The sequence below is a fragment of the Telopea speciosissima genome, chromosome 10 (assembly GCF_018873765.1).
Source record: "Telopea speciosissima isolate NSW1024214 ecotype Mountain lineage chromosome 10, Tspe_v1, whole genome shotgun sequence".
Taxonomy (NCBI): domain Eukaryota; kingdom Viridiplantae; phylum Streptophyta; class Magnoliopsida; order Proteales; family Proteaceae; genus Telopea; species Telopea speciosissima.
In genome coordinates, this window is record NC_057925.1 from 15,438,743 (window position 1) to 16,015,458 (window position 576,716).

At 40.1% G+C, this 576,716-nt stretch overlaps 21 protein-coding genes, 1 non-coding gene and 2 pseudogenes across 26 annotated transcripts; 9 read left to right on the forward strand and 15 right to left on the reverse strand.

Moving 5' to 3' along the window:
* Nucleotides 1-27,412: 27,412 nt before the first annotated feature.
* LOC122643318 (myrcene synthase, chloroplastic-like) lies at nucleotides 27,413-29,378 on the reverse strand. The gene is made up of 3 exons (XM_043836952.1): nucleotides 29,361-29,378; nucleotides 28,525-28,773; nucleotides 27,413-27,721 (listed from the first exon to the last, which is right to left on the reverse strand). Exons 1-3 carry the CDS (start codon nucleotides 29,376-29,378, stop codon nucleotides 27,413-27,415), a joined length of 576 nt encoding a protein of 191 aa, XP_043692887.1.
* A 236-nt stretch (nucleotides 29,379-29,614) lies between these two features.
* Nucleotides 29,615-31,603, reverse strand: LOC122643319 (alpha-terpineol synthase, chloroplastic-like). Its single transcript, XM_043836953.1, has 5 exons — nucleotides 31,345-31,603; nucleotides 30,951-31,224; nucleotides 30,279-30,651; nucleotides 29,958-30,179; nucleotides 29,615-29,708 (listed from the first exon to the last, which is right to left on the reverse strand). Exons 1-5 carry the CDS (start codon nucleotides 31,474-31,476, stop codon nucleotides 29,615-29,617), a joined length of 1,095 nt encoding a protein of 364 aa, XP_043692888.1. The 5' UTR covers nucleotides 31,477-31,603.
* Nucleotides 31,604-47,613: 16,010 nt separating this feature from the next.
* Nucleotides 47,614-50,719, reverse strand: LOC122643320 (alpha-terpineol synthase, chloroplastic-like). The gene is made up of 7 exons (XM_043836954.1): nucleotides 50,576-50,719; nucleotides 50,165-50,441; nucleotides 49,702-50,077; nucleotides 49,254-49,472; nucleotides 49,004-49,142; nucleotides 48,062-48,310; nucleotides 47,614-47,949 (listed from the first exon to the last, which is right to left on the reverse strand). The coding sequence occupies exons 1-7, from the start codon at nucleotides 50,702-50,704 to the stop codon at nucleotides 47,614-47,616; spliced, it is 1,725 nt and encodes a 574-aa protein (XP_043692889.1). The 5' UTR covers nucleotides 50,705-50,719.
* Nucleotides 50,720-96,817: 46,098 nt separating this feature from the next.
* LOC122644114 (10 kDa chaperonin, mitochondrial-like) lies at nucleotides 96,818-108,460 on the forward strand. The gene is made up of 3 exons (XM_043837717.1): nucleotides 96,818-96,969; nucleotides 97,541-97,680; nucleotides 108,146-108,460. Exons 1-3 carry the CDS (start codon nucleotides 96,865-96,867, stop codon nucleotides 108,192-108,194), a joined length of 294 nt encoding a protein of 97 aa, XP_043693652.1. The 5' UTR covers nucleotides 96,818-96,864; the 3' UTR covers nucleotides 108,195-108,460.
* Nucleotides 108,461-114,536: 6,076 nt separating this feature from the next.
* Nucleotides 114,537-117,498, reverse strand: LOC122644113 (serine carboxypeptidase-like 45). Of its 3 annotated transcripts, none has more exons than XM_043837715.1 (10): nucleotides 117,196-117,498; nucleotides 116,927-117,028; nucleotides 116,750-116,845; nucleotides 116,425-116,517; nucleotides 116,259-116,338; nucleotides 115,881-116,162; nucleotides 115,657-115,781; nucleotides 115,381-115,473; nucleotides 115,044-115,161; nucleotides 114,537-114,815 (listed from the first exon to the last, which is right to left on the reverse strand). In XM_043837715.1, the coding sequence occupies exons 1-10, from the start codon at nucleotides 117,452-117,454 to the stop codon at nucleotides 114,654-114,656; spliced, it is 1,410 nt and encodes a 469-aa protein (XP_043693650.1). In that variant the 5' UTR covers nucleotides 117,455-117,498; the 3' UTR covers nucleotides 114,537-114,653. The 3 variants fall into 3 exon arrangements, with proteins under 3 accessions (XP_043693650.1, XP_043693649.1, XP_043693651.1); XM_043837714.1 differs by having other exon boundaries at nucleotides 115,381-115,476; XM_043837716.1 differs by lacking the exon at nucleotides 115,381-115,473.
* A 3,757-nt stretch (nucleotides 117,499-121,255) lies between these two features.
* Nucleotides 121,256-121,705, reverse strand: LOC122641745 (class I heat shock protein-like). The gene has a single exon (XM_043835036.1). It carries the CDS (start codon nucleotides 121,701-121,703, stop codon nucleotides 121,257-121,259), a length of 447 nt encoding a protein of 148 aa, XP_043690971.1. The 5' UTR covers nucleotides 121,704-121,705; the 3' UTR covers nucleotide 121,256.
* Nucleotides 121,706-127,106: 5,401 nt separating this feature from the next.
* On the forward strand, nucleotides 127,107-127,563 carry LOC122641744 (17.8 kDa class I heat shock protein-like). The gene has a single exon (XM_043835035.1). The coding sequence runs from the start codon at nucleotides 127,107-127,109 to the stop codon at nucleotides 127,560-127,562; it is 456 nt and encodes a 151-aa protein (XP_043690970.1). The 3' UTR covers nucleotide 127,563.
* Nucleotides 127,564-132,439: 4,876 nt separating this feature from the next.
* On the reverse strand, nucleotides 132,440-133,068 carry LOC122641740 (17.8 kDa class I heat shock protein-like). The gene has a single exon (XM_043835032.1). The coding sequence runs from the start codon at nucleotides 132,988-132,990 to the stop codon at nucleotides 132,511-132,513; it is 480 nt and encodes a 159-aa protein (XP_043690967.1). The 5' UTR covers nucleotides 132,991-133,068; the 3' UTR covers nucleotides 132,440-132,510.
* A 1,177-nt stretch (nucleotides 133,069-134,245) lies between these two features.
* On the forward strand, nucleotides 134,246-167,400 carry LOC122641738 (probable ADP-ribosylation factor GTPase-activating protein AGD11). 2 transcript variants are annotated; one of them, XM_043835030.1, is made up of 10 exons: nucleotides 134,246-134,340; nucleotides 136,637-136,720; nucleotides 138,424-138,508; nucleotides 147,629-147,704; nucleotides 149,706-149,869; nucleotides 149,985-150,288; nucleotides 150,430-150,546; nucleotides 150,650-150,745; nucleotides 154,652-154,976; nucleotides 167,390-167,400. In XM_043835030.1, the coding sequence occupies exons 1-9, from the start codon at nucleotides 134,262-134,264 to the stop codon at nucleotides 154,931-154,933; spliced, it is 1,287 nt and encodes a 428-aa protein (XP_043690965.1). In that variant the 5' UTR covers nucleotides 134,246-134,261; the 3' UTR covers nucleotides 154,934-154,976; nucleotides 167,390-167,400. The 2 variants fall into 2 exon arrangements, with proteins under 2 accessions (XP_043690965.1, XP_043690964.1); XM_043835029.1 differs by lacking the exon at nucleotides 167,390-167,400 and having other exon boundaries at nucleotides 154,652-155,105.
* On the reverse strand, nucleotides 155,424-157,040 carry LOC122641739 (uncharacterized protein At3g28850-like). Its single transcript, XM_043835031.1, has one exon. It carries the CDS (start codon nucleotides 156,943-156,945, stop codon nucleotides 155,701-155,703), a length of 1,245 nt encoding a protein of 414 aa, XP_043690966.1. The 5' UTR covers nucleotides 156,946-157,040; the 3' UTR covers nucleotides 155,424-155,700.
* Nucleotides 167,401-167,633: 233 nt separating the features above from the next.
* On the reverse strand, nucleotides 167,634-168,174 carry LOC122641743 (17.3 kDa class I heat shock protein-like). The gene has a single exon (XM_043835034.1). The coding sequence runs from the start codon at nucleotides 168,133-168,135 to the stop codon at nucleotides 167,668-167,670; it is 468 nt and encodes a 155-aa protein (XP_043690969.1). The 5' UTR covers nucleotides 168,136-168,174; the 3' UTR covers nucleotides 167,634-167,667.
* Nucleotides 168,175-173,046: 4,872 nt separating this feature from the next.
* Nucleotides 173,047-174,538, reverse strand: LOC122641741 (17.8 kDa class I heat shock protein-like). The gene is made up of 2 exons (XM_043835033.1): nucleotides 174,032-174,538; nucleotides 173,047-173,058 (listed from the first exon to the last, which is right to left on the reverse strand). The coding sequence occupies exon 1, from the start codon at nucleotides 174,503-174,505 to the stop codon at nucleotides 174,035-174,037; it is 471 nt and encodes a 156-aa protein (XP_043690968.1). The 5' UTR covers nucleotides 174,506-174,538; the 3' UTR covers nucleotides 173,047-173,058; nucleotides 174,032-174,034.
* A 10,970-nt stretch (nucleotides 174,539-185,508) lies between these two features.
* On the reverse strand, nucleotides 185,509-194,029 carry LOC122643321 (annotated as a pseudogene).
* Nucleotides 194,030-210,572: 16,543 nt separating this feature from the next.
* On the reverse strand, nucleotides 210,573-212,489 carry LOC122643322. Its single transcript, XM_043836955.1, has 2 exons — nucleotides 212,166-212,489; nucleotides 210,573-212,120 (listed from the first exon to the last, which is right to left on the reverse strand). Exons 1-2 carry the CDS (start codon nucleotides 212,487-212,489, stop codon nucleotides 210,573-210,575), a joined length of 1,872 nt encoding a protein of 623 aa, XP_043692890.1.
* An 8,098-nt stretch (nucleotides 212,490-220,587) lies between these two features.
* On the forward strand, nucleotides 220,588-237,065 carry LOC122644178 (protein SENSITIVITY TO RED LIGHT REDUCED 1-like). The gene is made up of 2 exons (XM_043837793.1): nucleotides 220,588-220,639; nucleotides 236,131-237,065. The coding sequence occupies exon 2, from the start codon at nucleotides 236,213-236,215 to the stop codon at nucleotides 237,062-237,064; it is 852 nt and encodes a 283-aa protein (XP_043693728.1). The 5' UTR covers nucleotides 220,588-220,639; nucleotides 236,131-236,212; the 3' UTR covers nucleotide 237,065.
* Nucleotides 237,066-241,185: 4,120 nt separating this feature from the next.
* On the reverse strand, nucleotides 241,186-243,711 carry LOC122643324. Its single transcript, XM_043836956.1, has 5 exons — nucleotides 243,597-243,711; nucleotides 243,394-243,487; nucleotides 242,584-243,124; nucleotides 241,888-242,090; nucleotides 241,186-241,840 (listed from the first exon to the last, which is right to left on the reverse strand). The coding sequence occupies exons 1-5, from the start codon at nucleotides 243,709-243,711 to the stop codon at nucleotides 241,186-241,188; spliced, it is 1,608 nt and encodes a 535-aa protein (XP_043692891.1).
* A 2,242-nt stretch (nucleotides 243,712-245,953) lies between these two features.
* TRNAI-AAU lies at nucleotides 245,954-246,027 on the reverse strand. Its single transcript has one exon. It is a non-coding gene; the product is annotated as a tRNA-Ile (tRNA).
* Nucleotides 246,028-259,389: 13,362 nt separating this feature from the next.
* Nucleotides 259,390-260,538, forward strand: LOC122641512 (cytochrome c-type biogenesis protein CcmE homolog, mitochondrial). Its single transcript, XM_043834768.1, has one exon. The coding sequence runs from the start codon at nucleotides 259,437-259,439 to the stop codon at nucleotides 260,235-260,237; it is 801 nt and encodes a 266-aa protein (XP_043690703.1). The 5' UTR covers nucleotides 259,390-259,436; the 3' UTR covers nucleotides 260,238-260,538.
* Nucleotides 260,539-274,105: 13,567 nt separating this feature from the next.
* On the forward strand, nucleotides 274,106-356,064 carry LOC122641603 (novel plant SNARE 11-like). Its single transcript, XM_043834890.1, has 11 exons — nucleotides 274,106-274,340; nucleotides 280,495-280,571; nucleotides 296,304-296,396; nucleotides 308,785-308,878; nucleotides 317,835-317,872; nucleotides 321,228-321,322; nucleotides 322,546-322,625; nucleotides 353,697-353,753; nucleotides 353,848-353,940; nucleotides 354,030-354,104; nucleotides 355,953-356,064. Exons 2-11 carry the CDS (start codon nucleotides 280,495-280,497, stop codon nucleotides 356,031-356,033), a joined length of 783 nt encoding a protein of 260 aa, XP_043690825.1. The 5' UTR covers nucleotides 274,106-274,340; the 3' UTR covers nucleotides 356,034-356,064.
* Nucleotides 356,065-373,399: 17,335 nt separating this feature from the next.
* On the forward strand, nucleotides 373,400-389,979 carry LOC122641546 (uncharacterized protein ycf20-like). Of its 2 annotated transcripts, none has more exons than XM_043834814.1 (2): nucleotides 373,400-373,409; nucleotides 389,158-389,979. In XM_043834814.1, exon 2 carries the CDS (start codon nucleotides 389,179-389,181, stop codon nucleotides 389,644-389,646), a length of 468 nt encoding a protein of 155 aa, XP_043690749.1. In that variant the 5' UTR covers nucleotides 373,400-373,409; nucleotides 389,158-389,178; the 3' UTR covers nucleotides 389,647-389,979. The 2 variants fall into 2 exon arrangements, with proteins under 2 accessions (XP_043690749.1, XP_043690748.1); XM_043834813.1 differs by lacking the exon at nucleotides 373,400-373,409 and adding an exon at nucleotides 388,704-388,707 and having other exon boundaries at nucleotides 389,153-389,979.
* Nucleotides 389,980-411,082: 21,103 nt separating this feature from the next.
* On the reverse strand, nucleotides 411,083-414,763 carry LOC122643020 (annotated as a pseudogene).
* Nucleotides 414,764-427,609: 12,846 nt separating this feature from the next.
* Nucleotides 427,610-429,404, forward strand: LOC122643325 (arogenate dehydrogenase 2, chloroplastic-like). The gene is made up of 2 exons (XM_043836957.1): nucleotides 427,610-427,671; nucleotides 428,393-429,404. Exons 1-2 carry the CDS (start codon nucleotides 427,610-427,612, stop codon nucleotides 429,402-429,404), a joined length of 1,074 nt encoding a protein of 357 aa, XP_043692892.1.
* A 59,483-nt stretch (nucleotides 429,405-488,887) lies between these two features.
* On the forward strand, nucleotides 488,888-523,626 carry LOC122642748 (F-box protein At3g54460-like). Its single transcript, XM_043836328.1, has 10 exons — nucleotides 488,888-489,546; nucleotides 515,073-517,688; nucleotides 517,773-517,986; nucleotides 518,079-518,369; nucleotides 518,463-518,522; nucleotides 518,656-518,786; nucleotides 519,087-519,201; nucleotides 519,501-519,649; nucleotides 523,436-523,530; nucleotides 523,601-523,626. The coding sequence occupies exons 1-8, from the start codon at nucleotides 488,981-488,983 to the stop codon at nucleotides 519,645-519,647; spliced, it is 4,140 nt and encodes a 1,379-aa protein (XP_043692263.1). The 5' UTR covers nucleotides 488,888-488,980; the 3' UTR covers nucleotides 519,648-519,649; nucleotides 523,436-523,530; nucleotides 523,601-523,626.
* Nucleotides 523,627-543,354: 19,728 nt separating this feature from the next.
* LOC122641378 (tubulin-folding cofactor B) lies at nucleotides 543,355-576,048 on the reverse strand. Its single transcript, XM_043834587.1, has 8 exons — nucleotides 575,891-576,048; nucleotides 573,637-573,788; nucleotides 570,722-570,840; nucleotides 566,373-566,434; nucleotides 566,110-566,151; nucleotides 551,240-551,373; nucleotides 550,011-550,080; nucleotides 543,355-543,475 (listed from the first exon to the last, which is right to left on the reverse strand). Exons 1-8 carry the CDS (start codon nucleotides 575,990-575,992, stop codon nucleotides 543,428-543,430), a joined length of 729 nt encoding a protein of 242 aa, XP_043690522.1. The 5' UTR covers nucleotides 575,993-576,048; the 3' UTR covers nucleotides 543,355-543,427.
* Nucleotides 576,049-576,716: the final 668 nt, after the last annotated feature.

Consider the following 576,716-nt stretch of genomic DNA (forward strand, 5'->3'; position numbering starts at 1 on the left):
AAGGGGAAAGGAATCAAAGATGATGAGGAAAATGACAGCGAGGCCGATTCTGAACTTAGGGGTCCAGGACCATTTGCAACAGGTACCGCAAAGGTCACAGGGAAAGGTGATGACTTATCGATGGCCATCAAGCGGCTGGGCATGCGAGTGGCAGATGGCTTCAACAGGATCAAGAAACAACTAAATGCCCAAGCTTGGCATATGGCGGACATAGAGTGAGGAATAGACAACATCAACTTCTTCCTCGGTCGCGGTGATGACGCCAGTGCCGACGACTAGCTCAGCTCTTTCCTCTGGCAATTCTCAGAAATTAGCTTATCAACATCTCTTAGTCTCTTGCCCTCAATGGGTACTCTGTGGAACTAATTTCATTTTGCTTTCCTCTAGCTTTGCACTTCTTTTGCCCCTCGTTCTTTTGATCAAATAGTATGAAAACTTTGAAAACCTTCATAATTAATAGATGTATACCTTGATCTTGCATGGTTACTATCAGGTGCTTTGGGTCAGACAGGTGAAATCTGTTAATTTGGGGTTGAGGAGGGCATAGGTATGCCCAAACATGAAATGATACAATCATGATTGGATTCGAAGAATTAAATTAAGCAGAATAGAATCGCAGTGTCAAATGGTGAAGAACATTAGTTGCCCCTAGGAAGATCAAAATCTTTGGAATAGTTGTATTTAGCATCATATATATATATATATATAATTCCCACTTGTAGATCATTGTGGATTATGGTGGTTGGTTAAATTAATATAATACTGAACATAAATTATAACATATATATATAACCGTCCAGTATCAATTTAAGACCCAACCAAGCAATCACACAATTGTAGCTTGACACTTGTGTTTCGAGTTCTAGGTTCCAGGTTGTCTATTATCATCTAGATTCTTATTTCACCACGATCAGTCTTCTCCCTATATCTGCACACAACCATTTATGGTCTTAAGATTTTTAGTTCAGAACCTAATTGTGGAAAGTAAATCAAGAGGTTACGTCCAAACTGTGGTCGGTGTAGAGCATCATTGCCCTGATTCCACTTAGTCATACCCCTATATGGCAAAAGATCTTACATTGGGATAGGGTCGTGACACACAAGGTTTAGAGTTTCACAACTGCAGATACCTTCCTCCACTATGGAGTTTTCCTCTGCTTGAGTGCTTGTAGAACCTTAACCCAAAGAAAAAAAGAAAAGCTTTTAACTCCTCTGCGTGCTTTCTTTGCTGCATTGGATTTGGAATGAAAAAAGAGTTTAAAAGGGTTTTTGAGATTGCTAATAAGGAGATCTGGTTTTTGGTATTGCAACCTTAAATAGATTTTCATATTTTTCATGTTTTTTAGAACCCTTCTGGGTTTTTAACATTTTAGGGTTCCGTTTCTTGGTTTGGGAGAGTATTTCGTAACTTTCGTCTTCTGAGTTTCTACTCAATCAGAGGGGGGGGGGGGGGAGGAGGGTTAATGGCTCCAAGATCGGATTTTTGTGTTGGTGGGCTAAGAAAATAAGGAATGGAACTCCATTGGTTGTGACCATGAGAACCCAAACTACTCTGTTGTGGAGATTGATGATTCCAAAGGATCGGTGGTGCTGAAAACCACTAAAACAAAGCAAAGTGCCACACCGCCACTGTGAAAACCAGAAAAACCCAAGGGGGTGGGGGCAAAGGGCAGATGTAGGGCCGGGAAAGAGAATGTATAATGGTAAAGGAGGGAGGTAACAGGTGGAGCGGGAGTCGCAGTCTGATATGGGAGTTGCAGAGAATAATTAAAGATAAAAACGGTAACTGCCTGTCTCGGTTAATTGAGAGAAACATATTCAATGACTGCGATTTAATGTAACTAAAGCAACGGCTAGGTTTGATCAATGCCCTGTATACTTATTTTTACGCACGTACCGCGACCTTTAAGCCATATTTTTTTTTGGTAATAGAATTATTGTAAATATCATGTGCTTTAGCCCAAGTATTTATCTTTTCATTTTTTCTGATATTAGCTAAATTATTAAAAATCTTGTTAATTATAAGTCAATTTATATGGTCTTGTATACGAACTTTGTTTTGCAGTAGATGTGTGTTAATGGTGAAGCCAAATCTCAGTTCTAATCCAGAAAGTACTGTGGTGTTTCTTTGGCGGGCTGTTTTGCCTTTGAAATGCACCACCAGAAAGGCCAGAAAGTGCTTCGTCGAGATCATCGATTTGATATGCATTTCACCCTATGTTGGATTGTTGGTTCGTATCTCGAACCAGACCGGGTAAATTTTCTGGGGCAATTTTGTACTTTCGTGATTAGAATTTTCTTATATATTGTGGTCATCTCTTTGAGAGATGTGTGAGGGTTTGTATTTTTCACCACCTTTTCTCCATGGGTAAGTTTTAACTGTAAAGACTCAGAAAGATATATTGGGTTTTAACTTTATATAGATTCTCTGTTCTTTAATTTGGATTTGAGTTGCTTTGATGACATGGATGGGAGAGACAATCTTCTACTTCACAAAAGTCATATTGGTGGAACCCAACAAGCTTTGGAAGGAGGAGGTCCCTCCACCTGACATCAAAAGCTCCACATATAAACCCTTTATGCATGGATTGATTTTCACATAGGCACTGAAGTTGGTTCTATATTATAAGTTGTTCTCTAAGCGTCCTCTCATCTATGTAACACCACATTTTGATTATCTATCTTCCTATTTCAATCATAATTTTCCCTCCATGGAAAAACCATTGTTTTTAGGGTTAAATACGCGAACCCCCATAATTGCCTTTTCTTCAATCTTTTCTAAAATTTGGAAAGACCTAATTGCCCTGACCTATTTGTTAAAATTTGAAAAGATTAAAATGCCCTCATCTTTCCCAAATCATCATCTTCTTTTACAATGTAGATACCCAATACCACCACCACCACCATTGCCGCCACCCACCATTAACACCATCACCACCGTGAAGCCCCACCTCCAGTACCACCTCCAACTCCTCCACCTTTACCAATTCCAACACCGAGTCCCCCTCGCTTGCCTATTCCTCCACCAACACCGCCGCCCTTACCATTGAAATTCAGGCAGCCATGGGCCATGGCAGGGCTTGTTTTCATGGTAGGACGAAGAAAAAAGAGGCGGGAGCAAGAAGTGTTGGAGAATCGAAAAGGGGAACCAGAGAGATTGATAGATCGATTTAGGTTGATGGAATTGAAAAAACCAGTAGTAGCGCTGATGGTTATTATTTATTAAATTACTTATTATGTTATTAATTAATCCAATTGATGCATGAGCTAGTATTCAAATAAGAGGTATTGGTTTTTATTCGGTTTAGAACCATGGTTTTGCGGTACAAATCATGACCAAACCAGAAATTTTTTAATAACATTTTGATCAGATCATTTTTTAGCAGTGTGATTCAATTCAATCGTAACTGATCGGCTCCGGTTCCGATATTCGATTTCAATTCCATTTTGACACCCTTAAGACGAGGATGTGTTTCTTGGTATCTTGAATTTGATGGGCTCATCAATGTACTTACCAAGATTTCTTTCATGAGACTGTTTATCTTAATTAATCACTACCTTTCTGGACTTACCTTTCTTATTAATGGTTTCTCTCTATTCAAAATCGATTTAGCATTACCTTTCTTATTAATGGTTTCTCTCTATTCAAAATCGATTTAGCAAAACAAGTCACATATTCCATTCCCCACCCTCCCCGGAAATCTTGGAAACAAGATTGCATTTTAGGTTTAACCGAATTTGTTTGGGAATCGTTAATTATATCAGTTAGAAGATGATGTATGCCCGGATTTGGCTCCAATCCTGCAGTGGCGGGAGCTGGAGCGTCCAGCACCAGCTGCGATTAAGACACCTGGCATTAAAGTAAATCAACGGTCAGCTGTGAATGGACAAAAGTAAAATCCATTTTCCCTCTCTCACTCTCTCCTTCTGCCCAAACCCGACCCGAAATATACTTTGAAACCTAAGTTCGATTAAACAACAGGCGAAGGAATCCTTCATCTTCCCCCTTTCTATCCGATGGTCTCCATCGTCCTGGAGGAACGAAGCTAAAAGCCTAGGTTGGGGACTCCATCCTCTGGTTAGCCTCGCCTCCGCCAGTCGCCGTTCACCGTCCAATCTGAATGACTGAATCAAAGGGACTCCATCTTCTCCTCTTCTTATTTGAACGGCGAACGGCGAACGGCGAACGGCGATCGGCGATCGGCGGCGGCGAGGCTAACCAGGTAAGCTCTTCTCTTTATCTCTCTCTCATTTTCGTTCTGAAACCCTAACAAATGGATTTCGTTTTTGGTACAGGGGAAGTGGAAGAAGATTTTGAATGAGTATGGAGCATGTGAAAACCTGTGAATTCTTTTCTTGTATTTTTGGCTCAACCGGAACTGATCCCCACTTAAATATTTGTTTCTTCTTCCCTTCTTCATTATGGAGACAAATTGGGTTTGAAATCTGTAATCAGAACGACTATTCCTCTCTTCGATGTGAATTTCCCTGTGGTTTTTCTCCTGTTCATCATCTTCGAAATCAGAAGACTGAGGATTTAGTAGGGCGGATCTTGTCAAGTGGACTACTTGGATCATCAGGATCGTTGTCCTGTGAATTTTCTCTTCCACTGCAGCCCTTGCAGCTGCTGCTGCATAAGCTGCAGATTCAAAAGCAACTTGAGCTTTCTCATCTCTCTCTATCGCCTCTGTCAAATGATACTCATACCCCTGCTTGGGCAGGTTCTGCTTCTGGTTCACCTCCACCTAGCATCAGTGAAGAATCAAAGATCCTCTTTTAACAACTTCATTCTGTTCTCCAAACTGGGTTGTCGAGTTGAGAATTTCTGGATGTTCTACAGAGACCGGAAACAAAGATTAAATCTCATTCCATAAGAAAGAAACTGAATTAACACAAATATATAAGAGAATCTGCAAAACCATACCCTTGGATTAACTCCACAATTGTAGTTCTGGGAATTCCCCACATCTTGAAGCCGCAAAAAAATCAAATTAAGGTTTCGTACCCAGAAGATGTAGAAAACCCAAAATTGCAGGTTTTAGGGTTTCAAAAAGAAAATGAGAGAGAGAGAGATAGAGAAAAAAAAAAGAAGAGAGAAGAAGAGGGGAGACTCAGATTACTTGGTTTGGCGTTCGCCGTTTGCCGTTCACCGTTGGCCGTTGCACGAGGTCAACCAGGGGAAAGCCAGAAAAGGGGAAGAGAAAGAGGAACACATCGGGTCGGGTATACTCAACTTGGTCGGGTAAGAGAGTCAAATGGATATAAAATTGAGTTTATTAATTAAGGCCGTTGGATTCGTTGTTGGCCAGGTGGAGAGATCTCAGGAGGGTGCTGGATGCTCCAGCTCCCGCCACAGCGCCACTGCAGGACAGGAGCCAAATCCATGTATCCCTGAGTATAAAAAACCCTATTTTCGTTTCATTGTTAACTCACGGAATTCCTCCTTTCGTCTTTTCATTCCTCTCCACAAGTTGAAAGCCATGGATGTTCAAGAGGTTCTTCACATGGTTGTAGGAGAAGGAGAAACCAGCTATGCAGTCAACTCAATATTCCAAGTCTCTCTTTCTCTCTCTCTCTCATGTGTGGTTGTGTGCTTTGTTAGCAAAAACTACGTGTTCCATTTTTTACCGTTTTAAACATATTTTGCATGGCAAATGGCAAACATTCTTGTTTTAAACACGTTTATAACATGTTCTCGTTTTTTTGGCCTTGTTTAAAAACCTTGGACTTGTTGAACAATGGCTTACTTGACTGACCATATCTCTCTCCCCCTCTCTCTCTCTCTCTCTTGAACCTTGATTGGCCTAATTTTTTTACCAATGTAACGATGACTCAAAGGGTTACATTTTTCATGATATCACCTTCAACTCAACGTCAATGCACAGACACCGAAATTAGAAGCATGTAATTCAAATAAAAATTCCTCAATATATATGAGAGTAGTTATCTTTTTTATTCTGTTTTTTGAAATATAAACGTTTAAAATCTGAATCGTCCGTTTTCCGTTTTTTACCGTTCTCTGTTTTTTGACCGCTTTATTTGACCATCTTTTTGCAATTTTTTATCCTTTAAAACTCATACCGTAAGACTCCTTTCTTTTGCCATTCCCGTTTTTGCTAACTACGGTTGTGTGTCTGATGATCTTTTGTGGTTGCTTCTTACAAAAAACAGGAATAACAATGGCAAAGAGGGTGGTATTGGAGAGCATATTGGAACTTTACTACAACACCCTTCCACAGTGTTTGTGCATAGCAGATTTGGGATGTTCTTCAGGACCCAATACCCTATTGGTGATCACAGAGATTATAAATGCTATTGAATCGGCACGCAGCCGGTTGGGTCACCCATCACTTGAATACCTAGTGGCACTATTCAAGTGGCACTAAATGATCTTCCAGGGAATGACTTCAACACCATTTTCAAATCCTTGCCAGCTTTCTATGAGACATTCAAGAAGGAGAAGGGAGATCAATTTGGTCCATGTTTCATATCAGGACTGCCTGGTTCTTATTTTCTTGGAAGGCTTTTCCCAACAAGAGTCTACACATTGTTCACTCTTCCTAATAGTATTCATTGGCTCTCTCAGGTCAGAATAATCCTTAAAATGGAATGATTAATTTAATTTCGTTACGGTGTTTATTTAGGGGTGCAAGTTTGTCCCTGTCGGGCCGAGTCTGATCCGAGTTCGAACAGGGCCTGGGCTGAGACACCTTGACCTTAAAAGCGGGTCAGATTTGAGAATTTTTTGCCCTGTGTTAGGGCCGGGCTGGGCCAAGGTTGAGGCCTTGGGCTGAGCCCAGCCTGGCCTTGTCTTCTTCTTTTTCTTCTTCTCTCAGGCTTGGCCCAACCCCTGCATCTCCCTTTCCCCTCCCCATTAAGGGTTTCAAATTCGAATCGGAATCAAAAACCAAATCCGGATCCGGACTAAATAACCAGAACCAAACCAAATTTGATAGAATTTGGTTACCATTCAAGACTGGGATGCAGGGACCGAGCTCAGTTTGATTTGGATCCGATTCCATCATAGGAACCGAATTTGGGTACGAGAATCGAGTCGATATTGGGTACGAAATTATAATATAATTAATACTAATATATAATAGTATATTAATACACTATAATATTAATAATAGTATTAGATGTTATAATACTACTATATTATAACATTATACTATATATAGAGTAATAATATAATAAAATAATAATATAATATTTAGGGAGAAAGTTCTCTGACTGGGAGTGTGGCCTATGCCGGCACTTCCATGAGTCTATCTCTCTCCTCCTCATTTAAAAAGACACTTCTGCCCCCTTATTTTAAGAAGAAGAGAGATAGACACATGGGAGTGTGGCCTCCCATGTCAGAAAACTATTTCCCTATAATATTATACACCTCAGTACATAAACAAGTGAGTACATACAACTTACCCCAAGGCAACAAAAACTCTAAAATCAACTTCTACCGATAACTCGGAGGTCGAACTTGCTGGCACAAGAATAAAATATTATAAATAACAGTACAATAAATGTGAGGCATTACAAGGGGTGTCTTGCAGACTTCTAGGGCAAATTTCCCAACACCTCCTCTCTCTCTCTTTTTTTTCCTTTTATTTTTTTTTTAAAAAAAAAAATCTTTTCCTCTTCCTCTTTTTCTTCCTAGCCTTTGCTACAAATAGGCGTAGGGGTTAGAGGAAATTTGCTAGTGAATTGGAGGTTTCATTGACACAAAAAGGGTGGTTTTAACCCCAAGGGACTACGTAGTTGGCAAGGGACGAGGACTAAGGAAGGTGAAGGTCCTGAGTTCGACTCCGCCTCCCCCCTTGGGGCCACCCGCCTGAGAGGAAACTCCTTGGTGAACATGCGGACCCCAGTATCTCTCGGTTCGTGTCTGTTGCGGGGTCGTGCACGAGCCCTGGGGGAATTAGTCAACCAAAGGCCGGACACCTCCAGTTCCAAAAAAAAAAGGTGGTTTTGCCGGTGAAACATCGAATTTTATTCGATGGCGAAATTGGCTTTCACCGATGAATTGAGCGATTCGCTAGCGAAACAAGTATTTTTTCGCCGACGAATTAACTATCTCATTGGAGAAATTCTGACACTTGTCAGAATCACCCTTTTAGTTATTTCTTTTGTGTTTTTTCGTGGGAAAACTTATGGGGGTGATATCTCCCAATCCGGTCATCGAAATTTGGCGATATCCAAATAGGGGTTAAATTGTGTTGGAAATTGTTAAGAAAACAACGCCCAGAATGACGACTTGCAGAAGAAAAACGAAAATAGAGAGAGCACACAACGCACAACACAGAGATTTACGTGGTTTACCTCCAAGATGGAAGCTACGTCCACGACCGAGCAGTAGAACATGTTTCACTTTTTTCTCTGAAATTGTTAAAAACCCTCATTGATCCTATCTCAAAGAGATAAGAACAATATATAGGAAAACCCTAACCCCAGAAAGTACACAAATGCCCCTAGCCCAAAAATGCCAAAAAACTTGAGCCGGACCAAAACGTAACACATGGCTCAAAAGTACTCATTTCAAAGATCTCGACGAGCCCAACACAACTCTCTAGCCCCGCCATTTTTTGGTGTTCCAAGGTTGTTTTGAGGCCGAAACAGCTCGCCGAAGGTCTCAATCGCACTTTCTGGACCAAATCAGGCTTCACCGACAATAGAAATGTCCTGAAAAATAGGAAACCTATTCTTAATTGTTTGGAAATTGTGTTAGTTGGTCGTACCTCCTTTCGTGGGTACGACCATTTTTTATTTACGAGGTTTGGTTGAGAGGGAAAATACTCAGTGCATGACATGTAGAAAAAAACGGTTTATAGGGGGTGTGTTGCAGACCGGTAGGGCAAATTTTCCAACACCTTCTCACTCTCTCTTCTTTCCTTTTATGTTTTTTTTTTTCCTCTTCCTCTTTTTCTTCCTGGCCTTTGCTACAAATAGGCATAGGGGTTGGAGGAAATTCATTGGTGAATTAGAGGTTTCATTGACACGAAAAGGGTGGTTTTGCCGATGAAACATCGAATTTTATTCGATGGCGAAATTGGCTTTCGCCAATGAATTCAGCAATACGCTGGTGAAACAAGTATTTTTTCGCCAACGAATTATAACTATCTCATTGGCGGAATTCTGACATTTGTCAGAATTATCCTTTTAATTTTTTTTTTTTTTTTGGGGAAACTTATGGGGGTGATATCTCTCGGATCAAAATTTGACGATTCAAATATTGTCGTAAAGATTTTTAGGTATATTATCTGATGGTATCAACATAGGGGTTAAATTGCGTTGAAAACCAGGTCGGAAATGTCCTGAAAAGTAAGAAACCTTTACATAATTGTTTGGAAATGGTGTTAGTTGGTCGTACCACCTTTAGTGGGTTGGTTGAGAGAGAAAATATTCACTGCTTGACATGTAGTATTGCTGACCATTCATGATTAGATTGCATGACTAATTAATAATGTCTATAGTATGAATGATACGAAGTGTTGCCGACCATTCAAGAATAGACGACATGACCATTATTGTCTATATACGGGCTCCTCTGTAGCAGCGCGACATAGTATATAGCGCACATCCAATGATCCTGTGTGCTCGAGCACGCAATCCAACACCTTGCCTTTGTGTTGGGCTGTGTGCCAGAGCACACAGGGCCGTCGAATGGTGCGCTACACACTGTGTCGTGCTATAGAGGACCCGAATGCGCACGACATACTGTATCCTTGACCATTCAAGAATAAATGGCATGACCACTACTACTACTGTCTATAGGGTGCATGACACAGTGTGTTCCTGATTGTTTAGGAAAGCATGACTAGTAGTGCCTTAGGGTGCATATTTTGTGGAGGAATTTTTTATTTGATTTTTGGTGATAGCTAAACCAAGGGAATATGTTTGATATAATTAAAGGGGTGATCTTCTCTGTGCCGTAGTGTAGGCTGCGCCCAGACACATGGACCAGCCATTCAGAGGGGTAGGGTGGTCATTTTGTCCACCCCCATGTGTCTGGGTGCAGCCTGCACCACCGACACAGAAAACATTCTCCCATAATTAAATTATGGGCAAGAGATCTCTACTTGGTCACATGATCTCTACACAAGCGTTTGGGCCAATGGGGGAGCACGCCTGGATATCTACCTAGGGGGCAGAGACGTCATCTCACGATGATATGTGAGAGGGCGTAGGAAACATCACCAATTAGAGATCTTTTTCCCTTAAATTATCTACCCTTGTTATATTGTGTGTAAATATGTAGGATAATTTGTGGCAATGACTTCATGGATTGGTCAAGGTTCTTGATCATTCATATATGGCAGTAGGTAATAATTCAATGGAAATCATGTGGCTTGTGTAAGACCAAGTTTGTTGGAGATGTTCCAATCCAGCAGTGGGTAATAGCTTCATCAATTTCATTCACCAAGGACCAAATTTGAAAACATCTCTAGTCTTGGGAGTACAAGGGGATGTGTCTCAGATGGTAGAGCGCTCGCTTAGCATGCGGGAGGTACGGGGATCGATACCCCACATCTCCATCAACAAACTTCTACTTATCCAAAAAAAAAAAAAACACTCCTCTTAAGAATTTTTATTATGTAGAAATACTATAAAAGTGATTCTCAGAATGTGGACACCCTTTACCAAAAAAAATAAAAAAATGTGGTTCCTACTCATCATGCTGTGTATTGTTAGTTTTAAGAATATTTATTATTTAATAAAAATTCAAAGAGTGAGAGAGAGAGAGAGAGAGAATATGGTTCCTACTCATCTTCATCACTTTTTCTTCATGGGTAAGTCTTAACTGTAAAGACTAAGATATATTGGGTTTAGCTTTATTTAGATGCTTGGTTCTTTAAATTTGGATTGGAGTTGTTTTGATGACATGGATGGGAGAGACAATCTTCTACTCCACAAAAGCCATATAAGTGGAGCCCAATCAACAAGCTTTGGAAGGGGGAGGTCCCTCCACCTGGCATCAAAAGCTCCACATATAAACCCTTTATGGATTGATGTTCATATTCCCACATAATAGCAAACATAGGCACTGGAGTTGGTTCTATATAAGTTGTTCTCTAGTGCCCTCTCATCTATGTAAGACCACATTTTGATTATCTATCTTCCTATTTCAATTATAATTTTCCTTCGATGGAGAAAATTAAACCATTGTTTTTAAGTATCACATTAAAGGAAATACCCTCCCAGGCTGTGGGTGCATAATATGTTATATAATGTTAGAAAAACAACGCCAAGAATGACGATTTGTAGAAGAAAAATAAAGAGAAAGAGAAGACAATCACACAAGACAAGAATTTTACGTGGTTCACCCCCAAGTAGGAAGGCTACATCCATGACCGAGCAATAGAACGATTTCACTACTTCTCTGAAGCCAAAATTACAAACCCCAGATCTCATCCACTTTCAATACCAATCAGAACATACAGAATTTAAAAAAAAAAAAAAAAAAACAAACACAAGTGATTATACTTAGTCCCAAAGTTCAGTGTTATTTTTATATTGGGGGAGGAGGGGGGGGGGGTTTACCAACACTAGGTGAGTCCAAGTTTGTTGAGCAGGGCAGGGGAAGCTCTACTATGAACTTTGGTGGCATTTGGGCTCTTGGGCTCTTGTAATCGGCCTGATGACTGGTGGTGTTGTGAATTTTTATTATGTAGAAATACTATAAAAGTGATTCTCAGAATGTGGACACCCCTTACCAAAAAAATAAAAAAATGTGGTTCCTACTCATCATGCTGTGTATTGTTAGTTTTAAGAATATTTATTATTTAATAAAAATTCAAAGAGAGAGAGAGAGAGAGAGAGAGAGAGAGAGAGAGAGAGAGAGAGAGACTATGGTTCCTACTCATCTTCATCACTTTTTCTTCATGGGTAAGTCTTAACTGTAAAGACTAAGATATATTGGGTTTAGCTTTATTTAGATGCTTGGTTCTTTAAATTTGGATTGGAGTTGTTTTGATGACATGGATGGGAGAGACAATCTTCTACTCCACAAAAGCCATATAAGTGGAGCCCAATCAACAAGCTTTGGAAGGGGGAGGTCCCTCCACCTGGCATCAAAAGCTCCACATATAAACCCTTTATGGATTGATGTTCATATTCCCACATAATAGCAAACATAGGCACTGGAGTTGGTTCTATATAAGTTGTTCTCTAGTGCCCTCTCATCTATGTAAGACCACATTTTGATTATCTATCTTCCTCTTTCAATTATAATTTTCCTTTGATGGAGAAAATTAAACCATTGTTTTTAAGTATCACATTAAAGGAAATACCCTCCCAGGCTGTGGGTGCATAATATGTTATATAATGTTAGAAAAATAACGCCAAGAATGACGATTTGTAGAAGAAAAATAAAGAGAAAGAGAAGACAATCACACAAGACAAGAATTTTACGTGGTTCACCCCCAAGTAGGAAGGCTACATCCATGACCGAGCAATAGAACGATTTCACTACTTCTCTGAAGCCAAAATTACAAACCCTCAGATCTCATCCACTTTCAGTACCAATCAGAACATACAGAATTTAAAAAAAAAAAAAAAAACAAACACAAGTGATTATACTTAGTCCCAAAGTTCAGTGTTATTTTTATATTGGGGGAGGGGGGGGGGGTTTACCAACACTAGGTGAGTCCAAGTTTGTTGAGCAGGGCAGGGGAAGCTCTACTATGAACTCTGGTGGCATTTGGGCTCTTGGGCTCTTGTAATCGGCCTGATGACTAGTGGTGTTGTGAATTTTTATTATGTAGAAATACTATAAAAGTGATTCTCAGAATGTGGACACCCCTTACCAAAAAAATAAAAAAATGTGGTTCCTACTCATCATGCTGTGTATTGTTAGTTTTAAGAATATTTATTATTTAATAAAAATTCAAAGAGTGAGAGAGAGAGAGAGAGAGAGAGAGAGAGAGAGAGAGAGAATATGGTTCCTACTCATCTTCATCACTTTTTCTTCATGGGTAAGTCTTAACTGTAAAGACTAAGATATATTGGGTTTAGCTTTATTTAGATGCTTGGTTCTTTAAATTTGGATTGGAGTTGTTTTGATGACATGGATGGGAGAGACAATCTTCTACTCCACAAAAGCCATATAAGTGGAGCCCAATCAACAAGCTTTGGAAGGGGGAGGTCCCTCCACCTGGCATCAAAAGCTCCACATATAAACCCTTTATGGATTGATGTTCATATTCCCACATAATAGCAAACATAGGCACTGGAGTTGGTTCTATATAAGTTGTTCTCTAGTGCCCTCTCATCTATGTAAGACCACATTTTGATTATCTATCTTCCTCTTTCAATTATAATTTTCCTTTGATGGAGAAAATTAAACCATTGTTTTTAAGTATCACATTAAAGGAAATACCCTCCCAGGCTGTGGGTGCATAATATGTTATATAATGTTAGAAAAATAACGCCAAGAATGACGATTTGTAGAAGAAAAATAAAGAGAAAGAGAAGACAATCACACAAGACAAGAATTTTACGTGGTTCACCCCCAAGTAGGAAGGCTACATCCATGACCGAGCAATAGAACGATTTCACTACTTCTCTGAAGCCAAAATTACAAACCCTCAGATCTCATCCACTTTCAGTACCAATCAGAACATACAGAATTTAAAAAAAAAAAAAAAAACAAACACAAGTGATTATACTTAGTCCCAAAGTTCAGTGTTATTTTTATATTGGGGGAGGGGGGGGGTTTACCAACACTAGGTGAGTCCAAGTTTGTTGAGCAGGGCAGGGGAAGCTCTACTATGAACTCTGGTGGCATTTGGGCTCTTGGGCTCTTGTAATCGGCCTGATGACTGGTGGTGTTGTGAATTTTTATTATGTAGAAATACTATAAAAGTGATTCTCAGAATGTGGACACCCCTTACCAAAAAAATAAAAAAATGTGGTTCCTACTCATCATGCTGTGTATTGTTAGTTTTAAGAATATTTATTATTTAATAAAAATTCAAAGAGAGTGAGAGAGAGAGAGAGAGAGAGAGAGAGAATATGGTTCCTACTCATCTTCATCAGTTTTTCTTCATGGGTAAGTTTTATCTGTAAAGACTAAGATATATTGGGTTTAGCTTTATTTAGATGCTTGGTTCTTTAAATTTGGATTGGAGTTGTTTTGATGACATGGATGGGAGAGACAATCTTCTACTCCACAAAAGCCATATAAGTGGAGCCCAATCAACAAGCTTTGGAAGGGGGAGGTCCCTCCACCTGGCATCAAAAGCTCCACATATAAACCCTTTATGGATTGATGTTCATATTCCCACATAATAGCAAACATAGGCACTGGAGTTGGTTCTATATAAGTTGTTCTCTAGTGCCCTCTCATCTATGTAAGACCACATTTTGATTATCTATCTTCCTATTTCAATTATAATTTTCCTTCGAAGGAGAAAATTAAACCATTGTTTTTAAGTATCACATTAAAGGAAATACCCTCCCAGGCTGTGGGTGCATAATATGTTATATAATGTTAGAAAAACAACGCCAAGAATGACGATTTGTAGAAGAAAAATAAAAAGAAAGAGAAGACAATCACACAAGACAAGAATTTTATGTGGTTCACCCCCAAGTGGGAAGGCTACATCCATGACCGAGCAATAGAACGATTTCACTACTTCTCTGAAGCCAAAATTACAAACCCTCAGATCTCATCCACTTTCAGTACCAATCAGAACATACAGAATTTAAAAAAAAAAAAAAAAACAAACACAAGTGATTATACTTAGTCCCAAAGTTCAGTGTTATTTTTATATTGGGGGAGGGGGGGGGGGGGTTTACCAACACTAGGTGAGTCCAAGTTTGTTGAGCAGGGCAGGGGAAGCTCTACTATGAACTCTGGTGGCATTTGGGCTCTTGGGCTCTTGTAATTGGCCTGATGACTAGTGGTGTTGTGAATTTTTATTACGTAGAAATACTATAAAAGTGATTCTCAGAATGTGGACACCCCTTACCAAAAAAATAAAAAAATGTGGTTCCTACTCATCATGCTGTGTATTGTTAGTTTTAAGAATATTTATTATTTAATAAAAATTCAAAGAGAGTGAGAGAGAGAGAGAGAGAGAGAGAGAGAGAGAATATGGTTCCTACTCATCTTCATCACTTTTTCTTCATGGGTAAGTCTTAACTGTAAAGACTAAGATATATTGGGTTTAGCTTTATTTAGATGCTTGGTTCTTTAAATTTGGATTGGAGTTGTTTTGATGACATGGATGGGAGAGACAATCTTCTACTCCACAAAAGCCATATAAGTGGAGCCCAATCAACAAGCTTTGGAAGGGGGAGGTCCCTCCACCTGGCATCAAAAGCTCCACATATAAACCCTTTATGGATTGATGTTCATATTCCCACATAATAGCAAACATAGGTGATACATCCAATATTCACAGGGCCAATCAGCGACCGCCACGTGTCACAGGGAACCCGCTCCAGAACCAAGGGGAACGAACCGGGGTCCCAGCACCCGGGCGCGGCCAGCACTCAGGCGCGGCCTCACCAAGGCGTGGCCACACCCAGGCGCGGCCTCACCAAGGCGTGGCAACACCCAGGCGCGGCCTCTCGCCCAGGTGCGGCCACATCCAGGCGCGGCCTCTCACCCAGGCGCGGCCACACCCAGGCGTGACCTCACCCAGGAGCGGCCACCACCCAAGCGCGGCCACCACTCAGGCGCGGCCTCACCAAGGCGTGGCCACACCCAGGTGCGGCCTCTCGCCCAGGCGCGGCCTCACCCAGGCGCGGCCTCACCTAGGCGCGGCCTCTCACCCAGGCGCGGCCACACCCAGGCACGACCTCACCCAGGAGCGGCCACCACCCAAGCGCGGCCACCACCCAGGTGCAGCCTCACCTAGGCGCGGCCACATCCAGGCCCGGCCTCTCACCTAGGCGCGGCCACCACTCGGGGGCGGCCTCACCTTGGCGCGGCCACACATCCGGGCGCAGCCTCACCCAGGCACGGCCACCACTTGGGCGCGGCCTCACCTAGGCGCGGCCACACATCCTGGCCCGACCACACATCCAGGCGCGGCCTCACCCAGGCGCGGCCTGCACCCAGGTTCGGCCACCACTCAGGCGTGGCCTCACCAAGGCGTGGCCACACCCAGGCGCAATCTCTCACCCAGGCACGGCATCGTTGAAGCAGACGTGACGTGCACGAACATCGGGGCTACTCACCTATGACCCGATCGTATCGCTACAGACTCATGTCACCACCAGGACTCTAGGCCACCGCTTAGAAGTCACGTCCCCCAGACGGATTCAAGCACCAAGGACGTTATCACCACACGCGGGTATCTATCCACCAAGGATCTTGATACCCCTAGGACACTCCCTCCCGCGGGGAGATGATCAATCAGGATAGAGCCCCGTTACCCAGGGCCTCTATCCACTCAACGGCACAATCACCATCAAACTGGGGCTCTCCACACCGCCATACACTACTATAAAAGGAAAGGTACACCACCCTTAAAGGGACATCTAATCTCATACTGAATAATCACTATTCATCTATTTGCGCCAGGAGATCTAACTTTGGCATCGGAGAGCCCTAGGCCGGAACCACACCGGTTCTCTCTGTTGACCCCTTGGTCCACTTGCAGGTGACGGCACTCGCAGGACCGCTCGACGATTTCTTGACGCAACAGATTGGCGCCGTCTGTGGGAACGACGCTAGCCATTACAGCTACTAGCTCGCTTCCATATTCATTCAATGGCACGAAGGAAGACTACCACCACCAACAACGGAGCAAGGAATGGATCACCACCCCCAGAGTGCTCTCGCAGAGCCAACGACCAGGACCATGTCCCTCTGGAGGAAGAGATCCCCCTTAATGACCAGTTCGTGATCGCCGAGCCCAACAATGACGAGGCCAACGATGTGGTGGTGGAGGTGACACCTGACCCCAATACTCAGGCGCCGTGGGAAGAGTCCACGACATCGTGGGAGCGCAGTGCCATTTTTCCTTTTTTTGGGCCTAAAATGGGCCATTTTGTGCTCAGCATGGTTCTTGGTCTCATGGGTCAAGTATCTTTGGGTTTGAAAAAAGGGAGGGTGCGTCGTCCATCGTCCATGTCCCGTTGTCATCATCGCCAATTAGGGGGTGATAAAAAATCAGCGTCTACACCCGGATTACCTTTCGGGACGATAGGAATTGCATGTAGTATATCTGTGGCTAGGACCTGCACCCTTATGCTACGACCTTTACCAACAGGGGTTTAGGTGTTGGGTAATCAGTACACCGGATTCTGTGAAGGTGGGAGAGGCCAGTCATGGTAGTATTGGTTATCGGGGTCTGCCCCTGGGTGGTTTTGGTGGCTTCGACCGGCGTAGGCCCCCTGGTGACAATTGAGGTTCATTGTGGCGATAAGTTAAGTGACCCACAGTGTTTTCCAAGTTGTCACAGTAGCATATACCTCTGACTTAGTTGTGATGTTAGGTGGAAAATTTATTTAACATATGCATGCATCATTGGACTATGTGAATTGTGTGTTTGTGCATCCCCATCCCCTCACTGGCTCAGTGAAGCTAACCCCCTCGTGTACACACTTTTTAGATTATTGTGCAGGTACGGAGGAGCTGAAAGCCGTGTTTGAGGAACATGGCGACGGGTGTCCTTATGACGATTATGCCTATGGCGTGAGGATACTTGGGACTTGGTCCCTTTTCTGATTATTTTAGGGCTTAAAGCCCATGTATAAACATTTACTGTTATACCCTTGTTGATAGTTATTAGATGGTAATGAAAAATAGATTAATTACAGTATTTATCATCTAGGCTTTGATCATCTTGTAACTATTTGATTTTATACGCTTCCGCAAAACTATTGATCTTTTGGAATGTAATATTCCCCTTTCCGCACTCTGATATTATATTATTTTAATATTGGTTATGACTGTGCGTTGGGACACTGTGTCAGTGATCCTGGCAGCTTAGTAGGATGACACGCGTCGTCCTAGTCACCCCTTATAATGTATTATATCCCTTGTCTGGGATGGGGGCGTGATACTTGCGTCGAGACCCCTCAACAAAATGGGGTGGCCGAAAGAAAACACCGGCACCTTCTAGAGGTTGCCCGTGCCTTACGCTTCCAAGCCCATTTACCCTTGTCTTTTTGGGGGGACTGTGTTCTCACAGCCGCTTATCTCATCAATAGGATACCCACACCAAATTTGGGGGGCAAGACACCACATGAGCTTTTATTACACTACACACCCTCTTATGACCATTTGCAGGTTTTTGGGTGCCTTTGTTATGCTCATGATCATCACCCTGGTCGCTCGAAATTTGATCCCCGTGCTATTCGCTGTGTATTCGTCGATTACCCATATGATCAAAAGGGTTACCGGGTTTACAACATTGAAACCAAGCAATATTTTGTGTCACGGGACGTCATTTTTCATGAGAATATTTTCCCTTATCAGGACATACCCTCCCTTCCCAATCCAGAATCGATCCTTCCCATTTCCTCTGCTGAGTTTGATGATGTCGATCCTCCCGGGTTTGATGCTGTTGAACCTTCATCACCCATAACCGCCCCACCATCCCCGGATCCACCCACACCTCCTTCTTCACCCGCTCCACCGATGGCCTTACGTCGGTCAGATTGACCCCGTGCCCCCTCTGTTAGCCTAAAGGATTTTGTGTGTAGTGCGGTTACTCAGGGTTCCTCACCCATCACCTCAGCACTGGTTGGTAACACACCTTACCCTCTTCATAATTATTTATCATATGATGGTTTCACTAATCACCATTCTGCTTTTATTTCTGCTATTTCCTCTGACAATGAACCTTCCTCTTTTCAAGAGGCTAGTAAATACACTTGGTCATTGGAGCATCTTCCTGCAGGTAAAAAGGCGATAGGTTGTAAGTGGGTCTATAAAGTCAAGAGACATGCTGATGGCTCTATCGAGCGTTACAAGGCTCGGCTCGTGGCGAAAGGTTACACACAACAGGAGGGACTAGACTACAATGAAACCTTTGCCCCCGTAGCAAAACTTGTCACGGTGCGGAGTCTATTAGCTGTGGCGGCGATTCGTGGATGGTACTTGCGCCAACTCGATGTCAATAATGCATTCCTACATGACGTCCTAGACGAGGATGTCTATATGCGTCTCCCTCCGGGTTATGGCAAACAGGGGGAGACTCGCTTTTGTAAACTTCAGAAATCTCTCTATGGCCTAAAGCAGGCGTCAAGAAATTGGTTTGCAACACTCACTAAGGCTCTTCTAGCCGCCGGCTTCACCCAATCACAGGCAGACTATTCTCTTTTTGTCAAGGGTGGTTCGGATGCGGGTTCATTTATGGCAGTCCTGGCCTATGTGGATGACATTATCATAGCTGGTTCAGATCTACCCGCCATACATCAGCTTATATCATTCTTGGATACTCGTTTCCACCTTAAAGATCTGGGTACTCTAAAGTATTTTTTGGGTATCGAGGTGGCCCGCACAAATGATGGAATTCTTATTAATCAGCGAAAATATGCACTGGATATCTTGGGCGAATCAGGCCTCCTAGGTGCCAAACCAGCCACTTTTCCAATGGAACAAAATCATCGTCTTGTTCCTGATGTGGGCACTCCTATTGCTGATCCAACGGCATACAGACGCCTTATTGGGCGATTGATTTATTTAACCATAACCAAACCAGATATCACATATGCAGTGAACACACTTAGTCAGTTCATGCATCAGCCTCGCCAACCTCATTGGGATGCTGCTCTTCGTCTGGTTAGGTACATTAAATCATCCCCAAGGATTGAAATATTTTTCTCGGCAGCAAGTTCCATCGTCCTTACTGCATTCTCAGACTCAGACTGGGCAGCATGTCCCACCACCCGCCGGTCCGTAACTGGTTATATCACTTTCCTTGGTGCCAGTCCTCTCTCTTGGAAATCCAAGAAACAAGTTACTGTCTCTAGATCTTCGGCTGAGGCTGAGTACCGTTCCATGGCAGCTGCCACATGAGAACTAATTTGGCTCCGCACTCTTCCCCATGACCTAGGTGTCATGCTACCCACACCCATGCGATTATTCTGGGACAACCAGGCCGCCCTCCATACTGCTGCAAATCCAGTGTTCCATGAGCGCACCAAGCACATTGAACTCGATTGTCACCTGGTCCGAGAACGAATTCAGTCCGGTTGTTTGAAGACCTAGCTTCCATGTGTCATCTAAGCTGCAATTGGCAGACATCTTTACTAAGGCCCTCGGGCGTGACCAATTCATGTTTCTCCTATCCAAGTTGGGTGTTCGCAACATCCACGCTCCAACTTGAGGGGGAGTAATAAACATGATCTACTAGGAGAGATCCACGCATGACTCCTATGGAAGTTTTTCAGCAATATTTCCTTCCATCTATTATCGCATGTGATAATGGAAAGTATTCAAATAGATTAGCATCATTGTCACATGTGATAATAACTATATATTTTCTGAATATTCTCTTGTAGCATTGCTATATAAATGGCAGCCCATGTAATCTCAAATTATTCAATCAAGAATTATCTTCTTCCAAATTTATTAGTTTTTGGGCAAGGATCAGTGCTAAGAGTACCAACGGTACTATAACTATCAAAGGAAAGCATCTCAAATTTTGAAATAAATGTTTTTTAGATTTTTATGTTATATTTCAGTAAAAAAAATTATTTTTCTAGTTGTTATATAAATGTGTATGGAAGGGATTCATGTATGGTCGCATGAATACAATCGAAGCTTAGACAAATAGGAAGTTGGATATTTCTTGGGTCGCATATTCCCATCCAATAGGTTTGTGCATGACAGTGCACCATCACCATGCACAACCATGCACCAAACCTTTTGCCTAACTTTTTTTTTTAGAATTCTATGAAATATGTTATAGGCTAATCAACGCATCCTTATGTCAACATGGTTGGAGAGAGAGTATGGTTTTAGTGCATGGTATCTGTCACTTACAAAACCGATACGGTATTAGCATGGATCAGTCATATCGGGTAAATTTATCCTTGATTTTTCTTAAAAAACATAGAATTTTTTACTGTTTTACCCTTTGTCTATACTGTGTCACCGATACGATATCGGGATCGACGACTAGTAAAATCGTTACATATACGGGCGATACGATGTCAATACTGATACCTCAAACCATGAGAGAGAGAGAGAGAGAGAGAGAGAGAGAGAGAGAGAGAGAGAGAGAGAGATTACAAATCTGAAACCTCCTTCCTAGCCTGCGAGAGATTCTTCTCGATTTGTCGATCTTAACCTATTTATCTAAGAGATTCCCAGACTATTGTGTGTTTTGTCATACAGAGATTTTGCCCATTATGGACTTGTTGGTATTAGTTCCAGGAGGTTCTCTATTTGTTTGACTTCCTTGGAGCAAACCTTTTGTTTTGTTTCAAGAAAGCAATCAGGTAGCTGATAATTTGGCTAATTCTGCCTATTTGTTTGACTTCCTTGGAGCAAACCTTTTGTTTTGTTTCAAGAAAACAATCATGTAGCTGATAATTTGGTTAATTCTGTCTATTTGTTTGACTTCCTTGGAGCAAACCTTTTGTTTTGTTTCAAGAAAGCAATCAGGTAGCTGATTACTTGGCTACTTCTGCTTGTATCTTTTTGACTCACTTTACGTTCTTTGTAGATAAATACATCCCTCAGGATCTTTATCGTATTATTTGGGAGGACAAAGCTGGACCACCAGTTTTTCGTATGTAATTTTATTTTTTAGTTTTGTGATAGGAAATGGAGAACTTGAGAAGTGATTTGATTTCGAGTTGAGAGTGATTATGTCTATGGATTGGGATAAGGCGAGTTATGCCCCCCCTCCTCCCCCCTCCCTTTTGTTCTTATTGGCTATATATCTTAATAAAATTTAGAGATTTTTCCGAATCTCATATAATATTTTGACTTATAAAAAAATCTGTGTTTATCTCAAATCTGCGATGGAGAAAAGATGGAACACCTAAAAGAACCAAAGACTACCGAATAGAGAAGACTTATCTACACAGAGACCAAAACAAACGAATTAATTAAAAACCCTAGTGGTGCCCTCCACTATCTTCATTCCACTAGGTTTTTCTAAATTTTAAATTACTTTTTTAGTGCGTTGAATTCTTTAGTCGTTACCTTTTTTTCCTTACTTTTTTTAATCCTACGGTCCGAATTCAACCTTTAAATTTGGCCTTGAGATTGGCAAATTGATTTCTGACAAATAAAATAAAATAAAATTGGCATATATAATGTATTATACACTTCTACTCTATTAATGTAATAAAATTAAAGATGGGTCTGTTCGTAACCAAGACAGATTTTATAACCATACAATTTTATCCTTTATGATTTGATGTGTCAATTATTTAAGAGGGTCAAAAATGTAAATTTACTATTTCTTTCCAATCCCGCCATAAATTATTTTTTTTTTTGGTAGAATCCCTCCACAATTCACGAATGCATCCTCCAAACTTTGGCTGGAGCGTCCCTTTACTTTCTCACCGATCAATTCTTGCCAGCAATTTAATTCCATTCGAAATCTCCGACTGCACCTCCCTAACCTGCCCTTTATGAAACTTCAATGTCAAAGATTAAGTTACAACAGAATTTCAAAGCCCACGACTTAAAATTGCAACAGAATTCCATTGGGTTTGAGGAGTTGCAACCGACGACATCTCACTTGGAAGGAGCTGCAACCATCGGTGGCTCCTTTGCCCCCGCTTGTGGTTTTAATCGGGAGCAACCCACGGGCTTTGCTTTGGGATCTGGGTGTTTCAGAGAGAGCTTGAATCATGGGGACTTGCTCTGTAATTGAGAGCAACACATCGGCCGCGGCAATGAGCGCACAGTAATTCCCAACTGCCATCTCTTGCATATGCCACCAAATTTGCTCGGCATCTACACGAAGGAGCTGTTGGGATTAATCAAACCCACTTGTCTAGTGTATATTGAGATTTCAATAATCCAATGTAAAATTACCAAGCAAATTTAACCAAGCAAATAACAGAAATGAAATTGCAAGCAAGCAATTACACAATCAAGACCAAGAATTTTACATGGAGAAACCCTCCAATGTAGAGGGAAAAAACCATGGGGAAAATATTGCACCAATGTGAGGTAGGCTGGTCATTTTAGCTCCTATGTGAGGAATTGGAGCGGGCAGCGAATTGGAGGTGATAAAAATTCACGCAAAAGGGGAGTGGTGTCGGAGGTTGTAAAAGGGGTTAGGAGAGGGAGTTGCAGGCAGAAGTGAGAGATGTGATGGAAGTGGGGAGAGAGATAGCCGGAGACCGGAGGATAGGGAGGGAGAGAGAATGAGCGAGTGAAATTACAAAAAAATGTCACTTAAGAGAGAGAGAGAGATACTGAAGGATAAAGAAGGAAAAACAAAAGTGGTAAAACAGGAAAAACAAAAGTGATTACAACGTTCAGTTGTAACCATTTCGGTTACAAACAGCTTTACCCTAAAAGTAATATGCTTATAATCGGATAAATGGATATAATATTTTTAATACTTTATTATTGTCAGATAGCTAAACGGATGATAATCGATCGAAAATTAGGATTACCATATTTGTATTTGATTAATTTTCGGACAGATTCAAATAGTTTTTAGATAATGATTTTTTTGAATACGGATAAATGAATACGAACACAGATCAAATACAGATTTTTGACGACTATCTATTGACATCTATATAAATCAATATCCTTTACTTGTTGATTCTCTATAGATATAAGGCACTATCCTTTCTTGTTGCCTCCGAGCTAAAGATTCTTGTTCCTACATTTCATATATATTATAGGATTGAGGCCTCTTTTCACACAGAGTGACAGAAATGACTGATGGTGCAGTTAATCTCCCGAAACCCATTCTCTCCTCCTTGGGGAGTCTTTGGAGTTCCATTGCAGAAAGAACCAACGAAGCCAGTCCTCTGATTAAGAGCTATGTGTGTCAATCTGTACAGAAATTGAAGGAAACCCATACCCTAATAAACAACTCCATCACTTATTCAGAAGAGAAAGTGAATCAAGTCCTTCCTTACATCAAGAGTTATGTGGGTTTTACAGAAAACAAGGTGAGAGAATACCTTCCTCTGCTTAAGGAATTTGTCGATTTGGTACAGGAGAGAGTGAATGAAGCAATCCCTTATGTGAAGAGCTATGTGGAATTATTATTAGCGACGATCAAGCAACATCCTTACTTAACGGGCGGGTTTGTTCTCTTGTTTTTGTGGTTGATCTGGTTGATCTACAAAGGTGGATCTCCACCTAGGAAGATGATGAAGGCCCCTGGCAGGAACAATAGGATGCCTAGGGCTGATTTTGAAAGAAGCCCTAAAAGCTACTTTACAGGTCTGCGAAACAAGAAGACTTGATGGTTTACTTAACTCCTTTCTTTGGCTTTCAATGTTTCTTGTTCTTTCTCCTTTCTTTCCAGTAGTAGTAATATTGTGTTTCTGGATTTCTTCGATCTGTAGTAAAGATTCCAAATAAATTACAAGTTCAGTGCATAGAGTCTAAAGGGAGAATGTTCTCTGTGCCGCATACAGCGCAGGCTGCGTCCAGGGCAGGGTGGTTATTGTGCCCAACCCCATATGCTTTGGTGCAGCCTGCGCTGCGGCACAGAGAACAACACCCCTAAAGTTATTGTTGGGTTTTGTGTGATGTATTTTGTAAAGCCTATTCAGTGATTATTGGAATTTTTGTCACCTCCAATTCGCTGCCCACCCCAATTCCCTCCAATCCCTCACATAGGAGCAGAAATGACCACCCTACCCCACCTTGGGCAGTGTGTTCGGGCAGGGGATAAGGTGGTCATTTCTGCTCCCAGGGGCAGGGTGGTTATTGTGCCCACCCCCATGTGCCTAGGTGCACCCTGCGCTGTGGCACAGAGAACAGCACCCCTAAAGTTATTGTTGGGTTTTGTGTGATGTATTTTGTAAAGCCCATTTAGTGATTATTGGGTTGTAGATGTGTAATTGAATCGATTTAAAGAAACAACTCAAGGGACCATCATTTTTTGTTTTCTCGCAATTTAGAGGAGATGCCAGTGAAAATGGGTGGGAAATTCCTGATCATGGTTTGTGGTATCGGTATTGGTATCAGTATTGGATCATCCATATTGAGTGGTACATATTCGTGTTGCAAGTTATTGATATCGATACTATGCCAATACTGTATCGGTGAAACCGTATCAGATAAGTTTGCCCCTGAATTTTGTTAAAAAATGATTTTTTTTTTTAACTAAAACCATGTTCCTGATTTTTTAATTTTTTTTTGCTAAAAGGTCATTTGTATTAAGAAGAAAATAAAAGAAAGAATATACAAAACAGCGAAATTAGGAAAATTATCACCTCCAGTGCCCTTGCCCAGCCCAGTTCCCCCAGTGCCTATAATAAAGGGGGTGAACCCTCCTGGGCAGAGTGTTCGGGCAGGGATAGGGTGGTCATTGCGCCTCCCTTATTAGAGGCACTAGGGGAACTGGGCCGGGTAGAGAACTGGAGGGGACAAAGATCTGCAAAATTAACCTCCCCCACCTTTCGGCATGGCCATCAACAGGAGAGGAAAGCTCGCAACACTAAAAAAAAAAAAAAAAAGATAACAGCGCATCACAAGAAACGAAATCTTGGACGCCTCTGAGCATCCATAAGTAATTCTACTTGCATTGAGGGAGGCAGGGGCACCATCGAGCTTGAGGTCTACGATCTCGCAGTTGATTTGGCTAGAAGCCATGGTCCTTATTACCAGACCAAATCTAATATAAAAACAGATACCAATGCACCATCTATAATGAATACAGTAAAACTAGATAAAGCAAATTTGTTTCCAATTGATCTAATTAATCACATTTCATCACAGGAAATTGCTCTTGCCTTAGCTGTGAGAGGTCCTGTTTGTCTATAGAATGATAGAGGGATATGCAGGCTTTCTCTGTAATCAACAAATAGAGAAAAAAAAATTTCACTTTCTCTCTAATCAACAATTAGAGAAAAAAAAAAATTCATTATTTCTTTGTACAAATTACAATAGACGACAAGAGTAAAATTTGTGATTACTACTTACATTATTTCTCTGAAACGGAAGAAAATTGTTCTTTATATCTTTCCTCAAAGTCGTGGTATCTCTCCAATCGTTTGTAATTGAAGTAGAAGAAGCAGCCAAGAAAGCAAAACACTGTAACGATGGACTAAAAAGGCAAGAATACCCAAAAGAGTGTTCTTGAGGTTTCCAACGCTTCATCTTTTCGAATTTTTATGACCTGCAGTTCCCCTGCTCAGTATGGTTCCCTAGTGTCTCTAATGAAAGGGGGGTGGACCTCACCCGGGTAGTGTGTTTGGTCAGAAGGTGGAATGGTCATTTCAGTCCCCCTATGAGAGAAACCGCACAACTGTACCGATCAACAAACTTTAGGGGATAAAGGTCCCATCTTTTCCATGGCCTCCCTTCGCAGCTTCATCCTCTTCAATTACACACGATTAAAGATGGGTGGTGTAAAGGAAGTAAATTTGCATTCATGGCCGACAAAAATTAATGGCTACATGCGAATGAGAAAAGATAAAAACGGTAAAACAGTGAATGTCTTTGAGGACCCTCCGATTCTATTACCCTAATAAGAAGAAAAGGAAAAATAAACTCTGAGATAGTGTAGTTAAATTACGGGTGAAACAGGGCTGGGTTGGGTTGGGTTTTTAAAACCCAAGCCCAACCCTGAGTCCTCTTAGCTCAACCCAACCCCAAGGTCAGTCCAGTCCAGCCTGACCCTGATTGATCCTAATTGGGTCGGGCTGGGCCGGGTTGGCCCTGATTGATCTTGATTTTTACTAGGCCTGGTTGGCCCTGACTTGCCCTGCTTTTGTACCATTTAGGTCGTCCTGTTGATAATTAGTCTATTAGATTTTGTTTGGATTAAAAAACTTAGTCCAATCTTAAAGTAGTAAATATTTTCGTCCAATAGATAAGTAGCCTGTTTTTTGGGTAAACCAATAGATAATTAGATACTAAACAAAAATTATAAAATGTAAACAAGAAATTGTAAAGCATAACCTAACATAGGGCTGGGTCGGGCTGGGCTTAGCCCAAAGCCTCAATCTTGGCCCAGCCCAACCTTGACCCAGAGCCTAAAATTTCAACCCTAACCCTCCAATAGGATTGAAAAATCCAGCCGACCCTGATCGGGCTCAGGTTGACAGGGCCAAACTTACACTCTTAAGTTATATATTTTATAATGAAATATTAAGGCATTTGACCATATCATATCTGGTCCACTAAAATTTATTTTTAATCTATTTTTATCATCCGAGAATGCGAAGTCGATCTAGAATACATTCCAAAAATACATACCAAACACAACCTTTAAAATTACAAGTTCAACAAGAGAGAGAGAGAGAGAGAGCTCTTAGACACCTGGAGCTACCTAATTAATGGCCCTTAAGCTTCCACCAATGGAATTGGTTCAAACAGCAACAATGTGACTCGATTCTTGGTCTCATCGTCGGTTCTACCATGGCCATCTCCATATTGATATATGCTCTGTGTCGTTCGAATAAGATTTACAGTTGCTCTAATAAAACCCTGGGGAAGAAGAAGAAAATCATTACTCATTAATTCCTTATTTATCTTCTTCCATGTTTCATCAATCATATTCCATATATGTTCACGGGCCACATCCTCAGAAGCGCCGGTTTCATGCATGTAACACTCCATTGATTTCAGCACATCACCCCTCTCTAATTCATCCTATATGTACAAATAAAAAAAATATCAATATGCATAAATATATCACTTAAAAAGATCTCTCTACTTGGTGGTGTTTTCTATGCCCTCTTACAAGGCATCGTGTGATGACGCCTCTTCCCCCAGGTAGATACTCAGGTAGGCGTGTTCACCCATTGGCCTAGATGCTTTTATCGAGACCATGTGACCAAGTAGAGATCTCCTGCATGTCCAAAATTTTTATATATATAGGCAAAAGATCTCTACTTGGTCCCATGGTCTCTACACAAGCGTCTGGGCCAATGGAGGAGGCCTGGGTATCTACCCAGGGGTAGAGATATCATTTCACGGTACCTTATGAGAGAGCGTAGAAAACACCACCACGTAGAGATCTTTTCCCCTATTTATATATAAAAAGAATCTGATATATAAATCCCGGCCCACAATTACCTATTTCCAAGTCAAATTTGGGACAACCCTACCCAGTTTAAATTATGTCTAGCTAACTAGGATCTGGGAATTTTCCAGCCCAACCATACCTATTTCCGACCACACCCCAAGGATGGTGTGAGATGGACTCTTTGGTGGATAAACATCATTGAAGAGAAGAGGAACTATATGATATAAATCCTGCAACAACTTATTTCCAGGTCTTTTGGTTCCCTACCCATCTTAATTTTGGGTCTAAGTAGGATTTAGGCATCTTCCAACCCATCAGATCGAACCTAATTCACCCCAAATAAATAAATAAATAAATAAACACTGATTTACTAATAGATACAGTGGAAAGAAACAAATTACTAACAAATTCATGGAGGCTAACATACCTTTGAAGTACCGAGATCGTCGGCAAGTCGAAAAATAACCGATGACCAATCTAAGAGACTTGGATGCTGTGAAAAGAAATATAAAGCTTCCTTTGGAAAAGTTAATGGGGATGAGAAAAATGTATGAGTGAGAAGGGCTTTGCCTCCTACTGAAGTAACTCCATTGTTTAGGTACTCCTCAAGCGTTGTTTTATAATTGTTGTAATACCACTTTGCCTCTATCAAATATGCTTTGCATAAATCAACCCACTGCAATAAAATTGAATTTAGGCACTAGATAATTAAGTTATTCTTCTTAGGAAGAACGTAAAAGATTTGTTATCAGATTTTCTCTACACTGGTAAGTGTGGAGGATGTCTCTAGGATTAGTACTAATTAAGCTTTTCCACGTAGAAGAGTGATTTGATAATTTTCATCAAAATGGATATCTAGAATACGATCTAGATAGACCACATGTAAAATTTCAGAATCGGATACAACTTTATACCCTTTAATGTATTAACATTCTCCTTGTGATTTCATTAATGTTCATTTCCATTTAGAATGTTACATTTTTCTACTTAGATTTTCAGTTTTAGTTTTATTTTACATGTGGTGCGAACCTCCTGGATCTAAATACGTTGTTATTGACTAGCTCAAGTCCCCGAGTTCAGCCTAGGCTCGATGCATCTTGAAGTCAGTCTGGGATATCTCAACCCAAGCCTAACCCTTGCCAGGATTAGGGTGGGTTCGGTTAGCAAGGTTGTATTATTCTTATGTTATTTTTATATAAAAATGAAAAAATATTTATTAATTTATGTAATACATTAAATTAATGGAAAAATCTCCACACACACGGGAAATGTACGGAACATTTTTGCACACCCTCTCTCATTTCATTTGTTCATCTTAAACAGTGAAATGTCTTAAATAGCTCTGTATTTGATGATTCAATTTGGGGACCCATACTTCGTTGGAATTCGTAATAATATTAATAGAGTGGGGTCAGGCTTGCCGGGCCAAATGACAGTGAGTGCGAACCTTACCTTGGGATCTAAATACGTTGGGTTATTGAAAAACCAGGACTAGCTCCAAGTCCCCAGAGTTCAGCCTAGGCTCGATGCATCTTGAAGTCAGTCTGGGATATCTCAGTCTGGGATATCTTCATATAGTCTGGAAGTTGATCTATTGCCTCAATATCCCATCTAAAAGCAACATCAGATACATCATCAACTGTGGTCAGTAGCAATTCAAGTTGAGATAGAATTTCAAAAAAATTATTCTTTTAGGCTGTGTTTGGTATGCATTCTTGGAATGTATTCTAGATTGATTTTGCATTTTAAGATTGAAAAAATATCAACTATTTTTATCATCCACGAATGGAAAATCAACCTAGCTAGAATGTATACCAAATACAGCCTTAATGTATTAACATAGAGAATCACCAAACAAACCTCTCCACAGCATGAGTAAAAAGCTCGAGTTCTTCCAAGGATCCATAGACATCATAAACATCATCAACCAATGCTATTAGCATAATTATCTTTGTAAGGTCAATCCTAAAATTACTGAATTGAGGTTCTGGGTTCATTCCCAATGTCCCAAAAAAGGCTTGGGCCACACTATCTCTTATATTGAATCCCAAATGGTCTCTAAAGCCCAGATTCTCCCACCACCTATATATAAAGAACAGGAAAAATTAAATAAAAAAAAAAAAAAGAGGTACCAAAATACATCTACAAAATGTGTTGGACTAATCAGTATGGATCATATACCTTGACAACTCAACTAGCTCTTTATGGTGTACACTTTGGAGAATGTTGAAATTTAACTTTGCTAGCTCAATTAAAGTAGGAATTGAGTTCTCCTTTTTGTCATAGATGTCAATGTACCATCTAGCTTCTAACCAAGGCATTCTCCAGTGGAGGGGAAACTCCAAAGCATGGATCACTTGTTTTGCAAGCCTTGGTTCCATATCACCCTTCATCTTCTCCAATGCTGTCCTTGTCAAGCCTTTGGCCTCATCTAAGATATTCTCACCTTCTACAGCCAATTGAGAAGCTTCATGGAGACTTAGTACTCCTTTTACATCATCTAAATAACTTGCTATGAAATTTCCAGCCTCATCTTTGAAGTGATTGAACAAACCTATTGACAAGTTAAGTTACTTTATGGTACAATTAGAGAGAGAGAGAGAGAGAGAGAGAGAGATCTTCTACGGCGCCGGCTGTCCGTCCTGCACAGACACAAGGTGGTGTGCATTGACCGTCTTACCCCTGCCCGAGCGCCTTGCCCGAGCGAGGGTAAGGCGATCATTGCGCACGGCCCTGTGTCCGCGCAGCACAGGCAGGACAGGGCAGCGTGCTGTGGAAGATCTGTGTTGGAGACAGAGAGAGAGAGAGAGAGAGAGGGAGGGTTTTTTGAGGAATAGGGAAAGACCTAAGTACCTTGGCTAATTTCATATCCATGTTGTCTAAGGAGCCTAAATTGAAGAGCTGTGGCATGGAGACTCTCCTGATCAGTTCTAGTATGATCCATATCGTTCATGCATGCTATGGTGTCCAAGGCTTTCTTGATCTCCTCCTCAAAGAGGTAGCCTAACCCTAGCCTTTGGATGTCATCAATCAGTTCAAGCTGACAAAGATGCCCCATGGCTCGATCATCAAACCTATGCTTTACTTCCTCCTCCAATTTCTTGATCTTGCTCTTATAGGCCTCCTCCTGTGGGAATAAATTTGTCACCAAATAAATTACGAGGGAAAGTTATGATTAGAAAACAAAAATTGGAATGCTACAAAATTATGATCCTTTTTTCTTGACAAATAATAAGGATTTACTTACAGTGTAATCACTCTTTAAAGATTGCAGAAAATTGAATCCCCAGATGGTGGGCTGGTAGTTTGCCGATCGCCTTTTAGTTATTGGCTCAAATGCAAGAGAGTTAACATGGGAACGGATGTTTAAACTCATCATGCAATGATGGCTGAGAGGTTTTATTGGGACACTTCTGCAAGGACTCAAGCCTTTGGAAAAGCAAGTTGTGGGAAGGATGTGGAGATGAAGAGCTATGACTTAGTTGCAAAACCACCATAAATCTATGGCCTATATATAGTTAGGGTGGTGGGGGGGGGGGGGGGGGAGAGGGTTTCATAAGACCCGTTTTGCACCATTAGGATTAGAGAAGTAAATAGATTGAATACTATTGGATACGAATCAGATGTGATTGGATCCAGATATTCCATCACCGAATACGGATATCCCTAAATAGATAAGGAAGACCCGAGGGGTCCACACTCAGGTGACAAGGTAATTATCGATGGAAGGACCGAGTAATTGACACTCGGATCAAAACTTCACAGACGGCCCTTGCGCGGGGTCGGCCTCAGATCACAGTCGGTCTAGCGTAGGGTCAACCTAGTACAAAGGATTGGATCTCCCTATAAAATCCTAAATCGAAACACCTACCGTAGCCTGAGTAAGTCGTGAGGCCACGTCACCTCATCCCGAAGATCACAAGATAAGCTGAGTCAGTTGGGATTAGCCGTTGTCTATCGGCAGGACTGTATCCCACTCAACTAAGGACTCTTACCATGTAAAGAGTCCACTCCCAAAGATAACTTCGGCACAAGATCTCCTACCTAAATCAGACTCTTTCCTTACAAGGACTCTCCCCATAATCACCCAAAGCCACACTGTAAATATCCAGGTATGAGGCTCAAACGCTCATCTCACTTTTTGCGAAGTTGAACTGCTGCTAAAACGGAGACTTGACTTAGGCATCGGAGAGTCCTCGGCTAGAGCCACACCGGCTCTCCAGTACTCACTAGGTTATTTGCAGGTTCATCCCAGGTGGACCAGATCGGAGGTTTCTAGACGGAACAAGTGGTTTTACGTCAAGGAATTCCTGTGATTCTTTCTGCTAGTTCTCCAAGTCTAGAGGGGATCCAAACCACCTTTATGGATTTATCACTCTAGAGGATACCTTCACAAACTTGTAGACTTAAAATACCTGCCAGAACTTCCCTCAAGTGTAGTTGAACTTAGTTTTGAAGGTTGCGATTCATTGGTTGGACTACCATAATTGTCAAGGCTGAAAATTTTTAGGATATTATGTCTTGAGGGTTGCATAAAGCTGGAGGAGATTCGAGGCCTTGAAGGAACCAAATCTTTGGAAGAATTGGATGCACGACGATGCCATAACTTAATTTCGCCATTTTTATTTTGCCCTACGCTAATTGGTAATTACTATTAGAATAGAAACTGCCAATTAATTTAATACTTTGATGATTGATATATAGCTCCTTTTGTTTCCTTCCCTCTGATTTTAGGGAACACTCTTACCCAACAAGTTACCGAGAAATAGATATTCCTTCACTGCTGATGACTAGAACTATAATAAAAAGTCAATTATGTGCATTGTTTTGGAATTACCTTTCTTAGAAACCCTTGACTTACATATTTCAGCTTCTATCCACCAAAAACGTAAAACGACCAGGAGTTTTCACACACTAAGAATTGAGGATGTTGACGTTAAAAAGTAAACCGCGGTTGATTATCGCCAGAGCTGAAGTTGGCACAGGTGATGGTCGGTCAAGAATGGTTTTGCAGCAGTTCTCCAAAGGTACTAACAGGGAAGAAGATTCTCCAATGGTAAGAATAGGGAAGAAGATTGAATGAGAGGTTATTATTTAAATAATTAATGGGGTTAAAATGGACATTTCAACTTTGAGTGCTAATTGTGCTTAACGTCAAGAGGAAGGTTAATATTTTGATAGTTTTTAGGGTGTCTGTGATATCTGATAAACTTATAGGTGGTGTCCATGAAATTTTTCCTAATTAATATTAGATGTAGAGATCCAAAAGAATGAGAAATGATTTCAAATTGGTAAGCCATATTGGTTTTAAGTGTTCATGAAGGCATGACAGATTAGAATTTAGTTGCAAGAAAATCAGTTTGATCCTTGATTTTTATTAGGATAAACTTGTATTTTTGCTCCCGTATTTTTACAGAGCAATCGTATTAAGACAGTATTAAACATGTACGGTATCATTGTCATACACGTTTTATTGCGTCAGATTTTTGAAAGCGTATTATTGCCGTATGAGCCGATTAATTGTCATCCGTTCCCGTATTAGCGTCCTACTCGAACTTACTAACTATGGTATGACAGTCCTTTCACGAGATTGTATCATTCATACTAAGTGTCCCTTCAATTGCCAACTTTTTGAAAATGATTAATTCCCTAATAGGGTTTCATAAAAAAAAAAAAACAAACAACATTTTTATGGTATCCATGAGCGAAACTGTCATGTATCAAGAGAAATATGTGCAGGTATTTTTAACCCACTAGTAGTAGGCTTATCTAGTTGGGCATTTTGCTTTTTGATAGACTATCTAACAAAAGATCCGAAAGAAGAACAACTTTTTGGACCTTTGAAAAGGATGGAAGACTACAATCAGAACAGGACATATGCCAGCAGAAGTAAGGTGTATTTCAAAAGATTTACAATTTTACCTTAACCCTCCAGACCATGTTAAAATACTTTGGAACTGTTTAATTATATTTCTAGATTTAGCAAGAGTAATCCAGAACTTTACGGTTTCTACTTTTAAATTATGTAATAGTAAACATATAGTTAATTTCCTTCAAGATCGGGCCATTAAGGTCACTATAGAATATGGTACGCACTATCACAATTAATCTACTGTAATTATTCTTTCTTAGCAGTATAATTTTCTCTTTTTCATTAAAAAAAACAAAAAATTATGTGAAAATCAGCCTTCTTATCCGAAAGAGATGCTCGGGGTGAATATGCATAAGAAGACACAATAATGTAACACAATAATGTAACGTCCATTTAAGGAAACAGGTTAACGTCCATTTAAGCAAACAGGGAATGTTATGACAAAACAGGTTATTGAGGTTAATCTTTTAAAATTGATGTGTGATTTGTATGATTATAGTTTCACAAAAAAAAAAACACAAATCAAAGAAGGTTGATTGATAAGATGGACAACTAACCTTCTCACTGACGTGTAACGAGCATAAGAACCACAGAATAGTCAGAACAAACAAATTGAGGCAAAAATAAGAGAGAACGTGATATGAAATCTGATAGATATTACACCTGTGTGAGAGAGAGAGAGAGAGTGTGAGTGGACGAGAGAAGAAGCCTAGCTGAGTTACAGCCACAAGAAAAGTGAGAAGTTGAAAACATTGACTGCAACACTGTGCAGCAACCTGAAAAGTAGTAAAAAGACCATTTTCTACAGAGAAGCAAAGTGAGAAGTAGAAGAATAGTATAGGGAGTGGGGCGGTGGGCTTGCGAAAAAGAAACAGGGGTGGTCAAGTTGAGGAAGATGAACTCCTGAAAAAATCTCACTAGTAGGAGATTACAGGATTACCCTTGAGAAACACTAAAGTTGCTTAAATGTCAAATTTGAGAACTAATTAATAATGATGAACTAAATAAATTTAACCGGTAGAAAGTAGTCAGAAAATTCAAAAAGGGGGAAGTTTTCATACACGGCTGTGTAAACATGCACGGTCATGTCCCCTCTCACAAAGAGTTTGAAAAATCATAAACCCCCACCAATTAATTAATGCCTTGAAACTCCCACCCTCTCACATACACGGCTGTGTAAGCCGTGTATGAAAACTTTCCCCATGAAAAAATTAGGGGCAAAAAAATATAGGTTACAACTCTTTTGTAACCGGGTTGGTTACAAGCAGACGGACCGCTTTCTAAAAGGCTCTTGGTTAATATCGCCCAATGAGTAGCGTTGGAGTAGAGATGGCAAAGGTGCAGGTATCATCAATATTAGGACTAAAGGTGTCAAAACAAAATCGAAACTATTTATTGAAATTGGACCAAACCATTGAAACCAAACTGATTAATAATCGGTTGATTCTAGTTTCAAAATTCAATACCTTATATGAAACAGTTTGGTATGGTTTTGATAAGGGTGTCAAAATCAAGCTGAAATCGTTTACCGAAACTGAATCAAACCATTTAAATCAAAACCGTGAAATCGTTTAATAAATGGTTCGATTATGGTTAAAAAAGTGAGGCCATTTAGTTAAACAGTGTAAATCGAACCGAACTGTTTAACCGAAAAACCGTTTAATACACTTAAATGTGCCAAAAACCAAGCAAAAACAGTTTATCGAACTGAATCGGACCGTTTAAAACCAAAATTGTGAAACCGTTTAATAAATGGTTTGGTTATAGTTTCAAAATTGAGACCGTTTAATTAAACGGTATGAACCGAACCAAACCTTTTAACTGAAACTAGAGCGTTTAATTAACACCCTTAGGTTTTGAACCGTTTAACCATCGATTTAAAACCGTTTAATTGATTATAAACAGTTCTTACCTCACCGCCTTGGCTACATTGACTCCGTGCAGATGGGCCTCCTGCACCATATAATCAGCCGTGGCTCCTTCATCCTTCAAGACTGGCTCTTCATCTAACCTTCCATTGGTGGCGGCTGCAACTACCTCAATATTTCCAAATTCCGCACATGGTTTGAGGTGTTGGTCTTGCATCGGCGAATTCACCCTGTTAAACAGTGTGCCCTTGGCCCAGCCATGGGACCCACAAACCCTATTAGGTTTAGAGGAGGAGGGCCACATGATGGTCCCCCACTTACAAATATAATGAGTGAGAGGATGCTGCGCACAAGAGATTTGCCGCAGCCCCGATCCCTCCCCAGGTCTCATGTTCTATCTCTCTCACTGTCTAGCTCTCTCTCTCTCTCTTTGTGTTTGATCATATCTATGTGCATGTGTGTATTGCTTAGGGATTCCATAACGTTTCTTTGGACTTGAAGTATGAAATCTCCATTGGAGAAACCTAACGGGTACATGGACCGTTGTGAAGCTTGCACCGTCGGAATTTGTGTAAATCGACGTATAGGACAACCAGATCCTTTCATTTACATGGAAATCTACATCGAGATAATCCTAGAGTTTAGTTATTTCCGTTTAATACACCAAAATCAAATCGGTATTGGCTGAGACTGATTCCGATCAAATACTAATCCACTGGTACAGCCAATGATAAAAAGATAATAAAACTTAATTTTTTTTATTAAAAAGCACGGGTAAATGCGCCCAATTCGGCCCCCGATTCTGAGCAATACCGAGACTGATCCTGAGATTACGAACCATTCTTCCGCAACAACGCCTCCCCTGGATCGTGAAAATTGCTTTCTTGAGTAAGATGGTATGATATGTGACTTTCCTCGAACAGTTGCTGCTCGCTTCTCGCATTTTTTTCTTTCCTCTCAAGAAACAGGCGACCGACCCCAATTGGTTCCCCACCAACGATTGAGTGACGATTCTGCATATCAAACAAAGAAATTTGTAAGAAAGTATTCTGATCGTAGCAATCCATTTTGCTTGAGACAAGAGAAGAAGTTGTGATTTCCCCCTAGAACCGTTTACAAACCGCTTATGCACCATTCACAAACAATTTATGATCGATACTTCTAATTAGGGCTGCAAGTTTGGCCCTGTCGGCCCGAATCCGCCCTGGCCTGCCCTGAGCCCAAACAGGAATTAGGCTAAGATTTCTAGCTCTGAGGGCGGGTTAGGGCCAGAAGTTCCTGGCCCTGAGTCAGGGACGGGTCGGGTCGGGTCATGGTTGAGACCTCGGGTCAGCCCGACCTTGATTTTGGCCCTGAAGAAATTTCTTTATCTATTAAAAAATAGAAACTATAATTCTTATGAACAAGTGCTTAGCACACTTGGCAGTTTGTATTGTATGAAAAATATTTATTTTCAAAAGGTCTTGGATTCAAGCCTCCTCTCTCACATCTTATCTATTTTAATTTAATTATTGTAGGGCCAGGGCCAATCAGAGCAGGCTTGGGCTGGGCTTGGCCCATCAGCGTTAGGGTTAGGGTTAAGGTATTTAGGCCCTTAGTCAGTGTCAGAGTGGGCCTAGGCCCACCTAAGGGAACTCAGGGTTGGGCTAGGGTTTTAAAAAGCCCAGTCCATCCCGACCCTGTTGCAGCCCTATTTCTAATCTAATAAGAAAAATCAAAATCGAAACCATTTAAAACCGTTAACCCGAAACTGTTTAAAATTCAGAAAACCAAAACCATTTTTAAAATTCAGAAAACCAAAACCATTTAATAAATTTCGGTTTCAATAATTGGAATTGTTTAATGAACAATTCGATTTTAGTTTCTGACTAATACGAACTGAAAAATGCAATCAGCAATTCGGTGTGCACTATCAAAAGCTTTTGATAATTAAGGGTGTCAATTGGGTACAAAAGATAGAAAGCTGATACCGAAACAGTACGGTATCGAATATAAACTGTCTTTTTTAAATTCCGATACTGTATGTACTTGGTACGATTTTGATACAGTATGTATTGGATATTAAAAAAAACATTTGTGTTTGGCATTAAAAACAGTTTTTATTTGGCATAAAAAATGGTTGTTATTCAATATCGAAAATATGATATTGACACGGAACAATTAGATCAAACAATCTATAGATTCTCGGGAGCTTTGATTTGATTGAACCATTTCAACATCCCATTTTCACCAACAACCTACAATGATGAAGAAGATGACACGATAAAAGCATGGAATATGAAAGAGCATGAACACTTGCCTCTGCGGTTCCGATATCAATAGCGAGAAGAAGAGAGTAGGACCCAAAAAAAATTATCTTGTTCTATATTAGTTATCTGCATCAACACTGGGGTTGGCAATAGGGCCAGGGTTTTAAAACCAGGAATCGGTCTCTACTGATTCTCAGATTCAAATCCAATCCGAATCGACCTGAATCGGTCACAACTACAACCTCCCTCATGCCATCCACCGTTTTGATGCAAATAACAAACATGAAACTTGATAATTGATTGCTTCAAACTCAGGTCTTCTTTAGAAATTTTTTGGATGACTTGACGAGGTGAATTTCTTGATTGGAGCTGCCATCAAGAAACCATTAATGGAACTTCCAATGGAACTGCATGGATCGCAATATAACCTTAATAAATAGCCTTTAGGATTGCAGGCCAAGCAAACAATAGCTTCTGCAGAAACTTTGAAGGATACCGCTGGAATCTTAAGATGATGAAATTAATTTCCATTCTTTGTGGGTTATGAACAGTAAAGTCAACTCAACTCAACTGAAAATATTCCCACTTAAATGGGCTTAATACAATCAGAACCCAATTTGATATTTTATGTACATTGATAACACCATTATGATGAGTATAAATAATACAAGGCAAAACCCTAAGGCCACGTTTGTTTGACGGTGAAAATTGGGTGGGAATGTGGTGGGACTTGGTCCCATAGTATAGTGTGTTGAGAAACATGGGTGGGATTTGTACTTTTTCCATGAACAGTAATCATTTGGTGAGATTTTGGATAAGATACGGATGAGATTTTCAAGTGCCACATCAATAAACAAAACATTTAATGTTGTTCCTGTTGGATTTATGTTTTTATCAAACCCGGTTTATTTTGAATTGAACCGTTTATTTGTTTTGATTTAATATTAACACATGCGATATAAACTTTATGAGCATCGTGTCCTTAAATCTATACTTTAAATTGGAGTCATAACTAGGGTTTGGATTGGCCACCTATATCATATGGTTGTCGTATTGGATACACCTAAACATGTTGATGCCAGGGTACGAATGTGAGCACACGTAAAATATGTGTATTGGTGAATAATCTATTTGTGTCGATTCCTGCATGTATTACTACTAGTTATAGGTTTGGGATAGACACTTGTCACCGAGACCTAGTACTAGAGAGGGCCTTGTCACTACAAGATCCGAAAACGAACTTTGGTACATCAGGGACCAAGGTCATATGACTCATATGGACCGAAGCCGACGTGCTGGGCACATGTGAGTATCTTGTGAGTTAAAGAGTCCCTCAACATGGTCTCCACTGCCCGATTGTGGAACATCAAAGCAAAGATTGTTTGTGGATGGTCGGATGAGAATCAGGATCCTGTACCGTTTTGGAAATGGTATGCAAAATTTATTTTCACATAAAATGTTAATTATATGTATGGTTTTAATTAAAGTGTTTAAATCGAGTTTTGCGATTTCGAACATGTACATAGACACTCATTTATGGAAATGTACTATGGAATGGGGTTTGGCAGAATTAATATACATGCCCTAGATTCCATAATGATAGTATTGATTACTGGAGGGTTGGTACATAATAAAGTGCTATTATGTAATTTATTTTTGGAATTGGTTTGCTAATTAATTTTATTTAATGGTTTTGGTGCAAATTTTTTGTTTTTTTTATAGGTAGTATCCATTTATTGAAAAAACAAAAAAACAAAACAAAACTATATACAAGCAAAAGGCAATAGAACTAGGTTTTAAGGACAAGACCCATGAGGCCATATTGAACCAAAGCTCAAAAAATTACAAATTACAACATGAGATAAATAATTATTTTACTTTCCTTTTTAGATTCTGTTTCTTCCCTTATTTGATGCACATTGGGACAGTGTTGGAATTCAAGTTAACTTGAGGAGAGAGAGTGTCAAACTCGTACAACAAGTGGGGAGAGCCCCACATGCACATATAAAAAGTCGCACAAGGGGAGGGAGCCACATGCGACTTTGGCCAGCTCCCCTCCCCCTTAGCCGAACTCTCTTTCTCTCTCCTCTCTTGCTCTCTTGGTTCCTACTCTGGAATCTTGAGATTTTGGGTTTGGTGAAACCCTGTTTTTGAAGAAGGTGGATTTGAAATCCCTAGGAAGATTGACAATTGAGTTGAAGATCTTTCACTGCATACAAGCAAGTTGATCATGAGTGACTTTCCCTATGTCATTGTTTGAAGAAGAATCATTATCTGGAGAAAGCACTCCATGTTAGCAAATTTATTTGATTTTGTTAATGGATATTTTTGTGTGGTAATCTTGGGATGTGAAAGAACCCAAATCAATTTATTTCCGCTGTACAGTCAGGTATGGTATGATTTTCTTTTTTCATAGGATGATGGAAAGAGATGCTCTTGTAATCTTTAATCAATCAAACCTTGATTTTTGTGATCGCACCAACAAATGGTATCAAAGCCACACTTTCCTGCCCAAGATTATCATCTTATTGCTTGCCAGATTTATTTGTTATGTATGGGTAAATTTCTAATGTTTTTTTTTTTTGATAAAAATTTCTAATGTTTCAAACTATAGGACTCTTGATATCAATAAGAAATGATTAGGTTTCTTGTTTTTCAAGGGATGAAAATGAAAGATATTTTTGGCTTCTTGATTCTTGAAAAGAACCACAAAAATTTACGTTCAATTTCCCATGGGACAAAAGAAATTAAGGAAAAATATATGTTCCCATAAATATATGGAGATGAACACTGAAGCAATTTTCCATGGAGATTTGAAAAGCCCAATCATATCTTGACTTAAACCATCACTGCCCGTGCCCTAGCTGCACTACGGCCTACACTTGGCACACTCCTAGCATAGGCACGCGACCAGTACAAGCGCATGCGCACGGCCATGGGCAACGCGAGGCTAGCACAGCCACGCGCGATGTCTAACCAACCCGCTGTGCAGCTACCCCTTGCAGAGCAACGGTGTATGCGGTCAACTTAGGCCAAGCTCGGTGGGGGTACGTAGCGGGTGCTCTGTTGTCGCTGTGCTCGGTGTTAGAGCAGTTGCTACTAGTGCAGAGCGATTGTATGTAGCGGGCCAAGGACAAGAGGCACAATTGCTGCTCAAGCTTCTCAAAGAATTGTGGCCTTGTCACTCCATTGCCAATTCTGACGATTTTGGTGGCACATATGTTGTTCGCTTTTGAGATTCTTCTTCTTTTCTTCTCTTAAAATTCTACCTCTATACTCTAGTCCTGTTTGGTTGAATGATTCATGTCCAATCATGTCTTGTTGGGAGTGATAGAATCGTCCCATAAAACCATGCTCATAGAAGCATTTTCAGGTCAACCAGAACATATCACCTCCTAATTTGAGACACTCTACTTCCTAGAAGATTGATGATAAGGAGGAGCGTTATCCAATCCCTAACCCAAGATCCATTGATAGCAAGAAAGAGAGCGCACATCACTGGTTGTGTCATTCCGTGAATGAAACTGATAATTCTTCAATCCAGGACAAAAATTACGATTTTCGGGTAAAGGTCAAGAAGACTCTCAAGAACCCTCTTCTCGTAATTCATCTATGTGGTAGTATTTTGTGGTTTTCTTTCTTGTTCTTCTTCCCCTCCATTTAAATGCAGATTCAGGAAATTTTATCACATTAAAAACTTTTTTTAATGTAAGAAAGTATTAGATCTAACCAGTGCGTCCAGAATAGCACAAGGTATGGTAGAAGAACTCGTTCATTCAGGTGGAGGCGGTGGTGTTGCGGCGGTTAGTGAAACCAAAGGCTGCTGGGCAAAGGTAGTGGCAGAGGACCATCGAGAGTTCTGGCTAACAGATCCCATGATGGTAGTCCTGGATCAGAAGAGGAGGCCAAGAACCAGGAAGGTCCGTAATTGAAGAAATAGGTTTATTTTAGCATGAAGGGAAATTTTGTCAACAAATGAACAATTCTAACGTTTTCAGTCTAGGTTAACGGAGTGGGTATGCTTATTAATTATTTTGAAAAATAGGGGAGGTACTCGAAAATGTCCAAAACTCACGGATGGATCTGTAATTAGGCCTTACCTCAGGGGAGGTATGTATAAATTTTCCTTTCGTTTATTCCATCCCTTCATCTTCCTTTTCCATATTTCATTTTTTATACTTTACCTTTCTTATTGACACTGTTCGATCGTTTATATTTATTTTTTGAACAAGACTTCTGCTTCAAAATTGTAGTAACGTTTTCTATTATTTGGAATCTCCAACTTGAATCACCCCAAATCGAGTTGTGTGTTAAAAGTAATGTCTATTTTATCGATATTATGCAAATCTATCTTCTACTCGGTTTTATTGACCTAATTGAGTGTGGCACTCATCTCTCTCCCGGTCCAAGTTCAGCAACCTATCTTGAGGCTTGCATCAAATTAGGAAGAAGAAGCAAACATTCCAGTTAGAATAGGTGATTTTTGGAGTTTTTTATTCAATACTCTTGAGCATCTTGTTACCAAAGATAAGTTTCTTTGATTTGATGCACATTGGGACAGTGTTGGAATTCAAGTTAACTTGAGGAGAGAGAGTATCAGACTCTTACAACGAGTGGGGATTCTCTTTAGAGCCCCACATGCACATATAAAAAGTCACACAAGGGGAGGGAGCCACACGGGACTTTGGCCAGCTCCCCTCCCCCTTAGCCGAACTCTCTTTCTCTCTTCTCTCTTCTCTCTTGCTCTCTTGGTTCCTACTTTGGAATCTTGAGATTTTGGGTTTGGTGAAACCCTATTTTTGAAGAACGTAGATTTGAACTCCCTGGGAAGATTGGTGATTGAGTTGAAGATCTTTCAGTGCATACAAGCAAATTGATCATGAATGACTTTCCCTATGTGCTTGTTTGAGGAAGAATCATTATCTGGAGAAGGCTCTCCAGGTTAGCAAATATATTTGATTTTGTTAATGGATATTTTTGTTTGGTAATCTTGGGATGTGAAAGAACCCGAATTGATTTATTTTTGCTGTGCAGTTGGGTATGGTATGGTTTCCTTTTTGCATAGGATGATGGAAAGAGATGCTCTTGTAATCTTTAATCAAACAAACCTTGATTTTTGTGATCTCACCAACAAATGGTATTAGAGCCACGCTTTCTTGCCCAAGATTATCATCTTATTGCTTGCAAGATTTATTTGTTTTGTATGGGTAAATTTCTTTTTTTTTTTTTTTTTTTGATAAAAATTTCTAATGTTTCAAACTATAGGATTCTTGATATCAATAAGAAATGATTAGGTTTCTTGTTTTTCAAGGGATGAAAATGAAAGATATTTTTGGCTTCTTGATTCTTGAAAAGAACCACAAAAATTTTCGTTCAATTTCCCATGGGACAAAAGAAATTAAGGAAAAATATATGTTCCCATAAATATATGGAGATGAACACTCAAGCAATTAACCATGGAGATTTGAAAACCCCAATCATATCTTGACTTGGGACAAAATAAATTAAGGAAAAATATTTGTTACCATAAATATATGGAGATGAACACTCAAGCAATTAACCATGGAGATTTGAAAAGCCCAATCATATCTTGACTAGGTGTGCTCCTAGCATAGGCATGCGACCAGTGCAAGTGCATGCGCACGGCCATGGGTAGTGCGCCGCTAGCACAGCCGCGCGATGTCTAACGCCCTACTATGCAACTGTCCCTTGCAGAGCAACGGTGTACGCGGTCAGCTTAGGCTAGGCTCGGCGCATCTTGAAGATCATACTAAAGATATCAGATAGCGCGACGGGGGTACGCGGCGGGTGCTATGTTGTCGCTGTGCTCGGTGTTAGAGCAGTTGCAGAGGGATGCAGTGGTGTACGGGCCGGGGTGGTGACGCAGCTCTTGCTGCTGGTGCAAAACGATTGTACGGTGCTAGCCAAAGACAAGAGGCACAATTGCTGCTCAAGCTTCTCAGAGAATTGTGGCCCTATCACTCCATTGCAAATTCTAACGATTTTGGTGGCACAGATGTTCTCTTTTGAGATTCGTCTTCTTTTCTTCTCTTAAAATTCTACCTCTATGCTCTGATCCTGTTTGGTTGAATGATTAATGTCCAATCATGTCTTATTCGGAGTGATACAATCGTCCCATAAAACCATGATCATAGAAGCATTTTCAGGTGTTAGAAAACTGATACAAAAAGGAGAGGACGGAGAGGCTGCTTGAGTCGAACGAGAACGCTCTGTCCTTAAGACAGTTTTTGCACCCTTGCTACTGCACTGGGTTGCAGCAAATCTACCTCCCAAGATAAATCAAGCCTGGACTTGACTACTATTTTGCAGAGACAGTAATCACTTTGAAGCTATGAGAATTGTTATATGCTTGACTGACAGAATTCGTGGGCTTTTATGGGCTTGGACCTGGCTGTTCATATGGGTTACAACCATTGGGTTGACATGGCTGTCCGGATGAGTCACAACCACAGGGCTCAATGTTGTTCCAAGGGTTGCACCCCCTTTAACCAGTCACCGATCCAACAATCGGATCCTAATCACCCCTCAGATCAGACACCGATCCAACGGTCAGATCTGAACCACCATACTTGTTCACAAACCGTTGATCCCAAAAAGATTAAGGTGCCTAATGGCGACGATGAGCAGTGCAAAGTGCCCCATCAAAGCGCCATATTACACCTCACGCACGCGTACGCGCTCGGACGGTCACCATCCTCGCTTGCAAGTGCACTGTACAATCCTTTCCAAACATAACATGTGATAATAGCTCACAATCATATATAAGCCAAATGAAAACCTTTTCCATAACCGATCCCACATCTATTATTTGAAAATTCTAACATCAAGTCAACCAATAAATATCACCGCCTAATTTGAGACACTCTACTTCCTAGAAGATTGATGATAAGGAAGAGTGTCATTCAATCCCTGACCCAAGATCCATTGATAGCAAGAAAGAGAGCTCACGTCACTGGTTGTGTCATTCCATGAATTAAATTTCAGATCAAACCATCTCAGAAATCCACAAAAAAACCCAAGCAATTCGGTTGAATCACAGAGAAGTCTCACAACATGCATCATCTGTTATACTAGTCTTACCACAAGCGATCAATTAAGAACTCACCTTAAGAAAGGCTTAAACCCTGCAAAAATCGGTAAGTAGTCCAAGCAAGAGCAACTCATGACACAAAATCACAATTTCTACAACCTTTTGATCCTTATCTTCTCTCCACAATGAAAATCACGATTTCCTCAAAATCTCTCGTTATTGACACCAAGGAAATCTCAAAAATCTAATCAAAAGATCTCTCTGCCTTCCATCTTTTCATCCCATTTCACAAACCACTTTTCCATATCACAAAACAGATTATAGATATGAATGAAATTCATCTGTGTGGTAGTACTTTGTGGTTTTCTTTTTGTTCTTCTTCCCCTCCATTTAAATTGCAGATTCAGGAAATTTTATCACATTAAAAACTTTTTTTAATGTAACAAAGTATTAGATCTAACCAGTGCGTCCAGAATAGCACAAGGTATAGCAGAAGAACTCGTTCATTCAGGTGGAGGTGGTGGTGTTGTGGCGGTTAGTGAAACCAAAGGCTGCTAAGCAGAGGCAGTGGCAGAGGATCATCGAGAGTTCTAACAGATCCCATGATGGCAGTTTTGGATCAGAAGAGGAGGCTGAGAACCATGAAGGTCCGTAATTGAAGAAATAGGTTTATTTTAGCATGAAGGGAAATTTGGTCAACAAATGAACAATTCTAACGTTTACAGTCCCAGATTAACGGAATGGGTTTACTATTAATTATTTTGGAAACCAGGAGAGGTATCCGTAAATGTCCAAAATTCACGGATGGATATGTAATTAGGCCTTACCTCAGGGGAGGTACATATAAATTTCCTTTTCTTTTATTCTATCCATTCACCTTCATTTTCTATATTTCTTTTTTTTACACTTTACCTTTCTTATTGACACTATTCGATCGTTTATATTTATTTTCTGAACAAGTCTTTTGCATCAAAATTGTAGTAATGCTTTCTGTTATTTCGAATCTCCAACTTGAATCACCCCCAAATCGAGTTGTGTGTTAAAAGTGATGTCTATTTTATCGATATTGTACAAATCTACCTTCTACTCGGGTTTATTGACCTAATTGGGTGTGGCACTCATCTCTCTCCCGGTCCAAGTTCAGCAGCCTATCTTGAGTCTTGCATCAAATTAGGAAGAAGAAGCAAAGATTCCAACTAGAATAGGTGATTTTAGGAGTTTTTTATTCAATACTCTTGTGCATCTTGTTACCAGAGAAAGGTTTCTTTGATTTTCTCCAATATTGTCGCACTTTAGAGTTGGAGATATCAAAACCATGCAAAAGAGAGTTGCATTGAGTTTGGTCAATTCCGATTCAAATTGGCCAATTCACCCGATTTGATTCGATTCTGATTCCTCAACTATGAGTCTTAAGTGATGAGTTCATTGCTCTACTCTAAATGGAAATTAATAGTGGGACTTTCTATGAGACACTCTATTAAAGTGGACCAACCAATATCATCATCCAATTTTACCACTTGGCAAGCAAGCACAAGCTCGTAATGTCACAAGTTTAACAAAAATATTCCATTAGTTTATTGTCCTTACTAACTCTGCCTCATGCTTGGAAGATTGGAACCCAACATCAATGAAAGAAACTCTAATTTTGATTCTTTAGGCCAAAATTCTACTTGATTAGATGATGCTCAGCCATTGATATCCAACTAGCTTTGTCGTTGTCATAATTTTTTTTTTTTTTTAACAAATTAGAATTGCGTGATTGTGATCATATGACCGGAACATCAGACTGATGTTAACCAAATAATGTCAATAGAATAATTATTAAAAGATTGTTGAAAGACAATTCTGTAAGTGTATTTAGAAGATGACACATTCTATTAATTACTCATTATCTTATTCCCACAAGTTCTTTAAGGTAGGGATATAAAAGAGTTTTCAAAAAATAATTTGAACGTGATGATCATTATGTTATTATCAAAAGGTGACGTTGTGATGCACATTTTTTAAGTATACATGCGAAATGACATCATTATCCTCATTAATAAAAAATTGTGTATCATAAGGGAAAAAAAAAGGTAAGGTTAGAAGACTCATCATTAGTATTTTTTTGAAAAAAAAAAATACGAGTTTTCCTTCAGCTACATTGAATGAGAAGTCATTTCTTAGACACTTGCTGTTAGTCCATGATATATCTAAAAATATACCTGTACACGTGGCAGCATAACAAGAAGGTTTTCCAAGGTGAGTCGAGGCAACCGACTTAAATCAGTCGGCTGTAATAGCTCACCATCCACTCAATTGGGTTGTAGCTCAACCGACCCAGAGTATAAAAGGAACAGTAACAGATAGAGGTAGACGATTAACATTTTATTACTCTTATCGTATTTCACTCATTTTTACCGTTGCCCGGTTCTGACTTAACCATCGGAGTTACCATGAGTTAACCTCGGGGTCATCAGACCATTCTCCATCTTTCCTACAAGTTATCCACCTTAGCCCGATCAGAATCAAGCGGCAACAGATTGGCGCCGTCTATGGGAATAGCTTCAAACAACAATAATTTGACTCGATTCTTGGTCTGATCGTCTATTGCACCATGACCATCTCCATATTGATATATGCATAGTGAGTTTCGAACAAGCTTTAAGGTGGTTCTGATAAAATGCTGGGGAAGAAGAAATTCCTTATTTATCTTCTTCCATGTTTCATGAATCATATTCCACATCTGTTCACGAGCTACATCTTCAGAAGCCCCGGTTTCGTGCATGTAAGACTGGATTGATTTCAGGACATCTCCCCTCTCTAATTCATCCTATATCATGTAAAAATAAATAAATAAATAAATAAAAACCCGCGATCTACTAATAGATACAATGGAAGGAAACAAATTACTAAGAAATTCATGGAGGCTAGCTAACACATACCTTTGAAGTACCAAGATCATCAGCAAGTCGAAAAATAATCGCTGACCAATCTAAGAGACTTGGATGTTGTGAAAAACAATATAAAGTCTCCTTTGGAAAAGTTAATGGGGATGAGAAAAATGCATGAATGAGCAAGGCTTTGCATGCTATTGAAGTAATTCCATTGTTTAGGTACTCCTCAAGTGTTGTTTTATGATTGTTGTAGTACCACTTTGCCTCTATCAAGTATGCTTTGCATAAATCAACCCACTGCAATAAAATTGAAAGCACCCAATATTATATGCTTGTTGGGAAGAATGTAAAAGAAAGGATGTCAATGGATATTCAAAAATTCATATTCGATTCACGTTTGTATCCGGTTAGGAGAATCCGAATCTATTCGAAAACTAATCGGATATGAATATGATAATCCCCCTATCCAATCGATTATTAACCGATTCGTTTAGCAATCCAATGATAGTAAAATATCTGAAATATATCTTTATGTCCAGTTTAATTAAGTTTTTATTTTTATTTTTATAATTTTATAAGTTAAGATAATGTGATTCTTTATATATATATATCAGGCTGTGTTTGGTATGCATTCTTGGCCGATTTCGCATTCTCAGACGATGAAAACAACTATTTTTGTCATCTAAGAATGCAAAATCGACCTAGAATGCATATCAAAGGCGGAGAATGTAATTTATGATACTTAATCCATGACCCTTAAATATATTTTGTACAAGTATTTACATATGTAGATGTATAAGGTAGGGCTAGGCTGGGCTCAACCTGAGGCCTCAATCCTGGCCCTTCCCAACCCAATACTAGGCTTGGAAATCACAGACTGCGGGCTGAAAAAACTAGCCCAGGCCTTATAATTTGAGCGGGCCCTCAGGTTTGCTGGGCCAAACTTGCATCCTTATGCCCAATAATAAAACAAGGGATGGATTCTAATACCTCTTTCTGTAGGAAAGGTATCCTTTGAAATCCATGTTGTTTGATGTGAAAATAGCCCATTTCATTCACAGTATTGAAAACAGCCAAGAAGCATATCTTCATATAGTCTGGAAGTTGTTCCATTGCCTCAATATCCCATCTAAAAGTGACATTAGATCATGAACTGTGGTCAGTAGCAAGTTGAGATAGAATTTCATAAAAATTAGTCTTTTAATGTATTAACATATATATAGAATCATCAAACACAAACCTCTCCACAGCATGAGTAAAAAGCTCGAGTTCTTCCAAGGATCCATAGACATCATAAACATCATCGACCGCAGTTATTAGCATAACGATCTTTGTAAGGTCAATCCTAAAATTACTGTATTGAGGTTCTGGGTTCATTCCTAATGTCCATAAAAAGCCCCGGATCACACTCTCTCTAATGAATCCCAAGTGGTCTCCGAGGCCCAAAATTTTCCACCACCTATAAAGAACAGGAAAATAAATAAATAAATGAGAAAGGACCGAGTTTCCCTCCATCCATAGTGAATGGGTATCGGGGGAGGGTAATTTAGAACCCTAGGAGGGTTTTGTAAGTCTTACCTAGGATGGTAGATAAACCGTCCTCTATGGGTGGAGGAAAACTTTGTCCAAAAAAAAAAGAGAAACTAAAAAACATCTAATAAATGGGTTGATTAGTATGGATCATATACCTTGACAACTCAACTAGCTCTCTTTGGTGTACACCTTGGACAATGTTGAAATTTAACTTAGCTAGCTCAATTAAAGTAGGAATTGAGTTCTCCTTTTTGTGGTAGATGTCAATGTACCACCTAGCTTCTAACCAAGGCATTCTCCAGTGGAGGGGGAGCTCCAAAGCATGGTTCACTTGTTTTGCAAGCCATGATTCCATATTACACTTGATCTTAATTTCCAATGCTGTCCTTGTCAAGCCTTTGGCCTCATCTAAGATATTTTCACCTTCTACAGCCAAGTGAGAAGCTTCATACAAACTTAGAACTCCCTTCACATCATCTAAATAACTTGCTATGAAATTTCCAGCCTCATCTTTCAAGTGATTGAACAAACCTATTGACAAGTTACTTTATGTTACAGTTAAGAGTATGAGAGAGAGAGAGAGAGTCTTTTGAGGAATGGGGAAGGAGGACATAGTACCTTGGTTAATTTCATATCCATGTTGTCTAAGAAGCTTAAATCGAAGAGCTGTGGCATGGAGACTCTCCTCCTGATCAGTTCTAGTATGATCCATATCTTTCAAGCATGCTATGATGTCCAATGCTTTCTTGATCTCCTCCTCAAAGAGATAGCCTAACCCAAGCCTTTGGATGTCATCAATCAGCTCAAGCTGAGAAAGATGCCCCATGGCTTTATCATCCAGCCTAGACTTTACTTCCTCCTCCAATTTCTTGGTCTTGCTCTTATAGGCCTCCTCCTGTGGGAATAAATTGTCACCAAATAAATTATGAGGGAAATTTATGATTAGAAAACAAAAATTGGAATGCTGCAAAATTATGATACTTTAATTTTTCCTTTTTTCTTCTTGACAAATAGTAAAGATTTACTTACAGTGTAATCACTCTTTAAAGATTGCAGAAAATCAAATCCCCATATGGTGGGCTGGTAGTTTGCCGATCGCCTTTTAGTTATTGGCTCAAATGCTAGAGAGTTGAAATGGGATTGGATGTTTAACCTCATGCAATTATGATGGCTGAGAGGTCTTATTGGGACACTTCTGCAAGGATTCAAGCCTTTGGAAAAGCTTGTTGTGGGAAGGATGTGGAGATGAAGAGCCATGACTTTGTTGCAAAACCACCATAAGTATGTGGCCTATATATAGTTAGGGGGGGGAGAGGGTTTCATAAGACCCATTTTGCACCATCAGGATCAGGAGAAGTAAATGGATTGAATAGAATCGGTTACGAATCAGATGTGATCGAATCGGGATATTTCATGATTGAATATGGATATCCTTAAATGGATACGGATGCCAATTGAATTCAGATTTTCAACTATCCGTTTACATCTTGACCTGTGTAACCCAGACCTTCCTCTTTCCGACAAATATGATTCATTCTCAATCTATGTCTCTCAGTTGTTGTAGTCTCATGATTCTCACTTCCTCATTCCTTAGAATTTGTTGATGTTGAATAAATTCTATAACCCTAATATATATTCTAATATAAGTTTACTTGAATAAGAAATCAAATTGTGGTGGGCCCCACTAGATAGAACCCATCTAACCTAAAACCCTAGTCTTTCCTATAAATACTAGTTAGAGTCAATAACTTGTTTATTCCAAACTTGATATGCAGGGTGTATTGCTTTAAGCATCGTGTGCTACCTTTGAAATCACGGTTCTAATTTATGTAATCAACTTTGAAAAAGAACGATCACATTTGGGGTGTGTGTAATCGGCTTTGGTGATTTGTCATTCATGTTTCTGGTTTGTGAAAGATCGTGTGTTATCTCTACATTCACGGCTTTTGTCGGATCGTATGCTACCTACTCGCACTCATCGTTCTGGCCCCTTTATGTTGATCCATTTTGGTGGTTATCTTCAAAATTTCCAATTGATTGATTAAAAAAAAAACATAGTAAATAAAGGTCAAAGCAAGTTTGCAAATTTTCTGTTTTGTGAGAAAGGTTTGGAAAACTTTATCAAAAATGAGGGAAAGCTTTGGAAAAAGTTTTGTTTTGTTAAGTTTTTAATTCATATCAAAAGTCAAAAGGAACTTCGTCTTTTCTCAAAGCTTTTGATTTGATCGATTTAAAAAAAAAAAAAAAAACAGAAGAAAACAAAAGAAGAAGAAGCCAAAAAGGGAGAACTCCTTTTGGCAAAAACCTTTATTTTTGGGTTTGGTCACCATCTGTGCGATCAGTATCAGCACCAGCGACCAGAGCCAGCGTCGAATACCTTTTGGTTTCTATCGACTGTGTTTGATCCGTCGTATTTTTCGCCTCTCTTCTCATTAGGTGCGATTGTTCTGCTTAAAATTTTTTTTCTTAAATAAAAAAATATAGTAATCTGAAGAAACATGTCGTTCCGTTTGAAATGATCAAATTGAAAACTTTTACTGGATCTGGGTTTAGTGCATGTAAACAGAAGATTCAGTTTGATTTAAAATATTTGAATATATTTTATACCGTAACGAGTACTTTCAAAGACTGTGTTGATATTGAGAAATCTCAATGGATTAGTAATGAAGACTTTTACAAAGATTATTTGTTGAATTGCTTGTCAGATAGACTTGCAGAAATTTACAGTAAATTTAAAATTGCAAAAGAGATCTGAGATTATTTAGACGCCGAATTTAAGGAGGATGAACAATCCAAAACTCACTTCGTGGATAAGTTCATGGACTTCAAATTTCAAGAAGACAAGGCAATTCTCCCTTAAGTAATTGATCTTGAGAAATTATAGTCTAAATTAAATCTAGAAAAAATACCTGTTTGTGATGCATTCTTAGTTGGTGCTATTATTTTTAAGTTACCTTCGACTTGACATTCTTTTAAAACTGAGATATATAGAAAAAAAGTGCAAGTGGGACTGGATGATTTCAAGCGATTCATTCATATCAAAGATGAGAACAAGGCTAAGAATAACTTGGAAATGATTAAATAACAACAATCAACTGCTATCATGGCTAAACATCCTAAAAAAATTTCTAAGAAATCCAAACCACTTAAGAGTGAACCACAGAAGTTGGAGGCTAAAAGGCTTACTTTCAAAAAGAAGGGCAAGCGCCACAACTGTGATAAATGGGGTTACTATGCATCTGAATGTAAACACCTTAAAAAGGGGGATTCTGACACACCAAAAAAGGAAGTCCACATGATGGTGGATAAGACTGAACCTACAAATTTTATTGCCATGATTGGAAAGAATTTTTGCCAAATCTTCTTTAGATTAGTGGTTGGATTCTTGAGCAACCTGTTATGTGTGCAACAACAAGAACTTACTGATTGAGAAAACCAAAGTAGTAGAGACGGTTATAGTTGCCAATGAAACATCAGTGAAGATGACTCAGAAAGGAACTGCAAATCTGGTCTTGTCTTCAGGTAAGACTTTAATTTTGAAAGATGTTAAAGTAGTTTCTGATTTTGGAAAGAATTTAATTTCACTTAGCCTATTATGTAATACTAGCATTTGTGTTTCTTTTCATGGTGGTAGAGTAACTTTGTCTGTTAACTCTCATTATTTTGGTTGTCCTTATTTAGTCAATGGCATGTATAGATTAAATTTAACAAATGAGACAATTAATCAAGTTAGTTCAAATTTGCTTGATCCTAAAATATTATATTGTAGATTAGGACATGTGAATTATAAGAAATTGCTCAAACTAGTTAAAACTCATAATTTGTCATTAGATACTTCGATTAAATTTGACAGATGTGAAGTGTGTGCTCAAACCAAAATTATTAAAAAATCTTTTTGTTCGGTTTCTAGGAGTATACAACTTCTTAAATTAATGCATTCTGACCTTTGTAATTTTAAAATTTTCACTACCAGAGGTGGTTGGTAGTATTTAATTACTTTCATAGACGATTTCTCTAGGTATTGTTACATTTATCTGTTAAAATCGAAAGATGAAGCATTTGAAAATTTTAAAATTTTCAAGAACCGAGTAGAAAATCAGTTGAACTTAAAGATTAAAAGACTTAAAAGTAATAGAGGAGGAGAATATAAATTGTCAGAGTTCAAGGAATTTTGTGTCTCTCAGAGCATAATAATTGAAGTTACTGCTCCTTACTCGCTTCAATCAAACGGCATAGTTGAACGTAAAAACAAGACGTTGACAGAAATGTTAAACTCCATATTATTGACAGTTGGCATGCATGCTTATTATTGGGGAGAAGCAGTGTTGACTGCCAATCACATTCTGAATAAGTTACCACACTCTAAGTTGACTTCTACTCCTTATGAAATTTGACACTCTTAAAACTTGGGGTTGTATACCTTATGTAAGGATACAAGACCCTAAGAGACCTAAGGTGGGAACTAGAACTAACACTTGTGTGTATCTAGGATATTCAGAAGATAGTATTGCAGATCGATTTTTGGTTCTTTCAACCAATGTGGTGATAGAATCTAGGGATGCTATGTTTTTTGAGGATAAATTTCTCAAAGACAAAGGCATGACTTTACCAGGTTTGACAGAAATGATTACAAAATCACGTTTGAAATCTGAACCAATTGTTTCTGACACTCGTCCCACAATGCTTCCTGAATCAGAGTCTAGACGTGTTTCTACTAGGGATCGAGTACCCAAGAATTTTGGTGAGGACTTTGTGACTTACCATTTAGAGGCTGATCCATCAAACTTTAAAGACACGATGAGATCTAGGGACTCATTATTATGGAAAGAAGATAAATAAAATTCACTTCAACATAATTGGATTTGGACGTAATTCGATTACGGTCGAAGAATCTTGATTTGGTTCTACCCTTCTTCTTCTTCTTCTTCTTCTTCTTCTCTCTCTCTCTCTCTCTCTCTCTCTCTTTGACTGGTTGCTTTGAGAACTGATTTAGGCATCAAAGAATCCAATCGAAATTATCTCTGGTCACCCTCTAGTGTTTATTTTCTTGTTTGCAAGTCTATCCATTCGACGGCCACCATCACCCTATAGTTTTCACCCACATCAGTGCCTACACAGGTGCTGATGAGGGAATCATTGGTGGAGATGTGGAACGGGTCGCAACTCTTCTCTATTCAGCCAGTTTTTTTTCTGCACAACTCCTTTGTAGCTTGCATTGCTTTTTGGTTTTTTGTATGCAGACATTGCATTTCCTCTTCTTGTTCCTAACATCTAAACTATGTATCACAGGACGTAGTCACTGAAGACGATGTAAACAAGTAGAGTGGGTGTAAGTGAAGCCGCGGTTGGAGATGTTGTCTCGCATGTATTTCTTGCGCTCCTTAGATCGAGTCATGGCTGCTTGTTCTTGATCTATTGCACGCAACTCATCTCAGCTAGGAAGGAATTTAGCATTTAGAATTTATTGATCAAGGTCGATGAAGTGCTGAGAATTTATTTCAAAACTGATTAAGAAGGACCAATGTAAGTAGGGGAGTTGAAATAGAAAATGAAACCCACATGAGATGGACTCTCAAGCTTAACACATTAAGGTCCAACACGAGCATAGGATTGTCTAATAACATAAACACCATTGAAGAAACAGAGCATGACACATGAAAAAGTTAAATAAAAAAATTCAAAACACATAAGAATAAAGGAAGGGTTTAAAGGGGAGGATGCGGTAACTGATTCAAAAGAACACTTTCTCTATATAACAGAGCAGGTGAATGAAATGTTGGGGGTACGATGTCTTCTATTTTGTTGCTTGGTTTGTGGGTTGATTTTGAATGGTCGTTAAGAGGCCATAGGGCTCAAGGCCCAAAGGAATTGGCCCACTAATGCGTTAATTTACAGTTTTGTGGGGGTTTGGGGGCAGTAGCCCCCGAGGAAATTCTTTTAAGGACTATATGGGTATTTCGATAAAATTCTTGTATAGGGTTTCGCTATCAATATATAGCGAGAGTTTTTTTCTCTATAATGAAATCTGAGAGAGGTGTGAGGACGAACAACTATAACCCTATTCTCCATTGATAGTGAAATAGATTTCATCTCACCATGGATATAGGCAATCTTGTCAAACCACATAAATCCATAAGTTCATTATGTGATTGTTGTTTGCGATTTCCATTCTTTACTACATTGTGTTAGGATTCGTTTTCAACAAATTGGTATCAAAGCCTCCAAGTTTTACTTTTCTGGGGTTTTTTATCACGATGGCAAAAAGGGATCAAACGTCAAGTACGACATCAAGAAGTTCAATGGGAAGAACAACTTCACCCTCTGACGGCAAGGATCTTCTGATACAACAGGGTTTGGCAAAGACTTTGGTCGGGAAGTCGAAGAAACCGGAGAAAGTGAGTGATGAAGACTGGGAAGATGGAGGAGAAGACGATAAGTGCAATTTGTTTGAATCTGTCATATGCCGCCCTACAATATGTGATGGATCTTGAATTTGCACTGAAAGTATGGGCGAAACTTGAAAGTATCTACATGATGAAGTCCTTAAAAATGAAGGGTAAAATACACGTACCCCCTTATAATGCACCTAATATTCCTCGTACCCCCCTAAGTGGCTCAATATTCCATGTACCACCCCTGCTTTACACCCCAAATGCCAGATAGGTCTAATCCGTTAAATATCACTGTTAGATGCCAACATTTTGACCATTTTACCCTTTGCTCCATTTTCTTAAATCTGAAAAGACTTAATTACCCTCACTTATTTGTTGCCCTGAACTAATTAAAAATGATCATTTTACCTTTTGTTTTATTTTTATAAATGAAAAGACTTAATTGCCCTAATTTATGTATTACCCTAACCTAATTTGAAAAGACTATTTTACCCCCTAAATACTTGTTCCAAAAACCCCACCATTGGCTTTGGGTTCTAAGACAAATGAGAGAAACAGAGAGCAGCAAAATGAGGGAGTAAAAGAAAAAAGGAGCACTGAGACGAGAAAGCTCGAAGCTTCCCTGAGCCGGGGTAGAAGACTCTCGTTCAACATCGTCTTCTTCTTCTCCACTTCTCCTTTTATTTTGATTTCTTTTCTTACCATCTCCATCGCATTTCTGAGACCTACCAAAACCATTTGTTTTTTTGTTTTCCCATCTTTAAAACCCCAATCTCCAATACCCTATTCTCCCTTCTCCATCTAAAAACCCATCTCCGATAGATGAAATCCCTCTTCTAATCTCCACCGAACCCACTTCTTTATCTTCAATTCCTATTTTCTAGTTTTTATTCCATATCAAACCCCACCCATCTCTTTTGTCTTTCCACTCAACCAAACCCAAATCCAACACCGGAAACCTTTTTTATTTTCTCTTTGATTACCCCAATCCCATAACCAGAACTCCATCGTCCCATCTTCTCCCTTCTCTCATAATCTTCACCCCTTTTTTATTTTAAGTATTAATATGTCTGTAATAATCCTCAGTCGCTGTTACTTGAAATTTCTGCAATCGAACATGGGTCTCCATTCATCTTCTCAGCAAAGGTGTTCTTCGTCTCAGTGATCGGTTGTTGCAAGTGTCGGACCGAGGAGAAGCAGGCTTGCAAGGTTTCAGATTTTATTCAAAAAAGGGTTCCCTTCAGTTCACGACTGCAGCGGCGGCATAGGTGGCGGCGATTACCGATTGTCAAGTTGGGTGGCAGTAGTGGTGGCGGTGGTGGTGGTGGTTATGTAAAAGAAGATGATGATTTGGGGAAGATGAGGGCATTTTGGGGTTTTTAGGAACAAGTATTTAGGGGTAAAATAATCTTTTCAAATTATGTTAGGGTAATACATAAATGAGGGCAATTAGGTCTTTTCATTTATAAAAATAAAACAAAAGGTAAAATGATCATTTTTAATTAGTTTAGGCAAACAAATAAGTAGGTGGTAATTAAGTCTTTTCAGATTTAAGAAAATGGAACAAAAGGTAAAATGATCAAAATTTTGACATAAACGGTGGTATTTAAGGATTGACCTTATCCGCATTTGCAAAGTGTAAACAGTGGTGGTACGTGAATATCGAACCGCCAGAGTGTATAATAATACTGATGCATTATAGGAGGTATGTGTACTTTACCCAAAAATGAATTAGTCTAGCATTGGACAAGAGATGGCAAAGGTGCAAGCATCATCAATATTGTAACCACTCGTTCAAAAGAATGTTGTAAAACCAAAATTGACCTGCACAAGAAGTATGCGAGGCTCAAAACAAAACCAAAACTATTTATCGAAATTGGACCAAACCATTGAAATCAAAACTGATTAATAATCGATTGATTCTAGTTTCAAATTTCAAAACCTTATATTAAACAGTTTGGTATGGTTTTGAACCATTTATGAGTTAACCATCGATTTAAAAACGTTTAATTGATTATAAATAGTTCTCACCTCACCGCCATGGCCGCATTGACTCCCTGATGGGCCACCTGCACCAAACTCACAAACTCTATAGTGGCACTGAATGTCTCCTCACTATCCACCATATAATCAGCCATGGCTCCTTCATCCTTCAAGACTAGCTCTCCATTCCATTGGTTGCGGCTGCAAGTACCTCAACTTTTCAACTGCCGCACATGGTTTGAGCCTTTGAGGTATTGGTCTGGCATCGGCGAATTCACCCGAACCAGATCGGTATTGGCCGGGCCCAATTCCGATCCAATACTGATGCACTGGTACAGCCAAGGATAAAACGGTAATAAAAATGAATTATTTTATTAAAAAGCACGGGTAAATGCGTCCAATTCGGCCCTATCCCTATTCTAAGCAATAACGCGACCATTCTTGAGATTACTAATCATCCTTCGGCCACAACTAGAACCAATCACGAGATTACTATGAACCATGCTTCCGCAAACAACACCTCCTCTGGATCATGGAAATTATTTTCTTGGGTAAGATGGTATGGTATGTGACTTTCATCGAACAATTGTTGGTCACTTCTGTTAGAAAATAACGAAATAGAATAACGATTTTACAGAAGAAATGTAAAAAGAGGGAGAAATCAAGCACACAAGACAAGATTTATGTGGTTCACTCCGAAGAAGGAAGGTTACGTCCATAGCGATAGAACAAATCTACTATTTCTATGAAGAAAATACAAAGTCTCATTCTCACATCTCTCAAAAAGATAACTACAATATATAAAAAAAAAAAAACAAATCCTAACTCAAAAAGTTCAAAACTGCCTTTATGGATCCACCTGAATTGATTCGGACTTGAACCAACATAAGGCAAAATACATATCAAATCAAAGATCTTGATAACCACCGAAGAATCACCACAGCACTCTCTGGATTAAGATCAAACTTCACCAATAACAATTTCTCACTTTTTTTTTTTTTTTGATTTTATTTTCGGATTCAAATAAAAGGGAAGACAAATAGCCAAAAATAGAAGTGAAAATAACCATGCATTCTCTAGAAACAGGCGACCGTTCTCAATTGGTTCCCACACCCACGACTGAGTGACGATTCTCCATATCAAACAAAGAAATTTGTAGGAAAATATTATAAATTTATGATCCAACCAATCCATTTTGCACGAGACGAGAAAGACACAAACACACACCCGGGAGAGAGAGCACCGCTTATGAATCATTAACAAACCGTTTATGAACTTTTGAAAATTTGAAATCGAAACCATAAAAAACCGTTGAACCGAAACTGTGTAAAAATCAGAAAACCAAAACCACTCACAATTCCAATTTTAGCTTTTTGCATGCCTAATATACTACCAAAATCAATTGATAAGGGTGTCAATCGGATACAAGTGATAGAAAACAGATACCGAAACTGTATTGTATTGAATACAAATTACCTTCCCAATATTGATAACAAATCGATTTAATACGATTTTGGTATGATATGTATTCGATATCGAAAAACGTTTGTATTCTTGAGAGCTTTGATTTGATTGAATCATAACCTTCAACTCTCACCCACAACCTACTATGATGAAGAAGATGATACAATAATAGAATGAAAGATAAAAGATCCTGAATACTTGCCTCTGTGATTCTGATATCAATAACGAAGAGGATGGAGTAGGTCCCAAAAACAAATCATCTTGTTTTATCTGCATCATATCAAAAGTCAAAACTGGGGATGGCAATAGAGCCAGGTCACTAAAAGCAGGAATCGGTCACAAAACCCTTGAATCGGAGGTAGACAATTGACATGAATAATCCGATTCAAAGTGGAAAATTGGGAATCGATCGATTCCCGAGGTACAACATCACTCATGCTATACCCCGTACGTTTTGATGCAAATAACAAACATGAAACTTGATAATTGATTGCTTCAAAAACATAAATATCCGAAAAAATTCTCAAGTTTTCTTCAGAAAGTTTTTGGACAACAGGACGAGGTGAGTTTCTTGATTGGAGCTGCCATCAAGAAACCATAATTGGAATTTCCAATGGAACTGGATCGGAAAATAGCCTTAATATATATAGGTTAACTTAATGTGCGCTCTGATGTTTAGATTGCAGACCAAGCAAACAATAGTTTCTTGAGAAACTTTTGAAGGATAAAGCTGGAATCCTAAAATGATGAAATTAATTTCCATTTTTTATGGGTTATGAACAGCAAAGTCAACTCAACTCAACGCAACTGAACCTACTCCCACTTAAATGGGTTTAATACTATCCGAACCGAGTTTGATATTTTACGTACATCAACACCAATATGAGTATCCAGATCTCCTACGGCCCAGCTGCCCGTAGCAGCCTGTGCGACGTGACAGGGTTATGCGCGCAATGATTGCCTTACCCCCATTCGGACAAGGCGTTGGGCACGGGGTAAGGCGGTCATTGAGCACGGGGCCCAGTCTACGCCGCACAGGCTGCTACGGGCAGCTAGGCCGTAGACGATCTATATTGCCAACATGATGAGTATAAATAGTACAAGGCAAAACCATAAGGTCCCATTTGTTTGACGGAGACTTAGGTTGGGTAGGAGAATTTGGGTGGAAAAGTACTGATGTGGCACTTCAAAATCCCATCTGATCAACTATATTTGTTTAATTTGGGATGATGAACTTAGGGAACAACATTAAATGCTTTGTTTGTTGCTGTGGCACTTGAAAATCCCACCTTATGCTATTCAAAGTTCCACAAAAAACAAAGGATTTTAGTTACTATTCATGGGAAAAGTTAAAAAATTCCACCCATGTTTCCCAGCTCACTAGACTGTGGGACCTCACAACATTCCCACCTCCATCGAACTCTTTTAGGCCCCGTTTGTTTAACAGTTAAAAAAGTGTAGGAAAGATGATGGGGTGGGTCCCATGTGTAGTAGAATGAATCAACAGAAAAGGGAAGGATGGGAAAATTAAGGAAAATAGTTTAGTGGGTCCCATGTTGCTAGTTTCCCATGAATAGTGCAAAACTCCCATTAAATTTGGTGGAACTTTTGGGACGGGTGGGATGGGAGAAATAAGATCGAAGCCACGTAGGTATATATAATCCGTAATTTAAGGATCTCTGTTTATTAAAATCTTGCCCTATGTATCCCAAACAACAATTATTTTGGGGATTTTATGAAAAACGACACAACTATCCAACCCCTTTTTGCCCACCCCAATTTTTACTGGAAAACAAACATGGCCTTAAGGAGTGAATCACCCAACAAAGATAACACTGGTTGAGTAGAAGTTCTAAACTATAGTTCTAGATGAAGATAGGAATACACAGTTGATAAAATAAGAATCCTATTTCGCCATTCAATCTTGAATTATGTTGTTTTAAGGTTCACCCCTAACTACAACTCAATATGTTAAGGGTTTTGCAAGCCTTAATCCATGGTTTTAGGAGTCTCATCCAACCAAAAAATGATGGATGAAAGATTCTCTCTTCAACTGTGGGTGAAGGAAAGCTTGGTCCACTATCATATCTTAACTTTTATATTATCTTGTCTATTTCTTTTCACGGGGTTCTATGTTTTGTTTTATTAGTTTCCTCTGTTGATGGCCTTGTTGAAGGTGAAGATTCAAATCAAATGTGTTCATTTGTATTGGTTCGTCCGGGTGTGTCTGTATTTTGTTTCCCATTTAATATACCTTTTGCTGACCTCAAAAAAATCTGTCAAAAGATATAATAGTTGTCCTCCCCTCCCCCCTCTTTCAGTAAAACAATAGTTGTCACTAGGGGTGTTAAATTCTTGTCCGAACCGATATGAGCTTATTGGATCATTTTTTTTGGGTTGGGGTTTTGTGACATTGTAATTAAACCAGACTACATCGAAACCGATAAGACACCCAATCGAACTTAATTACTGGACCGCAACCGAAATAACCCGATAAGAAATCAATAACAGCCCGAAATTCATATAAAAACATATTTTTTTTCCATATTTGTGAATATATTTATTTGGTAAACCGTAACCATATCAAAACCAAACCAATAGTAAACCAATAAGAGAATTGAAACCGGTGCACCCTTATTGGATCATGTATGGACTTACTCATTCTCACATCAAAACCGATGAAACCAAACCAAAACCGGTCCAAACTAATCGATTGACACCCCTATTTGTCACACATGCACGTGTTTCATGATCTAATCATGAACTTTCATATTAACACTCCTGTAAATATGGTCATTTATCAACTTGGAAATCCGGTAAAGGTGAGGATAATTATGTGTATCAGATTCATTTCTTCTTGTTTACTTCTTAATTGAAATATGTACTTAGCTCACATAAAAAGGCTGAGAGGGCTGTTATGGAAAATAAATATGCAAAATATTAATCTTTCTTCAATCTGTTATCGCAGTTACCTAGCTGGGGATATCATCAGCTTGAAGGACTAAAGGTTGTACCCATCCCTAATGGTTGGAGTATGGTACAAGTGCAACCCTTATGGATTTGAATAACATAGGGTAACTACTCCTCCCACCCCCCCCCCCCCCCTTCCCACTCCTCTTTCATATTTTTAACAATAAAGTTACCTTGTAAAATTTGTGAATCCCATGCTTGTTTATCAGGTCAAAGCATTTAGGGTCTTGCTGCATTTTAAAGGGTAAAAGTTTGGTTATGAAATATGCAAAACCCACCCACTAGCCACCCCTAATCTCGTCCATTCCAAAGATCATGTAGTCAACTTACTTCGTGTTGCTGTAGAAAACCAATCTGGCACACCTGGATGAGCAACTTTGCAAGAACAAAGGGTATAAGAGAGGACCGGAGAGGACTCTGTGGGGGACTCTCCAATGCTTAAGTCAGTTCTCCAAGCAATAACATGAATTAGCAGAGCAATTTGTACAAGAGAGTGAAAGATTGATCAATCCCTTTACTTCTTTCTTATCCTTGTATTTATAAGATGGATTCGAGAGCAATCCTGTGAGTCAGTGTTGAGAGTCCAATATCAGAAGGTAACCTTGAAAAAGAAAGTTGTATCTCTGTGGAAGTCTAATATAGAATGGGATTTCCATTGAGAGTCCCAAAGGAAAAGTCTTGATATGGCGTGACACCAAGGTAAGACAGAAGGAAAGTCTCAATAGAATAGAAACCTAGCGTGTTATACCCGCACCCGGAGTATAATTAATTATTAATTCTTCCCGTGACGTGTAGTTATCACGCCACGTATGCGGTGAGTTTCTCCGGTGGTCAAACCGCTATATTGACCATAGTACGAGGTTGCCTATGGAAACTAGTCGGGACCATGGAGGTTGCCCCTTGACGGTCGGGGTAAGTAGTTGACCAAATTTTATTGTGTGCTTCGCCCTCTCAAAGCCCTCGAAGTGGTCCAAAGGCCCGACCTCTTATGGTGGGAACCACCTTCCTACTCGCATCGGAGGCAAGGTTATTGGCTGCCTCGACCCGCTCCAATGCGCTAATAAGGACCCTTGTGGGTGAGACCGTGGCTAAGGTACTATTGGCGCCGCCATGTTTGACCCTACCCAAATAGACCCTAGGGTACACTATGAGGCCTTATCCAAACAGCCATTAATAGTGGTTTTCTATAAGAGAGAGGGGTAAGACTATTCCTTAGTCTTTCTTTTTTTTCTTTCCTAACCTAATCGTGAAAGGAGAGGAGAGCTTTGAGGAGAGGGGGCGGCAAGGAGGAGAAGAAGGAGAAGGAAGGGGAAGAAGAAGAAGGAAAGCTGCTGGGTTTGGAGCTTTAAAGAGGCCACATCTTGTGTATCTCGGACGGTAAGCCAAGTGCCCCTTTTCCCCCTTTTTCTCTCTTTCTCCTTGCCCGTTTGAGCTTGGGTGGTTCGTTGGTAGCAGCCCCAAGATGGGGTTTTCCTTTTGAAACCCAAAGGGTTAGCTCGAACCATGTGTAGTTTCCCCTTGTAGGATGCTATCCCATTTTCATTACAATCCTATAAAGACCTCTATTTGACCTCTTCTGAATCTATTTGATTCTAAAGCTTCAACCACCAAAGAAAACCCCAAATCAGCGTATCTCATGATTTGTGAAATTTCTTAGCCATGTGTCGCTTATCTATTGGTAGGTGATATTTATGTGTATCAGATGCCCCCCACTCCTACGGCTCTGAATAGAATCGAGGGAGTGAAGTGTTCCTCTTCTCTCTTCGGGTTGACAACTTAGTTATCGAGGATCCGAGGTCTTGCCCCTAGCCCAACTCAGCTCATGAGGTTGCTTGGGAGAAGGTATTTAAGTTAAGACTTGGGGCTTTATCTCTTATGGCCACCTCAGTCAATCGGTCTCGACTAAGCTCGATGGGATGTCTCATCACGTGTGCCCTTTGTTGGGTGGAATCTTCAAAAATCTCTCTAGCGCACGTGCTGAATTTTAGATAGTTAGATTTTATGTTTCAAAAACCTTTTAGGGGAGAAACCTAGTGATGACCACACATGAACCTTGGGAAATGAGGGGGGCCCTGCATGCTTTAGGGAACTTCTTCTTCCAAAGCGCTTTGACTTCAGTGATTCAAAAGGTCACATCAAAAATTAATGTAGAGCCTCTCTCGGTAGTTTTGTGTGGATGCACATGTCCTCCACTTAGGGACTACAGGGTAATTTCGAGGATTTAGAGATCGCGAGATCTTGTCTGTCAGTCTGGAGGAATCTGGTCCGTTAAAATGCTTGTATATGTATCAAGGTGAAGTCTATGTTTCTTCATCAAGTTTTACTTCTGCAACTGCGAGGGAGTTTTATCAACAAGTGAAGTTCTAGGATTCTGTGTGGTATTCTTCTTTTTCTTTAGCTTCATCAGTAATGCATTTCATCTTTCTTCTTTTTTTTTTTGTAAGGTTGCCCCCAGTCGTGTCACCAGTGAGGGATCCTCTACTGAGGGCTCACTTGTGATTTCCTTGCTACTTTCAACCCTGAACCCTCGCCCTCTCGAAGTGTCAGTAGCACCAAGGTTTTCAATACACACACTACTGAAAGGCAAGATCCACCAAGAATCCTGATGAGGCATGAGGGTAAAAGCATGACTACGAGGGACCCGACCTCAGGAAAAAGGGTCCAAGAAGTGTGATCCGCTTTTGATAAATATGCCACATATTTTCAAGGAACGATACCACATACCTAGTTCAATTGAGCTTAGGGTGCCGACTGTTGATAGGGCTTGTTCTGGGAGTGAAGGAGATATTTTCCTATACGAGGATGCCCTCAATGTAGGCTTCCACCTTCCCATCTCTAGGTTCATATGTCGCCTCCTACGATATTATACAATTGTCTTAGCGCAACTCGTGCCCAATGCTTGTAGATGTGTGTTAGGTTTTGTAGTCTGATGTTTTAGGCTAGGACAAGCTGTTTTTATTGGGCTTTACGTCCATTGTTTAATTTGAACGGTCATCCAATATATCCTGTGTGGTTTTAGTTTTGTCACCGATCCACAGAGGTAAAAATTTTTGACAAGATGTCATCTTCCATTCACAAGTGGAAGAGCAAGTTCCTTTGGATGATGGATGTGAAACCGTTTAGGTTCAATACCATTTGGTCAGATCCAGATGCCAAGTCAATCAACAAGAAACTCGACCTCGACGAGGAGGACAAGGAGATATTTAGGCTAATTGTGGAAGACCCTAACCCAGTTTGGTCGAAGAATTTAGAAAAAGAGGAAGTTATGTCCGAGAATGGGCTAAGCCCTAGTGACCTTTAGTGACCTACTTAGGGATATCCTTCTTTCTAGTATTCCCATGTTGATGTGTTTATTTCTTTTAATTGTCACAACATTATCAAGACGGTCACAAAGAAATCTTCCCCAACAGTCGAGTAGGGGAAGTAAAGGAAGGGGGATCCTTGTGATGATGCCAATCAGAGAAAGAAGGGCGACGCTTCTCGGGTGGAAGCCGAGTAGAGGAATGCCCCTCCAGCTAAGGACAAGCAGAAGAAGGGGACAGCGGTCCCTCTGTTGAATAGACATTGAGAAGGCTTTACCCCCTCCGGTGTCTTGGTCTGGGAGGTCATGCCTGTAGTGGGCATGAGCCCGGGCTTGGCCCAGACCCTCATCGTAGTGCCGACCCCAAAACGAACCACACCCCCTAAGGAGGAGGCCGCTGCTTCCAAACGGTTTGCACTCCTCGAGGAATAGCCCATCTATATATAGTTCCTTCGTGGAGGTTTAGGATAAATGAGTCGGCTTTGGAAATGGCCGAGGTGGTGGAGCAAGTGATTCATGAGGGCGGGCACTCTACTACTGGACAGGGCATTTGCCTCTAAGCTGTCCAAGGAGATGCTTTTGGGCATGACCTGCACTTTCACAGATGTTGTAAAATTTTGAATTTTTTTCCTCTTTGTGTTGATCAATAGATTGTATTTTTCTTACACATTCCTCTTGTGCAAGGGCCCGTCTACATGGTCGAGCTGTGTTCTCGGACGAGGCATTATCTTGACCTTAGTATCAAGCTCGGGGTGAAGCTGGAGCATTCCGAGGGAGATAGGATCAAGACCAAGGAGAGGATTAAGATTCTTGAGGCCGAGAAGTCAACGATATCCAAGATGAGGCAGATGTTGGACAAGGCAACAGTGAGGGTTGAGACAGAGATGTAAAAGACAGGAGAGGAGATCAAGTCCATGAAGGCTAAGATGACGGAGTATCAGAGTCACCATGAGTTTCTTTCATGGATGCTCAACCTCACTGACCATAACTGTGATGGTTGAGAAGAGGGCTAATACGGCTGAGAGGAAACTAGAAGCAACTATGAAAGAGAAAGTCACGGTGGCTGACCAAGCCATGGTTGATAGGTATGTGCCCTAACCCTAGATTTTTTGTTTATTTTCACTATGCGGTATTATTTAACTTTTACCAAGCAAATAAGAAGACCTGTTTAACTGGGTGGGCTGTGGTGCCTAACACATTCCCCAGACCACAACCTGATCCATACCCTAGTTTGGCTCCTCTCTCTCTCTCTCTCTCTCTCTCTCTCCCCTTCCTAAAGAGGTGATGATGATCTGAGATCATATTATTATTGTTCTCATAGATATCCATGTTTGGAGTTGTAGCTCTCAAATGTCAATATAGTCTTACTAATTGTAGTAAATGTGAATAACCTAAATTGAAAGAATGAATTTATTAGACAAAATTTTCACCAAAGTAGCAACAACTTTCCTTTTCAAGCACCGTTCCTTTTCAAGCATCTCTTTACATCCTGTTATTTCTCAAAGCGAATCTGGGCTAGGGAGACTTTAGGCCCTTGAACCGAACACATACAAGACAAGGATTTTTCAATCTTATTAATTCAGTGGTGAATAACCCCAACCTTAATTAGAGAGTAAAAAACAAGCTGCTTAGTTTTGCAAGTATTATTGCTTATTTTCTTTGGAGCACTAGGAACCAATCATTTTTTCCAGGCATTAAACCCTAACCTCTTAATACATTCAAACCTTATCAACCAACGAGAAAGGGATTTTAAATCTCTTTGAATTACCAACTGAATAACAACGACCCACCGTCACTTCCCTTGGACTTTTACTATAACATCCCAACCACTAGGGCGTCGATCATTATCTCTGATGGTAGCTTTGATCAAGGCTCCAAAAAGGGAGGGTGACCAATGATTATTTTATCTAACAATCAAATTTTTTTTTTTTAATTTTTTGTGTACATGGATTTTGTATATACAAGTTCAGCACAAGAAACAGAGACCGGTGGGATCAAGCAAGGAATACTTGGTGTGATTTCAATGGAAAGACAAAGAATAGAAATTTTGGATGGACTCAATAGAATTGGCCAACTGGCATCTACATCCCGACTCCAATCCTTGGTCGTGAGAATTTGTTCTCTTTACTTTTCGATATTCAGGACCTTTTAAAGTATTTTCAATCAGTTTGTATTAAGAAAATGGATAGATGCAATATCTCGGTTGCTCATCACTTAGCTGGTTTAGCTCGAAGATCCTCTTTGCAAGGAAATGTAGTAGATAATATAGTTAATTTGTACCCATAAAAAAATTTATTTGTAAGTCAAATCACTATTATATCGCCTAAGTAGGAAAACTTTTATGACACTTAAAGTCATTATTGTTACACAGGTGATGGACTCAGTCTTTCACTTCCTATTGTTCTTAAGACTATAGACAACCCCTATAGTGCAACCAAGATTATTACGAATTGCTTCCAAGATAAAACAACACAATGACATGACTCACCTACTACTAAAGAATTATGCTCAAACCAAAAATAAAACTTGACCAAATAATGATTGTAAAATCTGACCGGAGATCAAATTATCACTATTCTCACAGATATCCATGTTTGTTGTTCTAGTCTCTCAAATGTCAATCCAATCTTAAGAATTGTAGTAAATATGAATAAGTTAAATTGAAAGAATGAACTTATTTGTAAGTCAAATCAGTATTTTGTTGCCTTGGTAGGAGAACTTCTATCACAAACTTATTTGGAGCCATTATGGCTACACACATCAAAGACGCAGATGGGCTCAATCGTTTCACTTTCTATTATCCTTAAGACTGTAGACAACCTCTATGGTTTAACCAAGAATACTGTGAATCGGCTTCCAAGATAAAAATATCCTAATGTCATCTTCCAATATTTATGCACTCGCCTACTATGCCCTTTTGAGTACTTCAAAATTATGCTCAAATCAAAATAAAACCTAACCAAACAATGATCGGCAAATCACCAACTTTATATGCACAGGGAATGAATAGGAAGGACAGACTGTTGTGCTACTAGAGCACATATGCTCACACTCTTAGGAGGAAGAAAAAACACATGTTTCTCAACTGAGAAGAGAAAAAAATGTGAGTGAAAGAGAAAGAAGAGAGAAGAACACGTTGGAATATAACTCCCTCTATTTATACAGGGGACAAACATGTCTGGGCACACCCATCTAGAATAAGTGGTGGAGACATGACCTCTAGAGAAGATTTCTTGATCCAAGGTTGAGATCACACCCCTTTGTGTGTACATGTCTCTTGAAGAAACACCTATCATGTACAAGTTGGGCGTATGACTCAGGATCTGGATCATCTCCAACTACTTGGGCAGACAATTTCCCTCCAACCACCCATTTAATGGCTAGGAGGATTTGGACATGTGTCCCAACACCTATGAATACCTAGGGATGCGTGTCCAAATCCTCCCTATTATTAGATGGATGGTTGAAAAGGAATTGGAGTTGGAGAGGATCTTTTTCCTTTGACGCATTCATCTCCACATGCAAAGGTGTATGACTCGCATCTCTCTACGCACATAGAGTCATGAGTTACACCTGTATATATAGGTTTGTCTCTACAAAGAGATACCCCTCTCCTCACCAATTTGGATCCTCTACTGCCGAGCTGCCCGACAGGACCGTGTTGCCCTGACACGGTGTTGCGTACAATGTCCGCCTTACCCCTGCCCAAACACCTTTCCCGAGTGGGGGTAAGGCGGTAATTGCGTGCAGCACCGTGTTTGGGCAGCACAGTCTTGCCGGGCAAGTCGGCAGTAGAGGATCTGGATCCTCTCCCCACTATAATATAGATGGCCAGCCAACAAATCAAAAAAAAGAAAGGAAGCCGCACACATGCACCCGGCAAAGCATTGCTCGGAACCCCTAAAGACAAAGGTATAAAGAGGGATTCAGATCCTCTACTGCCGAGTTGCCCGGCAGGACCGTGCTGCCTAGAGATGGTGAGGTGCGCAATGACCACCTTACCCACACTCGGGCAAGGCGTTTCGGCAAGGATAAGGCGGTCATTGCACACCTCCCCGTGTTTAGGCAGCACAGTCATGCCGGGCAGCTCGGCAGTAGAGGATCCAAATTGTGTAAAGAGTCTTTCCCCTTAAGACTAAAGTTGTCCCACTACTTTTCTTTAGAAGAAACAATATCTAAAGATCGCGGGTTCCACACTGTTGAAGATAAAAACAAGCAAACCTGTTTTCTTTTTTTTTTTGTGGGATAGAAACAAAAACAAGCAAACCAAAAGATAAATATTGTGAAACATTTTTCATGTTTTCATGTTTTTAAAAACAATTAAAAACTAATATGGGATGTAAAAGAAACATCTCTTGCACCTATACAAGAGGGGCAAGATGTCTCCTGCCATGGCTCTTTTGGCTTTTCATCAAATAGACAAAGTAGGAAACCAAACAGATGCTTTAAAGGAATCCCGTCCTTGCTGATCAATCCAATCTATTGATGGGCACCGCATAAGTCATAGCTTAAAGGTGAGACCCTGCAAGCAATTAACAGGCCAGACTCATTTGTTGTCAACCCTATGCTAAGAGATTGCTTTACACTGGAAGTTGAGATGGCATTGTTGTTTCATTCTGGGTTTGAGACTACAGAGTTGTGGCCCACATTTCATATATTAAGGAAAATGTATATTCTTCTTGGGAAACAGTTTTCTGTCCGGGAGTGTGGTCTACGCCAGCACTCCCATGTGTCTATCTCTCCTCCACAGAACAAGTGAGCAAAGGTGTTTTTTCATATGGGGAAGAGAGAGATAGACTCATGGGATTGCTGGTATAGGCCACACTCCCGGACAGAGATCTTTTTTCCTTATTGGTAAATTGTCTAGAGAGAGAGAGACAGAGAGATAGTTGGTAAACTTAACTACAGTCAAGGTTTTAGTGTTCGGTATCGGAACGGGTATCAGTCAACTCAGAAACCGATATAGATCGGATCAGTATCGGCAAGGATTGGCCATATCGAACAAATTTACTCCTAATCCTCCTAATCCTCCTTTAAAAATATGTTTATTGACTATTTTACCCCTTGCCGGTACCATATCACCATTACAGTAATGGGATTGGCATGTTGCAAAACCGGGACGGATATAGACGATCCGATACCGATACTTAGAACCATGACTACAGTAGATTAGAGTCCTAAGGAAGTAGAAATCGACAGACTGTTCAAGTTTGGTTAATGGGTCGATGAGGGAAACTTGTAAAAATAAGAGGAAATAGCCAACAAGAACAACTAATGCACACTGCAGAGGGTCGGAGCCATAAATACAATACCAACAACTCCATTTAATGAAAGTAGTGTTCATGATATATTTGACAAATTTCCTCAAAGAAGATTCAAACCAACTCATATACATTTACAAGATCCAGAAAAAATCTCAAGCATCACAAATCAAGAAGAGAAAAAGGAAAAGAAACAAAAAAAATGAAAAGGAACTCAAATTCCTGATTGAAAGAAATCAAGGTTGTTGAATCTACTTATCTATTGTGTAGGGGATTTGGACCTGTATGGATTTTCCTCTTTTCAACATCAAAAACTTCATCACCATCTTCATCTCCATGGCCTCCAAAACCAGATTTAGACTTAACAGGAACGAACTTAGAATCAGACCCACCTTTCAATCTGTCTAATTTATGAAACCCATCTGCAGAACTAGGAGTTTCCAACCGAAACAGCATCAAGAGAAGAAGAAGAAACAAGCAAGCAACCTCTTTCTTCAAGCCCATCTGTATTCTGGTGAAGACCCAAATCATGCCATGGAGGATTCTGTGATCTTGTCAGCTCAAATCCCCAGAACAATAGAAGAAAGACCTTTCTGTTTTTGATCTTTCTCAAAAGGTATAAGAGGACGGAAGCAAAAGGGTGTAGTTTAATCTAGAATACGGTTGAGGACAAAGAAAGGGATTATTTTATCTGATGCCGTTGTCTAAATATCTCGTTTTTCTGGATACTTCGGATTCGGGAGAGTGGAGACAGGTTAGGTCAATGAGCTTTCAAGGTCAAAACGCATAGGTTTTGCTGCTTGATTCAATTTAAATTTGGTGCAAGGCTTTCTTGGTATCTTGATTTCCGCCTATTTTTGACTTGGGAAAGCTCTATAACCACAGAGAGAGAGAGAGAGAGAGAGAGGGAGAGAGAGAGATGATGCTATTTCCTCTTGGAGGTGTATAAACTATAAATCCCCCATTAGAGAGAAAGGTGTCTATCCGGCTATCTTACTACAAAGTTTGTGAGGGAGAGATGTCTATTTACCTAAAAGCCCCAATTCTCAATCTTCTTCTTCCTTAGGGGAAAATTATCTCCTCCACTTCCCTAGTGCTTCTAATAAGAGGGGATGGATCCCACTTGGGCAGACTATTTGGGTAGGAGTAGGGTGGTCATTGCTCCCCTCCTTTATTAGGGGCATTGGGAATTGGGCTGGACAAGGAACTGGAGGGGATAAAGATCCCTGCCTTGGGTCATGCGAGAAGTAGTTTTCTGTTCGAGGGTGTTGTCTACGCCAGCATTTCCATGTGTTTATTTTTTCTCCTCAAAACAAGGGGGCAGAGGTGTCTTTTCATATGGAGAAGAGAGAGAGATAGACACATGGGAGTGGACTGAGTTCTTTTTCCCAAATTATTTTCTTGTTTTCATCTATTCTTTTAGGCTTTATATTAAGACCAAATTTTAAGAAGTGACCACATGATTGGATTCTTGGGTCATTAGTATGTTCCCACTATTGCCTTTGATAATTTAATGCTATTAATGACTATGATGTGTAGTGAAAGGAAACTTTATCCTTATATTAGAGAAAATGATATCTATCAGGTTTTGTGTAGCCTAAACCCAAACACAGGACCATATGAAATGACCACCACAGCCCTTTAGTTGTAAAAATCCATTCTGATTGACGACCTGCATGTGTGCTCATTGACCCCAATGCTTGTGTAGGGGCCATGCAACCTGATGGATTTTCTACATTTTATTATTATCTAGTAACTTATTATTAGGGTCAATGTGAAAATTGCAAAATATTTATATAAACAATTGTGACCAATTTTTTATTAGAGAGGGAATTACCAACGATGTATATATACCAGCAATGTGTAATGGAATCTCCATGCCCAACTAAGGAGAGCTAGCATCGAAAAGGATGGGAATAGACCTTTATCCCTTGAGGTTCACTAACCGGTATGATTGTGCGGTTCCTCTCATAAGGGGGCTAAAATGACCATTCCACCCCCTGACCGAACACACTACCCGGGTGAGATCCACCCCCCTTTTATTAGAGACCCTAGGGAACCATATCGGGCAGGGGAACCGCAGGTGATAAAAACACGATTTGTATATTAGGTGTAGTGTACGTAGAATATCTTTTGTATGCATAGAGGGGCAAAATCGTCGGGCTGTCCTACCCTGATTGGTTTTTAAAATTTTGATTTTTGAATTACCATAGATCCGAGCCCAACAGACCAGACATGTTAATTTGACACCTGCTCCCAACAACTCTCTCTCTCTCTCTCGCGATGTATATATAATGCTCACGTTACATCATGGAGAGAGAATTGGGAAAGGGTAGAAAGGTAAAAAAAAAAAATTGTCCCAAAATAAAAATAAAGGAGAAAAGTTCCCTACATGGGATGCAGGAGCCACGTACACCCAGACACATTGAGGAGCGAAAATGACTGCCCCGCCCCAATGAATGGCAGAATTTCTACCCCCTAATGTGCCAGTATGCCCTCTCATTGGTTGCCGCACATACGTGGCCTCTGTGCTCCCATGTAGGGAATGGTTCTCTAAGAATAAAATAAGAGAAAAGTATTCATACACGAGAGAGTCTCCCATTGATTCCATCTTAAGGGGGAGTTGATGATATTTTTGAATAAAAAATTTCTGATGGGGATTTATGCCCATCTGACTGCACTTAATGTCGGTTGTGTACATGCATGATAGTGTATAAAACTTTTTACAATAAAATAAAAAGAGCGGTTTTCATGAACCACCGCATAAGATAGGGAGGGATTACGATGAGTCAAATAAAGGTGGCAAATGGCCATTTCGACCCCAACTGTGAGAGGGGGCAGAACCGTGCAAGCATACACGGCCGTGAACGGAACTTTTACCCATAAAATAATGTATGATGTATCCTATACCTTCATAGATAAGGGGAGGTTTGTTGGACTAAGGCATTATTTGGCTTGTGTATTTGTGACTTCCTTTCTCTTTTTCCCCTTTTGCCCTATTTAGAAGTTGAGATTCTTAAACCATTAGAGGAATTAATTAGTGAAAACTCCTCATAGTAATTGATCTTAAGATATCTAACACTCAAATTATGAACTATGAACTGATATAAATTTTTTTTTTCTTTGGTGGAAAACTGAAACAAGTCAAAAGAATCAACTATCTTATGGCCTTTTTGGTCTGGCCCATGTTTAATGCTTTAATATCAAAGGTCAGATTGACAAAATAAAATTGAACACCTTTAGGGTTGAATAAGGGCAAATTAAAATATGAGAAATCATTTCAAAACAGTCAATCCAAAAGGAGTTGGAAGTGGGACCTAAAGAGTAAATGTAGTGCTCATATTCTTATGAAAAATGATGGTGTCTTAGATCACTTTTATTCTTTGAAAGTAAAATCAGGACATGAAAGTCATGGACAAATTGATTTTAGCACCCCATAAGGGCCCCAATCATCCCAAAACAATGGTTTTATGAAACCCAAAAAAACAAAAACAAAAATGCCTTGGAAATTATTCTCTTCATCAGATTTGGTTATCTAATTCTATAGCTAAAAATCAACTACCTTTTCTTCTTTGTTTCCTTGGTTTCAAACTTCTTCTCCTAATTTCTTGTTATTAGTCTATTTAAACGAAAAAAAAGGGTATTGTTAAGAAGATTTGGTTAACCATAGAAAGACCTTAATTTTCAGTTTTCTCTTTTCTTCATTTTCTCAAGAGGAATTGATTGAGGAGGACAGAACCTCTCTCATGGAACTAGGGTTGTTAGTGGAAAAGCTTAGAATGGGTAACCCTTCTGCTCTTCTCTTGCCCATTGTGTGTGACATGTTTAGTAAGAGTTTTATGAACTTTTAACTCAATAATCATTAATCTTCTTCTTCTAGAGATATCTTAGCTGGAACTCACCATTTCAAACCCATAAAACTTAATTTTTACCTATATAAAGAAGATGAAAAGGTTAAGCGTCACATGTCATATTGTACCAAAATGAATCAAATAAGAGAAGGGGTCAAGGACGGAAGGTGAAACAAAGTAGAGAAGCATGCTTATAGCTAGCTAATTTTCTTCTTGTCTCAACTATTCTTTCCAAAACCGGGTTTAGATCAGACCGGCCAACCAGGTTTCTCCCTGGTTATATCAAAAAGTGGGGGGCCAAACTGAAACCAGATCCCTTATTGGTTCGACTTCTAATCAGATTGCTTAAACCAATAGTTTTAAACCTAAACCATTGTAATTCAACCTTAACCAATGTGTATATTAATATAAAGACTGGTTTTTCTAAATACAGATAGTTTTGACCGGTTTTATATTGAACCATTTGTTATTGGTGAAGCTTGATCTCAGTCTTAATCCAAAAAGTGTTGTGGTGTTCTTTCGACAGACCGTTTCGCCTTCGAAATGCGTGTAAATGGCCTAAAAGTGCATACAACAGTGTCGTAGGCTTGACTCCTAAAGAGCTCGTCGAGAGCTTCGATTTGATATGTATTTCGCCCTATGTTGATTCAGACAAAACCATGTGGATTGTTTAGGGCAGTTTTATACTTTCATGGGCTAGGGTTTTCTTATATATTGTGGTTATCTTTTTGAGATATGAGAGAGGGTTTGTATTTGTTTCATATAAATAGTGGATTTGTACTACCGCTCGACCTTGGATGTAGTTTTCCTTTTTTAGGGTGAACCACGTAAAATCTTGTCTTATGTGTGTGATGTCTCTTTCCTTTCGTTTTTCTTCTGTAAAATCGTCTGTTGTGTTGTTTTTCCAGCGCCATTACACCGCAGGAAATGACCATGTCATCCTTATTAAAAAAGTGACTAAGTTGGGGGGGGGGGGGGGAGTTTCTTTCATTCTTTGTACTACCTTGTCAAAATTGGATCAGAGGATATCTTCAGATGAACCTGGTCTGACCGGATCTGACCTCCTTTTTCTGGTTTTCAAGGATCATTGCTCTGATTCATTAACAATTCAATATAATTGAGAACCATACACAAACAAATAATTATCAGGACCCATCCACATCTGGGTCCCAATGAAGTAGGATTTCTACCGTACATTGCCATTATATCAAACACAACCCATCCTAGAATCTTGATTGAGCATTTGAGGGTGTTTGTTGAAACTTCCAATCTTGCCTAAGTTGCATTGGTGGGCCTCTTGGATATTTGGACCCACCACTTCTGAAAACTGACTTGATCAAGGCATGGTTTTACCGTTTTAGGAATATCCACTTAGAGGTACAAGTTTTGCCCAGTCGGCCCGAACCCGCCCTGGCCCGCCTTGAGCCCGAACACGGTCTGGGCTGAGATATCCTGGCCCTAAGGGCGGGTTAGGATCAGGAATTTCTGGCCTTGACTTAGGGCCAGGTCGGGTTAGGTTTGAAGCCTTCGATTGAGCCCGGTCCTGTTCAGCCCGACCCTGTCTTCTTCTTCTTCTTTCCGGCCTAGCCCAGCCCAGCCCAGCCCAGCCCCTGCATCTCCCTTCCCTCTTTCCCACCATGCCATGAATAATGTTAGAGGTTGAGACGGACAAAGAACTATATCATGGGTGTCCACTGTCCAATGGCTTTTAATTTCAACTTCAACTGTTCTTGTTGAGACCTAATATGATATCTGAAAGCCTATGATGTTTTATACGTATTCCTAGTCCTAAGGATGGGCATGATGTGTGTAGATCTTTTTAACAAATGTTTGAGTGTAAATATTTTTTATTTGTACTTGATAAAATCCTTTATTTGAGTTAGCAAATTCTAACCAACGAACCAATCTGGAAGCGTAGTCAGTTCAAATGGGCAAGATTAGTACTCCTCATGCCTAAGGTTGTTCAATGTCAAGGGCCAATAAGGGAAATTTTTTTAATTTGAAAAATGGGTTTTTGATCCGCTAAATCCATGGATGAGGATGGCTGAGGGTGGAAGACCTACAATGTTTTTGAGTTCAGCCAGCTTTGAACGTCAACAAGCTGGATCGATCAAATCCTTAGGGGGGACAACATAGTTATTGAGTACATGGCATCATTAAGGCAAAGAATGAATTGCTGGGCAAGCAATTACAATTAGGGTTCCCCCTTTTCCCTTCCCTTTCTTCTTTCTCTTCTTGCTTTTTCTTGGTCAAAGACAAGGAACTTACTAGCATCATTGGAACATCAACTACTGCATCAAAATGTGTCATTATGATCACAAAATAGAGTCATTAATGGTAATGGTAGTTACACAGTCTTAATGGCTTTCACAGATTTGAGGTGTTGGCCAAATAAGCATCATTAGCAATTATTACTAGATGCTTACAAGTGTACGTACTATTAAGTCTTTACAAACCTAAGAGTAATTAGCTAGGCTATGGTTAATTATCAAAATCGATCAGCATTAAAGAACCTAGAATGACAAATAGTTAATTTCTTTTGCTTCTATTTTTATGTTTTGTTTTCTTTTATGGTTTGTAAATAAGCCTAGTGATCTGAGTGATTTGATTCAGACTGAAAGATCTAAAAGAGTTAGGGAAAGACCTAAAATGACCCTAAGAGTATTACGGAGGAAAGACATACATAGTTTAGGTCTAGTCTCACATAGTTTAGGTCTAGTCTCAAGTATAACATCGAATAGAACCGATTGGAAGGCAACGATCCAAGTAGCCAACCCCATTTAAGTGGTATATTAATGAGTGTGTTTTTTGTCGATATTGTTGTGTTTTTTTCTTTTTACTATTATCTTAAGGACTAAGTTTTCCTCCACCCATAGAGGACAGTTCACCCACTATCCTAAGGTTCACAAACCCCTCCTAGGATTTTAGGATGTTCCAAAATACCATCCTGATACCCTTTTCTGCCCTCTCCCACCCCGCGGTGAATGGGATGGGTGGAGGGAAACTCGATCATATTTTTAATATTTTATCTTTAAGAAGATTCATGTAGTCGACACCATTTAATTGAGATAAGACTGAGTTGTTGTTATTGTAAAGTGGGCTTTTTTTTTTGATGAAAGTGTAATCACACAAACCACACACCAATCCCAAAAGATTAACCAACTTTTAGTACCGTGGAATGGCGGATACACACAACACACACCACACACACACACCCGATGTGGGATTGGTATGTGGTTTGTGTGATTACTTTCATCAAAAAAAAAAAAAATTTGTAAAGTGGGTTTTGATCAGTGGTTAATCTCCTTATGAAATTTTGGTTCAGTTTTATACTGGTTTTGCCAACTAAGAACTGCTAAAAAATTATTAATTTATGTTAAACTCCAGCATATATAGGCCCAAAATTAATGAGCCCTTCTTGTTGATTCGATGATCTTAAAGGTAATAGTACAACTTTAGAATATAAGGAAAAGATGGTTCAAAATGGTTTCATTGTACAGTAGAGCTGGTCCACTTCTCTGCTAAGAGGATAAGCTGCAGAAGCATGGCTAGAAGGCTGGGTCATAGCACAAACAACTGTCCACTATTAAAGTGAAAGAGAAACAACAGAGAATCCACAATGAAAACAATCACTCCTTCAAGAGCACTAGTTGAGGGTAATTAAAGCTCCAACATGTTGAAGAAATATCAAACACTAAAAGAGATTCATGGACCATGTAAAGACCTTACTCATGCCAAACAAAATTCTCCTCTAAACCAGAAGGCATAAGAGACTATTCTACAAGCTAAATAACCAAGCTGCCTTTCCACAAATAAACTAAGAAAAGTGAAGTGTTGGAATTCAGATATAAATCTGATGTCCAAAACCAGGTTTCGTACAATCCAATAACTATGTTGCTTATGTCTTTTTTTTTTTGGTTTTTGGCTAACGAGGGTGTCCAGAGATTTGGCTCGACTAGTCCCTAAGCATGCGCATATACCCCTACACACATGCACTGGGTAAGCACCGGATCCTATGAGAACCATAGAAGGCGGAAATGGTTCGGATCGTCCTATCGGTACACGCACCGGGTAAGCACCGAATAATTAATTCACTTTTCATTTTAGATTCTACTTCTTCCCTTATTTGATGTACACTAGGAGGAAAGATTATTTAGAATTCAAATCAACAATGGGAGAAAGAGAGTCAGACTCTCACCAGGAATGGGGGCTACATTGTAATCCCACTATAAAAAGGCCGCGTGCGCAACCCTGGGTGGCTGTCCTCCCCCTTGGCCGAATTCTCTCTCTCCTCTCTTGCTCTGTTCTCTTGTTCTCTTGCTTCCCACTCTAACATCTTGAGATTTTAGGTTTGATGAAACCCTGATTTTGAAGATTATGGATTAAAAATCCCTAGGAAGATTGGTGATTGACTTGAAGATCGTTAAGTCCACATGGGCAAATTGATCAGGAACAACTTCCTTATGTGTTTGTTTGAGGAAGAACCATTATCTAGAGGAGGGGCAACGTTTAAGGTTCTTCAAGTTAGCAATTTTTTTTTTTTAGCAGTTTTGATAATATTAAATTTTATTGGTATTCTTGGGATGTGAAAGGCCCCGAATTGATTTTTCCGATGCGTATTTGGATATGAGATGATTTCCTTTATCATGGAGTGGTAAAAGAGATATTATGTTTTTCTTGTCTTTGCCCTAATTCTTATGAGAATAAATTGTTATGATCCCACCATCAGGGAGAATTGGGGTGGAAAAGTATTGATGTGGCACTTCAAAATCCCATCCCAATTTTGTTTGGTTAATCTGGGGTGATGAACTTATAAAAACTAAGGGAACAACATCTGCTTTGTCTGCTAATGTGCCACTTGAAAATCACACACATACTCTATCCAAAATCACATCAAATGGTTATTGTTCATGGAATAAGTAAAAATCCTATCCTTGTTCCCAACCTACTTCACTATGGGACTCAGTCCCACAATATTCCCATCCACCTTAAACAAATGACCCCTTAGGCCTCGTTTGTTTAGAAGGGACTTAGGTGGGGTGGGAGAATTGAGGTGGAAAAATGCTGATGTGGCACTTCAAAATCCCACCCCAACCTTGTTTGGTTATCGTGTGGTGGTAAACTTACAAAAGCTCAGGGAACATCATTAAGCGTTTTGTTTGCTAATGTGGAATTTCAAAATCTCACATCTATTCTATCTTGGTGGGACTTTGATTATTATTCATGGAAAAAGCAACTTTACCTCAATATTTTTATCCCAAAAAAACCCAATCAATATGTCGATCCTATCTTCCCAACAATCCCACCCCACCTTCCCCTCTAACCAAACGGAACTTATAGGGTTTGCCTTGTTCTATTTATATTCACCATATTGATGTTGATCAATATACATAAAATATCAAACTCAGTTCCGGTAATAGTAAACCCATTTAAGTGGGAGTAGGTTCAGTTTAGTTGAGTTGACTTGATTTTGCTGTTCATAACCCACAAAGAAAGGAAATTAATTTCATCATTTTAGGATTCCAGCTGTATCCTTTAAAGTTTCTCCAGAAGCTATTGGTTGCTTGGTTTGCTATCTAAACATCAGAGCGCACATTAAGGTTAACCTATATCGATAGATCAAGACAATATTTATTAAGGCTTTTTTGCGATCCAGTTCCAATAATGGTTTTTTGGACGGAGTTTAGGTGGATTCCAATCGGATTTAAATTGGGAATCAGTTGGGACCGAATCTGTCACTGATTCTTGATTTTAAAACCCTGACCCTATTGACATCCCCAGTTTTGATGCAGATAACTAACGTAGAACAAGATAATTTCTTTTTGGGCCCACTCCTTTCTTCTCATTATTGATATCAAAATCATAGGAGGTCAGTGTTCATGCTATTTCATCTTCCATTCTTTTATTGTATCATCTTCTTCATCATTGTAGGTTATGGGTGAAAGTGGGATATTGAAATGGTTTAATCAAATCAAAGCTCCCGAGAATCAATGGATTGTTTGATCTGATTGAATTGTGTCAATATCATGTTTTTGATATCATTTTTTATATCAATTAAAAATTGTTCGTACCAAGTTAGTACGGTATCGGTATTGGAAAGACGGCTTGTGTTTGATATATTACAATTTTAATATCTGCTTTCTATCTTTTGTACCTGATTAACACCTTTTAATTAGTAAGAGCTTTTAATAGTGCACACTGAATTGCTAATGCTTTACCTTAGACAACAGGGCTAAAAACAGTGAGTAAATCAAGTAGCCTTCAAATGGCAACCATTCGACTCTTCTACTTTCGCCTGCCCCTATTGTTATACCCGTACCCCGGGATATAATTAAATATCATTTCTTCTCGTGACGTGTAGATACCGCTGCCATGTATGCTGGTGACCTGTTCTCCATGATGGTCAAACCTAGCTACAAAATCGTTGACCATAGCACGGGTTTGCTTGTGGAGGAAAGATTCCTCAACCGCCGATGGGGAAAGTTCGTTGACGGCGACTTCGTCGACTACCCTCCAAGTACCAGCCGGAAGCGAGGAGTTCGGGAGAGAGCATCCTAGACCGTCACCTCGGTTGGATAATTCGTTCGGTGATGAGCTTAGCATTACCGTGGATGAAGCGTTCGGGGTCATGGGTAATAAACCATGACGGGGAAAAGTAAGTTCTAGCCTCAAGACTTATTAATTATTCTTCCCTTGGTAACCTCGAAGTGCCGGTCCGGGCTTGAACCGCTCGAGCTATTTCATGAGAGAAGGAAATAATTTAAGTTCGGGTCCGCGTACCTTTAGGAAGTACATTGGGGACTTATACCCATCTCTTATGAACCCATCTAAGAATGGGCTTTTCCCTAATTAAGGTTGTGGGCAGGCCCATTTAACCTATTGACCCAATGATGGGTTATTCCATCCACTTACCCACATAGGGCTAATGGGTTGACCCATTAGGCCTCATGACCCATTTGTCTAGAGGTACCCAAATACCCATTTATTATAAATGAGTCCATGAGGGAGAGAGAGAACATCACTTCTCCTTCATCATTCTCTTCTACCCTAAATCGTGGAGGAGAGAAAGAGGAGAGAAAGAGGAAGAGGAAGGTGGAGACCCCATCTCTTGGGCCATAAATCGTGGAGCTCTCTCATCTTGGGGGTAGGTAAGCTATTGAAGCTTCTTCCTTCTTCTATTTTGGATTTTAAAAGGGTTGGGTAATGGGAGAGATTGACCTAGATCTCTCTTGGAACCTAGGAGTCGATGGAGCATTAAAGCCCAAGCTATGGTAGAGTTATTTCACTCCATTATGAGCTCTAATGTAAGGGTTCTCATTGCCATTTGAGAGATTTAAGGTTGGACCCTAATGAGCTTAGGATGGAGTTCCCTAGAAGTTCTTGTGCTTTAAAACCACTTGAAAATGGGGTCCTTGGAGGGAATCCTTCGGATTTTGGACCGAAGGTGTGAGGGTTTACATGTGGTTTCGGACCGCAAGAAACCACCCCGAAATTACCTTCCGAGAAGGCCCCCGTGAAGGTCGGATTTATACTCGGTTTCAGTTTTAAAACCACATCCGCATCCGACCTTGACTAAAATTGTCCCGAGCCCTTGTGAAGGTCGGATTTACACTGGTTTCAGTTTTAAACCACATCCGCATCCGACCTTGACTAAAATTGTCCGAGCCCCGTGAAGCTCGGATTTACACTCGGTTTTAGTTTTCGAAACCACATCCGCATCCGACCTTGACTAAAATTGTCCTGAGCCCTCGTAAAGCTCGGATTTACACTCGATTTCAGTTTTACGAAACCACATCCGCATCCGACCTTGACTAAAACTCGTCCCGAACCCCGGTTTCCTAGGATTTACATGTGGTTGCGAATTTGGGCATGAAACCACTCCGCAACCACTTTGTTTCGAAACCTTATACTTAAGTGATTATGGGAGACCTTTTGGGATCCTTTCCCTTCGCTCGTTTAACCTTATTTCACTCTTTGTTTAGGTTAATATATTCATCTTGTGGCTTATTGCTTGATCGAGGCGACAACCGATAATCTTGGTGCTTGGCGTATACGTTGTGAGTGGGTTTGGTCGTTTGGGCCTTATTATTATTGCATTATATATTATGTAATCATTATAATTAATAAGCATGTTTGCGCATATTGCATACTCTTATATACAATTGTTATAATGTTGATCGGTAATGTTGTACCTTGATGGGTCTCGGTCGAACCCCGAACACTATATACATTTATGAAGAAATTATGTTGAATGTCATGTTGAATGTATGCGCCGTGCGTCTTGGTAACCGGGCACTAAACCGGATGAAAAGTTGATGCGCCGGATTACCTCTCGGGACGATAGGACTTGCATGTAGTATATTGTGGCTAGGATTTCACACCCTTATGCTACGACCCTTACCAACGGGGTTAAGGTGTTGGGTAATCGTACCGGATTCGTGGAGGTGGGAGAGGCCATCATGGTAGTATTGGTTATCGGGTGCCACCGAGTGGTCTTGGAGGCTTCGATCGGCGTAGGTCCCACGTGACAATTGAGGTTTCATTGTGGCGATAAGTTAAGTGACCCACAGTGTCTCCCGAGTTGTCACGAGCATATGCCATTGACTTAGTTGTTTGTTAGGTGGAAAAATGGACTTAACATGTGCATGCATCATTGGACTATATGAATTGCGTGTTTGTGCATCCCCATCCCCTCATGGCTCAGTGGAGCTAACCCCTCGTGCGCACACTTTTTAGATTATGATGCGGTGACGGATATCTCGCGGGACTTGGGGTGCAGCCCTCGGGTACGATGAGATTGGTGAGGAGGAACCGGAGGCCGTGTTTGAGGAACATGGCGACGGTGTCCTTGCGATGATTGTGCCTACGGGCCGTGAGGATATTCGGGACTCGATCCCTTTTTGGTTTACTTTTGAGGCTAAGGCCTATGTTGAAATACTTACTATTATACCGTTTTTTATAGTTATTAGATGGTCATTGGAAATGTAACTAATTCTTGTATTTATCATCTAGCCTTTGAACATCTTGTAACTATTTGATTTATACGCTTCCGCAATACTACTGATCCTTGGAATGTAATATTCTCTTTTCTCGCATTCTAATATTATATTGTGTTAATATTGGTTATGATGCGTTGGGACACGTGTCGTTGATCCGGACGGTTGAAGAGATGACACACGTCGTCCTAGTCACCCTTTATATGATATTATATTCCTTGTCGGAATAGGGCGTGACGGCGTGGTTTCGAGCGAGATGCTGCACTGACCACGCCTAGCGGATTGTGATTTACTCTCCACAATAGGTTGCTAAGTTAAAAGCTTCCAACAATGCATAATTGGAATGTGTGTGAATGCTAGGGAGAAGACTAGTTTAGGGACAACAGTGGAAGGAAAGACATGTGTATATAATTATAGATATATTCCTTAATTTCAGCTGTTAATACATTTCCATAAGCCAAAGGAGTGATTACAAAAATTCATTGAATCAGTAAACTTCAATTTCTTACAACCAAGAAAAAGGAAAAAAAAAAAAATTACTACATGGAAAGACAAACAACTAAGAGTCCATAAAGAGCATGGTGGGAATGGACGGGAGGTCTCTTGCTCCATCTCATCATCAACTTTTGGGCTCATCCTCGTGCCCTCATCATGGAGGTAGGAGTGCAAGTCCTCCATCTACTGCTCAAGCTCTCCATGCGTGCCTCGATGCATCGAGCCTAGTGTTCACTCCTTCAAACCCCCGAGCCATGCTGGTGCTCATCGGCCCAAAGCGCAAGAATCCTATCGATGTCGACCCACTAGGAGCAAGTGCGGATGAAGAGGCCGCATGCACACCGGCCGAGGAGGAGGCTCATGTACGAGGCTCGGGCCCGTGGCCCTCTGCTGGGACCAATGGCTCCCCATCACTATATGCATCCATCGCATTGCATCCTCGCCATCGCATTACGATCTAGAGGTGGATCTTCGGTTAAGTCTTGATCCTCCTCACTCAAGTCAACTCCAAAATGCTGGAAAATAGTGGTGAGCAACCTCTCATAGGGTAAATCTAAGTTCTTCCTGGGATTTCGCCCGCATGATCCATGGTCCGCATGATAATGTAGGGGGCAGATGGGAATGCCTTTGTAGAGGTGATAGGCCACATAGCCTACGAAGATGGAAGGCATGGTGCGGTGACCTGCTATAGGCACGATGTTGTGCTGCACAATCCGGCTCAATATCCTGGGAGAATTAGCAAAAGAAGTCTCGGGCACTTTCTTCTCGAATGCCCCACGTGTAAGCTCCCCTGTATAATTCCCCGTATGCCTCTCTCCCGAGAAAGGAGTAGGGATTCTTCCATGGTGCGCAGAGGTCTTCTCTCCCAGATAGCTACATTGAGGATGCCGCCAACTTGTTCCCTGTGAAGGATATGGTGACTCCTTGACATAAGAGATGATCCGATAATCTCGCGTGCCTAGGTTCTCGGTGAGTTGGCGTAGAAGTGATGAATGAGCTTGGGATAGAATGGCTGGAAGGTTGAGGAGGTTGGACCACCCCGGTGCTTCAAATCTCGGCCCTACTTTGTAGGCCTTGAGGTCTTCCAAGACTACATCTCTTCCCTCCAAGATACTCTTAAAGCGAAAGTGGTCTTAGTACATCTCTTGTTTCTCTAGGTCTTGGAACCATAGTGCATCCAAAGCTGGGCAGCCTGCTCGGCCCGTGCACGCCTTGTTCTAGGAGCCATTTACTTCCCTAACCTGCAACCAAAGAAGGCCAAGGATATAGAAACATATTAAGTCAATGCTTGGATATTAAGGCCTAAGCAGATATACAATGAAAAGAGACAAGGAATTAGAACCTAGACCTTGATTCCTACAAATGATTAACCAAATTACATGAGGAAATGTACTAGGACAATTTTGTTGTGAATGGTCTAAGGAGTTAGGGAAAAGGGGAATGCATGGCCAACATGTAGATGCAATCATAGAGGATAAATGTACATGGCCACATTATGCTTGGAGAGCATTATATTATGCAAGCAATTAGTTCAAACAAAAATTGGACTGAATTGATAAGAAATATACTAAGAAAACCAAAGAGGAAATTTTCAGAATTTGGTTGGAAGTTGAATGGCATAGTAAACAATATACATACATGGCCATATTATACCTAGAACATGGAGTTTATACCAAATACCTAGTTCAAGCAATATATGGAGCTAACTTGTGGTAAATCATGCTTAGAACTTCAAAGAAAGGAAAAATTCAGATATGGTACATGGATTTTAACTCATAGGGACAATTATTCATAGCCATGTTATGCTTGGGATTAAGCCCTCTTATGAAATGATAAATGCAAGCAAACAAGGGGTGCATTCGATCATGAGGCATGCTTGAAACTCTAAAAGAAAAAAAAAAATTCAGATGTGGTTCTTGGAGTTCAAATTGCAAGAAGTAAATAGGTAATGGCTTGAGACAACCCCAAATTACATACACCAAGCCTACCTACCAAAACCGAACTGGATTTGGGCAAAAAGGAAAATAGAATTTTCGGTTAGGGTTTTGGGATTTCTCCAAAATCCAACCCAAACCCATGGTGATGGTGCAAAATTGGGGTAAATGCCTCAACTAGGTTGCATATGATGGGAAACGAAGGAGGGATGGACAAAAATCCATCTATATAGCTAGGAGAAAACGAAAAAAACTCAAACCTAGTAAACCCGAAATGGGTTTTGGGGTTTCTCCATAAGATAAGTCGAAGGGAGAAAGAGATAGATCGATAGAGAGGGAAGAGGTCATACCTGAACTCGATCGGATTCTGTGGAGGTGGGTTGGAGTGCCAAAAATCCACCTAGAAGGGAAATGGAGCAAGAACGAGTGCGGTTTGGGTTCTCCGGGCGTAGGGTGTGTTTAGAAATAGGAATTTGGGTTTTGAAAAAGAGTTTCGAGTTAGAAATTCTATTTTTGGGCCATGCGGTTTTACACTCAGGTGCAAAACTTTGAAACCGATGTGAATCCGCGGTTTCTCGAGACCAAACTTTGGTCCTGTGAATCTCGGATTTACACTCGGATGCAGCCTAGTGAAATCGCACGTAAACCGACCCGGCCAGAAAGGGTTTTTTGACCCTGTTTTGCTTAACCAACTTGTTTCTAATGCTTATTACCCTCATTATTGCTTCCCTTACCCCTCGTGTAACCTGTGTTTACCTTTGTAAATCGATTTTTGATTGGTTTGCTTAATATTGCTATTGTGCCTATAACTATGGGTGTTGTTGTAACCAGTGTGTGAACCATGGTTAATACAGTCAAATGCCAACTGTTCTCCCGCTAGGGAAGAGGCGGTGAGGCTTCGAATACGGTTTTACCGGTAGCACCGCCGTTAGTAATAATGCGGATGTCGCGCGTTGTTGAGCAATAGGTTGCAATTCATGGAACGAGCATAGGGAGGCGCAACAAGAGCAGCGCCAATTTATGCAAAAACATGACCGCTATGTTCCAAGACTTTGTTAGGGAAAGGCAGCGCTGCCTCCTCTGTGCAAGTCAATCCTCCCCACCCCCTGTGGGTTCTGCTGTACCTAGTGTTCCTCTGGCTCAAGCTCTCGCCGGAATTCCTTTGACACAAGAGGTGCCAGCACCTACTCTACCTCCCACTTCGGTGGCTCCTCCGATCAAGCGGTGGCTCCGACTTGGGTGGATGCGCTAGGCTATCGGAAAGATTTCGAAACATCGTCCTCCAACCTTCTATAAGATGGCCCATGATTCCTTTTTCCGGCAACATTTATAAGGGATCTTGAGAGGATCTTTGAAGTGATACAGTGCAATGATACGGACAAGATCCGGTGTGCTACCTACCAGCTCGGGGTGATTCGATGCGTGGTGGCTCTCCTCTAAAGACCATTTTTGGGCAACTCACCCGAGAGGCAACTTGGGCTCAATTCAAGGAAGTCTTCTTCAAAAATTTCTTCCCTCGAACTTCCGTGATAGGAAGGAGTCGAGTTTATGAGCTTCTTTCAAGGATCCAAATCGGTCCTTGAGTACCAAAGAAGCTTTTGAGGAGTCGTTTTTACTTCGCCCGGTACACATGAAGGCCGAGAATGTGAAGGCTAGGAAGTTTGAGAAGGGGCTTAGACCTAGCATTAGTATCTCGTGGTGCTACACAAGTACCCTACTTATCTTTGAGACGGTCCAGCCGCTAAGGTGATTGAGGACCACAGAGAGAGAATTACATGGCCATTGGTGGTAAAAGGCCCATGACCTCTCATGAACCTAGGGGATCCACAAAATTCCAAAAGAGAGGATCCTACACTCATCGCTTCCGGTCCAGGATCCGGAGGTCGATGCGTGCAAGCACCCGAGGCCTACATCAACTCCTCACTATGGTTCCCAGACTCTTATATGTTACAATTGCAAGGAGTCCGAGCATATGGTTCGAGGCTGCCCTCATCCTCGGATGATAGGTCCTCCAGTGCGGCTACATAAAAGGCACCCCAAGCCAAGGCGTTGTGCGTTCTCTTCTTCCTGCTCCGGCCCATAGATCTCAAGGTCGGGTGTATTCGTGACAAATGAAGAGGCCCGTGCCGATCCCAAGTGTTATTACGGGTAATGCACTCTACTCTTAAGATGTGCATATTAATAGCTTTTGTTTCTATGATTGGTTGTCTTTGCTTGTCGAGTGTCGTTCTTGTTTGCTCTCATGCTTATGCTTTATTTGATTCGGGGCATCACACTCTTTTGTGTCCCCTAGTTTTGCTAAGAAGATGTCCATTGAACCAAAGCTAATGGCCCAAAAATTGATAGTCAAGACACCAACGGTAGCAAGGTTGAACTTAACTCGGTTTATGATCCTTGCCCGGTATGTGTGGGTGGTCACGGACTAAGCAAGCTTAGTAATGCTGGATATGAAAGACTTTGATGTGATTTTGGGAATGGATTGGCTATCAACTCACAAAGCCGATCTAATCTGCTCAAAGAGGAAGGTTCTATTCAAACCAGTGAAGGTGAAGAGTTTGTGTTTATGGGTACTAGGCGGGAGAGACCCAAGAAGGTTATCATCTCTGCCTCCAAGTACGAAGTTGTTGGCGAGGGATGTCGGTGTTATCTAGCATCCGTGATAGACATCGAAGCCAAAGGCGAGCCTTTGGAAGAGTTGTACGTGGTGAAAGACTTTCCGGATGTCTTTCCCGAGGATCTAACGCGGTTGCCACCGGATCGCGAGACGAGTTCATGATAGATCTCGATTCCTGGTGCAGCCCAAGATCAAGGCACCTTATAGGATGGCCCCAACTGAGCTAAAGGAGCTACAAGAGCGAGTTGAATGACTCGTTGAAGAAGGGTTTCATTAGACCTAGTGTATCTCCTTGGGGAGCACTGTGTTGTTTGTGAAAAAGAAGGACGGTAGTATGCGTCGTGCATTGACTACCGTGAGCTCAACAAATTGACAATCAAGAACCGGTATCCTTTGCCTAGGATCGATGACCTATTCGATCAACTACAGTGGTGCTAAGGTGTTCTCGAAAATTGATCTCCGGTCAGGGTACCATCGATTGAAGATCATAAATGGTGATATCAGCAAGACAAAGCATTCGAGATCTCGCTATGGTCATTATGAGTTCTTGGTCATGTCCTTCGGGCTGACCAATGCCCCGGCGCTTTTATGGAGTTGATGAACCGGGTGTTCCACGATGTTCTAGACAAGTATGTCATTGTCTTTATTGATGACATCTTGGTCTATTCCAAGAGCGAGGAGGAGCATGCGGACCATCTCCGCCTAGTATTGCAACGCCTAAGGGAGAAGCGTTGTACGCCAAATTCAGTAAGTGTGAGTTTTGGCTACAACAGTGGTATTTCAGGACACCTTGTTTTCGGTAAGGGTATAGAGGTTGACCCTGGCAAGATGAAGTTAGTAGTTGGTAGGCGATACCCAAGAATGTGGCGGACAATCGTAGTTTCCTGGGACTAGTAGCTATTACGGAGATTTATTGAGAACTTCTCAAGGCTCTCCGCTCCTATGACAGGACCGACCAAAGGGAGTGAAGTTCGAGTGGTCGATAGTCGTGAAAAGAGCTTCCAAGAGCTCAAGCGGTAGGTTGGTTTCCGCTCCGGTACTTACCATTCCTAATGGTACTGGAGGGATGGTAGTCTACAGTGATGCATCTAAAATGGGCTTGGGTTGTGTTCTAATGCAAGATGGGAAGGTAGTGGCCTATACTTCTCGGCAATTGAAGGACTATGAGAAGAACTACCCGACCCTTGATTTGGAGCTTGCGCCGTGGTTTTCGCTCCGAAGATCCGGAGACATTATTTATATGGTGAGAAGAGCGAAATATACGGTGATCACAAGAGCCTCAAATACTTCTTTACACGAAGGAGCTCAATATGAGGCACGGTGGTTGGAGTTGTTGAAAGATTATGATTGTACTATCCATTACCACCCGTGCAAGGCAAATGTAGTAGCGGATGCGCCGAGCAGAAATCTCAGTCCTTGTCACTGGCATCACTAGCAATCAGTGAGAAACTCATTGAGGAAGCTAGAAGGATGGACTCGAATTACTGGTTGATGGTGTTACCTTATCTCTATCGCCTTTATCAGTACAATCCACACTGGTAGGGCGAATTCAATCAGCCCAGGCTTCGATGAGGAGATTCAAAAGGTTATTGAGGCTATCAAGGGGGACACGCAATGGAACCGGATTTTACTTTAATAGAGAGTGGTGTTCTCATGTTCGGACAACGGCTATGTGTTCCTAGTAACCCTCAGTTGAGGAAGGAAGTGTTAGCGAGGCCCATGACTCTCCCTATTCTATTCATCCGGGTAGTACGAAGATGTATAGAGATCGAAGGAATATTACGGTGGAGTGGAATGAAGAGGGATGTGGCTGAGTATGTGGCAAAATGTCTTACTTGTCGCCGGTGAAGGCGATGACAGACGACCTCATGGCCTCTTACGATATGTGCCTGCTCCAGAGTGGAAGTGGGAGTATGTTACCATGGATTTTGTCACCGGGTTGCCCCGCATGCCTAGAGGTGTCGATACCATATGGATTGTCGTTGATGATTGACAAAGACGTCTCACTTCATCCCCATGAAGATTACCTATTCGATGGACAAGTGGCTCGCTTGTACATTGATAATGTAGTTCGCCTACACGGAGTTCTGTCGGCATCATCTCCGATCGGGATCCGATTTACATCTAAGTTCGGGGATTTTTGAAGGCAATGGGTACACTGTTGAGTTTTAGTACAGCCTTCCACCCTCAAACCGACGGACGATGTCGGAGAGGACTATTCGAGACATTGGAAGATATGCTCCGAGCTTGTGCCATTGATATGCGGGGCAGCTGGGACGAGCATCTCTCACTTATTGAGTTTGCTTACAATAACAGATTACCAGGCTACTATAGGCATGGCACCGTTTGAGGTTCAGATGGGAAGAAGTGTCGGACACCGTTATATTGGGACGAAGTAGGTGAACGCGTATTCTTGGACCCGAGTTGATTCAGCAACATGCGAGAAGGTGGACTTGATTCGTGAGCGGATCAAGGCGGCTCACCCAGAGAAGGGTTATGCAGACTTGAGGCGGAAAAGACCTTGAGTTCACTATCGGCGATAAAGTGTTCCTTAAGGTATCACCCTCCAAAGGGGTGATGCGTTTAACAAGAAGGGCAAGCCGAGTCCGAGATTTATAGGGCCTTTTGAGATCCTTGCACGGATTGGACCCGGTGGCATATCGGTTAGCACTCCCTCCATCTTTAGAAGGTGTGCACGGCGTCTTCCACGTGTCCATGTTGAGGAAGTATGCCCATGATCCAAGCCATGTATTGACGCATGAACCACCAGAACTTGCGCGACATGTCCTATAAAGAGTCGCTGAAAAGATTTTGGACAGCAAGGTTGTTCATCTTCGCAACCGCCCATTCATTATGTGAAGATAAAATGGTGCAACCATCCGGAAGAGGAATCTTCTTGGGAGGCAGAGGTAGAGATGCGGGCGAAATACCCTTTTCTTGCCTATCTACAAGGTACGTCAAATTTCGAGGATGAAATTTCTTATAAGGTGGGGGGATGTTATACCTGCACCGGGATATAATTAAATATCATTTCTTCTCGTGACGTGTAGATACCGCTGCCATGTATCTTTGGTGACTGTTCTCCATGATGGTCAAACCTAGCTACAAAATCGTTGACCACAAGACGGGTTTGCCTGTGGAGGAAAGATTCCTCAACCGCCGAGGGGAAAGTTCGTTGACGGCGACTTCGTCTACTACCCTCCAAGTACCAGCCCGGGAAGCGAGGAGTTCGGAGAGAGCATCCTGGACCGTCACCTCGGTTGGATAATTCGTTCGGTGATGAGCTTAGCATTGCGTGGTGGAAGCTGTCGGGTCATGGGTAATAAACCATGACAGGGGAAAAGTAAGTTCTAGCCTCAAGACTTATTAATTATTCTTCCCTTGGTAACCTCGAAGTGCGGGTCCGGGCTTGAACCGCTCGAGCTATTTCATGAGAGAAAGGAATAATTTAAGTTCGGGTCCCGCGTACCTTTAGGAAGTACATTGGGGACTTATACGCATCTCTTATGAACCCATCTAAGAATGGGCTTTTCCTAATTAAGGTTGTGGGCAGGCCCATTTAACCTATTGACCCAATGATGGGTTATTCCATCCACTTACCCACATAGGGCTAATGGGTTGACCCATTAGGCCTCATGACCCATTGTCTAGAGGTACCCAAATACCCATTTATTATAAATGAGTCCATGAGGGAGAGAGAGAACATCACTTCTCCTTCATCATTCTCTTCTACCCTAAATCGTGGAGGAGAGAAAGATGAGAGAAAGAGGAGAGAAAGAGGAAGAGGAAGGTGGAGACCCCATCTCTTGGGCCATAAATCGTGGAGCTCTCTCATCTTGGGGGTAGGTAAGCTATTGAAGCTTCTTCCTTCTTCTATTTTGGATTTTAAAAGGGGTTGGGTAATGGGAGAGATTGACCTAGATCTCTCTTGGAACCTAGGGAGTCGATGGAGCATTAAAGCCCAAGCTATGGTAGAGTTATTTCACTCCATTATGAGCTCTAATGTAAGGGTTCTCATTGCCATTTGAGAGATTTAAGGTTGGACCCTAATGAGCTTAGGATGGAGTTCCCTAGAAGTTCTTGTGCTTTAAAACCACTTGAAAATGGGGTCCTTGGAGGGAATCCTTCGGATTTTGGACCTGAAGGTGTGAGGGTTTACATGTGGTTTCGACACTGCAAGAAACCACCCTGAAATTACCTTCGAGAAGGCCCCTGTGAAGGTCGGATTTACACTCGGTTTCAGTTTTACGAAACCACATCCGCATCCGACCTTGACTAAAATTGTCCCGAGCCCCGTGAAGGTCGGATTTACACTCGGTTTCGTTTTCGAAACCACATCCGCATCCGACCTTGACTAAAATTGTCCTGAGCCCTGTGAAGCTCGGATTTACACTCGGTTTCAGTTTTCAAACCACATCCGCATCCGACCTTGACTAAAAGCGTCCCGAACCCCGGTTTCTAGGATTTACATGTGGTTGCGGAATTTGGGCATGAAACCACTCCTGCAACCACTTTGTTTCGAAACCTTATACTTAAGTGATTATGGGAGACCTTTGGGATCCTTTCCCTTCCTCGTTTAACCTTATTTCACTCTTTGTTTAGGTTAATATATTCATCTTGTGGCTTATTGCTTGATCGAGGCGACAACCGATAATCTTGGTGCTTAGCGTATACGTTGTGAGTGGGTTTGGTCGTTTGGGCTGTTATTATTATTGCATTATATATTATGTAATCATTATAATTAATAAGCATGTTTTGCGCATATTGCATACTCTTATATACAATTGTTATAATGTTGATCGGTAATGTTGTACCTTGATGGGTCTCGGTGCGGTGGGTGCGGTGCAGGAACCCGAATACTATATACATTTATGAAGAAATTATGTTGAATGTCATGTTGAACTGTATGCGCCGTGCCGTCTGTGCTAGGGCACTAAACCGGATGAAAAGTTGATGCGCCCGGATTACCTCTCGGGACGATAGGACTTGCATGTAGTATATTGTGGCTAGGATTTCACACCCTTATGCTACGACCCTTACCAACAGGGGTTAAGGTGTTGGGTAATCGCATAACCGGATTCTCGTGGAGGTGGGAGAGGCCAGTCATGGTAGTATTGGTTATCGGGGTCCGCCACTTGAGTGGTCTTGGAGGCTTCGATCGGCGTAGGTCCCACGTGACAATTGAGGTTTCATTGTGGCGATAAGTTAAGTGACCCACAGTGTCTCCCGAGTTGTCACAAGAGCATATGCCATTGACTTAGTTGTTTGTTAGGTGGAAAAATGGACTTAACATGTGCATGCATCATTGGACTATATGAATTGCGTGTTTGTGCATCCCCATCCCCTCACTCAGCTCGGTGGAGCTAACCCCTCGTGCGCACACTTTTAGATTATGATGCGGTGACGGATATCTCGCGGGACTTGGGGTGCGGCCCTCGGGTGCGATGAGATTGGTGAGGAGGAACCGGAGGCCGTGTTTGAGGAACATGGCGACGGGTGTCCTTGCGATGATTGTGCCTACGGGCCGTGAGGATATTCGGGACTCGATCCCTTTTTGATTTACTTTTGAGGCTAAGGCCTATGTTGAAATACTTACTATTATACAGTTTTTTATAATTATTAGATGGTCATTGGAAATGTAACTAATTACTGTATTTATCATCTAGCCTTTGAACATCTTGTAACTATTTGATTTATACGCTTCCGCAATACTACTGATCCTTGGAATGTAATATTCCTCTTTTCTGCATTCTAATATTATATTGTGTTAATATTGGTTATGACTGTGCGTTGGGACACTGTGTCAGTGATCCGGGCGGTTTAGTAGGATGACACGCGTCGTCCTAGTCACCCTTTATATGATATTAAATTCCTTGTCTGGAATAGGGGCGTGACACCTATTGCCGTGTGTGTCCCCCACAAAAGTAAGGCGGAATGTACCACCTTACCCCTGCTCGAGTGCCTTGCCCGAGCAGGATAAGAAAGTACTTTTCACCGCACTTGTTTGTGGGGACACACGACAGTACTGGGCAGGTGGAAGTATAGGAATCGGATCCCAACCATTGTGATCCTTGAAGATAAAACCCAGCTCACCAATTAATTTTCCTTGAGGAAACGCAAGGTCGCAATTCACCTTAATATATCCTAATGGAGGTGATTTCCATATACCATTCGTTGGACTCAATTTAAGCCACAAGAAGAGCTGGGCTTTGGTAAGGTAGTAGTTTCCAAATAGAATTCAAGATATTTCTTAGCCACATTCACCTTGCAAATCACCCACCAGTTATATATGAGTGTTAACAGTTTGTTAATGGTTCATAAGCGGTTTGTTTAGCGTTCATTAAACGGTTCTAGGGGGAATCACAACTTCTTTCTGTTCACTGTCGACCGGTATTCCTCATCTTACCAGTGATATTACCTTTTGAACAAAATGGATTGTTTCGAATTTCGATCATAATGCTTTTTAACAAATTTTTGGTTTGATACGCAACTTCACATTATATGTGTATCGAATTGGACCATTTGAGAGTCATGTATGGACGGACTATCGTCAGTTATCCGTTGTTTAAGCAACAAGACTCTATTCAATACTTATTTTGGTTCACATATCTAAGAGGTCCTTACTGTTGTAATTGGAATTTTTACATTTTGGTGTACCAAAGAGTGATGCCTACGTTATTTATTTGTCGGTGTGCTGGATTCACAATGTCCATCTAGAAATAAAAGAATGGAAATGATGTTCAAAATGGAACCTATTTCTCAAATAAGGTGAATATTTTGACAGGGTTATTTAACTATAATTTGACGAAATTCCAAGCTCGGTGATAGTTTTATAAATACTTTACAAACATATTTAAAAATTAGTATTATTTAATAATGATATTTGATACAATTTTTTTGTATGTCAAGTCAATGGCCTAGATTCTTTAACTAAGTTGTTTTGATGGATTCATTCCATATCTTTCTACATCTGTATCTGTCATGTGATATTATTAAGTGGAAAGATTGAATTATAATTAATTCTATCAATTAAATTGCCTTTCGATTATGTCATACCGAAGGGTACTAATAAGTAAATAGTTTACTTATTAGTTTAAAATTGTACTTATTAGTAAATATTAGTATTTACTAAAGTTACCAAGGCAGATGAATGCAATAGGATCTCACCGCTAAGTTGGGCTATAATTGGGTGGGCTAGGTCCGACCAATTGGTCGGTCTGGTTGGGCGCCCAATGGGCAAGGACCCCATATCGGAATCGTCTGATTATTAAATGTGTCAGGCTCAAATAATCGGGCAGGCTAGTTCGGGTGCCCAACGGGCTAGGACTCCACACCAAGACCTTCCGATTATTAAACGTGTCAGACTTAATAATTGGGCCAAGCCGAGCTTGGCTTTAACCAGGCGGGCTCGGTAGGGCCTGCTGTGCTGGGCCGGGCCTGGAATTGATACCCCTATTTAGAACCTTTTGCCCGAACTCTTGAATTCAGACTGCACCACACTTGAGAGGATAAAAATTATAAATCCCTTAAATTCTAGAATGTTCCAAGTTTCCTTTGGTCTAAAAGCGCCTATGCCGGTCCTTCTAGAGTCCTAGGTGGGAAATGTATCCTCTCAAGTGTGGTGCTTTCCAGTGCACCACACTTAAGAATCTAACGGTCCACCCAACACTTGAAAGGATAAAGCAATGCCACTGCCTATGTTTTAATGGTTGGATTCTTAAGTGTTGTGCACTGCACATTTGAAAGGATGAAAGCGTGGGTTTGGTTTGATTGTTCACAAAATTTGAGAGGATGAAAGCGTTTACCAAACATCTAACCGTAGGGAAAAAATAATCTTTAATATATGAAGTAACAGAAAAAGATCATTTTGTCCAAGAACCTCTTTTCTGAACGGAATCGTTGCCAAACATGGCCTTAGTGTAAAGAACCCTAACTAGCGAGGGCATTAGAGTAATTTGATCGCCCATAAACCCTCCTTAAACCCTACAAACCAACCAGTACAGGTGAGAAGGTTCCATTCATTAGTTGGGGTACACTATCCGTCTGCTGAAGCTCCCATGGCGAAGCGCTTGATCCCATCTCTGAATCGTGTTTTGGTGGAGAAAATCATCCCTCCATCGAAAACGAACGCAGGAATTTTACTCCCCGAGAAGACCAACATGGTCAGAATCCCAAGTCTTAACAGTTTCTGCGACTAGATAGTTCTTAGCTTGAATTGTTTCACTGTTTCTGTTTGTTGTTTTTTTTTTGGAAAATTTCATCTAGGTTTTTAACATTCCACTTTTTTTCCCCCTCCCCATAACGTTAGGATCTCTGATAAAATGGAGCTGACTAGAATGAATTCGTTTTAATGCGTGACTTAGCTTCTCTGTTATCCGCATTCTGCAATGTATTAAGTTATTTGAGAACTCCGGGACTTTTTGTTCTGGATATTGTTTTAATTCACAAATCATTAAATCTGTGTTTGACTTAGTTTCTTCATTTTTTCCCCCTGCTTTTCACCTCTTTTGGATGGATTTGGTTCAATTCGAGAGTTGTGGATGCTGTTAAATTATGTGGAACTCGGTCTGAAGCTTCCAGACTTTCTTTTTTCTTGGGTCGCTGCCTTGTTTTTGTTACTTCTTTGCCATTAAAGTAGTGTTGTAGTTTCTTACTTTGGTTTGGGCGTGTAATTTTGTTGGGAGACACCAATTTGTGTGTGATGATCTATATCTTTTCCTCTGCTTCAATCAGCTCAACTCTGGTAAAGTTGTTGAAGTGGGTCCTGGAGCTCGCGATCGAGATGGGAAACTTATTCCTGTTAGTTTAAAGGAGGGAGACACTGTACTCTTACCTGAATACGGAGGAACAACGGTAAAACTTGATGATAAAGAGTAAGTGTAGCTTTTCCTTCCCAAGTTAAAATTCCCTAGTTTTCTTGTATTTGTGTTTTCAAGTTTTGATGTATAACTTCAGTATTGTCTTGAATTATACACATTTTGATTTCATTCCTAATTCCTATTTGCACTGTAATGTATTGGTTAACCATGCATCGACTCATTGCTTCGTCATGAATTTTTGAATTACATTCAGCCTGGAAATTGGCTGACTATTTATTGTATATTGATAGTTACTGTGGCAGGTTAATTATCAGATAGCAAAAGATGTAAAACCATGTTTTCTTTGGAAGAGGACTTTCTATTATCACTCTGGGTCTGTGTTTGCAATTTATGGATTGCATACTTCAGATTGATTTAATGTGATATTCTAATTTGAATGGTCCTTGCAATTAACTAACTATTGATTGTATGTTGGATAGTCATTCAGTTAAAATAACGTTTGAGTCATATAAGATGTAAAATCATGTTTTCTATGGAAGAAAAGTGTCTATTAGCAATATGGGCTTGCAGTTGCCCCCTGCAATTGGCTAGCACTTTGATTATATGTTGGATATTTTGTTACGAGTATATCTAAGAGGGGGGGGGGGAGAGTTACGTGGAAGGTTTTCTATATATTTTATAACTTAAGTAATGAGGGAGTTTAGAGTGAAGTGGGTCTTTTGGGTTCACGTATTTGTAGGGGTAGTTATCTGTAGGTTTGAATTGGTAGAGTCCAAGTCGTAGCAGCCAACAATTCTGTTTTTTTTTTTTTTTCAAATATTCAACTGTGTGGGAGCCTCCCACGATTTAACTTTATTTATAATAAGGCCAATGGCCAAATCCTAGTACAAATTAAATCCTTCCTTCATAAATCGTGGAAGGGAAAGGCTATAATTAAATGTTAATAAGTTAAAATACTGAAAAGACCTAATTGACCCTACTAACTTAAATTAAAAGACACTTAGCTAAATCACTTAAATTGAGCCAATTGAACCAATTGGATGCAACCAATTTGAGCCGGTTCAATTAAATAACAGAAAAATAAACTAAGTATGGAATGCAAAATACTAGAGTGCAATCCTAAACTATGGCTCCCAAACTAAGCCCTAGTGTCAGGACTTCTTCTTCTTCTTCTTCTTCCTACGGGTGTGGGCACTTGGTGCTGCATCAACTCTCCCCATCTTAAAAGCATTCATCTTCGATGAATGGTTGGAGATCGTGGAATGGTCATCCAAATCAGGGTCAAGCTTCTTAAGAGCATCCTCCGCAGATGGCTTAAACTTGTAGGCGGAGAACAGCTCTTTGATGGGTGGGATTGGTAAACAATAAGGATAAATGGTTGAGGAGGCAAGAAGTTCTAACTAATTGACAAGGTTTATCCCTAGCTGAGGCTACCTGGGAAGACGTGGAGCAGATGGCAAAACAATTTCCTGATTATGGTCTTGTGAACATGACCAAAATTTAATGGGAGAGGAGATTTATGAGTATATCTAAAGGGGAGGAGTTATGTGGAAGGTTTTCTATTTCTTTTATAACTTAAGTAATCAGGGAGTTTAGAGTGAAGTGGGTCTTTTGGGTTCACGTATTTGTAGGGATAGTTATTTGTAGGTTTGAATTGAAGAGTCCAAGTCATTGTGAGGAGCATATCTTGCTCGTACTTCTTTGTATTTGAACGTTGGAAGACGTTGGAGAAATTCTATTATTAAGAGAAAAGCCATCAAAGTGGGTAGCATTTGAAACTCAATCAGCACTTATGGGTTAAGCTGAGGTGTGGTTTCTCAAATCAAAAGAGACCCTCCTCACTACATACGATATTTGTTGTATTAGGACAATAATTAAGTGGCATGAGATGTGAAGCCATGCTTACTCTAGAAGAGAGCTGTCTATTAGCATTCTGAAATGGGAATTGGGAATTGAAGATCATATACCATAAATTTATACCATAGTGACGTGAGTGCTCTTGTATCTTTTGTCTACGGAGAAGTATTGAGGAGTCTTTCGATTGTTTTATGTTACAACCTTTTCTCCTCAGTACGGAGCGATTTAAAAAAAGGCTGATGAGTGCATTCCAGACACAGATGCGGGTACACTTTAGTTGTGTATTGGACTCGATCATTGGAGAACCTAACATGGTCTATTGTTGGATGTTTAGTGTAAATGGTTTCTTATGATAGTGTGTGGTTCTTAGATCTGAGAGGTCTTTATCATTGTAGACCGATATGGTGTTCTTTAGTTATACATAAGGTTGATGCCTATATATGACGGGCTATACATCACTATGTTGGGTCCATTGTGTCTGCATATGGACAAAAGTGATGCTTAATAAGGAATTCACTTCCCCTATAGGGAGAATATCTCAAGAGACAATCTTGAACTTGATTGGATGGAAATTCCGAGCTCAGTGTTTTATTTGTAAAGTGTTTACAAAAGATTTTATAAAATTATTATTATTTAATAATTATTTTATAAGTGTTTAATTGCATATCTTGTTAGCCAATCAGTAATTAGGATGCTTTATACTAGTTGTTCAATGGACAAGGGTAGTGACAACAATTAATTCCATGCCCTGAGGTCCATTGTGAGATGTTGTAAAGTAGAGGGATTTACATGTTATGTTTTTTTTTTTTTTTTTAAATCAATTATGGGTTTTGTGGTTGTTACCAAAACTAAAGTGCAATTAATTTAATTATCCGATTGGGTATGACTCAGTGTATGCTACTTTGGTGTACGACCCAATAGGATCACACCACTTGACACTAGTAATCCTAATAACGGAAGGAATCAAGGTTTGGCTATAAATATAGCCTGAAAAAGGAGAAAAGTTGTGCAATCCATTATTAGTTCATAAATTTTTTGAGAAAGAGTTTCTTTTAAAATTACAGACTCTCTCTCTCCAAGAGTTCGTAATTTTCATTATTAGAGGAAGGATTTCGCTGCATTCTTTTCCATCAAAGCGTTAAGTAGAGATCAATTCCTACCTTTGCAGGTTCAGTGTTCAAGTGTTGTGAACCATTGGAGGTGCCTCGCTTATACCCTATATTGTTTGAGGATCGAGTCTTCATATTGGATTGGAAAAGTTTCGATTTGGTACTGTTCAACTAGTATAAAGAATCCTGATCATTGATTGGACAACAAAACAACATGATTAAACATTTATTAAATAATAGTAATTTTATAAATTCTTTTGTAAACACTTTACAAACCACCGAGCTTAGAATTTTCGTCCAATCAAGTTCACCATTTTCTTTTGAGATATTCTCCCTATATGGGAAGTGGATTCTTTATTAAGCTTGACTTTCATCCACAAACAGACACAGTGGGCCCAGCATAATGATGTATATCTAGTCATATGTAGGCATCAACCTTATGTAGACTAAAGTACACCATGTTGGCCTGCAACGATAAAGACTTCTCAGGTCTGGGGACCACACAACTATTACGTGAAACCATTTGAACATATATGGCTATACATCACTATGTTGAGTCCATTGTCTATGCCTGTGGCCGAAAGTTCAACTCAACGCTTTGATGGAATAGAACACAGTGAAATTCTTCCTCTAACAATGAAAATCACCAACTCTTGGAGAGAGAGAGAGAGAGGAAAAGGAGAGGGAGTCTGCAATTTTGAGAGAAACTTTTTCTCTCAAAATCTATGGGCTAATAATGAATTGCGCAACCTTTCTCCTTATAGCAAAACCATGATTCTTTTCTTTTTTGGGATTACTAGTGTCAAGTGGTGTGATCCTATTTTGGGTCGTACACCAAGGTAGCCTACATAGTCATACCTAATTGGTTAATTAAATTAATTGTACACAAGTACACCTTAGTTTTGGAAATAACCACAAAACTCATAATTGATGGAAAACATTATGTGTATATCCCTTCACTTTATAGCATCTCACAATGGACCTCAGGGCGTGGAATTAAATTATTGTCATTACCCTTGTCCATTGAACGTGATTATACATTTATAAAATAATAAATTTGAAAAATCTTTTTTAAACACTTTACAAATAAAGCACTTAGCTCGGAATTTCAGTCCAATGAAGTTCAGGATTCTCTCTTTAGATATTCTCCCTACAAGGGAATTAGATTCCTTATTATGCGTTACTTTTGTCCACAGGCAGACACAATGGACCCAATATAGTGATGCATAGTTAGTCATATGTAGGCATCAACCTTATGTACACTAAAGTACACTGAGGTGGTTTGCAAAGATTAAGATCTCTCAGGTCTGGGGACCACACTACTATCATGAGAACCCTTTTACACTAAAACATCCAACAGTAAACCACAATGCGACAACCATGCAACAAAGAGCCCAACTTGTCCTTAGTCGCAAATACTTTGAGGTCATACCTCTGGACACACAATCACCCATATAAAAGTGATTGCGAATTAATTAAAATAAACCATTTATTTGGATTTGATGGACAATGTATCCAACATGCTTGGAGGTAAGAGGCTCTCTTTTGAATTACTTAATTTTCAGCTATAATTGTTCCAACTGCAGTGTTTTCTATGCTTCTTCTTGACTATTTGTCTTACCTCCCTGTGATCTATGGACAGAGTCATGAGTGTCTTGTGTAGGCATGTTGGACACTGCTAACCCCAAATTCCATGGTGTGCTGCTGCGTAAATTTAATGGATCAGTTTACGTATATCTCCATGATGTTTCATCCCTAGTTCCTTTCTGGTACTTGATGCTTAGATTGTGGATCTTGTCATCGAGTGGATGTCCTGTTCTGATTCTGTTCCATTGAGACTACCACATTTAATTAGGATAGCTAGATATATTGTGGCCAAACGACATCTCTTTTATTTGAAAACCAAGGTCTTACAATTGATTAGTGGGCTTATTAGCTGGAGAATGGATGAGAGCAGAGATTTGTTGTAGATAGAGGCACATCTGTTTGAATGAGGTGATGATAGTTGAGGAATTTATTTATGTGTTGTATTTTGCCTTGTGGATTGTTTTGTATGGCTACATCCTTTATTTGACCAGTGACCTTGTAAAGGTAATCATTATATATCCACAACTAAAGGGGGAGAGGGAGGTTAACAAGGAGAATAACATAGTTTTTGAGGTGGTATTTTAATTGACGCTGTCGGTGAGATGCAGTTCTATGTTTGAAATCTTAACCAACCATATATAAGAGATGCAGTTTCCTGATCTTATTGAAATTTGTAGCATATAACATGCATTCGACTGGAATTCAGAATATGCTAACTATTGTCAAAATCATAGATGGACCACATACCAAGGTTCATGTACTCTGATGACGCTAAAATTGAGCTAGTGGAAGTTTTGTTTACGTCTCATTATTTCAGACCATCTGAATACATGTAGAAATTTTGTGGTATGTAGATTAGCAGTTGAATTAGTTGTATTTGTTCTTCGGACAGTTTAGTGGTGTATTTGTTTTGGAGTCTTGTATTTGGGGTTAGTTATGGGTTGTTATAATGGAGGACCAGTTTGTTTGGTTGGTTTAGGCTGGTTTGCTCCAGATCTGAACCTTTTCGGTTTGATTTAGTTTACTACATAGTTGTCACGACGTCACGGCGATCCAAGTCGGTGGGAGGGTGTCACGTCGATATATTGACATGTCGCAACGCCATGGCGAGCATGTCGACCATGTTTAATTTTTTATTTTCTGTATTTTTAATGTCATTTAGTATGCTATAATATATGTCCTATAACATCAAAAATCAACATGAAAGTGTACTACACTAGTACTAATATACTATGCCACTATGGTTTAATTCATGAAAGTGTAACTAATATCCATTAGTGTATATGAAAGTATGAAAATTTGAAAATATAGATTAACCTGTCAAAATATTGACCGATATGCCAACATATCGTGGTATGGCGTCCATGGCGACGCCATGGAAGCCATATCGAACGATATATTTACATCCACCATGGCGTAGCTCGATATGCCACCTCTCCCAGTGCCAGGACGCCATGGCGACGCCATGACAACTATGGTTTACTATAGAACCAGTTTACTGTTAATGTGAAGCAACCACAGGACCAGCCTTGCATGTGTAATTTTCTGGTTTCTTTAAGAGCAGGATTTGTGAGACTCATTTGAAGAAGTAGTACAGCTTGCCATTGTTGTCAAGGCGTCGCCTAGGCAACTCCTTTGCGTCCAAACGCCTTGTTAGTGTTTGTAATGGCCCCCAAACCAGCCTAGGGGTAAGGGTCGTGGTTGGTTACTAGCAGTTGCAGCCTGTTGCTGCACAAAATTCATAACAGATGTAAAAGCTCCCATAAAATCCTGTGGAGTAACCCCAGACACAATAGATGGTGGTGGGGGGTAGATTCTCCTCAGCTGGTGGTGGTGGAGGCGGGAGTTCTCTACTGGGAGGCATTGTACCTGCTCACAACAAGGTACACCTTAGTTCAAAATAACATCTCAACACTCCCACAAAGTTCTAGTGCACAAAAGATCAAGACAACTACCCTAGTGATAACAGTTCAATCCTAGGTGTAATGTCTCTATGTTCAAAGGATCCTATGTCACCAGTTTCTAGTTCAAAATCTACTCTAAAACTTTTCTCTGATAACATCTTATAACGCCCCCCAAACCGGCTTAGGGTTAAGGGTCTTTAAATAAGTCTACAAGACTGCCCAGTTTTAGAAGAACGAACCAGAAAACTGGTCCGTTAGTCAATCATCACCAAATAACCTCAATAATCCCATCACTAATATCAGAATTATATAGCGGAAGTCTTTAACTGAATTAACCATCTTCTCCATATTAAGGTGCTGGTGACACCACATGTAAGGGTAAAGTACAGTAATCTCTATTACATCATCCTTAACCCTCAAATAAAATTCAAGTCAAAACCATAAAGTTAAACTTCAAATCCATTACACCTTTTTCAAATAAGAAGGAAATAAAGTTCATTAATTGTTTATGCATCTCCCATCTAAGAATCATCTTCTCCAACAACTCCAGCGCACTCATCACAACAACAAGGCTCCTGGGTCTCTATTTCTGAAAATAAAAGGAAATAAATTTCATTAATTGTTTATGCATCTCCCATCTGAGAATCATCTTCTCCAACAACTCCAGCGCACTCATCACAACAACAAGGCTCCTGGGTCTCTATTTCTGAAAATAATAAAGGGGTAAGCTTGGGAAAGCTTAGTGAACGAAAGGAAACGGAACCATAACATATAGCTGAAAACGTATGAATTTCCAAAACAATAATAATGTTCCAAAATGTGTATATCACGAGTATCTGAAAATAACATGAGTTTCATCAAAACATGTCATGAGTTCAAATGTCTATAAAACCAAGCTTCCATATAAAATCACAGTAAGGTCCAATATGTGGCACTACTAAAGATCAGTATCACATAGTAAATCATAATACAAAATCACTGGGACGAGACTCAGGATCTGGGCTCTCGGATCCAGTAACAGGTTCCTATGGAGGGGAAACCACACTCTTAAAGGTGACACTCTTGCCTCACCCCCCGGTCCACATACCCAACCACAATGGAAAAGTGAGCGGAAAGCTCTTGGCTCCCGGAACAGGACCATGTCCTTAACGTCACGCTCTTGCCTCACTCCTGTGCTCCACAATTCCATCCTAGTCCCTAACCCGTCTGTTGGAAGGGGGTTACAGTCCAATGGTATTCCATAATCCAGAAAACAACCCTTTCTAGATTAGGTATCCATTCCCCTCAACAACAGTGTTCAGATTGTAACAGATTCTGTCCAATAAATTAAAACATTAATTACTCCATTTTCCCTGGAAACAGGGGTAAGGCTGCGTAGATTTGAGCCTCTGCAGACCCTGCTAAATGCGGGAGCCTTGTGCACTGGGTATGGCCTTTTTAATTACTCCATTTTCCGGAAATTTAGAAAACTCCTTAAACTTTATTCAGTACAAAAATCAGATCAAAATTCAAAGTTTAAGGCCTTCTGACACATCCCATTCTCGGGTACAAAACACTACCCTGACAGTTACCCGTCTATGTACACGAATTTTTAAATAGAAAATAAACTTATAATTTAACGAAATTTTTAGGAGATCATCTACACACATATGTGAACTCTCAATTATTTCAACATGAACAAACTTGGACTTCTGTTCTGTCCAACCCAAAAAAAAAATCAGTCAACTTGTGAAAACCCATTTTCTCTCTCATCACCTCTCAAATCCGAAATTGGCATGCTTTAAATCCTTATAGTGCACTAATGTACTAGTATTTAGTGACTTTAAACCAATCCTTAATCATTACACATCTCTCCAAAAGAAAATAATTATCTACCATGCAACTGCCTTCATGAATCACAATCCTAAGTTAGATGATACAGACCTTGTCGCGATTGTTTGTTTCAATAGAGTCAATTCCTTCTCTTCCTTGTAGTCTCTTCTCTCACACACAACCTTAAATCAAGTTTCAATCTCTTCTCCTTGATTCAAAATCATAGAGAAGACCTTGATCAAACAATGGTAGAAAATTTTGCAACCATGGATCAAAATCAACAAAACCTCTTACCTTTTTTTTTTTCCCCCTCTTCTTCTTTCTTGGCTGATATAGGGTGAGATGGATCTTCTATCCCTCTCTCACGATTTGGGTAACATATAGCCCCCGTCGATCTCTCTCTCTCTCTCTTCCCTTGTTTCCTAATTGGACTCAACCTCCTTTATTTATTTATTATTTTATTTTAGTTTCCTATTTTTTGGATGAAATTGGGGGCTGGGGATCTCGACCAGATCATGGGAGATAGCAACCCCCCTTCCCCTCTCCATATTTAGTCCACCCAAACTTCCCTCTTTCTTCCTTATTTCATTCTTTCTCTAGTTCTTCCTTCCTAACTTTCCTATTTTGTCTCAACCTCCAAGATTCCAGCTTAGGTGGAGTCCTTCCTCACACCTCTCATTCCCAACGTGGGAAGTTCCCATACGTTCCATATATAAATCCTCCTCTCTATGGTATTTATCAAGGTGGGCCCACTTATATGCCCAAGGCAAAAAGATATAATAAAATCCCCCCGCCTTTTTTTTATTGCTTCTCTCAAGAATCGTCTTTATACCTCTTTAATTCCATAGGGTCCTAACAACTACGCTAACCCATTTAGGTGCTACTAGGCTTCCAAATAAAAATATTTAATAATAGTAGCATGTAACCATGCGCAGGGAAAAATACAAGTATGCCTACCCTGCATTAATGTTTAAAAATAAAATACTAGGAAGGTTCTTACCTCAAGTGTGCATTCTAACAACCAAAATTCCACCTTTCTTGAATGCCGTGATTGTTCCAAAGAACTTTCATGTATGATATGGTGCGGTTCCATTGGACTTGCTCCTTACGATCTAAAATCTGAATAGGGGTTTCTTCAAATGACAAGCCTTCTTTCAGCTGCAACGGTTCATAATTCAGGGTATGCGATGGGTCTGCAACATACTTCTTGAGCAATGAGATGTGAAAATCATCATGAATTCCGACTAACGCTAGGGGTAGTGCAAGTCGGTAAGCCACTGGTCCAACCCTCTGCAACATCTCGAATGGACTGATAAATCTGGGGTTGAGCTTCCCTTTCTTGCCAAATCTAACTACCTCCCTTCATTTGTGCAATCTGGTGAAACACACCGTCTCCCACCGTGAATTGGAGTTCCTTGTATATGTGTAGCTTTTCTGTCTATCTTGGGCCGCCTTGATTCTCTTCTAAATTAGCTACACTTTCTCTTAAGCTTCTTGTACCATTTTTGGTCCTATAACTATCCATTTGCCAACCTCTTACTATACAATGCTTTAGATGGGCCATCCCTATAGTCCTTGAAATCTGTTATTATAAGAAAATTCGACCAAAGGCTGATGTTTTTCCCAGCTTCCTTTCAAATCCTAGCTCAAGCTCTAAGCATGTCCTCTAAAATCTAAATCACCCTTTCTGATTGTCTGTCTGTCTGTGGGTGAAACATTGTGCTGAACTTCAGTCTTGTGTGCGTGTGCACTCCTCCTTCCCCCCTCCCCCCCCTCTTTCTTCTTCTTCTACTGATTCTTCTCCACGGTTTCTTCTCTTTCCCGCTGCAATTCTCATTTCTTCCTAACTTTTCTTTTCTCCTTTCCGGCCCCCCATTAAAGGCCTGATACAATGTTAAACACAAGAAGAAGAGCCCCAAGACCTATATAACCATTAAGGCCTAAACCCTAAAACAAGGTTCCTAACAATTGTAACAAAGCCTGGACTTTTATGAGGGAGATACCTTCCACAAGTTCTTCTGATCCCAAATCTGGTTTGCTTCCCTGCATCATTGTTGTTTCAGAAACATTCATATTTATTTCCAGTTTTAATCATCCAACCTGGCAACGTCATACGACTCTTGTGGTTTCAAATAATTCTGGTGACGCGCTTTGTAGTTGTCCTACTTTGAATTGTCTTGTGTTTGAATGGCCCTTATGTTGTAATTAATGCTAATATCCTTTTTCCCTTATTCTTGGAAACTCTTGCAGGTATCAGCTGTATAGAGATGATGATATACTGGGGACACTGCATGATTGATGTACCTTATGGATCGTGACTGGGTTAGGAAATTTTTTTTTTGTATGGTGGATCCTGTCGGAATGCGGGAGTTTGTAGCATGCAGAACAGTAGTAGAGTTGAATTGGGGGTTGCATTTTATCAAGTAGTGGTCTGGTAACTCTGGTTTCAATTTTATGAAAACAAATGACAGTCATTATTCCATAAACAACTATTATGTAATTGAAGCATTTCTCTTGGATGCTTTCTTGATTCTAATCAAATACTTTTGCATTGATGTTTGATAAGGTAATGTACCAAACATGGAAATACATGTCATAAACTGCAAATTCTGTAATATCTATTTTTTTTTCTTATATTTTATAAATATTTACCCTGGAGCATTGAGTCTTGGTGTTCCTTTTTTTTTTTTTTTGGGGGGGGAGGGGGGTTGGATTTTCGTTAGTTCAGAAACATTAATTTTCATTATGTACTTCTCTTCTCAATTGTGTAAAGCAAGACCTTCCTTTACCTCTTTTTTATTTAGAGAAATAAAAACAAAAAAAAAAAAAAAACTATTAAGTCGGTGTTCAGTTTTAGCAGTATCTTTGGGGACTGTATGTGGTGAGGAAAAAAATTTTAATTGTTTATGCCATCATGCACAAGCACCAAGTGATTGCATATCTTCTTTTCCCCTCCCCCACCATCTTTTCTTTTTGGTATACCTTCAATTGAATATCTTTGATACTATCAACTTAACCTACTGAAACCACACTTAACCTCCTGGGGATGTTCCTAATAGGTTGATGGTATTTTGTGTCAAATAACCCCAAAATTTTCATGCTGCCAGTGTATGGGAACCAGATGCATAAAACACAGGAAAATCTTCCTTCAACTTGATATGGTTCTTTATTCTATAGACCAGTGTCCATTGTACATTGAGCCTACCCCCTTCAACATCCCCACACCCTCCTCCCACCAAAAAAAAAAAAATGAAGCCTAAAAGAAAATAAAATTACATGGACTGTAGTCTGCTTAAAAAAATATCTGATCATCAAATGTATTCTGAAAGGTACAGATTAATGATGCCAACAAATTTCCTTGCCAGCAGTCATAAGAAGTAGCATTGCAAGTGTTCTACTATGTTGATCACACAATTGTTTGATTTTAAGACTCTGGGCAACTAGCTATGCATTTGAGACCAGATCCACTGTAATAATGATGGTCCAAGAAGGCATCATTTGGCCCTTTTTATGAAGCAGGCAGGTTCCATGCTGATCGTAGTGGAGAAAGGATGTATGATCTTATTTTGGTGGATCATCACTATTGAGTTTGATGAATCAAAGAAAGATTGATTGTCTCGCTAGACAACATTTAGATTGAGAAGATGAATCTCATTACTCCATATCTCAGTCAATTGATCTCCAAGATAAACAATTATTTTCTTTCTTTTTCAGATCATGATGGATATAGCTCTTGAATTGCTCTGTCAAGATTATGGAAGTTTGAATTTATTAGTGAAGTGTTGTATTAGTTTTGTAGAATCATTAAGTCTTTAGTTTCCTAAGTGATTTATAACTAGAGGCTAATATTTTCCTTTCCAATTGTGATAAAATCTTACCCTTATATATGATTTGGTTTGTGTCGTGGAGAACAGTTGTTTACATGGCTTCATTATCTGTTATTTTCATTTATATGATATCATGTGTTGTTCCTCTGCTAATTGAGTGAGGATATGCAAGGAAACTATTGATTCATGGTTCTCTATCTGAGTCAACAATGGGTGTCTGCCGGTTGGAGCCAATATGAGCTTGCCAGGGGTAGATTCCTGAAACTTACCACCTGGCTATATATCCTTTCCCCTCTTTTATTTGCATTTCTGCCTTTTTATTTTTTATTTTTTATGTTAATTAGTAATTTCAGCTCCAGGGTTCTATTTAGATCTGTTTCTGTTAATTTCATAGATCCGATTGGGATCGACCTTGACATGATAGTTTTAATGATGTGAACATGTCTATGTAGTTTGAGTTTCAACTATGGTGTTATCCTGCCGTCGAATGGTTTCCATTTCTGCTTCGTAACCCTCTGTGTTTTTTAGTTTTTCCTTCCCTTTGGGTAGGGGTGGCTGGTTTGGTTCCCTCTGAGTTTGGTTTTTCAGATTTCATATGGTATCTAGTTTATTGGTGTTCTAGACTGTACTGTTTCTCATTTAAACTTTGGTCCTCTGTTATTAGTTGCCTTCTATTCCAAAGGTGAAGCACATACCAAAAGCTGCTTGAACATTGGAACCCAATGCTTGGTGTTCAATGTAATAATCAATTCCAGTTGCTTTCTGTTATCGTTGGTCAGTTTCAGTTTAAGATTGACACCCCACTTCATAGTTTTCAAATAGTTTTCACACCTTCTATAAAGTGCATACCCAGTGCACGAGGCTTCCGCAACAGTGGGGTCTGGGGAAGGTCATAATGTATGCAGTCGTACCCCTGTTTTTGCAGAGAGGCTATTTTCAGACTCGAACCCTTGACCACTTGGACACAATGGAGCAACCTTTACCGTTACACCAAAGCCTTCCCTTTTCTTCATACCTTCCATGTAGATGTGAATTTTCAGTTCTTCGCTTTGCCTCATGAAAAATTATTTGTCATTCTTGGTACGTGAGCAGGGGAGCCTTGGGTTTCACCTGTTCCCCAAGATTAAGGACCCATCCAACATGCTGCATGGCTAAAAAATGGTGGATAATGTAGAGAAGGCTCTCTCAATGGCCACTGAAGGAAATTAGGCTTCCTCCATCCCCATTTTGGTTCTTCATTGATTGCGTGTCTTTTAATTTTTATTTATTTTTTAATCTGTCTTTCTAGGTATCACAAGAAAACCTCCTCTCACCCCTTACCTCCCCCACTTAACCTTCCAGGTGACTTGGGATCTGGGATTTGGTCCCGTGTCTACGCTGTCAACCAGTGGAGACTTTATGGTTGTTGGCATGGCCATTTCTTTTGATGTTGATGTGTCAACTAATATGTTGATTTTTTATGCCAAATAAACCCAAATTTTCTTTTTGAAAATGAAGTAGATTCCATTATTTAAATAGTACTACTTCAAATCTGAGGGATACCCAGATCTCCAGGACAGTTCTCAAACCTTACATCACTGAAACCGAAACCAAAACCCAGGTGCCTTAGGAAAACTGGGTTTTGACTTGGGTGAGTCACGAGTTGAGTCAAAATTTTGAAAAATCTAGTCAAGAATCGTGTAGATTAGGTCTGGGTAAAAACTGAAGAGACTGGGTCATAAACCGTCCGAGTCAAATAAGACTTAGTATTTTTACCCGAGTCATGACAAACCCGACGAGTTTAGTCGTTTTTAAAAAAAATCATAAAGTCGATTAACTTAGAAACTGAGTTGAGTAAGTTATTAAATCTGTATTCTACAGCAGTAAAAAACCCTCAACTCCTCAACTCCTCAACTCCTCTTGTTTAATGGTATAAACTAAAAAATGCATTGATATGTGAGTCCTTGGTTTTTTTTTTTTTTTTATTTTCCTATATTTTTTCTGTATTTTTTGATTTATTATTAATTTATACATATTTACTGTATTAAAAAATAAAAAAAAAACATGATTCGCTTTGACCGGGGTTGACAAGGCCTAGTCACCAGGTTTTTCTGAAAGACGAGTCAAATCAGAAAACCTAGTTTTCCAACTATGGATTCAACATAATGTGTTGGTCATTGAGAAGCGTATGATCTTATTTTGGTGGATCATCACTCTTGACTTAATCAATCCTATTGTCTGTATGAGGGAAAAACTGGTTATGTGATATGGCTTTAATATCTTGTAAGGCATGGAAGCCACGTGTACATGGTAAGTGGTCCCACATGCAAACTGTTGATTTGGTTGAGAGTCAAAAGCAAACTGTTTGGGGGTGTTGTTGAGAGTCTGAAGGTCCTCTTTGGTTTACTGAGTCTCTCTACTTCAGTGGAGTGAGATGTGACGAAGTTTGGTTTTAAATTCTCAGACTATTTTCGGGTTGGCTGTTCCTTGGTCCTTACTGAACCCAAGCTATTCTTCTCTTCTCAGCAACTCACATTTGAAGTCATCCATTGTTTATAGATTTTTTTTCATCAACATAGAGAAGTCAGGAAAAACTCAAGTGGCAAAACCAGATCAAAACCATTAGAGCTCCAGATGAATCATGAAAGTACCTCTCTTGGCACCATTTTGAATGAGAAGATGAGTTTCAATACTCCTTTTTTTTTTGGTGAAGTTTCAATACTCCATAGGTTGGTCTCTTATTTCCAAAACAAGTAGTATTTATTCTCTTTCTTTTCATTCAATGACGGACATACCTCTTGAATTCCTCTCCTAAACTCCAATTTGTTTCCATGTAAAATCATGCAAAAGGAAAATTTGCAGTTAAAATCAATAGGCAAAGTAAGGGATTTAGTAGAAAATTTTATTTTCCTGCATTTTTACCTATAAACAATCAGAAAAGTGAAAAACATTCTAATAGGTTTTTGAGACCTGTTCAATCTTTAAGGGTTTCTTTCAGTGATTTGTAACTGGGAAGCCATCCTTACTTTGTGATATAACCCACCTATCTAGTATTTTTTAAGGCCATTGTTGAGATGGATAAATCATTTTCGATTTTTTTACCCTATAATTTGATTTGTTGGTACTGGGCTGGCTAATTGAGTGATTCAGGGCTCTGAGCCAACAGCAGGAGCTCTTCTATGGTTACCTGTCTGCCGCTTGGAGCCGATATTAGCTTGCCAGGAATAGATTGCATGAAACTCACTATAGTTTCATGCTTCGGCACTTGGCTATATTATATATATGCTTTCCTTCTTCTGTTTGGCTCGGCCTCTTTTATGCTCTCTGTTTTTTTTTAATGATCTACCTCATATTTTCAGGTCTTCTGAAGTATTCCCATATTTCCAAATGGGCTCCTTACACAAAGTAGGTTTTGATGTAGAGCGCACTTGTTTATCTAGTTTGAGTGCTTATAATTTTTTGGGAGAATATTCTCTGTGCCGCAGCGCAGGCTGCGTCCAGGCACATGGGCAGCCTGTGCAGGGGGCAGGGTGGTCATTGTGCCCACCTCCATATGCCTAGGCGCAACCTGCGCTGCGGCACAGAGAACAGCGTCCCTAATTTTTTAGGAAGCAGTTTTCTTTTTGAGAGTATGGTCTATGCCAGCACTCCCATGTGTCTATCTCTCTCCTCCAAACAACGGGGCAAAGCTTTCTTCTCATATGGGGAGGAGAGAAATAGACTCATGGGAGTGCTGTCATAGGCCACACTCCTGGACAGAGTTCTTTTTCCCTAATTTTTTAGGGAAAAAAAAACAGTGTCTGGTTGTGTGTAGTTTGTGCCCAGACAACTCCTTTGAAATGACTGTTCCGCCCATGGTTTGGGATATTGGCATTGGACTACCCGATACGGTCGATATGTATTGGTATTGTTAGTCACTGATCTTGATACCATGTTGATATTGTATCAATGAAACGGTACGAAAAAGGGTAAAAAAGTAAAAAAAAAAAAAGCTAATTTTTTTTTAAGGAAAATCAAGGGCAAACTTGTCCGATACATTCAATCCGTGCCAATATTGTAGCAGATTTAAAGATGACTGATACCATACCCAAAAACAATGGTACTGCCCTATTACAAAATGAAAAATCCTCCTAATCCCTTTGTATGCTCCCATTGGTCCCATGTTGGTGTAGGGGCCACGCACTCTGGCAATAACCCCTTGCCCTGATTCTTTACTCTTTTTTTCTCAAGGAACTATTGAATATATTAAGAGAAAGGTTTATTACATTGAATCCCAATTACCATTCTTTCTCTATTTTTGATGATTTGTATGATTTATGTAAAAGATGGGAAAAATGATTCTATTCGGGAGCATGGGTTTAGGGCGAAATGACCGACCCAAAATTACACTTCTTTGATGCTCCAACGTGTGCTGCCATTGGCCTTCACCCTGGTGCAAGAGTCATGCTCTCGGACAGAAAACTCTTCCCCCAAAAAAAATATAGTATTCGCTTATCTATTGCTCTGGTGACACTAAATTTACTGAGGATATATTTGTGAAGGTGGGTTGAGTATGGTTGGGTATTATGATGGTGATACCTAAAGATGTCAATCGGTACCGTATCTGATATTCGATACGGTACATTGCATATATACCTCATACCGAAACCATACCTCATACCAATCATTACAGGTATCTCATATTGATATTGTACCAAATCTATTTGGTATTGTTCGATTAGATATGGTGCATTTTCACTACTTTGTCCAGACTGATGCTATAACCGAATCTATTCAGAAACTTGTTTTTTTTTTTTTTTATGAAAATATTCAGAAACTTGTTACTCCTGATCATATATTTTGAAAGATTGATAAGAGACACTATCATCATCAGCATCTCTTTCCAAGCAACCCTAGATTGAAGGTTAGAAGATAAGGTTCCCTCTGTTCATAGAATACAGCACAAAATGAATTTATTCAACAGCTCGGAATTCTTCTGGTACTGGCTTTCCTTCCAAAAATGCATTGAACAACACAAGTGATCTCTCTGGCTGTGAGAATGGAGCTTTGTGAGATGCTCCTCTAATTGTGGCAAAGGAGAGGATATTTCCATACACTTGTATCCATCCACCAACCTGAAAATACAGCTACCAAACTTACTTTGAGGAATAGAATGAAATGTAAGACTTAAAATCAAGTTAATCATTTTCTAAAATGTCAAAATTATATAATCATAATAAGTTGATACTAGAGTTGGTGTTCTTAGGTTTTGACTTCATAATGCTTTGAGAATCACTAGCTAAGTTTGATGACAGAAATTGTAAACTCTCTGAATTTTTCATGGTTTGCAGTAGAAGACTAACCTGTTTCCCCTCAAACCAAGCTCTGTAAGTCGTAGTTGTGTTCAGTCCCAATTTATTTGCCAATCCATGGAGCAATGTACGTGTCCCAGTTAACGGGATAACAGAGTCTTCATCTCCACTGCAATAGAGATTAAATACAGAATCATTGTTGAAATTGAGTCATGAATGGAATAAGGCTTGATTGGTTAGAATAACAAAACTAAGTGAAGCTGACACAATAGCCACTTTCTTAGAGTGATCCTCACTCCTGAGGATTGGCGAATGATATTGGTCTTCAAACCAGAAAATCATCCTCCAAATCCAGAAAGAAGTTCAGTATTGATTGCTTAAAATTTACCTGTAAATTAAGACTCGAATTCCAGAACTGATGAGTGAGCCGAGGACTGGTACTGTCGGTTTCTCTAAGTTGAGCATCTGATAGTGTAGAATACTAGAAGCAATTTGGTATAGAAATGTTAACACAAAATCTTATCTAATGAAAGCAATGAATTACAAAGAAAATCCAGACAAAATTGGAGGTGGAGGAACCCAAAAGGGTTAATGTAAATTTCTGTAAAAATACAAGTTGCAGAATTGTAAGAACTTTTTCTCATATTAGTCATGAGATACCTACTCACTGCAAGAAACCCAACTGTTGACTCCCAAAAGACGAGCGTGGAGAGCCTTCTGTACATCAACCCGGTTGAAATACTTTGTGGTTTCATCTTCAACACAGACATCTAGTTTCTCTGCAACTTGCTGAAGGATCAAAATACCATAACCAAATAGTAAGTAAAAACAGAACTAATGAAATATATATAGTTGGTGAAAGGAGACAAAACCATTGCTTATGTTTACCAGGTGTGTGAGAGCCTTAGATTGTGATAAAATGGATGATAGACAGACATCAATTGTGACATCATATCTGTCGATAAATATACTAATTTCATTGTTGACTTGGTTCATCACTCCTGAGCAAACAGGGGAAACATAGCCTCTGTATGACTCACTCTTGTACCTAGAGTAGTTACAAGCTGAAGTGAAGATCTCATATGTTGAATCTGATATCAACCCATGTGACCAGAAAAATTCTGCCTTTGAATTGAAGTCAATAGCGAAATCTAGAAGAGGATTTCCCAGCTGAAATGGAAAAAAAAAAAAAAAACAATTGAGCTCAGGCAATATTGAGATTTCTTTTTGTTGATTTTGCCCATGTTGATGTTTTATAGTACTCACAGCTATTCCTTTCAGATTGAATAACTTCTCCTTCTTGTTGAACTCAACCATGAGCTGAGCTAGTTGTGGAATATAATGACCTGATAACCAAATATACACTCAAAAATTTATCTTTAATATCCCTTTGTTTGTTCAGTTACAATAAAGAGTTGGTAGTGAAGAGTACCAGCATAGCTCTCCCCTGTGAGAAACAGATCTCTACTTCTATATTTGGGGAATTTGGCAAACCAGAGCTGCATGAAGATGAGATTGTCCCTGGCTGAAGAAGACAAAGATAATAAACAGGTTTGTGTTTAGGCCAAAACAATAAAATCCCCAATAATGTTGGTAAGGATTACCATTCAGTTCACCAATAACCTAGAACTGTTGAGATTTTGCCTGGGTTGATTAGTTGTCAGATATTCCAAAGAATTAAAACATTTGATATGGAACTGAATATGTAATCTTGGAAAGAAAAGAGAAATTTAAGGTTTTTGGAAGATGAAGCATACCAGTCATCTCATCACCCACCCCCTCATAGTAAGAGGTGTTAATAGAATAAGAGAACCCAACTCCTGCTGGTGTCTCCAAGTACAACATGTTTGCTTCTGTACAACAGAGTTACAAAGAGAAGATTCAACTCTTTTTCTCAAACATCTATCAGAAATATGGTTTTTTTCATTGGATACCTTTGTTCCAGCTATATTCATTTTGGACCAATCTGTCTCCACTTGTTCTGAAAGGCCCATTCTCAGAGAAGGCTCCTACTCCAACAGAAGAACAACCAGGACCTATAAAAAGCAACAAAAAAAAAAAAAATAATGTTTAAATGATTATGTCAAAAACAAAATCTGCTAAAAGAGAAATTTCTTTTTGTTTCCCCTCTTCCCCTCTTTGTTCAGTCTAAATTTTTGAGGTTCCAGCACCCTTTTGAATGAAGGAAGAAGCTTCACTATACCTCCATTTAACCAGAGAACAAAGGGTTTTGAATCTGGGTCAATTTCTGCTTCAACAAAGTAATAGAAAAGAGCTCTCTCTTGCTTATCATCCACAGTGATGTATCCTGAAAACTGTTGGAAACTGACCTCTGGTTGCCCAGGCAACTTGTCGATTCTATCACCATCTGAGAGAGAAGCCTCCATAATCTTAGCTGATAAGCTTATTTGAAGGATACATGCAACAACTGCTGCGATAGCCTTCCATTGAAGAAAATCCATGGCTTCAGTAGAGAGAGAGAGAGAGAGAGAGAGAGAGAGAGATGCTCTTGTAGATTTCCGTTGTTGGTTGTCGCTGGTTTTTATACTTATAAAAACCCTTTTTATTTGAGAAGTTACTTTCAAAATTTTGAAGAGAATTGCAGGAGATAATTTTCCCACTTTTAGAGCTTATGGGTTTGGAAGTGAAAGAGACATTGGTGGACTCTATCTCATCAAACATAATGGGGACTTTGTCCAATATGTATTAAGAGAATATTAATTAAAGAAGGTATTGTTTTCTAAATATCTGGGTTGTTTTAGATGAACTCTTTCCTACTTTCGGGAATTTTTCTATTATTTGATGGGACATCCATCAAATGTTATAAGATGGTTTTCATTTTGTCTTTGTCTTATAACAACTATTTTTCTAAAGATGTGAGTTGGTAACAAAATTAATAAGACCGAGTGGGTTACCTTATGATCTTAAAAAATCAAAGCTGTGTTTTGTATGCATTTTGAAATAGATTTTGGGTCTAGAATGAATTCTGAAATTTAGTCTAGCAAAAACAGGCATGGAAATAGATGTTATGTATAATTTATTCTTTTACAAGAGATAACATTGAGAAAGACTATTCAACTCAACTCAATTCAAGTTGCTTGTCTCAATTAAATGGGATCCATTACATGAATCTTCTTTCGCCAATCAACTCATTACATTGAAAAAGACTATAAGAACAATGGGAAAAAGATTTGCACAAGGCCAGCCTAGAAATGAAATTGCACATCCCCTCACATATCAATATTTATGTGAAAAGATGATATGTTATAAATGCCCCTCCTCCTATTGTCAGATTCCAAAAGGGACCGAAACTGCATTTGAGCAGTGTAGGGAATCCTCTCCCAAATACAAAATAAATATGCTTTGTGCGAGATTATTAATTATTAATTGAGAAACTATTTAAACTTTCAGAAAATGGATTTTCTTATTCACACCTCTCAAGGTGTCAAATAATTTGTAACCTTATCTTTTTGCATTTTTATTATTTGACATAATTTTTTTCAATGAAGGTAAATATTGACCTTTACATAAGTACTCGAAATATGTTTATAAGAATGATACCATTTGATTTTTTTAAGGATAAATAAATAACACTTTTTGATAATGACATAATGATGTCAATTTCAAATTATTTTTGAAAACCATTTAATATCCCTCCTACTTTATAAACTTTTGTGAGTACGACAAAGAACAATTAAAAGGTGTCAAATTCTAAATATAGCTATAGAGGTGTCATTCAGGTATCCAAACCGTCTATGGCCTGCCTGCCCTTAGCGGCCAAAGAGGGGCACTGATAAGGCACGGCACAATGACCACCTTACCCCTACCCAAGCACCTTACTCGAGCGGGGGTAAGGCGGTCATTATGCCTCACCTCATTAGTGCACTGCTATGGCCGCTTCGAGCAGCAAGCCATAGACGATCACGATCCTTCATTCAGACACTCCCTCTACAAAGTCAAGGCTGCACCAAGGTGAAAATGAATCCATGCGCACAAAGTCTGTCCATTTTAAATGCGATCTGAATAGGAAAAGAGGGTAATGCTATAAGAAGCTGAAAGTTGGATCTGACTTGTTTTATACATGGCAGCATTAGTATTTTTTTTTTTTGGGCTTTTGCTAAAGTGGCAGCATTAGTATTTTTTTTTTTTTTTTTTTGGCTTTTGCTAAAGTGGCAGCATTAGTATTAATATATATAATATTGCACTGTTGCACTGTTGCACTGTTGCACTGTTGCACTGTTGCACTGTTGCTTTTACACAATAATGGACCCCTTTGTGTGTTCCATGACAGACATAAAAGTATAAACATTGAAAATGCATGCGTAAGCTATTTGAAATTCCTGTTAATGAATTTATATGATCAAATTTGGCCTTTGAAGGGCATTTTTATCATACTTCTTTTGTAGGGAAAGATAGAAGCTGTTTAAAAGGGTTTTGTAACTGTTAAGAGAGAGGGAATTTGTATATGGGATGGAAGCAAGATATTGGCAGTGTTTGGTATGCATCCAATTTGATTTCGCATTCTCGGATGGTAAAAACAAAATGCATTCCAAGAATGCATACCAAACACAATCTTTAAAAGGTTGATTTTGCATTAGCTATTATCAGATTCATAAAATTCAAGAGGAAGAAGAAGATTTTATTGGCTCTCTACACAAAATGTGAAGGAGCATTGTGTATATATACTGTATACATTAAAGAGTCCATAGGTATGAGAATACATTCAAGATAAGAGACAACAGTCCATCCTGATTACAATACATTTCAATCAAAGCACAGTAGACCTCAATCACATGTACAGGTAACCAAATGACACTACATCTCAATCTTTCTTCATGTGATAACGCAAGTGATGTGGCTCAATACACCCCTCAAGTTGAAGGTTCTCTTGGACAGATCTTTAACTTGTTAGGAATAAACTAAAACCTTGTCGTTGATACGCCTATTAATTCGTGTTGTGCAACTTTCTCATGCACAAAATGGAAGTCGACCTCCACATATATAGTGCATGCATAAAAGATAAAGTTGGTTGAGAGATAAGCGGTGTCAATATTGTCACACCATAAAATGAGAGGAAACTGTAATGAGAACCCAATTTTAGTAAAGAGAGACTATAGCCAAGTCAGTTTACCAGAGAAACATCTATTTGGCGCCTTGTACTCGGACTTAGTTGACGAACGAGCTACAATCTTCTGTTTGTGAGACAACCATGAGATGAGATTTTTTACGAGATAGATTGCAAATCCACCAATAGACTTACAATCATCAATAGAACCATCCCCAATCCGCACCTATAAGTGCCTGTAGTTGTAGGGAAGATTACCGCTCAATGAGAAGATCATAATCTGATGCGTGTTTTAGATAACATAAAATACGCTTGATCAAACCCCAATGATCCTCAATGGGAGCATACATAAACTATAGGTATGATTGACACCAAAGGCAACATCCGGTCTAGTGAGTATAATATATTGAAGAGCAACAACCATCGACCGATATTTCGTAGGATCAGAGAACAAGACACCACCTATTTCAGATGACTTTATAGTAATTGCAATTGGAGCATTGACACTTTCACAGTTTGCCATGCTTGATTTTTGCAGAAAATCAGTGATACAGCGTTGCTAAGAGAGAACAAAACCACTTGATGGGGGACAACCACTATGCCCAAAAAGAAACTCAGAGGGCCCAAATCCTTCGGTTAAAATTCAGCCTCTAATTGCTTGAGAAGAGAACTGAGATGGCTAGGAAAATTGTTGGTAAATAGAAAATCATCCATATTTTTTTTATTCTACCCCTTCCAACTCTATTGTAGCAAACGAACATGGATTGTGTCCTTGTACAAGTACAGTCCAATGCCTTCCAGGGCCAATCACATGGAATCCACTCTTCCTATGGGTCCCATGGTAGATTCCAAGTGATTGACCCTCGAGGACATTAGATGATACTTGTACAAAGATATGATCCGGCTTCGTAGCAAATTAGGAATAAGAAACTACTAAAAAATATGAACACGAGACATGATGGGATAAAAAATTCCAAGGCCTCGTAGCAAATTAGGACTAAGAAACTATTATAAAAAATATGAACACAAGACATGATGGGATTAAGAATTCCAATCACACACAATCGGGAAACCAAACACAACATAGGCTAGAACATGATATTTAAGACAAAAGCTTCGATACAATACAAATGCTTTCCAATCACACTCATAGGGTAAACTAGTACACAAATAAATATAGTTTTATTAAGAGAGTCTCTTTAACCAGAGATTTCTATGGCCTTGACCTCTGGTTTCTTGACTTCTTCCTTGGGGATGGTGACAGTGAGAACTCCATTCTCCATGGAAGCTTTCACTTGATCCATCTTGGCATTCTCAGGCAATCTAAACCGGCGAAGGAATTTGTCGCTACTACGATCGATCCGATGCCACTGATCATTCTTCTCTTCCTGTTCTTTGGTCCTCTCTCCATTGATCTGAAGGACTCTGCCTTCTTCAATCTCGACCTTCACTTCTTCTTTCTTCAGCCCAGGAAGGTCAGCTTTGAAGATGTGGGCTTCTGGGGTCTCCTTCCAATCTATACGGAAATTGGCAAACGCAGCAGTATCGGTGGAGAACTGAGGGCGAGAGGTTGTAAGTGAAGAGGAGAATGGGAAATCCTGGACTGGATCCCAAAACCCACCAAGGAAGCTGGGAATGATCGACATTGTTTGGAGTACTCTTTGATGACAGAGACAAATGCAGGTGAACCAAAAAGGGTAAAGATTTAGATCACGAAGTTTGGCTTGGAAACCTAACTAGTTTCTCGATCGCTTCTATGAGAATTGAGAGGGAGGTGTTCCAAAATTTATAGTTGAGTTGTTGAGAGAAAGAGAATTCTAGCAATTTCTCTGGTTTTGCTTCTGTTGCGTCAAGAAATCGTCGAGCGGTCCTGCGAGTGCCGTCACCTGCAAGTGGACCAAGGGGTCAACAGAGAGAACCGGTGTGGTTCCGGCCTAGGGCTCTCCGATGCCAAAGTTAGATCTCCTAGCGCAAATAGATGAATAGTGATTATTCAGTATGAGATTAGATGTCCCTGATGGGGTTGTGTACCTTGCCTTTTATAGTAGCATATGGCGATGTGGAGAGTCCCAGTTTGATGGCGATTGTGCCGTTGAGTGGATAGAGGCCCTGGGTAACGGGGCTCTATCCTGATTGGCCATCTCCCCGTGGGAGGGAGTGTCCTGGTGGCATCAGGATCCTTGGTGGATAGATACCCGCGTTTGGTGATAACGTCCTTGGTGCTTGAATCCGTCTGGGTGACGTGACCTCTAAGCGGCGGTCTAGAGTCCTGGTAGTGACATGTGTCTTAGCGATACGATCGGATCGTAGATGGGTAGCCTCCACCTCACGTGCCCACGATGCTGTGCCTGGGTGCAGGCCGCGCCTGGGTGAGGCCGCGCATGGATGTGTGGCCGCGCCCGCCTGGATGTGTGGCCGCGCCTAGGTGAGGCCGCGCCTGGGTGAGGCCGCTCCCCGGATGTGTGGCCGCGCCTGAGGGGTGGCCGTGCCTAGGTGAGGCCGCGCCCTGATGTGTGGCAGCGCCTAAGTGAGGCCGTGCCTGAGGGGTGGCCGCGCCTAGGTGAGGCCGCGCCTGGGGTGAGACCGCACCTCGGATGTGTGGCCGGCCCTGAGGGGTGGCCGTGCCTAGGTGAGGCCGCTCCCGAGTGGTGGCCGCGCCTGGGTGAGGCCGCGCCCTGATGTGTGGTCGCGCCTAGGTGAGGCCGCGCCTGAGTGGTGGCCGTGCCTGGGTGAGGCCGCGCCCGAGGGGTGGCCGCGCCCTGATGTGTGGCCGCGCCTAGGTGAGGCCGCGCCCGAGTGGTGGCCGCGCCTGGGTGAGGCCCCGCCCTGATGTGTGGTTGCGCCTAGGTGAGGCCGCGCCTGAGTGGTGGCCGTGCCTGGGTGAGGCCACGCCCGAGGGGTGGCCGGGCCCTGATGTGTGGCCGCGCCTAGGTGAGGCCGCGCCCGAGTGGTGGCCGCGCCTGGGTGAGGCTGCGCCTGGGTGAGGCCGCGCCCGGGTGCTGGGACCCCGGTTTGTTCCCCTTGGCTATGGAGAGGGTCGTCTGTGACACGTGGCGATCGTTGATTGGCCCGGTGAATATTGGATGTATCAGCTTCTATTGAGCTACCAGAGAGACCATGAAGCTTCCAGCAAAATAGAGACTAAAGAGAAGATGAATGGGGGGCCATCCATCAATCGACCCCATTCTGGAGTATTCGCTTGTGGGGTCACAATTTGGGATAATTCCTCCCCGACCCCATTTTCTCCAATTAGTGTTTGCTTGCATGGGCTGTGTGTAAAAAATTCATTAGTCGAGTAGTTCATGGTATTGATAGGGGGGATGGATCCAGCTCTTCTCCAGGGAGCTCAACGCCCAAGGGAGTGCCCAGGGGCATCCAAGGGTTAGGCTGTGCCACACACATCTTGGTGCGTGCTTAGAGATATATACGACACTGCCTAACGGCTGGATACCGCTAGGCATACTAGGCTCCTTGGAGAGGAGCTCAATCCATTGATAGGTGCAGGTAAGATGGATTTGAATCGGAACCGATCTACTCAATTGTTTATTGGTCCGGTTCTAGATCTATCAATAAGTTGTTGGTCGGATTTTAGATCTAACAATTAGGAACAGTTGGAACCGGTTATATCGGAACAAATTCTTAAGACTCAAAGCCATGAGAGCTAAGGTCAGACCCTCAATTTTTTTAGTCTTTCAATTTTGGCTGGTACCATTTGTCTAAGATGCTATTTTCCCAAAGATTTGACTGTAAATTTAAAGGTCTATTTGAGAATGTTAACTTAAGAACATACCTTAAAATAATCCTAATTTATGAGGGTGGTGATGTTCTTACTTATTACTTAATACAAAACAAGAGGTAATATAGACTAGTATTGTGATTTGAGAAAAAAAAAAATAAAGCATATCTTATGTGATTGAAATTAGAGTCTTGTTATAATATTATTAAATATATGTAGCATGTGTTAGGAAATTTTTTCTTGAAAAAACATTTGGGGTTGCTTAGAATCTTTAATTTTAGGAATCGGAATTGGCCCACCCATTAGTTAATGGTCCTAGATCACAAGTATGGAACCGATTAGCTTTTTGTCTGGTTCTGATCCTGACCCCTTAAGATCGGAACCGTCAAGGAACTAGACCGATAACCCAGAACCGGACCAATTGACACCCCTAGTACCCGCACCTCCTTTACATGCCGAGTATGAGTATATTGCAGTCTACCTCATTTGAGGGTGATATAATTTTGTGAAATAACAAGCTCCCCTCCCAAAGGAGCTTGGATAAGGTTCTTGTACGAGATCCATTCTCGTACGTCAGATGCCGCACAGATGGAATCCACTCACTCTCTTGAATTCCATATGTGCGGCATCTGGCGTACAAGAATGTTTCATGTACGCCTGAACCATTATGCTTCCACAGGTTGAACATGTCCTTTATGGATCTGGCTCTCCTCCAGTTGTGGTGGGAGCTAGAGGGTCCAACACTCGGAAACCACCCCAAAAACAGGGGGGTTGGTCATTTCATAGGTGGGGCGCAGGTGAGACCCACCTTTGAAATGACCAGCCCACCCCTGTTTTTGCTATCGTTTAGTGGGGTTGGATCCTCTAGCCCCCGCCACAACTGGAAGATATCCATTTCCATCCTTTATGCACCTTTTTCTAAAACCCACCAAGCCAAAAATAATGCTCGGAATCGAACTTATCCATCATCTATCTTATAAATAGGGAGGTAAAACACAAGCTAGGTACTTTACATTCAATCTCACACTCAAACTCCCTCAAGTTATTGCTTTTTCAGCATCTTTGCTGTTGATCTGAATTTTCATTTAAGCATTGGAGAGTCTTCTAGGGCTGCATGATAGCACTTTTATTTCTAGGCCATGTTTCTATTTTAGAAATGAATTTTTATATTTCTATTACTAGGACAAATTAATTTCTAGGCAAAAAATAAATAAATAAAAAACAGAAACATGTTTGTTATGTTCAATCATTTCTGTTTCTAGAACTTCTATAAAGTTTAAAAAATACCAATGAATTACCAAAAAGTTGGTGGATGTGGAGGTGGTGCCGGTGGCGAAGATGGTGATGGTGGTAGTTGCGGTGATGGTGATGGTGATGGAGGTGAAGGTGGTGGTGGCGGTGGCGATGGCGAAGGTGGAGGTAGAGATGGTGGCGGTGGTGGTGGTGGAGATGGTGGCGGTGGAGGTGGCAGTAGTGGTGGAAGAGGTGGTGTCGGTGGTGGTGGTGGTGGTGGAGGTGGTGGTGCAGGTTGTGGCAATGACAGTAATAGAGGTGGTGATGGTGGCCGTGGAGGTGGTGGTGGTGGTGGTTGCAATAGTGACGAGAGAGGTGGAGGTGGTGGCAGTGGTGGTGGAAGTGGTGGTGGAAGTGGTGGAGATGGTGGTTGAAGTTACATTGGAGGAGGTGGTAGCGGTGGTGGTTGAAGTTACATTGGATGTGGTGTTTTATTTTGAACATAAAATTACTATTTTGCCCATCAAATTAACCAATTGCTCAATAAAAAGCAACTCCATCCTTATTGTTTCCTTTTATTTTTGGGATAGAGAAGCTTCAAATTGGAGCTTCTTTTTCCTATTTCTCAGCAAATTTTTTATCTTGGTTCATTTTCAGTAACAAAAAAATGAATCAGTATTAACAAACCGATTTTTCATATTTTTTTTGTTTCCAGGATTAAAAAGAATAGAAAAATAGTGAAACAAAAATGTTACCATGCAGACCCCTAGAGGCTACTCCAGCCTCTCTGTTGTTCATGTTTTGATCAACTACAGAGAATTTTTTTTCCACCTTCAAATGATCTTGGAAGATATTCTCATTTTAGCTAGGTCTTTCATGTTAGTTTCCTTTCTTTATGTTCCAAGGAATGTCAACCACGTTGCAGACACCTTGGCTCGGAAGGCCCTGTCATGTGAATGTTTGACAGAGTGGCCACTATCCACCTCGTGGCTTCAGGACTCGTTAAGGCCTGATGCCACTGCTTGTTCACACAGTTTATCTCAATAAATCCTCTATTTACCCAAAAAAAAAAAACAGAGCTTTATCTCGATGGGAGCCCTTTCTAACCGTTGTTTAAGAATGATTTTTAACAAACTAAATATCTGATATGGAATACTATATGTCAAAGTTAGCATCCAATTTCAACCATATGACTCAGCATTTTTAAAGTTTAAAATATGCATTTTCAACTGTTGTTCAACATCAGCTAAAGTTATGTTTCTTAACAAGTTTTAAGATGACCTGACCCAGTTAGTTAAATGATGATGTCGACATCTTCATGAAATTTTAGCGATCAACTAAGCTGCCACATAGTAGATGTCTGTGAGACGGACGAATGGAATTCACTCCCAAATGGGTCCCACATGAGGATTCCATCTGTATGGTTCACAGCCGTTCTCGATCCCAACTCGTAGATGTATATGTACGTCAGGGCAAAGGATGTAATGTTGGGAACTAATCCTCTACGGTGTGCTGCTCGTAGCTGCATGTGCGGCGCAGACTAAGCAGTGCACGCAAAGTTCGCCTTACCCCTATTTAAACGCCTTGTCCAAGCGGAATTAAGGCGGTCATTGTACACGCGGCACAATCTGCACCGCACAGACCGCTACAGGCAGCTGGGCCATAGAGGATCTGTGTTGAGTAATGTAAAGGACCAGAACCTCAGGAGATCTATGTTTACTGGCCCGTTTCAATGACAATAAGTATTTGGCTGGCTTGGGTTACGAAGCCGATGCCTAACCCACACCGAGCCCAGATTTCTGAAAGTTTCTAATGATTGGGAAAGTGCTAGAATGTTCATGAAAATCCATACGAAAACAAAAATCTAGGAAAGTACTCGAAATCCAGATTCTCGCGGAAACTTGAAAACAAAGAGAAGGAAAAGCCGGGAAAGTACTGGAATCCTCCCTCTCCTGTTCTATAAATGCAAGAATATTGTGAAACTCCTCTGCAACGCTAAGACACAAACTAAGCATTGAGCTATTTGTGAAAAGTTCTCAGCAATTCTTTTCGATTCTAAGCAAAGCTTTAATCAGTAGAAATGTCGCTAATTCCAAGCTTCTTTGGTGGCCAGCGAAACATCTTCGATCCATTCAACGATTTCCCTTTCTCAGCTTCTCTCTCTCTTCCTCCCTCCCAATTCTTCAATGAAACAGTTGCATTCGCTAATGCCCGAATAGATTGGAAGGAGACCCCAGAAGCCCATATATTCAAAGCTGATCTTCCTGGACTCAAGAAAGAAAAAGTGAAGGTTGAAGTGGAAGAAGGCAGAGTCCTTCAGATCAGCGGAGAGAGGAGCAAAGAGCAAGAAGAGAAGAGTGAGCAGTGGCACAGGGTTGAGCGTAGCAGTGGCAAATTCCTGCGCAGGTTCAGGTTGCCTGATAATGCCAAGGTGGATCAGATGAAGGCAGCCATGGAGAATGGAGTGCTCACTGTAACAGTACCCAAGGAAGAAGTCAAGAAACCAGAGTCGAAGGCCATTGAAATCTCTGGCTAGAAGTCCTAGTTCTGTTAATGCCTTCTTGTGGCTCTAATAATTAATATATGATAAGATATCTAATATTTACTTTGTGCATAGTAAACAAATAAATAGGTTATATAATTTTTGTTTCTTACGAAAAAAAATATATAATTTTTGTTTTATGATTATTATCTTGTCCAACATTTGATAAAAATTTTAATTATTCATCATTTTTTTTTCTCTCATTTTTATTAGGATAATTTACACGGTTTGACGAAAGTATGATTTTGCCCTCCAGTTTTGCAAAATTCTACGTACCCCCCTGAGGTTTGCAAATGTTAACAAATAAACTCATTCCGTCAATTCATGACTAACAGTGTTAAAATCAAGGGATAAAATTACAAAAATACCCCTTAAAAGGAAAAAAAAAAAACAAAAACCTACAACTCATCTTCCCCAATCAATTTGGGGAAGATGAGTTGCAGGCTATTTCATGAGCAACTCGATTGAGGTTTTCAAACATTTAAACTACAATATCACAATTTAATATACAAATATTGATTAACAAGGATTACTATATAAAACACAGAAATACGGAAAAAAATTATGGTTTAAACAAACTTGCAACTCATCTTTCCTAAAATCGATTGGAGAAGATGAGTCCCAAAATCGATTGACAAAGATGAGTTGTAGGTATGAGAACACCATGGAAATTGAGACAGTGGCATGGGGAGCGAAGGATCCGGAGCGATTTGTAGAGGAGGCATAGGCAATGGAACTCATGGGAGGAGGGCTCACTGACAGAGGGTTGGGTTTTGGAGTTCACAACTGGGGTGAGGATGCTGCGGGTAGGGATTGCAAGTGAAATGAGTTTGCTGTGAACGAGAAGAGGGATTGGAATTAGATGGTATGGTGAATCGGCGACACAAGGGGCAGAGGTCGCACGCTAATAAGGCAACTGTAATGCTCCTTAAAGGCTAGAAATCCCATTCAAACCTTTTAAAATGCTTCACAACGCTTTCAAATAGAAGGAAATACAGAATCATAGAACAAGACCCACTTCCATAATAAATTGATGGAATGGCAAGAGGAGCTGCCATTGGAGAAGAAATAAAGATGACACAAAAGAAAAAAAGCACAAAGAGAGAAACGGAAATTGCACAGTGCACACACAGAGAGAAGAGGGTTTGGGCTTGACTGCCTAGGGTTCAATCGTATAAAGAGAGAGAAAGAGAGAAACGGAGATTGCACAGAGAGAGAGAGAGAGAGAGAGGAGGGTTGGGGCCTGACCTTAGTAAGTTCGGCAACGGCAATTGAATGGGAACGGATATGTACGGCAATTAAATGGATTAGATGGCAATAATATTTTTCAAAAATTCAGCTTAATAAAACATATATGGCAATAATACGATATGTGTTTAATACGGTCTAGACGGTAATAATACTTTTAAAAAAACGGGCATATATTCATTATGTAACATACATTCATCACCTAATAAACAAAATAATATCATGATTTTATGAACTAAAATAAACACAATAATATAATATCCTACATTACATCTCTAGGATTATCATTTAAGATACCAAAATATCAATAAAATAGTCTCTAAACATGATGATAATAAGAATTTATCAATAGAGCTGTCGAAATCCACTACACATGATGATAATAAGAATTTACTTCAAAGTCCAGGAATCCAATCAAAGGGGGAGGGGGGGGGGAATGTGCTGTTCTTTTCCTCATTTTCATGTAGATCCATTACTTATCAGGAAACAAGGAAATATTGATCAAAGAAATTGAGGCTAAACGCTTACAGAATTGCAGCATTGGGTTTATGTGACCTTGAGCAGGAAATGGGAAACCCAAAACATGGGTTTCATCCCCTGCACCCTCTACCTTCATTTTCTCCATCTATCTCTCTCTCTCTCTCTGTTAGAGCACAAGTTAAGATAATGTGAAGAAATTGAGTGGTAGAGAGAGATAGATGGAGACAAAGAGAGTTCTTTTGGAATTCAATTTAATGTAGTCAAAATGGTGTTGCCCCTAATACGAACCACAAACTGTTTAAAAAACACAATTTTGAACAAGTCTTTTGGAAGCAATTGAGTTTCTTTGATGGGTGAAGCTCTGGTTCCCCTTTCAGGTGTCTCATCGAGAAACAAGAAAGCTCTGGTTCCCCTTTCAGGTGTCTCATCTTATCTCTGTACAAAATTTAAAACCTTGTACAAATTAGGAAGAACAAACAAGGGAAAAGTACAAACCTGCTGTGTATCTCTCTTGTTTTTGAAGATTGAGAAAAGAAGAGAACCGTGAGACCTTCAAGATTGAGAAGAGAAGCCGTCGCCGTCGAGGATTTGATGATCGCCGGTGGTTGTTGAACGGAGATGGTGAAGATGATTGGAGATTGGGGGCCGGGGGGCAGCTGCTAGGGTTCGAGTTCGACAGTTCGTTGCAGAGAATGGAGAAAGGGAAAGTGAAAGATGTGAAACGATAGATCTGTTTGGGTTTTTTTTTTTTTTTTTTTTAACAGTGGGGTTAAAAAGTATAAAACCATATAATACGCTACTTATACGCGTTTAATACTCGAACGTTTAAAAAATGCGTTTTTTTTGTAAAAATAAGGGAAAATGCGGGGACGAAAGTTTTTTTCATCTAAACATTCGGGTACACGTATTATACGCATACTTACTAAGGGCCTGACTGCCTGGGGTTCAATCGTATAGAGAGAGAAAGAGAGAAACGGAGATTGCACAGAGAGAGAGGAGGGTGTGAAATAGCCTGCAACTCTTCTTCCCCAATCCATTTGGGGAAGATGAGTTGCAGGGTTTTTTTTTTTTTTTCAAGGGGTATTTTTGTAACTTTATCCTTTGATTTTAACACTGTTAGTCATGAACTGATGAAATGGGTTTATTTGTTAACGTTTGTAAACCTTAGGGGGGTACGCAGAATTTTTCAAAACTGGGGGCTAAAATCATACTTTCGTCAAACCTTAGGGGTGGTATGTGTAAATTACCCTTTTTATTATTACAATTTTGGGAGAATGTTTTTGGTGCCGGGGGCGCAAGCTATGCCCAGACACATGAGGGCGGGCAAAATTACCACCCTACCTCCCTGAATGGCAAACCCATGTGTATGAGCACAGGTTGTGTTGCGGCATAGAGAACATCAACCCAAAAAGACAAAGTTTTCTTCCACTCATAGAGGATAGTTCACCCATCATCCTAGGGTTCACAAATCCCGCTTAGGGTTTAAGTATGTTTCAAAATACCCTCCCAATATCCATTCCCGCCTTCTCCCGCCCATCGGTGAATGAGATCCCATTCACCGTGTATGTTAGAAAAAAACGAAGATAAAGAGAAGAACAATCACACAAACATACAAGACCAGATTTTACATGGTTCACCCTCAAGTAGGTAGCTACATCCACGGTTGGTGAGAGTATGATTTCACTATTTCTTTGAAGCAAAAATTACAGACCCTCAGATATCTTTCACACCCTCACAAAGAGATAAGAACTTATACTTTATAAGGAAACTCTATCCCAAAAAAGTACAAAAATGCCTCTAGAAGCCCAAGAGACCCACCTGGACTGGTTTAGACCTGAACCCAACATATGTCGATATACATAACATTTTGAAAGTCTTGCCGAGCTCTACAGGGGCCAGGCCTATGGCTCGGAGGTATGCACTTTTAAGCCATTCTGTCGCATTTCGAAGGCGAAATGGCCCGTCGAAGAATCACCACAGAACTTTCTGGATTGAGATCAAGCTTCACCAATAACACCGCACTGACAAACCTTAAACTAATAAGGAAACTTGGACCCAAAAAAACTAATAAAGAAAACTTCTTTTCTCACGCTTTCCTGTTCTTTTTCTCATGCCTTAGATACTTTCTTTGCCTCATCAAACATCTTTCTTCTCGTGATCTTACCCTAAGATCAAGATGGGTTCCTTGTCTTCCTTGGAAGAGCTTCCCTTGTTATAGTATCCTTCCTCTTGAAGGGATGAGTCCATTGTTGATGACTATCAAGACGCTAAAATCTCTAATCCATATCAATGGTACTAATTTTCTTACCACTAGTGGAATTAAGCTAAATTTAATCTTCTATATATATATATATATATATAGGAAGAAAGAATGCCACATGGTCACGTGGTTCTTGCGTCTAGACACGGAAAAGTGCCGCACTCCCCCCACCCCCAATGAAATAAAAAATGGTAATAAATATATGGAAAAAAAAATTTCTATTTGGGAGTGTGGCCTATGCCAGCACTCCCATGAGTATATCTCTCTCCTCTCAATATGAAAAGACATATTTCCCCATTGTTTTGAGGTGGAGAGAGATAGACACATGGGAGTGCGGGCATAGGCCACACTCTCAGACAGAAAACTACTTCCTTAAATATATTTATGCTTTTGTGTGCATTCTCATTGGCCCTGTGCTCATGCAGGCGTTATATGTCCATTTTATTGGGGACTAGAGAACCCTAACTGGTCATGTAACCCTTGCACATGCACGATAGCCAATAAAAATGTGCATAGAGACATTGGTTTAAATGCAATTTTCCATTTCACTGGGGGCTAGATGACATTTACCAAAAAAAAAAAGAAAAAGCAGAGAGGGGCCTGCATAGTCTTCTTGCGGGGGGGCTGAATCATCGTGGTACGCACAAAGGCATTGATTTGTGTCTAGTGCAGAAGCCAGACTAATCATGTGAGGGGTTAGCATTCTTTTTGCCAAAAACTAAACCTTTTCTTCTCTATAACATTTAAAAGAGAATAGACACTGGAATTGAAAATGATATCAACAAAATTTCTGTATTTCTATGTCTAACACTCACTCCTCAATGCACAAACTCAAAAGTTACAACACGAAATTTCTAAAAATCATCAGGGAGACCCCAATCATTATTAGATATCTCTTCATATATCAGTTTTTAGATCCAAAAGTGACATAGGGGTGTAACAGAACGAGAACTTCTAGCCAGAGATTTCAATGGTTTTGACCTCTGCCTTCTTTACTTCTTCCTTGGGTACGGTGACAGTGAGCACTCCATTCTCCATTGCAGCCTTCACCTGATTGATCTCGGCATTCTCAGGCAACCTGAACCTGCGCAAGAACTTGCCACTGCTACGCTCAACCTGGTGCCACTGCTCACTCTTCTCTTCCTGCTCTTTACTCCTCTCTCCACTGATCTGGAGAACTCTGCCTTCCTCCATTTCAACTTTCACTTCTTCCTTCTTGATACCAGGAAGATCAGCTTTGAAGATATGGGCTTCTGGGGTCTCCTTCCAATCGATTCGGGCATTGGCAAACGCAGCTGTTTCATTGGAGACTTGGGAGCGAGGAACAGATAAGGAAGTTGAGAAGGGAAAGTTGTCGAATGGATCCCAGATATCCATTGAGAATGGATCGGAGATGGTTCGCCGGCCACCAAAGAAACTTGGGATGAGCGACATTGCCACTGATTTAGGCTTTGTTTAGGGATTGACACGAATTGCAGAGAACTCTTCACAGATTACTTGATGCTTGGTGTAAAACTTACTGAATGTTGTTGGGAAAGGACATGAATCCTATATTTATAGAACAGGGGACGGAGGATTCCAGTACTTTCTCGGGTTTTCCTTCACCTGGCTATAAAATTTCCTTGAAATTATTTGGAAAAGAAGACAAGAATCTGATGCTTTCCTTTATTTTTCTTTCTTCAGATATTCCTGAACATTCTAGCACTTTCTCAGCCAGTTGAAACTTTTTTATAATCTTGGCCTGGGCTGTTAATGCGTTGGGCCAGGAACCCAAGCCACCCAAATAGATTTCTGGTGCTTTACTTGATTCTTCTTTCTTCAGATTTCGTGAACATTCTAGCACTTTCTCAGCCATTTGAGACTTTTGGCAATGTGGGTTCAAATTGTGGGGTGTAAATGCATTGGATTAGGAACAAGAACCACCCAAATATTTCTTCACTTAAGTATAACAAACCTAGTTTTTCATTGTATAATCTATTATGTATAGTAATAATCAAACAATTATTGTTTATAATCCATAACTTATTGCCATAATTGATTATTTATAAATAGATCATAAATGTAAATATAAATTATGCCAAAGAGATAAATTGATAGGTAAAAATTTTGTGGGGATATTGTTCATAGCACTACTTAACTATTTGGTCAACTCAATATACAATTAGTTAAAATTTGTTGACTAGAAAACAAAAAAACATATACTTAAACGTTAAGAATGATGGGATATATGGTTATGGAATGCCGAATTTGACACATTGCTTGTTCATGTGGTTTACAATTTATCGTAGAGTCAGTTTATTGAATGTATTTTACCAAAAATTACAGATGAGAAACGCCAATGACAGATCTTTCAGAACCCACTGTCTTCACTTTTAAATCTGTTCTTCCCTTTCTTCTTTTTGCTCCTTTTTCCCCTCTTTTTCTTTTCCATATATGATACGTTTCTGTAAGGTATATAATCTACATTATTCCTGCAAAAAAAAAAAAAATCCTATTTTATTCTTCGTAATCCAAAAAATTGAAAATTTTACTTCAATTTTGCAGTTCCATTGCCGACAGAATTTCAATATATCCATATTTTCGGCTTTTAATTCTTGCATTCATTTACGTGGGGATTCTCTGTTTATCTGGTTTGTTTTTTAATATTCTACTGGCTCTTGATGCAGATAAGAAGTTCGTGAGAACACATTCTAGGGGTGTTTTTAATGATTGGGTCCCGAATTCATGGGGTTGTAATGACTCCTGTGCAAGGAAACTCGACTTCCCACGTCCACAATTCTTCAGGTACTTTCGGGTTTTGTCTCCTTCATTTCTTCCTCTTTTGCAGATAGATTTTTTTTTTTTTTTTGGGTATCCTTCAGGGGAAATTCATAACTAATGCCAACATTTGTTTTCAAATAGAAAGTTATAGCAAAAGATAGATGAATTTTAGGGTGTTGAGGAACCTTGAATTTCCCAATAAAATTATGTGAAAGGAACAGAGGAAGTGGTGAAGCTAGGTGCAAAACCAAGGTATTAGGAAAAGAATAAACAAGTGGATGAACAAATTAATGCCAAGTGGTTAAAGGAGGCTGGGGTATGTTGATCATAAATTTGTTGTCGATTGTAGACTAGTTCTTGTGCATCATTTGCTGAAGCACATTCCTCACTGATTTTGCCTGTTTTGGGAGTTCTTTAATTGGGATTCTAGCTATTTTAGAAAAGTGAGTTAGTTATTGTTGGGAATATAGCGCTCACAATGGCTCAAAAAGCTATTATATCATTGAGAAAGGTTGCTAAGCAAAGTTGGTAAATTTGAGAAAAAAACAGAGTATGATGGAAACTGAAAGTTATTGGATTTTGGCAGAAAAGTTTGCTTTTATCTGGGTGAATGATATCTATTCAATCCCCATCCCTCTGGCCAAAAAACAGAAGAGAGGAATTCTCAGGTTGAACTTGATTTTTGTTGTAAGAGTATACAGTTATATACTTCACTCCCATCCTTCTGTGATTTCCTTAGTAGTGCGGTATAGAAGGTATCAAAAGGTTTGTTAAGGATTTAACAAAATACAGTGCTGGGACTTGAAGAAACTTGTTTAATTGTCATTATGCCATCACTCTGTGTGTAGCTTCTGTTTTGCAAGAATAGAAGGGTGTCATTTGATTGCGTGAGAATCGGATAAATTTAGTACCATGTATAGCAAGTAGATTTTACATCTTATGAGTGCCCAAACCTGCTTTGGTATAACGCTTCCTTTTTGTACTTTGCTTCCACCTAATTTATTATGGAAGTTGAGCTGGTCACGTTAAATTATTTTGAATGTTGTGATTCTGGTTCCACATAATGTGTGCATGATGTGTTTTATTATATTTTTTCCTTGTTAATTAGAAATCATAAATCAACATATTATTGTTTCTCTTTTTCTACCCAAAATATTTATCTGTACAAGGTCGTTCATTTGATAAGGTCCTCTTTTAGATATTGTCCATTGGCCATTCTAGTACTTCCATAGTCATTTTTCTGGCCTCTGAATTTCTCCAGGTTGCTACAAATCAATGATTGATGAAGCATCCGACTGACACATTACTTCTATCAAAACAAACTCAGATTTAGATGTATATATCATAATTGTTTACTCCATTTACGTTTCATCAACTCAAGAATTTTGAGGACAAATTTTAGAATACCGTATCCTTGTTTCTTTTCCATCATCTGTTGGGGTCATCATTCATCAATTCATCTTGTTCCTTATCTATCTAGTTTTCCAATGTTTCAAACTTGATTCAACTTCCTACCTCCTTTTACGCCAGTTCAATTTTTTATATATTGGACATTGTGTGATTCATTTCTTGGGTTATCAAACTTGACCTTCTTTTCATAAGAATGGTTTTCTTCGTTCATCAACTCATCAGATAGATCTTTCTTTGGCAGCAAGGTTGAAGCATGCAGACAGCTCTTTCATCTTAATTTCTAGTAGAGGAACAATGACTTAATCTCTTTTCTTCACTTATTCTCTTCCAAATCATTTCTTGTAAAAAAAAATCAGGATATTTTATTTTTTATTTTTCTTTACTTATCAACTGTCCTAGCAATCTGCTACTTTCCATTAATATATGCCTATCACTCCTCTAAGAGTGAGAATAATTAGATGATAACTATGAATTGCTAACTGAAAGAATAGATCTTTCATTACCAGTCTATTGATTCTTCACATCAGGCTCATAAATTATGTATGCATAAGTGTACTGCTTTTTTGAATTGATATTTCATTACTTGTTGACTAATTCTTCATATCAGACTCATAAATATATGCAGAAGTGTACTGCTTTTTCTCAATAACATCCATACAAGGTTAGTCTTCCGTGGAATTAATTCATTCCTTAGCCAGTTTTATTTGTGAAAGCTTATTTCCCATTTATCTCCTTGTAGCCCTACTTGAATTAATCAATTAGCAACCTTTTTCGGTTTAAAAGTATTGGTGGATAGGAAGATGTTGTTTTTCCATGACTTCCTACTGCTTCACAAATTGTGCCCCAATTAACTTTTAAAGTGGGAATTTCGTGGTGAGCTTTTCTTAAATTGTTTTATTTTTTATCGTAGGGTCAGGGTCTTCTCTAAGGGACCTCCTGTACTCAGACCCTTCAACAAGTTGGACTTCTGAAGATAGTGAAAACTATTCTGCAGGTAGTTCTCTGACTGTCTGAAGTTGCTTTAAGTTATATTGAATTATATTTGTCCCTAATACACACTGGAATTTGATTTTTTGTGCAATTAAATTTCTCTTGGGCTCGATTTGTTTTAATGTAAAATTCTTAGAAACAAATAAAGCAAGGAAATATTTTACTTTTTCTACTATATTTTGCACTTTTGGGTATGAAATAGTAAGCCGATTGTAGAACTTTACACCCATGATTTTTTTTATTTCCAAGGAAACAAACTCTATAATTAGAAATTTTATGTATTTATTTTCTTCTTCCGCCCATTTTAAGCCCAAACATACATAGCCTCAACTGAAGCTATATAAGCAATTGACAATTGGAATTTCTCATTGACAAGACAGACAACTAAATTTACCTCTTAATATTGTTCATATAATTTTCTGCTTCAATATGTAACGCTAAACAACATGCAATCTGATAGGAACAATCAGTTTGGACTAGTTAATATTGAGGATTAATGTCAGTACTTTAAAATATTGACACAAGGGTTGAGGCATTTTACTCACCTAAAGCAGAAGAAAAGAAAAGAAATTGATCCCCCTTTTAAATGCTTTGGCTGTTCTTTCCAGGCTAATTTTGGAGATGTAGTAGGCTTTATTTAGGTATTCTAACAACCTACTAAGTTTGAAATTGATCGAAAGCTAAAGAATATAGAAAAAAATACAAATCCATTGTTTTCAGTGACTGACTCTGTATCACATGCCTAACATGCAAATCACTAACCTTAACTCAGGCAGGAAAAAATCTTTTCCGTTAATGTACACCTTCTGCTCCTGCTTCAGACTATAGACAGTGAACTTTTAAAATATCCACAGGTGGGTTCATTTTTGTTTCTTGAAGTGCATAGGCACAAGCTGCCTGAGCTGTCTGATCATATAACAAATGGCCTGTGGACTGGCTCTTTTGCACTACTGATAGGTTGCCTCCCAGGCTTGCTGCACCTATTGGGTGAATGTCAGGAAATTTTACCACATCACCACCTAGAGGTCTGGACTTTAATTGAATGTAAGTTCTCAATAGAAAATGTCCGTCAACTTACACCTTCAATGTATTTTTTTCCCCTTTTAGACTGCCAGATGCTTTGTATGCTGAGAGTGGTATGGGAATTCTACATACACACTCCTTCATGACTCTAACAACTTTAATGGGCACATACTTGTGGATCCAGAGACCCCATTCAGTGAAGAAATGGTGTGTAGTTCCATGATTACTCTTGCTGGCACCAGTTAGACATCACACTTATGCTGTTTTTTAGGCTTCCTCTTTGCCTCATCCATGCGAATTTGGATGCTTTAATTCATTGTCCACAGTGACTCGCTAGACAAGTTCTTTCTTCTGAAATACAAATTACTCTCCTTTCAAAGTGAAAACAGAAAATCAGAATAATCTATAGAAAATGTTAGCACGCATTATGTCTTCCATTTTAATATGCACCCCTTTTTAACACCTTGTGCAATTGTTAATTGAGTACATTGATTTTTATGTCCAGATAATAATCCAATATCCTAAATCAAATTATATCCAGTTTACAGTAGACTAATTCTAAGTCATTGCTTGAGATGTGTGGCTGCGTTGGGCTTTACCTCAGAGTGGCCTGGTTTTAAATATCACATGATTTATATCATCATCATCATTTGCTTCAATTATGACATTTTTGTTGTTAACCAGGTCCACTAGAAAGACTGGAATGTCTGATGAATCAATCAGGGAATATGTTTTGTGCAGATTGTGGCTCCCCAGAACCCAAATGGGTGTACGTATCTGACTTTGCATACTTAAGCAGTACTCTGTTCCATCTATTTATATTCATCAAGTTATTGTAGAAGTAAAGTTGAGGAAGATCAAGCAGGGTTCTAGGAATCGGGATTGGATCGGCCAAAATTGGCCAATACGGATCCATGGCAGATCCCAATTCCAGTCAATCCAGAATGGTTTTCTAGTGCTTTTTGACTGATTTATCTTGATTCGGATCAGAATTGGCATCAGAATTAGGCATCTGGTGCCCATTCCAATCTCTTGAACCCTGAGATGAAGTTCAGTTGCTTATTTCATAATATGATTTTTTTGGTTCTGGTAGTGTGTTTATTTATATGTATTTCTTCCACTCCCTAGCAATGGAATAATATTGGTGGATCTATTTTGTAAGAACAGTTGGTTTGGTTTGTTTAGAGTAAGCATAAAATCATGTCAAAGACTATTGCCTGGATTCTTCTGCCACCTTGTCTCACTTTGTTAGATCTAGAATTATAGGAGAGGTATGTAGCAGTCAAGAGGCAGTCCTATGGCCTGATGTATGGAAGAAGGCCAACCATTCATAGTTTACAACCTTGAATATCTACATAGAATTATCACCAACAAATAATATGATGATTTATGGAAGAAGTTCGCCCCGGTGGTAAGGACCTTGGATTGTTCTGGCCAGGTCTTGAGATTGAATCTGCCTTCACCTTTCTTCTTCTAATCTTCCAACCACACTTTCTCAAATGAAAAACACAATATCACTTCAATTTTATGAATATTATTCGAATCTTCCTGGTTTTCACTTCCTAGGTATAAACTTTAACATCAGTATTCAACCCTAACAATAACTATGATGATGAAATGATCCATCAGGATAACCAAAAGAGAAGGACCAATCCATATAACATTGTCTTAGAGTCTGAGCCTATTGAAGTGGATAAATGATGGTAGTTGTTAGAAGTAAGGGAGAGAGGGGGAGTCGTGAATAGGGAATAGCATCAGCGTCAGCCCCTATTCACGATTCCCCTATTGGGGGTATTTTTGTCTATGGGTATTATTTAGTTTTTACCCTATTTAATAATATGATTTGGGGGCAGTCAAACTAACGACTGCAGCCCCTATTCTGCAGAATCTCTTCTTCCTCCTCTCTTCTTCTTCCTTCTTCTCCTTTCTTCTTCTTCTTCACTTATCTTACATGGTATCAGAGCTAGGACTGTAGAGGTCCATTATTCATCATTCCTCTCTCTGTTCCTGCGTTTTGATTTGCATAAGCCTGTGGATTTGAAGACTCAAGGTTTTGGAACTTCTAGTGGTCTCATCTTAAAGGGGATGCAACACCCTTTGCTGCAGTTTTATGGTTTTATTTGAGACTAGTTCATGACTATATAAAAGAACTAGGTCTTGGTTGTTTGTGTTTTGGATTTGGATCAAGTTATTGGTTGTGATTGATTGGAGGTCGTAGAAGGTTGTATCACCTTGCTGTCCTACACTTTCAGAACTGTTTGTAATTTCAGAGGTGTTTGAAAGTAAGAAGTGGTTGCTGTCCATTAGTTTGCGAGTTCAGAAGTGGTTGCTGTCCATTAGTTTCACTCTATCCGTGACTTCTCTGTGAAGATCTAATTTGGTTTAGTTCAGCATGGGTGATGCAAAGACTACTGTGACAGAACTGTCCTCCTCTTCTCATCGCATTACCGAAAGGAAACTTGAAGGGATCTCTAATTTTTAGCAATGGAAGAAGGTGGTTAGATTGGCCTTGACGGGGCGTAATCAACAGGATCATCTCACCAAGCCAAAGCCTGAAGGAGACATGACATGGGATACGATGGATGCAAGAATATTGAGTCAGATGTTGAACTCAATGGATAATCAGATTGCAGACCTGGTTACTCACATTGACACAGTAAAGGACTTATGGGAATATTTGAATGTCCTCTACTCTGGGAAGGACAACTTGTCTCGGATTTATGACCTGTCCCAAGCTTTTTATAAGGTGGATCAGAAGACTCTGACTGTAACCCAATATTTTGCAGAATTCAAGCGACTATATGAGGAGCTGAATTCCATTCTTCCTATCACGTCTGATGTGAAAGAGATACAGCAACAGCGAGAGCAGCTGGCTGTTATGGTATTTTTGGGTGGACTTCGAAAAGAATTTGAGCTAGTACGGTCTCAAATCCTTGGTGGGGATATCACCACACTTTCAGAAACTTTTTCCAGACTTTTACGGGTTTCTCGTGAGAACAGCCAGGATTCCTCTCATGGTAATAAGAGTTCAGCCCTTGCAACCTTTCCCAACCGTGGGTCCAGTGGTGGGACAGGTACGGGCAGCAGTGGTGGTAGCCGTGGTCGTGGGTCAGGGAACAGTAAAGCACCCACATCCGATACTTCAGAGACTTCAGGACAGGTGCGCACTTGTCATCATTGTGGCAAAGCTGGTCACATTCGGCGTTTTTGTTGGAAGCTTCATGGTAAACCACCTCAGTTGGCAAATTCAGCCAGCAGTGATCTGGTGGTTACCCCTCCTTCTAAGCCTGAGGGTAAAACAGTGACTATGTCTAATGAAGACTATGAGCGGTTTACTCAATTTCAGAATTCTCAGTCATCTCAGTTCTCCACTGCTACCCTAGTTTAGCCAGGTAATGCTATTGCATGCCTATCCTCTACTTCTCGTCCCTGGATCATTGATTCAGGTGCTTCGGACCATATGACTGGAGCATTAGGTATTTTTTCTTCATTTAGTGAATCTTCTTCCAATGTTGTGTTAGCCGACGGATCTCTTGCTAAAGTTCGGGGTACAGGCACTATGCATGTTACCCCCTCTTTGTCGTTGTCTTCCGTTTCTTACTTGCCCAAATTTCCTTTCAATTTATTATCTGTTCGAAAGTTTACCAAAGCTAACAATTGTTCGGTTACCTTTTTTCCTGATTATTGTGTGTTTCAGGATCTCCAGTCGAGGAAGACGATTGGTGGAGGTTGCGTATCTGGGGAATTGTATCTTCTTGACGACACATCCACTGTGGCGTGTTCGAGTGTGGCACTTCCTCATCAGATTCATTGTTGTTTGGGCCATCCTTCATTGCAGAGTTTGAAGATTTTAGATAGTCGGTTCCAGTCCTTGTCTAGTTTGCAGTGTGAGTCTTGTCAGTTTGGGAAACTTCACCGTGTAAGTTATCCCCCTCGAGTCAGTAACAAGGCTGTCCAACCCTTTTCTTTAGTTCATTTTGATGTGTGGGATCCATGTCCTGTTTCTTCTATGTTGGGTTTTCGTTACTTTGTCACTTTTGTAGATGGCTTTCCCAGAGTTACCTGGATTTATTTAATGAATGATCATTCTGAATTATTTTCCATTTTCTGTACCTTTGTGCTTGAAATTCAGAATCAATTTACTACTTCTTTGAAAGTTCTTCGAAGTGACAATGCAAAAGAATATTTTTCTGCTCCCTTTAATGAGTTTATGGTTCAGCATGGGATCATTCAGCAGTCCTCTTATGCGGATACACCTCAACAAAATGGTGTAGTTGAGAGGAAGAACAGACATTTGATGGAAGTTACTCGATCTCTTTTATTTGAGATGAAAGTGGCTAAAGTTTTTTGGGCTGATGCTGTTTTGACTGCGTGTTATCTTATTAACCGCATGCCTTCTTCTGTTTTGGGTGGTGGCATTCCCTATTCTTTGTTGTTCCCTTCCCATCCGTTGTTTGTCTTACCATCACGTGTGTTTGGGTGTGTTGTTTTATTCGGGATCATCGTCCTGGTCGCTCTAAGTTGGATCCTAGAGCTCTTAAGTGTCTTTTCGTGAGGTATTCTAAAACCCAAAAGGGTTACCGGTGTTATTCTTTTGATTTGCGAAAATATTTTGTTACCGCTGATGTCTCCTTCTTTGAGTCTACTCCATTTGTTGCATCCTCACTGCCTGTTTCAGAGATGGACGATGATCTCCCTCTTTATGTTGTCGACACTTCTTCTCCTGTGCAGGATCCTTTGCCTCCGGTGCCACCTCCAACAAAACAACTGGCTATTTTTCGTCGTCGCCCACCTGATGCGCCGACACATCGCATTACACCTATGGAGAGATACAGTACCCAGGCGTCACCATCTACCATGTTATCCTCGCCTTCAGATCCCACTTCAGGTACTTCCTCCTCTGCTACTGTACCTCCTATTTCTGATCTTGATGTTCCCATTGTTACCCGTAAGGGGGTTCGCAGTTGTACCCAACACCCTATTAATCGTTTTGTGTCCTATGCTCGTTTGTCCTCTTCTTTTGTTGCTTGTTTGTCTACTATTGATAGTTATCCTATTCCTAAGTCGGTGGTAGAGGCCTTGGCTCACCCTGGGTGGAGGGCTGCCATGACTGAGGAGTTATCCGCTCTGAGGGACAATCAGACATGGGATCTTGTTTCTTTACCCTCTGGTAAGTCTGCTATCGGTTGTCGCTGGATATTTGTGGTGAAGGTTAATCATTATGGGTCTGTGGCTCGGTTGAAGGCCCGTCTTGTTGCTAAGGGCTATGCCCAGGTATATGGTATGGACTATCTGGATACTTTCTCTCCGGTTGCAAAGCTTTGTCCGCATTTTGATTTCTTTGGCTGCTATACATCACTGGCCGTTATTTCAGCTAGACGCCAAAAATGCGTTCTTGCATGGGGACCTCCTTGAGGAGGTGTATATGGAGCAACCTCCTGGTTTTGTTGCTCAGGGGGAGTCTGGTAAGGTGTGTAAGCTAAGGAAATCTTTGTATGGGCTGAAACAGTCACCGCGAGCTTGGTTTGGTCGCTTTACAGATGTTGTGCTGGAGTTTGGTTTGACTCGGTCTGAGAGTGATCACTCAATGTTTTTCAGGCAGTCGGATGCAGGGAAGATATTTTTGGTAGTTTATGTAGATGATATTGTTATTACAGGAGATGACTCTTCAGGTATTGAGAGCTTGAAGACATATTTGGGACAGCAATTCCAGACTAAGGACCTGGGACGATTGAAGTACTTCTTGGGTATTGAGGTAGCTCAATCAAGGAAAGGGATTTCGGTCTCACAGCGAAAATATGTGCTTGATTTACTTTCAGAGACAGGATTACTAGGATCTAGGCCTTTGGATACTCCTATGGATCCAAATGTGAAACTCATGGCAGAGGATGGGGATGTTCTGGATGATCCTGAGAAGTATTGAAGGCTTGTAGGGAAACTCAAGTATCTGACTGTGACTAGACCTGGCATCTCTTTTCCTATCAGTGTACTGAGTCAATTTATGTCCGCCCCTAGGACAGCTCATTGGGAGGCAATTATAAGGGTGTTGCAATATATTAAGAAGGATCCAGGGCGTGGTCTCTTGTATGCTAATCATGGTCATAGAAGGATTGAAGGATTTACTGATGCGGATTGGGCAGGATCTCCTATTGATTGAAAGTCTACTTCGCGCTATTGTGTCTTTGTTGGAGGGAACCTAGTTTCATGGAAGAGCAAGAAACAGACTGTAGTAGCTCGGTCTAGTGCAGAGTCGAAGTATCGGGCTATGGCTCATGGCACTTGTGAACTAATGTGGATTAAACAGTTGATGACTGAACTTGGATTTGGTGATGATTCTCCTATGCTGTTGTGGTGTGACAGTCAGGTTGCTATTCATATTTCTGGGAATCCGGTGTTTCATGAGAGAACGAAACACATTGAGGTTGATTGTCATTTCGTTCGTGAGAAGCTGCAGCAAGGGATTATTTCCCCTCGCCGTATTCGTACTGGGGAGCAGCTTGCTAATTTGTTCACCAAGTCTTTGGGAAGTGTGAGAGTGCATTACATTTGTACCAAGCTGGGCATGATTAACATCTATGCTCCAGCTTGAGGGGGAGTCGTGAATAGGGAATAGCGTCAGCCCCTATTCACGATTCCCCTATTGGGGGTATTTTTGTCTATGGGTATTATTTAGTTTTTACCCTATTTAATCATATGATTTGGGGGCAGTCAAACTAATGACTGCAGCCCCTATTCTGCAGAATCTCTTCTTCCTCCTCCTCTCTTCTTCTTCCTTCTTCTCCTTTCTTCTTCTTCTTCACTTATCTTACAGTATTTATTGTTGGAATTCTATAGGATTTGTTCCACAGGTCTAAACTCTTTGATAATGCACCTCAGCATGGGAGATTCTCTGGGAATAATGAAAATTAACTGAGACCTTACAGATTTGACTAATAATTTTGTTTTCCTAGGGTTCCCAAAATTCGAATAGGTAATACATTTCCACCAGAATTAGTAGGAGTTTGGGGATAAGCAGAGGTGACTGCTGAGCTTACATCAGTAACAGTAATGGAAGCATGAAAGCTTTTGGCCTACTGGTTAACCAGACAGCCAGACAGCCTCAGTGACGTGTCTAGGATGAGGACTCATGGTATCAAAGGCATAGTTGTCGAGGCATCACCTAGACACAACCTAGGCATCCAGGCTCTTTCTTGGTTGCGTTTACGTTGATATATGTTTATTCTGTCTTTGATGAATATTCTTATATTATATCCTAGTTTTTGTCTATTATGTGTTGGTTTCTCATATTAGACCATTACTAGCATAATTATATAATATTGCAATGATATGGCTTTTATGTTATGTATAAACATAATTATATAAAATTATCATTGCTATATATAAATGCATGTCTAGGGCGCCTAAGCGGGCACCTTGTCACCTAAGCGCTACTCCAATGCCTTTGGTTCCCTAGTTGCCTTGACAACTATGGCCAAAGAAAAAGAACTTCTACTGTAATTTGAATGGAGGTTGGCTCCAAGCACACTCTAGCCTCACAAGGTGGGCAGGATGGTTGGCATTTCTTTTAAAGAAGTAAAAAATTCTCTCAATTCTTCCTGTTATGCTTGTGAAAAAAGTATAAGCATAATCCTGGCAAGGAAGCTAAAGTTTGTGACATTTTACTACAGAGAAGCTCCTCTTTTACTCTTCTACTTCTTTCTTCCCGACATATTCTATTATTTCTGTATGTGTTTCTTCATGTCTTGATGCTTTTAGTGGGGCATCACATAGTTGAACTCTCAACATGTGGTATCCTCGCAAGGTTTCACCATACTAAAGGTTCAGCATGCACCTTTGTGACAAGCTTTTGAAAATTTCTCAAATGTTTTTTTGTCTACCACATGAAAAGGAAACCCATTCTGTTTAACAAAATGCATTGGAATTCAACTAACTTAGCATCAACATGATTCCAAGCATATGATATTTTCTATCCACAATAAGGATTATGCAGTGAAGAATACTATGGTCATTAAAATAAAAGCTTCATGTCTTATCCCAACAAAATAACTGGTTACATACATAGAAACAACCCTTGGCACTGGGAATTTACCCTCCAATTATTTCAGCTTTATCCTAATCATCTGTCGTTTGTGGAACTCACCGTAGTAAAACAGTCAATATCTACTAATTTATATTTCTCAATTTGCAGATATATCACTCATTGTAATATTAGGTTTGCCTTTTGTCCATCTCAGAATATCAGTCTGATTTGCTCGTCAGATGGAAAATTTTATCCACGATGAGTAAAACAGTTTATATTGGTAGATAAAAGGAAGCTCCTTCTTAAATTATCTCAACTCTCTCTCTCTTTCTTTTCTCCTTCTTTTGAACCTCTCTATTTCCTAGAAAAGTTATTGATTCTTCAATTAATTTAAATATGGGAAAATCATGTTGTAACCAAGGTTGGTGAAAAAGAAGTTGTAACCTTACTTGTTTGCCCTTTTAATACATAACACATTTTTTTTTTCAATGAGGGTAAATCCTGTCATTTCACATGTGTACTCAAAAATGTGTAAGATAATGACAACTTTTAATATTGATATTATGATAAATCATTTTTAAATTATTTTAAAAACCCCTTTTTACCCCTACCTTAAATAACTTTCAGGAATAAGACAAGGGGCAATCGAAAGAAGGTTGCTACTTCTCACTTCACCACTTTGGTGACAACAAGAAACACCCTTTAGCTATTATCACATGGTGATACCAAGTTCAGGGTTGCAACTTTGGTAGATCATGGGAGTTGTTTGGGATCAAACAACTACTGGGTTCTTATATTCTCAAAAATATAGCCACTGTTGCTCAAATTTCAATGTCGTGCAATAACACATGTTTCTTTTAGGGATCTTCAATGAAATTCATGATCTGGATGAGTATTGCAGTTTCTGCCACCAAGGAGCAAGCCTTCTTGCTATTGCCATGCTAAAAAAATGCTAGATACAACAATGCTATATGTTGACAGATTAATGTCCCGAGTCGGTCAGAGTGAAATCTGTCCTGGAAGTGGGGTAAGCCAGGCAAGTGGGGCTCAAGATTAGGCCAGATGAACAAAATGTTCAAGATGGAGATTGTTATTTCCTGATCAATTCGATTCAGTTTTCTTTTCTTTTCGTTTTTTGAATCAGATCCTACCGAGGGCCCATAGGCCACTAGGGGTGGCAGCCAGGATGGTGTCCAAGCTCCAAGAGGAGAGGGCGGCCAAGAGGGGGGAGGGTGGAGGGAGGGGGAAATAAGGATGTCTAACATCCAATTGGAAGGGGGGCGGGGAAGAGTCGATCCAACGACCTCTCCCTTGGACTTAGGCCAGCACCCTACTGTGCTAGTTGCCACCACCACACCAAGAAGCACTTCCCCGATTTGATTCATATTTCACAATATAATATTCATAAAATAATGGAACTTTTTATTTTGGAATGGATACCTGGAGGAATTTGTGAGTATCAGAAATACTCGTATGATTATAAAATTAACTACTGGGTATATGCATACCTTAGGACTAGTAACAAGTATGGTTTTGAATAAAAGCCAAATGGAAAAAAAGGATCCATGTAGCCAACCCAATTTAGTTGGGATAAGGCTGAGTTGAGTTGAGTTGATGATGATGGATCCTTCAAATATTATTATTTTATTAAATTTTTTTTTTGTAAGGGAGGGTTAGGAGACAGTGGGTGGTACAGTGATCCTATACGAAGATAACCATTTTTATTCTGTTATGAAAGACTCCAAATTTTATTGATCAGAAGATTGTTTTCATGTACTGGTAACTGGTTATGTGAATTGCTTCATTTGTTGGTGCCTTGCTTCATCTGTGCTATTACATTTTCTGACAAAATCAAGTGGTGGATATCAGGTCAATAAGCCTTGGAGTATTCATATGTATCAAATGTTCTGGTGTTCATAGAAGTCTTGGAGTGCACATATCAAAGGTATAATTGAAATTTCCATGTATTAAGTGGGATAGAAGTTGAAAGCAAGTGTGTGTGTGTGTGTGTGTGTGAGAGAGAGAGAGAGAGAGAGAGAGAGATTTACCAATAATTACTGAAGCTATACCTCCTTTCTTTTCTTTTTTTTTTTTGGATTTTCCAGAATATTATGCCTTCATAATGGAGAAAGGACTATTCGTAGCCAAAAAGTTGCTTTAACTTCTTTCCTTCAAACCTTGAAATAACTGGATATTCACGCAAAAAAAACAAGTCCTAATATAATCCAGTTAATCCATGATCCAATGTCTAGGATCTTGATCATATATTTGCATGTGATCTCCTATGGACATTGTTAGGATGATTATCCTAGCCAAAAGCTGTTTTTATTTCTTTCCTTCAAACCTGAAATAACTGGATATTCAAAAAAAAAATTCTAATTATAATCCGGTTAATCCATGACCCCTTGAAGATGTCTAGGATATTGATCATACATTTGCATGTGAACCCCTTTGGACATTGTTAGGATGATTATCCCACTTGCACAAAGATTTGCTAGCAAAACTCTTACCCATGAGGTCTAATTACAGGGCTAAATTTCCATACTACATTCTTTAGTATGGATTCCACATCCTTGTGGTGGGATGGTGGCTTGATGGGTCAGTGGTGCAGACTGTTGGCTTTCAGGTTCTGGTTTCCACATTAATTAGAGTGTCCTCAATTATATTTGATATATACAAAGAAGGAAAAATATTTCCATCACACCTGCAACTTTTCAGCTACATGGACTGATAATTTGGCAGGCAGCCACCCGTAAAATTGGTGTCCATCTCAACCATATGGCTCATCATACATGGTTTTCCTGTTAATTTTTCAACAATTTATTTTGAGTTCACTTCTTAGATTTTTCTAACTTAAACTTCTATAATGGCACATGGAGATGTTAGAATGGTCCAAATATTTAATCTTGGATAATGATGTTATGTACATTTCCACCAAATTTAGTTTGCAACCTAGCTGCCTCATGGCAGTAAGTAATAGAGTGCAGGAATGGGTTCCAATTACAGGCGTGCAGGAATTTAAATAGAATTTAGTTAACATACTGATAATTGCAGATGGTGGCTGTTTTTGCGCATCCAGTTTAAGCAAATGGAAACATATATGCAAAACTAACTTTTTATAGAGTAGAGTCATACATAGAAAAGGGAAGAGAATTAACCTATAAGTAACCTATCAAAAAATAAATAAATAACCTATAAGTAATTCCATGCCAACTTGTTATGCTGAGAATTTATGACATTAGGTCACAGAATAAGGGCTTGGTGAGTGCAGTGGGAAGGAGTTTCTGGGCAATTGTATGGTCAACAAACCATTAAATCTAGAGGCAGATGCAGTAAGATGGTTGGGTTGGAAGAGATACAATAACGAAATTGACTTGTAGATAATTTTTTAAGTCCACGTAACTACTGCTAATGCATAACATATTGGGGTCTCCCTTGCTTTAGAAAACTAACTGTTCCATATTGAATTTTGTTTTTAAAAAAATGGCTTAAAATGATCCTTTCCTTCTGGGAGTGGGTTTTGACAGTCACATCCATAAGGGAGCTATGGATAGGCACCCAGTTTTGCCACATAGTGAGTTGGATGAGGCTGAATTTTTGTGGACAGGTAGACCCCAAGGCCTCTGCTCTTATCAAGTTTCAGCTTTAAGCCATAAACAGTATTCGGAAGTGACAAAATAAAGCATTGAGAAATCCAGGACTACCAAGAGGCTGCAGGCAATGCATGGGAGAGTATATGATTGAATTTGAGTATGAAATTTGACACGTGACCAGCCAGAGCATTCCCTAAATAGTCAATGGTCAGAATTGGTGCATCACCCTTATATGTGGCAGAACTAGGTGTGCCCATCCATGCCTAGTTTATCGGCTATGAAACAATAATGTGTCGTTAAATGAAATATTTGTTCATACAGACAAGTTTATGCATTCAGAATTTATTCCTCAGGTTCTATCTGTGAAGCTAGATGAATGGACAGATGAAAAGGTTGATACTTTGGCTGACATGGGTGGAAACACTGTAGCAAACATGAAATACGAAGCTATGTTACCAGATAACTTCAAAAAGCCAATACCAGATTCCACTATAGAGGAGCGTTCTGATTTCATTAGGTAAGCTGAGTATCATAATTGCCTAATTGGATGCAAAAAACAGTTCATTAGAGAAATTTTGAATGCAGAAAAGCCACATCATTCTGAATCAGAGAATTGTTTCTTGAATATTCAGGAGAAAATATGAGCAGCTACAATTTTTCTGCGCCGTTGACCATCTGGATACTTTTTCTAGCATACATAGTATGAACTACAGTGATTTTTGCCCCAATCCATCTAATCTGAGTTGCCCTTTTCCACCTGTTCCGAGTGTATCATCCTCCCAGAACAGTTCTTCATGCAATAACTCATCCAAGGACAAGAGAAGTGATGAGAAACATCCCACTGGACATCGTATTCATGGACTTGGGCATGCATTCCGCAACAGTTGGAGAAGAAAGGAAACTGAGCACAAAGCTGCAAAGAAAGCAAACTTAACAGTATGTCTTCATGCTATAAATCTATTATATTTAAAAACCATGCTTCAACTACTCTGTTTGCACGGTGTCTTACTTCATTATTTAGATTTTCAGTTTTCCTTGGATATAATAATCTCATTACTATGAATCAATTGTTTGTAGGCGGGTATGGTTGAATTCATCGGATTGATAAAGGTCAACATCATTAGGGGCACCAACCTAGCCATTCGAGATGTAATGACTAGTGATCCTTATGTCATCCTCACACTGGGACAGCAAGTAAGTTACTTTTCCTGTTGAATTCTGTCAGTATTATTAATGCTGTACTAGAAAAATTACAAATGTGTTAACAAATGAAGACTTCTTCTGAACTTTGCTGCAGACAATGAAGACGCGTGTAATAAAGAACAACCTGAACCCAGTCTGGAATGAAAGGCTAATGTTATCAATTCCAGAACCCATCCCACCTCTAAAGTTGGTAAGTTTGTATTCCTTTCTGAAATACTGCAATTTGGTGTCAAAGAACACAACACTACCTATAAACATACACTGAATTACCATTCCCAATTACAAATTTTGAAATAAGAAAGGGCCTTGACCATCATCAGTGAAACTTTTTTAAATTTCTTTTAGAGTGACTAAATTTTGTTGGTCCACTTTCTGTATGAGGTTGAAATGCAACTAGTGCATAACAGTTTCACTCCTCCAAGTATCAGTGAATTTAAGGATAACATGAAAAAGTCCAAGTTGGCAAAAAATAATCACATGACCAGGAACACTGATCAAGTCCCTGACTAACTCCTCCATGCAAAATGATTACCAATGTCAATGAAGCTATGCTTTTGTGTCTCAAACTCTTGATTAGCAGTTGTTGGGTCTGACCATGGCTCAAACATATAGAGTGACTGACTGAGGAAGACTCTCTGGATAGATACTGTAGGAGGGAGGAGGATTGTTCTAAGGATCATCTGATCAAGTCGGCAGTTGCTGACTAATTCTTCCATGCTTATGACCTTGGAAAGGACCTCTCTGCCATGAAGCTCGGGTTTTTGGGTTAGACACCATCAAATGGTACCAGAGCGGATTGTCCGTGCACCAGCCATGTGAGGGCCCATGGCCCAAAGCTGGGGGGAGTTGATGAAGTAAGTGTCCCCCATGGTCGGAATGGAAGGGCCTCTCCACCCTGAAGCTTGGGCTTTTGGGTTGGACACCGTCAGTTATCCATGTTATGCAAGTAACATAATAACGACATTTAGCTAAGGATTCAGTTTGATATGTTATGGAATATTGTCCTTGTGCTGCAATTAATTGGTCAGACTCAATATTATGGTGGCACAACAATCAAGTTAGTTTTGTAGTAATAGTAAGGATAGTTACTTCAAGTTAAGAAATAATTAGATATGGTATAAAATTCCAATGTGAGACTTGTATTTGTTGGAAAGCAGCAATTTGACATGGTTCCATAACCCCACTATTCTCCTGGAGAGACTGCCTGCATGATTGAGATCTTTATTAATGTACACATCTTGAGTCTCAATGCTTATATTGATGGTGAAACATTTCCTCTCCTACTCCCTTTCCACACCAAACACAATTTAAGATATAAGAGAAATTTAAGGTGTCTAGATATAGCTTCACTATCATTCCTCCCCCACCCCACCGTTTGATGTTGTTCATATCTATTGAATATTACTCAAATGTGATTTCAAATTTACATTGTATGTAGCAAACTAAAAATTGTAAATTACTATAATATATACATATATAACAACAATCTTTCTTTCTACGTTGAATGTATAGAAAAAGATTGAGTGAATAGATGAAACAATAAAGAAGAGGGAGTATCCTCAGTCAGATGGGTTTTTACCCTTCACTAGGACTCTACCAACAACGAAGGTCAAGCTTGCCTGTTGAATTACTTTCCTATTTCTTTCTTAATTATTCCGGGGAGAATGTTCTCTGTGCCACAGCGCAGCCTGTGCAGGGGGGCAGGGTGGTCATTGCGCCCACCCCCATGTACCTGAGCGCAGGCTGCGCTGTGGCACAGCGAACAGCGCCCCATTATTCCACACCCAACTTTTTTGGTAATATCTACAAAACCAGTAATTGCTGAGAGTGCTGATGAAAAAAAGAAAACAGATTTGCAGTGAAAAATTGCAAGGGTACCGTTTGTTCTATGGTGCTTATCTTTCCAAATCGTAGTACATCTCTGATACATTTGAGCCCTTCAGATAATTTACTGGATAACAAAAAACAAAATTAATTTTATCTGTGTCATCCACAATAGTGTGCTAGTAATTGTGTTGGCTGGTCCATCTAGTCAATTATTGGTCCTCTTCATTGCATTTGTTCAATGATTGTATTTGTTTCAGCTTTCATCTTTTATATGTTAAAATGGGCATCTTACTCTGCAAAAAAACTATGTTTGACTTGAAGTGCATCCATAGTCAGCATAAGAAAATGATCTTGACATTTGAATTTCCTACTCAGGAAGGCATTAATAATCTTTTGGTGTCCCACTGTCAGTACTAAGTAGTTGTAACAGCAAAATGGAAATGTTCATACCTTTCTCATTGAAATACCACCACAAAATGCTTGAATTGCACTCAAACCCACATAATGAGATTCTGAAAGATCCAATAATTTCCCCCATTTCCATGTTTTATTAGTAATGGAAGATAAGTTGTTCTTTCTTCCTCCATCAAATGTGTATGAGAGAGGAGGAATGATTTTTAGCACCTAAAAGTACACTTTAGTGATAGGATAAGAAGCAAAGAAAGTTATAAAATCTTCCTAGATACAGAACCCAGGCTAACAGCCCCACCCACATTTAACATAAATAAAAACACAAAAGAAATTACCAAAACACTAGCAACTATAGGGGCATACCATCCAATAATATATTCTTGGTCTCAAATTCCTTGTATGGCCTAATCATCCACCACATCAATGAACTCAACTGTGTATCAAAGTGCAGCTAGGAAATCAACAAGGAATTTAGCAAGGAATCCAAGTATCAAATATGCCCAATGCTATGAAAGGACCTCCAAGGACCATCCACTTCTTGCCTCATCCACACATGAACATTGGCTGAATTACCTACAATATGAATCTGAGATCATAACCTCATCTGAGAACCAATCCAAGAAAAACTAGAGAGAAAAAAAAAAAAAAAGAAGCTCCGCAGTAGTTGAATCTCCATCACCCTCATCCACACATGAACATTGGCTGAATTCCCTACAATATGAATCTGAGATCATAACCTCATCTGAGAACCAATCCAAGCAAAACTAGAGAGAGAAAAAAAACAAAAGCTCTACAGTAGTTGAATCTCCATCACCTGTGATCCCCTGAAAAAGGCAATCAGCCCATTCCACTCCACAATCTAAGAATGCTTCCAGAGGGGTCGAGGTTACCAAGAAAATGACGGTTGAATATCAACTTCATGAAACCTTCTGGAGGTGGACTCCGAATCTGATAATGTAACTAGAACCAATGCAAGGAGCCAGGTCTCTGAATCTTTCAACATATTCTACAAAATCGCCCAATGAGCTACCTGCTTACCAACCCTGCCACTGACCATCCAAACCTCTGAATATTCTTCCTCAAGCAATCTAGCATTGGGCTGCTCCGGATCTGCCGAAAACAGGTTTGAATCAAGGTTCACATATGGATCTGGCTTGCGTGTAGATTGTAGAGTAACTGAATAAATCTGAGTCAATGCTATTAGGCAGGCCAACTAGAATAGCATACTCCAAGGCAAGTTGATTTTATCAAACTTTCTGGCTGTTGTGTGTTGAGATCTTATTACCAACCCATCACAGCATTGACATGCAGAGAACCCTCGTGATAAGGGATAACTTGATACCATGACTGTGTCAACCATTTTTATTACTGTAGATCTTGGTAACTTGATACCAATAAGAACGCTTTATAACTTGTTTTTTTTTTTTTAAATAATTTTCCACTGTACATATTGAGAAAACCTTGAAAGATGCCAACATTGTTTCCTCCCTAAGCATTGGCTGGAGAGGACTGAGGACGTGGGATCATATCCAACCACACAGTCCCCTGTTCCTGTTCAGGTTTTCTAAGCTTTGGCCTGTTTGTAGTAATTGGTTCTTTGAGCAATAAAACTTGATTGTCACTTAACAGAGAAAAGTATTGTTCTCCTTAAGCAGATAACCCCTGTAGTTCGATATTTAACAATAACATGTATGTTTAATTGTCTTTCAATTTTGGTCTTTAGCGCGTAAAGTGCTTGTACTGAATGGAACAGGCAGACTGGACATCCTTATTCTTCCACCCAAGCCCCCCCCCCCCCCTCTCCCTCATTTCTCATTAAAACATCCTTGTTGATTTTCATTGCTTACTTTCTTTGCAGCTTGTTTATGACAAGGATACATTCACACCAGATGATCGCATGGGAGAGGCTGAGATTGACATCCAACCCTTGGTCACTGCTTCCAAAGTTCATAAGAATTCCACCATCACTGAGTACATTGAGCTCGAAAAATGTATAGCTAACAAACACAATGGCTTAGTAAAGGACAGCATTATCAGCCTAGTAGATGGAAGGGTAAAGCAAGACGTTACAATCAAGCTGCAGCATGTCGAGCGTGGAGTGTTAGAGGTTGAGCTTGAATGTGTTCCTCTTAGTCAATGAGGCCAGATTTATTATTATGTAAAGAAAGTCAAATACACAAACAGTTGTTTCTATAATGCCAACAACACACTAGAATCTGCATCACTGAATGCGTTTTGGGAAGATCAGTCAACCCTACAATTGTGTGCCATTGAATCAGATACTTGTTTGTATTCATAAATCTTCAATTAGCTTATTGGCTCTAAATATTACCAATTAAATAGAAAATCTTTTTCCCCCTTGTAAGCAAGGTTCAAAGGCTCAGCATCATAGTCACATGGTTCTGTTTCAAGAGGAACTAAATGAGTAATACAAGTTGGTTGCTAGGCAATGAACACCAAGCCACCACCATATTCGAGAAGGACTAGATTACCACATTGAAATGCTTCAGAATTCGGATTCACCCCACATTTAATTATCAGAAAAATGAAAACTTCTATTTCTATCTTCCACAAATGATTAATTTAAACTTCACATATCGATCTACACAACAATGATAAGAAAGCCAATCAAAAAATTCGATTTATTTCTTTGTTATGTTTAGGGAGATGATGAACAAGAACGCCCTGTTGGAAAGCAATTTACAGAGAGAAAAAGAAAACCCAAGAAAAGTTTCTTCTAATCACCACCCCAGATTGACAGAAACCCACACTAAAAAGCAATAAAAGCAATATTTTTTTCCCCCTTTTCTTCCAACATTTTTCACAACAGCTATATAGATATACACCATTAATCGCTAGAAGCATTCAAGAAACAGTGATATATACGCCATTAATAACTAGAAGCATTTAAGAAGAGCAACTAGGGCACCGTATCAATCCGTTCTCGTTGCATTCCGGGCACCTGCGCAATTGTTCTTCGTCTTCATCAAAAACCTTGCGACTGCCATTACAATTCAAGCAAGGAACAAACCTCGCATCACCGCAGCTCTCGCAGACGAACCTGGGATCACGAAGAGGGAACCCTTCAAGAAGCTTGATCAAATCACCCATCTCATGAAGCTGTTTTATCTCTTCAGCCCCACCAATGTACCTCGAACGAATAAAAATCTGGGGTAAACTAAAAGTCTTCTCTCCCAGCACATTCTGCAGCTCTCTCCTATAAGCAGAATCCATAGAAATATCTCTCTCATCCACAGAAACCCTAAATCCTCTAAATATATTACGAACAGCACAGCAATCCTCGTAAGTCCTTCGAATTCCCCGTAAACTAGTGAAATACACAACAATCTTATCCTCAGTTCCGGGTAATCGACTACGATACTCCGATAAAGGTGAAAACCTAGAGCTCGAACCCACAGACGGCCTCACCATCTTCGATTGATTCATACCCAATTGCCTAGACGATATAGCCCGTCTGAAACTAGAAACCACGTTGGGATCCATATCAGCCAAAAGCATTTCCTCCGACATGTGTTTCCAGAGAGGCTTCATCGATGAATTATTATTCTCCCCAGGATCTGCCGACGGTTCAAACGAATTGCACAATTTCTTCACCTTCCCTTCGCCGATCAAGTTCGAATTCGAATTCGAATCCGAATTATCTAATCTGGTGGCTTCGAAGGAGCTGCAGAGCTTCTTGACGGATCCAGTGCGGGCGAAAAAGGGTTTATTGGAGGAAGAAGAATCATGACGAACGGAGAAGGATCTTTCAAGGAAGGAACCTTTGTTGGGTTTAGATGAGCAATCAAAGTCGTCAAGGCCGGCCATGAGTTCCCAGGCGTTGATAACCGAAACGGGAGATGCGCTTTCTTGGGTTTCTGATTCTAGGGCTAGGGTCTTGCTCTGATGATGATCTGATGAAGATTGATCAAGGAGAAGAAGAGAACCGTAGGTTGTGGAGGTAAGGGAAACTAGGTGATGGGTATCGCCCTTCTTCAAGGGAGGATGGTGGACCGGAGGCGTTGGGAGAGAAAGGGTTCTTGAGACAGATGAAGAAGAAACAAAATCAAGAGCAGAAGAAGCAAAACAATCTTCAATGGTGGCGTCTTTGGTGCTGAAAAGACCTTCTGGTCGAGAAACAGTGCAGCCCATGAATGAGAAATCACAAAAATGTATTTCTCCCCCTTCTTTTTCTTGCTTTATGTCAAATCCTCTCTCTCTCTCTCTCTCCCCCCGAAATTTTTCTTTTTTCTTTTTTTCTTACTTTTCTGTGACGGTTTCGGTGAAGAAGAGACGTAGTCGGAAAGCAAACATAGAAGAAGAAATGACTGCGTGTGTGAGGAGGCTCTGGGCAGGAAGGCTAGAGAGAGAAGTTGGGGAATCAAAGAATTAGAAATGAAACCGCGTAGGTTTATCTTTATACAGAGAGAGAGGAACAGAGAAAGAGAGAACGATAACGCGCTTTGTTGATTTGAATTATTTACAGTTTTACACCCAAATTTAGGGTTTTTTTATTTTTACCTTGTATAAGCCTATTTCCATTTTTTTTTTAATTTGGATTAAATACCACATGGATTGGTTAATTCCGTTGGGCCCACCAAGAAAAAAAAAACCAATATAATAAGGATTGAGATATCGATATCGATATCAATATCGGTATCGGTATTAGTATACCAATTTGATATTAATCTAGATCAATTGGTATCGGCCTAAATCGATCAATAAAAGAAATTGAGTTTTTTTGATGATTTTACTCTTATGTTGATACCAACAGTCGATTCAGGATTGGCTAGATGTCAGTATCAGTCTCGATCAATATCGATCTGATACCAATTCCCTGACCCTGATCCATGGTATGGAGTCTCTAGACCGTGAAGAAAAAGTGTTAATTATGTTCATTGAATGGAGACAATTAGGGATGTAAATGGATAACTGAAATCCAAATCGAATTCGCATCCGTATTCGTTTAGGGGCATCCGTATTCGTTTAGAGATATCCAGGAAAATAATCCGAATACTCCGATTAAAATCCGTCCAGAAAAAAATTCGAATGCTTAATAATAAAAAATTAAGTAAATAATGATTTCAAGGGTTTTGAAGATTAAATAAGTTCTAGAATATGATGAAAAGAGATAAATGATCTAAGAGATATGGATTGAGAGTGAATTGTATCCGCTGGAGGAAGGTCCGGGGAGAGATGTAACGAGTGTTAATTATGTTCATTGAATGGAGACAATAGAACATTTGGGATAATGACATCTCCACCAACCCGGATTGTTGTGATTTATGTTGGATCCAGTTGAACCAACTCTAACCCGAAGGTTGGACGGCAGGTCCTATAGTCGTCCAATTGTAAGATAGCCGGTTACGTCAGGCTGGTGGTGACTTTAATAATTAATCAAGTTTGAGTACTTCCGTTAAAAGTATCTATAGAATAAAGAGTTTAAAACTGGACCGGCTAAGGTGGTTGAACCAAAATCAAGTATTTCTTTGGCTCAAAATTCCCAATAGTAGAGTTGGGGATTTTTCTTTTATTTTGCTCGTTAAGATTAGGAACAAGTATTCAAAACACGGAATCAGGAATTGAATCGATTCTTGCGGATTATGATCCTATTTCTTTTTTCTATAATGAAAGGTGATCCTCAACTTGCAGTCCTTGATGTCCGACAAAATTTTTTTGTGGTAACTAGTTTTAGTTAATACTAAAAGATCAAATAATTTTTCATATTATACAGATTTTAGTTGAGTGATAATTGAAATAAAAAGAATATGTTTATTGACGAATGCTTGCATTCATTGTTGTCAATGTATAAGCGGAATTAATCAATTAAATATAGGAAAATAAGATTTACAATTTATACTAATTCGGACAATAATATACATGTTGATCACGTTATTTGCATGTCCTAGGCCAAGTCAATGAATGCACAGGAGAATCTATCATTTTTTTAATAATTCTTTTATGTATATAATTATATGACATTCATAACACTCACACTTATCTTTTTTTTTTTTTTGTTTTTTGTTTTCGTAAACTCTATTTCTTTGATAGAACTTTGCAAAATAATAAATACATAAAAAATAAACCATAATATATGCCATTTATTTATTTGATAAAGGCATTAATTGTTGGGCACCATCAAATATAAAATTTATTCGTTTAAAGTGCTTTGACGTTATGATTAGGCTTTTATATACATCTCATCATTATATCTATCTACGGAAATTCATAATATTTTTGTTTTCTAAAATATTCAATCAAATAATCAAATTCTATAAATTAAAATAATTAAAAAAAATCTCTACTTGATGGTGTTTCCTACATTCTCTCACAGGTACCATGGGTGAAAGAAAACTCAATCAGTCAATCCTTTCATATAAACCAAACAAAATCAAGCAAGAACAACTTAACATTATCCGGTCAATAATTTGATAAAAAATATGGTCTAAATTTCAAAACTTTTCATCCACTTAAAAAGGTTAGGGGAAAGTTTTCATACACAACTGTGTAAGCCGTGTATGTGACAGGGTGAGAGTTTCAAGGCATTCATTAATGGATGAGGGTTTATGACTTTTCCAACTCTTTGTAAGAGGGGACACAATCGTGCATGCTTACACGACCGTATATAAAAACTTCCCCCAAAAAGTTAAGAGAAATGGAGACATTTAGGCCAGTTCAAAAAAGTTGCCACCCCTACTTTAAAAGCTATAAGAAATGGACAAAAATGAGAAAAAAGTATTGAAATACTGTTGAATCTTTCTACATTCAGACATGGAATCAGTAATTGGTATCCCATACAATATTCGTCTTGATTGATATCGATATGGGTTAGCTTATATCAATCTGGATTGGATAATTTTACCTCTACTTTTAATTAAAAATAGTTTTTTTTTTTACATTTTTACCTTTGATTCTATACAAATTCTTGATCCAAGATCGTCCACGAATTTATATCCGTTTTTGTTAGTATTGATAAGGGTCGACCATGATTTGAGTGCACGGTATTGGAATGGATATCGATAACATATAAAATTGATATGATACCGATATGATATCAACATGGATCGTTTGTATCAGACAAAAGTATCTTTAAAATTCCTTAAAAAAAATGAGTTTTCTAACCATTTTACCCCTTGTTTATACCGTGCTATTGACACAATATCGATATTGATAATTAACAAAACTGATACATATTGCTTAATACGATACCAATACTTAGAACCATGGGATTGACGGATTCGACCGATCCAATACCAATTCTTAGAACCATGCTTTTAAAGGATTGGAGTGTAGGACACTAAGAACTAGGGTAGGGTGGGGGGAAAGGCACCATAACTTGTGGTCCACAAGAAAGTGGTTCAAATTCCAAGTCCAACCGCCAACGACAAGTATGGATAAAAAAGGCATAAAAAAAGCAAAGGAAAGGTGTGTAGACTGTGGAGTACTGAGTGTTCTGGAACCAAAGGTCCTTTTCTTCCTTCACCTTTATTAAAGTGTACCCTATAACTCTGAGCATTGGACCACTGTATCAAAACTATTTTTTAAACTCAAAACCAATTTTTAAATTTAAATGGGGACCATAGGTAATAAACAGATTGTGTCAGACATGACCGACCACACGAGTCCGCCGGCCTCATTCCTAAGGTTGTCAAATTACTAATTTGTTCAAAATATATAATTGTCAAATTTATACTCTAATCCATCACGTTTAAAGTGTTACATATCTAATTAAATATTAAACATGTTAAGGGTATTTTAGTAATAGAGCAAGTAACTAAAACCCAACCAGACTTTGGTTAAAGAATGTGAAGTAGTTGCCTAGCATCACCAGCACCAACTAACCTACCAGGATTGAGACAAGACTATTTATTTGATTTAACTTAGCGGAGAAGCTAATCTCATATTCTCTCACCTTAAACAAACCTGGTCTACCCCAAACTATTAGACCGGTTGAGTTGGTACCATAATAATGCAACCCAAAACAAACCGAATCCCGGTTGACCCCACTATGATTTAATAAAACCAAAAATTGGAACAAAGTTTCAAAGGAGAAAACTGTAAAAAATAGCCTAAGTTATATGAGTAAATAAGCTTCTTTTTTTTTTTTTTTTTTTGGTAGAATGAGTAAATAAGCTTTATAAAAATAAAAAAAGAAACTCTAATTAATTGTCATTTTTTTTTTTTTTTGTAAACCTAATTAATTTTCATTTATTTACTTTCACTTTACACATGAGAAAGATAGCTGTATTAATTGTTACCAAAAATAAAGAAAAAAAGATAGCGGTATTAATTACCTTTTTAGTTGGGATAAGGTTTAAATATATACTTCCTCTCTCTTGTACATTTACCTTATATGGGTTTTCAATGATATGAATATAAAAAGAAAACTTTCCTACCCAAAAGTATTAATTGCTTCATTTCTTTTCTTATATAAATAGGATAAGGCTTTATTAAATATTTCCTTTCTCATTTTAATTACCTTGTTTAGGTTTCCAAAGTTATGGAAATCTAATTATACTCTTCATGAAAATTTAAATCCTTCCTTTAAAATAAAGGAAACCTAATCTACTTCTAGTAAGAAATATATCAGTTTTTTTTTCCATTAAAAAAATAAGAAGAAAGAAATATATCAGTTTTTCTTTTGGGTAAACAGAAATATATCAGCTGTCATACCAACCATAATGATAACCTTTAGAAGACAACAGTGAAATATTGTAAGTGTTTTATCTTTTATTCACTGGCTATTAATGGTATCTGATCTCTCTAGTCTCTATTGTGCGGATGCCCCAATTGCCCTGCTGGCAGACACATGGCTGTGCGTAATAATGCCTTACCTCTGCTCAAGCGCCTTATTCGGTGAGGGTAAGCCGGTCTACGCAAGACGGCATAGTTGGGGTAGCATGCAGTAGACGATCCTGATCCCTATTAATGATCATTCTAATTAATAATGGTAATAATATTTTTCCAAGTCTAAAGAAGCAGGATTTGGATCCTCTGCGGCCTGGGGTTGAGCGGCCATCATGTTGCCCCTCAACTCACAGGCCGCCATGTGGATTTCATGCAAATCCAATGGTTGGTAGATGGTGGTTTTTCAAAATTCAAAATTACCGCTTCAAATTCAAAAATGTCAGGTCATCATCTACCAACTATTGGATCGACATGAAATCCACTGAAATTCATGTGGCGGCCTATGAGTTGAACGCAGCACAACAAACGCTCAACCCTAGGCCACCGAGGATCCAAATCCGAGGAAGCATCCTATTTGAATGATTTATTACTAGAGATTAATTACTTGGAGTTTGATTTTATTTTCGAAAATGGTTTAACATGACCTAGAACTAGGCGATCTATCTAACTTTCAAAATTGTCCATTGATATGCTTATACATTTCTTTTAAAATTTTTGCGATGAAAAGAGAAGAAAAATTAACAAAACAAAAAACATCTACATTATCCTCAACATGTTGCAATAACTTAACCACTCTAGCCATATTGATGTAGTTCGGATCCTGATTAGTGTAAAACTTCGTATTTACAAATTCTTACATTTTTGTGTTACTTTTTCGTAAAATCTGGTCATAGTTGTCGTACGGATGGAAATTGCTCGCTGAAAGCTTCGCTGCAATATGTATCGCGTCAAAATCTATCTCATGGATTAAAAGTTTTTAACTTCTACCAAAAAAAAAAAAAAAAAAAAAAACAGTTTTTAACTCTTTAATTCGGAGGATCCTTAAAATAGAATCTTATATAACATAATATAAAGAGTGTGTAGTCGCAGCGCTAAGGGTATGTTTCTTAAACTCAACGTTAACCGTAACAGTTTAATCTGAGCCATTTATTTTTTGATCTTCTAATCATAGCCATTGAATAAAAAAAAGCTTATAACTTACTAACCGTGACAACAGGTTTCTTCTTTTTCCTTTCTTCTTCGTTGCAGGGGAGTGTTTCAGGTGACACAAAACCCTACTTGGTTCAGGGGAGTGCTTCAACCTGAAACTTCCGCCGTCGTCGTCTTTGTTTGGTATCTCCTTAAACCTGAAGCTTTCGTGGAGACAACCAGCACAGGTGGAAGAGGAAACCCTGAACAATTAAAACCCTATCTTTTTCTTCATTCTCTCATTCTCTATAAATCTAATTTCTTTCTTTATTTTTTTTTTTTTCTGGTTTTCTAAGCAATTGGAAGAACATGGAAATGTAAATTTGAAGAAGATTAAAAAAACAAAATCATAATTGCGGCCTTTTCTGGTCTTCATTCGATTTTCTTTTTCTGGATTTTTCCATTAGATTTTCGATCAAGTAATCAATAAATCACATAAATGTACAAAATAGAAAGAACAAAGAAGGGAATCTTTCTGTATTTCCCCTTTTCTTTTACCCTTTCCCTCTCCCCTCATCCTCTCCTCTAAAAATCTCTCAAATTAGATCACCTCAATGCAATTAATGTTTATTACTCCTCTACTTCCTCCGCTTTTTGAACTCAGGACGACTCAGCAAACTTCTTTGCCATCTCCATTAGATTCTCCGAAGGAAAACAGACTCACCCATCACCAACCATTACAAAAAGAAACAGAAAACAATTAGGGTTTTGCTGTGTTGAGCTGGAAAAACCTCTCATGTTGTACGAATACATCTCGAATGGCACCCTGTACGATGGAAACATCTCCAACAAACACGAAGAGGAAGGGGAAGCTGGCAGCTGGAGCGGTGGAAGCTCGCACAGAGAAAAAGGCTCCAGCGGCAGCCATCCTCGGAGAAGACAATTAGGGTTTTGGCTGTCGGGCTTCACTGACTTAACCCTTCCCGTTTGTTTTGGGATGCAGGTCGATAGCTGAAGAAGAAGACGTGGCCGGTTGCAGGTTAAAAATTCAACGGTTAAGATCAACTAGTTAAATCTCAACGGTTGAGATTTAACCGGTGAGTTTTAACGGTGTGTTTATCCTACTTTCCCACTCACGTTGCCACTTTTTATCCTAATATAAAAATAAAAAGTAATATTTTTGAATCAAACTCGGGCTAAACCAGCCTGACTGAGCTGTCTCCGAGCCAACCCAGCCATGGGCTAGGCCCTACGACTATGCATGCAAGGGCATGGCATGGCATGCCTGCTGGTGTACATGCGCCACACAACTAGCATACCTACCACCTTCCATCCATCAAACTATCTACTCTCGTCCATTCGCCCATCGCTAGGGGTGTCAATTCCAGGCTAGATTGAGCCTGCCTGTTTAAACTCCAGTCTGGCCCGACACATTTAGTAATCAGGCGGTCCTGGTGTGGGATCCTAGCCCACCGGGCGCTTGACCTAACCTACCCGATTACAGCCCGATCTAGCCCGCTCTAGCTTGTAAACTTCCCCTCCCCTTCACATTTCCTTTCTTTGTTTGTTTCCAATAGTGCATGAATTTCTTATCAAACAAAAAAACCAGTGCATGAATGGATTTTGACCGTTCATGGGCCGCTGGACCTTCATCAACCTCATCACCCACCTTCACTATGTCCATAACTCCACCACTGAGCAATATTTTCTTCATTCTTCACCCATACCATCCTGTAAATGTAGGTAAACTGACACACTCATGGCCAAACTCATACCATCTATGGTCATCATGTGGCGCCCACCCGATGATCCTCGCCTAGCTCAATTAGGTTCAAAATTGAGCCCAATTTTAAATGGATGACCTTGGGCTCTTCAAAATGTATGTATGATTGCCCAATCCAGGCCCAGCCCACTTGGACAAATTGAACGATCCCCATATACCTAATGATATAAATATGTTGATGATCCAATAATTTTTTTCTATGATGCAATCAATAATGTATATTAGTATTCTTTTTTTTTCTTCTTATTTTTTAATATTTTTTTTAAGGCTACACTGTTTTGCCCGTTTATATTTTAATAGGCCTATTAAGGACCAGTTAAGGCCCGATTCTAGTACTCGATTATAGCCTGAAGCCCGACCAAGCCCAACCAGGCCCGGGCCGATTATCTAAATGGACGGTCACGATGCAAGCTTCAAGCTTGGTTAAGCCTGGTTAGTCCCGACCGAGATCAACCGAACCTGACCGGTTGACACCCCTACCCATCGCCATACAACCCACCATTCCCTATTGCCCATCGCCGCACACGTGGGCCTGCCCCTGCACCTAGCTTCATAGCCCTAGGGGCTTTCGAGGCATTTCTTCAAACACCTATTGGGTTATATAAAGCTCTGCATTTGGAGCCCTTAAAAGTTTAGAAAAAATTCCCCCAAGAAGCTCTCGGTGCTCTTCTTTCAAACCCAACTTTGAGCACCCCCATACAATTCTCCAGTAATTTTTACTTGGTTTGCAAGTTTGGACATTTGGAGTAATTTTTTTGAGTTGCGACTCGGCAGACCCTATCAACGGATTCCAGCAATCCAGACATGCACACACTGAGCCAAGACGTTCCCAGCATTGAGGCTAAATTCACATTTTTTCCATTTGTTTTTGTATTTATTTTATATTTTTCTTTCAGTGGGTGTCAAAATAGTTTTTTATTAAAAATTCCTTGTAAAAAATAGTCAAAGGTTTTGATGAATCTTGGGAAAGTATACATGATTGCTCATGATACTTTTGATGGTTTTTGAAAAAACAAACGTCAAATCCTCTTTGAAAAGACATATTTACCCTCAAGGGCATTTCAATAATTTACAAAAAAGGCTCAAGAACCCAAAGTTGGTTTGTTTTTTTGGGTGGATATGATAGAGAATGTTTCAATATATAGAAGTAGGTTTTGGTTTGGTGACAAATTCCTCAAAAAATTAGCCAAAATGATTTTACCATTTTACCTCCCAAAGGATATTTTGGTCGTTTGCATTTAAAATATAAAAAAAATAAAAAAATTCCCCAAAACATATATGTTATGTATTTCACGATTTTATCACATTTTTGGTTGAATCTCCCTCTAATTACATCTTTAGACCATGTTTTGAATGTTTCTCCTTCCCTGTAGAATACATTTGTCATGTTGAACAGTGATGGCCATTGAGAGGGAGTAGGTGAATCAGTGGATTCTAAAAAGTTTTCCTTCAACAGATTTACTTCCCAATTCACTTGTTGATGTCCCTGGCACTCATCACAACTCCTGGAACTATCCTCCCAAATGCACAGTCACACAATCTCACACTGTTTGGCAACTCTGACTTGGGCACACTCAACCATAGTCACAAACACTACTACCAAAGGGCTGATGATCACAATGTTGTCAAGAGCTGATACACACACTAAGCAACTATCACTCAAGTACACAACCTCAAACACTCAAACTGGAGATCCTCATTGTTGGCATACATACACATACATAATCGTGTGACACACCTTTCCTCTCAACCACAGGCGGACATACAATTCCTTTGGCAAGGTCTACCTGGTGTGCACCCCCATCCTGCAGAATCACTCCAAATATACATGCATGCATCCACAACATAGAATATAAGTTCTTCGATAGATTGCCTACATGCACAGACTAGTGCCCAATAAGGCTCAACATATACTCATCTCTATTTTCTCAGCATAGAACTTAGAGGCTGCACTCACGACAGATTCACGAAAATAATACTACCGGTGTCCAACATCCACTGATCGAACACCCCAACAAGTACGTAGTCAAGTTTGGGCTTATACATATATCCTACAATGAAACCTCATGTAGCATAGGTCTATGGCAATATAACCTAGCTAACGCATGCAATGAAAATACAGAATCAGACAAAACAGACTACAAGTATAGAGAAACTCACAACATGCTCTGCCTTTGATCTCCATGTAGCATAGGTCTATGACAATATAACTTAGCTAACACATGCAATGAAAATACAGAATCAGATAAAACAGGCTACTAAGTATAGAGAAACTCACAACATGCTCTGCCTCGATCTCTGACTTCTAGAGATGGAATCTGACAACTTTGGTAACTCTTGGAATCTTTAACTTTGGTGATGCTTTTTTTATTCTACACAAAACAAAAAGAAGTATCAACAACTAGAAACTTAACAAGTTTATCTCTAGTGGCTAGACCTCCCAATAAACATCCTGATCTTTATCCCCTCCAGTTCCCTGCCTGGGCCAGTCCCCAGTCCCCATAACAAGGGGGGGCAATGACCACCCTATCCCTTCCCAAACACTCTGCTCGGGTGGGGTCCCACCCCCCCCTTTATTAGACAGACTGGGGAACTGGGCCGGGCAGGGAACTAGAGCAGATAATTTTTCATAACCGTCCTCCAAAAGAACTCCTTGAATTGAGGGTGTAGTTTTAGTTTCCACGCAAATTTCCAAATTATTTTGCCTACGTTGATGGTACATACTACCCATTTCATTTTTAGTTAGGATCTTCACAACCATATGAAAATTCAACATACTAGTTTGAGATAGAGGGCAAGTCCGATCTCCATCACACAAATTACAATCAGTAGGAATTTTACAGATAGCCTTCGCAATATAAGAAGTAAAAAGATAATACACCAATCCAACATTCCAATGAACTCCAAACATTAATTCATTCACAGAACAGAATCTGATACAAAAAATGATAACTATGTGGAATTATAAAGTTCCTTAACCCAGGCACCCATGGGTAGTTTTGTAAAACCAAACAAAAAAATTTATTTTTTTGTTAACTGGAACAAACAATGAATGAAAAGTTTTGTAAGAAAAAACCTGATTTTGTGTAATCCAGAAATTTGACTATTTATTAACCACTTATTTAGAGATAAAACACAAAACAAAAGACACAACTTAACAACCAGCTTCACTGAGTTCACTAAACTCAGTTTCCCAACACTCATCAAACCAAACCAAACCAAAAACACACAAACATATTATTGTTTTCAGTTCCACACTTCCACGCCTTCAGAGTTCAGCCAGAGATCTCAATAGCCTTAACCTCAGGCTTCTTCACTTCTTCCTTGGGGACAGTAACCGTCAGCACACCATTTTCCATGTTGGCCTTCACCTGATCCACCTTTGCATTCTCCGGCAACCTAAACCGGCGGAGGAACTTGCCGCTGCTGCGTTCCACACGGTGCCACTTATCAGTCTTCTCTTCCTTTTCTTTGCTCCTCTCTCCACTGATCTGAAGAACCCTTCCTTCCTCCACGTCCACCTTCACTTCTTCCTTCTTGAGCCCTGGAAGATCAGCCTTGAAAATGTGAGCTTCAGGGGTCTCTTTCCAATCGATACGAGTGTTAACGAAGGCTTCGGTTTCGCTAGTGATCTGAGAGCGAGTGGCGAAGGGGAAGTCCAAGAATGGATCCCATATGTCAAGAGAGAATGGGTCGAACACAGTGGTTCTTCGACCACCCAAGATGTTTGGAACCAGAGACATCTTAATTTCCTTTTTCTATGAAGAACTGAGAAAAGATGGAAGCAAAAGATACAGAGAATTAATGAAAGAAGAAAACCAGGAACTGATTACAGGAAAGGCAATTGTGTTATGTGAATGGAGAGTGGAGAGGATAAGAGTTGTATTTATAGGGAAACAGAAGCATTGTCTAGAGTGTTTGAGGTTGGTTTGAGGGAGTTCCTGATGTTTCCAGATGGGTAGAATAGATTGGGGAACACTGTTCTGCTTAAATATATAATTCATGAAAATGATGATGAGTTGGAAGATTAAATGGGTCCACGCATGCTTAGATTATAATATAATATTATATGAGATAAAATAACATGATTGCTAAAGCAATAGGGCTAATTTTTTATTGCTAAAGCGATAGGACTAATATTAATTAAGAATTAACCAGTGATATTGTTCCCCTACTCATCCAGTTCCTTCTAGTATTTGTCATTATCAAATTATATTTGCAGAAGAATCAAGAAAGGGTAAATGAAAAGGAGGGGGTGCATGGGTGGGAAGGGATGAAAATGAGAAAATGAGAAAATGAGAAAATGAGAAAATGAAACCAGACGTTATCATCATATTACTATATGTGGGACCTAGTGTTTTTTTTTTATATTTTTTTGTTGAATAATATTTCCGATAAAGGAATCAACTCATTCTAATTATTGGAGATTTTCATCTCATCCTCTCAATAAGTCGAGTGCATTGTCCAGTGCACCACATTTAAGAATCTAACAGTAAAAACATGGGCAATGATATCTTTTTATTCTTTAAAGTGTTGAATGAACGGTTGAATTTTTTTGTGTGGTGCAGTTGAGTGGATAAATGTTTAACTATTAGATAATCAAGATATCAGTTTTCACAAATTTTCAATTTTTCAAAAAAAAAAAATCTATTTATTGACTATTTAATGAAATCAACCTGAAATTGAAATCAAAATCACACCAAATCAACCCTTAAGTTCTAATGAATGTTAGTTGGGTAGATTGGTGAGATGACCTGAGTTGAGGAGTGAGGACTGAAGGTTCATGAACCTTCTTTCCTTCTATATTGACACAATAAATGAATAAAAAAAAATTCTAATGAATGTTAGTTGGGTAGATTGGTGAGATGACCTGAGTTGAGGAGTGAGGACTGAAGGTTCATGAACCTTCTTTCCTTCTATATTGACACAATAAATGAATAAAAAAAAATCTTATTTCTCTTATACATTGTTATAATAAATGAATAAAAAAACTCTCATTTTCATATTCACTCTATCTCTTTTTCGTCAATTGCTTGGGCTGAGATACCTTGGCCCTAAGGGCGGGTCAATTGGTCAAGAGCTGGAAATTTCTGATCATAATCAAGGCCGAATCGGGTTGAGCTAGGATTAATGCCTTGGGATGAACCTGGCCCAGCCTAGCCTGACCCTGTCTGCTTCTTCTCAGCCTAGCCTAGCCCTTGTATCTCTCTTCCCCCTCCCGTAGACCCTTTTTTTTTTTGTAGTGTCAATCAGGGTCAATTCAAACTGACCCTAAGAATGGTTGAAGGTTGGATTTTTCAGGCTCTGATTTAGGGGCAGGCCAGGCCTAGTCCCAACTAAGGGGACCTAGGGTTGACCTAGGGTTTTAAAAAGCTCAACCCAACCCAACCTGTGGCAGCTATAAGACCTTAGAAATTTTTTTTGTTGTCTTCAATATTAACCACTTTTTTTCTTCTCATCTATGAAGCAAGTAGGCAACCATAGTCTTTGTCTCTCCTCATTTGCAGAAGTAGAAGAAGGAAGATATTAAAAAAAAAGGACAAGAGATCACTGTCTGATTGTATAGCCCCTACACCAGAGCGGGGGCAATGAGAGCGCATGCAAGAACATCTGTCTAGATGTAATTTTTTATTTCATTGGGGGTTGAACAGTAATTTCATGCGCTTCTATGTTTAGACATAGGAACCCCATGACCAGGTAGCATTCTTTTCCCCTTAAAAAATAAGAAAAAAAAATATAATTTATCTTATTCAGAAGGTTTTGAAAAGGATAAATCGAATCGAAAAACTTGATCTCCCAATTAAATAAATAATTTAAGTCGTCTTTAGTCACAATAATTGTGGCCAATTTTTTTCTGAAATAAACAAATTCTCCTAAATCTAGCGCTAAATCTCCCAACATCTTAGTATCCTTTCTTCTCATCAATCCTAGATGATCCAAAAGTCCAATAGAAAAACGGCAAATCCAAGGTAAAACCAGTGATGGATCTAGAATCTAGTGTAAGGTGCATGTAATTAATGCAATTGTATGGGTGATTTCTTTATATATTTTTGCTTTGTTTTTGTTTTTGGTTTTTTTTTTTTTTTTTTTTTTTTTTGGGGGGGGGGGGTGTAACTAGGAATATCATTAATGCTATAAGAAAACAAGGTACAAATGTACAATGGATTATTATCCTCTTCAATTTCAAAAGCTTAGTAGTACGACAGTGCCAGGTGGAGATGCTGACATATGATAGTTCAGACATCAAAGCAATGCCATGTATCCGAGCTATTATGTGTCAGCATCTCTACCTAACACTACCACGGTGTCGACCTCTAAGAATTTGAAGAGAATAATTTTCCATGTACAACACCTTTTTTTTTTTTTTTGTTGGTAATAGTGTATCAATCAAGAGAAGAAAAACCTTTGCCAACATAAAAAGCTAAAAACCATCAAAATGAAATGCAAAAGTAATCAAATCATTAATCATCAAATACTTACAATTGCTCTTTTCCACCAAAATAAAAATCATGTGAAATATGGTCCCTACTATAAAGCAACTATCTTTTCTTCTACCCAGTTTTTTGTTATCTTGTGAATCACTTTTGAGGTTAAAAGAGTCATTTGATATGAGATAACAAACGATTAATAATGAAGATCGAATATAGTAGTAAAATAACATTGATTTTCTCATACCAAGAAACCAACTCGGTGCCACAGCACCGTACTATCATTGCAAGTCGGTTGCCTCTTTTAGGTCATCCTCCCTTTAACTCCTAGGGGGCCACTAAACAACATAATATTTCAGCAAAGTGTGATGCAATTTCAAAGCCGAAAGGTAAGGAATACTCTGGAAAAGACAAGAACCTAATGAGGATGGATAATCTCTTTGTTATTTTTTACAATTCTTTACAATTTTTTAATCGTTTGTTTAGATGATCCTGATCCTCTACTGCCGAGCTGCCCGATAGGACCTTATTATCAAGAAATAGTAAGGCATTAAATTACCATTTTACCCCTATTCGAAAGCCTTGCCCGAGTGGGTGGTAAGATAGTTATTTATCGCCTTATTGTGTCTTAACAGTAGGGTCCTGCCAAGCAGCTCAATAGTAAAGAATCCAAATTATTGTTTAGAGGGGTTTATGGGGTGGAAGAGTTGTGGGATTAGTGAGAGGTGGTCTCATGTGTTTTGAAAAGTAAAGAGTTGATGGATTACTGTGCATTCCATGGTTGTAAAGTCAAGAGGTAGAAAAATTATGCGATTTGCAATGTCATGTCAGTAAACAATGGTAATGATTATGTTCCCTCCATTATCTCAACATTTCCACTCCCTTCAAACAAACAACATGAGGTAGGATTGTTGCAATGTCATGTCAATATTTTACCACAAATTTCCCACCCCTTGCAAACTATTCTACTAAACAAACAGGACCTTACGGGGGATTGTTCTCATAGAGATACTGACCGGAGAGAGTCTAATTGTTTTTTTAAAGGACCATGACGACCATGAGGAGGATCTTTCTTTTCACCTCCACTTCAAGCCCTTTCTCTGCAGCAGCAGCCCTATGGGTTTGGGATGAATGGTTTCGAGAGGAAGAAGACGAATAGTCCATAGCCTTCTCCTTAGGCTTGGAATGAAAACCAGTAACATTGTCGCAAGAAGGAATATCAAACACCATTGTGGTCTCAGACAGCTGGAGGAGGGAAGGGCCATGCACATGGTGGGGGAGCGGGAGGAGATGGAGAGCTGGACAGGGAGAGGGAGGTGGACGGGGGAATACTATTATCCCTATTTTACTCCTTTGATAGTGTTTCTCGATAGGATTCTCTAGGAATTAAATTTATAAATTGTGTCCTTCTTTGATCTGATTCACTGTAAATCATGTGTTGCCTAAGAATGCCCTTTTATTATATTTAAGGGTTGATGATCTCTGTCCTGCAGCGCAGCCTACGCCTATACACATGGACTGAGTATTCAGGGGGGTAGGATGATCATTAATGATTTTTCTTGTGCCACTTGGTGGAAATTTTCTTGAAAACTCAATCTTCATCTCAAATTTAAATTTTTTTATTTGGCGTATATTAAATGCAGGGATTCCGATTAAGGATACTATTTGAAATGGACTCAGGTCAACTTCACTTTTACTCTCTGTGGCATTTGTAATGAGACACTCTGACATATCTTCCTCTCTTGTGATTGGGTTAAACATATCTGGGCAGCTGGTCCTTTGGGTCTGAGGACAGAATTCATTTAATCCCCATCTCTGAGACATTTATGTATTTCTACTCTCTTAAGCCGCAAGCTTGATAAGCTCTCTCTCATTTAGTTTTTTTTTTTTCTGTTTTTATCATCACCTACTATTTTATTTGGGATTTTAGAAACTATTGTGTCTTTAATTCCGTTAAGCCTAATCCTCCTGTTTTTTAATTTGGATGTAATATCAACTACTGATGTGGCTATTTCTAATCTCTCTAGGCTTGATTTACCTATTCTAGACTTCCTTGTTTTGTTATGCGCAGGGTCTGATTCTGGAGACATAGGTTATTTTGGATGGGCATTTGGCATTTTGCTATATGACAAATTCATTTTGTTGACTACAGGACAGATTAAAAATAATCATGAATTGGAACCGGAGTTAACTGCAATCCTCACCGGTTTAGCCTGTGCTGCCTTGAGAGGTTTGAAGCTGAAAGAAATTTGGTGTTCCAACACGGCACTACCTGGACTTCTTCCAACTCCATCCCATTCTCCTTGGTCTTTTGAAGTATTAAAATATTTCTTGCAAATTTTGGATGGAGCCAAAGATGTTTCTTTCAAGCATTTGACAAACTCTACCTTATTAACTTGGCTAATATCATTAGCTAAATATACTACCCGGACTAATGTACCTTGTGTCTTTGAACATTGTTAAGAATTTGCCATCTCCTTAATATATAAGTATCTCTGTGTTGATCAAAAAAAAAAAAAAAGGGTGATCATTTTGCCCACGCTCATGTGTCTGAGACCTCTGGGCTCAACCTGCGCCCCAGAACATTTGGCCTATATTTAAATTGCAAGAAAAATGTATATAGAGTTTCACATTGAATAACATTTTATTTACTTGGAGCATATTTTTTAAGGGGTGCCGTTCTCTATGCCACAACGTAAGCTACGCCCAGGCACATAGGGGTGAGCACAATGGCCACCCTACCCCTGCACAGGTTGCCCATGTGCCTGGGCACAGCCTGCGCTGCGGCACAAAGAACATTCTCCCCAACTTGAAATGGGTTTCAAAAATTAAATGTATTTAACAATGTGTCCGAAATGACAAGTGGTGACTTGTGAGATTAAAAAGTTGCCTTGCTTATCAGTTTGATTGTGGAGATGCATTTGATGATATAAACCAATAATCATAACTTATTGACAGAGAGATCCCAGGGGTGGAGGGGGAGGAGAAAGAAAAAAAGGAAAAGTATGCACCTTTTACTGGAAATATAGAAAGGATCCATGGCCATTGATGAGCCACTTATTTACAGCGCGTACACGCGAAACAAAGACAAACACAGACACAAACGAAGCAGAATACGAAGAAGCCCAACAACCTATTAAAACCAAATTATTATAATCACCAAACAAACCCAGTTTCTCATCAAAAGCAGATCACGAATTAAAAAACTAACTCCTCAGCCAGAGATATCAATGGCCTTGACCTCAGGCTTCTTCACTTCCTCCTTAGGAACAGTCACAGTGAGCACACCATTTTCCATTGCTGCCTTCACCTGATCCACCTTTGCATTTTCAGGTAACCTAAACCTCCTTAAAAATTTGCCACTGCTACGCTCGATCCGGTGCCACTTGTCGTTCTTCTGTTCTTTTTCTTTGTTCCTCTCGCCACTGATCTGCAACACCCTACCTTCCTCAACTTCCACCTTCACTTCTTCCTTCTTGAGCCCTGGAAGGTCAGCCTTAAAGATATGAGCTTCAGGTGTCTCTTTCCAATCGATTCGGGTGTTGACAAAAGCCGTTGTTTCGCTTGTGAGTTGAGGACGAGAAATGGAGGAAGGGAAGTCCAAGAATGGATCACATATGTCCAGAGAGAATGGGTCGAACACATTGCTTCTTCTACCACCAAAGATGCTTGGAATTAGCGACATTTTGGGTTTTCTAAAGAACAGATAAATGAAAGACGAAAAGGAAGACTGAATTGAAAATTGAGAAATGAATACAATAGAGATCAACTACTTTGTTTCTGTGCTTTGTGGGGGTGGATGAGATGTGTATATATAGAGAGAGGGAGGCTCTGGTTCTCTGTTTCGGGTGTTCGTGATGGTTCCAGAGAGAGTAAAGGGTTATGAGGTTAATTATATTAAATTAGCTATTGGTTGGGTTGGGCATGGCTACACATGAGGAAGGTCGTAGAATGTTTGATTGAAAGCTCGGGAATTGGAATGACCCAGAAATTTCAAGAGAACCCTAGAAAGACTTGTCTATTTTGCAATTCACACTACTTTCCATCCAACGATTTATATTTCATAAGGGCTATTTGGGAACGTGGTTCGACAACGAGACAGGAGTCCGGCTAAGAGTGGCCTGGTGCATAACTCCAAGTTCATTGGTTCTCAATGATTAAGTTGGGCACATGGAATGGACTCGGCTCCTGTCAATCCGGGCAGCTGGGTTGCCAATCCAGATCCTCTATTGTCGAGCTGCCCGGCAGGACCGTGCAGTCCAGACACAGTAAGGCATGCAGTGACCGCCTTGCCCGAGTGGGAGTAAGGCGATCATTGAGTGCCTCACTGTGTCTCGGCTTCACTGTCCTGCCGAGCAGCTCGACAGTAGAGGATCCCGATCCCTGGGTTGCACGTGCAGCGCCAGAGATGAGGCGACTTGCATTTACCACCTTATCCCTACCCGAGCGCCTTGCCCAAATAGGGGTAAGACGGTCAATGCGCACCGCCTCACACATGCAGCCCAGCTGCCCGGATTGACAAAATCTTTTTGGCACATAGAATACCATGGGTATTAATGATCCCGTTAAATATACTGTAATCATTACCAATTTATAATACAATCTCCTTATTCTCCAAAAAAGAAAATATCTTCTACTCTTGGTTGAACTTCGAGTTCCTTTAAGTTTTGGGCTCTTCGGCCTTTGACGGGGAGCTAAAGCTTTTTTTTTTTTGGAGAGGGGGGGGAAGAAGTAATTTTCTATAAGGGATAAGGCAGCACTCCCATGTGTCTCTCTCTCCTCCTCAAAATAAGGGGCAAATGTATCTTTTCATATGGGGAGGAGAGAGATAGACTCATGGGAATGTTAGCATAGGCCACACTCCTGATAGAGTTTTTTTTTTTTTTTTTTAAATGTAAAATAAACACTATATAAAGCAAAAAGGAAATTAATAACATTGTCCCTAAAAACTAGACAGATTCTATTAGTTCGGGCTCAACAAGTTTAGGGTGTTTTTGGTTGCATAAATCCAAAGGTGGTAATTTCGTGGAATCGTGATTCTCAATTATTAAAACTGTTTGATTGTGTAATGCTACAAAATTAAGAGAACCACCTGATTCCACTTTTTGTACTAAAGTTGCTTCATTTCTGAGTTCATCTTAAGAGGCGAACTCACATCTGGATCATCTGATTCCATAGTACATTTAAATATCATGATTCAACCTGGAAGTAATATTTTTAACAAAATATTTTTAATAATTAATATTTTATTAAAAATAAATTGCTAATATTTAATTAAATAAAACACTAATAGTTAACAAAATAAATATCTTATATTTAATAAATAAAATACCATTTTTAAGTTAAATATTTTGCTTATATATTTTTAAATAAAACATTAATAATAAATTAAATAAAAACTACTATTTAATTAAAATTTGATATTTAATTTTAAAAAACTAATATTTTATCAACTGACAAAATTAGGATAACCAAATAGATTTTCAAGAAGATTCACGTCACAAAATCATAATAACCAAATAGTTTATTTTCCAGAATAACGAATCCACAGATGGTAATTCTGTGGATAACCATCCAAAATCAATACAGGCTCCAACAGATTTACACAACCAAACACACCCTTAAGTTGTTTGCTAGGAAGACCCTATCACGAGATTGTTTAAAATAACATATAAGGAAAGAGAACGCTATCTGGTCCTGTGCGGCACGTGGATCTTGCGCATAGACACAGGCCATGCCTTAAAGGATTTTCGTCTTTCCATGGGGACACGACGATCATTTCTCACAACCCTGTGTCTAGGCGCAAGAATCGCACGTTACACTCGACTATGTTCTTTTCCTCTAACATATATTAGAAAAACATGGAAAGTTCTGATATCACATAAGATTGAAAAGAGTTCCCATGACCAATCCTTAACTGTTCTCATCTAACAGTATGGAAAAGTACCTTCATTACGAGTATTATGAGCATTTAGTTAATATTTGGGTGATGACATCATCACTTAACTGTTCTCATCTAACGGGGGGATATGATTGAAAGAATCTTTCAAAATATAGGGAAGTTTATGAAATAAATGAAATCTTAGGAGTGATAGACATAATTGTTTGAAAACACAGGGATGGTAAACATAAATTTCCCTCTATTTAAATGGAAAAGCTATTTGTAATCAATCCGATTACAACAATGAGTTGTAGCCGGACATATTTACCCATTTACCCATCTTATACTATTTACCAATTACTTGAGACAAGGGTTTTCTCTGTAATTTCCCCCTTCTTCTCTCTTTCCCATCCTAAATCCCCTTCTTCTTCGTCTCTGACTTTTCGAAATGTGACGCTAAACACCCCTGAAGGATTAGGCAGCCTTTACACTAGATACAAATTGAAGGGTGGGTGGCTCCGACAATAACTTTTGATAGAAATTAATTTCGCATGACTCGCTTCATCATATTGAGTCCCTCACGGTAATCATTGGGTCCTCCGGTGAGAATCTCTCTCTCTCTCTCTCTCATGTTATCTAGGATCTCCGTCTTCCCTGCTATAAACAGTTGAACTCGGATACGATATATAGTTCTTCAAACTTTCATTTGCAGATTGATTCTTCAGTAGTAAAAAAAAGGGATTTCAATTTTATCGTACTTTTTGTTCTTTCAAAAGAATATCGAGTGTGTAGCCCTTCGCTGTGGCAGTGGAAACAGATCCCTCTCTCGTCCCAACGTTAGAGCTAATCAGTAGCAACGACAGCCATAGCGGAGCTGTTTGTGTAGACGAAATCCCTTGCTCCTGTTGTCACCACTGTAGAGAATAAACACCCCCCCCAACTTGTTGGAATTTTAAACGATTTAAAAATTACTGATTCAAAATATTATTTTATTTTATAAAAAATGTGTTAGAGGATTATGTCCTTTTCTAATAGATACCTAAATAGCCAACGGTGTGCCTATTGAAAAACTAGTTTGAATGGCCAACAAACAAGTCTTGTGAAAAAAGACATGGTTTAGAGCATATCTTTTGGAGACATCTCTTAGTAGTGTCTCTTCTTCTCCTATATAAAGAGAGGAGGTCTTGCTTATTTCTCTAATATTGTTTTGAAAACATTCTTACTTTTGTTTTCCTTTCTATCATCGTGTGTCTGAGTTAGTGAGTATTACCTTCGAATACTGCCTATTTGTAATCACACTTGGGGTGCTGCCATTTGTGATTGGAGTTGTTTTATCTTGAAGTTGAGAACGAAGGATCAACCCGGTCTACACATATTTGGGGCGTTCAAATACCTTAAGGAAAGTACGTTAGTACGACTCAACTCAAAGCATAGATTTGATAATTCAAGTGATATAAAAGGATGGTATTGGTGCTATCAATCCCTTCTCTAATTTCTACGAGGATATTTCGGTGACATAGAAACTGCCACACAAAACAGGTAAGTGTTGTTGATGAACCGAAACTCACACCAACCAATCAGGGATTGCCACGTGTCCTAACCTAAGAAGGAGGGCCAGCTCAGGACCAAAACCAAGCAGGCCAACCAGGAGAGAACCAACCCAAATCGGACTCAGGCGCGGACTGCATGACCCCGAGCACGGATTCCCCGAACACATCATCCCCGGGCATAGTCTCCCTCGAACACAGCAGCAACCACCGCCATCAACAAGACACAGACCGCATCACTAAGGACTCTAGGCCACCGCCTATCAAGTCACGTAGTCTGAAATGACCCATGTACCAGGAACCTCATCTACCACGTAGATAGGTCAATCCACCAAGGATACCAAGTCTATCATAACACTACGTCTCACAGGAAGACGTCTACTAAGTCTAGCGTGACACCACGTTTCACGGGAAAACAACCAGTCAAAGATGAGCCCTGCTACTTAGGGACTCTATCACCTATGAAGGACAATCTACATCAACTAGGACTCTCCACACCGCCATGCTCTACTATTAAAGGGAAGGTAATCTACCCCTCAACCCATCTTGAGTTCTATACACTCATCTGTTTTCTCAGAGAGATCTAACTTAGGCATCGGAGAGTCCTAGGTCAGAACCACACTGGTTTTCCTTTGTCACCCAGGGTCTTTTGCAGGTTACGGCACTCGAAGGACCGCTGAGCGATTTCTTGACGCAACAGATTGGCGCCGTCTGTGGGAACGACACTAGCCATCGTACCTACTAACTTGTTCTTATAATCATTCCATGGCACCACGAGGTAAGAAGACCGCTCCCTCCACCAACAATGCTGCGAGGGAGGGGAACGGATCGCCTCCTCCAGAGAGTTCACGTCGCAGAGCCACTGACCATGTCTCTCTAGAGAGGGAGATCCCAGATGATGATCAAGTTGCAGTAGTCGAACCCAACAATGAAGTAGTGGTGGAGGTAGTACCTGACTCCAATGCCCCAACAATTATGGGTCAGATCAATGACCTACAGAGACAGATCCTCGGGGATCAATAACTCTTCCGCGACTACCTAAGGCAACGTGCAACATCTCACCGTCGCAGGACGGACCCTCGACGGGAACAGAGCCCTAGGAAGTCCCCTCCTAGGGGTGACAGATCAGAGAGGCACACCAGGCAGCGGGGAGAGCCTTCCCAACCTAGGGGGAGATCAGCGGATCCTCCAGCACGGTCAAATCAGGGGAGAACACCATCACACCGATCCGTAGTACCTAACCCTGAAGGGTCCTTCCAGAGGTCGGTGTTTGATGGTCGACTAGGAGGAAGTTATGTACCAGAGCAAAGCCAGACTTACCGTGAAGCAAGCCCCTCGCGGTCAAGACAAGATTCATCATGACGTGACCCTTCACCATCTCACCAACAGTCGAGACGGGAAGGGACTTCCAAGAGAGGATGCAAACGAGCTCGCAGCGAACGACCAGTCAGACATGAAGGACAAACATGGGATGAAGAACTAAACAAAAGACTCCGAGAGTTGGACGAGAAGCTAGAAGGATTGAAGAAGCAAACCAAGGGTGAGACACACTCAATCCCTGGACAATACCCCTTCTCAGAAGAGATCATGTCAGCCTCACTCCCATCCAGGTTCAAGCTACCCACCTTTGAACTCTACAGTGCTACCACCGACCCTAACGACTATATCAATTATTTCAACGGGATGATGACCCTATATGGTGGATCAGACATGGTATCCTGTCGAGCATTTCCTGCATCTCTCAAGGGTACAACGACCTCATGGTTTTCCATACTACGACCACGATCGATTGGGTCATTTGCAGAGCTATGCGAACAGTTCGTGACCCGCTTCCAGAGCAGCGTCAAGCGAAAGAAGACCACGGTCAATCTACTGAACATGATACAAAATGCTGGGGAGTCCCTCAGGGAGCATGTCAGCAGGTTCACTAAGGAATCCTTAGAAGTCAGAGACCTAGACCTAGACGACCAGACCCAGCATGCTGCCTTGGCTGGGGGCATCCGAGACATGGAGCTGATCAAGGACCTAGCACGTCATGAGACCAGGACTATGAAGGAGCTCCTGGAGCGATGCAACGAGTTCGCCAACATGGCCAAGATAGTACAAGCTCGGAAGAAGGCAATCGAAGCCAAGCCACAGGACAATAAGAGGTCAGCACCAGAGGATCGTAAAGATAATAAGAGGTTGAGGACCGAGCATCGGTAGGAGAAAGGCGATCGCCATCAGAAAGAAGTGGCCGCTGCCCAGAGAGGAGTAAGAGAGCAGGCAATCTGGAGTTCACACCGCTGAACACCACCAGGTCCCAAATCCTTATGCAGATCCAGAATCGTGACCTAATCCGATGGCCATGACCCTGCTAGCAGGACCTGAGAAGCGCAACCCTAACAAGTATTATCTCTTCCACAAGGACTATGGGCATGACACAGAAGACTGCTACCAACTGAAGAGGGAGATAGAAGGCCTTGTGAGAATAGGGAGTTTGAATAAGTACGTGAAGGGGAGACGTGATGGCCGTTCGGGCTAAGGAGATCGAGGACGTGACCGAGAAAGAGAACCAATGAGGGAAGAAAGAAGAGCGGACCAAGATAGGGAGAGAGACCGTACTGATGAAAGGAGAGATGTAGCAGAGCCCAGTAGTACCAAGGGAGCCCCCATCCTCACTATACTTGGAGGACCGGGGCAAGAATCAACCAGGAAGGCTAAAGCCCATGTCAAGTTCGTGGGAGTAGCAAAGAAGCCAAGCAAGATAGCAAAGACCGAGACGGTGATCTCCTTCTCTGATGAGGACTTGGAAGGTGTGAGCTTTCCACATGAGGATGCCCTGGTCGTATAGGTAGAGATAGCCAACCGACCCGTACACAGGGTGCTGATAGATACAGGGGCGTCCGTGGATGTACTCTCACTGGAAGCCTACCGTAAGTTCAAATTCGGAGACGATCAACTCAAGCCAGAGCCCACCTACCTTCATGGATTCTCGGGCTCCACAGCCTCCATCAGAGGCACCATAGAGCTACCCGTCACCTTTGGAGAGCACCCTCGACAAGTGACCATCATGGTAAACTTCATGGTCGTCAGGTCCGTGGTGTCGTTCAATGGCCTTCTAGGGCGACCTTCCCTAATAGCCCTTAGAGGTGTGGTCTCTCCACTCCACCTGAAGATGAAGTTCCCCACTGACAACGGAGTGGGGGAAGTTCGAGGTGATCAGAAGAAGGCTAGAGACTGCTATGCCACCTTCGTAAAGAAGAACAAAGGAAACATATGGGGGATGGCATTGTGCATAAAGAACCTGGTCAGTGACCAGAGAGACGAACTAATAGAAAGAGAGGTAGGCCGGTGGAAGACCTCATCCCCTGGCCACTCAACAAGGATGACCCTTCCAAGGTCGTGCAGATTGGCTCACTATGGAACAACGAACAGAAGGATGAACTGGGGCACCTCCTCCAAGCTAATATGGATGTCTTCGCATGGTCAATTGCAGACATGCTAGGCATACCCAGATCCATAGCAGAGCACAGACTGCATGTAGACCCAACTAGGAAGCCCGTCCAGCAGAAGAGAAGAAATTTCACCCTCGACCGACAGGCAGCCATCAAAGAAGAGGTCGAGAAGTTGAGTTGAGTAGGATTCATATGAGAAGAGAAGTTCCCTACCTGGCTCGCGAATGTGGTCATGGTACCCAAGCCCAATGGGAAGTGGAGAATGTGCGTCGACTACACTGACTTGAACAAGGCATGCCTAAAAGATAAGTACCCACTACCCAGGATTGATCTGCTGATTGACGCCACCGTCGGACATGAGATGCTGAGTTTCATGGACGGCTATTCTGGCTACAATCAGATCCTCATGCATGAGGATGACGAGTCTTACACCGCTTTTCGAACGGACAAGTAGAACTACTGTTATCATGTCATGCTGTTTGGATTGAAGAATGTAGGGGCTACCTACCAGAGGATGGTCAACAAGATGTTCGAGGAACGGATTGGGCGCAACATGGAGGTGTACGTGGATGATATGCTCGTGAAGAGCGTCCAAGCCCAGCAACACCTGACCGACCTGGAAGAAGTGTTCACCGTGCTAAGAAGGAACTAGATGAAGCTAAACCCTGTGAAGTGCACCTACGGGGTGACGTCAGGAAAATTCTCAGGGTTCATGGTCTCAGTACAGGGAATAAAAGCCAACCCATCCAAGATCAAGGCTATCCAAGAGATGGCACCACCTCGGACAGTTAGAGAAATACAAAGATTGAATGGGAGGATCGCTGCCCTCTCAAGGTTCATGTCACCGTCAGGAGACAAGTGCTTGCCATTCTTCAAGACGTTGAAGAAGCTCCGAAGTCCTAAAGACTTTGCATGGACAGAGGAGTGCCAGAGGGCGTTTGAAGAATTGAAGGTATACCTCAAGAATCCACCATTGCTTGGGCGCCCAAAATCCAACGAAGAGTTGCAGATCTACTTGACAGCGACCCCCGTCACGGTGAGCATAGTGCTACTAAAAGAAGAGGGTAAGATACAGAGACTCATCTATTATGTTAGCCATGTCTTAATTGATGCAGAGACCGGGTACACAAGGATTGAGAAGGTAGCATACACACTAGTAATCGTTGCTAGGAAGCTCAGACCTTACTTCCAAGCCCATACCATCACAGTCCTCACCAACCTACCATTGAAGAAGGTACTGCACAAGCCAGACATCTCTCGATGATTGATCGTTTGGGCGGTTGAACTGAGCGAACACGACATCAGGTACCAATCCAGGATGGCCATTAAAGGCCAAGCCCCGGCGAACTTCATCGTCGAATGCACCCTACCTGAGACTGAGTTAGAAGCAGAGGAACCAGAGGACCGAGGATCGTGGGAGATGTTCGTGGATGGTTCGAGTAACGCCACAGGAAGCGGAGCTGGTTTTATACTCACCAGCCCCGAAGGATTTTGAATCCAGTATGCTCTTCTGTTCGCCTTCCCAGCATCCAATAATGAAGTAGAGTACGAGGCATTACTCGTTGGACTCTGCGTGGCTAAAGCCATTCAAGTCACACACCTATCCATCCGGAGTGACTCCCAGCTTGTAGTGAACCAGGTGAATGGAGAATACGAAGCAAAAGTCGATCGAATGGCGTCATACCTAGCACGTGCTCAAGAGTTGATCGGAGAGTTCATGAAGTTCGAGATGGTTTGGGTTCCCAGGATCGAGAATGCCACTATCGACGTACTGTCTAGGCTAGCCAATGATGAACTCAAAAACTTGGTCAGTGCAGTGTACGGGGAAATATTGCCTGAACCAACATACCTGGAGAAGCAAGTCAATGAAATCAAGGAGGGGCCTAGCTGGATGGACCCTATACTCAACTACCTACAGAACGACGTCTTACCAGAAGACAAGGTCGAAGTAAGGAAGATACGGATGAGAGTTGCAAAGTACACCATCCTGGATGGAGTACTGTATAAGAGGGGGGCCACAACACCACTGCTTCGGTGCCTAGGAACCAAGGGAGCCCAATATGCCCTGGCAGAGGTACATGAGGGGATCTGTGGAAGCCACATGGGAGGATGAAATCTAGCCTATAAAATCTTCTGATAAGGACTCTACTAGCCAAGAATGCAAGAGGAAGCAATACAGTACGTCAAGGCTTATGAGTTGTGAGCAATGTCAATTGTTCCCCCCAGTACTCCATCTACCAGCCACCAAACTGACATCGATCCTCAACCCTATTCCCTTTGCCATGTGGGGGGTAGACATCTTGGGGGACTTCACAGTAGCATCAGGCAATCGCAAGTACTTAGTGGTCGTCATCGACTACTTTACCAAGTGGGTAGAGGCCAAACCATTGGCCAAGATCGCAGAGAATGAGATGGAGAAGTTCGTCCGTGACGACATCATCTACAAGTTCGATGTGTCAAAAATCATAGTCTCCAACAATGGGAAGCAATTCAACAACCCCAAGTTCAGAGCCTTCTGCCAAAGCTACAACATTGACTATCGGCCTGTTTCAGTAGCATACCCACAGGCCAATGGTCAGGTGGAGGTAACAAACCAAACCCTACTGGATGAAATAAAAAAAAGACTAGAAGGAGCCAAAGGAAAGTGGGTCGAAGAACTACTAAGTGTCCTGTGGGCATACCGCACCACAGTAAGAACACTCACAGGGGAAAGCCCATTCCTCCTAGCATATGGCACAGAGGCACTAGCACCGGTAGAAGTCCTCGCCATATCCCACAGAATACTGCACTTCAATGAAAGGACATACACAAATGGACTGCGAGCAAACCTAGACTTCCTGGATGAGGTACGAGAGAAGGCACTACTGAGAAACGTGGCATACCAGCAATGCACAGTCAAGTACGACAACGCCAAGGTGCGAGAATGATTATTCCACCAAGGGGACCTAGTCCTAAAGAGGGCAAGTGCATCATAGCCACAGAAGGAAGGGAAGCTATCAGCAAACTGGGAAGGACCTTGCATAGTTTCCAAGAAGATACGTCCAGGGACATACCGCTTGAAAACCCTGGGTGGTAAGAAGGCAGACCGTACCTGGAACTCAAAACACCTGAAGAAGTACTATCAGTAGAAGTAACAACGACAGAGCAACACCACCACCAACAGTAGCAGTAAAGTAGTAGCAATAGATGGCATCACTGTTTCAAGAATAATTTAAATTTTTTTTATTGAAGTAAAGAGTTGGTTTCGAAAATACTCGTCTTCTACTACTCAATCGAATCACTGCCACCACACCAAAGTCCGTTGACCACCAAGGCGTAATGCTACCAAGGCCCGTTGGCCACCAAGGTCCGTAGACCACCAGGGCATAATGCCACCAAGGCCCGTTGGCCACCAATGTCCATAGACCACCAAGACGTAACACCACTAAGGACTACAGAGCACCGGGGGTTGCAAAAGTAAGAGAACCATCAAAGCAACAAGGATCACATACATGCAACATCCACATCGAAGAAGGTAAAAAGTTAAGTACATACAATCCAAAAAGAGATCACAATCCAAAGTTCAACATCCAAAAACATCTACAAACTCATGGAGCATCTGACGAAGGAGTGACATCCGACCCAGCAAAGGACATCATATCAATGAGCAACACTCTCCTTTGGTAAGACCATGCCCTCCTCGGGCACCACAACACCATCCTCAGGAGAGGCATGGGTCGCCACAGCGGTCGCAGGTAACAACATAGTGACCTTTGGAAACCCCGAGAAATCATAGTCGGGGGTCTTCTCCAGAACATGAACTGCCAAGTCCCGGATGCCCGCATCATATATCTCCTGGTTGTACTTATAGAAGTACGCAGTGATCTCGGGAGACTGCTGATAAGCTGCCACTGCTCGCTCTCCGGCCTCAGACACCTCAGCCTCATGACTCTGCCTCAAGGCACGAAGCTCCTCCTCCAAAGCGTGAACTCGAGAAGAGCTCTCGGCCGCCGCAGCAGACGCCACCCTGAGCTCCTCAGCCATACTCCTCTTATGTGCCACGACCTCCTCCCAGGCGACCTTATGCCCCTGAAGCTCCTTCTCCAAGCCCTGCAACTTTTGGTTCAACTGGATCTCTCGAAAAGCGTGACTCTCCAGGCGAAGCACCATCTCCGTGACACGATGCTGGACCTGCAATCAACATAGCCACAAAGAATCAAGCCCAAGTACAAGAAAAGCAACAACATGAAAAGCAAAAGAGTGAGAAGCACAACTCACAGAAACTGTCCTGGTAGAGGGTCTGCGTCAAGAATGCGTTGTTAAACCCCTGTAGGACTGAATACTCACCGGGAAGCCTCCCCATATCCAGCCACTCTCGGCATACACCGCGGCTGGTCAACGTCGTTCCCTCCTGAAGATCCCAAGGTAGCACCAAAGGGGAGGAGGTTGGAGGATCAGCAGTCAAGCCACCAGAAGAGGAGACCACCCCTTTGCCTCTCGAGGGGGGTGGAGCAGAAGATCCAGGAGCAGTGGCGGCAGAAGACGAACACGGAAGGATAACACACGGCCCAGTCATCACTGAACTAGAGGGATCAGGACCCCCCTTCCACTTGGTCCCAATGACCCCGGAAGGAGAAGAAGTAGGAACTGGAGGATCAATAGCAGAAGAACCATCCCCAAGGGAAGCAGTCTAAGTACTCCTCTTTCGCAGGTTAGAGGGGAAGACACTAAGATCTGGTCGTATGTCCACTGCACAACGACAACCAATAAAAAACACAAGGCAAGTCAAACAGTGGATACATAGAAGAAAAGTACATAAGCAAACATCCAAGAAGCCAAATATCTTACCAGGACTCAACTTCCAAAGGCATAAGAAGGCCTCGGAATCCAATTGACAAACGTTGAACGGGTCGCATCCCTGACATCGCTGGAGGGAGTTGTGCTCAAAGTCTCTCAACTCAAGAGGGCGGTTCACCCCCTTGACATCAATGACCTCCCAGGTAGATCGTAGTGCACATCGGGGGACCATGGCAAAAAAGAAGTGATCCCTCCAATACTTCACCGAGCTAGTGATCCCTACCAGAGGATCGAGCGCAGCAAGAGACCCCCTAGGGAGACGACGGGCGAAGTGGTAACACCCCCCTTCCCCCTTCTTCAACACATAGAAGTAAGAGAACAGAGGAACGGTGGCAGCACGCCCCATCCGAGCAAAGAACACATAGAAACCCAGAATGACACGGGGCAACACCTGCCCAGGGGTGAGACACCAGTGCTCCAACACCAACTCCACAAAATGAGAGATAGGGAAATGAAGACCATGGGCGAAGAAAATACGGTAAAGGCAGACGTCATTCGCTTGATGGGAGAAAGCACGGTCATCAGGTCCAGGGACGCGAAGCACAACTTCAGAGGGTATATGGTACTCCTGGCGAAGTGATGCCAAGTCCGAAGAAGTCAAGATGCTAGGAATGTGAGCCAACTTACTCCTAGGGTCGCCAACTGAGGTAGAAGCTCTGGAGGCCCTACGACCCCTACTAGGGGCGGAACCTCCAGAAACCTCCTCCTCCCCATCATTAGCAACAGGGGAAGGCAAAGAAGAAGAAGTATCCGCGGGGGATGACGACCCCGAAGAGGACTCCTCAGCTGATCCAATAACGACCGTAGTCGGATCAGAGTCGTCCGATGATGACATAGATAAATAATGAAGCAGACTAACTACTTACTCAGAACGATGACCTCCCAAGACCAAGCAATCGATGAGAAGAGAGGGATGCCAACCTGCAACCACTAATGCAAAACCAATCAAAAAAAAAAGAAAAAAAAGAAGAGAAAATGAAGACGACACATACCAGACACAACCCAAGGCGTGGTCAGGGGCGCCGATCGAGTACAGGCGCGGGTTGAGCGCAATGAGCAGGTGCAGACCGCAGACAGGTACAGGCACAGACCGCGAGTGGGCATTGATCAGCAGCAGGCGTGGACCCTTGACGGGCGCAGACCATGAGGGATGGGAGTCGATCATCAGCGGGTGTGGACCCTTAACTAGTGTGGACCCTTGACGGGCGCGAACCGCAAGGGATGGGCGTCGATCAGCAGCAGGCGCGGACCGCGAGGGATGGGCGCTGATCAAGCAATAGGCATGGACCCTTGAGGGACGCCGATCAAGCAGGTGTGAACCCGAGCCTGGTGCGGACCGCGGGTGTGCACTGATCAAGTAATAGGCGTGGATCCGTGCAGGCGACAATCGAACAAGGCGCGAACCGGATGCGTCGATAGTGAGCAATGGACGAGCGTCAACCGAGGCAAGCTACACACAGATCAACGGGAACGAGAGCACGAGCACAATGCAAAAGCCAAAGCCATGCACGCCAAAGCAAGCCAAGTCCAAGGGCAAGGCTAATAGATAAGAGGATCAGACAAGCATGTGGAGCATAATACTCTTCATTATGACCCAAGAGCAAACACATAGGGGACACAATAAATAGTAACCAAGCTCAAAGTCCAAGCAAAAGTGGAAGATACAAAAAAGTAAAGAATAGAAGAGCAAGAAAGAGAGAAGAAGAGAAATGAAGAGGGAAAAGTGAAAAGAGAAGAAAGGACCAAGAGTATATATTTACAACAAGGAAAAGAGAGAGAGATAAAAAAGATAGGAGGGGAGAGGTTTGAACCCACAACCTCTCCCTCACCAGGCAATTCACAAGCACATCCTTAGAGAAAAGATTATTTGTAGGGAACCCCCTAATTGGTACAAGAATGCAAAGGATACTCTCTTGATCACTTCGTTCCAAGAGAGTGGGGGCAAATGATGAATCCAAACTCACACCAACCAATCAGGGATTGCCACATGTCCTAACCCAAGAAGGAGGGCCAGCTCAGGACCAGAACCAAGCAGGCCAACCCAGGAGAGAACCGACCCAAACTGAACTCAGGCGCGGACCGCATGACCCCGGGCATGGATCAGCGCTGGGCACGGACCACCTCGGGAGCGGATCAGCGCTGGGCACGGACCACCTCGGGTGCGGATTGGCCTGGGTCCGGACCACCCTGGGCACGGATCAGCTGGGCGCAGACCGCCTGGGCACGGACTGCTTGGGCACGGACTAGACATGGATGAAGACCCCGAGCACGGATTCCCCGAACACATCATCCCTAGGGCACAGTCTCCCTCAAACACGGCAGTAACCACCGCCATCAACAAGACACAGACCGCATCACCAAGGACTCTAGGCCACCGCCTATCAAGTCACGTAGTCTGAAGTCACATAGTCTGAAAGGACTCATGTACCAGGAACCTCATCTACCACGTAGATAGGTCAATCCACCAAGGATACCAAGTCTATCATAACACCACGTCTCACAGGAAGACGACTACCAAGTCTAGCGTGACACCATGTTTCACGGGAAGACAACCAGTCAAGGATGAGCCCTGCTACTCAGGGACTCTATCACCTACGAAGGACACTCTACATCAACTGGGACTCTCCACGCCGCCATGCTCTACTATTAAAGGGAAGGTAATCTACCCCTCAACCCATCTTGAATTCTATACACTCATCTGTTTGCTCAGAGAGATCTAACTTAGGCATCGGAGAGTCCTTGGCCGGAACCACACCGATTCCCCTTTGCCACCCAGGGTCTTTTGCAGGTTATGACACTCAAAGGACCGCTGAGCGATTTCTTGATGCAACACTTGTAATTATGCCCATATTGTTATTTTTCTAACACAACTTTAAGGCTGCGTTTGGTAACCGTCTTCATAAAGAACACTTGTTCTTGACCAAAAACGTTCTTTGGCATTTATGGTCTGGAACAGCGTTCTGTATATGAATATGGTTGTATGGTAACAACCTCAAGAACGTTTTCGGAACAACAATAGAACAAAAATGCCATTTAGTAAAATGTGTTCTTCCATAGCTTTGATCTCTTCCCATATTTAGGTAATTTCGTTTGGGAAATTTACGAAACACCCCTTGAAAATGGACCGATACTCAGATCACCCCCTCTTATTTGAAAATACTCAAATCACCCCTTGCATGAGAGCCCTATACTCACATTAGTCCCTACCGTTAGTTTTACACTGTTAAATATATTTTAAATCCCTCCTTGAAACAATTGTTCTGCACATACCCAAAGATAATAGAACCCCAAACCCCTCTATCCTTAATCGATGCTTCATCAAAGAGAAGCCTTGCAGTATCAACATCCCCCTGTTTCACATACCAAGAAATTAAATATGTCCTTTCAACTGTATCTTGCCAAGGGAGTTCATCAAATATGAGTCTTGCAGACTCCATATTACCGCAGTTTGAACACCTGAGAATCAAAGTATTCCCAACAAAAACATCTAAAAGAAAACCCAATTTCACACTACTTCCATGGATTTGCTCACCTAAACGACTGTCTTGCAAGTTTGCACAAAAGCAGGCCACCACCGTCCTTTTGCGGTGGCCGAACCAGCGGCACGGCGGCCTCGAAACTCATGGGCGAACGATCGCCCTCCTCTGGCGATCATGTTGCCGGTCTCAGATGTAGGTTGGTCGGAGATGGAGAAGGAGAAGATATGGCTCCGGTGCCGGTGCTGGAGAAGGTGAAACGCTTCAGTCCTTCATCCCACTTGATTTTGGGGTTAAAATTGTCTTTTCAATGTACAAGGCTAAAGTAGTCCTTTTACAACAATAATTAACAGCAGACTAACACCGTTAGTGTAGAGGGGGTGATCTGAGTATTTTCAAATATGAGGGGGTGATCTGAGTATCGCCCCATTTTCAGGGGGTGTTTCGTAAATTTCCCATTTCTTTTCCATTTTTTCTCAACCTTGGTTCTTGATTATGTTTCTAATTAATAATATTTTGTTGCAGCATCCATTATAGAGCAAAGCAAGTGAGAGTTCATAACACAACCTACAGTTAGCACACGATGGAACCCCACACCTAGGGATGTAAACGGATTGGATTCGGCTCAGATAGTGCTATATCCGCATCCGCATCCGCATCCGATTAGCTTTCGGATGGATTCGAATACTGCTAAACAGACACGTATACAGATCGGATATTTTATCCGTTTACATATAAATATAGCTTTTCGGATAGCTATAGCCTATCCGTATCCACATCCGTTTAGCTTTCGGATGGATTCGGATAGTGCTAAATGAATACGGACACGGATTTCGATTATTCATTTCCACCCCTACCCACACCTGAGCAGTTAAGGGCCTTAGAGGAGTTGTATTGGTGTGGGACTCGCAAACCCACAGCTGAGCAAATCCAACAAATCATTGCCCAGCTTCGTCGGTTTGGTAAAATTGAAGGCCGGAATGTATTCTACTGGTTTCAAAACCATAAGGCTAGAGAACAATAGAAACACCATCGTCATTTGGAATCTACCTTTGCTATTGATGAATAACAAGAACAACATGACATTGAAAGCTTGGAAAAGAAATATTCAGGAAACCCAAGAAGGCAAGAACTCACAAATCATACATCATATAGTTGAAACAGACATAGATTTCAAGGGGTGGTCATTTCACATGTGGGGCCCAGGTGGGACCCACCTGTGAAATGACCACCCCACCCCTGTTTTTGCTGTCGTTTTGCTGGGTTGGATGCTCCAGCTCCCGCCACTGCAGGACAAGAGCCTTTTCGTGGGGTTGTAGGGAAGCAAAGTTTGTCAAAGAGAGCGGAAGAGCCGAGACAAAGTCCGAAAGAGACAGGTAGGATGGTTATGAAATTTTAATATTAGAGAGAGAGAGAGGTAGGATGGTTATGAAATTTTAATATTAGTTTTTATTTTTTATTTTTTATGAAAATGTAATAACACAAACCACACACCAATCTCAAAAATTTTAATATTTTTTTTAATATTAAACTTTTTATCAAAATGTCACAACATTATATGATGGGTAAAAATGTTTATTTACAAAATCTATTTGTAACCTTCTTGGTTAGAACACTCACCCATTTTTAAATTGCAATAAAAATGTATATAAAGTTTCATAATTAATAACATTTTATTTACTTGGAGCATATTTATTAAGGGTAAAGCTGTTTGTAACCACCCTGGTTACCGGACTTATTTGCCTACCCCATATTATGTGCTTACTTTTTAAAGTAAGGGTTTTTTCAATAATTTATCCTTCCTCCCTTCTTCGTCTCCAGTCTCTCTCTCCCCTTCCCTCTCACCGACTTTGGCATCCCTTCCCTGGATCAAGATCGTCTCCAAGGAGCAGGGAACACTCAGGGCACTGACAACCGTTGGGCTATGCCGCACACATCCCAAGGCGTACGCCGATATTTGTGCAGCACAGCTCAACCATTGGGTACCCCTAGCAGCACCCTGGGTGCATGCCTCCTTGGAGACGAGCTAAATTCCCCTTCCCTCCCTCTCTCCTCTCCCTACGGCCCTGCCCTCCCACCTCCCTCATCACCCGCATTTCTTTGTGCCAGCAATCGACCTCCACTGCCACCTTGCTATCCTGCATTCCTGCATTCCTGCCACTTCTTGCCTCCTTGCAACTCACCGCTCCCCTCATTCTCCCTTTCACAAAGGTTTTCAACTGCTAAGCATAAACCATCAAAGGTGGTATTTAAATTGCTTTGGCTTCTAATGCTCGAATAGCGCACGGCGGACAATTCCCCTCGTTTAATTCCATCACAGAGTACTTTTATGGGGTACATCATGGAATTGTGAAATCTGCTAATCAATGAAAATTTTCAGACTAATTGTCTTTAAGAGCTTTATTGATATGGGAATGACACGTGAAACAGAGCAAGGATGATTTCCAAGTATTAGAAAATTGGAGGGCATAGTTTCTCTTCATTGTTTTTAAATTCTTTCAGCTTAACGGATCTGTTGCTAAGAGAAGTGACATTAGAGGAAGAGAAGAGAGAGTAGATACCAGAAAAACTGTTGGAGATAGGATCACTGCCATGACTGCATTGGAGACTTGGAGTGATGGAATCAGCCAATCAGAAAAGAATAAAAAAAAAAAATTTACATAGAACTGTGAAATTACTTTATGTACCTTTAATCCAAATAAAAATACATTATGTGTTTAAGGCCAATTAAAAGTTCGGTTGCAAAATCTGTTTGTATCCTAGAATGTTACAAACAGACGCACCCATTTTTTAAATTTGAAGTGAATTTCAAAAATAAAATGTATCCAACATGTCTAAAATGACAAGTGGTGACTTATGAGATTAAAAAGTTACCTTGCCTATCAACAATTCGACTCCTCTACTTCCGCCTGCACCATGTGCGCTCCACACACAAATAAAGCAGAATATACCATCTTACCCCTATCCGAGCACCTTGCCCAAACGGGAGGTAAGACTGTACTTTCTACCGCCAATTTGTATCCTCTATTGCCGAGCTGTCTAACAAGCCTCTACTGCCAAGACATAGCAAAGCGGTAAATGACCACCTTACCCCCACTCGGGCAGCGGTAAGGCGATAATGTACCACCTTGCTGTGTCTTAGTAGTAGGGTCCTGCCTGGCAACTCGGCAGTAGAGGATTAGGATCCTTTCGCGGCACTTGTGTGTAGGGGCGCATGACAGTACCCAGCAGCCGGAAGTAGAGGAGTCGGATCCGCCTATCAGCTTGATGGTGGAGACGGCATTTGATGATATAAACCAATAATCATAACTTATTCACAGAGAGATCCGGAGAAAAACAAAAAAGAAAAGAAAAGAAGGAAACTGTGCTCCTTTTACTGGAAATTCATATTCCATGGCCATTGATGAGCCACTTATTAAGCATACACACGAAACAAAAACAACGACAAACAAAGCAGAATATGAAGAAGCCCAACAACCTATTCAAACCAAATTATTATAATCACCAAACAAACCCAGTTTCTCATCAAAAGCAGATCACGAAGAACTAACTCACTCACTCTGAGCCAGAGATATCAATGGCCTTAACCTCAGGCTTCTTCACTTCCTCCTTAGGAACAGTCACAGTTAGCACACCATTCTCCATTGTTGCCTTCACCTGATCCACCTTTGCATTTTCAGGTAACCTAAACCTCCTTAAAAACTTGCCACTGCTACGCTCGATCCGGTGCCACTTGTCGTTCTTCTCCTCCTTCTCTTTGTTCCTCTCTCCACTGATCTGCAACACCCTACCTTCCTCAACTTCCACCTTCACTTCTTCCTTCTTGAGCCCTGGAAGGTCAGCCTTAAAGATATGAGCTTCAGGGGTCTCTTTCCAATCGATTCGGGTATTGACAAAAGCCGTTGTTTCGCTTGTGAGTTGAGGACGAGAAATGGAGGAAGGGAAGTCAAAGAATGGATCCCATATATCCAGAGAGAATGGATCGAACACATTGGTTCTTCGACCACCAAAGATGCTTGGAATTAGCTACATTTTGGGTTTTATAAAGAACAGAGAATGAAAGATGAAAAGGGAAACTGAATTGAAAATTGAGAAATGAATGTAGTAGAGATCAACTAATTTGTTTCTGTGCTTTGTGGGGGTGGATGAGATGTGTATATATAGTGAGAGAGAGAGAGAGGCTCTGGTTCTCTGTTTCAGGTGTTCGTGATGGTTCCAGAGAGAGTAAAGGGTTATGAGATTAATTATATTAAATTAGATATTGGTTGGGTAGTCCATGGCTACACATGAGGAAGGTCGTAGAATGTTTGATTTTTTTTTTTGGTAGAAGAATGTTTGATTGAAAGCTTGGGAATTGGAATGACCCAGAAATTTCAAGAGAACCCTGGAAAGACTTGTCAATTTTGCAATTCACACCAGTTTCCATCCAACGGTTCATATTTCATAAGGGCTATTTGGGAACTTGAAAATATCTTCGATCCCTTGTTGAACTTCGAGTTCCTTTCAGTTTTGGGTTTTTGGGCCTTTGCCGGAAAAAATCCGCTGCTGCCGTGCACCGTGGTGCAGCCTTGCGAGCCCAACACGTGGACTTTACGACATCTAATAGTGTCAAGCTCGAGAAGAAAAAGTGCAGTTGAGTTTGCACCGTCGGTGGTCACCGTGTCCACATGTCGAGTTCGCAAGGCCGTATTGCAGTGCACCGCCACATCCGGCCTTTGCCAGGAGCTGAAGGTGTTTTTTTTTTTTTGGGGGGGGGGGGTAGCAGTTTTCTATCATGTGTATCTCTCTCCTGTTCAAAACAAAGGGGCTAGAGGTGTCTTTTCATATGGGAGAAGAGAGATATACTCATGGGAATGCTGGCGTAGGCCACACTCCCGAACAGAGTCCTTTTTCCTGTTTTTTTTAATATAAAATAAACACTATATTAAGGAAAAAAAAAATTAATAAGTAATATTGTCCCTAACAAATAGACAGATTCTATTAGATTCTATTAGTTCGGGCTCTACAGGCTTAAGTTGTTTACTAGGAAGACCCTATCACGAGATTGTTTAAAATAACATATACGGAAAGAGAATGCTATCTGGTCCCATACGATATGTGGATCATACGCATAAACATAGGGCCACGCAAAATGATCGCCACACTTTCAGGGATTTTTGCCTTTCCATGGGGACACGACGGTCATTTCGTGTAGCTTGTGTCAAGGCGTATGTGGGGATGTAAATGAATAGCCAAAATCCGTTTCCGTATCCGTTTAGCACTATCCGAATTCGTCCGAAAGCTAAACGGATGCGGATACAGATAGGCAATAGCTATCCGAAAAGCTATATTTACATGTAATCGGATAAAATATTCGATCCGTATCCGTGTCCGTATCCATTTAGCCCTATCCGAATCCGTCCGAAAGCTAATCGGATGTTGATGCGGATATAGCACTATCCGATCCGTTTACATCCCTAGGCGCATGAGCCGCATGCTACACGCAACTAGGTAGTGTTCTTTTCCTCTAACATATATTAGAAAAACATGGAAAATTCTGATATCACATAAGATTGAAAAGAGTTCTAGCTCATGACCAATCCTTATTCCATACAATTAATCAGCCCACTAGCTGATTAATATCTTAAGTAAATGAAATAATAAATAAAAAACATTTATTTAAATGATGTTAGGCATAATAAATAAGTGTCTGGCATAAATAAGTGTCAGGTTTCCTCAAGTTTCAGTGGGGATAAGTGATACCTGTATAGGTGCTCAGGTTGAAACTAGTGAAATATGATCAAATTTTGGTCGAAATAGGTCAAAAATTGGTCGAGTTGGGTTGAAACATTGCACTTTTTAAAGTCAATGACCGTCTCGTCTCAATTTCCATGGTTATACTAAAGGACAAAAAGTTAAGATTATCATATTATTGTAACTAGGTTAAGTTGAAAGTCATTTAATGCATTTTTTATATAAAATAACCAGATTTACTCTTGAAAAAAAGTGTATTATACTAAAAGGGAAAAAAAAAAAAAAAAAAAAGAAAGTAAGGCCATGATCTTATTGTAACTAGCGATATTAGTTACAACAATATTTTCTCATATATATTATGGGCAAGAAATTGCTGCCTAGCCGTGTAATCACCAGCACAGGGAGCCAATGAGAGAGCGCAGATGGACATCAACTTGGATCTATTTTTATTTCACAGGGGTGGGACGTTATACTCACACGCTCTTGTGTTTGGATGCAAGAACTACATGACGGGGCAATGTTCTTTTTCTCATATATCATATTGGAATTGAGTTCCTTAGGCGATTGCATAGTGCATGTTAGTGCCTCCCTATGTCTATCTCGCTCCTCTCACAATAGGGGCAAATATGTCATTTCATTGCAGGGAGGAGAGAGATAGACAAAGGGAGGCACTAACATTGACATTCGCTATGTAGCCTAGCAATGTTCTTTTCCCCATATTATATATGGGCAAGAGTTTTCTGTGAGGGAGTGTGGGTCCTACACACAACGGCCAATGGGAGAGCACATGGCAACATCAACAAGGCGGTCATTACCGCCATTCATGGGGGTGCGGCGGCCATTTCATCCCCCTCTTTGTCTAGGCGCAAGGCACACACTCCCCCATAGAGAATTTTCTCCACCATATATAATATGACTCATTCTAATTAGGTTTAACTCACCCAAGTCACTAGGTTTTGAAGTTGGCGAGGCGAGTCGAAAACTTGGGCTGCGTTTGATATGCATTCTTGGAATATACATTCTAGGTTGTTTTTATCACCCGAGAATGCGAAATCGACCTAGAATGTATTCCAAGAATGTATACGAAACGCAGCCTTGGTTTTCCAACTATGATTTAATTTAAATATACCAATTTATTGGAAAAAATAGTATGATAAAAACTTACATAGTTCAAGAAAATGGAATCACTGATTTCGAGCAAATTCTGATTTGGAATGGACAGAATCGGGAGGAATCAGGCTGCTCCTAAAAATCCACAAAGATCGAATCGACTATTAAATTGTTCAATTACCCCTCTCCCTCCCATCTAGGGTTTTAAGAATCAGGAATCGTATCGGTTAATCGGCTGATTTGGATTGGAATCGGCCCTGATCGATCCTAATTCCACCAATTTGATCATGTTGAATCACACATTCACACCCCAAAAACCTTTGAAATTCACTATTTTTCTAGGATGTAAATGGATATTCGAAAATCCAAATTCTATTTGCATCCCTATCTGTTAGGGGCATTCATATCCGTTTAAAGATATTTGGAAAAAAATATTTATCGGATATATCCAATAAATAATAAAAAAAAAGATAAATTACATGACACACCCTGTAAGTTTCCCCATACGCAACTCATCCCACCTTATTTGAAAATACACATCTATCCCCCTCTATCAAAAAACCCCAGTGTGATGAAGGAATGAAGTGTTTCACCTTCTCCAGCACCGGCACCGGAGCTATTATCTTCTCTTCCTCCATCTCCGACCAACCTGCATCTTCAATCTCCGTCTGACCTGGACCTACTGCATCAATCTCCGACCGACCTACTTCTTTAATGGACTCTCTTTCTCTCCTTTCTTTCTTTCCTTCAAAAACCCTAATTCTTCAAAGGGGTTTTGAGTCTTTCACCTTGGTATTCTGTAACAAGGAGTAGTAATGCCTAAATCTAGGGTTCAACCATCTCAGCTTTTAGGAAAAATCAACTGGAAGAAGGAAAATACGAAATGAAGAAGAAGAAGAATATGGTAGCAGAAGGGAAGAAGAATGGTACAGTAGCAGGAGCAGCAACAGAAGAAGAAGAAATCATACTGGTTTTAGGTTCGAAGTCGTTGCTCCTCTGTGCGGTGAGTTTTCCTTACCAGAGTCATTCCTATGCTCTGCCTCTACCCTGTTTATTAATTAGTTTTTTTTTTTTTTTGTATCAAGATCATTCCCAAGACTCTCATGTGTAAAGAGGTCAGCAATTTCTCTTCTGTTGTTGTTTTTGAGAAGTAGAGAGAGGTCGTTGAATGAGAACACTGGTCCTGTCGGAGCCCTTTAGTTTTGGTAACTGGTAAACTTTATAACTGGTAAACTTTATGGGACACGAAAGTGAAGTAATGGAGAACGACTACCACGAAATCCCTGAAAATGCCCATGAGGGTCTGTTTCCTTTTGTATAGAAGGAAGTGAAGCCATGGAGAATGACTACCACGAAATCCCTGAAGATGCCCATGAGGGTTTTTTTCCTTCTGTATATTCCTCTTTGCTTCGTGGGTTTTCATTTCATCAGTTTTTTGTTCTCTACTTGTTTCTGTTGCTTTTATTTACTTGCAGACTGCCCAGGTCCTCAATCAAAATTCACAGGAAAATCAGATGCATGATAAGGTCGCCCCAATAAAGAAGCTTGTGCAACTGCTCTTATGATTACGAGAAAGCTTTCTTTTTTGTGCAACCAAATGTAGATTGTAACTTTAATAGAGAAAGCTGGCCATGAAAGATCTTTTAAAGAGGGATTAATTTGTTGCAAAAGTTGTTGTGCCAACTCATGTGGGGGGAGATAGTAGGGAATCGGTTATGGTGGGTGGCTGTGGTGGCTGCGGCAATGGTGGTTGTAGCGATGGTGGTGATTTGGGGTATAAAAATCATCAAAAACCTATGATAATTTTAGGCCTGCCCCTAGCTCTTTTAATTCCATCAATCGGGATCAAATCAATCTTTACTTAGGCGTTCGTAGGACTCCATTGCACATGACCAAATCATCTCAGGTGACGTTCTCGGAGGTTGTCGTTGATCGGGGCAACTCTCCCATCAGCGTTAATATGTTTGTTTCCTTACTTTATCCTTCCTAGTTTTACCTCATATCCATCTTAACATCCTAATTTCTGCAACATATAGCATCGTTATATGGCATTTCTTGATTGCCCAACGTTCTGCCCCATACATCATAATTAATCAAACAACAATCTTGTAGAACTTTCCTTTAAATTTTAAAGGAATATGGGAATCACATAGTACTCTGGTCGCACCTTTCCATTTCACCTAAAGCAAAGTGGAGAAAAAAATGTGATGTATGGATGAAAATAATGTTAAGACAAACAAGAATACTAGTAAAAAAATGTTTGTAAAGTTTCATAATCTTACAAGAATGTCATTTATTATATTTAAATTGCAATAAAAATTTATATAAAGTTTCATAATTAATAACATTTTATTTACTTTGGAGCACATTTTTTAAACTTGAAGTGGGTTTCAAAAATAAAATGTATCAAACAATGTGTCCAAAATGATAAGTGGTGATTTTTATTTTTATTTTTTGTAGAAATGAGCTCGATTAAAGGCGCAGGAAAAGCGCAAGGAGTCGATCAGCCAAGGAGTGGAATTAAAAGTTGGATCATTATAGTCTCCTGTTCCCTGCCCGGTACAGTGATCCAGTTCCTCTCATAGGGAGCTGGAAATGACGTTTTAACCTCCCTCGGGTGGTATGTTCGGACAGGGGTTAGGTCTTCATTTCCGCCTCCCTATGAGAGGAACTGGACCACTGTACTAGGCAGGGAACAGGACAGGAAAAAAATTCATTAAAAGTTACCCCTTGCTTATCAACTTAATGCTGGAGATGCATTTGATGATATAAACCAATAATTATAACTTATTGACAGAGAGAAGGGGGAAGAGAAAGAAAACAAGAAAACTATGCTCGTTTTCCTGGAAATATATAATATGTAGCCATTGATGAGAGTACACGCGAAACAAAGACAAACACAAACACAAATGAAGCAGAAGCCCAACGGATTTTCATTGCCCCTGGTACTTGATCCCCCATTGCACCTCAAGTGCTCCCTGGGAGGGCGACAGGTGGCTATTTCCAATCCGACGGCCGTTTTTTAATTTTGAAAATCACATCCCAAAACCCTAATTCCCATTTTATCTCTCCTCTTTCCCGCACTTCTCCCTCCTCCCTCCTCCCTCCTATCTCCAATCATCTGGTTTTCACACAAAGGGTTTCCTCGCGTTATCTCAATCTCTCGCTGCCGGAGTTACCTCACATTCGGAGACGGCGATCAGAGCCGAACCCCGATCTGCTACTGTTCCCATCTGCGAGGAATGAAACTTTAATTTCGCAAGGCAGAGCCTCACTCTGCTACAAAGCGATCTGGTTCGGCTGCCGGAGTTACATAACGATTGAAGACGGCAACCAAAGCCGAACCCCGATCTGCTGCTGTTCCCATCTGCAACCAGTATTGCTACGAAGAAGCTCCAACTTCCCTCTTGTTAGTTCATCGAAGAGGAACCCTGGTAAATTCAGAAGTTTTCACTGTACTCTTCACATTTGAAGCTCTTGTCTCTCTCTCTCTCTCTCTGCTCTTAACTCTGATATGGGTCTCTCTTCCATAATGTCATCCACTTGCACACTTTATGTTTTCATTTGATCAATATAAGTGGCCCATGTTAAAATGGTCTAGTTGAGCTATATGAGATTCAAAGGAGTTTTGAACCTTTGTCTCAATTTTCCATTCATAAAGGAAAATCTTTGATCTCTAAAATTTAAGATAAGGTGAGGGGGTTAGACATATTTTGGTTTGTTTCATCAGGTGAAGCTTTTCCATTGCTACGACTCCTCCTTGTACCATATGGAGAGATCCAACTGTAACGTGTAAATATATCTGGAAGGTTTGTTTCCTACAGAAAGCAGATGAACTATATAGGGAGGTATATGAAAGAAATAATATTCCATTTAAGATAAGGAAGAAACAGATGCTAGTTCAAAATTAATGGAAATTAAATTATAGATGTAAATTTAATGAATGATGAAGTTCACAGAAGTGTTAACTATTCAAGAAATTAGCAAACAGATAAACAACATAATGGCTTATCATTAATAAGATGACCGTTGGATTCGAATTGTATGTGAATCCTTAGCTCAAAATGGGAGAGTACCTGGGAATTACCTAGGGTATGATGGTTCGAATCTATCAGGGTTCATACTATAGAGTCCATACCATTGCATGGGAAATCAGCTTTAGAATGGTTTTTCATTAACCAATTCAAACATGGTATATAATACTCAACATCCATCTACCCATGGGAGGGAGGGGGTTGCAAGTACAGGAACCTCTATGGTAGTTCCCTTATGATCTTTCAAGGTCTTTGAGTTTCTATACGAAATCCAAGTTCTGACAGTCGTTGGTTCAGTTTTGACACCATGTAGTATTTCCCAAGCCTTCATTCAATAAAGTAAAACCCAACTTGGTTTTCATTTTAAAATTGGAATTTTATTGTCCATATTCAGAAATTTATTCTCAAAAGGAGGTTCTGTTACCTGGCCTAATGGTTGTTTTGGGTCAAGACTTGATTGGTTCTTACAACTTTAGAATGGTTTTTCATTAACCAATTCAAACATGGTAATATGGTATGATACCGGTATTGGGTAATGCGGTATGGTATTGGTATGTATCGTTGGTATCAATCTCCATACCGATACCGTACTATACTGAGTGCAGTACCATTTTCCCATATCGTTACCGTACCAAATTATATTCGATACAGTACGATATCGGTTCGGTAAATGGTTTTCATACCGAATTGACACCCTTAATGCTAGCTTAGCTTACCCCAATGGCTAAGAGAACCTTTTCCCTACATTATATAATACTACACTGGGAAAAAGAACTCTGTCCAGGAGTGTGGCCTACGCAAGTGCATCCATGTGTCTATCTCTCTCCTCCCCATATGAAAAGACATTTTTGCCCCTTATTTTGAGGAGTGAGATAGACACATGAAGTGTTGGTGTAGGCTACACTCCTGGACAGAGAACCACTTCCCTACTATACTACTCTTTTATATAAAGGGAAAATCTATTTGTTACCTATATGGTTACGAGTGACAGTTGTAACCATATTTTTTTCTTTTTCCTTTTTGCCCTTAACCATATTTCTCACTCTTTCGTAGGTTGGGGAATTTTTTTTGATAATTTCACCCCCTTCCACTCCCTCTCCCTCTCCCTCTCCCTTTCCCTCTCCAACTCTATCTCAAGCTCCCACTCCCCATCCCCTCTAGCTCTCCCTCTTGCTCTCCCCTCCTCATGTGTCTCCAAAAGAGATATATCCATGGTTCTCCATGGCAACTATCCTTTGACTTATCCCTATATCCATGGTTGTGTGAACTCCACAAGTCTTCTAGATAAAGGCATCACCATCACCCAGACCCACAACCAGTTTGGAGGCTAGAGAGGACATCGTTTGCTTACTCCAAAAAGGGATCTTTGTTGGATATGTGTCCATCAAATCCATAATTTTTAATTTCTATTAATTACATTTAATCTACGTGATTATTAACAAGCTATGGTTGTCCTGAGGTTTTCACCTAATAAATACTTGATTAGGGACATGATTGGACATCTTATTCATATGATTGTCACATCATGTGTTCTTCAGAATGATGATCCTAAGACACAGTGTGAGCGCATATACAATGTGTGCGTAGTAATGGATCATACGAGAATCTTACATATGCCATTGCTAGATTATAGGAAATAAGATTCTCATTTAAAGAATCTGTTTGTCCCGTGACGGCTTGACCTGAGAGGTCTTTGTCATTGTGATAACGCATCATGGGTTTTTAGCACACCAATGGTTGATGTCTTTATCTAACTGTATATCTTGTAATGGATCCATGATGTTTGATCGTGAAAGAAAGAGTCGCTCAACATGGAATCTACTGCCCTAGTGAGGAATGTTAAGGAGAGAGACAATGTTTCTCTATTGCATTTTATATTTTGTGTAGGACTGTGTTTCCCATTGCATAAAAAAAATCATTTGCATAGGATTATGTTTCCCTATTGCATTTTATATTTTGTACAGGACTGTGTTCCCATGTGCATTTCAAAAAAAAATTCATTTGTATAGGAGTATGTTTTCCTATTGCATTTCATGTGGTGCATAGGGCTGTGTTTCTCTTTGCATCTAAAAAAAAAATCATTTGCATTGGATTTTTTTTCCTATTGCAGTTTATATTTTGTACAGGACTGTGTTCTCCTATCCTTTTAAGAAAGAAAAAATCATTTGCATAAGATTGTGTTTTCCTTTTGCATTTCATATTTTTCATATGACCGCGTTTCCCTTTGCATAAAAAAAAAATCATTTGCATAGGACTGTGTTTCCTAAGCCTCTGATCTCAGTCCCCATAGTATTAGCATACTATCTGATTTCCAATGGTATACATGTTGGATTGCTTTTCTATTGTCATCATGTGTTTTTGTGCATAGGATTGCATCTTCCTTGTGATCATTACGAATCGCTTTTCCGTTTCCAGTATGGGTTTATCTACATAGGATTTCATCTTCCTTTGTACTTACCCGTACTCTAATTATGACATCACTCGTATGTTTTCTAATCTCCATCACCATAGTACTTGTGTACCACATGACTCTAATACATGTTAGAACCTAAGGTGCATTTGATTACAACTTCTTGGTTTATAAATCTGAACCAACTAAGGATCCAACTTGATTCGGTTCAGATTTGAAGTGGGATTTCTCCATTGGATTGGACATTTTCTTTCATGCCTATTTCGGGTTTTCTTAGGCTTTGTTTGGTGTTACTATTGAATTTTTATCGTTTACGATTCTTTGCCCGGTACGGTTCCTATAGTCCTCTAACAAAAGGGGGTAGACCCCACCCAGGCAGAGTGTTCGGTCAGGGTTTGGAATGGTCATTTTGCCCTCTTGTTAGAAAACTGTAGGAATTGTAGGAAAAATATCACCTCAATTTGCCTGCCTGTCAATTTCCTCAATTCCCTCTAATAGAGGGAGGTGGACCCCATCTCGGGCAGTGTGTTCGGGCAGAGGTAGGGGAATTTTTATCCTCTCCTGTTACAACACGGTGCTGTAACGCATCGTGCGGTGCTGCAGAGGTCATGTGGCATAGCGAGCCCCACATGGTGCACATGGCCTCTGCAGTCGCTGCATGATGCGTTACAATACTGTGCTGTAACAGGAGAGGATAACGATTTGAGGATAGGGTGGTCATTTCTTCCACCCTATTAGATGGAATTGAGAAAATTGAGAGGCAGACAAATTGAGGGGATAAAGATCCAAAATTGTACAGGCCAGGGATCTGTAGGCGATAAAGGTCCGTTACTACTTGAGTTCTGGAGGGTTGAGGCTGGTTTAGGTCCCTTGATTTCCAACTGTTACGACCTTTGGGTGATAAGACCCTAATATTTTAGTGCTCTTCAACTTTTATTTGGTAGCATTTGCATTTTAAGTAGGGATGTAAATGGATAACCGAAATCCGAATCCGAATTCGCATCCGTATTCGTTTAGGGGCATCCGTATTCGTTTAGAGATATCCGGAAAATAATCCGAATACTCCGATTAAAATCCGTCCGAAAAAAAATCCGAATACTTAATAATAAAAAATTAAGTCAATAATGATTTCAAGGGTTTTTGAAGATTAAATAAGTTCTAGAATATGATGAAAAGAGAATCATGATCTAAGAGATATGAATTGAGAGTGAATTGTATCCGCTAGGGGGAGGAAGGTCCGAGTTACACAAGACAGAGATGTAAACGGATGGTCGAAAATCCGAATCCGATCCGCATCCGAATCCGTTTAGAGGTATCCGTATTCGACTAGAAAATATCCGGCTCCAATCACATCCGATCCGAATCCGATCCGTTTACATCCCTAATTTTAAGTGGATTTGTTCCTCAAATCATATAGAGATGTCAGTTAGATTGTTTCTCCGGCAGCGTCGGCACACCGCTATTCTCCATTTCTTGATATCTTCAAAGCTTTGGTGGTCTCGTAGAGTGGAGACTAGAGAGAGACAGAGGTGTTTTGCTGAAAATTTGTGGGTTCGCTGCTCGTGAACCTATAAAATCCGAAAAAATCAGTTGTGGCACTGTATTTCTTGATTTGGTTAGGGCTTTCTCATCCCTGTCTTGTAAATCAGGTGTGATTCTTCCTATCTCTTTACTTTAGAACTGCATTACAAATAACCCATCAACAAGAATGTTAAATTTCAGTCAGATTGTCAATAGATTGTAAATTTCTCTCTTCCTCGCACGTTCTTTGTTATTGTTTTTCTTAAAGCTTTACCTTCCTGTCATTGTTGTTTCAGATTCTTCCTCTTCCGCCCCATCACACCCAGGCTTTTTAAAACTCATAATTGGTGATTGAAACGGTAATTGAAGTTTCCAACTCAATCAGCCTGAGAATTGGCCGTGAACTTGAAGCCCCCTTTTCTGATTTCTAAATAGCTTTCTCTTCTACATTAACTCCCATCCTCTTCTTTATTTCTTGCTTTAGGGTTTTCGTTTGTCGCAGTGTTTTGCTGTAAATTTGTGGGTTCACTGCTCGTGAACCTGTAAAATCTGATAAAATCGACTGCGACACTCTATTATTACTTGATTGGGTTAGGGATTTTTAGTTGCAGGCACACAAATAACCCATTGCTTGGTCAGTGAAACAATTCTTCGCCTTTTTCTGTTTTGTTTCAGATTATAATTTCTGTTTTTTTTTTTTGCTGAAACAAATTTTCTGTTTGTTTTACTATTATCTCACTTTGCTTGATTTTCTGGTTATTTTAATTTGAAACTGAAGTCCAATTGCTTAATCTGATTTAGTCAAAGGCTTAGTCTGATGCTTTGATTTGGTTAGATCTTATTTCATTAGTTTTCACCTATTTGCATTTATAATGTTCATATGTTTGTTTGTTGTTTTTATCTATTTTATGTTCATTAATTCTGGATTGAATCTTGTTTAGGTAGTCAACTATTTGCATATTATTGTTCGTCTATGTTTGTATGTTTGCTGTTTTTACCTATTTCATGTTCATCTATTCAGGATTGCATCTTGTTTAGGTAGTCAATTTGTTTTATTATTATTATTATTAGGGAAAATTACACTGCAACCCCCTGAGTTTTGCCCTAAATACAGGGCAACCCCCTGTGTTTCGAAAATATACACCCGACACCTTTAAGTTGACGGTGTTAGATAAAAAAATCTAAATGACAATTTTGCCCTTCAATTAATACCACCCTATTCATTCTAACTCTTATTAAAATAACCCTATTCTCTGGCTTCTTCTCGTCATTCCGGCCAACCCAGCAGCTCCAGGCTCCTTCTCTCTACAACATCTCTGCTTCTTCGTCATCCCTACTCTCTTCCTCTGCTCTCTGCACTCTGCAAACACCACACCTACCCCCTAACCTGTTCTTCTTTGAATCAGTCACCCTTTTCTCTTGCATCGATCGACGATTCGGTGAATGCGTCACCTTCCTCAAATGCTGAATGAACTCGTGAGAATCCACTAAATGGGTACCAATGGACTCCAAATGGCATTTCAGAATAACTTCGATCATAAAGATCCTCATCATGGGTCAAGTCATCCACGCTAAACTCGGAAAATGAACGGCATCCACTAGCATAAAGCCATTGACCTTTCTCGACCTTTTGGCAATTAGAGCATTGCATCACTCCTTTAGCATTAAAGGCAGAACCAATGCAATCAAGATGAAATTCATGCCAGCATTGCAGCTTCGCCCTCGATCTATCCCCATTATCCGTCACAAGCTCGAGGTAAATCGAGCATGACACCGAAAGCTTCCCACCACCACCATGCAAAAGATCAGCATCTTTGGAGCCCATATCTTCAATCAAATCCTTGAATTGAAGAAGAAAACCATTAAAATAACTCTACCCAGTCCCTCCGACGGACCTCAGAACTCATTAATCTCGCTCTCCTCGTTAACAATCACGAAATAATCGATATGAGGAAACTCTAGATACCCTGAAAACCAAGCGAATCCTTCGCGGAATTGCAGAGAAACGAAGGACAAAAATCGTTTTGTAAAGGGGGCAAATCTGAAACCCTCTCTCTCGTCTAGCGGTGTTGTAGCCTCTTAGGCTTGTTGATTAATGTGCAATAATTGATGTTTCTCTAGTCATTCAATGGATTTTTTTTTAGTTGGGAATCTAACCATCAGATTCCTTCAATATTTTGGGGTGTTAAAGGTCCACCTAAAAGGGTCCTTCAAATAGAGTTTGAAGATGATCTAATCACCTGATTTGGCATTACCGGAAATCTCCCTTTTTTGCCATTCTTAATTTTCCGGATTTGGTTATTGTTTGATTAGTCCTAATCTGACCCTTAGATCACCATCATCTTTTGGGACCTTGTTTCTCTATCGGATTACTACAATCCACCATAATGCGGTGTTCATCCGAGTCTTTGATTGAAAGTAATTATAGTTTTGCATATTCTGATTTAAATTGCTCCAAAGTAAAGCAGCTGCTTGATTTTGTTTGTGATTGTTGCTCTTCTTCATCCTCATGTGCATTGCTCTGAGAGAATGGAGGGACAGATTCATCAGTCTCAACTGTAGAAATGCCTGATCAAGTCTTTAGAACCTCCCAAGTAAAGCATTTGCTTGATTTTGTAAGACACCGCTATATCCCTTCCGGCCTTATTGGACATAAGTTTTAAGAAAGGAGTTTTGGCCATCCCATGTATAAATATCCAAGATTGGACATAGTCTCTCCTCCGAAATATGATTGCCTTTGAACAACTACATTGTGTTGCGACTAAATACATCACAGATTATGCAACCCTCTTGGATAGCTTCATTGACTCTTCCAAGGATGGTATACTGCTACCTGAGCATGGTATTAACAAAAGCTTGTTAGGAGACCATGAGCAGGTGTCTCTACTTTTCAACAAACTTGTCAAATTAGAGACAGAACGGAAAACCTTTATGATTATAACAAGCTTAAGAGTGGACAAAATTTTCTTGGCTTTACTGTTGGGGAACATAGAGGTTGGGATTGGTGGTGAAGCCATACTTGCAGGCCTTGGTGGTGATTCCAAGGTTATATCCCCCTTTCCTTTCCCTTCTTCTTCTTCAACCTTTCTAGTTTTCAGACCAGATTATTAGTACCGGAATGGCAGTAGATTCATCCCATTGATCTCAAGTTCTATGGACAACTCACTGCCCCTTTTCTATGTTCTGTTACAGCAGTACTACTTCCCTTGATTTCTATTAGCTACAAGTTACTAATTACTGATGTACTTGCATTCAACCAGCAGATTTTGTAGATCTGATCCTTGGATCTGATAATATTTGGTGTCCTAAAATTTAGGATCTTGGTTTCTATTTTATGGTGCGAGTCATAGACTAGAATCCAGCCATTGGATTCCCTTGAAAGTTTGAGACTCTAGGTTAACCAGATTGCATTAGAAAGAATTGTTGGTGTTTAGAAAGTTGTTATTATCTTGCTTATACTTGGAGTATACATGTTGAAAGGATCCACCCTCAAGTTCATGGATGCATATATATGTCAATATATCTTCTTTAAATACATAAACGAATTATATCATGATCCACCACAGGATGGAATTTGCACTCTTTCTCACCAAAAAGCAAAATGAAATTAATGCAAAGATCGTTGACAGTTATATAGAATTCCTTCCAAATAGATATCTATGAGCTTTGTTTTGATTGAATTGTTTAATGTTTTTACATGTGAGGAATAAAATACATGTAGTTAAATGCATGCAACACTTTCACAAGTACAACATCCTTTCTTCCCATCCATATGCATCCAAGAGATCTATTGTCTTCCCAGCCAAAATGGGAAATTTGGCCTACTATGCCTAGGTACTTCCAGTGAACAAAATGGCCAAGGGAGCATTCATTATAAGTGAGTAGCTGCCAGCAACTCCAACATAGATACTTTATTATGATATCAAAGGAAACGAAAACAAAAAGATATATTGATCCTCCATTATCAGTTTGAAATATACATGAGTTATGAGTGAGATTCTATGACGTAAAAGGATGGAATTGTGAAAATGGCCAAAAGTGAGTACTTTTTCCAGTTTTTCACTTAAAACTGCAGGTATTGTAGAGCCTTCGATCGATTGAAAAGAAAATGTGAAGTTTGGGGTTTTGCTTGCCTTACGTTATGTTTTTCATGGAAAAGCCCAAAATACCCTCACTCACTTAAGTGAAGCTGGTGTTTCTCCGAAAATTGGTAGAAGTCATAGTTGTCACGGCGGTATGGCGGTCCAAGGCAGTGGAGGCCTGTCTAAGCGCTTAGGCGGTAGAGCGGCCGCCTAAGCGGTAAAGGCGGTCTAGTGTTAGTTTTCTCCCTCCCCTCCCCCCAAACACTCAATAAGTCAATAGTCAATACATGATGGCATGATGCATCATAGTATCATACCTTATATCATTAAAAATTAAATTTAAGCCACCTCAAGTCATCACAAATGACTAATCAACATTCTCTTATTTAGTAATCAGTTAATCACTAATCAATAATCACTAAGTCCTAGATAAAAAATGTGTTATTATCATAATTTCATAAAAGACATAGTCGCATAGCATACCTTAACCAGGATGCTACCAAGAAAATGAAAAAATTGAAGAGATGTCAACTGTCAAGACTCAAGACTCAAGAATCAGGATGTTCATGTTGTCCATGACTCCATGTATCAATCCTGAAAATTAACAATGCAAGTAAGCATGCTAATTGTTAAAAACAATTAATAGAGAAGAAAGAAGAAATAAATCAAATGAAGGGGGGAAAAAGGAAATAAGACGAAGAAATGAAGAATATGAAAGACTCAAAATATCCTAGTTTAAGCAGTCAAATACTCAAATACTCAAGACTTCAAGAGTCAAGTTAAGTGTCAATGTCAAAGACTCAAAATATCCATAATATCCAAATACATATGTCAAATGATTTAATCAAAATCATCATCAAGTAAATTAGCAGCTGGTAGATGATCATGATCTTCTTGTTGTTGTTCCATGGAACCACGTGCCCCTTCTCCAAAATTATCTATGACATCCTCGTCGTCATTCACATCTTCCTCTTCTACCATATCTCCATCTGATCCTGAATCATCTTCAACAATAGCCGTCTGGGCTATCCCTCGATTACGACGTGTAAGAGTTGATTGCTCCAGAGGTTGATGGTTGAGCTCTCCTTGCTCGGTTTTGGCCTTCAAATGATGTAGATGCCCCCATTGCTCTATCAGCAGCGCCCCATGTGAGATCATCCTGGGGATGGACTAAATCATCCATTGGTTGGCTAACTATCCACTCACTAGTCCAGTCTAACTCATCAAGCAATAGGGGATCATAATTTCTATTCTCCTCACGCCTTTGTCGAAACCTTTCTTGAAGGCGACGATTATATTGAACATAGACTAGATCATTCAAACGTTCATGTCCTAGTCTATTCCTCTTCTTGGTGTGAATCTGAATTCAATAGAGGATCCCAAGTCATTCTTCTATAAACTAATAACAAAATTAAAAGTCTAAAAATAAAAAAAATAAATGTAATCACAAAATACTTACAAAATCAAATGTGCTCCAGTTGCGCTCACAACTAGAAGAGGTACAACAAAGGCCCAGTAAACGCCGTGCAATCCTTGAAAGCTCAAAAGCATCACCTCCCTGTGTATCCCACCAAAGAACTATAAAGTATAAATATAATAAAAAAAAATTGGATTAATACATCATACAAAGTAGGTACAAACTACAAACAAAATAACTAAATAATATAAAATAACTAGGCAATTAGCTACTTACTAGGATTCATAGTTGTCCGTTGTCTAATGGCCATACTGCTCGAAAAAAGACCTCGAGCATTTCTATATTCACCAGCCTGATGTAATATCTTGTCTTGTAAAGATGGATCAGGCACTAATCTTGAGGTGACTTGATTAAAAGCCGTTTGTAAAGTCTGTCTCATTTGATAATCCTCAGCTTCTGAATACTGAAAAAACTTCCCAGGATTAAGAAACAATGCAGCAGCATACAATGGGCGCTCCATCTGACACTTCCATCGCCTATTAACAATATTTATGACTTTCTTCCACAACCTGTCTTTATCCCCAAAATTTTTCTTAATCATCTTTTTAGCCTCTTCCATGGCAACATAGACTTCAGGCAAGGCAGGCTTCTCATCAGCATCTACAATCCTCAAAACAACAATAAGTGCTTTTGATGCTCTGATACAGTCTTCCACACCATTCCAAAATGTAATAGCAAAGACTGTTTCAGCCACTTTCTTTCCTGCCTCTGTCTTTGCCAAATTAGAATGCTTCCAATCATCAGAAATAAATAAATGCCTCAAGTCATCCTTATGCCTCAATAAGCTCTGGAGTGTTAGAAATGAAGTTGCAAATCTTGTTACAGCAGCCCTCACAAGATCTCTCCCATTTGTTTTAGCTCTCATGGCATCTAGAAGGCGTGTGTGTCTGTAGATGAATGTTGTTTGTTTCCTAGCCTTCACTATCACCTTCTTGTATGCCTTCAAGTTACCAATATCTTCCAACATAAGATCAATGCAGTGAGTTGCACAAGGAGTCCAATAGAGCCTTGTCCTCTTCTCCATCAACAATGCACCAGCTGCTTTATGATTGGCAGCATTATCTGTAACAACTTGCACAACATATTCTTCCCCAATTTCTTCTACCTTGCTATCAAGTAATTGAAACAAGGTATTTGCATCTTGTACATAACTTGATGCATCAATAGAACCCATAAAATAAGTCCCCTCCGGACAGTTGACAAGGAAGTTGATCAAATGTCTTCCCTTTTTATCTGTCCACCCATCAGACATGAGTGTACATCCAAACTGCTTCCAATACCCTTCATAGGTCTTTTTCATCTCTGCAGTTCTCTCCTTTGCTGACTTTAACAAAGACACCCTCGCTTCATGATAAGTAGGGGGCCTATATCCGGACCCATATTGTGCAACGGATTCAATCATCACTTCAAAGCTTCTTGACTTTAGTGCATTAAATGGAATCCCACACTCATAAAGCCAATCCACAATATGATTATCAACTCTCTTTTTCTCTTCAGCTGATCTCATCCGGTTCTCTATTGTAGTTTGGTTACGGCCTTTAAGCCTCCTATTAGCAACCACTTGTTCAGGTGTCCGTCTCACATGAGCATCCATGGGACCCCTTACTTGTGGCTGAATTATGACATTCCTCTTTCTCTTTGCAGCTGTACCAGAGCTTGGAATCACTTTGGAAGAAGATTGAGACCTACCAGTACTAGGACCAGATTGAGACTGTATCTGCTCAACCTGTAGAGATGTCTCTTCTCCTCCTCCTCCCTCATGATCATCATGATCATCATCATCATCCAATATATCTGCTGCCTTCTTCTTCCTATTGCGCATTAAAGCTTGATTCATCTCTTGAGCAATTGCTGTAGTTGTCTTGGTGCACTTCGCAACATCTCCATAGCCACCCACCAAATTTTGCTTTATCCTTTTAATCCCACCTCTGAGATCTTTTTTGCACAGATTGCATTTGACAAGATTTTTGTCTGTAAGGTCAGGCCAATACCCATACTTCCACCTTGGGTCATTTGATTTGGCCTTCCTCTTTGGGTCTTTGAATGGATCATACCCCGCAGTACTGCCATTATCAGCCCCACTACTGGCAACGCCAACATTACCACCCTCGCCGTTGCTATCCATTGTGTAATGAATCAATATTCAATACTTTGCAGGCTTGCAATGTGCCAACTGCCAAGGGATAAAAGTAACTACAAAAAAAGGAAAAGGAAAAACATAGAAGCAAGAAGGGTAAGAAAAAAAAAGGAAATCATGATTTTGATTAATCAATCATCATCATGATTCTGAAATCTGAATCTCTGATTCATACTTTCAAAGAAAAAATTGTTGCAAAGAAAAAAAAAGAAGCAGCAGCATCAGCATCCATTGCTCTAACATCAATTCATCATCACATCATGTCATTGCAAAGGGGACAAAAAAAATAGAGAAGCAGGGAAGCTACATCAGTATCTAATATTCTAGATTTCTAGTATCTGACTAATCTATTTTAGTGATTCAGGTATTCTCCATTACAAAGAGAACTTCAAAACAGAGAAGAAGAAGCAGCAGCAAGTGTTAGACTGTTAGTACTTAGTACAACAGAGAAGAAGAAGAAACAGCAGTAAGCAGTAAACCAATAAAAAAAACAGAGAAGACGCAGCAGCAGTTAGAGGCTTAGAGCGTTACAGAGAAGCAGCAGGCAGCAGTTTACCAAGTTACTATAAGTCTATAATACCATTACCAAGCCAAAAAAAAAAAAAAAAAAAAAAGCAGCAGAGAAGAAGTAGCAAAACCAAAGCTCTTGAGCAATTGCTGTAGTTGTTAGTACTACAGAGAAGAAGAAGAAGAAGAAGAAGCAGCAGTCAACCAATAAAAAAACAAAAACAGAGAAGAAGCGGCAGCAGCAGCAGTAGGATGTTAGTGCGTTACAGAGAAGCAGCAGGCAGTAGTTAACCATGTTACCAAGCCAAAAAAGGAAAAAGCAACATAGAAGAACCAGAAGAAGCTTAGAAGTTACAGTTACAGACTTAAAAAAAATAAAAAAAAAAGCAGCAGCAGCAGACATTACACGCTATAGAGAAGAAGAAGCAGAAGAAGTAAAGAAGTTACCAAGCAAAAAAAAAAGGAGAGTTACCGTTACGGACTACAGAGAAGAAGCATCGATAGAAGTTATCAAACAAAAAAAAAAAAAAAAGAAAAGTTCTTACTCACAGAGAAGAAGAAGCATAGAAGTAGAACTATAGAAGTTGCAAAGCAATGAAGCCAAAAAAAAAAGACAAGAAGTTACCGTTACGGACTACAGAGAAGAAGCATCATAGAACCATAGAAGTTACCAAGCAAAAAAAAAAAAAAAAGAAGATCAGTTACCGTTACGAGAAGAAGCATAGGGAGTAGAGACTTACCTTAGTAAAGGTAGGAGGAGGAGGAAGCTTCGCACTTTTGCGCAGAGGACTCGAGAGGTAGGAGGAAACTTTGCCTTCACCTGAGTCGAGTGGCCGTTGTCGGAGCCGGAAAGGAAGGAGGAAGGTTGCAGTGTCGCACAACCTCTTGCGTAGAGGAGTCGAGGGTTTTACTTTTAATTTCTTAGAGAAGAAGTTAAAGGCTAAAAGCCTTTTACAGATTTACGTTTTAACCTTTAGGAATTTAGGGATTTTAGATTTTTAGTTGTAAAGGCTATTTATCCCTTGTAGCAGTGTACGTGAGATAATTATACACCAACCAATACCAATTAAACAAAAAGAATAATATATAATTGCATGAAAAAAATAAAAAATAAATACACACTCCATATTGGCGTCCGCCTTGCCCTCATGGCGTCCCAAGGCGTCGCTTTAACCGCCTTGGCGACGCCTAGATGGTCAAGTCGGCCGCCATTCACGAGTCTTGTTAAGCGTAGGCTCGCTTAGTACCTGGGTTTCCGCCTGGACGCCAAGGCGGCGCCTTGACAACTATGGTAGAAGTGTTTCTACCAAGTGAGAAACACCAATTTGGTGTTTTGCAAATGTGTGCTAAAAGTGTGCCAAGTGTCTGGTTCGTTTTAAAAAAAACAAAAAATCGAACCAGACATACCATTCAGTTTTCAGCGTGTTTCTGTTCCAAAAAAGCGGAAAAACACCAGAAACACTGAAAAAGGGATCCTTAACATCTAATGAGGCTGATTTTAGAGATACAAGGGATCCTTTAGGGTGGAGCAGGTGGCCATGTTTCACCTATAATTAAAACTTTTATCACTAGCACTAAATTAAAACTGTGACTTCAAAGCCTTTAAGGAAAAAAAATAAAAAATTAAAGAACCATATCTGTAACTGCAAACCTTCCTCAGCAGATATTATAATGCATCAATGCATGTGCTCTCACCTGAAAAATCTATTTTCAGTATAGTTTACAGGTAAGACTATAAAAATCTGTAACTGCATCAGTGCCGCTTGGCTAAATTCAAATCTGTACAATAGTCGGTTCCTACTCTACCTTACACCCTAATTCATAACCTGTAAGTAATCCCACGCTTTCCTTTCACAGTGAAAACTTTCACACATAAACAGAAGAGTTGCCAAAACCTAGCGGTTTCCATTAAGATCCCAAATCACTATACAAATCCAACCTTTTTAATGCAAAAAACAAGGATTTGCAGGGCTCTTTCTCTCTGAAAGGTTTTTTTTTCCCTAAACAACAAAGGAATTCAACAGGTCGTTTTCTTCACAAATCCACCATATAGAGCCCAAAGTAACAAAGCATACCTTGGGTAATTTTAGATAGATCCAAAACACACAAATCTAAAGGAACAAATTTGATTAAGTGCAACGAAAATTACAGATAATCATCAAATTCTTCTACCACACCAAACAAATCATGAAAAAAAAAAAAAATCAACAGGAAAAGTTGCAAAACAACAAATTTCTAATTCAACTAAAGATAATTGAACACCCTAGCTAGCAAGAGAACATTCCAAAGAACCGGATTGTGCATAGATCAGGAGGGCAATCTTTCAATAGAGAAGGAGATTGGGAAATCTCTTGGAGAAGGCTGATGTTTTGTTCGAGTAAAGCCTCGGAGGCGTTGCTTCTCGGAGCACATAGAAGACAATTCACCATTCTCTGAGGATGGACAATTTAGGTCGTCAACAGTAGAGTGATAGTCATGGTGGCAGTGATGACGGTAATGCTCAAGTGCGGTCTAGGTGATATCTGCCACCTCCATGGCTGTTCCCACCACTTCCAATGGGTGGCTGATGCTGCTATGACCGTGGCACATCTCTCTTTCTCTCTCTGAACCCCGGAAGTCATCTAATCGCTGGAATTTTTTTTCTTTTGGTAAATAAGTTGCAGAAAGATGTTATAGAATATCTGAAACATGGAATGTCCATTACGGGAGAGAGCCTAACCGGAGTTGCAGAGGTTACCGCTTGTAAGAAAGAGCATGACCGGAGTTATAGAGCTTAAGGTTTTAGGGTAAAATTGGAATGAAATTTTATTAAGGGTAATCTGGGGTTCTTAAAAAATCGGACATGCCCACGTCATCACTTAATGGCGTTTTTTAACGTTTAGGGTACGATTGATAGAATCTTTAAAAAGTAGGAGAGGACATTATCATTTTTCAAAACTTGGGTATTGGGTTGTTATTAAGGAAACTTAGAGGGGAGGGGGATGATATTTCCCCAAAAAGTTTTGCTCACTCAAATGATAGTCTATCCATAAGAGTCTTTAGTAAAGACATATCAAATAGTTACATGAAAAAAGAAAAAAAAAAACCCGATAGCCACATTTGTTCATCCTCAATCCTTACAGGCTTCTTCAATCTAATCTGTAATTTGTTTCTAATATGCTCCCATTGTTGCTGTGGCGTACATTAGAGGGCGGGCCTCAGCACAATGGTAATGTTGCTCCATGGCAACCTAGTGGTCGCGGGTTTGATTCAGGAAACAGCCTCTCGTGAATCAGGGGTAAGGAGGTGTACGTTATGACCCCTCCCCAGACCCTACAATGGCACGAGCCTTGTGCACTGGGTATGCCCTTTGTTCCTGCTACTTAGCACATACCACATTCGTGATGTCCACCACCTAATCTTCATCACTATCACTATCGTCATCTCCACTTTCATTATCGAACTCTCCCCTATCTGTTTTTTCAAAAAGCCAATCTAATGTGGTTTGCTTTCTAATAAAGTTGTGTATGACTACACAAACAATCATAATCAATACTTGTATCTTGAAACTATATGGGGGCATCACTTTAAAATGGGAAAATGCTTCTTCAAGACACCAAATGATCTATCAATAATGGTTTTGAGTGATTGGGCTTGTTGGTGGCGATTCAGGAGTATCTGGGACTATGTGGCAGCATAGGGAAACTCAATCCAATGTTGTAAAGTGCTTGGCACCCTTGGATACCCTCGGGTCAAGGTCAGATGCATAGAAAATTTTGATTTCACAAGGGTTCAGCAATTGCATAAGATTCGTCGGCACTTTCGAAATGCCTATGAGCTGATCTGGGTTTCATACTACACATGAGAATGGTAGTTCATCGAGTCCTCTTCGAAACGCAATTGGAATCGTGCATTTCGACTCTTGTTTGGCACCTCAAATTTGAGGGCATTTTGTGGGTGCTCGTGCACCATTAGAATTTCAAATGATGATATCTCCCTCATCCGACCTTCGTTTGAGACGATTCAACTAGAGGAATTTTTGTCCTAGTGAGCTCTAAGTATAATAAATGAGAAAAGAGGTGGGTTGTAGCCTTCACCCATGCCAAAATCCCAAAAATCCACGTAGGGCTATTTTAGTAATTTTCTATGATTCGGCTTGTTGGCGGCGATTCAGGAGTATCTGGGACTATGTGGCAGCATAGGGAAACTCAATCCAGTGTTTTACAGTGCTTGGCACCCTTGGATACCCTCGGGTCAAGGCTAGATGCATTGAAAATTTTGATTCTATAAGGGTTCCACAATTGCATAAGATTCGTTGGCACTTCCGGAGTGCCTATGAGCTGATCTGGGTTTTGTACTGCACATGAGAATTGTAGTTCGTCGAGTCCTCTTCGAAATGCAACTAGAATCGTGCTTTTCTGACTTTGGACGACGAAGTTACATCGATTCTCGTTTGGCACCTCAAAATTGAGGGCATTTTGTGGGTGCTCGTGCACTCGTGCACCATCTGAACTTCAAATGATGATATCTCCCTCATCCAACCTCCATCTGAGATGATTCAACTTGCGAAATTTATGTCTTGGAGAGCTCTACGTATAATATATGAGAAAAGAGGTGGGTTGTAGCCTTCACCTATCCCGAAATCCCAAAAATCTGCACAAGGTTATTTTAGTAATTTGTCTAGTGACTCGGCTTGTTGGCGGCGATTTAGGACTATCTGGGACTATATGGCAGCATAGGGAAACTCAATCCAGTGTTGTACAGTGCTTGGCACCCTTGGTCCCTTGGATACCCTCGGGTCAAGGCCAGATGCATCGAAAATTTTGATTTCACAAGGGTTCCGCAATTGCATCTGATTCGTTGGCACTTTCGGAGTGCCTATGAGTTGATCTGGCTTTCGTACTTCTCATGAGAATTGTAGTTCGTCGAGTTCTCTTCGAAATGCAATTGGAATCGTGCATTTATGAATTTGGATGGCGAAGTTACAGCGATTCTCGTTTGGTACCTCAAAATTGAGGGCATTTTGAGGGTGCTCGTGCACCACCAGAACTTCAAATGATGATGTCTCCCTCATCCAACCTCCGTTTGAGACGATTGAACGTGTGGAATTTTTGTCTTGGAGAGCTCTACGTATAATAAATGAGAAAAGAGGTCGGTTGTAGCCTTCACTGGTGTCGAAATCCCAAAAATCCATGCAGGGTTATTTTAGTAATTTTTTCAGTGATTTGGCTTGTTGGCGGCGATTGAGGAGTTTCTGGGACTATGTGGCAGCATAGGGAAACTCAATCTAGTGTTGTACAGTGCTTAGCACCCTTGGATACCCTCGGGTCGAGGCTAGATGCATCGAAAATTTTGATTTCACAAGGGTTCCGCAATTGCATAAGATTTGTTGGCACTTTCGGAGTGCCTATGAGCTGATCTGGAATCCGTATTGCACATGAGAATTATAGTTCGTCGAGTCCTCTTCGAAATGTAACTAGAATCGTGCATTTCTGACATTGGACGGCGAAGTTACAGCGATTCTCGTTTGACACCTCAAAATTGAGGGCATTTTTGTGGGTGCTCGTGCAATCGTGCAACATTAGAACTTCAAACGATGATGTCTCCCACATCCAACCTCCGTTTGAGATTATTCAACTTGTGGAATTTTTTCGTCTTGGAGATCTCTACGTATAATAAATGAAAAAAGAGGTGGGTTGTAGCCTTCACCTGTGTCGAAATCCCAAAAATCCGTGCAGGCTTACTTTCAAAATTTTTTTCAGTGATTCGGCTTGTTGGCGGTGCTTCAGGAGTATCTGGGACTATGTGGCAGCATAGGGAAACTCAATCCAATGTTATAAAGTGCTTGGCACCCTTGGATACCCTCAGGTCAAGGCCAGATGCATCAAAAATTTTGATTTCATAAGGGTTCTGCAATTGCATCAGATTCGTTGGCACTTTCGGAGTGCCTATGAGCTGATCTGGGTTTCGTACTGCACATGAGAATTGTAGTTCATCGAGTCCTCTTCAAAACGCAACTGAATCGTGCATTTCTGACTGTGGACGGCGAAGTTACAACGATTCTCATTTGACACCTCAAAATTGAGGGCATTTTGTGGGTGCTAGTGCATTGGTTCACCATCAAAACTTCAAATGATGATATCTCCCTCATCCGACCCCCAATTGAGATGATTCAACTTGAGGAATTTTCGTCCTAGAGGGATAATAAATGAGAAAATAGGTGGGTTGTAGCCTACACCTGTTCCGAAATCCCGAAAATCCGTGTAGGGTTAGTTTAGTAATTTTTCAGTGATTTGGCTTGTTGGCGGCGATTCAGGAGTATCTAGGACTATGTGACAGCTTAGGGAAACTCAATCCAGTGTTGTACAATGCTTGGCACCTTTGGATACCCTCAGGTCAAGGTCAGATGCATCGAAAATTTTGATTTCACAAGGGTTCCGCAATTGCATAAGATTCGTCGGCATTTTTGGAGTGCCTATGAGCTGATCTGGGTTTCGTACTGCACATGAGAATTGTCGTTCGTCGAGTCCTCTTCAAAACGCAACTGGAATCGTGCATTTTGGCTTTGGACGGCGAAGTTACAGTGATTCTTGTTTGGCACCTCAAAATTAAGGGCATTTTGTGGGTGCTCGTGCACTCGTGCACCATCAGAACTTCAAATGATGATATCTTCCACCAATTCGACTGGGCTGATTCACACCCAATTAACCTAGAAATTCACTATTTTTGGATCTGAGGACCCATTCTAGGGTTCTTCAGCACCGATTCTGGCCGATTCCGAGTATTAAAGCCCTACTTCCACCTTTCTTCTGCGCTTCTTCTTCATCTACCCAAACATTCTCGTTAGAAAATCTAAACCGCACGATTCACTCTTCACCTTGCCTAGCTTCGTGATGGAAGTGCAAAGAAATCCATTGGTTGTCGTCTCCGCATATCCAGTTTATCTATCTCCATCTTTTCACTCGCCGTCGGATTTCTTCTCCATTACGAGATTTGAATATCACTCCCTTCAATCCAAAGGTACCATTGTAACGCTACTAGAGAAATTGATTGGAGCTCAGGTGCTTTTGGTGATGCATGACGTGACCCCACCGGAGACTATGCACTCGTCTCGTCAGGGAAGACGAGCTGGTGGGATTTGGCAAACCCAAGCAGTGTTTGATGAAATGGCTGATCCAAGGGGAATTGGAGCTCAGCATGCTAGGTTTAAATGCATCTTTCTCTCTTCTATATAAATAGATGAGCTTCCCTCCCTGTTCCATCATCTTCAACCTCTTTGCAATTTCTTTCCTTCTGATCTTCCAAGTTTTTTGCATCTCCTCTTTTAAGCTCTTCGCAATTCCTTCCCTTTTTTGGGCTGTTCTTGGAAATTTTGGGTATTGTTCGTGCTGGATTGTCTCTACTCTTCATTTCCTTGAGGCAAAGACTCGAATTTGCCTTCTGACTTTTCTCACACTTTCAGGTCAAGTGGACAACTGAACAGCCTTAGTGCCTGCGATCTAGCAGGTACGATTCTCTCACTTTCGCTCGCTGCTCTCGGTTTGTTGGTTACTGAAATTCGACCGGATTTTTTTTCCTCTTAGGGGCCGCCGGCGAGTTCAAACTGAAGCCTCTGTCTTCTTTCCATTGCCTCCCAGATCTAAACAACTAGGGTACGTATGTTGCCTATCGCAGCTCTGTTTTGAGGTTTTTTATTTTTATTTTTTTAAAGATTCATCAATATGTTGTTCTTGTTCAGTAATAGTATTGGAACCAAAGATCGACATATTTGTGTGAAACCTAGGTGTTTTATGTTCTCTGGTTTGATCTAGCTTCTCTTAATTCTGTCAGAGGAGAGTCCGTCTCCATGTTCGTATCTGAAGTACTAGTGATTTACCTATTGCTATACTGGGACATTGATCAATCACTATTCATCGGAAATTAAAGGCCAGATACAGTCTTATCGACATACCGTTTCTATGCTTTAATGTCAGATGCAATCTTGTTGGTTTACTTGACCATCTAATTCCTCTTTTGGAGGGAGGAGTTTGAGAATGAGGAGACAGACAGAACAGAGCAGAATTCTTGGAAATTTTGAATTTCCTTTAAGTGAATTTGGGAGTGTGATTATTCTCTTTGACCGTTTGACGAACAGAATAAGTGCTCTGTTGTAGTTTAACTGCAAAGACCAGAGTGTAATGGCTTGCAGCAGTCTGAGCTGATGATGTTCTGTCTTTACACTACTGAGACGATTCTTTCTGCCATTTATCTCACCCACAGGCAACAAACCTTTTCTCGTTTATGTCCCATAATCTCATTATGTTCCTTCTCCACTTGGATGAGAAAAGAAATTTATAGATAGGTAGTACAATTGTCTTATAGTCGTTATGTGTTTTTTAGTGGATGGAGATTATAATGAGTACCATTTTAGTCCATCTTCCATATGTTATCAGAGTTTTTTGATACTAAGTTTAGGAGATGAGCAACAATGTCATTAGCCAACTCAAGGTCATCCGTGTCAGAAATTTTTGCAATAAATCATTGCTTGTTTTTTCACGATGACAAGGATGGTGATAATTAGGTGCAGCTAGGTATTTTTTCCTTCAATTATTGTGACGTTATTTTGTGGGTGCCATAGTTGTCAAGGCATCGTCACCTAGGCGTCCAGGTGCCTTGGTCACCTAGGCGGGTGTCTTGGTGGCCTTGTTGGTGTTGTCTTGCGTCCAGACCCCCTTCAACGTCTTGGGTCGCCTAGATGCTGTTGCAACTATGGTGGGTGCAAAGATCCTCTCCAGTCATTGGAGAGGTCCAACGAGAGAGAACAGAGGGGTGGAGAGGGTATGGATGTTTGTCATGAATGTCAATGTTTATGGTCTGGTAGTGAGAAATTTGATGAGGGAGAAGGGAATGTAGGGGTAATGTTTGCTTCAGTAAGAGGCCTTGGGGCTACTTTGGTAGCCTCTTTCAACCGTACGGCCCACCATGTACTCCTTTTTTTCAAAACATTACATTGACATGCGGAGGAGTCAGGTTGGTTTGAATACGTAATCCATGATAAAGTAGGAATTAGGACTTGTTTTTGAGTTAATTTTATATTTTTTTTCCTTTTATTATTTTATCTTTTAGTAGAGTCGTAGATGGAGTTCGAGCACCATCTACTCCTTTTTTTCAAAACATAACATTGACATGCGGAGGATTCAGGTTGGTTTGAATACGTAATCCATGATAAGGTAATGATATTGTGATGCAGCTATGTGTAGGAATTAGGACTTGTTTTTGAGTTAATTTTGTATTTTTTTTTCCTTTTATTATTTTATCTTTTAGTAGAGTCGTAGATGGAGTTCGACTTGGAGTTTGTTTCAGTTTGAGTCCCAAAGAAAGTTAACTATGTTTTAGATTAGGATTATGGATTGTTTGAGTCTTTAAATACTCTTGTAACCATCATATTTTCAGATTAAAAAAAATTGGAATAGAATTTTGAAGATTTCTCATCTTACCTCTCAGCGGCATAGTGTGTGTGTGCTGTCTCTGTTCCCCTCCTTCCCTGGGTTTCGGAAACTCCTCCATCAGGTACTGTTGCCATATTATTCCTCTTCTCCTATTCTCTGTTCCCTTATTCTTCTAATACTGTTCTTTCTCCGTGTTTGTGTTAAGAAAAAAAGAGGAGGTTGAGATAGCTCCTTGGTTACTCATTGTATCAACCTGAAACTTTGGGAGATCGTTTCTCTTCCCAAAGCGACCCAAAAACCTGGAGTTCAATCACCATCTAACCTGCCTATTACAAGATATTGACCTAAATTCAACCCTGGTTCTGCAACTTCTGCCAGTGCTGACTTCAGTGCATTTTTTTATTTGTTTCTGGTTGTCGACTTGGGTTATGCTTGGTTAGGATTCAGAGATCAGTGGTTTAGGAACTATCTCCGGAAATTTCAAGTTGAAAAGAGTCCAAACAGCAGTGATCTTCCCACCTGAATCGAGTTGGTTTCCCTGCCTTACCGTAGGATTTGTGAGGTAGAATGTAGAAGAAGATAGGAAATTTTTAGTATTTGCAACTAGCCCCATGGGCTGAATTATATTAATACCCATCTTTAAGATTTGTTTCTACAGTATCCCTTCTTTGACTTAATTACAGAACTATCCTTTATTCTTAAATTTAATTCCTATTATATACCTATTTTTGACAAGTTGCCAAAAGGGGGTTCAGATCTTCCATTTAATTACAGAAATTGCCACTGCTCTTTTGAAATTGATTTGTTTGTTAGTTGTAGCCTTGTAGGCCCATAGTGATCCAATTTGAGGATTTTGGAACTCCGGATCCGCATCATATTTACACATATTCAGAGTTTTGGGCCCCATCCTATCATAGCTGTCAAGGAGTCGCGTAGACGCCGCCTGGGCATCCAAGCTCTTTCTTGGGTCCAAGGCGACAACTTGCCTTGTTGATACTTCACGAATTTTTATTGATTTGTGTTTGTTGCTTTGTTTTTCAATCAATATGCTTATATTATAACCTATACTTTTTATTATATGTTGATTTTCATATATTAGGTAATTTTTTCTATATGTTCTTGTATTAGGTCAGTACTAGCATAATTATATCATATAGCATTGACATGGCTTCTATTTTGCATGAGCATAATTATATAAGATTATCATTGCTATATTACATGGTCATATACGATGCCTAGGCAACGCTTAGGCCGACACCTTGTCTCCTAGGCGCCACTCCAACGCTGTGGGCCACCTAGTCACCTTGACAACTATGCATCATATAATTGAATGTGTAAAAAAAAGTCGTTAGTGTGGAGGATTCAGGTTGGTTTGAATATTATCCCCTTCCAATTAAATTTTAAACATTTAATTAAAGTATAAACCAGAAATAGGAGGGTGAGAATGCAACAAGGGATTTTAGGCATTGATTCAATATATATACACATGTGCATGAGTATGTGCTCCTTTCCAGAATGTTTGATATCAACAAGAAGATTATAGGCGTTTAAGACCATTAGGAGCAAATGAGCTATTTAATTTTACACACTTGTCATTAAGAACCATTATTGATAGATCATTTGGTATCTTGAAGAAGCATTTTCCCATTTTAAAGTGATGCCCCCATATAGTTTCAAGATACAAGTATTGATTGTGATTGTTTGTGTATTCATACACAACTTTATTAGAAAGCAAACCACATTAGATTGGCTTTTTGAAAAAACAGATAGGGGAGAGTTCGATAATGAAAGTGGAGATGACGATAGTTATGGTGATGAAGATGAGATGATAGACATCGCGAATGTGGTATGTGGTACGTAGCAGCAACAAAAGGCGTACCCAGTGCACGAGGCTCGTGCCATTGCAGGGTCTGGGGAGGGGTCATAACATACGCTTCCTTACCCCCGATTCACGAGAGGCTGTTTCCTGACTCAAACCCGCGACCACTGCTCCATTACCATTGTGCTGAGGCCCGCCCTCTAATGTATGCCATAGCAACAATGGGAGCATATTAGAAACAAATTACAGATTAGATTGAGGAAGCCTGTAAGGATTGACGATGAACAAATGTGGCTATCGTGTCTTTTTTTCGTCTTTTGCCATGTAACTGTTTGATATGTCTTTACTAAAGACTCTTATGGATAGACTATCATTTGAGTGAGCAGATCTCTTTGGGGAAATATCATCCCCTCCCCTCGAAGTTTCCTTAATATCAACCCAATACCCAAGTTTTGAAAAATGATAATGTCCTCTCCTACGTTTTAAAGATTCTATCAACTGTACCCTAAACGTTAAAAAACGCCATTAAGTGATGATGTGGGCATGTCCAATTTTAAAAAAAACCCAGATTACCCTTAATAAAATTTCATTCGAACTTTGCCCTATTCAATCCCAAAATCCCTTTTTCGTTTCTTCATCTTCTTCTTATTCTTCTTCCTCACCGCCCCTGCAACATCTTCTTTCCTCGTCTTCCTCTCTGCGTTTCTTCTTCTTCTTCTTCCGCCAGCACAACCATCATAAATAGAACCGCCGCCGATTCTCTTCCACTGTCAGCCTCTCCATCATAAATAGAACCGCTGCCGATCTTCTTCCTACTACTTTTCTTTAATAGTACTTATCATCTACACAGCTGAATGAACTCTCTCCCGTAGGTTTAAAAAAAAAGTTATGTTTTCATTTTCATCTTGGCTTCCGACTCTGTTTTCGGGCTAGACTCAAGTCAAAAGGAAGTTCGTCACCGGCCAAAAGCGATCGAAGCTACGAATCATGCAAAGCCCAAGCTATAAATCAAATGAAAATAACTCAAGGATATAAACTCAGATCTTGCAAAATCAACTCTGAACCTTGTATAAAAACTGAACCAGAAATTCTTTAGAATATGTAACCCATTACCCTTAAAAGCTCGATCTGTATTTTAACCCTAAAAGAATCACAATCTTTGATGTAAGAACCAAGCCAGGAATTAATTTTTTCCATTTGTTCTAAGAATCACTCATCTGAAATTGATTTTGATCATCAGATTTGAGGAAAAACTGAACCCAGAAATTCTTTAGAACATGTAACCCATTACCCTTAAAAGCTCGATCTGTATTTTAACTCTCACAATTACTCACTCCTTTAAACTTCAGTTCATGTAAGAAACCCACTTGTGCTCTATAATGACACCTCATATATTTTTAATGCCCTTCAAATTCCATTGCAGTGCCCGAATTTTCAGTTCTCTCCCCTTCTGTTTCTCTGGATAATCTCTTCTCTTCTCCATCTTTTTTCCCTTCTGCTTCATCTTCGATATGTGGTTTCGATTTCATTCCCAGAAGACCAAGTAAAGCGAAGCCTAAGTGACTCCAACTGAAACCTGATCTCCTACCGCCGCCTCTGCTGAGTAATCTTCTATCGTTATCACCAGGGTTGTGCTTGGCGTCGAGAGAGGGAGGAGTGAGAGAGGAGAGAGGAGAGAGAACGGATAACTCAGGTTAGTTTAGGGTTGGGTGGAGAAATTTGGGCATTGAAATTTGTCCGTCCGATTTGAGGTTAGAGACGAGGGTAATGTTGTCTTTTCATATGCTGTTTTAACAGAGTTAGTCACTTAGGGTATAGTTGATAGAATCCTTAACAAGTAGTTGGAGGGCATTATCATTTTTCAAAACTTGGGTATTGGGTTGATATTAAGGAAACTTGAGGGGAGGGGGATGATATTTCCCCAATCTTTTTTTGTTCCCCACAATGCATACACACTGCATATGTATTTGGTCACTTTAACAACATGGTGGGGCTTGTTTGGTTTACTTTTGAGCAAGTCCCAATCCATGTTATGTGGTCTCCGTTGTTCAAATATGCTCTGTATGGTAACGTTCTTTTTTAGTGTTTCTGGTGTTTTTCCGCTTTTTTGGAACAGAAACACGCTAAAAACTGAATGGTATGTTTGGTTCGATTTTTTGTTTTTTTTAAAATGAACCGGACACTTGGCACACTTTTAGTACACATTTGCAAAACACCAAATTGGTGTTTCTCACTTGGTAGAAACACTTCTACCAATTTTCAGAGAAACACCAGCTTCACTCAAGTGAGTGAGGGTATTTTGGGCTTTTCTATGAAAAACATAACATAAGGCAAGCAAAGCCCCAAACTTCACATTTTCTTTTCAATCGATCGAAGGCTCTGCAATACCTGCAGTTTTGTGCCCTAAAACCTCAAGCTCTACAACTCCGGTCTTGCTCTTTCTTGCAAGCGGTAACCTCTGCAACTCCGGTTAGGCTCTCTCTTGTAATGGACATTCCATGTCTCAAATTTTCTGTAACATTTTTCTGCGATTTATTTACCAAAAGAAAAAAGTTTCTACGATTCGATAACTTCCGGGGTTCAGAGAGAGAGAGAGAGAGATGAGCCACGATCATGGCAGCATCAGCCACCCATGGGAAGTGGTGGGAACAACCATGGAGGTGGCAAATGTCACTTGGACTGCACTTGAGCATTACCGCCATTACTGTCACCATGACGATCACTCTGCTGTTGACGACCTAAATTGTCCATCAGAGACGGGTGAATTGTCTTCTATCTGCTCCGAGAATCAACGCCTCCGAGGCTTACTTGAACAGAACATTAGCCTTCTCCAAGAGATTTCCCAATCTCCTTCTCTATTGAAAGGTTGCCCTCCTGGTCTATGCACAATCTGGTCCTTTGGATTGTTCTCTTGCTAGCTAGGGTGTTCAATTATCTTTAGTTGAATTAGAAATTTGTTGTTTTGCATCTTTTCTTGTTGATTTTTTTTGTCATGATTTGTTTGGTGTGATAGAAGAATTAAATGATTATCTGTAATTTTCGTCGCACTTAATCAAATATGTTCCTTTAGATCTGTGGTTTTTGGATCTATCTAAAATTATCCAAGGTATGCTTTGTTACTTGGGGTCTCTATATGGTGGATTTGTAAAGAAAACTACCTATTGAATTCCTTTGTTGTTTAGGAAAAAAAAAAAACTTTCAGAGAGAAAGAGCCCTGCAAATCCTTGTTTTTGGCATTAAAAAGGATGGATTTGTATAGTGATTTGGGATCTTAATGGAAACTGCTAGGTTTTGGCAACTCTTCAGTTTATGTGTGAAAGTTTTTACTGTGAAAGGAAAGCGTGGGATTACTTGCAGGTTATAAATTAGGGTGTAAGGTAGAGTAGGAACCGGGTATTGTACAGATTTGAATTTAGCCAAGTGGCACTGATGCAGTTACAGATTTTTATAATCTTACCTGTAAACTATACTGAAAATAGATTTTTCAGGTGAGAGTACATGCACTGATGCATTATAATATCTGCAAAGGAAGGTTTGCAGTTACAGATATGGTTCTTTAATTATTTTTTTTTCCCCCTAGGCTTTGAAGTTACAGTTTTAATTTAGTGCTAGTGATAAAAGTTTTAATTATAGGTGAAACATGGCCACCTGCTCCACCCTAAAGGATCCCTTGTATCTCTAAAATCAACATGGCCACCTGCTCCACCCTAAACGATCACTTGTATCTCTAAAATCAGCCTCATTAGATGTTAAGGAACCGATCTTTTTCTGCTAATTTAAGAACAAACAGATCTTTAAAGATGGGGTACATGAAATGGTGATCAATAGGAATCAATGGGCATGTGCAAACCATGTTAGAGACATATATACAGCAGGTATGGTGCAAGTTTTGGTATGTCTAGCTAAGTGGTACGGGATTTCTCTCTCCATGACAGATTTAACAGGATTCCGAGTTATTTCTAGTTATTGGAATGGTTTATTTGGATTGAGTCATCGTATGACTCAATCATCTCAAGTCCTAGAGTATTATGCTTCATTTTTATTAATCTCTTTATAAGATCTTGAGCAGTTGAGTTTTATGAAAGTGGTTATATTTTTATAATCTCTTTAAGTAGTTTTTAATTGTGATGCTTGCTTTTTTTTTTTTTTTTTTCCGCTAAAGAACCATAAGTATAAAAGCCATGGTGTAGCTGGCAATTACGTAATTTTTGGTAAACAACAGAAACGATTATGTTAAGTGCGACCCATACAGATTTCTGTTTCTTCTAAACTTTAGAAACGTTTTTTTTTCCTGGGTTACCATACAACATTTTAGGATCCAGAAACACCCAGAAAACACAGAAACACATAAAAGTGTGCTGGACCCAAAAAACACTAGAAAAAACAGAAGCGTTATTATACAGAGCCTTAGTAACCCAACAATTTCTATGTTTAGACCATAATTTATTCCCATAAATGATTTCTTAGAAATAGGGTAGATACAGAAATAGAAATCATACCAAAGTTGGCCTAAACAAAAGAAAAGAAGGGACATCACATTGCACTCTCAGACCTAAAATCTGGGGTTGGCATCAGCAAACTTAGCTAAGCTGATCGTGGTGGAGTTGCCCATTAGTCAGTTGCCGTTAGAAATTGCTCTCAAGGTAATACTAATGGAGTTAATTATTCTTTACTTTATAATTTATTTGCTTAGTGATGCAGTACCAGACCAGCATTGGAGGAGAAAGAGCCAACCCAACTTGCACCCACGGTTTAGCTAAAACCAGCCCTGCAGTCCGTATTGGCCCATAATCTGGTTCACTTTAAGGCCCATATTCTGTCCATAATATGGCCGGCACATGTAGTAGATGTATTGAATTTGGGCTCGATGTGACCAAGGTTCGAAAACTCGGGTCTCGGAGCCATCTCTGCCCAGCAAAAAACCGAGCTGGGCTGAGATCTCGGCGAGTGTGTGCGTTTTTTTTTTCCCCGACTCGGAAGCCCATCTTGGTGGGTTTTAGACCTCTTTTGGGTCTGAAAATCGGTATACAGCCTATTTTAGGCGATTTAAACACAATGGCATTATTAGATTTTACAAAAACAAAGTCCAAATAGGACTTTTACATCGGACCCTTAGTTGGTAGGCGACGACGTATTAAAATAGCATACTATATACATTAATGACATAATTTATGTATATAGGACTCAAACAAAACATTCAATTAATAGGAAAACAACTTAATAAGCATTAGAAATGTTAAAGTGAATAAGTGATACATCAAATTGCTCAAGCTTAACAAATAACAATGTTACAAGTTACAACTATCATCACATAAAATTAGATTGAATGACATTCATTCCCCATTTGTCCCACATAGTCTTGCCATGACATATTGTTGCTCCACTGTTGCATATAGTCCTCCACAACATTCATATAAGAGTTCTCATCCACATATGCCAAGACCCCTATCCTAGGGTATAGCTGTTCCACAGTGGCGTTAGACCGTTGCTATGAAGGATGAGATCCACTGCTTATGCTACTATCATATTGAGGAATGTATGGGACTTGGAATGTGGACCCAATGCTAGACCCAATGCTTTGATAGTCATACGCATGTGTTGACTGGCCAAACTAACCATAGGAACTATATTCAGAACCGGTGCTCTGCTGGCCATAATCATAGTCATAATGAGGTTGAGATGATTGCCACGGCTGATGCTGACTACCAGTATCCATACTTATGCTTCCAAAACTTGCTAGCATGGTGTTCAAACTCGTGTCATCATACTGAGGTTGGTTGTGTTTGTAACCAGTCCTTCTCTTGTACGTTTTTTTGTGGCCATCATGGTCTTGATCTAATGTGGCATGTGTAAACTGAGACTCACCTGTGAAACGCACATGGTCCTCCTGTGTTCCCACTTCATATTGGTATTGCTCGCGCATCCCCTTATGACGATCATCATAATAACCACCACTCTGCATGCCACCACCACCACCGCCACTACCACTACCACTACCACCAGCATCACCACCACCATCACCATCACCATCACCATCACCACCATCATCATCATCATCATCATCATTAGGAGCAGTTCCTGTTGCAGCCTCAAAAGGTCTCTGTGACTGAGAATTTGCACGCCCCTCTTGCGACATATAGTCAACATTTGTACCGGTTACGAACGCAATTGTGGAGTCGGGCCTACCTCCAGGCTCATCCATCTCTGGTGCACCACGATCCCTCACCCACTGGAATAGGGGATCCTCATCATCATCAGAGTCCTCTTGGAATATGTTGGCTAGCTCGATGGGATCTTTGTCATTGTTCTCAAATTCTTCACTTATGTGCCTCATCCTTAGTCTCATATTATAATGCACATATACCAGCTGCTCCAGTCATTGACTACCCAATCTGTTCCACCTCTTTGAGTGTATCAATGCGAATGTACTCCAGTTACGCTCGCACCTAGAGGATGAACAAGTTTGTGAGAGCACTTTGATTGCTACCTTCCTCAGGTTAGGTGAACTTGTACCATAAAGCACCCGCCAGTTAGTTGCATTATAAACATAGAATATTAAGAATATGTGCATTGTAAAGGGATAAAATTATAATTCATAAATGTACAGTCATGCCACATTGCCACCTACTAGGGTTTGACTTTTGTCTACCCTCCACTGCAATTTTTCGACTGAAACTTGATGAGGCCTCTCTGAAGAATTTGATCTATTTTCATTTTAAATTTCAAACAGTGTTAGAGGCATTAGTATTTGCTATTTAGTAATTACATTCCTTTACTGACTATCAATGTACCAAAGTCCCATAGTCTCATCTCATCATTGCAGTCAGATTATGTTTTGGGATTGACCTCCAACTTCTCAATAACAGCTTCAACTGCCAGTAACAAATCCGTGTCCAGCCCAAGATTATTCGAGTACTGGTACTTTGGATTCAAATAGTATGCTAGTAAAGGGGAAACTATAAATATAAGTTGTTAGTGACTTAATACTTTCGAGTTTTGAATATGTAAATGTAAAAACTCATATAAAGTGTAAAGTATGTTGAAGTGTTGAACTCACCAGCTTTATGCAAGGGATGACTCAAGTGCTTCTCCTATCGCTCATCAATGATGTTAATGTATGAGCGAGCACTTTGGGGTATTGCATAGTTGTCACGGCGTCACCGGCCGATCCAAGTCGGTGGAGGGGTGTCACGCCGATATATCGACATGTCGCCCACACGTGGCGTTGCCATGGCGAGCATGTCGACCATGTTTTATTTTTTATTTTCTCTATTTTTAATGTGTTAATAGATGTATACTCAAGCCATGTTTTATTTTTTCTCTATTGTTTCTCAAGTTTTAAGAAGAAAATTCAGAAATCGAAGAAGAAATCGAGAGGGAAAGAAGAAATCGAAAGAAATCGAAGAGGGAAAGAAGACAGAAGAAGAAATCGAAGAGGGAAAGAAGACGGAAGAAGAAATCGAAGAAGAAATCGAAAGAAATTGAAGAGGGAAAGAAGAAATCGAAGAGGGAAGAAGAAATCGAAGACAGAAGAAGAAATCGAAGAGGGAAAGAGAGTCGGAAGAAGAAATCAAAGGAGGGTCGCCATGGCGTGGTCGCCGCGCCCTCTCGGCCTCGCCATGACAACTATGGGGTATTGCGGCTCGAACCATTTCCTGTATCTTCTGCAGGGCAGCATATATGTGGGGCAAGGTAGGCTTCTTCTCCGTGTCAACCATCCTTAGTACTGCCACCACTGGCTCTAATATGGCAACAAATTTATACAAGTCCTTCCAAAGTTGATCACTTACAATGGTCTCTTGTACTGCCTTCCCTCCTTCTGTCCTAGAAGTCTAGAACCTGGCCAACTAAACCATTGGTCACTTGCAAACATTGACCTCAGACCTACCACCTTCGATTGAATGCTCTTCAATGCAATGTAATTGGTAGCAAATCGAGTGACACAAGGCCTTACTAAATCCCCCTTGCATTTTTCCCTCATCATGGCTAAAGCATAACCATGGTTATACACAAAGGTGGTCACTTGCCTCGCCCTATTGACCACACCAGCCACCAAAGCTTTTTTCCCCATGTCCTTCAGCATTAAATCAATAGAATGGGTTGCACATGGAGTCCAAAAGAGGCGGATCCTCTTACTCTTCTTGTTCATCAATTTCTCTCCAGCCTTCTTAAAATTAGAACCGTTATCCGTCACAATTTGGATAACGTTCTTTGCTCCTATATCTTCCTCCACCACTTGCTTCGGTAGCTTATACAAGTATGATGTATCCTTGACATGCTTTGATGCATCAACAGACTTCAAGAAGACAGTCTTCCCATTACAACTCACCATGAAATTTATAATGGACTGTCTAGTAGGTCCAATCCAACCATCAGCCATAAGAGTAACCCCATATGTGTCCCACCTTGGCTTCAGACCCTCTATGTACTCTTTCAGCTCCTCTACCTCTTTAGGCAAATATACATTATACAACTCATATGGTGTAGGCCCCTTCCATCCTGGGCCAGCCTTCCCTGCAGCGTCAAGGAATGCATTATAATATGTTCCTTGTGCTACATTAGCTGAAATGCCATTGTATAGCATGAACTTGCTGAAGGCTTTCCGTGCTTCCTCTTGTTTACTACCAAACACTTGCGGGATGGTTGGCTGGAAGGCATCTTGCTGCCTAAAGGTAGATGGATCCTGCTCAAAAATGGTATCTGGGGAACGTGCTCGTGGTCGGGCTTGGGGCCGTGGGATATCTTTTGTGCCAGTGCTTCTCCTCCTCTCATCTTATTGCACTGGTATAGCTGAGCCAGATCCACCAGCTCCTCTTATTTACTCATGCTCTTATATTGTCAAAATGAAAACTTTGCCTACTCTCTGCCAAAGTCTGCTGGTAAATCCTCCATTCAGCCTCTGATTCGAATTCACCAGGTGTAGGCCTATATTCAGTATCATCTCCTACTCCTCCAAGGATGTCTACACCAGGCCTCTCTAGAACTGCCTTATCAAAAGCTATTTGTTGTCTTTCCCTCTCAGCTTTCTTTGTTCGTACTCCTCTCAAGTTTTGTGCCATTGCCAATTTCACTTGGCTAGGAACATTTCAGCATTTGGCAACATCCTTGCCCAAACCAGATAAATGTTCCTTTAACCTAGTTGCTCCTCCAGAATTTAGAATCTTTCCACAGTAGTTACACTTTGACTTCTTTTTGTCCTCAGACATCGGGACTCCATGTAGCCATGTTATATCCCCCATTGTGTAAGAAATATCTTATTTTGTAACTATTACAGACTTAATGTAAGGTATTAAACACTTAAAGTATTGTATTCATAACTATTAAACATAATATGAATCTACTCGGACAATCAAATACCTATCTCTTATTTATTCCCTAACCCTAGTATTTATTTATTAATTAAAAATACTATTTACAATTTTATTAAAAATAATTATACCTTCAAATATAAAATTTTATAACATAATGATGTATTTGACATCATTTGAAGTTGGACATTATGTATAAATGTTGTGCATAATTTTCCAACAAAAATAGGTATTTTTCCTTAATTTTATATATTTTTTAAACTAAACAATAAGTATTTATCCTATTTTTTTTTAATTTCTTTTTTGAAAAAATTCATTTTTTTTTTCAGAAATTATAATAAAAAATTTAATGACCCAAAAAAAATTCGGCCTCCATCAAGTGATAGATCGGCCAAATTTGTATAACATAACTCAAAATCACACCCATCTACCAAGATTTCATCAAATTTTTTTGAAAAAAATAGATTTAGGGAAAATGGGTTACCTTTTAAAAATCCTTCAAAAACTGGATCAATCTTGCAAAAATGAGCTTCAATCTTCAGTTTGGCAGCAAAATCAGCTTCCAGAGTTTTGAATCTAAGCAAAAATTGAAGTAGGGAAGAGAAGAATTGAGACTTTGAGAGAAGAAGAGAGAAGAGAGAGCAAATGAGAGTAAACACCCCCTCTTGACAGAATCTCGTCGAGTTCTATCGAGATGGGGTGTTTAGATAGGTTAAATGAAGTTAAATGGGTCAATTTTGACCCAAGCCCATACCCGAAACCATCAACTTGACCCGAGATCTCGCTGGGGAGATTTTGATTTTTTATACCTGTTTTTTACACAAATTAGATACCCATATCGAAACGAGATCTCGGCGAGAAAGTGTATTTTTAAGTTTCGTAGGCCATCTCGACTTGGGAAATTGGAAAACCGAGAATCTCCGCGAGATTTCGGACTATGGATGTGACAAAGCGGGTATTTCTCATTGTAAGTAAATGTTGAGGGATTTTGATAATAGTTGATGGTAAAATTGAAAAGAGAAGTTCAGAAACAATAGGTACCAAGGAAGGCCTGCATATCATCTTAATATGATTATAGATTAAAGGAGAGAGATTACAAATAGTGGAGTAATAAATTGGAAGACTTCTGAATTCTGCTAATGGATAAGAGTGTTAAATAATAGAATGGGTTACTATAGAAGAGGGAGAAAAGAAGAAAAATAAGGAAGGATAAAAGAGCAGGGACTATCTAGTGAGCATAGGATTTGCCATACTCAACTCCAATGCCTATTATAAAAAAGTACAGTAATGCCACTATAGATTGTAACTGAATAATTCTCTTACTAATAAAGAGCATAATTGAAAATTGAAATATGGAAATGGTAGAAAGCAAAGAAATATTGTAACAAATTTAAGCACGTTTTGTAATTTGAAATATTACCTGGAAACAGCCTCTTAGCAAAAACAGGGGTAAGGTTGCGTACATTAATGACCCTCCCCAGACCCCGCAGTGGTGGGAGCCTCGTGCACTGGGTACGCCCTGTTTTTTTATAATTTGAAATATTAGGCAATCAAGGCCAAACTTAAAGTGGCTGTATTGTTATCCCTAGGGCTGGGATGAAATTTGGGGAGGAAGAAAGGGTGAAAGTTAGAAGGAGACTGAATATTAAAGCTATGCTAGTTGTCTTATATTTCTTTGACAAAGTCAATGTAAAACACATTGTTTACAAATTACAAGTCAAACATAGAGTTCTGGTTAAACGAATCTACTGATTTTGAGCAATAGTGGCCTTGGCAAATTACTGTGGTGAGCAAATCTCATGGTCCATCCTTTTGTTTACAACTAAGCAGATTTCCGTCTGTTACTTAAATCAGCTCTGAATAAGGAGTTTATTGTTTTTTAGGATCTCATTGCATCTATTTCTTATGTTTAGAATAATATAATGGCTCGTCTTTTTCATTGGACAAGAGCTAGAGGAAACAAAAATATATTAATTTAGATTCTCATTGATGTGTTTATGCATCTTTATTTTAGAACTGTTTCTTTGTACTGCACCATGCTCAATCCAAGACTTTCCCTTGGTAATACCTTTGTATAGTAGTGTGTTTACGACCGGTCTACCAGTTAAGGAAGTATTCATTGAATGAATTAGAGTTTGACAGTTAGACAATTGCAATCATGTTGATTCTGATAATCTAAGCACTATCCATGTGCTTGTACTTTTCCATTTACTCTCTATTCATATGAAATTCAGTTTTTTCATTAAAAAGTTACTTAGTTTGATTTTAGCTTTTTTTTCTTCTTTTTTTTATTAGATTAATACCTAATTTATGGCTATGGATGTACTATTTTTTTCCCATTTTTTGCCCTTTATGTTCTGTTTTTGAATTACTGACTAATTCATGAAGAGGAGCTAGTCTTTTTTTTTTTAATATATAAAATGACTGAAGAGCTATATTTAATCAGGTCATGACTCTTTTGAGAGCTAATATAATTTTTTTTATCTGACATTATTTATTTTTTTGGACATTTTAAAAAAAAAAGTTTGAGGGCAGCCTTGCATATCCTGGATTGATTTTGATAAACATGCAATTTGTCTTGGTTGTAGGTTACACTGGAAAAAGTCTGCACTTGGGAACATACGTGGCTCCCGCTGGTTCCCCAAAAACTAGGAGAGTCCACCAGCAACAATGGCTGCTGCTCCAAAAATTCTTAAACCTGTAAACCCCGATGAAGACTGGACTCTTGTTCTACCTCGCAGAGGCAAACAGAGGCGGAGCAATCTGCCCAAGATTAAAACCTTAGAACAACAGCAACAACAACTGTCACAGCCACAACCTTGGACACCAATGGATCTTGAAACTGATCCAAAAAGAGAATCAAAACTGATGCAAAAGATTCACATGTGCATGGAGAACCTAAAGAAAACTGAATTCTACCGTACTTTCCTTGATCAAATCCAAGCTCCTCAAATCATTGGTCACTTTTCTAGGGTCCTGGGTTGTGAAACTAAACTGCAGATGGTAATATATGGGATTGGCAGCATTGAATCATATGATCCCCCAAGATTGCAGCTAAGCCTTGCAATCTTGATCAAGAGAAAGTTTGATTGGATTGGAGATATTGAGATCTTTGATCCAGTCATTTCAACTACGGAAGCTAGGGTCTTGGAAGCTTTGGGTTGTCATGTTTTATCTGTAAATGAACAAGGACGAAGACAAGCATTGAAGCCTACAATATTCTTTATGCCACACTGTGAGGCCATTTTGTATGACAATCTGTTACAAGCAAATTGGAAAGCAGGGTTTTTAACTAAGATGGTGGTGTTTGGGAATAGCTTTGAGAGGTATGAGCAACATGTGTTGGATTTCAAGCACTCTGTTGTTGGAGATTCAGTAAAGCATGTTTTGGATAGCAGAAGGTTTATAAATGAAGTTAAGATTGAAACCTTTTCCGATGATTTTTTTAGAGCTTTCCATGATTCAAGCTGGCATTTTTTCTACATAGATCAGAAAATGGAGCTCCAAACCATCCAATTGTGAAGCATATTGTACTTGTTCTAATCGGGGTGTTCTGATCTTGAGAGATCAAAAATATAATTTGATTATTTTTCCTCTGGTATGGAAGGAAATCAGCTATCTGGGTAGAGAATGTGGACTTCATCATCATATGCTGTTCCAAGCCTTAAGAAGGGATATTGATGTTGAAAGTAAGGATCATTTAATCATGAAGAACAATTATTCAAGCTTATATTGTTAAGTTTGAAATGAGAAGTATGAATTGGTTAATGGATCGGCCGTATCAGGCCAGATAGGATGGTTTTGTGCCCAAAGATTTTGATTTCTGTTTTGGGATAAACAATGCTAACCCGGTCGTGCAGCGTGGCGTGTATCTGTTTCCAGCATAGCCTGTGCACGAAATGACTGATGCATCCTAGGTCCTTTTCGCCTTTCAGAGGGTGAGCTGATCATTTCACGTGCGGCTGTGTTTGGGAGCAGATACATGCTGCGTTGCGTGATCCGTTATTGTTCTTTATCCTTTAGTATTATTATTATTATTTTGCTGCCTTTGATTTTTGTATCACCTATCTTTTATCGGGCTGGTCCGATACTGTGGATCTGATCCCGATTCTCGATACCAAAATCCATGAGTTTGGGGAGCGTTTGATGGACATTTTGAATTAAAAAGGTTACTATTTATAAAATGGGAGAGGTTTCCTATGTTGAAAGTGTGGTGAGAAATTGAACTTCACATCAATGGGTGTTTTGAAAAAGGTATCATCTCTATGGATCCATATTTTTAGAATTGATGTGAGAAAGCAATTAAAACAAATCATGTACGTGCAAAATTGCATACTAACATCATGGATATCTTTTCACCCTTGTGATGAGCCACAAAATGATGGCCAACCAGTGGGTGACATGTGGCCTGATCGAGGTCGAATTGAACCCATTAGGCCAAGTGAAAAATAGGAGCCGTAAGACGCACGAGTCTTCCACAAACGATGAGGCCAAGTCCCACGAGGTCGGCGACGTGGTCGACAGCATGGCCAAGCCCTCCAGGGTTGGCGACGTGGTCGAGTCCGTCGTGACTGATAGCATGGCCGAGTCCGCTAGGGTCGGTAGCAGAATCGAGCCTCTTGTGGTCGGGCGACAAAACCAATATCTCCATTTGTGGTCCACCGGCCAGTGCACGCGTCCTCAGTTTAGTTATTGAGGTCTCCGTGGCTGACTGCCCGACCAAGTTGCCAGAACCCACCACACACGAGCCAACCACCGAGTAGGAGCCCCAAGCTGAGCTCGGGTAATGTGGATCACGGAGCTATGTCAGACGCCCCGACATTCATTGGATACGTCCACCCAACCGGATCAGATTTTTTACCGTCCAAAAATAGAACCGTATTATGCGCGGATAAGGACTCTTACCAAGAAAGGAGTCCACATCCAAATACGATTCTGCTAGAAAGACCCCTACCAAAAATAAGACTCTTGCCATACAAGGACTCTTCTCCGTCGCCTTATTCTCACTCTATAAATACTCACGTATGGAGCTCAAACGCTTAGCTCACTTTTCACTAAGTTGAACCGTTGTTGCTTTGGAAACCTAACTTAAGCATCAGAGAGTTCTTGGCCAGAATCACACCGGCTCTCTTGTGCTAACTCGATTTTGTAGGTTCATCCGTGGGCGAACTGAGTGGCGGAGGTTTTCACACGCAACACCTTGGAAAATTTATGGCTTCTAGAATAGTATTAGACTATGCCGAATCACCACGTGGTGGCTCAGATGAGGTTGAAAATTTATAGCCATATAAAACCAAAGGATCACTATTCAAATATTAAGTTTCATCCTGATTGGAGTTTGACATGGGTGCATAGGATTATGATACTGAATTCTTGAAGAATTCAGAATCTAAGGGCTAACGCAGGGGAAAAACAGAGAGAATTAAGAAAGAAGGGGTTCTCCTGTTTCGAGCACAAGAGCAAGCTCCAGAATTGGGGAAAAGAAGGAAGGAATTAAGGAGTATTGTATTTTTTCATAGCCATCTACACGTGTTGGGTCTTTATATATACCCTTACAACCAATTTCTGTTACAACAACAACTGTCCTAGCTGAGCTGGAAGAATCCTTCTAAATGAACCCTTCTAACCACTTGGGTTTACGCAAGCCTTCTCTGGACCTGAGTTGTATGGTATCACCTTGGACTCCCTCCTCATGTAGACTAGACCCATGATCTGTGGTCTGGATTGTATCATTTCCACCCCCACGGGCAAACACCTTGTCCTCAAGGTGAAAGGTAGGGTAAGACTCTCTTAAAACAGAGACATCCTCCCACATCGACTCTTCCAAGGGAACTCTTTGCCATTGGATAAGAAGTTGAGGTATCCATCGACGTTGTCGTAAAATTTTGCGGGAATCAAGAACCACCGCTGGCTGCAAAGGTGGAGTAGTACACTGAATGTCCTCAGGCCAGTCAGGTTGAATAAAGTGTTGACCTTTAAAAGGTTTGAGTTGAGAGACATGAAACACAGGGTGGATCTTGGAACCAGAGGGAAGTTCTAATTTGTATGCAACTGCTCCAATCTTATCCAGAATTTTGAAAGGACCATAATACCGTTTAGCTAACTTTTGAGAAAGCCGCCGTACCACTGAAGTCTGCCTATACGGCTGTAGCTTCAAAAGCACTAAATCATCAACCTGGAATTGTAATTCAGTTCTATGTTTATCAGCATTGAGCTTCATTCTTTGTTGGGCAGCAAGCAAGTGTCGACGAAGTAGGCCCTTGATTTCCTCCCTAGTCATTAGATCCCTGTCCAGGGCCTCCAAGGAAGAAGTCCCCCGACAATAAGTTGGAATGCATGGTGGAGGTCTCCCATAGAGGGCTTCAAACGGTGTCATTCCAATAGAGGAGTGAAAAGCCGTATTGTGGTGATACTCTGCCAAAGGCAGAAACTGAAACCAAAGGTGTGGTTTAGCAGCAACAAAACACCGTAGATATTGTTCAAGACATCTATTAACGACCTCTGTCTGCCCATCAGTTTGAGGGTGGTAAGTAGATGACAGTTTCAACTGTGTGCCATGCAAAAGAAATAGCTGCTGCCAGAATTTACTCAAAAAAATAGCATCTCTGTCACTAACAATGGACTTTGGCATGCCATGTAATTTGCAGACGATATCCAAGAACAGGGCTGCCACCTTAGCAGCAGTGTAATGCGATGGTAAGGCCCCAAAATGGGCAAACTTTGTATATCGATCAACCACGACCAAAATGACTGAGAACCCATGAGAGGAGGGAAGATGAGTTATAAAATCCATACTGATATCCTCAAAGGCTTGTTCAGGAATTGGAAGTGGCTGTAACAGGCCATAAGGAGAGTGATTGAGTCCTTTGGACTGCTGGCAGGTGACACAGTGTTGCACAAACCTCTTAACATCCTCCTTGAGTCCTTTCCAGTGGAAATTAGCCGAAATCCTCAGATAAGTCCGTAAAATACCAGCATGACCTCCAGCTGGAGAACTGTGAAACTCGGAAAGAAGAGTGTGTCGTAAGGCCGCATCATCCCCTACAAATAATTTTCCCTTATAAAATAACATCTCATTGCGAGTAGACCAAGGCCAAGCAATTGCAGCGTCTGAAGTGCATTTGGTGATGAGTTCTTGTATCTGGGGATCAGTTCGATGGGTAGCTTTAAGATCATCAAGGAATTTAAAATGCAGTAATGATAGAGCCATGAATGTTGCTGGAAGACAATCAGCTGTGTCTTTCCTAGAGAGTGCATCAGCAGCCTTGTTGTCGGGGCCTGGTTTATAACATATCTCATAAGAATAACCAAGCAATTTACAAAGGTAATCTTGCTGTTCAGGAGACTGGACTGATTGGACATAAGCCCTCGAGACTTTGCTGATCAGTCCGGATAATGAACTTAGAACCTAAAAGATATTGTCTCCATTTGGCCACCGCACATGTAATCGCATAAAGCTCTCTGATATAAGTAGATTTCGCTTGCATTTGAGGCGACATTTTCTTACTGGAAAAAGCAACAGGATGAGAATTTTGCATTAATACTGCTCCAATGGCCCTCCCCGAAGCATCGGTCTCCAAAACGAAAGTAGAAGCAAAATTGGGAAGTTGCAAAATAGGGGTTGAACACAATGCAGCCTTCAGCTATTGAAAGCTTTGTTCAGCAGTTGGGGTCCATTTATAAGCATCCTTCTTAAGGAGGTCTGTAAGAGGAGAAGCAATTGAAGCATAGCCTTGTATAAATTTCCGGTAATAGCCCGTGAGACCCAAAAAACCCCGCAGCCTTTTCACTGTAGTTGGGGCAGGCCAGTTAGCAATGGCATCAATTTTCTCTGGGTCTGGTTGTAACCCTGTAGAACTGATTATATGGCCCAAGTAACCAATAGAAGACTGAGCAAAGCTGCACTTGGAGAGCTTGGCATAAAATTGATTCTGCTGTAGGCATTGCAAGACCAAAGCTAAGTGGTTTGCATGATCTTCCACCGTCTTGCTATAGACCAGTATATCATCAAAAAATATAATCACAAATTTACGAAGATAAGGCTCAAAAATTCTGTTCATAGTTGCTTGAAAGGTACTTGGGGCATTTGTGAGGCCAAATGGCATCACAAGGAACTCATAGTGGCCTTGATGAGTTCGACAAGCAGTTTTAGGAATGTCTGCAGTATGCATTCGTATTTGATGATAACCCGATCTGAGATCTAGCTTAGAAAACCAAGTTGCATCATGTAGTTCATCAATTAGCTCATCGACAGTAGGGATAGGAAATTTATCTTTGATTGTTACATTGTTCAGAGCTCTGTAATCAACACAGAATCTCCAACTGCCATCTTTTTTTTTACTAACAGCACTGGGCTACTGTAGGGACTGACACTCGGTTGGATAATCCCATCTGCAAGCATATCAGCCACCATTTTCTCCATTTCAGCTTTCTGATAGTGAGGGTATCTATAAGGTCTAATAGATACAGCCTTTGAGTGGGACTCAAGTGAGATCCGGTGATCATTTAGTCTCTGAGGAGGTAATATGTTTGGAGTATCGAATACAGACTGGTGAGTGTCAAGAACAGTTTGGATGAGTAAAGGAATATGGGCTGTAGTGGCTGAGGCGGTGGCATCAAGTGTGTAATAACCCCAAAGCGGAAAACACGATGCAACAAGGTGAGCGAGAGAAAGTTTCGTGAGTTGATTACAGGTCAAAGGTGAAATTGTATGGCATCGATCCGTTGTAATCCCCACCAAGTTACCTGCGACATAAACTTCATAGTAAGGTCCTTATAATTAGTTGCAATGGTGCCCAAAGTCTCCACCATTGAACCCCGAGAATAAGGTCTGCACCATGGAGAGATAGCACAAAGAAATCTGTGGTGAAGCAATGTTCATTCAAATTAAATGAAACATTTCTGCAGATACCAACACAAGTCAAATGCTCCCCATTGCCTACTTGAACTTGGAAGGTACTTGACGGCGTGACTACCAAACCCAAGAATTTAGCAGTGTGTTCTTGAATAAAATTGTGCGTGCTGCCCCCATCTATTAGCACCTCAACACTGGAGTTGTTGATCCGACCTTTGAGTCGCAAGGATTTAGGGGACCGATGGCCCATTAAGGCATGTAGACTGATTTCTGGATCAGAATTAGGTTCTTGCGATTCCTCAATTTCATTGGGTAACACCTCATCCATGAACTCATCACCCTCTAACAGCAAAAGAGTGGACCGACCTTTACACCTGTGACCCACATGGAACTTTTCATCACAATTAAAGCAAAGGCCCTTTTGCCTCCTTTGCTGTTGCTCAGCCTCTGATAACCTCCTTATTGGTTGTTTGGGAGTCTGATTAGAAATTTGGGTGGTAGGACTAGGGCCCAAAATTGAAGGCAATGGATTGATAGATATTGGTTTCTGCTGCCAAGGTTTAGCATAAGGTTTGAAATCAAGGAATTTGTCCTCCTGCAATCTAGCAAGATCCAGGGCCTGTTGCAGAGAATCAGGTTGTAATGCTAGGACCTCTCTTCTGAGCATTGGCTTGAGGCCAGAAATGAAACAACTCTTTAACATATCATCACTGAGGCCATAGATACGACTAGAAAGAGACTCAAACTTAACTTGATAATCCAAAACAGTGGTTCTTGAACCAGTTTGGATAGGGCCCCCTTAAGATCTTCATATCTTGAAGGTCCGAAACGGATTTGAATCCCATTCACAAACTCAGTCCAGGTATTACATTGATTATTATGAAATTTCCATTGGAACCAACTACAAGCAGGACCGTCTAAATGAATAGATGCAAGTTTAACTTTCTGATTCTCAGGTATATCATGATAATCAAAAAATTGATGGACTTTAAACAACCAGTCAACAGGATCACCATCAAGAAATCGAGGAAAATCAACTTTAATACCTCTGTTGGCACGGTGAAACTGCTGAAGACGAGGACGATGATCATCTAGATTGAAAAGTACCCATAGGACAGTCAAACTTAGAAGCTATCATCTCCACTAATTGTTGCTGAAAGGACGTATTAATGGCTTCCATATCCTGACGAATCCAAGAACAGATCCTCTCTTCATCATCTTTCTTTGATTCAAGAATGAGCTCTGAGCATTTAGTCACGATCACATCCATTGAAAGATTTGCAGACCTCTCCTTTGATCGAAGACCTTCTGCCATGGTTAACGGCAAAGTTGCGGATCAATGAAAGCACCAATATCTGAATTCTTCAAGAATTGGAATCTAAGGGCTAACGCAGGGAAAAACAGAGAGAATTAAGAAAGAAGGGGTTCTCTGTTTGAGCACAAGAGCAAGCTCCAGAATTGGGGAAAAGAAGGAAGGAATTAAGGAGTATTGTATTTTTTCATAGCCATCTACACGTGTTAGGTCTTTATATATACCCTTACAACCAATTTCTGTTACAACAACAACTGTCCTAGCTGAGCTGGAAGAATCCTTCTAAATGAACCCTTCTAACCACTTGGGTTTACGCAAGCCTTCTCTGGACCTGAGTTGTATGGTATCACCTTGGACTCCCTCCTCATGTAGACTAGACCCATGATCTGTGGTCTGGATTGTATCAGATTATAGTGGACTGCATGAATATATATGACAGGTGTGGCATTATATAGGAGTTGGACACCGAACACCTTGTATGTATACTCAAGAAGACAATTTATGGTTTGAAATTAGACAATGATAAATAAAATTTGATGAAATTGTTGCTTCTTTTGATTTTAAGAAAAACATGATAGATCAATGCATTTATAATAAAATCGATGGGAGTAAACTTATTTTTCTTGTGTTTTACGTTGATGATATTCTTTTTTGAAGCAATAATTGTGCTTTTCTACATGAGACAAATCAGTCATTATCTAATTATTTTGATATGAAGAATCTTTGTGAAGCCATTTACGTTCTAGTCATTATTAAGATACATCGTAACAAATCTTATGGTATTGTGAGTTTGCCTCAAAAGGCTCAATGGTTGTGAAATTTTATCTTCGTATTGTTTACTTTATGTCTAAGCATATTAACATAAAATACGTCATTATAGAGAGAAAGTTCATGAGTCACAAATTTCTATACAACACATTACTACAGATGATATGATTGCTGATCCATTAAGGGCTTGACTCCAAAAGCTTTTCAGGAGCATATTACTCATACAGGATTAAAAGTTAACCACGGATTCAACCACAGAAACGTCTACAATGCTAGGATTCTGATCCAAGTTAACCAAGGAACCATTTTGGAATTGGAACAAAAATCAACTTCTCTCAATGAGGAAGAGACATTAGAGAGGCAAGCATCAAGCAGGCTCTGAAATTGACAAGGACCATACTTGCAGAATTCCCAGAGGCTCCAACGGTAGCATTTTCTTCCTCATCTGTGATGAACTTCTCAACCAAAGCTGGTACTAGAAGGATACTGTCTCCCCTACCCCTAGTCCGACGACTCTCCTTGGGGATTAGGTTGCCGCGCGGAAGGACTCGATGAGAGGAACCCACTCATTGATCACCTCCTGAACGAAACTGCAGCCACCCTCAGGACACTGTGATGGATTTCGGAAGCTCGGATGACGCCTTGACCTCGACACAAATGCGAGCAAAGGAGAGAGACATTCTTTCAACATGGTCAAGCTAAGAGCTGATGAAGACCAAAGGTAAAGTGACAAAAGTAGAATAAAAAAAGATTGATTCATCATCTATAACATCTACTCATCCTATGATTCCAAATCAATAGATTCATTGAACAACTCTTGAGTAAAGTAATAATAATAAATATTGTATCATGTAACTTCATCTACAAATGAAACTCCCCTTGAATCACTATGGAGTAAAGAGATTGATTTATATTTTGATCATTTGTATTTCTTTTCCAATCTCATCGAGTTCATTTTTGTTCGACCAACCTCCATAACACACTTTGAAACAGTTGAAATCATTTCGGTAATAATTAGTTGATCAATAAGCACCCTAGCAAAATATTAAAATTATTGGCCTATACAGGTCTCAACACAAATGCGAGCAAAGGAGAGAGACATTCTTTCAACATGGTCAAGCTAAGAGCTGATGAAGACCAAAGGTAAAGTGACAAAAGTAGAATAAAAAAAGATTGATTCATCATCTATAACATCTACTCATCCTATGATTCCAAATCCATAGATTCATTGAACAACTTTTGAGTAAAGTAATAATAATAAATATTGTATCATGTAACTTCATCTACAAATGAAACTCCCCTTGAATCACTATGAAATAAAGAGATTGATTTATATTTTGATCATTTGTATTTCTTTTTCAATCTCATCGAGTTCATTTTTGTTCGACCAACCTCCATAACACTCTTTGAAACAGTTGAAATCATTTCGGTAATAATCAATTGATCAATAAGCGCCCTAGCAAAATATTAAAAATATTGGCCTATACAGGTCTCGAACCTGTGACCTTCGCGTTATTAGCACAACGCTCTAACCAACTGAGCTAATAGGCCAGATGTATATTATAAGCAAGAGACTTTTTATTTGTGTTCTTGTTTTATAATGGCTGTACTTCACATCAATATATATTTATCATTCTTACCCCTCAAAATCGTTCTCTCTCTCCTTGTTATGAACTTCATCTTCATGATCCTCATTGCGACCACCAATCTCTGTAAACCTCCTCATGTTCTTCTTTCACTTCATGATTCAAGAGTCTGGTGTTCTCTGCCCGGTACAGTGGTTCAGTTCTTCTCATAGGGAGGTGAAAATGATGATCTAACCCCCTGCCTGAACATACTGCCCAAGGGAAGTTAAAACGTCATTTCCATCTCCCTTGGAGAAGAACTGGACCACTATATCGGGCAGGAAAAAAAATTCCTGGGAAAGGCGTTTTTAGGCAAGGAATTAATTTTCAGTTTCCTAGTTACAATCAATATACAAAGCTCCACTCATGGCTTTCCGAAATCGATGCCACTAATTTCCAAAACCAAAATCTTAATCAGAAAAGAATATGGACTAGAATTCTCAATTCTATCGTCTGTGAAACTCTTCCGAAACGTCGCCAACAGAAACTCGGATAGAATTTTAGGTTGTCTTACTGATCCTTAAAGAAGTTGACTTTTCAATCCTGTTAAAATTGAGTTGTAATATCGGCATCCAACACAATTCTCATCTCTCTCTCTCTCTCAAGGTTTTTTTTTTGTTTTTTTGATAAATCTCTTTAAAGTTGCTGACTTCCATGTAAGCTGCTATTTGGAAGTTATAACTTCTCTGTTATGTAACTTCTCTGTTATGTTAGGCCCAAGTGCCTAGGGCTCTCTACACTTCAGTTTTATGTTTAGGAAAATTTATGAAACACCCCTTGAAAATGGGGCGAAACTCAGATCATCTCTTGAAATTTGAAAATACTCAGATCATCATCTCTACACTAACGGTGTTAGTTTGCTGTTAGTTATTAATGTAAAATGATTATTTTACCCTTGTAATATATCATACTGTTTTTTTTTTTTTTTGATGAGAAAAAATAAATCAGGATTTGAGAGTTTTGTGCTCTGCTGAGTTAAGATGAGTGTGTTGGGGTTTGATGTCGGAAATGATAAGTGCGTCGTTGCTGCTGCAAAGCAGCGGTTTTGCAGCGGGGCATTGATGTTTTGCTTAACGAGGATTCGAATCGTGAAACACCATTTGTTGTCTCATTTGGTGAGAAGCAACGGTTCTTGGGCTCTGCTGGAGCTGCTTCTGTAACCATGAATCCAAAATCCACAATCTCGCAGGTGAAGAGGTTGATTGGTTTGAACTTCAAGCAGCCTGATGTTCAGAATGAACTCCGTTTCTTCCCCTTTGAGACTTCAGAGGCTGCTGATGGTGGAATTCTGATCCATTTGCAATATATGGGAGAGACTCAGAAGTTTACTCCTGTTCACATTTTGGCAGTGCTTTTTTCACATTTGAAACAGATGGCAGAGAAAAATCTGGAAAATCCAGTCTTGGACTGTGTTATTGGCATTCCTTCATATTTCACAGATTTGCAAAGACGTGGGTATTTGAATGCTGCAGCAATAGCTGGGTTGAAAAAATTGAGGTTGATATAGAGAGAACTGATATAAACCGCAGCCCAAAAACTGCAAATCTGAAGTAACTAAACCCAGAATTTGGTGATTTTGCAATAAAATAAGATCTGGGATTCAGATGGACACCAAACTAGGATTGAGTGGCCTTCAAGAAAGGGGTAATAATCCCCTAAAAACTGAGATAGATCTTCTGATCAGATCATAAATGATAGAGGATATCAATCTGGAAAAAACCCCTTGAAAACAGAGTATTGCAAACCTTGTTTGGAGATTTCTAATAGTACATAATCAAGTGCTCAGACCAGCTTCAAATCTTGATCGAGTAGCCTTACCCAGTAGATGAATAAATCCTTGAAAGATAGAAAGAGATCTACTGGCTGGATTGAAATTAATTTAAAAAATCGATGATGCTAGAATTGGGGAAGTTCAAATCCTAACTCCGGTTTAGCAATTTGGGGAGGAAGGAGAGGGAATATTCCCTCTCCGATTCCTTATTTTAATTAAGAAAAAAAAAAAAAAGTACATGTTGGGTTTTTAGATCTAAGGGTAAAATAGTAATTATACTTTTCTCAAGGGTAGTTTAGGGTTTTCAAAAAATTTAATTAGCTGATTTCATCAGTTAACTAACGGTAGGGTGTAATCTGAGTATTGGGCTCTAATACAGGAGGTGATCTGAGTTTCGACCCATTTTCAAGGGGTATTTTGTAAATTTCCCTTATGTTTAACTGATACATAAACATAAATTTAGGCCTTTGGTATGATTTATGATTCATCATTAATATAAATCGATATAAAATAAATTTATAAAGAGGTGAGTAGATGTTGAATGAATATGCTCGTCCTGCCCGTGCTGCACAGATATAGGGTTGCACGCAAAGATCGCCTTCTCAAGCAAGGCACTCGGGCAGGGGTAAGGTGGTCTTTACGTGTGGTCTTGGGTCTACACATAGGGGTGTAAAAGAATAGCCGAAATCCATTTTCGTATTCGTGTTTGTATCCTTTTAGCACTTTTTGAATCCGTCTGAAAGCTAAACGGATATGGATACGGATAGGCTATAGTTATCCAAAAAGCTATATTTACATGTAAACGGATAAAATATCCGATCTGTATTCGTGTCCGTATCTATTTAACACTATCCAAATCCGTCCGATAGCTAATCGGATGCGGATGCGGATGCGGATGCGGATATAACACCATCCAAGCCGAATCCGATCCGTTTACAACCCTATCTACACACCTCAGGCAGGATGGGCAGCTGCGCCATAGACGATCCAAATCCCACAGTATATTGTTGGGGGTAATTATAATCTTCTGACTCTCCCTTTCTTAGCCTTCTCATCCGTTTGCATTCTTCTCTTCTAGGTTTCTCCCTTCTTCATCATCAGACGGCGACTCTCTGTTCATCTTCAACACTCTACTTTTGGCTTCGAGCAGATTCTGGTGCTCTTCTGCTACCTTTTTATGTTTCTGGTTATGCCGTTCCTTTGGTGACGTTTTTTTTTGGGTGTTAGCCTTTTTTTAACTTTCTGTTGGTTTGGGCCCTGGTGGCATAGAGCGTTATAGTATGCCACGCCTGTCTTCTTCACCTTTGTGGTGTTTGGGCGTCTTTCTATCTTTTGGCTCCTCTAACCTTAACTTTCCTTTTGGTACTTTCTTCTCCAGAGTCCAGACTGCCTGCGTACCGCCATGTCTTCTAGGGCTTCGGATATTCCAGAACCTGAGAAAACTACTGCAAGACCGGTTGATTTTGGAAGCGCTATGCCTTTTGACACTTCATTCCTACCTGATATTGGAGGGAATTTCTCTATCCCGCCTCCTCCTCTGTTCTCGGTGGTGGCCGAAGACATAAACTGCTCTTTTCTGGATCCCTCTATGGCACCATCTGTCCCTCTTTCGCAACCTGATGTTGCGTGCCAAAGTACCCTTTTGGTCTCATCCTCCTTTCAACAGAACATGTCTGCATCCAGCATTCACAGCTCATTACTGTGAGGACTGCATTTTTCTGGTACTGGGTTGGCATCACAAATGTTTGCATCCAATTCCTTCAACTCGAATCTGTTTGTTGGGAATCCAAGCTCTCTCCCTGCTACCAAGAAACGAAAGCTATCCATCCCCACTGAAAATACTTCTCTTTTGTCCGAGTTCTCTAACTGTCTAACATCAAGAATGATCTATCTCAAGCACTGCTTTCTTCGTCTGATCCTCGATCTCTGATTTCCTTGTTATGGGAATGGTTATCTGAGCTCTCTCCGCCTGAGTCTGAGCCAGAGGGTGTGGCGATTAATCGTTCTGTTTGTACCCGGCTTCAAGGATATACTGTTAGTGAACCTGAGGTGCTAAATCCAATCCAGGACTACCTGATAGAGCTGTGTTTTTTGTGGTTCTAAATTTCTAATTGGGCATCTGACCCTATCACACTGAGAACCGAGCACCTCTCCGAGCCTTCATTTATTCATCTCTAGGCATCAGTCTTTTCTTTTAAAGCTTTTGATAAAAAATCTTTCACCTGAGTTTTTTTTTTTTTCAGTTTTAATGGTCACCTGTTATTTTATTTGGCATGTAAGAAACAAGGTTATATTAGAGATTTTCAAACCTGACTCGATGTTGGTCTTTAATGATGTTCTGAAATGGATTCAAGACATGAATATCTACCCTCCCTCCCCTTCAATTCACCCTCTATACCATTTTTACCACACATCATACACACCCACAATATTGCTTCCATGGCTAGTAATTTTGAAATACAAATTCCTGGATTAATCTGTGAGCACTGAGCAAGCATATATGAACCAGAACATAGAATAACCAATTGGACTTTTTCCATTTTGCTAGTTGGTCAGGATGTTCTAACAAATGCAGGTAGTCTAACTACATCAGATGCAAAGGAAGCGGAGCATTTTAGTATTCTTTAGGGCTAGAATCTTGTAGTGAAGAAGAACGTAAAACTTGAAGAAATTTTCTGCTCAAGCAAGGAGCTTTTTGACTTTTTTCATCCTACATCTTCAACTCATATTCCCTGGAATCTGATTAAGTACTATTTTGAACTTGGCTGATGCAACTGATAATTTCATTAGTATAGCTTTTAAATACTATAACTATATGAACTTATGGCATGACAATATATCTGTAAATTATCTTCCTCAGTTATTTAAACTTCCTTTTTCATCAAAAAAAAATAAAAATTTCATAACAAAAGTTTTCCCTTTGCATCTATCCACCCTTTGCAATTCCAAATAATATAATATAGGCTTAATGTTTCTCTCGCTTAAAACCAAAACTATACGCCCCTACCTGAAACACTGTAGCACCCTTACAAAATGTCCTAAATACCCCCATTATTTGATTGGTTTTCTCGAAATACCCCTCCTTTGCTCGAAACTGCACACAAGCATCAGAGGGACCCTCTCCCTATAATATATTATGTATTATATAACATATATTATATGAGGGGTCCTCTATCACATTGACATTTCTTCCAATCCAAAATGTCCCATATGCTATCATAATAATGAAACTATTTTAGATGCTTTGGTGTAGTGCTCATTCGCTACTAGCTGCTAGAAAGTCTCCCCTTTTCGGATTGATGTGCTTCACGTATATTTTTACTTGACTGTACATGGGTTAGTCCATGTGATAGAAGACCCCTCATAGATCTCAAAGGCCAATTTTAATTCAAAGTAAGCAAGGAAAGTTGTTCAAACTCTGATCCAATATTTTAGTAAAATTACCAAAATACCATCACATGTTTTGTAGTATAAAATATGAAATGACATCTTTTGTAATTTTAGTTGCTTTCTTGACTAATTATCTCATTGGATTTGTATCAATGAGATACTTGACTGGTCCTCTATCATATGGACTAACCCAAATACTGCTCATGGGGCAAATAGTGAAGTGTTATACTTCATTATGCATAGCGCCAGAAAAGAAGACCCATTCTTTAAATGATCATATATCATTAAATGTAATAAAATTAATTCCAATCACTAAAGTGAATCAACAACGTAATGTCCCATCACTAAAAAGGGCATACCCAGTGCATTAGGTCGCCACCATTGTCGAGTCTAGGGAGGGTCATAATGTACGCAGCCTTACCCCCGCTTTGCGGAGAGACTGTTTCCAGAGACTCGAACCCGTGACCATTTGATCACAATGGACCAACCTTACCGTTGCACCAAGGTCCACCATCTCTAGTTCATGCAAAGCACACAATTTACAACACATCCTCTCTTTTAACATGACCTTTTTTTTTGGGTACATTTGCATGACTTTTTTTTTCAATTTTTGTTTTAACATGATAAGCACTCCTCTTTCAATCCATATAGAAATCAAATCCTTGTCTACTGTTCTACCCAAAAAAAAAATCCGTGTCTTCTGATTTCCTTTTGAAGGTTGTGAATCACATTATTCTTGATAAGTAACTTTCGTTTCTCTCTCCAATGTTTTCTGTTTGGTACTCCTATGAGATAAAAAAAAAAGAGCCCTATTAGGCTAATAATAATGCATGTGTCTTTTTATGCCTGACTGATTCTTTCTTGGTTTCATGGTTTTGCATAGGGAACAATGCTTATCAAAGTTAACTATGATCATCACCAAATGAACCAAGGATACTTAGTCAATGTGCTTCCATCCACAACTTTCCTTCAAGTGAAAAAAAAGATGGAAACTGTATTTGGTGCTAAAGTGGCTAGGCAAACTCTCTGGATGAATGGTTTGGAGTTAAGAGATGATTACAATGTTGAGTTTTATGGACTGGTTGAAGGATCAGAGATCAATCTCAGGTATAAGCACTTGCCTCCAGGACAGAAACTCTGTCTTACTGTTATAACACCAACAAAATGGCAATACCACGAGGAGGTGGAAGAGAACATTACTGTTGCCACCTTGAAGAAGGAAATTCAGAAGGTTTTGAACATTCCAGTCGAACATATGACACTCTTTAATTCCTTTAACAATGAAATGGAAGCAGATGATTTTGAACTGTCAGCTTATTTTGTTTCTGATGGTTCAAATATCACAATCCAATTCACTCCATGATATGCTCATCACTTGTTTTTTTAATTGTTTGGGTAAAATCACATTTCCAATTACCTAATATAGCTTTACTAGTTTCAGTATTACATTGTTATTGGTTTGATATAGGGAACAGATTGATGGTCAATCATAACAAGTTGGTCATTGATCATAACTTGCTACTCTAATAGTGTTGTGGTTTAAATCAAGAATCCATTTACTATTGATCAAATAACTAAACTAGTCCTATTGGTAGTATAATCCTGCTATCAATTTCTTTGACTTTAAAACAACAACAACAACATAATACCCTTATCCCAACTAAATGGGGTTGGCCACATGGATCCTCGCTCTCCAGTCTGTTCTATTCGACGTCATATCTAGTATGAAGCCTAAGCTATACATGTCTTTCCTCACAACTTCTCCAATGGTTAATTTAGAAATGCTCTAGCTTTTTCTAGTACTTTCAATCTATATTAGATTACTACATCGAACTGGAGTATCCCTAGGCTTTCCTCCTCTCCTTCTTATAATATAACTTTTGTTTTAACAATTTTTGGAGGCTTTGTTTGTTTATGGATAAATACCACATAGAATGGAAAATTTTTAGATAAATTTAATTGGTAAAAAAAGATATATACTTTACTTAATTTTTTTTTTTCAATGAATTCTACCTTAAAAATAACATAGCCCAAGTATTGAAAATGGACTACTAAATTTTCAAGGGGGGTGTGGGGGGAGGGCATGGATGCATAGAATTCTAGCACATCACTTACCTGGAAAACCAGGTTTACTGTGTTGGCCATTAGGGATAAGGTTGGTAGGTTCACAAAATGCTAAATTCTGACTTGCCCAATCTACAATTCAGGAATTTTATACTTTTTTTCTCTCTTGTACTCCCTACAGTACATCAGAAAAACTATTTAATGGGTACTAAATGTTGAACACACAGTGCAGATGGCAATGATTGTGTGTTGGTTGTCATTGTTGTCAACACAGTGCATGTGTGTTGTTGTGGTCAACACAATGCATCTTGGTGCAATTACAACGCTCAGGCCAGTCAAGCAGCATTCTAGTTGAGTAGACATGCTTATGGCAGTGCAGGCAGTGGCTGGATTGTGTCCTCACCATCCCTAGTAGTTCTTACAGTGTTCACTACGGCAGTGATATCATCACAGGAGTATGACAGTGTATACAAAGGTCCCATAGTGTTTGGGAGTCATCCAGGGGCATTTTGGTCATTTGACAGTGTCGTGGTATGTTGGCAATGATACTGAAGCATCCGGGGATTATGTGGCAGCATGAGATTGTTCATTGCAGTGTTTGGATGCCTTATACAGCCTTGGGTGAAGGCTAGGTGCATTAAGAATGTTGATTTTATAGGTTTTCGCACTAACAGCGTATTCGTCAATATTTTTGGAGGGTATATTAATAGAACTGGGTAGAGTATTCTACATGAATATTTTAGTTCGTCGAGTCCTCTTTTCATCGGTTTAAACGGTTCGTCAATCCGACATCAAATGAGGGAGTTATGATTTTTTCCGTTTGGATGCGCAAATTAAAAGCAAATCTAGAAAGTTGGATTTCAAATTTTGCTCTCGGTTAGCAACTTAAGATCACTTTTTGGTCTCAGGGGTTTAAATGCAAATAAATTTAATTAATGTCTATGATGACATAAATAAGTGAGGTTAGAGAGGCTCTTTTTGAAATTATCAAAGTTGAAGAGATTTTCAAAAAAAGAAAATCATTACTCTCCCACGTGAAGGCTGTGAATGGATGAGTTAAAAAGTTTTTCAAAAAGTCTTTGATTCCATTTAAAAGCTTTTGATTGGTTCTTCAAAAAGCACTTTGGAAACTGTGCCAATCTCTCTCTATCTTAAGAGAAGTACTTTAATCAATGCTTGATTGAAGATTCTTTTTATGTAAATTTCATTAGTCCATCTAAAAAGGGTTATTTAGTCTTTTACTTGATCTTTTGTAGAAAGAAGAGAGAAATGGTTCTTCTTCTTCTCCAAATGAAAAAGAAGCTACAGAATCATGGAGAAAAATATAGAAGAAAAAGGGAGAAGGAAAAGGAGAGGAAAAGAGAAGGAAGGACGAAGAAAAAAAGGGGTTGCAGCCCTAAGCCCTAAGAGGTGTTGTATGCATCTATGATTTGAGTCTCCTTCTCTATCTCATGTCTCCAGCCCTTCCTTGATGCCATTGATATTCTGAAATCATAGAACCAGAACTTCTTTAGGTGGTTGTAGCCAAGAAGGAAGAGGGAAAAGAGAAAAGGAAGAAGAAAGAAGAAGGAGAAAGGAAGAAGAAGGAAGGAAGGAAAAAAGAAAGAAGAAGAGAAACAAAAGAAGTTTGAAGCCTCATCTCAAGCCCCATCTCAGATTCGGTGGAGGAAACAAAGAAGAAAGGAAAGGGAAAAGAAAAGAAAAGAAAGAGAAAAAGGAAAAGAAAATAAGAGAAAGGAAAGGAAAGGAAAAGAAAGAAAAGGAAGAAAACAGTGGTTTCCCACACTGCCAGTGGTTTTCCACACTGTCAGGAACCACTCCAGGACTCCAGTGACAAAGCACACTTGAAGATTCCAGTTCTCCATCAAATTGGGAGAAATTGAAGATTCCAGTGAGCCACCAGAGTTGCCAGACTCCATCACCGGACATCAGTGATCAAAGACAGTGCATGGTTGTGAGATTTTCTACACTTTATTGCCTGTTGTGTTTGATATACTATATTTCCATTGCATATGCTAGCTAGGTTATACTGTCATAGACCTATGCTATGTGGATTTCATTGTAGGGCATTTGTATAAGCCCAATTATTTTTATTGAGTTGTCCAGTTGCATCTGGACATAGTGCTGGTTACCAGTGGGTGCTGGAAAAACCATTGGGGGTAACACCCTTGTCTCTATACTTAGGGATAGAAGCAGGTCAGATGTCCTGAGTCATAGGTGTGACTAAAACATCATCTGCCGTGGGTGCGGCCTCTTAGTTTTATGCTGGGAAAATTAGTGATGAGTAGATGCTGAGGTCCAAGTGACCATTACTCCGTGCATGTAGGCAACTTGCCGAAGCACGTATTTCTCTGTGTTGTGGATGCTTGTTTGCTTTGGTTAGAAGTGCATTTCTGCAGGATGGGTGTACACACCTGGTAGAGACTTTGAGTCTGGCTGGGGTGTGTATACGACTTTGTGGTTTATATTCAGATCCCCCAGTTGTGATTGAGTCAGTGTGCTTGAGTGAGGGATCTCCAACAGTTGACATAGCAGCTCTTGGCAGCACTTTGTTTAGTAGCTCTTGGCAACAGTATCAGTGATTGTGGTTGTATGTGACTATGTCAGGATTGCTAGTTAGAGTGTGGTTGTGTGCCTGTTTGCCTTTTGAGAAGACTGTGTGGGTGGTTGTGGTGAGTGTTAAAGATCTCAACAGGTGAATTGGGAGTGAACCTGTTGGAGGGAAAGATTTTTATAGTCCACTGATTCACCCCCCCTCTCAGTGGCCATCACTGTTCAACACTAAAGATAGAAATGTAGAACCATTTTGTAGATTTTTTTTCACAATGTGTGGGATTTTTTTAGGTTTACTGGAGAATAAATATGAACCATCCTCTTCCCCCCCCCCCAAAAAAAAAAAAAAAAAAAAAAAACCAGTTACTTCACAACATATCCATAATGGAATTGAGTTAAAGGAATGAAAAATAAAACACTATTCTTCTAATTATTGATTTGTTTGTAATGCTCAAAGAGGTTCACATTATTTGTGAGTGTAACATTTTATAGGGGATTCTAAAACCCACTCGCCCTGTCCCAACCACCCCCCTCCCCCCACCCTCCCCCCCCCAAAAAAAAAAAAAAGGTAAAAAAGAAAAACCCTACCCTTGCATCTAGTTGCAACTAAAGGGAAAGAAAGAGAAGTGAAATCAATTTTAATAGGCAAAAGAAAACTTTTATAAAGATGATTGTGTAACTAAATTAAACTTTATTAAATTTAATAATCATACTTTTTAAGAATATCTTTATTTTTCTTCTTAAAACCAATTTATTTCTGGTAGTGAAATTTAATAATAGATTTCAAATGTTTTGGAGTTTTCAGCCCATGGCAATATACGGTGGATATTCTTATGGAGAGAGTTCTCTAGGCTTCCAGTGTAGGAGCAGTCTCTCACACCACATCAGCAGTGGCGTACAGAATGATAGCATACATAGAGGCCCATTTTAGAGAGAGAGAGAGAGAAAATAAATAAGAAAGTCATGTTCGAGGACATATCTTAAGTCGGCAATGTAGAGATTTTTTTCTTCTAAATTTTTGTTGGGCTGACTTGGCGTGTCTCTCCCCGCACTAGCATGGGGGCAATAAAAACTTGCACAAGAGCATCAAACACGAATGAGATTTTTTATTCAAGAGGGATTAAGCGGTAATTTTGCACGCTCCTGTGTTTGACGAAAGAGCCACACGATCAAACATCATTTTTTTTTTCTCCTATTATTTTGTTATTCTAAATCCCATTCTAACCTTACAATGTCATGACCAAAGTGCTAAACAGAAAAGGGAGTCAGATTGGGGGGGAAAGTTGACCAATAGTGGCGTGTGGCTATCGATGATGTACCTATGATATTGCCATCCCTTAGCATATGAGTTTGATTCACTCTACGTACATGGAGAGTAACGACTCTATATGTGGCTTTTGGGGAAAATTACTTGTACACCCCTTAGACTATTGTCTGTTTTCTTAATAACCCCAATCTTTCAAAAACTTACTTGAACACCATCTACATTTTACGATTTCTTTCAAGTAGGTCCTATCCATTAGTCAGTCACCGTTTAGTGATGATATCATGGATTAGAAAAATCTTAAATGTCCAAATTACCCTTTAAGGGTAGGGATTACCCTTTTACCCTCCTCCTCCTCCTCTTCCTTCTTCTTCTTCTTCCAGCAACCCACCGATTTCAGAGTCAAACCCTAATCGATTTCAGAAAAAATTCTCTTTTCTTAAACAAATTTCAAATCAAAATAACCCAAATCTTTCTTCTTCTTCCTCTTTCTGAAAGCCACCGATTTCAAATTCAAACCCTAATCGATTTAAAAAAAAAAAAAAAAAAAAAAATCTCTTTTGTTAAACAAATTTCAAACCAAAATAACCCAAAACCTTCTATGGTTCTTGAAACAGCAGCTATGAAATTGGACCCTCTTCACTCTTTATCTCATCATCGCTTGCATCATAAGCAGACCCCCTGGTTTCTAGTTTGGAGACATTTTGTTCTCCTTAAAATTGTCTTCAACTGAATCAGAACTAGAAGCAGACATTGATCTTACCAGCTCTGCTTTGTTCTTCCTCTGTTCGATGTGAATTTCCCTGTGGTTTTTCCCCTGTTCATCGCCTTCGGAATTAGAAGACGAGGATTCAATAGGGTGGATCTTGTCAAGTGGACTACTTGGATCATCAGGATCGTTGTCCTGTGATTTTTCTTGTGAGAGTTTCACTACAGCCCTTGCAGTTGCTGCATAAGCTGCAGATTCAAAAGAAGTTTGAGCTGCAGAAACAACATCGTTGTATTGCTTCCGTGCTTTCGTGGATTCAGAGAATTGCTCGTCTCTCTCTATCGCCTCCGTCAAATGATGTATTTCGTCCCTGTGCTTGGGCAGGGACTTTCCTTGAGCAGCAATGGATACCGATATTATTTGGGGAGAGTTTTCATACACGGCTGTGCATGTGCACGATCGTGTTTTCAATCATTGGATGAACATGATTGTGTACAATATACGGTTCCACATCTCCTTCCAACGGTTGAAGACACGATTGGGCATGATACATGATTGTGCATGAAAACTTTTGCTATATTATAAAATGGAGACTACCTTGTTAACCGGCATGGAGAGAACACCAGTGATCTCACCGGTGTCAACATCGAGGGTTGGGTTTTGGATTTTCAGTTGTAGGTTTTTCCTATGTTTTTATGATTTACTAGAGGTTAGGGATGAAGGTAAAGTGGACTTTTCCATTCAACCACTAGCATCAGACTAACACTGTCAGTTTCAATGGATGTCAAGTAATTGTTTGAAAATTTTGATATATTAAGAAAACGAACAACAGTCTAAGGGGGTGCACAAATAATTTTTCCTTATTTTTTTAACAAATATCCTTCAAAAGTCAAAACACTAATGGTAGCATGAAAGAGCTTTTGTGAATACAAAAGAACACATGTTGTATGATATTGCCATCTCTATGACTTTTCAACCCCTTGTACATGAAGAGTAATGATTCTTTATGTACAATTTTTGTGACTATATATATATCCTTGTTTTTTTATTTTTCTAACAATTATCCCTCTAATCACTCTTAATGGCAATGTGGAGAGCCATTTATGACAGCAAAAGAACACATTTCATGTCGAAAATATACATGAAGCCTTCACATACCGGAGGTAATCGAAAGAAACTCTATTTATGCCTTTTTGATCAATCCTAAAAAAAAAAGAAAAAAAAAAAGAAAATCCTTTGGACGACGGTCCAATAATGTATTTCGGATCCACCCAACGCTATAGATTTGTAATTACTAAAGTACCCTCTTTATCCTTCCTTGTGAGTCAAGCCAACTCTGTTTGAATATTAAAATCTCTAGTTTTTTGAAACGCAGAAAGCCTAAAAGAATTCTAAATTCCTTATGGTCTCTTCTGGAGAAATCACAGGAGGGAGGTGTTCTTCTTCTAGGGCTTTTTCTGGAGAAATCACAGGGAGGAGGTGTTCTTCTTTTAGGGTTTTCAATTTTTTCCTCAAGCTCCTCTTGGACCTTAGGTTTCCGATCAATTATTCTATTTTTTCCCCAAAAACATTTGGAGGAGTTCTATGGCTTCCAGGTTTTGCTTGAGATTTAGATCTCGTTTTTATAGCACTCTCTCGCAATTCTCCGTCCACCGCGGCTCCCCCTTTATCGCCATTCCCGAATCTCTATTAATTACTTCTCCTTCACCTAATCTCCGTGTTATTCCTGTCGAATTTCCCTTCTCAAGTGCTGGAATCCGGTATCTATCGACCCTCAGTCGCCAACCAGTTCGTAAACGAACCGTTGACATCGGTGCCAGAGCTCGTCAGCTTCAGAACCGCCGCCTCTGGACTTACGCTCTCACCTTCAGTTGCATAGCCGGATTCATTGTAATCGTCTTGAACAATTTCCAGGACCAATTGGTGTTCTATGTCACCCCTACTGATGCCATGGAGAAGTATTCGATAAACCCTTCGAAGAACAAGTTCAGGTTAGGTGGGTTGGTTCTCGAGGGGAGCGTGACTCAGCCCGCTTCGTCTCCTGAGATGGAGTTTGTGGTCACAGATTTGATCACTGATATCTTGGTCCGGTACCAGGGTTCGCTCCCTGATTTGTTTAGAGAAGGGCACTCTGTGGTTGTTGAGGGATTCGTTCGTCCATTCGGGGAGGAGCCTAAGGAAAAGTTGGCATCGACAGGGAGGCGTGTGTCTGCCAAGGCCCTTAGTGGAGATTGTTACTTTGCGGCAACTGAGGTTCTCGCGAAGCACGATGAGAAGTATATGCCACAAGAGGTTGCCGCGGCGATAGAGAAGAATAAAGCCAAAATTGAGGCCAAGGCCGAGGCCGAGGCAGAGGCCGAGCAAGGAAGAGTCAGAGTAACTTGATTCTGGGCAACGGTATGCAAACGACTCTTTCTGCAGTATTTAGCTGCTATGTTATACTTACTACATAGCAATGGATGATCAGATGGTTGATGGTATTGGTGGGGCTATTATAGTCTTAGACGACAGTATATATTTATTGGAGAGGAGAAGCATGGTATTCTATCAATGAGTTTTGTTTTTCATTTTTGTTCTTGTAATGCGGCAGTTATCTCTCCTCAATTCTTTTTTGGATTGGACAAAACAAGGAAGACAATGTGAGACTAGTTTATAATGAATAAGAAGATGTTCTCAGATGGAATTTACAATCGTGTTTGTGAATTATAATTGGGAATCTTATGAATACTCTTTTGTTTTGGTTGCAACGACTTTCTTGGAATATATTTCTTCAAGATTAACTTTCTTATGATAAATTTTTCTTTGATATGGTATGGAATTTGCAATTTTGTTTGTGATAGATGTTAGTGTAGTCTCTCTTTTTTTTTTTTTTTTTTTTTTTTTTGTTGTGTAGTGTAATCTCTCTCTCTCTCTCATGAACTAGTTAAACTAAAATATATTGGAGTAATGTCAGAACAGTAAATGGTAGGAAGTTTTTGCATCTTTATGTAGTATAATTATAGGGAAAATTACACTGCCACCCTCTGAGGTTTGTACTAAATACAGAGCGACCCCGTGTTTCTAAATTATATAGCTGCACCCCCTGAGTTCCCACTCCGTTCGTTAAGTGTCAAGGTGTTGGTTAAGTTTGCCCTCAAATGACTAATATACCCTTTTTCAGGGTGTGAGCTTACCATTTTGTCCATAGGGCATCCCTGACTTCACACACCCCCTTCCCTTGTTAGTTGAATCAGAAAGAGCGGTTAGGGTTTGAAGGAAGTGGATCGTTTCAATGCCAATATCCTATAATCTGTGTCAGATTGATGACTCCAATGGAAGCGACAACATATTTGAACCCTCAAGAGATGGTGAACCATTAACCATTTGGCGGAAAACTTTCTCTGTTGGAGCGGAAGTGGCTGTGAGAACCAACCATGAATCATATCTGGTTTTGATAGTTCTGCTGGGGTCATTGGATTTTCAAAACTCTTGGTCTGAAACCTTTCTGTTTTGCTTGGGAAGATGCCTGCCCCTCGGGTTTTTGGAACTTACTGATGATCCTAACAGTTTGAACTAAATCATCTCATTCCTCATTTAATCATAAAGAACACTGAATTGGTTCATTTATTTTTTTCCATTTATGGTGCTCAAAATCATAAGAGAATGGGGTTTAAAGTACTATGATTCCGACAACACACTCCCAGAACTAAATTCTCAACAGAACCCCAAGAACCATCCTTTTGACACATTTCATCTTTATTTCAACCATGCCTTCAAAGAACAAAAAGAATACTCGCGCAGAGTTTAAACAAAGGAATCTTTCAGGTTCTGTTCTAGCAGAAGAGTGATTAACAGAGGGTTTGTCGGAACTCCTTCAGCAGAACTATGTCTGGTCCAATATCTTGATTGAAGATGGGGCTTTCATAGGCGATTGGAACCCCGGAGTTTCTTTCCCCAAGCCCTCCTCTGTTGCGAGCAAGTAAACCAGTTCCAGGTCTGGTTTCACCTTTACCGCCAGGAGCAACTTCAGGTGTGTTAATCTGATGCATCGAGTACTGTTTCACCTGATTGTTATTTGGGTTTCATAGGATTGAGGTAGAGTGACATTCGCCTAAAATCTGGGCCTCATCAGAGTGTTGTGGAGGAAGATCCAACTCCCACTGTGTTTGGGTTTTCTGCCTCTGGTATATTGTAGAGGTTGAATTAAGAGTATGATGGTGATGAACCAGAAATCAGTTTTGGATACTTTAATGGGGTAACCACCAAGAAGAACAACGGTTGCCCTGATTCGAGTAACAGGGGAAGAGGGGTGTGAAGTTAGGGATGCCCTATGGGCCAAATGGTAAGCTCACACCTTGAAAGGGGTATATTAGTCATTTGAGGGCAATTTTAACCAACATTGTAACACCTAACTAATGGAGTGGGAACTTGGGGGTGTGGCTGTATAATTTAAAAACACAGGGGGTCGCTCTGTATTTAGTACAAACCTTAGGGGGCGGCAGTGTAATTTTCCCATAATTATATGAACACCTGTACGTGTTCTACATAAGTGAGGATCAATATTCTGCAATGTTGTTCTAATGACCTAGATCTTTCTTTTCCTTAAAACAAAGTTTCCTCTTTATTGTAAAAAATGAAAGAACAGGAAATAAGGAGGAGGGAGATTAGCCCAGCTGCAACAGCTTAGCCACGAGTCTACCCTGCTCCGTAAGGCAATTGTATCTCACTCCAAGAGCACCTTGCTGTAAGTAATACCCTCAAAACAGAGATCTAGAAACCCACTGAGATATGGTCCACTTAAACCACATCTCCAGTCCACTGTTCTGAGCCTTTCTGATTTTTCATAGAAGGGCAATGCATTGGATGATAACCATTTGGATTTGGAAAGGAACCAGAAAGGTGCAAGAAGTGGATAAGTACTTCTTTGATATTAGTAGTTTAGTACCTTGCATACTCCTTGTATTGAATCTAAAAAAGGAGGCCAATAAAATATTTGAATCCCATGACCAAATTCCTACTATACCCTTAATCTTACGTTTTTTTAAAATTATTTTTTAATTCAAATATGTGAAATTACATGTCTATCTTTTTTTTTTTTGGTGAATAAAAAATTATATTACCAAAGCCCAAGGGGGGCGAAAAGGAGAAGAGAACCGAAAAAAGGGGGGGGAATGTACAAAAAGGGGAACACGGGGGGGGGGGGGGAGAGCAGATCCCAGGCCCAACTAGGTGGGGGAGAGGGATCTTAAAAGAGCACTATCTAAACCCCAGGACACAACAATATGCCTGTTCCTTGGGGAGTCCAAAACAGCCTTGGGAGGAAGAAAAGTAAGCTTAGTGGAGACATCCCAGAAGATGGCTTTCCAAATCAAGTCAAAAGAGCGAGATTTGGAGGTCCATCTCCTAAGATTCCTCTCCATCCAAATGTGGTAAAGAGAAGCGCAAAACACGAGCTTGCCAATAGTGTCACAGATCGAGCATCCAGGGTAAGTCATGACCAGCCAAAGCCACTCTCGAGCGAATAATGGGATTAGTAGAAGAACATTGGAAAATTGATTATAAGTCCTATGTAACCTTGGTTACTGCTACGAAAACCCTAACTCATATTGAGAATTAAGACCTTAAATATGGGCTAATGATAGAGGCTCATTATATTAAATAAGGGAAAATGTTCTCTGCACCAAGGGTGCAGGTTGCACCCGGACATGGAGGGTGAAAATGACTGCCCCACCCCGCCCAAACAATTGATTTGTTTGATGATAATTGTAATATCAGTTGTGTTCAGGTCAGTATCAATTGTAGTGATGGAATGGCACTGTACCAACTGGATCAGTGCCAGCCAATCCTGATCCATATTGGAAGAGCCAACCTTGATTATTGAATCCTTGATTGTAGTTGAAAGCCGTAGAAGGATCAAAATCATGTTTGCTGATTATACTAATAACTTTTCTTTTTGCAAACACGGCAATCCTTCAAGCTCTGTTTGGTTGCAAGGAAAATGAAAATATTTCCTTAGGAAGTGAAATATATTTTATCGAAAATATAAATGTTTCCCTTCCTTTCCATTCCCTTTTCCCACTTCCTTTGCAACCAAATGGAACCTAGGGACAACACCACCCTGAAGAGGAAAAAAAATTGCATGCACCACATGCATCTCCTATCTTATTGCTGTTTTTTAAATCCATCCCCCAAATTCCATCATGGTAGAAAATGTCTACAGGCCAGGGTCAGCCAGTTAGAAGAACCCCAAATTGAATTTCACCACATCATTTATCAAGTCTCTTATCTTGCTATGTTTATCAAGATATTTGGCAAGAAAACTTCCTTCATTATGAACTGTTTGGTTGACAATTATCTGAGAAAATATTAATCTAGAACTTATTGCATAAGAAGATTATCACAATAATTATATTTTTTAATCCATTTACAGTTGTTGATATCGATATCCACCAGAAAACTTGTTTTCATTTTCTCTCACTTATTCTAGTTGAACATTTTTAGAATGCCTATGTTCTGGGTTAGGTTTCACCAGTAATAGTTAAATTAAAGTGAGATCCACTAGTTGAGGTGGGGTTCATGCATACCCATTGTGGAAACCCTTTCCCAAACGTACACTATAATCGTCATATGACAGTTTGTCAGTTTGGGACTCAAATTCAGGGAACATGATTTTGTCATTAAGTATTTTGTTAAATTACAAATTTATTAAATTTCTTCACATTTCTGGTATAATGTTTTAAAATTATTTATCAAAGTGGGTTGTGGTATAAAATAAATGAATGATAAATCAAAAAAATTTTCTTCAAATTGGTGATTTGGTTGTAATGCTCAAGGTTCACATTATTTGTGAGTGTAACATTTTATAGGGGATTTTAAAAACACACTCACCCCCACCAAAAAAAAAAATCATTTTACAGAGAAAAAGAAAAAGAAAAACCCTGCCCCTACATCTAGTTGCAACTAAGGTTCTATTTGGTTGCAAGGGGAATGTATGTACAGTAAATTTTTTTCCCAATGTAAATAAGTTTAGGTGTTTGGTTGCCAGGGGATTGTTTTTCCTATGGAGAATAAATTTCACTTTTCAAATAACATTGCAATATTTATTTCCCGACAAAAATTACAAGTAAATTCAAAACCCTGGGATTCTTGACTTTTGGGGCTTTTCTCTCGACTGAAATATCAAAACCTCTGAAGACTTGGAGAAGCTCGAGGCTGTAACCTCTCTAAAGGCGATGGTTCCCTCTCTCTCTCTTGAGATCGAAGCTTGGAAGATTGAGCATGTGTTGACTCTCTCTCTGAGAAGCTCGTACTGGTTCTCTTTCTGTGTGAGAGGCTTGGAAGCGCTGAGCATGGCTGGTTCTCTATCTTAGAAGCTTGGAAGCTCTGATTTAATTGAAAGCTCATCAATTCTACTCTGATCAGGTACTAGATCCTTTGCATTTTTATGATTTGAATTTAAATAAAATAAATGGAATTTGATGAGTGAAAAAAACCCTAGGTTCCCCCCTGTCGTCTCTGATATAGGCAAACAAACAAATATGTGTATCTCTCATCTCTAGTATATGATTTTAATCTCTGATTTCTCTCTGGTTCTATTTCTAGGGTTTGTTGAGCTTCACTCCATTAGTCTCTGTTTTTGGGTATTTCTAATGATTCGCAAGCATGTCTGTAATGGCCTGTGTTAGGGATATTATCGCAATTAGAGATAAGCTCACTATAGTTTGATTACAAAAGTGCACTCAGCCTATACCTGAGATCAGTTTCAATCACTTTTTGCTTTAAGTTCTCTGTTTCAGAAAATTTATTGATTGTGTTTCTCCAATTGTGCAGGAACTTAACTTGGTTAAAGACAAGGTACGATTTATTTAACAGATTTATTTCCCAGAGACGGAGTTATTTTATTTATTCCAGTTCTCCAAATATGTAGTTTGGTAATTATTCCAAGAAAAAAATAAAAGGAAAAGAAAATATGTAGTTCGGCTTTGTTTGTTTGCAGGAAAATAAAAATTTTCTACCCTTCTGAAATTAGCATTTTGCTGAAGTTGTTTACTGCATTTGAATGATTGGACTGTTAACTGAAATTGTATAATGTTTGTGACCATTGTTAAAATCTGTTCCATCATGTTACTTTACCTTGAAATAAAACGACAAAAATTTTCAGGTGAAGTTTTTGGTCATATTATAGAATAGCAGCAGCAGGCAATGTTATTCCTGAGGACAAGAAAAAAAAATGATTCCAGTACTTGATTTCATACTTCCACTGAGTATACAAAAGAAACAAACCTTTCAATTGTGCTCTAGGCTTGACTACATCATTTACATAATAGGCAACAATTGAAGCTAGCCATGGATTCCTAATAATAAGAAGTGTTAAACCAGATATGAACCTTGGTAATAGTCTTGACCAACACCATAAAAGATGGTGGATTTCTTCTTCCCTTCTCTCTACGCCTTACAAGCTTTAGAGAACTGTAATTCACATTAAAAGGGTCGAACAGGGGATCCTCTATCATGAGGGCTAAGGTTGGAAGCAGGACTTACTCTGAACTTCAGTAACTGGACTGAGAAAGAAAGGAGTTTAATAGGCAACAAGTGAAGCCATTAGGATCCTAATAATAAAGTGCTAAACCAGATACCTACCTTGGTAATCTCTTATTAGAACTGCAAAACCAGATAAACTAGTGGAATTTCTTCTTTGTACCTTCTCTCTACGCCTTGCACGCTCTAGAGAGATTATCAGGCCTCAATTTCCACCAGTTTCCATAATGACACTCATCCTATGAAGTTAATAAATTGAATATCATTTCCAAAGTATCTCTTAAGCTATTTACCTGCTGATGGATTTCTCCTATTACATCTAGGACTCCGTCAAAACTTTCAAATTTCAAGCTGGAAAACACAGTCCTAATTCCAGCCAATACTGCTAGCAATTTAAATATCAAAGCAAAGCAAAATAATAACTAGAACTATCCACACGACCAGGATTGGACTGAATTTCTAAAGACTTAAGGAATAAGCCCTCATAGGACAAAGTCAGGTCCTCTTGGTCTTCGATACTCATCGTGTGGGTCAGGAGGAGGAACTACTGGCAGCTCCACAGTTGCTGAAGAATCCTGCAGTAGTCATGTGGAACCGGATCTGCGAGGAATTAATTATTATGGGTTTTCTGTTATGCTGTTCTTGTTCAAAATGTAAGGATGATTCTAGTTGGTTTATGAGGTAAATTTGTTATTTTGGTTTCCTTTTAAGGGTTATTTATATTTTTTATGTTCATTATTATTTTTATAAATTTGTTTCCACTCTCTTTGCTAGATCCCTTTTTACTCTTTCTAAGTTCCTAAAATTACCAACTAGTCAGTCTGATTCTTCTTATTTTGGTAGTTTTCTGTTTATGAGTCAAGAGTATTATTAGTCTACTTGGAAGTTAAGTTGTTAAGTCCTAGTTGAGTTTATAGAGTTGTAAGTCATAATAGGGCTTAGTTGAGTCTTTATAGAACACTTTAAACGTTTGGGAAGAGAGATTATTAGGCCTCAGTTTCCACCAGTTTCCGTAATGGTGGAGGGCTTGGAGAAGTAGATTGAAAGTGACCATTTCAGTCTCTATTTGGAATGCCAAAATGCACTAGAAGCTCCTTATTGTGGTTCCCAATCCTACAATGAGAAAGCAGCACCTGTGGAAAATCTGCTCATGTCTGAAGAAATGCTACAAGATTTAATGCAGAACACGGAGCTTCTTCATATCTTTGCAGCAAGGTTGCAGAACACCTGATTGATTTGATCCACACCATAGAGGAGGGAGGGAGGGAGGGAGGGAGGGGTGGTGTTTTGAAACAGATGAAGTTAACTTTGTATTTTGGCTTCAGATTTCTTTTTTTAGGCTTTTCTTATATGTGTTTGTCTTGTAGTAATCTCTCCTGGTTGTAACAGTTCTACTTGGTTTTGCTGACTTCAGTTGTATTTTAGTACTTCATACTCTTAGAGTGGAATGACCCTTGTAGAGAAGAAGAAGATCGATTGTTCTTACTTTCTTGCTTTCTACCTACCCAAAGCCACTATATATGTACTTGATTGCTAAAATTGTTTTTCATTGTCATGACTTGTGGGCTTTATTTTTGAATCTTGACCAATATATAGGCAAGTTTGCTATTCATCTTCTTCATAGGTCTTGAAATTTTCACACTCAAATTGGGAGTTTGCAAGCTCTAACTGGAGCCATAAAGTTATCTATAGAGGCTGTTTGTCAAGAACTTCCGTTTTCCTTGCCGGGTTTTCATATTGATCCCATTATATTTTCCCTCCACTCCCTTGTGGAGGAGGTATTTACATAACTTGAATTAATTTTTAAAGTCTCTCTCTCTTAGCTCTAAAATTTATACTGCTTCTGGTTGCATACATTTCTTAGTGGTTGAACTTTGAGTTCTCATTGTTCTTTATTCTAATTTTATTTTACAAGGAAAGTCCAATGCCGGATCCTTATTCTGAACTGTTCACTAATGTCTATGTTAAAGGGGTTTGGAGTCTAGGTAATTTTAGTTTCCTCTAATTTATGCTTTGTCCATACTTTTGTTCTCTAAAAGTGCACTTATTTCAAATGATCCTTTAGACATACCTTCTTGTGCTCATTTGATAGACTTTAAATGGAGGTCTTATTTAAAGGTTTTCATAAATTTGACTAGATTGTTCTTAAAACATATTGGAAATAGGAGACTGCACTGAACTTGTGGGTCACTGGTCTGATGGTATGACCATCTACTTTAAATTGCTTGGACATTACATATTCATGAGGGCCAGAAAAAAAAAGGGACTAAGTGCTACTAAATGTGGTTGCAGGCACCAGGAAGGCGTGTTGCTCGGTATATCCTGCTATGGTAGTTTGATTTTCTTGCTCTTTCTATGCATTTGCGGAATATTTTGCTTAGGATGCTTATCCATTATTGTCATGTGTTTAGTTGCTCTAGGAACCTAATTGGTACAAGTTTTTGAGTTTTGACAGTCTTAGAAGTTTTTCTCATTTCCCTTGGAGTATGCTTCAAGTCTACTGCAGCTTTGTTTGTCCACATGAACATTATTGTTATGTTGGGTTTTGTGATGTTTAGCACACTAAAGAAACAACTGGGAGTTGATAGCATTGTAAATTTTGTGGTGCCTTTACCCGATCATGTTGGTCTCTTTCTCCACTTCCTTTCTTTGATTTTAGTGAAGTGATGAAATGGAAAGGTAAAAGGATGAAACAAATAATGATTATTTATGTGTTGTGGAACAACAGGCTAAGGTGGTTCCCAACTAATTAGACTTATGTTGATCGTGCAAGTAGATGTGAGAACACTTGGGTCTTAAAGACTGTCTAACCCAGCCCAGCCATGTGGTGCAAAGTATTGGATATATCTCTAGCACCCAAGGCTGTGATTACGTAGGAACTAGTCAATTCTTTGTTTTGCTGCCTCCGATACTCCTTTTCAGTAACTTGACTATCTCCAATAGAGAAACTTGTAGATATCTTCAGTTAATTTTTCAATCTGAGATTTGGATTAGTTTGTTTCCCATCTGGTGTGTATCGGGATGGTGGTTAAACTCGGTGGTGACCATTCAGCAGTTGATACACATTTTATGTTTTGCAATTTCAACTTTTTCCTGTATATTAATTGGCTTCATTACGAATCAATGGCATCTTTAGCTCAATTTTCATTTGGCATCGATCGGTATAATATTGAAATTTCATGCATTGAGATCAGCTATCTTCTTGAATTTCAAAATTTTAGTGTATGTTTTTTTTTTTAATAAATTATAAAATAAAAATTCTAAATATTCATATCTATAGATAGAATTCGAAATTCTTTAGCATATTTTCATTGGCATAGAATAAGCAAAATATTCTTACATTTTGAACATTTTACAAGAACATTTTATTTTGATTCTTTTTAGTCTTTATTATTACATACTATTTCATTTGGCCGGTAAGAAACAAAGTTGTTAAGGGATTGACCAAGACTGATCCCATGATGGTTTTAAGAGATGTATTTCGATGATTTGTTGAGTTACATATTCAATCTCCATCTCATACTATACATGCATCAACACCCTGTACACCCTCACCTCATGACTTGAATCAGGATTCTAACCTTGACGTACAATTCTCTGGTTTAATTTGCGCAGGCATCTATGACTTTGAAATTAGATTAACCAATTGGGTTTTTTCAATTTTGCTAGATGGCCAGGATGGTTTAACATCTGTAGGTAGACTAACAACCACTGATGAGGAGGCAGAATTTTATGGACTCTTGCAAGGGTAGAAACATGCTGCGAAGGTTAATATCAAATTTAAAGAAGTGTGATGCTACAACAAAGATCTTTGTTCTTTATTCGATCCAAGTGACAAAATGTGTTCACCCTGAAACCTACTTCAAAATGGTATAAACAAAGATTTTATAACAAAGATCTTTGTTTTTTATTTTATCTAAGTGATAAAATGTGTTTAACGAATGTGTTAAATTGGGTTATTAAGTAAGGATAAAATGGTAAAAACAAAGATTTTATAACAAAAGTTTTCCCTTTGCTTCTATCCACCCCTTGCAATTCCAAATAACTTAATATAGGCTTAATGTTTCTCACATTTAAAATCGAAACTATACGCCCCCACCAGAGGATTGGGCTCCTCTCCTTGAAGGGCATCGCCCAATGAGTGTCCACTGAGGCATCTAACGGTTGGGTTGTGTTGCACACATCCCGATGCATGCCCAATCAGTCATCGGGATGTGTGTGACACAACCCAACCTTTAGATGCCTCATTCGGCAATGCCCTTCAAGGAGAGGAGCCAAATATCCCGAAACATTGCAGTACCCCTAGGAAATGTCCTAAATACCCCCATTATTTGATGGGTTTTCCTTAAATGCCCCTCCTTTGCTCGAAACTATACACTAGCATCGGAGGGATCCTCTCCCTATAATATATTGTGTATTATATAATATAATATATATTATAGAGGGGTCTTCTATCACATGGACATTTCTTCCAATCCAAAATGTCCCATATGCTATCATAATAATGAGTCTCTTTACATGCTCTGGTGCCATGCTCATTCGCTGCGAGTTGCTGGAAAGTCTTTTTTGTTTTTTAGGATTGATGTGTTTGGCTGTATTTGGCATTTGGTTGTACATGGATTAGTCCATGTGATAGAGGACCCCTCATACATCTCAATGGTCAAATTTTAATTCAAAGTAAGCAAGGAAAGTTGTTCAAACTTTGATCTAATATTTTAGTAAAATTACCAAAATACCATCAAATGTTGATGAATATAAAATACAAAATGACATCCTTTGTAATTTTAGTTGCTTCCTTGACTAATTATCTCATTGAAATTGTATCAATGAGATACTTGTCTGATCCTCCATCATATGGACTAACCCAATTAAGTATACTACCCATGTGATAAATAGTGAACTACTTCATTATGCATAGTGACACAAAATAAAACCCATTCTTTAAAGGATCATATATCATTAAATGTAACAAAATTAAATCCAATCACAGAAGTGAATCATCAGCGAAGTGTCCCATCACTAGTTCATGCAAAACATACAATTTACACCACACCCTCTCCTTTAACATGACCTTTTTTTTTTTTTTTGGGTACATTTGCATGACTTTTTTTTTTTTTAAAAATATAAAAGATAAGCACACCTCATTGAACCCATATAGAAATCAAATCCTTGTCTTCTAATTTGCCTTTCAAGGTTGTGAATTACATTATTATTAAAAGTAACTTTCTGTTCTCTATTGATTTTTCTCTCTCCAATTTCTTTATATTTAGAACCCTATTAGGCTAATAATAATGCATCTATCTTTTTATGCCTGACTGATGCTTTCTTGGTTTCATGGTTTTGCAAAGGGAAAAATGCTTATCAAAGTTAAGTATGATCATCACGAAATGAACCAAGGATACTTAGTCAATGTGGTTCCATCCACAACTTTCCTTCAAGTGAAAAAGAAAATGGAAACTGTGTTTGGTGCTAAAGTGGCTAGGCAAACTCTCTGGATGAATGGTTTGGAGTTAAGAGATGATTACAATGTTGAGTTTTATGAACTGGTTGAAGGATCAGAGATCAATCTCAGATATGAGCACTTGCCTCCAGGACAGAAACTCTGTCTTACAGTTATAACATCAACAAAATGGCAATACCGCGTGGAGGTGGAAGAGAAAATTACTGTTGCCACCTTGAGGAAGGAAATTCAGAAGGTTTTGAACATTCCAGTCGAACATATGACACTCTTTAATTCCTTTAACAATGAAATGGAAGCAGATGATTTTGAACTGTCTGCTTATTTTGTTTCTGATGGTTCAAATATCACAATCCAAATCACTCCATGATATGCTCATCACTTGTTTTTTTAATTGTTTGGGTAAAAACATATTTCCAATTACCTAATGTAGCTTTACTAGTTTCTTATATTACATTGTTATTGGTTTGATATAGGGAACAGATTGATGGTCAATCATAACAAGTTGTTCATTGATCATAACTTGCTACTCTAATAGTGTTGTGGTTTATTCAAGAATCCATTTACCATTGATCAAACAACTAAACTAGTCTTATTGATAGTATAATTCTGCTATCAATTTCTTTCACTGATACCACAACAACAATATAATAGCCTTATCCCAACCAAATGGGTCAGCCACATGGATCCTCGCTCTACAATCTGTTCTCTTCAACGTCATACCTAGTACGAGGCCTAAGCTATGTATGTCTTTCCTGACAACTTCTCCAATGGTTAATTTAGATATGTCCCTTGCTTTTTTAGTACCTTCAATCTGAATCAAATTACTACTTTGAATTGGAGCATTCCTAAGCCTTCATTGAACATGGCCGTGTCACCTCAAACAGACTCTCACATAATTTATCATGAATGGGAACTGCTCCCAATTTAGCTCTATATGGTTGTTTAATTCTTTACTTTATCCTTCTTAGTTTCGCCACACATCCATCTCAACATCCTCATCACCGCTACAGTTGGTTTATTTATATACCGCTTAATTGCCCAATATTCTGCACCATACATCATAGCCGATCGAATGTCATTCCTATAAAGGGATACACCGATCACACAACACTTCGGGCGTACCTCTCTACTTCATCAATCCGATTTTAATCCGACAACATCATCTATATCCCCTTCTTTTATTAATAAAATGCATCTCAATTAGTCCTTTTAAACTTGTATGTTGGATCCATATGTGTTATAGCTATTGAGGCTCACTTTTGATTGCAAGAGTCCAAATCATTAGACATATACCTAGTCATGATGAGAATTGCATCTACCATCATTTTGATTCAATTCTACGTACAAGCAATAGGAATTAAGAAAATCATAGAAATTAACTGGATTATATTGAGATGCCGGAATTGATTGCCTTGATGAATTTCAACCACCATTGTTTTAACAGAAGGAAACACAGAACACGAAATTAAGGGATAATTCCTAGCTCCCTATCTAGGCCTTTTTTTTTTTCCAAAAAAAAAAAAGAAAAGAAGAGAAAAAATAGAAAATAGCAATAGGAAGGTGTCGAAAGTTTAACAAAACATCCCAAATAATATCTACATACTCGCAATTCACTTGGCCATAAAATTTGGTTCACAATCTAAGGTTTGTACCTAGAGAAAAAGCAACTAAAAAATATAAGGGAGAAAGGACGCCAACCGGTTGCGCAGCGTACGCTGCTACGCCCAGACAATGGGGCATGCAAAATGACCGCTGCACTCCCTAGAACCGAAGAAATGATCAGGGGAGCGGTGGTCATTTCGCGTGCCCTTGTGTCTGGACACAAAGGCGGCGTGCGTTGTGCGATCGGATGGCATTCTTTCTCCCATAATATAATTAGAAAAACAGGAAAACGAATGCTAACTGGTCACATGGTTCTTGGCTTCTTGCATCCAGACACGGGAGCACAAGTATCGTTCAGCCCCGAGTAAAATTGAAAATGTCATCAAAATCAATTCCTCTCTATGCACTCTCATTGGCCCGTACTGGTGCAGGGGCTACACGACCGAACATTCTCTTGCCCATAAATAAATAAGGGAGAAAGAATGCCACTCAGTCGTGTGCCTGCGCTCAGAACAACTGGTGCAAAATGATCGGCACACCCCTGCTTTTCCATGGGGGCGGGGCGGTCATTTCTTGCGGGCTATGTCTAGGCGTAGGTATACGCTACAGCATACTACCGGGTGGCGTTCCTTTTCCCAATGAATATATAAAGTTCGGTACTTGATCGTATCATGAATAACGGTTTTTGTCACTAAAGCAGTTGAGACATGGTGGGTTTTTTTTTTTTTTTTTTTGGTCTCTCTTCTTCTTTCAAACTCAAATGATTTTTTATCGGCATTGACGATTGAAGATAAGATGATCTTACAAGGGATCCGAATTGAAGATTCGAAGTAGTTTTCTGCAAATTTTAGGACCAGAAATCGCCAGATATCCCTGGTTCTTCTAAATAGTCCAGGTTTTGGTTCCAGGTGCATTGTTCTCCTCCCTTATCTAATTAATTTGCATCCCCCCTCTTTTGGAAGAGATTTGTGAGTCTGTTGCGTGATGCATTACCTGAAATTCTTCAGTTTGCTCAATCTAGGTTGTTTTTCTGTGTATTATTCCCCCTTTTTTTTTTTGTCCTCACAAGTTACGAGATTTTCTTTTGAGAAAAATGCATATTTTTTTTTGCTTTTATAATTGTTTTTTATTAGAGCTAAAGAAGTCGTCAGCCAGAGTTGACACTTATTACTCTTTGCATAAACTTATGATTCAGAAAGAGATTTAAGAAACCTCATAACTAAAGGAAGCAGGGAAATTGAGAATTAGAGGTAATGAGTGTTGTGAGAGCGTGCCCTGACAAATTCTAATGTTGAATTGGGTAGCACACCCATCTCAATGTGTTTGGTCTGCTAACTTCTAATTTTTCAGTTTCTTGTTCTAGAAACATAGTGGAGTAGGGAAAAAAAAAGTACAAATTTACCAACTTCGCAAGTGAAGCCAAATAGGTATCGACGGGGTAGGTTTTTTCTTTGTTGAGGACAAAGAACAGTGAACTAGACCTCTTACAGGACAAAAATCATATGCGAATGTTAAAACAAACACCAAAGAAACACGAATAGAAAACAAAATAGAGCAAGATGACACGGAGATTTTATGTGGTTCACACACCGATTTGGTGTGCTATATCCACAGGCAAAGCTGAAGATGATTCACTATGTAATGGAAAAAAAATACATTGTGGAGATCTCTCAAGAGCACCCAAAACGACAGCAAGAACTCTTACCCAAAACCCTAGCTCAAAAATCCCCTTTTTTCACGCCTTTTCAATTACACAATAAGACACGAAAAAACATATATCCTCCTCCAAGTGGGTCGGGTTGTATTACCATCATAGACCTCAGAAAAAATCCAATTCAAGTCACCACCAAAATATGTCGGAGCAGGTTAATCTTCGAAATGTGTACATTCAAGATATACATAACAGAGCAAGATGACACAGAGATTTAACGTGATTCACACACCATATTGTGTGTTACGTCCACAGGCAAAGCTGAAGATGATTCACTATGTAATGGACGCAGATACAATGTAGAGATCTCTCAAGAGCACCCAAAAGGACAACAAGAACTCTTACCCAAAACCCTACCTCGAAAATCCCCTTTTTCACACCTTTTCACTTACACACTAAGACACGAAAAAACATATATCCTCCTCCAAGTGGGTTGAGTTGTACTACCATCACAAACCTCAGAAAAAATCCAATTCAGGTCGCCACCAAAATATGTCAGAGCGGGTTAATCTGCAAAATGGGTACAAGAATTCGAGATATACATAACAGAGCAAGATGACATGGAGATTTAACGTGGTTCACACACCAATATGGTGTGCTATGTGTTGGGAAGAGATGCGAAATAGCCTTTCCACCTATGTGAATCAAAGAAACAAACAAACGAAAAATGGAAACCAAACAAGCAACTACAAACCAAAAGGAACACAAGATCTAACGTGGAAAACCCTTCAATGTGAAGGGAAAAACCACGAGGCAACTCCGAGAATAATCCACTAAATCAAATGAAAGGATTACAATGATTCACTTCTCAAGTTTATGCCCAAACTTGAGATCCACCACAATATTGAGAAAAGAAATAACAAGCACTTAGAAAGATTACAAGGTTACCTCACACTTTAAAGGAAATGCTACCAAATCACCTCTAAAAGCCACCGGCAATTTCTCCCAAAGCTTGGAGAACCCAACCAAGAAAGCAAGCTGCAACTTCGGTTACCCGGCTAAACAAGAGCATGAGATGTAGCAAAAACGGTCTCTAAAATGACCCCCCATACTGCAAGCTCACATGGAATCCATGCCTGCCAAATTCCTGCATAGTTCATGCTTCTCCTTTGGCACTATCTTGGTCATCATATCTAATGGATTCCTATCAGTATGGATTTTAGAGACCGTTTTTGCTACATCTCATGCTCTTGTTTAGCCGGGTAACCGAAGTTGCAACTTGCTTTCTCGGTTGGGTTTTCTAAGCTTTGGGAGAAATTGTCGGTGGCTTTTAGAGGTGATTTGGTAGCATTTCCTTTAAAGTGTGAGGTAACCTTGTAATCTTTCCAAGTGCTTGTTATTTCTTTTCTCAATATTGCGGTGGATCTCAAGTTTGGGCATAAACTTGAGAAGTGAATCATTGTAATCCTTTCATTTGATTTAGTGGATTATTCTTGGAGTTGCCCCGTGGTTTTTCCCTTCATATTGAAGGGTTTTCCACATTAAATCTTGTGTTCCTTTTGGTTTGTGGTTGATTGTTTGGTTTCCATTTTTCGTTTATTTGTTTCTTTGATTCACATAGGTGGGAAGGTTATTCCGCATCTCTTCCCAACACTATGTCCACAGGAAAAGCTGAAGATGATTCACTATGTAATGGAAGAAGATACAATGTGGAGATCTCTCAAGAGCACCCAAAACGACATCAAGAACTCTTACCCAAAACCCTAGCTCAAAAATCCCCTATTTTCATGCCTTTTCACTTACACACTAAGACACGAAAAAACATATATCCTCCTCCAAGCGGGTCGGGTTGTACTACCATCACAGACCTCAGAAAAAATCCAGTTCAGGTCGCCACCAAAATATGTCGGAGTGGGTTAATCTTCGAAACAGGTTAAAGAATTTGAGATATACATAACAGCAAATTACACCGTGCCTGTGCTGTTATGGACATCCACTGAAAAGCAAGGATTGTGGAGCTGATACATTGCAGGACAAAAGCAGATGCAGTGTTTGATAACCTAGGATTTGTAGAAAAAATGAATCAGCAGTTTTCAGAGATATTTATCCAGGTCAGTGTCCCCTCAACATGGAGGGAACTTTAGTTCTCATGGCAAGGTGCATTTATCAAATACTGTTTCTGTAGTTATAGCACCTCAAGCTTGCAGAAACATCCAGACTGTGTTGGTATAAAGCTGAAGAAACATCTTAAATTCACCCAAAAAACAAAAAAGCTGAAGAAACAATCTCCATAGGGTGTTCGTGCTCAGGTGGAACCAATCAAAGAATGTAGGGAAAAAAGAAAGGACATGATGCCAACTTTTATAGTTGTTCTATTGGATTTGGCTGAAGGGTTAGCAGCAAAAGTTTTCTGCTTACACTTTAGGAGAAACACAAAATTTAGTAGTTTGATTTCTGTTAGTTACATCTCTATCTCAATCAGGCACGGGTATGGAACTCAACAAGTCTGCGGTCCTGGGAAAAGAAAACAGAAGCAGGTTAGTGAACTAACAATTTGACTATGAATGTTGCTTGAGAAGTGTGCAAGGGTTCTCTGAGCACGAGATACGAAGCAAGGAAGGCCTCATATTGCAAGCTGCCTGTACTAAGTGCTATAATTTAGTACCTCTCCATCAGTGAGATTTGAGCTGAACATCATATAATGTGGACAAATAAAACGTCTCATTAGTAGGATGTCATGTACAAGTTATGACCTCTGAAGCATATTTTTGCCGATGTAACACTTGATCATGGTCAAAGCTATGTAACCTCTCAGGAACTCAGTAATTAAAATTGATCTCAAATTTCTTACTTTTGAAAACAGTCATATTCACATTTTATCAATGTAAATAAAAAGATAGCTGATGATTTAGAAACAAGTCTGTTCTCAACTTTTCTATGTCTTGATCAATTTCCTTAGCAAGTTCGACATAATATTGACTTTCAAAGCTTCTTCATGATCCAGATTGAGCCCTATAGGTATATAGATGGACAGAGGCTGCCTCCCTGTACTCTTGTTCATTACTTGCTTCTTCCTTTTCGATGAAAATTTGTATTATGTGTCAATAACGAAAAGGAAAATTAGGTACCTGTTCCAGTGGAAGAGATCATAGATATCTAAGTTCAAAGAAATTATCATTGCTTTCAATAGAATGCTGAAAATTGATTTTTCAAGGAGCTTGCTTGATTGTGCACCATTCATGTTGGGAATGCAAACATGATGACCCAAGTATGAAAGGTTTCAGATAGACCTTATTCCTGCCTTCATTTAAATAGCTACTTTAAGCATCAAGCTCAAATATTTCTACTGTATACAGACTTCCTTTATTATTGAAGTGTCCAACAGTTATTATCCTCACAGCAGAAAGGTTGTCTTAAAATCAGCAGACTGGTGACTTTAGGACCCAAAAAGAAAAATATGAAGTTCAAATAGTGTCACGGTCACTTGAAGTGAAGAATGAAATCTGAATATAATCCCAGAGATCTCCGCATAGTGATAAATTTGCCATGCAAAGTAGCAACAATCTAACTAGCAGTAAAGTAAGCCCAGGTGGCATTCTTTATTGACCGCTGTAGTAATAATCCTATGGTTTTTTTGCTTTCGTAAATAATACTCAAGCACATTAAATCCGTTATACCTTATTAGTTTATAAACTTCTCAGAATACTTATTCAGTAAGTTTAACTTCACACACTATAGTTCTAATTTCTAGCTGCTGGTTTCCTCAAGTTTTTCTCTCCTAACTAAAATTCTATATCAGCTCAAAATGAAGTTCTATATATAAAAAATACAGAGGAGTATGACTGGACATGTGGATTGAATAGGATGGCTGAGATCTGTTGGATAGGATGATCTCTCTGTAAGTCTATAATGTATTGATGACCATGATCATCAGGACCAAGAATTACATATAAGCCCCAGGATCTCCTGTATGATAGCACATAAAAATTAATTACATGTGATCTATAAGAACAATTTCCATGGTGCAATGATGCTATCCAGCATAAAATACAGCCACAAGTGGGAAATATTAAAATAAAAGGAAGCACCAGATGATGATGCCATATTTACCCTATTGTAAGAATTGAACTGGAGGAAAAACCCAGTAAGTGGGGACTTGTGGGATGGGAATCTAACTTGGGACTTGTAAATGTCTATTGACCTGCATCTGTTTTGATGGCCCAGATGTATGTCAAGGTTTGAGAACAGACTTTCACTTAGGGGCTACTTTCCCAGGTTACCTGGTCCAACTGACGGGATGCTCCAGGTTTTAAAGCATCAATACTTTTTTATTATAAAATTATCACGTGTGTGGATGTAACGTAGAACCTTAAGATTAAAGTTATTGATTCAATAAGAAACTATTTACCTGTTTCCTCTGGAAAAAAAAAAGAAATCTGTCATTACATTGGCCAAGTTGATTGCTTGTCAGAGTAGTGCTTCTACTGCTTGTTTTATATGTTCAGAAAGAAAAAGAAAAATCCACCAAATGGACTTTCTTTACATATTTGAGATTCGCTTTCTTTTTTGCTTCAGAAAAAGGAAAATCCACTGTCTCTTTCCAGTGGAATCCCCATTTAGTGATGTATTTGGTTTCCCCAACTTTCAATCAAAAAATTTGATCTAGAAATTTCACAGATTGCATTTAATGTATTTATTTTTTTTAAACTTTAAGTTTTTAGAATAACATTTGACATTGAAAACTATTGGGGAAGTATTAACTTCTCAGACTAGTAATTTACTTTGCATGACTAAGTTTAAGTATGCCTTGGAAGAGTTGTTTTTTTGGAATGGTTATTTGGTTTCTTTTATTTATCACTATGTAAGGGCAAAGAAAAGGGATTCTGATCCTCTACTGCACGCTGCCTGTCCTGCCACCATGCTTCCTCACACAGGCAGGCGTGCAATGACCACCATACCCCACCCGGGCAGGGCACTCGGGCAGTGGGTAGGGTGGTCATTGCGAGCTGCCTGTGTGAGGAAGCATGGCGGCAGGACAGGCAGTGTGCAGTAGAGGATCCAAATTGAAGAAAAAAGGGTTCTGGTGAATTGTACTTTAATTCTTAAACGGCAGGAACTTCTCTGATTTCTTTAAATAAAATCCGGCGAAAGGCCTTCCTTTGCTCAAAAAAAAAATTTGTACTTTAAGCATCCACCTTATGACATTATAGCTAACTGATTTGTCATAGCAATTTTACTCTGTCTGGCAATTTCTGCTTCTTTGAACTTTCATTTCGCATCATGATGTGTTATGCTGGCAATGAATATTTGCGGTTCTCTCTTTGTGCTCTCAAACATGTGTGAGGATATCTAAATTGATATATACCTTTTCTCAGAACTGAATCAGCTTCATTTTTTTTTCCATTAATAAGATGGATTCATTGTCTGCAATCAGCGGGGATCTGGGAGAGGTTGAAGGCCAAATCAAGGATATCTTCCGAGCTTTGTCGTAAATTCTTACCTCTTTCTTCAATATCCAATAATTGTTTTATTCTTGTTGAGAAATGAATTTGGCTTTTGAATAATTACAATATGGAAAATTAGTCAAGATGAGTGCAGGGTTTTAAGTCTGGGTCAGGAGTGTGACTTGCCAACTCATTTCAGTGTTGGGAACATCTGATAAACACAAATTTATTAAGCAAGCAATCCCAAGATTCCCAACAAATCATTAGATACAATATTCTTGCTGTTTGGGTAGAATCAGCTCTTATCAATTAGAGTGTTGGCGGAGTTGCATATAAATTGGAATTTAGTTCATCAGCTTCATGGGTTTCAATATTTTTTTTTAATTGATTTGTATTTTATATGTAGCTTCTGGATTCACCTATGACCGTTTCTAAATGAGTTGCTTATTTTGGAACGCTCGCGGCATTGGGAATAAGCCTACCACTAGGCGGCTGAAAACATTAATTAACTTTCACAAGGTTGACATTGTTGCTATTGTGGAGCCTAAAGCGCGTGTTTCAAAGGCGCGCTTGGGGATGAGGCAGGTTGGTTTGGACTCGATGCACACTTTGGAGAGGATTTGGGTGTTTTGGAGAGCCTCGTTGCAGATCACAGTGCTAGAGGAACATCGTCAGTTTGTGACGCTGAAGTGTGTGGATGCCAATGCTGGAACTTTTGTTATCACCTTTGTCCATGGGCTTTGCTCGGTGGTGGAGAGGAGGGAGGTGTGGGAGAGGCTTGAACTCTTTTCCAGGTCTACCCCCTTCCCATGGTCGGTGGGAGGGGACTTTAACGCAGTGGTGTCCCCTTTGGAGAAAGCGGGTGGCAGCCCTGCTTGTGCGTTGTCTATGGATGAGTATGGGGGTTTTGTGACTGGTGCTGGCCTTATTGATGCAAGTTATGCTGGTAAAATCTTCACTTGGTCGAATAATCGATCAGGAGTGGGTAGGGTCATGGCCAGATTGGATTGGATTTTGGTGAACGCTGCTTTGTTTGGGGCTTTTCACAGGTGTGAGGTGACCCATCTAAATCGGACGTGTTCTGATCACGCATCTATTTGGCTCTCTTTCTCTGCTGCTTGCAACCGTGCTTTCTCAGCCTTTAAGTTCCAGCAGATGTGGTTGCTGCACCCGGGGTTTCTTGACTTTGTAAAGGGTCAATGGGGAGAACTGGTGGCTGGCTTGCCCCTTCTAGTTTTGTTCTTTAAACTAAAGAGGCTTTGTGGTGCTCTCCGTAAGTAGAACAAGGAGGTTTTTGGTAATGTGCATCAAAAGGTTAGGGATGCAGTGGACTCGGTTAGCAGGGCGGAGGTGACCTTTGATCTGAGTGCAAGTGATGAGGCTAAGGAGGCTCTGGTGGAGGCTAGGAATGTTTTGGACGGGGTGTTGCTTCAGGAGGAAATCTTCGGGAAACAAAAATTCAGAGTTACCTGGTTAAAAGAGGGGGATCGAAACACAAAGTTTTTCCATTCCACAGTTAGTGTCAGAAGAAGGCAGGCCAGGGTGAATAAGATCAAAGGAGAAGATGGTGAGTGGATCTCTGACCCTGATAGGGTGCAGGCTGAGGCTGTGCATCACTTCTCAGGTCTCTCTGCTTCTCAGGGCTGGTTGGTTGATGAGGGCCTACTGTCACTGATACCCACGGTGGTGACTGATGCTGAGAATGCTGCTCTTCTGTTAACTCCCTCTTTGGAGGAGGTGAAGAGGGCTGTTTTCTCTTTGTCGAGTGACAACGTGCCGGGCCCAGATGGTTTTTCGGGGTACTTTTTCACTGCTTGCTGGGAGGTGGTGTGCCATGATGTCTGGGCAGCAGTAGAGGATTTCTTCTAGGGTGGGGCCCTCCCTAGAAGCTTCACCTCGGCCAATCTGGTGCTTATTCCCAAGAAGGATAATCCTGACGTAATGGTTGATCTCCACCCTATTAGCCTTTGTAACTTTTCTTATAAGATTATTGCCAAGATCTTTGTTTCCAGGTTGGCAGGGTTACTTCTTTAGTGGACGAGGAACAGGGTGCTTTTGTGCAGGGCAGATGTATCCATGATAATATCTCCATTGTCCAAGAGGTTGCTCAGGACCTCAATAGGAAGGCTCGAGGGGGTAATGTGATCCTCAAGCTTAATATGGCGAAAGCCTATGACCGTTTAGAATGGAGTTTCATGTGGCTTGTTCTTTCCAGATTTGGCTTTAGTGAGGCCTGGATTAGCTTAATCAGGAAGACTGTGGAGAATTGTTGGTTCTCTATAGTGATGGGAGGCAACCAATTAGGTTTTTTCAAGTCCTCCACGGGGGTGAGGCAGGGGGATCCCTTATCGCCTGCCCTATTTATTATAGCAGAAGAAGTGCTGAGCAGGGGTATCAAAAATATTTTTGTGGAGGGGCATGCGTCTTACTTCTGACTCCCGAGGGGGTGCCCTAGAATTCCGCGTTGTCTTTTTACAGACGACACCATTATCTTCGCCAGGGGTTTGAAGAACTCGCTCAAGCAAGTTATGGGGTTTATTGACAGATATGAAGGCTTATCAAGACAGCTGATCAACAGGCAAAAAGTTGCTTTGTGTTGGGAGATGAGGTCTCCTTGGTGAGGGCCCATATGGTAGGGGCGGTGACTGGTTTCACTAGAAAGACGCTCCCAATAACCTACTTAGGGGCCCCTCTCCAATCTGGAAGACTCAAAATTTGTTTCTTTGACGACCTTGTTGGAAAAATAAGAAACAAAGTGGCAGGCTGGAAGGGAAGGCTCCTATCGTCTGGGGGACGTGTTACGCTTTTAAAGCATGTCCTCTCCTCTATCCCTATCCATGTTCTCGCAACGCTGGTTCCATTTAAGGCAGTCATTCGGAGATTATATGGGATCTTTGCTGATTTTATTTGGGGATGCTCAGAATGGGGGAAGCGCAGACAATGGGTGTGTTGGAGGAAGATCTATAGGCCCCTCGACGAAGGGGGTTTGGGGATTAGGCTTCTGGAGGATGTCGGCCTTTCACTCAGACTTAAGGGCCTTTGGAATGTTTTTTCTGATCGATCTCTGTGGAGCGATTTTTTCAGGGCTAAGTTCTTTAGAAACTTTCATGTTGCTCTAGCTGGGGCGAATGGAGTTGGTTCAAAGTCTTAGCGTGATACTATGGCCTGTAAGGAGCTCTTGATGGATAGGTCAAGGTGGTTGTTTGGCTCTGGAAATATTTCCTTCTGGCTGAATAATTGGACTGACGCAAGCCCTCTGATTGAGCATGTTGACAATGGTCTCCTGATGGACACGGACTTGTGGGTCAAGGATGCTATGGGTGAGGGCGGAGCTTGGAGGCAGGGCCTTCTAGCTCACATTGATCCAGTGGCAGTTAGGGATAGTATTGCTCTTATCAATTTTGCTCTCTCTAATAGATGTGATGCTTTAGCTTGGATCCCCTCGAGTGATGGTTGTTTCACAACTAGGTTGGCTTGGAATGAAGTGAGGAGCGCTTCACCTGTGGTCCCTTATGCTTAGTGGTTATGGAACCAATCTGTACCCTTGAAGGTGGCCTTTTTTTTTTTGGCAACTCCTTTATGGAAAGATTTCCACAGATGATTCTTTAATGTCGGTTGGCATTCCCCTGGCTTCGAAGTACAACTGTTGTGGGAGTCCACGAAGGGAGACTACCGATCACTGCTTGGTGTTTGGTGGTACGGCTTCTAAGGTATGGGGGTCATTCTCTCGTATTTTTTACATCTCTTATATTCCCTCACAGGATATTTAAGGTCAAATCTCTCATTAGTAGGAATCAGCAAGCTGTAACAGTCTTAGCGCTTATGTCACAGGAATCCTGCCTTCTTTGGTCGTCTGGGAGCTTTGGAAGCAGAGGAACTATAGAAGGCATAGGGAAACAAGGCGTACTGCTAGTTCAATAGTGGAGTGCATTAAATCCTGGGTGAAAGGGGTTTAGCTTCCCTCCAAGGTTGGTCGTCTGGGGTCTGTAAGGGATGGCTTGATTCTACAGTGTTTTCACCTCTTGGCTCCAACACCCAAGCTGACTCACCTTATACTAGTTTATTGGTGTCCACCCGTTGCCTTAGTAAAGCTTAATGTGGATGGTTCTTGTAGGGGCAATCCGGGCATTAGAGGGGGTGGAGGGGTCATCAGGGACTCGAAGGGTGTAGTCCTGGCAGCCTTCTCTAACTATTATGGTGCTTGCACTAATTCGATTGCTGAACTAAGAGCCTTGAGGGATGGCTTGCCCCTATGTCAGGCTATGGGTCTCTTTGACCTGGTAGTTAACTCGGATTCCGCATCCACTGTCAGAATGGTTAACCAAAAGAGGTGTAGCTTGTGGAAGGGTTGGTACTGGTTCCAGGAGGTGTTAGCCTTAGTTTCTTTTGCCCGGGCTTTCGTGTCCTTTGCTTTTCGTGAAAGTAATAGGGCGGCTGATTGGTTGGCTAATCTTGCTTTGTGATTCGGGGTCGTCTAGCACTTTCCAGCAGGGTTGTCTCCCTACAGGGGTTTTTCAGGTCATTTTTCGGGAGGACAAGGCAGGGTTGCCAATTCTCAGGAAATAGCACTAGTGGTTTTGTTCCTATTTGTATGGGCTTAGAGTTGTGGTGAGGCCAAGAGTGCTTTTGCTCCTTGGGTTGGGGTAAAGTGGTATGTCCCCCCCTGTGTATGCTCTTATTATTTTTGGATTTTAATAAAATTCTAGGGGCTAGCCTGGGTCCCAGGTAATATTCAGGTTAAAAAAAAATGTTATATGCTAGCATCATTTTCGAAGCTTCACTTCTATTTAGCGGAAAAGTCACAAGACTCAGTACCTTTATTGTGAGATAACCTAGAGGGGGGGGGGTGAATAGGTTATCACTAGTGGAATACAAGTCTTTTTAAAATTTCTTTGATTGAAACAGAGTAAATGTAAATAAATGCTCAAAAAGAACACACAGGATTTATAGTGGTTGGGCTAACCCAGTCTACATCCACTCCTCTCAATCTTGAGAGAATTTCACTAGTATCTTCCTTTCAATACAATAGGTGGGAAGAACACCTTTACAATCTTTTTCCTAGGATAAGAGGATCCTTAATCTTTTTACCAGGATAAGAGAATCCTAAATCTTTTAAGGATAAGAGGACCCCTTGTGCCACCTAAGTACAATCTAGGTTAATGTAAGAATAATTTTTTTACCAAGAAAAGAGAATCCTAATCTTTTAAGGATAAGAGAATCCCTTGCACAACCTAAGTATAGTCTATGCTAATGCAAGAACAATAAATAATTACAAATGAAAAGGATAATAGTTACCTAGGCAAGGAGTGTGACATTGTACTCCTTGCAAGTGTCAAATGATGTGAAATGAATGCATATGACCTTTGATCTTCTTTAAAACTTCTCTTTAGGACCAAAGCTTATGAAGGTCTTGATGTTGAAGTCAACCTTGGATGATCTTAATGGAGACTACTAGACTTTAATCAATAGAACTTTAGAATGCCTTTTCACCGCTCACAAAAGTAGTATTTCGGATTGTAATAGATAGGCGAATAGCTCACATATATTCTCTATTTATAGGCTCATTTAAAACTCTAAAAATATGTGTAAAATGTGCTCTAACGGATCTATTTTTGATCCATCCGGCCGACCGGATAATATAGCCGTTGGAGAAATATATCCGTTAAAGAGGCGTCGTTGGAGAGCAGCATAGGCATCCGGTTGGTATTCGGTCGATTGGATGATCGTCCAGTTTGATCCAGTCTACCGGATTAAATGACTGGTACGTACTAGTTAAGGTACTGCCAGCATCTGGACGAAATGGCCAATGATCCGATCAACTGGATCATGGTCCAGTCAGCTTATTTGACTGGGGGGACTTTGCTCCAACCTTTTTCCAACTAAAGCGAAGGTCATAAGGGGTTTTAATCAACCTCCTAAGGTCTCTACATGATGCATATGATCTTTAATTAAATATGCAAGTGTTTCTAAGTATGTGCACACGAGCATCTTCATGTAGATCTTCAACTTGATTTCTTCAAGAGATGTTCTTCAATCTTCAAAAGATCTTTTCTTCAAGATCTTCTTTGCTTGAGAGTCTTAGCAAGTCTTCAAAGTCTTGATCTTTCTTGTGCTTTTATGTCCTTTCATTCTTGGCTTGGTCTTCTTTATTCCATCATCAAACTTGTTGACATAATCATAGACAATGGCTTGTGCCAACACGTTTGTTATCATCAAAACAATCATGGAGGGAGGGAAGTATTTTTCCCAACATTTACATGTTTTATGAGGCTTTCAGTTGGCAGTTCCAGAAGCAACTTTTGGGACAGGTGAACTTCTATAGGGATCTTTGGGCTAGGTACATCAATGGGTTGGTCTGGGTATGGTTAATATATGTCCTCCATCTTTATCTGGCTATGGCCCAGATGATTCTATAGCTTGCTCACCAAAGAATTTGTAGTTGGTACGCTCTCAAGTACTCAAAAATTGGTTACTACTTACTAGAGCTTAAGCTGCAAGATGCATAAAAAGTTTATTGGGAAGCAGTTTTCTGTCTGGGAGTGTGGCCTATGCCAGCACTCCCATGTGTCTATCTCTCTCCTCCTTAAAACAAGGGGGCAGAGGTGTCTTTTCACATGGGGATGAGAGAGATAGACTTATGGGAGTGATGGCGTAGGCCACACTCCCAGACAGAGATCTTTATCCCAAAAGTTTAAAAGAACTGCAAGAGAAAATTTGCAACATATGTGACCAATAACCTGTATTAAATGAAAAAAAAATTACAAAATTTTACTGGATCAGACAGTTGACTTGATTCCTATGCTGGTCTGATTGGTTTTTGTATTGATCCAATGCATGATATCAGAGCCATGTGGAACTAATTATTAATATTAGGTACTGGTAATAGGTAAACATAGACACCCCTACATCAGTCTCTCATTAAAGTTGGGCCAGGCTTTGTGGGTAATATTTGATGGCGACCCATCATAGGCCCAGCCCAACTCCTGAGCACTGGGCAAATCATAGTTATCTAATGCTCCAACTATACATCTAATTTACGAATTGGTCCTAGATAGTAGTTGATGCAGATAATAGGGAGGAGATTTGGAGGATATGCTAGAAGATCTAGAGGAGATTTGAGTGAGGAGTATTCTGTTAAAGATGTTCCAGCTACTATAGAGATTGTGGGTTCACTCTGTGGCTTCATACTTTCTATTTTTGTAGCTTTGGATAGATATGCTACTATCTAGCCATAGTTTCTATTTAGGAAGACTTAAGTTGAAAGGGATCCTCCTGCCATACTGGAGGTTTCCTATTTTGTTGATTTCTATGAAGTTACAAATAAAGGAGAAGGGGCTTAGTGTTCAGTTTTAGAGAGGAAGGAGAAGAAGGAAAAGAGAGGGAAAGAGAAGAGCACATACGGTTGTGTTTAATCTCTTCTGTCTCAAACTAGAGACAAACTTCCTTATATTGTAAAAGAATAACTAATTACACAGGGGCCCCTGGCCTTATACAAATAACAGAAGAAATATAAAATACATGTGGTTATATACAAGAATACCCTTAAACTCCTATTCTTAACACTCCCCCTCAAGCTGGGTGGTATATGTCATACATACCCAGCTTGTTCAATAAACAGTCAAAGTGATGAGTGCTAAGTCCTTTGGTGAGGATGTCGGCCACTTGTTCATTCGTCTTCACAAAGGGGTACAGATGGTCTTTGACTCAATCTTTTCCTTGATAAAATGTCTATCAACCTCAACATGCTTGGTCCTATCATGTTGCACGGGTTGTGGGCAATACTTATGGCTGCCTTGTTGTCACAATATAAACTCATAGGTTTGGATCTCAAATCCCAATTCCGAACAAGTCTCTTCACCACAAGACTTCACACACTCCGTGAGCCATAGCTCTAAATTCCGCCTCAAGACTTGACCTAGCCACCACAGGTTGCTTCTTACTTCTCCAAGTAACCAAATTCCCACCAACAAAAGTACAAGATCCCGAAGTGGATCTTCGATCGAAATAGATCCAGCCCATCAAGATCGATGTATGCTTCGATCCAGTGACCATTTCTAGAGAAGAGAAGACCTTTTCCAGGGCATGACTTTAAGTATCTGAGGATCCTATACACTGCATCAAGATGTCCCATTTTGGGTGCATGCATAAACTGACTTACCACGCCAACAGCATAGGCTATGTCCGGTCGGGTAAGGGAAAGATAGATTAGCTTGCCTACTAATCTCTGATATTTTTCAGCATCTACAAGGGGCTCACCACAATCTTCTCCTAGTTTGTGATTCTGATCAATAGGAGAGAAGGTTGGTTTACACCCTAAGTACCCTGTCTCTGTAAGTAGATCAAGGACAAACTTCCTCTGACAAACACTGATCCCTTGCTTGGATCTTGAAACTTCAATCCTCAGAAAATACTTCAATGGACCAAGATCTTTGATCTCAAACTGCCGAGCCAAGTAAAGTTTAAGCTTTGTGATTTCAGTTTCGCTGTTCCCCGTGACCGCAATGTCATCAACATATACAATAAGAGCTGTAATAGTGTTGCCCTTCCTTTGTATAAACAAAGTGTGATCAGCTTGACTTTGGATGTATCCATTCTGTAGAATAGCTTGCCTAAACCTCTCAAACCAAGCCTTAGGAGATTGTTTAAGGCCATAAAGCGCTTTCCTGAGACGACACACTTTTCCATTGCCACTAGGATGCTTGAATCCAGGGGAAGAGTGCATGTAGACTTCTTCTTCTAAGTCACCATGTAAGAAAGCATTCTTTACATCAAGCTGGTATAATGGCCAATCAAGGTTTGCAGCCATTGAGAGGAGTACCCGAATGGAGTTATGCTTGGCCACTGGAGCAAAGGTTTCCTGATAATCAGTGCCATACACCTGGGTATAGCCCTTAGCAACCAGTCTTGCCTTATATCTCTCTACAGTACCATCAGACTTGAACTTGACTGTGAATACCCATCTGCATCCAACAGGAACTCTCCCCTTTGGGAGTTCAACAAGATCCCAAGTGTGGTTCTTCTCAAGGGCCACCATCTCGGTATTCATTGCTTCTCTCCATTTTGGATAAGCCATGGCCTCTACTACATTCTTAGGAATAGAGATGGAGGAGATAGCCACTGTGAAAGCAATACCTGTAGGGGAGACAGAATCATAGGAGACAAACTTGGCAATGGGATTAGTACAAGCTCGAGTTCCTTTGCGGTGAGCAATAGGAAGATCTAAGTCTGAGGGTGTAGGAGTAGAGGAAGGTATACCTGTCTCAGGATGAGGAGACGAAGGAGGATTTTGGCAGGTCTTCTGTATAGGGAGCCATGAAGGAGGATTTCTCTTGTCCTTTGTGTACACAAGTAGCTCCCCCTGCTCTCTGTTCACCTCTGCACTCGGAGACTCCCCCTCAACAACAGTATCCTCGGACCTTTTCTTTCCCTTGTCAATTTGAAATGGGGAAATAGGGACGAGAGAGGGGGAAGGAAATGATAGAAACTCAGGAGCCTCTTCAACCTCACTACCACGACACTCCCCCTGAAGAGGTGACTGAAAATACGGGAGATGTTCAAAGAAAGAAACATCTTTGGAGAGAAGCCACCGACGGGTAGGAGGGTGATAACATGTGTAGCCTTTAGAGGTAGAGGAATACCCAAGAAAGATGCACTTCGAGGACTTAGGATCCAATTTAGTGTGGGCAGATTTGCTAAGATGGACATAGCAGATGCAACCAAAGACCCGTGGGGGAAGTGAAAAAGAAGAAGAAAGTAAGGGTAAGACCGCAAGAGGTACTTTGAAGTTCAAGACACTGGAGGGCATATGATTGATAAGAAAGACTGCAGTGAGTAAGGCATCGGACCAAAAGGTTTTTGGAACATGCATTGTAAACCAAAGAGACCGGGCTACTTCCAGCAGGTGGCGGTTTTTTCTTTCAGCAACCCCATTTTGTTGAGGGGTATCAACACAAGCCACCTGGTGGATAATGCCACGGTCAGAAAAAAAGGACTCCAAACCACCATACATATACTCTCCACCTTTATCAGAACGGACAATCTGAATACGAGTTTGAAACTGAGTGTAAACCAACTCATAAAAGTTTTTAAATGCAACATAGACATCACTCTTTTGTTTCAAGAGATAAACCCAAGTAACTCGAGAGAAGTCATCAATAAAGGAGACAAAGTAGCGGAAGCCACGTAAAGAAGTAACAGGGGAAGGGCCCCAAACATCAGTATGAACAATGTGAAAAGGTGAAATAGATCTATTGCTAGAAGATGGATAAACTGTCTTACAACTTTTTGCAAAAAGACAAGGTTCACAATGAAAAACATGATTGACGGAAAAGAGGTAAATAAATGTGGCAACATTTTTCTCATAATGAGAAAAGGAAGGATGTCCCAAACGCCGGTGCCAAAGTAAAATGTCCTCCTGTACGTCCGCCATGTTGCCCACACACATAAGATTGAGCTATCGTCACAGGGGAAGCACAAGTGTCCAGAACATATAATCCATCAGTCTCACGTCCACTGCCAATCACTCTCTTCGTCACCAAATCCTGAAAAAGACAATGGGTAGGAAAAAATGTGACAAAGCAGTTCAAAGATTTAGTCAATTGGCTAATGGAAAGAAGATTAGTGGCAAAGTTGGGAACATGAAAGACAGACTTCAAAGGGATAAGTGGAGTAACTTGGACATCTCCCTTACCCGAGATGGAAGAAAGGGAACCATCAGCAATTTTACCTTATCTTTCCGAACAAACCGAGTAGGAGTTAAAAACTCGAGACCTACCGGTATGTGATCCGTGGCCCCCGAGTCAATTACCAGGGTGTAGGGCAGATGAAGTAGAGACCGAGAGCGAGTGGAAGTAGTGGGTGCAGTAGAGGAGGATCCATCCAAGTGTGCTACAATCCGACGAAAAGCTGCTATGTCTTCTTTGGAGAGGGAGGATGAATCAGACTCATGAACCCCAACATGGGCTTTAGGCCCATTCTTCTTCGGTCCTTTCTGTCCTCCAGATGCAGTAGAGGGTGGTTTCCCATGAAGATCCCAACAAAACTCCTTTTTATGCCCAGACTTGCCACAATAGTCACAGGAGAATCGGCCTCTACCAGCCCCCTTAGTGAAGGGAGGACGGTCCTGTGGAGTGGATGAAACAAGAGCAGAGCGCTCAACAGTGGGAGTGGTCTCCATAGCACTTCTACGCGTCTCCTCACTCTGTAAATAACCACACACCTCCTCCAGGGAGGGAAGACTTGGTCGGCCAAGTATCTGTACCCGTATGGGTTCAAACTCAGAGTTAAGACCTCCAAGAAGGAACAGGACCCTCTCCTTCTCAAATAACTGATGCACTTTAGGCTCATCAACAGGACACAGCTGGAGATCTCTGTAGTGATCATACTCCTCCCAAAGTCCCACAACAAGGCTATAGTACTCAGAGATACTTTTGTCACCCTGACGCAGGCTAACAATCTGTTGAAGAAGTTGATAAACCTTTGTAGAGTCCCCCACTCTATCAAAAATACGAGCAACACTATCCCAAATATCTTTGGCTGTCTCCTTGCTCATAAACCTTCTTCCAATCTCCGGCTTCATTGAAAAAATGAGCCAAGTCATCACAAGGGAGTTCTCGGTTTCCCATTTAGAGTAACCCGGATCATCAATGGAAGGGGCCTTAAAGCTCCCAGATATATATCCCAACTTCCCCCTACTTCGAAGGATAAGCTTCATTGACCGTGACCAATCCAAGTAATTGTTACTATCAAGCTTAACAATGGGGAGCTGAACATTTGGATTCTCATATGATAGAGGGATTGGCAAGGCTGCTGTAACAGTGGGAAGTTCAGATGTCTCAACAGTTTTTTCACCCATTGTGGTTTTAAAACAAACACTTGAGAGGAGCAATCAACAGCACTTCAAGCAAGAACAATAGATTCCCAAGTAACAGCAGCAAAAAACAGAGGTAACCTAGACCACAAAGCTTGAAAAAACTTGTAGAGCCTCACACAAACAGAAAACAGCAGCGGAGTAGAAAAGAAAAGTCTTCCTTACCAAGAAACGACAGTGGGTAGTCCAAAACAGCTCCCAAACAAAGCTCTAGTGAAGAGCTATTGCCAATCCCACACTCTGGCTGGCGGAAAACAGGGCAGAACAGTCCTGGCCGAGATTCACTCCTGTCCCTTGGATGCTCCCAACTGGCTTGAGATGACACAATGGGAAGAAAGGTAACCTCCAAACGAAGCTAGAGCACTTGGTTGCTCTCCATTTGGATGAGAACCGAGAGAGAAAACAGATCTGTGAAGAACCGCAGGTTGGAGCTCAAACTCCAGCAACAACCAAGAGAGGAAACCACCTCTTGGTCCACTAAACACCCTTCTAACACCTTCAAACTCCAGGAAGAGTACGCTCTGATACCATGTTCAGTTTTAGAGAGGAAGGAGAAGAAGGAAAAGAGAGGGAAAGAGAAGAGCACATACGGTTGTGTTTAATCTCTTCTGTCTCAAACTAGAGACAAACTTCCTTATATTGTAAAAGAATAACTAATTACACAGGGGCCCCTGGCCTTATACAAATAACAGAAGAAATATAAAATACATGTGGTTATATACAAGAATACCCTTAAACTCCTATTCTTAACACTTAGACCCTCTAACGATTGAATAAAAAAGTGAGTTTTGGCTTTAGCATTGTTGGTGCAGTGGTGATGCAGTTCCAGCTCTCTTAGTGGTGATTCCAAAAGCCTGATTAATGCAAAAATTGACCTTGAACCAGGGAGAAACCAGTGAGATATCGATTGCAGCCAGGATCAACACGATAAGGAACAAATTAAATAACTAAAACTCTCTTTTTTTATTGTTGTTTTCTATTACATATGAATTGAGAACATATAGGATAAGATAAAAGGAGAAGAAGATAAAGGGGGTAGGGGATGGGCTATCTCAGCCCTGGGTCTCTCACCCACAGCAATCCCAACTGTTGAACAGGGAATGTTCTCCCATAACCGATCACAAGCATGGCCTCAAAATTCTATTATTCAATTCTTATTCAAGTACAATTGATGGGGCCTATTTATAGCATGGCCTCAGCTTCACAAAATAGAAAGTTGAAACTTAGAAAGTAACGTAAACGGAAACTACTATAAGTCTCTTACAAGAGAATACTGAGGCTTGTACACCAAGTAATCTAAGACTTGACTAAGTAATACTTAACTAAGTTAACTGGAATAAAATTAGAAAGTAAACAAAAATAGAAACTTAAGTAAATAGTAACTAACTAAATCAGCAATAAAATCTGCCTTGTCTTGCTATATTTAGTGGGACCCACAGAATCTCAAATATTTGCTTGAATTTTCTTCTCCACACAAGGCTTATGGACCCACACTACTGTTCACGTAAACAGTAGTTCGGGTACTGTTCATGTGAATGGTGACTTTTTTTTTTTTTTTTGGAAGTCTGTTTTGTCTCGTTCTTCATGCTTCTCTCTGAACTGGGGCTGCCTTAGGTGATGCTCCATCGAACCAACAAAAACTTGCCACATCATCAGACCAGGCGGCCACTCACAGCAGTCGAATCCCACAACCTTGCTCGGCTGATTTTGAGGCTTGGTCCTGCGGGTACATATGGACTTGTGATCTACATCACTGATTGGTGGTGATTCCAATCAGACTGTACTGTGATGATTTAGTAGGTTGGGTATGGTGGTGGTTCCATTCTCCCAGGCCAGGTGATGAAGCCTTCATCATGTCTTTTTGTTTCTTCTTTTAGAATTTTTTTTTTTAATTTTAAGAAAAAATGCCCTAGAGAGTTTTGTTCTTAATATTGGTTTGTCCCTATTTGTGATCCTGTTGCTATTGATCTCTCGCTGGCTTTACTGGTTCGAGATTGATGCATTATTTGGTATCCGAGCCATGGAGGGATGGCAGACGAAGTCGACGGTTGCTGAGTTTCTACTTCCAACTGAAGGCTGTTCGTGTGGATCTGATTCAAATTTTTAAAACTTGAGGACATTTTTTTTCCAAGCCAGGGAGAATTGATGCAGATCATAGGGAGGAGATTTGGAGGATATTCTAGATGATCTAGAAGAGTGAGTGGGGAATATTCTGTTAAAGATATTCCAGCCGCTATGGGGATTGTTGGTTCACTTTATAGTTTCTTACTTTTATTTGTCGGTTTGGATAGATATGCTACAATCCATCCACAGTTTCTATTTTGTAATGTTCTAGATAGTTTTCTATTTAGAAGGAAGACTTGAGTTGCAAAGAATCCTCCTACCATACTACAGGTCTTCCTATTATGTTGGTTTCTATAAAGTTATAAATAAAGGAAAAGAGGCTTAGTGTTGATGTATACATTGACACTTCCCTTCCCTAACACTTCGAGCTTTTAGGTGAAGTAGTAGTGAACATGGTATCAGACCAGGGAGGTTGAGTGTTTGACTCCTAGGAAGTGCAAAAATCAGGTAAGGGCCAACACTTACTCCCTTGGTGTCGCCCGAAGAAATGCCATGTGAGCTCCACATGCAAGGGCCATAGGATCTTGGCCTGCACGTGCAGGGGAGTGTTCATATATACATTGATGCTGCCCTTCCCTAACAGTTCGAGCTTTTAGGTGAAACGATAACGAACACTTAGATCCTTTAACAATTGAAAAAAAATATTAAAGTTTTGGTTTCCATCAGTTACCACGTTGGCAACCAGCTGCCTGGGGATCTGCAGCGAATACTACGGGAAGACAGGGCAGGATTGCCAGTTCTAAGGAAGTAGGTACTGTTTGGATTGTTTTGTGGTTTGTATGGGTCGAGTTCAAAGTTGAGGTGAGAGTCTGTTCCTATGGGTTGGGGTAAGGTGGTATGTCCCCCCCTTTGTATTCTTTATTCATTGATTAGATTTTAATAAAATTCTAGGGGCTGGCCCAAAAATATTAAAGTTTCGGCTTCATCCGTGTTGGTGTGGTGATGTGGTTCCAGCCCTCTTGGTGGTGATTCCAATTATACCCTACTTTGGTGATTCAGTAGGCTGGGTCTAGTGGTGATTCCATTTCCGCAGGCCAGGTGGTGAAGCTGTGTTCTTATCTTTTTATTTCTCATATTTTCAAAAAAAAAAAAAAAAAGTTACAGAATTTTGTTCTTAATGTTGGTCTTTCCCTATATGCGGTCCTGTTGTGATTAATCTCTTGCTGGCTTTACTGGTTCAAGATCGATTACGCATTAGCAGTTTCCATTATGAAAGCACGTGGAGAGACCTATATTTTAGCTAACTGTAGTAAAGTACACCAAAAGTTGATAACCCTTGACCATGTTTTCAACCAATTAAATCATTGTTTCAGTTCATCCAAAAAATGTGAATTGTATCAGCCTATTCATTTCAAATCAGGTACACTGGAAGATTACAACTTGCAAAATATGAACCGGACCTGAACTGATTGAACCAGAAAATCAGGTTACTATGGGCAAACTATTTCCAGGACATGGGCTGAGCTTAGGCCTATGGTCTGACATGCTGGACCAGGCCCAGGCTGATAATGGCTTGGCTAAGGCCTAGGTTCGCTTACAGCAAAGGTTTATTGTAGTGGTTATATTGGCTTGTCCTTTTGGAACACAATTTTCTGAACCACTGGATACACAATAGAGACTCATGATTTCCTAAAAATTAGAACCAAGCTGTCTAATTAAATTTCAGCCATATGGATATCCATTAGACTTGGTTTCATTTATCTAACCATTGCATAGGGCATTGTAAGACAGAGCTTTTATATCAGTAAAAAGGAATTCTACTTATGGTTGTGCATTCCTGCAGGAATGGATTCCAAAAATTGGAGAAGATTAAAGACCCAAATCGGCAGAGCAGACAGTTGGAAGAACTTACAAATAAAATGCGTGAATGCAAGAGGTAAATAACATTTTGTCTTACAAGTTTGACATAAGATGACTTAAGTATATGCACCCAATTCGATTTTTACATGTATTAATATCTTGGTGTTTATGAGTTTGTAATGGAACTTCTTTCAATCATCTTCATCCTTCTCCACTTATACTCCCTCCGTCCTCCAATGACTGTCCCCTTTGAGGAAGCCTAAAGCTTAAGAAGTGGTTAAAGATTAAAAGCTCTCTCATTTCTCAATATGTCCCTCTCATTACTTATTTAAACTCTTTCAAATTGAGCAAAAAATGATTAAGATAATCAATGCGAGGAGCAAATTAGTAAACTTAACAAAATCTCATACTTGATTTGAGACATTGACAAAAATTTTGGGACAGCCAAAAATGGGATGGAGACATGGAGTAACTACTAAGTTTGAAATTAATTGCCAATTGGTTGTTACATTTAGTCACCTAATTCAGCCTTATTTCCTTTCCCTTCAAAAAGGTGGGGAAGCTTTTCACACAAATGTTCAGAATGGTATTTTGTAAATGTTAAGACATAAGTACTAGTACCACAGGGGTGTTTTTGTTATATTCTTTATTATTATGGTCTTATCTGTGTTATGTTAGTTATGTGGGCATAGTTATAATTTTTATATTTTGCTTTGATTATGTCATAGTCACTACCACTACTGATTGGAGATTATTCTCTCCAATCGGTAGCACTAGTTTTTCTCCCTATTCTCTTCTCTATTTCTCTCCTAGTTCTCTCTTCTTCCTCTTCTTCTAGTAGTTGTTGGTTGTTCTAGGTCTGGAACTGCCAGCAATTTCGATCCATCTCTTTAGTTTTGAGAGTCCCATTAGGGCTTTCTCTTGTTGTGGTTTGCAGCAACCTATGCTGTTTTGCTTTTGTATGATCCCTAGTTGATAGAACATGAAAAACTAGGGTTTCTATTGACGATTATGGTGGATGTTTTCATGGAGCACTGTTAGTACTTTGTGTATGAAGATTCTGCCCTACTGTTGATGTTTACATCAGATATTGCAGTAGAATATAGCCTGCGGTACTAGTACTAATTTCTTAACAGTACATAGCTACATCATGCTACATCAAGAAGGTCATGTGGTAGTACTTAGAATTGTGGCATAGGACAACCATGTTGTAGATACACTCAGTGATTAAGGAAGGAAAATTTAAACCATGTATGGAAGAAAACAACTAGGAATACTAACCAAGGTTGAAGATCGAGAGTATCAGATTTGAATCATGAAACACAATCTGAATGAATCTCTTGCACGAAAGATTTCGGTCTTTTGTTATATTGTTACTTAAAATCCTGGCAGTAAGAGACATGTTTTAAGTACACGGTGAGGCAAGAAGGAAAATTGGAACTCTTTTTTTTTTTAAAAAAAATGAACAATAACAACGCCCTGATTTGTTAAGAGTATTAGATTTGAATAATCAAACTATCCCTGTTACTAAATACACACTTGAAGAATACCAAAACCGAGAAGAGGAGAAGAAGAAGATGGGAAGATAAGAGAGCATTTGGATGTAACTGTCTCCCTCATAAGGCTTGTATTTATAATCTGAAATTACAATGGAAAGGGGAACTCCTATTCAGATTAGGTATTCCTAATCATGATAGGATTCCAAGTTACAATAGGAAAATAACAATAAAACTAAGGCTAATAATTCAAAATAAAACTAGGACTAACAACTAGGACTCATAAGTCATAACTAAAATTAGAATTAATTATAAAACAAAAAAACCAAATCGCTGTTCACATCACTGTTCACGTGAACAGTACCACATGAACAGTGTCAAGTGAACAGTACTTCAACACTCCCCCTCAAGCTGGAGCATACAAAATCACCTAGACCCAGCTTGGAACAACTTCGACGGAAAGCAGGGCCAAACAATGTTGAGCAGCATTGTGAAGGGTAGGATTGAGCAGGGTCAAGGACGAAGAAGAACATTCAATCACAAGATTGGAACTCGCAAGCTCCTCTGAAACTCTGTAATGGAGGTCAAATTCAATATTATTCAAAATCTCCCTTTCCTTGTTACAGTAGATCCTTTTATAGGATTCCCAAAGCCCAATCTCAATTCCTAAGCTTAAGATTGAGTTTTACTAAAATAAGAACATACTAAATAAAAACATAGCATATTAGGTAAAAACTAATTAAGGATAGGGTTAAAAGGCAATCAACTGTAAATCAGCCAATCAATCCTTGATTGCAATCAACACCAAATCAACCAATTAAGCCTTGATTGCAATCAACACCAAATCAACCAATCAATCCTTGATCGTAATCAATACTATCACACCCCGGCCTAGTTAATAAGGGCTAAGTGTGAGTGGATGTCTTTGACATCCAACCAATCCCAAGGATCGCAAGTGCAGTACCCTACTCACAACAATTATCACAATATAGTAATCAGACGCAACAGAAACAATTTAAATAATAGAGATAACATCAATAATAAGAGAAGTCTAAGTGATATATCATTTATATAAAGATTGAACTTGTGTTACAGCTATACAGTTCTCAAAAGTAACAGAAGACAAAGCTATACAAGAACTACGCTATATCTATACAAAAGTGTTATAAACACAAAAAGAGTGGGGGAAGAAGCCTAGACTGCCACGCCAGATTCAGGAGAAGGCACAATCATTACATGTGCACGAGGCCTCGTGCACCATAAACAGCGGAGCCTCAACTCCAGCACCAGTAGGAAGATCCAGAGCGGAAGTAGCTCCCAGAGAAACACCAGCAGTAGTAGTAGAGTCATCTGAAAAATAAGGATATCCACAGGGGTGAGCTCCACTGAGCCCAGCAAGGGAAACACACAAGCAAGTGCATATAGTCCATGATAAATGACCTAAATCTAAGTATGCTTCTAGCATTAGATACTAAGTCTCATGAGGTATAAATGCTATTGTAGTAGGTATGATATTCTCGGTCCCGGAAACACAAATTAGACGTCAGTCACCCGAGCGATACTACTCTACTACGGTGGGGACCCGCCAGCTCAAGTATTACACATCTGACGTCAACAAACCCCCCAAGTGTTAACCCTACTATTTGTTCCCATTCCTGTAATATTCTTCGGATATGGGACAGTGAATGGCATCTCGGAATCATCCCTTCGAACCTACCACGAGTTATCCAACACCTCTCCCCTGTTGGTAAGGGTCATAGCATTAGGTTCATGCCAATCCTAACCATATGCATTTTAACATGATGGCATATGAATCAATAATAGATAATAAAGCATTTCTGTCCAGCAACATCAATATTAAGAACATCTCATAGAACATAAGTAATTTATGCATATGCATCATGAAATGCAACCTAATATCATGCATAATCTAATGCAAAGAAGAAAGAAGCTATAAAACTACATGATCAGTCTATTAAAATGATGCATGATATGACAAACAATAACAAGCAGAAATTAATATACAAACACACTGAAATTAAGGCCAAAATTCCTTTACCTTAGATTATAGAAGAACCTAGCCAAAAGTAGATTCCAAATCTCACAACAAACTCACCAGCAGTACAAAACAGCGCTATTTAAACATAGAACAACATAAATTAAGTAAGAGTCAAACCTTAGGTCAATACCCTAAACAACCCAAACAAAACAAAAAACAGCAGGTGGAGCCAGATGGAGTCTGGCATAGGGGCCGGACGTTCGCCTGGTACCTGCAACTCCATATGCCTGCCCAAAACAGAATTGGGGTTTTTTGGCTGGGATGTATGGATCTTGACATGCAAGGTCCCAATTTGATGGTAAGATGTAAAATAAGGTGGGTTGAGAGTATTGGGTTATTTAAACCCAAATACATGTTCCAATTTGGGGATTTACCCAATTATTACCTAAATTTCCTAGGTCTTGGGTTGAATTGAGTTTAATACTCAAAGAAAGAGGGAGAAGGAGAAGAATTCATACCAAAACAAGAATTGGAAATGAGTTCCTACCTGAATTTAGAGTGAAGATGGTAAGGTAGCCCCAAATCCTAGTTTGTAGAAGAATTCCCTTAAGCTAAGCTCTAAGTAGACTCCAAGTTAAGCCTTAGATCTCCTCTTCTCCTTCCTTTCTCTTCTTTTCCCTTTTTCTTCTTTCTCTTCTCTAGAGCTGAATCGGTTTTGGTTTTAGATGGTAGGAAATGAAATAGAAGGCTAAGTATTGTATATATAATAAGTTGTAACTAAGGCTTGTTTGCCTTGGTCCATAGAGAAGTAGTTTATTAGAAGTGTTTTTCTAGACTAATTCTTATAGAATTAACTTACTAAATCACCTATATTTAAGTCATATAAATTATGTCATGTGGCATAAGTGGAAAACCAGTTAGGGTAAACTACAGGAATCTGGATTCCACAATGGGGATGTGGGTCCCACAAGAGGTAATTACCATTCTGCCCCTAATATATTAATTAAGCAATTTTATTATATATGAACATAAAAGAACAGGTTTTTACCTATAATCCAGCCTAGGAAATGGAGAGCTTCTGCATGTGTGCATCCAAGCATGTTTGACACATATAACTCAGATGTAGGCAGCCGGCAGAATCTTCGGACTCAAGAATGGCTAATTGTGTTGCGGAATCCTCCATAGGTGAGTCGATGGACTGGTCCGAATCCACCACTGATGCAGCCCACAACATTGAAGCTAGCATGGGCACTAAACCAGAACCTGAAATCACACAAGTTCCAAAGTTTAAATTTATAGTGGATTTCACAAATACCAAATCAGCCAATCAAGCCTTGATTACAATCAACACCAAATCAGCCAATCAATCCTTGATTGCAATCAATACCAAATCAGCCAAGCAAGGATCCTTGATTGCATTCAGAATGCAATTAGCCATGTTGGGCTCTATTCTCTTAGATCTTCTAAGGATCTTTGGGTGGTTGAGTTGGACTTCCACGTCCTCCACTGCTACCTCTATGCCTGCATCATTCCCTCCTGGTTTAGAATAATTCGACCTCAAACTTAAGTCACCATCTTCAGACGTTCGCCTTCTACCAGGATCAAATGGAAACCAGACAAAGTCATTGGTGATAGTGATATCTCCAATTGAATATAATAGAATTTGTAACTCAACTTCAGATTTGATGGCCATAGCAATTAGATGTTCATGGCTTGAAGAAATGAGGCATTAAAATATGGCTTGTTGACGATGTGTATACTGTGAACAAATTGAAGTATAGACGGGAAAGAAATAACGGCCAAATACGGATCATCATATATATTGATAATGTCAATCCATTGGAACATGTCTTCATTCGTCTTCTCCGCTACATTGTTAACCAATCAGTAAAGAAAGTTGCACAGTTGCAATGGCTCCACATATTGATCCTGATACGGTGCCGTGTTCATCATTTCCTTCATGAAAAAATCTCCAAAAATAGAAAATGATATGCAAGATGGAACCAAATCAAAGACTTGAGAGGTGATCTCCTCGATGGAAAGATCGGTGGTTGTTGGGACTGCTTCTTTGCAAGGAAAACAATCATTTACATTTAATGATGCTGGCTCACCGTGATGTGCTTCTAAAATAGAATTAGGTTCAAGGTTTTCAAAACCACCATGTTCGTCACCGTACTCATCCTGGTACTCGTCAAACTTGGGAGGTTCTCTCCAATCAACCTGGGTGACGAATCGATCGTCGGTAGCTTGTTGGCAAAGTTGTTGATTCTCCACTCCAAGGTTGATCTTTTCAGTTGGAGTTGTATGGTTGCATTTCAACTTTCAAAACCATTTGACCTCTTACTCCTCCTAAGCATGTCGTCATAGTGGTCTCATAGCAAAAGCACGCCTTTCATCTTCTGATGAGGGTGATTGATTGCCTGTGGTGTTTTCCGATCAACTAGACTGACTGGATGAGGCTCGCAAATGCTCCATCTCAAGATTCATTGTAGCAATTTGTTGACGTAGTTGAGCATTCTCGTCTCTCAACATAAAGTCCTCTATGTGACTAGTGTGATCTCCCCTACGCTTTGGAGCCATACTCGCTGCACCATGCTTTGGCTTTGATACCAGAAATGGAGCAGCCTTGTGCCAAGGGTAGGATCGAGCAGGGTCAAGGAGGAAGAAGAACACTCAATCACAAGGTTGGAACTCGCAAGCTCCTCTAAAACTCTCCAATGGAGATTAAATTCAATATTATTCAAAATCTCCCTTTCCTTATTACAGTAGATCCTTTTATAGGATTCCCAAAGCCCAATCTCAATCCCTAAGCCTAAGATTGAGTTTTACTAAAATAAGAACATACTAAATAAAAACATAGCATATTAGGTAAAAACTAATTAAGGATAGGATTAAAAGGTAATCAACTGTAAATCAGTCAATCAATCCTTGATTGCAATCGACACCAAATCATCAATCAACCCTTGATTGCAATCAACACCAAATCAGCCAATCAATCCTTGATTGCAATCAATACCAAATCAGCCAATCAAGCCTTGATTGTAATCAACACCAAATCAGCCAATCAATCCTTGATTGCAATCAATACCAAATCAGCTAAGCAAGGATCCTTGATTGCAGTCAGAATCTAATTAACCATGTTGGGCTCTTATTCTGTTAGATCTTCTTAGGATCTTTGGGTGGTTGAGTTGGACTTCCACGTCCTCCACTGCTGCCTCTATGCCTGCATCATAATGCTTTTGTAAACATATTACCAAGTTGATTGGTAGTAGAAACAAAAGGAGTAACAACCAACTTCTTCATAACAGCATCTCGAACAAAGTGACAATCAACCTTAATATACTTTGTCCTCTCATGAAAAACAAGATTACTTGCTATATAGATAGCGGCTTGATTATCACAAAACATTTGTATAGGCTGTTTGATGGGAAACCCTAATTCTTGGAGTAAGGATTTGACCCAAATAAACTCAGCTGTAGTATGTGCCACAGCTCGATATTCGGCTTCAGCACTAGATCGAGTAATGGTGGTTTGTTTCTTGTTTTTCCAAGTGACCAAGTTTCCACACACAAAGGTACAATAACTAGAAGTAGATTGTCTATCACCATCAGCACCAGCCCAATCAGCATCAGAGAACCCACCCAACCAGATTAGCATTCCAATTAGGTTAATAATAAGACCTTTACCAGGAGCATTCTTCAGATAGCGCAACACATGATAAGCAACATCCCAATGAATTTTCTTTGGACATTGCATAAATTGACTAATAACCCCAACAACAAAGGATATTTCCGGGCGAGTAACTGTAAGATAAATAAGTTTGCCAATTAATCTTTTATATCGATGAACATCTAAAAAATTCTCACCTTCAACGGATCCATGGGAGTATTTGTGGGTTTGGAAGCAAGCATTCCAGTGTCAGTTAGAAGGTCAAGAACATATTTCCTCTGAGATAAGCTAATACTGTTCTTGCTTCACAAAACCTCAATACCAAGAAAATACTTGAGAACACCCAAGTCCTTCATCTGAAAATGTTGATGAAGATATGCTTTAACTTGTGCAATACCAGAAGCATCATTACCAGATATAATGATGTCATCTACATAGACGACCATCACCACCACTTTAGAATTCTGATGGCGAACAAAGACAGAATGGTTAGAGTAACACTGTGAGAACCCGACCTTAGTAACAATGGAGCTGAACTTATCAAACCATAATTTGCCTTGCGAAGTTTGCAAACTTTGGTAGAAGATTCCCCCTGAGCAATGTACCTTGGAGGTTGCTCCATATAGACCTCCTCGAAGATCACCATATAGAAAAGCATTTTTGATATCCATTTGATATAATGGCCAATCAAAATTAACAACCAAGGAAATAAGGATTCGAACAGAGTTCAGACGAGCAACGGGAGAAAAAGTTACACCATAGGTTTGAGTATAGCCTTTTGCAACCAGGTGGGCCTTCAGCAGTTCAACAAAACCATCGGGATTGTACTTGATAGTATAAACCCACCAACACTTAACAAAATCTTTCCTAGCAAGTAACGAAACCAAAGTTCAGGTATTGCGAGATAACAATGCATCCATCTCGGTGTCCATGGAAGATTTCCAACTAGGGTGAGAGAATGCCTCATGGTGGGTGTGAGGGATAAAGTTAGTAGATAATGTGAAAGCAAGTGGGTGATAGTGAGAAGGAAGATGAGAAATGGTTACATAGTGCTCAATAGGATAAACAGGTTTGTGAGTACCAGAGTGAGTACCTTCATGAACAGCAATGGGTAAGTCGATGAAGCCTTCAACATCGGAGTCAGATTGAGTGTCGCGCTGAGCGGCATCCGTTGTCTCACTAGGTAGGACTGGAACAGTAGGAATAGGAGCTGTATCAGAGGCGGGTACAGCCGTACAGGTGGTGGAACCGTGGTAGCAGGTATAGGAGTAGTAGTGGAAGGTAAGGTTGGTGGGCGACGTCGACGACGGTGATAAACCTGAATTGGTGAAGGAATAGGAACAGGAACAGGTATGGGTGGACCCAGAGGATCGTCATTGTGTACTTTAGATGGTTCAGTGGAAGAAGGAAAATAAGGAGTATTTTCAAAAAATGTGACATCTGCACTAATAAATTGTTTGTTGGAAATGGGATCAAAACATTTATACCCTTTATGAGTACGAGAATAACCAAGAAAAAGACATTTAATAGACCGAGGAGATAGTTTATCAACGGTGAGATGAAGAATGTGAATGAAACATACACAACCAAAACACGTGGTAGAGAAGAAAACAAAGGACGATTAGGATGAAGAATAGAAAAAGGAATATTATTTTGTAAAACGGAAGAAGGCATACGATTAATAAGATAATAGGCCATAAGAACGGCATCACACCAAAAACGTTTGGGGACATTCATGTGGATCATAATAGAATGGGCAACTTCAAATAAGTGCCAATTTTTGCGTTCGGCCACCCCATTTTGTTGTGGAGTGTATGGAGAGCTAATTTGGTGAATAATACCATGGGTGAGACAAAATCAGAAATCGCAGATTGAGTGTACTCTAAAGCATTATCTGAACGAAAAAATTTGAATGGATGTGTTAAATTGAGTCCTTATTTCTTGATAAAAAATTTTAGATACAGTACGAAATTGAGTGTGGTCCTTTAATAAATAAACCCAAGTAGAGCGAGAATCATAGTCCACAAAACTAACAAAATAAGAGAATCCTAACCTACTACGAATTCGACACGGACCCCATATATCAGAATGAACCAAAGAGAACAATGAAGAACTTCTAGGTAATGTATTCGCAGGAAAGGATGAACGATGATGTTTGCCTAGTTCACAGACTTCAAATTCAAGGTGAGATATGGACTTGCAACTAGGAACCATTAATTGAAGTTTAGGTAAGGATGGGTGACCAAGTCGTAGATGCCATTGCATGGGAGATGGTATGGTAGTAGATGTAGCAGCAATGGAAGGTCCGGTGCTATGCAGATAATATAGTCCATCGTGCTCAAGCCCTCTACCAATCTTCTTCCTTTTTTGAAGGTCCTGAAACACACAATAAGAAGGATAAAAGAGTTGAGTTTTAGATTGTGAATGTGAGTGATAAAAGGAGAAGAAGATGAAGGAGAAAGAAGAAGAAGAAGTAGACAAGAGAGTAGAGAAGAGAAGAGATCGATTGTAATGGGTTGTGTATGAGAGAGATCTCTCCACACCTATATTACTTCACTAATAGAGTTAAGAATATTACATACACCTCCCTAGGGAGGTAAAAGATGAGAAAAGGTAAAAAAGGAGAAAAATACACAATAAGGCAACTAGACAAAAGGCTAGTTCCCAAACTACCCTTGTCACATATCTTCTAACAACTCTAACAAAAAGGTTACAGAGCAGTTAAGGGATTTAGTAAGTTGACTAACAGAAACAAGATTTAAGGGTAATTTAGGAACATGAAGAACAAGAGAGGAAGTCATGGATGATGTTGGAGAAACAGTACTATGACCAGTTATCTTAGTAGAGGATCCATCAGCAAGAATAACATTGGAAGAGGTTTGAACGGAATTAATGGAAGAAAATAAAATTGACTTACCAGTCATGTGACATGGAGCACCTGAATCGATAAGCCATGAAGTAGAAGAAAGGAAAAATGCAGCATTACTAGGCTGGAGTGGCGGTAGAGGAAGAGGCAGATGTAGCTTCAAGTTGTTGGAGGCGTTTGACTAGCTGGTTGTGATCATCACGAGACATGGAAGATGAAGTTGTTGAACTCTGGTTCATGTCACTGGTAGGTTTCTCAGTAGCAGTGTCAGTGGTGGCAGTATTGACTAGTTCATTTGCCCAATCAGATTTTCCATGCTTGGCCCAACAAGTGTCAACAGTATGATTAGGTACGCCACAATAAGTACACTGGTGGGCAGATTTGTCAACATATTGAGGGCCTGTACCTCGTCCATTAGATGCACTGCCACGGCCTCTAAATTGGCCACAACCACATCCCCGTCCATGATTGACAACAAAGGCTGATTTGTCTTTGGGAATATTATCAGTTTTGGACGGATTAGCCAAATGATTAATACGGGAAAACACTTCATTGAGAGAAGGAACTTTCTCTCTTGTGACTAGTTGACTCTTCACAGACTGGTAGCAGGGTGTAATCTAGCAAGAAATTTCGCAACATGGAACTCAGCTCTTTGTTGCTTTAACTGATCAAGATTAGTGGTAAGAGGCTGATATATCTGTAGTTCTTCAACCATGCCCCATGCCCTTATAACTGGCAAAATACTCTTTTAAGGTTTTATCTCCTTGTTGAAAGTAAAATAATTTCTCATAGAGATCATACATACGTTATTCCAAACATCCTTAGCAAGGGAGTGAAACATAACATTGGAGGCAATAGCAGGTTTAACACTGTTCCACAACCATATCTTGACAATAGAATTTTCACGCATACACTCCTCATGAACTGTGAATGTGGTAGGATCTTTAGGATCACGATCGGGAGGATCATCTGTAATGTATTTCAGTTTGCCCTTGGCATGTATGTAAGCTTGAACTGCCTAGGCCCATAATAAATAAGTTGAAACTCTAGAGAGTTTAATAGTGGTAATCTGAACTTGAACATTATCCGTTGGTGGTTTAGGATCAGCCATAGGTGTAATTTATCAAGTCCAAGTAGAATAGTAGCAGCAACCAATCGGCTGTAGTAGTAGCAGTAACAATCGGCTCTCATTTAGAACCAGATTAGGGTTTATAAACCCAAGATGGCAGCAGTGAATTGCAGCCGGAATAAGAACCAGCAGAGAAAGGGTTGAAGAATCCCAAAAATAATAGCAGAAACCAATCGGCAACAAAAGGATTTGAAAACCTAAGGGTTGCAGAAAAAAAAAGAAAATCCTATCGGTAGAGATAGGATTTAAATAAGGCTGTAAAATTTCAGAACCCGAAATTAGATATGGTGGATCAATTGGAGCAAAGAAAAAGTCTTCACTGTGGAATCGCAGGTAGCAGCAGAATTCCAGAAGTGAATTGCAAGCAGTAGGAGAACCCAGAAAATAAAATTAATCAGCAGAACAATCGCAGGCAGCAGAAGAGCTCTTCGAGTAGGTAACTAAAACTCCAGTCGATCCTTTGGTTCAGGTATGCAGTAGCAGTAGAACCCTAGTTTTCTCTTGAAAACTTCATCTAGGGTATGATTCTCAGAATAAGCAGCATAGGGTGCTGCACCCTTTAAAGAAGAATACTTGTTAGGAGACTCTCAAACCAGTGTCGCAAATCACAGTCAACCTAATGGTTGAGCTCTGGTAGCATGTCACTAAATACACTTGAAGAATACCAAAACCGAGAAGAGGGGAAGAAGATGGGAAGAGAAGAGAGCAGTCAGATGTAACTGTCTCATAAGGCTTGTATTTATAATCTGAAATTACAATGTAAAGGGGAACTCCTATTCAGATTAGGAATTCCTAATCATGATAGGATTCCAAGTTACAATAGGAAAATAACAATAAAACTAACACTAATAATTCAAAGTAAAACCAGGACTAACAACTCGGACTCATAACTAAAATTAGAACTCATTATAAAACACAAAAACCAAATCACTGTTCACGTTACTGTTCACGTGAACAGTGCCACGTGAACAGTACTTAACAATCCCAAATTCAAACTCTTGTATGAAAAATTTTGATCTTTCTTACGTTTCCTGAACTTTTCTAGACTTTCTTAAGTATCAGTATATGTGATGAATAATGGTCTGCAATTTATCATACAAATCTATTGCTTAAAGGCATTAGATAGCAACAACTTTCTCCATTCTGTTTGTGTAATTTGATAAACAACTAAATTATGCTCATGATTGCTTTTAAGTGTGAATTTTATCGTTATCTATGTGGAATTAGTTGTATAAACTACACATGGAAGGCATATCTTTTGACTGATAAAAATATCAAAATATGGTTGTTTATGTTACTTTCCAGGATTATTAAAGAGTTTGATAGAGAAGTCAAGGAAATGGAGAGCCGAAACACTCCAGAGATGAATAGGATGCTCAACGAGAAAAAACAGTCAATGGTATTATTCTGTTACTCCAGTTTTCTGTTTGGCTCAACTTATGCCAACCCATTTCTCATAAATTTTTTAATGACTAATAAGAGAATTTTAATACAATGGTGGAAAACCCCCCGCCCCCTCCCCCTAAAAATGAAAAATATGAAGGCACAAATATGCTGCACAAGGCCCAGAAAACAGTTGTACAAAGGACTGCTTGCTGAGTATGAATTCCACTGAGTACAAAAAATCAGCGCACAGTAATCTCTTTACTGTTGGGCTGACAAAAACAACTATTGGCTTTTAGAGCCACCTTATGTCACAAATATATCATAAGTCAGATTGTTTTTCTCTCTATATATATTCACTAAGTGATAGCATCCAGGGGCAAGGACTCCACAGTCTATGCCCTTATGATCTTTAAGGAACTAAGCATCAATCGTGTAAGTTCCCTTGGCACAAGCCCGTTTACTGATTTTAGTTCACCTCCTTGAGAAACTCAGTCCACATCTCTGTTGGACTGTGGCTGGACTGTGGCTTTCATTTTTGTTGTTACAGATTAAAATAAAGAAACCAGAGAACCGAGAGAGATGGGCGAGAAAGAGATGAAGAAGGGAAAGGAGGACTGTCTAGGTATGTAGAATAGAACTAGCAGTCCCCCCCTCCCCCCCCCCCCCTCCACATCCCTTTATTTACAACAACTCAGATTACATAGAAAAGACAAGATTCCTAATCCTACTAGGAATCATGAACAGAAAGGAAACTCAAATTAACATAGTCTGACTGTAACTAGGATTACAATAGAAACAGGACTGAAGTGTATCTCGATTAGAATAAGTAATATTCTAATTGAGATACTAGACACTGAAACCTAGCCGAGATAAATTTTTAACACTCCCCCTCAAGCTGAAGCGTACAAATCACCTAGACCCAGCTTGGAACAACCTCTTCGAAAAGCAGGCCGAAATAGTGGTTTAGTAAACATGTCACCAAGTTGGTTAGTAGTCGAAACAAATGGAGTAGATACGAACTTCTTCATAACAACATCTCTCACAAAGTGACAATCAACTTCAATGTGTTTTGTCCTCTCATGAAATACCGGATTGCTTGCAATATAAATAGCAGCTTGATTATCACCAAACATCTTCATAGGTTGAGTGGCTGGAAATCCCAATTTCTGAAGCAATGACTTTACCCATATTAATTCAGCTGTAGTATGTGCCATCGCCTGATACTCAACCTCAACACTAGATCTAGCAATAGTAGTTTGTTTCTTGCTCATCCAGGTGACTAAATTACCATCCACAAAGGTACAATAACCAGTTGTAGAATGTCTATCATAAGCCCATTCAGCATCAGAAAACCCTATCAGATTAACACTCTGATTAGGTTGATAAATAAGTCCCTTACCAGGTGCTCCTTTTAGATAAATTAACACACGACAGGCAACATCCCAGTGAAATTTCTTTGGGGTCTGCATAAACTGTAATAACTTTGACAGCAAAGGATATATTTGGTCGAGTAACAGTATGATAAATAAGTTTCCCAACTAATCTTCTATACCGATGTACATCTTTAAAATCTTCACTCTTATTGGAACCAAACTTTTGATGAGGATCCATGGGAGTATCTTCCGGTTAGGAAGCAAACATTCTAGTTTCAGATAGAAGGTGAAGTACATATTTCCTTTGTGATAAACTAACTCCTTTCTTGCTCCGTAAAACTGCAATACCAAGAAAATACTTGAGAATACCCAAGTCTTTCATTTGAAAATGATAATGAAGATAGGATTTAACTTGAGCAATACTAGAAGCATCATTACCAGATATGTAATATCATCCATATAAACAACCATCACAACAACTTTCTAATTCTGGCGGCGAACAAAGATAGAATGATCAGAATAACACTGTGAGAACCCAAACTGAGTTACAATGGATCTGAACTTATCAAACCATGCTCCTGGAGATTGTTTCAACCCATAGATTGCCTTATAAAGCTTACATACTTTGGTGGAATTCTCTCCTAGAGCATCATACCTTGGATGTTGCTCCAGATTAACCTCCTCTTGAAGATTACCATAGTAAAATGCATTTTTAATATCCATCTAATGCAAGGGCCAATCTAAGTTGACAGCCAAAGAGATAAGAACACGAACAAGATTTAAGCGGGCGACAAGCGAGAAGGTTTGAAAATAATCAACACCATAAGTTTGAGTATAGCCTTTAGCAACCAAACTTGCCTTAAGCCGCTTAATAGAACCATCCGGATTGTATTTGATAGTATAAACCCATCGACATTTGACAAGATCTTTCCCAGTAGGTAATGTGACCAAAGTCCAAGTCTTTCTAGACAATAAAGTATCCATTTCTATATCCATCACTGCCTTCTACCCAGGATGAGAAAAAGCCTCATGGTGGGTTTTGGGAACAATGTTAGTACATAAAACGGATGCAAGTGTGTAAAGGTGGGAAGGAATATGAGAAATAGATACATATTGCTCAATAGGTTAAATAGTCAAGGATTTGTGGGATTTCTGAGTACAAGAATGAGTACCTTTACGAACAATGACTAGTAAGTCGGAGGAGACTTCAAAATCAGAATCAGATTGATTGGGTGGAGCGACATCTGTAGTGGTGGATGGCATCTCCAGAACACTGGTAGCAGAGGGTAATGCATCAAGAACATTTGTATCTGGTATAGTAGTAGTGTGAACAATGTGAAAAGGTGAAATAGATCCATTACCAGAAGATGGATGAACTGTCTTACAACTTTTCGCAAAAAGACAAGGTTTACAATGAAAAACATGGTTAATAGGAAAAGAGGTAAATAAATGTGGCAACAGTTTCCTCATAACAGAAAAAGAAGGGTGTCCCAAACGCTGATGCCAAAACAAAATATCCTCCTGTGTACGTCTGCCATGTTGCCCACACACATAAGATTGAGCTTTCGCAACAGGGGAAGCACAAGTGTCCAGAACATATACTCCATCTGCTTTACGTCCACTGCCAATCACCCTCTTCGTCACCAAATCCTGAAAGAGACAATGGGTAGGAAAAAAAGTGACAAAGCAGTTCAAAGATTTAGTCAATTGGCTAATTGAAAGAAGATTAGTAGCAAAGTTGGGAACATGAAAGACGGACTTTAAAGGGATAAATGGAGTAACTTGGACATCTCCCTTACCCGAAATGGAAGAAAGGGAACCTCAACAATTTTTACCTTATCTTTCCCAGAACAAACAGAGTAGGAATTATAAAGTTGAGACCTACCAGTCATATGGTCTGTGGCCTCTGAGTCAATGACCCAAGGAGTAGTACCAGAAGAGGTAGAGACCTGTAGAGCAATGAAAGTAGTGGTAGCAGTAGAGGAGGAACCATCCAAGTGGGCTACAATCTGGCGAAAAGCAGTTATGTCTTCCTTGGAGAGGGAGGATGGATCAGACTCATGAACTCCAACGTGGGCCTTAGGCCCATTCTTCTTCTGTCCTTTCTGTCCTCCAGATGAAGTAGAGGATGGTTTCCCATGAAGATCCCAATAAAACTCCTTATGCCCAGACTTGCCACAATAGTCACAGGCGAATTGACCTTTACCAACCCCCTTAGTGAAGGGAGTACAGTCCTGAGGAGTGGATGAAACAAGAGCAGAGCGCTCAACAGTGGGGGTGGTCTCCATAGCATCTCTACGGGTCTCCTCACTCTGTAGATAACCACACACCTCGTCTAGGGAGGGAAGACTTGGTTGGCCAAGGATCTGCACCCTTAAAGGTTCAAGTTCAGGGTTAAGACCTCCAAGAAGGAACAAGACCCTCTCCTTCTCAAACAACTGATGCACTTTAGGCTTATCAACAGGACACAGCTGGAGGTCTCTGTAGTGATCATACTCCTCCCAAAGTCCCACGACAAGACTATAGTACTCAGAGATACTTTTGTCACCCTGGTGCAAGCTAACAATCTGTTGGAGAAGTTGATAAACCTTTGTAGAGTCCCCTCCTCTATCGAAAATACGAGCAATACTATCCCAATTGTCTTTGGCAATCTCCTTGCTCATAAACCTTCTTTCAATCTCTGGCTTCATCGAAAAAATAAGCCAAGTCATCACAAGGGAGTTCTCGGTTTCCCATTTGGAGTAACCTAGAGCAGTGAAGGAAGGAGCCTTAAAGCTCCCAGATATGTATCCCAACTTCCCCCTACTCCGTAGAATGAGCTTCATAGACCGTGACCATTCCAAGTAATTATGATTGTCAAGGTTGCTGCAACAGTTGTGATCTCAGATGTCTCAACAGTTTTTTCACCCATTGTGACTTCAAAGTAAACCCTTGGGGGGCCAAACAACAGCACCGCAAGTAAAAACATTTGGTTCTCAAGAAACAGTAGCAAAAACAGAAACAAACCAGTCCAAAAAACCTTGATATAGCTTGTAGAACTTCACACAATCATCAACCAGCAGCGGAGTAAAAAGGAATAACCTTCCTTACCAAGAAACGATAGTAGATAGCCCAAAAAATCTCCCAAACCAAGCTCTATTGAAGAGCTCTGTCAAATCAACAACTCTGGCTGGCGGAAAAAAGAGCACAAATGGCCTAGCCGAAATGCAGTTCTGACCCTTAGCAGCTTCCAATAGGCTTGAGGGGATACAAGGGGAAGAAAAAGGACTTCCAAACGAAACTCGAGCACTTGGTTGCTCTCCATTTGGATTGCAAACAAGAGAGAAACAGATCTGAGAAAGTATTCTAGGTTTTCCTTCAAAGACCAACAAGAAACAAGGGAAAGGATTTGCTTTGCACCTTCCAAACAGCCTTCTATCACCACTCCAGGAGCAAGATGCTCTGATACCATGTTAAGTTTTAGAAAGGAAGAAGAAGAGAGGAGCAAACACGATTAGGGGATAATGTGTTATGTCTCAAACTAGAGACTAACTTGCTTATATTGAAAAGAATGAGTAATTACACAGAGGCCCCTGGCCTTATACAAATAATAAAAGAAACCTAAAAAACATGGGGTTATGTACAAGAATACCCCTGAAACTGCTATTCTTAACAATTGAGATCTTTGATTTTTGTCTCACTCATGCTATAATTCACCAAACTAGTTGTTCATACACTCCACAACAGAATGGGGTGGCTGAACGCAAGAACAAACACTTACTAGAAGTTGCCCGATCTATTATGCTTAACATGAATTCCCAAATGTTTTTGGTGTGATGCGGTCCTTACTGCTTGTTACCTTATTAAACACATGCCGTCGTCTGTCTTAAAAATTCCTTTTTCTATTCTTTATTTTGATCATCCTTTGTTTTCTTCCCCACCATGGGTCTTTGGTTGTATGTGCTTTGTTCACAAGCTCCAACCTGCTATTGATAAATTATCTCCTCGGTTTATTAAATGTATTTTTCTTGGTTACTCCATAACCAAGAAAGGGTATAAATGTTTTGACCCAGTCTCTAGTAAACAGTTTATTAGTGTTGATGTCACATTTTTTGAAATACTCCTTATTTTTCTCCTTGTTCTTCTTTATGAAGATCTTTTGGGTCTACCCCTACCAGTTCCCATTCCCATACCTACCGTAACACCCACCACCACTACCATTACTACTGTCTCGGACACCACTGTACCTACCGCTGTTCTCAGTGTTATCGACGATGCCATCCACATTCCCTACCTACCGTACCACCCACCACCACTACTATTACTACTGTCTTGGACACCACAGTACCTACCGCTGTTCCCAGTGTCCAGATGGTGTCATCCATTATTGCAAATGCTGCTCCTCCATCCAGTTAGTCTAATCCTGATGCTGAAGGCTTTGTCGACTTACCAGTCGTTATTCATAAAGTTAGTCGTTCTTGTACTCAAAAATCCCACAAGTCTTTAACCGTTTACCTTAGCAGTATGTCTCCATTTCACATCTTCCATCCCACTATCACTCACTTGCTTATGCTCTATCTACTAACTTTGTTCCTAAAACCCACCATGAGGCTTTTTCTTACCCTGACTGGAAGGCTGCAATGGACACAGAGATGGATGCTTTATTATCTAGAAATACTTGGACCCTGGTTCCATTACCTATTGGGAAGGATCTAGTTAAGTGTTGGTTGGTCTATCCTCTATACTATCAAATATAATCTGGATGGTTCTGTTGAGCGGCTTAAAGCCCGGTTGGTTGCCAAAGGCTATACTCAAACTTATGGTGTTGATTACTTTGAGACTTTCTTGCGTGTTGCCCACTTGAATTTTGTTCGTATTCTTATTTCTCTGGCTGTCAACTTCGACTGACCATTGTATCAGATGGATATCAAAAATGCTTTTCTTTATGATGATCTTCAAGAGGAGGTTTATATGGAGTAATCTCCAGGGTATGTTGCTCAGGGTGAGAATTCTACTAAAGTATTCAAGCTTCATAAGACAATCTATGGATTGAAACAATCTCCAAGAGCATGGTTTGATAAGTTCAGTTCCATTGCCACTCAGTTTGGTTTTTCATAGTGTTATTCAGACCACATTCTGTGTTTGTTCGTCGCCAGAGTTCAAAGGTGGTGGTGATGGTAGTTTATGTGGATGATATCATTATATCTGGTAATGATGCTTCTAGTATTGCTCAAGTTAAATCATATCTTCTTCGGCATTTTCAGATGAAAGATTTGGGCGTTCTCAAGTACTTCCTTGGTATTGAAGTTTTACGAAGCAAGAAAGGTGTTTGCTTATCTCAAAGGAAATATGTTATTGACCTTCTATTTGACACTGGAATGCTTGCTTCCAAATCAGCAGCTACTCCCATGGATCCCCATCACAAGCTTGGGACTAGTGAGAGTGAGGACTTTACAGATGCTCGGTATAGAAGATTAGTTGGGAAACTCATTTACCTTACTGTTATTCTGCCAGATGCCCAGATATATCCTTTGTTGTTAGAGTTATTAGTCAGTTTATGCAAACTCCGAAGAAGATTCACTGGGATGCCGCTTGCCGTGTGTTACGATATCTAAAAGGTGCTTTTGGCAAAGGTCTCATTTATCGACCTAATCAGAATGCTAGTGTGGTTGGGTTTTCTAATACTGATTGGGATGGTGCTGATGATGATAGGTATTCTACTACTGATTATTGTACCTTTGTGGGAGGTAATTTAGTCACCTGGAAAAGCAAGAAACAAACTACTGTTGCTAGGTGGAGTGCTAAGGCTGAGTATCGGGCGATGGCACATTCTACAACCCAGTTGATGTGGATAAAATCATTGCTTTAGGAGTTAGGGTTTCCTATTTCTCAAGCTATGAAGATGTTTTTTGACAATCAAGCTGATATTTATATTGCAAGCAATCCGGTATTTCATGAGAGGGCAAAGCACATTGAGGTTGATTGTAATTTTGTTCGGGATGCTGTTATGAAGAAGTTGATTTCTACTCCATTTGTTTCAATTGCAAATCAACTTGGTGTTGTATTTACCATGCTGCTGTTTGGACTTGCTTTTCGATGAAGTTGTTTCAAGCTGGGTCTGGGTGATTTATATGCTCCAGCTTGAGGGGGAGTGTTTAAGTGTATCGAGCTTATAGGGTTGAGGAGGAATCTCGATTAGAAGATTCCATTATTCTAATCGCTATTCCTCTGTATGTGGTTCTATGGTTATGTTGGTTTATAATTAGGTTCAGACTAATTTCTATTTTCATTCTCCTATTGTAACTAGGTGTTATAGTATGGATCCTAATCTGATTAGGAGTCCTCTTTTGTAATCTGGTTTATATATAAATAAAGGCAGTGAAGGGAGGCTGTGTTTATCAATTATTCTCACAGCTCTCTTCCTCGCTTCTCTTCTCCTCTTCTCCTATTCTCGGTTCTGGTTCTTTAAGCAAGTATTAAGTTACAAATCTAACCATAGCATACTGACGTTAATTAACCTTTTAATAGATAGGCATCAATTGGATTGCCCTTGCCAAATTTTATGGTTAATCTTGTCCTTCTTGCGCGCCATGCACCAAACATGTTTTTCTTTTTAATTTTCTTTTGTCAAGCAAGAGAGACTTGGTCTGATTGTTCTGACCATAGATTAGATAGTGGTTCATTTAGTTTTGGCTGTGTTAATCAGAATGCCAAACTCATTTATATGAGCCATTATGTATTGGACATTTTGTATTACTACTCTCCTAAAAATTGAACAAATTTGTCTTATGAGCTGTCATATGGTGAAATACTTTCAAACTAAAACTTACCATGTAAGTAGAAGATAATGTAAGTAATGTATCAATAAAGTTAATGCAAATGTTATTTGGAAAAAAAAAAAAAAACACACACAAGATGCTGCGACAAGATTTTTCTCTAAAATGTTTCTACAAGGAAACTCTTTCCAGGTCTAAAATATATTATGGTGAATATAAGAATGCGAAAAGCATCTCTGAGCTGCCGGTGGAGGCTACGCCAGCAGCTCCTATCTTTATCTCTCCCCTCCTGCCCCCTATAAGAATATAACATTTTTCCAAACATATATAAGGGCAGACTGTGTCTTTGTCTAACTATTGTATCAATTCATCAAAATATACAAGGAAAATAAATATTCTTTATACAGATAATATCTCAGAGATCTTTTAGAAAATATATTATCATGTTGCATGCGTATGTCTGTTATCTTACTGATGGTCATTTAGCAGAAAATCTTAGTTGGCATTAGGCATTTGTCAATGCTTGTAAGGCACGAGAAAACACTGTGGTACACATAGAAGTAGGGATAGAGCTAAAATTTCAGCTCCTAGCCTCACCCATAGATGGTGGCTTCCCCCCCTGCAGGGACAGAAATCCTGGCTCTGCCCTACTTGGCAATGTTTACTTTAATCCTAATGTACAAATGGTTCTGGGGAAACTGTTAATCAAAACCTAAGCAAAAAGTGCACGTCTCATAGAGGATATCCAAATTCATGAAGATATCCTATTTCAAACTGTAATAAGTATATGTCATTAAAACAATCCAACTTCAAACTAACTCGTAATGTTATCGTTTTGCAGGTTAAAGAACTGAACTCTTATGTTTCTCTGAAGAAGCAGTGAGTTGTCAACTGTCTTACCAGTAATTACATATGTCAAGAATAATGTGTATGTATTGGGGGGGGGAGGGGTTTGTAATTAATTTTTATATTCAGGGGGTATGCACAAATACACCTAAGTAGGGGGATCTACTTGTAATTACAGAAACTTCTAATTTAATAGATATAAGTCATGGCAGCCGATTAGGGAATTCTTCCCTAGTCGGTCTGCTCTCTCCTACTCTCTACTTTTTTCTCTTCTTCATTCTTCTTTTCTTTTCTTCTTTTTTTTTTTTTTTTTTTTTTAACCCTAACTTCTCTGGATTTCTTTAAACTGATTTTTAAAAGATAATTAACTACCTAAGTCTTATAATTATGTTATGATTTAAACCTAATAGGCCATAAATGTAGGCCCGGGCTTGTTGGCACACAGGCAGCCCCAGACCACAAAGGGTGTGGGTCCCACTAGGGTAAATTTACCTTTTTGCCCCCATATATTATTAAAGGTACAGTCTTGTTTGTAAAGACAGATTCTTACCTAAACCAGCCTGGGAAATTGTGAGGTTCTGTATATGCTCGATCCAGCATGTTTGAAGCTGATGTGCTGGGACCTAGCAGGATCTTTAGATTCGAGGATGGCTAGCTGTGCTGTCTCCTCAGAATCCTCCATAGGCGAGTGAATGGATTGCTCCAAATCCACCACCGATGCAGCCCACAACATAGAGGCAAGCATGGACACTGAACCAGAACCTGTAATCACACAAGTTCGAAAAAGTCCAATTTAGAGGTGGGTTTCACACTTTGGAACCCTAGAAAGGTAGAGGGTTCCATTAGAGGCTGTACTATATGAGATATTACACATTATGCATTCTTTGGAGTTACATTCTTCAAACCAAACACATATGGAGGGAGTTTAGGAGCTGCTGAAGTGGATTGAAGCCCTAGAAGGTGTATACCAAGTTACCGCCAGCTTTTGGATTGTTTGTTTCGATTCTACCTCATTTCTCCACTATTTGGGATGAGACCAAGTGCACCTGAATCAACTAAGGGTACCCTTTCAGACCCCCAACCACTCAGTTGTTGAGAGGAGTGTTTATTCGCTGGAAGGTGCATTGAAGCCTTTGGAGACAAACCCAAAATTTCTGCCAGCCATGGTATGTCTCAGTTTCGATTATGCCTCTTGGCAGGCTGTTTTGCCTTAAAGCTAGGCTCATTTGAGTCGCCTAGAAGTGTTCTTTTGAAGCCCTAAGAGCTCGGTTCTTGAAGGGGGAAGATTGGAGAGTGTTGCTCTCTTTTTTTGCTGCTGTACAGGTATCGTCGGCTCTGTTTTTTGCTCACTGTTTGAACTTTTTGGAAGATGGATGCCTTGGATGCTTATTAGTTAATGAGAATGAGGTGTTAGTTTGATTTGGAGTTATTTGTCCATTGGTTTGCCTCCTTTGTTTGGGTTGAATATACTCCCCATTTGAACAGAACTACCCTTATACAAAATATTCTAACAACTCTAACAGAGAGGTGTGTCTAGAGTGTTGTGTGATCGGCGTATTCCTTTAAAGCTTAAGGGAAAATTATATCGAATTGTCATATGACCGGTTATGATGTATGGTGCGGAATGTTGGGCAGTTAAGAAGCATCAAATAGATAAACTAATTGCAGAAGAGATGAGGATGTTGAGATGGATGTGTGGCAAAACTAGGAAGGATAAAGGAATGAACATATTAGAGATGATTTGGGAGTAGCTACGATACATGATAAGCTACGCGAAAGTCGTTTGAAGTGGCATGGACATGTGCTACGGAGGCCTTGGGATGATCCTGTATAGAGGACTGATTTTGTTCTAAAAGAGCCAGGGACATACGCAAATTAACCATAGGAGGAGTGGTAAGCAAAGACATGCATAGCTTAGGACTTGTATCTTGTATGACTTCGAATAAAGCTGAATGGAGAGCAAGGATCCATGTAGCCGATCCCATTTAGTTGTGATAAGGCTATGTTTTTGTTGTTGTTGTTATGGGAGAGAGGATTAGGATTGTGAAAGAAAAAAATGAAAACAATTAGAACAACCTTCTCTAATTAATTCTGGAAAAAAAATCAGCATTGATGTGGATCCAATGCACATTTTATGATTTTTACTAGTCCTGAATAACAGAATGCTTGGAAAGTCACAAATCTAACACAAGCAATAAAATAAAATTGAATTGGGTTTTCCATACAAAATAATGTTGAGAGTCCACCTTGGAGATGTGGTGCAGAATTTTCCTGAAGCTACCATGAAGCGGCATGCAAGTTGAGGACTTATTGTTGATGTATACATTGACACTGCCCTTCCCTAAGAGTTCGAGCTTTTAGGTGAAATGGTAATGAACATGGTATCAGAGCAGGGAGGTCTAGTGTTTGACTCCTGAGAAGTGCATCGGAAGAGTTTTCCCAATATTTCTTCTCCCTAGGTGCCACGCGAAGGGAATGCCACGTGAGCTCCACGTGCAAGGACCATGGGATCTTGGCCTGCACGTGCAGGGAGTGTTGATGTATACATTGACACTGCCCTTCCCTAACAGTTTGAGTTTATAGGTGAAACGGTAGCGAGCACTTATAGCCCTAAATAAAAGAGTCTTGCAATCCTTAATCTTCAGGCTTGAGGAGCATGAACATACAAAACCAAGCACATCTGGCCTAACTAAAGTTTCTTATTGGCCAATTATGTTACTCTTCTTTCCATGTGTGTTACTGTAGTTTTTCCTAGGTGAAAGACATCTCAGTCATCATTCATGTCTTCTGCCAATTTCCTACCGGCAAAAGATAATAGTCCCAGATCTTTTGCTATTATCTGAATCCGCATTCCCACCGCACCCAAAAAAAAGAAAAAAATCCAGTATGTAAGTCTTACCTTTATCTTTTGACTTCCTTCTGGCTTACATTTTGAAATCATTACAGCAGAACTTTTCATGGATTGTGATTTGTTTCAAGCAGCTTGATCATCTCCGTTGAATGGTTTTTTCAATCGTTTTTTTTAAGGCAATAGGTTTGTCCAGATTTACTTATTATGCAGGGAAACTCTTTCACAGTTTCTGAAATATTCTTCGCTTATTTTTGAAATATTTTTGATTGCCTCATTGTTTTGATCTTTTAAGAACTTAATTTGACAGATTACTGACAAATCAGTTTATTCAAACATAAATAGAGGAAACAATAACGACGGTTCTCCGTTTCTTTTTCATGATAATTATCTGTTTTTTCATACTTATTTGATTTCTGCTGTTATTCTTAGTTGGGATTTTATTTGTAAATCACTATAATCACTATAGTCTCTTCGACTGATTGGTTTTGTTGCCCTTGATCTTTCTGATTGTGTTTTTCAATCATTTTGTACGTACAGATATGCTAGCAAGCTTGAAAACAAACGTGCAGACCTTTTCGAAGGGCCTCAAGGTGGAGGCAGTATTGGCGAAGAGAACATTTTGCTGGCTTCTTGTAAGTATGTTCCCTTCTTTTCATGATTCAAGCATGTTTCTGTTATCTTTTTCATGCAGATTAAATACATTTCCATTTTCCCCACAGTTATTTCAATCACTTTATATCGGAAGGCATTTTTTTCCTTTTCAATTGTATGAGGAAGTGCAAGTTACTTTTATTTAAGTGAAGGTTTTTCTTCTTTCCCTATTTTATTTATTTTAACTTCATTAGCTTTGGCTTTTAACGTTCTTCTGTTTCTAGTAGTTAATGCACACGGTATAATTCTTATGAAAATTCCAGATTTATTTTGCATGTAAAGAAAATCTATAGTGCTTGCTTTTTGTGTCCCTTCAGTCCCACATCGATTAGCCCTGAAACTTTCTGTCCCCTCATATACCTGTGAGTCCCTCAACCCAAAAGCTCGAACCATTAGGTGGAGGAACTCACAGATATATGAGGGGACAGAAGGTCTCAGTTGTAACTGATGTGGGACCATTCTCCCAACACTTCCCCTCACGTGTAAGTAGGACGAAACTGTGTACACGTGCACAGATGAACAGAGGTAGGTCTAGAGACACCTGCAGCAGAACTGGAGAAAACCTGCTCTAATACCATGTTATAACCGCTTTCCCAAGGCTCAAGCTGTTACGTAAGGCTACAACAATGTATATCAACATCCTCCTCCCCCCCCCCCAAGCCGCACATTCAAGTCCCCCTACACACACAGCTCCGCAAGTGACACCAAAGGGCACAACAACACATAACACAAACCCCTCGCACTTACCAGGGATCGAACACCTGACCTCCTGGCTCTGATACCATGTAAATATCCAACCCAAAAGCTTGGACTATTGGGTGGAGGGACTCACAGGTATATGAGGGACAGAAGGTCTCAGGGGTAGCCAATGTGGGACTATTCTCCCAACAACTTCTTTCTTGAGAATGTTGATGCCGATGCTGATGCTGATGCTGAAATGGATCATTTATACGAATGAGGCATATATCAATGGTCTATGCTGCCTTGCAAGTCCTAGCACCATATATTATTTGTTTTACAGAGCTGATGCTGTCATGAGCATCCATTGAAATTTTGAACTGATTGTACATTGTGCAGATCTTGTGAAAACTCCCTTGATGCAATAGGCCTATATTTCAAATCCTTAAGACGAAAGCCTTTGTATAGTTAGAGATAACCAAACCCCATCGTTCTAACTGGACAAGACATGGCCTGTTATCTGCAGCTATGACCAATGAACAGTTAACCAATACTGGAAATCAGATGATGGACGAGACAGATCAGGCAATTGAGCGTTCTAAAAAGGTTAGCATCCTATTTCTCAGATCTGTATGCTATTGGATAGAGAAGGATTGGCTGTTGCCACTTGTTTAAACCTTCCGTTTTTCTTTTCCATTATGTGAGCATGAAAAGGCTTAGTTGATTTTGAAAAGAAACTGTGTGGTATTGAATCTGTTTCAGAGTCTACATGTTGTAGATTCTGTTGATATCTTTTTTTTCCCCTGATTTTATATGCAACAAATAAATGAAACACTTGGTTTTCAATAGTTCAGTTTTTGTGATTTCATTATCTTGCACTTCTTTTTGCTTTTTTGCTAAAGGTCAAAAAATGAAATTAAAAGACAAAATAAAAGGGTTATAGAATTAATCCAGGCATATACCCAGATGGAGATATAATATTGTTAGAATCTGAGAAGAAGAGTAATAGAGCTGAAGTGCTTGAATGATGAATGAGATCAGTCAAGCTTCTATTTATAAAGAGTCACTTAGAAGTGAAATTACACAGCTACCCCTACTCTAATTAACTCTAATATTTAGAGTTATTAGATAGGGGAAAAAGGGAAATAAAGAAAGGGAACATTACATAATAGAATACCAAGTATACCCCCACAGTATACATCATACAATTCAACACTCCCCCTCAAGTTGGAGCATAGATATCAATCATGCCCAACTTGGATACAAAAGGATGAAATAACTTTCCACTCAGCCACTTAGTGAATACATCAGCAAGTTGATCTTTAGGCTCACGGAGGGAACACAAATAAGACCACTTTCAAGCTTTTCCTTCATGAAGTGTCTGTCAATCTCCACATGTTTAGTACAGTTATGCTGAAGTGGATTGTGGGCTGTGCTAATTGCAGCCTTGTTTTCACGATATAACATCATAAGAAGAGGAGTAGGAACACTAATGTCTTGTAGTAAACCTCGAATCCATAACAACTCACAAATGCCTTGGGCCATTGCACGAAATTCATCTTCGGCACTTGATCTGGCCACCACATTTTGCTTCTTGCTGTGCCATGTAACTAGATTACCTCCAACAAAGGTGCAATACCATGTCACTAACTTACGATCAGGAGAGCCTCCCTAATCAGCATCTGTATAGGCTTCAACCCTCAAGTGATCATGTGGGGATAAGAGAATATCTTTCCCTGGAGCTGCCTTCAAGAAACGGAGAATGCGAAGAACAGCCTCCATGTGTGTGGAATAGGGATCATGCATGAACTGGCTTACAAGGCTCACAGCAAAGGCAATGTCAGGTCGTTTGTGAGTTAAGTAGACCAGTTTTCCTACCAACCTCTGATAACGACCTCTTTCAACTGGTTCTCCATCACTTTCCTTTAGCCTGGTGTTAGCTTTAAGACGAATATCACTTGGATGACAACCCAATGGCCTTGTCTTTGATAAAAGTTCTAGGATGTATTTCCTCTGGGAAAAATAGATGCCTTTTGATGATCTGGAAACTTCTCCCAAGAAAATACTTGAGCTTTCCTAGGTCCTTGATCTCAAACTCACGTCCGAGGAACTCCTTAAGGTGATTTATCTCCTCACTGTCATTTCTAGTCACAACTATGTCTTCTACATATACAATAAGGATTGTGACCTTATCACCATGACGTTTGATAAACAAAGTGTGATCAGCATTGCTTTGTTTGAACCCCACAGATGTCATAGCCTTATAAAATCTACCAAACCAAGCTCTAGGAGATTGTTTGAGGCCATATAGAGCATGCTTCAACTTGCAAACTTGGCCACTGGTTGTGTCAGAGGAAAAACCAAGAGGAACTTCCATGTAAACTTCCTCTTCAAGCTCTCCAGGGAGGAAAGCATTTTTCACATCAAGTTACTGTAGATCCCATCCTAGATTCACAGCACATGACAATAAAACTCTAACTGTGTTCAGCTTGGCAACTGGGGTAAAGGTCTCCTGGTAATCAATCCCATAGGTTTGAGTGAATCCTTTAGCCACAAGTCTTGCCTTGTATTTGTCCACACTGCCATCAATTTTTTGCTTGACCACAAACACCCACTTGTACCCAACTGGTTTCTTCCCTGGACGAAAAGCTACAATGTCCCATGTGTTGTTTTTCTTGAAGGCATTCATTTCTTCTACCATGGCTGCTTTCCACTTCAAATCTATAAGGGCCTCCTACCAATTGTGTGGAATACCAACAGAGGAAAGAGAAGAAACAAATGCACGATAGGAAGTAGATAATGCATCATAAGAAACAACATAAGATATGGGGTGTTGAGTGCAAGCCTAGTGCCTTTAAGATGAACAATAGGTAAATCAAGATCAAGAGAAGGTTGAGGAGAAGAGGGATTACCAGTGGAGCTCGGTTCTGGCTCAAGAGGCTCCAATTGGACAGGTTCAGGTGTTTTTGTGGTATTGATCTCAACTTGCTTGTTCTTCTTTAACTTCTTCCGATAAAAGGTTGTGAGGTTGGGATCATCTATCAACTTCTTGTTAACCTGAGTAGTAGGCTCCCCCTGTGTTGGAATCTCAGTATGATATGAGGAAAAAACTCATGGAAAGCCACATCTTCACTATTACTAGTACTCTCCCCCTGAAAAGGAGGCGGGGAATAGTAGGAAACTGACTCATAAAAGATAACATCCATACTCACCATAGTACGGCGAGTAGGAGGAAAGTAGCACCGATAACCCTTCTGGGTTAGAGAATACCCAAGAAAAATACACCGTGGCCCACGTGGTTCAAACTTGCTAGGAGAATGTGTGTCACGGACATAACAAACACATCCAAAAGTGCGGGGAGGAACAATAAAAGAGGAAGACCCCTCCAGTATGGCAGTATCTCAATAGGAGATCGAACACCCAAAAAACGAGTAGGCATGCGGTTTATGAGATAAGTAGCGGTAAGAACAACATTACTCCAATATTGGAAAGGGACATGGTGAGTAAACATGAGAGTAGGGGCTACTTCCAAGAGGTGGTGGTTCTTTCTTTCGGCCACCCCATTTTATGAAGGGGTGTCGACACAACTGGTTTGGTGAATAATGCCATGATCAGCTAGGTATTTTTTGAACTGGCCCTCTGTGTACTCAGTACCATTATCACTCCTAAGAATTTTAATGGTAGCTTGGTACTGGGTTTGAACCATTTTATGGAATAGCTGAAAACAACGAAATACCTCACTCTTATAAACCTAAGTAAGACGAGAATGGCAAGCTATAAAAGTAACAAACCAACGATCACCAGAAATGGAAGTACGACGAGAGGGACCCCACACATCAGTATGAACCAAATGAAAAACAGCACTACTTCTTTGATTAGTACGAGAATAAGTAGAACGAGTTTGTTTAGCCATAACATAGGCTTCACAAAAAAACTCAGTTTAATTACATTCTTGAACTAGTTTAGGAAACAAAATAGATAAAATCCCTAAGGGGGGATGACCTAAACGGTAGTGCCATTGATACAAAGTAGTAGAAAATGCATACGAAAGCTGAGGATGAGGAGAATGAAGCTGAGAAGGGAAGTCTGTTGATGTAGAAGTGCCCTTAAGCAAGTAGAGACCTCCATGCACCCTACCCAATCCAATCGTCCTCCCATGTGCCAGATCCTGGAAAACACAATGATTAGGATAAAATGTTACTTTACAGTTCAAATCTCGGGTCAAACTACTAATAGAAAGAAGATTAGTAGTAAAGTTAGGAATATGTAGAACTGAAGATAGGTTAAGAGAGGGAGAGCAGCTTATGGAACCCTTCCCAGATATTGAAGAGAGGGTGCCATCTGCTACTCGAACTTTGTCTTTACCAGATGAAGGGAAATAATTATGAAATAGATTGGAAGAACCTGTCACGTGGTCAATGGCACCGGAGTCTATAACCACGGAGTAGAAACAACCGATGCACAATGACCACCGAAAGGAATACCTGACTGGGCAAAATGGGAACCTGAAGTTGTTGGTGCATTGGCAGTGGAGGATGCAACAAAAGCAGATGAAGCCCTCAACATGCGACGGAAGGCCTGTAGCTCCTCTGGGGAAAGACCCACATCAGTAGGAGGTGAAGTGTCAACTGTCTCTATGTGATGAGCTTTTGGTCTTGGGTTTACCCTTGGCTGCACGTTTGGCTTCAAAGTCAGCTGGCTTCCTATGAAGCTTCCAACAAGTAGCCTTTGTATGAAATGGTTTGTTGCAATGCTCACATCAAACAGCCTCTTTCGAAGAAGCACCCAAATGAACTGAAATCTCAATAGTGGGAGTAGGGCTGGCCCCAACTTGGAGGGCTGATTGGTCAATGGTAGGAGCGTGCAACATAACAGCTCGGCGACTCTCCTCTGTGAGGACCAATGCATAGGACTGCTCCAAAGAAGGAAAAGGAACTCTACTCAAAATTTAAACTCGAATCTGATCGTACTCGACATTCAAACCAGCAAGGAAATCATACACTCGAATCTTGTCCACATGCTTGCAATATGCAGCAATATCTGCAGCATTGGTAGGCTGGTAGTCGTAATAATGTTCAAGTTTATGCCGTAAGCTTCGGAGGGCTGCCCAGTACTGGGAGACAGATAGTTCCTTCTGGGTGGTGTCATGAACCTTCTTACGGAGTTCATACACCTGGGCATCATTCCCAACCTGACCATATATCTCCTTTGCCCCTGCCCAGATCTGGGCTGCAGTATCTAGTAACAAATACCCACTAGAAATATCAAATTGCATCGAGTTGAGTAAGAAAGTCATCACATTAGAGTCATTTGCAATCCATCTTTTCTTAGTAGGACCTTCTTCAGCTGGTTTAACAGTGGTGCCAGTGATGTGTCCATTAAGGTCTCGGCCTACAATAGTCAAGTACATGGATCTGGACCACATCAAGTAGTTGGTACTGTCAAGATTAAGGGCAGCAGCATAAGGGAGATAATCACTCCTAGGCTGTCCATCGGAGGATGCTGAAGTGACATCTGAAACAGTCCCTGAGCCAGTCATGTTGAAGATGCAGCGGTGTAGGAGAAGGGCTGAGAAATGTAGCAGCAGTAACCCAAGAAATCTTCAATGAACTGAGCTAAAAAATTTGATTGAGTACTCTTCAATGAGGATGGAAGTAGTCCTCAAAAATTCAAACCAAGCGGAGAAGGAGAACTATAAGAGGCGATTCATCAAACACCTGTTGAGCACCCTGGTAGCAGTGTAGCAGGGCTGAGAAGTGCACCAGCAGTAACTCCAAAAATACCTGATAGAAAAGGCTCAAATTTGGATCGAGTACTTTCCTAATATGAGAGAAACTACTCTAAAAAAATCAGCCTCAACAGAAAAGGTAAACCCTAAATCGATTAGGGTGTTAGGGTTTTGAAAAACCCTAAATGCTGAGATCGACTTTTCTGCTTTTTTTTGGGCTGAATCTGAAAATTTTTTTATGGAGATGATCAATACACTGCTGTCCAAGGTATGCTGGTGTGGATCTTCAAGAGGGAAGACTCGAACTCCAATAGTTGGCTCGATCTTCAATGGATGAAGACTCCAAAATGCAGAAATATACATTTTTTCTTATTGAGGTAAAGGAAGGACAGCATAAGATCAATGTCTACCTCATACATGCTGTCCTTTGTACAGATTTAAAACCAAGGAGAAGAAAAAAGGTTTGAAGGTGAAGAAGGGGCTGTTAGAGGAGAGAAACAATGGAGATGTTTGTTCTAGTCTCTAGATCAGTTTCAGCTGATACCATGTTAGAATCTGAGAAGAAGAGTACTAGAGCTGAAGTGCTTGAATGATCAATGAGATCAGTCAAGCTTCTATTTATAAAGAGTTACTTAGAAGTGAAATCACACAGCTACCCCTACTCTAATTAACTCTAATATTTAGAGTTATTAGATAGGGGAAAAAGGGAAATAAAGAAAGGGAAAATTATATAATAGAAGTATACCCCCACGGTATACATCATACAATTCAACAAATATGTTGCAAAAAATATATATATTAGAGGAAGCGGTTTCTACATGGTATCAGAGCTCCTGTAATATTATTTATCCACCCATGTTAGAATCTGAGAAGAAGAGTAATAGAGCTGAAGTGCTTGAATGATCAATGAGATCAGTCAAGCTTCTATTTATAAAGAGTTACTTAGAAGTGAAATTACACAGCTACCCCTACTCTAATTAACTCTAATATTTAGAGTTATTAGATAGGGGAAAAAGGGAAATAAAGAAAGGGAAAATTATATAATAGAATACCAAGTATACCCCCACGGTATACATCATACAATTCAATAAATATGTTGCAAAAAATATATATATTAGAGGAAGCGGTTTCTACATGGTATTAGAGCTCTTGTAATATTATTTATCCACCCGTGTCCCCCTTTGGATAGTCCGCCGTGTTAGAGCTCCTGTATGATATACATATTGTTTCATCCCTTTCCTACTACATGAACATTGTTTCCTCCCTTTCCTAAAAGGTCGGCCTTTTAGAGGAAGCGGTTTCTATATGGTATCAGAACAGGCAGGGGTCACGGTATCGAGTCCCCCTGGGAGCGGGCAGGTGTTAAAAAATTATTTATCCACCCGTATCCCCTTTTGGATAGTCCGCCGTGTTAGAGCTCCTGTATGATATACATATTGTTTCATCCCTTTCCTACTACATGAACATTGTTTCCTCCCTTTCCTACAAGGTCGGCCTTTTAGAGGAAGCGGTTTCTACAGTTAGGGTGAGTAATCCAAGACTATGCTGGGATTTAGCAAATTTCTTGGCAAGTGAATCTACAACAACATTAGCCTCTCAATAATTTTGAGATATATTCTATTCAATGGATGAGAGATTTAAGTGCAACACAAAAAGGTTGAAATTTCCATGAGATTGAGGTTGACTGGATAAAGTAGACAATAGAATCGGCCTTAATCTGGAGCTTAGAAACCCCATTTTGCTTAGCCATTTGGACACCAAAAATTAATGTTGTAAACTGTAGACACTGAATTTTGTCATCCCCACCATATCCCCTCACTTGCTGCCAATGACTTGAGCCTAAAACAGCTCTAAGGGAATTTTCATCAGAAAATGACCATTTTGCCCCTGAAGCCAGTTTAATGCTGAAACGCTCCCGGAATAGACTGAAAATATCCGGATAGCATATTTCCATGACATTGAAGCATGTCCTAAAATTTGATGCAAATCTGGCACTATTTGGCCATATTTCATCAAATCCTAATTCTGCGGGCCCCGACTGCTTTGGGAAACATACCCAACTATATCCCCGGCCAAATATGTGATGGATATTTGCATAACTTATTAGAATATTCAAAATTATTTCCGTTGATTGTGGATTGTTAAAATCTGACAGTCAGATCTCCCAGAATCACTTCTAGAAGTCTGTCGAAAAGGTGATCGTACTGCGGACCTGCTCACTCTGGACACAGATCTGACTGTGTTCTTGGAAAAAATTGTGGTGGATTTTTACATTTTTGGAAAGAATATTCAAAATTCTTTCCGACGATACATGGAACGCCAAAATTTAATGGTCAGATCTCCCAGAATCAAACCCAGAATATTGTGAAAAAGATGATTGATCAACATGGCCCCATAAGGGAGCCATCCCTTTTTGCATACATTACTCAGTTTTTTGCATAGATCGTGAACATGTAGTTGCTTTTACATAATTGTCTACCCAGGTTAGGTTAGTTGAACCCTAACCTAGGCTGCTTTCTGGCATAAAGAAATATGTCATTTAAATTCCTTGCATGCCATCACCATGCTATATTAGTATCATATACTTGCACATATACTCCCAAACCACAACATGCCGCTGCGATGCTGGTGTTTTTTCAAAACATGCATATGGTACGCCGTTAGGCAACCAAACTTCTGGTAAGGATCCGGTAGACTCTCAAATAGTGTCAATAGGCCAAACCATTTCAAAACCAGTAGCTAGGCCCATGATGTGGTCAAAACCCTAAGAATCTTTCTAGTCATGTACTGGGAACTATTGTTGACCCGATCCCTGTCCAGGGTACGCAGGCAGCTTGACTCAATCAAGTTCGGTCATAATCATGCATTTATATAGCATAACCATGCATTTGTATAGCATAATCATGCATATCCTTCTACCCACATGTAATTGCACACACACACACACACACTCACACTGATGCATCCATATCATGATCCCCATCCCCCCGCATGTCATCATAATCGTACATGTGGAACTACCTTTGACCTGATTACCTAACCATTTGGGATACTTAGGCAGCCTGACGACCTTACACTTTGGTTCGCTCACTTCCCCATATAGTCATACATGTCCCCCCCCCTAAACTAAATTTGCATATATTGCATTCATACATCACTTTGCAGCTATTATTTACATTCAAGAAATATTATTATGAAATAAGTATCTAGGACTAGTTAGTAAGACTGTAGGACTAATTAGCCTAGGACTGGTCTACATAGAAAAGAGACCGGCCATTGGCCGGACAGCTGCTGGATGCCTAACATCTACCCAGCCCATACCTTTGAACTTGCCTAAATCTTAGGGACAGACCTTTGCCTTATCAAAAACTGAGTCAAACATAGTCCTCCCCCTATAAAGAGGGAAACATTTATGGTTCCTAGACAAGGATAAGAGTGTTGCTACCACAGAATTACCACACCGAAAGAAAATTAGGGTTTCATGGCCGCTTCTCCTCCCCAACAGGAGGAGTGCCCACCAGATCTATTTTTGCAGCCTGCCGCGGGTGGAGGGCTGCCTGTATCTTTTGCTGCGATGGTTACGCATTCCCTTTCCATGTCGCCTGCTGAAGTGGAGATTAAGAAGCCTTCGAGCTTCTACGGAGAACCTGCAGTATTTTTTTCCAAAGAGGAAGTGGAGAGATCAAAGGTCTCCTTTTGTTCAACACTTATTGCCAAGTGTAGCTATGGTTGGCCATCACTTTTTGACATTAAAACCTATTTACTGAAAGTGATTTTCTTGAAAGGGGATGTGGTCATCTCCTCTTCGGATCCTCGTCATGTGCTTTTGCATTTTTCTGTTCACGCTGATTTCATCAAGGTTTGGATGAAGGAGCAGTTACACGTTCAAGGATTTCTGCTACGTTTTTTGAAGTGGTCGAGCGACTTCGTTTCAGGTTGGGAATCGCCCTTTGCCCCAATTTGGGTTTCCCTCCCCAGGCTCCCTGTTAATTTTTATCAAGGTAATTTCTTGATCTCGATTGCGGGAACTATAGGAAAGGTCCTCAAGGTCAATAGTGCGACTTCTAGTTGTACAAGAACTGTGGCTGCGCGTGTTTGTGTTGAAGTCGACTTGAGAGCTTCGCTGCCTTCTAAAATCTGGATTGGTTGTGGAGCGGATGGGTTCTATCAAAAGGTTGTTTTTGAAAAACTTCCCTCGTACTTCGGGAATTGCTCAAAGCTTGGCCACAATCGTGATGGCTGCAGAAAATTAGCAAAGAACAAATTGGTGGGGGAGGCGCTTGCTGTTCCAAAAGGAAAGGCGGTTGTTCAGACTGCAGATCTTGTGTTGAACGCCATTTTGGGTAACGGGGCCGATCATCAGAGAGTGGTTGAGGTTGCCTCTCTTACAGGTGAGGGTTCATTTCGTGGTTGTGTTGGATCTCAAGGAGGTGAGGGTCCTTCTCGTGGTGGTGTTGGATCACAAGGAGGTGAGGGACTTTCACGTGGTGGTGCTATCTCTCATAGAGATGTGGTGTCATCTCGTGATGGTGCTATCTCTCATAGAGATGTGGTGTCATATGGTGGTGTGGGACCTCAAGGAGGTGAGGGATTTCCACGTGGTGGAGGGGACTGCCCTCAAGCTAGTGTGCTCGTTGACTGCCTGGGTGGTCTTCGAAGGCCTGGTAGGGGAGGCCGCTGGAGGCCGGCCAACAGGCGTGGGGAACTGCCTGGTTCTTTGGGGATTTCTGCTGCTGGTGAGGCTGCGCAAGCGATTTCAGAGGTGGCTGTGGCTGGTGATAGTGGCAGTGATGCGTTGAAAATTACAAAGACACATGTGATAATAGGCAATGCGATGTTGAAGGATCTGCCTTGTAATCCAGTGAAGGATGTAGAAGCTTTATACTGTGAGGGTGGTGTGAATGCTTTTGACAGTCCAGGGGAGGAGGTGGTTGCTCCTTGTGTCAACAAAGGAAAAGAAATTACCCTAGAGAGTGGCATGGAGAAGTCGGTAGGGATGGTGGTGGTGCAGGTCGGTGCTAAAGAGGTTAATTCTGAGAAGGAAAGGGAGGTGCATGTTGCGGAGGCAGTTGCACATTCTTCGGATTTTTCAAACTTAAGGGAGGAAAATCAGGAATTTAATAGACACGCTATAACTAGAGTCTTTAACTCACTTTCCCAGAAGGATACGTTGGATAAGTCTGGCGATTCAGTGAGCAGTGGAAACAAGTTTAGTGATGACGTGGAGTTAGGGCTGAAGGAGTTGATCCAAGTAACTCCAAACCGGCCTAAGGCGGTGGGTCCGTCAATGCATTCAAGCCCGGTTTGTTCAACGAGTTTAGTATCTCAAGAGGAGGGTCATTTAGAAGTGGTTCTTTCACCAATTTCTGTCACAAGCTGCAATAATGGTAGAACTGCAGTTGTGGTTCATGCTTTGAATGAGCAAGGTGATGTAGCATGGGGTTGAAGCTCGTCTTTCACCAAAGTGTCGCGATGCCGGCAGGTTCGGGATAGGAATGTGGAGCAGGAGATCATTATCCCTAGATCACGCCGTTGACGACGCGAGACTGAAGTTGGATTGGTCGCGGAAACCTTAAAAAATTCTCATAGAGAGGTTGAAAAGGAGTTAGGAGTGGGGCTGCAAAATATTCCATCTCCCTTTTCGCCAGAGGAGGAGGCTCTTTTGGCCCATGTGGCTCTTGATCGGCCTGGTGTATATGCTGAGATCCCTCGATAATCGAATAGGATAAGAACCCCCTCGGTGCGGCTCATAGATCCCCCGTAGCCTTATTTTATTACTGCTCTTAAGGTGAGCGAGTGGCTTGTTGCCCTCTCCAATATGTTTTTTAGGATTGAATCCCCTTTTTGGGCTTTAGCTTTCTTTGCTTTTGTCCGTCTTTTGGCTTGTTGCCCTCCTTTTTAATCTTCAATAAATATTTTATTAAAAAAATAAAAAATAAGTGTTGGTACCACATATCGTATCGGCGACTAGATTTTAAGAGACGTATCGTATCAAAGATACGCATGTAAATACACTTTTGGAGCAAAAAACAGTATAAATAGCGATATATAACATGTATCATGCACAACCACTTAAATGGAGAACAACGTAAAACGAGACAAGTGCATTCAATTGAAATTATTATAAATTATGAGTTTTCTTACATATAGTATTAGTCAATTGCTGTGAAGATTTTTGGGGTGGTTCAAATTCAAATATCTGGAATAGGATGATGTTGTACACCATAATGAACAGTTTTTCGCTTTTGAGTGAAATTTCATGAATCTGAGTACAAATCCTTGCAATTGATGTACTGTGATGTTATGATTTACTATTTTTTACCTAAATCCTTGGATTTATAGCAAAAAATAAAATAAAAGATCTACAAACCGTGATTTAACAAAAAAAAATCACGTTCTAAGAAAACATATCTTTTCTGAGAACTTTTGCTTCAATCTCTGATTTTAGCTGCTTGAATGATCGAAAGAAGTGTTTGTTGGTTGAATCTGAGTCATATTTGATGCTTGAATGTAAACCCCAAGTAAAAAACAAAGGAAAGTAAGAGGTTGAGAGCAAGGATTTGGAGTCTCAGATAGGCATTTCCGCCTTCAAAACTCTGTTTTGAGTTTTGGAATGTGCACATGAGGGTTTTAATGGCTGTATCGAGCCGTATCACAAAGTATCGACTATATCGTAAAGTATCAATTGTATCGCATAGTATTGAGCTGTATCAACCTATACGTTACGATACATCCCTATACTTTATATTTTCCCCAAACCCTTTGAATCGGTGTATTAGTGAGTATCGGTACATATCGATAATATTGTACTGTATCAGCCGATACAATGAATACTTATCGATACATAATATTTTTTAAGGAAAAAAAAAAGCTACGTATCTGTTTCCCCACTATTTTTTCGGCATTGACGGTGTACCATAAAATGAATTGATCCATGTCACTCCTATTGTTGTTCACGCATGGAAGTTTTATTTTCTGTTTATTTTATTTCTTTATTTAAACAAATGTAAGGCTCTTCAGCCCCCACAATTTGAAGAATGGAATTGGTTTAGTTTTATTTGATAGTGAGGTCATGGTCAAGGTTTTAAAACTCGGAATCGGTCAGAGAGGATTCGGATCAAATCAATTCAGGAATGGGGAATCTAAGCTATTTTATGGTGAAAATCAAATCGGTTCAAGAATCGAGAATCGGTCTAATTCAAGATGGATTATAAAGAAAATGACTAGGAATTGGCCAATTCGGATTCGATTCTGATTCAGGAAGCAACGATTAGGAGCGGTGGAATTCGGGATTGGTGTCAGCCGATTCCCGATGTTTAAATCCATGGTCATGGCCTCTCTTGTTCCCTCTTTCCCCTCTCTTTCTGTTAGAGTTATTAGATATTTTGGTCTAAGGGTATTTTAGGAACTGGTTAAGTTCCAGCAGTCCTATTATGTATTTTCTTCTTTTTTCCTCTTTTACCTTTTACCTCCCTAGGGAGGTGGATGTAATATGTTTATCATTTGTAATGAAGTAATATAGCATAGTGGAGAAGTCTCTTCCACTCAAGGAATTACAACCGAAACAGTCTGTTCTTTCCCTGCTTGTCTTCTTCTTCCTCCTCCAACCTCTTCTTCTTCATTTGCTTGCATCCCTAACCTAAAATCCAACTTGGTATCAAAGCTTTAGGTTTGAGAGTCGTATTCAACCTTTTTCTCCTATTTTTTTTCTTCTCTTTGGAATCCTAGGTCATAAAGGATTTCAAGGAGGAGATTCCTATGTGAAGAACTTGTTGGAGAAGTCTGAAATAGGTTCTATGTAACCTATTCAAGTGTTGGAAGATGCTATTTGAGCTGAGTTGAAGCTCTCTTGAAGTTTTAAGAGCACCAAGCCACTGCCTAGGGTTTCCGCCAGCTGAATGTTGCAGGTCTGGTTTCTCTCTCCCTCGGCATGAGCTTGAGTCTTGGAATGGACTACCAGAATAGCCCAAAGGTGGTTATTATCCTCCATATGTCCCCCTTTGATGATTACAAGACCTGTTTGGGCATAGCTCCATTTTGTGGAGTCTCATTTCCTGCCCAGGTAAAACCGAGAATGCTTGTCTTCCTCTTTTCCTGCCTTTGGACTGCAAATGGTTGCTTTCTTGGTTGAGGACTGATTATGGACAGCTTTGTGTGAAGTTTTGGAGCTTGTTTAAGTTTGTGTTCCTCATTGGAGAGTATTGGGGTGAAATTTGTCAAGTTTTTTTTTACCTTGCTGAAATTCGATTCTTGTGTTGAGTTTTATCTTTGGGTTGAGTGTGTACTCCCCGCTTGGTTTGGGTACTCTTGTTTATGGTCAAGTGCCACTTTTTTCCTTACAATATGGCTGATTTGAATGTCTCTGGGGCTAGTTCGGTTGATTCACAGCCCATTCCAACAGCCCCTCAAGCTGTTTTTGAGAACCTCGATCCACAAATCTCCATTGTAAAGCTTGACAACACCAACCCCTTGGCACCCACCACTTCAACCCTTGCCCACGTGACTTTGCTGGCGTTAGTTCCTTTGGCTGGCTCGACCTCTCTATCCGATGGGCTAGACCCCTCCCCACTTAACCCTCTTCCGGGTCCTCTGGTCGCCTTTGCACCCGCTTCTCTTAACCCGGCTGGGCCCCTTTCTTCTTCACCCGAGATTGTTCCCAGCGCCCCTTCCTCCCCCTGCAACACCTCTTCTCGTCGTGTCCACCCAACCTCCCCTTTTGGATGCTCCTTTCGCAGACATTATCGTAGCGAAACTCGTTCTAGATCGGTTTTGTCTCGGCTCTCTGAGCCTTTGCTGCCCCTCCCTGCTTCTTTCAAATGATGCAGGGGTTCATTTGGAATTCCAGGGGGTTGAACTCCTCCTCCAAGCAAGCTCCAGTCCGATCTCGTTTGTGCTTTTCTCGTGCTTCCTTTTGCTGCCTTCTTGAAACCCACATAAAAGAGACTAATTCCCTTTCTATCTTCCGCTCCTTAGCTCCCGGTTGGTCCCTCCTCACCAATTACTTGCATCATCCCAATGGCAGAATTTGGGTGCTTTGGGACCCCGGAAAAATCTCCATTCAACTCATCTCCTCCTCTGCTCAGTTTGTCCACCTCTCCTTCTCAAATTGTCTTAGCCACTTCTCCTTCTTTTTCACTGTTGTGTATGCTCACAACAATCATTCTCTGAGAATTCCTCTTTGGACTGATCTCAGATCTCTTGCCAGCAATGTTGGGGCCTGCCCTTGGGGTTTAGGTGGTGACTTCAATGTCATCAGGTACAACCACGAAAAGCAAGGTGGTGATAACTTGGACCTTGAAGCAATGAGCTCTTTCAATGACTGTATTGAGGATATTGGGGTTAATGACTTGAGGTGGTCTGGTTTCCCCTTTACTTGGTGCAATAAAAGGATTGGAGTCAATCGGATCTCTTGTAAGTTGGATAAGGTCTTAGTCAATGAAGATTGGCTCTCTGCTTTTCCCTCTTCCCATGCTTCCTTCGACAACCCTGAAATTTCTGACCATTCCCCCATCTCCCTTGCTATTCAGCCTCTTACTTCTTTTGGCCCCAAGCCCTTCAAGTTCTTTGACATGTGGACCTCCCATCCTATATTTCTCCCCACTGTCCAAAATGCTTGGGACAAGCCTGTTTTTGCTTTTTCAACCCCCCTCCTAGCCCTCTCCAAAATGCTTAGAAATCTCAAGGCTGCTTTAAAGGATTGGAATGCTAACATTTTTGGCAACATCTCACACTAGGTTTCTGATTGCAAGGCAAGGCTTGCCTTTGTTCAGCTTCGGTTGCAGGATGCCCACCTTGATAGTGCTCTTGCCGCTAAGGAAAAAGTCTTATCTCTGGAGCTCTCGTCTTTGCTGGCCCGGGAGGAAAGTTTTCTCAAGCAGAAGTCTCAAATCAAATGGTTAGAGTTGGGGGACTCAAATTCTGCTTACTTCCATCGCTCTTTAAAAGCGCGTGTCAATTACAACTCCATTATCAAGCTCATTGCTCAAGATGGCTCTACAGCTTCTACAGTAAAAGATATTAAACATTTGGCTGTTCAGCACTTCAAGGATTTATTCAGTGGTACTCCTATGGGCTCCTCTCCTCTCCCGGATGACCTGCTCAATAAATTCATGCCTCAGCCTTATTTTGACTCATTGGGCTCTATTCCTAAAGAAGATGAGATAGTTGCTGCCATTCAGTCTTTAAAGGTGTCAGGTGCTCCTGGGCCGGATGGCTTCAGTATGGGATTCTTCTTAGCTACCTGGGATATCATCAGATTGGACCTTATTGCTGCCATTGAAAGCTTCTTCTTTAATCCGAATCAAGTCAAAGGTATCAATTACACCTTCCTTTGCCTTATTCCAAAGAAGGAGGGAGCTACTACCATGAATGAATTCAAGCCTATAACCCTTTGCAACCTGCTATACAAGTTTATTGCAAAGATCCTTGCTCGTAGACTCAAGAGTGTTGTGGGCCTCCTTGTTAGCGACAACCAATCAGCCTTCATCCCTGGGAGGAGCATCTCTAACAACATCCTTCTTTGCCATGACATTGTCAGAGGGTTTGATAGGAAAAATCATGCCCCCTCTATTCTTTTGAAGATTGATCTACATAAGGCTTTCGACTCTCTCAGGTGGGATTCATTTCTCAAGTGATGTCCAAGATGGGGTTTCCTGTGATATTTGTCAACTGGATTCATGCTTGTATCACCTCTCCTAGGTTCTCAGTCTTGATCAATGGCAGTCCACCGGGGTTCTTTGAACCTAGGGTGGGTATTCGGTAAGGTTATCCTTTATCCCCTTACCTGATCACTTTGGCTTTGGAAGTCCTCTCCCGGAAAATCCAAATTGCCACGGATCTACGGCTCATTCCTCCTCTGCCTAAGTGTAAAGGTCTCAAGCTTACTCACCTGGCTTTCGCTGATGACCTGATGATTTTCTCCAAGGCGTCTTTGGCTTCCCATGATGCCTCCTTGCTCTGTCTTCAGCACTTCTATGAGATGTCCGACCTTCGCCTCAATCCTGCTAAGTCTTAGCTTTTCTTAGTGTCACACCCCGGCCTAGTTTATAAGGGCCAAGTGTGATGGGATATGTCTCACATCCAACCAACCCACCATGATCGCAAGTGCTGTACTCTATTCGCAATCATATCCACAAATACAGAATTAAATGCAGCGGAAGCAATTAAATATATAGATAAGACAGCAATAAAGAAGACTAAACTGAACAGTGGTATATATATATATACAGAAGAGCTGTGTTACATTGTTTCATCTAAAGACAGTAAGGTAAAACAAAAGGACTTATTTACATAAACTGTACAAAAGTGTTTATACAAAAAGAGAAAGGAAAGAGGTAGCCTGTCAGCTAGGCGGCTCAAGTGAAAGCACAATCGTCGCAAGAGCACGAAGCATCGTGCTCCACCAAGAGAGGAGTGTCAACTCCGAGAGCTGAAGGAGTGTCCTGAGTAGAGGAGACTCCCACAGAAGCAGCAACAATATCATCTGAAAAATATAAGGATCCACGGGGGTGAGCTCCACTGAGCCCAATAAGGGAAACACACAAGCAAATGCAAATAGTCCATGATGAATGACCTAGATCTAAGAATGCATCTAACAGCAATATTAAGTCTCATGAGGTATAAGTGCTACTGTAGCAGCATACTAGCCTCGGTCCCAGAATATAAAATCAACCTTCGGTCACCCGAGCGAAAGCATTCTACTATGGTGAAGACCCGCCAGTTCCGACATGAACCATCAGACCCTAGCAGACCCCCAAAGACTAACCCTACTGTTGATCCCATAGCGGAGCAGATCGCTAACATGGGGACAATGAATGGCATCCCGGTATTACCCCTCGAACCTACCACAGGTTATCCAATACCTCAACCCCTGTTGGTAAGGGTCGTAGCACTAGGTTCCATGATAATCTTAACCATATACATACTAACGTGATGGCATATAAATCAACATAAGATTATACAGTAATTCTGTCCAACAACATCATCATCGTAATAATTTCAAAGAAATCAAGTAATAAGTGCAAATGCAATATGGGAATGCAGCCTAATAACATGCACATCTAATGTAAAGAAGGAGAAAGCTATAAAACTACATGTTCTGAGTATTATTATGATGCATGGCATGGCAAGATTTAACAAGTAGAAATTAATAAAACAAACACACTGAAATTAAGGTCAAAATCCGCTTACCTGATGTATCTGACTAGTCTAGGTGAATAAACTTCAAGTAAGCAAGCAAGAACAGATCAAGGCAGTCCTAAATATGAGACAATAATAGGAATTAGGTTATGAATTTAATCCTAGGTCAGTTACCCTCCAGAGATTCCCAACAATACAGACAAGAACAGGGTATACAGCCCTGTTATCGGACAATTCCTAAGGATTAGGTTTTGTGATGAACCCAGGTCAAGTCCTATAGGGTCCAATCCAACAATTGTACCAAAATAGGCAGCCAGATGCAGACCTCCAGGGAGCCGGACAACCGCCCCTAGGCCTACAACTCCATCCGGCTGCCTGGCCAGAATTGGGGTTTTTTGCCCAGGTGGTCAGATCTTCACATGCAGGGTTAAATTTTCAGGTTTCATACTGTTCTAAGATGGGTCAACATAGAATTGTGATTTAATTTCAAAAACGACATTCAATTTGGGGGTTTTTAGTTAATTAACCTCAATTACCATTTTAAGGTTTAATAAATTAAGAGGTTCAGCTGTGATTTGAAGAACAGCATGAAATTCACAACTAAATCTCAGGTCTGAACCATAGATAGGTTCAATTTGAGAGGTTAAAGGTTGGTCTTGATCATTTAAACTTATAATTACTAAAGTTTAATGGCTGAACTTAGCATAGGCTGAATTAGAGATGGAGAATGGAGAAGATGAAGATGGGTACAGCAGGTTTCTTGTGGCCTACCTGAAATCAGCAGTGAAAGAGGGAAGAAGACAGTTTCAGATGTGTGAGAAAAGCTCCAATTGCAGCCCCAAGTTCCAACTCAAGGTATAGGATCAAAGCTCTAAGGTATAGACCACTTCTCCCTTCTTCTTCTTCTCTTCTTCTCCTTCTTTTCTGTTTCTTCTCTAGGTTCTCCTAGGCTGAAATCGATTCTGCCCTCTCTTGGTCTTTATGATTTATGTTTTGTGAATAGTGTAATAAGTTTTATATATATAGTGGTTTAGATTAGGGGCTGTTTGTCTACTTAAATAAAAATCTGTTTTCACAATTACTTCTTAAAACTGATTTTAATTAAAATTAGTTATTAATTAGGTTATTCTAATTATTTAATGATGTCATATGATATCAAGGGTAATCCGGGTACGGGTAATTGTTGAAAATAGGATTCCCCACTGGGGATGTGGGTCCCACAGAGGTAAATTACTACACTATCCCTATTAACTCTAATCGGTCAGTATGATACACTATAAAATACAAATAAATCATACTTACAATGGTTTTAATTGAGGGAGAGGTTCTGCATGCTATCCAGGCAGCAGATCAAGCACAGGTAGCTCAGGTGCGGGGTTCCATCGGGGTCCTGTGACTCCAGAAGGGCAGGTTGGGAAGAATCCCTGGAATCCTTCATAGGTGTGTCGAGTGATTCATCTGTGTCCTCGACCGATGTAGCCCATAGCATCGAAGTAACCATAGACTCATAGCTGGAACCTGAAATCACACAAGTTCCAAAGTTTAAATTTGTTGCGGATTTCACACTTAGCAGGAGTCTCTGACTCTCTCAAGCTGGCTTTCCTCTAGCGATCAGGTTTCCTTGAGGGTCATCTCCCTGTCAAGTACCTGGGCCTCCCCCTTTTCCCTTCCAGGCTTATGGCTCATCACTGCACCCCGATGCTTGATCTTATCAGTAAAAGGCTCCAGTTATGGAAAGGCAAGCTTCTCTCCTATGCAGGTAGGTTGGTTCTTATTCGTTCAGTTCTAGAATCTTCTTATATCTACTGGTCAGGCATCTATGGTCTCCCCCAAGCTACAATCAAGTCCTTGGAACCTCTCTTTTCCTCCTTCCTTTGGAAGGGTAAGGAGTCTTCTAGATTCCTTCACCCTCCCAGTTGGGCAGCCGTTTGTCTTCCTAAAAAGGAAGGAGGCTGGGCATTAGAAGAATCAAAGAGGCCAATTCTGTAGGGATCATCAAGCTCATATGGAAAATTGTCTCTAAACAGAAGAGCATCTGGGTCGATTGGATTTACTCGAACCTTCTCCGTCAAGACTCCATTTGGTCAGTTTCTGCTTCCTCTGACTCTTCTTGGGTATGCCGCAAGATCTTGGACTCCCGTCATTTGATTCTCCACAGCATCAGAACTCAGATTGGAGATGGTCTATCCACTTATCTATGGCTCGATCACTGGCACCCTAAGGGGATCCTCATCAGCATGATATCTCCTCGTACCATTTATGCTTCGGGCCTTCACAGACGCTCATTGGTTGCTGATATCTTAGGCCCAACTGGCTGGTCTCCTCCCTTCACTACCTCCCAGGACCTTACTCACCTTTGGAATGATCTTGCCTCCATTCCCCGTAGGCTCTCCAGCTGGGCTGACTGTGTTTTGTGGACAGCTAGTAGCTCTAATTCCTTCTCCTCTAATTCAACTTGGGATACTATTCGCCTCAAGGGTCCGCTTGTTCCTTTGAGGAAGCTTGTTTGGTTCAAGCATCACATCCCTAGGCATTGCTTCACCGCTTGGAGGATTTTTTCCAACTGCCTTCCAACCTAGGCCTTCCTTCGGCATCGCCACATCCAAGTCCCTCCATCTTGCTGCCTTTGCTAGAACAATATGGAAGACACCGACCACCTTTTTTACGAGTGCCCATCTGCCAAAGCAATCTGGAAAGGAGTCCTGCTCAAATGCTGGCCTGAACGTCGTAAAATATTGCCGTTCTCCAGCGAATGGATTTGGATTGATATGACTTATACAGGCTCTTCTATCTACGACACTGTCGGGAAGCTTGCTTTCTGTGCTATGCTTAATCATATTTGGATGGAGCGTAATATCAGGAAATGGACCTCCAACTCCCGCTCCTATCAGCAGATTTGGGATTCCATTTCTTTTGAAATTAAGGCCAAATTAGCCTCAGCTCCTCCTTCTTGTATTGACTCCTCAAGGAACAGACGCATTGTTGATTCCTGGGGTCTCACTTCTGTTACGCTTGTTGAACCGGCCCCTTTTCTTTAAGGGCTGGTCTCTGTTTTTTGTTTCGTTGCTCCCCTCTAGGGGCCATGTAATTTCTCTTTCTCTTTGGTAATGAATTTTTTATTCACCCAAAAAAAAAAACACCAATTACCATGACTAGTCACACTCAGTGAAGCTCTCCCTTAGGAGCAAAGGGAAGCTTGGGTACATTACAGGTGCTATTAAAGCTCCAAAGCCTGGTTCCCCTACCTATGAGAAATGGGAGACAGAAAATTCCACAGTTATGACATGGCTCATCATCTCCATGAAGCTCGAGATTGGGAGAAGGTTTATGAGAAAAGAAACTGTCAAGGCTATTTAGGACAGTGTCTCCCAAACCTTTGACAGGGATGGTGACTCTACCAAGGTCTATCAGCTTCACCAAAAAATCAATTCAATGAGGCAGGGTGACAAGACCATTTTTTAGTACTAGAATGCTTATATCAATCTTCTGGATGAGTATGACCACTACAGGGATCTTCAATTGACTAATCCAGAGGATGAAGCAAAGGTGCATCGTACCCTTGAAAAGTGAGGAGACTCGATGTGTTACTTGGTCGCCTGAACCGTGACTATAAACTAATCAGGCTCAAGAGACGAGGTGTGTAGCTACTTACAAAGTGAGGAGACTCAACGTGTTACTATGGAACCAGCTCCAGCATCATCTCTTGAGAGGTCAGCTCTCAATTCTAGTTCTTTCCGGGATAAGCGTGGAGGTGGTAGAGGCTAGGGGCCTAACCAAGGGGAAGACAGAGCAGTTGAGATAGGTGGTACTACTGGAGGTGGCAGAGATAGGTTTAAAATGATCATTGTGGGAGATCTAGACACACTAAGGATAGGTGTTGGACTCTTCATGGCCGTCCTCCTAGTACACGGGGTGGAGCTCATAGTGGCCGTAGAGGGGGAGCTCGAGGAGCCCACTCTGTTATGACTAAGGAAGATGACAGGATGACTCCACTCTGGCAGATACGATGTTTCGAAGGGTCATGTCAAAGTTGAGCACATCTCCTTTACCCACAGTGGCTAGATCCTCTTCATCCTCAGCTTTGCAGGTCTCCACCTCAGCTTCTATTGCAGCCCAGTCTTGGGTCATTAACTCTGGTGCCACTGACCACATGACTGGTACGTCCCATTATTATGACTCCTATACCATTTATTCTGATAAGGATAAGGTTAAGGTAGCTAATGGCTCCCTTTCCTCCATCTCTGGTAAGGGCAGCATTTCTGTTACATCATCCATTTCTCTTACTTCTGTTCTTCATGTCCCTAACCTTACTCTTAATCTTTTATCTATGAGTCATTTGACTAAATCTCTGAACTGTTGTGTCACCTTTTTTCCTTCTCATTGTCTGTTTCAGGATTTGATGACGAAGAGGATTATTAGCAGTGGTCGTGAGGAGCAAGGACTTTACCTTTTTTACCCTTTTTTGTCCACAACTCAGTCCTATGTGTGTGGACGTAATGAGAGTAGTTATGTGGATTTTGTTATGTTATGGCATCGTCGTCTTGGCCATCCATCTTTTGTTGTAATGAGGAAACAATTACCTCACTTATTTTCTTCTATTTCCTCTTCTCATGTTTTTCAGTGTGAACCCTGTATGTTTGCCAAAAATTGTCGTTCACCTTATCCATATCATGGTAATAGATCTACTTCTCTTTTCCATATTGTGCATACTGATATTTGGGGACCTGCCCCCACTACTTTATTTGGCTATCGTTACTTTGTTTCATTTGTTGATGATTTCTCTTGTGCTACTTGGACTGTTCTTATGAAGCGCTCTGTGATGTATTTAAAAATTTTTATCAGATGATTCTCACTTAGTTTGATACTGGAATCAAAATTGTTCGTTTTGATAAAGGGGGGAGTACATGTTTGGTGGCCTCCAAACCTTTTTTACTGATAATGGCATTATCCATCAGCTAGCATGTGTTGACACACCCCAACAAAATGGGGTAGCTGAGAGGAAAAATCGCCATTTATTGGAGGTCACTTGGAGTCTTCTCTTTGGCATGCATGTTCCTAAGACCTTCTGGTCTGAAGCTCTTCTCACTGCTTCTTTTCTCATAAATCGCATTCCTACCAAACTCCTTGGTTCCAAATCTCCCTTCAAAACCTTATCTCCACAGGTTTCTGCGTTCTCTCTTCCTCTCAAAGTCTTTGGTTATGTTTGTTATGTGCATGTTAACAAATCCCATCACACCAAACTTGGTCCCAAGGCTCTCAAGTGTCTCTTTCTTGGGTACTCTTCTACTTCCAAGGGCTACAAGTGCTATCATCCTTCTTCTCGTCTGTGTATTCTTTCCAAAGATGTCACCTTCCTTGAATCTGTCCCTTTCTTTGCCCCTTCTCAGCATCCTCTTCAGGGGGAGAATTGTGGAAGTGAACAGACTGTTGATTTCCTTCATTCTCGTCTCCCTCTCTCTCCTTTTATGCTTGACATTGGAAAATACAGGACTGTGGATGTGGTTGATACTGATAATCAATCAGGTGTGAATACAAAATTGGTTGTTGAAAGTGGTTCTAGTAATGAGAAGGAGAAGGATTACCACATTAAATACAGGAGAGGTGAAAGCTTGCATAATGAAGGAAAGAAGACCTGCCAAGAGTCCTCTTTGGATCCAGATCCACATCCTGAGATTCATTCCCCTCAATCAGGTGATATCCCTTCTCCTCCATCTGATTTAGACCTTCGAATTTGTTGAGAATGGGCCCTTGTGCCATGGGGGTACAAAGGTAGTTTGGGTAATTTACCATGAATAGGGGGATTGTCCCTATCTTGGTTTCTTAGTTTGTTTCCACCGTTTTATGTTAGTTTCCTAGTTAGGGTAGACTGTATCGGCTCTGAGTTCTATCTCAGCAGTCTCTCCTTTTCTCTTCTCTCCTTCGTCTCCTTGTTTCTTCTTACCACTGGTTTTATACTCTGATGTTGTAACATCAGAGCGGTAACTAGTACCTGATTCTCTACCACAATTTTCGTTTTGAGAGTCATTTAAGTTTCTGGTTTGAAGAAGGAAACCCTAGTTCATAGAAGAAAGAAGAGGAACTAGGGTTTCGTATGGGTTTCAATAAAATCTGAAGTATGGGTTTCAATAAAATCTGAAGTATGGTCTGGTATCATACCTGCTGTTGATTCGATTGTTGCTGAGAAATTTCTATTACTATCGTGTTCCTTGCTACGACTAGTAGCTGAATTATAATCGATTGCTGCTGATTGATTTATTGCCACGATGGGGTTTGATCGATTTGCTGCTATGTTTTTCAACTATCGGATTTTCTATTATAGATGTGCTGCCATCGTGGTTGATTGCTGCTGATTATCTGAATTTTTCTATCCATTGCTGAAAATACTATCGATTCTGGTGTGGTTGCTACTATTTACAATCGATTCTTTGCTTGCGCTTGGTTCTCCGGCTCATGGTTCGAAGGTTTAATGGAGTTCTCCCCTTGCTGCTTCTTCATGCTTTCAATTTGCTTTAAAAAAAAAATTATTAAGGCTTCTTCATTCTTCTTTATCTTTTTCTTTATCATGGTTCTTCTGCCATAGTCTGTCCAACGCAAGGTTGAAGAAACCTCACGATTGTTGTTATAATTCTAATTTATTTTGGATTCCAAACCTAACCCCATCTTTACCATTATATCACTAATGTCCCACGAGTCTATCATGCATTAGTTGCTTTCTTTTATTCGTTGAGTTCCCTTTTATACCCTTATAATAATTGGGGTTATCTTGGTGATTAGTGGTGCTTGTGGTTATTGCGTTGCTCAAGAATTATATGGAAATTTGTCTAATTTATCTGGCCATTAACATAATGTTTCTACATGGTTGAAGACTTATTTTCTTCAGTCACTCATTCTTGAAGATTATTTTTATCTATATGTGTCATCTGCTCGTATCCACAACAACATTAAGAGTTTATGTGTTTGGTTCAGCAACAGTACAACTTTTGTCTACTTGGTCCACGGCTGCCTTATGTCGAGTGGTTCGTCAGCAACCATATGTTGTCTTTGTATGGTCGGTCAGCAACCATATGCTGTCTTTGTGTAGTCGGTCAGCAGCCATATGCTGTCTTTGATTGGTCGGTCAGCAACCAGATGTGAATTGGGTCCGCATTCTATAAGCACCGAGCTGATGTACAAGTATCGCAGTAGTACCTTTGAGACAGTAGCCTTTTGTGAAACGGTACCTCTGAGAGAGTTGCGAGATTCATCTTGTGATGTAGCTGTTGAAGCTGCACTTTACTTCTCTTCTTTGGGAAGATGCCTATCTACTACTTGTGATGTTGCTGTTGTTGTTATATGATCTTTAGATTGCAGTTGGGGTTCTCTACCGCTTATTATTGCTTGTTGCTGTTTGGTTCTATTCGACACGGTTTCTTTTACTTACTGTTGCTGATTGGTGGCCATTGAGCTTGAGCTGGTGATGTGCTGCTAGGTGGTGCTACAATTGTTATCTTGTACTTTTGTATCAAACTGGAGATTTCTTTTTGCTATATGTGTACTCCAGCTTGAGGGGGAGTGTTGAGAATGGGCCCTTATGCCGTGGGGCTACAGGGGTAGTTTGGGTAATTTACCATGAATAGGGGGATTGTCCCTATCTTGGTTTCTTAGTTTGTTTCCACTGTTTTATTTTAGTTTCCTAGTTAGGGTAGACTGTATCGGCTCTGAGTTCTATCTTAGCAGTCTCTCCTCTTCTCTTCTCTCCTTTGTCTCCTTATTTCTCCTTGCCACTGGTTTTATACTCTAATGTTGTAACACTTTTGTTGTTAAAAAGGGGAAAAGAGCTTGTACTAATCCTATAGCCATGTTTGTTTCCTATGATGCGCTTTCTCCTACAGGTCTTGCCTTTATTACTGCTCTCTCTACAGCTTCTATTTCCCGGGATGTTACTGATACTATGTCTAACCCAACTCTTTCTCCCCCACAGGTTGGAGATTTCTCTCATTTTCTCTTTCTGCGATTTCTCTTTTCTCTCTGTTCTTCACACCTGCGGCATATGTACCTGTTAAGAATAGGAGTTTAAGGGTATTCTTGTATATAACCACATGTATTTTATATTTCTTCTGTTATTTGTATAAGGCCAGGGGCCCCTGTGTAATTAGTTATTCTTTTTCAATATAAGGAAGTTTGTCTCTAGTTTGAGAAAGAAGAGATTAAACACAACCGTATGTGCTCTTCTCTTTCCCTCTCTTTTCCTTCTTCTCCTTCCTCTCTAAAACTGAACATGGTATCAAAGCGTACTCTTCCTGGAGTTTGAAGGTGTTAGAAGGGTGTTTAGTGGACCAAGAGGTGGTTTCCTCTCTTGGTTGTTGCTGGAGTTTGAGCTCCAACCTGCGGTTCTTCACAGATCTGTTTTCTCTCTCGGTTCTCATCCAAATGGAGAGCAACCAAGTGCTCTAGCTTCGTTTGGAGGTTACCTTTCTTCCCATTGTGTCATCTCAAGCCAGTTGGGAGCATCCAAGGGACAGGAGTGAATCTCGGCCAAGACTGTTCTGCCCTGTTTTCCGCCAGCCAGAGTGTGGGATTGGCAATAGCTCTTCACTAGAGCTTTGTTTGGGAGCTGTTTTGGACTACCCACTGTCGTTTCTTGGTAAGGAAGACTTTTCTTTTCTACTCCGCTGCTGTTTTCTGTTTGTGTGAGGCTCTACAAGTTTTTTCAAGCTTTGTGGTCTAGGTTACCTCTGTTTTTTGCTGCTGTTACTTGGGAATCTATTGTTCTTGCTTGAAGTGCTGTTGATTGCTCCTCTCAAGTGTTTGTTTTAAAACCACAATGGGTGAAAAAACTGTTGAGACATCTGAACTTCCCACTGTTACAGCAGCCTTGCCAATCCCTCTATCATATGAGAATCCAAATGTTCAGCTCCCCATTGTTAAGCTTGATAGTAACAATTACTTGGATTGGTCACGGTCAATGAAGCTTATCCTTCGAAGTAGGGGGAAGTTGGGATATATATCTGGGAGCTTTAAGGCCCCTTCCATTGATGATCCGGGTTACTCTAAATGGGAAACCGAGAACTCCCTTGTGATGACTTGGCTCATTTTTTCAATGAAGCCGGAGATTGGAAGAAGGTTTATGAGCAAGGAGACAGCCAAAGATATTTGGGATAGTGTTGCTCGTATTTTTGATAGAGTGGGGGACTCTACAAAGGTTTATCAACTTCTTCAACAGATTGTTAGCCTGCGTCAGGGTGACAAAAGTATCTCTGAGTACTATAGCCTTGTTGTGGGACTTTGGGAGGAGTATGATCACTACAGAGATCTCCAGCTGTGTCCTGTTGATGAGCCTAAAGTGCATCAGTTATTTGAGAAGGAGAGGGTCCTGTTCCTTCTTGGAGGTCTTAACTCTGAGTTTGAACCCATACGGGTACAGATACTTGGCCGACCAAGTCTTCCCTCCCTGGAGGAGGTGTGTGGTTATTTACAGAGTGAGGAGACGCGTAGAAGTGCTATGGAGACCACTCCCACTGTTGAGCGCTCTGCTCTTGTTTCATCCACTCCACAGGACCGTCCTCCCTTCACTAAGGGGGCTGGTAGAGGCCGATTCTCCTGTGACTATTGTGGCAAGTCTGGGCATAAAAAGGAGTTTTGTTGGGATCTTCATGGGAAACCACCCTCTACTGCATCTGGAGGACAGAAAGGACCGAAGAAGAATGGGCCTAAAGCCCATGTTGGGGTTCATGAGTCTGATTCATCCTCCCTCTCCAAAGAAGACATAGCAGCTTTTCGTCGGATTGTAGCACACTTGGATGGATCCTCCTCTACTGCACCCACTACTTCCACTGCTCTACAGGTCTCTACTTCATCTGCCACTACACCCTGGGTAATTGACTCAGGGGCCACGGATCACATGACTGGTAGGTCTCAGCTTTTTAACTCCTACTCAGTTTGTTCTGGAAAAGATAAGGTAAAAATTGCTGATGGTTCCCTTTCTTCCATCTCGGGTAAGGGAGATGTCCAAGTTACTCCACTTATCCCTTTGAAGTCTGTCTTTCATGTTCCCAACTTTGCCACTAATCTTCTTTCCATTAGCCAATTGACTAAATCTTTGAACTGCTTTGTCACATTTTTTCCTACCCATTGTCTTTTTCAGGATTTGGTGACGAAGAGAGTGATTGGCAGTGGACGTGAGACTGATGGATTATATGTTCTGGACACTTGTGCTTCCCCTGTGACGATAGCTCAATCTTATGTGTGTGGGCAACATGGCGGACGTACACAGGAGGACATTTTGCTTTGGCACCGGCGTTTGGGACATCCTTCCTTTTCTGTTATGAGAAAAATGTTGCCACATTTATTTACCTCTTTTCCTGTCAATCATGTTTTTCATTGTGAACCTTGTCTTTTTGCAAAAAGTTGTAAGACAGTTTATCCATCTTCTAGCAATAGATCTATTTCACCTTTTCACATTGTTCATACTGATGTTTGGGGCCCTTCCCCTGTTACTTCTTTACGTGGCTTCCGCTACTTTGTCTCCTTTATTGATGACTTCTCTCGAGTTACTTGGGTTTATCTCTTGAAACAAAAGAGTGATGTCTATGTTGCATTTAAAAACTTTTATGAGTTGGTTTACACTCAGTTTCAAACTCGTATTCAGATTGTCCGTTCTGATAAAGGTGGAGAGTATATGTATGGTGGTTTGGAGTCCTTTTTTTCTGACCGTGGCATTATCCACCAGGTGGCTTGTGTTGATACCCCTCAACAAAATGGGGTTGCTGAAAGAAAAACCGCCACTCTTGGAAGTAGCCCGGTCTCTTTGGTTTACAATGCATGTTCCAAAAACCTTTTGGTCCGATGCCTTACTCACTGCAGTCTTTCTTATCAATCATATGCCCTCCAGTGTCTTGAACTTCAAAGTACCTCTTGCGGTCTTACCCTTACTTTCTTCTTCTTTTTCACTTCCCCCACGGGTCTTTGGTTGCATCTGCTATGTCCATCTTAGCAAATCTGCCCACACTAAATTGGATCCTAAGTCCTCGAAGTGCATCTTTCTTGGGTATTCCTCTACCTCTAAAGGCTACACCTGTTATCACCCTCCTACCCGTCGGTGGCTTCTCTCCAAAGATGTTTCTTTCTTTGAACATCTCCCGTATTTTCAGTCACCTCTTCAGGGGGAGTGTCGTGGTAGTGAGGTTGAAGAGGCTCCTGAGTTTCTATCATTTCCTTCCCCCTCTCTCGTCCCTATTTCCCCATTTCAAATTGACAAGGGAAAGAAAAGGTCCGAGGATACTGTTGTTGAGGGGGAGTCTCCGAGTGCAGAGGTGAACAGAGAGCAGGGGGAGCTACTTGTGTACACAAAGGACAAGAGAAATCCTCCTTCATGGCTCCCTATACAGAAGACCTGCCAAAATCCTCCTTCGTCTCCTCATCCTGAGACAGGTATACCTTCCTCTACTCCTACACCCTCAGACTTAGATCTTCCTATTGCTCACCGCAAAGGAACTCGAGCTTGTACTAATCCCATTGCCAAGTTTGTCTCCTATGATTCTGTCTCCCCTACAGGTATTGCTTTCACAGTGGCTATCTCCTCCATCTCTATTCCTAAGAATGTAGTAGAGGCCATGGCTGATCCAAAATGGAGAGAAGCAATGAATACCGAGATGGTGGCCCTTGAGAAGAACCACACTTGGGATCTTGTTGAACTCCCAAAGGGGAGAGTTCCTGTTGGATGCAGATGGGTATTCACAATCAAGTTCAAGTCTGATGGTACTGTAGAGAGATATAAGGCAAGACTGGTTGCTAAGGGCTATACCCAGGTGTATGGCACTGATTATCAGGAAACCTTTGCTCCAGTGGCCAAGCATAACTCCATTCGGGTACTCCTCTCAATGGCTGCAAACCTTGATTGGCCATTATACCAGCTTGATGTAAAGAATGCTTTCTTACATGGTGACTTAGAAGAAGAAGTCTACATGCACTCTCCCCCTGGGTTCAAGCATCCTAGTGGCAATGGAAAAGTGTGTCGTCTCAGGAAAGCGCTTTATGGCCTTAAACAATCTCCTAAGGCTTGGTTTGAGAGGTTTAGGCAAGCTATTCTACAGAATGGATACATCCAAAGTCAAGCTGATCACACTTTGTTTATACAAAGGAAGGGCAACACTATTACAGCTCTTATTGTATATGTTGATGACATTGTGGTCACGGGGAACAGCGAAACTGAAATCACAAAGCTTAAACTTTACTTGGCTCGGCAGTTTGAGATCAAAGATCTTGGTCCATTGAAGTATTTTCTGGGGATTGAAGTTTCAAGATCCAAGCAAGGGATCAGTGTTTGTCAGAGGAAGTTTGTCCTTGATCTACTTACAGAGACAGGGTACTTAGGGTGTAAACCAACCTTCTCTCCTATTGATCAGAATCACAAACTAGGAGAAGATTGTGGTGAGCCCCTTGTAGATGCTGAAAAATATCAGAGATTAGTAGGCAAGCTAATCTATCTTTCCTTTACCCGACCGGACATAGCCTATGCTGTTGGCGTGGTAAGTCAGTTTATGCATGCACCCAAAATGGGACATCTTGATGCAGTGTATAGGATCCTCAGATACTTAAAGTCATGCCCTGGAAAAGGTCTTCTCTTCTCTAGAAATGGTCACTTGAGGATCGAAGCATACACTGATGCTGACTGGGCTGGATCTATTTCTGATCGAAGATCCACTTCGGGATACTGTACTTTTGTTGGTGGGAATTTGGTTACTTGGAGAAGTAAGAAGCAACCTGTGGTGGCTAGGTCAAGTGCTGAGGCAGAATTTAGAGCTATGGCTCACGGAGTGTGTGAAGTCTTGTGGCTGAAGAGACTTGTTCAGGAATTGGGATTTGAGACTGTCAAACCTATGAGTTTATATTGTGACAACAAGGCAGCCATAAGTATTGCCCACAACCCAGTGCAACATGATAGGACCAAGCATGTTGAGGTTGATAGACATTTTATCAAGGAAAAGATTGAGTCAAAGACCATCTGTACCCCTTTTGTGAAGACGAATGAACAAGTGGCCGACATCTTCACCAAAGGACTTAGCACTCATCACTTTGACTGTTTATTGAACAAGCTGGGTATGTATGACATATACCACCCAGCTTGAGGGGGAGTGTTAAGAATAGGAGTTTAAGGGTATTCTTGTATATAACCACATGTATTTTATATTTCTTCTGTTATTTGTATAAGGCCAGGGGCCCCTGTGTAATTAGTTATTCTTTTTCAATATAAGGAAGTTTGTCTCTAGTTTGAGAAAGAAGAGATTAAACACAACCGTATGTGCTCTTCTCTTTCCCTCTCTTTTCCTTCTTCTCCTTCCTCTCTAAAACTGAACAGTACCACCAAGGTTATTTCTCTTTCCTATGCCGATTACCATTACCATTAGATCTCCTTTTGATCTGCATCAGGCTATCTAGAGAGCCACCATCCACAAGAACCCTGTAAAGAGGTAAAAGAAGGACAAGCGTGACCAAAAGCACTACAGAACCATGTCCACAGATCAATAGCCAACTTACATAATTATTGTTCACTTGAATGAAGGTTAATTAATTGGAATTCTTCTTCCTGTTCTTGAAATAAGTAGGATACAAGTTGAATGCTATTATAAACTGTTATTACTTGGTAGCTTCTATGGTAACTAATAAAAATTCCTTTCACATATTTTATGCTTAAAAATTAAGTTATCCATAAATGAAAAATAAAAGCAATTCTAATACAGAATAGCTTCACCCATTTTGGTGATGATAAATCCTAGTACCCTTTTCTTGAATGACTAATTCAAATTGTGTTTCTTGGTAAATGTTGATTGTAGGTTGTTCAAGAGACTGCCAATGTTGGTGCAGAAACTGCAGCTGCTCTCAAGGCTCAGGTGTTTGACCTAATAAAATTATTTCTTATCATTTCATTTAGTTGACCACTTTTTTTGACTTTTCAGTTAAGCTATTACTGCTTATTATTTTCAGACAGAACAAATGGGTAGGATCGTTAATGATTTGGACTCTATCCATTTTTCAACAAAGAAAGCTTCAAAATTGGTTAAGGAACTTGGTAGACAGGTATTATTCTTATATATTTCCAACTCTTTGTACCATGCTGAACTCCAGTTTGTGCAGGGTGTGATTCACTGATATGTTCTTATCTTTAGGTTGCTACAGATCGCTGTATTGTGACCTTACTCTTCATTATTGTTCTTGGAGTTGTAGCAATCATCATTGTAAAGGTGGACACTACTTTGATTCCCATGTTCTTGTTTAATTTTCATCACTAAGTGTTATCTAAACCTTGTTCTATTTTATCTTAAACAGAGTACCTAAAATTATTCAAATCAAAATGAAATAGACAATTACTGTTTTTGAACTTTACAGACTTTTATTTTAAGAGTTTTTCAATGTGGCCAAATACTTTCAAGTAAAGGATTAAACACCAATAATTTCTTGAAAAAGAAAAGGCTTGACAACTGAAAATATGAGGGGAACTGGAAAGTCCTGTACATGGTGGGTGGACCATATGATTAAGATGGGCCATAACATTTGTCATGGTGAGAAATCCAAAGTCAACCCTGCCTCCAGATGTTAGAATGACCAAATCAGCCCTCATGCTGAAATAGAAGGGAAAATTGCTTCCCATACTGACTATGTAGGAAAATTTTCAATTAAATATCTATTTTCATGCCCTATTTTTGCCACACAGATGGTTGGTTTTGGCATTACGAGCCCCCTAGATTGGCCAGCATGTTGAATCCTATGGCCTGTCTCAAACATATTGGCCACATATTAAACTTCAGTTCCCTTATGATTGGCTGCACATCAGATTTTGGCCAAGCACAAATAAGTTTTTCTTTTTCTTTTTTACCCGAATTCTCTCTTGGTTCTTGTAATGTCTGGAATATTGCTTTTTAAATTGGAAAAAGAGAGAGTATGGAAGAAAATATCCTACCGACAATACTTCTCATCTTTACATGCTATTCTTAATTATATTAAATATGGCTTTGTCAGAGAAGTAACATAGTCTCCATGTTTGGCTTTCGTCATTTTTTTTTACTAATCAAAGTAAGCTTAATGCCAGTTTTAGGTTCCATTATATTGTTATGTCATATAGTGGGCGAGCCTTGGCACAATGGTTGAGTTGCGTTATTGCAACCTGTTGGTTGCGGATTCTAAACTTGGAAACAGCCTCTCTTGCAAAGCAGGGGGTAAGGCTGTGTACATTTGCCCCTCCCAGACCCTGCAGTAGCGGGAGCCTCGTGCACTGGGATGCTCTTCACACTCTACATTGTTTATGTCATTTACCATATCTGTGGCCTTGAAATCTATCCTTCAAGAAGATTGCTTTGTAAAGAATCTCATACAGTCATACCATTTTGCATGCTTTTCTGGGATCTTCTTTCATAACTAACATTTTATCAATTAATTTAATTAGAAATGTTGGAATTATGTAAGAATCCATTTAGGGGTGCAAGTTTTGACCAAGTTTGTTGTGTGTAGAGAGCACTTTAAATTCTCTAATTTGCTTATGCCATGAAAGTTACTATCCCTTTCTTCTAATGACAATCTAATTTGAGCTTTTTCATTAATTCCAACTACATAGATGATGAATGGTAGAAGTATGAAATTCAAGTATGGGAAATTATCTGATAAAGTCAGTGGGAGTGGTTCCCATCAAATATTTCTTTCTGAAATTTAATTTCATTCTTGGAGCCTACTTAAAACTTTCATAACCCAATCATCTCCAATGGATTGTGCCCAATCTAAATAGTACAGACAGGTCTCATCTTCTTTAGAACAAGATTGGTCAAGGAAAATAGTTATGTTGGATAGTTGCAAAGAAGCATTCTCAAACATCCAATAGAAGTTCCAAAGTTCAAGTGCATATTGCTCTAGCACATGCCTCTTAGAGACCAACATTTCTTCTCCTAGGGATTAGGGAATCGATTTCTTTCTGTAAGATAGAAGTCTGGATGCTTAACAAGTTTTCTCAGTTTCCTTCCTGTTAGACTTTCTCATCTTTCTTTTACTTCAATCTTTGAATAACAAGTTCAGCTAAAATATGTGTTCTGTGAATTGTTCAGATTGTGGACCCAAAAAACAAAGATATCAGGGATGTTCCTGGGCTTGCTCCTCCTGCAACTCGAAGACTTCTTTGGAATTAGAGGCAACAGAGAGCATTCATATTCTTCCAAGCAGCCATTAATTGATTGCTCAGTCAGACCCAGTTCTGCCAATATTGGTCAGAAAATGATTTTTTATTTTTTATTTACTTTTTTCTCTCTTCTTCTTTTTCTCTCACAGATCATAAATTATTCGGACTCACAATATTCTTGGTATATATTTCCTGATTTGAGGATTATTGTAACATCCTAATGTACTATTCTCAATGTTCATAACTTATATGTATTCACTAAGAACTAAGAAGTAAGGATCCCATATTACTGATTGGCATTGCTTATATGTATCTGACATAAAACTTAATTGTTCATTGAGTCACTAGAACTCCATATGATGCTGGAAGGCAGGATAGTCCCATCCCTACCATGAGGACAAAGTCTATACAAAAATAATACTGTTGTTATATGGGTCCAAGGGTAAATCTGTCCTTGGGGGTATTCGTGTATGTAGGTTTTAGTCCCACGTTGCTTAGTTGTAGTTTTGTCATATGATTTTAATATTATAAATAAAGGCTGGGCTATAATCACATTGATCAAACCAGTATTCACGGAATTCCACATGATATCAGAGCCAAAAATATTCCGAGGATATGGGAATTAAGATTTTGTTCCTTTTTTTCTTTTTTCTCTCTCTCTCTTCTCCTTCGTGTTTCTACCCTAAGACCAGTAGCCACCACCGCCAGCCCTCTGACACCACCAACAGCATTCCGCCAGCCCTCCACCACCAGCAACCCTCCGCCACCTCTGTCGGCCCTTCTTTTACCCCCACCAGGCCCTCCCACCCCTTCCACCACCACCGCCAGCCCTCCCAGGGCCTCCCCCCTTCTTCCACCTCCACCGCAAGCGCCCCCCCCCCCCGCCACCTCTCGCCTTCCTTTCTTTCTCGCGAGAGGGTCTCCCTCACCTTGCTGTTAATTTTTTCCCACCCTTGGTGGTGAGTTGACTCCCTCCAAGGGTCCTTTTTTCCTCCATATGATTTAATTATTTTTGTTGGCCTTGTTTTTTGAGTTCTGCGATTTTTTTGAGCCACCATGCCTGACACTTCGGAGATCACCTCTGCTTCTTCTGGTTCTGATGGTTCGTCGCAACGTGATTTTGTTTCGTTTCCTGTGAACACCATCAAGTTAAATGGAAGCAATTATCTTATGTGGTCTCGTTCCTGTTTATTTGCAATTGTTTCCCATGGCTTGTCTGGCTACATCACGGGCACCATAGTCAGGCCTACAAAGACTGGTTCTGCATAGGATCGCTGGATGAATTTTAATTTCTTGGTCATGTCGTATCTAGTTAATGCTGAGAGCCAGCCACTTAGCATTTCTAGTGAGGTGGTAAGAGATTAAGTAATAAGTATCTAAATATGCTTTGACTAATGTTTAATGAAGATTAAGCTGGGAATTAGTAGTTAGACCATGGTTTTCTAAGCAGCCAGAATTAATCTGTTAGGACATTTTTAAACTTAAAGAAAGAAGACGAAAAGAGGAAGAAAGAAGAAGGAAGAAGAAGGAAGAAGGAGAAGAGAAGATGAAAGCTGCTGATTTGTGTATGTAATTAGATAAGAATTCAGATTAGACTATACTGTTGAACCAAGGAGAACTTGAGGCATCAATGTTGGGATTGAATAGTAAGGAAAGGAGCTGTGGGGAAGGGGAAGCAAAGACATTTTAGCTTTTCTTGGTTTTAACTTTTAAAATGTGTACAGGTGAACTCCGTCTGTAATGACGAGACCCCTTCTCCGTCTGTAATGACGTGTTTCCTCTACCAGCACCTTCGTCTCTACTCTCCCCTTTCTCTTTGGATTTCTCTTTGAAGTTTCAGTCATGGCACCGTTCAATGAAGATTTCCTTAGCTCCTTTGTTGATCCACTAATCTGCCATCTCACCATAGTGGTCCTGATTTTCGCATATTACTGTTTAGAGATGTTCGGTGCCCTAGTTTTTCTCTTCGAATACCTCCTATAAGAAAGCCTCCTTTTCGCTTTGCCTGCTTGTACTACCGCTCTTTTGTGTAACCTCCTCTTTAGTCTTCCCTTGTCCCCCAGCTCTCTGTTTAGTCTTCCCCTATTCCTTCCCCATGGCCCCTCCGTGCCCTCAAGGTGTCTTCTCTTGCCACCCACCTAACAACCCTATATGAGACACCCACAGAGCCACCAATCTTTCGCCTCCACCAAACAGAACTCCCATCAGAACCCCTCCACCACAACCACACCCGCCGGCTATAGATACCATTGTTGATCTCGATGATGAGACTGAAGACAGAGCTCAACAGGTTTGGTCCAATACCTTAGTTGGGTCTATACTCCAGGCCAAGCCATACCGCAAACAAGCGGTTAGTGAAACTCTTACTCAAGCCTGGAATGCTCGGTTGCCAGTTGAGATTTCACCCTGGGAGGAAAACCTTTTTCTCTTTCGCTTCCACCATACAATGGATATGCTAAATGTCCTAGAGGAAGGTCCTTGGACCATAAATGGAAACCTACTCTTACTAGAGCACTGGAGAGACGAAGGGGCCTGGAGCTTCACCTTCTCAGATTTTTGGATCCAAATCCACTCTGTCCCAACTGATTTTCTCTCCCTAGAGCTTGCACATAAGCTAGCGGAGATGCTGGGAATTCCAAAGGAGGCTATGCTTATCAAAGGGAACCAGTTTGGAAGTAGAGTTCAATATCTCAGATGCAGGGTTAAAGTTGATATCTCAAAACCCCTCCGGCAAACCCTATCTATAAGATGGCGTTCAGGTATCTTGATTGATCTTAATATCAAATACGAACGTTTGCCTATTTTCTGCTATGTTTGTGGTTTAATAGGCCTTAAGGAGAGTCGTTGTGCTACTTTCTTTGGTACCTCTACGGACAAGCCCTATGATCGAAGAATGAGTGGGCACCATCATTTCACTTCTGAACTCAGGGGAACACCGCCGGATAAGCGTCTGATTGAGGCAGCTGAATCGCTTCTGTATGAGGAATCAGCAACCTTCCAAAAGACCCAAGCATCTGCCACCCCCTCAACGACCCATACTACTACCACCCCGCAGAGTCCAGCCATTGCCGCCGGGACAGAGCATAGTAGCAGGAAGGAGAAGAGGACTGCTGGCACCGCCCTCATTCCGTTGCCACGTGTGATGGATCATCTTCACACGTCCCTCACGGTGCACCAGCCAGCTGCATCAGTACACCAACAGCCTACTACATCACGTCCTACTACGTACGGCCTGACATCTTGTGCCCCACCTCCTGATACGCTCCCTACCCAGTGCCAAGCAATCATTCCCGTCCCATCCTCCCATTCCTTAACGGCTGATCCGAGGCATGAATTACCCATGCTCCAACAAAACCCTGCTAACCACCTGGACCCCACCCTTTCCGCAGCCACCTATCTGTCAAATCTCCTACAGCGTGGGGAAATGGCTCAACCTCCACACCTATCCCACTTGGACCTGGCCCAGAACCTTCTGAGACTGCTACCTCAAATAGCAAATTTCTCTATAACCGGAGTGGGACCAAGCCATTTCCAAACCCAAGACCAATCGCACACCCCAACCCATACTCACATTGGGCCTTATCCTTTACCCGAAGCCCACCAGGAGCCTTACCCTTTATCCGAAACCCACCATGAGCCTTATCCATTACCTACATATCGTCCACCACCTACTCACCTTTCTGCTATGGCCCCAGCCCAAATTCCTACTCCACCATCGACCCAAACTTCCATAATCACCCTTCCAAACCCCGATTACCATCCCCACTCACCTGTACTTAACCTCCAAAACCAATCCCCACCACACCATGGCCCTATGTTTACTGCACGGAGAACTGGCTCAATACCACAGGCACCATACCCAGTGGGGGGGAAGAATGCTGATAAACAAAGGCTCACCAACGAATCATCTCAGGCCAAAGCTATCTAGCCGAAGAGACAACGAAGAAGCAACAACCCTGAGGCTATTATCCTACCTGTACCAAAAATACAATGGACCATTTTTTAATGGTAACCCCCGTGGAGGATGGCGAATTGCCCCTCCATGGGAAGCAATGAAGCTGATAAGTTGGAACTGTAGAGGTCTGGGGACGCCTCTCACAGTTCACTACGTGACTAAGCTCTCTCAACTGGAGAAATTGGACATATGTTTTTTTATGGAAACAAAATGTGTGAAGAAGAGGATAGACGTTGTGCAAAAAAAACTTGAGTTTCAACACGGCTTCTCTGTTCCACCAAACGGTGCTTTTGGAGGCCGTGCAATCCTGTGGGGGGATCAGATTCAAGTGGATATCCTAGAATACTCTAACCGCTATATTGACTGTGCTACATCCTTGGAGAGCCAGCAGAAGTTTTATCTCACCTGTGTCTATGGGGATCCTATTGCTACTCAGTGGCAAGCCGTTTGGAATGAGCTTATTCGTTTAAGCCAAGGGCGAGCTCAGGAATGGGTGTGCATCGGAGATTTTAACTCTTTCTTGTCCTAGAAAGAAAAAGATGGGGGGAATTGCACTGGTTCCTGTGACATAGCTCGTTTCAGGAGTATGGTAGAAGCTTGCCAATTAATGGATCTTGGTACCCACAGTCCAACCTTTACTTGGAGTAATAAAAGGCTGGGGTCAGCAAACATTCGAATCAAATTGGACCGTGCTTTCTCAAATTTGGAATGGCAATCAAACTTCCCTGATGCCAATGTAATTGTTAAGGCTGCGGTAGGGTCAGATCATTGCCCTTTGATCCTAGATACAAATGGCCAGATTAGTAGAGGAGCTCGGCCATTCCAGTTCCAATCTATGTGGACAAGGCACCAGGACTGCAAGCATGTGGTCTCGTCTTCGTGGAAGGAAACCACCCAAGCTTCACATCCGCTCTTGCACACCAAACTTTCCATTTGTAAGGACCAATTGATTCAATGGAACTCCCAGGTTTTTGGACACCTTCAAACCAAGATTCAGAATCTGAAGGGTGAATTGGAACTCTTACAAGGCCTGCCGTGCTCTAAGGCTTCCCAACAAAAGGAAAATGAGATTACTGGTGCTCTCAAAGAGGCTTTGGCCTGCGAGGAGGAATACTGGAAACAGAAATCGAGAATACAATATCTGAAGGAGGGGGATCAAAACACTAGCTTCTTTCATGCTAGCACCATGCAACGACGACACCATAATCGCATCCTTAAATTGAGACTCAAGTCTGGCGAGTGGACTAGCACGGAGAACCAAGTTTATAAGGAGTTTGCGCGATATTATCAGGAAGTCTATCGGTCGGAAGGAGTGGATAACACCAGCTTGGACACTGTCCTACAGACCATCCGACCCTCAGTCGATGAATCTATGAACAAGCTCCTCTGTGCCCCTCCAACCATGGAGGAAGTCAAGCTATCTCTCTTTGCCATGGCCCCTCATAAGTCCCCAGGTGTGGATGGCTTTCCTCCTTATTTTTTTAGCATTTTTGGGAACTTACGGTTGTAGATCTATTTGCTTTTGTTTCCACTTTCTTCAATTCAGGAAAACTACCTCAGGGAAGCAACAATACCCTCATATGCTTAATCCCTAAGGTTGAAAATCCAACTGGTGTTGAACAGTTTAGGCTAATAAGCCTTTGTGGGGTCGCTGTTAAAGTTATTACCAAAGTTTTGGCTACTCGGCTCAAGCTCATCCTTCCACCCACAATTGCCACAACACAATCTGCTTTTGTGCCTGGAAGAAGTATATCCGACAATGTGTTTATGGCCCATGAATGTTTCCATTACATCAAACGAAAGAAGAAAGGAAGGACCCATTTGTTTGCAGCAAAATTAGATATGAGGCGTGCTTTTGATCGTATCGAGTGGGAATTTCTTAGGAGACTCCTTACCCAGTTGGGATTCTGCTCCTCCTTTATTACTCTTGTTATGGAATGTGTCACCACAGTGCGCTACTCTATTCTTATTAATGGGACACAATGATGTGAGGTGCAACCTACTCGTAGAATCAGACAAGGGAATCCTATCTCTCTTGCCCTTTTCATTCTCTGTATACAATCATTAAGTAGCACTCTGAAGGCTGCTGAGGGGAATCATCTTATCAAAGGCATCAGAATTCGCAATCGAACTCAGCCTCTCACCCACCTCTTATTTGCCGATGATTGTCTCATCTTCTCAGAGCTAAGGGTTGAAGAGATGTTTGGCCTAAAGGACTGTGTTGATTCATTTTGTAAGGCTACTGGACAGCAGATTAACAAGGGGAAGTCTACACTTTGTTTCAGCCCAAGTACACCAAACCGGTTTAAAGGTGGTTCAACAGAGTCTGAAAAATCTCTTATGGTGATGGGCCACAGAAGTATCTGGGACTTCCATCACACTTGGGGATCAATAAGGTGGCATTATTCCATGATCTGAATGATCGGACCAGTAAGAAGATCCATGGCTGGGCACAAAAGTACCTCTCTCCTGCAGGAAGAGAGACTCTTTTGAAGGTTGTGGTGCTACCAACCATGAACTATGCTGCCTCTCATTTCAAATTACCTGTGTCCATTCAAGATCGTACTCGAAAGGAAGCAGCTAGATTCTTTTGGGGAGGTTCCAATGAAGTCTCAGGTATTCATTGGCTATCTTGGGAGAAGCTGAGCCACTCTAAAGAGCATGGGGGACTTGGTCTGAGAGATCCTCTTCTGCACAATTTTGCCCTTCTTTCGAAAGTAGCTTGGAAACTTTATAGTGAGCCGGAGACTGATTGGGCTCTACTCATGAAAAAAATATACTATCCAAGCTGCAGCTTTATGGCAGCGAAGCTCAACAACAACCCATCATGGGGGTGGCGGAGTATTCTTGAAGGTCGGAAAGTTATTGAGCAAGGCCTTATCTAGAAGGTGGGACGGGGATCTAACATTCAGATTTGGAATGACAAATGGTTCCATCCCTCATTGGTTACAAAGTCCAGCAGGAATGCCCTCTAAACTGTAATATTAAGTGGGTTGATGAGCTGATCTGTACTGAAAATCACATCTGGAAGCTATTTACAATGTAATATCAAGAACAGGGGCGCCCTAAGTAGCTATTCTAGTGCGGAGCCCTCCTCATCCAGGATTAGCAAATGGCATGACACGCCAATAGCAGTTTGGAAATCCATTTGGAGATGCCACAAAGCTGAAGATGCTATTGTGGCGTGCGTGTGCATCAGGGCTAGTAGTTGGGGAGGAACTTTGTCGCAGGAACATAAATGTAGACCCAAAGTGTGCACGTTGTGGAGACGTGGTAGAGTCAGTAGATCATGTGTTTCTTCACTACCCCTTTGCTCGGGCTGTTTGGTTTGGAAGCCCTATAGCTTTTCGGATCACAAATTTTTCAGGTTTCACAATACAAGACTGGATAGGTAGCTGGAGCAAGGAGCTAAAGCTAAGTAAAACAGAGTGGAAGGACTTCTCAAGCCTCTGTAGCCACATTTTGTGGTCTCTATGGCTGGCAAGGAATGATTTTCAGTTCAGTCAGAAAATTTGGTCTCCTTTGGACGTCATCCGGGCAGCAACTTCTTATCACCAGGAATATATGAATGCACACCTATCTGCCCCAAAGGAAATCGATCAGATCCACAAGCAGTTTCTTGACTCATCTGTGAAGGCAGTTTAGACCCCACCAAACTCTCCTTTTTACAAACTCAACAATGATGCTTCCTGGAGCTCTGACCATAAGCTTTGTGGAGCAGGCTTGATAATTCGAGATCACAACTCGCGTCCTATTATTGCAAAATCTGAAGTCACCTCCTTCTCTTCAATTATTGAAGGAGAAGCCTTGGCAATGAGGGTTGGCCTGCTTGAGGCTATTTCCAAATGCATTGAGAGCATCATTGTTGAGTCTGACTGCAAACCCCTCATCTCATATATCCAAGGCACCACTGCAGCTCCTCCACTAGCCATACAGCCTATCCTTTCTGATATTGTCTATATCTCCACCTATTTCAAGGATTGTATTTTCTCTTTCATTCCTAGGGAGACGAATTGTGTCGCAAACTCCCTAGCTAGGAAGGCCCTGTCCTGTACGTGCACGATAGTCTGGCCTCTTTCCACTTCGTGGCTGATTGAGTTGTTAGCTCACTCTCCTACTAGCTCTTCACGTTCTCATGTATAGACTTTCCTTTACCAAAAGAAAAAGAAATAGTAAGGAAAGGGAAAAGAATTAAAGTTATACTTGAAGGGAAATCAAAGTTGAGTTTGGAAATTCATGAAAGTAATTGAAAAAAGGGTAAATTATACGTACCTCTTCTGAGGTATGACCTAATTACACTTTCACCCATAAATTTTGAAAAATTACATGTTTCTCTCTTAAGTATGACCTATATAACAAAAACTCCCACTCTATCGGTGACTGAAAATATTAAAATTGTGTTTTAATTAACCAAAACGCTCTAATCTTCTCCAAATCCATTTGAAAAAATATGCAACTCATCTTCCCCAAAATAATTTCCCCAAAACCAGCTTCCATTTATGAAACATCCATTCTCTCTCAAAACCCATATACCTAAATACTCTTAGATGGAGACTTATCGACGGCTGCTGCAATCGACTAAGAACGGAAAAGAAGAAGAGGGCAGGGATTAGGAAAAAAGATTCAAATAAATCTTACCATTAAACCCACCAAAATCCACTCCAATGGATTAAGATTCAGGCTGAAATGATGAAGCAACAATCTGCCCCCTCTTTTGGTTTCGTCAAGCTTCGATTAGTTGTTCTACTTTCAAATCAAACGCTTTAGGGTTCAATAAACCAAACGACCACTCCTATTCAAAACCCTAGTCATAGAATAGCCCATTTTGATCACCTGAGACAATGTCTGTCTGGACACCTTGGAACAGAAACTTGATAGGCTAAATAGTGTGGTTTTTGGCTTCCACCGAACCCCATTGTTTTCATATTTCCATTTCCCATCTGCTTCCTCTTCAGCTCTACTGACTGAAGCTTCAATCCCAACAACGATTTCATACCCTTTCAACCTCCAATCATGGCTGCCAACCACCTCTGCCTTCCACTCCAGCCAAATCGCCGGCAACTGAATCCATAAGCCACCGAAGCCACCCAACCCTCTTCTCCTTCCGTTTCTGAAATTCCCAAAACGAGACTCATAATCACCAAATCCCAGCGACAGATTTCATTCATCGGAATATGTAGAAATGGGTTTTGGTATGGGTTTTTGGAAGAAAATAATCAAAAGGAGAATCTGAGGGAAAAATCATTCACACACGTTTGTTTATTCATTGGTACGAAAAGAAAAAGTCACTTCTTGCTTCCAGTGCACTTTTTGTTTTCCCATTAATCAAAACAGCAAAATTTGAATCTGAATCTCTCCTTCTCCAACCAGAATTTTTAACTCCATCACTCCAGAAAAGGCCTCTTAGCTCCAGTGAATGCACCTGATGCAGAATAAAGGTTTCAGCACAAGTGCGTTAATGGCGTTTGCTATTTTAAGGGTTTAGAAGGTGAAAGACAGAGAAGAGCAGCACAGTGGACCAACGGGAAGGATAGTTGTAGGGTTTTCCGGGAAGATGAGGAAATGCAGATTTGGGGAAGATGGTGTGGGATGGGGCTGCACGGCGGTGGTGGTAATGGTGGGTGGCGGTTGGGTATCTACATTTGTAAAATAAGTAGAGGAAGAAGATGAGGGCATTAGTGTCATTTTACCCCATCAAGGGTATAGTGGTCATAACAGGACTTAAAAATTGCTACCGATTGCAATTAATGATTTAACGGGTACAGTTAACGGAATGTAACTTTGATCTAACCTAGGGAGGAACGTGTAATTTTCCAAAACTCATCGGTAGAAGTGTAATTAGGTCATACCTCAGGAAAGGTACGTATAATTTACCTTTAAAAAAATAGCACGAATTTACGAGGATTTTTGTCACTACATTTCACTGTGCATTTGCGGCGTTTCTAATAAACGTTGTGAAAATTTACCAAAAACAAAAAAAATAAACGTCGTGAAAGGTTACAACGGCGTGTTTTTTAAGCTACGCTACCGTAGACCCCTTTTTTTGTAGTGGATGTTTTGTTGCTTAACTAGCTAGGCTGTCATTTTCTTGAATGATAATAACATTAAGAAGGGGAAATAAATGTTGAGCTACTGAAATATTGATTTGAAGAGGGAAAATTCAAAAAAACAAAAGAATTGAAAGAATTGAAAGACTTGAAAGAGAAAGGACAAGCTGAACTCCGGAAAGAATGATGAGCTTTATTTGTTATTATTAAATTGGATTGGGGATAATTGGAACTGGAATGATGCTATTTTAGTAGGTTTTATTTGTTTTAGATGAGTTAAAATCCCCATTAAAGAAGCTAAGTGAGTAAGGGTCATAACCCCACCCAAAGCCCCACAAGAACAGGGGAAGAACAACCTCTTTGGGTAGTGTGTTCCACGAACTGACGAGCCAATTCGCTGGAATCCAGATTCAATTGCCAAATGTCAAGTCGGATTCCTAACCAGGCTAGGGAACATGTTAAGTGTCACACCCCAACTAATAAGACTAACCCACGTCTAGTGTGATCAGGTGCCAACATCCCAGCAACCACCAGGATCACTAACGCAGTACTCCAACTCACCAACCATCACAATACAAAAATCAATTGTAGCGAAAAATGAATTTAATAACATAATAATAAGTCTATATTAGAATTCTAAGTGATACGTATTACGTATATCATATTTATACAAGGTCCATTGGTTAAACTTTACATCCCAACTACAATAAGATTTATCTACACAAAAGAGTAACCATGCATATACAACAAAAAGAAAGAAGCCTGATCCATTAGGCCATATCACAAAGAAGCAAAGTAATCGCACGCACAAGAAGGGTCATGCCCCTCGAGCTCTAGCACTGCATAATCACCATCAGTAGCAACCTATGGAACAACATCATCCTCCAGCACTGGGATATCTCCACCTGCAAAATCATCTAAAAAGGGGGTTTCGACGAGGGTGAGCTCCACCGAGCTCAATGAATGAAATAGACCATACAAGCAAGCGCAATAATATGAATCCTAAATGCATGGGATTTAATTCCGACTTTTAATCCACCTAACAACAAATGACTAAGTCACTAGGTAAAAATATACTACTACAATTCCCAATACATGTATCCTTGCTGTGGGGCCTCTAACCCTTTCCTGTGATACACCCATTGGGTTGTTAGAGAAGACCAGTCGGCTCCGACATCTCTTCTCAAGGTCAGTCCGACTAACCCTCTGAGTTATTATTGTGCTACCATCAACCCTATTGACTGATGGGTCCAACCGACCGAGCAATACCCTTCCAAGACATTGGCCTCACACAATTCTGTGCTACCACCGATCCTAATGATCCGATGGGTCAACGAACCGAATAATGCATTTCCAACATATTAGCCTCACACACTTGTGGTATCTAACACCTTAACCCATGTTGGCAAGGGTTTGTAGTACAGGTTATGATATTTCCTAGCCACATGAAATTCTAGATGACGTATTATAAAATGGACAGTGCTTCCGCATTCCATACTATAACACACCATACCGTTCATTTTCAAGCCGACTACGGTATCTAGTCTATCTCAGATCCATTCGTAAAATTCAAAACAAATGACAACACTTCATCAGCACATCATCAGAATTCCATAAACAAATAAAAAGAGTAAACGGATAGCATGCATTTATATGGCGGTTAAGAATACAACAAAATAGATTCGTTATGCATGAGTAGCATACAAAATAAATTAAAAGTAAACATTCTGTAAAGAATTCAATATCTATCCCACTCACCTGATTGCAAAACTATCCAAACTAGGATTCAAAGTCCGAACCCTCGATAGGCCTCACCGTATGAGCGTTTCTACCCTAATTCAATTGCACAATATGTTAATTAGGCTATACATGAAGTTTAGAATCAAATTCCAAGCTAAACTGGGAAAAACAGAATCAACAAAACTAACCGGTCTGTCAAGCAGACCATAGACTAGTTGACCGTAGTGGGTCGGGCCTGATCGATCGGTGGTTGCTACTGAGCTTGAATTTGGGGGTTTTCACCAGAAATGTCATTCTTCGTCCCAAAATCCTGAACCAGCTTAGGGGAAGTACACAGCATGCCAACTGGGTTAAAATCAACCCAGTCGAACGACTAATTTGGAGTCAGTAGCCTAGTTCAAAACAGAATGGAAATTGGGGTTTAATTTGGGTTAGACAACCCCAACCAGACCATAGAAAGGATGGGAATGGAGAGGTTTAAGGTCTGTAGGCCTACCTAAATTGTCCGGGAGCGAGTGGTGGTAATGTTTCCCAGCAGATCAGCCTTTCTCCAGACCTTCTCTCTCTACCTATCTCTAAAGCAAAAAACCAGAAAGATTGAAAGTTGAAATGAGTTTATAGAAATGAAATTGCATATTAATAGCAAGGACCCACTAAGGTTCGTTTGATTGGTCCTTATAAGACTAAATTGAGTTAAATGGCCAATTAACCCAGGTAGGACCCCCATACGAGACTTGAAAGGGTGTTTTGAAATGTACACAGAATCTCGATCGTAATGATATACGGATGGCGGAACACAGCGGGGGTATGCAGGTCTCACAGAGTAAAATAATATTAAGTCCAAAACGACAATCCTGTGACCCTACTGGATGGTGGTTGACCACCCTGTGGTGATAGTCCGGAGGTCTTAGGTCTTCTTCAAGTATATTTATAGGCATTTGGTAGATTTGAGGGGAAAACACTTACCTTGGTTGTAAATCTGGGAGTGAACTGTACAATTACATGGAGGAGGTACTCGTCTCCTTACTGGTGTGTAAGCTCTCAACCTCGGGGTTACTTCATCTCTAACAAACACTTGATCAATACACCACAAGACATTGACATCTATGACCTCCGGTTCAGGACCTACAACCAAAGTTCGAAGTAGACTTGGATGCGGGTATAACATTAAGTAATGTGTATTATGATGTATAATATTACATGATTTTTGGTGTGATGTTTAAGTTTATGGTATATATATTATATGGTTAGGAATGAATGGTTTAAGACAAAGTTAATGCTTATGTTGTGTGCTTGTGCTATGTTATGGTGAATGAAATGCATGTCGTACTTAATGTGATATGGTAGTTTATCTAATGGTGGAATGAATGAATGTCATAATATGATTGAATAAGTTAGAGTATGAAATGTTAGCTTCTTAAATGGAATGGCATTAGCTCCATGAAAAATAATGCATTATATGATGATCAATGAAAATAAAACAGAGAAATTGAAAGAAAGGAAGAAGGGGTATGAGTCATAGTAACGTAATTAGAAGATACCCTGTGGTTACCACCCCTTTCCAGTAGGGGGTATATGGACTGGATGAGGGCCTTATGAGAGTAGATTGTATCCATCCCAGTGCTCTGGTGTATGGAATACAAGGTGCAAACATAGGTTACATGATACTAGTGCTTGTCCTCTCCAATGCTCCGATGGCTGGATACATGGAGTAGGCAAGACTAGTAAATTGTTTTCATTTATTAGAGTTTGTCTTCCCTGATGCTTCAGTGTCTGGATACATGGAGTAGAAATAAGATGGAGAAGGTGAAAGAAATTAAAGAAATATAAGTGAATGACTGAAAGAAAGGAAGATGTGTGTGAGTTATAGTATTGTAATTAGAACATACATTGTGGCTACCACCCCTTTTCAATAGGGGATTATATACTAGATGAGGGCATTATGAGAGTAAGAATGTATCCATCAAAGTGCTTTGGTGACTGGAATAAGGTGTAGACGTGGCTTACATGATACTAGTGCTTGCCCTCCCTAGTGCTTTAGTGGCTGGATACATGGATTAGGCAAGACTAGTAAAATGTTTTCATCCAGAGCTTCTCCTCCCCGGTGTTCCGTAGATACATTGAGTAGACAAGTGATCCAGTGAGTTGTTTAATAGATGTTGGGTCCTCCCCAAAGCTTCGTTGTCTGGATACATGGAGTACAGTACATCTATAATTCTATTGTATAATCTTCCCTAGGGCTGCAGTGCTTGAGAATCGAGGAGAATAGCGATGCAAGGCTTGCTACCACCCTCAACTATGTTGTACACATCTAGTAGTTCACAAATGGCCAGACTTAATTTACCTAACAAATAAAGGAGTGAAACTTATGATCTATTACTCTTGCTTCAATTCTATTTATTATGCACATGAATGCTTGATTGTATATGCACATCTACACCTTATTGGGCATTATCTCACCTCTTTTTTATTGTTGTTTTCAGATGAGGAGGCAAGGGAGGAGATTTATACAATTACAGGGGAACCTTAGAGCAGGACTTAGGACTTGAGAGTTTTTGGACTTTATATACTTTGGGAAATATGTATCTTTTTGAAATGTATATAGTTTGATGGAAGAGATGATAGTGTTTTTGTGAATTGTGTATAACTTCAAGGATTACAGAGGACAAAATTTTGTTGTACATATATGGAACCAGCTGCTACAAGTGTATATATTTGATTTGGATGATTAACTAATGTATAATGCTTCCGCTGTGATGTATGCGAAACTGGGATTTTGTTATTTCTTTTATGTATATGCTGGTGACCTAATGGGTATGCGCTCATGAGGGTGATGCCTAATGTTCTTTTCGGGTTTGGGATGTTATACTAGGGGTATGTTGGAGACTTCTAGGGAAAACTTCCTATAACCTCCTCTCTCTTTTTTTCTCTCCTCTCTTTCTTCTTCCTTTGACAGTTATTTATAGCAATCAGTGGGCAAGGGGAGTGTGTTGACGCACGGGGTTTTTTGCGGCATGGAAAAGGGCATTTCGCCAACACCAATGAGATTGACTTTGGTTGGCGAATTTGGCCCATTAACCGGCAAAACAAGCTTTTTTTTTTGCCAGTACATAGCCCTATGCACCGGTGAATTCCTGTCCTGTCAGAACCACCTCTTCGAGATATTTTTTTGGATAGTTTGGTGTGCAAATATGTGGAAAAACTTCTAGGGGTGATATCTCCCAATCTGGTCGCCGAAATTTGATGACCTGGGTATCGTCAAAAAGGTTTTTGCATGCACTACTCGATGGTATCATTGTCGGGGTGAATTATATTGGAAAGCAGGTAAAAAATGACCCAGAATGTGGGAGGCCTATTCGAAGAGGTGTTATTTTGGTCATGCCACCTTTAATTGGTACGACCAGTTTTTGTTTGCGAGGTTTGGTGGAGAGGGAAAAAATATAGTGTCTACACATACTCATAATAGGAATGCACACCAAACATAGCCTAAATATTTTGATGACCAAGCTATGAAAGTTAAATTAACCGAGGGTTGTTATGTATATACACTGAATATCTCGAGGAAAGTAAATCCAAATTATATAAAGTGAAGAAAATAAATGAATATGTATTTTCATATCCATTGCATTTATGAGGCCAACCCATTCTGTTTTTTCCAATTTTGACAACACGCACACCAAAACACAAAAATGGCATGTGAGAAGGATCCTAGTCAGCTCTTATCACCACCCGTTAAATATTATTGTAAATTCAAAAGTATTCTTACTCGAGGCCTACCCTATTGTAAGCTATTGGCCAGTTTTATTCATATGATGAGGGGTTACAAAACTAATCTCGACCCTCGATCTATATTAACACAACCTTGGTTGTATTTCTAAAGAGAAAAGAGTTTTCCATTGATCGCTTCTTTGTTCATTTTCGTTCTCTATTTCACTTTTTATTCTCGCTTTGCTAAAATTTTAATATTCAAATGTCGAAGGAATTCGATACTTCATCACATATTAGAGTCAATTTGATGATGGGCCAAAGTTCAAATGCTATAGAAAATGCAGGTACTATATATCTACTTTTTTTTCCTTCAAAAAAATTGATTGATGTGATATTCTTCTATCCCTTTAGAGTCTCACTCCGATCCATCTTTACAAATTATCTTATTTCGATTTTTTTTTACAATTAATCAATTTCATTGCCTGTTTTCTTCATAATCAACATGAAGGTCCCAAACAGGGGAGTTTTTTCTCCGGTTATTTTCATATAATTTTCTTACATGGATCATATTACAAATTTGTAGGAAATTAAGAATAGATTATGATATCCACAAAGAAAGTGGGTTACATACCTTCCATATGAAGAATCCAGTCCAATAAGAGGCTAAAAAGTTAATGGCTAGTTTATATAGTTTGCAAACCCTAACTAAATCATGTAGAATGTGAAAATACTCTAAGAATTAACCATACATTGATTTGTAAAGATGTCCTCATTTTTTCATGTTTATGAAATTAAATTAGTAGGACTCAAATAAAATAGGATTTCTCAAGGATAAATTTTACAACTATAATACAGTTGTTAAGTTGCACTTGTCATTTAAAAGCTCTATTGATGGTAAAAAAATTTAGGCTTTGATGGGAAGCCCTTTTGTGTGGTTTACATCAGGTCTCGTGTGCTATTAGGGAGCAAATTCCCTCTTTTCATGGCCAGGCCAATTCAGTGACTACTTTGATTTGTTCTAGAATTCTCTAGTTATCATGGAAACTTTCTATTGTGCTCCTCCTCACCCTTGGTTCAAACTGAATGCTGACGGCTATTCGCTTGGTAACCCATAGAGAGCAGAGGCAGGTGGAGTTTTTTTTTAATAAGTAAATTATATTAAAAACAAAAAAGGGGAAAAAAATTAAATATACAAAAATAGGCAGCCTCCTAGAACCCCCTTTAAAATAGGCTTAAAGAGAGAATTGGGAGGCCCTTAACAAAAACGGGAAAAGTGCCAAAAACAAGGAAGTTATAACCGATAGTAGATACAGAAATCAGCATCCTCCTTAACCAATTTACAAAGTTCCTCTGGGAAGTCAACCAGTTGGAGAATAGTCTCCATATCACCCGTAAGTAAGGAGGCAATATAATTTGCTGTTTGATTCACCTCTCTCCACACATGCTTATATTACACTGAAGAAAGAGAGACACCCAAATGGTGGATTTTGCTCTTCAACCACTATAATGTCCAAGGACCTTTAATCTTTCCATTTGGTATGTCCATAGCCGATTTGGAATCTAACCGAATGGACACTTCATAGAGACCTTTTTCAATACATAGAGTCATATCCCAGAAGATAGCTTACAATTCCATAGAAAGGACTGATCTATCTACACCCAGACCTGCAAAAACAATAATGGGGGAACCCATAGCATCACGAATCAGCCAACCATAAGTTGCCTTTACTTGGGATAGAGAACCATCATAATGCAAAGCAAACATAGACTGAGGAGGTCGAAACCATGAACATGCATTCGGAACAGTAGAAATCCGATGCACATTAATTCCCCAGCTATCAACAATAAACTGATTTCTACGGGTGTAAGTACCAGTAAGAGAAATGGAGGTACACCTAGAAAGTCACCACTTCTTTAATTGCAACAAGAAGTTTAGGTCTTGTTCTTGTCTTATTACTGAATAATCTAAAATTGTTATCTTGCCACACATGCTGAATAGTAGAACAGAAAGTCAGCTTACCAACTATTTGAATGGGGTTATCTCCACTGAACTCATATCTAATCCTAATAACTTTATCTTTCATATTTTGAACTTGTCTTCTACTTCGGGTACAAGAAGAAAGAATATCCCCCCATATTTTTTAAGTGAAAAAAATAATCAAAGAAAAGATGGTTCCAACTCTCCAACCTAGCCCCAAAAAACACAATTGGGATTTACCCCAACATGTCGTCTAATAAGCTGGTCCTTGGTTGGCATAGCATCCATAATGCATCTCCAAGTGGTAAAGACTGTCTTGGAATATTCCAGAAAACCAAACCGCAGCAAACCACTCCACATTCCTTATTTTATTTTGAATAAGATCCCAAGCTGATTTAATAGTAAACAATCCAATAGAATTGTCTTTCCATACTACCATATTAGATTTGGAATGATGAAGTTTCTTCATATTGGGTAACTCCCTTCACATATCATGCAAAGCAATAGATCTAGAGGGTCTAGGATGCCATTGACCATCTGGCATAATTTCTTTAACCAATGATAGGTGATTAGAGCCTGCATCATACCGAGTTCTGCTCCCAAAACGATTGAGAAGTACTCCCATTGGATGCCACCTATCCAGCCATAATCTTGTGAAGAGACTATTCCCAATAATATGTTAAACTAGGGGTAGGTGGAGTTTTTCGTAATTCTAACTCTAGGATCATTTGGGAATTCAATTTTTTGGATTGAGTCTGACTCGATGGTAGTGACGATTGCGGTATACAGTGGATAGTTCCATGGTGTGTCATGCAGGATTGGTGCTATCTCCAGCCATATCTCTTTGGTATTCGATGGAAGATATATCACACATTGTTATAGGGAGGCTAACCCCATTGCTGATTTCTTTGCAAAATCGGTAGCAAGACTGGTTGTTTCCTCCTTTTCTCTTGTTCTTCCCCCTCATCTACAAGATGAGCATCTAGTAGATGTGCAGAGTATGCCAAGATTTTGTATCTAGTACCTGTAGTCTTTTATTTTTGGTTTGTTGGATAACGGGTCCCTCCCCTGCTGATGGCCATGCCGAAGGTAGGGGGTGGGGCTTTGCTGTGCTTTTGAGTTTCTAATGTCTTTCTTGACCCAGATACATGTATCACTGTAACTTTTTTTCTCTTTCATTCTTTTTTATATACATGATCCTCTTAGCAACCAAAAAAAAAAAGTTGCAAATATGAAAAACTAAAGAATGGTTTTTCCAATACAAACTTCATGTAATTAGCAGGTTTTTTTAATGTATTTTTTTTCTTTTATTCAGTTTGTCACCCCACATCAAGTTATTATACAATTGAGCCTATGCCTATTGGAAATCCATCAAATGGCTCTCAAGTGTGTTTTTAGCCCTTAGAGGAGTACATGGAAGATGCAAAAAACAAGAGTGCTAGTTTTTACTGATACATCCAAGATTCACGGACCAATCAACGGCAGCCACGTGTCACAAGGCGACCTACCCCAGAACCAAGGAGAACGAACCGGGGGTCCCACCCAGGCCCGGCCAACACCCAGGCACGGCCTCACCCAAGCGCGGCCACCAGGCGCGGCCTCACCCAGGCGCGGCCCAGGCACGGCTTCCCCCAGGCGCGACCTGCACTAGGCGCTGCCCCAGGCGTGGCCTCACCCAGGCGCGGCCTGCACCCAGGCACGACCTCTCACCCAGGCGGGCATGCACCCAGGCGCGGCATCGTGGACGCGGACGTGACGTACACGGATACCGGGGCCACTCGTCTATGACCCAATCGTGTCACTGCAGACTCATGTCACCACCAGGACTCTAGGCCACCGCTTAAAAGTCACGTCACCCAGAGGGATTCAAGCACCAATAACGTTATCACCACACGCGGGTATCTATTCAACAAGGATCTTGATGCCACCAGGACACTCCCTCCCTCGGGGAGATGGCCAATCAGGATAAAGCCTCGTTACCCAGGGCCTCTATCCACTCAACGGCACACTCGCCATCAAACTGGGACTCTCCACATTGCCATACACTACTATAAAAGGCAAGGTACACAACCCCATCAGGGGAGATCAAAACTCATATTGACTAATCACTATTCATCTGTTTGCTCAGGAGATCTAACTTTGGCATCGGAGAGCCCCAGGCCGGAACCACACCGGTTCTCTCTGTTGACCCCTTGGTCCACTTGCAGGTGACGGCACTCGCAGGACCGCTCAACGATTTCTTGACGCAACACTTACAATGTGAATTGATGAAATCAACTCATACATTTTCTTGAATTATTTTGATTCAGATACAATACTGATCACGAAGGAAGAGGGAAATCGTCAGAGGAAGACGACGCTTAAGAAAGAACAAACCACCCTTCCATACCTTCCCGATGACATCATCCTCACCAACATCCTTCACAGGGTAGAAGCTCAAACCCTTTTTCATGGTTTTAAGTTTGGATGCAAACTTTGGTATGAGAAAATCTCTGAACCAATTTTCATCGAAAAACAACTTCTTCATTCTAAACCTTGTTTCATAATAGAAAAGACCACAGAAGATGAATTTAAGACTATTACACAGATAATAGAAGTTAAAGAAGATGGAAACTATGTGGTCCAAGATTCACGTTTGTCTAGAACAATTAGAGTACAAGCTTCCTGTAATGGTTTAATTCTTTTACAGGATTTGAAGAATGAACCACTTATTGTAGATTTTTATATAACCAATCCTGTTACCATGAAATGGGAAAAACTTCCACCTCGTTGTACCAATTGGGTAATAAGTATCAAATCAGGATTAGGGTTTGATTTTTTAACAAAGAAATACATAGTGGTATGTATTTCCTTGGGATATGATGAACAACAGATTAAATGTGAGATATTAACCCTAGGTTGTCGTACATGGAGAGAAGTTGAAATTCCTAATGTGGAAAGCAGATGGAGATATAATAATTCACCAATTTCAGTTAATGGAGTTTTGTATTGGGATTTCAAGTCACAAGATTACATTGGTTCCTTGGATATTAGTAATGAAAAGTTTCATTGGATACTTCTTCCTGATATAACTTTAAGGTATGGAAATATTGCAGTTATGGGAGGTTCATTAGCACTTGTTCATAACCTTTTTCAGGGTCAAGTTGATGTTTGGATTTTGAAGGATTTACAAAAATCAAAATGGAGAAGAAAACATATTATCTTTTTGCCAGTTCCATTGGGTGGATATATATATGATTTTGTTTATCCTTTGACGATTTTGAAGAATGGTGAAGTGATATATTTTTTGGAGCAAGAGGGATATTGCTTGTTAGCTTATGATATTAAACGAAGACAGTTAAGATTGCTTGATATCATAAGCAGAGGGGAGCTCATGGAATTCTGCAGTCCTCATGTCAACAGTCTTGTGTTTTGGAATTGATAACCATTTCACATTAGACAAAGTTATCAATAGAGTAGAACAGTAATCAAACTCTCTCTCTCTCTCTCTCTCTCTCTCTCCTTCCTGTGTTCTGGGTGAGTTGTTTAATGGATTTTACTTTTGGAAGAGCATGGTTGCTTTAGATCTCATAATAATAATAATAATATGGTGCCTTAATTTTTCTTTTTTTCGTATTACTATCATAGCTTCTATTGGATCCATGTATTCGATCCCATTTAGTTGGGATAAGGTTATGGTGATTGTTGTTGTTGTTGTTGTATAATTTCACTTTTATTTATTTATTTATTATTATTATTTTTTTTGATGAATAAATAATATATTCAACGAAGCTCGGAATTCTTCTCCCCAAAAAAATTAGAAGAAAGAATAATAAGAAAGGAAAAGAAGAAAGAAAAAGAAATTACTCCATTGCAACAAACGAACAGCCTATCCCTGAAAAATTATCTCCTCTGGTTCCTTGTCTGGCCCAATTCCCCAGTGCCTCTAATAAGGGGGGGTGGATCCCACCTAGACAGAGTGTTCGGGCAGGGGTAGGGTGATCATTACGTCCCCCTTGTTAGAGGCACTGGGGAAGTAAGCTGGGCAAGGATCTGGAAGGGATAAAGATCGACCTATCCCTACAGTTGAATTGAGCTATAAGGGATTTCTGAAGAGGATACAAAAGGATAGACATGCAGAACTCAGCCCTTCTAGAGGCGAGTTTTCTCCATCACCCCAACTCCCTTCGAGTCCTTCACAGTTCACACTGCCGGTTTCTTTGAATAAGTCCCTCACATGGGCGTACCAAGTATCTGATATTGGAGACGGGGTCAACCTCTTCATGGATCTCACCCTCTTGTTACATAGTCCCAAGTCCTAACCTCCATAGTGGGCTCTACCCTTGAGTCAACGACCAAGGCTACCTCTTCAACCACTTGCATAGGAGAGGCCCTCAAAAGCAATTTAGAGGACGAAATTCTGCTGCTACACTTTAACCGAATTTGGAGAGTCTCCTCTCACATGTAGCAGTCCTCTATTTATCGGTACGTGAAAAAAAAAAAACTATTACAAATTCCCATTGCAAAAAATAAACTACCAATAAAATTAATTAGAATTTCTACGGATTAATGTTCAACACTTTAAAGTGTCCAGATTTGTATTTCTAAGCTGATTCCTATTGAAGAAATATATACAATTCGACAACTCTAAAATGAAGTATCCATTTCTACCCATAGTTGTGAACAAGAATGGTAAAAGTGAATAATTGTATAGTTGGAAAATCAGGTTTTTTTTACTCTATTTGTCTTTCAAAAAAACCTGGTGACTTGGCCTTGTCAAACCCGGTCAAGGCGAGTCATATTTTTTAATATTTTAATAAAATAAATATGTATAAATTAGTAAAAAATTAAAAACAAATAAAGAAAAATATATGAACAAAATCAAGGAATCACATATCAATGCATTTTGAGTTTATAGCTTTGAACAAGAGAAGAGAGCGAAGAGTTGAGGGTTTATTACTTTTTTAAAATACACATATCAATGCATTCGGAGCTCTTCGGCTTCCTGCTCTGAGGTAAGGTTGTGGGTGCAGCCCGTGAATGCAAGCATGTCTCTTTCATATCTATAATTACAATTGGCATTGTTAAGCCAGATTGAATTTACATACCATAAACGACCCCTGAAAGAGCTAGACCATGTCAGTAGGATGAATACCTCAAATGAGTAGGATGAATACCTCAAATGAAGAGCAATGTATGGGTTGCTATTGTTAGTTAGCCTATCAACTAATATCTTCCCAAGTTCCTCTATTTCTCTGCTGTACCACATTCCTTAATTAAGTTTGGAATATAATTTATAATATAATATAAAAGAAATGCTTTTGTTTTATATATATTATGAATAATATATAATAAATAATATATTTTTCACTTAAGTATACCAAACCTATTTTTCATTATATAATCTATTATGTCTAGTAGCCAAATGATTATTATTTATAACTCATAATCTATTATCATAATTGATTATTCATAAATAAGTCATAAATATAAATATGAATTATGCCTAAGAGAGCCTTTAAAGTTCCTCATGACTCATGAGTCATGCCCCTTTGTACTTTTCCATGTCTCATTTGTACCCTTTGATCAGAGGCGGATCAATAACCAACTCACCATTTCGTCGAGCACTCCTAACTCTCCAAGTCCAAAGTCGCCAAACCAAGAGTGAAGGAAACGGCAAGAGCTGCATTCACGGTCCAAGGAATCGGACTGATTCGTGATTTCAAAATATGGTAGTGGTCACATCTGTATCAGACTACCAATCAAATATTAATACTTGTCTGATCTTGTATCAGTATAATGGTTCATAATAAGGGTAATTTGTCCAAAATTACTATATATATATATATATATATATATTTACTAAAAGTGATAGCAAAACTTTCTGATACAATTGATACGTATATCAAGAATTATACCAATATTTAAAGGGAAAATTTCTTAGATCTACTAGATTAAAAAAAGAATTACAAAATAAGTATATTTTAAATTTGTTTTACATCCATAAATTTACATTTTGAAAAGATTTACCTAATCCCCAAATTAGTTAGTGCCCGTCCCGCCCAACAAAAAAATATAACTAAACTTCCTAATATTGTTAGAGTTTATATGTTGTAAGGGTATTTTAGGGACTAGTTAGTTTATTAGTTGCCTTATGTTGAAATTCTCTTTTTTCCCTTTTACCTCCCTAGGGAGGAGTATGTAATTTGTTCTATTCTCATTAGTGAAGTAATATAGGTGTGTGAGAGACATTCTCTCTCACATACAATTTTTCCACCGAATTCTCTTCCTCTCCATTTCTTCATGTTCTTCTTCTTCTATCTTCTTCTTCTTTCTTACCCTAAATCTCAACTTGGTATCAGAGCAACCTCCGTTTCTAGTTTAAGAGTCGTCCTACAAGCTCTCTTCCTCCTTTCCCTCTCTTTGGAACCTTAGGTTACAAAGGGGTTCCAAGGAAGAGGCTGATATGTGAAAATTTTGAAGAAATCATGCCATATCTCTTGATGAAGCCTATAAAAGCACTAAGATAGGTCTTCATGTGAAGACTTGGCTGTTTGAAGCCCAAATCAATGAAAGACAACCCTGAATACTGTTCTGTGAATAGTAACCCGAGAAATTACTGTTCCTTTTTCTGAAACAGCCCTTATTCTCCCTCATCTTGGCTTTGTTGAAGCTTGGACTTGGCCCATTGGAGTCGCCCTAGGGCCCCCTTTTAAGCCCCCAAAACATTGGTTGCAAAGGAGGAAAGCCCAAGGTCTGCGACTCACTTTTTATGCTGCTGCTACAGTAACTCCGCCTATTCTGGGAAGTTTTTCTTGTTTCTCCCTCATCCAAGGTTAGTTGGAGATGAAATCAGGTCCTGTGGAGTCGCCTTGGAGTCTACTTTCAAGCCTATATAGGCTCAGCTAGTGATATCTAGCCCTCTTTTTCTGCTACTCCAAACTGTGATGCTCTATAATGCTGCTAGTTGTTGAAATAATGACTGTTTTGTGATATACTACTGTATTGAACCTATTTGATGGGTTTTATTTGCTGAGTTATATTGTTTCAAGATTATGGGTTGTTTTATAATGGATAGAAGGTGCTATTGGTGAAGAAGGGGGCTACCAACCTAGATGGTATGTGATACTTTTATTTGCTTGGTGTTGGTGAGGTGTGTTGTTTGAGTCTCTCGTGTTGTTGTATGATGCCATTACACTTTAAAGCATATGGTGGAATTGAATATTGTTGAAGTATTAGCTTGGTTTGCTACCTGGACTGCAATTACCAGTGTTTGAAAATTTCTTTTTGGGTTGAGAATATACTCCCCATTGGATTTGAGTATCATTTCCTTTTCTTTGTTCATTCCTACATTATGTCAGCTCTTGGTGGAAGAGGATACAGAGGGGGAGCCAGAGCATGCACCTTGTTGACTGAGGATACACCTATGCGACCTCCATATGGACTACAGACAGACACTGGTGTACTGCCAGCTTCCACTTTACAGGCCTCTACATTTGGCTCTTCTACTACCTCTATATGGGTCATTGACTCTGGAGCCACTGACCACATGACCGACATATCTCAGTGTTATGACTCTTACTCTACCTATTATGGTCAGGAAAAGGTTAGAGTTGTTGATGGTTCCTATTCTTCCATTTCTAGTAAGTTACTTCATCTCTCTCTCTTGACTCTGTTCTACATGTTCCTCAGTTTCATACTAATCTCCTATCTGTGAGCCATCTAACTAAATCCTTGAATTGCTCTGTTACTTTCTTTCCATCTCATTGTGCTTTTCAGGATTTGATGACAAAGAGGGTAATTGGCAGAGGCCGTGAGGAAAAGGGGCTCTACCTTCTTGATACAGGTCCATCATCTCTTACGACTGCTCAGTCATATGTATGTGGGCGTAATGACAATAGTAATGTTGACTCTGTTATGTTGTGGCATCAGCGTTTGGGTCACCCTTCTTTTGGTATTATGAGGGCAAAATTACCCCACCTGTGTTTCTTCCATTCCTTCTTCCCATGTGTTTAAGTGTGAACCCTGTTTATTTGCCAAACATTGTCATTCTCCTTATCCTTATCATGGTCATAGATCTGATGTTCCTTTCTATATTGTGCACTCTGATGTTTGGGGACCATCTCCCACTACTTCTCTGTCTGGCTATCGTTATTTTGTTTCCTTTGTTGACGACTATTCCAGGTCCACTTGGACCTACTTGATGAAACAAAAAAGTAATGTTTATGATGCTTTTAAAAATTTTTATCAGCTCATTTGTACCCAGTTTCATACTCGCATTCAAATTATTCGTTCTGATAAAGGGGGGGAGTATATGTATGGGGGGCTTCAACAGTTTTTTACTGATCATGGCATTATCCATCAAGTTGCTTATGTTGACACCCCTCAACAGAATGGGGTGGCAGAAAGGAAAAATCGCTATCTGTTGGAAATCACTAGGGGGGAGTCTCTTGTTTGGCATGCATGTTCCTAAGACTTTTTGGTCTGCAACCCTTCTTACTGCTGCCTTTTTAATCAATCGCATGCCCTCTAAACTTCTTGGCTCCAAATCCCCTATAGACTTGTTGTCTCCTCAGACTTCTGCTTTCTCTCTTCCTCCTAAGATGTTTGGGTATGTCTGCTATGTCCATGTTAGGGGTGTCAATACCCAACCCGAACCGATGAAACCGGCCCAAACCAGCCCGGACCACACCGGACCAAACTCTTAATGGTTTGGTTCGGTTTGTGGATCCAAAAAGGCAAACGGTTTGGTTTGGTTTGGGCTAGCCCGACGGTGCACCGGTAACCCGAACCGTTAGGCCTGAACCCAAACCGAACGACCTAACCCGATAAATGAGTAAATCAGTAAATGCCTAATGCCCCATTGCCCTCTAAATGTGTTGTGATAGTTTCTCACTTTATCTCATATCCTTTGTTAGTGATTACCCAACCAATTGTATCCATAGGCCATAGGACATAGGATACAAAGATGCATTGTATTTGAAATATTTTATGTACATAAAAGAGAAAGAGAAGAAAAATTAACACTACCCGGACCTTACTAGTTATATAAAACCAGTACCAAACCGAATCCAAACCGATATCAACCCGTTATCATAAACCGAAACCGACACGAAACCAAACCGCACCGAAACCGAATATTTCTTAATGGTTTGGTTTAAGTTTCTATAAAAGTCACACCGAAACCGAAAAGCCCGAACCAAAACCGGCCCGAACCGGCCCGTTGACACCCCTAGTCCATGTCAATAAATGTGCTCGGACCAAGCTTGACCCCAAAGCACTCAAATGTATTTTTCTTGGATACTCCTCCTTTACCAAGGGGTATAAGTGCTACCATCCTTCTTCCAGAAGGACATTTCTCTCCAAAGATGTTACCTTCTTTGAATCTATTCCTTTCTTTACTTCTTCTCATCATCCTCTTCAGGGGGAGAATAGTAGAAATAAAGAGGCCGCTTCTATCCCTTTCTATCCACCTTTGCCTACTTCTCCGTTTATGTTTGATATTGGAAAACACAAAGAAGGGGCTGTTGTTGATACTGATACTCATTCAGGTAATGATGCTAGCAATGAAAAAGAAGGGGCTATTGTTGTTGAAAATGGTTTTGGTAATCAGAAAGATTACCACATTACATACAAAAGAGGTAAAGGCTTGCATAATACATGACAGAAGACCTGCCAAGAGCCCTCTTTGGATCCTCATCTTGAGCTCCACCGACCTCATTCAGGTGATATCCCTCCTCCTCCCTCTGATTTAGACCTTCCAATTGCTGTTAAAAAAGGAAAGAGAGCTTGTACTAACCCTATTTCCCAGTTTGTTTCCTATGATGCTCTCTCTCCCACAAGTCTTGCTTTCACTGTTGCTCTTTCTTCTGATTCCATTCCCAGGAATCTCACTGAAGCTATGTTTGACCCAAAGTGGAAGCAAGCCATGTCTGAGGAAATGATGGCTCTTGAGAAGAATGGTACTTAGAAATTAGTAGATCTTCCCAAGGGAAGAGTCCCAGTCGGATGTAGGTGGGTTTATACAATCAAGTATAGGTCTGATGGTGCAGTTGAGAGGTACAAAGCAAGATTGGTAGCCAAAGGTTATAGTCAAGTGTATGGGATTGATTATTAGGAGACATTTGCTCTTGTAGCTAAACACAATTCTATTCGGGTTCTCTTATCATTGGCAGCCAATAGGGATTGGCCCCTATTCCAGTTGGATATGAAGAATGCGTTCCTCCATGGTGACTTAGAGAAGGAAGTATACATGCAGCCTCCTCCTGGCTTTAAGTTTCCTTCAGCTGAAGGCAAGGTGTGTCTCCTCAAGAAGGCTTTATATGGTCTCATACAATCTCCAAAAGCATGGTTTGAGAGGTTCAGGCAGGCTATTCTGAAGAATGGATACTCTCAAAGTCAAGCTGACCATACCTTATTTACACGGCGTGGTAATGGTACCATTACAACCCTTATAGTCTATGTTGATGACATTAATGTGACTGGTAATGACAGTGTTGAGGTAGCTAGATTGAAGTCCTACTTGGCTCAACAGTTTGAGATTAAAGATTTAGGTCCCTTGAGGTATTTTTTGGGAATTGAAGTGTCACGGTCCAAGAAAGACATCAACATATGTCAAAGGAAGTTTGTTCTTGACTTGTTAAAAGAGACAGGGATGTCGGGCTGCAAACCAGCGAGCTCTCCTATTGAGCAAAATCACAAACTAGGAGAAGATTGTGGTCCCCCTCTTGTTGATGCAGAGAAGTATCAGAGATTAGTGGGGAAACTCATCTACCTATCTATGACTCGCCCAGATATTTCTTATGCAGTGGGAGTTGTGAGTCAGTTTATGCATGCCCCCAAGAGTGGGCACTTGGATGATGTATACCGTATACTTAGATACTTGAAGTCCTCCCCAGGGAATGGACTATTGTATGCCAGGCATGATACCTGAGAATAGAGGGCTTTACAAATGCTGATTGGGCAGGATCCATCTCAGATAGAAGATCTACTTCTGGTTATTGCACATTTGTTGGTGGTAATTTGGTTACATGGAGAAGCAAGAAACAACTTGTTGTAGCTAGATCCAGTGTAGAGACAGAATTTAGGGCAATGGCACATGGAGTTTGTGAACTTATATGGCTGAAGCGATTAGTTCAAGAGTTAGGGTTTGCTGCAAATGATCCTATGCGGCTCTATTGTGACAACAAGACAGCTATAAGCATTGCTCACAATTCGGTATAACACAACAGAACTAAACACATCGAAGTGGACCGGCATTTCATCAAGGAGAAAATAGACTTCGGCTGTATTTGCACTCCTTTTGTGAAGACAGGTGATCAATTGGCGGACATCTTTACCAAAGGGCTTTCTTCTCTCCAGTTTGGTACCCTATTATGCAAGCTGGGAATGCATGATATTTATTCTCCAGCTTGAGGGGGAGTGTTAGAGTTTATATGTTGTAAGGGTATTTTAGGGACTAGTTAGTTTACTAGTTGCCTTATGTTGTAATTCTCTTTTTTCCCTTTTACCTCCCTAGGGAGGAGTATGTAATTTGTTCTATTCTCATTAGTGAAGTAATATAGGTGTGTGAGAGACATTCTCTCTCATACACCACTTTTCCACCGAATTCTCTTCCTCTCCATTTCTTCATCTTCTTCTTCTTTCTTACCTTACATCCATTATAATATACCCTTTGACTCAATTTTTTTCATTAAAAAAAAACTAAAGATAATGCTTTAGTGTAACCATTTGCACTTTGCACAACTCATTGAGTTCTCTCATATTTCTATTTGGCGGGACAACCAAGCATGTAGAAGTGGGTCTAGCATCCCTAGTTGTTACGTGGGGTGGCGTAAGACCATAAACCCACTCAATCATTAAAATCCAATTATACACCCTATCATCGGGTGTTACTTAGACAGGTAGACCTAGCTAGCTAGAGTCCTTTAGAAGCTTTAATGACAGTGATTAAGGTTTACTATTGAGGTTAGTGAAAAACAGACCAAGCCCATCTTAGCCCAGCTCAGCCCACCTTGCGGGGCCTACTCCCCAACCCTTTATTATCCAATCTCTTTCTTTTGAAAGAGTGCCTTGCTGGGACTGGTGGTGGTGGGGGTGGGGGTGGGGGTGGGGGTGGGGGGGGGGGGGGGGGAGGGGGAGTCCATGAAGTGGAGGGTGGGGTCAACTTTTTCTCATGCTAATTAATGCTCATGCTTATGCCACATGGCAAATATGTGTCTTGGGTCAGGGGTAGGGTCAACTTTTTCTCATGCTAATTAATGGTCATGCCACGTGGCAAATATGTGTCTGTGTCAGCTTTGCGGCGTGTTCTTCATGGACTCCTCTTCTTCTTATCTCTAGTTGTCTATGACTCCATCCCTCTCCCCCTAAACCTCTACAAGGAAGAAAAAAAAAAAGAAACTGCAACAGGGACAAAGAAAGTGAGAGAGAGCCAATACTCACCGGGACTAGTGAAGATGATTAACGAGTGGAAGAGGGATAATGAGATAGAGATGATTAACGAGTGGAAGAGGGATAACGAGATAGAGATAAAAGGAAGCACCTATTCGACTTCTATTAGTCTTGCAAGTTTCTCGCCAAATAGATAGAAAAGGAAATTTAATAAGTTGTGCAAACCGTTTTTTTTTTTTTTCTTTTTCTTTTTCTTTTTCTTTTTCTTTTTAGGTGAAAGTGCAAACGGTTTACACTATTAAAGCATTATCTTTAGCTTTTTTTTAGGGGAAAAAAATGAGTCAAAGGGTATATTAGGAAGTTTAATTATATTTTTTTGTTGTGCGGGATGGAAACTAACTAATTTGGGGATTAGGTAAATCTTTTTAAAATATAAATTTATGGATGTAAAACAAATTTAAAATCTACTTATCTTGTAATTCTTTTTTTAATCTCGCAGATCTAAGAAATTTTCCCATATTTAAAAGCAGGGGTTGGATTAGTAGAGTCCCTCTATTTGGATTGGAACTGCTCCGTGCCCATTCCAATCTTACCCACAGACCACAATTTTAGGATAACGGTATTCGAACACATACCGATCTGATTGATACTGTAAGCGAGGTATTGATAAGAGGGTAAAATGGTCCAAAAAAAAAGTTATCAGTATTTTGAAGGGTAAAACAGCCCGATCAAGCCAATCCATATTACTATTGGCCGAGACCGATAACGGTACCAATATCGATACCTAAGAGGCTAAGGCTCTCTTTGGTATAGTTTAAATTTATGTTTATCTGATACATAAACATAAATAGATGTGTTTGGTATGATTTATGATCCCAATTTCTCATTAAAATAAATCAATATAAGCATAAATTCATAAACAGTTCGATAGTTGTTTATGATTTATCACCATAAACTGTTAATGTTTGTTTATGCGGGTACCATTAATGAACATGTGCAGAATTGCTATTTAAGTGAAGGTAAATGGGTAAAATTAACAAAAATTAGAACAAAGCCTCTCTTTTGTCTCTCTCTCTCTCTCCAACCCCATTTGGGCACCACCATAATACATAATATATTCTTCATTTAAGAATACCAAACCTATTTTTCATTATATAATCTATTATGTCTGGTAGTAACCAAATGATTATTGTTTTTAGCCCATAACCTAGAATCATAATTGATTATTCATAAATAGATCATAAATATGAATATAAACTATGCCAAAGAGAGCCTAAGACCATGAACTCATCTTTTCTCAATTGTCTATTTTGGATTGTCCGATTTGTCCGATCCAATACATGCATGATGGACACGTGTTAACATCTCATGCTTTAAAAAAAAAAAACAATTCTTATCGAAGAATAACAAGGGACTGAGGGAGAAAGGGGGATGGGAGGTAGGGGTGCAAGTTTGGCCCTGTCGGCCCAAATCCTGCATATTTTTTTTTACCAAAAAAAAAAAGTCCAAACCCGCCCTGGCCCGCCCTGAGCCCGAATAAGGTCTAGGCTGAGATATTTGGCTCTAAGGGCGGGTCAGGGCTGGAAATTTCTGGCCCTGAGTCAAGGTCGGGTCGGGCCAGGGTTGAGGCCTTGGGCTAAGCATAGTTCGGTCCGGCCCGTCCCTATTTTAAGTTATACTATATATATATATATATATATAATAAACTTTAAATGTCACCCACATTTTATTATATAATATATTATATATGAAGATAATAAGTGATATAATACATTTTATTATAGTGTTATTTTACGTAAAATTGATAATTTTCTCCTCGGCCAATTCCAGCCCATGCATTTTCTTCCCCTTCCCCATGATCAGGGCCAATCAGGGTCAGCCCGGCTCGACCCTGAGGGTGGGTCACGGTTGGATTTTTTAGGCCCTGAGCCAGGGTCAAGTCGGGTCTGGGTCCAACTAAGGGGACTCAAGGTTGGGTTAGGGTTCTATAAAGCCCGGCCCAACCTGACCCTATTGCAGCTCTATTGGGAGGCAAAGAATCCATTGGCTTTGTTTGGTTGCAAGGGCAAATTTTTTTCGGTGGCAAGAGCAATTAAAGGGAAGGGAAGTTAAATTTTTAAACTTAAAAGCAAAACTTTTGTAATCATTATCCCATGTGATTATATCACTAAATCTAAATCATTCCATATTTTGTTATTAAATTTCATTTTACTTTGCATCCATTTCCCTCCTGTTTAAAAGGTAAGTTTAAAATTACAAAAATTTCTTTTTTAAGTTTACAAATTTTCACTTCCCTTCTCTTTAATTTTTCTTGCAACGAAACGTAGGGAGGGTGAAGAAACTATTGCCACCAAGGCCAACAATGGTCGTGCTCCTAAAGCATGCTCTACAATAATATCACTCATCTGCGACACAAAGGTAGAGCTTTTTGCAATGATAGAGGGCATCCAGCTGTTGGGCCGTGTCACACACATCTCGATGATTGACTCGATGCACGTCAAGATAAGTGCGGCACAGCCCAGCCCTTGGATGCCCCTTGGGCACTCCCTGGCGCTGGGCTCCCTAGAGAGGAGCCGGATCCAGTTTTTTACCATGTGAAGATCTTTACTCCATTAACGTGGGAATTGAAAAGTTGCACGGGCTGTTGCCTGTTGCAAATTTCCAATTTTTCCAAACCTTCAAGTTATCTGCAACTAAAGAATCCCTTGGCTGTAGGGTTTTCTATTGAATTTGACGACGCCAAATGGCTTTGATGATTGTCTTAGAAGATATTCTAATACTTAACGCTTCTGTTTCGCAGTCTGTGGACTCTGTAGCTGGGCGTGCTTTTTTCCCCCTTTTCCTGGAAGAACACTGAGTTCCCCAAAGCCCGAAAGGACCTACGGTAAGCACCTCTCTCTCTCTAGTCCTTGATAATGCTCTTGTTTCTTGCCTTCTCCTCCACCGGAATCCCCAGAATGTAAGTCCGAACCATTTCGTCACCGTGACGATGAAGAATTCAGTCCTCAGACACTGATTAGGGTAGATTATAGATAACAAGAAGTTATTGGCATAACTGAGGAAGTAATTTAGCCTGTCCCATTGATACATAGCGATGATAGCCCCGTTTTCACATCTACCAGAAACCCTATTATTAAAATTGCTTCTGTTAGCAATGGACGTTTAGGGTTTATTTTCAATTGCATTACATATGACTTGAAACTGATATCCCACACATCCCCTGTAGTATATCAATCAAAATCAAACTTATCAAAACATGTATTTGATTGCTTACTTTTGATCTGTCGGAACTGATTGAAGTTTACATTTATCTATGTGATTATCTCCAGAGCAGTTTCCTTTCAAAGAAGCTTTGATGGCATTCACCATGAGTTTGACCTCTTCAAGCCTCATGAACCTCAGCCTAACCCCAAGAATTACAGTCTCACCAGGGAGGTGCAGAGCAATCAATTCGAGATCCTCACTTGGGTATCTTAGTATCCGAGCGGTACAAGACAATCAGGGACCAAGGAGGCTGGTTGATATAATCCGGTTTGTGCCTGAGCTCTCAAGGAACTATTTTAGAAGTCCATCTCGCAGGGCATTGTTTGGTGGGATCTCCTTACTTGGTGGGTTTTATGTAGCACAGACCATCTCTCTCTCATTTGGGGCTTTAGGAGTGAACGATGTGATTGCTGCTGTGCTTTGTGTTTTACTTACAGAGTATGCAACTAGGTTCTATTACAGCCGGCCGAAGGTAACTTTTCCCCTTGCCCTCCTGAACAATTTTAAGATGGGTTTTACCTATGGCCTCTTCATAGATGCCTTTAAGCTTGCTAGTTGAGTCAAAAATCATCAACAAACAATATCAGTTATCTATCTCCCTTATCTGAAAACGCACAGAGAGAGAGAATTTATCCTGATTAATGACTTCACTAATCAAGTGGATTTGATCTCTTGGACGCCCAAATATCCTGGCCCTGTCCTTATGGTTCTATCCTATCGAATAGAAAACTTTCTATTTGATTCCTTTCTGCATTTAATCTTACATTTCAATCCAATACATTCTATTTCTGCACCTTCCATATCTCTCTTTCATGGTTCTTGGTTCTTCATAAATTACTTATAAAGATGATCTCAATAGCTGGCACACAGATTTCTTTGTTCTCTTATTTGAGACATTGGTGTGATGGAACACTAACATGTCTCTCTCTCTCTCTGGGATAGGAAGAGCAAAACATTCAAGTGTTAGTGCCATTTTCCTGTTTCTGACCTTCATTTTGCACATGATGATGGCTACTCTGATAAGTTCTATACAATGAGAAACCAGTCATTAGTCATGAATTTGTTCCGTGTTCAGTCCAACAACAATGTGAGCTTTTATTGTGGTAAAACTATATTGGTCTCTGGTAATTAAAATATCGAAGAACAGCCCATTGTTACCTGGAAGCCTGTCTTGTTATGGACTTATAGTGAACCTGGACTAGATGTCTTGCAGTCCAAAAATGATGATATTGCATGATTACTGTAGAATCATGTTTCCCCTGCCATCTCTTTTGATTCATCTATGTAGACTTTATGTCCCAACAATATGGATCAAACTGTTACTAGTACTGTAAAGGAGATGTGTCTAATTATCGTTCATGAATAGTTTTCCTTTGTGCACTTGTTTCTTTAGTCTTGGGTAGTGGTGGTGCAATTAAATCTGAGGAGTATTTCAATAAAGCTGAAATTTTGTGAAGGCTGAATGCAATTGTAGGCCTTTTTACAAAGAGAATGCTGCCTGTAATGGCCGAGAAAGATGATCTGGAGCATATTCTTGATCATGATTTGTCTTCTATACATCTCGAAATACTGCAGAAAATGGAACCTAAGACGATGTAGAATGGAAGTCACAAATACACAATCACTTAATACACATAAAGATTTACGTGGTTTAGCAAGATTGCCTACGTCCACTGTGAGATGAGATCTGCTTCTCTATCAATGGAGAGTAGGGTTACAACCGCTCGTCCACACACCTTTCTTAGATTACAGAGAATGAACTTCTTACTTGCCCATAGTGAACATTATATAGGTACAGTTTACTGTAATACCCATATTACCCTAAAATTTTTCTACCCCTACAAATACATGACATCCAACTTTGCGCCCTACAGCCTCTTAACAACCCTTAGGAATCAGCCCACAAACACAAGCAATGGAATACAAGACATCATACCCCAACAAATACAACAAACCTGTCTAAACCTGAGTCATCCAACTTTTCAAGGTTCTGGTTGATTTACTACAATGCAGATCAGTAATGGGCTTGCTTTGACCAAGCCTTTGATGACCCAACAAACAAACTGATCTATGGCACACTGGTTGAACGCCAATACACCTGATACCAGTTACCTTGCAGCTCTGTGCATTAGCCTTCAGATACAAATGAAAACATTATCATTCAAGGTTGTATTTTGTTGCCATTGAGCATGAAATCTTTTACTTTTGTATTTCTTTAATGCTGAAAACATTAGGTGTGCTTTAAATAGAGTAAATTTGAAGTAATTTATTTTGTTAAGGAGAAACGAAAACTTACTAATTCTGTGGTTTATGTCAACAAAAATAAAAAGTAGAGGTGTAACTTCTCTTGATTCAACTCCTAGAATTGCTATGAATCATCTGCTACTACTTCTGGCCTAGGATCAAGAAATATGAGTTTGCCTAAATGCCACTATGGAGTAAGGATCAATTGGGTGATCTAACCTGACTTGAGTCTAGGCCACATTGAAGATATGAAGTTTGGGAACAATGGATCATAGTTGTCACGGCATCACGGCGATCCAAGTCGGTGGAGGGATGTCACGTCGATATATGAGCATGTCGACCATGTTTTATTTTTTATTTTCTCTATTTTTAATGTTTTAATAGATGTATACTCAAGTCATGTTTTATTTTTTCTCTATTGTTTCTCAAGTTTTAAGAAGAAAATTCAGAAATCGAAGAAGAAATCGAAGAGGGAAAGAAGAAATCGAAAGAAATCGAAGAGGGAAAGAAGACAGGAAGAAGAAATCGACGAGGGAAAGAAGAAATCGAAAGAAATCAAAGAGGGAAAGAAAAAATCGAAGAGGGAAGAAGAAATCGAAGACAGGAAGAAGAAATCGAAGAGGGAAAGAGAGACAGGAAGAAGAAATCAAAGAAGGACGCCATGGCGGCGCCATGACAACTATGCAATGGATTGAGGAATCAAAATCAGATCTGATGATCTCCTGATTGAATTGGAATCGGCATCACCCGATCTTGATTCCTAGTAATTCACCACAGTATTTTTTGGATTGGTCCAATCCATCCAGATTAACCTGGATAGGCTGTCTGATTGATTCTCTCCATTTCAAATGGAGCATTATCATGCTATCTGCAACTACTCGAGCTACGGTCCCAACTTCTACTTTCAATAGATGCTGGGACTTTAGCTCAAGTAGTTGCAGACATTTCAAATGGACCACCATTGTAGGTCCCACGAGCAAGCCTGGATGACATGACTCGAGATAGGATCGATAGGTTGATACCTGCATTGATCCAACAAATGATAGTGGAAGGTCAAATACTCAAGTGAGGAAATCATGTTAACATACTGATACAATTAAGACTAATAGAACAACCTAGACTGCAAATCTCAGATACTTATAGCAGTCATTGAGGACACTTTTTGCAAGCAATAACAAGTTGTGATTTTGAGGATTGTAGCTAATAAGGTCTTTCCCTAACAAATAGTACTGTGACTAATTTAGCAATAACGCAACATCAGCTATGTTATTTGCCACTTTTAGAGAACTAACACCAAAGGAATGTCCATGCTTCATATTTTTACTGAATTGCATTAGATTTAGTCCTGTGACTTAGTTTTCATCATTCTTTTTCTTATTTTAAGCTCCTTGCACTGGATGGTAAAACTAGCTATAATCTCAGTAACTAAAACCATAACCATTAAATCATTAACATCGCCATCAAATCACTATAAACACCATAAGCTTAGCCTGATAACTATAGAATCCATGTGCTATTTCATCCAGTAAAGCAAACAGCATTTAATTTCAAGAACTTCAGCATATACAAATGTGATGACTGCTGAGGTACAGTATATGGGCCTAATACATGGAAACTTAGGAGTATGCCTATCTCTGCCATAATTTTTTATACCAGTAAAATTTGCCTGTAGTTGATACAACCAGAAAACTCTTCAATTAGTCGTGGCAGAAAAGGAGACCAAGTAGAATAAACATTTCAAGCAATTACATGTATAGTGAATAGATATGCTAAGAGCAGAGGTACAGTATATTTTCTTTTTTTCTCCATAGAAAATATCATGTCAGCCTGCTTACCCAATAAACATGTGGAAAGATATTCACCTAATGGCCCCAAACTTGCATATTAGAGAAGGCCTTTGGTCTGCCTGGGCAACCCCTATGCACAAAGAGCATGTATCTGCAACAACTTAACCATAGAACAAGAAGATACATTATGTGTGGTAATCCGCTAAACATGGTCAAACACCCAACGTTGGGGAGAGTAGAGGGGGATAAAAAGCAAACGTATATCGCAACTGAATCAGAGAAAAAAAAATCTGATTAAAAACGAAATCTTAGGTCATCTACTACATAAGAACATGAAATTTGTAGTAAGTTAAATTCGCCAACACCACAATTTCACTGAAATTTATTAATAATATCATTAGATATTCTTTTCCTAACAGTGTTTAGATTGGAGGTAAGGTACAGTACTCTTGTTGGGGAGTGTATATTCATGGAGAGGGGGGGGGGGGGGATTGAAGGAGAACACAAAAAGAAAAAAAATGGTGCAGAACCTGTGAAGTATAAACTACAAAGAGCTATATAACAAGGGTTTCATAAACAAGTATACCTGAACTTGAGCATTGATGATCTTAAACATTAGTAGCTTTATGGGAGCGACCTTGAATGGTAGAATGAGAAATCTTGAATGATAAAGGACTTGAGGGAAAATTATCTGCTCCATTTTCTGCCCAGTCCATTTCCCGAAGTTCGTCTAATAGGGGGAGTGGATCTCATCTAGGCAGTGTGTTTGGATAGGGGGTAGGGTGGTCATTTCCACCCCCTACTAGAGGAACTTGGGGAAATGGACTGGGCAGGGAAATGGAGCAAATAATGATCCAGTTTTGAGAGTAGTTTTGAGAGCCAATAATTAGTGCGACTTTGGAGTGGATCAGGATCGTCTCCAGGGAGTAGGGGATTGCCAGGGTGCTGTCAGCTATTGGGTTGTGTTGCACACATCCCTAGACGTGCGTCGAGATGTGTGCGACACAGCTCAGTCGGTGGATGCCCCCTGGCAGCACCCTAGGTACACGCCTCCCTGGAGACGAGCTCAACTCCTCTGGAGTAGGCTCTGGTCCATCCCCATTGCTTCAAATTTCCTAGGTTTACTACCACTTTGCATTTCTTTCATTTCTTCCATTCTTCTGGGGTAGCCTTGAAACCCTTATTCCGTTTATCCATTAAGCATTTGAATTTGGGAAAGTATAGCATGAAGAGTTGTTCATGATACGAATGATGTTCGCATGACTAGAGTGTTCAACCAGTAAAACACTCCATCATGCATATCCTAATACTACATTTTATTTTCTATAAAAGCAGTGTTGGGGCGGGGTGTCTTATAACGTAGACTTCTTAAAGGAAGGGAAGAAGGAATTTGGGGGGGGGGTTATTTAAGGGGAGGAGGTTGAGCACACCGCTCATATACTGTAAGCAAACACCCATTGTATCTCTTCTCTTCCCCATTTGACTCTTGAAATGACTCCCCTTCCCTCATGCATAATGTCATGTCTTGTGCCCCTATTGGTGTTACTTGCTAGTTTACCGCATATTGGTGGTGTTGGGCACACCACTTGTGTACCGTAGGACAACATCCATTGTGTCTATCTCTCTCTTCCCCCATTTGAAATGACTCCCCTACCCTCATGTATTTGGGTAGGTCCATGTTATAAAAGGCCTTCACTATTGTATTTTATATATGGGAGAGGGATGGGTATGCTAATGGTATCCAGTAAGCTATCACCCTATGTGTCTATCTCTCTCTTCATCCCCCCTGTTTGAAATGACTCTCTTATCCCTCAAAGGGAGGAAGAGAAAGATAGACACATAGGGTACTAGCTTATGGTATACAGCTAGTATACCCAGTCTTTTCCCTTATATATTAAATATTGTTTTAAGTTTCAAAATTTAGATTTCCTTTCATAATGTTGTCTTTTCTTTCGTCGTTGAGGTTTGAGCTAAAAGATTTAAGAAAAACTCAATAATTCATAAGCAAAGGAATTTTTGTTTAGTCCCACTTTGCTTAGGGATGAGTATAATGACTTGATCATATATGTGAGTGGGTACATAGGGGTGTGGGGCTCCTTAGAGAGAGGTATCTCTTCTCTAGCATGTTGGGGTTGGGTCTTGGGTTCCCCACCCCCCAAGCCGAGCCTAAAGTAGATGCATTGTACAATAAAAGTATGTATTAGGAATAAGAAAAAGATTACACACAAAGCTAGTTCAAAAATGAAATTGCACACCCCCTCACATATCACATTGTTCATGTAAATGGGTGATATATCATAAATGTCCCTTTCCTTATTGTCAGATTCCAAAGGGGTTTCCTTCATTCGCCTGCCTAAAACAGTGTAGGGGAAACTCTCCCAAAGGAATATATAACAAGATGTGCGGGAATGAAACCCAAACCTTATTAGTTCAAATCATGAGTTTTTTTTTTCCTAGTAGAAAATTCAATCATGGAAAAAAATTCTTAGTACCCTAATCTTAGGGGTGTAAGTTTGGCCCTGTCTGCCCGAGCCTGAACAAGGTCTGGGGATGGATTTTTCAACCCTGAGGGTGGGTTAGGGTTGAAATTTTTAGGCTTGGGGTTAGGGTCAGGCTGGGCCAAGGTTGAGGCCTCTGGTTAAGCCCAGCTCGACCCGGCCCTGTGTTAGGTTATGCTTTACAATTTATTGATTACATTTTGCAATTTTGTTTACTATCTAAATAAATATCTATTGGTTTACCTTAAAAAAATGGCTAATTAGCTATTGAACAAAAATATTTAAAATTGGGCTAAGTTTTTTAACCAAAAGAAAAATCTAATGAGTATGAAACAAACCAATATCAATCACACGAGACTGGTCAATCAAGGCCAACCAGGCCTTAGCAAAAACTAGGGTCAATCAGGACCAACTCGGGCCGATCAGGGTCAATCAGGGCCGGGCTGGATATCTTAGCCTGATCTAGGGGTAGGTTGGGCTTGGGTTGAGCTAAGAGGACTCAGGGTTGGGTTAGGGTTTTAAAAACCCGACCCAACCCGGCCCTTTTTCACCCCTGTCTAATCTGACGGTACACAGCAGTGTGGGCCTGAGAGTTCGACACGTGGAAGATGTGACATCCAATGGTGCCAAGCTCGAGAAGAAAGAAAAGAAAAGAAAAAAAAAATACCTTGCATCAAGCTCGCATCGTTAGATGAAGCTTCTTCCACGAATCGAGCTTTCAGAGCTGCACTGCCGTGCATTACAGAGGATTTTAATCCATCCTTCAATCATTAGGACTTGAGGTATATCCTTTCAATTGAACAATTTATTACATGGCATATTGTTGAAAATTGACACATGTGAGTCGGCACCATTCTTACCAAAAAAACAAAAAAAGGTCAGCACCTCCCATAACGATTTATCAGTTGTAAAACGATAGTAGTTCAGTTCGGATAAAACTATACAGTCTGAATTTATGGCATACCATGTATGTCATGTAACAAAATCAAAATACGGTATGCTACACCAACTATGAGAGAGGATCAGGGCCGTCTATTTTGAAGATATCCGCTTAGGCCGTTATGATCGGAAGAATCCCATAGCCTGAATTTTGAGTTTGGGATTTCACTTAATGGCATTGTATTAGTATTTAGGCACTACTAAATACTAATAACGAGTAAAACCGTAAAGTAATACACACACGTGGACATGTTTTTGCTTTGGTTTCCATTTTCAATACCTTTTTTGAGTGGAGACTGGAAGAGTCCAAAACAAGTGAAAGCAGAGAGCGCTCTGCAACTCATTAGGTTTTCTGCGTGTTTAAAACGCTTCGATTCTCATTGCCTTTTGGGATTTGTTATCTAAATAACGAGAGTTCCATCGTTCCTAAGCGGAGGGGATTACTTTGGAAGTTTTCATTTGACACAGGTTTGTTACCTTTTTTTCTTAAGCCACGTCTATGTATTTTCGACTTTCTCTAGAGGTGACACTCGACAATCTAAGGGATAATCTAATCGAAGAAAGCTCTCATTGCCTCGCGTGATGATCGAATCTATAAACTCTGCTTCCTTGCTTTATGGTTCATGGAGGATGCGTTTTTTGTTATCGTCCTTCTTTAGAGTTTCAGAACGGCTTGTCAGTGTTGGTCTCGGTCTCTGTTCTGCGTCTTCTAAGGGTTTTTAGGGCTTGCCCTTCGTCTACCTATTTTTGGACTGTAGACGAAGGATATCTTCTGTTGTTTTCTACTATTGGACTGAAGGAGCAAATATCAAGTGTTGATTGAGAAGGGATTTATTTTATAGGGGTTTTTGCTTTTCTGGCCTGGACAAGGGTCTTCTTCGACCTCATTGCTCTCTGTTTTTTATCCTGAAGTTAGGGTTTTTGTTTATCTGTTTTCTAGTCCTGATAGCTATGGATTTCGACTCTGCCGCAAGGAATGGAAATAAACGTGTGTTTAATCGCTTGGGGGTTGCAGCTGATAAACCCCAGAAAGTCTGTTTCTTTTGGTGGGTTGGGAGTTGTAACAGGAATCCCTGCAACTTCCTTCACAGAGAATTGTCACCACCGCCCACTATCAATGGAATTGCTTCAAAGCGGCCCCACTGGCCAGCCGATGACCGGAGCTTCAATCGTCTTGCTTCCATGTCACAAAGACCTGATCCTAACCTCCGGTTGGCTTCCAATACCTGGGGACGGAATCCGGGTGCCGGATCGGCTAGTGTTCGCAAAACTCAAGACAAAGTCTGCCACTATTGGTTAACGGGAAACTGTACCTATGGAGGCAATTGCAAATATCTGCACTCTTGGTTTCTTAGCAATTGTTTTACATTATTGACGCAGCTTGAGGGACACCAGAAGGTACTCCTGTCGATTGTAGTCTATAGAGAAGGAAGAATTTATGTATAAGAACCTCTTTCCTATTGTATGTTTTGTCACTTATAAGAAAGAGATAGATAGATATAGATAGATAGAGATAGATAAATATAGATAGATTAGGATGGATTAGATTACGATAGGATATGATTGGATAGGATAAAATAGAGAATAGAGGGACTAATCAATAAACAAAAAAATAAATAAATAAAGGATTATAATCACCTGCCCACTCTGACAGTCTCAAACCCGCATAGATTGATCTTTGCTTCCAGAGTAAAGCTTATCAGAACCGGACGGAAGTGTAATACCGCTAATCCCCTGTTCAACAAGCTTCACTGGATTAGTGCAACAACCAAACAAAAAATACAATAGGAAAGAGATTCTTATACGTAAATTCTTCCTTCTCTACAGACTACGATCGACAGGAGTACCTTCTGGTGTCCCTCAAGCTGCGTCAATAATGTAAAACAATCGCTAAGAAACCAAGAGTGCAAATATTTACAATTGTCTCCATAGGTACAGTTTCCCGTTAACCAGTGGCAGGCTTTGTCTTGAGTTTTGTGAACACTAGCCGATCTGGCATCCTGATTCCGTCCCCATGTATTGGAAGCCAACCGGTGGTTAGGATCAGGTCTCCGTGACATGGAAGCAAGATGACTGAAGTTCTGATCATCGGCTGGCTAGTGGGGCCACTTTGAAGTGATTCCATTGATAGTGGGCGGTGGTGACAATTCTCTGTGAAGGAAGTTGCAGGGATTACTGTTTCAACTCCCAGCCCGCCAGAAGAAACAGACTTTCTGGGGTTTATCAGCTGCAGCCCCCAATCGATTAAACACACGTTTATTTTCATTCCTTGCGGCAGAGTCGAAATCCATAGTTATCAGGACTAGAAAACAGATAAACAAAAACCCTAACTTCAGGATAAAAAATAGAGAGCAATGAGGTCGAAGAAGACCCTTGTCCAGGCCAGAAAAGTAAAAACCCCTATAAAATAAATCCCCTCTCAATCAAAACTTGATATCTGCTCCTTCAATCCAATAGTAGAAAACAACAGAAGATCTCCTTCACCTACAGTCCAAAAATAGGTAGACGAAGGGCAAGCCCTCAAAACCCTTAGAAGACGCAGAACAAAGATCAAGACCAACACTGACAAGCGGTTCCGAAACTCTAAAGAAGGACGATAACAAAAATGCATCCTCCATGAACCATAAAGCAAGGAAGCAGAGTTTATAGATTCGATCATCACGCGAGGCAATGAGAGGTTTCTTCGATTAGATTATCCCTTAGATTGTCGAATGTTACCTCTAGAGAAAGTCGAAAATACAAAGACGCGGCTTGAGAAAAAAAGGTAGCAAACCTATGTCAATCGAAAACTTCCAAAGTAATCCCCTTTGCTTAGGAACGACGGAACTATCGTTATTTAGATAACAAATCCCCAAAGGCGATGAGAATCGAAGCGTTTCAAACACGCAGAAAATCTAATGAGTTGCAGAGCCCTTTCTGCTTTCACTTGTTTTGGACTCTTCCAGTCTCCACTCTAAAAAGGTATTGAAAGTGAAAACCAAAGCAAAAACATGTCCACGTGTGTGTATTACTTTACGGTTTTACTTGTTCTTAGTATTTAGTAGTGCCTAAATACTAATACAATGCCGTTAAGTGAAATCCCATACTCAAAATTCAGGCCGGGAGATTCTTCCGATCATAACTGCCTAAGCGGATATCTTCAAAATAGACGGCCCTGATTCTCTCCCATAGTTGGTGTAGTATACTGTATTTTGATTTTGTTACATGGCATATATGGTACGCCGTAAGTTTGGACTATATAGTTTTATCCGAACTTAAACATACTATCGTTTTACAATTGATAAGTCATTATGGGAGGTGCTGACCTTTTTTTGTTTTTTGGTAAGAATGGTGCTGACTCACATGTGTCAATTTTCAACAATAGGCCATGTAATAAATTGTTCAATTGAAAGGATATGCCTCAACCCTCAAGTCTAAGGATGTAAACGGATCGGATTCGGCTCGGATAGTGTTATATCCGCATTCGCATCCGATTAGCTTTCGGACGGATTCGGATAGTGCTAAACGGATACGGACACGGATACGGATCGAATATTTTATCCGTTTACATGTAAATATAGCTTTTTGGATAGCTATAACCTATCTATATCCGTATCTGTTTAGTTTTCGAACGGATTCAGAGAGTGCTAAACATATACGGACACGGATTTCGGCTATTCATTTACATCCCTCAGTCAAGTCCTAATGATTGAAGGATGGATTAAAATCCTCTGTAATGCAAGGCAGTGCAGCCTTGAAAGCTCGACACATGGAAGAAGCTTCATCCAACGGTGCGAACTCTATGCAAAGTAGTTTTTTTCTTTTCTTTCTTCTCGAGCTTGGCACCATTGGATGTCACATCTTCCACATATCGAGCTCTCAGGCCCGCACTACAATGCACTGCCAGATTAGGTAGGGGTAAAAAGGGCCGGATTGATCGGGTTTTTAAAACCCTAGCCCAACTCTGAGTCTTCTTAGCTCAACCCAAGCCCAACCTGCCCCTAGATCGGGCTGAGATATCCAGCCCGACCCTGATCAGGCCGGGTTGGTCCTGATTGACCTTGGTTTTTGCTAGGACCTGGTTGGCCTTGATTGACTAGTCTCGTGTGATTTGGATATTGGTTTGTTTCATACTCATTAGATTTTTCTTTGGGTTAAAAAACTTAGCCCAATTTTAATACTTTTGTTCAATAGCTAATTAGCCTTTTATTTTTTAGGTAAACCAATAGATATTTAGATACTAAACAAAATTGCAAAATGTAATCAATAAATTGTAAAGCATAACCTAACACAGGGCTAGGTCGGGCTGGGCTTAGCCCGAGGCCTCAACCTTGGCCCAGCCTGACCCTGACCCCAGGCCTAAAATTTTCAACCCTAACCCGCCCTCAGGGTTGAAAAATCCATCCCCAGACCTTGTTCAGGCTCAGGCCGGGCTCGAGCTGACATGGCCAAACTTACACCCCTAAGATTACGGTACTGCAGAGGATTTTTTTTCCATGATTGAACTTTCTACTAGGGAAAAAAAAACTCATGATTTGAACTAATAAGGTTTGGGTTTCACTCCCGCACATCTTGTTATATATTCCTTTGGGAGAGAGTTCCCTACACTGTTTCAGGCAGGCGACTGAGGGAACCCCCTTTGGAATCAGACAATAAGGAGAGGGACATTTATGATATATCACCCATTTACATGAACAGTGATATGTGAGGGGGTGTACAATTTCATTTCTGAACTAGCTTTGTGTGTTATCTTTTCCCTATTCCTAATACATATTTTTATTGTACAATGCATCGATTTTAGGCCCGGCTTTGAGGGGGGGGGGAACCAACATCCAACCCCAACATGCTAGAGAAGTGATACCTCTCTCTAAGGAGCCCCACACCGCTATGTACCTACTCACATATATGACCAACTCGTTATACTCATCCCTAAGCAAAGTGGGACTAAACAAAAATTCCTTTGCTTATGAATTATTGAATTTTCCTTAAATCTTTTAGCTCAACAACGAAAGAAAAGACAACATTTATGAAAGGAAATATAAATTTTGAAACTTAAAATAATATTTAATATATATAAGGGAAAAGACTGGGTATGCTAGCGGTATACCGTAAGCTAGCACCCTATGTGTCTATCTCTCTCTTCCTCCCTTTGAGGGGTAAGAGAGTCATTTCAAAGGGTGGAGGAAGATAGAGATAGACACATAGGGTGATAGCTTACTGGATACCGTTAGTATACTCATCCCTCTCTCATATATAAAATACAACAGTGAAGGCCTTTTATAACATGGACCTACCCAAATACATGAGGGTAGGGGAGTCATTTCAAATGGGGGAAGAGAGAGATAGACACAATGGATGTTAGCTTCCAGTACACGAGTGGTGTGCCCAACACCACCAATATACGGTAAACTAGCAAGTGATTCCAATAGGGGCACAAGTCAGGACATTATGCATGAGGGAAGGGGAGTCATTTCAAATGGGGAAGAGAAAATAGATACAATGGGTGTTAGCTTACAATATACAAGCGGTGTGCTCAACCTCCCCCCTTAAATAACCCCACCACTCCCTTTTTTCCCCTTCCTTTAAGATGTCCATGTAAATAAAAGGGAAATTATCAATGCCACCCCCTGACGTTTGCCTATATTTTAAAACACACCCACTAACTACCATAATATCAGTGCCACCCCCTGCTTTGCCAAACTAATTCCACACAGACCCCCTAAGAGTTGTTAAGTGGTGATGTCAGCAGTTTAAAAGACAATTCTGCCCTTGTTAGTTGCGAAATACCTAATCTACCCTTTGAATTATAACACCCACAAACCCGTCTTCTTCCTCACACTCAGCCGACAACCATGGAGAACATCCATACAACCTACCATCTTCTGAAAAGAGACCTACTCCGGTGACCAAATCTGCCCTTCTTTGCTTATTGCTTGTTTCACCACTGAAATGAGTTTTCTGTTTTTCTTTTCCAACGATGTTCTGTGTTTCAGGTTAGTAATGGAACCGAAACCCTTCTGTTTCTACTTTTTCTTTCTGCAACACCATCCGTCTCTTCTTCCTCCTCCTCTTACAATAACAGAGGTGATGGATAGGTCGTACGTCACCCATGAGCATCGTCTCATTCCTATTTCCTCTGGTTAATGATGAAACGGGAGAAAAATTAAATTTCCCCTACCACCCAAAAATCAAATTTTAAATTATTCATATTCACTGCAATTATTCATTAAATTATGAGAAAGTAGTGGATGAAAGTTGAAGTCTCAAACTACCAAAATCTAAAAATCCATAAAGAATTCCAGACATACTATCTATTCTACTGGCAGAGATATTTTCCCTTTTGTTCTTTTGCAGGTTCCGAAGTCTTCAATGGGCCATGGCGGCATTGGCTACGAAGGGTGATTTGGGGTTGAGCACGCCAACGGCGTTGATGAGGTATGGGGTTGGGAGTGGAAGGTCTACTCTGCGTGGTCGAAGAGGGCTGAGAGAGAGAGAGAGAGAGAGAGAGAGAGAGAGAGATCAGATTTCGGATAAGGGTTAGAATCTCCCCAGGTTCCATAGCCCATCTCAGCAATCACCCATTGCAGTATTGCACCCCTTCCCAAACGCAGATTTTTTCCTTCTCTTATTCTAATTTTTTGATATCGATCTTAAACAAACCCTTCTGTTTTCTTTGTGAGAAATGGTTTGATGAGCTTTGCTGCAGTGTTTGTTTTTATGGTGATGTCCACTAACATGTGCCATGGGTAACTTGTGGATGTTGCATTTTTTTTAGTCAATTTGAATTTAAAAATTGGAAGGATTTTGGTCATTGGAACAATCTGATTGGGTAATATCTCTCTCAGTCATTGGATTAATCTAGGTTTTTTATGTTTTAATATAAAGGGTATTTTGGTCAAAAGAATTTTAGTGACTAACACTGTCAAAAAATGGGTAATGGTTGATATTATGGTAGTTAGTGGGTGTGCTTTAAAATATAGGCAAACGTCAGGGGGTGGCACTGATAATTTCCCTAAATAAAATGTAGCATTAGGATATGCATGATGGAGTGTTTTACTGGTTGAACACTCAAGTCATTCGAACATCATTCCTAGCATGAACTCTTCATTCCATACTTTCCCAAATTCGGATGCTTAATGGATAGACGCTATAAGGGTTTCAAGGCTACCCCAGAAGAACAGAAGAAATGAAAGAAATGAAAGAAATGAAAAGTAGTAGTAGTAAACCTGGGAAATTTGAAGCAATGGGGATAGACCAGACCCTACTCCAGAGTCGCACTAATTATTGGCTCTCAAAACTGGATCATTATTTGCTCCATTTCCCTGCCCGGTCCATTTCCCCAAGTTGCTCTAATAAGGGGTGGAAATGACCACCCTACCCCCTATCCAAACACACTGCCCAGGTAAGATCCATTTCCTCTATTAGACGAACTTGGGGATATGGACTGGGCAGGAAATGGAGTAGATAATTTTCCTTAAAGTCCTTTACCATTCAAGATTCTTCATTCTACCATTCAAGGTCGCTCCCATAACGCTACAAATGTTTAAGATCATCAATGCTCAAGTTCAGGTATACTTGTTTATGAAACCCTTGTTATATAGCTCTTCATAGTTTATACTTCACAGGTTTTGTACCATTTTTTTTCTCTTTTGTTTTCCTTCAATTCTCCCCTCCTCTCCATGAATATACACTCCCTAACAAGAGTACTGTACCTTACCTCCAATCTAAACATTGTTAAGAAAAGAATATCTGATGATATTATTAATAAATTTCAGTGAAATTGCAGTGGTGGCAATTTTAACTTTATACAAATTTCGTGTTCTTCTGTAGCAGATGACCTAAGATTTCGTTGTTAATCAGATTTTCTTTTTCTCTGATTCATGCGATATACGTTTGCTTTTTCTCCCCCTCTACTCTCCCCAAGGTGGGTGTTTGACCATGTTTAACGGACCAAAGGCCTTCTTTAATCTGCAAGTTTGGGGCCATTTGGTGAATATCTTTTCACATGTTTATTGGGTAAGCAGACTGACATGATATTTTCTATGGAGAAAAACAGAAAATATATTGTACCTTTGCTCTTAGCATATCTATTCACTATACATGTAATTGCTTGAGATGTTTATTCTACTCGGTCTCCTTTTCTGCCACGACTAATTGAAGAGTTTTCTAGTTGTATCAACTGCAAGCAAAGTTTACTGGCATCAGAAATTATGGTAGAGATAGGCATACTCCTAAGTTTCCATGTATTAGGCCCATATATTGTACCTCAGCAGCCATCACGGTTGTATATGCTGAAGTTCTTGAAATTAAACACTATTTACTTTACTGGATGAAATAACACATGGATTCTATAGTTATCAGGCTAAGCTTGTGGTGTTTATAGTGATTTGATGGTGATGTTAATGGTTATGGTTTTAGTTACTGAGATTATAGCTACTTTTACCATCCAATGCAAGGAGCTTAAAATAAGAAAAAGAATGATGAAAACTAGTCACAGGACTAAATCTAATGCAGCTCAGTGAAAATATGGAGAATGGACATTCCTTTAGTGTTAGTGTTGTTTTATTGCTAAATTAGTCACAGTAGCATTTGATTAGGGAAAGACCTTATTAGCTACAATCCTCAAAATTACAATTTGTTATTGCTTGCAAAAAGTGTCCTCAATGATTGATATAAGTATCTGAGATTTGCAGTCTAGGTTGTTCTATTAGTCTTAATTGTATTAATATGTTTACATGATTTCCTCACTTGAGTATTTGACCTTCCACTATCATTTGTTAGATCAATGCAGGTGTCAACCTATCAGTCCTATCTTGAGTCATGTCATCCAGGCTTGCTCGTCGGGACCTACAATGGTGGTCTATTTGAAATGTCTGCAACTACTCGAGCTAAAGTAGAAGTTGGGATGACCTTAGCTCGAGTAGTTGCATACAGCATGATAATGCTCCATTTGAAATGGAGAGAATCGGTCAGACAGCCTATCCAGGTTGATCTGGATGGATTGCACCGATCCAAACAGGCTGTGGAGAATTACTAGGAATCATGATCGGGTGATGCCAATTCCAATTCAAGTCGGGAGATTCATCAGATCTGATTTGGATTCCTCAATCCATTGTTCCCAAACTTCATATGTTTAATGTGGCCTAGAGTTAAGAAGTGGTTAGATCACCCAATTCATCCTTACTCCATAGTGGCATCTAGGCAAATTCATATTTCTTGATCCTAGGCCAGAAGTAGTAGCAGATGATTCATAGCAATTCTAGGAGTTGAATCAAGGGAAGTTTGCACCTCTACTATTTATTTTTATCAACATAAACTACAGAATTAGTATGTTTTCATTTCTCCTTAACAAAATAAATTACTTCAAATTTTCTCCATTAGAAGCACACCTGACGTTTTCAGCATTAAACAAATACAAAAGGAAAAGATTTCATGCTCAGTGACAACCGAACCACCACGTAAATCTGATTGTGTATTTATGACTTCTATTCTACATCGTTTTAGGTTCCATTTTCTGCAATATTTCAAGATGCAAAGAAGACAAATAATGATCAAGAATATGCTCCAGATCATCTTTCTCAACAATGACGTACAGGTAGCATTCCCTTTGTAAAAAGGCCTACAATTGCATTCACTCTTCACAAGCTTTATTGATATACTCCTCAGATTTAAGTGCATCACCACTACCCAAACTGTAATTCCAAGACTAAAGAAACAAGTGCACAAAGGAAAAAAATATTCATGAACGATAACTAGACACATATCTCCTTTACAGTACTAGTGACAGTTTGATCCATATTGTTGGGACATAAAGACCAATCAAGGCCCAACTTCACTGGCCTTAAGAAATAAGTACACCAATGTGCTACCTTCACTTGGACTCATGAATTGGGATTGGTTTCCATCGACCCTGTTAAGGGGAGTACCCCATCAAAAAGGGCATGCGCCCTACACATTTTTTGTTTTATTTTTGGGTTGCAAGGTTACAAAAGACCCACGAAGGAGTCAATAGAGGACATGGGGTCAATAGGGCTCATGGGGACCGCACTTCTTGGAAAGTGAATAAACAACGAAATTTACCATTAAAGATGTAAATGAATAGTCAAAAATCTGAATTGGGTCACACTCAATCCATTTACGTCCCTAATACGAGTGTGGCCCAAGGCTGATGACTATATTTCTTCAAATCATATGATCACCCCTTGTAATACGTCCGAAGACCTTAGACCATTGAAAGAGGACTACTAAGATTTTCTGAACCAGTCGTCTGCTCCGTGTGGAAGGTGGTCATCGATGGTGGAATCAACGAAATGCAATTTTCCAAAGTGATGGGTGGACAAGTTTTTTTTTTTAGGTAATCATGGGTGGACAAGTGCATTCAATTGATAATATATAAAGGTTGTGATTTCTTAGATGTATTAATACCAAAAAAAAAATTAGGTTAGTATCAATACCTTAAAGAACTATGCTTCAAACCTTGCTTTTTGCCCTTGTCTTAAATAATTTTAAGAAATAAACAAAAGTCAATCAAAAGAAAATTATAATTTCTCACTTAACTACTTTGATGACAATAAAAAGCCCGTTATTGAATCTTACCAAATTATAAAACCTATCATCCTTGAAAAATCCATCTCAATGAAACAAGATTACAAGTGTTCGAATATAAATCTAAAGCCGGTGAGTGATAGTGATATCATCACCATCCATTTTCAATTCTTTTGATTCCTAAGAAAAAAAACATTCACCGAGGGGCGGGAGAGGGCAGGAATGGGTATCGCGAGAATATTTTGGAATATACTAAAATCCTAGGAGGAGTTTGTGAACCCTAAGAGTGGGTGAACCGTCCCGGTGGAAGAAAACTTTATAAAAAAAATGATTTTTTTCTTGGAAGTTGGAACTTGAAAACTAGGGGTGTAAATGAATAGTCGAAATCCATTTCCATATTTGTGTCCATATCCATTTAGCACTATCCGAATCCATCCGAAAGCTAAACGGATGTGGATACGGATAGGCTATAGCTATCCGAAAAGCTATATTTACATGTAAACGGATAAAATATCCGATCCGTATCCGTTTAGCACTATCCGAATCCGTCCAAAAGCTAATCAGATGCGGATGCGGATATAGTACTATTCGAGCCAAATCTGATCTGTTTACATCCCTATTGAAAACCTACTACAGTTGACCGATTTGACTGGGACAACAAAAAACCAGCTTCCTAATTAATGAGTTAGGAAGAACCGTCCAGTTTGGAGAAGTCTAGTAGCTTTGAAATGTTTATAGATAAATTTTACCAATTTTTTTCACTTATAGTGATTAAAGAATCTGTTCTCTTATCCCATAGGTTTTAGTGGTTGGATCAGATTCCTACAATATTAGCAAGACATTTCAGAGACCATACAATAAAAGATAGAGGGAATATTGACGCCTCAATGGGTAGATTTTCATCACCCACTATGAAAAGAAACTTTGGCCTTTACTAAACTTGACATGAACAACAGTCCGTGTCAAATTGCATCGGGTTTGTGGGTTTAGTCCCACATCGGATGTGTGAATGTGATGTATGTTGTGCATATCCACCATTTCGCAGTTCTTAAAGTCGGTTAATCTTTTGGGTCTGACGTATTGTTTGTGTGTTAATTAAATATGAAAAAAAAGAGTCTGTATCAAATCAGAACTCATCCAGTCCTCTTGAAGAGGTATAGAAGGGGGAAAGTATACATAATGTTTATCTATAATTACGCATGGTCAGATGCTTCTAGACTAAGGGTGTCAATTTGGAATCGAAACCGTATACCGATATCGAAACCGACCGTATAAAATCGTACCAAACCGCACAGTTGCAAAAACGGTACGATACGATATGAAAAAACGGTATTACTCAAAGTACGGTACGGTATCGGTATTGGGTACAATACCGACGATATGTACCAAAACCGTACCGTTATACCGTTTCTGTACCAAAACCATACCGTGTGTTGTGGGGTATATTTGTAAATTTAAACTCCTAACAATCCTAACTCCTAAGACCCTAAATGCTAAATCCCTAATTCCTTTCACACTTTCAGTCATTTCAGTTCAATCGGCAATGGCTAATCGGCTAATCCTAAGGTCTTCTTCCCTCCCGCTGGTAGAATCGTCAAGGAGCTCTACGCCGATGTCACCCCTCACACTGCGGAGAACTTTCGTGCTCTTTGCACCGGAAAGAAAGGATCTAGCCGGAGCGGCAAGGCCCTGCACTTCAAGGGATCATCCTTCCACCGCCGGAAATGGTACCGGTGGCGATTCGATCTACGGATCCAAGTTCGCCGATGAGAACTTCGTCAAGAAACACACTGGAGCTGGCATTCTGTCCATGGCTAACGCTGGATCTAACACTAACGGATCTCAGTTCTTTATTTGCACTGCGAAGACCGAGTTGCTCGATGGAAAGCATGTGGTTTTCGGACAGGTGGTTGAAGGGATGGATGTGGTGAAGGCAATCGAGAAGGTCGGTTCTTCTAGTGGAAGGACATCCAAGCCAGTTATGATCGTTGATTGTGGAGAGTACAGAGCATCCCTCTTCAGTTGCAGCACTACAGAGCACAGAGAACACAGGCATTTGGGAACACGGTCATCTGAAATGCTTCTTCCAAATACGATTTTCTCAAGGATTTTAATCTCTCTCCCCTCGTCTTTTTCTACTTTTCTTCTATTGAGATTTTTATGCAAAATCAGTTTACTGAGTGCAGTACTATGGATTAATGAATGGAGATGTGGGCTTTGTTGGTGATCAGGTGAAGCCGTGAAGGTATGGTTGGGTGATAATGCGAAACACCAATTTTTAATACCGTTTTTTAAAAATCGATTTCTATACCGTTTTTGTATCGTATTCATACTATTTTTGATACCGTTTTTATACCATACTGAAACCGTACTGTAGTGGTACGGTAATGATATTGAAAATAGGACTTTTAAACCGTACGGTACAGTATCGGTATTGGATACCTATTTTTGGTACCGTACCAAAATCGTACCATATTACCAAAACCGTACCGATTGACACCCTTATTCTAGACTGACCATAGATCATCCCTTAATTAACATGCTAAATGAGTGATAATGATCTAAAAAAATGTGATAAAATTATAAAATATAAGATTAAATATATCTTTTTTTAATCATAATCTCTTAGAAACTTCTGATGGTATTATATTGAATCAACAATATCATTGTGTTTGTCATGATTTAAAATGTTAAATGAACTGTCGTGATCCAAATAAAAGATTAACAAATTACTAAAATACGATGGTTGACCTGTATCCTTCCAATTGACATTTTTTCAAACACTTATGAAGGATATGATCTTAGATCAAATTGTATTAAACCAAACGTTTAAAACCTCTAAAACCTAATGGTTGAATAATATTATTCCATTTAAAATCTTCTAGAAGGTTTTAACGGTCTAATATTAAAATAGGCTGTATATGCAAGTCGAAGTCCAAAAAAAAAAAAAAAAATTTGTAATGTAAAATAATATGGTTGAATTGTATCCTTTCAACTGGTGGATAGTTTGAATTATTTCGTCACCACCAATGTTCTGTCTAGATTAATTACACCATTTATGGTCTTTTGCACTCAAACATCAAGTTCCACAGTAAGCAATCATTGTTTTGGTTATCTCATTTTATATTTAATGGTGATCAATGGGCCTCATCATTTTGGGTTAATGGGTGAGTCGATTCTGGTTTTTAACGGGTCAGTTCCAATCCGGTGCTTCTAATGGTTCCAGAATCGATAGCCTAATTAAGAACCCTTAAAGGAACCGTTTCACAGTAAAAACTTATAAGGCACATCCAGCCCAACCCCTAATCATATATAATTCAAGTTTTGTTTTATAGAGGAAGAGTTGAAAGGAAGGGAGGGAGGGAGGGAGGGAGGGAGGGAGTGGGGTGGGGGATTGGGAAGAGAAGGCATGCACTTGAGACCAGGGTTTTAGTCATTGGTATCGGTCTCTGCCAATACTGATCTGGATTGGTCAAGTTTACCCCTGTTTTCTTTTTCTGTTTTTTTTTTCACCCTTTTCTGGAAAACAGCTCTCCCTCTCTCTGGCTCAGATCCTTCATGGAGCTTCAGTGGCATCTGTAAATAAGATTTCTTGAATTTTAGAATTAAAAGGGTGTTTGAAACCGACCCACCCATTAGTTGACGATCCCAAGTTTGGAGCCAATTGGGTTATTGGTTTAGTTCTACACCTAATCCTTTGGAACCAGAATTGTTAAGGAATCGGATCAAGAATAAAGGATTACAAAGGATTACATTATGATATTATACTATCCATGGAAGATTGAGGGAGATATAATTGAAGATTGCATGGGATTGCATGAGATTATGAACTTGATTCTCAAGCAATGACAGGTAAGGAAAGAAAATCGGTGGTTATGGTGTGTTACAAACAGATCCAACCACTATGTTTTTATTTCTTAACATTCACGAAAGTAGCTCCAACAAAAGTGGTTACAAACAGATCCAACCCAATACAGGAGTCATGAAGGTGGTGCTTTTACATCTACACATTAAACATCACCTTGATGGTATTACCTCCACGAGCACTGGTTTCAAAGGCTTCTTCTACCTCCTGTGAAAACCCAAACCTGTGGGTTATAAGGGGCTTCACATCAATCTTTCCACTCCTCAGAAATTCAAGGCAAAGAGGCCAAGTGTTCTTATAGCGGAAGATGCCAATGATGTCGACCTCTCTAACACCAAAAATACCAAAATTAAACTGTGAGCCATTGAAAAGCTGAATAGCAAACAAATAGACAAATGTCATAGTTAATTAAATATTCAAGGACTTTGGACCTGCAGAAAATATTTTTCCTTCTGAGATTCAACAATGAAATTTAGCGACAAAGTAAAGAGTTAAATACCTTGCAGTTACTGGTGTAAGAGGAATAGTCATCTCATTATGGCCCGTTCCCACAAGGCACACCTTACCACCTGCACGGGTAGCACTCAGAGCTGTAGACATAGTTTTGTTAAAACCTGCAGAGTCAAAAGTCACATCTACTCCAGCTCCCATAGCCTTGTTTATTTGAACCACTTCTTCAGCAGTGTCCTGCAGAGAAATTCAGTTAAAAACTGTTGATTGAAGGTACAAGAGCGACAGAAATAAGAATCAGGTTCTATTTATGTGAACTTAGTACAAAAGAAGGAACACAAAAAAAAAAAAAAGTAATTTTCAGGATAGCAGAATCATTGAAGAAGAAAGAAAAATACCCATACCCAGGTCACTAGTAATATTTCCAGAGCAGGATTCCTTGTGAAAACCATCGCTTAAAATTAGAATACTTGTCTAAAAAAAAGGAATGCCTGGAAAATAGCTTTCTTAAAAGAAACTGAGCAAATGACACTAGAAATATGGCAAGACCATCACCAACTTCACATATGGGCAAATACAACAGATCTGAGTTCAAAATCCTCACTCCCAACCAGTTAGCCACAACCAGTTGCATACCCCAAGAACAATTCGGAAGGGAGGAAATGAAAGTTGACTATGAAAATGGGAAGTTCTGGGTATTTGAAGAATTTTACTACCTTTTGACCCTGATTCAGAAAGAATTTTTTTTTTTTTTGTACAAAACTTGCACAGAGGATAAAAGTGTCCAACAAGACAGTTATAATATGATAACCCAGTTTTAAGTATCTGCATAAGAGTGTAATGTTGTAGAACGATGGAAATGCCCTGTAGTCCTGTACTGAAGTGAATAATTATCAATGAAAGCCCCCTTATGCAGACTGTTCAAACGAGCATGAACTCAACATTGTCCCCTGTATCAGGGTCAGTAATTTAGTTCCTGGATTATGATCTTCTCTGACAGGATTGTAGGCTTTCCCAGCTCTACCTTAGCTCTGTCTCTTTATTTTTTATTTCCCTTGTGATGTTAGAAGCCAGGGCCTCTTGTTTTCTAATTTCTTGAAGTAATTAATATCAAAGCTCCTACCTTCCAAGAACGAAATGTGTCCTTCTTACTAATTGCATAGAAGCTGCCTCCTCGACACTTCATTATCATCCCCTGCTGGTTTTAGAACTCAGGACATTCCCTTACCCATACCAGTAGTTGTCTTGAATGCTGATGCAAAACTTAACCCAATCCTAAAAAATTACAAAGAGTCTATCTTCCAACCTCTAAGAATCTAAGATACAATTTTTATTTGAGCACAGAGCTAGTAAAAGGTCCCTAACTTAATTGAAAATAATATATACTTTAGTAGGCCAATTGAAAGTAGCTATGTGTTTTTAAAGCATAGATTCAGAGATTAAGGTACTACAAAGTAAATGCCACAGACATTTCCGAGCTTCTAATTAGCCCAAAAGGGAAGGACCACTAACTTCCAATTGATTAGGGTCGCCACAATTACTTAAATACAATTTCTTCTATAGTTTAGTCATTTTTTGGTGATAAAATCTGCCATTATCCATAAAAAAAAAAAACTTTTTAATTACAATCCCTCTAAAAATTAACATAATGGCTTACTAGTTCTTTGCATAAAATCCAAAACAGAATCAGTCAACTTGATATACACTTATACAGTTACCAACACCGTGGATGTTTCAGTCAATCAGATAATTGTTACAACTTACAATGAGGAAAGGTAGGTCAGCAGCAAATACCTGAATGTTAGTTGAAACTATAACAATTTCATCTGCACAAAGTTTTTTTGCAACAGATAAACGATTATCGTCAACATCCACAATGACGATCTTGGGGGCTCCAAAAGCTCGAGCAACTAACATTCATCTCAGGGCCAATGTTAGCACTGCGACAAGCATGGACAGCAACACTAAGGGGCTCACACATTGCCCCTTCTTCTAAGCTTACATTGTCAGGCAGCTTAAAACATAGATCTGCAGGATGCACAATCTGTTCAAGAGAAGAAAAACAAATCTGTAAACTGACCTATTAACAGTAAAGAAACAATGAAAACGATGTCATGGAGTAAACAATTAGTTTGAAGCACGAGCCTTAGTCTGTACAGCATCCAGATAGAATGAAATTTCTAATGTCAATGGAGTATTTACAATACAGTCTTCAAAGATAGAAGGGTGTTTTGGTAAACCAAGAGATGAACGCACACATTTTATCAATATCCTAACGTGGGAAGTGGTGACAGTTATAATAAGTACATCTATGTGTCAGTGATTGCATAAAGATTGGTGCTGATAAATACTCTACATTGAGCAGAGATTAGATTGTATGGCACGGATTTAACAGAATAATAATATTCACTGAAAATCTGAATGTGAAGAAGCTAAACAATACTGGCTAAGACAGGATCTGATGATTCAGTTCGAAATTTCATAAATATTTTGAGTGAAATTTCTGAAACCTGATTGGCTAGGGAACCATGAAATGGAGGACTAGCGAAAAACTTCATGTCAGGGCATAGATTGTAGCGGCCCTCTTTGCAGAGATTGCAGTGTCAGCAGCTGATCCCAGGCTCCAGAGCAACCTGGTCACCGACAACAAGATGATTCACTTCTGACCCAACTTCTTCTATGATCCCAGCAGACTCATGCCCAATTACCAAGGGCTCTTTAGCAATGAAACCCGCAAATCCCATGGTCTGCATCAATCAAACCAACCGTTCAAAAACAACAGGTCATCAACCAAGGAATAGAAGAGATCATATCAAAATAGTAATTTTTTGAATTTAGTATGGCTTCAATAAAGAACTCGATAAGAGTTAATATGAAGAGAGGATATGACCTTGAGGTAGTGAACATCACTCCCGCAGATACCCACAGCTTTCATCCGAACTCTAACGTCATGAGGACCTGCAAAAATCAGAAAAAACAAAAATTGATGTTGAGCAACAGAATCAACTAAAACAAGGAAGTCCAAAAGATTTCATTACTAAAAGTAATTTAAAATAGATCATGGAGTGCAAGTTCTCTGATTAAAGTAGCAAATTCGATAAATAAATTATAAAAAAAAAAAAAACTTTTTTCCTTCCTTTTTTTTTTATTTTTTTTTATTTTTAAGAAGGGGGAAAAAGTGTTGAGGAACAAACCAACAGGAGGAAGCTTGAATGGTTGAATTTTGAGATTATTGACACCGAAAAGCCAAGCAGCCATGTTAACTTCCTCATCATCAACACCATGAGACATTCCTCCTTTACCCATCTTCTTCTTCTTCTTCTTCGAGTCTCTGTTTCTCTGTTTCTCTGTTTCTCTTCTGAGGATTGGGGTGGTGGGTTGGAGTGGAGGGTGAGGGTGGCTTTCTGTTAGAAGTGAAGGAAGGTTAGAGATGAGGAGAGGAAGAAGAAGGACACAGGGTTTTAAGTGGTTCGGTTATTTGTAACCTACGTCCACTGTAATGTTGCTTGCTCAGTCTCACTCATTTAATTCCTTGCTAATCCTCCCTTTATATAGATACTGCTGTGCACTATCGTTGAGCTTTGGAGATCTGGATGCTTACTCATCAATGACTTAGGACTGAAGCTGTGCACGCACTGGATTTTACTCCTCTCCATTTCTAGATCCATTATTTTCTATTATTTACCCCTCCAGAGTGCAACACGTGGTACACTTCAATCCAACGGCTTTAAATCACTCTCTTGTTTTTAACTAACACTTAACCCTGATTACACCAACCACAACCCTAACCCGGGTCAATGTAACCCAACCAACCCTAAACCCATGGTTAAGTCAAAATTCAAAATTGAAAACCCTAATACTTTTCTTTTACCCCGCTCTTTCTCTCTCCTGCCTCATTCACACGAACAGAGAACCTCACCATTAAAGCTCGCCCCCAACCTCGCTGGAGACGACAACGAGGACTAGAGAAGTTACTTGACTCGAGAAGGAGAACCTGAGATCTCTCACAAGAAGCAACCTCCAGAGCAAGAGGACCTCTGTGCCGCTCAACGAACAGAGAACGCTGCCGCTGCCACCGGAATCTTCTTTTATCTGCGATTCTGCTTTCACATTTGCAGTTCAAGAATTCAGATTTGACAAAAAAAATCTGATTTCTTTGTCGTTTTACCTTCGGAAGGACGGAGATCCTTTATTTCTTTGTCGTCCCCATCTCGCCATCGCCCTCATCTCGTCAGATCCGTCGAGGAGAACCAGAGTTGCAATCGATTGGGGTTGTCTCGCTATTAAAGGTACTCTTATTTTTAGAGACATGGTCCTTCATGAAAGATATTCTTTTTCGGGTTCTCAACTTTGGAGTGGAGCTGTTGGAGTTCCGAGTTAAATGTGTATTTCGTTCGCATTGTTCTATTAACCATGAATCCCCTGTTTTTAGATCCTCCGAAAGAATTTTATTAAAAGTAAGATTTCGCAGTGATACCATTCTTGTGTATAATTATTCTGCTAATTTATCCCTGAATGGACTTTGGGTCATGGTCTTGTTTCAGTTATGGTTGGTACTTCACCTTTGTACAAGGCTTCGTTTATCTGGCATTGTTATACTCACAGGGATTCACCATCAAGCTGATGGTGAATCCATGGAAGACTTATGTGAAGCTCTCAGCGGTTCTAATGGGATCCCAGGGACTAAAAGGGTTCTTTGGATTTTCTGAATTACCTTGCTCAGCTCATGTTCAAATCCACAAAGGTTTGCAATGGGGGCACTCAACTGGCCTTTTGCTAAACTAAAATTTGAACTTTGATTTAGATTTTACTAGCCTTTTTGTCTGACTGATTGTGTTGATGCAGCATCCTTCGTGGGTCAAGTCTCATAATTGTCTCTCATTGCCATTTTTCCTTTTTTTTTTTTCCAGAGAGTTCCTTTCTTTTATCTGCGATTCTGTCTCATTTTTCCTATTTTTTTTTCAGTTAACCCCCCTCCCCCTTTTTCATTTTGAAATGAGATCTCTCTACCTAGGCAACTATGGTTAAATCTGATATTTAGTGAACCGGGTGATTGCTATTCTTCTCCCGACTCCCCCACTCCCCCTTAGAGGGAAAAAGAAAAAAGGAAAGTGGCTTTAGATTGGCAGATTCGTGTTATATTTCCATTGTGTATATTTATGATTTTACTGATTCTCTCTCTCTCTCTCTCTCTCTCTCTCTCTCTCTCTCTCTTTGTGAATCTTGAACCTTTGAAGTAGCATTTGAATTGAAAAAGTCGAAAGATACTCTGCTCTTACAGGTATACACCCTATTTACTTACCACTTTCCATCAATTTTCCATTTTTTACTGCGATTTTTGATTTTGTGGTGGTTCTCTATTCTTCTGGTGAAGGCTGTTTGGTTCAAAAACTTGTGTGTTCATAAAACCTATGAAGCAATTATCTTTTATTAATGTGCTAGGTGAATTATCTTTTATTAATGTCGCACTCTGAAGCAAGATCATGGATCTAGTCTATGATAATGTGCTAGGTGAATTATCTTTTATTAATGAATATCCTATCCTTTTTACTCTCCTTAATGATCCGTAATTCAACTATCCATGTCGATATGAGCTCACCTCTTTTTCCATTAAAATCTAAATTTCCAACATCTCATCTGTTGATGTTGTCTTTAAGGGAAACCAAAGCAAACATAAGAGCCTCAAAACAGCTCAACATTTCCATTACATTTGCAATTTAGGAATGGAAGATGTGGCTGATCAATTCTCCATTGGTAGAGCACATTTCTGGGGACCCTACATGGCATATTGCAGGTTTTTAGATTGTTACTAGTAGTCACAGGGATCTTCAAATCCCCCCTTCCCATAGAGAGGAACTCCATGAGAACTAATGGAAATGATCCCATTGAGGAACAGGTTGAAAGGTGATCCCCCCTTCCCCTTAATGGAAAAGATCTTAGTGGAAGAGAAACAAAGAGTAAGAAGTGAAACTCTAATAAGTGATTAGAAAAGAGAGAAATAGAGCAACAGCTATAGCTACAATGGCTGAGGAAGTAAAGGTGATGGGCATGTGGATAAGCCCTTTCAGTCGCAGAGTAGAGTTAGCTCTAAAACTAAAGGGTATCTCTTATGAATACATTGAAGAAGATCTAGCTAATAAGAGTCCTTTGCTTCTCAAATATATGAGTCTTTAGCTCAAAAGGAAGAGCACCTGGGTTTGTTCCCAGGAGATGATTGTCCGAGTCCATCAAGACTGTCATGTATGATTCAATAGGTTCTTTATTTACTGCTATTGGATTTCTCTTTAAATCTGAGTTCTTGATGATGGTGGTGAGACTATGTACATGTACTCCTAGTTTAGTCTCTTTTACTGTGTTACTCAAGAATTCACTCAGTTTTGGGGCCGGTGATCCTATAAATCATCTATTCACTGTTTCAGGTATTATGAGTGCACTAGGTTTTGGGTTTCTTTTATGGATTTTTCTTTGTATTATTGGAATAAGTTTCTGTCATTCCTTTTGATTTTCTTGGTGAATAAGAACTCTCAAAATGAAACTAGCTTGATCAGGTGTCTCAAGCTAATGTGAACCATTTTTGGGTCTTTGATGGCACTTGTAGGAGCATTAATGAGCTCAAGGGGAAGAAGATGAGCAGCCTTGTGCTGGTCAATAGCTTCAGTCTTTGAAAGTAATCAACACCAACAACAAAAAGAAATTAAAAAATAATAATAATAAGGACAAGGACATTTCAACATTGCATGCTAGATAGCCATAGCTGGTAATATCATATCTGTTTAACAGTATGAGTCCTGATGGATTTGAACCATCATACCCTGGAATTCTCCGGTGTTCTACCATTTTGAGCTAAGGACTCACCATCCAATCATTAATTGATTGTGATCAAATGTGAGGGAAACTAAGCATCAACAAAATGATAATGAAATACATGATGGATTGCCATGAGGGACAATCATTTTCAGATGAATTGCCAACACTCTTTGTAATGTCAAGAATTCCAAATTGAAATGTTACATCAAATTAATGACCTTGGATCTTAAAAATAATTTCAGCAGTTTTCTCTTCCTCAATGGAAATATAACATGAATCTACCAATCTAAAGCTTCTTTCCTTTTTTCTTTTTCCCTCTAAGGGGGAGGGGGGGGGGGAGTCAGGAGAAGAATAGCAATCACCCGGTTCACTTAATATTAGATTTAACCATAGTTGCCTAGGTAGAGAGATCTCATTTCAAAATGAAAAGGGGGGGGGGGGTTAACTGAAAAAAAAGAAGGAAAAATGAGGCAGAATCGCAGAAAAAAGAAAGGAACTCTCTGGAAAAAAAAAAAGAAGGAAAAATTACAATAAGAGACAATTATGAGACTTGACCCACGAAGGATGCTGCATCAACACAATCAGTCAAACAAAAAGGCTAGTAAAATCTAAATCAAAGTTCAAATTTTAGTTTAGCAAAAGGCCAGTTGAGTGCCCCCATTGCAGACCTTTGTGGATTTGAACATGAGCTGAGCAAGGTAATTCAGAAAATCCAAAGAACCCTTTTAGTCCATGGGATCCCATTAGAACCGCTGAGAGCTTCACATAAGTCTTCCATGGATTCACCATCTGCTTGGTGGTGAATCCCTGTGAGTTTAACAATGCCAGATAAACGAAGCCTTGTACAAAGGTGAAGTACCAACCATAACTGAAACAAGACCATGGCCCAAGGTCCATTCAGGGATAAATTAGCAGCATAATTATACACAAGAATGGTATCACTGCGAAATCTTACTTTTAATAAAATTCTTTCGGAGGATCTAAAAACAGGGGATTCATGGTTAATAGAACAATGCGAACGAAATACACATTTAACTCGGAACTCCAACAGCTCCACCCCAAAGCTGAGAACCCGAAAAAGAATATCTTTCATGAAGGACCATGTCTCTTGTTCAAGAACGGTTCTACCAAAAAAAAAAAAGAGTACCTTTAATGGCGAGACAACCCCAATCGACTGCAACTCTGGTTCTCCTCGATGGATCCGGCGAGATGAGGGCTATGACGAGATGGGGACGACAAAGAAATAAAGGATCTCCATCCTTCCGAAGGTAAAACAACAAAGAAATCAGATTTTTTTGTCAAATCTGAATTCTTGAACTGCAAATGTGAAAGCAGAATCGCAGATAAAAGAAGATTCCGGCGGCAGCGGCAGTGCCACCGGCAGCGTTCTCTGTTCGTTGAGCGGCACAGAGGTCCTTTTGCTCCGGAGGTTGCTTCTTGTGAGAGATCTTAGGTTCTCATTCTCGAGTCAAGCAACTTCTCTGGTCCTCGTTGTCGTCTCCGGTGAGGTTGGGGGCGAGCTTCAATGGTGAGGTTCTCTGTTCGTGTGAATGAGGTAGGAGAGAGAAAGAGCGGGGTAAAAGAAAAGTATTAGGGTTTTCAATTTTGAATTTTGACTTAACCATGGGTTTAGGGTTGGTTGGGTTACACTGACCCGGGTTAGGCTTGTGGTTGGTGTAACCAGGGTTAAATGTTAGTTAAAAACAAGAGAGTGATTTAAAGCCGTTGGATTGAAGTGTGCCATGTGTTGCACTCTAGAGGGGGAAATAATAGGAAATAATGGATCTAGAAATGGAGCGGAGTAAAATCCGCACTCTCATTGGGCTGGCTTTTACCAAAAAAAAAACTATTGTTGGGCTTTGGAGATATGGATGCTGACTCATCAATGAATCTGGACTGAAGCTGTGCACTATCGTTGGGCTTTGAAATTTTGCTGCTACACTTGAACCGAACTTGGAGAGTCTCCTCTCACATGTAGCAGTCCTCTATTTATCAGTACGTGAAAAAAAAAAGCTACCACAAATTCCCATTGCAAAAAATAAACTGCCAATAAATCAATTGGAATTTCTACGGATTAATGTTCAACACTTTAAAGTGTCCGGATTTATATTTCTAAGCTGATTCCTATTCAAGAAATATATACAATTCGACAACTCTAAAATGAAGTGTCCATTTCTACCCATAGTTGTGAACAAGAATGGTAAAAGTGAACAATTGTATAGTTGGAAAACCAGGTTTTTTTTACTCTACTTGTCTTTCAAAAAAACCTGGTGACTCGGCCTTGTCAAACCCGATCAAGGCTAGTCATATTTTTTAATATTTTAATAAAATAAGTATGTATAAATTAGTAAAAAATTAAAAACAAATAAAGAAAAATATATGAACAAAATCAAGGAATCACATATCAATGCATTTTGAGTTTATAGCTTTGAACAAGAGAAGAGAGCGAAGAGTTGAGGGTTTATTACTTTTTTAAAATACAGATTTACTATTTTACTCAACTCGGTTTCTAAGTTAAGTGGCTTTATGGTTTTTTAAAAAATGACCAAACTCGTTGAGTTTGTCGTGACTCAGGTAAAATTACCGAGTCTTATTTGACTCGGACGATTTATGACACAGTCTTGTCATTTTTTACCTTGACCTAGTCAACATGATTTTTGACCAGGTTTTCCAAAATTTTGACTCGACCCAGGCAACTCGCCCCAGTCAAAACCTGGTTTTTCAACTATGAATTGATAGATACACATCAAATGTTAATAAATCTAACAGTTCCCCTAAGGGTGTCAATTGGTTTGGTTTCGATACGGTACAAAAAATAGGTACCAGATATCGATATCGTATTGTACCGTTTAAAAGTTACATTTTTAATACCGTTACCGTACCGCTTCAATACAATTTTTGTATGGTATAAATACGGTACAAGGATTCGATACAAAAATGGTATAAAATTCGGTTTTTAAAATAGTATTAAAAAATGGTAAAGAAGAGAGGAGATTCACAAGTTCATTGTATATTCACAAATCCACCACTACTATAAGGAAGAGAGGAAATTCACAAGTTCATCGTATATTCGAATGGAACAAAGATTCATAAGCACCAACGTCAGCACCAATCGGTAGTACATTCGCTGTCGATTTCAAGGGTCGAAAGTCTTGCAGTTCACTAGTACACTTGCTTGATGCCTTGGTGCAGAAGAGAATAGAAAACAATTTTAGGCTTTTAGCCCTCATATATGTACCGTCGGCACCAAATGTCCAAATCCACCACCACCACTACCGTAAGGAAGAGAGGAGGTTCATACTTCAGATAGTTCACAAGCGCCAGCGGCAGTCGTCAGGCGACACACTTCACATAGTACCCAACTAGCCGCAAGGCATGAGGAAGCCAGGAAAGAAAGGAATTAGGGATTTAGGGTTTCTACGGTTCTACCTTTCCATATTCAATTTCAGAAGCTTAGGAGTTTCGGTTGTTTAATTTTACAAGTTTACCCCCCAACATGGTACGGTTTCGGTACGGTATCGGTACATACTGACGGTTTTGGTTTAAAAACTGATACCATATCGTACCGAGGCTAATACCGTTTCTTATACCATACCATACCGTTTATGTAACGGTACGATTTAGTACGATTTTATGTGATCGATTTCGGTTCCAAATCGACACCCTTAAGTTCCCCCATGCACTCTGAACAACATGGGGCCAATAACTTGGCAGTGTTCTTTCTCCTAAGGGTGTTAATTCGGTACGATAGGTACCGGTATTCGATAATTCAATACGATATCGGTATGTACCACCGGTATCAATCTCCATATTCATATCGTACCTTAATGAGTAAGATACCATGGTATCATACCAAATTGTATTCGGTATAGTACCAGTTCGATAAACGGTTTCGGTATCGAATTGACACCACTACTTTGTCCATTATAAAATTTTAATTGATTTTAATCGATTTAAAATATTTTATTTTAAAATTAAAATCAAACGATTTAAACAACTGATTTCGGCACCGTTTGACAACGTTACTAGTGTTTTTGTGCTGTTTCTAACAAAAAACGTATTTTGGTGTTACTGTTACCAGAATAACATTACTGACTTCCTGAAAGGTGTTTGATAAACCTGTTCTAGAAACATATCCAGAACACTATTAATATTGAAAGGTGTTTGATAAAACCTGTTTCTGTAACAGTTTTGTATTGATTAATATAAATTACAAAATTACCATTTTTACTAAAACACATATAAAGTCATGGATGGTAGGACATTAAAAATTATTTTTTATAACAAAATTTTAAAAAGAATATTGAAAAAAGGGTCTTGATGGATTCGAACCACCATCCCCTTGGAACATGCTTGAGACATCCTCATGTTCCAAGTGCTCTCCCATTTTGAGCTAAAGACCCAACAAGTAAAGTTTGAAATTTACAAGTAACCATGAGACCATGCCACAAACCATGCTTCAATGATAATACTAAACACAATCAATCATTTCATTCTACATGTCAAACAAAGTGAGAATAAATAAATAAAAGAAAAAAATATAACAAAGCAAACATTAATAGATCACAAGTGGTAATCCAATGGAAGCAACAGAATTTTGTCAACACTTATCCAAATTAATTAGCTGTGCTGTAGCAAATTCATATCATGACTCAACATTATATATGTAATCCAGTGATCCACCATGATGACCAGCACGTGCCTTCACCAAAAGCAGACATTTTTATGTTGTCTATGAGGAATTTACAATACAGAAAGTCCTCATCAAGAGAGGCATCATCTATTTGAAGCATTGTCAGGTTTATCATCCAAACTGCCTCAGCTTTCATCATGGTGGAGAGGATCAAAATACCCTTTAAAGCTTTCATCATGAACAGAGAATTCAAGTTATAGCCTTCCTCGGTCACATTTGGCATAACAGTAAACCATCTCGAACTGCCTCAGCTTCTCTTTGAACCAAGTTCTGAGAATGAGCATAGTCATTTCTCTCTGCAACAAAAGACTCATTTCTATCTCTATATGCAGAACCCCAACCGTATTCTTTTGGACCTTTTCAACTCCTTCCTTGCCTACAGAACCATCACAATTTATTTTAACAAATAACAGATGTAGGCTGAATGGAGGGCATGCAAGAGGAACAAGAGGGATAGATACAGCAGAGTATTTGATTGAGAACAGTAAGTGCACATGCATTGGAGTTCAGAAGAAGGGTCAACGCAGGTTATCTTCTTGACACTAAAAAACACAGAAATTTCTGGCTTCTTGCATAGAGTACACAAATGCTAAAAATTCCATAGAGCTCTGTGTCACACTGGGTTTCCACTATGGTTTGGGTTCAGTCCACAGGTTTGCTAAATCAGAAAGATATTTGCTATGTGTCATAGTGAATGAATGTGTTCATCAGAAAAGCTAACTATTGTGTATTGTCAATCTCAGCCCCTCTCCTCTTTGCCATGGATTCAATCTTCTTCTTTCTCTTTTCCCCCCTATAATACTTCCAGTGTAAATGTTCCTCAGTCCCAAATTATGGATATGGGATGGCAAAGAAGAGGATAATTGAATCAGATTCTTATTGTTGGACAGGAGAATGGAATACTTGTTCTATACTCACAGTGCAATACTAGGCCACTTGTGGCTTTGGTAAGTTGGGACTTAAAAACAGATTGGCCAACTGCCCACTTTGACCCCACCAAACCACACTTCCCAACCCATTTGCTCCAACTTCCCCATCCCCTTAGTTTCCTTTATTAAAACACAGTGATGTCTCTTTGAAGGAAGTAAAAAAAAAAAAAACATTAACAGGGCTGGAGCTAGAAGAGTTAGAGAAACAAGATTTCTCTAACTCACCCATCCCCTTAGCTCCCCTTATTAAAACCCAGTAGTGATGTCAGTTTGAAAGAAGAAAGAAATTAAGAAACCATTAACAGGGCTAGAGTTAGTGATCTCTTCTCTTTCAACTACTGAAGCTAAGGGAGTCATGGAAGTGACCATGGAATTGGAGGATGATGTGTTCTTTGCCGTCCTCTGGTTTCTCTCCAGGTTCACCTACCATTCCATTCCATTCCATTTTCCTTGTATCAGTTGGCAAAGGGTACAACATGATAAGATCCATTACTTAAAATGTGTAAGATCCAAAAGCTTGTTAAACTTTTGGTAAAAAAGTTAAAAAAAAAAGTCAATTCTAAAAGGAACAGTGCTCACATTCTCACGGATAGCCATGTTCAAGGACTGGTTTGGCAGAGCAATGGGGAAAAATAAACTAAAGATGAATTATTCAGGCCTTGCAACCCCGGTTTCCATTTCTCTCTACCAATCCCTTAATTAAATTTGGTGACTTCCCAACTCCCAACCCCTCACCCCAAAGGGAAAAAAGAAAGAGGAATTGAAAATCTACTTACATTGTTATCTGGTGAAAGGTGGTGTTATCAGAGTAGATGAAGGCTTATGCAAGAGCTGCTTCATGACTTCATGAGCAGTGTCAAAGGTCCCAAGCCAGTGTCTCTCTTTGGTTGTTGGGTCTCTGATTTCTGCAGCATATCTACCCCAAGGGCGACACCTCACTCCAAGGAATCTCCCTGGCTCTGCTTGCTCTCTTCTGCCTCTTCTCTCACTAGACTGGGATGAAGGTGTGTTGGATTGGGTCAGAGTGAAACCAGAGGGAGTACAGTTGGTTTCTTCTACTTTGAAGGTATTGGAGATAGACATTGTGGAAGGACCTAGAGAGGGACTGATAGAGAGAATAAGGGAATGTCAGGGAGATTGGTACTGACAGAAAGAGAAGAGTAAGGAAGGTGAGAGCTTGGAATGAATGTGCAGTGTGTGGAGTTGTAGACTTTTAAAGACTCTGATACATGATCATGGGGAGAAGGAAAAGGGCATTGCAGATGTCACTCATTGCATGACCTTCTTGCTTTTCCCTCATTTTATATTCTTGTTTCTTATAATATATAATAATCCATGTATCCTTCAATTCAAATGTTTGTAGATGGAAACTTGTAGTTTGGGTTGAGTTGAAGAACTCATATTCACTCTATCTCAGGTTTATTCATAAAAATCCAAACAAGGGAAAGGATGATCAGGTCTATGGTCTCCAAAAGGGACCAGAAAAGGCTTGTGAGTCAAAAGGGCAATCAAAAAGTTCAAAGAGCAAACATATATAATATGAGTGGGAGGAGATTAATATATTTGATCAGTAGATCCAACAAGAAAATTGTGATTGAATCCTCTTTTCCTGAATTTCACAACATTAAAGGCTTTGGGAACAACATAAAGTAACTAAAATTTGTATTTGTCAACCTCTCTATTTGGTTCTCTTTTATATGGTCTTGTTCTAATTAGCATAAGAATGTGCTAAACAAATAAAAAAATGAAAGTGAAGTTATTAAATAAATTGTAGAACCAGCCAAGGATATCATTGCACTTAAAATTATTTGTAACAAGTATAAGATGGACATGGAATCTATGACTCTTTTGACGACTCCACTAAAAACCTTGATGAGACCAGTACAGATAGATATGATAACTGCATTGAGCCCCATATGCCACAACCTAAATATAATAAATGATAATTTTTTCCAATTAGAAACACTTATGAGATTTGACAAAACTGGTCCTTGTTAATGTTGCCAAAAGAAAACAAAGGAAAAAAAATGGCAAGTCCTTCCAATCAAGGTACATATACGAAGCAACTAAGAATGATTCACATAGAACAGAGCTACAAAAAGTTTTTCTTTCTTTAGCTAGTACTGATGGAAGTTTGGAGATTCAGACTTGGGTTTTGCTAGTTTGCTAAGAGAGGAAGAGACTTGCAGTGATTAGTTCATTTTCAGTTTAATTACCACTTGAAGGCACTCCTAGGAGTCTAGGACAGTCAAGTCTCATCTCAAAAGATGTGAACAGGTTGGCTGAACATGGGACTCAATGGGTAATACAATTTATTTATGGAATTTATTAACAGGAAACAACATTGATGTGGAATGTGGACACCCTTAAAAAGGGTGATAAATGAATGGAAAAGGGTAATGGTATAAAATGAGAAAAGTTGATGATGGTGAGGTGGGTCTTTTTTTACTTTTCTTTCTGTACCTTATAACCCTTTTTCCAAGTTCAAATTCTTTCATCAGAAGAAAACTCACAATACCAACTAAGGAATTGCTTGTGTGGGTCTTGTTTGAGTTCTAATGCACATTCTCCCAAACACACATGCTTTTCTCCAGAGTTAAAGGTTAGCCCGGAATTCCTGGAATGATCATTTCTTTCTTAAGACTGACTTGGACTTTGACACAAATGTGTTTGTGTCTATGTGTGTGTGAGAGAGACAGAGACAAGCAACCACTATAAACACCCCTCACCTCACTGGCACCTTCACAACCCAAAATAGAGGTTTTATTTCAGAAATAAATGAGATGAGAGGTCATCTTCACCTCAGGAACCTTACACTGGGCTCCATCTTAAATCAAAATAATGATCAATAGTTGCTTCTGATGCAGTTATGCTGTTGAACACTTACTCAAAGAACAGCACAAAGACACACAAGTATGCATCATATCTCCTATCACTTTTGCTGCCATTGCTGTACTCCTATAATTATTATTATTATAACTTATAAGTCTATACCTTAACCTACCTTAAATCAGAAAACCCATCAAGACTTAAATAACTACAAGTATACAACACATACACTAATATTATAACTTACAAGTCTATACCTCAATTTTATCTTTTGTTCTATGAAAAGTTGTAAATCATACTTTGAATAACTACAAGTATACAACACATACACCAATAATTTTCTCTCTATCTCCCTGGCTTGCTGCAGGTTTTGACCAATCTCTACAGAGAAAAAGAAAGAAAATTTCTGGGTCTGAAAGGCAATTAAAGGCTAGGACAGAACTGAGTTAGGAACCCCAATGGAGGTGCATAAATGCATAACAAGATTCTCTTTCTCTTTCTCTGTCTGTTTGTTGGTTTGTGTGGGTGGGGTATTGGGGTTGGTTTCCCTGGCTTGTGGGGATGTGGTCCTACATAAGAGAAGAGAGAGACAAGAAGGGTGATGATGAACGGGGGGATATGACCACGGAGAGACTGCAATACGGATTCCAGCAAACAATAAGACAAATGGAGGGATTACCAGTTTTTAGAGAGACAGAGAGATAGCGAGAGAGAGAAAGAATGAGAGATTACCTTGTTTGCAATCACTGGTTGCACTAAGCTGGACTCCGAGATGGTAAAATCCCTACATTTGCAACATGAAAAGCCCTAAAAATCAGGCCTATTACAGTGAATCGAAGATTACAAAAAAAAGCCCTAAAATCAGAAGAGAGGCGAAACAGAGAGAGATGAACCGAGAGATCTTACCAGGTACGGTGGAGTTCAGGTCGAGTTCAAGTCGAGTTCACACCGTTACTCATGGAATTCGGTGAAGATGGAGTGCTGCGGTTTTTCTTCAAGAATGAGGTTGACAGAGGAGAGTTTGCAGGGAAGGTCGAGTTTACACCCTAAGTCCTTTCGTCAATGTTGGTTTTTCTTTCAAATACGGGTAACACTTTTGGATTTTGTACCACAAAGTAGTAAAAGCAATAAATAGTTGTTATGTCAAAAACGTTTTCTTAGGTATAAATTGTTAAAAATTTTGATTTTTGTTATCAAATGCATTTGAAATAAAACGGATTTATCAAACAGTTTTTCTGTGCCATTTGTATACTGGGAACATTATTGACACAGAAACAACAGAAACAAACGTTGTCAAACGGTGCCTTCGTTTTTTACACCAAAATCAAACCATTTATTTCTCAGTTCTGGTGTGAACGACTGAACAATAAACGCTTCAGCCGTTGAATAGAATTCTTCTTGCTGTCCTTGACCGTTTGTTTTCCATGAAAACCGTCACCAGTGGCAGTTATATAGAGACATTATTTAACTCCAAAAAAAAAATTTAATAATAATATAGCGACATTCCTTTCCAACGTGTAAACGGGCATCTCCGGCGAATGACAACGTGTCGTACATTGCACGTATCTCAAGATGTCTGCTCGCCTCTTCGCCAACCCACCACGGAAGGATTACCGGGTTCGCCGCTGCGCATAACCTTACCCACTGAATTCGCCGGAAAACGATTTAGCGAACAAATTGTTCTTTCTTCAACAGGTAGTTTTTCATTCGCCATTCTAATCTCATTTTCGGTTCTCTGAGATTTCGTATTTCTCATTGCTTCTGTCGATTTTCATCTTCGTTTTCAGCATTAAGCCCAAGGAATCGATCTAATGTGCGGCAGAGCTCCTGCATGAGAGCACTAGTTCCTGCTCAACTATGTGATTATGAGACCCGAATATATGAATATTTTGAGAGAAGCGTCAAGCTCAAGATTGCCATTGTTGAGTTTGGGGATTTCGGTCAGTTCTTGGCTAAAACTCTAATTCGCCAAGGCCACACTGTCTTGGCCTACTCCCAATCCAACAACTACTCTGTTATTGCCTGCAATTTAGGGGTTTCCTTCTACTCAGACCCTCATGACCTCTGTGAAGAGCACCCTGAAATCGTTCTACTCTGCACTTCCATAATCACTATGGAATCCGTTCTCAAGTCATTGCCCCTGGATCGGTTGAAGCGAAGTACCCTCTTTGTTGATATGCTTTCTGTGAAAGAAATGCCCAAGAATTTGTTCTTGCAGATCTTACCACCTGAATTTGATATACTCTGTACTCATCCAATGTTTGGATCCGAAAGTGATGAATGTGACTGGTTAGATCTACCTTTTTCTTTTGACAAAGTGCGGATTGGGAGTGAGGATTCAAGGATCAATAGATGCAACCTCTTCCTCAACATTTTTTCCCAAGAGGGCTGTAGATTGGTGGAGATGTCTTGTGCAAAGCATGATCAGTATGCTGCAGGTACCCAGTTCATCACCCACATTATAGGAAGGACATTGGAGAAGATTGACTTGGATTGGACACCAATCAACACTAAAGGTTATGAGAGCCTCTTGAATTTAAGGAATATTACTTGTGGAGATAGCTTTGAGCTTTTGTATGGCTTGTTCATATACAACAAGAATGCCCTAGAACAGTTGGAGAGGCTGGACATGGCTTTTGAATCAGTAAAGAAGCAGCTTTTTGGCCATTTTCATGATAAACTAAGGGAGCAACTGTTTGAGAAGGCTGAAGATTTGGAACATGTGGAGGAATCACTAGAGAAAATGAGGTGAAATCCTAGAAGTAAGAAGCTCTTTACTATGCTTTTGTCACTCCTTAAACAGTTGACTATTTGTGTGTAGAGTGTATGCTTCTATTCTTTTATATTTGTTGGCTATTACTTCTAATGTAAACCAATAGTAGCTTTTGTAGATGTTATCCATGGATAACATCCTTATGGCAGAATAAACCTGCTACAGTTATTGTTATGAACCAGTCACACTAAAAGGGGAGTGCCAGTGCACAAGGCTCCCACCACTGTAGGGTATGGGGAGGGTCCTAATGTACGTAGGCAGTCTTACTCTGGCTTAGTGGAGAGGCTGTTTCCCGACTTGAACCTTCGACCACTAAGTGGCAATGGAACAACCTTACCATTGCACCGAGGTCTGCCCTCATGTACCAGTCACGTTGTGCAATAAAATTACAAGTTGGATGGTCAATTATTTGTGTTTATATGTTATTGTAATATAAGTATCGAAACAGTCTACTACATTTTTTTTTCTCTTATGTTCTCATTTCTTTGGAAAGGGCTAGATAGCGCGAGATTTCTACATCCCATGTGTGGACTTAGGGTTTGTCTTCCCAAAGAGGGGGGGGGGGGGTTTAGGCTTCTTAGGGTCATAAATCCAATATTGTTGGCATAAGCTTATTTGGAATATTGTTTATAGGAAGAAGAGCATCTGGGTTGACTGTGTGTTTTCTAGATACCTCAAGTCCGACTCCTTTTGGACTACCTCTTACCATATAGATGCTTCTTGGGTTTGGAGAATGATTCTATAATATAGACATCTTGTTTTTTATTCCATCCAAATATTTATTGATGATGGTTTTGAAATCTTCCTTTAGCTTGATATCTGACATCTTGATGGTGTTCTCTTTTCTAAGTATAGTGATAGAATTAGGTATGATGCTGGCTTTGATAGGCTTTCCAAGGTTTCTTACATTTTACATGATGGTTCTTGGATTCCCGACCCTATTAATTCTCACAATCTCATTATGGTTTGGAGTAAGCTTTCTAGTATTCGGTTGAGACCCAGAGGCAATGGGGATTGTGTTCAGTGGGTTGCTAACTCTTCTTTGAAGTTATCCTCCTCTTTGGCTTGGAATTTGGTGAGGTTCAAATCTCCTAGAGTTCCCTGGTATAACCGTAATGGCAAGTCTTTGTGTGACACTCATGGTAAGTTGGTTTTTAGAGCTGTCATACACTAATGAGAACGAAATAAAAGAAGATGGTCGTTGTTCAATTAAACAAATTTGGGGAAATCATTAATTTTGAGATCTAAAGAGACTTCTCCCAAATTGTTTTGTGTGCCCAAACACTATTAGAAATAAGCGTCTTGCTTATTCTTGCAATCTTCCTCTTATTTCTCCCCTAGTTTTGTTGTAGTGTCTTTGAATCTTTGTTTCTCCCTTCCCCTACAATGTTGATATATCCTCCTTTGAGAGTTGATTCTTCCTCCCCCCCCCCCCCAAACATAGATTTTGTTGTATCATTATTTTGATGGTTGTATTTTTTATTTTGTTGGGGTATCTTCCATTGCCTAGTCTTTGTGGCTAATGTTTCATATTTATTTCGTCTTTTTTTTAATATAATTTTCCATTCACCCCAAAAAGTTTGGAATTGGTCAACTGCAAATTTTAAAATACATGTTTAAGTTTGAAGGCAATGTAGGTGCCAGGGGGTTGGATCTTTCGTTGCACCTCCATCTCATGCCCCCTCTGGAGGACAACAATAATTTTTAATTGGGGTATTTTATTTATGTTATGGAGTTGCCACCTAAATAAGGCTCTAGAATCCATACATGTCCCCCTCTCTCGAGGGAGAAAATTGATTCACGATGGATAAGGCAGGGGTCTTCCCAAATCTCTAGGTAAGTTCAAAGTTACATGCTAGGAAGCCAGTCAAGCGACACACCCAGCCTTGCCCGTCTGAAGACTAGTCTCTTTCTATGTAGATCGTTCATACTTATATTACTTGTTAACTAACATGCATCATAAAGCAGTAAATCTAGTCCTAATCTAGGTAACTAGGCATATATATATATATTTATATTTATATATATAATGGGGTGGGGGGAGGGAAAAGATGACTGAACCTGGGAATTAATATTGCTGCTCAGGCTGCCTATGAACCCTCAGGGATCAAGCCGAACGTAGTTCAAGAACATTTTGAAAAATAATTATATGATGTATGCTGTATTACACATGGCAAGGTAATGGAAATAAATAACATAAGCCTACGTACCTCGTGTGGAAGCCCCAAAATGTAGGAAATACCTTTATTGTAAACCCCTAACAAAAGATTCATTTTTAGCCTTCTTTGTCGATAAAGTGAAGCACGCCAGAAACTGGGCATGACTTCAAACATTTCAAGAGTTATTTTTAATGTTCCCAAGTTGACACTAAGAGGATGGGGTGAATCAGTATCTTCAAAAATTTTTGTAACATACACAAATTTCACACTGACGAAGCTGCCTTCAAGTAAAACCTGATTGGCCGGGGCAATCCTGAGTTTACCAATCCCACACACAAGCGTATGCGCATCTACCTCACTACCACACAATGGTCAAGTCTACCTGACAATGCACACCAACTCTGCAAAGCACTCACTCCAAATATATGCAATAAAAAGTAAAGAATATACACAACACCAAATGTATGTGGTTCGGCCAAGGTACCTCCATCCACGAAGCAATGCCCTAGAGGGGCTTCATATATTACTCAATATGCTATTCAAATGTTTTAGTTGCTACAACGACCAAGGAACAACTATCCTTGCTTTAGTTTGTGCACCCACACAAACAAGGGGAACAACCGCAAACTCCAAACAAGCCCCAACTTCTAGGTTTACAATATAAAATTGAAAAATCAAATCCCCATCTAGTACATCATTGTTCTAGGGTTTCTCAACATTAAACAACCCTAGAAAAACAAAAAGGGGAATTCAAAATTGTATATTACCTTATCTTGTGTAATCTCACTAATGACTACTTTCTTGATGCATACTTGCAACCTCAAACATGCCCAAAATACCGTTGTAGCAGTCACCATCGTCAAACCGTACTTTTTGAGTTTTTGTAGAAAAAGTGGCTTTCTGCTCACTAGAATGTCTCCCTGAAAGTTCCAGATTGCTCTAGCTCGTTTTTTGAGAACAACACAAAAAATCACGTACAATTTGGACTAATTGTCAAACGAGCATGATATGACCTCCCAAAGTTGGAGTATCCAAATAGGAAAGGGGAAGGGTAAGAGATTTTTTGACATTCAAAAACTCACGGCGACGACATGACGATTGAATCATAACAAGCCCAGTTGGATTGATTCCAAACCGTTCGATCACGGTCTATAACGAGGGCGGCTTCCCAATGTTCGGATTACAATAATGTCCGCCACTAAATGATAAAGACAGAGCAAGTTACCAACAACTGCCTAGCTCAGTTGGTGAGCCGTGGTGCGCTTCATGCCCATGCTCATCAGGAGGTCTAGAATTCGAGTCTCCTGGCTGGTACCTTATCACCTCCCCGGTTCAATTCCCCTCCCTCTCTATACAAAATATATATAAAGCTACCTATTCCAAAGACAGAGCAAGTTTGATCTTCGCGAATCTAATGGAATCTTTATTTGGTGTTTCGTATACCAGCGCAACACTCTAATAGGGACCACATGTAGACTATCAGCAGTTTGATTTCCAGTCATTCAATCGTCATTCCAAAAACACGAGTAAGATATCCATCATTCGATTAGATTCCGTCATCAATCACAGGGGCGCTGAGAACAACTCAATCGACATCTTCTCTCAGGGAGATGGTATAATCACATAATACCAGAATGGCAAAACATAACATAGGCGGAGAGATTATATGTTGCACGACGTATAAATTCTCAATGCACCCAACCACTTAAATCGCTCGCAGAGGAATTTACTATATTGTATATCACACGCCTTAAAGTACGCCTTCATTTGTGCCTCTGATTTGGAATATAGTGGTGTGGCCTTATTTGAGCCGCTCAAAGACTGATATTATGTATGCCATAGTACTAGAACTTGGTACACAAGACCAACCAAAAGCCTATAGATAGTATCTAGGCTATAAAATCCTTCTTTTAATAAATTTTTTAATTTTGTCTTCAGTACTATGCTTATGACTGGGAGGAGCTTAACTCTACATATGCAATTTCAGGAAAAAAAATCATAGAATGCTCAAAATTTTGAGAACTCTCCCATTTGCTTCTTTTCCGTGCGGCGTTATGGAAATTATGATTCTCGTCCGATATCAAAACGTCGTACTATCAGTTGTGTTGGAAAGAAGACTTGATGAACTACAAGTTTCATGTGTATGCCTTCTTCTAAATATGCCATTTGGCCTTCCTAATTGGGCTTCAAAGTGGATACATCTGTGTGAACCTATGAAGTCTTCAATTAAATTGCGATAGTGTAGATATCTCATTTTGTCCTTCCCCCCAGAGGTTTTCCGTGACCATAATGAGCATCCTTCAAAGCGTAGAGCCGAGTATCTATAGATGTAGTGCAAGTGTGTACTACCCGAATTTGTTTACCGATCATAAAGCCCATGTTGGAGCCCAAATTCAGAGCCTCAAAGCCCTCCAAGGTCCCCTGGAAAGGCTGGCCCTGACCCAGACCCCTTGGAACCAGTTTGATCTAGCCTAGAACTGGCCCAAATAGCCCAAATCCTCCCTGTTGACATTTGAGCCTAAATCGACACTCAAAGACCCTGAGTCAACATCAACCCAACCTTCCATCGGCATCGAGCCATTTTCATTCACTGTCGAGTAGAGAATGTCTATTATCTATCCCACTTCGACATCCAAAAATTTCACACCGATAGCCGAAGTTGTTCCCTCTATATTGAGACTTGTTCATTGACAGCTACTTGATGTCGACTTAACCCCTCCTCGATGTCAACTTGACCCAAATTCAACATTGATCCTGCAAATCCAAGAAGCCCAAACTTGCCATGTTTAGCTCCGATTTCGATTTTTTTAGTAACCAAGCCCAATTTTGGCAACTTGGATGTGTATTTTGGCTTCCTTTGGCAACAATACACTTGCCTACATCCCATTGGCCATTACTTTGATCAAACACTCACCGTCGATGCAAAGACATCTATTTCGATGACTCATCGACGATCTGGATCAAACCCAGCATCCTTACACGAATTTGGGAGTATACAAACCCCTCTGCATCTGTAAATACACCCCCTCTCATGTTGAGGAGGATTTCTTACAGATTCCTTGAATCCTTAGAAGTTTTGAACCCTTGGACAACTCTCTCTAAGTCCTACCTTGGCTAGTTCTTCTTATGTTGAGTGATCCCTGAGTACGTACGACAAAGTGCTACCCGATAGAGTGATAAAGAAGCTTGAACTAGTGGCGATATTATCTCCATATACTACTTCCCTGAGTCACAAAAAGGAAACCTCTAACACCCTTGAGTTCAAGCCTTCTAACTAGGCAAATCCCCTATTTTCTCACTATTTATCCATAGTTTTCTCATTTTCTCTTTCATGCTTGTTTTACATCTCTTAGGAGGTGTGTGATCCCATCTCCTTAGATGTTGATCACACACAAGATCTTGTCGTTTTCTATGTTGTGCATTCTCAAACATGATCCCCATCCCCCGTAGTTTAAGACTCCCTCTATTTTTGTTTACCATTTATGCTTAATGATTCTTCTATGTGATTGTGTGTTTCATATATTTACTCTCTTATTCATCTCTTTACCCTAGATCTTATATCTCTATTTTTCTTCTAGCTAGTGTTTCAAGGTTGTCCAATACATCTTTCTTGGGTCGTATTTCATGCATCATGCATTCTGTTACACCTTCACAACATCTCTTTTTTATGTTTTAACTCTACATATGCAAGCACCTAGATAAGGTTTTTCTCATCCTTGCTTTGGATTTTCATCCTGCTCTGTATCCTTACTCATCCTTTAGGTCCTTTTTGTCTTTGCCTTGTCTTAACCACTCATACTCATTATTTTACAGCATGATTCTCATATGTTATTCTATTTTTGTGGCTTTCGTTATTCGTCTTTACTTTCATGTATACTAACCCTTACCGTGCAGCCAAACCTCTAGGTATGTCTCATAGCCTTCCGTTGTATATTACTCTTTATTTCTACTCTTCTTGTACCTTACATTCTCACCCAAAAACATGTTATAACCCTACCAAGCCAAGTAATAGAAAGATTGGCAAGTCCGGGCGGACTGGGGTGTCTAATACCTTCCCCGGACCAAAACTTGACCCGTACCTAGACTAACGGATCATTAGTTCTCAAAAGACGGGAAAAATATCACCTCAATTTGTCTGCCCGTCAATTTCCTCAATTCCCTCTAATAGAGGGAGGTGGACCCCACCTTGGGCAGGTGTTAGGGTGGTCATTTCTGCCCCTTATTAGATAGAATTGAGGAAATTGAGGGGATAAAGACCCCAAAGGGTGTCGCATGGGAGTCGTTACATTTACACTTTGGGTTCTAGATCCCCCTCGAGGTGGCGACTCCTTCATTTGATATCTAAAAAAATATTTTCATTCATAGCGATTTTGACAGCATTCGTACACTCCAAGTAAGGTTTGACCCGAACATAACTCCTTCAATAGAATTCAGATTTAAGCAATCTTGGATTTGTTAGAAAACTGATTTTGTACTCTACTTAATACAAAAAGTCTCATGTAAAAATAAAATCATTTAGTATTTCTTAGAGAACAACAACATTTCTCTAAATCAAGAGAAATTTAATTACTTATAGTTAAAATCATATTTTCTAAAATAGTATAAACCAAATGTGAGACTAGGTATACCATGACAATGACCAATTCGTAGAACAATATAAACCAACTATGTGTTTTGATTGTTTCAAACTTCCAATAGCTTGCTTCTTCAGTTATGCTATCTTCTAGTTCTATATTGATTTTTGATGACTTGATGTGACTTAATATTGATTTTTTATGACTCGATGTGACTTAATGTTGATTTTTTATGACTTGATGTGGCTTGATGTTAATTTTTTATGATATACGATATATATTATAACATACTAAATTGTCACACCCAAACCCCTACCCTAGGGTTTTGGTATGACTAGGATGCTTGCCAACATCCTAAACTACCGTCAGGATCTCGATGCAGTGGCTCGAATCACAGTCAACTTAATACAACTCATATGTATATCAGAGTGCGAGAAGAAATACATTTACAATAAAGTAAATGTAGATGCAAAAGTACGGAAGCATTTACCATAACAAAAGAGTTCAAAATTGTAAGTGATAGACAATTAATATATTACATCATTTCTCAAGAGGTTAACTAAAACTAAGAACAACAGTAATATTAAAGAGTTTATTATACCATACAAATGAGGAAATTTAAAAGGAACAAAAGAAATAAGTGTCTCGATCCAAGTGCCTTATTGACACAGTCATCAACATCTAATCAACATCATAGATCGAAGTCACCGACTGCACGTCAGCAACACCGAGCAATACATATCTAAGAGAAAGAGCCACAGAAATTTCCACCAAAACATCATCTACAATGCATCTAAAAAGGTTGTACAAAGAGGGGTAAGCTCCACTAAGCCCAGTGATGGGATGGGGAACATACAAACAATAACACATTGTCCATGATGCATGAATTAATTAACAATATTAGCCACCTAGCAAACATGTCTAAGTCACTAGGTACTTGCTACTGCAACAACTCAGGTAACATCGCGGATCACTTATCTTATCACCGAAATGTGACCTCAATTGTACAATGGGGCTCGCACCGGTAGAAGCCACTCGCCACTCGAAGGCAAACCCCAATAACCAATGGTCATTCCTGACCTGGCCTCGTATCACTCCTCAGGTACACAGGGAGCCTTGGTTACCCAACACTTAAACCCATGTTGGTAAGGGTCGTCGCAAGGGGAACATAACCCTAACCATACTATATGAACTATAGTGTCGAGAGGTATTCCGGGTGCATCAACGTCTCATACCATCTATCACCCAGGTACCAGCACGACACGGCGCATGACAAACCATATAATAGCACTAACCGTATGATTCAATATGATATTATCGTATCGAGAGGTATTCCTGGTGCATCAACGTCCCATACCATCTATCACCTGGGTACCAGCACGACACGGTGCATGACAGATCAATTATAAACATGATGAAAACATTAATAAGCCACATTCATAACGCATACTTTCGTAATTTCCACAAGCATGGTTATAATAATGCAAGAACGAGTATGCATGAGAAATGACATATAAGCATAACATAATGCAAAACACTCCAAAATTAAATCAAATCCACACCCACTCACCTATTAGTTTGCGATTCGATTACTAAGGTTTGCCGTCGATCAATGTATGATAAGCCTCACCATAAGAGTAATGTTGCCTAAAGAAGCGAGACAAAACAAGTTAGGTAAGGTAGGAGGGGTCTCAAAGGTTAAGCCTTAAGGAAGGATAATAGAGTTCAAGTGGACTCTTGAGTGGAGGAACAATGCCTAGGTCCAATCGGGGCAAAATTTCTAAAAACTAGGACCGGACTCTTGGGTGGACTCTGGTCTGGGTCCACTCCGGGGTCCAACATGAACCAGCAAGCATGCGGACTCACGAGGTGGACTCTGGGCTGGGTCCACCACTGGGTCCACCTCTGCTGAATCTGAAATTCCTAAGGTTTGAGCTCCCCAACTCGATTTCACTTGGGTTTTAAGCCACAAGGACTTGGGGAAGGGATCTTTGGGTCTACTTGAGTCACCATAACCTACTCCTATCAAGGAATTGATGGATCTATGGAATAAACCACCATAATGACCCAAATCTTAGGTTTTTCTTTTGAAACCCTAGATTCAAGAGATGGGTTCAATAGAAGGCCATTAGGAGAATTAAAGGTGAACATTAAGCTCCCCATAGAGTGGGATACTAGGTCTATGAACATCCTTGGGTTCCAAGTGGAACCCTAGGTCAAAACCCCCAACCTCAAAGGTTCTTCCCCAAACCCAAAAGAGATAAAGAAGATAGAGAGAGAGAGAGAGACTATTCAAGAACTCACCTAAACCGAGTGGCCAGGTGCTCCAAAGGTTGAGCTCCACAGCCCAAATCTTCCTCCAATCTCCCTCCTTGCTTTCCTTCTCTTCCTTCTTCTTTCCTTTCTCTTCTTTCCCTTCTTCCATTGGCTTGGACCACAAGAGGGAGGGTGAGATGAGCTCAATAAAGGAGGACAGCAAGAGGTAGCTTCCTCCTCCCTTCCCTTCTTCCTTCTTCTTCTTCTCCCTTTTATTCTTTCTTCATTCCTTTCTCTTGTTTCCATGGCTCTAGGTATGTTGCTGAAGTTATGAACATTTAATGGTCATGACTTCTATTTATAGAAGGGTTAAGTGAGGGCTTGTTTGTTTGGTCCTTAAGTCTCAAAATCCATTTTTAGGTTAAGTTGGGTCTTTAGGGCCCACTTTTAAGGCCCAACACAAATAGAATAGAAGAGGGTGGAGTCCACCATGTCCGGGGACAGCATGACAGAATCTAAGATATGTGACAAGTGGGTCCCACAACACTTTACCCAAAGTAAACCTTACAACAAGGGTGGACTCACCCCTGTGAGTCCAGCTCAGGGTCCAGTCCTACAGAAATAGGGTAAACCCAAGGCAATAGACCCTGGGCTTTGGGCCACCTTTCGAGGATTACAAAGGAAGCACGTACACATGATATTTAAGGATTAAATGCTCACCTTCAAGCAGTCATATCGCCCATCACATCGAAATTTCACCATTTTATTTCAGCTATCCCCTTGACTGCCACGGCCCAAGGTCATAGGTGTTGACCATTGGCAGCGTTGCAACATCTACCAATGAAAGTCCAACTTGGCCCAGGGAATTAGGGTGTAGTTTGGGTGCGGATATAACATAAATAATATTAGAAAAGAGGAGAAATAAAATAACACTTGGACGCCTTGGTCGCCTAGGCAGGCACCTTGTCATCTAAGCGCTTAGGTACCCCTCTACCACCTTGGGTCGCTTTGCCACCTTGACAACTATGATAGTGATAAGATTTTCACCAAAATTGGGCACCAACTGAATTTTTTTGGTAAAAGCACCAACTAAATTACCACATAATAAATATTGACGACAGATTTTTTGTCAACCTAGTCTTGGCATAAGGGAACTCCAATCCCAATTTATAAAAAGTAATTTTTAAAAAGAACATTTCCCTTTTACGTTATCATTCTGCACATGCTGTAAAGGATCTGGACCTCTGTCATCGCATTAATGATTATTAAACCTTTATCGTCGCCTTCAATAAATTGTTTCCATTTATGGTAAAAAACTTTCATTTAATTCTCGGGATAAATACATAATCTTCTGGAAATGTGTAAGACTATGTCCATTCATAAAAAAAAAGTACTTGGGGATTCGCACTTCTTTCTTGTTTAACTCAGCTCCATGGAGAGGCATGGGAATACCAATTGAAGAAGGTATGAATCTTCATATTTTTTTTCCTTCTCTTCATGATGATATATTAACAATTCTGCACCCATTTGGAAATAAAATAATCCAGACCTCCTTATGATTATTTCCAAATATTAGTTGAGACTGACTGATGCAAATTTCCTTGGATTGGTTCTTGTAGCTTGATGTCCTCATAGAATTCACAAGTCTACATTCTTCCAATTGATTCAACCTTGAGGTTAGTAAATAAAAATTCAACCACTAGTATTTGCTCTAGTTGGTCATGCTTTAAAGAGAATTTTTCTCTAAATTCTTTTTGAATTTGTAACACAGAATAAACACCTAAGGAAACAGAGAGGGTATGACAACAAGTAAGTGAATTTGAGGTGGGCTACATCATTAAGCAAGAAAAGACGTGAATTAAGATGTGCAAGTCGTCTCAAGCTGCTAAAGATTGTAACACCAATGAAGGTTCCATTCCGGTGATTCCTAGGTTATAATTTGATGAGGATGGTGTGACCTTATCTCCTCCAGAGCGCAACAAAGGTAAGTGTCACACTTTACTTTTTAATGGATACAAAAATTCTATCTTGAATAGTGAGTGAGCCTTGGCACAACGGTTAAGTTGTACTATTGCAACCATCAGGTTGCAGGATCAAAAAATGGAAACAATAAATCGGGGGTAAAGCTGCGTACATTTTTGGCCCTCCCAGGAACCTCATGTACTGGGGACGCTCTTTTAAAAATTCTAGCCTCACACTCCCCATCAAGGGAATATCTTGAAGTTCAATAGGGACATCTGCCCTGGGAACCTTTTTTTTTTTTCCCCCTCCTTTTATTTCTTCCTTTTTTATGCAGTTTTCAGAGAAAACACAACCTTGATTATTTTCCCTTTTTATTTTATTTTCTCTAGCCTTTCTCCTATTGCTGTAGAGGTAGAAAAAGACGGTTTCCTCTTAGATCTTTCCAAGTGTTTGGAGTTAAAGCGGACCTCAAAAAAAATGAAAAGGGCGCGACAAAGTACAAGGGAACTTGAATTATCATGTACTCAACAGCAAGCAAACAGCAAAGGTGAGAATCGAGAATCCTCTCAGGCCATAAAAACATGTAGTGCCGATAAGAGTTTCAGTCCTATGACTCCTACGATACACTTTGATGACAAGGATTTGATGACCTTATCTCCTACAAAACGTAATACAGGTAAAGGTCCATACTTCATATGTTTCTTCTTTCATTTGTAAGTTGGAATAGTCTCGGAAGGTTTGTATTGTAGACTTGTGTTTGGATTTGGCCTCTCTTTACCCACTAACCACTGACTACTAATCCATTAAACATAGAAACAAGAGATGTCAATTTTTTTTATTTCCCCCTATAGCGTTTCCTCCTATTCCTGTGGACTTAATTGAAGCCAATTCGTTTATAGTCCCATCCGAACATTTTCTTGTAAAGCAACCACATCGCGAACCAAAGAGTACCCAACTAAATGCAAGAAATTCTGAGGTAACTCATAGCTGTAAGCAACCAGACAGCCAAATTGATGCTTGCAAGTCCTATCGGGGAATAGCAGATAATATCGATAGAAGTCCCATTACAATGGACCCTGTGTTGCACTTTTATGAGAATGATTTTACCTTATCCCTTACAAAGAGAAACAAATGTAAGGGTCTACAGTAATTCATAGATTTCTTCTTTTTCTTTTATATTTATTTGGATTTTTCTAGTTGATAATCACTGTTAGGAAAATGGGCTGATGGTCCAACCTGACATCTCACATGGATGGCCTCGCTTAAGTAAACAAAACAGAGATTAAGAAAGAAAAGATCTAAATCTACCTTCAAGTTTTTAACCCATTTCCTATAGTGATTGCCATATTAGCATTTTCATTCCTAATATTCTTTTTAAGATTCTAATTTTATGGTTCTTTCTTTGTATAGTGTTTCCTCCGATTCCAATAGATTTGGTTGAAGGCTCTTTTTATTCAGTTCTCCCAAAATCACTTGAGGCAAAACCAACACACCAGGTAATAGGGAGGGAAAAACAAAATGGAAGTGACTTTGAGCTAGCTAATACTCGTCAAGAAGCAAATAACCAGATCGAGCAGATCATACAATATTCAAAATGTAATACCAATACTTGTTCAGCTCCAACAATGCCTACCTTACATTTTGATGAAGATGGTTTGATCTTGTCTCCTACAGAGCTCAACAAATGTAAGGGAATACATTTCACCTTTTTTTTGGCTCTTCCTTTTATTGTGCAGATTTGATTCAAGATATTAATCTTTTATTCTTTAAAAAAAATGTACATTCTTTCCTCTGATTCCTATAGACTTAAAGTTGACTCCTTTCCTTTAATTGACATTCAATGTCATATTAGACCCTAGCACAATCAACGTAAATGTTGTTTATGACTGATGTATCGAAGGAAATCATTATCAAAGGGGTTCTCTCTCTTTTTCTAAATTGTGAAGAAATTATCTCCTATTCATGCTTATGGTACCAGAAGATGAAAATGAGAAATGATGGTTGATGAATCTATAGATGTTGATAGAGATGAAGCTCCATATAACATCCAAATTTATTTTATTTAAATCAAAGGGAGGACAAAGTACAAATTCCAAATGAAATAGTCATTAGTGCAAAAATAAATTAGACATGCTCATTGTTATATTATTTTTATTAGTACAATTGATAAAAGGAATTTGATCTCTAAGTTGATTTTCATTAAGTAGGTTCTTGCTGAAGTTACAACTTTAAGTTTTACCAAAAAAAATGATATTATATGAAATTGTTGATACATTATTCGAAATTCATCTTGAACTAATAAAAATAAAGCTATTGAATTAAGGTATGGTTCTATCAACTCAATTACTCTTATATCTCCTAAAGAGGATGGATTAGTTATAATTTATCAAACTCTTTTATGTTGATGGAACAATTAGTTTTCTAGATAGAAAATTAAAGTGATGTGTGTGAGGACAAGATGGGAGCTGGGGTTTATTGTCTCCTCTCTTCTTTGGGTCTAGGGGGTTTCAAACTAACTGAAGTAACGGTTTACAGTTCTTTGTCTCAATAGAGATATGACAAAGAGTTGCCACCAAATTAGGGTCTAGGACCCATATGTAATAACTAAGATGCTAGACTAATGACTCCACTCCGAACTGATCCAACCAAGGGTCGAATTTGTGTCAGATTACAGTCTGAGGAAGGTGTCATGCACCTCGGTCCACCCGATTAAATTGGAAGCCAAACAAAACAGAGAAATAATTGAAAGGAGAGGGAAACAAGGACTCACCTCAATCCCGCTTTGCTACATGGCTAGTATACTGAATGTACAACAGACATGGTGTATTAAATTCTAAAGCTAATAAAGTATTAAACCTAGGCTAAGGTTGGAAATTATAGAAATGCCATTAAACATGCAAGCATGGCAAAACAAGCATATAAGCATGGGAAAAATATACAATTACCAAGGAAAACTCCTAAACATATAGAACATCGTAAATAGAGGATAAACATCATATAAGCAAGAAAAAACTGTGGAAGTTTGTGCACATACAAAATGACCAAATTATCCCTAGGCATACATCGAAAAACAACGATGCAAACCATTAAGGAAGATCAGAACATAAACTAACCAATCATGAAATCAATATGAAAACTCTAGAAAACAAAGAACAATGATGAAAACCAAACCATGGGAAAAATATACAATTACCAAGGAAAACTCCTAAACATATAGAACATGGTAAAGAGGATAAACATCATATAAGCAAGAAAACTGTGGAAGTTTGGCATGCAAATGACAAATTAAGGCATACATCGAAAACAACGATGCAAACCATTAAGGAAGATCGAACATAAACTAACCAATCATGAAATCAATATGAAAACTCTAGAAAACAAAGAACAATGATGAAAACCAAAAAGAAAGAAATAAGACAAGTACTGAAATCTTTTGGTTCAACAGAAAAAATAAGAGAAAAATAACAAAAGGCATTGGAAAAAACAAGGTAGAAGGGTAAAACCTATAAACAGTGATGTATAAAGATTTAAGCTAAACCTAAAAAACCCTAACGACTCATGCTTAATATGCATACTCCATATTTCCATTTTCATTCCAAATATGCATACTCCATTTAAGATTCTAATTTTATGGTTCTTCTTTTTATAGTGTTTCCTCCCGTTCCAATAAATTTGGTTGAAGGATCTTTTTATACAGTTCTCCCAAAATCACTTGAGGCAAAACCAAAACGTCAGGTAATAGGGAGGGAAAGACAAAATGGAAGTGACTTTGAGCTAGCTAATACTTGTCAAGAAGCAGATAACCAGATCAAGCAGATCATACAACATTCAACATGTAATACCAATACTTGTTCAGCTCCAACAATTCCTACCTTACATTTTGAGGAAGATGGTTTGACCTTGTCTCCTACTGAGCTCAACAAATGTAAGGGATCACAATTAACCTTTTTGTTTTTTTGGTTTTTTGGCTTTACCTTGTATTGTGTAGATTTGGTTCAAGATATTGATCCTCTTTTTTTTTTTTTTTTACAGTCTCTCCTCCGATTCCTATAGACTTGAAATTGACTCCTCTTTTTTAATTGGAATTCAGTGTCATATTAGACCTTAGAACAATCAACATAGATAGTGTTGATGATTGATGCATCGAAGGATATCATTATCAAAGGGGTTCTCTCTCTTCATTTAAATTGTGAAGAAATTAGCTTCATTCGTGCTTATGGTACCAGAAGATGGAAATGACAAATGATGGTTGATGAATGTATGGATGTAGACAGAGATGAAAATCCATATAAACCTCATTCAAGTTCATTTAATTTATGTAAACCAAAGGGAGGATGAAGTACAAATCCAACATTGAAATAGCAAATTCCATTGGTTTTCATTAAGTGGGTTCTTGTTAAATTTTTTTTATTAGTTCAATTAATACAACGAATTTGATTTTCTTTAAGTGGGTTCTTGCTGAAGTTACAACTTTAAGTTTTACCAAAAGTATGATATATGTGAAATTGTTGATAAATTATTCGAATTTCATCTTGAACTAATAAAATTCAAGATGTTCAATTAAGGTGTGGTTCTATCAATTCCGCTACTCTTATATCGCCCAAAGAGCATGGATTAGTTATATTTTGTCAAACTCTCTTGCATGATGATGAAAATAACACATTAGGAAGTATGGAGGCTAGATCTCGTTCTAGCGCTCAAGACCCTCGGGTCCTCAAGATAACAAAAAAAACCTTAATTCCAACGTGGAAAAAGAGCAAACAAACTAAAATGATTCAAAACTTCAAGATGATTTTATTTCGTCCAAAATGACCTTTGTATAATTAGGTCGGATTACAAAAGAAAAGAAAACCTAAATAAAACATGAGACAAACTAATATAAAAAATAGGTTTTTTACAAATGCCCCCTTGAAAATGACCCCCTATAACTTTTTTAATTGTAAATGTCCCTATTTTCAAAATAGTGTAGCATTTTAGTCCAGTCCGTTAATTTGGGACGTTAGATGTTAGTTTCAGGGAATCTAATGATCAAAATACCCCTCTGATAAAAATTCATCTAAATTAAAGAATAAAATGACCAATTTGCTCTCATCTTCCCCAAATTGTTTAGGATTTTAAACTGAAATTTTTTTCCCCAAACCGATTAGGGCTTGAACCCGTCTGGAAAGCAAAAGATCAGAAAATACACACTTTTAATAGCTTCCTCAATTTCGTTTCCTCCCCTCATCGTCATTAATTCATCCGTACTATTCTTATCCAAATTCTCGGCTGCGAACTCTGCAGCTTTTGCACCTCCATGTCCATCGCAGACGTTGAAGAAAGCCTGTACTGAAATACCCAAAAACCACGAATCTCTTAAACTTTGTAAACAGAAACAGTGGGAAAAAAAAAAAAAAAGACTACCAATGTGAATCCATATCTCCCATTTTCTGATCGAGTGTTGTAATGACTCAAAGGGGAGCATTGAACAATTCCCACAATTTGAAAAATTTTCCTTAATTTTTAATCAATGTTCTAGAATTTTTTTTCGTCCCAAAAAAAAACTGAGAAAAAATAGTTGAATAGGACATCAACATACCTGTTTGGGATCTCCTTGTAGGTCAAAGACCGCATCCCTCTCAAACTCCACCTCCCTCAGCAAGAGAACGGATGAAGTTGGCTCTGTTGGTTCAGTTCTTGCCTCTGTGGATTCCGTGATGTACCTGGTGGATTCTGGGTGAGGCTTAGGTGGATTCCTAACCTGTCATCTTCGTTTCTTTTATCTATTTTTTCCATATGTCCTGCTATCAAAGTAAGGTCAGATCTACTCAATTTTATACCTTGCGACTACCCTGCTTTCAATTATTTTCTCATCTGTTTACTGGTTGCAAATCCCTTTGATATGCTGCTTAGTTTACTCTAAGATTGCACATAACAATTCCTGTTGAGTGAGTAGTTATGAGTCTGATCTTGTTTCTTACACTTTTTGATCGACTAACTCTGTTCCTGTGTTGCTATCATTAATCTTAGTGATAGTAGGATTCTTCAAAAATTTGATCATTTTGATTACAGATTGAAACCATATTTTGGAGACTTGTTCTTCCTACAGAACAGGTCCATCGGTTGATCATCTTGATTATAGATTGAAACCACATTTTCTGATCTCTTGCTTTCCAGATGGGTTCAAACCTTAACCGATTTAGGAAAAAAAAATTTCAATTTCAAACCCTAATCGATTTGGGGAAGATGAGGGCAATTTGGTCATTTTATTCTATAATTTTGATGGGTTTTTATCAGAAGGGCATTTTGGTCATTAGATTCCCTGAAACTAACGTTTAACGGCTCAAATTAACAGACTGAACCAAAGTGCTATACTGTTTTCAAAGTAGAGGGAGTTTACAATTAGAAAAGTTGCAAGGGGGCATTTGGAAATAGGCATTTTTATGGGACATTTGTAAAAAAATCCCAAAAAAAATAAAATAAGAAACTAAAGTACCTAAATTGCATGCAAAACTTCAGAGGGACATCCCAAGAATAAGAAGTCACAACCCAAACAAAAAATGTCTCAAGTTGTATTGTGCAATATGTCGAGAGAGAAGGCTAAACAAAAGGTACAACCATCAGTTGAATTCCAAAGTAGATGGCCATGACAACAGTGAACAGATTCTAAAGAGAGAAGGAAAGATCAAAGGCAAATATCAATTCATTGGTTGCTTCCAATGGGATCAAGATAGTCATGTGCTTGATCCTTTGGTTGTAGTGCCCCGCATTCTGAATTTGATTGCAAATCCAAGGTGCACCGAGGCACATGTTGGTTGTCATGAGTATGAGGTTATGAAATAGGAAAATTGATTTGTAACAATGCTTCTTCCATTGATCTTCTTTTTAAGTGTGGAGCTAATGAAATATTTTATGTAGTTCAAAAAAAAAAGACAAGAAAATAGGCACAAAGCGAACTGTTATGTGCCTAATGGGGGCCACTCTAGTGTATGGGCCCTAGATTGGGCCAGCCTAGTATGGAATAGGTTAAAGGGCTTGATTTAACGTATTTCATCAGCTTTAGAGCTTTTGACGTATCGGTCAAGTACCTAACATTTGGTATCAGAGCTAGGCATCACATCACGGGTTCGAGTCATGGATAGGGCTACCTAAGAGTGGGCTACCTGGAGTAGAGTGAAAGCGGTCAAGAAATGGCTACCTGCCACCATGCAAAAAACTCTAGAGCAGAGTGGAGCCGCTTGGAAAGGACTACTTACCTCCAGAGTGAAAGCTACCTAAAGTTAAGGGTGTCAATTTGGGACCGGAACCGGGAACCGTCCCAATTATATAAGATCTTTTTTTTTTCTTTTTAAAAACAAAAAGGTTATAAGAATTACAACTCATTAGAGTTTCACTAATTGCCTTTTGAATAGAGTTTTGTTTGGGAAAATCAAAGAGGAAATACAAACGGATTCTTCCATTTTGTAGGACTTCTCTAGATTTAAAAAAATGAGAAGCTTATTACATATGATCTTAGAGAGTTTGAAGAAGTAAAACTATGATTTCATAATTTAAATTGCTTTATAAAAAGTAGTAGACAACTTAGATTTCATGATAGTGAAAAAATTCCACAACACTAATAAACCCGCCTTGTTAGAAACAATTAAACTTCTTCTAAATGGGACGGTACTGGGATTGGCACTTTTAATACCGGTACCGGTACCGTCCCGTCCCAAATACTGAAAACCGTCTCAATTGACACCTTTACCTAGAGTGAGAGCCACCAAGGACGACGGTTACGGAAGCGTGGTAGTCTGTTATGTGCCTAATGGGGCCCACTCTAGTGTATGGATGCTAGATTGGGCCAGCCTAGTATGAGATAGGTTAAAGGGCTTGATTTAATGCGTTCCATCAGCTTCAAAGCTTTTGGCGTATCGATCAAGTACCTAACTCGAACACAATCCATTTAAAAAAAACCTAGTACCGAACCAAATCCAACCCGTTATCATAAATCAAAATCGACACGAAACGAAACCGCATCGAAACCGAAACTGAACTTTAACCAAAAATCCCGTATTGGTTCGGTTTCAATTTCCCTAAAAACCACACCAAAATAAAAAAAACCAATCCAAACCCGGACCAAACTGACCGATTGACACGCCTAGTTATTTTGTTTGTTTGTTTGTTTTTTAGGGTGTTGTCTACTAAGCGATGGACGAACAACTTCATTTGAGTGGACGTTCAAGGTATTATTCTAAAATTTTTGTACATTTGTATTCAACGTTTCCTTATTTTCATGGTAACTTGTATCGATGTTTGTGATATAAATGTTCTTGAAGTTAATGGGTGGCAGGTGGAAAGCATTTGAGAGTGAGGGTGCGATTTGAAAGCTGAGTCCGGATCCTCTGGTAGGGGAGAGCCTTTCCGTTACTTGTTTTACTCGTTTTTTTTTTCCTCGTCTCCCTCTTTTATTGGTATATAATGCGGAAATCTTGTTATCAAGGGTCGTAATCTTGGATCGGATTGGTTTCGGCCGAGATCGATCTCGATACTGATTTTATCCACCTATACAGACAAGGATAAAAAAGTTTTAAAAAAAATCAAATTTTTACAAAAAAAGAAAAAGCAAAAGTATAATATTTGCCCGAGTTTGGGCGTTTCCGATCCAATCCGCTCCAGCCTTGCTTATTATAAAATAGGAAACTGAGAAGGTGATATTCTGTAATAGAGTTTGGGCTTTTCCATGTTCTTTATTTGAATACAAAAGATATCCAGAAGAGAGAGGAATTTGAATCCGACAGTAGAGGGAGAGAAGGAAAAAAGGAAAAGAGAAAAACAACATTAACAAAGGGAGTCATTCCTCACGGAGTACGACCATAGTTTGTTAAGACAGGAATGACAAACAAAAATGTGTTCAGTACGGACGTGTTTTTAACAGATCAGAATTCAAATGGAATGATAAAAATTACGGTCAAACATTTAAAAAAGGGCAATATATAGATGGTGAGGGGCTCCTTAAGAAAGAGATAGCTATAGTAATAATCAACTCTCTACTCATGGAAATCGTTGCTTGAGGGAAATGCCCATTTGATAATTGGATCAGCATAGATGTGAGGTTAATGAAGTTATTTATTCCAATCCAACCGCTAATATGAAGGGTTCTCATGTTGAGTTCGTTTCCATAAGATAACAACATCAGCTGATGTAACCCAACAACATTGTTGGTAGTGAATAGACTGAATACTCAACCTCTTACTAGATCTTAATGCCACACACACACACACACACACACACAACTCGTCCTCAACCGCTTCACTTTGGATTCAGTCCCACATCAGGAAGAGTATGGTAGTAATAAAGATAACAATGTTATAAAAACGACGTCAAGCCCTTTGCATTAGGAATGTAAGTGGATCGGATTCGGCTCGGATATGGAGTGGATGTGATCGGATCCGAATATTTTCTGGTCGAATGCGGATACCTCTAAATGGATTCAAATTTGGATCGAATTTTGATTTTCGACCATCTGTTTACATCTCTGCCTTGTGTAACTTGGACCTTTCTCCCTCTAGCAGATACAATTCACTCTCAATCCATAACTCTTAGATCGTGATTCTCGTTTCTTCATATTCTAGAACCTCTTGAATCTTCAAAAACCCTCAAGATCATTATTTACTTAATTTTTAATTATTGTATTCGGATTTTTTTCAGATGGATTTTTATCGGAGTATTCAGATTTTTTTTTCCAGATTTTCTAAACGAATACAAATGTCCCTAAACGGATACGGATTCGGATCTTCGGATATCCATTTACATCTCTACTTTGCATCAGGCGATACCCTCAGAGAATGGTCTCCGTAAATTAAATATAGATTACGTCGGTCAATATGGGCTCTCGAGATGAAATCTTTTCTTGTGGAAGTCTAAATGACACCCAGTCAGTGTAATTAGACTCTCCTTGCTATGAATAGGCAATTTTGACTCCTATTCAGGCTTGTAAATGGATCGGATCCGGATATTCCTTGGCCGAATACGGATACCTCTAAACGGATTTGAATGCAGATCGAATTCAGATTTTTGACCATCCGTTTACATCTCTGCCTTGTGTAATCCAAACCTTCCTCCCCCTAGTGGATACATTCACTCTCAATCCATATCTCTTAGATCATGATTCTCTTTTCCTCATATTCTAGAACCTATTGAATCTTCAAAAACCCTCAAGATCATTAGTTACTTAATTTTTTATTATTAAGTATTCGGGTTTTTTTTCAGACAGATTTTTATCGGAGTATTCGGATTTTTCTCTAGCTATCTCTAAACGAATCCGGATGTCCCTAAACGGATTCGGATGCAGATCGAATTCGGATTTTTGGTTATCCATTTACATCCCTACTCCTATTCACCTCGCTTTCCTTATGGATTTCATTGGCTAATCTAAACCCTCGAAATAGAATCTTTTCCTTTGAGAATCTAATTGTCACCCATTTAGTGTCATTGGACTCCCCTTGCTTATGTAAGTAGTTTTAACTCACAATGCCCACAAATTCCCAATGGATTCTGCCTGCCAAACTGGGCCCTCTAAATAGAATCTTTCCTATGAGAGTCTAATTGTCACCCAGTCAATGTCATTGGACTCCCCTTAATATAAATAGGTGGTGACTAGTTGGTAAGGATTCTCGCACCGTGGATGAGTGCGGGTAAAGAACTTAGCCCAAAAGCATAGGATTAGATTAGTGTCCTGAAACATTGGATTTATAATAATAAGAGTCTAGAATTGATAGATGTTATGAAGAGAAGAAGGATTAACATAGCATGTATTCAAGAGACTAGATGGAAAGGTAAAAAAGCTGAGTTGGACGACTTTAAACTTTTGAACACAGGGGGATAAAAGTAATAGAAGTGGAATGGATATAGTAGTGGATAAAGATTAGAATGATATGGTGGATGTTAAAAGATTCAGAGATAGAATTATATCCATAAAGCTTTTGTTGGAGAAAGAGGTAGTCAATATAATTAGCGCTTACACACCTCAAGTAGGATTGGATGAAAGTAGTAAGTTAATATTTGGAGAACACATGGATGGATTAGTGCAAGGTTTTCATCAAAGAGAAAAGGTTATTATAGGGGGTGATTTGAATGGACATGTTGCGAAAGATCATAGAGGCTATGAAGGTGTACATTGAGGATATGGTTTTGGATAGAGGAATGAGGAGTGGATCTCAATTTTAGATTTTGATGTGGCTTATGATTTATACATTGTATACACTTACTTTGAAAAGAGAGGGGAGCATTTAGTTACCTTCAAAAGTGGACATCATAGTAGCCAAATAGATTTCTTCCTAACTAGAAAGTCAAATAGATTGTTATGTAAGAACTGTAATGGTTATGTCAGGGGAGAACTTAACAACACAACATAGATTAGTGGGTTTGGATATGTGACTGGCAACATAGAATCCTAAGAAAGGTGAGCTTATTTGCCCTAGGATAAGGTGGTCGAGTTTAAAAGCAGAAACTTGGAAAGCATTTACTAATTAAGTGGCCAAACAAGGAAAGTAGGACTTTGAAGGAGACACTAATATGATATGAAATGAGATGAGCACTTGCATTAAAAATGTTTCTAAAGATGTCCTAGGAGAATCGAAAGGAAAACATAATTCTTCTAGATAGACTTGATGGTGGGTTGATGAAGTTTAAGCGGCAATTAAGATTAAGAAAGCTAGCTTTAAGACAAAACAAAGGACTAAGAATATAAAGGATCTACAAAGGTATAAATTTGCCAAAAATGAAGCTAAGAAGATTATGGGAATAGCAAGGGCGAAGAAATATGAAAATCTTTATAACAATTTTGCTTTTGTTCTAGAAAGAAGGAAGAAAAAAAGAAAAGAAAAGGACAGATGCAGAGGAAAGATAAACCTTTTTCTGCACCTATCTTTATAACAATCTTAGCACAAAAGAAGTGGAAAAAACTATTTATGATATAGCTAAAATGAGGGAATGGAAGACTAAAGATCTTAACCATGTTAGATGTATTAAAATTGAAGATGGTAAAGTACTAATAAGGGATGAGGAAGTAAGAAGAGATGGGAAGGTTATTTTTGTAGCCTACTAAATGAACACACTTTGAGTAATAGTATTCCGGAAGACTTCATTATAAGACACCACATGTCATAGATATATAAGAAGAGTCAGGGTATCTGAAGTAAAAGAAGATTCAAGGAGGATTAAAGCTTTAGGCATCTTTGGTTTGGGAACTTCTCTCCTTCCTCGCCAGCCTATTTTTTGGTGGAAATGGCTTCATGAACGACTTCCTACCTATGATATGGTTTGTCAGAAAGGGGTGCCAATGCCTTCACAATGTGATCTTTGCCATGAGACTGTTGCGTCCTTAAAGCATATTTTCCTATGTGCAAATTCTCTTTGGCAATATGGGATGCATACATGAGCTGATTTGATCTTTCTTTGTAGAACCATTCATCGATTCAAGAGATGGGAATATGATGGAGGAGAAAAGCTATAGTTATATCACTTAGAGGTGTCTGGTGTACAGGTTTTATTCTCATTCCCTACTTTATATGGCTGGAAAAAAATTATAGATGATTTGAGGGGCAAAGGACGGGGAGTGCAACAGGTTTTCAAAATTATTTTGAATGAGATTAGATCAAGACCTACCCATTCCCATGGTTCGGTTTCATTTGTTATAGACTTGGTGTGTGCAAGAATCCTAGGCGTCCCAATAATTCCGAGGAAGTTGGCTATGCAGTTGGAGATCTTTTGGTGTCGTCCTCCTAGAAATTGGGTGAAACTGAATGTAGATGGTTGCGCACTTGGTAACCCAGGGAGGTCAGTTGTAGAGAGGATTTTTCTGATGAAAATGCTAGAGTTCAGTCATTTGGTTTGTTCATTGGCCATCAAACAAATATTGAAGCAGAATTCCTAGCCTTGATTTGTGGTCTGAATTTTGCCAAAGATTTGGGAGTTTCAAAATTGTGGGTGGAATGCGACTCATTGGCTGTGGTGGCATCAGTTTATTTCAACTCTATCCCTTGATGTGTGAGTCAAGACTGGATCTTTCTTCAACCTTTTTTGGTGTCCATTGAGTGGAAAATCTCTTATTGTTACGGAGAGGCTAATTCAATTATGGATTATTAATCAAAATCTGCAGCAAAAAGTAGTGATGCTTTTTTCTGACAGCCTTTTCCTTTTTCCATTGTCAGTGAGATGGAAGTTGATGCTTTGGGAAGACCCCATTTTCGGATTTGTTTTTAGTTTTTATTGTATGGCAGGTCGTTATGTCCTACTGATGGCTATGTCGTAGGTTGGAATCTTGACCTTGCTTCTTGCTGCTGGTTTTGGTCCCCTGGCTTTTCTTACAGGGTGTATATTCTTTTTATTCTTCTCTTAATATAAAGGATCTTTTAGTAGAAAAAAAAGTAGGCAAGGCACAAGGCTCGAATGAGATCCCAATAGAAGTGTGGAGGGGATTACGAATTTGTGGCTTATCTTGGCTAACCAAGTTGTTTAATAAGAATATGAGCACAAGAAAAATACCAAATGAATGGAGGAGAAGCATCGCGGTTCTGATTTACAAAAATAAAGGTGATATTCAGAACTACAATAACTATAGAGACATAAAACTAATTATTCATACTATGAAACTATGGGAGAGGGTTATTGAAAGTTGAAACCCACTTACGACGAGAAACTATTATTACAGAGAACCAATTTGGTTTTATTACATAAAGATCCATAACGGAAACTATTTACCTGATGTATGGAAAGATTTAGAGATTACAAGAAGGATCTCCATACGGTCTTTTATTGATCAAGAGAAAAAGCTTATGGCAAAGTCTCTAGAGAGTTAACCGACAAATACTTGAGAAGATAAGTATTTCAAGTAAATAAGTTTACATAATTAAAGATAGAGTAAATTACTTGGACACCCCCTGTACTATGGCCATTTTGCTTAGTCTCCCCAATGTTTGAAATAATTACTTGAACACCCCCTGCACTTTACCATTTCTTTCAAGTAGATCCAGTCTGTTAGTTTAGTGATGATGTCATCGGTTAAATTTTTTGTAATGCCTAAACTACCCTTAAAGGGTATTGAAGTGACAGATTTACCCCCTTCTTCTTCTTCTTCCTACTACAACAAAAAAAAAAGGGTAAATAATGAGGAGCAAAACCATGAAGGGAGAGGAAGAAGGAAAAGAAAGGAAGAGAGAAAGAGAGAAATATTGAAGAAAGGGTTTCAATCTCGTGGCAACAACTTGGATTCCAAGTTTTGGTTAATGCTCTGTCTTGGGTTCCTATTTGAGGTGGTGAAAAAAATCAAAGAAGAAAAAGGGAAAATCTGGGTTTGGATTCTCTGTTTTTTCTTTTGGATTTTTGAGTTTTGTTCTCAAAGATTCAAACCTAAAATGGTGAAATAAATAGAAGAAGAAAATCAAGATGGATTCTCGCCTCCTCAATCTCTTGTCTAGCCTACTACTCTGGAAAAATTGCCACCTCATTTGTAAGGTTTTCAAGAAGATAATCAATAGTGAAGACAAGAACGAGTTCAGATTTGTCGAGATCCATGGCGGAGGTAGATAGCCAGAAAGCCCCAAGCCTAGCTGCACAATACTCATTATTTCCATGGCGGAACAAGTTCAGATCTGTCGAGATCCATGGCGGAATGAGTTCAGATCTGTCGAGATTTATGGAGGAATGAGTTCAGATCTGTCGAGATCCATGGAGGAACGATTTTAGATCTGTCGAGATCCATGACAGAGGTTTGTGCTGGATTTTCAAGGCTGAATGTTGTGAGACTCCTACCATTATTTCTAGGTCTTTTCGAAAATCGATTTGGGTTTGAAATCTATTACGGTTTGAAATCAGTAGGGGGTAGGAGCGGTGGGGTTGCATGAGGAAGAAGGAGGAGAAGGAGGAGAAGGGGGTAAAACTGTCAAATTCCATTATTTTCTATTGAATAGGTGATAAGGGTAAAATAGACATTTTCTTTTAAACACTAACAATAGACTAACACTGTTAGGTTTTGGGGGGTGTCAAGCAATTGTTTCAAACGTTGGTAATCGTAAGCAAAATGGCCATAGTATAGGGGGTGTCCAAGTAATTTTTTCTTAAAGATATGTATGATGGTGCGGTGTCAAGTGTAAGAACTGTGGGGCCAAAGTAGTGAACTCCCAATTACATCAAGGATTAGCTTTTAGCCCTTGTTTATTTGCACTCATCATGGATGATTTAACCAGAGATATTCCAGATGAGGTTCCTTGGTGTATACATTTTGGTTGATAATGTTGTTATGATGGATGAGACAAAAGCAGGGATTAACGCCAAGTTAGAGTTATGGAGATCAACTTGGGAATAAAAAAATTTTAAGATAAGTAAAACGAAAATGGAGTATATGGTATGTAACTTTGATTACACAAAGACGGATAATGAGGTGGTGAAAATTGTTGAGAGGGAGATTTCGTAAAGTGGTTATTTTAGGTACCTTGGCTCAATCATAAATAAAGAAGGTACTATAGAGGATTATGTTTCAATAAATAATTAAAACATGACCGGCTACGATAAATGGAGCAGAATATTAGGAAGATAAGAAGCATCATATAGATAAACTTAGTGTAGCTGAGATGAGGATGTTGAGACAAATGAGTAACAAAACTAGGAAGAATAAAGTAAAGAATGACCATATTAAAGCCAGTTTGAGAATTGCTCTAATACATGATAAGCTACGAGAAAGTCATTTGAGGTGGCATGGCCATATTCAATGGAGGCCTTTGGATGCTCCAGTACGGAGGAGTGATTTGATTCAGATTGAAGGAATTAAAAGAACCAAGGGCAGACCAAGTATGGTCTCATATAGAGCTGATTAGAGATCCATGTAGCTGACCTCATTTAGTTGGGATAAGGCTGAGTTGTTGTTATTGTTGAAGACTCAAAATGGGAAAATTTTTAAACGGATAAGAAGATTGGATTTGTAATCAAATTCAAAATGGTAAGTGTTAGTGGAATAGGGGAATATTGCACATTGCTAGGTGTAGATACAATTTATATAGATACTTGAGTTGGACATAGAAAAAATGAATAAATTAGAAAATTAAACAAAAAGGAAATAATGGGGTGACGTAGGGAAATCTTGGGAAGATCAAAATAAGGAGGAAGGTGGGGGGCTTCCCTCCATGAATTTGAGTGACACCTCACCCCCAAATTTGTGACCGTCAGAGGGAGAGAGTAAGAAAGAGATAAAAAGAGAGTGGAGAAAAGAAAGAAAGAGAAGGAGAGGACTTATTGCTGCCACATTACCCACTTACCTACAATCCATAATAAAAATATGGGGAAAAGAACGTTACATAGTCCCGTGGCCTGCGTGGTTCCTGTGCCTAGACACAGAAGCACGCAAAAATACCGCACTACCCCCATGGAAAGGTAGACATCCCGACTAGAACGATGCTTCCATGCACGCTCCCATTGGCCACCGCGTACGTGCAAGCTCTAGAGGCCCAGGCAATGATCTCTTGCCCTAAAGATATTTATTTTTTTGTTTCACTCCAATAGAGTGGATCGGTGCACAGATCTTGTCATATTGAATTTGAATTTTGAATTTATTTTTTGATCATGGAAGAAGGGAAAGGGGTGACTAGGAGATTCAGTGGACAGATCTTGTCATATTGAATTTGAATTTTGACTTTATTTTTTTATCATGGAAGAAAGGAAAGGGGTGACTAGGAGATAGAGGGATTGCAAAGGAAATATTTGAGTAGTTCGCTTTATTGAAAAGTCAAAATGGGAAAATTATTGAATGGACAAAAAGATTGGATTTACAATCAAATCCAATATGGTAATTATGGTTGGACTATGGGAGTATTGCACATTGCTAGGTATATATATAATGTATATAGATACTTGAGTTGGACATAGGAAAGAAGGAATAAATTAGGAAATTAAACAAAAAGGTAAGAAGGGGGTGGTGGAGGGAAATCTTGAGAAGATCAAAATAAGGAGGAAGTGGGGGGGGGGGGGGGGGGGGATGCCCCTAGGAATTTGAGGAACCCCCACCCCAAAATTGAAGGAAGTAAAAGAGCCAGGGGAAGACCTAAATAATCTTAAGAGAAGTGGTGAGGAAAGACATCCATAGCTTACGCTTTGTATCAAGTATGGCCTCAAATATAGTTGATTGGATGGCAAGGATTCACATAGCTGACCCCATTTAGTTGGGATAAGGCTGAGTTTAAGAGTCAAAATGGAAATTTTTTTGAATGGACAAGAAGATTAGATTTCCAATCAAATCCAATATGGTAATTCTGAGTAGACTAGGAGAATATTGCACATTGTTAAGTATAGATACAACATAAGCAAATACTTGAGTTGGACATAGAAAGAAGGAATAAATTATGAAATTAAACATAAAGGAAAGAAGGGGGTGATGGAGAGAAATCTTGGCAATATCAAAATATGGAGGAAGGTGGGGGGCTACTGTGAAATCCACTGTAAATTTAAATCGTGGAACTTGTGTGATTTCAGGTTTTGGTGCAGTGCCTATGCTATCTTCAATGCTATGGGTTGATCTGTTGTGGATTTGGACCAATCCATTGACTAACCTATGGAGGATTCCAGGGAGACAACTCAGTTAGCTCTTCTTGAGTCTGAAGATCCTACCGGCTCCTAGCACCTGAGCTACATGTGTCAAACTTGCTGGGTTGAGCATATGCAGAAGCTCTCCATTTTCTAGGCCAGTCTGTAGGTAATAATCTATTCTCATAGCCTTATATATAGTATAATTTCTTAAGATTATGTATAGGGGCAGAATGGTCATTTTTTCTTATGGGACCCACATTCCCAGTGTGGAATCCAACTACCCATAGTCTACCCGAGTCAGATTCCCGCTTATGTCACATGACATCACCTATATGACATAGTTATAACTAATTAGCTAGATATTTCTATATAAAATCAGATTTAAGAAACACATTCCCAAATCTGATTTTACCCAATCTAGGCAAACAAGCCTCAGTAGGACCTTAGTATATAAGAGTAGTACTGATGAGGCATAAAAACACCCCACCTATCAGAGGCTGCCACATGGCCGACCTGACCTCAGTCTAAGAACCGAATTGAGCCGAGCAGGAAACCGGGCCGACCCCATCTCCGATAAGTCACCTGACAGAGCCAGACTCCCGCAAGCTAGCCGATGGCTGAGGCCGAACTCCTGACCGAGCATACACAGGACAGCCTAGGCCGAGCTGACTGCCGAGATCGACCTAACAGGCCGACCTCTCAGGCCGACCTCCCGGGCCGACCTCTCGAGCCGACCTCCCAGGTGCCGAGGTAAGCGCCAAGACCGACCTACCGGGCCGACCTCGAGGCCGAGCCCTCCTCCCTGAAGCTACCATAGCGCCTCACCGGGGATCGCGGGGCCACGTCAGCACATCCCGAGAATCACGGGATAAGGGTCGAGCCACGATCCCAGCGCAATACGAAATCACACTTTACATGGACTCTTACCTTAATAAGAGCCCGACCCCGAAAATAGCTCTCCACTCCGTTCTACGCGAGAGAGCCTTCCAAAAGAAGGACTCCTACCATACTAGGACTCTCCCAACCGCCTCATCTCATCCTCACTCTATAAATACCCAGGTATGGAGCACCATTCCTCATCTCGCTTTTTACTTGCTATTACGCTGTTGCACTGGTGATCTAACTTGAGCATCGGAGAGTCCTAGGCCGGAGCCACACCGGCCCTCTTGTGCTCATCACTTGGTCCTTGCAGGCTCATCCATGGGTGAACCAAGCGTCGGAGATTTCCACCCGCAACAGATTTGGCGCCGTCTGTGGGAACAACATCAGCAGGCCATCGTCGTTTCTACCAACTTCAAGAGCAATAATAATGGTGCACACGAGATCAGGGCAGCATGGCTCGACTTCCCATACAGATAAGCCACAGCCCGTTGGGCAAACGAGGCGATCACCGCCCCCCGAAGCCTCGCGACAAGGGATAAACAGAAGACCCCCTTGGGCAGGGGGTGCGCAGCCCATCACAGGCACCATGATCAGTCCCATTCCCCCACCGGAGGGTGGGAATGGGGGAGGTGTGCTAGCCATAGCCCCGGCTGACCGGGTACAGGCTGAGCCAAACTTGGGCATGCTGGGCCTACCAGCGCCGCCGCCCTTACCGAAGAGTTTGGACCCCGAAGCCCCGGCAAATAATCAACAAGTTATGGACTTACAGTTGCAGATGCTCCACACCAACGAGAAGCTGCGTACTTTCATGAACCAGATGGCCCGAGGCGGGCTGATGGGCCAACCACTGGTTGCGCCCCCTCCAGCCTCGGTTCGCGCAGAGAGAAACTTACAGCAAAATGGTGGCCGGCGTAGGGTCGAGCCTAGCCGAGCCGCATCCTCCCACTCGTCTTGTCAAAAGACTCCTCCTCTGCGCCTTAGTAGAGGCGCTCGACGGGATGAGCAAGAGCATCGCCGAAGCCCGGGAACAAGGCAGGAAATCGAACCAGCAGGCTCGATAGCGAGGAGGTCGGTATTTTTTGGACGACTCAGAGAGGACGAACAGCCGAGGAGAGTCCGAGAACAAGGGAACGAGCCGAATGAAAGATGCGCTGCGAGACAAGGAGAAGGATCTCATCATACCCCCCGATGTCAAACCTCACCTGCCCGAGAAGAACAACAGGGGAGCCCTTGTGGGTCGAACTTCCAGGAGGAAAGAAGAACAAGGAAGGATGGTGCAGACCGAGCTGACCAGAACGACCGACCACAACAGGATGACCGAGCCTACCGACCTCGGGATGAGGAGCCAAACGGTCTACCTAGGCCAAGCGAGCAAAACAATTTGTACTGGGTGGATGAGACGGTTGGCCGAGCACCTAAAATTGAGCTGGAGAGGCGGCTACGAGACTTGGCGGAGCAAGTGGAGGGGTTGAAGAAACAAGTGACCCCGGACGCCTATTCGTTGGTCGGGCATCACCCGTATCCTCCTGAGATCATGACCACGTCGCTACCGACGGGGTTCAAACCTCCCCCATTCGACCGATATGACAGGACGATCGACCCGACGGATCACATCAACTACTTTAATGCAATGATGACCATGTACGAGGGAATCGAAATCGTTTCTTGTCGAGCCTTCCCTGCATCCCTCAAGGGCGCGGCGACCTCATGGTTCTCCTGGATGCCGCCAAACTCCATAACAAGCTTCGCTCAACTCTGTCGAGCCTTCGTCATGCGCTTCTAGAGTAGCATGAAACACAAGAAGACAACGGTCAACCTCCTCAGCGTGAAGCAAAGGCCCGACGAGTCGATCCAAGCTTTCGTCTCCCGCTTCAACAAGGAATCATTAGACATCAAGGATTTGGATGAGGCCACGGCCCATATGGCCATGAGCAACGGGCTCGCCGACATGGACCTCATCAAGGACTTGGCCCAAAAGCGAACAAAAAACCTGGCCGAGCTCTTAGAGAGGTGTAATGAATTTGTAAATATGGCCGAGGTCCTCCAGGCCCGGAAGGCAAAAGAAGGCCGAGCCGATAAGAAAAGGCCAACAACCGATGATCGCAAGGAAGACAAGCGGCCCAGGACGGATCGTCGAGCCGAGAGATCGGATCGAGCTCAGAGCCCCGATTACACCCCGATGAATACCTCGCGCAAGGAGATTTTGATGCAAATACAAGACGGTGGGTACATCCGCCGGCCCCGACCTATACAAGTGGGGTCATCTCGAAATCCTAACAAATATTCTCAATTCCACAAGGACACCGGCCACGACACCAAGGATTGTTATTAGCTGAAAAGAGAAATCGAAGAGCTGATAAAGGCAGGCCACTTGAAGCGATATGTCAAGGGAGGTCGTGAAGAGCGTGGGGGTCGGCGACCTAAAGAGCGCGATCAAAGAAGAACCGAGCCAAGGCCCAAAAATAGGCGACTCGAGCGAGATGAAGATAAAGCCCAAGCTGAGAAGAAAGAGGACGGATCAGGGCTGAGCAGTGACAAGGGAGCTCCCATATACACCATCCTCGGAGGGCCCGGACAAGAGACTACTCGAAAAGCCAAGACAAATGCACGGTTTGTCGGAGTCGCCAAGATGCCCACCAAGAAGCTTAAGCCAGCGGCGACGATTTCCTTTACTGAAGCCGACCTCGAAGGTATAAGTTTGCCTTATGAAGATGCTTTGGTGGTACAGGTAAAAATTGCAAAGAGACCTATCCATCGAGTATTGGTTGATACCAATGCATCCGTGGACCTCATGTCGCTAGATGTGTATCGACAATTTGGCTTCGACGACGAAGCGCTCAAGCCGAAGGGCACCTCACTTCATGGGTTTTCGGGAGCTACCGCGACCATTAAGGGTTCAATCGATCTGCTGGTCACGATCGGGCAAGCTCCATGCCAGGCGACAATCCAGGTCAAATTCATGGTAATACGATCGATAGTGGCTTTCAACGCCATACTAGGCCGCCCTTCACTGATCGCTCTCCAAGCCATCATCTCCCCGATGCACATGAAGATGAAGTTCCCCACCGAGAACGGAATCGGCGAAGTCCGAGGCGACCAGAAGAAGGCACGGGAGTGCTATGCTACTTTTGTTAAGCAAAACAAAGGCAATGTCTGAGGAATGGCAATGTGCATCGAACACCTCCCCAAAGATCAGCGGGATGAGCTCATCGAGAGGAGAGGATGATCTATGGAAGACCTGACCCCGTTCCCCCTCAGCGATGAGGACCCAGCAAAGGTGGTCCAGCTCGGATCATTCCAGAATAAAGATCAGAGGAATCAGCTCAGAATTTTCTTAAGGGCGAACGTCGATGTCTTTGCCTGGTCGGCTGCCTACATGACGGGCATACCCAGGCATATAGCGGAACACCAGCTCCACGTAGATCCAGGTCAAAAACCAATTCGGCAGAAGAAAAGGAACTACGCACTTGATCGACAAACCATGATCAAAGAAGAGGTGGAGAAGCTCCGCCGATCAGGGTTCATTCGAGAAGAAAAATTCCCGACCTGGTTGGCTAACATCATCATGGTCCCCAAGCCGAACGGGAAGTGAAGAATGTGTGTCGACTACACCGACCTCAATAAGGCTTGTCCAAAAGATGAGTACCCGCTACCTCGGATCGACCTCTTGATCGACGCCACGGCAGGTCACGAGATACTGAGTTTCATGGATGCATATTCTGGCTACAACCAAATCATGATGCATGAGGAGGACGAGCCATGCACGGCATTTCGAACTGACCAAGAAAACTTTTGCTACAAGGTCATGCTGTTAGGATTGAAAAATGCCGGAGTGATGTACCAGCGGCTCGTGAACTATATGTTCCGCGAACAGATCAAAAGAAACATGGAAGTCTACATGGGCGACATGTTAGTGAAGAGCTTAAAAATCGAACACCACTTGGCCGACCTGGAAGAAGCCTTTGGCGTATTGAGGAAGAATCAAATGAAGCTGAACCCCGCCAAGTGTGCATTCAGCGTGACCTCAAAAAAGTTCCTCGGCTTCATGGTCTCTGTCAGAGGCATCGAAGCCAATCCAGCAAAAATTAGGGCCATCCAAGAGATGAGCCCTCCAAGGACGATCCGAGAAGTACAGAGGCTAAACGGACGGGTGGCGGCGTTGGCACGATTCATGTCGAGGTCGACCGACAAGTGCCTACCATTCTTTAAGGCCCTCAAGAATATCCAGAACCTGAAGGACTTCATCTGGTCGGATGAATGCCAGGAAGCTTTTGAAGAGTTGAAGAAATATTTGGAGAACCCGCCTCTTCACAGCCGACCCGAGCCAAAAGAGGACCTTCAAGTTTACTTAGCCGCTACCCCTATAGCGGTCAGTGCGGTGTTGATTAGGGAAGAAATTCGAACTCAAAGACCCATATACTACATCAGCCATGTTCTTGTTGACGCCAAGATAAGATACTCCGGGTTTGAGAAAGTAGCATTCGCTCTTGTTACGGTCGCAAGGAAACTAAGGTCGTACTTCCAAGCTCATCCGATCGCGGTACTGACCGACCAGCCACTCAAGAAGATATTGCACAAACTCGATGTTTCAGGACGGCTGATCACCTGGGCGGTTGAGCTGAGTGAATACGATATAAGCTATCGTCCGAGGACGATGATAAAAGGACAAGCCCTTACCGACTTCATCGTCGAATGCACAGGGCCCGACCTTGAAGTCGGGGAAGAAAAGATAGTAGAAGAGGTCAGGGCTACGGCTGACCTGACTTGGACCATGAATGTCGACGGCTCAAGCAACTCCGGAGGAAGCAGGGTCGGCCTGATCCTGGTGAGCCCCGAAGGGTTTCTGATCCAATATGCCTTGAGGTTCAAGTTTCCCGCCTCGAACAATGAGGCCGAGTATGAAGCCCTCCTAGCCGGACTTCGAGTTAGCAAAGCAATGGGCGTAAAGTGGTTGAAGGTGCGAGGAGACTCCCAACTCGTGGTCAACCAGGTCAATGGAGACTATGAGGTGAAAGACGAAAGGATGATAGCTTACCTGAGCCAAGCACGAGATCTAATTTCTGAACTCGAGCACTTTGAGATGACTCGAATACCGAGAAAAGAGAATGCTGCGGCTGACTCCTTGTCAAAGTTGGCTGAGGCCGACCTCCAATATCTGAGCCGATCAGTGTACATAGAGATCTTGGAGAAGCCCTCCTTACAAGAAGAAAGCGTAAAGCACATTGAAGAGGATGGGCCGACCTGGTTGGACCCCATTGTCAACTACTTGAAGAATGACTTGCTCTCGGAGAATCGAGACGAAGCAAGGAAGGTCAAGATCCGAGCTGGCAAGTACACCATGATTGACGGAGTGCTCTACAAAAGAGTAAACTCAGCCCCTCTTCTCCGATGCCTTGGACCGAAGGGAGCTGACTATGCCTTGGTCGAGGTGCATGAGGGAATATGCGGGAGTCACATGGGTGGCCGAGCTCTTGCATACAAGATACTTCGACAAGGATTTTATTGGCCAAGAATGTAAGAAGAGGCCATGAGGTATGTGAAGACATGCGAGAAGTGCCAGCTGTTTGCACCAATCCTGAGCCGACTAGCAACAAAGCTGACCTCAATGCTGAGCCCAACCCCTTTCGCTATGTGGGGAATGGATATTCTTGGAGATTTTACCCTGACAACGAGAAACAGGAAGTACGTGGTAGTGGCGATCGATTACTTCACCAAATGGGTCTAGGCTGAGCCCCTTGCAACCATCACCGAGAATAACATGGAGAAATTCTTCCGAGATAAGGTCATCTACCGGTTCAGACTATCGAAAGTGCTCATCACAGATAATGGCACGTAATTCAATAACCTGGCCTTCCGAGAGTTCTGCGAACACTTCTACATTGACTTCTGACCCGTCTCAGTAGCTCATCCACAAGCAAATGAACAAGTAGAAGTGTCCAACCGAAAATTACTCGCCGGCATTAAGAGAAGGTTAGATTAGGCCAAAGGAAGATGGGTGGAAGAGCTCCCAAGTGTCCTATGGGCATATAAGATGACAGTAAGAACACCAATCGGGGAGAGCCCTTTTCGCCTCGCTTATGGGACCGAAGCCCTCGCCCTAGTCAAAATTATGACGTCATCATACCGAGTACTCAACTTCGATGAGAAGACCTATGAAGATGGACTGAGAGATAACCTGGACTTCCTCGACGAAGTTTGAGAAAATGCACTACTCCAGAACACGGCATACCAACAGAGGACGGCAAAGTACTATGACTCAAGAGTAAAAGAGCGGCACTTCCGTCAAGGGGACTTTGTCCTCAGAAAGCTTAGCGCATCCCAGCCAAGGCAGCAAGGAAAGTTAGCACCAAACTGGGAAGGTCCGTACATAGTCTCCAAGTAAATTCGCCCCGGGACGTATCGCTTGCAGACTCCGGGGGGCAAGAAGGTACCGAGACCTTGGAACTCGAAAAATTTGAAGAAATTTTTTCAATAACTGAGCATGCTTGTATTCGGCTTCCGCCCCGACGTTTGATTCAATGAAATAAAGTCTTTCTCCACCACTTAACGTATTTGCAAGCTCCTAAATCAAAGTCGTAAGACCGGTCCTCATAGACCTGGCCGACCTCAAAGACCGGCCCTCATAGGTCGGCAACCAAATCGTAAGACCAGTTCTCATAGACTTGGCTGACCTCAAAGACCGGCCCTCATAGGTTGGCAACCAAGTCGTAAGACCGATCCTCATAGACCTGGCCGACCTCAAACACCGGCCCTCATAGGTCGATAACCAAGTCGTAAGACCAGTCCTCATAAACGTGGCCGACCTCTCAAGAGTAAACCCCCCCTTAGCCGAGCCTAACAAAGTTTGAAACTAAGCTAAGGCATTACACTCGGCCAGGAAGGCTGCTCGGCCATGCATTCGCTTATATGATAGCCGGTCCAATCGGATCGATGGGAATGGCAAATTAACTAACCAAAGCGAAGGTCACCTTGACCTTGGGCATGGCATGGACGAACCCCCGACCACGTGAAGCATGGGTAAAAAATAGACAAGTCCCTAAAGCTCGGCTAGCGGAACGAGTCGTCAGTTCGGTCACAACCTCAAATGGAACAACATACATAAGGAAAAGAAGGCTAAGAATGCCGAGCTAAAACACTTGGACAAATTCTGACAAAAATAGATTTTTTATTCAGTACAGGCCGACTGCTCGGCATGGTTACAATGAGGGCAGCTCGGCCCTAAAAAAAAAACAAAAAAAAATTTACATCACAATCTCCTCGGCGATGGACTTGGAGGCGACCTCGGCGACATCCACGGCGACAGGCTCTGCAAGCGGGTCTAGGGGTTCAGCGTCAAGGGCGAAGAGGTCGGTCTATGCAGGTTCCTTAAGGGGCAAAGCCTGGGTGACCTCTGCTCCCTCCTCATCTCCCAACTCCCCGGCAAAGGTAGTTGCGTCATCATCAAAACGTGAGAGATCGAGATCGGGATACACCGCCTTGATCTCGGCCAAGAGATCAGCCCGGCTTGCCTCAAAACCTTCGGCGTAGGGAGGCTTCCTGATCTCATGGCACACATCAGCGTACTCCTTTGATTGGAGATAGTCGCTGATCGCCTCGTCCTGAGCCATGGCCAGGTCCTCCTTGGCCTTCTCCCTCGCCTCGGCGAGCTGAGCCTGCAGAGCCCGGACCTTCTCTTTCTGCCTGATCACCTTGGCCTGAGAGCTCTCCACTTTGGCCTCGGTGGCAGTAAGCTTCTCTTGGGTCTCCCGACGCCTCTGAACGGCATCCTGGGCATCCTAGTAGGCTTTCTTGCACTGGACGCCCAAGGAGTGGTTCTCGGTCAAGAGCCGCTCAAAACGAAGCATGGTCTCCACTGCCTTGGCGAAGCCCTACAAAAAAGCATGAGAACAAAAGTCAGGACAGACTACACAGGTCGGACCTAATCACATGAGCCAACCAGGAAACTCACCATGTTGAAATCCTGAAATAGGGTGGAGAGCAGCTCAGGGTCAGACAGCGCCTCGAGCTTCTACCTGTTAGCCGGCAGCCGACCTACGTCCAGCCATTCCTTGGCATATGCGGCCGACGTCAATGTTGAGTCCCCTGGGAAGAGGCGCCAGGTCGGCCTCACAGGAACGTTGCTGGCCGAGCCCTCCCCATAACATATCAGGAGATGTTGGGGGGTGAAGCCACGGGCGGAAGGCCACCACTCATCAGATTGATCGAGAGCTTCTGACGCTTGGTATCTTTCGGCGGGCTCCTCTCGCCTTTTCGGTCCTTCCCTTTCCTCGGAGACCCCGCTGGGCCCATACTCTTCTTAGCCTCAAGGCTGACCACAGCGTCTGGCGGGCTCGACAACATGGTCTTGCCCTTGGGGGCCTTGGAGGACTCACCCCGGGACTTCTTCTCAACATTTTTCTTCCTTCGATCCGCGAGCGTCTCGGCCCTTAGCCGAGCTGTATCCATAGGGGGAATGTGGCCGACCACTGCAAGAGAAACCAAACATAAAAAATAAATCAAAAAAGAAAAGAAGACTAAGTAAAGGGGTCAACTCGGGCAACAGAGACGGGCTCGGCTCGGGCTCCTACTAGGGGTCATATCTCACCTCTGAAGAAACCCCTCGTTCTAAAGCTGGAGGACATCGAGAGGCGAAAGCTGGAGGATCAAGTCAAGCGAGGTTAGTTCATTCTCGGTCAGGGGTAGTACCCTATTAACATAATTCAAATGGATCTCGTTCCGCTCAGCTCGAAGAGGGCTGTTTGGGATCGAAGCAAAGAAAAAGCGGGGCTTCCAATGCTTATTGAAGCTCAGCGTGCCGACCAAAAACTTGTGGCCGCCCAGGGACGCACTCTTCCTAGATCGGCGACTAAAATAATACCACCCCTTTTCTGGAGACTTCTTCAAGAAGAAGAGCCGAGAGAAGAGCGCCACGCTTGCGCCTTGGCCCAACTCGTAAAATAAGGCATAGAAGCCGTACACGGCCAGCCAAGAGTTTGGCACCAGCTGACCCGGGGGCAGATGGAAATGGTCCAAGATCTGGTCCACCAGGTCGAGGACGGGGAGCCTAAACGCATACTTGAAGGGCAGCTCGTACAAAGCCACCTCCCCGGGCCTGATGTAGCAGGCCATCTCCCCTGGGTTAGGAGCTCAGAGCTGAATGTCCTCGGGGATGGCATAGGTCATCCTCAGATAGTCAAGGTCGGCATCCGTGATCGTGCTTGGAATGGTGCCGACACTCCCTTCTTCGAGCTCAGGGGTATCAATGGACGAGCTGACCAAACCAGCCCCCACTTCGGAAGAATCTCCCTTACTTGACTCCTCGTCGTATGAGGATGACCCAGAGTTCTCGGCTCGGTCCATGGCAATTGGCTGGGCCTCGTGGTAGAACTCCAGGAGCAACGGAGGTTCGGCCACCTCGGCCTGACGAGGCTCCACTACATCGGGCTCATCCAAAGTCGAGCCCAACAAGTCTATGGTGGGAGAACGAGCGGAGAGCTCTCGGCTCGGACTCGCGCCCTCTGCTGCCCCGGTGAACAGCTCGCCCATGAGACTACTACCAACTGACATACTGGGTGGAGAAGACTTACTGGTTGAAGAAGAGTTAAGGGTGAGCTGAGTGCGGACGAAGCAATGGCCGAGCTGATCACGAACCAGTAAGCACTGAGCACTGTAGAGCTGAAGAATCCGAGCTTGCCGAGAAGTCAATAACTTAGAGCAATGAAGAATGAATAGTTAGGAGTCGCCTATTTATAACTTTTGGGTTGAACTGATCCAACGGCCGAGCGGAGCTCAGCATAATTCAACGGCCCAGATCAAAGGACATTTAGAATTCCTGAGCCTGCCATAATGACTCTGCTGATGTGGCACTGACGCCCAACCATCAGACCGTGCAACGTCAAATCCATGACAAAAAATAAGCTTGGCTCGATCGTAAAAATCTTCCAGACAAGCAGACCTGGAAACTTCACTCATCAGTGCCAAGCCGACCCCTGATGAGTGGGGGGGCCTGTGATGAGGCATAAAAACACCCCACCTATCAGAGGCTGCCACATGGCCGACCTGACCTCAGTCCAAGAACCAAATTGAGCCGAGCAGGAAACTGGGCCGACCCCATCTCCTATAAGTCACCTGACAGAGCCAGACTTGCGCAAGCTAGCCAATGGCTGAGGCCAAACTCCTGACCGAGCATGCACAGGACAGCCTAGGCCGAGCTGACTGTCGAGACCGACCTAACAGGCCGACCTCCCAGGCCGAGGTAACTGCCAAGACCGACCTACCAGGCCGACCTCCGAGGCCGAGCCCTCCTCCACAGAAGCTACCATAGCGCCCCACCGGGGATCGCGGGGCCGCGTCAACACATCCCAAGAATCACGGGATAAGGGTCAAGCCACGATCCCAGCGCAATACGAAATCACACTTTATATGGACTCTTACCTTAATAAGAGCCCAACCCCGAAAATAGCTCTCCACTCCGCTCTACACGAGAGAGCCTTCCAAAAGAAGGACTCCTACCATACTAGGACTCTCCCAACCGCCTCATCTCATCCTCACTCTATAAATACCCAGGTATGGAGCACCATTCCTCATCTCACTTTTTACTAGCTGTTACGCTATTGTACTGGTGATCTAACTTGAGCATTGGAGAGTCCTAGGCCGGAGCCACACCGGCCCTCTTGTGCTTATCACTTGGTCCTTGTAGGCTCATCCGTGGGCGAACCAAGCATCGGAGATTTCCACCCGCAACAAGTACTTAGCCTTAGTGTTCATTCCTACCATCTAAAACCAAGAATCGATTTTAGCTACAGAAGAAGGAGAGAAAGAGAAGGGAGAAGAGAAGAAGGGGAACCTAAAGGGAAGGCTTGGAGATTGGAGCTTAGACTTGAGGACTAAGCTTGGAGTTTGAGAAGAGAGGCTGCCATCACCATCTACACTTCAAATTCAGGTAGGAACCCAACCCTTAATTCTGATTTAATTAAAATCCTCTCTTCCCCTTCAATCCTTCAAGTTTACAACTCAATTCAGCCCCAACTTAGGATTTAGATAATTAATTGAGTAAATCCCCAAATTGGAATTTGTATTTGGGTCTAAATGATCCAATTCATTGCACCCACCTTTATTGTTCACTCTCCCATCAAATTGAGCCCATGCATGTGAAAATCCATGTAATTTCAGCCAAAACCCAATTCTATTTTGGGCAGCTGGATGGAGTTGCAGGCACTATGCGGACGTCCAACCCCTGTGCCAGACTCCATCCTACTCCTCCCTGCTATGTTTGATTGGTTTGGTTGTTTAGGGGTTTGACATAGAGTTTGTCTCTTACTCATCTATATTGTTATATGTCTAATTACAGCTATTAGTAAGCTGTTGGTGAGGTTGTTTATGTCATTTGGGGATCTACTTTGGGCTACTATATTCTACAAGATAGGTTAAGGGGATTTTGACCTTAATTTTCGAGCGTTTGTGTATTTAATTTCTGTTTGTTATGGTTGCTATGTCATGCATCATACTAATAACACTAATCATGTACTTTTATAGTGTAATCTTCTTTACATTAGTTGTGCATGATTTTAGGTTGCATTTCCATATTGTATTTGCATTTATTAATTGATTCTTGAAATTTATTATGATGTTGATGTTGTTGGATAGAATTGATGTACTATCTATTATAATTCATATGCCATCATGACTAGTTGCATCTGGTTAGGATTGGCATGAACCCAGTAATATGACCCTTACCAACAGGGGTTAAGGTGTTGGATATCCCGTAGTAGGTCAAATGTGTAATACTGGGATGCCATTCACTGTTCTAGGTCCGATGTGTAATACCAAAATGGGTAATTCCATAGGGTTAGCATTGGGGGTTTGTTGGCATTAGAAGCGTAATACTTGAGCTAGTGGGTCCCCACCATGGTAGAGTGGTATGGCTCGGGTGACCGACATCTGGTTATGTGTTTCCAGGACCGAGGATGTCATACCTACTACAATAGCACTTATACCTCCAAGAGACTTAGAATTTGATGCTAGAAGCATACTTAGATTTAAATCATTGATCATGGATTATATGCATTTGCTTATGTGTTCCCCTTGCTAGGCTCAGTGGAGCTCACTCCTGTGGTTAACCTTATTTTTCAGATGACTTGGTTACTTCTGTTGACGCTCCTCTTGGTGCTGCTCCCGCCTTGGATCTCCCGTCTGATGGTGGTTTTATGGCTCAGGAGTATGTGGTGCACGATGCCTCGTGCACATGTGCTGATTAGGCTTTCTCCTGAACTTGGCCTGGCAGTCTAGGCTTCTCCCCCACTCTTTTGTATTTATAAATCACTTTTGTATAGATATAGTATAGGTTTTTGTTTAGTTCTATCTTGTGGTACTTTTGTAAACTGTATAGCTGTAACACAAGTTTTATCATTAATACAAATTCTTTATCACTTAGTTCCCTTTAATTATTGGTGTTATCTTATTACTTAATCTCTTCTGCTGTGTTTGATTACTATACTTGTGATATATGTTTGTAAATGGAGTACTGCACTTGCGATCCTTGGGATTGGTTGGATGTCAGAGACATCCAGTCACACTTGGCCATTATTAATCGGGCCGGATTGTGACAGCTACCCCTATGAATTTGAGTGAACCTATCAGACCCCAATCCGAATAACACCGGATATGTGACTAGAATGCTTACTGCCATTCTACTCGACTTACTAGGATCTCAGAAGCAGTATCTTACATTCACAGTCCACAATCATTTATCACAAATAATCAGAGAAGCGAAAGGAACAAAAGAGATATAACATTAATTTACATCCCGATGAGCTATAATGTTATACATATATAATAACAAAGTTAGTCATGTATTCCAAAAAGTATTCAAAACATAATTAGTACTTCGTACATAATATAATGGCCACCATAGACACAATCATCGCACACACAACCGGACCCATGTTCTTTGGACTCTGAAGTCCACCACTCTTCCGCCACGGTGGAAGGGTCATCCTCACACATTGATGCAACGTTACCCGCATCATCATCTAAGAAAAAGGGCACACACATGGTGTGAACTTCACTAAGTTCAATGAGGGGATTGGGAACATTCAAGCAATAACAAATAGTCCATGATGTGGTTCATGAATTCGTTTTATTATCAACCTAAAAATAAAACTAAGTCATGGGTCAATTGTATTACTATAACACAATAGGCAGTATTTTTAGTCCTGGAATAGGCCATCGGTCACCCAGTGATACTAACTTTAGGTGCGTAGGAAACTCGCCAATCCTAGAATGCGTTGTCAATCACCCAGCAAACCCCGATAATCCCATCCTGGCACCATGGTCCTAGAATTATACATTGGTCACCTGGGTTCGGTCTACTTCTGGTTAAACTCACATCATACTACGACAGCGGTATTTCGAAAAATCTCATCAAACCTACCATTGTGGGTTATCCAACACATATTCCCTTGTTGGCAAGGGGTCATAGCACATGATTAATTATCCTAACCGCATGTTAATATACATGATAGTATATCATATATATACATATATACATATATACATGAACAAATATAATTGAGTATGCAGAACACGATACTGGAATCATCCATCAGCCACACCGCAACCCATTTCCAAGCCTAATATAGCATATATTTTTATTACTGTAGTTAAGGAATTGAAACACAGTTTGTATGGCAAATACGGTACCGGAATCATGCCTCGGCCACACCGCAACCCATTTCCAAGCCTAGTACAACATATACAATTCTAGCATATTGGTTCTAGCATATGTACAAGTGCATCATACAATAGTTTATATAATTAAAACACTCCAAAAAAAAATCAGACCAAACTTACTCACCTTGTCTTTAGACTTGGTTATTTGAATTCATGAATATAACACCCGAACAATTCCCCGATAGGCCTCACCAATAGGTTGTCTCTAACCTAATCCGTTCATTGTTATGTCAATTTAAGGATTAAAGAATGCCCAAATATTTCACACAAGTCTGAGAACAATTCAGTTTAGGCCCACCAGTTGATGGCACCGGATGATCCCTCCAGTGGATCACCCTACATCGGTAGATAGACTAGTGGACACTGTCTTCTAACAATTGTTTACCAGTAGATAGCATCGGTTGATCCCACCGATAGATCAACTGGCACTAGTCGATTGACCAATAGATACAGTTTTGTAACCGACTGTCCACCAGTCGACTGTACAGACCTAACCAGTTGATCGATGGTGATCGACCGATGATGGTTCATTAACTATTCTTCAGTTTAGGTTCTGATTAACATTGTCCTAATCCAATCTTCAATAGAAACCTAACCAACCTTAGTTCTACCATATGAGATGGGAGTTATAATCGAATCTCCAATTGAGACCTAAAACCTAGGTTTTAGAAATAATTCAGCCAAACAACATGGAATTCAACTGTCAGTGGTTTAGGGGGTGCAAGAGGGTTTGACATTCTCAATTGATTACACACCAGCTAGTCACAAGGCTCAACAATAGGTTTCAACTGAAATCCAATCAAAATCCCTAACCCTAGGGCTTATAAATCTCAAAAATTATGAGAAGATGGGGAATAGGTGATCCTATCTAGAACTGAGCGTGGACAGCAAGACCAATGCGGATTCGAGCACCTATGTCCTTCTCCTTCTTCTTCATCTCCCTTCTTTTCTTCCTTTCCCTTTCTCGATTTTTGGTTTGTGAGTTATGAGCCTTTAAAGGCTCATTCCTATTTATAGACAAGGGCCATAAGGCCTATTTGCTTATATAACCTATTTTAGCCAAACTCGTTAATTCTTTAGTTGGACCATGCAGGCCCACTATCTTAACTTCATATATGGTATGAAGTTGTCGATGGATCGCACAATATGATAAGATATGTGAAGAGGGTCTTAACACATAGCATTGGGTTCCACGTACAGCCATCCACACTGAGGAATTCAGCACCTTTGGATGAAGTATCAAGTTGATCAGATGATCGATCGGTTGATCATTTCTATACTGTCAACTCTGTAATTTCTCCATTTCTCTAGCCTACTCTCAAGGGTGTTTTAGTAGGAGTAGTGCACAGTAAAATGATAATATTCTACTATACCTTTATAGGTTAAAGCAATATGATTTGTTACTCACTACCAAACATCCGAAAGTGTATGCAGATATCTCTATATGCTCCCTTCATACTATGAGCATGTACATAGAGGGTAGTCAACAATTCTATCTGACTCCTTGACTACCACAATCCACATGTCACCTATGTCGATGGTCACCGGTGTAGTACCCATTATGAATAGTTAAAATTAGACCGGTTTGGGTACGGATGTAACAAAACCCCCACCCCAAAATTTATGACAATGAGATGGAGAAAGCATGAAAGAGAGAGAAAGAGAGAAAAATTGAAATAGATGTTAACCATATACATGAGCTAACTCATTAGCACATGTTTATAATGTTTATTACGATTTTATGTAACTATTTGTAAGATATGGGGTGCATTCTGTTGAGAAAAATGAACAGACAGGTCTTCCCAAACTGCATGGGCATTGGTGCTCCATAAGATGCTATCGGCTATGGAAGGAATGGTTGAATGGATCAACCACGATGTGACCATGGAGTTGCAGCGTTTTCAGGCTGCCAGATCATCTGAGTCATCGGCCAGTTGTGGGAGAGAATCGTTGATGAAGCAGATTTTGTTGTTAGCCTGAAGGGCCATGGTGATTGCGCGACTCCATGCTGGAAAGTTGTTGCCGTTGAGAAGTTGAGTGACCAGCGGCGTGCCGGGGTGGTCGGAATTATGAAGGAAATATGGAGAAGAGGGGTCAGAGGCTGCCGGAGCCATTAGAGATGCTCAAGATCGGTATTAGGCAGATACCATGTTAAGACTTATGTGGTGGAAATCTCTTATGATTCCATTGAGCAATAAGGTGAATAAATATACAAAGCTAAGGAGTGATTCACTCCATAAGAAAGGAAAGAAATAAAGAATTCCTACCTACCTATTCTGTAGTTTACATAAAATGATAGTTACATAAAATGGTAATAAACATTATAAACATGTGCTAATGAGTCAGCCAATGAGTCAGCTCATGTATATCATTAACAATAGAGAAAGAAAGGGTAAAAAAGAAGAGGACTTACTGCTGCCACATTACCCACCTACCTACACTCCATAATAAAAAAATATGGTGAAAAGAACATTACCTGGACATGTGATCTGCATGGCTCCTGTACCTAGACATAGAATCGCACGAAAGTACCTCATGGACCCCATGTAAAGGCAAAAACCCTACCCAGGGTGATGCTTGTGCATGCTCCCATTGGCCAGCACACGTATAAAAGCTCTAGAGCCCCAAGCAGCAGTCTCTTGCCCTAAAAATATTTATTTTCTACCTCATCCCAATAGAGTGGATTAGATGTACATCTTTATTGTCTTTTTTAATTTGAATTTTGAATTTACGTTTTGATTATAGAAGGAGGGAAAGAGTTGGCTAAGAGAGAGAGAGTGATTGCAAAATGAATCTTGAAGTAATTGACTTGATTGAAGAGTTAAAAATGAGAAAGTTTTGAATGGGTAAGAATATTGGATTTAAAATCAAATCCAATATGGTAAGTGTGATCGGACTAGGGGAATTCTTGCACATTGCTTGGTATATATACAATGTATATAGATACTTGAGTTGGACATAGAAAGAAGGGATAAATTAGGAAATTAAACAAAAAGGAAAGAAGGGGGGTGATGGAGGGAAATCTTGTGAAGATCAAAATAAGGAGGAAGTGGGGGGGGGGGGGGCTGCCCCGGCACACTTGAATTTGAGTGAACCCCCACCCCCAAATTCCTGGAGTGAGAGGGAAAGAACAAGAAGGAGAGATAAAGAGAGAGAGAAAGGGGAGAAAAGAAGAATGAGAAGGAGAAGACTTATTGCTGCCACATTACCTACTTACCTATAGCTTCAAGGTTTTCTAAAGAGGTTTTCATCTATATTGGTGGAGTACTGGTCTTCAAAGAGGTATGTACGTACATCAAGCTTGATTCTTGTTAAAAGGAGTATGAGCATGGTGGGTAGCTATTAGGATTATGATGTTCGAATTGTTAATTTGATTTTTCTTGGATATATTAATCTTCAATGAGGTATGTACATCAATCTTGATTGTTGGGTATTGGTCCTCAAAGATGTATGTACATCAAACATGATTTTTTAAAAGAGGCTTTCATCTACATTCTAATGGTGTTTTTAAAAAGGACACTCCCCCTTTTACGTTATCATATAACAATATTCTTCATTCTACATATGTTGTAAAGGATTGGACTTCCATCACCGCATTAATGATTTTATAAACCTTTATCGTTATTGCCAATAAATTTTTTCTATTTAAGGTAAAAATCTTTCATTTAATTCTATTAATAATTATATAAAATCTAAAGTGATAAATTTAGTTCTAAACATAAATTTTTCTTTTATAAATGCATAGGAGAATCTTCATATATTTTCTTTTCTTCTCTTCATCATGATGATATATTAACAATTTATACCCATGAGAAAATGAAATAATTTTGACCTCCTTATGATTATTCTCAAATATTAGTTAAGTGACATGCAAATTTACTTGGTTTGGTTCTTGTAGCTTGATGTCCTCATAGGGTTCATAAGTCTACATTCTTCCACCTGATTTAATCTTTGAGGTTAGTGAAAAAAAATTCCACCTTCACTAGTATTTGCTCTAGTTGGTCATACTTTAAAGAAAAATTTAAAAAAAAAAAATTTTGAATTTGTAAAACCTAATTAACACTAAGGAAACAGAGAGGGTACAAAAACAAGAAAGTGAATTTGAGGTGGGCTACACCATTAAGCAAGAAAGGACATGAAATGAAATGTTAACGAATGTAAGACCAATGAAGGTTCTATTCCGTTGATTCCTATGATATACTTTAATGAAGATGGTGTGATTTTATCTCCTACAGAACGCAACAAAGGTAAGTGTAACACTTTACTTTTTAATGGATACAAAAATTCTAGCTTGATCCTCACCATCAAGGGAATGTCTTGGGTTCAATAAGGTCATCTTCCCTTGCAAATTTTTTTTCCTCCTCTTAGTTCTTCCCTTTCATGCAGTTTTCAGAGAAAACACAACCTTGATCCTCCTATTCCCGTAAAGGTAGAAAAAGACGATTTTCTCATAGATTTTTTCAAGCCTTCAGAGGTAAAGTCAAGGCCTCAAATAATGAGAAAAGCAAGATGAAAAGAAAATAGCAAAGGTGAGATTCGAGAGTCTTCTCAAGACATAAAAGCATGTAATGTTGATAAGGGTTTTAGTCATGTGACTCCTGCGATACACTTTGAAGAGGATGGTGTGACCTTATCTCCTACAGAACTCAATACTGGTAAAGGTCCATACTTTATATGTTTCTTCTTTCATTTTTAATTTTCAATGTCAACTACCATTTGGATTTTATTCTTTCATGAAGATGCTAGTTTGCTAAGTTGGTAAAGTCTGGTAAGGCTTGTATTGTAGACTTGGGTTTGGATTTGGCCTCTTTTTACCTAGTAACCACCGACTACTAACCCATTAAACATACAAATAAGAGATGTTAATTCTTTGATTTTCCCTACAGTTTTTTTTTTTGGTTAAAAGGTCATGTATATTAAGAAGAAAAAAAAGTAGCGTACAAACAAATTAGAAAGACTTAGAAACAACAAACAAAATCAACTACACCGATCCCCCATCTAAACTATAGCCATCAGTAGGAGAATCGACTACCAAACGAGCAGACAAAATAAAGCACTAAAAAGATAAGCACATTTAGAATTTGTTGGGGTGGATGAATGCTCAACCACAAGGAAGAACCTTAGAAAACAATCACACAATGCAAGGATTTTACCATGGTTCGGCAAGGTTGCCTACATCCACCCGAGAGAAAACTCTCTACAACACTCTCCACCTCGCAAAGTGTTCCCATTTGCTTGTGACTATGGTTTTTCATAGAGAGACAATATATAGGGACACTCAAAACCCTAATCCCCACATAATTAAAACTCTACCATCGTACATGTAATTGACACAAAATCCGTCCCAATTACAAATGCAGACCAATTATAATTATATGGACCCAGAGAATACAAGACATACTCAATCCCAACAATCTCCACCTTGGCTTGGATTCTACAAGCCACCCTAAAGAAGACCGATGTTGTTGTCGAATCTGTAAACTTCTCCATTGTCTTTGCTCATCCGCCATACCCTACATTCCCTATTCATATCCGATGTGAGACTATTTTTTCTGTCTTTTGCGTGGAACCCCAACAATCTCCCTCTCCACGCGAATCCTGCCGAGATCTTCCTCATCTCCCCCCTCCACACAAGAGCATCCTGAGATCACACTAGGTTCTCACACCCTAGCTTTGTCCAACACCCTGACTCTGCCACAACCTTGGATCTGATACCAATTGTTGGGGACAAATGTGCAACCACAATGAACCCAAACAAAAAATCACACAATACAAGGAATTTACAATTGTTCGGCAAGGTTGCGTACATCCACCTGAGAGAACCATAGATTTCCATTATGTCCTTAAAACTCTTTACACCACTCTCTACCTCACAAAGTGTTCCCCTTTGCTTGTAACTAGGGTTTTTCGTACAAAGAAAATATATAGGGAAACCCAAAACCCTGATCTCCACATAATTAAAATTCTACCCTCGTACATGTAAGTGACCCAAAACCCATTCCAATTACAAATACAAAGCAATTACAATTATGTGGACACACAAAATATAAAACATACCCTGCCCCAACAGAATCTAGGTCTTCCCTGGGTATCAACTGTGAGGTCCTTTTCAACAGAATCTGTCAATGAACCAATGGGAGTTAAAGCTTCAAACTTGGCAGCCAATTGGGAGAGAAAATCTGCCACTGGGTTAGCCTCTCGAAAGCAGTGAGTAGTTCCATTCGAAGTCCGTAAGAAAATCCTGAAGAGCGGCAATTTTCTTATAATCACATCCAAACATTTTCTTGTAAAGCAACCACATCATAAAACAAGGAGTGCACAACTATATGCAAGAAATTCTAAGGTAATTCATAACTGTAAGCAAGCAAACAGCCAAATTGAAGCTTGCAAGTCCTATCGGGGAATAGCGGATAATGCTAATAGAAGTCCCATTACAGCGAATCTTGTGTTGCACTTTTATGAGGATGATTTTACCTTATCTCCTACAAAGAGAAACAAATGTAATGGTCTACAAATTAATAAATTTCTTCTTTTTCTTCCATATTTATTTGAATTTTTCTAGTTGATAATCACTGTTAGGGGAATCTACTGATGGTCAGACTTAACATTTTACATGGATGATCCCATATAAGCATTTTCATTCCTAATATGCATACTCCATTTAAGATTTTAATTTTATGGTTCTTTCTTTTTATAGTGTTTCCTCCCACTCCAATAGATTTGGTTGAAGGCTCTTTTTATTCAGTTCCCCCAAAATCACTTGAGGCAAAACCTATACGCCAGGTAATATGGAAGGAAAAACAAAATGGAAGTGACTTTGAGGTAGCTAATACTCGTCAAGAAGCAAATAATCCGATCAAGCAAGTCATACAATATTCTGCATGTAATACCAATACTTGTTCAGCTCCAACAACGCCTACCTTAAATTTTGATGAAGATGGTTTGACCTTATCTCCTACAGAGCTCAACAAATGTAAAAGATCACATTTCACCTTTTTTTTTTTTTTTTTTTGGCTCTACCATTTGTTGTGTAGATTTAGTTCAAGATATTAATCCCTTTTTCTTATTTTTTTTACAATCTTTCCTCCAATTCCTACAGACTTGAAGTGGACTCCTTTTCTTTAATTGCCATTCGTTGTCATATTAGACAATAACACAATCAACATAGATGTTGTTGATGACTGATGCATTGAAGGATATCATTATCAAAGAGGTTCTCTCTCTGCTTTAAATTGTGAAGAAATTAGCTCCATTCATACTTATGGTACCAAAAGATGGAAATGAGAAATGATGATTGATGAATCTATGGATGTTGACAGCGATGAAGATCCATATAAACCTCATTCGAGTTGACTTAATTTATGTAAACCAAAGGGAGGATGAAATACAAATCCAACATTGAAGTGGGTTCTTGTTAAGTAATTTGATCTCTAAGTTGGTTTTCATTAAGTGGGTTCTTGGCGAAGTTGCAACTTTAAGTTTTACTAAAACCATTACATATATGAAATTGTTGATTCATTATTTGAATTTTATCTTGAACTAATAATAATAAAGTTAAAGAATTAAGGTGTGGTTCTATCAACTCAATATATCTCCCAAAGAGTATGGATTACTTATATTTTATCTAACTCTTGCATGGTGATGGAACAATTAGTTTTCTAGATAGAAAAGTAAAGCGATGTGATAAAATGCAATTCTAGGAATATAATTCAACATGTATTATAGATATTTTTTCGTGTTCTAGGGTGGTTTTTGAAAAGATTCTAGAGTTTGATTTCACAAGATGATTCTAACGAGTGTCACTTTTTTTATCTATATTTTTTTTTGGGGAGGAATAGGTATGCTAGCGGTATATCGTATGCTAGCATCTTATGTTTATATCTCTCTCTTCAACCCTTTGAAATGACTCTCTTATCCCTCAAAGGGAGAAAGAGAGAGATAGACACATAGTGTGCTAGCATACGGTATACCGCTGGCATACCTAGCCTTTTCCCTTTTTCTTTTACTTATAGCTCAAGTGACAATGCTATAGCATGACCATGAGCTTATTGGTCTAAGCAAATTAGGCAACTCTAGAATGAATTGTAACATCTACAATTGCATTATAAGCAAACCTAGTTATTTAGCATTTTGCCTAGCTTGGCTTGAAAAACTTATATTTGGCAAAAAACACTAGGTTTCTTCAAGTCCAAGCCTCAATATTGATGAAAAGAACTTCATTGGATGAATTATAAGATTCGAAAAAAACCAAGTTTTGCAATAACTATATTTTATGTTAAACAAATTTCTTACAATTTTTTCTAGAATCCCAATCAAGAGTTTCAAAGAAATAATACACATTTAACTCTTTATTTACTTGCTCTCTTGAAGAGAATGTTTACTCTCCAATAACTATATTTTGACCCTATTCCCCTGTGCCTATCTTTCAAAGCTTTTTACGTTGGGATCGGATCATAATCATATTCTACTTAGAATTTCTTTCTCTTTTTTTTTTTTTTTCTTTTTTTAAGTTATTCCATTTTGCAAGAGGCCTGGACTTACCATTCTAAATTGTGTTTTTTTTGTATCAAACATTTGATTACTTTTTGGGAGGATAATCTAATGTCTAAGGGCTTTCATGCTAACACTTATGTTTCTCTATTTCAATGTTTTTTTTTTTTCCTGGTTTTTTGGAACAAAAAAATAAGAGAAATCCATTTGTTAACACCGGTTCATTTTTTTTTCCTAAACTGAACTGGGACAAAAAAGTTGTTGAGAAACAGAAAAAAAAAGATGCTCCAATTTGAAGCTTCTCTATCCCAGAATTAAAGGAAAAAATAAGGGGGAGTTGCTCTTTAATGAGCACATGGTTAATGTAGGTACCGCGGCCTCCAAATGTGGGTTTCTTCTCCTTGTGGGCGGGATCCGTTAGGTTTCCGTGGTCCCTAGGCGACAAGGGTTTGTGGATGGCATAGCATTTCAATGTATCAACGTAAGAGATTGGGATCATGCTTCATAAATTAAAATAAAAATGGAGTTCCCACCTAAGATTCGGGCCTAGGACCCAATATGTGTAGCCCCATCCGAGATGAATAGAAAGGGCTACATGATTCCATCTGGTCTGATAAGAGATTCGGGTAAGTGATCAGATTAAGAGCGTGGGAAGGCATTAGCACCTCATCTCGTTCGATTAAACCGGTCTTTCTACTAGATGCTAGATTTTGAAGATTCTCCCATAATGATACGTCTTATACCAACATGCAAGGCTAGATTATGATGCATCAAATATAAGGAGGAAATAATAAAAAAATCATTTATTATGTACACTAAAGTAAATTACTTTAATGATCTACATTGTGTTCAAAATAAAGGAAAAAGTAAAGATATATATACCTGTGAACAAAATTAATCAAAACAAAGAAAATGCACAAGATACAAAATATGAGGTGCCACCACGGATCAGGTGGAGACGGACAGTCGGCTTGCCTCTCTCTTGTTGAACAGTAATGGTTATGTAAAAGGGATTTCGCTACTCAGGCTTCAGGCAGAGTAACGGTTGTATATGAGATCTTTGTTACCCGGATTTAGAAAGAGTAACGGCTAAAAAGGCTCTGACTATTTTGATGTGGACAGAATAATGGCTATAACTGGATAAAATATAGACTAGTGAATGCACCAAAAGGGGGGTCCTAGGAGACCCAGACCTCGGACAGAGTGACTGCAGTCTAACTCATGAATGGAAGGGGGACATAAAGAAGACAAAGGCTTGAAAAGACTTCGCAATGGCTCAAAAGAGTATAAAATAGGGAATGGTGATGGAGTGGACCTCTTCTTCTCCGAAATGAAGGGGGGGTCCCCTCCATTTATAGGGGTGACTTGATCAGTTGCAACGCCGCAAATGGCCCTCTGCGGCGCTGCAGAAAAAATTTGCACAATGCTATAGATGAGATCATCTGGCCAATGCAATCCTATGGTCCCCCCTTCTCTGTGGCGTCATATTCCTTTCCCATCGTATGGGGTAAGATCTGTGGCGCTGTAGATGAGGTCATCATTGTGGTTTCACGAAATATGTCACGGAGCAAGGGGGTAAGATCCACAGCACCATAGATGAGGTCATCATTGCGACGTTGCAAAATATTTCACGGCGCAAGGGGTTAAAATGGATGTTTCATGGGCTTTTTCCTCCCTTTTGACTCTTCATAAAAATTTTTGTAGGGGGGCCCTTCGGTAGGGGGCTGCTTGCCTATCTACAATCCCCACGACCCGCTAACAGGCTAGCGGGACCGCCGTGGTCGAGGAAGGTGACCAGTACCTCCTTCAGCATCTGGTAAGAGAGTCTTATAAATCATTTTTAGTGATGTGAGGATGATATGGCTTAGATGCAGGGCTAATAGTCCTTCTTGAGAGAGATACCGATGTCTATCAGTGTCCTGTTGTCATCATCGCTAGGGGGGTGACAAAATTCAGTGTTTACAATTAATTTGATAGGCAAAGCAGTAATTTCATGTTCAAAATAAAACACCACCACCACCTCCACCACTACCATCATCACCGCCACCATCACCACCTTCACCGTTGTTTCCACCACCTCCACCTCCACTGCCACCGCCTCCACCACTACCTCCATTGCCACCACCGCACCACCACCACTGCCAGCACCTCCACCTCCGCCACTGCCACCACCACCACCACCTCCACCTCCGCCACTGCCACCTCCACCTCCACCTCCGTCACTACCATCACCACCTCCACCACGTCCACCTCCACCATCGCTATCACCACCTCCACTGCCACCACTACCACCTCCATCCCCACCACCACCACCTCCACTACCAAATTTTTGGTAATTCAATGGCATTTTTAAAATTTTATAGAAGTTCTAGAAATATAAATGATTATACATAATAAGTGCGTTTGTGTTTCTTTTTTGGCCCAAAAATAGAAATTATTATTTTGCCCAGATTTTTGGCCTAGTAATAGAAATACAAAAAGTCATTTCTGGAATAGAAATATGGCCCAGAAACAGAAGTGTTATCATGCAGGCCTTAAGTTATCCAGTTTTAGTAGGCTTTTGTCTATATGGAATTGCTCAGTGTTTGGTCATATTGAGTAGGGATGTCTATTCCAGTCCCGGCCCAGCAGACCCAACCGAGCCCTCCGGTCTAAAGCCCGGCCAGATCTAAAGCCCGGCCTGATCTGTTTACTACACTTATTGGGCTTAAGCTCGACACGTTTAGTAATTAGGCAGTCCCGGTGTAGGGTTCTAGCCCGTCGGGCGCCCGACCAGACCGACTGATTCCAGGCCCGACCTAGCCTGCCCGGTTACAACCCAACTTGCCTTTAACTTTAAAATTCCCCTCCTCTTCCCTCTCCCGGTCTCCCCTATGTGGTTGTGTTTGATCTTGTTATATGTTGTTTTCTTGTCATCATATTCTATAAAATGAAAATTGCTTGTGTCTTAAGTTAAAATATTAGAGAATGAATTTTCAATTTACATAATAGAAGTCGTAGCTTTGCCTGCTAGGCCCCATATCTGATATATCAATCAACGACTTGCCCATTGAATTTGCAAGCTGAACTAGTACTAGGGCTGTAAAAGAATCGGATTCGGCTCGGATAGTGCTATATCCGCATCCGCATCCGCATTCGATTAGCTATCGGACGGATTCAGATAGTGCTAAACGGATACGGACACGAATATGGATCGGATATTTTATCCGTTTACATGTAAATATAGCTTTTCGGATAGCTATAGCCTATCTGTATCCGCATCCATTTAGCTTTCGGACGGAATTGGATAGTGCTAAACGGATACGAACACGGATACGGAAACGGATTTCGGCTTTTCATTTACACCCCTATGAACTACTACTACTCCATAGTCCACACATTGTATCTTATCCTGATAAGCTCATTATATTCAAACTTGACTTGACCAAGATGAAATGGGTCAAAATGGACAGCTTGAATGGTGCTTCTCATTTTTGGATTTTCTCCTTGGTCCTTTATGGCTGCACTGTTTAGAGCTCAGTTAAGGCCCGTTTAGAGTTAACCATATACATAGCCCGGTTAAGGCCCGATTATGGTAGCCCAATTATAGCCCGATCTTAACTGAGCCCGGCCGAGCCCATCCAGGCCCGACCCAATTATATAAATGGGTGGTCACGGTGTAGGCTTTAAGCACCGTGAGGCTCGGGTAGGCCCGACCGAGCCCTACTGGTTGACACCCCTAATATTGAGCAATTAAAATAGTATTACTTTCACAATTTTTCTCTGGCTATGTTTAAGATGTCTACTATCTATAAGCATGTTAAATGGATCTTCGATGTTGAAGAATACTTTGGTTCCAAAAATCTCGTCATCATCATATTACTGATAGTGATCGAAAATACCAGGTGCTATCATGCCATGGCAAAACACACTCTTAGGAAGAGGAAGATTGAGTGTTTGATCGCTATTGATGGAGCGAATCACCTTAGGGGGATATACAATACCTCAAATTCTCTTGATCCGTCTTTGAGGCCTTATAAAGTTCTTGACATTGATGGGTTTCAAGCTTGCTTTTATCAGAAGTTTTGGGATATGGTTGGTTGTGATGTGTATAATTTTGTTTGTTAATTTTTTCTGAATTTCACTCTTCTATCTAGAGTTTATCATACCTTGATTTGTCTTATTTGTCAGAAAGAGAATGCGATATGGGTGGAGGATTTCCGACCCATTAGCCTTTGCAATGTGGCCTATAAGATTACTACCAATCTTCTTGCCAATAGGTTGCTTCTCCTCTTTCATCTCCCCCTTTCTAGCTGCTTTCATTCTGGGTAGACAAATCTCTAACAATGTCATTATTGCTCAGAAAACCTTTCATTATGTTAGGACTAAAAAGGGTAAGACAAGGTATGTTGCTATCAAGTTAAAAATGACTAAGGCTTATCTTGTTAGGGCCATCTTTGAATGCTTAGGTTTTGGTGACTCGTGGGTGATTTGGTCGGGTATCTCTTGTTCTCAATTATCTATTCCATCGAACTTGAAAGGAGTTCTTTTGGGTTTTTTGAGCCTTCGAGAGGTATTCGTCAAAGGTCCCTTTGAGCCCTATATTTTTATTACTGCCATGGAAGTGCTTTCTCGTCTTTTACTTGCGACTTGCAAAGTTGGTATGTTTCATGCTGTTAATGTTGCTTGTTTTGCCCATGATCATGAAGTCTCCCATTTATTGTTTGCGAATGATACATTTGTCTTTTGCCGTTCTATTACTAATGATATTTATCTATTAAATTGATTCTTGCTTTGTTTTCTACATCAACTATGGTAAGAATGGCCTCTTTTTTTTTATAGTAAGAATGTCCCTCAATTCGAGAAACAGAGTTTAACTTCTCTAATAGGGATAAAAGAAATGTCACGTGATACTATCTATTTGGGAACTAATCTTTTTCATCCAAGATCCCGAGTTGCAGGTCTTCTCCAAATTGTGAAAAGAGTTGAGAATCAACTTTCAATCTGGAAAGCTAATCTGTTATCCTATGCGGGTTGTAAGGTTTTAACCCAATCTATTTTAGCCTCTATCCATGTGTATATCGTGTCTTGCTTTGGGTTTCCTTAAAATTTGTTATAGCCTTGATTCCATTTGTTCTACATTTTGGAATGGGGATAAGGGGAGGATGAGGAAATCTTCATCATATTTCTTGTGGAAAATTTTGTTTGCCTAAAGGTGTTGGGGGATAGGGGTTGCATGATTCTTCCACCCATAATAAGGCTCTTCTCTTGAAGTTAGGGTGGAGGTTACTTGTGGAGCCATCTGCCTTGTGGCCATAAGTCTTAACGGCCAAGTATTTTCAACATAAATCCCTTTTTGATCCAACAATAATTGCTAAGAAGGGTTCATGGACCTAAAACAATATTACTAGTATCTTACCTATTTCACAAAAATTAGTTGTTATCAAAATCGGGAATGGTAGGGGTACTTGCTTTTGTTCAGACCCTTGGATATCCTCGGTTTCTCTGTTTTGTATCCAATCTAACTGAAAAAAAAACTTGGGAGTAATTTTACTATAGCACAAGATTGGAATCTTGGCTTATTGTCTTCTTGCCTTCCCTCAACTCTGGTTGGTGAAATTCTCAAGATTTCTCTGTCCTTGGCTGAGGATTGTTAATTAGTGGTGTTCATTATTGCTAAATGGGGGCTTCTCTACTAAGTTAGAAACTAAGTTTTTATCTTCTCAAAACTCTAATTCAAACATTATTTCTAGGCAATTCGTGAATGGTTCTTCTCTTTCTAGGTGGTGGAGGATTTTTTGGAAGCTTCAAATACATCCTAATTTCAAAATATTCTTATGGTGTCTTTTGATTGATGATACTCCTATCTGAGACATTTTGGCACGATGGATGCATATTGAGGACTCGTTTGTTTGTGTGATTTCAAACGGGAATCGATTTGACATTGATTTTTCTCTTGTGAGATGTCCAAGAGAATATGGGCTATGGGTCCATTGGGATTGAGAATTTCTATCATGTTAGGCCTGTTAGCCATGCTTGTCTCTTAGCCTTTAGTAGTTGTATTTTTTTTTTTTTTTTTTTCTATTTTATTAAAATATAAAATTGAGTCCGTATTCCTAAAACTTTACTTTTCCATGCAATAACTACAATTAATTTGAAATTTGACATGTGAGTAGAGGCTAGGATCTTAAGATCTATTTAGTACCAAAATTTAAGCCCTATCTATAAGTTCCCACATGATATAATTTTGGGTTTGTTGCATCAGGAAACTTTCGATCTGGTCCACCTGGGATGAACCTGCAAAAAGCCGAGTGAGCAAAAGAGAGTTGGTGTGGCTTCGATTGAGGACTCTCCGATGCCTAAATTAGGTCTCCGTTTTAGCAGTAGTTCAATATCGCAAAAGGTGAGATCAATGTTTAGGCTTCATACTTGGGTATTTATAGAATGGTAATAGGGTGACAGAGAAGAGTCCTATATTTGGTAGGAGTCTGTTAGGCGGAGTCATATATTTGGAAGGGAACTCTTCTTTGGGTAATAGTCCTTATTTGAGTGTGATACGATTCCATCATTAGATAACGGTCCGATTCGGCCGACTCAACACATACCCTGTGATCGTCGGGGTGTGCTAACATGGTCCCGCGATTTAAGCAAGTCGCGGTCATTGTTTCTCGGAGGACTCTGCCCGGCCTATCCGACCCTTCGATCTCGAGGTATTCTCGGTGTTTATTCCGGGCTTGACCTCCGAGTGGGCAAAGCTCATTTGGGCCTCCAGGCGAGGTAAGGTCGTCTTGTAGGCCGGTCATGGTGTACTCGGTCTTGTAATTGACCATTGGGGATCTCGGTCGGGTAGCCGATCATAGAGATTCAGTCGGGTAGCTGACCAGAGAGAGTCGGTCACACTGCTAACCATGATGGACTTGGCCGAGTAGTCGACCAGAGAGACGATCACACTGCTGACCAAGGAGGGGTCGGCCCAGCTTTTGACCAAGGAGAACTCAGCTTCAATGCTGTCTGCATGGAGGTCGACCGATTGTCGGTGGTGAAGGGCACGACCGCTTTCCCGAGCATGATGGGCTCGGCCGTGCTACCGAATGTGGTGGCCTCGACCAAGAGGCTGACCATGCGACCGATCCACTGGCTTGACTACCTTCTGGCCCTGATTGGGTTGCCCTAGGGTTGATCCGCTGTCTGAGGTGGACCGGTGTTTGGCTCTCTTATGAACCGGGTTCTATAGCTCAGCTTCGAAAGGCCATGTGTCCTCCAACGATTGGCGGGTGCATTTATGGGTCATCAGGGCCACACATGAACCTATTGTCCTAATCCTTTATGGCACCAATTTACATCGAACTCAAAACATTAAACGGTATTTCATAAAAATAAAAACAGAAAAAAACATTAAACGGTAAAAAATTGGCCAGTTTTCCATAGCCACGTCAGCAAGATGTATCCATAATAAAAGACATTATTCGGATTGTCCGTACTAAAGTGCCCCTCTTATAAATTGGGAAAGAAATCTAAACTCTCTCGATTGGGCACTTTTCTTTCCCAAGTAGGATTAGCTTTTTTACTTTTCCCTTCTTTTGTTACAATGTTTTAAAGTTATGCCAGTGGAAATATATATCAAGTACAAAGCATTAATTTTAATGCAGTTACTCTACCAAATCATCCACCGTTGAAAACAATACGATTATATTTTCTGTACGGAAAATAAATTCTGATAGTAAAGTCAGATTGTGATATCGAATCATATTTCGAGATCAACGGTTAATGAGTTGAAGAAAATTTTATATAGTGTTTCGTGATGCACTCTATACTACTTATCATTGGTCTTATGTGTCCCCAATCGCTGCCCATAGATAACCAAGTCCTCGTTCTTCTTGCTTCTTTAAACTCTGCAATCTCTCTCTCTCTCTCGATCTCGACTGAGATTACAAATTTTAAATGGATTGGTTGAAGAGCTTGAAACCCTAAATTTCGAATCCCTAATTTAGTCCTTCGATATTTGACAATGCGAGGTTCTCAAGCAGAAGAATCGTCTCGGCAGCAAAAGCTCTGTGGCTTCTGCAACGTAGTTCTCTCTGTGAATTCACCTCAACAGAATCAACATAACGACCTCTCCAAGGCCTTACCTTTCGGCACTCGTTGTTACCTCTATAGAGACGGGTCTAGTGTTGGTTTTCGATCCAAGGATGGTATATTGTTGTCTCTAATTGAATGCAGCGGTAATTGGGCTTCTGAGATTGAAGCAAAAGATCATTCAGAGGTTGATTCCAGGTTTTCGACTCCAAATTCGAGAAAAAATAAGGTTAAACGGAGAAAATATGGTTCGTCAAGGAAGAAGAGCCGAACAATTGGGCTTGTGCATGGTAGCATGAGCGTGGTCCATCAGCTTCACGCTTTGACATTGCACAAGTGTTTGGAGATTGTTGCTAGAGTAGTTAGGATTTCGATTGGTGATAGCGGTGATGCGAGGGCTGTGCTAATGGTCGATGTGTATTTGCCGCTCGCAGTATGGTCGGGTTGGCAATTTCCCAAATCAGGGTCGACGGCCGCTGCTCTATTTAGGCACATGAGGTATAATTTCTCCTAAGTTCTTGATCATTTGTTTTTGCCATCGGATTTGGCCTAATCTGTTTGTCATAGGGTGTGGGACAAATTTATATCTATAGCGGAAGTATGTCCTAGGAGGGTGGTGGGTATTTGCTAATTGAGTAAGAAAATGGACTAGATTCGAATAAAGAATACGGGATGACAGGTTGTCAGGGGTGATGGTCATGTAATAGATAAAAAGGATGGGCTTTCTTGATTAAAGGGTCTCTTGGGATATAGATGGATAAATTGTTTGAGAGAAAGGATGGATTAAGGGGCTAGTTAATGAATGGCTAGATGCTAAAACTTAGTGTTGATGTTGTTGGCTGATGCGGCACAAATTTCTATGCCAGTATATGACCTGCTTGTAGTCGTTGCTATTTTGAGACATTAAACGTCTCAATGGATATATGGGACAGGTGGCTGCTTTTGAGAAGTTGTCAACAGCTCCACTACCTTGATGGGGGGGGGGGGGGGGAGATGGATTAAGGTGATGGTTACACAACAGTCCTGGTTTTGCATTATTAAGTAGCAGACTATCCATTAGTCTCTACGTCTGAGAAGTTTGCTAAATCAGAAAATCGAATGTTTCTTTGTGTTAAGTGACTTTAGCAGTGAGCATTAGAGGTTGCAGGTAACCCAAATGCTTCTTTGTGTTAAGTCAGTTTAGCAGAGAGCATTAATAGGTTGCAGACAACCAAACTGCTAGCAGATAGGAACTTGGGAGCTTGGACAGTGATGGTGGGGACTGGGGATGATCGGTCTAAATGGAGGTATGATTTATTATTATATTCTTGGTTTATATTTTAAACATTTTAATGGACATTGCTTCAGATCCTATAGCGTGGTATCCATGGAAGAAAAACTCGATCGAAACCTATCGAAACCACCGAGTTAACTTGGTTTCGTAGGTTTCCGAGACGAGTTGAAGGTGGATTTTGTAAAATCCCTGAATTCGACCGGGTTTCGATGGTTTTGACTGGGTTTCGACCATATTTCGGTTGTTTCGACACTTATGCCCATCGAAACTTAGGGAAACTTGGCTCGAAACTAGGACAGACAGGTATTTATGCCAGAAACTGCCAACCAGGACAGACACTTAGTTATGTCTAATATCATTTAAGTAAATGTTTTTGTATTTGTATTTTGTATTTGTATTTCATTTACTTAAATGTTTTTGTATTTGTATTTCATTTACTTAAATGTTTTTGTATTTGTATTTCATTTACTTAAGATATTATTCATAAATAAGCAAATACCCCCCTATTTGAATCCATTAAAAAATCAAATTCCAAAAGGAAAAAAAGTCAACCCCCCAGTTCAAGGACAAAAACTGGATTTTCGACAGTAGGTGCAATTTTTAACTTTCTAATGCTGGGGTTTTTCTCAAATCTAAAAATTCCATAAATCTTAATATGGTAAAATATTACTAAAACCAAATGTGCAGTAAAATATTCATTTGTTTTGATGTCCAAAAAAATATTTTCATTCAGAGCGATTTTGACAACATTCGCGCACACCAAATTAAGTTTGACCGGTACATAACTCCTTCAATATAAATCAGATTTAAGCAATCTTGGATTTGTTAGAAAGTTTTCTTTTTGGACTTGTTGGAAAGCTATCAAAAGAAAGCTTTCTAACAAATCCAAGATTGCTTAAATTTGATTTATATTAAAGAAGTTATGTTCTGGTCAAATCTTATTCGTTACCATGTCCAAGAACAATATACAATATCAAACTTGGATTATAACCACAAGTAATATTTTTAGTGTTCTTCTATGTGAAACTAATGCATGGATTGGGTTTAAAATATCAACAATAGGCAGCACAACAAGAATCAGGGCAAAAAAACAACTTCTGGGCCTCAAAACCAAGGTTCGAGTTAGCTTGGAGAAAATCCCAGGTTTCGACCGAGATATGGTCGAGACCGAGACGAACTCGATTTCTGGCTGGTCGAAACCTGAGTTTCAGAACCTTGGTGGTATTAGAGTAGGATCCTCACCTGCTGTCCACATAAGGATCCGTTTAAGTTTTAATTACCTTCTACGATAACTATGGGTTTTGAGATTTCTTAATGCTTGGAAGCTATAGCCCTCTCATGTGATTATATGTTATTATAATGGGTGGCTTGTTGGAAATTGGAATGATTCTTTGATGTCATAATGATATCATTTGGAAAGTCTGGAGAGTTGGCCTCCATGTGGGTTCTGGGAAGTTATTAAGTCAATTTTTTTTCCCCTTCGGCTTATGTGTATCACAAAAATAGTTTGCAGAGATACAACCATAGTGGATTCATTTGATGCATTAGAAACCCCTTTTTACCCTTTTCCTAGAAAAAGAAGTGGTTGTTGGGCTTGCTGGCTGATAGCAGCAGCTGCCGCCCGAGTTGCAGCGGCCCGGACAATGGCCAGCAAGCTACCATGCGTCCGCTGCCTTGGGCTTATTTGGCAGCAGTTTGGTTACCTACAACTTCTTAATGCTCTGCTGAATGACTTGGTATTAAAAACAAACGCTCGTTTTTCCGGTTTTTGTGAAGTTCTTAGACGTAGGGACTAATGGATAGTCTGCTACTTACAAATGCAAAACCAAGACCATTGTGTAACCATCACCTTAATCTACTCTTCCCATCAATGTATTGGAGGGGATAACAACTTCTTAAAAAGCAGTCACCTGTCCCACATATCCCTTGAGCCCTTTAACGTCTTAAAACAACAATGGCTACAAGATAGGGCACATGCTGATGTGGCAATTTGGGCCATATCAGTCAACATTCTCCCACTTGACCTATATTGCCACATGGCAAAAATGTGTCTTGAGTTGCAAACTTGATGTATTGCCATACTGTAACATCTGAGCTCAATCTTTATTGACTATTTTATGTATAAAATGAGAATTCTAATCCATAAATCATGGTGGTTCATGTCCATATCTAGAACACTCTTCCATGTATTACAATGAGACGTTCTTTTCTAAGTGAACTTTTATGTGGAATAAAACTAACTCCATGGTCAATCCTTGGTCCAACTTTATTGCCTTATAGGCATTTGTCATTTCAATCCATAAGTACACAAAACAAGACTGACAGAAGTACTTAAATTTGGAATCATTAACTGTACATTGCAATGTCTTTAGCAAAACATTAGGCACATAATGACTTAGATAATTCCATACAACCTACATGATCCACAATTACCTTGGGTGGAAAGGGTCAACTATTATTTCATCAGTGCCAACATGCTCTATTGTTGTTCAATGATCTTGAACATCTTCTTTAACAACTAAGTACTTTATCTCAATGTGTTTGCATCAACTCACAGAGTAAGAGTTAGAGAAGCAAACTGCCGCAATATTGTCGTAGTAGATTTTATCGGATTCTCAATAGAAGGAATAGCTTTAAGATATGTGACAAAGTACCTTAACCATGATGCCTAAGAAACAACCTCATAGCACACCACAACTTTTGCTTCCATAGTGGAGGAGATAGACTTCCTCGGATCTCCCACCTAGCGTATTCTGAATCTGAGTATACAGTCAACTCTAAGTTATCTATGCGCTTGTAGGTGAGCATGTTATCCTTAGTGCTTTGAAGATACCTCATCACTTTCTTTGCCTCCGTCCAATGTGGTAATACCTAGATTTTTTTTAAAATCTCCTAATACTCCCACGCCGAAGGCAATAGTAGGTTTTGTACATATCTGAGCATACATTAAATTGCCTACTGTAGGCGCATATGAGAAATTTTGCTTTTCCTTCTTTTTTTTAGGTCATTCATCGGACATTGTTCTAGACTAAGTTTGTCACCATTAACTATAGATGCTACACTTGACGAACATTGCTTCATCCGGGATAGTTCCAGAATTTTGTCAATATATCCCTTTTAAGTTGTTATCGAGATTATGTAATCTCGGTATTAGCGCCTGCTGCTAATACCGAGAATAGTTAGAGGGTAGTTTAGGGAGTTTGGTATTAGATATATTTTATGTTCTTTTACTGTTATGCCCTGAAGGGTTTATTTAATTAAGTTTTGTGAGAGGTCACACATAACGTGCGACTCCCAAGTTGCATTCATCTTCTCCTCTTCTTCTCTCCTTTTCTCCTTCTTCTTCTTCCTTTTTCTCTTATTATTGACATGGTATCAGAGCTGCCAGCAGGCTCCAGCACTGTTACACTTATTTATATTGTTTTGTTCCAAAAGTGTATTTCCATGTATATCTTGACCATTTCTATGTGTATTTGTATTTTTGTATCTCTCTACGTCTCTTAAATCTCTCGATACCATTCATTTTGCTACGGTGGACTTCTCTATCTCTTTTTTACCTAAGATTGAAGATTGAAGTGGTATTGAAGCTTGAAGACTTGCGGTTTCTCCCTCTTTCTGTTTGAAGGGGTGCAGCACCCTATACTGTATTTTGGAGGCTTTTAGAGACTAGTTCATGGTATAAATTAAGAACTAGGTCTCTTTTGTGTTTGTGGATTGCATTGGATGGAGTGAAGATTGAATTGAAGTCTGAACCATAGGATTGACACCTTTTATCAGGGTTTTGAGATACATTTTTCAAGGGAGAAAAATTGATTTTTTTTTTCATAGGGGTTTGAGATCAATTTTTGGGACTGTTTCTGGACTTGGCTGGATTTTTGGAGTGTGCTGCCCCTCTTTCATAGAGGTTTGAGATCATCTTCTCTTATAATCGATTTTTGTCAGGGTTTCTAGATGTTCAATTTTTCCAGAATTTTTGTATTCCTTTACTTCATCAATTTGGTAGTAAATTATGGGCGATGGTTCCAAGTCTGTGATGGCTGAAGTTTTCTCTACTTCCTCTAATCGAATCACTGAAAAGAAATTGGAGGGAATCACCAACTTTCAACAATAGAAGAAAATTGTTAAGTTGGTATTGACGGGACGTGATCAGCAGGATCACCTATTTAAGCTCAAGCCTGATGATGACCCATTGTGGGATACAGTTGATGCTAAAATCTTGGGACAAATGCTGAATTCTATGGAACACCAAATTGTTGATTTGGTAACACATATTGATACGGTTAAGGAGCTATGGGAGTATCTCAATGTTTTGTACTCTGGACAAAACAACCTTTCTCGCATTTATGAATTGTCCCATGAGTTCTATAGAGTTGATCGAAAGGGTCGTCCTTTGACCCAATACTTTGCTGATTTTACAAGGATATATGAGGAGCTTAATTCACTTCTTCCCATTACTTCTAATGTGGAAGCAATGCAAAGTCAGCGGGAGCAGCTTGCAGTTGTGGGATTTTTGGGAGGACTTGGGAAGGAGTTCGATTCAGTCCGTTCCCAAATTCTTGGCGGTGACAAGGTAGCCACATTGTCTTAGTTTTTTTCCAGGGTTCTACATTTCTCCCGTGAGACTACTACTACTGTTGATAATTCGGCCTTGCCTTCTTTTCCTCAGAATCGTGGGCCCAATGGTGGGGTTGGTACTGGTGGTAATGGTAATAGTGATGCTGGTTGTGGTGGTGGTGGTGGGGCTAAATCTAGTAAACCACCTACCTTGGGTACTCAGAGTGTTTCTGATGGTTTGAGGCAAGTGAGGACTTGTCATCACTGTGGTCATCCAGGACATATCCAACGCTTTAGTTGGAAACTTTATGGCAAACTACCTCAGCACCAGTTTGCCAATTCAGCTACCGCTACTGAGTCTACAGTTTCTGCATCTCCACAGCCTGAGGGTAAGACCGTGAAGATGTCTGATGAAGAATATGCCCATTTTACACAATTTTAGATTTCTCAGTCAGCCCAACCTCCAACCGCCACCTTTGTTCAGACAAGTAATGCTACTACCTATATTTCGACTGTTACTCCTCGTCCCTGGATCATTGATCAGGGGCATCATATCACATGACTGGTGTTTCAGGTATTCTTTCTTCCTTCCAAAAATCGTTGTCTGGTGTTACTTTAGCTAATGGTTCCGTAGCTAACGTAATTGGTACTGGTACTGCACATGCTACACCTTCTTTTTCTTTATCCTTTATTCTCTACTTGCCTGATTTCCCATTCAACCTTTTCTCTGTTAATCGTTTTACCAAATCTCATAACTGTTCTGTAACCTTTTTTCCGGATTCTTGTGTATTTCAGGATCTTACGATGAAGAAGATGATTAGGAGCGGTCGTGAGTTGGGGGGACTTTACATACTTGAGGACACTTCATCTATGATATGTACCGGTGTGGCGTCACCCCACCAAATTTATTATCGTTTGGGTCATCCTTCGTTGGAGAGTTTAAAGCTTTTGGATAGTCAGTTTCCGTCTCTTTCTAGTTTGAATTGTGAGTCCTGTTAGTTTGGGAAACTTCGTTATGTGAGTTACCCTCCTAGAGTCATTAAACGGTCTGACCAACATTTTTCTTTAGTTCATTCAGATGTATGGGGTCCATGTCCTGTCGTGTCTACTTTGGGTTATTGTTACTTTGTAACCTTTGTTGATGACTATTCCAGGGTTACTTGGCTTTATTTAATGAAATATTGTTTTGAATTATTCTCAATTTTTTGTTCATTTGTGAATGAAGTCAATAATCATTTTCAGACTCTTGCGTATTCTTCGTAGTGATAACGCTAAGGAATATTTTTCTGCCCCCTTTTCTGAATTTATGGTTCAACGTGGTATTATTCATCAGTCCTCTTGTGCTTACACCCTACAACAAAATGGTGTAGCTGAAAGGAAGAATAGGCATTTAATGGAAGTTACTCGTTCTCTATTATTTGAGATGAAAGTACCTAAATCTTTTTGGTCAGATGTTGTTTTAACTTCCTGTTATCTCATTAATTGCATGGCCTTCTTCTGTTTTACATGGTGGTATTCCTTTTTCTTTGTTGTTTCCTTCTATGCCATTATTTGTTTTACCACCACGAGTGTTTGGCAGTGTTTGTTTTATTTGTGATTGTCGTCCAAGTGTCTCTAAGTTGGATTCTACATCTCTCAAGTGTATGTTTGTTGGGTATTCTTGCACTCAAAAGGGTTATCGTTGTTATTCTTTTGAGTTGTGGAAATATTTTGTTACTTGTTGATGTTTCTTTCTTTGAGTCTACTCCCTATGATAGTTCATCTTTTTTGTGTCTAACTTAGATGATGATCTTCCTTTCGATTGTTCGATCTATTGTTCACTCTGTTCCGTGGCTGCCTCATCACGGCACCTCCACCTATTGTGTTTAAACGTCGCAATGGAAAGTATGTACTTGGACCCCTGCTCCTACACGTTCTGCCTCATCTACTTCTTCGTCGGCAGATCTTGAGACAGGTACTCCTCCTGCTTTGGAACCTCCTTCTGATCTTGATATTCCTATTGCTCATCGTACGAGTGTTCGGGCTTGTACTCAACACCTCATTTCTAACTTTGTTTCCTATGCTGGTTTATCTTCCACCTTTTATTCTTGTTTACAAATTGTTGAAAATCATCCTGTTCCTAAGTCTGTCGCAGAGGCATTGTCCAGTCATGGTTGGAAGGCTGCTATGAATGAGGAATTGTTGGCATTGGAAGAGAATCAGACTTGGGATCTGTTGAAATAGGCTGCTTACACGATTGGGGTAAGGAGTCCTAGTTTGATTAGGATTAGTCCTACTAGTCCTAGCTGATTAGGATTAGTCCTAATCATGTTAGGAGTAGTACTAGTCGATTAGATTCTTTTCTTTTCTTTTTTTTTATTGTTTTACCCACAGGAGTCCTATTCTCGGCATTCCTAGTTGTATTAGGAATTCCTAGTAGGACTAGGACTCGAGGTGTTATTATTCCTATTTGTACTTTGATCAGATTTACTTCAAGTTATTATAAATAAAGGGGCTTGGGTGATCGATTCTAATCACTCAAGCATTCATATCAAAGCTGTTTACATGGTATCGAGGCATCTCCGATTTGAAGAGCAACCTCCCCTCGATTTTTTCTCGGTTTTCTTCTCCAACTCTCTCGGCTACTAGTTTCCTTCTTCTCCAACTCTCTCGGACTCTCTATTTCATTCAGGGCAGCATCTTTGAAGTGATTCAATGAAGAATTAGTCTGCTGCCCTTATTGATACCTCACCAAGATTATACAAACATTGGTGTGATCTCAAACTCGCCGCAGTTTCCTCCAACCCTTCGAGATCAAGCTGGATTTCTGTTTTTTGGAGATTGATCCGCGCTTGCTGATCTACACCTTACATATTTCAGATTCGCGATCTGAATCCAATCCACATCCGATTTGAACCCGCAATTACCTACATTCGATATACCTAATTTTTTTTTAAACTTTAGGGCTTTTTATGGCTCATCCAAAGGGGCCAATTTTTTGGAGGAATCTTCTCCATGACAAGGGAGATACTCGATCCTTGTTTCAGCACTGTTCGACGGCGGCTGAAACTCATACGATTTCAAAACCAGGGTTTCACTCGACATCAGTAACCAGCCCTGTTAGGGTTTCTTATTTCATCATCGGAATTTTCTGATTTTTGCGAGCTTATTCTCCACCCTGTAGGGCATTCGATCCAAGTTTCAGCCTATTCGATTCGATTGCACTGCTCGCCACTTCAAAACCCATACTTGAGATCTAATTCAGTTTTTGAAGATTTGTTTTTGTTCAAATTTGTGGATCGGTTTCTACCGAACTATGGGAGATGAGACAACTACTGCTACGGAGGGGATGGTCGGACTAGGAATGACTTCCTTCCCTATCTGCTGCCATCAAGCTTGATGGTACGAATTATTTAACCGGGCGGATCACTATCTCATCGTAGGTCGGTAGGGGATTTCTTGGCCATCTTATGGCACCACCAAACAACCAGCTAAAGAAGGTGCTGCCCGTACTAAATGGGCTGCGAACGATGCTATGGTGATGTCATTTGTTTTAAATTCTATGACCACTGATCTATTTCAATATCTCCTCCTTGACACTCTACTTAGATATGGATCTTGTCAAGGGAACTTATGGTCGATCGGAAGTGGTGCTTAGGTTTATGAAATCGGAAGACGCTCCAAAGCACTACTCGAGGGAGATGATCTGTTACTAAATACTATGCTGCCCTCAAGTGTTTATGGCAGCAATTGGATCATTATGCTCGATTCTAGCCTACTACTCATCGCGATATTATTGCCTACCACACCTATGTAGACCAATTTCGTGTCTATGATTTTCCGGTTGGCCTCAATGATGACTATGACCCTATTCGGTGCAAGTCCTTGGGACGGGTTCCTTTCCCCACTTTAGAGGAGACTTTTTCTTATGTTCACGGTGAAGAGACACGAAGGGCTGCCATGATGATGACTCCTAAAGTTGTGAGATCAGCCTTACTGCATCCTGGTCCCACTCTCGTGCTTCTTATGATAGTGTTCTGCTTCTACTACTACTACCAAAGAGCTGTAAGTGTGAGCATTGTCACAAACCATATCACACTAAGGCTCGGTGTTGGAAATTACATGGGAAGTCGGCTAATTTTGAGGCCAGTGCCAAACGTGGTCGTGCTAAGTCTAAAAGTAAAGCCAATCATCGAAAGTGTAGCTCCAACTCCCAGCTGCGACATTGGTTTCTCCCGGAAGAACTCCAGGCTTTGCATGTTGAACACATCAATCGCCTTCTACTACGCTCTCACGCAATTTAGGTTCCTTCTTTGCCCGCATGTATTTCTTTTCTGGTCATTGTGCATCGGTAGTATCCACCCATGGATCAGACTTCGGTGCTCGATCACATGACGAGTTCTTCTAGCCTTTTTAATACACATTCTCCTCCATCTCGGGGAAAGGTTCCATTGGTTGTTCTCCTTCCCTTACACTGTCATCGTGTTGCATATTCCCAAATTTATAACTAACCTTCTTTCCATTAGCAGGTATCACTAAATCCTTGAATTGTAAAGTGATCTTTTTCCCACTTCTTGTGTTTTTCAGGAGGCTGGACTCGGGAAGACGATTGGATCGAGTAAAGTGCATGGCGGATTGTCACACCGCTGATGGCGATCCTACTCGGGTTTTACCTTCGGCATCTTTCTCTTCGATTTGCATAAATGGCACTCTAGACTAGGCCATCCCCCTTAGGTACTTTATCAAATTTATTTCAGCATTAGTTAAAGATTGTAATAAGGAAGAATTTTTTGTGAGCCTTGTGTCTTGGCTAAAGCAGAGCGTGTTCAACTTATCCTATTTCTAATAAAAGATCCTCTTCCTTATTTCATATTGTTCATATGATGTGTGGGGGCCTAGTAGGAAAGCTTCCTCGACGCCATCGGTGGTATGTCACTTTGTTGATTGTTATTCTAGGTTTACTTGGGTATACCTTATGCACACAAAGAGTGAAGTTTTTTTATGTTTTCAACACTTTCATGCGATTAAGACCAAGTTTAATGCCACTCTTCAAATTTTGAAGAGTGACAATGGAAAAGAGTATATGGAAGGTCAATTCCAAAATACCTTCGCGCATGGAATCCTCCATCGGACCGTGTGTCGATACTCCAACCCAAAATGGTGTGGCTGAGAGAAAAAACCGCCACCTCCTCAGGTGGCTAGGGCCCTTATGTTTGCTCGCAATGTCCCTTCCCTTTATTGGGGGATGTTGTCCTTACGCTGCCTATTTAATTAATAGGCTGCCATCAGTTCTTCTTTCAAAAGCCCCTATTGAGCTATTACTTGGCTCTTTTTCCTTTATAGTCCCACCTAAGGTGTTTGGCACGTTTGTTATGCTAGGGATATAAGGTCCCCTGGTAAACTTGACCCACGTAGCCTCCGCTGCATTTTCTTGGGTTACTCTACTACCTAAAAGGGGTACAAATGTTATTATCCTCCATCCCGTAGGACTTTTGTCAGCATGGATGTTGTCTTTCATGAAAATGTTCCATATTATGTGTCCCCACCTCTTCGGGGAGAGTGTTAGTGAAGATGTGCGACTATTGACTCTCCACCTCCACTTCGATCTGTTTACCATGAGTTTGAACCATTCGGCCTGCCCTAGTACTCCCCACGAGTCGGGAGAGAGGTTCCTATACGGGGCCGGGAGACCATTTCTATTTAGGGGAGCAATCTACCCGGTCCAGGACTCCTATCCAGAGGACTATTAGTGAATTTCAGAGGAGGATTGATGCCAATAATGTGAAGACCTATGTAAGGAAACATAAGCGAGGTTCAATCAATCTGTTGCTCAATACCCATCCAATTGCGAACCCCGATCCGAACCCGCCTCTCCACTGGTAATGATCCCGACTTACCTATTGCTCTTCGAAAGGTGTCGATTTTGCACTCGCATCCCATATCTCATGTTGTTTCTTATGATTCCCTTTCCCCATTCTTTCGTGCCTTTGTTTCCTCTCTTTCTTACTTCGTATTCTAACAATTGGCAGAAGCTTTATCAGGACGGAAAGTGAAAGGTAGCTATCTTTGGAAGAAATGGGCCTTGAAGAAAAATAACACATGGAGCTTGTGGTTCTTCCACTGGGAAGAAAACCGTTGGATGTAAATGGGTGTTTGTGGTGAACAGAAGGTGGATGGCGTGGATAGGTATAAGGCACGACTCGTGGCCAGGGGTTCACTCGGATATACGGCATTGATTACCAGGAAACTTTTACACGTTGCAAAGTTAAATACTGTTCGTGTGTTATTATCTTGTGCGATCAACCTTGGATGGGATATGCGCGGCTAGATGTAAAAATGCCTTCCTAAATGGAACATCTGGATGAGGAGGTGTATATGGACATTCCACTAGGGTTCTCTTGTGAAACCAAGGAAAAGTATGTAGATCAAGCGTGTACTTTATAGCGATGCGCCTCGAGTATGGTTTGGCCGGTTCACGATGGCTATGATTTACGTGGGCTATAAGCGGTAATACGATCACATACTCTTTATAAAGAGGGTTGGTGAAAAACTCACTTGTTCTTATAGTCTCGTTGATGATATAGTAGTTCTTGTGATGATGGTGATGAGATCAGACGGTTGAAGACCTTCCTTGGACAAGAATTTGAGATTAAAGATCTAAGGAAACTACGATACTTTCTTGGGATTGAAGTACCTAGATCTTCTAAAGGTATTTTCTCTCCCAAATGAAGTATGTCCTAGACTTATTGGCCGAGACCAGTTGCTCAGTGTCATCCTTGAGATACTCCTATGGACCTTATTGTTCGACTCAAGGAGAAAGAGGGTGAGCTTGTTGATAAAGGCCGGTACCAAAGACTTGCGGGAAGCTAATTTATCTTTCACACACGCGTCCCGACATTCTTTGCCGCCATGAGTATTATGAGCCGTTTATGCATGATCCCTACTCTTCTCATATGGAGGCTGTTCTTCGTATCTTGCACTATTTGAAGTCACTCCTGGAAAAGGAATTTTTTGTCTACTCATGGTCATCTACGAGATAGAAGCAAACACCGATCTTTGCTTGGGCTGGTTCTGCAGATCGGAAGTCTATTTTAAGGTATTGCTCCTTTGTAGGTGGAAATCTTGTCACATGGCGAGCAAGAAGCAAAATGTGGTTGCTCGCTCTAGTGCCGAAGTTGAGTTTCGAGCTATGGCACAAGGTATTTGTGAGTTACTATGGCTTAAAGGTTTGCTACAAGATCTTGGTTTTTCTATTCGTCTTCCTATGATGTCAGATCGCGACAATAAGGCTGCCATCAAGATAGCACACAACCCAATACAGCATGATCGTACCAAGCATGTTGAGGTGGATAGGCATTTCATCAAAGAGAAGTTAGAAGTGGGCTGATTTGTATTCCCTTTGTGACATCGCGGATGAACTTGCGATATCTTCACCAAGGATTGTTTGGAAAATTGTTTCATCCCAATCTAGTCAAGTTGGGCTTGATCGACATCTTTGCTCCAACTTAAGGGGAGTGTTGAAATAGGCTGCTTATACGATTGGGGTAAGCAGTCCTAGTTTGATTAGGATTAGTCCTACTAGTCCTAGCGATTAGGATTAGTCCTAGTCATGTTAGGAGTAGTACTAGTCGATTAGATTCTTTTCTTTTATTTTATTTTTATTGTTTTACCTCGGCGAGTCCTATTCCGGCATTCCTAGTTGTATTAGGAATTCCTAGTAGGACTAGGACTGAGATGTTATTATTCCTATTTGTACTTTGATCAGATTTACTTTAAGTTATTATAAATAAAGGGGCTTGGATGATCGATTCTAATCACTCAAGCATTCATATCAAAGCTATTTACAGGATCTTATGCCCTTACCCTCAGGTAAATCTGCTATTGGTTGTCGGTGGGTGTATGTGGTGAAGGTGAATCCTGATGGATCCTTGGCTCGTTTGAAGGCCCGTCTTGTTGCGAAGGGCTATGCCCAAGTATATGGGGTTGCCTACTTGGAGACTTTCTCTCGTGTAGCGAAGCTTACTTTTGTTCGCATTTTGATTTCTCTTGCTGCTGCTTACCATTGGCCTTTGTATCAGCTAGATGTCAAGAATATTTTTTATACGGGGATTTGACTGAGGAAGTTTATATGGAGCAACCTCCTGGGTTTGTTGCTCAGGGGGAGTTTGGCTTGGTGTGTAAGTTGAAGAAGTCTCTGTATGGGCTAAAACAGTCTCCTAGGGCCTGGTTTGGTAGGTTTACTGAGGTTGTGTTAGAGTTTGGGCTGACACGCTGTGGTAGTGATCATTCTGTGTTCTTCCGCCACTCTGGTGCAGGGAAAATATTTCTTGTGGTTTATGTAGATGATATAGTCATTACAAGAGATGATGTTTCTGGTATTAAAGATTTGAAGGTACACTTGAAGCAAAAATTTCAGACCAAGGATCTGGGTAAATTGAAGTATTTTTTGGGTGTGGAAGTTGCTCAGTCAAAGAAAGAAATTTCGCTCTCACAGCGAAAATATGTACTTGATCTTCTTTCAGAGACAGGAATGTTGGGTGCTAAATCTCTAGATACTCCTATGGATCCCAATTTAAAACTTATTGCTGCTGATGGTGATATTTTGCCTGATTCTGAGAAGTATCAGAGGCTAGTTGGGAAGTTAAATTACCTAACAGTAACTAGGCCAGATGTAGCCTTTCCTGTTAATGTTATGAGTCAGTTTTTGTCTGCCCCACAGACATCTCATTGGGAGGTAGTTGTGCATATCTTACGCTATCTTAAAAAGGCTCTGGACATGGTCTTCTATACAGTGATCATGTACATAGGCGGATAGAGGGTTTTTCAGATGCTGATTGGGCAGGGTCTCCAGTTGACAGGAGATCTACTACAGGCTATTGTATGTTTGTTGGAGGTAATTTGGTGTCCTGGAAGAACAAGAAACAGACAGTAGTTGCTCGTTCTAGTGCAGAGTCAGAGTATAGGGCTATGATACTTACTACCTATGAGTTGATGTGGATACGACAGTTGTTGGCTGAGCTTGGGTTAGTTGATGATTATCCTATGCAGTTGTGGTGTGATAATCAAGTTGCTGTCCATATTGCTTCAAATCCTGTATTTCATGAAAGGACAAAACACATTGAGGTTGATTGTTATTTTGTTCGAGGGAAGCTACAACAAGGGCTGATTTCTCCTTGTCCATGTTTGTACTGGAGAACAGCTTGCATATGTCTTTATGAAGTCTTTGGGGAGTGCAAGAGTGGATTATATTTGTAACAAGCTGGGCATGATTAACATCTATGCTCCAGCTTGAGGGGGAGTGTTATCGAGATTATGTAATCTCGGTATTTGCGCTTGCTGCTAATACCGAGAATAATTAGAGGGTAGTTTAGGGAGTTTTGGTATTAGATATGTTTTATGTTCTTTTACTGTTATGTCCTTAAGGGCTTATTTAATTAAGTTTTGTGGGAGGTCACACATACGTGCGACTTCTCCTCTTCTCTCGTTTTCTCCTTCTTCTTCTTCTTCCTTTTTCTCTTATTATTGAAATAAGTCTACCTTGAGGTCTTGTTTAATTCGTCCTAGTGAATCTCTTTGTCCAAAACATAGAAGGCTTCATCTAATTAAACAACTCTAGATTACTGTTTACTAAGAGAATATTATCCACATATAGTACAAGAATCAGAAAGAAGTAATCTTGTTGTCACATTTCAAGTACATTGTCGAGAAGCTTGTTTCAATCCATGTATGGACCTCTTAAACTTATGGGCCAAATGATCTCCTTTATCCAAAGAAAAATCCTTCAGGTTGATCCTTGTATATCTCCTCCATAAGGTCTCTATTCAGGAATGTCATTTTGATATCCTTCTAATAGAGAAAAGTATTCTTTTTAATCTACGGTTTGTTAAACCCTTTCGCCTAAGATGGGCCTTATATCTCTCTATATTGCCTTTGGGAATTTTTATTGCTTTAAAAACCCATTTAACCCAATGGTTGAGGCTTCTTTAGCAATTCAACAAGTTCTTGTACTTGATTCTTCGCCATAGACTCAATTTCATAATTCATGGCCTTAAGCCATAAATTCGAGTATGGACTATTCATAAATGAGAACGTTTTTGGATCTTCCTCTATTCTAACATCAAATTTGCAATTTTTGAGATATACATAGTAATTAAGAGCTATTGCCAATTTTCTGGCTGTTGAGGATTTCCGTAAAACCATTTGTTCATTTCCAGTATTCTCATTTTGAGCAAAGGCTTAACAACTTAACTTCATGAGATAACTGTTAATGAAATGATCCCTCACGTGTTATAGGTTAAGGGATTAACCCTTTACTTTCAAGTGTGCAAATAATTATTGGAATAGTCAGTTCATTGAACTCTGTGGCTGTACACTCCCATTGTTATCGTCATCCTCCAGAAATTTGGCATTCTTGGTTTCTTCAATGGTAAGTGTGTAAGATGGAGAATAAAACTTGTAACCCTTAGACCTCTCTGGATAACCAATGGAATATCCATTGTCTGTTTAAGGTCTGACTTCCTCTCATGTGGATTGTACATCCTGCCTGGACAACCCCATACTCACTTAGGCCTTAAATTGTGTTTCCACCCTTTCCACAATTCGAAAAGTGTCTTTAGAACAATTTAGATGGAACCCTATTTAGAATGTATATCACAATCTTTTAGGCTTCACTAAACAAGGACAAAGGAAGGTTTTAGTTACCGATCATACTCCTGACCATGTTTGGAAGTGTTTGTTTCCTTCTTTTAACAACTTCATTTTGATCTGGTGATCTAAGCATGGTATATTGTGCTACAATACCTTTTTTAAGGAACTCTGCAAATAGATTAGGTCTTTGTCAAGATTCTGTGAACCTTCCATAATATTATCCATTTTTATATGAGACACAAATATTTGTATATGATCTCTAGCATATCAGTACTCCTTCTGACACCCTTTTCGGTCTTGCTGGTCTATTTCCCTTAACACAATCCACACAAGTACTATAGTCAGTAAAGTTCAAAGTCTCAAGTATTCAGTCATTTACTAACCTTTTAATCCTATCGATCAAGATGTGGCATAATCTATGATGCCATAACTTGGAGGATTTCTCATTCACAATATTTTTTTTCTTTATGCCAATACCTGATCATACTTCTGAACATGTTTATTAGTGTTTGGTTCCTTCTTTTAGAAACTCCATTTTGATCTTGTGATCTAGGTATGATATATTGTGCTACAATATTTTATTTATTTATTTTTTTTAAAAGAATTGTGCAAATGAATCAGGTCTCTGTCAAGATTTTGTAAACCTTCCATAATATTCACCACCTCTATTTGATTTGATTTTCTTTATTTCTTTACCGGTTTGTTCCTCTACTACTTCATAGTTCTTGAAGATATCTACAACAATAAACAAAGGGAAACTGAGTTCTAGCCAAAAAAAAAGGGAAAGAAAAGACGTAAAAAGAGGGGAGATGGGAAAAGAAAAAGAAATGGAAAATGGAAAATGACAAATGAAAGATGAAAAATAGTAAGAGGAAAGAAGCCCAACCCAGCACGATAGGAGAATCTTAGTTAAATGGGGTCTGCTACATGGATCCTTGCCCTCTAATAGGCTCTATCCGAGGTCATACTTGGTACATGACCTAGGATATACATGTCCTTCCTTACCACTTCTCCAGTTCTCCTATGGTCATTTTAGGCCTGCCCCTAGCTCTTTTAGCTCCTTCAATCGGGATCATATCATTCCTCCTCACTGGGGCATCCCTAGGCCTCCATTTAGTATGACCATATCACCTTAAACGACTCTCTCAGAGCTTGTCTTGAAGGTATCTAATGCTTCACCTTTATGAACTAGAAGAAAGAGATACATAAACCTTGTATGGTCATCTATCTACAAGATGAAATATCTTTGACCATTCAAACAAGGGTGGCAAACGTTCCACAAACATTTGTATGTATGATCTCTAGCATATCAGTACTCCTTCTGACACCCTTTTTGGTCTTGTTGATATGTTTCCCATAATACAGTCAACAACTTAACCTTATCCTAACTAAATGGGGTCGGCTACATGGATTTTGGCCCTCCAATCAGTTCTATTCGAGCTCATACTTGATACAAGGCCTAAACAATGCATGTCTTTTCTCACCACTTCTCCTAGCGTCATTTTAGGTGTGCCCTTGGCTCTTTTAGTTCCTTCAATCTGAATCAAATTATTCCTCTGTACTGGAGCATCTAAAGGTCTCCTTTGAACATGGCCATGCTACTTTAAACCACTTTCTTGTAGCTTATCGTGTATCGGAGCTACTCTCAAATCAGCTCTAATATGAGCAGTCCTTACTTTATCCTTCCTAGTTTTGCCACTCATCCATCTTAATATTCTTATTTCTACTACATTGAGTTTATCTACATGATACTTCTTAACTGCCCAACATTCCGCACCATACATCATAGCTGGTCTTATGTCTGTCTTATAAAATTTTCCTTTAAAATAAAGAAATAAGACAATCACACAACACTCGGGACGCATCTCTCCACTTCATCCATCCTATTTTACTTTTTTGTGAAACATCATCCCTTATATCACCATCCTTATTCATGATTGAGCCCATATACCTAAATTTATCACTTTGCGGAATCTCCCTTTCATCAATTTTCACCACCTCATTATTTGCCCTAGTGGAACTAAAGTTACACCATATGCTCCGTCTTCGTTCTATTTATCTTAAAACTTTTGATTCCTAGGTTGATCTCCATAACTCCATCTTGGCGTTGATCTTTGCTTTTGTCACATCTACCAAAACAATATCATTAGCAAAAAGCATACACCAAGGAACCTCATCTTAGATGTCTCTAGTCAAATCATCCATGATAAGAGCAAACAAATAAGTGCTTTAAGCTGATCCTTGATGTAACCCAATTGTTATTGGGATTTCACTAACCTGATTCTCTTCAGTTCTTACACTAACCACCACACCGTCATACACATCTTTAATTATGCCACAGTTCATGAGTCCTCCGCTAGGGAGGGGCAAATACACTCAGCCTTACCCCCACTTCGCGGAGAGGTTGTTTCCATGTTTCGAACCTGCAACTGATAGCTGTAATAGCGCAACTTAACTATTGTGCCAAGGCTTGCCCACTCTCTAACCTCGAAATTAAGAAAATAAAATAAATCAATTTGGAAAAATATAACAACTGTGTTCAACCAAACCACAGGATTCTGATTATTTTTTAATGTATATTATTTCAATTTCTAGTAACACCATGTGGCCCTAGACCATCCTGGATTTTTCTCCAAATCAATTATGCCCTTTGCATAATGATGAAAGAAATTCTTGAGTTATGCTTTTTTGCTAAATGCTTCATGAACTTCACATATCAAACCTGTTGGAGTTTCTCAAAAGAATCTGGCAACATTATCATGAATTGGTGTGAAAAATGTAAGCCCAATCATATGTACATCTGTCTTCAAAAGTTCATCGTTACATTCATTTAAAAAGATGGGTCTAGACATGATTCTAGCTTTGGCTTGTCTACTTGGTTAATAGAATGAGTGTCAATCATGTGGGTTACAGCGGGCTAGGGTTCTGAGCCATATACTGGGCCAGACCTTCCTAATTATTAAGTGGCCCCTGGGATAGGTAAGCCATAGCTCTACCCTTTATAGTCAGACATGTTGAGCATCCCTTAAAGTTGAAAAATGAAAAAGATATTAGCTTAAGTTAGTATACTAAACCATCTTAATTTCATAAAAATGTTCTAACAAGCAGTTAGGCAATCCCAAATGTGAATTTGAGCAGATAACTAGTTGTCGGGTTGGGAGTTGGATCATGTCCAACACAGCCCATTGAATAATTGGTCTGTGGCTGAACAAGAAATAGCATCCTTTAGGCCTTTATTAGCCAGGATGTGCTGAGAATTCAATCTTGAGTTAAATTTAGTAACGGTCTTAATATGGGTGATGCAGTTGCTTGGTTCACTAGGCTTAATTAGGGGCTGCTTTTGTGTAATTTTCTTTTATTATCTTATTCATGTTGATAAAGTTGTGGAGTTTGATTCGAACTCTAACTCTACTTCAGTCATAGAGTTTAATTAGGACATCTTTTCCCCTGCATATATATGTAAGTAGGTCCATCGAGAGTTTCAGTTCTGAGAATTGAATGAATTTCTTTGAGTGTAAGCTAGCTGCTATGTGAGTCGAAGGATCTTTTGACTGATGCTTTTCTTCTTTGCTTGCTGCGCCTGACCTCTTTCCTCATCTCAGTTGTGATTGTTCTTCATCTTATCATTCATTCTTCTTACTTATTTTCTGCTCTACTTCTTCTCCTTTATTTCTTCCAGTTTGGATTACTTCAATTTACTAGCTGTTGCTCTGTTTTCTGGGTTGGAAACTAATTGGAATTGATAGAACTCTCTTGATTCAATTCTGTTTTAACTGAAATTCTGGGAGTTGAAACCATACCTGAGAGCTATTGCAAATTCTCCTGGTTGCAATAGTGCCGCCAGATTCCGTTTGAATTTTTATCAGCTTTCCAGATTGTTTTTCCAAACGATCTTTGTGTGGGTTTCAGAGCTCAGTTGGTTAGAGATTTAGTCTAAAATTTTGGGAGATTGGATGAGTATCTTGTTTGCTGGCTCGATCTGAAAAAATCCAATTCCATTCCTTTGCTGCTTCTATTGAGAGGTAGAGGATGGATTATTTGGTTATTTGCAAGTAAGGACCACTTATTGACTTAATTACACAGAAGTCCCTTATCTCATAAGTTGTTTATATTTCGTCCTCATTCTACTTTTTAATTTCCGAAACGTCCTCGCCTTCAAATATTTTTTTTTACTTTTACATCCCTGGTTCTGTTCTCTTACCCAATTCGTCCTGAAAGTCCACAATTTGCGAAATTTCCACTGTTCATTATAATTTAGTTTTCCAGTAATTTGGTGGGCCCACATTGACCAAATTTAGGCTTTCAGAACCCTAGGTTGCATTAGTAGGATGTTGCACTTCTTTCTGTATCCATGTCATCATTAATTCTTGCCATAAGTAAGCTTCTTTTTTACTTCAATCACCTCTTTAGTTGATTCTGTTGGATTCTTCAAGACCTTGATGCAGGTAGGGGGCCCATTGCTGTTTATCCGTCTACTTGTTGGCTAACTTCTTTTGTTGTCTTCAGGATTTACTTTGAATTATTTTCAGTACGTACAGCAGCTGGATTTGATGTCAGCTGTTTCATTCCGATCTAGATTGTAGTCAGTGAGCTGGATATGTGCTTGAGTTGCAAACATCATCTACCCTAAGAATATTTTTTTAGCCAACACCATTTAGTTGGGACAACTTTTATCGTTGTTAATCAAAGAAAACATGCATCTCTCTATTCCATGGCTTCCCTTATACCACACCAAAATGTGTGACCAAATGAACAATTTCAGGTACATAACAATTTAGGAATTTTTCTGGATTGATATGTCTTCTCAAGCTTTGCATGGGTACATGCAATAACATAAGCACTAATTTCTTCAACTTTCTAAATTTACATAAATATCACTCCAGGATTGTTACCTTGAGTATTTCACCCTCCACAAGTTTAGATCTGCCAAGTTGTGGAACCAAATTTGACGTAGGAGAGCAAAGTTCCTATATTGCAGAAAATATAATTCATTGGATCTGATTTAATATCACTCCGCTAGAAGAAGAAGAAGAAGAAAAGGACCTAGTGAGGATTCCTATAGGATGGAAAATATTGATGTAGGGTCTTGAAAACTATGGTTTAGATGGAACTAACGTTAGGATTTCGTATACAAATAGTAAAGAATTGCAAAGTAATTGCTGAAAAGATGATGAAATAAACCATCAATAATGGGCAGGTCTTCTAAGCAATCAAACTTGGAAGTTGAAAGCAATCAGGCTTCAAATTGGCTAGTAGAGTGTACCCAGTGCACGAGGCTCCCGCCACTGCGGGGTCTGAGGAGGGTCATAATGTACGCAGCCTTACCCCTGCTTGCTTTCGCGGAGAGGCTGTTTCCAAACTTGAACCCGTGACCACTTGGTCACAATGGAGCAACCTTACCATTGCACCAAGGCCCGCCCTCCCTTCAAATTGGCTAGTAGGTGCCTGTTATTTTACAAGGCAGAAGATAAGACAGCTACTTGGCTTTGGAGTGTGGAATAGTTAAGTCCTTTCGGAGTGCTAAGTTAGGCCTGTGTGAACTGGGAAATGGGCATTGGGTTCTAGCTTCCCTCAACTGTACATTAGATTCACAAAAAGGTCTTATATCCAATATTGTCCAAGGGGTGAGATAGTGGGATCTGATTTCATTTGCTAGACTTGGAGTCTATGGAGAAAGAGATACAGAAGACCTTTTGAGGATAAGAAAAGAGCACAGACAGAAGATGGGAGACATAGGGTCTATCCTACTGGATTTTTCCTGCTTGTCAAAGTAGTTAAATGATATTCAAATTGAGGACTTCTGCGGCAACTGTGGGTCCACTATGGAGATTTATCATTTTGTTATCGGTCATATATTTTTGTGATTGCTATGGAAAGTTGTATACACATGTATACCTTTATGATCAATTAGCTTAAGCTCTCTGCCCTCTCTCTCTTTTCCTTAAGATTTTCTCTTTCTTAAGAGGGAAATATTTATACTTAGAATTGAACAAAGTAGAGGTACTACCATAGCTTACAGTTCAAGAAAAATGTTAATGAACAATATATGTTGTTTTTTTTGGTAAATGAATATATTACCGAACCCCAAGAGGGGGAAGGGAAAGGGAACCAATTTACAAGAGAAAAAAGAAAACAGGGAGGAGAAAGGGGAGGGGGGGTGGCCAGCCAGCCTACGCAAAGGAGGGAGCCTGCAAGAGGGCAATATCAAGCCCCCAAAAAGTCAAAATATACCTGTTTCTAGAGTTGTCCTTACAATGTCTCTGACGGATACATCTAAGCTTGGAAGATACATCAGAGGAGATGGCTTTCCAAATCATGTCGAAGGATCTAGATTTGGAAGTCCATCTCCTAATATTCCTTTCCAACCAGATATGGTGAATTGCAGCGCTAAAAACAAGCTTCCCAATTGTGTCACATATTGAGTTCCCTGGAAAAGTCTTGAGCAACCAAAGCCATTCCCGGTCAAAACTCCGGGCCCTTCTAGTCCGCGGCCAAATAGATGACAAGACCTTATTCCAGATGGTGGAGGTGAAGGGGCAGTCAAAGAAGAGATGGGTGATGTCTTCTCGGCCAATCCAACATAGGTTACAAAAGGGGGGAGGCTGGGATGGTGAGGTGGATGAGGAAGGCTTGAGTAGGCAGACATAGTCTGAGGGCTCTCCAAACAGTGAGGTTGTAATGGGGAATGTGGCTAGTAAACCAGACTAGGTTGTGCCAGGGAACAGGAGGGCTAGGGTCTCTAGAGAGGTTCCAGGCAGAAGAGGAGGTGAAACGGCCTTTGGGGGAGGGGAGCCAAATAACCCGATCCACTTGGTGGGGTGTGTTGGACTGGAGGGGGGGGGGAGAGTTGCCCAGATCTGAGAGATGATGGTTGGATTAAGGGAAGGAGGAGGAGACCAGGATCCAGCGGAAATGAGGGCGGAGACATTGGCATTCTTTGGGAGGCCAGAGGAATAGATTGCTCTGGGGCCAAGCAGGTTGTAGAGGATCCCCAGAGGGTGCCAGGGGTCAAGCCAGAGGGAGGTAGAGGTGCCATCAGCTATGGAGAAAGAGATACCTTGGAGAGCAAGGGGACGGAGGGAGAGAATCTTACGCCAGATCTAAGAGGAGTCAACAGGGGTTTTGGACCATAGTTATCAAGGCGGCAAGGCGACCACGGTGTTTGAGGGCCTTCCTACGGGCCTTGGCGATAGGGCGGCCGCAAGGCGTCGCCTTGGCGAACAAGGCATTCTAGTGTTCTATTTTTTTATATAACCATTTTATTTGGCACAAATAGCATATTAAAAATTATATAATTCTACTTCTTTGGCAAATAAATATTAAAGAGTCAAACTAATGCAAGATATTCATCTAAAAAAACAAATTAACAAACTAAGTTCATCATATTATCATAGCAATATAGCATATAAATATGAAAGTATGAAACAACATTATAAATTATTAAATATAATGTTCCAACTTCCAACCCCATTGCAGCAGATCTATGAAGTATGAACAATACAATAATAAAAACCAGTACTCTAAAGGACTAAAACAGGAATAAAGGGAGTACGAATTGAAGTTGCAAAAGAAAAAGAAGAAAACACAGAGATAACGGAAGAAAGGGAGTACGAGAAGAATTGAAACCAAAAAAGAATCAAAACACTTACCGACTTTTGCGGTCTTTGGCGGGAATATGTCGCCGGAGTAAAGGAAGACACTGGTTTCATGCAAAAGGAAGAAATAGAAAGATGTGGTTAGAAGAAAAGGGTTTGGACTTTGGATATTAGAACAAGAAAAAAAAAAAAGAATGCATAAGTGCACAACAGTACAATACTTACCGGTGGAGGCAGGAGATGTCGCCAAAAACCGGTGGGGGTGGAGACTGGACTTTGGACTGGACTCTAGAGATTGAGAATGAGATATCGGAAATAAAGGGGTTCAGATTTTAGAAGCCTCGAAGGACTGAGGACTGAGAGGGAAGCCTCGAAGGACTGAAGTCTCAAGTTGCCGCTGCAACTCCTACAAGTTGCGGCTGCCGCTGCTTCTTTCTCTGGAGATTGAGAATGAGATGTCGGAAATAAAGGGGTTTAGAGTTTAGAAGCCTCGAAGGACTGAGGACTGAGAGGGAAGCCTCGAAGGAAGTCTCAAGTCGCCGCTGCAACTCCTGCAAGTCGCCGTTGCCGCTCTTTTTTTTTTCTTTTGATTTTGGTATGTCGCGAAGGCAAAGGTGAATCCAATCGACTAATTCGATTTGGTAATTTGGGTATTTACTATTTAGGTTTTGTTTTTTTATTTTAAGTTTAACATATGATTCCCTGTTTCTCAGAGCATGGAACTAAAAATGTACAACCAATGAAATATTTCCAACTAGAATAACTTATAAATACATAAAAAAAAGTTTAAAAACAAAAGTAAAAAAAAAAAAGGGCCTAAGGCGACCGCCCAGAAGAAATGGCGTCCCAAGGCGCTTAAGGCGACGCCTTGGTGTCTAAGGCGCTCGCCTTTGTGTTGTACAATAAAGCATCCAATCGCCTAGCCCCTGTAAAACCGCCTGGACGCCATGGCGATGCCTTGGCGCCGCCTTGATAACTATGGTTTTGACTGTCCAAATGGAGTCAGACTTAAGGAGGTAAGATTGGACCCAGGTGACCCAGATTGAATCCTGGTGGGAAGAGATTTTCCAGAGGAGTTTGAGAATGCCCGCCGTGTTAGAATCACAAATGCGACGAAGGCCCAGACCGCCCTCCGATTTAGGAAGACATATGGACTTCCAACTGGCCGGGTGGAGAAATCTGGGGGTGTCTTTCCCTTTCCAAAGGGAGGCACATAAGGTGCGTTCAATGGCCCTTATGGTAGAATTAGGGATGCTGAAGATACCGGTCCAGTAGATGTAAGAGGCTTGGAGGACCGAACGAATACATTCGAGTCTTCCAGCATAGGAGTGGAGCTTGCCTTTCCAGAGCTGGAGGTGCTTGCGAATGTTATCGAGCATAGGAGTGCAATGGTGGCTAGAGCGCTTGGCAATGATCAAGGGAAGGCCTAGGTAGATGACAGGAAGGGTGCCAATGGAGAAGCCAGTGAGCTGACGAAGAGTCTCTTTGGTAGTTTCTGGGATACCAGAGAGAGATTTTGGATTTGAGGAGGTTGACACGAAGGCCAGAGAAAGATTCAAAGAGGTGAAGAGAGTCCATAATGGCGGAGATAGAGGAGTGGGAGGCCTTGGAAAAGACCATTGCAGGTTTTCTTTTTTCCCAGAATTTTTGTAGTTTTTTCAAATTTCAGATCCAACTTACAACCATTTTTTGTTTTCTTTTGAATTAGTTTGTGACCTATAAAGAAAATTATTGTTCCTGAATTATATTACTGTAAACATACATTATCAAGGAACAAGGGCCATGCACTTCAAAGGGTAAAACACTCGCCCTGCTTTTGTAGGCTTTCGGAAACCTCACTAATAGTAACACCTTGAATACATTCCCTATTTATGATTATTGACTTATTGTAACCATTTTAATTATTGAACTGATACTCTGGACTTGGTGTACTTAACATGCTATGCTTTTGTGCTTATTGGAACATTTATCTGCAGTTGTGACTGGGAGCTGAGAAACTCGATGCTCCATGACGACAGAAACCAATTTATATATAGTCAGAAAGATGATGAGGTCATTTGGAATGATTCTGATTGTCATGTTCTTGGATGTAAACTGCACCAGAATGCAATTGGATCTTCCAAGAAGAAGCTTTTTGAGCTCCATGAAATTTTCAGGAGTTTACCTGGTGTTTCAAAGGAGGGAAAAGTTTATTCTACAAGAATCAAACCGGCAGATGATTGTCTTAGTTCAGGCATTTGTGAGGTTTCAGATGATGTACTGACTAGAATTCTGATTGCGCTTGGCCCTATGGATCTAGTCAGAGTTGCAGCTAGTTGTCGCCATCTTAGATCCTTGGCATTATCAATCATGCCATGTATGAAGCTTAAGCTTTTCCCTCATCAGCAGGCTGCAGTTGAGTGGATGTTACAGCGTGAACGCAATAACAGCGTCTTGCCACACCCTCTATACATGGATTTCTCAACTGAGGATGGGTTCCATTTTTATGTAAATTCTGTTTCTGGTCAGATAGCCACTGGGATCATTCCCACCATAAGAGATTTCCGTGGTGGTATGTTTTGTGACGAGCCAGGCTTGGGTAAGACCATAACTGCAATCTCTCTTATTCTAAAGACTCAAGAAACATTGGCAGACCCACCAGAAGGAGTCAAAGTGACATGGTGTAAGCATAATCCTGAACAAAAGTGTGGCTATTATGAGATGAGTTCTAGTAATTTCTCTGCTGGGAATTTGGTGCCGTCATGGAAAGTGTTCACTGGTCAAAATGGGGGTAGGGGACAGATAAGTCCAGATACGACTCCAATTCAAATCTCAACACGCTCCTTATCAAAGAGAGCAAGATTAATAGCTTCAGATGAGCTTTACTTGAGGGCTAGTGATTCCTGTCCTGGCAAATTAGGAACTGCATCTTCCACATCTACATGCTCTTCACTGGCATCACATGTCCTTCGGAGTTCTAGGAGCCTGAGTTGTGTTAAGAGAAATCTTCTAACTGCATATGAAGAGGCTTCAGGTCCTTCAAAAGAAAACAAGGTCAGGAAAAGTTCAGATAGTCCAACAAATTTCTTTCTGAAAAAGCAAGATACTGTGTCATCTCTATTACCCAATAGTTGCAAGAAGGCTCGAAAGGCTTGTGTTGATCATTCTGAATGTAATGAGACTTGGGTTCAGTGTGATTCTTGTCGCAAGTGGCGGAAGCTTTCTGAAACCAGTATGCCCGATGCTACTGAGCCATGGTTTTGTAGCATGAATTCTGACCCTTTCCACCAGACTTGTACCAGTCCAGAGGAATCTTGGGACTATAGCAGGCCCATAACATACTTACCGGGATTTCGTACCAAAGGAACCTCGGGTGGGAAGGAGCATAATGTGGCATTTTTCACAGGCGTGCTAAAGGAGCACTATACATCAATAAACTCTACAACAGTGAAGGCTTTAACTTGGTTGGCTGGACTTTCTGAGGACAAACTCTTGAAAATGGAAACAGTTGGTTTGACACGTCCAGTTTTAGATCCTCGTATCAGTCCTGGAGGAGGTGCAGATGGATGCCATAAAATTTTTCAAGCATTTGGTCTCATTGTGAGAGTTGAAAAGGGTACTGGTAGATTGTATTACCCACACCGTCTTGACAACTTGGCTTTTGATTTAGCTGCATTACAAATTGCTCTCACAAAGCCTTTAGACATAGTAAGGTTCTATTTGTCAAGAGCAACACTAATTGTTGTCCCAGCAAATTTAGTTGATCACTGGAAAACACAAATCCGAAAGCATGTCAAACCTGGGCAACTGCGTGTTTATGTCTGGACTGATCAAAAGCCCTGTGCACACAATCTGGCATGGGACTATGATATTGTAATAACCACCTTTAGTCGTTTAAGTGTAGAATGGGGCCCGCGTAAGAAGAGCGTTTTGATGCAGGTGCACTGGCTTAGAATAATGTTGGATGAAGGACACACCCTTGGTTCAAGTCTAAGCTTAACAAACAAATTGCAAATGGCCATTTCATTGAGTGCTTCCAATCGGTGGTTATTAACTGGAACACCCACTCCAAACACACCCAATAGTCAAGTTTCTCATCTTCAACCCATGCTTAAGTTCCTTCACGAGGAAGCATATGGGAAAAATCAGAAGTCATGGGAGGCAGGTATCCTTAGGCCGTTTGAGGCAGAGATGGTGGAAGGCCGGTCGCGTCTGTTGCAGCTACTTAATAGGTGCATGATCAGTTCCAGAAAGGTGGATTTACAAGTGATCCCACCTTGCATCAAGAAGGTGATTTTTCTTGATTTTACTGAAGAACATGCAAGTAGTTACAATGAGTTGGTAGTTACTGTTCGGCGCAATATTTTAATGGCCGACTGGAATGACCCTTCGCATGTTGAGAGCCTTCTGAACCCGAAACAGTGGAAGTTCCGAAGCACCACAATTAGAAATGTTAGGCTATCATGCTGTGTGGCTGGCCATATTAAAGTAACAGATGCTGGAGAGGATATTCAGGAAACCATGGATCTTCTAGTGGAACAAGGTCTGGGTCCTACTTCAGAAGAGTATGTTTTTATAAAACATTATCTTCTGAATGGTGGCAACTGTTTCAGGTAACACTTCGCCAGTTGAGGTTTCATGATCCTTCTGCTATGCAGTTTCCCAGCTACGTAACAATTGCTTTTCTGTTTCTTTAGGTGCAAAGAATGGTGTCGTTTACCTGTCATTACTCCATGTAGGCATCTTCTATGCCTTGATTGTGTTGCTCTGGACAGTGAAAGGTGTACTTTTCCTGGTTGTGGGAATTGTTATGAGATGCAGACTCCTGAAACATTAGCCCGTCCAGAAAATCCTAACCCAAAATGGCCTGTTCCCAAAGATCTCATTGAATTGCAACCTTCATATAAACAGGCAAGTGACCTGGAATATTTTATGTTCTCCCCCCTCCCCCCATCCCTATTTTCACATCTTAATCTTATGTACTCCACTGTAATCTTGCACAGGATGACTGGGCTGCTGATTGGCATGCAACATCGAGCAGCAAAGTTGCTTATCTTGTGGAAAGGTTGAAAGCTTTGCAGGAGGCTAATAGAAAGATCAGTTGCTCGTTGAATGAGAACGAGGTTGTCAAGCGCTCTGATGATCATCTTTTTCCTTCTCAGAAAAGCTATTGGAATGTATTACTGCGCCATGAGGCCTGCACTCAACCAAACGAGGAGTCTTATGGGACACCTCCTGAGAAAGTGATAATATTTTCACAGTTTCTTGAGCATGTACATGTCATTGAACAACAGGTACCTATGTTTATCATAGAGAATGCAGGGTGTTCTGATTCTTTTCAACTTTTTACAACTCCAAGGCTATTAATTGTATTGTTTGTCTCCCAGTTAACAGTTTCTGGTATCAAGTTTGTTGGAATGTATAGTCCAATGCATTCTGCCAACAAGGTATTCATTGTCTACTCTTTTTCATATTACAAAGTCACTGTTTATGATAATTTATATAATATATTGGAAGTTTAATTAATTCTCTTTCTACGTCTACCAACATATTGAAGGTTGATTTACTTGACTTTTTCAGATGAAATCATTAGCAAGCTTCCAGGAGGATGCAAATTGCATGGCTCTAGTAATGGATGGAAGTGCAGCGCTGGGTCTTGATTTAAGCTTTGTCACACACGTATTTTTAATGGAGCCTATCTGGGACAGAAGGTAATGCTTTGTGTTTATATACAGAGCTGTTGCTTATTCATTTTCTGTTTGATGGTCAACTATTAGTTTCACATCTCAGACCTGTCAAAATTTACCATTACAGTCCTCAATTGAAGAGTTAAAAAGTTCAATGTTTTAAGTCCTTACATGGACCACCCATGCGGTGATGCCATCTATTTCCTACAGGATGCAATTTTGTATGTTTGTTCCATGAATTTTGAAATTATTTCCTTTATTTCGGTGCTCACTCTTTCAAAATTATTTGTTGGTCAAGTTGTTTAATTTGCTCTGTCTAATCAGTGTGGAGGAACAAGTTATTAGTCGGGCTCATCGAATGGGTGCAACTCGTCCTATTCATGTGGAAACTTTGGCCATGCGTGGTACCATTGAAGAGCAAATGATGAATTTCTTACAGGTATTACTACTAATCTGAACTTTCTGGCTTATAGAACATATGCAATTATGCATAGTGCAGAAATATACGATATACGATTCTTCAGCTAAGATTTTACTTTACTAATTAAGCATTTATATATTCACATAATGGGAGCAACCACTTAAAGAAAAATATTCTATTGAATAGGTGTGTGAACCATGGTTTGACTCTTTAAATAGGGCAAGCAACTCCTGTTTTCAGAATGGAGTTGTTGCCAGGATTGTATTTATTCTCTTCTGAATACCCCTTACTATTCTCTATGGATCATCTTCTTTTAGGATGCTGGTGAGTGTAGAAGAACCTTGAGTGAAGAGTTTGGGAGAACCGAGCGTGAAGGGGCACGAGCACATCGTACATTGCATGATTTTGCTGAGAGCAATTATTTGGCTCAGCTTAGCTTTGTAAGGATGAGTACCAAGTCATGAAGGTACTGCCTTTCCAATTTATTTGGTTTCCAATCCTGTAATGATATTTATTTTTTCTTTTTATTAGTCAGCTGCTGATATCTCTTAGAATGCGTTGGAGAACTGAAATGTTTGTTTCTTACATTTTTTTTCAATTGGAGCAGAGGTGGCTTTTGACTGTTCTTTTCTGTTTGTTTCCTCTTTTTTATTATTTATAATTTAAAAAAAAAAAAATTTTAGTGAATGATCTCTTTTTCCCCCCCATGTGGCAGAACCCCCTTCGAGTCATGTGGATATTAGCTAGTGACAAGATAGGAACTGATGAAGATAGAAATTTCCATCGGAATGGCATAAGAACGGCAATGGACAACTTACCCCAGCCGAACATGGTAAGCCATGGTTCTTGTTTGCCTAGGAATGGGATTCTCATATTGTGCCCCGGGCCAAGCCCGTAAAGGCCTCATGAAATCAGGTCTGGGCCTGTGCTTCACATACAAGTCCTAGACTCCTAGCCTGGCCCTGCTTGGCCTGACAAGAAATGAAGTTAATAGTTGTCATGGCACCAATGCGAGGCGAAGGCACCTGGGTGCCTAGGCTTGCCCAAGGTGAGTGCCATATTACATAGTGTATTTGCAATATATTAGGTACTTTTCCATTGTTGATATACATTGTTATTGCCCTTACTTAACAGCTCAAGCTTTTGGGATAAGTGGTTGTAACATCCACATCCTCTGGATTTTTTTTTCATATTACATGTATAATTCCTTCATCATCTAGTTATGGGTGCCTTGAAACATAAAGCACCTGGTCACGTTGGGCGTCAAGGCAGGACGCCTTGAAGACTACATTTTTCCTTTGTTTTTTTTTTTTTCTTGGAAGAAGTGAAACATTTTCCATATGAGAATAGTTGAACCCTAAATCCATTAAGAAGCAAGTGAGCTAACCAGCCAAGCTAAGCTTCCTTCACACGATGGATGCTTTTGAGAAATATATATACCACATATACTGAAGAAATTTTGATTAGGGCTGTAAACATGTAGTACAGGGTCGAGTGAGGCTCTTAACTGTACCTTCCTGGGCATGCAAGGAGTCTATACCCTTCATAGTTATCAAGGCGTCGCCTAAGCGTCCAAGCTCCTTGGTCGCCTTGGCGCCTTGCTGTTGTCGCCTTGCTTTTGGACCCTCTAATACGCCATGATCGCCTTGCCACCTTGATAACTAAATACCACATTAGTCACTATTAAAACTTAATAAACATCCATAAAATACTAAATATATCCAGTCATATTATTAATAATATAAGCTAATAAACATCACATAATACACAATCATATACCCTTACTTAATATTGTGGGCCTTGGGCAGGAATGGACTTGGGGTGGTAATGTAATACTGTAATTGAATTACCAAAACAGTACCAAAATAGGACCTTTCCTCAGAAAATAAGAACTCAGATTAGGGAGAATTCATAAAGCATGAAATTGGATGGTTAGAATGATATTAAACTCCATTCAAGTTCAACAAACAATGGAAAGATCAGTTGCTGAAATTCTGAAATCGTTCCAATGGTTGGATCAGTAGATATAGATCTATCCTAGCTGAATTACGAAAAGGGTATAACAGTAATTTAACACACTAGAATAAAATCAGAGAACAGAAATAAGTTGAGCAATTGATTCTGATAACAGAGTATAATCCTCAGCAAGAACAGATTAAAAGTATCAAATCAATTCAGTCAACAAACTGCAGAAATTAAGAATCTGAAATAAAGGGCAGAATTGAAATTTCAGTATAACTCCAGATCAGATGGTCTGATCTGCCTAAAATTCTGGTTGAATCCCTCTATTGCAGAGATGAACAGAACCTCCAACTTTGAAGGTATTCTAATGGCTGGATTGCTCTAATCAGAATTCATGCAAAAAAACACTTGCATATTGCCAGAATCAGATTAGGAGTTGCAGAAACAAAAACCAGAAATTACTTACTTGAATCGATGGAGAAGATTAAGGAAGGAAGAACAAGTAGAAATTAAACACCTGAGCTTCACACCGCAAGGTGGTTCGATTGGATCAAACACCAACCTACCTTAATTGCACACAAGGGGCTCCTTAATCAAACACAAGGGATCTTCAATGGAGAAGAAGAGCAGCAAAACAGCAACTTTATTTATCAAATTCGTGTACAATTCTTGGCCCCTTACAACCTTATATAGGAAACTAAAAAATAGACTCAAAACGCTGAAAAGGAAAGGCTTAGCCCAATACTTAACTAATAAGGTATCTTAAATTGACAAGGAAAGTGAAATAATAAAGGAAACAGACTCAAAACATGGCTGGACTTTATTTTTCAAGCAGCAGCATTTTAGGTTTCCCTCTTCAAGAGATTTCCTGTAAAGTGCTTCATTCATCTGCAGTTCTCTTTAGATGTAAGCTTCATAAGAACCTTTTCTCTGCATGTTGCGGCTACAGATTGGACCATGCTTTTCTTTACAAGGGTTTTTATTAATCCTTCCTGAATGTCGTGGATTTGCATCTCGTTCCATCTCATTTATATTGGTAAAGCCTTCTAGAGGAGGAATCCAACTGTCTGGGAATGTAGAGTTTAACTTATTGTGTGTGACCATTATCTTTTTCATCTTTGGCTAACTTTCATAATGTCAAAACCTTGCTGAGCACCCTAATTTTGATTTCACTGAGAATGTTATTGAATTAGCATCTAACATGTCCAACCATCCAAGATCACATGTTTCACCCATGCTTTTAGAGAGTTGTATCCAACAGACAGAGATGGGTATTTAAACTGTGGCAGAGACTGATTTCTTATTTATTTGAGTTTCTAAATGTGATTTTCATTTGGTTGATCGTTTAATCTAATAGGAATTATGTGAGTAGTTATTTATCTAACTTTATTACAGAATACAAACAAGAATTAGGAAGTTTTTAGATTAGTTTGATTGTATTTGTGGCAATTCTTGTGACCATTAAATAGAATGGGTTTTAGTATGCTTTGGAATCTTTGCTGTATGGTTATATGATGTCAATAGTATTTTGTAGCGTCATTTAAGTATAGGGTTTATTACAATGTTAAAATATATATGTAATCCAAATTTTGAAAAAGAATTGGTTTGTCCTAGGCTTTTGAGCTTTATAGAGTAATTTTTTGTTGCTTTGATTCGCTCCTTATTAAGAAATCTTCTTCCTTGGTTTCTCATTATGAAATCTAGGTTGAAATGTCATTCCAAGTAATTTTTTGCCTCCATTTCCGGTTGCATAGCAAGGTTTGATGTTTCCTGGATATGTTTATATTTCCATCAGATGCCTAGATCAGCTAACTCTGTCTGATCAGTAATATTTCTACATTGCTGTATAATGTGATCAAATGTGATCCTTCTGATCAGTATGTCATGCATTTTTAGGGATAAATTACAAGTGATGAATTTTCTTCTTCACATCTGGTCCATACCATAAGAAAGTATTGCATCTCTTATCCAGTCGCCAAACCCGTCTTTTATCTGCCGTTCCTGTTTGAAGGAAAGATCCCAAAGAATCGATCTTTCTTGTAGTTGTTGAATCTTTCTTTGATTGATCAATGTGTGATATTCCGAATCCTCATTACTAAAGGATTCAAAACAATCTCAGTATACTTACCGAGAAATAGAATGGGAGGATTTGGGGCTAGAGGAATTTGGGTTGAGGGACGTAAGTGCGGTAGGGGTGACAGAGGACGTGCTCGTATGGTTCATAGAAGGGAAAGAAAGCCCCTATTAGGCTAGGGGTTTTCTCACTTGCTGCCTACGTTTGCATCCACTGGAAATTGATTGTTCAATCTTTCTACTTCTTAACCTGGTTTCCTCTAATATTAGAAACTCTTTGATCAAATTCTCTTCAAAAGAGGAATCGTGGATACTGATCCTTACCTTCAGCCTCAAACCACCCCCCCACCCCCCCGCAAAAAAAAAAAAAAAAAAAAAAAACCAAGATGTTACTTTTTCTTTGATTTAGATTCAGTAGGTTGGCCACGAATGTGACATCATGGTCAATGGCAGATTCTAATCAAATTCTTGTCGATTCTTTAACTGATATATGCCACCAAGTTCTGATGCCTGAAATTGCACCAGGGTCATTTGTATTTGTATTAACTGGACGATGTCTTAAATGAGATTAATCCTCTCGTCATCTCTAGTACTGTTATGCTAGAATTACTTTGTAAATATCCAATCAAGTTGGTACTGAATAAGTGATATTTTGAGAAATAATTGAAAAGGAAATAGGCTTAGTTATGCTATGGCCTGAAACCCCAAAAATTCATGCTGTACAAAAGCAGTTCCTTTCAACCATGTACTGTCTTTATTACTTGATCTGCTAGAAGTTGGAACTTGGGGAAGGGGTCTCCCTAATGTGATTGTCCGTGGAGTCTGATTTCCCCAAAAAATGAAAAGGAGGGGAGGTGGGGGGAGGGGGAATGAATGTTGACATTGTATCATTCTGGTCAGGTTAGCCATTGAATCGCGTATGATATTTACTGACAATGGATTCCTTTTGCATTAGGGATGTAAATGGATAACCGAAATCCGAATCCGCATCCGTATCCGTTTAGGGACATTCGTATTCGTTTAGAGATATCCAGAAAATAGTCTGAATACTCCAATTAAAATCCGTCTGAAAAAAAAATTCGAATACGTAATAATAAAAAATTAAGTAAATAATGATTTTGAGGGTTTTTGAAGATTCAACAGGTCCTAGAATATGATGAAAAGAGAATCATGATCTAAGAGATGGATTGAGAGTGAATTGTATCCACTAGGGGGAGGAAAGTCCGGGTTACATAAGGCAGAGATGTAAACAGATGGTCGAAAATTCGAATCCGTTTATAGGTATCCCGTATTCGGCCAGGGAATATTCGGCCCTGATCATATCCAATCCGTTTACATCCCTATTTTGCATTCCTGATTAAAATACATGAAATAGACAACAGTGTGGATATTATTATATAAGTGAAAACCAAGGGAGGCAGTTGTAACTTTAATTAAAATATGTATGAGGTGTTGTATGTGTACAACTAAGTTGTATACCAACTAAATTCGGTTGATTACACGGATCCTTGCCCTCCAATCAACTCTATTCAAGGTCATACTTGATATAAGGCCTAAGCAAACCTATGTTGAACATGGTTATGTCACCTCAAACAACTCTTGTAGCTTATCGTGTATCGGAACTATTCCCACATTAGCTTAGTTATCTTTCCTAGTCTTGCCACTCATCCATCTCAACATCATCATATCCGCTACATTGGGTTTATCTACATGTTGCTTCTTGAGTGTCCAATGTTCGCATCATTCATCCTAGTCAATAGCATAATTGTCCTGAAATTGTTATGAAGATTGTCATTACATCTATGCAATTTGGTAAAATAGAGGCATTTGTCTTAAATTACTATAAAATCAACTACATTGGCTAAGTGAACAAGTTCTAAGCAATCATTAACAATTTAAAAAAAAAAAAACAATTGAAGCTTCTGAAGTTTGTATTTAATCTCTTACCTTTTTCAAGTCTAGTTTACTAACAACATCAATGACGTCTCTCAACATCCTTGTATGATTCTTTAAGTTTCTAATTGCTCTTTTCAAGCAACCTTTGATAAAATCCGATGAAAGTGGAAGAGCTGGGTTATAGCAAAAGCATCGATACCGCCACTGGGAGCAATAGTAATAGATAGAGAAATTAGACTTGTTGCTTCTACAGTGACTTCACCCAGAGCAACCATCACAGTCATTAGTCATGACTTATGACCACTAAATTAATCATGATTAACCATACAAGTCAATGAAAACTTCAAAGAAGTAGAGCATAAAAGCAATTAACATGCATGGACGTAATCTTAATGCAAAGCAGCAAATAAATCATCATTTTCTACTAACATTCATTTAAGCAAATAGTAGTAGCCCGAAATGTTTTGTAAATCCCACATTCATGAGATATACATCCGAGATCTTGTCTAAATATTGGGACCCAATGGGAACATGATTAAATCCGGTGAGGCCAGTATTTTCACTCCCTCCAAGACAACAAAGAACAAATATAGGAAGGTCAAAGTGAACTGCTTGGTAGGAGACCTTTCTCTCTAGTGTCTGATAAGATTACTAATCTAAAATTCATAAGAAAGATAACTAAACCCTGACTTTGCTTAGCAAACATGGTTATATAAATTGATTATCATTAAAAGGATGGACAATTAATTGAGAGATATATAATTTTCCAACCACTAACAATTCACTTCTCTGATTCCTATTAAATCCCTCAACTTCTGATTCTAGTGAGTTTTCATCTTTGAATGAGAAGAACACAAGACTAGTAAATTACACGTCATCTCCTGATTTTCAAATGAAACTCAGATCACCCCCTGGTTTTTGAAAAAACTCAAATCACCCTTGGTTTAGACCCCAATATGACAAATTAGTCCCTATCGTTAGTTTTATGCTGTTAAGTGATGATGTCAGCGAGTTAAATAAATTTAAATCCCTAAACTACTCTTGACCAATAAAATAGTCCTTTCACACCAATAACTAACAGCAGACTAACACTAACATCGTTACTGTAGAGAGGGTGATTTGAGTTTTTTCAAAAACCAGGGGGTGATCTGAGTTTCGTTTGAAAACCAGGGGGTGACGTGTAATTTACCCAAGATAATATATCATAAGGGTTTGGTTTATTAAAAGAGAGGGTCCCAATCTCAGCACATTTAGAGCTCAAAATCAGTCAACCCTAATAGAAAAATCTCACCTATGTTCTATCCAAGAGAAAGGGGAGGGGGAAGTAACTTGAATTGTGGTTGGGAGAAATAGGGTTGCAGACCAGAATCGTGAATCATGTTGGAGTTTTTCAACATAATGATGTTGGGAATAGTCCCACATCGGAAACGTAAAAGTGAATAATTGGGTTTATTTAATAAAGCTCTATCTATTGTTTTAAGTTAATAAACAAGGTGAATGCTACGGTGTATGTGCGAGGACTTTCGTCCGAGCGTGCACGAGCGGCGTGGACAGTAGAGGCATTAGTGGCGCATGCACTGCATGCTTGCATCGCTTTGAGCAAAATCTAATCTGGACTGTTCTTTTTGATCTAGTGGTCCGATTTGAATCTGGATAAGATCAACGTATATAGTTGATCCACGGTTATGACCTTTTTATTTTGGACGGATTAGATCGTACAGTTACGATCTAAAGGATCAGATTCAAATTGATTAACAGTTATGGTTGTTATGTGTTTGGATGGTTTAGATCGTATAGTTACGATCTAACGGACCAGATTCAAAGATGGAAGAATCCATCTGTTGGGAACAGGTGCCAAGTGGCTTATTAATATCCTGAGATATTTCAAATTTAGAAATATCCCAAAACGTTCTCTTCTTCTCCTCATTCTAAAAAGTGGTCTTGCAGGGAATCTGTTTTGCTGTAGGAATAGATTTCTCTACTTCTGATTTTTTCTGTTTCTCAAAAGGCTTTCTGGAATCGTTTATGCAAAATGCATCCAAGATAATCAACATAGTTTGAAGCTTCACTGTATCCAGGGAGACAATTCGTCTGCAACCTGTTTGCATCTGGAAGTAGGGACGAATTTCGTCTTAAGGAAAGTGACTCCGTAACGCGCCTTGAAGTTTCAAGCCACACTCTGTTCTAACAATCCTACCAGTCCAAGCGTGGTTATGAAGGTGGTGAGTTCTCAACTTGCGTGAGGGAGAAGAGTGAGCTTGAGCTTTTGAGGATAAAAGAGGAAGGAGAGGCAACTAGTCGGGTTGAGGAAAAAGTCAGGAACCTCTTTTTTTTTTTTTCTTTTTTCCTTGTGCTTGTTCCTTTGAAAATATTCTTTTATATTGCATAACATGTTTTTGTTGTTCTTCCAAACCTATTCTTATGTGGGTTTTTGAGTCGGTTCATTCTGCAAGAACACAAGAACAACCCAGATTTACCAAGTGGTTTTTAGGTGTTAGAATGGAAGAACAGAAGAATTGTTTCTCAAGATGATAACCAAACTGCATGGTTTAAGTGCATGGTATCGATAACCTGCAAAATTGATACGATACTGATACGGTATCGATCTGGATCGTTTGTATCGGACAAAATTACCCTTGAATCTCCTTAAAAAAAATTGAGTTTTCTAAATATTTTACCCCTTGCCCGTATTGTGCTATTGATATGTTATCGTCACGGAATCGGTGACTAGCAAAACCAATACGTATCGCCCGTATGATACTGATAGTTAGAACCATGCCAAACTGAGGCCACAAAACCGTACATGAGGAATTAACATTCTTCACATATGGGGGGAGTTGATTCAGACTCTATAACAGGGGTTGGTGTTGCATATTGCTTTCAAGGTGATCCCTTTAACATTTTCAAAACATGAATGATGTAAAATTATTTTTTTTATAGGAGAATGTTCTCTGTGCCACAGCACAGCCTGCGCCCAGGCTGGGCAACCTGCATAGGGGGCAGGATGGTCATTGCACCCACCCCCATGTGCCTGGGTACAGGCTGCGCTGCGGCACAGAGAACGGCGCCCCTTTTTTTATTTATTTATTTGTTACTTTTCAATGATTACCATATGTGCATGGGCCACCATAGGAAGGTCTTCTTGTGTCATCTTCTTGAGAGTCATGGTTTCCTAGATAGCCAACTTAAGAAGGCCTTCCTATAAACTTTGATATCTGTTATGTGGCAAGTCATATTAGATCCAAATTTTTAGACAGATAGGACCAAAGGTATCCCTATCATATGTCAATTGTTAATCGAAATAGAGTTACCTAGGTAGCCATATGGCTAAAGAAAGCTTTGGCTTATCCCTGTAAAATTACAAATTTTCAAGGGAAAAAATGTCAAGGATTTTGAAAGCATATGGACAGTTGAAAAAATGTCAACGAAGATAGCTTTCTTTACCTAGCAAGTCCTCAATGGTAAATTTGCTTCGGATGATTCATTAATGTCCATTGGTATACCCTTGGCTTCCAAATGCCATTGTTGTGGGAATCCTAGACGGGAGACAACAAATCATTGCCTAATTTCAGGTGGTACGGCATCCAAGGGATGACTATATTTTTCAAAAAAAATTGATATGGTTTTGATTCCCTCACAAGAGGTGAGAGACCGAGTTTTGGTCTAGCAGAATTTTGCAAGCGTTAAAAGTTTGGTTAACTTTATAAGTGGTGTCATTCCGTCAATTATTATATGGGAGCTTTGGCGGAAAAGGAATAATAGAAGGCATGGTGAGGATTACCGTACTGTGGGTACAATTATTAGCAAGGTAAAAGAGTGGATTAGAAGCATTCCATATCCAACTAAATTTAAGAGGTCAGCCGCTTCAAGGGAAGTTTTAATACTGGAATGTTTTGGTTTGCATCTACCTCCTTTGGTGCAGAAACCCTCCATTCCGGTTTTTTGGTGTCCCCCTTTGACATGGTAAAATTAAATGTTGACGGTGCGTGTAGGGGTAATCGTGGTTTAGGGGGTGGTGGAGGAGTGGTTAGGAACCAGGAGGGGGTTGTGTTGGTTGCTTTTTCACACTTTTATGGGGACTGCACAAATTCCATAGTTGAGTTAACGGCTTTAAGAGATTGTTTGAAATTATGTGTTGATCTCGATTTGACGAGGTTGGTGGTTAACTCTGATTCAGCTATGACGGTTAGAATGATCAATCACAAGATGTGCAATATTTGGAAAGGGTGGTATTGCTTTCAGGAAATCATGGTTCTGTGTCAGTCTCTCTGGCCTTCTATTTGTCACACCCCCATCCCGACAAAGGATAAAATATAGTAAAAGGGTATGACTAGGATGGCACGTGTCATCCCAACCACAGTCAGGATCACAGATGCAATGTCCCAATACACAGTCAGAACTAATATTAACGACACAGTAATGTTAGAGCTCGGAGGAAGAAATATTACATTTTTGAAAATTCAGAAATACAAGCAGAAGCGTTTACCATGATAGTTGTTTCATACCCAAACTACTAAGTAATACATACAGTTTAAAATTTCTACACAAATTATATAGTGTAAGCAGACAATATTATTACAAAGGCACAAGTTCCCAAAAGTCAAAATATAAAAGGGGACCAAATCCCAACCATCAGTATGCCCTATAGGCAAAATCATCTCGAGGACATCGATCCCCGTGTTTCTCCGTCACCTGCAACATAATCTAAAAAGTGTGTACACGAGGGGGTTAGTTCCACTAAGCCAGTGAGGGGATGGGGATGCACAACACACAGATCACATAGTCCAATGATGCATGCATATGTTAAATAAATTTTTCACATATCATCACAACTAAATCAAAGGTATATGCTACTGTGACAACTCGGGTAACACTGTGGATCACTTTTATCATCACCACAATGAAACTTCAATTGTCACATGGGGGCCTACGCCAGACAATGCCACCAAAATATCCCAATGGCAAACCCCTTGATAACCATCACTACCATGACTGGCTCTCTCTCACACCACAGAATCTGGGGTCTAGTTATCCAACACCTAAACCCCTGTTAGTAAGGGTCGTAGCATAAGGATACAAAAGTCCTAACCGCAGATATACTACATGCAAGTCCTATCGTCCCGAGAGGTATTTCGGGCGCATCAATTTTTCATCTGGTTTAGCACCTGGGTACCAACACGGCACGACGCATATAGTTCAATATGACATTCAATCAAAGGTATTATATATGTATTCCGGGGTTTTGGCATCGGCATTCACCGACACCGTAACTCAATAAAGAATGGAAAGCAACCACAACATCATCATATCAATCATTTAATAAAGTATGCAAAATGCACAATCATGCTTAATAAAATATACTAATAGCATGGTACATATGAAATTAATAATAATAGCAAGCCCAAACAAACCAAACCCACTCACCCTACGTGTTATGTCCCGAAGTTATGAGACGTCGCCACGATTAAGTAGCATGTTGCAAAATGGGAGATTAAACCTAGTGAAAGAGTGAGAATATAGTTAATTATGTCAAAGGGGAGGGTTGCCAAAAGGTCCCCCCCCCCCCACAAATTACCTAAGTTGTAGATTTTAAAGGTAGGGTGATTTCATGCCCGAACCTAAAATCACATATAAATCCAACCTTAACAGGGGCTTAGAAAGGGTTCTACTAGGTACGGTTTTATGGGTGGTTTCACCTCAGATATGAAACCGCACCTAAAACCAACTTCAACTGAGAGCTTCTTAAGAGGATGGTCTCAGGGTGGTTGCTGGACGGTTTCTCGTAAGTCCTGAAACCGCAGGTAAAATCACATGTCTCCAAACCCCCAAATCAAAGGATTCTTCACCAAGGCTTCCATTTTCAAGTAGATTGGAGAAAAGAAAACACCAAGAGAGCTTCCTCCTTGGCATATTAGGGTCCGAAGACCTCATTAGGCCTATGCATCCCAAGGATTCAATAAAAGGAAGCAAGGAGAACCTCATTTAGGGCATAATAGGGTAGAAACCCTAGGTCTTTCCATTGGGATGGGATTGGGAGCTTTGAGGTTAGCCAAAGGAGTAAGATAGCTCCACCATGATCATGGCCATGAGTTCACATCGATCCTTGGGTCTCAAAATAAACCCTAGACCGATTCTCTCCCATCTCCCAATCCCAAAACTCAAAATAAAGAAGGAAGAAGGCCTTAAAGGCTTACCTACCTCAAGGAAGTGGTACCCACATTGAGGCTCCAAGAAGCAAGATCCTCAAGCCTCCTATCAAGTTCCTCCACCCCTCTTCTCCCTCCTCTCATTTCTCCACGTTTTAGGTTTGGTGAGAATTGTAAAGAGAAGTAAATGCCTTTAGTTCTAAATAGGCAAAAGTGACTTTAGGACCCATTTGGTTGGGTAACATTAGAATAGAAACCCATTTTTAGTTCATCAAGTCAAATGGGCCTAATGGGCTAAATGGGTCGACCCACTGGTTTCAAATAGAAAAGAATCCACTTAGGGATGGGTCCATCCACGATGGGATTATAAGTCCATCACACGCTCCCTTAAATAAGTGGGACCCACAATTGAAATATTCCCTATTCAAGCATAATAGCTCGGGTGGTTCAAACCCCAACCCGCACTTCAAGGACATCAAGGAAAAGGGTAAATAAATAAAATTAAGCGCTAGAACTTACTTCTCAGCCGTCATAGTTTGTCCCCCATGACCCCGATAGCTTCCTCTACAGGCAAACTCGTACTGTGGTCAATAATTTTGCAGTTGGGTTTGACCACCGGTGAGAACAGCTCACCACCATACATGACAGCGGTAACTATACGTCATAGGAAAGAAATAATAATTAATTATAATCTCGGGTGCGGGTGTAACACTATTACTTTTGCGTTCAGAGAAAGCAATCGGGCGGCGGATTGGCTGGCAAAGTTAGCTTGCAAAACAAGCTCCAATATAGACTTTCAAGTTGGAGATGAGCTACCATGGGAGCTTCGGCAGATTCTTTGGGAGGATAAGATCGGCCTTCCGATCATTAGAAGGTAAGTTTTGTTTTGTTCAGCTCGTTTGTAAAAGGGTGAGTGTGAAAGGATTGACAGAGCTCCTTATTCACTTCCAATATAGGACTAAAGTTTTCACACAAAGAGTATTTGCCAAAAAGCAAATCCAAAGAAATCAAAAGTTCAAACCTTGTGGGAGGGAAAACACTTAAAATCAATTTTGAAACTTCCATTTGAAAAATAGGCCAAAGATTTCATACACGGCCATGCAAGCATGGACGGTCGTGTCCCCTCTCACAAAGAGTAGGAACAATCATAAACCCCCCACCCATATTTAATGCCTCGAAACTCCCACCCTCTCACATGCACGGCTTACATATCCATGTATGAAAACTTCCTCCTAAAAAATACATTCACTTTTTCCAACAAATGGGTGTGTGGCAACTCTTATTGTTGGATAGATGAAACTTGGTCTGAACTCACAATGTGTTAAATTGTAAAGGAAAATAAAATTGATGATATGATTCCCTTGGGGAAGCCCCTAGAATTTTATTAATGAAAGTAGAAAAAAATAGAATCAACTACACGGGGGTTACATATCCGCCTTACCCCAAAACCAAAGGAGACACTACTCTCACTCTGTCGAGGTTAATATACAGTTATGGGAACCATAAAGAATAATGGTTAGTTCTTGAAGAGAAATATCCCTTTTCTCATGTGTTTGGGGTTGGTCTAGGGTTGTTAAATATACGTCAAAATTTTGTTTTGCTAATTGCATTACCGTTTGCATCTTGTGGCCTAAGCACAACTCTGACATACTTGAAGGGGCATATCAGACTAGCACACATTTACTACCAAAAGCCAAAGGTTGTTCTATCTTGTAGCCGTTTTGAAAACAACTTGGCTACACCACAAGAGAGTAATGACTTTAGGAGTGTTAAGTGCCACATCTCAGCCTTCCATCAACATCTTGGAACAACTCAAGTTTGATACACTCTCCTACCGTATCAACACAATAGCTAAGTGATTCTCATAAAAGTCTTATTTCATTTCTACAACACTTGTCTATGCAAATATGATTCCTATGTCATAGTACTTTGTTTCCACTATTTTCGCTTCTCCAAATTAACTAAGATGGGAGACACCTGCTAACGCAGCTAGCTTGAGACTGGTACAGTAGAGCGTAGACCCCAGGAGATTTCGAGTTGAAGACCTCATGTTCCTCATCTAGTCTAGGATCCCCCCCCCCAACCACCATCCCACCAAAAAAAATTAACTATTGTGGGACCATAGGTTTGGTATTGCTAGGTAATAGGTATCAGGTTGTCAACCTATGCACCCAAAACTTGAACCTATGATCGATTGGTAGAAATTTCGGTTGACTTTCATCCAATCTCCAGTGGACTACTACCACTGTAATAGTCCATGTTTCATCATTGGGCCATGAGATTCTTACATGTCAAAAGCACCATATACTTCAGAGGAACATTGACCGCTCAAACCTAATTTCTAGGCCCAACATGTCCATATCTCATTATTCCAGTCTACCTTTCTTAAAAGAAGACAAATTTCAGATAATATCATCATTGCTCATGTGAATATCCATTACATGCAGCATTGCAAAAGAAAACAGGGTTGGGTAGCCATTAAGCTAAATATGTCAAAAGCCTCTGATCGTTTGAAATGGGGTTATGTTCGAGCTCTCTTTGAATTCTTACGTTTTGCAAATTATTGTTGTGATTTAGTCAATGTTCTTCTTTCCTTCCTCTCTTATTCCATCAAACTCAAGGGTGCATCTTTTAATTTCTTTGAGTCCTCTAGAGGTATTAGACAAGGGTGTCCTCTCAATCCTTACATCTTTATTGTGGTTATTGAGTCGTCTTTAGTTCTACTATAGGTGCCTTAACATGTTTAAAAACATTAAAATTGCTAGGACAACCCTTGAAATTTTGCATTTATTATTTGTGGATGACATTTTTGTGTTTTGTGGAGCTAATATGGATGAGATTAGATCTATCCAGACCATTTTTCAGTTCTTTCAGGATCTTTCTAATCAGCATATCAATTCAAATAAGACTGATGTTTACTTTGGCAAAAACAACCCATCTTCCGTGTGTCAACAAATCTACACTCAATTAGGAATGGAAGAAAAGCCCTCAAGTTCTCTTTATTTGGGCTCTCCTTTATTGATCTCTCGTGCCAAAAGTAGGTAATTGCATTGTATAATTAACAGAGTTTAAAACAAGTTGGCAAATTGGAAGCTATCTTTGCTATCTCAGATAACTGTTCAATCCTAATTAAGTCAGTTCTTAGTTCGGCTCCACCGTACCTTATGTCTTGCTTTTTGTTCCCAAAAACAATTTGTTCCAAATTGGATGTTATCAATAGTCATTTTGGTGAGGGGAGTCTCAAGAGCGCAGAAAAGTCTCTCTAATTTCTTGGTTTGATATTTGTAAACCCAAAAAGGAAGGGTAATTAGGCTTTAGATTAAGGTACCATTTCATAACACTTCAAGAAAAGCATTTTTTTGTTTTTCAATTCTAAGAAATGGAAAAACACCCTAAAAAGTGTTTGATAAACTTGTTTCGTTTCTACTGTTTTTTGAAATAGAAATCAAAATTTATGGGCCAAGAAACAGGTTTGAATAAACAAGTTTCATTTGTTTTTCTGTTGCTTAAAACAATTCGGGAGAAAATGTGCCCGATCGATTCCAACTCCAAGAGACGTGCTCTCTCATCGTCCTCAACCTCCACCGTCTAGGTACCCTCTCTTCTCTACAATACTCGCCTCTCTCTAACACTTGAGAACGTTTCCGGAACAAGTTACCAAACGCTATTGCACACCCCAAAAACTGTTTCTCAGCACAGAGATGAAAAAAACTATTTCTATTGTTTCTCAACACAAAAACAGCAGAAGCATTATCAAACGGTACCTAAATGTCTCCATATTGAAACTTTATTACTTCGTCTTGGATGGCAATTGCTCAATAAACCCTGCTTCTTTATGGTGTCGGATTCGTAAAGGTAATTTTTTTTTCCTAATTCCAACCTTCTGGCTTTGAATACTAAGCTCAAGAAGGGCTCTTGGGTATGGAATAGTATTTTCCATATTGTTCTGAAACTAAGAGAATCGGTTAGTTGGAAGGTGGCCTGGTCTGAAATGACCCTTGGATTCCTCGATGGGCTCCTGTGAGACCCACCTCTAAATTGAACTTTTTGAACTTGTGTGATTGCAGGTTTTGGTTCAGTGTCCATGCTTGCCTCTTTGTTGTGGGCTGTATCAGCAGTGGATTCGGATCAATCCATTGACTCACCTATGGAGGATTCCAGAAAGCCAGCACAGCTAGCCATTATTGTATGCAAAGATCCTGCCAGGTCCCAATACATCAGCTTCATATGCCAAACATGCTGGATTGAGCATATGCAGAACCTCACAATTTCCTAGTTGGGTTAGGTAAGAACTTGTTATTATATATAGGACTGATGTTTTAATAATGTAATGGAGGTGGCTGAAAAGTAAATTTACCAGTGGGACCCACATCCATTGTGGTCTAGGGCTGCCTGTATACCAACATGCCCGGGTCCACAATTATGGCATGTTATGTCTAAACCATAACTTAAATATAAGACTTTTGGTAATTAAATGCCTTTTAAATTAGTTTAGAAAAACACATTCTAAAAATTGGTTTTACTAAACCTAAGCCAAACAACCTTTAGTACTACCCCCTCCCCCCTATATAAACATTCTTTAGTTTTGAGAATCATTCCAGCCATAACCAAAAACCGATTCTGCCTAAGGAGAAAAGAAAGAAAAGGGAGAAGGAAGGAGAAGAGGAAGAAGAAAGCCTAGGGCTTGTGAAATTCATGTCAATTTGAGGTTGGGAAGCTTAGGAGAGAGACTTTGGTGGATGATTATCACTTCCTTCAGAGCAAGAACAAGGTAAGCTTTCCAAATCCTGGAATCTTCTCTTATCCTCTCTTCTTCTTTAGTTTCCTTTGAGCTCATGGCTCAATCAGCCCAATTTTGTTACAATTAGTTAGAATCACCTATTAGAACCCTAAATACTAACCCCATTTGGACTAATTCCACACAATTAGGGCAACACCTCAAACCCTTTAAGCCCCAATTGCCCTCTTTACATGGTAATCTGCCATGTATACATGGGTTTCATGGAAAATTATCTCATTTCCTTCTAGGTTTGGAACCAAGGCATGGATCATACATGCAATTGGGTCACAATGGCCTCATGGTAGTACCCTAGGACTCCCCTAACCTAATTTGGGTGTTGGGGTTCCATGCTAGGCATAACCCATGTGTCTAACACCAAAAACCTGCTACTATTTCACCCATCGGATTCAGATTGCTGAGCCCTACGGCCGACCGGTTCACGGCAGTTCTGAATCCGATCCTCCCTGTTGTCCCTGTTTTGTTCCCAAATGGTTAGGGATTTTGTTTAGGTTTATCCCATGACCTAATTCATGTTGTGTATTGATAATTTGGGTTGTGTATCTTCTGTTGGGGAGGTTAAAGTGTGAGTTAGAACTCTCTTTTGGCGAGGCTGTTTCTCCAACTCCAGGTAAGGGGATTTTGATCTTAATTTGTGGAGTGTTTTCTTATTGTCTTTGCTCTTATGCTTGCTATATCTATTCATACACCATGATAGTTGTTAAGGTTCATATAAGGTTATAGTCTTTTCTTTTGCATTAGATATATGCATGATTTCAGGATGCATTTCATACTGCATATGCATATTATTATTATGTTCTATGATTGTTATGAATGAGATGTTGATGGAATTGAATTATTACCTTCTTATTGCCATAGACATCATGTTAGAATGCATATGGTTGAGTTATCATAAACCCTGTGCTACGACCCTTGTCAATAGGGGTGAGGTGTTGGATAACCCGTGGCAGGTCTGAAGGGTAAATTCTGAAATGTCATTCACTGTCTCAGGTCTGAAGAGTACATACCAGAATGGAAACAAACAGCAAGGTTAGCATTGAGGGTTCGCCGAGGTCTAATGTGTTCATTCCGGAACTGGTGGGTCTTCACCGTAGTGGAATGGTATTCTCGGGTGACCGATGTTTGGTTTGTGTTTCCAGGACTAAGAATATCATACCTACTACAATTGCACTTAAACCTCATGAGACCTAAATCTGTTACTAGGTGCATGCTTAGTTTAGAACATGCATCATGGACTATTTGCACATGCTTACATGTTTTTCCTTGCTGGTCAGTGGAGCTCACTCCTATGGATATCCCTCTTTTCAGATGTTATGGCTGGTTCTGAGAAATTAGGAGATGGACCTGTTGCTGCGTCGGACTTCCACATCGATGATGGTCGTATGGTGCAGGAGTCTGAAGTACATGATGTGTCCTGCGGATGTGATGCGTGCGCATTCATGTGATCTGGCCTGACGGAGCAAGTTATTCTCTTTTTGTGTTTGTACATTACTTTTGTATAGTGTTGCCTACAGTAGCTGTTTATACTTTTGACTTGTATTATTTTTGCGAGAACTGTATAGATGTAATACAAGTTTCAATCAATATAAATATCAAGTTATCACTTAGATCTCCTTATTTATTATTGTTATTATTACTTTTTATTCTCTTCCGCTGCGTTTGCTTTACTGTGTTATGATGAATTGTGAAAGAGAGTACGGTACTTGTGATCCTAGAGGATTGATTGGGTGTCAGTTGGCATCCGGTCACACCATGCCCTTAAAATCAGGCCGGGGTATGACAGCTCCAATATATATAGGCAGCAATATGCACCTTATTCCTTCTTTGGAGAAGGTAGCAGACTTTATTGTGCGGAGGAGCTAGAATCTTTCTTTAATTAACTCCATCTTCCCATACTCCATTCCCTCTTTCATTGTTAAGATTCCATTAGCCTTAACTTCTCATGATGATTTTTTGTTTTGTTCCTTTTCCAAGAATGGAGTCTTAACTATCAAGATTGTCGCTTGGTTTCTATCCATGCAACCTTGTAATAATACTACAAAATATCTATTGATGCCCTCCTCTCTAAGAGGTCCTTCAAGCGTTTGGTCCATACTATGGAAATCCAAAATGTAATTATTTCTGTGGAAATTACTTAAGAGTGGCCTCACTACTAAAAATAAGTTATGTCACTGTGTTTTTTAAAAAGAAATGGATTGACATCTTTTTTTGTCTTGTACTTTTCCCAAGAGAATCTGAGCAACAGGATTATTGGGTCTGCAAACTGAATTCCTCCAAGCCTACATCTCTCCCCAATTTGTTTGAAAACTTAATTCATTCATCAATTAAGCCAAAGAAAGATCTTATCTTATTTTTTCTTGTTTTTTTCCATAACATGCTACTTCTTATGGACAGCTAGGAACTACTATCTAAGATCTAAATGTTGTCTTAATCCTTATTTGATTATGAAGAATGTTGATAAATGAATTGTTGACCTGAATTTGCTTCAGCCATCTGTTGACCTCTCTCCACCCATTCCTCAACCCTTAAATCTTATTGAATACCATGAGCTACTCAACCCTGATACTTGCACAGTTATATGTGATGGAAGCTTTGTTAAAGAAACATATGAAGTAGGATGTGCCTCAAGTATTGCCTGTGGGAAAACTTTTGTCAATATTATTATGGACTTCAGTTATGGAGAGAGTGCTCAAAAAGTCGAAGCTAAGGGAATGCTCCAAGGGTTTCAAAAGGCAAGAGAATTGGGGGGCCATAAATGTTGCTCTTTGGACCGATTGCTAGACTTTGACTGAATGGATGGGTGAATGTTCGGTAACTTGACCATTGGAGCTATTAACTATTCTCTTGGACATTAAATATGTACTTAAGCTATTTTCTAAATCGTCTGTGATTAAACAGAGTAGAGATAGAATAGGTGTAGCTCATAATATGGCTAAGCGCACGAGAGTAGATCATCTTAATACTTAGGGTAAATTACACATCATCTCTTGGTTTTCAAACAAAACTCAGATCACCCCCTAGTTTTTGAAAAAACTCAAATCACCCCCTGATTTGACAAATTAGTCCTTAACGTTAGTTTTATGACATTAAGTGATGATGTCACCGACCCAGTTAAATAAATTTAAATCCCTAAACTACCCTTTAGCAGTGTATTGTAAATTTAATTCTAATATTTTAGTATAAAAGTAAAATAGTCATTTCACACCAATAACTAACAACAGACTAACACCATTAATGTAGAGGGGGTGATTTGAGTTTTTTCAACAAACCAGGAGGTGATCTGAATTTCGTTTGAAAACCAAGGGGTGATATGTAATTTACCCTAATACTTATGTTTTTTACAATCTTGTATCTATTTTTTTTTTAATATATTTTATTTTCTCCATTTAAAAAAACACCATATTGATATTCAAGTGGGAAGCTAAGCCCAGATAAGTTTGCTACAACATGTTAGTTATTAGTTAATTGAATAAGAGAGGGTTTGCTTACTTCCACTTTATTTACATTTTTAGGGAATTGACCCTTCACCCTTTCTAAACACCATAGGTTGGGCCATAAGCTAATTCCAACGAAAGAGATTGAGGTTTCATAGTTTTAAATCAGACCGGATTGATAAGTTGGACCAAAACTAAACACATTGATAGTTCAAGTCGGACCGGACCGCCCACAGCCACAACCATACATCTTACTTCCATTCCATGCAGCCAAGAAAGGAGTCCAATAAGAAAGAGCATTCTCCAAATTAGATGGTTAAGCACTCCCCTTGGTTGGATGTGAAGCCTTGTAGTGTTAAAGTTATTAAAAAGGTGAAAAAGTGATTTGCATTTAAATTTTCCAGAAGAAGAATTAACCTGAACCAGCCCGAACATAGCGAACCATAAAACTGGAGTAGTAAATGCTTCAATCTGAAGAGGTCTCTATTGGGGTCAATTAACTCTTAACAACAATCGAGCTCTAATCTTTCTTGGGTAAGCAAGTGCAAACAGAAAGAACTTTGACAAAGGGGTGTATAGAAGCACGGGAAAGAAGCACAAAATAAAGAGGCCTCGGCTCAGGGAATCAGATCTGTAAAGTAGTTGGGAAAATTACATGATTAGCTACTTTTGGGTTTTCATTTACAAAACTGTCCACTGTATGTTTGAGTTAACAAAAATAGACAAAAACAAGTTAAGGTTTACAAAACTAGACAAAATAGTATCTCTCCCTCCCTCACGTACTTTTCTAGACATTTTTACTCCTGCCATTGCCTTCTCGCCCAGGCATCCTAGGTAATCACAGGGAAGGGAAGGGAGGGGCGGATTGGGGTAACAGAGAATGGTGGTGGCGGGGACAGGGGTGGGTTGCAGGGAACGGAGGATGCCTGGGCGAGAAAACAATGGCAGGGGTAAAAATGTCTAAAAAAATAATTTTGGGAGGGAGAGGCACTATTTTGTCCAGTTTTGTAAACCTTAACTTGTTTTTGTCTATTTTTGTTAACTCAAACATAGAGTGGACAGTTTTGTAAATGAAAACCCGAAAGTAGCTAATCATGTAATTTTCCCTTATATTTACAATGGGGGGTAGTGGGGGATCATAACAAATTGCAATTTTAAACACTAATACTGCAAAGAAGAAGAATAAAGGCCAAGGTTATATTTTGAGAGATGTACCTCTTTGAGTCATCTTTACGTCAGTGTATAGCACTTTGAGTCATCTTTACATCAGCGAAAGAATCAGGTTGATCCGAGTTCAGGAGAGAAAGATATGGTCATTTAAGCGAGTTAGTGCAGACGACAAGCAATACTACATAAAAGAAAATGGGAACGTGTTTTAAACGTGTTTAAAATGGGAATGCTTGTCGTTTGCTGTTTTTTCCATATGTTTGGGAAGCAAACGGCAAAACGTGTTTAAAACGGTATGAAACGTCCGTTTTAAACGCGTTTTTGCTAACAGTGAGTGGGACTATATTCTTCACCTTCTCATACTTGTATTTGAGTTTCAGCACAGTTCAACACGTCCTAGTGTTAAAGAAAAATGGAGAAAGTTTTTCTTTTCTTCTTTCACCACACTATCTAGGGTTCACAAACTCCTATAGGGTTTTAGTATGTTCCCTAAAATACCCTCGCGTGCACATCTGAATTCTCACGATGAATGGATTCCCATTCACTGTGATTGACGGAAAACTAGGTCCAAGAAAAATTATGGAAAAATACGAAGGTTTGAGCAGTTCTTGACCATTGCAAATAAAAAAAAATGTGCAATATAACGCAGATGAGTCATCTAATTGAATTTGGGCCCCAAATTTGGCACGTACCATAATACCTGCTTCTTTTTTGGCCAAATAAAATTACATAGTAAACCATACAGCTGAGGTGGAGTGGTGGATTCAACAACTAAACTCAAGGCCAATTCAAAGATGTTATTTGTCCACCACCAGACTATTTGTATTGGACACATACGGCTGAATATAAGGATGTCAACGGATATTCGAAAATCCGCATGTGATTTGCGTTTATATCCTTTTAAGAGAATCCGAATCGGTCTGAAAACTAATTAGATACAAACATGATAATCCCCCTATCCAACCGATTATTATCCAATTCATTTAGCAATCCGACGGTAATAAAATGTCTGAAAAATATGTGTCCGTCTATCCAATTAGGTTATCTTACTAGATTTTGTTTTCTTGTTTTTATAATTTTATATATATTGTTTTATACACTGTGATACATGGAATCACATATCTAATAAAATAAATACAATATAAAATCCAAAATAAAAAACGTAAGAAAATCAAAGACTAAGAAGAGTAGAAGGGTACTTGCTGAACTCTCAAGTCTCAACCCTAACACACATCAACAACACGATAAAGATGTCAACAGATACTCGAAAACTCGTATTCGATCCGCGTTCATATCCATTTAGGAGAATCCGTATTCAAAAAATCACTATCTGAAAACTATTCAAATCCGTCTGAAAACTAATAGGATATTATCCAAATCCATCCGAATATAATCGGATACGAATATGATAATACCACTATCCGAACGAATTCGATCTATTGCATCCTTAGCCTGAATAGCAAACCTCTTTAGAGTACAGAACTGACAACTAACCCAGGGCAAAGCTTAAAATTTATGACCGGAAAATGCTTAATCACGTGGTGCATTTTACTTTTGGAGCTTTATTGGCTATAGTAATGACTAAGAAAAAATCTTGTCATTACCAAAGTTGGTGAACTGTGAAGTTGTAATCTTAATTTTTTTTTGATTTTTAGTATAATTCGCTTTTCAAAATGTTGAAAACCATTTTTTTACTATTGACTAGAAGAACTGGAAAGAAGACGAGGGGCAATCAAAAGAAGCTTCTACAACTTCTCTGTTCACCACTTTGGTTGCAACAGGATACACCCCCTAACTAAAAGATTGAAATTTCCAGTATAGTTGTATAGGATTTATTGTTTAAAGAACCTCTACATGATTGTAGGGCTTCAGTAGTTAGTGCATCAATGCCTAAGGATGGATGGATTTTCCAAATATGGGACAGCACCCAACCGAGAGTGGAGAGATAGTACATGGACCTGACAATTGATAGAGCTGAATTACTTTTCTGATTAGTCCCTCACTTGAGATCCATCAAATAGTAGAGCCCTACCATTCTTCAGAAATGATTATCCGGTTAATGCAAAGCCCCTCTTATTTCATGAATCTCTTCTTTCAAGAGGAACGACAACCCCGATACAGAGGCTGAAATCTTCCACCAAAATGGAAGCATTAAAGTGGTAATGTGTTATATAAGAGATTTTCTGTAGCTTCAAATCTTTTTTTTTGTTTTTTTCATTTTTTCATTCATTTGGTCGCTTCTTATGCTTTTTAACTAGGCTCTGACCTTTTTTTCTTTTCTTTTTTTTTTGAAACTAGAGGTGTCTGGCCTTTGGCAGACTAATTCCCCCAAGACTCATGCAGGACCCCGCAACACACACGAACCGGGAAATACTGGAGCCCCCACGTTCACCAGGGAGTTTCCTCTCAGGCAGGTGGCCCCAAGGGGGAAAGCAGAGTTGAACTCAAGACCTTCAACTTCCTTAGGCCTCGTCCCTTGCCAACTGCGCTGCCCCTTGGGGTTAACTAGCCTCTGACTTCAGTTGTCATGTTTACTAAACTTCCTGGTTGATGGGCATTGTGTGGTGCACTAGGAGTTGATCAGCTGTTGAGATGTGATCAGACACTAATTTCTCTCTGGATTATGTGCCAAACACTAGACGACTAACAACAAATCAAGAGGAATCACCACATCGAAAATCCTAGTAATAAAAGATTCTGTGAATGGTTACACTGAAATCACCCACACAGGCAACCACAAAAAATACACACTTTCTCAAATGAATAATTCATATTTCATCTTCCTCAAATGGATCTCGCTCAGGAAAGTCTCCAACCTGGAAGATTCTAGCTCATAGTAAGCATTCTGAATTCATGAAAAGTTGAATAACACAATAAACAAATCTTGCTATATTAAGGACAGACAATGACAGAGAGCTACAAAAACAGAGAAACTTCTTCTCTTCACAACTATATTAAGCATTTTAAGTTTTACCAAGTCATCAGTAAGTTTTGCTGCAACCACTGAAGAACAATAACCATTGATCCCCACTAATAACAACAATGCAGGTCTTTCTTCTTTTGGAGGGTTTCCTTTTCTTTTTCTTTTGTTTGTTTTTTTTTTTTTTTTTTTTTGGGGGGGGGGGGGGGGAGAGGGTGTGGTGGAGCGCCAATAGGAGAGAGGGGAAATCTGAATGGGATTTCAGAATTACAGGGGAAGGGGAGAAATCACACAAGAAGAAGGGGGGGAGAGAAAGCTCGCACAGCCACGCATGCTCTCCAAACTCAACTTTTCAATTCATTCTCAAATCTGTGTTCTAATTGCATGATTACATGGTATAAATAAAAGAAATCAAAACACTATTATTCTAACTATATAAGTGGAATATAGTTGAACTCTACTATTAGCTAGCCTATTCAAAGTAACACAAAAGACTAAAAGATAAATCCAAATAAATTAATAGACTACTAATATCCTATTAGACCCAAGGCTCAAACTGGACCCGGTTCATCTCCATCTGGATACCCAAATGGGTTAGGGTCGGTCCAAGCTAGTGCACCTGCATCAATTCCCCTAGTATTGAGAAAAACCCGCCCACGAGTTTTGTATAATGATAGAATAAAAGCTCACGAGCAGGGGCTATCTGCTCCTTGTCTGCAATTTGAAGACAATCCAAAATATGAAGCTTTGGGGTTGCATCCATGGCGGGGAAAGGGGGAGAACGGACTCATGACGCAGAATAGCTTTGACTGCACTTATGACTTAGAGTTGTACGTGGTGATTCAGATTCTAAAGCATTGGAAGAACTATCTCATTGGCAAGGAATTTATATTCTTCTCCGACCATGAAGCTTTGAAATACTTGCACTCCAAGAGGTCTATAAGCAATCAACACACCAAATGGATCGCTTACCTCCAGGCATAGTACTATATCTTGCGATATATCGGTATCTCGGGCCTACCGAGATATCCGAAATATCCGAAATTTGGCGAAATTTTGCCGAAATATTGCATTTTTTCTGCAATATTTCGGGAGTCCATCTCGGTGGGTATTTGGCCATATCTAGGACTGATACTTCATGGACACCCTTATTTAAGCTAAATAAACACATTTAAACCTTCATATTGCAAAAAAAATGAACTCAAAGTGGTGTTTTGGGTTTGTTCCCTTGATTGACTGTATACGGTCGGACCCTGTTATATAAAATAGTTAAATACATATTGTTTAAGTACTAAAAGACATAATAAGAAATTTAAACAAAGTAATGAAACAAAAATAAAGTCAAATGTAGCCTTTAGTTTAAACTTTAAAGTTTAAACTCATAAAGTCATAAGTGCATAAGTCATAGCTCATAAACTTCATAATAGTCAATAGTTTAATACTTACACAAAGTATTTTTACAAAATTTACCGAAATATACCGAAATGTACCGAAATTTACCGAAATATACTGCTCAATACACTATTTCTATGAAATATACCGAGATATACCGAGATATACCGAGATATACCGAAATATACCGATATTTCACCGAAATTTACCGAAATTTCGCCGAAATTTGAACTTTTTTCATTTCGGAAGCCCATCTCGTCTCGGTAGTGTCGAAATTACCAAAATTTCGGCGATATTTCGCGAAATTTTGTACCATGCCTCCAGGAGTTTGTTTTTGCCTTGAAATACAAAGCTGGAAAGGAGAATCAAGTAGCTGATGCATTGAATCGGAAAGTACTTACATTGAATACCCTCACCGCCCAGAGCACCGAACTCTATCACATTAAAGATGAGTACCTTTCTGACGCTGATTTTTCTGGTGTTTATGAAATTTTACAGCAAGGAGGTACCGATGCCAAGTATTCATTGCATAATGGTTTTCTTTTCCTAGGGACGCAGATATGCATTTCCAACACTTCCTTGAGGCAGCACCTTGTTCGCTACATGCAGGCGGCATGGATGGACACTTAGGCAAGGACAAAACCTTGTCATAAGTGGTTGATCTGTACTATCCAGAGGGATGCTCAGCATGTTATCCAGTGGTGTCGCACATGTCAACTTGTCAAAGGAGAGAAGCAAAACACGGGTCTATACTCATGTCTACCCATGCCTCACGCACCGTAGCTAAACATCAGTATGGACTTTGTCCTCGTCTTACCAGTAACACGAGAGTGGCACAATTCAATTTTGTGGTGGCGGATAGGTTCTCTAACATCACTCATTTAATACCTTGTTGGAAGACATTCAACGCAAGCCATATAGCTGAAATATTCTTCCAAGAGGTGGTTCGACTACATCGGCTGCCGGAATTCATTGTATCTGATCGAGATGTGTTCATATGGATTAGAACTAGCACAAAACTGAAGTTTTCTACGTCATTTCACCCTCAAAAGGATGGTCAGGCAAAAATTGTAAATCGAAACCTTGGCAACCTTCTACGTAGTCTTGTTCATGATCATGAGAAGACGTGGCCTTCAATTCTTGACATTGTTGAGTTCGCCTATAATAGCTCCATCAACTGCACCATGGGTCACACACCCTTTGAAACTGTGTGATGTGGAACCCAGGTCACAAAACCCCTATTGGGTCCGGTATGGGCCCACTCAGGTACCAACTACCCAAGTTACAAGGAAACGATGGCAATTTAGTAGTAAACAGAAGTTATCAAGGGGGAGCGGCAGGGATGTAATTAAACAGAATTATAAAGGCTATTGGGTAGGAACAAATGGAGGACACAAAAGGTATTTGTTTTATAGATTTAGGACTAACTTGGAAGAAAATAAATTAAAGGGTAGAGGCTTGAATAAGAACAAAAGGCGGGTAATTTTGGAACTAGGGCTGTAAAAGGGTTTAATTAAAAGGGGAAAAAAAAGAGGTATCGTCTTCTAACTTGGGAATTGTTGCGTCAAGAAACCTTCTGCTGATCCTTCCGAGATCGGTCCTGCCAAGAAGAACAGATGAGCAAAGAAGAGCCAGTCTTCTCCGGCGGGGAACTCTCCAATGCCTAAGTCAGGTCTCTTTAGCAGCAGATAATTTAAGAGAATTCGGGGGTGCTGAGTTAGATAGCCTTACCAGACTTGTGGGTCCCTAATTTATATACCAGACTAGGTAGAGGTTGTAGCTCACTAGGAGATGATGAGTCTGGCACTCCACACTGAGCTTATTAAGGGAAGAGTCCTGTTAGGAGAGTGGTGGCTGGAGAGTCCATCATATATGGGAGTCTCTTTATTGATCGGTAGAGGATTTTGTTTCCTTACTGGACTGCGCTCACTGGCTGGCAGCGTTATATGCGCTATAGTGAGATTTAGAGGCGTGTGTTTCCCATTATGTGGAGATTGCATCCTTGTGTGACTAAGTTTCTTAATCTGGGTCGGTTGGGTACCCGTATGGGTATAACCTGAAGGCCCGCAGGTTGCCCCGTGTGATTGTGGCGGTGCCATGTGCTGGCTTAGTTTTGGCATGCCGTACTTAGGTATATCAGGAATGAACCGAAACAGCGGAAATTCAGCACCTTGCGAATGAGAGAACTCCTTATATATGCTTCAGTCGAGCCTGCTATCTCAAGAGGAAGTCGGTACTGATGAGGTCTCTTGAATACACACCAACAACAACTCAAGCAGCAACTATGAAGGAGATAAAGGGCTGCTGAACCAAGCCAAACGATGGAACATAGATCAGATTTGATCTTAGTTTGATATTCCACCATAGGGAATGATTTTGGATCTGAGATTCAGAGGTTAAGGTTGCCTAAGGATAAGACAATCCATGCGCAACATATGAGGAAGAAATAGGAGGAGATGAGAGACAACAACCCACACACACGAGGCTGTTTGTGTGCCAGAACAGGGGATTGGGGAAAATAAAACCAGAGATAAAAGGAGAAGAAGAAGAAGAATGAAGAAAGAGAAGCGACGGAAAGGTCTTGCTGGGGAGGGAAGAAAGAAGAAGAAGAGGGAGAGAGAGAGATCGCACATAGGAGGGGGGAAGAGATCACACAAATACCAAAGCCACACAGGCTGCACAACCAACTCGGTTTTCAATTCATTCTTTCAATCTAATCTTTCATTGGTTACAAGCTAGTATTTAAAGAAAATAAAACTCCAAATTGTAATCTAAAACTGAAATAAAATCCTAATGCAACTCTATTACTAATTAACCTATTAAAATGATTACAAGATAAATCCCAACTAACAAAAACCCTAATAAATAAATAAACTAAATAACCTACTAAACCCAAAAATCATTTGGACCTGGTTCTTGATCTTGGTCCTCAAACGGGTTCGCGCCAACCAATGGAAGTGCATCATTGTGCTTGGTCTTTAGCCTCGGAGACCCGTTTGACTAGGTACCATTACACCCTCATGTACAGGTGAGCATTGAAGCGAATGAGTTTATTATACACATTACAAAGGTTGTCCGTCGCAGCATTGCCACTAGTAATGATGTATACAATGCAACCGCTAACCGACATCGCTGTTTCGTCGAGTTTCAGCCGGAAATTTGGTTATTGTTTGTGTTGCTCCAGAATGGTTCACTCTAGGTACCAGTCGTAAATTACACCCTCATAAAATGGGTCGGTTCAAAGTGCTGAAGCGCATTGGTCCTAATGCCTACATGCTCGAGCAGCCACCAGACATAAAGGTTAGCAATGTTAACATGGCTGACCTTACTCTATACGTAAGACATCATTCAGACGAGGGAGATACAGAGTATGCGTTACGGCTTCCCAGTTCACATCCCCAGTTGAAGATGAAATTGAAGATGTCTTTGACAATAAATTCACTACGACTCGGGGTGGTGGCAGTTACTCTCTTTCCTGGTAAAATGGAAGGGACGCCCTGTGCTTGACTGTACGTGGATCCATGATCACGATTTCCGACGCCTTAAATCGGATCTGTACGAGCGTAATATGTCCTTCGATGTCAAATGTTTCTAAGTGGGGGGGAGCTGATGTAGTCAGGTTCCTGGGCCAGAAATATGGCCACAAGCACCTGAAGGGTCAGGTCCTTGTCACTACTTCAGTGGACCAGGATCATGGGCCTTTGGGCCAACCAGCCTTGGGTTGGGTGTTACTGGTTCACTCAAAACCAGAGCGTGGGATTCTGTTTAAGTGAATTTTTTTTGTAATCTTGCTTTTAGATACTTACTAATTAGAGTTAAAGCTAGGATCTTTAGTTAGCTTTTCGTACGAGTACCAATATTGACTTGTGAGGGACTTTCTATGTTGCTTTTTGTCCTATTGATTTTAGCAATAAACACTATATGTAATGGACATTGAGAGTCCTCCCCACAATTTAATGAAGTTGATGAGTTTTGGTTTTCAACCAAGAGTGCTGTGAGATGCAGTCAGGTGAGAGGTCTTGAGGTGAGATGCATAGTCTGTGACAAACTTTCTATTTCCCTATCTTCTTCTTCTCCCTCACTAGATTTCTTCATCTTCTATTTTATTGTTCTATGGTTAACCTATTCTTGAGCGATATTCAAAGTCCTGGAATATTGCAGGAATTGCTGTTCAGATCCTTGAAGATCAGACCATCTAGTTCCAGTTGAGAAGAACACCAGAAGATCAAATACTCATCCTTGCGGCTCCCTGGTACTGGAAATTGCTGCAGAGAACTTCAAGACCTGTAACTCCTGATCAAGCCTTCCATTCCAGCCCAGATTTTAACAGTGAAATACCCACCTAGAATCCTCTCTTAGATGGTGATTTGGCCCCAATCCACCAGTTGGATTTGGCTCTACCAGTGAGTTACTAATTCTGGACTTATACCTTATAATTCTGAGATCCATTCATATCTTAGCATCCAGCCATCCGTCTTGGCCAAGATTTTTGAAGTGTTACTCAACCCCACTAGACCTACCTTTGATTGGCATATCAGCTCCATCTGAGGTGCTGAGTTTCAAAATCTGTTACTGTTGATTTTCTGGTTTTTCTCTTCTATTCTGTCAGCCAATAGACCAGTTCTGGTCTTGTTTTGTTTCTCTAAGGTTAGATATAATGGTATTGTTAACCTTTGTTGAGTGCTTAAAAGGTTTTATACTCCGATATTCATCTACTGTTAAGGTGAACTGCCGGTTTCTGTTGCTGATGTTCTTGCTGTAACCTATTGATACTGCCACATAGTGACCCTACAGTGAGACTAGTACTTAGTTGTCTAATTTTAAACTGGTCTAACATTAAAGTTCCTTAAGAGTTTCAACTTAAACATAAAAGTAATGCCTTTTCAGTCAAACTTAGATGCTTCTCAGGCACTACCGTAAGAAACTGAGGTTCAAATCTTGGATGAAGACTAGTTCATTGTAATATCTAAAGTTTTTCACCCAACAAATATTTTAGTAATATATTAATTAAGCATAAAGAGAAACAGTCGAATACAGACCTTTACTTTGTCTGGCCGGACCATTGCACCATGAAGTGGAGGGCAGTCAAAGTAGCGTTTTCCTTTTACCCTGGAATTACAGTACAACACAAAACCAGTATTAATAAGTAAGCAGAATGTAACACACATAATGTATGAAAGAAAGAAAAGGGAAGATCTTACTACTCAAATAGGACTGATGAAAGAACGAGAGAAGAGAGATTGCAACAGATGGAGAAAAAGGGACATTCGTGATTAGGTCGAAATAGACCCACACGCCTCCTATTTATACTTTCATATATGGAAGCCCTAATACATGCAAAAAAGTGAAAATGCCCCTACTATACAATAGAAAAAATCCGGGTCAGGGGCTACCATCCCCCCAACCCCCCGGCCCACTCAGCAGCAAGCGGGACCGCCGGAGTTGGGGAAGAGAGACCAGTACTTCCCTCGCTAATAACTCCAACAAGGACAATTATCAAACAACCTAAATTGAAACCCTCATAACTAGAATTAAGTTTAATATAAAATTATCAGCAACATCTATGAAAAATGAGGATTAAATGATGTGAAAATCTTATTTCTATACTCTGCTATTACCAGTTGCTAGATTATAATGATGGAAGAAATTTATGAAGGAATTCATGAACCAAGAACATACTTGTCCTTCGAATATAGTAAAAGAAATGAGTTGATTGACCATATATTTAGCTACTAGTTCTGAACTCATGAGGTTAGGTCATCAATTTTCAGGTTGAGATCATCATAATTGAGCTATATAATCCAAAGTTGCATGCATGCCCAGTAGTCACTACTAGTATGAAACCAAATCTGACCCCCTTTACAGCCCTCTCTTCAACATTTTCTACTTTATTGCCAAGAGCTAAGTCACACTCCTCCATGCAAAGGTTCTGAGGAACTCAGTCAAGTTCTTGCACTGAACCTTTAGGGATTCCATACTTCTATACCTAAACATGAGAAGTAAAGAAATGCAACTCAAGAGGAATTTCTTTGCTAAAATTATTAGTAATATCAAAGTATTCAGAAATGCCCCATGGCACATTGATGAAAAGAAATTTACATACTTTAGAATAGCTATGACTAGTAAATCATGAAATTATGATACTATAATACAACAATACAAGAGGACCTAATCAAATTTGTTTAGCCATTACAACTTACAACTATGTATCAATGGAAAATCTAAAAAATACAAATTAAAATTAATAGTAGTGTAGATATTTACTTACATGCCATCATGTTTCCCCAAGGGCTCATCGTATTGTATTCCAACCCAAAAACCAGGGAAAAGGGTTTCAGCAGTACCAACAAATTTGACAACTCCTCTTTTCTCACCAGGCTCAACTTCACATCGATCCCCAACCTACATCAGGAAATAATCTGTAAAAAACTAACCAGCTAAGATAACAAGCCAGAGATATATCTTAAACCATTAAGAATAAAAATGTACATGAATTGAAAGAAATTGTCATTCTAAATATGAAATATGTCCTCTTCCCTCTTACTCACTTTTCATTTCTCATCTCTCATTTCTTCATTTCTTCATTTGCCTTACTTTCATTTTATTTTTGTAGACCTCAGTTTTTCCATACTTTGTTTGCACGGATCCATGTAGCCAACTCCATGCAGTTGGGAAAAGGCTGAGTTTGTTGTCCATAAAAATATTTTATGCTATTGTTTTTTTTTTTCCTTTTAATTTCTGAAAGAGTGGGAAAAGAGAAGAAAAAAGAAACAGTCCACTGGAAAAGCATGAGAGCATCCATCTAGCAAAGAAAGTACTCAATCAATCAAGGCATCAAAACCAGACCTAAACAATCTAGGATTCCAAAGCAGTACCTAAGTGCTTCATAGGCAGTCAATGTTAAAATTTATTTTATAGACTCAAATTTGACAGAATCTTAGCATTTACAAAATGATAGGGTTTAACAAATTAGAGAGGGAACAATAAACAAGAAAATTTTTCAAAAGCAAACCTCAGTTAGAAGATTAAACGATTAAAGAGGGGGAAAAACGACCCCTTAGGCCCTAGAGAAGTTGACACTGCTGAATAAACAAAAGAAGAATAGCTGTCACAGCGTCTAGGTGATCCTGGGAATAGGAGGGAAAATATCAAGGAGACACCACCAAGCAACGCATCGCCTAGGCACCCTTCCAGCAAAGGGTGCCTGGACTCCTGGACTCTTAAGCGTCGACCAGTCGACACCTTGACAACTATGAAAAGAAGTGCATAATGATGAAAGATATAAAGGATTGGTGTATATGTTACAAGCCCCACATTCTTTGGACTGAAAGCAATGAAAGATGTTACAAACAAAAAATATGTATATCCTTCTGTAAAAAAAAAAAAAGTGCATAGTGATTTGAAGAATTAAAGAAAAATCCAGTTTAACAGCATATGCAATTTGGATCAAAGTTTGGAGTTTTGTGAATTTCTAAACCAAATAAATAATACTTGGCCACATGTTTCAAAATTCCCAAAAAAAAAAATTTTACCAAAATTTCATCAAAGAGAGCAAAACACCAAACATTTCATAGCTTTTGGAAATAAATTGGAACTATATCGAAGCAATATTATGACTAGTCATCTCACAATAAGTCTAGTAATTCTAATCCAGCTCTAGAAAACTTCCATATAGGGTTTAACTGCATGCTTGCAAATTGCACATAACACTGCATTATATGCATAGATGCTAACACAAAACAAGGGCTTCAGTTTAAATGGGGAGGAAAGCCTTTCATAATATTCCACATTTAGTAGGAATAAAAAGCATACATTGACAATCCTAGGAAAAGGGAGCCCACACCAATAGTCTAGGACGCCATTCCCAAACCATAGCCTATTTTTTCCATGCAGACTGATGATCATCTAGACTGTTGGATATCCACAGCATTTGGTCAATAGGCCACATGCCGAATGTAGTTGCCTATCTGAACATTGTGGCTTCTCCCCTAGTTTTCTCATAACCTCTGTACTTTAAACAGAATTTGACTTTTTAAACTATTCACAAAGCATAACTCTCACATACGTGTTGAGAGATTTAGAATTAGAGAATAATGCTTAGATGATCTAAGGTAGACCCCAAGCCATATATTTATAATAAGAGAATAGAAAATACATGGACAAAATTGTCCCTAACATAGCCGACATGGCTGTACATGAAATAAATATAGGAAAAAGTCCAGAATACAATCCAACACTCCTCCTCAAGTTGGAGCATATATGTCATGCATGCCCAACTTGACTAAGATAGGCAGAAACACTTTGCCACTTAGCCCCTTGGTGAATACATCGGCTAACTGATCAGTAGACTTCACAAAGGGAACACAAATGAGTCCGGCTTTGAGCTTCTCCTTGATGAAATGTCAGTCAACTTCCACATGCTTAGTACGATCATGTTGGACAGGGTTATGAGGAATGCTAATGGCTGCTTTATTATCACAATAAAGCATCATCGGAAGATGGACAGCAACACCAATATCCAGCAACAATCCTCTAAGCCACAACGGTTCACAGATTCCTTGTGCCATTGCACGGAACTCTGCTTCGGCATTGGACCTTGCCACAACATTCTGCTTTTTGCTACGCCATGTGACAAGGTTTTCACCCACAAAAGAAAAATATCCATAAATGGATTTTCTGTCAATAAAGCCAGCCCAATCGGCATCAGTATAAGCTTCAACCTTTAAATGACCATTGAGAGACAAGAGGATTCCTTTTCCTGGAGCAGACTTTAAATAGTGCAAAATGCGAAAGACTGCCTCCATATGAGAGAAATAAGGATCATGCATAAACTGGCTTACCAAACTTACAACAATGGCTATGTCAGATCGTGTGTGAGAGAGGTAGATCAGTTTGCCCACCAATCGCTGATAACGACCTTTGTCAACAGGTTCACCTTCTTTCTCCTTAAGTCGTGTAGTAGCTTCCATAGGAGTATCTGAAGGGTGACAACCTAGCAGCCCAATCTCAGACAATAGATCTAGGATATATTTTCTTTGAAAAAGAAAGATGCCCTTTGAAGATCAGGCAACCTCTATCCCTAGAAAATATTTTAGAGTTCCCAAATCCTTTATTTCAAACTCACGGCCAAGGAAGAGCTTCAATTTGTTGATCTCATCACCATCATTTCCGGTCACAACAATATCATCAACGTAGACTATGAGGATAGTTACCTTATCACCAACACGTTTGATGAACAAGGTATGATCAGCATCGCTTTGTTTGTATCCCACAGAAACCATAGCCTTGTGAAACCTGCCGAACTAAGCTCTAGGTGACTGCTTCAACCCATAGAGAGCACGCTTCAATTTACACACCTTGCCCTAAGTAGTATGGCCTGAAAAACCTGGAGGAATGTCCATATATACCTCTTCCTTCAATTCTCCAAGGAGGAAGGCATTCTTCACATTTAACTGCTGAAGATCCCATCCAAGATTTACAGCATAAGATAACAATCCTCTTAAAGTATTGAGCTTTGCTACTGGTGCGCAGGTCTCCTGATAGTCAACTCCATATGTCTGAATAAAGCCCTTTGCAACCAAACGGGCTTTGTATCTATCCACTGTTCCATCTGCCTTCTATTTGACCACAAACACCCATTTACATCCCACTGGTTTTTTCTCTGGAGGAAGAGCCACAAGATCCCACGTATTATTTTTGTTCAATGCTCTCATTTCTTTCAACATTGCTGCCTTCCACTTTCCATCTGTAGATGCTTCCTGCTAATTTTTAGGAATGGAAACAGAAGAAAGAGAGGATACAAATGCACGAAAAGAAGGAGAAAGAGAACTATAAGAAACAAAACGAGAAATGGGATGCTGAGTGCAAGTCCTAGTACCTTTGCGATGAGCAATAGGTAGGTCAGAAGAGGAAGGCTAACCAGGAGAAGAAGGATCTAGATCCTGAATCGGCAACTGGATAGGTATTGGTGCCACAGTGGATTGAGGCTGCCCTTTGCTGGAACATCTCTTTTTATAAGTGAGAATGTTGGAGTTGTCAATGGCCTTTTGAAATTTACTAACGGTTCTCTGTATTGGAGTCAGCTCCCCCTGAATACGAACCATAGTTCCCAACTCGCGAGATCTCGCCGAGTTTCTCGGTTTTTGGAAATCCTGAGAAGAGATGGGGGTCGAGTCACAAAAGTACAATATCTCGCCGAGATCTCGGAGAGATCTCGAATCTCGGTCGACATCTCTGTTTGACATAGGGAAATGCCCATCTAGGTAAATGAGTGCCAGATCTCGAGATCTTGCTGGAAAATCTTGGTATACAGACACCTATCTATGCCAGGAACCAAGACAGACACTTATTTATGCCTAATATCATTTAAGTAAATGTTTTACAAAAACATTTACTTAAGATATGTTAAATTATGTACACCAGAATACCATAGGGGTATTATGGTCTTTTGGCTGTTTTATTTATTTTTTATTTATGTATTTATGAGCAAGGGTAGAAATGTAATTAGGGTTGTGACACTGTTCACGTGAACAGTGTCATGAATAGCATTTCCCCTTGTAATCTCTTTTATTATTATTATAAATAGAGAGCTTGACTGATCTTATTGATCATTCAAGCATTATTCCACAAACCTATTTTGTTAACATGGTATCAGAGCAGGCAGGGGTCACGGTATCGAGTCCCCCTGGGAGCGGGAAGGTGTTAAAAAATTATTTATCCACCTGTGTCCCCCTTTGGATAGTCCGCCGTGTTAAAAGCTCCTGTATGATATACATATTATTTCCTCCCTTTCCTACAAAGTCGGCCTTTTAGAGGAAGCGGTTTCTACATGGCATCAGAGCCAAAATTTCTCTGATCTATGTTTTCAAAACCCACCCCCTTCCTATCGTTTTTTCTTTCCTCCCCTTCTCTCGATTTCTTTCTCTCCTTTTTTCCCCTTTGCTTCTCCTCCCTTCCTAAGGGCAGCACTACAGAGGTGATCATATGATCTAGTTGCTGCCCTATTCCCACCTCTGTTTTTCCCCTTTATGAGATAATTTATTTGGTTCGACTGCTGCTGGTTCCTGTCTACGATTTTTGGAGTTTCCAGAATTTTGAAGCCCTGCCCGCTACCATTGATCAAGGGTGGTTTTCTGCATATTGGACACTCATCTGCGATCTGGACCAGCTGCCCTCAAGCCTTTTTCGGTTGTTGAAGACCCCTTCTCCCAATCGATTCCTCTTTGTTAGGGTTTTCTAAAACCCTGATCATTATCGATTTTTGGGAATTGGGCTGTTTGCTGCTGTTTTTTTATTGGAGCTTCTTCTCTTCATCAAGGACATCCTCTACAGGTTCCTAGACAGATTCGATCAAGCTTCTTCGTCAATTTTTTTTGGATCCCCATCACCACATCGATCTCCAATTTTGGGTTCTCTTCCAAAACCCTGACATTGTCGATCACTGTGGAAGGGATCTCTCTGCTGCTGATTTTTTGGGAGCTGTTTTGCCCTTCATATTGGCCCACTCGACCTTGATTTCAGCTCTTGGTTTGGTGTAATTGCTGGTTTTTCATTCTCCACAGCCTTATTGCAACTATGGGTGACTCTGCTGATTCCACTGCAACTTCTAACCAACCTGGACATGAAAAATCAGATTATCATACTTTTCAGCCCAATCCCATCAAACTTGATGGCAACAACTACCTATTGTGGTCTCGGTCAGCCTCTTTTGCTATTACTGGCCGTGGTCTCACTGGCCACATTGATGGCACTGTTCCCATGCCTGCTGCCCCAGGTGCTGCCCTGACTCGCTGGCTTGCCAACAATGGTGTTCTCATGTCTCATTTGATTGGTTCTATGACTTCGGACATTGCACATGGGTTCCTCCTTTTTGATACAGACTTCTCGGTTTGGTCAGCCTGTAAGGAAACGTACGGACAGCTTGGTAATGATGCATGTGTCTATGAACTCAGGAAGAAGGTTCTTCATACTACTCAGGGGGACTTAACAGTCTCTAATTATTATGCTACTCTGCGCAACCTTTGGCAACAGTTGGACCACTTCTCTGATTACCAACCTGATAATGCTACTAATCTGGCTGCCTATAAGAAACATGTGGATAAAATCAGGGTCTATGACTTCTTAGCTGGGTTGAATGTTGAGTATGACCCAATTCGTGTTCAAGTGTTGGGCCATTCCCCTTTTCCCAAACTTGAGTAGTCTTATGCCTTGGTCTCCTCTGAAGAAAATCGCCGAGCTGCTATGTTGCACCCTGCTGTCTCTGACAGATCAGCCCTTCAGACTATTGTACCGGCTCCTTCTACACCAGTTGGCACTCTCTCTGTGGGTGGTACTACTATTGGCACTATTACTTGTGAGCATTGTCATAAGCCTTATCACACCAAGGACAAATGTTGGAAACTTCATGGGAAGCCTGCTGACTTTGAGGCTAAACGGGCTGCCAAGCGAAAACCAAAAACCAAGGCCAATCACTCTGAGTCTGTCACTTTAGCCCCTACTACTGACACTGGCCTATCTCAGGAGGATTTACAGGCATTCCTACGTGTGCTAAAGTCTTCCACTGCTGCTGCCTCTACTACACCAGCTACTGCCACTTCGTCTGCTCCTTCAGGTTCACACTTTGCTCGGTCAGGTATTTCGTTTGGTGGTCATTATGCCTCTATAGCTTCCCATCCTTGGATCATTGATTCTGGAGCTACAGATCACATGACCGGTTCCTCCAGCCTCTTCCATCGTTATTCTCCTACCTCTGGGAAAGACAAAGTCAAGGTGGTTGATGGTTCCCTTTCCTCTATTTCTGGAAAATGAATCATTAACTGCACTCCTTCCCTTCCTTTGTCCAATGTTTTACATATTCCAAATTTTACTACTAACCTTCTTTCTATTAGTAGTATAACTCGTGATCTTAACTGCAAAGTAACATTTTTTCCTTTCCATTGTGTTTTTCAGGATCTGGACTCTGGGAAGACGATTGGATTGGGTAAAGTGCATGGTGGCCTATACCTGCTTGACGATGGACGTCTCGCTCCACCTCCATTACTACTACTACATCAAAATTCCTTAGTATCTTCTGAAATTTATCAGTGGCACTCTAGATTAGGTCACCCCCCCTTAAGCATCTTAACATCTTTATTTCCTACTTTGGTCAAACATTGTGATAAGACCGATTTCTTTTGTGAGGCTTGTGTTATGGCCAAACAGACACGTTCAACTTATTCTATTTCTAATAAAAGGAGTTCTTCACTTTTTCACTTAGTACATTCTGATGTTTGGGGCCCCAGTCGTAAGACTTCGGTTTCTGGTCACCGTTGGTTTGTCTCTTTTATTGATTGTCATTCTAGACACACATGGGTTTATCTTTTACACACCAAAAGTCAAGTTTTTTCTTGTTTTCAGCATTTCCATAACATGGTCAAAACTCAGTTCAATGCTACTCTCAAAGTCTTGAGAAGTGATAATGGGACTGAGTATACAAAGACTCAATTTCAGAAATACCTTGCTGATAATGGGATTGTTCATCAGTGACTCAATTTCAGAAATACCTTGCTGATAATGGGATTGTTCATCAGACAAGTTGTGTTGAAACCCCAGCCCAAAATGGTGTGGCTGAAAGGAAGAACCGATACTTGTTGGAAGTGGCCAGGGCGTTGATGTTTTCGCGCCATGTTCCCTCCCAATATTGGGGGGATGCTATTCTTACTGCAACCTATCTTATTAATCGGTTGCCTTCCCGTGTTCTTGACTCCCGCAGTCCGGCCGATGGGAATTCCACCTTTGTGGTTCCTCCCAAAGTTTTCGATTGTGTGTGTTATGCCAGAGACACTAAACCTCATGGCAAATTTGATCCTCGTGGGTTAAGGTGTATTTTTTTGGGTTATTCTCTAACCCAGAAAGGTTATAAGTGTTACCACCCTCCTTCTCGTCGTACTTTGGTCAGTACGGATGTGGTCTTTCATGAAAGTCTTGCCTATTATCAGTCTACACATCTTTAGGGGGAGAATTCTGGTTCCAGTGAAGATGTGCTTGTGTTTCCTCTCCTTGAAATTCCTCCTTTGGCTACTGCCCAACCTCCTACCACTGCTGCCCAGTCTCCTACCGCTGCTATCCAGCCTCCTTTGGCTGCTGCCCAGCCTTCTTTGGCTGCTGCCAAGCCTCCTTTGGCTGCAGTCCCTTCATCTGTAGGGACTCCTTTACAGGGGGAGTATGTAGGAAATAATGGTAGTAATGATCATTGTCAGGCGGAGTTGACTCCAGTCCAGAGAACCATCAGTGAATTTCAGAAGAAAATTGACAACTCTAATATCATCACCTACAAGAGACACTCCAACAGAGGGCAACATCAATCCACTGTGGCACCAATACCTATCCAACTGCCAACCTAGGAGTCAAATCCTCCTCCTCCTTGTGGTGAGACCTCTCCTTCCGATCTACCTATTGCTCATCGAAAAGGTACTAGGACTTGCACCCTGCATCTCATTTCTCGCTTTGTTTCTTATAGTTCTCTTTCTCCATCTTTTCGTGCATTTGTGTCCTCTCTTTCTTCTGTTCCTATTCCTAAAAACTGGCAGGAAGCATATACAGATGGAAAGTGGAAGGCAGCTATGTTGGAAGAAATGAGAGCTTTAGAAAAAAACAACACTTGGGATCTTGTAACCCTCCCTCCAGGAAAAAAACCAGTGGGATGTAAGTGGGTGTTTGTGGTCAAACAAAAGATTGATGGATCTGTGGATCGGTATAAGGCACGTTTGGTTGCAAAGGGCTTCACCCAAACATATGGGATTGACTATTAGGAGACTTTTGCCCTTGTTGCAAAATTGAATACAGTTTGGGTTTTACTATCGTGTGCAGTTAATCTTGGATGGGATCTCCAACAGTTGGATGTGAAGAATGCCTTCCTAAATGGGTAACTTTGTGAGGAGGTATACATGGATATTCCACCAGGTTTTTCTTCTGACAATAATGAAGGCAAGGTGTGCAAATTGAAGCGAGCATTGTATGGGCTGAAGCAGTCACCTCGAGCATGGTTTGGTCGGTTCCACAAGGCAATGACATCTGTTGGCTACAAGCAAAGTAATGCTGATCATACTCTCTTTATAAAGAGGGTTGGTGAGAAGCTCACTGTTCTTATAGTGTATGTGGATGACATTGTGGTTACAGGCAATGATGGGGATGAGATCAGCCGGTTGAAGAGGTTTCTTGGGCAGGAATTCGAGATTAAAGATCTAGGGCCGCTACGGTACTTTCTTGGGATTGAGGTTGCCAGATCTTCTAAAGGCATCTTTCTCTCCCAAAGGAAGTATGTCCTAGACTTGTTGGCTGAAACTGGTCTGTTAGGATGCCACCCTTCAGATACTCCTATGGAGGCTACTGTTCGTCTCAAAGAAAAGGAGGGTGAACCTGTTGATAAAGGCCGATACCAATGCCTAGTGGGAAAGCTGATTTATCTCTCACACACTCGCCCAGATATTGCTGTTGCTGTGAGTACTGTAAGTCAATTCATGCATGATCCCTATTCTTCTCACATGGAGGCTGTTCTTCGGATTCTCCACTACTTGAAGTCAGCTCCTGGAAAAGGCATTCTTCTGTCTCCTAATGGTAACCTACGGGTAGAGGCGTATACCGATGCTGACTGGGCTGGTTCTGCAGATCGGAAGTCTATCTCTGGGTACTGTTCTTTTGTAGGTGGCAATTTGGTCACTTGGCGTAGCAAGAAGCAGAATGTGGTGGCTCGTTCTAGTGCTAAAGCCGAGTTTCGGACTATGGCACAAGGCATTTGTGAGTTACTTTGGTTGAAAGGCTTGCTACAAGATCTTGGTGTTCCTGTTCATCTTCCCATGATGTTGTACTGTGATAACAAAGCTACAATCAGCATTGCACGCAACCCGGTACAGCACGATCGCACTAAACATGTTGAAGTGGACAGATATTTCATCAAGGAAAAGCTGGAAGAAGGGTTGATTTGTGTTCCCTTTGTGAAGTCTGCTGATCAGGTTGCTGATATCTTCACTAAGGGATTATCTGGGAAATTGTTCCATCCCATTCTAGTCAAGTTGGGCATGATTGATATATTTGCACCAACTTGAGGGGGAGTGTTAAATTATGTACACCAGAATACCACCATTCTGGTCTTTTGGGTGTTTTATTTATTTTTTATTTATGTATTTATGAACAAGGGTAGAAATGTAATTAGGGCTATGACACTGTTCACGTGAACAGTATCGTGAATAGTATTTCCCCTTGTAATCTCTTTTATTATTATTATAAATAGAGAGCTTGACTGATCTCATTGATCATTCAAGCATTATTCCACAAACCTGTTTTGTTAACAAGATATTATTCATAAATAAGCAAATACCCCCCTATTTGAATCCAATAAAAATAGTTAAACAATCAAATTCCAAAAGGAAAAAAAGTTAACCCCCCAGTTCAAGAACAAAAACTGGATTTTCGACGGTAGGTGCAATTTTCAACTTTCTAATGCTGGGGTTTTTCTCAAATCTAAAAATTCCATAAATCATATTGTGGTAAAACATTGCTAAAAACCAAAAGTGCGATAAAATATTCATTTGTTTTGATGTCCAAAAATCTATTTTCATTCAGAGCGATTTTGACAGCATTCGCGCACACCGAATTAAAGCTGATTTATATTGAAGGAGTTATGTACCGGTCAAACTTAATTCGGTGTGAGCGAATGCTATCAAAATCGCTCTGAATGAAAATATATTTTTGGACATCAAAACAAATGAATATTTTACCGCACTTTTGGTTTTTAGCAATGTTTTACCATATTAAGATTTATGGAATTTTTAAATTTGAGAAAAACCCCAGCATTTGAAAGTTGAAAATTGCACCTACCGCTGAAAATCCAGTTTTTGTTCTTGAACTGGGGGGTTGACTATTTTTCCTTTTGGAATTTGATTTTTTAACTATTTTTATTGGATTCAAATAGGGGGTATTTGCTTATTTATGAATAATATCTTAAGTAAATACAAAAGCATTTACTTAAATGATATTAGGCATAAATAAGTGTGTTTGTCCTGTATCTATCCTGGTTTCTAGCATAAGTGTCTGTCCTGCTTTCCCACTAAGTGAAACTCCTATTTGGATTTTGTTTTTGCAAAATCTGATAGTACCATTGTGTTTAAATGGCTTAAAATAGGCTGAATACCAAGTTTCAGACCCAAACTAGGTCTAAAACCCACTGAGATGAGGCTTCGAGTAGAGAAAAAATAAAGTGCACCAACTCAGCGACTCGACTCGGTTTTTCAAGGATCCGAGTTGGCACCGAGACCCGAGTTTTCGAACCTTGATAGGAACATCACCATCACTTGTTTCCATGATCTCCCCCTGTAAATGATTCCCTTCGGGTGAAGGGGCAGCAGTCAAAGGAGGCTGGGCAGCAGCCATGGGAGGCTAGTCATTAGTCAAAGGAGGCAGGTCAGCAACCATACGTGATAAAAGAAGGGGAACCTCAAGTGAAGGAACCACATCTTCATTAGAACTCTCCCCCTGAAAAGATGGGGAAGAATAATAGGAAAGGTTTTCATGAAAAATGACATCCATACTGACCATAGTACGACAGGAAGGAGGATGGTAACACTTATAACCTTTCTTGGTAGGAGAATAACCCAAAAATATGCACCGTAACCCACGGGGTTCAAGTTTGCCAGGAGACCGGGATCCCTACCATAACAGACACAACCAACACTTTGGGAGTGACTACAAAGGAGGAATTCCCAAGTAAAACCTCAACAGGGCTACGGGAATCAAGAACTCGAGAAGGTGGCCGATTAATGAGATAAGCTGCAGTTAGACAGCATCACCCCAATATTGGGATGGAACATGCCGAGCAAACATCAATGCTCTGGCCACTTCCAACAAATGGTGGTTTTTTCTTCCAGCCACACCATTTTGGGCTGGGGTATCACACTAGTCTGATGTATAATCCCATGATCAGCAAAATATTTTTGAAATTGAAATTCCTTATACTCAGTCCCATTGTCACTTCTCAAAATTTTTAGAGTAGCCTGGAACTAAGTTTGGATCATGTTATGAAAATGTTGAAAACATGCAAAAACCTGATTTTTTGTGTGCATAAGATATACTGATGTGTTCCTAGAGTGACAGTCAATAATGGAGACAAACTACCGATGGCCAGAAAGAGAAGTTTTACGACTAAGCCCCCAAACATCAGAATGCACCAAATGGAAACAAGAAAAGCTCATTTTATTTGATAGAGAATAAGTGGAATGTGTCTGTTTGGTCAGAATACAAGCCTCACAAAAAAATCACCTTATTACATTTGGTGACCAAAGTAGGGAATTAATGTGCTAAAATGCCTAATGGAGGGTGACCTAATCGAGAGTGCCATTGGTAAAGTTCAAAAGAGACCAAGGAGTTCTGGTGGAGCGGAGAAGGTAATGGTGGTGGAGGGAGACAACCATCATCAAGCAGGTACAATCCACCGAGCACTTTACCCAATCCAATCGTCTTCCCAGAGGCCAGATCCTGAAAAAACACAATGGGAAGGAAAAAAAGTCACTTTGCAGTTAAGATCACGAGTAATACTACTAATGGAAAGAAGGTTAGTAGTACAATTAGGAATGTGCAAAACAGAAGACAAAGGAAGGGAGGAAGTGCAGTTGATGATTCCTTTTCCAAATATGGAGGAAAGGGAGCCATCAGCTACTTTGACCTTGTCTTTCCTAGAAGTGGGAGAATACCGATGGAATAGGCTAGAGGAACCAGTCATGTGATCCGTAGCCCTAGAATTTATAATCCAAGGATGGGAAGCTACAGAAGCACAATAACCACTAAATAGAATACCTAACCGGGCAAAGTGTGAACCTGAAGGAGCAGAAGAGTTGGCAGGAGCTGCTGTAGTAGAGGCAGCAGCAATGGAAGACCTTAACACACGTAGGAATGCCTGTAGATCATCTTGGGATAAACCAATGACAGTAGCCGGGGCTATAGGAACAGATTCAGAGTGGTTTGCCTTATTTTTTGTCTTCTTCTTGGCAACCCATTTAACCTCGAAGTCAGCTGGTTTCCCGTGAAGCTTCCAACACTTCTCTTTGGTGTGGTAAGGCTTGTGACGATGCTCACAAGTAACAGTCTTGTAGTAGAATCACCAAGAGAAACATGTCCAACAGGTGCAGGAGTAGTCTAGGCAGCAGTCTGGAGGGCTGATCTGTCAGTAACAGGAGGGTGGAGCATTGCAGCCTGACAGTTCTCTTCAGAGGAGACCAAAGCATAGGATTATTCAAGTATGGGAAAAGGGGAATGACCCAACAGTTGAACACGAATCTGGTCATACTCCATGTTCAAACCAACCAAAAAATCATACACCCTGGTTTTGTCTAGATGCTTCTTATATGCAGTGATATCAGCAGCTGTAGTGGGGTGGTAATCAGAAAAATGGTCCAATTGCTGCCGGAGACTGCGTAAGGCAACATAGTACTTGAAGACAGATAACTCCCCCTGAGTAGTATTATTGGCTTTCTTCCGGAGTTCATACACATGTGCATCATTACTGAGCTGTCCATATGTCTCCTTGCAAGCAGACCAGATTTGATGGGTTGTATCAAGGAGAAGGAAACCACTGGCAAGGTCTGATTGCATTGAGCCAATCAAATAGGACATGAGTATACCATTGTTGGAGATCCATCTGGTCAAGAGAGGGTCAGGGGCAGTCAGCATAGCAATAGTACCATCAATATAGCCAGTAAGCCCATGGCCAGCAATAGCAAAGTATGTTGAGCGAGACCAGATCAAATAATTACTCCCATCTAGTTTGATAGGATTAGGGAGGAGACCACGGTTGTCATTCCTACCAAACCCAGCAGCAACAGAAGTGCCAGTAGAGACTTCAGAGTCACCCATAATGCAGCAAAGAAACCTAAATCGCAGAGAAGAGCTGTGGTGATGAAAAAACCAAGAATTCCTTCAAATTAAGGGCTGAAAATTGGAGGAGAATCCCCCTTCAATGGGAGAAAATGTATCCAAAAATCAGCAGCAGCAGCAGACAAGTGAAACCTCTAGATCGATATTGTCAGGGTTTTGAAAAAAAACCCTGTTTTGCTGAAATCGATGTAGGGAAGAATGGGCCCAAAAACTGAATTGTTGACGCTCAAATTGAAGTCGAGTGTGCCTTTATAAGTAGAGAACCACCCTTCAAAAAATCAGAACCAATAGAAGTCACCAACTCCTAGATCAATAATTGTCAGGGTTTTGGAAAAAATCCTGTTTTTGTGAAAAATCGATCTTAGGAGGTCTTCAATGCAACTGGGGATAGGAACTGAATCAGAGAAGAGAGCCTGCTGCAGTTCTTGGTCTTCAAAGAGGAGGATTGGTTCCTTGTAGCAGAGATGGAAGCAGTCCCAAAAAGCTTGAAGTTCCAAATATCGCAAACAGGTAACTTTGTCCCTATCGATCAAAGAATTGCAGCAAGGAAAGAGGTAATTGAGGGCAGCAACTGGATCTGTAGATCACCTCATCAGTGCTTCCCTAGTGGGAGAATGAATGCAAAGGAGATCAAGACAGAAGAAGAAGAAGGAGAAGGGAAGAAAAAATCGAGAGTGAAGAGGGGGGGGGGGGGGAATCGAGAATGGAGGGAGGGGAAGGTCCCTAATTCACAACCTGCTCTGATGCCATGTTGAGAGATTTAGAATTAGAGAATAATGATTAGTAGATCTAAGATAGACCCCAAGCCATATATTTATAATAAGATAATAGAAAATACATGGACAGAATTGTCCCTAACATAGCCGACATGGCTGTACATGAAATAAATATAGGAAAAAGTCCAGTTACCCCCATAGTATTCTGGCCCATACAATCCGACAATATGCGATGTCAAATTGGACTGAAATCAGAACATAACTAGATGATGATGTGGACAACATGTCTACAAAGTATTAAGTGGTGACAAATATTACCACATGGAAGAAATAGCCAACAGTGAGAGTATGTTCTCCTACACTGTCTCCTTGGCCCCTTTAACTTTTTACTTGAAAAAAAAAAACTGATGGCTTTTCTTTGATGGAAAAACCAATACTTAAACTTGCAAATATCTAGTAGTTGCAGATCCTGACAATATGAGAAGGATAAAATAACAAACAGAAAAGAAACCTTACAAACCTTGATATTTGCACAAAGGTCTTCCATGTAGTTATCTGGTATCTGTAGTTAGGGAAAATAAAATAAAAAGTCAAAGACAAGGGAATTAACCACCTCCAGTGCATCCAATTCCCACATAAGAATACATGGAAAGATGGATAGAAGAACAATGAAACCAAAGAATAGAGAAAAGAATTGGATTTATTTCAGAAAGGGTAGCATATGAATCCAGATGCAATATGCCATATTTAGACATATGCAAGCTAAATGGGTTAGCAGCTTACTTTACTTTCATGGCTAGATGGATTTTGAGATGCTAATTTTTCTTTAAATTTCTTGACTGTACCTGGATTAAGAGTAAGCATGTGAGCTAGTAAGGAGTGACTTATGAGTTAATAAAATGTGCTTCACAACGTAAATCTTGTCTCGAAAACGACAAAACAACAAAAAATATATATGGTTCTATTTAAAAAAGAACGCGAATACTAGAACTTGGCAATTTAGTAGCTAATGAAATTGATACATTTCGCAGTCCTGCTTTCAATTGTTCGAATAAACTCAACTAAGTCCTATCTCAACTGAATGGGATCAGCTATATAAATCCTGTTTCATCATTCCAATCAAGCTGTAGCAACAGTCAACAAATAACAAATTTCCTGTAGATTTTGACACAGTCAGACATGAAAGAGTGGGGGAATATATTTTTACAAAGGTTCAAATGATATTTTGACAAACTCCATAACACTCTGGTCATGTTGACATGAGAAAGTGTATTATATTATGTATTAAGCTTCTTAAACTATTACGGATAGTTTCTTTCTTATCTAATGGTTCCCACATAAATAGGTGCACATTCTAAGATCTCATGAAGTTTCATTTCCATAATATTTCCATCAGCCAGAGCATTTGTATTACATTATGTGTTAAGCTTCTTAAATTATTACGGATGGTTTTCTTTCTTAACAAATGGTTCCTACATGGATAGGTGCATATTCTAAAATCTCCTGAAATTTCATTTCCATAATATTTCCATCAGCCAGAGCATTCGACTAAATATTTCCATTCCTCATGGACCTTATATATCACCAGAACTGGCACTTGGTTCCTTGAACAGAATTCATTGAGCAACCAATTGAGCACATACCATAGATGATGTTGTACCAAGAGGCAAGGGGCTGGAAAACCATAGTGTGAGGTTGCTTCTAGAAACCCTTCTATTTTCCAGCAGTAGTTATTGTTAAGCCAGCAGCAGCTCTAATTTCTATTTTCCTTAGTTTCTGTTTTGTAAACTAGAGAGTTTAGCTGAAGATTAGCCTACAAGCTGAGCTCCTAGAAGGTTCTACCGAGTTTCTATTTTCTGTTTTTGTTAGGATCTTAAGTATTTTTTTAATTTTAGAATTGGGAAAAGAATGCTGCCAGGCTGCATAGTGTATGCTAGCATCTCGCTGTCTATCTCTATCCTCCCTCCTATGAACTGACATATCTTTCCCCTACTGTGGGAGGAGAGAAACAGACACAGGAGGCTCTAGCGTATGCTATGCAACCGTTTCAGAATTTAGAACATTACTGGTTTCACATCAACCAAAGGCTAAAACCCAGTCTACATACAGGTGTGGATGTAATCTGTAGAGACACAAAATCTGATCAATAGAGAATTTCTGTTACTTACAATTGCCGTGTGGATTCGTGGTTTGGTATTGAGGTGGATTCCTCAAGGGTTGGATGGATTCCAAACCAAAATCATTGGTGAATTCCCAGCTTTCTGATTCTGTTAGAAGTGGTTTACGGTTCTAATTCCAGGCGAGTCAGTTCAGAAAACTCCATATTATGTTATTGGTCTCTATTACCTGCTGGCAGTACTCTGTTCCAAAATTTCCATTGCTGTTTCTGGTTTTGAAGCTCTAGTTTACTACTTGTTCAGGTCCAACCAGTTTATTAGTTTGCTTTACCTCTGCCTTCATAAACTCTGTTATTAGTTTGTCATAAAATTTTCCTTTTCCTGTTATATCCATGCCCTGCTCTGTTTTACATATCTGTCCAAATCAGCCTAATCACACCCCTCATATTAGTTGAGATTTCAAAGTTTTTCAATCTTATCGTTTGGTCTGATTCATACATGCTCTCGACCTGAGTTTTGGAGAAATCAAACCAGTAACCTGTTGGTTATTGAATTTTTCTCTTGATCCTAAGTTCTGTTCCAGTTCGTTCCATATCAGTCCCTCTCTTCTGTGTTTCTTCTCTTTTAATTATCCAGTTCTGTCCTGTACAACTTGTGCAATTTCTCCACTACTCTCAATTTAGGGTTAGAATATCCAGACTTGCACCAAGAGACAGCTGAGGAACCTGTAACTCCAACCAAGAAGAAACAAGAAAATAAAAGAGAATTAGGAAAAATAAACAAAAATCAATAAAGGAACAAACATTTATACCATGTAACCCACTTTGGAAGTCACGATTCCAAAACCCCTTCCAGTAAGCCACCTACCACCTACTCACCTAGCAACAGAAAAACCAAGTAAAACCTCCAAAATAGATCCCCTCTTCACCTCCAACAATATCACTTCCTCCATTCAGAAGCCCTAGTACAGAGATTTCATTCTTCCATCACATCCACTTTGTACACCTTAAGTTTCTCTCCCCCAAGTCTAGTCACTTGTGTACACCAAGGCTCAAAAATTCCTCACCATCTCACGCACAAACTTGATACACAGACTCGGTGATTTCTTACAGTTTCTCCATAGTTGTCACGCCACGCGATCCAAGTCGGTGGAGGTGTCCCGATATATCGACATTCGCCCCATGGCGTGCATGGCGAGCATGTCACCATGTTTTATTTTTTCTATTTTTAATGTGTTAATAGTGTATACTCAAGCCATGTTTTATTTTTTTCTATTGTTTCTCAAGTTTTAAGAAGAAAATTCAGAAATCGAAGAAGAAATCGAAGAGGGAAAGAAGAAATCGAAAGAAATCAGGAAAGAAGACAGGAAGAAGAAATCAAGAGGGAAGAAGACAGAAGAAGAAATCAAGAAGAAATCGAAAGAAATTGAAGAGGAAAGAAGAAATCAGAGGAAGAAGAAATCAAGCAGGAAGAAGAAATCAAGAGGAAGAGAGTGGAAGAAGAAATCAAAGAGGGTCGCCATGGCGTAGGTCGCCATGCAGCCCTCTCCCCATGACAACTATGGTTTCCTCCAAATCATTTTGAAATTATGAATGGAACTAAATCAATAATGCTTTTGTTATTTAGTTTATGTTTCATATTTTTATATGGTATTTTCTTAAGGTAACATATACATAAAGTTAAAAAAATGTGCAGTTAGTTTCTTTTATCATTTCCGAAAACGTCAAGGAATATCTCAAAGGTTTTGCAATATTCCCAATGTTTCCACATGTTTTACATTATCTCAACATGGTGTGTTGCATTTACAACATGGCCCTCACATTCAAAAGATACATTTCCACAAAAAAAGTGTTTCTAGCCTTAGGCTGTATTCATGTCAACCAATCAAATAGTTTACATAAATATTAATTTGAACTTCGGTCCATTTATCTTCTTGACCGCCTATCAGTGTGGCCCATGGTTGAACATGCCCACCAGGCACATTCATATGACCTACTAGAGACGTGAATGTTGAAAAAACATCAAATTGCACCACTTTGATCTCAACCAAACAATGGAATGAATAACAGCATCATAAGACTGGGTATCACTCACAAAACTTATAGGAAACAAAAATACACAAGAAACATAGAAGAAGATGATTATTTCTGCCTTCAACCCCTTTTATGGATGTGGTGGTGCCCGTTCAGTTCCTTTTAGGAGTCATGGAGGAAACAACACCTTCAAATAGATAGCTGCTCCATATAACCACCTTGATATCCACAAGTTTGCAGTAACTTCCTCAAATCATGTAGTCTCGGGCATTCACTAAAGCAAAGGTTTAGGGTAAGTTTTGGTAATGTGTAAATAGGCTAGACTGGAAATTCTGGATTGGGTTGAAGGCCAATCAATGGGCACAAAATGTCTATTTTATGTCCTAAGACCATCAACAGTCCACTTTCAAGCCACCCACCGATTGAAGTTTTTAAAGTCCCTGTTTACAAGGATACATCATAAACAGTCTCCATGTCAATATCGAAGAGTAAATTGATTGCAGCTACTAGCAAGAATTGAACATTGAGCATCATATTAAAATTTGTCCTAAATGAATCGGAAACATATCTATCTGATCCCTAGTATAGCACTATAGCTTAAGTCAATTACCAACCACCTTGCTGCATAATTGCATATGAAGGTGGCTGCAGAAAAACTAATAAATAAAGAAAATAAATTAAACATGCTCAATGTATGAAAATGTTATGAAATAGGGACATTGTAACAAACTAGTTTATCTTCTCTACTTTGTTTTTGAAAGGATCCATGTAGCCTACCCCAGTTAGTTGGGATAAGGCTGCGTTGTTGTTGTTGTTGTTGTTGTTGTAGCAAACTAGTTTTGAGAGACCTTAGACTTTGAAATAAGAGTCACATAGAAATATTGCCAATTTGGTTTAATTTATTGCAATCTTCATAGTATCATAATGAATACCCGGATGGCATAAGGTACAAGGATAAAACATAAGATTTTAAGGGACTTGCCATCCAGTTTATCATAGGCTTCATCAGAAATTTTGTATTTCTCCACCAACGACGTGTCTTCCAGCCAGCCACCAGAGGTTACTGATGAGGGGTCCAGATCTACGATGTGTAGCCGATACCTTTAATACAACAAAGACGTGTTAATTTAACGATGAATAAAAAACTATTTAACAATAATGTGAACAATGAAATGACTGACAAAGACCTAATAATGTGAACAATGAAATGACTAAGACCTAAAATGATGAAAGGAAAAAAAGCCTTTAGAAGGCACCAATGGGCAAGTTCACATTGTAAAACACCTAATTTTTATTTTTATTTTTTTAAAGAGCTAAAAAGACCTGAAAATATAAAAGACAGAAAAAAAAACTTATAGCAGGCATCAACCATGCAAGTAATTTAAGGAAAAAAAAAGTGAATTATTATTGTCACAAAGGCTTTTTTTTCAAATGTCACAAAGCATTTATTCTTCTGCCGTTGGATAAAGAGGACATGATCTAGATGAGCCACGTGTCAAATTTCAGAATCTAATTCAATCAAATACCCCCTTATGTATTGGCACCCATCCCGTGTACGCCCATGCATGTGTATCAGTACCCTAGACATTACTATACACTATCCCAACTTTGGGTGGGAAAACGTTTTAGATTTAAAAAATAAATAAACATAAAATTGATGGCTTAGATTTGTATTGTGATTTTTTGAAACATCACCTTCCATTGTTACATGGATAACTACCCAATAAAAAAAATAAAAAGATCATTAGTAAAACTACCAATCCCATAACTAGTTAGACTTTTGAGCCTATTACACAAGGATTGAAATCTCAGTTTCGGACCTTGTTTCGATCAGGCCCAAAACCATGACGTGCCGGATCTTGTTTCGAGGTTTCGAACTGGATTTTGACCATGGGTTTCGTTTCAGCCAGGCCCGAAACCAAGACAACTCGGAGATTTGGGTCAGTTTCTACCGAGATTTAATTTCATGCTATTACATTAATGAAATGTAAAATGAAAGTGACCAATAAATATAGAGTAAACATCTTGTACACCCCCTGAGGTTTGTTGACCTATCATGTAGCCCCCAAGATTTTTAAAACCTTACTTACAAACTCCTGAGACTGACAGAATACCCATTCCGTTAGAGTGAACAGGTTAAGTGATGATATCAGCAGGCCATAAATCTGTAAATGGCCAAAATACCCTTATCTTGAGAGGGGTAATTTTGGAAGGGTTTGTATAATAGGGATTCAAGGGGATAAAAGGAGAAAGGAGGGGTAAAATTGGAAAGTAGGGTAAATAAAATAAAAGCACAAAAGGAATCGTGGGGAGGGACTTTGTCTTCAACCTTGGAAAAGAGTTGCAGACGGTGGAACCAGCGGAACTTCAAAGGAGAGATCTCCTTCAATACTTCTCTGTTTGGCTTCAGATTTTAATGGTTGGTAGTCGATGGACAGCCTTCTGGAATGTAACTAATATTCAGCCAAAATAGTGAGTGAATAGAGGAAGTTTACCCTCTGAAATCAGATATGGGCGGTAGTTAGAAGCAATCTGATTTGCAGGTTCAATTACTCAGAGCAGAGATGGTCTATTGCCATGAAGCCCTAAGGGTTTGGTCGGCCAGGACAGAGGTTCCTTCAACCCTAATCACAGGTAGAAAAGAGAGGAGGGAAGAGATAATGAAGGCCAAAAGAGGCATGCTGTTACCGCCTAGAACAGAGAAGAAACCAGAAATGACGAAGGAGATAATGATGGACTATAAATGTTTGAGTAAATCAATCCTCTTCTTTCCACTTCTTCATCCTCTGCTAGGGTAGCCATATCACCATGAAGGAAGCCATTGCCGTGTGAAGAGTAAAGACATCAATTCCAAGATGCAGATTAGGAGATAAGCGTATTTTGGCCATTTACAGATTTATGGCCTGCTGACATCATCACTTAACCTGTTCACTCTAACGGAATGGGTATTCCATCAGTCTCAGGGTCTGTAAGTAAAGTTTTAACAATCTTGGGGGCTACATGACAGGTCAACAAACCTTAGGGGGTGTACAAGATGTTTACTCATAAATATAATATTACAAATGAATTTTCAAAGAGAGAATAAAAATGAACAGTCTATTATTAGTGGCAAGATCCATTTTGCAACTCATTTGTCCTTCTGCCTGCATGTAATGTTACTTGAACAAATATCATACGATAACTGACTCAAGTTTCTCAAGCACTAACCTTTCATCCCTTTCTGCTCTAAGCCAACAATGGTCAATTTAGAGGGTGTGTGGGAAACCTTGTGTTAAAGTCTCACAGAGCTGCCAAACCCATGTCAATTAATAAACTAGGGATCATAGCAAGGAACACAGCATGATAACTGTGTAATCACGAAAGATGACATATTTAGCACCTGTAATCTAAACTTCACATATTGAAATTCATTTTGCATGCCATGTACTTTCAGAGACGTCAAAAGTCTTATAATCAGGGGAGTAGCTTAGCCAATGGATACGATCAAATTCATGGCCACAAAGTTATACAACAATGCTAATATCAAATTTAAAAGGGTATTAATACGCCTCTTGAGGATTTAGGCAACCTGCTACTATGTAAGAGTTGTCTCCCCAGTCCCCACAACCATCAGCCATCCTATGTATCCCAAATAAAAATAAAAATGATAATTAAATAAAATAAAATAATAATAATAAAAATAATAAGAGTAGTAGTAATAATAATAATAATGATACGATAAAAATATCAAAACATGAAGTTTGTGTAGACATTAACTTATAATTGTTATTGGCAAGATTTATTCCAAGGAGGTTACACCACTATGCACACAAAGAGGCCACAGTTCATTGACCTTCTATGCTGAATTGTTGGCAACATGTTTATCAAGTATGGAGAGAGAGAGAGAGAAAGAGAGACCCATCCTGTGGAGAATAAAATCCGAGTGGTCTCATATTGTCACTTAAATCGTAAACTTTAGTTCCTGTGTCATCATACAGCCCAAGGGACATTGAATTAACACAAGTACCGCACTTCTTCCAGAGCTTCTCTTTCACAGATTCAACAGTCATCTGAAAGCAATGTAGAAGAATGCACAGTGCAATGCAAGTACAATCAATAGTTTGGATTTCAAGAACCAAAATATTCTACTTTCATATTCTAAAAGGTGAAAGATCAAATCAACAGGATTCAACACAATACAGTAATACAACAACAACAACTCAGCCTTATCCCAAAATAATATCTTTATTATGGAGTTGAAGTGAATTGAACCTTGGGCCTCACACAAGCAAAGCAAGCTCTCTACCATTTAGCTAGAGCCACTTATGTAATAAAGTAATAGATGTAATAAATAAGAAGATAAAAGGAACCATGATTATTCTTGGATCTTGTGGCTCAACGAGGAATCTTTCTCATTATCACTATTACAGAGCATTTATTACATCAATTTCATACACATTAGTCATTCTGTGGCAGTTTGCCAGTGTCATGCACATGTTTATTTATCATAACCCTATAAGAGTATTATATATTAAAAGGGCTCATGTATCTGTGGTAAGGTTAATAAACACATATATATGCACTTAAACTGATCTGATCACATACGCAGAAAAGAGGGGTGTGGGAGGACCAGACCAACCTGATCACTAACAGAAAATTGTGTGCCATCAATCTTATATAGTGGGATGATATTTCACTAATTTGTAGTTTTGTAGTAGGCTAAGTAGCATGGCTAATTAGTTGACTGTCATAATTATAATTTGAAGCTAACATAATAAGTACACTTGAAAAGATGTGACAGAATCATGGACATATAAGATGGATCTGTGACTGGAGCTTAGCTAGGCACCAAGGTAATCAGTAAGGTTTAATGCCTTCATAATACAAGTATATTGATGACAATGGATCACGATAAATCCTCAAGTAGACCAATGAGGATGTAGAGATTTCAGGAAACTTCAGATATGCTTATACCTGCCATCTCAGTAACTGAATCAGCCAGCAGGATGAAACCGTGGACCAGGAATATAGAGCAAGAAAGGCCAGTTAATATTATCAAACAAGTTCATATATTAAAGCAGATTTGTAAGTCTCTAAAACAAAAAGCAAAAAGGATATAGTTGCACCAAGAAACGCGGGAGTGGAATAGCAATAATAGCAAACTAGTGAGTGAAATTGTAAAAGTGCCAGTTTGAAGCCCCAAGGCCTCAAGTGGATTAAATATTGACAGAAATATTGAGAAACCAGCTAAGAAAATGTTACGTGCATAACTCTGCACACGTGGGTTGGCATATGTATGCAGTAGTTGTATGGATTGGTATAGGTAGATTAAGAAGAAATTAGTAGAAGTGGAGATACTGTAGGACAGGATCAGGTAGGTGGTTATATAGTTTTATTGTACACTATATATATTGCATTATAAAGAAGAAAAGTAGACTTTTGAATCCCTTAATTTTCTCTAAAAGAGATGAGCTAAGGCTTCCTTACCCAAGCCAGGATACAAGGCTTCATCGATAAAGCCAAAAACCCCTATTTTCTCTCCTAACTTTTCTATCTTCCCCTTTATTTTATCTTTTTTTCCCTACTTTCTCTCCTCCCTCTCTTGTGCATGTATCAGAAAAGAACCTCCATCAGAAGCACAAACCTCATTAGGCTACAAGTGAAAGTATTAGATTGCTAGATTCTTAGCAGTAACCCATGTGTCTATGCCAATTCATCAGACAAGTTGCAGTGCAAAATCTAACACAAGAATAACCTTTTTCTCTTTTCCCTTGTGTAAAGTTACTGACTAAAATAAAGCCACTGGCATCAAGAAAATAGATTTGAGAGTTCAACTTCCAAAGGCAAAAAAACGTTCCTGACTCCATTCAGTTTAAAGTTACATAAATGAATGTCAATTTTTCAGAATTGGATAACACTTCAATTCCCAACTTTTCACGAGAAGCAAATTGTCCATTTGAATTAGAGTTGGATATCAGCAATACGAAAACTTGAAAAACAGTGCCTATGATCATTGTATCAAATGGTTCTTTGATCAAAATTTTAGAAGAAAACGTTCGTAAATTGATAAAAACATCTGAAGCAAGACTGAGTTTGAAGTGCAGTTGGGGTTAAAGCATGGAAGCAAGAGTAAGGCAATTATAGTCAAATCGAAATGCAGGTTGGACAATACCTCAAGTGAGAAACGAACATCAGCAGAGAAGCTCTTGAGGTTAGAATGAGTTACTCGCAGAAGGACCGACTCCTCCACCGGAAGCTGCAACTTCGACGCCATCGCTGGTAATGTCGACTACTTTCGCGTCTCCTATTCTGTTCTCTTCTTTCCTTTTTCTCGGTTCTTCCCTTGTACCGGAGCTGGATAGTGCAGCACCCCCTAAGATACTGACACCTGGCCTTAGTTGTATCCAACGGTCATAAATTACAAGAATGATTTTAATCCATTCTTCCTTCCCTCACCCTCTCTCGTTTGACGACCCGACTCGATTAAAATTCAAAACTCAACCTCTCGGTAGACAAAACACTCACCCTCCTCATTCTTCCCTTCCCTTGACCTCATTTGCGTTCTGAATTTTGAACCCTAAATTTCAAAACCCTCACCCTCATCACCCTTTAGTTCTTACCACTCTCTTCTTGTTACCTATTTCAGACGATTTCTGATTTCCTATTATCGTCGACATCTGTTATTGCCTTATTGGTTTCCCTGCAGTTTATTTCTAAATGACCATTTTCGACTGCGATTCTGACATGTTCTGTCACATCCCAAACCACCCCCTAAGAGGATTGAGCGGATCACCCGGATGTTAAACTACATCCGCTACATTTCAAGAATCTAGAAGCAAATACTACTCACAAACACACACAACATTTACATTAAAGCATTGTAAAACAAAGTGCAACGGAAGCTAAGTTATATACATAAAGAGTCACAAAGTTCATTATTCATTAGTAGCTCCCAAGCCACAATTCTTGATATTACATTCATGACATTTTCTAAGTTT

What these genes read in the sequence shown, in the direction of transcription:
- LOC122643318 (XM_043836952.1), bottom strand. An exon ending in ACGATCTCGGTACTTCAAAG is followed by an intron (nt 27,722 to 28,524) that starts GTATGTTAGCCT and finishes TTGTACATATAG; the next exon opens with GATGAATTAGAGAGGGGTGA.
- LOC122643319 (XM_043836953.1), bottom strand. Translation starts at nt 31,476, where the DNA reads ATGATGAGTTTAAACATCCGTTCCCATGTTAACTCTCTTGCATTTGAG. An exon ending in CTTTAAAGAGTGATTACACT is followed by an intron (nt 31,225 to 31,344) that starts GTAAGTAAATCC and finishes TTATTCCCACAG; the next exon opens with GAGGAGGCCTATAAGAGCAA. An exon ending in GAGCTAGTTGAGTTGTCAAG is followed by an intron (nt 30,180 to 30,278) that starts GTATATGATCCA and finishes CTTTATATATAG; the next exon opens with GTGGTGGGAGAATCTGGGCT.
- LOC122643320 (XM_043836954.1), bottom strand. Translation starts at nt 50,704, where the DNA reads ATGAGGTTAAACATCCAATCCCATTTCAACTCTCTAGCATTTGAGCCA. An exon ending in CTTTAAAGAGTGATTACACT is followed by an intron (nt 50,442 to 50,575) that starts GTAAGTAAATCT and finishes TTATTCCCACAG; the next exon opens with GAGGAGGCCTATAAGAGCAA. An exon ending in TACCTTTCCTACAGAAAGAG is followed by an intron (nt 48,311 to 49,003) that starts GTATTAGAATCC and finishes ATTTTATTGCAG; the next exon opens with TGGGTTGATTTATGCAAAGC.
- LOC122644114 (XM_043837717.1), top strand. Translation starts at nt 96,865, where the DNA reads ATGGCGAAGCGCTTGATCCCATCTCTGAATCGTGTTTTGGTGGAGAAA. An exon ending in TCCCCGAGAAGACCAACATG is followed by an intron (nt 96,970 to 97,540) that starts GTCAGAATCCCA and finishes TGCTTCAATCAG; the next exon opens with CTCAACTCTGGTAAAGTTGT. An exon ending in GTAAAACTTGATGATAAAGA is followed by an intron (nt 97,681 to 108,145) that starts GTAAGTGTAGCT and finishes AAACTCTTGCAG; the next exon opens with GTATCAGCTGTATAGAGATG.
- LOC122644113 (XM_043837714.1), bottom strand. Translation starts at nt 117,454, where the DNA reads ATGGATTTTCTTCAATGGAAGGCTATCGCAGCAGTTGTTGCATGTATC. An exon ending in TGAATATAGCTGGAACAAAG is followed by an intron (nt 116,846 to 116,926) that starts GTATCCAATGAA and finishes TCTGTTGTACAG; the next exon opens with AAGCAAACATGTTGTACTTG. An exon ending in CACAGGGGAGAGCTATGCTG is followed by an intron (nt 116,339 to 116,424) that starts GTACTCTTCACT and finishes TTTGGTTATCAG; the next exon opens with GTCATTATATTCCACAACTA.
- LOC122641745 (XM_043835036.1), bottom strand. Translation starts at nt 121,703, where the DNA reads ATGTCGATCATTCCCAGCTTCCTTGGTGGGTTTTGGGATCCAGTCCAG.
- LOC122641744 (XM_043835035.1), top strand. Translation starts at nt 127,107, where the DNA reads ATGTCGCTAATTCCAAGCTTCTTTGGTGGCCAGCGAAACATCTTCGAT.
- LOC122641740 (XM_043835032.1), bottom strand. Translation starts at nt 132,990, where the DNA reads ATGTCGCTCATCCCAAGTTTCTTTGGTGGCCGGCGAACCATCTCCGAT.
- LOC122641738 (XM_043835030.1), top strand. Translation starts at nt 134,262, where the DNA reads ATGATTGGGTCCCGAATTCATGGGGTTGTAATGACTCCTGTGCAAGGA. An exon ending in TAGTGAAAACTATTCTGCAG is followed by an intron (nt 136,721 to 138,423) that starts GTAGTTCTCTGA and finishes GTTGTTAACCAG; the next exon opens with GTCCACTAGAAAGACTGGAA. An exon ending in CCATCCCACCTCTAAAGTTG is followed by an intron (nt 150,746 to 154,651) that starts GTAAGTTTGTAT and finishes CTTTCTTTGCAG; the next exon opens with CTTGTTTATGACAAGGATAC.
- LOC122641739 (XM_043835031.1), bottom strand. Translation starts at nt 156,945, where the DNA reads ATGGGCTGCACTGTTTCTCGACCAGAAGGTCTTTTCAGCACCAAAGAC.
- LOC122641743 (XM_043835034.1), bottom strand. Translation starts at nt 168,135, where the DNA reads ATGTCTCTGGTTCCAAACATCTTGGGTGGTCGAAGAACCACTGTGTTC.
- LOC122641741 (XM_043835033.1), bottom strand. Translation starts at nt 174,505, where the DNA reads ATGTCGCTAATTCCAAGCATCTTTGGTGGTAGAAGAAGCAATGTGTTC.
- LOC122643322 (XM_043836955.1), bottom strand. Translation starts at nt 212,489, where the DNA reads ATGGATAGCAACGGCGAGGGTGGTAATGTTGGCGTTGCCAGTAGTGGG. An exon ending in TGCGCAATAGGAAGAAGAAG is followed by an intron (nt 212,121 to 212,165) that starts GCAGCAGATATA and finishes GATGATCATGAG; the next exon opens with GGAGGAGGAGGAGAAGAGAC.
- LOC122644178 (XM_043837793.1), top strand. Translation starts at nt 236,213, where the DNA reads ATGGCTGCTGCTCCAAAAATTCTTAAACCTGTAAACCCCGATGAAGAC.
- LOC122643324 (XM_043836956.1), bottom strand. Translation starts at nt 243,711, where the DNA reads ATGGCAGAAGGTCTTCGATCAAAGGAGAGGTCTGCAAATCTTTCAATG. An exon ending in TCAACAACTCCAGTGTTGAG is followed by an intron (nt 242,091 to 242,583) that starts GTGCTAATAGAT and finishes GACACTCACCAG; the next exon opens with TCTGTATTCGATACTCCAAA. An exon ending in CCCTACAGTAGCCCAGTGCT is followed by an intron (nt 241,841 to 241,887) that starts GTTAGTAAAAAA and finishes TGTTGATTACAG; the next exon opens with AGCTCTGAACAATGTAACAA.
- LOC122641512 (XM_043834768.1), top strand. Translation starts at nt 259,437, where the DNA reads ATGGCTTCCAGGTTTTGCTTGAGATTTAGATCTCGTTTTTATAGCACT.
- LOC122641603 (XM_043834890.1), top strand. Translation starts at nt 280,495, where the DNA reads ATGGATTCATTGTCTGCAATCAGCGGGGATCTGGGAGAGGTTGAAGGC. An exon ending in ACGAGAAAAAACAGTCAATG is followed by an intron (nt 308,879 to 317,834) that starts GTATTATTCTGT and finishes ATCGTTTTGCAG; the next exon opens with GTTAAAGAACTGAACTCTTA. An exon ending in TATGTTTCTCTGAAGAAGCA is followed by an intron (nt 317,873 to 321,227) that starts GTGAGTTGTCAA and finishes TTGTACGTACAG; the next exon opens with ATATGCTAGCAAGCTTGAAA.
- LOC122641546 (XM_043834814.1), top strand. Translation starts at nt 389,179, where the DNA reads ATGGCATTCACCATGAGTTTGACCTCTTCAAGCCTCATGAACCTCAGC.
- LOC122643325 (XM_043836957.1), top strand. Translation starts at nt 427,610, where the DNA reads ATGGAATTCGGTGAAGATGGAGTGCTGCGGTTTTTCTTCAAGAATGAG. An exon ending in AATGAGGTTGACAGAGGAGA is followed by an intron (nt 427,672 to 428,392) that starts GTTTGCAGGGAA and finishes CGGTTCTCTGAG; the next exon opens with ATTTCGTATTTCTCATTGCT.
- LOC122642748 (XM_043836328.1), top strand. Translation starts at nt 488,981, where the DNA reads ATGCGAGGTTCTCAAGCAGAAGAATCGTCTCGGCAGCAAAAGCTCTGT. An exon ending in GCTCTATTTAGGCACATGAG is followed by an intron (nt 489,547 to 515,072) that starts GTATAATTTCTC and finishes ATTTATCTGCAG; the next exon opens with TTGTGACTGGGAGCTGAGAA. An exon ending in GAGCCTATCTGGGACAGAAG is followed by an intron (nt 518,787 to 519,086) that starts GTAATGCTTTGT and finishes CTGTCTAATCAG; the next exon opens with TGTGGAGGAACAAGTTATTA.
- LOC122641378 (XM_043834587.1), bottom strand. Translation starts at nt 575,992, where the DNA reads ATGGCGTCGAAGTTGCAGCTTCCGGTGGAGGAGTCGGTCCTTCTGCGA. An exon ending in TTTTATTCTCCACAGGATGG is followed by an intron (nt 570,841 to 573,636) that starts GTCTCTCTTTCT and finishes GTTGTATTAAAG; the next exon opens with GTATCGGCTACACATCGTAG. An exon ending in TCCGGCCAGACAAAGTAAAG is followed by an intron (nt 543,476 to 550,010) that starts GTCTGTATTCGA and finishes AGAATCTTCCAG; the next exon opens with GTTGGAGACTTTCCTGAGCG.